The sequence below is a fragment of the Bubalus kerabau genome, chromosome 22, assembly GCF_029407905.1.
Source record: "Bubalus kerabau isolate K-KA32 ecotype Philippines breed swamp buffalo chromosome 22, PCC_UOA_SB_1v2, whole genome shotgun sequence".
Classification (NCBI taxonomy): domain Eukaryota; kingdom Metazoa; phylum Chordata; class Mammalia; order Artiodactyla; family Bovidae; genus Bubalus; species Bubalus kerabau.
The window spans coordinates 801,828-1,365,240 of record NC_073645.1 but is presented as its reverse complement, the minus strand read 5'-3'; the positions used below and the strand labels follow the sequence as shown (position 1 = coordinate 1,365,240).

The window sequence follows — 563,413 nt, the reverse complement described above, 5'->3', positions numbered from 1 at the left end:
CTTCAGTTTGGAGAGAGGACTCTTGATTGGTCTCCAGGTCATGAAGGATAATAAGGCCCTCATCTGGCGATGACCGGGGTGTCTCATGTGTTTCCTCGAGCTGCCGCGCCAGTGTGGGTTTCCTCACGAGGTACGATGAGGATCTCAGGGAGCCTCTTGTGCATTGCCAGGTTAATCAGGTCTCCATGCGCGTGAAGAGGGGGCGCGTGTCATGGCTCTCGAGTCATGGTAGGGGAATCGCGACTCAACACATTTTGAAGCACTCTCGAGGTCTTTCTCGAGTCATGGCAGAAAACCCAGTGTTCCCTCGACTTGTGCCTGTGACCTCAGGGAGCTTCTCATTGTGCCTCTGAGAACTCAGGGATACTGTGGAGTTGGTAGGGGCCTCTCGGGACTCCACTGGGTGTGGTGCAATGGAAGAGGGCCTCATCTCGAGTGGATGCAGGAACCTCAGGCTTCCTCTCCATTTCTGACTCGGATCCCATGGTCCCTGCAGCGTAGGGACAAGAGAGTCACACCTAGTCTTCTGTAGAGGAATGGACCTTCGTTTGCCTTTCGAGTTGTTTACAGGGTGACAGGCCACTTGTCGAAATGTCTGTGGGACCTGCGGGTTTTTCTGGACGATGCACGCGGGTGTCAGTGTCCCTTCGTGTTGTGCCTTCATCCACAGGTTTTCCTTCAAAGAGGTGTGCTGGCATCGGGTTCTTTTCAAGAGTGGACCGTGAAATTGGGTTCTTTCGGCATGTGGCACCACCCACGAGGCTATGTCTCGAACTTCCTCATGTGACCGGCCTCATCCTGAGGTGTGCCCGGAAGTCGGGAACCCCTTGCAGACAGAGAAGGGGAGTCGACCCTCCTGTCGCAATCTGGAGAGGAGAAGGGGTCAGATGAAGTGGTGCCGGGAACCTCGGTGTTCCCCTTGAGTGAGTCTGGTATGTCGCGGAACTTTTGGGGTCGCATCAAGGGTGCCAAATACCGTTTCGCACTTCAGGATGGAACGTGGGACTTCTCTTGAGATGCTGTAGCGCACAAAGGGCCTCATCTTGCGATGACGAGGGAAGCACGTGGTTTTTCTCGAGTTACGGTGGGATTCTCGAGTTACGACGGGGAATTCAGGCTTCCTCTTGTGTTGGCCCAGGAAGTCTAATCTTCCATTCGAGTTGCCAGGGAGAGCTGTGGATTGGGCTCCATTCACTGAAGGGCAAACTAGACCTCATCTAGGCTTGTATCCAGGACTTAATGTTCCTCTCCATAGGCGACAGGGATTTGGGGTTGCATTCCATACTCACCCGGGGAGTCAGGCCTCATCTCGAGGGGAAGCAAAGGACTCCACTCTCTTCTCGAGCCGCGACAGGTATCTCTTGGAGCCCACTGAGTGGTCTTTGCTCTGTAGGAGAGCTCTAGTGTACATAAGCCTGTACATAAGTGAACACAGACATTCTGTGTGCATGTTGCTGCGTACCCAAAATAGGGCCACAAGGAGCCTCATGCTCTCCATGCGGCGCGGAAGCTGTGCAGCCACGCAGCAGCTGAAGAATCCAACCAATTGCTCTTTTCTTACCTCTGACAGAGCTCGCATTGCCGTAGCCTTGGCAGTTTGGAAACACTGGACCCTAACCCCTCTCAAAGTAGGCCTGGGTTCTAGTTCGAATAGAAAGTCAATAGCGGAGCTGAGGACAGGAACGCGGCCGTCATTTATCACACGCTCCTGCAGCCTGCTACTACAGGGACACTAACGCTAGAAGCTAGGAATGTCTTTGCAAGGTGCGCAAAGGACAAGGGAGAACCTCGACCCTGACTCTAGTATTTCAGTCCTCTGAGCAGATCTGAGGTTCTCCCGCTGTAGAAGCTAACCCATTCCTTTCAAATACAGGCTTCCTAACACAGGGCCAGTTGGCTGCTTGCTCTTCCACGAAGCAGGCTTCCTTAACTTGCAAACTGCGAATTCCGCTTAACAGCCTGGAGGAAAAATCGCTTCTTGGAAGATTTTTTTCAGAGGCTGTATCCCCGGAGCTGGGGCCAAGCTAGGGGACCCATACTGACAAGGGAAGGCAAAACCACATCCAATGTCTTTGCTCTGGAGGACAGCTTTGGTGAGCCTAAGTCTTTCAGGAATATTTCTGGCTCCAACAGAGTCAAATTCTGTGTGTGAAGCTGCACAGCCAAAATAGGGGAACAGAGAGCCTGATTCTCTCTGTGTAGCTTTGAAGCTGTCATTCAAACAACAGCTTGAGAATCCATACAATGCTCTCCCTTACTGCTAAGAGAATTCTCATTGCTGTTGTCCTTGACAGTTTGTAGAAATCCGCACCCTAACCCTTCTCCAAGTAGGCCTGGTCCTAGCTCGGAACAACAGGCAATGGCGGAGCTGAGGCCAGTAAGGCACAAGTGAGGTCTCACACACTCTTGCAGCCTGATCGTCCAGGAGCAGTAAGGCCTCTTTTTCCCTGCAGGAGGCTCGCTTGCCTTGCCTCCTGTGAACTGCATTTCCCAGCCTGGGCGCAAAGCTGTTCCTGGAGATTTTTTCTCGGGGGCTGTTTCCCTGGAGCTGGGTCTGACCTCGGGGGCCCAACTCACAGGGGAAGACAAAACCACATGGACAGGTCTATGCTCTGTAGGAGAGCTCTAGTGAACCTCATCTCTCAGGAACATTCTTGGCTTCTACAGAGACACCTCTGTGCATGAAGCTACACACCCAACATAGTGGCAAAGGGAGTCTGATTCTCTCCGTGGGTGCTGATGCTTTGTGGCAAAGCACCTGCTAAGAATCCATCCGCATAGGCTTCCCTCACCTTGACAGAGGTCTCATTGCTGTAGTCCTTGGCAGTTTGGAAAGAAGCAGACCCTTACCCTTCACCAAGTAGGCCCTTGTCCTTGTTTGAATGGAAAGGCAGTAGCTGAGCTGAGGCCAGTAAGGCGCCAGTCAAGTCTGACATATTCCCGATGCCTGCTCCTTCATGGAAAATAACGTTAGAATCTGGGAATGTCTTTGCAAGGCTGGCAAAGGGCAGTCAGGAACCTCGACCCTGCCTCTGGAATTTCTATCTTCTCAGCACATCTGGCGGTCTCGGTCAGGAGAAACTAACCCATTCCTTGCAAATATAGGCTTCCAAACACAGGCCGGTTGGCTGTCTCTTCTTGCCGAAGGAAGCTTGCTTATCCCACCTCCTGCAAACTCCGCTTCCCAGCCTGGGGGATAAGAGGTTCTTGGAGATCTTTTCTCAGGGGTTGTTTCCATGGAGCAGGGGCCGATCCCGGAGACCCACACGCACAGGGGAAGGGAAAACCGCATGGATAAGTCTTTGCTCTCTAGGAGTGCTCTAGTGAACCTCAGTCTATGCGGAATGTTCTTGGCTCCAACGGGGACATCTCTGTGTGGGAAGCTGCATAGCCAACATAGAGACACAGAGACCTGATTCTCTCTGTGCAGCTTTGACGCTGTCATTCAAACAACAAATTGAGAATCCACACAATGCTCTCCCTTACCACTGAGAGAGTTATCATTGCTGTAGCCCTTCGCAGTTTCTGGAAATCGGCACACAAACACTTCTCCAAGTAGGCCTGGGTTCAAGTTCAGATGAACATGCAATAGCGGAGCTGAGGCCAGTAAGGCACCAGTCAGGTGTCACACACTCTGGCAGCCTGCTCCTCCAGGGACAGTAAGGCCTCTATTTCCCTTCAGGAGGCTCGCTTGCCTTACTTCCTGTGAACAGCGTTTCCCAGCCTGGGCGGAAAGCAGTTCCTGGAGATCTTTTCTCAGGGGCTGTTTCCCCGGAGTTGGGGCGGACCTCGGGGACCCAACTCACAGGGGAAGGCAAAACCAAATGGACAGGTCTATGCTCTGTAGGAGATCTCTAGTGAACTGCCGGGGTCCAGCCCCAGCTGATCCAGGGTATTCGAAGCAGAGACGGCGTAGGCGAGGGTCAGGGAACAACTGCTTAATTAAACGTTAATTAAGGATATAAAGAGTAATAAAATGAGGATAGCTCAGTAGGAAAATTCAGTGGAGAAAAGAGGCTGAGTAGCTTGGTTTACGCGGGGGACCAATAAAACTTCAAGACAAGAAGCTTGCACCACTTACGTAGGCCGCAGGCGTCCTTCCGTTCTCCCGAAGGAGAGGAGACACTGAGGCCTCCCCGGTCGGATCTTAGAAGCCCAGGCAAAATTAGTAAGCTTGGTGGGTTCCGCGCTCCAGATGGAGACTCAACCAGAGTGAGAGAGAGAGAGAGAGACATGGGGAGACCAGTATTTCGAGAAACTGATCCCAATTCTTTATTTTCCATGGTCTACTTTTATACACTGAGATGTTATGCAAAACTCACGTGGGGTCAGCAGTCCTGACTTTTATCAGTCAGGTGCTTCATACAAAAGTATACAGAGGTCTTAGGGGTGTTACATCATCTTCTGGCCGGGGGGCCTGCTGACAATTTACGACCCTCTCCTTGTGACAGCGGTCAGTCAACCAGGACACTTATTTCTCCAGGGGTGATTATTCTTAAAACAGACGCCACCCAAATAAAGTTACATTCCTATAGGGTGAGGGTGTAGTGGGTTTTAGTTAAGGAAAGAATTTACTTAGCCTAAGGTCTAACGTGATTTATATCAAAGGTTAATACTTATTTCTTCTATATATTCATTAATGTGTATAAGGGCAGGGGATGTGGAGACTTAGCAGTAAACATCAGCTCAACAAATGAAAAACCCTTCACCAATATGATTTCTAATCAGCCCATTATACTTATACTAATACTTTTCTAACTTTTCTAAGGAACCTGTTTTTAGAAGGTTTAAAGCATCTCGTGCCTCTCATGGTTGGGAGGCTGTGAGCAATCACATGTGGCCGGACAAGCCTGTCAGGCAGGCTAGAGAACCTTCAGAGGAGTTTGTAGGTTAAAACACTCTTGTCACACCCAGGGGTTTTTATCAACTGGAGCTCTAGGTTAACTCCTTCTCCGAAAGAGGTGGTGGGGGACAGCCCCCCGTAAAGTCAGAGGTGTAGGTGAGAGCACAAAGTAGTAAGGTAGGCAGGCTCTGGTGATGGGGGTAGATGCTCGAGGATTTCCAGGGGGACTCCTGAGGCTCGATCCCACCTTTGCGTATGTCGAGCCTCCTTCCTCATGACCTTTGCCATGGGCGGAGTGCCTCACTCTGGCCCCCAACAGTGAACCTCCTCTCTCAGGAACATTCTTGGCTCCTATCGAGACACCTCTGTGCGTGTAGCTACACACGCAACGTAGGGGCAAAGGGAGCCAGATTCTTTCCGTGGGGTGCTGATGCTTTGTGGCAAAGCACCTGCTTGAGAATCCATCAGCTTACGCTTCCCTCGCCTTGACAGAGGTCTCATTGCTGTAGCCCTTGGCAGTTTGGAAAGAAGAGGACCCTTACCTTTCATAAAGTGGGCCCTTGTCCTAGTTTGAAAGGAAAGGCAAGAGCTGAGCTGAGGCCAATAAGGCGCCAGTCAAGTCTGACATATTCCCGAAGCCTGCTCCTTCATGGAAAATAACGCTGTAATCTAGGAATGTCTCTGCAAGGCTGGCAAAGGGCAGTCAGGAGCCTGCACCCTGCCTCTGGAATTACCGATTTCTGAGCAGATCTGGAGGTCTCCTTTAGGAGAATCTAACTCATTCCTTCCATATTGAGACTTCCAAAAACAGGCCGGTCGGCTGCCTCTTCGTGCCCGAAGGAGGCTTGCTTTTCCTGCCTCCTATGAACCCAGCTTCCCAGGCTCTGGGAAAAGCGGATCTTGAAGATATTTTGTCAGGGGTTGTTTCCACGGAGCTGGGGCTAAGCCTGGAGACCCAAACTCACAGGGGAAGAAAAACCACATGGACAAGTCTTTGCTCTCTAGGAGAGCTCTAGTGAACTTCACTCTGTCACGAACATTCTTGATTCATATGGAGACACCCCTGTGTGTGAAGCTGCGTACCCAACATGGGGGCACAGAGAGCCTGATTCTCTCTGTGTAGCTTTAAAGGTGTCGTTCAAAAAACACCTTGAAAATCCATACAATGCTCTTCCTTACCCGTGACAGAGTTCTCATTGCTGTAGCCCTTGGCAGTTTTTAGAAATCCGCACCCAAACCCTTCTCCAAGTAGTCCTGGGTCCTAGTTCGGAGGAACATGCAATGGCGGAGCTGAGGCCAGTAAGGCACCAGTCAGGTCTCACACACTCTGGCAGCCTGATCGTCCAGGGACAGTAAGCCCTCTTTTTCCCTGCAGGAGGCTCACTTGACTTCCCTCCTGTGAGCTGCATTTTCCAGCCTGGGGGAAAAGAGGTCCCTGGAGATCTTTTCTCAGGGGCTCCTTCCCTGGAGCTGGGGAGGACCACGAGGACCCAACTCACATGGGAAGGCAAAAGCACATGGACAGGTCTATGCTCTGTAGGAGAGCTCTAGTGAACCTCATCTCTCAGGAACATTCTGGCCTCCTATAGAGACACCTCTGTATGTGAATCTACACACCCAACATAGGGGCAAATGGAGCCTGATTCTCCCCGTGGGGTGCTGATGCTTTGTGGCAAAGTACCTGCTTGATAATCCATCCACTTAGGCTTCCCTCGCCTTGACAGAGGTCCCATTGCTGTAGCCCTTGGCAGTTTGGAAAGAAGAAGACCCTTACCCTTCATAAAGTAGGCCTTTGTCCTAGTTTGAATGGAAAGGTAATAGCTGAGCTGAGGCCAATAAGGTGCCTGCCAAGTCTGACATACTCCCGTAGCCTTCACCTTCATGGAAAATAACTCTAGAATCTGGGAATGTCTTTGCAAGGCTGGCAAAGGGCAGTCAGGAACCAGCACCCTGCCTCTGGAATTACTGACTTCTGAGCAGATCTGGAGGTCTCCTTTAGGAGAAGCTAACCCATTCTTTCCAAATAGAGGATTCCAAACAGGCCGGTTGGCTGCCTCTTCGCGCCCGAAGGAGGCCTGCTTTTCTCGCATCCTATGAAGCCCTGTTCCCAGCCTCTGGGAAAAGCGGATCTTGAAGATATTTTCTCAGGGGTTGTTTCCATGGAGCTGGGGCCGAGACCAGAGACCCAATCGCACAGGGGAAGGAAAACCACATGGACAAGTCTTTGCTCTCCAGGAGACCTCTAAGTGAAACTTACTGTGTCAGGAACGTTCTTGACTCCTATGGAGACACCCCTGTGTGTGAAGCTGCGTACCCAACAAGGGGGCACACAGGGCCTGATTCTCTCTTTGCAGCTTTGAAGCTGTCGTTCAAACAACAGCTTGAGAATCCATAGAATGCTCTCCCTTAACTCTGAGAGACTTCTCATTGCTGTAGCCTTTGGCAGTTTTTACAAATCCGCACCCAAACCCTTCTCCAAGTAGGCCTGGGTCCTGGTTTGGATGGCCATGCAATGGCGGAGCTGAGGTCAGTAAGGCACCAGTCAGGTGTCACACACTCTGGCAGCCTGCTCCTCCAGGGACAGTAAGGCCTATTTTTCCCTGCAGGAGGCTCGCTTGCCTTGCCTCCTGTGAACTGCGTTTCCCAGCCTGGGCAAACAGCGGTTCCTGGAGATCTTTTCTCAGGGGCTCTATCCCCAGAGCTGGGGTGGACCTCGGGGACCCATCTCACAGGGGAAGGAAAAACCACATGGACAGGTCTATGCTCTGTAGGAGACGTTAGTGTGTCTCATCTCTTAGGAACATTCTTGGCTCGTACAGAGACACCTCTGTGTGTAAAGCTACACACTGAACATAGGGGCACAGGGAGCCTGATTCTCTCCGTAGGGTGCTGATGCTTTGTGGCAAAGCACCTGTTTGAGAATCCATCCGCTTACGCTTCCCTCGCCTTGACAGAGGTCTCATTGCTGTGTCTCTTGGCAGTTTGGAAAGAAGTAGACCCTTACCCTTCACCAAGTAGGCCCTGATCCTAGTTTGAAAGGAAAGGCAATAGCTGAGCTGAGGCCAGTAAGGCACCCGTCAACTCTGACATATTCCCGATGCCTGCTCCTTCATGGAAAATATTGCTAGAATCTAGGAATGTCTTTGCAAGGCTTGCAAAGGGCAGTCAGGAACCTCGACCCTGCCTCTGGAATATCTATCTTCTGAGCAGATCTGGAGGTCTCCTTCTGGAGAAGCTAACCCATTCCTTGCAAATATAGGCTTCCAAACACAGGCCGTTTGGCTGCCTCTTCTTGCCTGAAGGAGGCTTGCTTTTCCTGCCTCCTATGATCCCTGGTTCCCAGCATGGGGGAAAAGCAGATCTTGGAGATCTTTGCTCAGGGGTTGTTTCCACGGAGCTGGGGTTGTGCCCAGAGACCCACACATACAGGGGAAGGCAAAACCACATGAACAAGTCTTTGCTCTCTAAGAGAGCTCTAGTGAACCTCAGTCTTTGACGAACGTTCTTGGCTCCTATGCGGACACCTCTGTGTGTGAAACTGCGTACCCAACATGGCGGCAGAGAGCCTGATTCTCTCTGTGCAGGTTTAATGCTGTCGTTCAGAAAACAGCTTGAGAATCCATACAATTCTCGCCCTTACCTCTGAGAGAGTTCTCATTGCAGTAGCCCTTGGCAGTTTGTAGAAATCTGCACCTAAACCCTTCTCCAAGTAGGCCTGAGTCCCAGTTCAGAGGAACAAGCAATGGCGGAGCTAAGACCAGTATGGCACCAGTCAGTTTTCACACACTCTGGCAGCCTGCTCCTCCAGGGACAGTAAGGCTTCTTTTTCTCTGCAGGAGGCTCACTTGCCTTACTTCCTGTGAACAGCTTTTCCCAGCCTGGGCGAAAAGCGGTTCCTGGAGATCTTTTCTCAGAGGCTGTTTTCTCGGAGCTGGGGTGGACCTCGGGGACCCAACTCACAGGGGAAGGTGAAACCACATGTACAGGTGAGCACTCTGTAGGAGAGCTCTTGTGAGCCTCATCTCTCAGGAACATTCTTGGCTCCTGTAGAGACACCACTGTTTGTGAATCTACACACCCCACATAGGGGCAAAGGGAGCCTGATTCTCTCCGTGGGGTGCTGATGCTTGGTGGCAAAGAACCTTCCTGATAATCCATCCGCTTATGCTTCCCTCGCATTTAAGGAGGTCTCATTGCTGTAGCCCTCGGCAGTTTGGAAAGAAGAAGACCCTTACCCTTCATAAAGTAGGGCTTTGTCCTACTTTGAATGGAAAGGCAATAGCTGAGCTGAGGCCAATAAGGCGCCAGTCAAGTCTGACATATTCCCAAAGCCTGCTTCTTCAGGAAGATAACTATAGAATCTAGGAATGTCTTTGCAAGGCTGGCAAAGGGCAGTCAGGACCCTGCACACTGCCTCTGGAATTACCGACTTCTGAACAGATCTGGAGGTCTCCCTTAGGGGAAGCTAACCCATTCTTCCAAATAGAGGCTTCCAAACACAGGCCGCTTGGCTGCCTCTTGCTCTCTGAAGGAGGCCTGCTTTTCCTGCCTCCTATGAACCCCACATCCCAGCCTCTGGGAAAAGCGGATCTTGAAGATCTTTTCTCAGGGGTTGTTTCCACGGAGCTGGGGCCGAGCCTGGAGCCCCAAACGCACAGGGGAAGAAAAACCACATGGACAAGTCTTTGCTCTCTAGGAGAGCTCTAGTGAACCTCACTCTGTCAGGAACGTTCTTGTTTCCTATGGAGACACCCCTGTCTGTGAAGCTGTGTACCGAACATGGAGACACAGAGTCTGATTCTCTCTGTGCAGCTTTGAAGCTGTCGTTCAAACAACAGCTTGAAAATCCATACAATGCTCTTCCTTACCCGTGACACAGTTCTCATTGCTATACCCCTTGGCAGTATTTAGAAATCCATACCCAAACCCTTCTCCTAGTAGGCCTGGGTCCTAGTTCGGAGGAACATGCAATGGCGGAGCTGAGGCCAGTAAGGCACCAGTCAGGTCTCACACAGTCTTGCAGCCTGATCGTCCAGGGACACTAAGGCCTGTTGTGCCTTGCAGGAGGCTCGCTTGTGTTACCTCCTGTGAACTGCGTTTGCCAGCCTGGGGGAATAGCGGTCCCTGGAGATCTTTTCTCAGGGGCTCCTTCCCCTGAGCTGGGGCGGACCTCAGGGACCCAACTCACAGGGCAAGGCAAAACCATATGGACAGGTCTATGCTCTGTAGCAGACTTCTAGTGAACCTCATCTCTCAGGAACATTCTTGGCTCCTATAGAGACACTTCTGTGTGTGAAGCTGCGTACCTAACATAGGGGCACAGAGAGCCTGATTCTCTCAGTTCATTTTGACGCTGTCGTTCAGAAAACAGCTTGAGAATCCATAAAATGCTCTCCCTTACCGCTGAGAGAATTCTCACTGCTGTAGCCCTTGGCACTTTGTAGAAATCCGCACCCAAACGCTTCTCCAAATAGGCCTGGGTCCTAGTTCGGAGGAACAGGCAATGGTGGAACTGAGGCCAGCAAGGCAACAGTCAGGTTTCACACACTCTGGCAGCCTGCTCCTCCAGGGACTGTAAGGCCTCTTTTACTCTGCAGGAGATTCGCTTGCCTTACTTCCTGTGAACAGCATTTCCCAGCCTCGGCGAAGCGGTTCCTGGAGATCTTTTCTCAGGGACAGTTTCCCCGGAGGTGTGGCGGACCTTGAGGACCCAACTCACAGGGGAAGGCAAAACCACATGGACAGGTCTATGCTCTGTAGGAGAGGTTTAGTGAACCTAATCTCTCAGGAACATTCTTGGCTCCTATAGAGACAACTCTGTGTGTGAAGCTACACTCCCAACATTGGTGCACAGGGAGCTTGATTCTCTCCGTGGGGTGCTGATGCTTTGTGGCAAAGCACCTGCTTGAGAATCCATCCTCTTAGGCTTCCCTCACCTTGACAGAGGTCTCATTGCTGTAGCCCTTGGCAGTTTCAAAGAAGAAGACCCTTACCCTTCATAAAGTAGGGCCTTGTCCTAGTTTGAATGGAAAGGCAATAGCTGAGCTGAGGTCAATAAGGAGCCAGTCCCGTCTGACACATTCCCGAAGCCTGCTCCTTCATGGAAAATAACTCTAGAATCTAGGAATATCTTTGGAAGGCTAGCAAACGGCAGTCAGGAACCAGTACCCTGCCTCTGGAATTACCGACTTCTGAGCAGATCTGAAGGTCTCCTTTAGGAGAAGCTAACCCATTCCTTCCAAATAGAGGCTTCAAAACACAGGCAGGTGGGCTGCCTTTTCGTTCCCGATGGAGGCGTGCTTTTCTCTCCTCCTACGAACCCCGGTTCCCAGACACTGAGAAAAGTGGATCTTGAAGATATTTTCTCAGGGGTTGTTTCCACGGAGCTGGGGCCGAGCCTGGAGACCCAAAGGCACAGGGGAAGGCAAGACCACATGGACAAGCCTTTGCTCTTTAGTATAGCTCTAATGAACCTCACTCTGTCAGGATCTTTCTTGATTCCTACGGAGACACACCTGTGTGTGAAGCTGCGGGCACAGAGAGCCTGATTACCCCTGTGCAGCGCTGAGTCTGGGCGGCTAAACAACAGCTTGGGAATGCAGCCTGGGGCGCTTCCCTTCCCTCTGACAGAGCTCTCCTTCGGTCCCTAAGCCCTCTGCAAGGAGGCATGGATCATAGGTGCAAAGGGAAGGGAAGAGCGGAGCTGAGGCCAGTAAGGCGCCCGCCAGTCACGTCTCCCTCACTTCCGCAGTCTGTTCCTTCCCCTGCGCGAAAGCTAGAAGCTGGGAAGGGCTTGGCGAGGCTCGCCCAGGCAGAGCAGCCTCTAGGCCGGGGCTCTGCGATATCGCGCCTGGGCGCAGATCTGGAGCTCCGCCGGAGTGGAAGCTCATTCGGTCCTTCCCAATACAGGCTTGCAAGCACCCGACGGCGGCCTGACACTATTCTTCCGCGTGCTGGGAGTGGGCTTCCAATCCAGAGCACAGAGCACTGCCTGGAGCTCTCTGCTCACAGGCTGGTTCCCCTGCGCTGGGACTGTGCTAGGGAGCCCAAAGGCACAGGGGAAGGCCCCAAACCACATGCACACGACTCTGCTCTGGAGCTGAGCTCCGGGGAAGCCCAGTCTGTAAGGCGGTTTCTGAACACAAACGGAGGAACACTCTGGCTGTGGAGCTCCCTCCCCATGACAGGGGCACTGGGACCCTGATTCCCTCCGTTCAGCGCTGAGTCTGGGCTACCAAGCAACAGCTTGGGAATGCAACCTGGGGCATTTCCCTTCCCTCAGACAGAGATCTCCTTGTGGGAGGCTTTCACAGTTTGCACACCCCTGTGCCCTAAGCCGTCTGCAAGGAAGCCTGGCTCCTAGGTCCAAAGGGAAGGCAAGAGCGGAGCTGAGGCCAGTCAGGAGCCAGTCATGTCGCCCACACTCCCGCAGCCTGCTCCTTCGCAGGCGCAAACGCTAGAAGCTGGGAAGGGCTTGGCGAGGCTCGCCCAGGCAGAGCAGCCTCTCGACAGGGGCTCTGTCCTATCGCGCCTGGGCGCAGGTCTGCAGCTCCGCCGGTGTGGAAGCTCACTCGGTCCTTTCCAATACAGGCTTGCAAGGACCCGCCGGCAGCCTAACTCATCTCTCCCGCGTGCTGGGACTGGGCATCCAGGCCTGGGCACAAAGCACTGCCTGGAGCTCTTTGCTCAGGGGCTGGTTCCCCTATGCTGGGGCTATGCTAGGGAGCCCAAATGCACATGTCAAGGCCCCAAAACGCATCCACACGTCTCTGCTCTGCAACAGAGCTCCAGAGAAGCCCAGTCTGGCAGGCGCTTTCTGGGCACAAACGGAGGAACACTCTGGCTGTGGAGCTTCCTCCCCAAGACAGGGGCACTAGGACCCTGATTCCCTCCGTTTACCGCTGAGTCTGCATTGCCAAGCAACAGCTTGGGAACGCAGCCTGGGGCGCTTCCCTTCCCTCGGACAGAGCTCTCCTTGCGGTAGGCCTTGGTAGTTTGCATACAATGGGGCCCTAAGCCCTCTGCAAGTTGGCCTGGCTCCTAGGCCCAAAGGGCAGGCCAGAGCGGAGCTGAGGCTGTCAGGCTCCAGACATATCTCCCATACTCCTACATCCTGCTCCTACCCGGGCGTGAACGCTAGAAGCTGGGAAGGTACCTGGACCGTGCAGGGGCGGGGCGAACGCGGGCGGCATGGGGCGGGGGTCGGCTTCTGGCGGGGTTGGGGGCGGGCTTCCCAGTTGTGCTCTCGGAGGTGGACACTGAGGCTGAAAACGCGCCGGGAGCGCACCCGGGACTGGGTAAACCCGGGCGGCGGGGGTCGAGATTCAGATGGCTTTGGGTGGGGGTCGGTCCCAGTTGTGCTCCCGGGGGTCGCCACTGCGGCTGGGAACGCGCCGGGAGCGCGGCAGGGGCGGGGCTAACCCTGGCGGCGCGGGGCGGGGGTCGGCTCACGGGGGGGATGGGGAGGGTTTCCCAGTTGCGCTCTCGGGGGTTGCAACTGCGGCTGGGAACGCCCATTTCGTCCGCTCCTGGGTCCCCAAGGATCGCCATCCCGTGGGTGCAGCGGAGGGCTGCGGACCACAGGTAAGGGAACTGGGACTGCGTGGAGCAGGGAACCAAGTATTCCACCGTCTGTTGGCACATTCTCGGAGCTCCCCAACCTGGCGGTCGCAGAAAGGCCTTGCCTTTGGGGTCAAGGCCTTTACCGCTCCACCCCTCTGCTGAAAAATCTGAGTCTGCGTGGTTTTTCCAAGCAGCCTAGTGTCCGCTGGAAGTCCAGGGGACAGAACACTGAACTCTGGCCGGCTGGCCCAGCCCTGCTTCTGGCACTTTGTAAGCCAGCGGGCCCTTGAGCACCTGCTGGGATGGGAAAGGGAAGGGTTCATGGATTGCACCCTAGAAACTTAGTAGGGTGCATGGATTTCAAACCCTGGTGGCCACCCAGGCAGCAAAGAAGTGGGGAGGGCACCTTGCTGCCCTTTCATTGCAGAATCTGTGGTTGTCCAGCTGCGTGGGCCTTTTCATGAGGACCCTGTGCAATAAAAGTTTGGTGTTTTGGAACTGAATAATTAGAACGTGTAAAAGCTTTAAATTATGTGGTGGTGCAATTAAAAAACAAAACAAAACAAAACCAAGCTCCAAGTGTTTTGCAAATGGAGGTTTAAATATTGAAGGACTGTATTCCTTGCACTGTGGCATTCTATCAAGAAGTGTGCAGGGTTTTTGTTTTTTTTTTAAGAAAAGTGTTCGAAGTGAGGGAAACAGGAAACCCAGAGGTGCCCCTGTATTTTGGGGAAGGCCTTAGGAGGTCACTTGGAAATGCTGCTGGCTGTGCGGGAGGGCGGCAGATGGGCTGTGCAGGCTTGTCCTTTGCATGGATGTTCTTGTGTGTGGAAACCCAGCTCGGAGCCATCTCCTGATGTGTAAGAATTTCGCAAACCTTGAGCTAAGCAATGCATTTTTTCCTAAGAAAATGTTTGTCTTAAGCGATGTAAATATCCTATGTATTTCCGCTAGACTCTGGCTTCAGGTCGGTTCCCCCAAAAGGCTCAGAAGCGATTTGAACAAAACAGCATGTTTTCCTCCTAGCTTGTTCTCCTTATCTATGTTAAGGAAATGATATATTTGCCTGCAATACTGCCTTTCTTCAAGATTCATGTCAATCAAGTTTTGGCCCTGGATGACTCACCTGCTGCCAATGTGACCTCAAGGCATGTCGTGGGGGAGGGGCCTGGTGCCATTCCCTGAAACAGTTCCTTTCTTTCCTTAGCTGACTGCTAGTGCCTGTAGAATATCTGGCTAAAGACCAGCAGGGGGTACTCTTACTACCCCCCCCACCCCGCCTCGGGTCTAAGTCAGCAGCTTTCTCTATCTCTTTAATACTTTAATAACACTTGATGACACAAAAGCTCTGAGCGATCAAATCATATCAAATCTTCATTTCAGATTGAAGATGCATTCCATGGTATTGCCATCTTAAGTCTTTCCATCGTTATGGAATATCTGTCCATGTATTCAGGATAGTTTTCAGCCAGGGTGTATAATTTCCAGTGTGCCAGTCTTGTCATCCTCGTTACATCCATGGCAAAGTGTTTTATTCATGTTGATATTATTGAAAGGGAATTTTTAAAAATTCCTTTTCAGATTATTATCTGCTAATGTATACAGATAAAACTGTGTAATCATTCATTTTGATCAGTTTGGACAGCTTGATAGTTGTCTTTAATTTCTTTACTTTCTGACACTTTAAGATTATCCTGGGACACATATGTAATGCCTCACCCCTAAATTCAGACATGTGTTCAAAGAACGTCTGTCCTTTTATTTATTTATTTATTTATTCTTTAACATTGAAATCGTTTTGACTATGCTGGGTGTTTGTTGCTAGATGGAAGTAGCTAGGACCTCTGGACTGCAGTCTCTCATCTCTTGCTGACCTCTTGTTGACCTCTGCAGATTCCTGGTAGGTGGGAGCTTGTTAGTTCCTTGTTCCTTATCAGAACCTCCTGTGGTAAGTGTTTTTCTCTTCTCTGTTGCCTGGTAAGGGTGGGTGGTCATGGGCATCCCAAAATTGGCTAGAAGTCAATTATTTAGGCAGGCTTGTGCATAGATATGGGAGAAGGCAATGGCACCCCACTCCTGGAAAATCCCAAGGACGGAGGAGCCTGGTAGGCTGCAGTCCATGGGGTGGCTAAGAGTCGGACACCACTGAGCGACTTCATTTTCACTTTTCACTTTCATGCATAGGAGGAGGAAATGGCAACCCACTCCAGTGTTCTTGCCTAGAGAACCCCAGGGACTGCAGGGCCTGGTGGGCTGCCATCTATGGCGTGGCACAGGGTCGGCCTCAACTGAACCACTTAGCAGCTGCAGCAGCAGCAGCAGCAGTGCATAGATATCAAAGGGGATGAGAACAGTCAGGTAGGATCACATATGTCATCGTGAAACAATACTTCTCCTCTTAGCCAAAGCTAACGAAAGATTTCTGTTCTAGGTCAACCTAGAAGAGATCACTTAAGAGATAAAGAAACTTAAACTCCATTAGCAAAGGCAGTTCAACATCTCAAGAAAACTTGTGCTAGGCACAAAACTCTTTTCTGGGGGCCTACTTTCCCTACAACCTCCTTATCCCATTCTGTACCCATTCCTTTGCTTCTCCCGTCCTGAAACGGCCACCTGTAAGACAGAACTACTTCGTTTTCCTTCTTAAAGTGTGATTGCATTCCATACATTCTTGTAATAACAAGTCATACATTTCCCTTCAGCAACCAAGAACTGACTTTTATATTGGCATTGGCTATAGCCCGCCCCCCTCCCCCCACCCCCAAGAACAGAACAAAACAAAACAAAACAATTGCTTTCTTACATTTAACATGTCAGGATGGTGCCACACACTATTCATAGAGAGTCAAAAATCTCTTTTGTTTCTGTGTAAAAGGGAGGTCCTTTCAAGTCGTGAATGTTTCAGAACTTTCATTTATTTGGAAATGACCTAGCTATTCAATACAGTGTCGTCACAAGGATAGAAACTCGGGTAACCAAAACACCTGGAGAAACGTTTGTTAGTTCAGTTCAGTTCAGTTGCTCAGTCGTGTCTGACTCTTTGGGACCCCGTGGCCTGAAGGACGCCAGGCTTCCGTGTCCGTCACCAGCTCCAGGGGCTTGCTGAAACTCATGTCCATCGAGTCAGTGATGCCATCCAACCATCTTATCCTCTGTCATCCCCTTCTCCTCTGCCTTCAATCAAGACTATGAGAGGCAGATATTTTAGAGTATAATTATTGTAAAGAGTTTGTCTAAAAGCTCATATCACATTTACATTTTTTACTTTTGTTGTTGTCGTTTCCAGGTAGTTTCTTGCTGACAAGCTTGTGACAGATATAACAATAGAGCAATTTTTACCTCAAAAGAAACCTAGGCACTATGAACATGTTGTGCTTAATGTTGTTGACTCTTAGACATGTCTATAATGGAGGAGCAAAACCAAAAATACTAGATATTTAATATTGATTAGTTCCCAGTTCACGGGACTCTGACATTCATTTAGGTCAATGTTTTCTTGTATTTCCAGCAGTTTGATTTGGAAGGGCTGCCTTGTCTTGAGACCATTGAAATCAGAACACAGAACTTGAGCAATATTATCAAAAAACACAAGGCTCACACTGACACATACCTTAATCCAAACAGACAGACAAGACATCTTCCAGGTTTCCGCCTGAGATTTAAAATATTTCTTTGAGCCAGTCTTCTGGGGAGTGGGGGGATGGGGGTGGCAGTGAGGCAGGCTTGGGTAACAAGCTAATTGTTGGTCATTGCATATGCAAAGAACCAGCTTTCCGGGTTCCAAGGAAAAAAGTTTCCTTGGTAACCAACTTTGTCTGGTTCTATAGAATATCATGACCCTCCTAGGTCAGGTCATCTTGCCTTTCTGTAGTCCTCGTTTTATCCCTAAATCATAGACAGCTTGGATTGTCTCTGTGGGGTGTATGTATTGTCCTCATGTTTGACCTGGCGGCAGCAGCGAGGTCCGAGAGCCTCTCCTGGAACCGGGCGTGGGGACGGGGCTCACCGGGAGCCACTGGTGAAGGTGGGCAGTGCCCCTGGAGCGCGGCAGGGGCGGGGCGAACCCGGGCGGCACAGGGCGGGTGTCGGTTCCTGGCGGGGGTAGGGGAGGGCTTCCCAGTTGTGCTCTCGGAGATGGCCACTGCGGCTGGAAACGCGCCGGGAACGCAGCCAGGGTGGGGTAAACCTGGGCTGCACAGGTCGAGATTCCGCTCGCTGTGGGTGGGGGGTCGGTCCCTGTTGTGCTCCCGGGGGTCGCCAATACGGCTGGGAACCCGCCGGGAGCCCGGCAGGGCCGGGGCGAAACCTGGCGGCGCGGGGCGGGGTGGGGTTCCGTTCGCAGTGGAGGTCGGCTCCTGGCGGGGGTGTGGGAGGGCTTTCCAGATGTGCTGTTGGGGGTCGCCATTGCGGCTGGGAATGCCCATTTCGTGAACTCCTGGATCCCCAAGGATCGGCATCCATTGGCCACAGCGGAGGGGTGCGGAACACAGGTAAGGGAACGGGGACTGCGTGGAGCAGGGAACCATGTATTCCGCCCTGTGTTGGCACAGTCTCAGAGCTCCCCAACCTGGCGGTCGCAGGAAGGCCTCGTCTTTGGGGTCAAGGCGTTTACCACTCCACCCCTCTGCTGAAAAACCTCAGAGTCTGCGCGGTTTTCCCAAGCAGCCTAGTGTCTGCTGGAAGTCCAAGGGACAGAACCCTGAATTCTGGCCGGCTGGCCCAGCCCTGTTTCTGGCACTTTGTAGGCCAGCGGGCCCTGGAGCACCTGCTAGGATGGGAAAGGGAAGAGTACGCGAATTGCACCCTGGTGGCCGCCGAGGCAGCAAAGAAGGGGGGAAGGCACCTTACTGCCCTTTAATGGCAGACAGAATCTGTGACTGTCCTGCTGCATGGGCCTTTTCATGGGGACCTTGTGCAATAAAAGTTTACCGGTAAACTTAGGGAACTTCCAAGTGTGCTTCTGACAGATGAGGGATGCTGTGGAGTTGGCGGGGCCTCTCAGGACTCTGCTGGGTTTGGCGCAATGGAAGAGGGCCTCATCTCCAGGCAAGGCAGGAACCTCAGGCTTCCTCTCCATTTCGGACTCCGACCGCAGGTTCCCTGCAGAGTTGGGATAAGAGAGTCAGGAATCGTCTTGTCTGAGGAAGGGAACTCCGCTTGCCTCTCGAGGTGCTCATGGGGTCTCAGGCCCCTTGTTGAGCTGTGTGTGGAACCTGCGGGTATTTCCGGAAATGCACGACGGTGACAGTGCCCCTTCGTGTTGTGCCTTCACCCACTGGGTTGCCTTCGAAGAGGTGTCCTGGCCTCGGGTTCTTTTCAAGAGCGGACAGGGAAATCAGGGTCTTTCGGCATGTGGGACCACCCACAGGGCTAGTCTCAAATTTACTAGTGAGGCCGGCTTCATCCTGACGTGTGCCAGGAAGGCCGGGGACCCTTCCAGAAAACGCAGGGGGATCGACTCTCCTGTCGCCATCAGGAGGGGAGAAGGGGCTCAGATGAAGTGGGGCCGGAACCCTCGGTGTTACCCTCGAGGGAAACCGGCGTGTGGGGGACTTTTGGGGGTTGCATGAAAGGAGTCAGGTACCGTTTCGCACTTCAGGACAGAACCTGGGACTTTCCTTGAGACGCCGTAGCGGGCAAGGGCCTCATCTTGCGAAGACATTGGAACCATGTGGATTTTCTCGAGTTGCGGCGGGATTCTAGAGTTACCATGGGGATTTCAGTCTTCCTCTTGTGTTGGCCCCGGGAAGCCTAATCTTCCATTCGAGTTGCGAGGGAAAGCTTGGGGTTCCACTCGAGTCACTGCAGGGCCAAAGAGACCTCATCTAGGCCTGTGTCCGGGACTTAACGTTCCTCTCAAGGGAAGACAGGGATCTCAGGGTGGTGTTCCAGACTCCCCCGGGGAGTCAGGCCTCGCCTCGAGGGCAAGCAAAGGATGCTGCTCTCCTCTCAAGTCGTGACGCAGATCTCTTGGAGCCCACTGAGTGGCCTCAAGGGAGTCAGGCCTTGTCTTCAGTTTGGAGAGAGGACTCGGGATTGCGCTCTGGGTCAGGCAGGAAAAGAAGGCCCTCACCTCGCGAGGATGGGGGCTTCTCAGGGCTTTCCTCGAGCTGCGGCGCCCGTGGGGGTTTTATCACGAGGCAAGACGAGGATCTCAGGGAGCCTCTCGTGCGGTGCCAGGGAAGTCAGGTCTCTGTGCACGTGGCGAGGGGGAGCGCGTCATGGCTCTCGAGTCATGGGAGAGGACTAGGGCCTCCAGACGCGTTGAAGAAGGACACTCGAGGTCTTTCTGGGGTTTCGGCGGGAAAGCCTCGTTTCCCTCGACTTCTGCCGGTGACCTGAGGGAACTTCCCATGGTGCCTCTGATAGGTGAGGGATGCTGTGGAGTTGGCGGGGCCTCTCGGAACTCCGCTGGGCTTGGTGCAATGGAAGAGGGCCTCATCTCGAGGGGAGACAGTAAACTTAGGCTTCCTCTCCTTTTCGGACTCCAACAACAGGGTCCCTGCAGAGTTGGGACAGGAGAGTCAGGCCTCGTCTTGTCTGAGGAAGGGAACTCCGCTTGCCTCTCGACTTGCTCAGGGTGTCTCACGCACCTCTTCGAGCTGTGTGGAAACCGCGGTTTTTCCGGACGCACGGGGGTGTCAGTGCCCCTTCGAGTGGTACCTTCACCCACAGGGTTGCCTTCGAAGAGGGGTCCGGGCCTCGGGTCCTTCTCAAGAGCGGACCGGGGAATCGGGGGCGTTCGGCATGTGGCCCCACCCACGTGGCTCGTCTAGAATTTCCCTGTGAGACCGACCTCATCCTGAGGTGCGCCGGGAAGGCCGGGAACCCCTTCCAGACCACACAGGGGAATCGCCTCTCCTGTCGCGATCAGGAGGGGAGAAGGGGCTCAGATGAAGCTGTGCCGGGACTCTCGGTGTTCCCCTCGAGGGAACCCGGCATGTCGGGGAACTTTTGGGTGTCGCACAAAGGGTGTCAGGTACCGTTTCGCACTTCAGGGCGGAACATGGGACTTCCCTTGAGACGCCGTAGTGGGCAAGGGCCTCATCTTGCGAAGACGTTGGAACCACGTGTTTTTTCTCGATTTGCGGCGGGATTCTCGAGTGATGACGGGGATTACAGGCTTCCTCCTCTGTTGGCCCTGGGAAGCCCAGTATTCCATTCGAGTGGCGAGGGAAAGCTGGGGGTTGCTCTCGAGTCACTGCAGTGCCAAAGAGACCTCATCTAGACGTGTGTCTAGGACCTAATGTTCCTCTCCAGGGAAGGCAGGGATCTCGGGGTTGCATTCCAGGATCCCCCGGGGTGTCAGGCCTCGTCTCGAGGGGAAGCAAAGGACTCCGCTGTCCTCCCGAGTCGCGACGCGGATCCCTTGGTGCCCCCTAGTGGCCTCAGTGGAGTCAAGCCTCCTCTTCATTTTGGAGAGAGGGCTCGGGATTGTTCTCCAGGCCATGCAGGAAAAGAAGGCCCTTCACCTCGTGAGGACGGGGGCGTCTCAGGGGTTTCCTCGAGCTGCGGCGCCCTTGGGGGTTTTCTCCCGAGGCACGACGAGGATCTCAGGGAGCCTCTCGTGCGGCGCCAGGGAAGTCAGGTCTCCCTGCGCGTGGCGAGGGGGAGCGCGTCATGGCTCTCGAGTCACGGGAGGGGACTAGGGCCTCGAGACACGTTGAAGAGGGACTCTCGAGGTCCCTCTCGGGTTGTGGCGGGAAAAGTCGTTTCCCTCGACTTCTGCCGGGGACATTAGGGAACTTCCCAGGGTGTCTCTGAGAGTTGATGGATACTGTGGAGTTGGCGGGGCCTCTCGGGACTCCGCTGGGTTTGTCGCAATGGAAGAGGGCCTCATCTCCAGGGGAGGCAGGAACCTCAGACTTCCTCTCTGTTTCGGACTCCGACATCAGGGTCCCTGCAGAGTTGGGACAGGAGAGTCAGGCTACGTCTTTTCTGAGGAATGGAACTCCGCTTGCCTCTCGAGTTGTTCATGGGATTTCAGGACCCTTGTCAAACTGTGTGTGGAATCTGCAGGTTTTTCCAGACGATGCACAGGGGTGTCAGTGACCCTTCGTTTTGTGCCTTCATCCACAGGGTTGCCTTCGAAGAGGTGTCCGGGCATCGGGTTCTTATGAAGAGCGGACCGGGATATCGGGGTCGTTCAGCATTTGGCAGCACCCACGTGGGTTGTCTCGAATTTCCTCATGAAACCGGCCTCATCCTGAAGTGTGCCACGAAGGTCATGAAACTCTTCCAGACAAAGCAGAGGAATCGACCCTCCTGTGGCGATCATTAGGGGAGAAGTGGCTCAGATGAAGTGCTGCTGGGAACCTCGGTGTTTCCCTCAAGTGAGACAGGTATGTCGGGTAACTTTTGGGGTCGCATAAAGCGTTCCAAGTACCGTTTCGCTCTTCAAAATGGAACGTTGGACTTCTCTTGGGGTGCTCCAGCGGGCATGGGCCTCATCTTGGAATGACTGTGGAACCACTTGGTTTTTCTCGGGTTGCGGTGGGATATTTGAGTTACCACAGGGAATTCATGCTTCCTCTTGTGTTGGCCCACAAAAGTCTTATCTTCCATTCGAGATTCGAGGAAGAGCTGGAGGTGCGCTCTAGTCACTGAAGGCAAAAGAGACCCCACCAAGGCTTGTGTGCAGGACCTAATGTTCATGTCAAGACTCGACAGAAATCTCGGGGTTGCATTCCAGACTCACCTTGGAGTCAGGCCTCGTCTCGAGGGGAAGCAAAGGACTCTGCTCTCCTCTCGAGTCGGACGGGTATGTCTTGGAGCCCACTGAGTGGCTTAAAGGGAGTCAAACCTCCTCTGGTGTTTGGAGGGAGGACACGGGATTGCTCTCCAGGCAATGCATGAAATGAAGGCCCTCATCTCCCAATGACTGGGGCGTCTCGTAGGTTTTCTCGAGCTGTGGCGCTAGTGTGGGATTTCTCACGAAGTAAGACTGGGAGCTCAGTGAGCCTCTCACGTGGTGCCAGGGCAGTCAGGTCTCTATGCACGTGGTGAGAGGGAGCCCGTCATTGTTCTCGAGTCATGGTAGGGGAATTGGGCCTGAAAACGTGTTAAAGAAGGACTCTCAAGGTCTTACTTGGGTTGCAGCAGGAAACCCTGGGTTCCATCGACTTGTGCCAGTGACCTCAGGAAGCTTCTCAGCGTGCCTCTGAGAAGTCAGGGTCACTGTGGAGTTGGGAGGGGCCTCTCGGAACTCCACTGGGTTTGGTGCAATGGAAGAGGGCCTCATGACAAGTTGAGGCAGGAACCTCAGGGTTCCTCTCCTGGCTTCGAATGCGCCGGATCTGACTCGGATCGCAGAGTCCCTGCAGAGTTGGGACAGGAGAGTCAGGCCTCGTCTTGTGTGGAGGAATGGAACTCTGCTTGACTCTCGCATTGTTCATGGGGTGACAGGCCACTTGTCGATTTGTATGTGGAACTTGCGGGTTTTTCTGGACGATGCACCGGGGTGTCACTGCCCCTTCGTGTTGTGCCTTGATCCACAGGATTGCCTTCGAGTTGGGTTCTGCCATCGGGTTCTTATCAAGAGCGGACCAGGGAATCGGGGTCTTTTGGCATGCCGCACCACCCACGAGGCTATGTCTCGAATTTCCTCGTGAGACTGGCCTCATCTTGATGTGCACCAGAAAGGTCGGGAACGCCTTCCAGACAAAGCAGGGGAATCGAACCTCCTGTCGCGATCAAGAGGGGAGAAGAGTCTCAGATGAAGTGGTGCCGGGAACCTCGGTGTTCTCCTCAAGTGAGACTGGTATGTCGGGGAACTTTTGGGGTCGCATCAAGGGTTCCAAGTAACTTTTCGCTCTTCAATAAGGAACGTGGGACTTCTCTTGAGACGCTGTAGCGGGCAAGGGCTTCATCTTTCGATGACGGGGGAACCACGTGGTTTTTCTTGAGTTGCGGCGGGATTCTCGAGTTACGACGGGGAATTCAGGCTTCCTCTTCAACTGGCCCAGGGAAGTCCAGTTTTCATTCGAATTGCGAGTTAGAACTGGGGATTGCTCTCGAGACACTGCAGGGCCAAATAGACCTCATCTAGGCTTGTGTCCAGGACCTAATGTTCCTCTGCTGGGGCGACAGCGATCTCGGCATTGCATTCTCGACTCACCCGGGGAATCAGGCCTCGTCTCGAGGGGAAGCCAAGGACACCGCTCTCCTGTCGAGTTGCGATGGGTATATCTTGGAGCTCACTGTGTGGCCTAAAATGAGTCAAGCCTCCTGTGGAGTTTGGAGAGAGGACTCAGGATTGCTCTCCAGGCCATACAGCAAAAGAAGGCCCTCATCTCGTGAGGACTGGGGCGTCTCGTGGGTATTCTCGAGCTGCGGCTCCAGTGTGGTGTTGCTCACGAGGTATAATGGGGAGCTCAGGGAGCCTCTCCTGTGGCGCTAGGGAAGTCAGGTTTCTATGCGCGTGGCTAGGGGGAGCGCGTCATTGCTCTCGATTCATGGTAGGGGAATCGCACCTCAAGACGCGTTGAAGAAGGACTCTCGAGGTCTTTTACGGGTTGGGGCAGGAAACCCTTGGTTCCCTCGACTTGTGCCGGTGATCTCAGGAAGGTCTAAGGGTGCCTCTGAGAAGTCAGGGATACTGTGCAGTTGGGAGGGGTCTCTCGGGACTCCACTGGGTTCGGTGCAATGGAAGAGGGCCTCATCTCGAGTGGAGGCAGGAAACTCATGTTTCCTCTCCTGACTTCCCCTGGGCCAGATCTGACTCGGATCGCAGTTTCGCTGCAGAGTTCGAACAGGAGAGTCAGGCCTCGTCTTGTGTGGAGGAATGGAACTCTGCTTGCCTCTCCAGTTGTTCACGGGGTGACAGGTCACTTCTCGAGCTGTGTGTGGTACCTGCGGGTTTCTCCGGACGATACCCAGGGGTGTCAGTGCCCCTAAGTGTTGTGCCTTCATCAAAAGGGTTATCTTCAAAGAGGTGTCCGGGCATCAGGATCTTATCAAGAGCGGACCGGGAAATCGGGGTCTTTCGGCATGTGTCACCATCCACGTGGCTATGTCTCGAATATCCTCGTGAGACCGGCCTCATCCTGAGATGCACCGGGAAAGGCGGGAACCCCTTCAAGACAAAACAGGGGAATCAACCCTCCTGTCACGATCAGGAGGGGAGAAGGGGCCCAGATGTAGTGGTGCTGGGAGCCTCGGTGTTCTCCTCGAGTCAGACCGGTGTGTCGAGGAACTTTTGAGGGCGCATCAAGGGTGCCAATACCATTTCGCACTTCAAGACGGAACATGGGACTTCTCTTGAGACGCTGTAGGGGGCAAGGGCCTCATCTTGCGATGACGGGGGAACCACGTGGCGTTTCTCGAGTTGTGGCGGGATTCTCGAGTTTCGACGGGGAATACAGTCTTCTTCATGTGTTGGGCCAGGGAAGTCCTATCTTCCATTCGAGTTTAAAGGGAGAGCTGGGGATTGCCCTCGAGTCACTGCAGGGCAAAATAGACCTCATCTAGGCTTGTGTCCAGGACTTAATGTTCATCCCTAGGGGCGACAGGGATCTCGGGCTTGCATACCAGACTCACCCGGGGAATCAGGCCTCGTCTCGAGGGGAAGCAAAGAACTCCGCTGTCCTTTTGAGTCGCGATGGGTATCTCTTGGAGCCCACTGTGTGCCCTAAAGGGAGTCAAGCCTCCTGTGGTGTTAGGATAGAGGACTCGGGATTCCTCTCCAGGCCATGCAGGAAAAGAAGGCCCTCATCTCGCGATGACGGCGGCGTCTCGTGGGTTTTCTAGACTGCTGCGCTAGTGCCGGGTTTCTGACGAGGTACGAGAGGGAGCTCAGGGAGCCTCTCGTGTGGCGCCAGGGAAGTCAGGTCCCCATGAGATGGCTAGGGGGAGCTCGTCATTGCTCTCGAGTCATGGTAGGGTAATCGGGCCTCAAGACGGGTTGAAGAAGGACTCTCGAGGTCTTTCTCGGGTCACTGCATAAAACCCAGGGTTCCCTTGACTTGTGCCTGCGACCTCAGGGAGCTTTTCAGAGTGCCTCTGAGAAGTCAGGTATACTGTGCAGTTTGGAGGGGCCTCTCGAGACTCCTCTGCATTTGGTGGAATGTAAGAGGGACTCATCTCGAGTTGAAGCAGGAACCTCAGTGTTCCTCTCCATTTCTGACTCAGATCGCAAGGTCCCTGCATGTTGGTACAGGAGAGTCAGGCCTCGTCTTTTCTGGAGGATGGGACTCCTCTTGCCTCTCGAGTTGTTCTCGAGGTGACAGGCCACTTGTCGAGCTGTGTGTGTAACCTGCCCGTTTTTCCGGATGATGCACAGGTGTGTTAGTGCCCCTTCGTGTTGTACCTTCATACTCAAGGCTGCCTTCCAAGAGGTGTCTGAGCATCGGATTCTTATCAAGAGCGGACCGGGAAATTGGAGTCTTTCAGCAAGTGGCACCACCCACAAAGCTACGTATCGAATTTCCCCATGAGACCGGCCTCATCCTGAGTTGTGCAGGGAAGGTCGGGCCCCCTTGCAGACAAAGCAGGGGAATCGACCCACCGGTCATGATCAGGAGGGGAGAAGGGGCTTAAATGAAGTGGTGCCGGGAACCTCGGTGTTCCCCTTGAGTGAGACCGGCGTGTTGGGGGACTTTTGGGGTCGCATCAAGGGTGCCAAGTACCGTTTCGCATTTCAAGACGGAACCTGGGACATCTTTTGAAACGCTGTAGCGGGCAAGGGCCTCATCTTGCGATGACGGGAGAACCACGTGGTTTTGCTCGAGTTGCGGCGGGATTCTCGAGTTATGACCGGGAATTTAGGCTTCCTCTTCTTGGCCTTGAAATCCAATCTTCCATTCGGGTTGCGAGGGGGAGCTGGGGATTGCGCTAGAGTCACTGCAGGGCAAAAGAGACCTAATCTAGGCTTGTGTCCAGGATCTAATGTTGCTCTCCAGGGGCGACAGGGATCTCGGGTTTGCATTCCAGACTCATCCGGGGAGTCAGTTCTCACCTCGAGGGTAAGCAAAGAATTCCGCTCTCGTCTCGAGTCGTGATGGGTATCTCTTGGAGCCCAATGTGTGTACTAAAGGGAGTCAAGCCTCCTGTGGAGTTTGGAGAGAGGACTCGGGATTGGACTCCAGGCCATGCAGGAAAAGAAGGCCCTCATCTCGAGATGACGGTGGCATCTCGTGGGTTTTCTCGAGCTTCGCCGCCAGTGTGGGGTGTCTCATGAAGTACCACGGAGATCTCAGGGAGCCTCTTGTTGTGTGGCGCCAGGAAAATCCAGTATTCCATTCGAGTTGCGAGTTAGAACTGGGGATTGCTCTCCAGTCACTGCAGGGCAAAATAGACATCATCTATGCTTGTGTCCAGGACCTAGTGTTCCACTACTGGGCCGACATGGACCTCAGGGTTGCATTCTCGACTCACCCGGAGAGTCAGGCCTCGTCTTGAGGGGAAAAAAAGGACTCCACTCTCCTGTCGAGTCGCGACGGGTATCTCTTGGAGCCCACTGCGTGGCATAAAGGGAGTGAAGCCTCCTATGGAGTTTGGAGAGATGACTCGGGATTGTTTTCCTGGCCATGCAGGAAAAAAGGCCCTCATCTCGCGATGACGGGGGCGTCTCGTGGGTTTTCTCCAGCTGCGGCGCCAGTATCAGATTTCTCACGAGGTACGACGGGGAGCTCAGAGAGCCTCTCGTGTGGTGCTAGGGACGTCAGGTCTCCGTGCATGTGGTGAAGGGGAGTGTGTGATTGCTCTCTAGTCATAGTAGGCGAATTGGGCCTCAAGACGCATTGAAGAAGGACTCTCGAGGTCTTTCTCGGGTTGCGGCAGGGAACCCTGGGTTCCCTCGACTTGTGTCGGTGACCTCAGGCAACTTCTCAGGGTGCCTCTGAGAAGTCAGGGACACTGTGGATTTGGGAGGGGCCTTTCGTTACTCAACTGGGTTTGGTGCAATTGAAGAGGGCCTCATCTCGAATGGAGGCAAGAACCTCAGGGGTCCTCTCCATTTCTGACTCGGGTCGCAGAGTACCTGCCGAGTATGGACAAGAGAGTCACGCCTCGTCTTCCATGGAGGAATGGATCTCCGCTTGCCTTTCAAGTTGTTCACGGAGTGACAGGCCACTTGTTGAGCTGTGTGTGGAACCTGTGGGTTTTTCCAGACGATGCACAGGGGTGTCAGTGCCCCTTCGTGTTGTGCCTTCATCCACAGGGTTGCCTTCAAAGAGGTGTCCGGGCATCGGGTTCTTTTCAAGAGCGTACCAGAAAATTGGGGTCTTTCAGCATGTGGTACCACCCACGAGGCTACGTCTCGAATTTCCTCGGGAGACCGGCCTCATCCTGAGGTTCGCCGGGAAGGTAGGGAACCCCTTGCAGACAAAGCAGGGGAATCGACCCACCGGTCACGATCAGAAGGGGAGAAGGGGCTCAGATGAAGTGGTGCCGGGAACTTCGGTGGTCCCCTCGAGTGAGACCGGTATTTCACGGCACTTTTGAGGTCGCATCAAGGGTGCCAAGTACAGTTTTGCACTTCAAGACGGAACGTGGGAATTCTCTGGAGATGCTCTAGCGGGCAAGGGCCTCATATTGCGATGACGAGGGAAACACGTGGTTTTTCTCGAGTTGCGGCGGGATTCTCGAGTTACGACGGGGAATTCAGGCTTCCTGTTGTGTTGGCCCAGGAAGTCCAATCTTCCATTCAACTTGTCAGAGAGAGCTGTGGGTTGCTCTCGAGTCACTTCAGGGCAAAGAGTCCTCATCTAGGCTTGGGTCCAGGATGTAGTGTTCCTCTCCAGGGGCAACAGGGATATCGGGGTCGCATTCCAGTCTCACCTGGTGGGTCACGCCTCGTCTCGAGTGGAAGCAAAGGACTCCACTATCCTCTCGAGTCGCGACGTGTAACTCTCGGAGCCCAATGAGTGGCCTAAAGGGAGTCAAGCGTCCTGTGTAGCTTGGACAGAAGGTTCACGCTTGATCTGCATACCATTCAGTTAAAGATGGCCCTCCTCTCGTGATGACGGGAGCGTCTCAAGGGTTTTCTCGAGCTGCGGCGCCAGTGTGGGGTTTCTCACGAGATATGATGGGGAGCTCAGGGAGCCTCTCGTGTGGCGCCAGAGAAGTCAGGCCTCCATGCGTGTGGCCAGGCAGATCGCGTCATTGCTCTGGAGTCATGGGAGGGACTAGGGCCTCAAGACGCATTTAAGAAGGACTCTCGAGGTCTTTCTTGGGTAGGGGCGGGAAACACTTATTTCCCTCGACCACTAACGGGGACCTTAGGGAACTTCCCAGGTGCCTCTGACAGGTGAGGGGTACTGAGGAGTTAGAGGGGCCTCTCGGGACTCCACTAGGTTTGACGAAATGAAAGAGGGCCTCATCTCGATTGGAGGCAGGAACCTCAGGCTTCCTCTCCATTTCTGACTCCGACCGCAGGGTCCCTGCAGGGTTGGGACAGGAGAGTCAGGCCTCGTCTTGTCTGAGTAATGGAAATCTGCTTGCCTCTCGAGTCGTTCAGTGGGTCTCAGGCCCCTTGTCGAGCTGTGTGTGGAACCTGCGGGTGTTTCCAGAAGATGCACAGGGGTGTCATTGCCCCTTCATTTTGTGCCTTCCCCCACAGGGTTGCCTTCAAAGAGGTGTCCGGGCATCGGGTTCATTTCAAGAGCGGACCGGGAAATCGGGGTCATTCGGCATGTGGCACCACCCACGTGGCTCATCTCGAATTTCCTCGTGAGACCAGCATCATTCTGAGGTGCGCCGGAAGGCGGGGAACACCTTCCACACAAAGAAGGGGAATTGACTCTCCTGTCGTGATCAGGTGGGGAGATGAGGCTCAGATGAAGTGGGGCCTGGACTCTAGGTGCTCCACTCGAGGGAACCCGGCATTTCAGGGAACTTTAGGGGTCGCATCAAGGGAGCCAAGTACCGTTTCCCACTTCAGGACGGAACATGTGACTTCCCTGGAGACGCTGTAGCGGGCAAGGGCCTCATCCTGTGAAGACGTTGGAACCACGTCGTTTTTCTCGAGTTGAGTCTGGATTCTCGAAAATGACGGGGATTTCAGTCTTCCTCTTGGGTTGGCCCTGGGAAGCTCAAACTTCCCCTGGAGTTGCGAGGGAAAGCTGGGGGTTCTGCTCGAGTCACTACAGGGCCAAAGAGACCTCATCGAGGCGTGTGTCCAGGACCTAATATTCCTCTCAAGGGAAGACAGGGATCTCGGGTTTCCATTCCAGACTACCCTGGGGAGTCAGGCCTCGCCTCGAGGGGAAGCAGAGGACTCCACTTTCCTCTCAAGTCGCGACACGGATCTCTTGGAGCCCAATGAGTGGACTCAAGGGTGTCGAGCCTCCTCTTCAGTTTGGAGAGAGGACTCGGGATTGCTCTCCAGGCCAGGCAGGAAAAGAAGGCCCTCATCTAGCGATGACGGGGGCGTCTCATGGGATTCCTCAGGCTGCGGCGCCCATGGGGGTTTTCTCACGAGGCACGACGAGGACCTCAGGGAGCCTCTCGTGCGGTGCCAGGGAACTCATGTCTCAATGCGCATGGCGAGGGGGAGCTGGTCATCACTCTCGAGTCATGGGAAGTGACTAGGGCCTCAAGACGCGTTGAAGAAGCACTCTCGAGGTCTTTGTCGGGTGGCGGCGGGAAACCCTCGTTTCCCTCGACTTCTGCAGGGGACTATAGGGAATTTCCCAGGGTGACTCTGAGAGGTGAGGGATGCTGTTGAGTTGGCAGGGCCTCTCGGGACTCTGCTGGGTTCGGCGCAATGGAAGAGGGCCTCATCTCGAGGGGAGGCAGGAACCTCAGGCTTCCTCTCCGATTCTGACTCCGACTGCACGGTCCCTGCAGTGTTGGGACAGGAGAGTCATGCCTCGTCTTGTCTGAGGAATGGAATTCTGGTTGCCTCTCGAGTTGTTCCGGGAGTCTCAGGCCCCTTGTCGAGCTGTGTGTAGACCCTGCGGGTTTTTCCGGATGATGCACGGGGGTGTCAGTGCCCCTTCGTGTTGTGCCTTCACTCACAGGATTGCCTTCGAAGAGGTGTCCGGGCATCGGGTTCTTACCAAGAGCCGACCGGAAAATCAGGGTCATTCAGCACGTGGCACCTCACACATGGCTAGTCTCGAATTTCCTCCTGAGACCGGCCTCATCCTGAGGTGCACCAGGAAGGCCGGGAACCCCTTCCAGAGAAAGCAGGGGAATCGACTCTCCTGTCGCGATCAGGAGAGGAGAAGGGGCTCAGATGAAGTGGTGCCGGGACCCTCGGTGTTCCCCTCGAGGGAACCCAGCGTGTCGGGGAAATTTTGCGGTCTCATCAAGGGTGTCAAGTACCGTTTCACACTTAAGGACGGAACATGGGACTTTCCTTGAGACGCCGAGAATTTCGGTGTTCCCCTGGAGTGAGACCGGTATGTTGGGGAAAATTGGGGTCGCATCAAAGGTGCCAAGTAGCATTTCGAACTTTAAGATGGAACGTGGGACTTCTCTTGAGACTCTAGCTGTCAAGGGCCTCATATTCCAATGAAGGGGGAACCACATGGTTTTTAAGACTTGAGGCTGAATTCTCGAATTACGATGGGAAATTCAGACTTCCTCTTGTGTTGACCGTGGGAAGACCAATCTTCCATTCAAATTGTGAGGGAGAGATGGAGGTTGCTCTCGATCACTGTAGGGCAAAATAGACCTCATCTAGGCTTGTGTCTAGGACATAATGTTCCACTCCAGGGGCGACAGGGATCTCGGGGTTGCATTCCAAACTCACCCGGGGAGTCAGGCCTCGTCTCGAGGGAAGCAAAGGACTCCGCTCTCCTCTCGAGTCGCACCGGGTATTTATTGGACCCAACTGAGTGGCCTAAAGGGAGTCAATCCTCCTGTGAAGTTTGGAGAGAGGACCAGGAATTGCTCTCCAGGTCAGGCAGGAAAAGAAGGCCCCCATCTCTCCTTGACGGGGGCATCTTGTGGTTTTTCTCGAACTGCGGCGCCACTGTGGGTTTTTTCACGAGGTACGACGGGGTACTCAGGGAGCCTCTTGTGTGGTACTAGGGAAGTCAGTTTTCCTGCTTGTGGCGAGGGGAGCGCGTCCTTGCTCTGGAGTCATGGTAGGGGAATCGGGCATCAAGAGACGTTGAAAAAGGACTCTCCAAGTCTTTCTCGGGTTACTTCAGGAAACTCTGGGTTCCCTCGACTTGTGCCAGTGACCTCAGGTAGCTTCTCAGGGAGCCTCTGAGAATTCAGGGATACTGTGGTGTTGGGAGGGGCCTCTCGGGACACCACTGAGTTTGGTTCAATGGAAGAGGGCCTCTTCTCTAGTTGAGGCAGGAACCTCAGGGTTCCTCTCCATTTCTGACTCCGATCGCAGGGTCCCTGAAGAGTTGGGCCAGGAGAGTAAGGCCTCGTCTTGTGTGAAGGAATGCAACTTCACTTGCCTCTCGAGTTGTTCACGGGGTGACAGTCCACATTTGGAGCTGTGAGTGGAATCGGCGGGTTTTTCCAGACGATGCATGGGGATGTCAGTGTCCCTTCGTGTTGTGCCTTCATCCACAGGGTTGCCTTCTAAGAGATGTCTGGGTGACAGGTTCTTATCTAGAGTGGACCGGGAATTCGGGATCTTTCAGCATGTGGCACCAACCATGAGGCTACTTTTCGAATTTCCTCATGAGACCGGCCTCATCCAGAGGTTCGCGGGGAACGTCGGGAACCCCTTGCAGACAAAGCATGGGAGTCGACCCTCCTGTCGCGATCAGGAGGGGAGAAGGGGCTCACAGGAAGTGGTGCCGTGAACTTTGGTGTTTCCCTCGAGTGAGACCGGTATGTCAGGGAACTTTGGGGGTCGCATCAAGGGTGCCAAGTACCGTTTTGTACTTCAGGATGGAACGTGGGACTTCTCTTGATATGCTGTAGTGGCCAAGGGCCTCATCTTGCGATGACGGGGGAGCCACGTGGTTTTTCTCGAGTTGCGGCAGGATTCTCGAGTTACGATGGGGATTTCAGGCTTCCTCTTGTGTTGGGCCAGGGAAGTCCAATCATCCATTCGAGTTGCGAGGGAGAGCTGGGGGTTGCGCTCGAGTCACTGCAGGGCAAAGGAGACCTCATCTAGGCTTGTGTCCAGGACCTAATGTTCCTCTCCAAGGGCCACAGGGATCTCAGGTTTGCATTCCAGACTCACCCAGGGAGTCAGGCCTCATGTCGAAGGGAAGCAAAGGACTCCGCTCTCCTTTCGAGTTGCGACGTGCACCTCTTGGAGCCCACTTTGTGGCCTAAAGGGAGTCAAGCCTCCTGTGAAGTTTGGAGAGAGGACTTGGGACTGCTCTCCAGGCCATGCAGGAAAAGATGGCCCTCATCTCGCGATGACGGAGGGGTCTTGTGTGTTTTCTCGAGCTGCGGCGCCAGTGTGGGGTTTCACACGAGGTACGAGAGGGAGCTCAGGGAGCCTCTCATGTGGCGCCAGGGAAGTCAGGTCTCCATGTGCGTGGCGAGGGGGAGCGCATTATTTCTCTCGAGCCATGGTAGGGGAATCTGACCTCAAGACGCATTGAAGAAGGACTCTCGAGGTCTTTCTTCGGTTGTGGCAGGAAACCCTTATTTCCCTCGACGTTTGCCGGTGGCCTCAAGGAGCTTCTCAGAATGCCTATGAGAAGTCAGGGATACTGTGGAGATGGGAGTGGCCTCTCGGGACTCCACTGGGTTTGTTTTAATGGAAGAGGGCCTCATCTCGGGTTGAGGCAGGAACCTCAGGTTTCCTCTCCATTTCTGACTCAGATCGAAGCGTGCCTGCAGAGTTGGGATTGGATACTCAGGCCTCGTCTTGTCTGAGGAAGGGAACTCCGCTTGCCTCTCTCGTTGTTTAAGGGGTGACAGGCCAGTTGTGGAGCTGTATGTGGATCCTGTGGGATTTTCCGGACGATGAACAGGGTTGCCAGTGCCCCCTCGTGTAGTGCCTTCATCCACAGGGTTGCCTTAGAAGAGGTGTCCGGGCTTCGGGTTCTTATCAAGAGCAAGACCGAGAAATCGGGGTTTTTCGGCACATGGCACCAACAAGAGGCTACGTCTCGAATTTCTTCGTGAGACTGGCCTCATCCTGAGGTGCGCCATGAAGGTCGGGAACCCCTTCTAGACAAAGCAGGGGGATCGACCTTCCTGCCGTGATCAGGAGGGGAGAAGGGGCTCAAATGAAGTGGTGCCAGGAACTTCGGTGTTCCCTTGGAGTGAGACCGGTATATTGGGGAACTTTTGGGGTCGCATCAAGGGTGCCAAGTAGCATTTCGAACTTTATGACGAAACATGGGACTTCTCTTGAGACTCTGTAGCGGGCAAAGGCCTCATATTGCGATGGATGGGGAGCCACGTGGTTTTTAAGAGTTGCGGCGGGATTCTCGAGTTACAACGGGAAATTCAGACTTCCTCTTGTGTTGGCCCAGTGAAGACCAATCTTCCATTCGAATTGCGAGGGAGAGATGGGTGTTGCTCTCGAGTCACTGTAGGGCAAAATAGACCTCATCTAGGCTTTTGTCCAGGACATAATGTTCCTCTCCAGGGGCAAGAGGGATCTCGGGGTTGCATTCCAGACTCACCCGAGGTAAGGCCTCATCTCGAGGGGAAACAAAGTACTCTGCTCTCCTCTCAAGTCGCGACAGGTATCTCTTGGAGCCCATTGAGTGGCCTAAAGGGAGTAAAGCCTCCTGTGAAGTTTGGAGAAAGGACCAGGGATTGCTCTCCAGGTCAGGCAGGAAAAGAAGTCCCCAATCTCGCGATGACGGTGGCGTCTCGTGGGTTTTCCCGAGCTGTGGCGCCAGTGTGGGGTTTCTCACGAGGTATGACGGGGAGCTCAGGGAGCCTCTCATGTGGCGCCAGGGAAGTCAGGTGTCCATGCGCATGGCGAGGGGGAGCGTGTCATTGCTCTCGAGTCATGGTAGGGGAATCCGGCCTCAAGACGCGTTGAAGATGGACTCTTGAGGTCTTTCTCGGGTTGCGGCAGGAGACCCTGTGTTCCCTCGACTTGTGCCGGTGACCTCAGGGAGTTGCTCAGGGTGCCTCTGAGAAGACACTGATACTGTGGTGTTGGGAGGGGCCTCTCGGGACTCCACTGCGTTTGGTGCAATGGAAGATTGCCAGGAGCCAGCGAGAGACATTCCACTCGTGACAAATGTCATGAGGAAAGAGTCTCGGCATACGCAAAGGCGGGATCGAGCCTCCGGGAGTTCCCCCGTATATTCTTCAGCATCTACCCCCAAAAACCAAAGTCTGCCTTCTTTATTGCTTTGTTCTCTCACCTCTGACATTACTGGGGATGTCCCCCACCACCATCTCACTCTCTCTGTCAAAGAGCTAACTTACAGCTCCAACTAATAATGTTCCTGGGCAATTAGTAGTGTTTAAATCCAAACCCCTCAGATGGTTTTCTAACTAGCCTGACAAGTTTACCCGGTCTCCTACAGCTATGCATACGATTGTGTACAGTCTCCCAGCCTCGAGACGCACGGGAAGTTTAAGATATTCAAATAGCTTAGAGCCTCTCAGAGAGTTAGAAACTGTCAGAATAAAACTAGTAAAAGATTTCATTGATGAACCAATGCTTTTTGCCAAGTTTCCACATCCCCTGAATTGTATCCTTGAATGTGTGCTAATTAATATAGTTGGTATGTAGAAAAAATAAGTAGTGGCCTTGATGTTAGTAACTTTAGACCCTTAAGGTAATAAATTCTTTTCTTTGTTGTAAACCCATTACACATCCTCCCTATAGGAATGCAATTTTATCTTCGAAAGATGGCGCCAAACCTTAAACAATTACTCTTAGAGAAAATAACTCTTATGGTTGATAAGTCTTTGTCAAGAGTCATAAAATGTTAATAGGTCTTCTGGCCAGAAGATGATGTAAATCATCTAAACCATTTTTATACGATAAATCTGCAGAAAAGAAACCCTGGTTTTTGATAAGGATTAAAGACTGCTGACTTTGCATCCCCTATTATCCTCTATGTGTAACTTAGGGTATTAAAACCTGTGTTGAAAATAAAGCTACGGGCCTTGCTCGCCAACGCTTGGTCTCCCCATGTCATTCTTCCCCTCAATTTTCAGATGAGTGTCCATCTGGAGCGCGGATATCCTCTGCGACCATTTATTTGCCTGGGCTTCGAAGACCACTTGAGAAGGTCCCTAAGGTGGGGCACTTTTCGCTATTCGAGAGGGAGCCTGCGGCCTCCGTGGTCAGAGCTAACCTGGTGTCACGGGTTATACTGATTTTCCGCATAAACCAAGCTACTCAGCTTCTTTTCTCCACTAAATTTTCCTACTGAGCTATCCTCATTCTATTACTCTTTATTTCTTTGATAAATAAATCAATAGGTCGCCTACTCTGTCTCCCCTTCGAAAACCCTGGACCAGCCGAGGCTGGACCTTGTCAGAAGAGGGCCTCATCTCGATTTGAAGCAGGAACCTCAGGGTTGCTCTCCATTTCTGACTCTGAACACAGAGTCCCTACAGAGTTAGGACAGGAGAGTCAGGCCTCGTCTTGTGTGGAGGAATGGAACTCCACTGGACTCTCGAGTTGTTCACCAGATAACAGGCCACTTGTCGAGCTGTGTGTGGAACCTGCGGTTTTATCCGGACGATGCATGGGGGTGTCAGTTCCCCTTCGTTTTTTGCCTTCATACACAGGGTTGCCTTCGAAGAGGTATCCAGCCTTCAGGTTCTTATCAAGAGCAGACCAGGAAATCAGGGTCTTTCGGCATGTGGCACCACCCACAAGCCTACGTCTCGAATTTCTTCTTGAGACGGACCTCAACCTGAGGTGGACCAGGAAGGTCGGTAACCCTTTCAGACAAAGCAAGTGAATCGACCCTCTTGTCCCGATCAGGAGGGGAGAAGGGGCTCAGATGAAGTGGTGCCGGGAACCTCGATGTTCCCCTCGAGTAAAACTGGGATGTCGGGGAACTTTTGGAGTCACATCAAAGGTGCTAAGTACCGTTTCAAACTTCAAGATGGAACGTGAGACTTCTCTTGAGACGCTGTAGCTGGCAAGGGCCTCATCTTGTGGTGACGGGTTAACCACGTCGATTTTCTCGAGTTGTGGCGGGATTCTCGAGTTAGGTCAGGAAATTCAGGCTTCCTCTTGTGTTGGCCCAGGGAAGTCCAGTCTTCCATTCGAGTTGCGAGGGAGAGCTAGGGATTGCGCTTGAGTTACTGCAGGGCAAAAGAGACCTTATCTAGGCTTGTGTCCAGGACATAATGTTTGTCTACAGGGGGGACAGGGATCTCGGGGTTGCTTTTCTGATGCACCCGGGGAGTCAGTCCTTGTCTCGAGGGGAAGCGAAGGACTCCGCTCTCCTCTCGAGTTGCGACGGGTATCTCTTGGAGCCCACTGAGTGGCCTAAAGGGAGTCAAGCCTCCTGTGGAGTTTGGAGAGAGGACTCGGGATTGCTCTCCAGGCCATGCAGGAAAAGAAGGCCATCATCTCGCGATGAAGGGGGCGTCTCATGGGTTTTCTCGAGCTGCAGCGCCAGTGTGGGGTTTCTCATGAGGTACTACGGGGAGCTCAGGGAGCCTCTCATGTGGCGCTTGGGAAGTCAGGTCTCCATGCGCATTGCGAGGGGGAGTGCGTCATTGCTCTAGAGTCATGGAAGGTGTATTGGGCCTCAAGAACCGTTAAAGAAGGACTTTCAAGGTATTTCTTGGGTCACGGCAGTAAACCCTGGGTTTCCTCGACTAGTGCCGGTGGCCTCAGGGAGCTTCTCAGTGTGCCTCTGAGAAGTCAGGGATACCCTGGAGTTGGGAGGGCCCTCTCGGGACTCCACTGGGTTTGGTGCAATAGAAAAGGGCCTCATCTCGAGTGGAGGCAGGAACCTCAGGGTTCGTCTCCATTTCTGACTCTGATCGCAGGGTCCCTGCAGAGTTGGGACAGGAGAGTCAGGCCTCGTCTTGTAAGGAGGAATGGAACTCCGCTTGCCTCTCGAGTTATTCACGGGGTGACAGGCAACTTGTCGAACTGTGTTTGGAATCTGCGGGTTTTTCCGGACGATGCACGAGGGTGTCAGTGCCCCTTCGTGTTGTGCCTTCTTCCACAGGGTTGCCTTTCAAGAGGTGTCTGGGCATCGGGTTCTTATCAAGAGCGGACCGGGGAATCGGGGTCTTTCAGCATGTGTTACCACCCATGAAGCTACGTCTCAAATATTCTCGTTAGACCGGCCTCATCCTGAGGTGCGCCGGGAAGGTTGGGAACCCCTTCCAGACAAAGCACGGGAGTCGACCCTCCAGTCGCAATCAGGAGGGGAGAAGTGGCTCAGATGAAGTCGTACCGGGAACCTCGGTGTTCCCCTCGAGAGAGACCAGGGTGTCGGGGAACTTTTGGAATCGCATCAAGGGTGCCAAGTTTTCACACTTGAAGTGTGAAAACACTTCAAGAAGAAACCTGGGACTTCTCTTTAGACGCTGTAGCGGGCAAGGGCCTCATCTTGCGATGACGGGGTAACCATGTGGTTTTTCTCGAGTTTCGGCGGGATTCTCGAGTTACGATGGGGAATTCAGGCTTCCTCTTGTGTTGGCCCAGGGAAGTCCAATCTTCCATTCGAGTTGCGAGAGAGAGCTAGGGATTGCTCTCGAGTCACTTCAGGGCAAAAGAGACCTCATCTAAGCTTGTGTCCAGGACCTAATGTTCCTCTCCAGGGGCGACAGAGATCTCGGGGTTGCATTTTAGATGCACCCGAGGAGTCAGGCCTCATCTCGAGAGGAAGGAAAGGACTCTGCTCTGCTCTCGAGTCCCGACGGGTATTTCTTGGAGACCACTGAGTGGCCTAAAGGGAGTCAAGCCCCCTGTGGATTTTTTTTTAAATTTTATTTTATTTTTAAACTTTACATAATTGTATTAGTTTTTCCAAATATCAAAATGAATCCGCCTCAGGTATACATGTGCTCCCCATCCTGAACCCTCCTCCCTCCTCCCCCCCCATAGCATCCCTCTGGGTCGTCCCAGTGCACTAGCCCCAAGCATCCAGTGTCATGCATCAAACCTGGACTGGCAACTCTTTTCATACATGATATTTGACATGTTTCAATGCCATTCTCCCAAATCTTCCCACCTTCTCCCTCTCCCACAGAGTCCATAAGACTCTTCTATACATCAGTGTCTCTTTTGCTGTCTCGTACTCAGGGTTATTGTTACCGTCTTTCAAAGTTCCATATATATGCGTTAGTATACTGTATTGGTGTTTTTCTTTCTGGCTTACTTCACTCTGTATAATAGGCTCCAGTTTCATCCACCTCATTAGAACTGATTCATTCTATTCTTTTTAATGGTGGAGTAATACTCCATTGTGTATATGTACCACAGCTTTCTTATCCATTCATCTGCTGATGGACATCTAGGTTGCTTCCATGTCCTGGCTATTAGAAACAGTGCTGCGATGAACATTGGGGTACACGTGTCTCTTTCCCTTCTGGTTTCCTCAGTGTGTATGCCCAGCAGTGGGATTGCTGGATCATAAGGCAGTTCTATTTCCAGTTTTTTAAGGAATCTCCACACTGTTCTCTATAGTGGCTGTACTAGTTTGCATTCCCACCAACAGTGTAAGAGGGTTCCCTTTTCTCCACACCCTCTCCAGCATTTATTATTTGTAGACTTTTGGATTGCAGCCATTCTGACTGGCGTGAAATGGTACCTCATAGTGGTTTTGATTTGCATTTCTATGATAATGAGTGATTTTGAGCATCTTTTCATGTGTTTGTTAGCCATCTGTATGTCTTCTTTGGAGAAATGTCTATTTAGTTCTTTGGCCCATTTTTTGATTGGGTCATTTATTTTTCTGGAGTTGAGCTGTAGGTGTTGCTTGTATATTTTTGAGATTAGTTGTTTGTCAGTTGCTTCATTTCCTATTATTTTCTCCCATTCCGAAGGCTGTCTTTTCACCTTGCTAATAGTTTGCTTTGATGTGCAGAAGCTTTTAAGGTTAATTTGGTCCCATTTGTTTATTTTTGTTTTTATTTCCAATATTCTGGGAGGTGGGTCATAGAGGATCCTGCTGTGATGTATTTCAGAGAGTGTTTTGCCTATGTTCTCCTCTAGGAGTTTTATAGTTTCTGGTCTTACGTTTAGATCTTTAATCCATTTTGAGTTTATTTTTGTGTATTGTGTTAGAAAGTGTTCTAGTTTCATTCTTTTACAAGTGGTTGACCAGATTTCCCAGCACCACTTGTTAAAGAGATTGTCTTTAATCCATTGTATATTTTTGCCTCCTTTGTCAAAGACAAGGTGTCCATATGTGTGTGGATTTATCTCTGGGCTTTCTATTTTGTTCCACTAATCTATATTTCTGTCTTTGTGCCAGTACCATACTGTCTTGTTAACTGTGGCTTTGTAGCGGAGCCTGAAATCAGGTAGGTTGATTCCTCCAGTTCTATTCTTCTTTCTCAAGATCGCTTTGGCTATTCGAGGTTTTTTGTATTTCCATACAAATTGTGAAATTATTTGTTCTAGCTCTGTGAAGAATACTGTTGGTAGCTTGATAGGGATTGCATTGAATCTATAAATTGCCTTGGGTAGTATACTCATTTTCACTATATTGATTCTTCCAATCCATGAACATGGTATATTTCTCCATCTATTAGTGTCCTCTTTGATTTCTTTCACCAATGTTTTATAGTTTTCTATATATAGGTCTTTAGTTTCTTTAGGTAGGTATATTCCTAAGTATTTTATTCTTTCTGTTGCAATGGTGAATGAAATTGTTTCCTTAATTTCTCTTTCTGTTTTCTCATTATTAGTGTATAGGAATTCAAGGGATTTCTGTGTGTTGATTTTATATCCTGCAACTTTACTATAGTCATTGACTAGTTCTAGTAATTTTCTGCTGGAGTCTTTAGGGTTTTCTATGTAGAGGATCATGTCATCTGCAAACAGTGAGAGTTTTACTTCTTTTTTTCCAATTTGGATTCCTTTTGTTTCTTTTTCTGCTCTGATTGCTGTGGCCAAAACTTCCAAAACTATGTTGAATAGTAATGGTGAAAGTGGGCACCCTTGTCTTGTTCCTGACTTTAGAGGAAATGCTTTCAATTTTTCACCATTGAGGATAAGGTTTGCTGTGGGTTTGTCATATATAGCTTTGATTATGTTGAGGTATGTTCCTTCTATTCCTGCGTTCTGGAGAGTTTTTATCATAAATGGATGTTGAATTTTGTCAAAGGCTTTCTCTGCATCTATTGAGAAAATCATATGGTTTTTATTTTTCAATTTGTTAAGGTGGTGTATTACATTGATTGATTTGCGGATATTGAAGAATCCTTGCATCCCTGGGATAAAGCCCCCTTGGTCATGGTGTATGATCTTTTTAATGTGTTGTTGGATTCTGATTGCTAGAATTTTGTTAAGGATTTTTGCATCTATGTCATCAGTGATATTGGCCTGTAGTTTTCTTTTTTTTGTGGGATCTTTGTCAGGTTTTGGTATTAGGCTGATGGTGGCCTCATAGAATGAGTTTGGAAGTTTACCTTCCTCTGCAATTTTCTGGAAGAGTTTGAGCAGGATAGGTGTTAGCTCTTCTCTAAATTTTTCGTAGAATTCAGCTGTGAAGCCGTCTGGACCTGGGCTTTTGTTGGCTGGAAGATTTTTGGTTACAGTTTCCATTTCCGTGCTTGTGATGGGTCTGTTAAGATTTTCTATTTCTTCCCTGGTCCAGTTTTGGAAAGTTGTACTTTTCTAAGAATTTGTCCATTTCTTCCACGTTGTCCATTTTATTGGCATATAATTGTTGATAGTAGTCTCTTATGATCCTTTGTATTTCTGTGTTTTCTGTTGTGATCTCTCCATTTTCATTTCTAATTTTATTGATTTGATTTTTCTCCCTTTGTTTCTTGATGAGTCTGGCTAATGGTTTGTCAATTTTATTTATCGTTTCAAAGAACCAGCTTTTGGTTTTGTTGATTTTTGCTATGGTCTCTTTTGTTTCTTTTGCATTTATTTCTGCTCTAATTTTAAAGATTTCTTTCCTTCTACTAACCCTGGGGTTCTTCATTTCTTCCTTTTCTAGTTGCTTTAGGTGTAGAGTTAGTTTATTTATTTGACTTTTTTCTTGTTTCTTGAGGTGTGCCTGTATTGCTATGAACTTTCCCCTTAGGACTGCTTTTACCGTGTCCCACAAGTTTTGGGTTGTTGTGTTTTCATTTTCATCCGTTTCTATGCAAATTTTGATTTCTTTTTTGATTTCTTCTGTGATTTTTTGGTTATTCAGCAGCGTGTTGTTCAGCCTCCATATGTTGGAATTTTTAATAGTTTTTCTCCTGTAATTGAGATCTAATCTTACTGCATTGTGGTCAGAAAAGATGCTTGGAATGATTTCTATTTTTTTGAATTTACCAAAGCTAGCTTTATGGCCCAGGATGTGATCTATCCTGGAGAAGGTTCCATGTGCACTTTAGAAAAAGTTGAAATTCATTGTTTTGGGATGAAATGTCCTATAGATATCAATTAGGTCTAACTGGTCTATTGTATCATTTAAAGTTTGTGTTTCCTTGTTAAATTTCTGTTTAGTTGATCTATCCATAGGTGTGAGTGGGGTATTAAAATCTCCAACTATTATTGTGTTAGTGTTAATTTATCCTTTCATACTTGTTAGCATTTGTCTTACATACTGTGGTGCTCCCGCGTTGTGTGCATATATATTTATAATTGTTATATCTTCTTCTTGGATTGATCCTTTGATCATTATGTAGTGACCTTCTTTGTCTCTTTTCACAGCCTTTGTTTTAAAGTCTATTTTATCTGATATGAGTATCGCTACTCCTGCTTTCTTTTGGTCCCTATTTGCATGGAAAATCTTTTTCCAGCCCTTCACTTTCAGTCTGTATGTATCCCCTGTTTTGAGGTGGGTCTCTTGTAGACAACATATGTAGGGGTCTTGTTTTTGTATCCATTCAGCCAGTCTTTGTCTTTTGGTTGGAGCATTCAACCCATTTACGTTTAAGGTAATTACTGATAAGTATGATCCCATTGCCATTTACTTTATTGTTTGGGGTTCGAATTTATACACCGTTTTTGTGTTTCCTGTTTAGTATTTGTTGGAGAGCTGGTTTGGTGGTGCAGAATTCTCTCAGCTTTTGCTTGTCTGAAAAGCTTTTGATTTCTCATTCATACTTGAATGAGATCCTTGCTGGGTACAATAATCTGGGCTGTAGGTTATTTTCTTTCATCATTTTAAGTATGTCTTGCCATTCCCTCCTTGCTTGAAGAGTTTCTATTGAAAGATCAGCTGTTATCCTTATGGCAATTCCCTTGTGTGTTATTTGTTGTTTTTCCCTTGCTGCTTTTCATATTTGTTCTTTGTGTTTGATTTTTGTTAATGTGATTAATATGTGTCTTGGGGGGTTTCGCCTTGGCTTTATCCTGTTTGGGACTCTCTGGGTTTCTTGGACTTGAGTGGGTATTTCCTTCCCCATTTTAGGGAAGTTTTCAACTATTATCTCCTCAAGTATTTTCTCACAGTCTTTCTTTTTGTCTTCTTCTTCTGGGACCCCTATGATTCGAATGTTGTAGCGTTTAATATTGTCCTGGAGGTCTCTGAGATTGTGCTCATTTCTTTTAATTCGTTTTTCATTTATCCTCTCTGATTCATTTATTTCTACCATTCTATCTTCGAATTCACTAATCCTATCTTCTGCCTCTGTTATTCTACTATTTGTTGCCTCCAGAGTGTTTTTAATTTCATTTATTGCATTATTCATTATATATTGACTCTTTTTTTATTTCTTCTAGGTCCTTGTTAAACCTTTCTTGCATCTTCTCAATCCTTGTCTCCAGGCTATTTATCTGTGATTCCATTTTAATTTCAAGATTTTAGATCCATTTCACTATCCTTACTCGGAATTCTTTATCAGGTAGATTCCCTATCTCTTCCTCTTTTGTTTGGTTTGGTGGGCATTTATCCTGTTCCTTTATCTGCTGGGTATTCCTCTGTCTCATCTTGTTTAAATTGCTGAGTTTGGGGTGTCCTTTCTGTATTCTGGCAGTTTGTGGAGTTCTTTACTGTGGCATTTCCTCGCTGTGTGTGGGTTTGTACAGGTGTCTTGTCAAGGTTTCCTGGTTAGGGAAGCTTGTGTCCGTGTTCTGGTGGGTGGAGCTGTATTTCTTCTCTCTGGAGTGCAATGAAGTGTCCAGTAATGAGTTATGAGATGTTTGTGGTTTTGGGGTGACTTTGGGCAGCCTGTATCTTGAAGCTCAGGGCTGCGTTCCTTTGTTGCTGGAGAATTGGCTTGGTATGTCTTGCCCTGGAACTTGTTGGCCCTTGTGTGGTGCTTGATTTCAGTGTCGGTATGGAGGCATTTGATGAGCTCCTGTCAATTAATGTTCCTTGGAGTCAGGAGTTCCCTGGAGTCAGGGTTTGGACTTAAGCCTCCTGCTTCCAGTTATCTGTCTTACTTTTACAGTAGTTTCAAAACTTCTCCTTCTATACAGCACCATTGATAAAACATCTACATTAAAGAAGAAAAGTTTCTCTACTGTGAGGGCCACTCAGAAAGGTTCACAGCGTTACATGGAGAAGAGAAGAGGGAGGAGGGAGTTAGAGGTGACCCAAATGAGATCAGGTGGAATCAATAGTGGAGAGAGTGGGCTGGCCAGTAGTCACTTCCTTATGTGCACTCCACAACTGGACCACTCAGAGATGTTCACAGAGTTATACAGAGATGAGAAGAAGGAGGAAGGAGACAGAGGTGGCCAGAAGGATAAAAGGGGAGAATGAAAAGGAGGGAGACAGAACCAGCCAGTAATCAGTTCCCTAAGTGTTCTCCACCGTCTGGAATACACAGAAATTCACAGAGTTGGGTAGAGTAGAGAGGGGTTAGGGAGGAGACACAGGCGACCTGGTGGAGAAAAAGGAGAGTCCAAAGGGAGAGAGAGCAGTCAAGCCAGTAATCTCGCTCCCTAGTGAAAAATGGGTACTGAAGATTGGGTTCTTAAAGGTACAAAATTGGTAACAAATACATAAAAGCAAAAATTAAAAATCTAGAGTAGAGTTTGGAATTTCAAAAATACGATGTTAAAGAAAAGAAGAAGGAAAAGAAAGAGAGAAAAAACGAACAAAGAAAAACAAACAAGGTCGCAAAAATTTTCAAGAAAATACAGGTACAAAATTGATATCTAATACCAAAAAGCAAAAATTAAAAATCTAGAGTAGAGTTTTGAATTTCAAAAATACAATGTTAAAAAAAGGAAGAAGAAAACTAAAGAGAAAACAAACAAACAAAAACAAGCAATGTCGCAAAAATTATAAAGAAACTACAGGTACAAAATTGATATCAAATATCAAAAAGCATAAATTAAAAATCTAGAGTACAGTTTGGAATTTCAAAAATACAATGTTAAAGAAAAGAAGAAAAAAAAACAAAACAAAAAAACAAGGTCAAAAAATTATTTTATATATATATATATATATATATATATATATATATATGAAGTTTGCTGAAGAAGAAAAAAATAGGGTCTTTTTTTTTTGCAAAGTAATAGGTTATAAAAGTGAAAATTAAATGAACAATAGAGAACTTAAAATTAAAAAAATTAAAAAAAAGTAAGAATGATCATAAAAATATATCTAGGACTTTCTCTGGTTTTGTTGTGAGTATCGTGGGTTCGGTTCATTTTTATCTAGTTCCTTGGTCCAACTTATATTTCTCAAGATCTATAGGCGCCTTCCTATGTAGTCCTAGTATCCACAGGGTTTTAATCTATTGCCTGTAGCTTCCAAGGCGTTTCCCTCTGTTATAGCTTCTTTTGTTTGCTGGTCTCTTCAGTGTCTGGTTTACGCCCTGACACAAAGGGGACGGTGGAGGACACTTTTTTTTTTAGGCTCACTTGTTCAGTTGCGCTGTGGGGAGGGAGGGAGGGAGTGATGCTGCAAACAAATAACACTGGCGTGCGCTCGCAGTGCCTCAGCCTCACTGGGTCTGCCCCCGCTCACGGCACGTGTAGCCTCCCTGCCCACACTGCTCGGGCTCTAGGTTGTTCCACCGGGAACAATCCGAGGCTGGCCCTGGGCTGCATGCACCTCCCAGGTCCAAGCTGCTCAGGTTCAGGCACTCGGGTAGTCCTCAGAGGCACAGACTCGGTTGGGCCTGCGTTTTGTGCTCTTCCCAGGTCCGAGCAGCTCAGGTGATGAGGTGTTTGGCGAGCGCCAATGTTGTGACTTATCGCCTCCCCGCCACTCGGTTATCTGGGTGTAAAACAGGCGCACCTTCTCAGGAAGATGTTGACCGTCCAGATCCCCAAGAAGTTTTAGTTAGCAAAGAAGGCTGCTTACAGTTTTATAGATAATGTCTCTCTGGGGCTGCGATTGCCCCCTTCCGGCTCTGGCTGCCTGTCACCGGAGGGGAAAGGTCTGCAGCCAGCTATCTCTGTTCAGTCCTTTGTTCTGTGCGCGGGCCTGGCGGTGTCTTAGGTTAGGGCTGGCTTTTTGCGTGGTAGATATCCCAGAGTCTGGTTTGCTAGCCCAAGTTATTTCGTTCAGATAGCACTCAGGGTATTCAGGCCAGATTTTTACTCTAAGCGATGCAGCCCGCGCTGCACCTCCCTGCCCAGCCCCTGCTTGCAAATGGTGTGAGCAGGCGTCTGCACTGCTTTGCGGCTGGGGGAGTTACCGTAGGGCTTGCAATCTGCGAGTTTTAATTGTTTATTTATTTTTATCCCCCTTATGTTGCCCTTTGTGCTTCCAAAGCTTGGCAAAGATTTGGCAGTGAAAAGCTTTCCTGGTGTTTGGAAACTTTTCTCTTTTTAAGACTATCTTCCCGGGACAGAAATCCCTTCCTCCCTCTTTTGTCTCTTTTTTTGTCTTTTATACTTTTTCCTACCTACTTTCCAAGAGTTGGGTTCTTTTCTGGGTGCCTGATGTCCTCTGGCAGCATTCATAAGTTGAATTGTGGAATTTACTCGACGTTTAAATGCTCTTTTGATGAAAATGTTTGGGGGGGAAAGAGTTCTCCCCGTCCTACTCCTCAGCAATCTTGGCTCCTCTCTTGTGGAGTTTGGAGAGAGCACGCAGGATTGCTCTCCAGGCCATGCAGGAAAAGAAGGCCCTCATCTCGCGATGTCGGGGGAGTCTCGTGGTTTTTCTGGAGCTGCGGTGCCAGTGTGGGGTTTCTCACAAGGTACGACCGGGAGCTCAGGGAGCCTCTCGTGTGGTGTCAGGGAAGTCAAGTCTCCATACGAGTGGCGAGGGGGCGCACGTCATTGCTCTCGAGTCATGGTAGTGGAATCAGGGCTCAACGCAATGAAAAAGGATGCTCGAGGTCTTTCTCGGGTTGCGGCAGGAAACCCTGGGTTCCCTCGACTTGTGCCTGTGACCTCAGGTAGCTTCTCAGGGTGCCTCTGAGAAGTCAGGGATACTATGGAGCTGGGAGAGGCCTCTCGGAACTCCACTGGGTTTGCTGCAATGGAAGAGGGCCTAATCTCGAGATCAGGAAGGAACCTCAGGGTTCCTCTCCATTTCTGACTCAGATTGCAGGGTCCCTGCAGAGTTGGGACAGGAGAGTCAGGCCTCGTCTTGTGTGGAGGAATGGAACTCCGCTTGCCTCTCGAGTTGTTCAAGGAGTGACAGGCCACTTGTCGAGCTGTGTGTGGAACCTGCGGTTTTTTCCAGACAATGCACGGGGGTGTCAGTGCCCCTTCATGATGTGCTTTCATCCACAGGGTTGCCTTCGAAGTGGTGTGCGGGCATCGGGTTCTTATCAAGAGCGGACCAGGAAATCGGGGTCTTTTGGAATGCAGCACCACACACGAGGCTACGTCTCGAATTTCCTCGTGAGACGGGCCTCATGCTGAGGTGCCCCTGGAAGGTCGGGAAAGCCTTCCAGACAAAGCAGGTTAATCGACCCTACTGTCGCGATCAGGAGGGGAGAAGGGGCTCAGATGAAGTGGTGCCGGGAACCTCGGTGTTCCCCTTGAGTGAGACCGGTATGTCAGGGAAATTTTGGGGTCTCACGAAGCTTGCCAAATACTGTTTCAAACTTCAAGATGAAACGTGGGACTTCTCTTGAGACGCTGTGGCGGGCAAGGGCCTCATCTTGTGATGAAGGGGAAACCACGTGGTTTTTTTCGAGTTGCGATGGGATTGTTGACTTACGACGGGGAATTCAGGCTTCCTCTTCTGTTGGCCCAGGGAAGTCCATTCTTCCATTCGAGTTGCCAGGGAGAGCTGGGTGGGAATTGCTCTCGAGTCACGGCAGGTCAAAATAGACCTCATCTAGGCTTGTGTCCAGGACCTAATGTTCCTCTCCAGGGGCGATAGGGATCACGGGGACGCATTCCAGACTCACCCAGTGAGTCAGGCCTCGGCTCGAGGGGAAGCAAAGGATTCTGATATCCTCCTGGGTCGCGATAGGTATCTCTTGGAGCCCACTGAGTGGCCTCTAGGGAGTCAAGCCTCCTGTGGAGTTGGAGAGAGGACTCGGGATTGCTCTCCAGGCCATACAGGAAAGAAGGCCCTCAGCTCGCAATGACGGGGGCGTCTTGTGGGTTTTCTCGAGTTGGAGCGCAAGTATGAGTTTTCTCACGATGTACGACGGGGAGCTCAGGGAGCCTCTCGTGTGGCGCCAGGAAAGTCAGGTGTCTATGCGTGTGATGAGGAGGAGCCCATAAATGCTCTCGAGTCATGGTAGGGAAATCGGGACTCAAGACGCGTTGAAGAAGGAGTCTCGAGGTCTTTCTCAGGTTGCGGCAGGAAACCCTGGGTTCCCTCGACTTGTACCGGTGACCTCAGGGAGCTTCTCAGGGTGCCTCTGAGAAGTCAGGCATACTGTGGACTTGGGAGGCGCTCTCGGAACTCCACTGGGTTTGGTGCAATGGCAAAGGTTCTCATCTCGAGTTGAGGCAGGAACCTAAGAGTTCCTCTCCATTTAAAACTCCGACCACAGGGTCCCTGAAGAGTTGGGACAGGAGAGTCAGGCCTCGTCTTGTGTGGAGGAACGGAACTCCACTTGCCTCTCGAGTTGTTCACAGGATAACAGACCATTTGTCGAGCTGTGAGTGGAACCTTCGGTTTTTTCCGTAAGATGCATGAGGGGGTCAGTGCCCCTTCGTGTTATGCCTTCATCCACAGGGTTGCCTTCAAAGAGGTGTCCGGACATTGGGTTCTTATCAATAGCAGAGCAGGAAATCGGGGTCTTTCAGAACGTGGCACCATCCATGAGGCTACGTCTCGAATTTCTTCTTTAGACTGGTGTCATCCTGAGGTGCGCCATGAAGATCGGGAACCCCTTCCAGACAAAGCAGGGGAATCGACCATCTTGTCGCGATCAGGAGGAGTGAAAGGGCTCAGTTGAAGTCGTGCCGGGAACCTCGGTGTTCCCCTCGAGTGGGACCGGTGTGTCGGGAAACTTTTGGGGTCACTTCAATGGTGCCAAGTACCGTTTTGCACTTCAATACGGACTTGGGGCTTCTCTTGACACGCTGTAGAGGGCAAGGGCCTCATCTTGGGATGACGGGGGAATCACGTGGTTTTTCTCAAGGTGCGGCGGGATTCTCGAGTTACGACGGGGAATTCAGGCTTCCTCCTGTGTTGGCCCAGGGAAGTCCAATCTTCCATTCAAGTTTCGAGGGAGAGCTGGGGTTTGCTCTTGAGTCACTGCAGGGCAAAAGAGACCTCATCTAGGCTTGTGTCCAGGACCTAATATTCCTCTCCAGGGCTGACAGCGATCTCGGGGTTGCATTCCAGACGCATCCTGGGAGTCAGAGCTCGACTCGAGGGGAAGCAAAGGACCCCGCTCTCCTCTTGAGTCACCACAGGTGTCTCTTGGAGCCCACTGAGTGGCCTAAAGGGAGTCAAGCCCCCTGTGGAGTTTGGAGAGAGGACTCAGGATTGCTCTCCAGGCCATGCAGGAAAAGAAGACCCTCATCTCGCGATGACAGGGGCGTCTTGTTGGTTTTCTCGAGCTGCGGTGCCAGGGTGCGGTTTCTGACGAGGTGAGACGGGAAGCTCAGGGAGCCTTTCGTGTGGCACCAGGGAATTCAGGTCTCCATGCGCATGGCAAGGGGGAGCGCATCATTGCTCTCGAGATATGGTACGGGAATCGGGCCTCAAGACACGTTAAAGCAGGACTCTCAAGGTCTTTCTCGGGTTGCGGCAGGAAACCCTGGGTTCCGTCGACTTCTGCCGGTGACCTTAGGGAGCTTCTCAGGGTGCCTCTGAGAAGTCAGGCATACTGTGGACTTGGGACGGGCCTCTTGGGACTCCACTGGTTTTGTGGCAATGGAAAAGGGCCTCATCTCGAGTGGAGGCAGGAACCTCAGGCTTCCTCTCCATTTCTGACTCAGTGCGCAAGGTCCCTAGAGTTGTGACAGGAGAGTCAGGCATCGTCTTGTGTGGAGGAATGGAACTCCGCTTGCTTCTCGAGTTGTTCACGAGGTGACAGACCACTTGTGGAGCTGTGTGAGGAACCTGCGGGTTTTTCCGGAAGATGCACGGGGTGTCAGTGCCCCTACATGTTGTGCCTTCATCCACAGGCTTGCCTTCAAAGAGGTGTCCAGGAGTCTGGTTTTGATCAAAAGTGGACCATGGAATCGGGGTCTTTCGGCATGTAGTATGGCCCTCGAGGCTACCTCTCGAATTTCCTCGTGAGACCGGCCTCATCCTGAGGTGTGCCGGGAAGGTCGGGAATCCCTTCGAGACAAAGCAGTGGAATCGACCCTCCTATCGCAATCAGGAGAGGAGAAAGGCCTCAGATGAATTGGTGCCGGAAACTTCAGTGTCCCCTCTAGTGAGATCAGTATATAGGGGAACTTTTGGGGTTGCTTCAAGGGTGCCAAGTACTGTTTTGCACTTTAAGACGGAATGTGAGACTTCTCTTGAGACGCTGTAGGGGGCAAGGGCCTCATCTTGCAATAGGGGGAACCACGTGATTTTTCTCGAGTTGCGGCGGGTTTCTCAAATTACAACTGGAAATTCAGGCTTCCTCTTGTGTTGTCCCAGGGAAGTCCATTCTTCCATTCGAGGTGCGAGGGAGAGCAGGGGATTGCTCTCGAGTCAGTTCAGGGCAAATGAGACCTCATCTATGCTTGTGTCTAGGACCTAATGTTCCTCTCCAGGGGCGACAGGGATCTCGGGGTTGCATTCCAGACTCACCTGAGGAGTCAGGCCTGGTATATAGGGGAAGCAAAGAATTCCGCTCCCCTCTCGAGTCCCAACGGGTATCTCTTGGAGCCCACAGAGTGGCCTAAAGGGAGTCAGGCCTCCTGTGGAGTTTGAAGAGAGGCCTCGAGATTGCTCTCCAGGCCATGCAGGAAAAGAAGGCCTTCATCTCGCGATGACAGAGGCGTCTCGTGGGTTTTCTGGAGCTGGGGAGCCAGTGTGGGATTTCTCACGAGGTATGATGGGGAGCTCAGGGAGCCTCTCGTGTGGCGCCAGGGAAGTCAAGTCTCCATGCGAGTGGCGAGGGGGAACGCGTCATTGCTCTCGAGTCATGGTAGGGGAATCGGGATTCAAGATGCGTTGAAGGAGGATTTTCGAGGTCTTTCTCGGGTTGCGTCAGGAAACCCTGTGTTCCCTCAACTTGTGCCAGTGACCTCAGGGAGCTTCTAAGGGTGCCTCTGAGAAGTCGGGATACTGTGGATTTGGGAGGGGCCTCTCGGGCCTCCACTGTTTTTGGTGTAATGGAAGAGGGCCTCATCTCGAGTGGAGTCAGGAACCTCAGGGTTCCTCTCCATTTCGGACTCCGATCGCAGGGTCCCTTCAGAGTTGGGACCGGAGAGTCAGGCCTCGTCTTGAGTGGAGGAATGGAACTCTGCTTGCCTCTCGAGTTGTTCATGGGATGACAGGCCTCTTGTCGAGCTGTGTGTGGAACCTGCGGCTTTTACCGAATGATGCACGGGAGTGTCAGTGACCCTTCGTTTTGTGCCTTCGTCCACAGGGTTGCCTTCGAAGAGGTGTCCGGGCATCGGGTTCTTCTCAAGAGTGGGCCGGGAAATCGGGGTATTTCGGCATGTGACACCACCCACGACGCTACGTCTCGAATTTCCTCGTGAGACCAGCCTCATCCTGAGGTGCGCCGGGAATGTGGGGAACCCCTTCCAAACAAAGCAGGGGAATAGACCCTCCTGTCTCGAACAGGAGGGGAGAAGGTGCTCAGATGAAGTGGTGCGGGAACCTCGGTGTTCCTGTCGAGTGAGACCGGCGTGTCCGGGAACATTTGGTGTCGCATCAAGGGTGCAAAGTACCGTTTCGCACTTCAAGACGGAACGTAGTTCTTTTCTTGAGACGCCATAGCAGCAAGGGCCTCATCTTGGGATGACGTTGGAAACACGTGGTTTTTCTCGAGTTGCGGCGGGATTCTCGAGTTACGAAGGGGATTTCTGGCTTCCTCTTGTGTTGGCCCAGGGAAGCCCAATCTTCCATTCGAGTTGCGAGGGAGAGCTGGGGATTGCGCTCGAGTCACTGCAGGGCAAAAGAAACCTCATCCAGGCTTGTGTCGAGGACCTAATGTTCCTCTCAAGGGATGACTGGGATCTTGGGGTTGCATTCTAGACTCACCCAGGATTCAGGCGTCCTCTCGAGGGGAAACAAAGGACTTCTCTCTCTTCTCGAGTCGCAACGGGTATTTCTTGGAGCCCAATGAGTGGACTAAAGGGAGTCAAGCCTCCTCTGGAGTTTGGAGAGAGGACTCGGGATTGCTCTCCAGGCCATGCAGGAAAAGAAGGCCCACATCTCGAGATGACGGGGGCGTCTCGTGGGGTTTCTCGAGCTGCGGCGCCAGTGTGGGGTTTCTCACGAGGTACGACGGGGAGTTCAGGTAGCCTCTCGTGTGGCAACAGGGAAGTCAGGTCTCCATGGGCGGGGCAAGGGGGAGCGCGTCATTGCTCTCAAGTCAGGGTAGGGGAATCGGGCCTCATGACGGGTTGAAAAAGAACTCTCGATGTCTTTCTAGGGTTGCGGCAGGAAACCCTGGGTTCCCTTGACTTGTGCCGGTGACCTCAGGGAGCGTCTCAGGGTGCCTCTGAGAAGTCAGGGATACTGTGGATTTGGGAGAGGCCTCTCGGGACTCCTCTGGGTTTGGAGCAATGGAAGTGGGCCTCATCTCGAGTTGAGGCAGGAACCTCAGAGTTCTGCTCCTGACTTCCTGGAGGCCGGATCTGACTCAGATCGCAGGGTCCCTGTTGAGTTTGCTCAGGAGTGTCAGGTCTCGTGTTCTGCGGAGGAATGGAACTCCGCTTACATCTCAAGTTGTTCAAGGATAACACCACTTTTCGTGATGTGTGTGGAACCTGCGGGTTTTTCGGAGATGCACGGGGGCGTCAGTGCTCCTTCCTGTTGTGCCTTCATCCACAGGGTTGCCTTCGAAGAGGTGTCCGGGCATCGTGTTCTCCTCAAGTGCGGACCGGGAAATTGGGGTCTTTCAGCATGTTGCACCACCCACTAGGCTACGTCTCGAATTTTCTCGTGAGACCGGCCTCATCCTGAGGCGCGCAGGAAAGTCCGGGAACCCTTTCCAAACAAAGCAGGGGAATCGACCCTACTTTCGGGATCAGGAGGAGAGAAAGGGCTCAGATGAAGTAGTGCCGGGAACCTCGGTGCTCTCCTTGAGTGAAAGTCGGGTAACTTTTCTGGTTGCATCAAGGGTGCCAAGTACCATTTCGCACTTCAAGACGGAACCTGGGACTTCTCTTGAGATGCTGTAGTGGGCAAGGGCCTCATCTAGCGCTGACGGGGGACCCACGTGTTTTTTCTCGAGTTGTGGCAGGATTCTTGAGTTACGATGGGGAATACAGGTTTCCTCTTGTGTTGGCCCAGGGAAGTCCAATCTTCCATTTGAGTTGCAAGTGAGAGCTGGAGATTGCTCTCGAGTCACTGCAGGGCAAAATAGAGCTCATCTAGGTTTGTGTCCAGGACCGAGTTTTTCTCTCCAGGGGCGACAGGGATCTCGGGGTTGCATTCCAGACTCACCCGGGGAGTCAGGCCTCGTCTCGAAGGGAATGAATGGACTCCGCTCTCCTCTCGAGTCGCGACGGGTATCCCTTGGAGCCCAAGAGTGGCCTAAATGGAGTTAAGCCTCCTGTGGAGTTTGGAGAGAGGACTCAGGATTGCTCTCTAGGCCATGCAGGAAAAGAAGGCCCTCATCTCGCGATGACGGGGGCGTCTCGTGGGTTTTCTCAAGGTGCAGTGCCTGGTTGGGGTTTCTCACGAGATAGGACGGGGAGCTCAGGGAGACTCCTGTGGTGCCACGGAAGTCAGGTCTCCATGGACGTGGCGTGGGGGAGCGCCTCATTGCTCTCGAGTCATGGTAGGGGAATCAAGCCTCAAGACGCTTCGAAGAAGAACTCTCGAGGTCTTTCTCGGGGTGTGGCAGGAAACCCTGGGTTCCCTCGACTTGTGCCCATGACCTCAGGGAGCTTAGCGGGGTTCTTCTGAGAAGTCAGGGATACTGTGGAGTTGAGAGGGGCTTCTCGGGACATCACAGGGACTGGTGCAATTGAAGAGGAACTAATCTCGGATTGAGGCAGTAACGTCAGGGTTCCTCTCCATTTCTGACTCGGATAGCAGGGTCCCTGCAGAGTTGGGACAGGAGAGTCAGACCTCGTCTTGTGTGGAGTAATGGAACTCCGCTTGCCTCTCGAGTTGTTCACGGGATGACAGGCCACCTGTCGAGTTGTATGTGGAACCTGCGGTTTTGGGGGACGATGCACAGGGGTGTCAGTGCCCCTTCGTGTTGTGCCTTCATCCACAGGGTTACCTTCGAAGAGGTGACTGGGCATCGGGATCTTATCAATAGCGGACCAGGAAATTGGGGTCTTTCGGCATGTGGCACAACACATGAGACTACGTCTCGACTTCCCTCGTGAGACTGGTCTCATCCTGAGGTTCGCCGGGAAGTCTGGGAACCCCTTCCAGACAAAGCAGGGGAATCGACCCTCCTGTCGCCATCAGGAGGGGAGAAGAGGCTCAGCTGAAGCGGTGCTGGGAACCTCCATGTTCTCCTCGAGTGAGACCGGGGTGTCAGGGAAATTTGGGGGTCGCATCAAGGGTGCCAAGTACCGTTTCACACTTCAAGACGGAACATGGGACTTCCCTGGAGACGCTATAGCTGACAGGGGCCTCATATTTCGATGACGGAGGAGCCACGTTGTTTTTCTCCAGTTGCCGCGGGATTCTCGAATTACAATGGGGAATACAGGCTTCCTCTTGTGTTGGCCCAGGGAAGTCCAATCATCCATTCAAGTTGCGAGGGAGAGCTGGGGATTGCACTTGAGTCAATGCAAGACAAAAAAGACCTCATTTAGGCTTGTGTCCAGGACCGAGTTTTCCTCTACAGGGGCAACACGGATCTCGGGATCCCATTCCAGACTCACCCAAGTAGTCAGGCCTCGGCTCGAGGGGAAGCAACGGACTCTGCTCTCCTCTAGAGTAGCGACGTGTATCTCTTGGAGGCTACTGAGTGGCCTAAAGGGAGTCAGGCCTCCAGTGGAGTTTGGAGAGTGGACTCGGGATTGCTCTCTAGGTCATGTAGGAAAAGAAGGCCCTCATCTTACGATGATGGGGGCGTCTCGTGAGTTTTCTCGAGCGGCGGTGCCAGTGTGGGGTTTTCATGAGGTAGGACGGGGAGCGCAGGGAGCCTCTCGTGTGGCGCCAGGGAAGTTAGGTTTCAATGGGCGTGGCGAGGGGAGTGCGTCATTGCTCTCCAGTCATGGTAGGGTATCGGGCCTCAAGACGCGGTAAAGAAGGACTCTCAAGGTCTTTCTCAGAATGCAGCAGGAAACCCTGGGTTCACTCGACTTGTGCCAGTGACCGCAGAGAGCTTCTGAGGGTGCCTCTGAGAAGTCAGGGATACTGTGGAGTTTTAGGGGCCTCTCGGGACTCCACTGGGTATGGCGCAATGGAAGAGGGCCTCATTTCGAGTTGATGCAGGAACGTCAGGTTTCATCTACATTTCTGACTCCGATCGCACGGTCCCTGCAGAGTTGGGAAAGGAGAGTCAGGCCTTCTCTTGTGTGGAGGAACGGAACTCCGCATGCCTCTCTAGTTCTTCAAGGGATGACAGGACACTTGTCGATCTGTGTTTGGAATCTGCGTGTTTTTCCGTACTATGCATGGGGATGTCAGTACCCCTTCGTGTTGTGCATTCATCCACAGGTTTGCTTTCGAAGAGGTATCCTGGCATCGGGTTCTTATTAAGAGCGGACCGGGAAATCGGGGTCTTTCCGCATGTGGCACCACCCACCAGGCTACGTCTCGAATTTCCTAGTGAGACCGGCCTCATCCTGAGGTGCGCCGGGAAGGTCGGAAGCCCTTGCAGACAAAGCAGGGGAATCGACCCTCCTGTCTCGATCAGGAGGGGAGAAGGGGCACAGATGAGGTGATGCCGGGAACCTCGGTGTTCCCCTCCAGTGAGACCAGTGTGTTGGGGAACTTTTGGGGTCGCATCAAAGGTGCCAAGTACCGTATCGCACTTCAAGATGGAAAGTAAGACTTCTTTTGAGACGCTGTAGCGGCAATGGCCGCATCTTGCGATGAAGAGGGAACGACGTGGTTTTTCTCGAGTTGTGGCGGGATTCTTGAGTTACAACGGGAAATTCAGGCTTCCTCTTCTGTTGGCCCAGGGAAGTCCAGTCTTCCATTCGAGTTGCGAGGGAGAGTTGGGGATTGCTCTCGAGTCACTGCAGGAAAAAAGAGACCTCATCTAGGCTTGTGTCCAGGACCTAATGTTTCTCTCCAGGGGCGACAGGGATCTCCGGTTCACATATCAGACACACCCGAGGAGTCAGGCCTCGCCTCGAGGGGAAGGAAAAGACTCCGCTCTCCTCTCGAGTCGCGACGGGTATGTCTTGGAGTCCACTGAGTGACCAAAAGGGAGTCAAGCCTACTGTGGAGTTTGGAGAGAGGACTCGGGATTGCTCTCCAGGCCATGCTAGAAAAGAAGGCCATCATGTCGCGAAAATGGGGGCGTCTCGTGGGTTTTCTCAATCTGCGGCGCCAGTGTTTGGTTTCTCACGAGGTATGACGGGGAGCTCAGGGAGCCTCTCGTGTGGCGCCAGGGAAGTCAGGGCTTCATGAGTGTAGCAGAGGGAGCGCGTCATTGCCCTCGAGTCATGGTAGGGGAATCAGGCCTCAAAATGCGTTGAAGAAGGACTCTTGAGTTCTTTCTATGGTGGCGGCAGTAAACCCTGGGTTCACTCGAATTGTGCTGGTGACCTCAGGGAGCTTCTCAGGGTGCCTCTGAGAAGTCAGGGATACTGTGGAGCTGGGACGCGTCTCTCGGGACTCCACTGGGTTTCGTGCAATGGAAGAGGTCCTAATCTCGAGTGGAGGCAGGAACCTCAGCGTTCCTCTCGTGACTTCACTGGCGCTGGTCTGATTCGAATCGCAAAGTCCCTGCAGAGTTGGGACAGGAGGGTCAGGCCTCGTCTTGTGTAGAGGAATGAAACCCCACTTGCCTCTCGAGTTCTTCAGGGGTGACAAGCCACTTGTTGAGCTGTATGTGGAACCTGCGGGTTTTTCCGGACGATGCACGAGGGTGTCAGTGCCCCTTTGTGTTGTGCCTTCATCCACAGGGTTGCCTTCGAAGAGGTGTCCAGGCATCGGGTTCTTATCAAGAGCGTACCGGGAAATCATAGTCTTTTGGCATGTGGTACCACCCGCGAGCTACGTCTCGAATTTCCTCGTGAGACTGGCCTCATCCTGAAGTGCCCCGTGAAGGTCGGGAACCCCTTACAAACAAAGCAGGGGAAGTGACCCTCCTATCACGAACAGGAGGGGAGAAGGGGCTCAGATAAACTGGTGCCGGGAACCTCGGTGTTCACCTCGAGTGAGACCGATATTTCGGGGAACTTTTGGGGTCACATCAAGGGTGTCAAGTATCGTTTTGCACTTCAAGACGGAACGTGGGACTTTTCTTGAGAAGCTGTAGCGGGCAAGGGCCTCATCTTGTGATGACGAGGGAACCAAGTGCTTTTTCTCGAGTTGCGGCGGGATTCTCGAGTTACGAAGGGGAATTCAGGCTTCCTCTTGTGTTGGCCCAGGGAAGTCCAATCTTCCATTCGAGTTGTCAGGGAGAGCGGGGGATTGCTCTCGAGTTACAGAAGGGCAAAAGAGACCTCATCTAGGCTTGTTTCCAGGACCTAATGTTCCTCTCCAGGGGAGACAAGGATCTCGGTGTTGCATTCCAGACCCACCTGGTGAGTCAGGCCTTGTCTCGAGGGGAAGCAAAGGACTCAATTCTCCTCTCGAGTCGTGACGGGTATCTCTTGAAGCCCACTAATTGGCCTAAAGGGAGTCAAGCCTCCTGTGGAGTTTGGAAAGAGGATTCGGGATTCCTCTCCAGGCCATGCAGGAAAAGAAGGCCCTCATCTCGCGATGACAGGGGCGTATGGTGAGTTTTCTCAAGCTGCGGCGTCAGTGTGGGGTTTCTCACGAGGTACGACAGGAAGCTCAGGGAGCCTCTCTTATGGCGCCAGGGAAGTCAGGTCTCCATGTGCGTGGCGAGGGGGTGCGTGTCATTTCTATAGAGCCATGGAAGCAGATTCGGGCTTCAAGACACGTTGAAGTAGGACTCTCGAGGTCTTTTTCCCATTGTGGCAGGAAACCCTGGGTTCCCTCGACATGTGCCGGTGACCTCATGGAGCTTCTCCGGGTGCCTCTGAGAAGTCAGGGGTACTGTGGAGTTGGGAGGGGCCTCTCTGGACTCCACTGGGTTTGGTGCAATGGATGAGAGCCTCATCTCGAGTGGAGGCAGGAACCTCATGTTTCCTCTCCTGGGTTTCCTTGCGCCGGTACTGACTCGGATCGCAGTTTCCCTGCAGAGTTCGTACAGAAAATCAGGTCTCGTCTTGTGTGGAGGAATGGAACTCCACTTGCCTCTCGAGTTGTTCATGGGCTGACAGACCACTTGTCGAACTGTGTTTGTAACCTGCGGGTTTTTCTGGACGATGCATGGGGGTGTCAGTGCCCCTTCGTGTTGTGCTTTCATCCACAGGTTTTCCTTCGTAAAGGTGTCAGGGCATCACGTTCTTATCAAGAGCAGACCGGGAAATCGGGGTCTTTCAGCTTGTGGCACCACCCACGAGGCTATGTCTCGAATTTCCTCGTGAGACCTGCCTCATCCTTAGGCGCGCTGGAAAGGTCGGGAACCCCTTCCAGACATAGCAGGGGAATCGACACTCCTGTCGCGATCACGAGGGGAGAAGGAGCTCAAATGAAGTGGTTCCGGGAACCTCGGTGTTCCTTTCGAGTGAGACCGGTATGTCGGGGAATTTTGAGATTGCATCAAGGGTGCCAAGTACCGTTTCGCACTTCAAGACAGAAAGTGGGACTTCTCTTGAGTCGCTGTAGCGGGCAAGGGCCTCATCTAGCGCTGATGGGGGAACCACGTGGATTTTCTCGAGTTTCGGCGGGATTCTCGAGTTACGATGTCGAATTCAGGCTTCCAATTGTATTGGCCCAGGGAAGTCCAATCTTCAATTCGATTTGCGAGGGAGAGCTGGCGATTGCTCTCTAGTAACTGCAGTGCAAAATAGACCTCACCTAGGCTTGTGTCCAGGACCGAGTTTTCCTCTCCAGGTGTGACAGGAACTCGGGGTTGCATTCCAGACTCACACGGGGAGTCAGGCCTCGTCTCGAGGGGAAGCAAAGGACTCTGCTCTCCCTTCAGGTCCTGACAGGTATCTCTTGGAGCCAACTGAGAGGCCTAAAGAGAGTCAAGCCTCCTGTGGAGTCTGGAGAGAGGACTCGGTTTTGCTCTCCATGCCGGGCAGGAAAGAAGTCCCTCATCTCGTGATGACGGGGGCGTATCGTGGGTTTTCTCGAGCTGCGGTGCCTGAATGGGGTTTCCGAAGAGGTACGACGGGGAGCTCAGGGAGACTCTCTTCAGGAGTCAGGGAAGTCAGGTCTCCATGCGCATGGCAATGGGGAGCGGGTTTTTGCTCTCGAGTCATGGTAGGGGAATCAGGACTCAAGACGCGCCGAAGGACTCTCAAGGTCTTTCTCGGGTCGCAGCAGGAAACCCTGGGTTCCCTGGACTTGAGCCGGTGACCTCAGGTAGATTCTCAAGGTGCCTCTGAGAATTCAGGGATACTGTGGAGTTGGGAGGGGCCTCTCGCGACTCATCTGGGTTTGGTGCAATGGAAGAGGGCCACACCACGAAGGGAGACAGGAACCTCAGGATTCCTCTCCGTTTCGGACTCCGACCGCAGGGGCCCTGCAGAGTTGGGACAGGAGAGTCAGGCCTCCTCTTGTCTGAGGAAGGGAACCCCGCTGGCCTCTCGAGTTGCTCAGGGCGTCTCAGGCCCCTCGTCGAGCTGTGTGTGGAACCCGCGGGTCTTTGCGGACGATGCACGGGGGTGGCAGTGCCCCTTGGTGTTGTGCCTTCACCCACAGGGTTGCCTTCGAAGAGGGGTCCGGGCCTCGGGTCCTTCTCAAGAGCGGACCGGGGAATCGGGGGCGTTCAGCATGTGGCCTCACCCACGTGGCTCGTCTCGAATTTCCTCGTGAGACCGGCCTCATCCTGAGGTGCGCCGGGAAGGCCGGGAACCCCTTCCAGACCACGCAGGGGAATCGCCTCTCCTGTCGCGATCAGGAGGGGAGAAGGGGCTCAGAGGAAGCGGTGCCGGGACCCTCGGTGTTCCCCTCGGGGGACCCCGGCGTGTCGAGGGACATTTGGGGGTCGCAGAAAGGCTGTCAAGGACCGTTTCGCCCTTCAGGGCGGAACAGGGGACTTCCCTTGAGACGCCGTCGCGAGCAAGGGCCTCATCTTGCCAAGAAGTGGGAACCACGTGGTTTTTCTCGAGTTGAGGCGGCATTCTCGAGTTACGACGGGGATCTCAGCCTTCCCCTTGGGTTGGCCCTGGGAAGCCCAATCTTCCCCTCGGGTTGCGAGGGAAAGCTGGGGGTTGCGCTCGAGTCACTGCAGGGCCGAAGAGACCTCACCTAGGCGTGTGTCCGGGACCTAATATTCCTCTCCAGGGAAGGCAGGGATCTCGGGGTTGCATTCCAGGCTCCCCCGGGGAGTCAGGCCTCGTCTCGAGGGGAAGCCAAGGACTCCGCTCTCCTCTCGAGTCGCGACGCGAGTCTCTTGGAGCCCCCTGAGCGGCCTCAAGGGAGTCCAGCCTCCTCTTCCGTTTGGAGAGAGGACCCGGGATTGCTCTCCAGGCCATGCAGCAAAAGAAGGCCCTCAGCTCGCGAGGACGGGGGCGTCTCAGGGGTTTCCTCGAGCTGCGGCTCCCGTGGGGGTTTTCTCCCGAGGCACGACGAGGACCTCAGGGAGCCTCTCGTGCGGCACCAGGGAAGTCAGGTCTCCATGCGCGTGGCGAGGGGGAGCGCGTCCTGGCTCTCGAGTCACGGGAGGGTACTAGGGCCTCGAGACGCATTGAAGAAGGACTCTCAAGGTCTTTGTCGGGGGGCGGCGGGAAACCCTCGTTTCCCTCGCCTTCTGCCGGGGACCTTAGGGAACTTCCCAGGGTGCCTCTGAGAGGCGAGGGATCCTGTGGAGGTGGCGGGGCCCCTCGGGACTCCGCAGGGTCTGGCGCAACGGAAGAGGGCCTCACCTCGAGGGGAGGCAGGAACCTCAGGCTTCCTCTCCGTTTCGGACTCCGACCGCAGGGTCCCTGCAGAGTTGGGACAGGAGATTCAGGCCTCGTCTTGTCTGAGGAAGGGAACCCCGCTGGCCTCTCGAGGTGCTCAGGGGGTCTCAGGCCCCTCGTCGAGCTGTGTGTGGAACCCGTGGGTCTTTGGGGACGATGCACGGGGGTGGCAGTGCCCCTTCGTGTTGTGCCTTCACCCACAGGGTTGCCTTCGAAGAGGGGTCCAGTCCTCGGGTCCTTCTCAAGAGCGGACCGGGGAATCGGGGGCGTTCAGCATGTGGCCTCACCCACGTGGCTCGTCTCGAATTTCCTCGTGAGACCGGCCTCATCCTGAGGTGCGCCGGGAAGGCCGGGAACCCCTTCCAGACCACGCAGGGGAATCGACTCTCCTGTCGCGATCAGGAGGGGAGAAGGGGCTCAGATGATGCGGTGCCGGGTCCCTCGGTGTTCCCCTCGGGGGAACACTCTTGGGGGTCGCAGGAAGGCTGTCAGGGACCGTCTCGCCCTTCAGGGCGGAACAGGGGACTTCCCTTGAGACGCAGTCGCGTGCAAGGGCCTCATCTTTCCAAGAGGCGGGAACCACGTGGTTTTTCTCTAGTTGTGGCGGCATTCTCGAGTTACGACGGGGATCTCAGCCTTCCCCTTGTGTTGGCCCTGGAAGCCCAATCTTCCCCTCGAGTTGCGACGGAAAGCTGGGGGTTGCGCTCGGGTCACTGCAGGGCCGAAGAGACCTCACCTAGGCGTGTGTCCGGGACCTAATATTCCTCTCCAGGGAAGGCAGGGATCTCGGGGTTGCATTCCAGGGTCCCCCGGGGAGTCAGGCCTCGTCTGGAGGGGAAGCCAAGGACTCCGCTCTCCTCTCGAGTCGCGACGCGGGTCTCTTGGAGCCCCCTGAGCGGCCTCAAGGGAGTCCAGCCTCCTCTTCCGTTTGCAGAGAGGACCCGGGATTTCTCTCCAGGCCATGCAGGAAAAGAAGGCCCTCAGCTCGCGAGGACGGGGGCTTCTCAGGTGTTTCCTGGAGCTGCCGCGCCAGTGTGGGTTTCCTCACGAGGTATGATGAGGAACTCATGGAGCCTCTCGTGCAGTGCCAGGTTAGTCAGGTCTCCATGCGCGTGGCGAGGGGGAGCGTGTCATGGCTCTCGAGTCATGGTAGGGGAATCGCGACTCAACACATTTTGAAGCACTCTCGAGGTCTTTCTCGAGTCACGGCAGAAAACCCAGGGTTCCCTCGACTTGTGCCTGTGACCTCAGGGAGCTTCTCATTGTGCCTCTGAGAACTCAGGGATACTGTGGAGTTGTTAGGGGCCTCTCGGGACTCCACTGGTTGTGGTGCAATGGAAGAGGGCTTCATCTCGAGTGGACGCAGGAACCTCAGGCTTCCTCTCCGTTTCTGACTCGGATCCCATGGTCCCTGCAGAGTAGGGACAGGAGAGTCACACCTAGTCTTCTGTTGAGGAATGGACCTTCGTTTGCCTTTCGAGTTGTTTACAGGGTGACAGGCCACTTGTCGAAATGTCTGTGGGACCTGCGGGTTTTTCTGGACGATGCACGCGGGTGTCAGTGTCCCTTCGTGTTGTGCATTCATCCACAGGTTTTCCTTCAAAGAGGTGTGCTGGCATCGGGTTCTTTTCAAGAGTGGACCGTGAAATTGGGGTCTTTCGACATGTGGCACCACCCACGAGGCTACGTCTCGAACTTCCTCATGAGACCGGCCTCATCCTGAGGTGCGCCCGGAAGGTCGGGAACCCCTTGCAGACAGAGAAGGGGAGTCGACCCTCCTGTCGCAATCAGGAGAGGAGAAGGGGCTCAGATGAAGTGGTGCCGGGAACCTCGGTGTTCCCCTTGAGTGAGTCTGGTATGTCGCGGAACTTTTGGGGTCGCATCAAGGGTGCCAAGTACCGTTTCGCACTTCAGGATGGAACGTGGGTCTTCTCTTGAGATGCTGTAGCAGACAAAGGGCCTCATCTTGCGATGACGAGGGAAGCACGTGGTTTTTCTCGAGTTGCGGTGGGATTCTCGAGTTACGACGGGGAATTCAGGCTTCCTCTTGTGTTGGCCCAGGAAGACTAATCTTCCATTCGAGTTGCCAGGGAGAGCTGGGGATTGGGCTCCATTCACTGAAGGGCAAACTAGACCTCATCTAGGCTTGTATCCAGGACTTAATGTTCCTCTCCATAGGCGACAGGGATTTGGGGTTGCATTCCATACTCACCAGGGGAGTCAGGCCTCATCTCGAGGGGAAGCAAAGGACTCCACTCTCTTCTCGAGTCGCGACAGGTATCTCTTGGAGCCCACTGAGTGGTCTTTGCTCTGTAGGAGAGCTCTAGTGTTCATAAGCCTGTACATAAGTGAACACAGACATTCTGTGTGCATGTTGCTGCGTACCCAAAATAGGGCCACAAGGAGCCTCATGCTCTCCATGCGGCGCGGAAGCTGTGCAGCCACGCAGCAGCTGAAGAATCCAACCAATTGCTCTTTTCTTACCTCTGACAGAGCTCGCATTGCCGTAGCCCTTGGCAGTTTGAAAACACTGGACCCTAACCCCTCTCAAAGTAGGCCTGGGTTCTAGTTCGAATAGAAAGTCAATAGCGGAGCTGAGGACAGGAACGCGGCCGTCATTTATCACACGCTCCTGCAGCCTGCTACTACAGGGACACTAACGCTAGAAGCTAGGAATGTCTTTGCAAGGTGCGCAAAGGACAAGGGAGAACCTCGACCCTGACTCTAGTATTTCAGTCCCCTGAGCAGATCTGAGGTTCTCCTGCTGTAGAAGCTAACCCATTCCTTTCAAATACAGGCTTCCTAACACAGGGCCAGTTGGCTGCTTGCTCTTCCACGAAGCAGGCTTCCTTAACTTGCAAACTGCGAATTCCGCTTAACAACCTGGAGGAAAATCGCTTCTTGGAAGATTTTTTTCAGAGGCTGTATCCCCAGAGCTAGGGCCAAGCTAGGGGACCCATACTGACAAGGGAAGGCAAAACCACATCCAATGTCTTTGCTCTGGAGGACAGCTTTGGTGAGCCTAAGTCTTTCAGGAATATTTCTGGCTCCAACAGAGTCAAATTCTGTGTGTGAAGCTGCACAGCCAAAATAGGGGAACAGAGAGCCTGATTCTCTCTGTGTAGCTTTGAAGCTGTCATTCAAACAACAGCTTGAGAATCCATACAATGCTCTTCCTTACTGCTAAGAGAATTCTCATTGCTGTCGTCCTTGACAGTTTGTAGAAATCCACACCCTAACCCTTCTCCAAGTAGGCCTGGTCCTAGCTCGGAACAACAGGCAACGGCGGAGGTGAGGCCAGTAAGGCACAAGTGAGGTCTCACACACTCTTGCAGCCTGATCGTCCAGGAGCAGTAAGGCCTCTTTTTCTCTGCAGGAGATTCGCTTGCCTTACTTCCTGTGAACAGCGTTTCCCAGCCTCAGCGAAGCGGTTCCTGGAGATCTTTTCTCAGGGACAGTTTCCCCGGAGTTGTGGCGGACCTCGAGGACCCAACTCACAGAGGAAGGCAAAACCACATGGACAGGTCTATGCTCTGTAGGAGAGGTTTAGTGAACCTAATCTCTCAGGAACATTCTTGGCTCCTATAGAGACAACTCTGTGTGTGAAGCTACACTCCCAACATTGGTGCACAGGGAGCTTGATTCTCTCCGTGGGGTGCTGATGCTTTGTGGCAAAGCACCTGCTTGAGAATCCATCCTCTTAGGCTTCCCTCGCCTTGACAGAGGTCTCATTGCTGTAGCCCTTGGCAGTTTGCAAAGAAGAAGACCCTTACCCTTCATAAAGTAGGGCCTTGTCCTAGTTTGAATGGAAAGGCAATAGCTGAGCTGAGGTCAATAAGGAGCCAGTCCCGTCTGACACATTCCCGAAGCCTGCTCCTTCATGGAAAATAACTCTAGAATCTAGGAATATCTTTGCAAGGCTAGCAAAGGGCAGTCAGGAACCAGTACCCTGCCTCTGGAATTACCGACTTCTGAGCAGATCTGGAGGTCTCCTTTAGGAGAAGCTAACCCATTCCTTCCAAATAGAGGCTTCAAAACACAGGCAGGTGGGCTGCCTTTTCGTTCCCTATGGAGGCGTGCTTTTCTCTCCTCCTACGAACCCCGGTTCCCAGACACTGGGAAAAGTGGATCTTGAAGATATTTTCTCAGGGGTTGTTTCCACAGAGCTGGGGCCGAGCCTGGAGACCCAAAGGCACAGGGGAAGGCAAGACCACATGGACAAGCCTTTGCTCTTTAGTATAGCTCTAATGAACCTCACTCTGTCAGGATCTTTCTTGATTCCTACCGAGACACACCTGTGTGTGAAGCTGCGGGCACAGAGAGCCTGATTACCCCTGTGCAGCGCTGAGTCTGGGCGGCTAAACAACAGCTTGGGAATGCAGCCTGGGGCGCTTCCCTTCCCTCGGACAGAGCTCTCCTTGCGGTAGGCCTTGGTAGTTTGCATACAATGGGGCCCTAAGCCCTCTGCAAGTTGGCCTGGCTCTTAGGTCCAAAGGGCAGGCCAGAGCGGAGCTGAGGCTGTCAGGCTCCAGACACATCTCCCATACTCCTACATCCTGCTCCTACCCGGGCGTGAACGCTAGAAGCTGGGAAGGTACCTGGACCGTGCAGGGGCGGGGCGAACGCGGGCGGCGTGGGGCGGGGGTCGGCTTCTGGCGGGGGTGGGGGCGGGCTTCCCAGTTGTGCTCTCGGAGGTGGACACTGAGGTTGAAAACGCGCCGGGAGCGCACCCGGGACTGGGTAAACCCGGGCTGCGGGGGTCGAGATTCCGATGGCTTTGGGTGGGGGTTGGTCCCAGTTGTGCTCCCGGGGGTCGCCACTGCGGCTGGGAACTCGCCGGGAGCGCGGCAGGGGCGGGGCTAACCCTGGGGGCGTGGGGCGGGGGTCGGCTCATGGGGGGGATGGGGAGGGGTTCCCAGTTGCGCTCTAGGGGGTTGCAACTGCGGCTGGGAACGCCCATTTCGTCCGCTCCTGGGTCCCCAAGGATCGCCATCCCATGGGTGCAGTGGAGGGCTGCGGACCACAGGTAAGGGAACTGGGACTGCGTGGAGCAGGGAACCAAGTATTCCGCCGTCTGTTGGCACATTCTCGGAGCTCCCCAACCTGGCGGTCGCAGAAAGGCCTTGCCTTTGGGGTCAAAGCCTTTACCGCTCCACCCTTCTGCTGAAAATTCTGAGTCTGCACGGTTCTTCCAAGCAGCCTAGTGTCCGCTGGAAGTCCAAGGGACAGAACACTGAACTCTGGCCGGCTGGCCCAGCCCTGCTTCTGGCACTTTGTAAGCCAGCGGGCCCTTGAGTACCTGCTGGGATGGGAAAGGGAAGGGTCCACGGATTGCACCCTAGAAACTTAGTAGGGTGCATGGATTTCAAACCCTGGTGGCCGCCCAGGCAGCAAAGAAGGGGGGAGGGCACCTTGCTGCCCTTTCATGGCAGAATCTGTGGTTGTCCAGCTGCGTGGGCCTTTTCATGAGGACCCTGTGCAATAAAAGTTTGGTGTTTTGGAACTGAATAATTAGAACGTGTAAAAGCTTTAAATTATGTGGTGGTGTAATTAAAAAACAAAACAAAACAAAACCAAGCTCCAAGTGTTTTGCAAATGGAGGTTTAAATATTGAAGGACTGTATTCCTTGCACTGTGGCATTCTATCAAGAAGTGTGCAGGGTTTTTTTTTTTTTTTTTTAAGAAAAGTGTTCGAAGTGAGGGAAACAGGAAACCCAGAGGTGCCCCTGTATTTTGGGGAAGGCCTTAGGAGGTCACTTGGAAATGCTGCTGGCTGTGCGGGAGGGCGTCAGATGGGCTGTGCAGGCTTGTCCTTTGCATGGATGTTCTTGTGTGTGGAAACCCAGCTCGGAGCCATCTCCTGATGTGTAAGAATTTCTCAGACAAACCTTGAGCTAAGCAATGCATTTTTTCCTAAGAAAATGTTTGTCTTAAGCGATGTAAATATCCTATGTATTTCCGCTAGACTCTGGCTTCAGGTCGGTTCCCCCAAAAGGCTCAGAAGCGATTTGAACAAAACAGCATGTTTTCCTCCTAGCTTGTTCTCCTTATCTATGTTAAGGAAATGATATATTTGCCTGCAATACTGCCTTTCTTCAAGATTCATGTCAATCAAGTTTTGGCCCGGGATGACTCACCTGCTGCCAATATTATCTCAATGCATGTCGTGGGGGAAGGGCCTGGTGCCATTCCCTGAAACAGTTCCTTTCTTTCCTTAGCTGACTGCTAGTGCCTGTAGAATATCTGGCTAAAGACCAGCAGGGGGTACTCTTACTACCCCCCCCACCCCGCCTCGAGTCTAAGTCAGCAGCTTTCTCTATGTCTTTAATACTTTAATAACACTTGATGACACAAAAGCTCTGAGCGATCAAATCATATCAAATCTTCATTTCAGATTGAAGATGCATTCCATGGTATTGCCATCTTAAGTCTTTCCATCGTTATGGAATATCTGTCCATGTATTCAGGATAGTTTTCAGCCAGGGTGTATAATTTCCAGTGTGCCAGTCTTGTCATCCTCGTTACATCCATGGCAAAGTGTTTTATTCATGTTGATATTATTGAAAGGGAATTTTTTAAAATTCCTTTTCAGATTATTATCTGCTAATGTATACAGATAAAACTGTGTAATCATTCATGTTTATCAGTTTGGACAGCTTGATAGTTGTCTTTAATTTCTTTACTTTCTGACACTTTAAGATTATCCTGGGACACATATGTAATGCCTCACCCCTAAATTCAGACATGTGTTCAAAGAACTTCTGTCCTTTTATTTATTTATTTATTTATTCTTTAACATTGAAATTGTTTTGACTATGCTGGGTGTTTGTTGCTAGATGGAAGTAGCTAGGACCTCTGGACTGCAGTCTCTCATCTCTTGCTGACCTCTTGTTGACCTCTGCAGATTCCTGGTAGGTGGGAGCTTGTTAGTTCCTTGTTCCTTATCAGAACCTCCTGTGGTAAGTGTTTTTCTCTTCTCTGTTGCCTGGTAAGGGTGGGTGGTCATGGGCATCCCAAAGTTGGCTAGAAGTCAATTATTTAGGCAGGCTTGTGCATAGATATGGGAGAAGGCAATGGCACCCCACTCCTGGAAAATCCCAAGGACGGAGGAGCCTGGTAGGCTGCAGTCCATGGGGTGGCTAAGAGTCGGACACCACTGAGCGACTTCATTTTCACTTTTCACTTTCATGCATAGGAGGAGGAAATGGCAACCCACTCCAGTGTTCTTGCCTAGAGAACCCCAGGGACTGCGGGGCCTGGTGGGCTGCCATCTATGGCGTGGCACAGGGTCGGCCTCAACTGAACCATTTAGCAGCTGCAGCAGCAGCAGTGCATAGATATCAAAGGGGATGAGAACAGTCAGGTAGGATCACATATGTCACCGTGAAACAATACTTCTCCTCTTAGCCAAAGCTAACAAAAGATTTCTGTTCTAGGTCAACCTAGAAGAGATCACTTAAGAGGTAAAGAAACTTAAACTCCATTAGCAAAGGCAGTTCAACATCTCAAGAAAACTTGTGCTAGGCACAAAACTCTTTTCTGGGGGCCTACTTTCCCTACAACCTCCTTATCCCATTCTGTACCCATTCCTTTGCTTCTCCCATCCTGAAAATGCCACCTGTAAGACAGAACTACTTCGTTTTCCTTCTTAAAGTGTGATTGCATTCCATACATTCTTGTAATAACAAGTCATACATTTCCCTTCAGCAACCAAGAACTGACTCTTATATTGGCATTTGATAGATTGGTGAGCATACCTATCAGTGATAATAGCGCCCACCCCGCTTCCTGCAAGAACAGAACAAAACAAAACAAAAAAATTGCTTTCTTACATTTAATATGTTCGGATGGTGCCAGTCACTATTCATGCAGAGTCAAAAATCTCTTTTGTTTCTGTGTAAAAGGGAGGTCCTTTCAAGTCGTGAATGTTTAAGAAGTTTCATTTATTTGGAAGTGACCTAGCTATTCAATACACTGTCGTCACTTAGTTTAGCACCAGGAGAGAAACTCAGGTAACCAAAACACCTGGAGGAACGATTGTAAGTTCAGTTCAGTTCAGTTGCTCAGTCGAGTCTGACTCTTTGGGACCCCGTGGCCTGAAGGACGCCAGGCTTCCGTGTCCATCCCCAACTCCAGGGGCTTGCACAAACTCATGTCCATCGAGTCAGTGATGCCATCCAACCATCTTATCCTCTGTCATCCCCTTCTCCTCTGCCTTCAATCAAGACTATGAGAGGCAGATATTTTAAAGTATAATTATTGTTAAGAGTTTATCTAAAAGCTCATATCACATTTACATTTTTTACATTGGTTGTTGCTGTTTCCAGGTACTTTCTTGCTGACAAGCTTGTGACACATATAACAATAGAGCAATTTTTACCTCAAAAGAAACCTAGGCACTATGAACATGTTGTGCTTAATGTTGTTGACTCTTAGACATGTCTATAGTGGAGGAGCAAAACCAAAAATACTAGATATTTAATATTGACTAGTTCCCAGTTCACGGGACTCTGACATTCATTTAGGTCAATGTTTTCTTGTATTTCCAGCAGTTTGATTTGGAAGGGCTGCCTTGTCTTGAGACCACTGAAATCAGAACTCAGAACTTGAGCAATATTATCAAAAAACACAAGGCTCACACTGACACATACCTTAATCCAGACAGACAGACAAGACATCTTCCAGTTTTCCGCCTGAGATTTAAAATATTTCTTTGAGCCGTTTTCCTGGGGAGTGGGGGGGGGGAGTGGGGGTGGCAGCGAGGCAGGCTTGGGTAACAAGCTAATTGTTGGTCATTGCATATGCAAAGAACCAGCTTTCCGGGTTCCAAGGAAAAAAGTTTCCTTGGTACCCAATTTTGTTTGGATCTATAGACTCTCATGGTCCTCCTAGGTCAGGACATCTTTCCTTTCTGTAGTCCTCGTTTTATCCCTAAATCATAGACAGCTTGGATTGTCTCTGTGGGGTGGATGTATTGTCCTCGTGTTTGACTTGGCGGCAGTAGCGAGGTCCGAGAGCCTCTCCTGGAACCGGGCGTGGGGACGGGGCTCACCAGGAGCCCCTGGTGGAAGTGGGCAATGCGCCGGGAGCGCGCCAGGGGCGGGGCGATCCCGGGCGGTGCGGGTCGGGGTTCTGGTCGGGAGGGGGTGGGGGCGGTAACAGTTGTGCTCTCGGGGGTCCCCACTGCAGCTGGAAACGCACTGGGAGTGCGGCAGGGGCGGGGTGAACCCGGGTGGCGCGGGGCGGGGTTCGGCTCCTGGAGGGTGTGGGGGAGGGCTTCCCAGTTGTGCTCTCGGTGGTGGCCACTGCGGCTGGAAACGCGCCGGGAGCGCACCCGGGGCGGGGTAAACCTGGGCTGCCTGGGTCGAGATTTAGATGGCTGTGGGTGGGGGTTCAGTCCCAGTTGTGCTCTCGGGGGTCGCCACTGCGGCTAGGAACGCCCATTTCCTACGCTCCTGTGTCCCCAAGGATCCACATCTAGTGGGTGCAGCGGAGGGCTGCGGGCCACAGGTCAGGGAACTGGGACTGCTTGGAGCAGGGAACCAAGTATTCCGCCCTCTGTTGGCACATTCTCGGAGCTCCCCAACCTGGAGGTTGCAGAAAGGCCTCACCCTTGGTGTCAAGGCCTTTACCGCTCCACCCCTCTGCTGAAAAATCTCAGTCTGCACGGTTATCCCAAGCAGCCTAGTGTCCCCTGGAAGTCCAAGGGACAGAACACTGAACTCTGGCCGGCTGGCCCAGCCCTGCTTCTGGCACTTTGTAAGCCAGCGGGCCCTTGAGCACCTGCTGGGATGGGAAAGGGAAGGGTCCACGGATTGCACCCTAGAAACTTAGTAGGGTGCATGGATTTCAAACCCTGGTGGCCGCCCAGGCAGCAAAGAAGGGGGGAGGGCACCTTGCTGCCCTTTCATGGCAGAATCTGTGGCTGTCCTGATGCGTGGGCCTTTTCATGGGGACCTTGTGCAATAAAAGTTTGGTGTTTTGGTACTGAATAATTAGAAATTGTAAAAAGTTTAAATTATGTGGTGGTGTAATTAAAAAACAAAACAAAACCAAGCCCCAAGTGTTTGGCACAGGGAGGTTTAAGTATTGAAGGCCTGTTTTCCTTGCACTGTGGCATTCTATCAAGAAGTGTGCAGGATTTTTTTTTTTTTTAAGAAAAGTGTTCGAAGTGAGGGAAACAGGAAACCCAGAGGTGCCCCTGTATTTTGGGGAAGGCCTTAGGAGGTCACTTGGAAATGCTGCTGGCTGTGGGGGAGGGGGGCAGATGGGCTGTGCAGGCTTGTCCTTTGCATTCATGTTCTTGTGTGTAGAAACCCAGCTCGGAGCCATCTCCTGATGTGTAAGAATTTCGCAGACAAACCTTGAGCTAAGCAATGCATTTGTTCCTGAGGAAATGTTTGTCTTAAGCGATGTAAATATCCTATGTATATCTGCTGGACTCTGGCTTCAGGTCGGTTCCCCCAATAGGCTCAGAAGCGACTTGAACAAAACAGTATGTTTTCCTCGTACCTTGTTCTCCTCATCTATGTTAAGGAAATGATATATTTGCCTGGAATACTGCCTTTCTTCAAGATTCATGTCAATCAGTTTTTGGCTCAGGATGACTCACCTGCTGCCAATGTGACCTCAAGGCATGTCGTGGGGGAGGGGCCTGGTGCCATTCCCTGAGACAGTTCCTTTCTTTCCTTAGCTGACTGCTAGTGCCTGTAGAATATCTGGCTAGAGACCAGCAGGGCGTACACCCCGCCTCAAGTCTAAGTCAGCAGCTTTCTCTATCTCATTTATACTTTAATAACAATTGATGACACAAAAGCTCTGAGCGATCAAATCATATCAAATCTTCATTTCAGATTGAAGATGCATTCCAGGGTATTGCCATCTTAAGTCTTTCCATTGTTATGGAATACCTGTCCATGTATTCAGGATAGTTTTCAGCCAGGGTGTATAAGTTCCAGTGTGCCAGTCTTGTCATCCTCGTTACATCCATGGCAAAGTGTTGTATTCATGTTGACATTATTGAAAGGGAATTTTTTTTAATTCCTTTTCAGATTATTATCTGGTAATATATACAGAAAAAACTGTGTAATCTTTCGTTTTTATCAGTTTGGACAGCTTGATAGTTGTCTTTAATTTCTTTCCTTTCTCATACTTTAAGATTTTCCGGGCACCGTACATGTACTGCCTCACCCCTAATCTCAGTCATGTGTTCAAAGAACTTCTGTCCTTTATTTGTTTACTTATTTTTTGCAACATTGAATTCGTTTTGACTATGCTGGGTCTCTGCTGCAAGATGGAAGTTGCTAGGACCTCTGGACTGCAGTCTTCCATCTCTTACTGACCTCTTGTTGACCTCTGCAGAATCCTGGTTGGCGGGAGCTTGTTAGTTCCTCGTTCCTTACCAGGACCTCCTGTGGTAAGTGTTTTTCTCTTCTCTGTTGCCTTGTAAGGGTGGATGGTCATTGGCATCCCAAAGCTAGCTAGAAGTCAATTATTTAGGCCGGCTTGTGCATAGATATGGGAGAAGGCAATGGCACCCCACTCCAGTACTCTTGCGTGGAAAATCCCATGGATGGAGGAGCCTGGTAAGCTGCAGTCCATGGGGTCGCTAAGAGTCGGACACCACTGAGCGACTTCACGTTCACTTTTCACTTTCATGCATGGGAGGAGGAAATGGCAACCCACTCCAGTGTTCTTGCCTAGAGAACCCCAGGGACTGCGGGGCCTCGTGGGCTGCCGTCTATGGGGTCGCACAGAGTCGGACACGACTGAAACGACTTAGCAGCAGCAGCGGCGGCAGCAGCAGCAGAAGCAGTGCATCGATATCAAAAGGGCTGCAAACAGTCAGGAAGGATCACATATGTCACCGTGAAACACTACTTCTCCACTTAGCCAAAGCTAACAAAAGATTTCTGTTCTAGGTCAACCTAGAAGAGATCACTTAAGAGGTAAAGAAACTTAAACTCCATTAGCAAAGGCAGTTCGACATCTCAAGAAAACTTGTGCTAGGCACAGAACTCTTTTCTGGGGGTCCACTTTCCCTACAACCTCCTTATCCCATTCTGTACCCATTCCTTTGCTTCTCCCATCCTGAAACGGCCACCTGTAAGACAGAACTACTTTGTTTTCCTTCCTCAAGTGCCATTGCATTCCACATACTTTCTTGTAATAACAAGTCATACATTTCCCTTCAGCAACCAAGAACTGACTTTTATATTGGCATTCGCTATAGCCCACCCCCCTCCTCCCACCCCCAAGAACAGAACAAAACAAAACAATTGCTTTCTTACATTTAACATGTCAGGATGGTGCCAGACACTATTCATGGAGAGTCAAAAATCTCTTTTGTTTCTGTGTAAAAGGGAGGTCCTTTCAAGTCGTGAATGTTTCAGAACTTTCATTTATTTGGAAATGACCTAGCTATTCAATACACTGTCGTCACAAGGATAGAAACTCGGGTAACCAAAACACCTGGAGAAACGTTTGTTAGTTCAGTTCAGTTCAGTTGCTCAGTCGTGTCTGACTCTTTGGGACCCCGTGGCCTGAAGGACGCCAGGCTTCCGTGTCCGTCACCAGCTCCAGGGGCTTGCTCAAACTCATGTCCATCGAGTCAGTGATGCCATCCAACCATCTTATCCTCTGTCATCCCCTTCTCCTCTGCCTTCAATCAAGACTATGAGAGGCAGATATTTTAGAGTATAATTATTGTAAAGAGTTTGTCTAAAAGCTCATATCACATTTACATTTTTTACTTTTGTTGTTGTCGTTTCCAGGTACTTTCTTGCTGACAAGCTTGTGACAGATATAACAATAGAGCAATTTTTACCTCAAAAGAAACCTAGGCACTATGAACATGTTGTGCTTAATGTTGTTGACTCTTAGACATGTCTATAATGGAGGAGCAAAACCAAAAATACTAGATATTTAATATTGACTAGTTCCCAGTTCACGGGACTCTGACATTCATTTAGGTCAATGTTTTCTTGTATTTCCAGCAGTTTGATTTGGAAGGGCTGCCTTGTCTTGAGACCATTGAAATCAGAACACAGAACTTGAGCAATATTATCAAAAAACACAGGGCTCACACTGACACATACCTTAATCCAAACAGACAGACAAGACATCTTCCAGGTTTCCGCCTGAGATTTAAAATATTTCTTTGAGCCAGTCTTCTGGGGAGTGGGGGGATGGGGGTGGCAGTAAGGCAGGCTTGGGTAACAAGCTAATTGTTGGTCATTGCATATGCAAAGAACCAGCTTTCCGGGTTCCAAGGAAAAAAGTTTCCTTGGTAACCAACTTTGTCTGGTTCTATAGAATATCATGGCCCTCCTAGGTCAGGTCATCTTGCCTTTCTGTAGTCCTCGTTTTATCCCTAAATCATAGACAGCTTGGATTGTCTCTGTGGGGTGTATGTATTGTCCTCATGTTTGACCTGGCGGCAGCAGCGAGGTCCGAGAGCCTCTCCTGGAACCGGGCGTGGGGACGGGGCTCACCGAGAGCCACTGGTGAAGGTGGGCAGCGCCCCTGGAGCGCGGCAGGGGCGGGGCGAACCCGGGCGGCGCAGGGCGGGTGTCGGAGCCTGGCGGGGGTAGGGGAGGGCTTCCCAGTTGTGCTCTCGGAGATGGCCACTGCAGCTGGAAACGCGCCGGGAGCGCAGCCAGGGTGGGGTAAACCTGGGCTGCACAGGTCGAGATTCCGCTCGCTGTGGGTGGGGGGTCGGTCCCTGTTGTGCTCCCGGGGGTCGCCAATATGGCTGGGAACCCGCCGGGAGCCCGGCAGGGCCGGGGCGAAACCTGGCGGCGCGGGGCGGGGTGGGGTTCCGTTCGCAGTGGGGGTCGGCTCCTGGCGGGGGTGGGGGAGGGCTTTCCAGATGTGCTGTTGGGGGTCGCCATTGCGGCTGGGAATGCCCATTTCGTGAACTCCTGGATCCCCAAGGATCGGCATCCATTGGCCACAGCGGAGGGGTGCGGAACACAGGTAAGGGAACGGGGACTGCCTGGAGCAGGGAACCATGTATTCCGCCCTGTGTTGGCACAGTCTCAGAGCTCCCCAACCTGGCAGTCGCAGAAAGGCCTCGTCTTTGGGGTCAAGGCCTTTACCACTCCACCCCTCTGCTGAAAAACCTCAGAGTCTGCGCGGTTTTCCCAAGCAGCCTAGTGTCCGCTGGAAGTGCAAGGGACAAAACCCTGAATTCTGGCCGGCTGGCCCAGCCCTGCTTCTGGCACTTTGTAGGCCAGCGGGCCCTGGAGCACCTGCTAGGATGGGAAAGGGAAGGGTACGCGAATTGCACCCTGGTGGCCGCCGAGGCAGCAAAGAAGGGGGGAGGGCACCTTACTGCCCTTTAATGGCAGACAGAATCTGTGGCTGTCCTGCTGCGTGGGCCTTTTCATGGGGACCTTGTGCAATAAAAGTTTACCGGTGACCTTAGGGAACTTCCCAGTGTGCTTCTGACAGATGAGGGATGCTGTGGAGTTGGCGGGGCCTCTCAGGACTCCGCTGGGTTTGGCGCAATGGAAGAGGGCCTCATCTCCAGGGAAGGCAGGAACCTCAGGCTTCCTCTCCGTTTCGGACTCCGACCGCAGGGTCCCTGCAGAGTTGGGACAGGAGAGTCAGGAATCGTCTTGTCTGAGGAAGGGAACTCCGCTTGCCTCTCGAGGTGCTCAGGGGGTCTCAGGCCCCTTGTTGAGCTGTGTGTGGAACCTGCGGGTGTTTCCGGAAATGCACGACGGTGACAGTGCCCCTTCGTGTTGTGCCTTCACCCACTGGGTTGCCTTCGAAGAGGTGTCCGGGCCTTGGGTTCTTTCAAGAGCGGACAGGGAAATCGGGGTCTTTCGGCATGTGGGACCACCCACGGGGCTAGTCTCAAATTTCCTAGTGAGGCCGGCTTCATCCTGAGGTGTGCTGGGAAGGCCGGGGACCCTTCCAGACAACGCAGGGGGATCGACTCTCCTGTCGCCATCAGGAGGGGAGAAGGGGCTCAGATGAAGTGGGGACGGAACCCTCGGTGTTACCCTCGAGGGAAACCGGCGTGTGGGGGACTTTTGGGGGTTGCATGAAAGGAGTCAGGTACCGTTTTGCACTTCAGGACAGAACCTGGGACTTCCCTTGAGACGCCGTAGCGGGCAAGGGCCTCATCTTGCGAAGACGTTGGGACCATGTGGATTTTCTCGAGTTGTGGCAGGATTCTCGAGTTACGACGGGGATTTCAGTCTTCCTCTTGTGTTGGCCCCGGGAAGCCTAATCTTCCATTCGAGTTGCGAGGGAAAGCTGAGGGTTGCACTCGAGTCACTGCAGGGCCAAAGAGACCTCATCTAGGCCTGTGTCCGGGACTTAACGTTCCTCTCAAGGGAAGACAGGGATCTCAGGGTGGCGTTCCAGACTCCCCCGGGGAGTCAGGCCTCGTCTCGAGGGCAAGCCAAGGATGCCGCTCTCCTCCAAGTCGCGACGCAGATCTCTTGGAGCCCACTGAGTGGCCTCAAGGGAGTCAGGCCTTCTCTACAGTTTGGAGAGAGGACTGGGGATTGTGCTCTGGGTCAGGCAGGAAAAGAAGGCCCTCACCTCGCGAGGATGGGGGCTTTTCAGGGGTTTCCTCGAGCTGCAGCGCCCGTGGGGGTTTTCTCACGAGGCAAGACGAGGATCTCAGGGAGCCTCTCGTGCGGTGCCAGGGAAGTCAGGTCTCTGTGCACGTGGCGAGGGGGAGCGCGTCATGGCTCTTGAGTCATGGGAGAGGACTAGGGCCTCCAGACGCGTTAAAGAAGGACACTCGAGGTCTTTCTGGGGTTGCGGCGGGAAAGCCTCGTTTCCCTCGACTTCTGCCGGGGACCTGAGGGAACTTCCCATGGTGCCTCTGATAGGTGAGGGATGCTGTGGAGTTGGCGGGGCCTCTCGGGACTCCGCTGGGCTTGGCGCAATGGAAGAGGGCCTCATCTCGAGGGGAGACAGGAAACTTAGGCTTCCTCTCCTTTTCGGACTCCAACCACAGGGTCCCTGCAGAGTTGGGACAGGAGAGTCAGGCCTCGTCTTGTCTGAGGATGGGAACTCCGCTTGCCTCTCGAATTGCTCAGGGTGTCTCACGCACCTCGTCGAGCTGTGTGTGGAAACCGCGGGTTTTTCCGGACGATGTACGGGGGTGTCAGTGCCCCTTCGAATGGTAACTTCACCCACAGGGTTGCCTTCGAAGAGGTGTCCGGGCATCGGGTTCTTATCCAGAGCGGACTGGGAAATCAGGGTCGTTCGGCATGTGGCACAACCCACGGGGCTCGTCTCGAATGTCCTCGGGAGGCCGGCCTCATCCTGAGGTGTGCCGGGAAAGCCGGGAACCCCTTCCAGAATACGCAGGGGAATCGACTCTCCTGTCGTGATGAGGAGGGGAGAAGGGGCTCAGATGAAAGGGTGCCAGGACCCTCGGTGTTCCCCTCGAGGGAACCCGCGTGTCTGGGAAATTTTGGAAGTCGCATGAAGGGTGTCAGGTACCGTTTCGCAACTCAGGACGGAACGTGAGACTTCCTTTGAGACGCCGTAGCGGGCAAGGGCCCCATCTTGTGAAGACGTTGGGACCACGTGGTTTTTCTCGAGTTGCGGCGGGATTCTCGAGTTACGACGGGGATTTCAGGCTTCCTCTTGGGTTGGCCCTGGGAAGCCCCATCTTCCATTGGAGTTGCGAGGGAAAGCTGGGGGTTGCGCTCGAGTCACTGCAGGGCCCAAGAGACCTCATCTAGGCGTGTGTCCAGGACCTAGTAGTACTCTCAAGGGAAGACAGGGATCCCGGGGTTGCACTCCAGAGTCCCCCGAGGAGTCAGGCCTTGCCTCGAGGGGAAGCAAAGGACTCCGCTCTTCTCTTGAGCCATGACGCGGATCTCTTGGAGCCCTCTGAGTGGCCTCAAGGGAGTCAAGCCTAATCTTCAGTTTGGAGAGAGGACTCGGGTTGCTCTCCAGGAAAGGCAGGAAAAGAAGGCCCTCACCTCGCGAGGACGGGGGCTTCTCAGGGGTTTCCTCGAGCTGCGGCGTCCGTGGGGCTTTTCTCACGAGGCACGACGAGGTTCTCAGGGAGCCTCTCGTGCGGCGCCAGGGAAGTCAGGTCTCCATGAGCGTGGCGAGGGGGAGCGCGTCATTGTTCTCGAGTCCTGGGAGGGGACTAGGGCATCAAGGCGTGTAGAAGAAGGACTCTCGAGGTCTTTCACGGCTTGCGGCGGGAAACCCTCGTTTCCCTCGACTTCTCCCGGTGACCTGAGGGAACTTTCCAGGGTTCCTCTTAGAGGTGAGGGATGCTGTGGAGTTGGTGGGCCATCTCGGGACTCCTCTGGGTTTGGCGCAATCGAAGAGGGCCTCATCTCGAGGGGAGACAGGACCTCATGCTTCCTCTCCGTTTCGTACTCCGACAGCAGTGTCCCTGCAGCGTTGGGGCAGGAGAGTCAGGCCTCGTCTTGTCTGAGGAAGGGAACTCCGCTTGCCTCTCGAGTTGCTTAGGGAGTCTCAGTCCCCTCGTGGAGCTGTGTGTGGAAACCGCGGGTGTTTCCGGACGATGCACGGGAGTGTCAGTGCCCCTTCGTGTTGTTCCTTCACTCACAGGGTGGACTTCGAAGAGGTGTCCGGGCATCGGGTTCTCCTCAACTGTGGACCGGGAAATCAGGGTCGTTCAACATGGTGCACCAGCCACGGGGCTTGTCTCGAATTTCCTCGCGAGGCCGGCCTCATCCTGAGGGGCGCCGTGCAGGCCGGGAACCCCTTCCAGACCACGCAGGGGAATCAACTCTCCTGTCGCGAACAGGAGAGGAGTAGGAGCTGAGAGGAAGTGGTGCCGGGACTCCGGAACATGGGACTTCCCTTGAGTCGCCGTACCGGGCAAGGGCCTCATCTTGCGAAGACGTTGAAACCACGTGGTTTTTCTCGAGTTGCAGCAGGATTCTCGAGTTTCGACGAGGATTTCAGGCTTCCTCTTGGGTTGGCCTTGGGAAGCCCCATCTCCCATTCAAGTAGCGAGGGAAATCTGGGGGTAGCGCTCGAGTCACTGCAGGGCCAAAGAGACCTCATCAAGGCGTGTGTCCGGGAACTAATATTCCTCTCCAGGGAAGGCAGGGATCTCGGGGTTGCATTTCAGGCTCCCTCGGGGAGTCAGGCCTCGTCTCGAGGGAAAGCCAAGGACTCCGCTCTCCTCTCGAGTGGCGACGCAGATCTCTTGGAGCCCACTGAGTGGCCTCAAGGGAGTCCAGCCTACTCTTCAGTTTGGAGAGAGGACCCGGGATTGCTCTCCAGGCCATGCAGGAATAGAAGGCCCTCAGCTCGCGAGGACGGGGGCGTCTCAGGGGTTTCCTCGAGCTGCGGCGCCCGTGGGGGTTTTCTCCCGAGGCACGACGAGGATCTCAGGGAGCCTCTCGTGGGGTGCCAGGGAAGTCTGGTCTCCATGTGCGTGGCGAGGGGGAGCACGTCATGGCTCTCGAGTCACGGAAGGGGACTAGGGCCTCGAGACGCATTGAAGAAGGACTCTCAAGGTCTTTCTCGGGTGGCGGCGGGAAACCCTCGTTTCCCTCGCCTTCTGCCGGGGATCTTAGGGAACTTCCCAGGGTGCCTCTGAGAGGCGAGGGATCCTGTGGAGTTGGCGGGGCCTCTCGGGACTCCTCTGGGTCTGGCGCAACGGAAGAGGGCCTCACCTCGAGGGGAGGCAGGAACCTCAGGCTTCCTCTCCATTTCCGCTCCGACCACAGGGTCCCTGCAGAGTTGGAACAGGAGAGTCATGCCTCGTCTTGTCTGAGGAAGGGAACCCTGCTTGCCTCTCGAGTTGTCAGGGGTTTTCAGGCCCCTGGTCGAGCTGTGTGTGGAACCCGCGGGTCTTTCCGGATGATGCACGGGGGTGTCAGTGCCCCTTCGTGTTTTGCCTTCACCCACAGGGTTGCCTTCGAAGAGGGGTCCGGGCCTCGGGTCCTTCTCAAAAGCGGACCGGGGAATCGGGGGCATTTGGCATATGCCACGACCCACGTGGCTCGTCTCGAATTTCCCTGTGAGACCGGCCTAATCCTGAGGTGCACCAGGAAGGCCGGGAACCCCTTCTGAACCACGCAGGGCAATCGACTCTCCTGTCGTGATCAGGAGGGGAGAACGGGCTCAGATGAAGCTGTGCCGGGACTCTCGGTGTTCCCTCGAGGGTACCCGGCGTGTCGGGGAGCTTTTGGGGGTCGCACGAAGGGTGTCAGGTACTGTTTCGCACTTCAGGGCGGAACATGGGACTTCCCCTGAGACGCTGTAGTGGGCAAGGGCCTCATCTTGCGAAGACGTTGGAACCACGTGTTTTTTTCTCTAGTTGCGGCGGGATTCTCGAGTGACGATGGGGATTACAGGCTTCATCCTCTGTTGGCCCTGCGAAGCCCAGTCTTCCATTCGATTGGCGAGGGAAAGCTGGGGGTTGCGCTCGAGTCACTGCAGGGCCAAAGAGACCTCATCTAGGCGTGTGTCCGGGACCTAATATTCCTCTCCAGGGAAGGCAGGGATCTCGGAGTTGCATTCCAGGATCCCCCTGGGTGTCAGGCCTCGTCTCGAGGGGAAGCAAAGGACTCCGCTGTCCTCCCGAGTCGCGACGCGGATCTCTTGGAGCCCCCTAGTGGCGTCAATGGAGTCAAGCCTCCTCTTCATTTTGGAGAGAGGGCTCGGGATTGTTCTCCAGGCCATGCAGGAAAAGAAGGCCCTTCACCTCGCGAGGACGGGGGCGTCTCAGGGGTTTCCTCAAGCTGCGGCGCCCGTGGGGGTTTTCTAGCGAGACACGGCGAGGATCTCAGGGAGCCTCTCGTGCGGCGCCAGGGAAGTCAGGTCTCCCTGCGCGTAGTGAGGAGGAGCGCGTTGTGGCTCTCGAGTAATGGGAGGGGACTAGGGCCTCAAGACGCGTTGAAGAGGGACTCTCGAGGTCTTTCTCGGGTTGTGGCGGGAAAAAGTCGTTTCCCTTGACTTCTGCCGGGGACCTTAGGGAACTTCCCAAGGTGTCTCTGAGAGTTGAGGGATACTGTGGAGTTGGCAGTGCCTCTCGGGACTCCGCTGGGTTTGTCGCAATGGAAGAGGGGCTCATCTCGAGGGGAGGCAGGAACCTCAGACTTCCTCTCTGTTTCGGACTCCGACATCAGGGTCCCTGCAGAGTTGGGACAGGAGAGTCAGGCTACGTCTTTTCTGAGGAATGAAACTCCGCTTGCCTCTCTAGTTGTTCATGGGGTTTCAGGCCCCTTGTCAAACTGTGTGTGGAATCTGCAGGTTTTTCCAGACGATGCACGGGGGTGTCAGTGACCCTTCGTTTTTTGTCTTCATCCACAGGGTTGCCTTCGAAGAGGTGTCCGGGCATCGGGTTCTTATGAAGAGCAGACTGGGATATCGGGGTCGTTCAGCATTTGGCACCACCCACGTGGGTTGTCTCGAATTACCTCATGAAACCGGCCTCATCCTGAAGTGTGCCGCGAAGGTCATGAAACTCTTCCAGACAAAGCAGAGGAATTGACCCTCCTGTGGCGATCAGGAGGGGAGAAGTGGCTCAGATGAAGTGCTGCTGGGAACCTCGGTGTTTCCCTCAAGTGAGACAGGTATGTCGGGTAACTTTTGGGGTCGCATAAAGCGTTCCAAGTACCGTTTCGCTCTTCAAAATGGAACGTTGGACTTCTCTTGGGGTGCTCCAGCGGGCATGAGCCTCATCTTCGAATGACTGCGGAACCACTTGGTTTTTCTCTAGTTGCAGTGGGATATTTGAGTTACCACAGGGAATTCATGCTTCCTCTTGTGTTGGCCCACAAAAGTCTTATCTTCCATTCGAGATTCGAGGAAGAGCTGGAGGTGCGCTCTAGTCACTGAAGGCAAAAGAGACCCCACCAAGGCTTGTGTGCAGGACCTAATGTTCATGTCAAGGCTCGACAGAAATCTCGGGGTTGCATTCCAGACTCACCTTGGAGTCAGGTCTCGTCTCGAGGGGAAGCAAAGGACTCTGCTCTCCTCTCGAATCGGACGGGTATGTCTTGGAGCCCACTGAGTGGCTTAAAGGGAGTCAAACCTCCTCTGGTGTTTGGAGGAAGGACACGGGATTGCTCTCCAGGCAATGCATGAAATGAAGGCCCTCATCTCCCAATGACTGGGGCGTCTCGTAGGTTTTCTCGAGCTGTGGCACTAGTGTGGGGTTTCTCACGAAGTAAGACTGGGAGCTCAGTGAGCCTCTCACGTGGTGCCAGGGCAGTCAGGTCTCTATGCACGTGGTGAGAGGGAGCCCGTCATTGTTCTCGAGTCATGGTAGGGGAATTGGGCCTGAAGAAGTGTTAAAGAAGGACTCTCGAGGTCTTTCCTGGGTTGCAGCAGGAAACCCTGGGTTCCATCGACTTGTGCCAGTGACCTCAGGAAGCTTCTCAGCGTGCCTCTGAGAAGTCAGGGTCACTGTGGAGTTGGGAGGGGCCTCTCGGAACTCCACTGGGTTTGGTGCAATGCAAGAGGGCCTCATGACAAGTTGAGGCAGGAACCTCAGGGTTCCTCTCCTGGCTTCGAATGCGCCGGATCTGACTCGGATCGCAGAGTCCCTGCAGAGTTGGGACAGGAGAGTCAGGCCTCGTCTTGTGTGGAGGAATGGAACTCCGCTTGACTCTCGCGTTGTTCATGGGGTGACAGGCCACTTGTCAATTTGTATGTGGAACTTGCGGGTTTTTCTGGACGATGCACTGGGGTGTCACTGCCCCTTCGTGTTGTGCCTTGATCCACAGGATTGCCTTCGAGTTGGGTTCTGCCATCGGGTTCTTATCAAGAGCGGACCAGGGAATTGGGGTCTTTTGGCATGTCGCACCACCCACGAGGCTATGTCTCAAATTTCCTCGTGAGACTGGCCTCATCTTGATGTGCGCCAGGAAGGTCGGGAATGCCTTCCAGACAAAGCAGGGGAATCGAACCTCCTGTCGCGATCAAGAGGGGAGAAGAGTCTCAGATGAAGTGGTGCCGGGAACCTCGGTGTTCTCCTCAAGTGAGACTGGTATGTTGGGGAACTTTTGGGGTCGCATCAAGGGTTCCAAGTAACTTTTCGCTCTTCAATACGGAACGTGGGACTTCTCTTGAGACGCTATAGCGGTCAAGGGCCTCATCTTTCGATGACGGGGGAAGCACGTGGTTTTTCTTGAGTTGCGGCGGGATTCTCGAGTTACGACGGGGAATTCAGGCTTCCTGTTCAACTGGCCCAGGGAAGTCCAGTTTTCATTCAAATCGCGAGTTAGAACTGGGGATTGCTCTCGAGACACTGCAGGGCCAAATAGACCTCATCTAGGCTTGTGTCCAGGACCTAATGTTCCTCTGCTGGGGCGACAGCGATCTCGGCATTGCATTCTCGACTCACCCGGGGAATCAGGCCTCGTCTCGAGGGGAAGCCAAGGACACCGCTCTCCTGTCAAGTCGCGACGGGTATATCTTGGAGCTCACTGTGTGGCCTAAAATGAGTCAAGCCTCCTGTGGAGTTTGGAGAGAGGATTCAGGATTGCTCTCCAGGCCATACAGCAAAAGAAGGCCCTCATCTCGTGAGGACTGGGGCGTCTCGTGGGTATTCTCGAGCTGCGGCTCCAGTGTGGTGTTGCTCACGAGGTATAATGGGGAGCTCAGGGAGCCTCTCCTGTGGCGCCAGGGAAGTCAGGTTTCTATGCGCGTGGCTAGGGGGAGCGCGTCATTGCTCTCGAGTCATGGTAGGGGAATCGCACCTCAAGACGCGTTGAAGAAGGACTCTCGAGGTCTTTTACCGGTTGGGGCAGGAAACCCTTGGTTCCCTCGACTTGTGCCGGTGATCTCAGGAAGGTCTAAGGGTGCCTCTGAGAAGTCAGGGATACTGTGCAGTTGGGAGGGGCCTCTCGGGACTCCACTGGGTTCGGTGCAATGGAAGAGGGCCTCATCTCGAGTGGAGGCAGGAAACTCATGTTTCCTCTCCTGACTTCCCCTGGGCCAGATCTGACTCGGATCGCAGTTTCGCTGCAGAGTTCGAACAGGAGAGTCAGGCCTCGTCTTGTGTGGAGGAATGGAACTCTGCTTGCCTCTCCAGTTGTTCACGGGGTGACAGGTCACTTCTCGAGCTGTGTGTGGTACCTGCGGGTTTTTCTGGACGATACCCGGGGGTGTCAGTGCCCCTTCGTGTTGTGCCTTCATCAAAAGGGTTATCTTCAAAGAGTTGTCCGGGCATTGGGATCTTATCAAGAGCGAACCGGGAAATCGGGGTCTTTCGGCATGTGTCACCATCCATGAGGCTATGTCTCGAATATCCTCGTGAGACCATCCTCATCCTGAGATGCACCGGGAAAGGCGGGAACCCCTTCAAGACAAAACAGGGGAATCGACCCTCCTGTCGCGATCAGGAGGGGAGAAGGGGCCCAGATGTAGTGGTGCCGGGAACCTCGGTGTTCTCCTCGAGTCAGACCAGTGTGTCGAGGAACTTTTGAGGTCGCATCAAGGGTGCCAATACCGTTTCGCACTTCAAGACGGAACGTGGGACTTCTCTTGAGACGCTGTAGGGGGCAAGGGCCTCATCTTGCGATGACGCGGGAACCACGTAGCGTTTCTCGAGTTGTGGCGGGATTCTCGAGTTTCGACGGGGAATACAGTCTTCCTCATGTGTTGGCCCAGGGAAGTCCTATCTTCCATTCGAGTTTCAAGGGAGAGCTGGGGATTGCCCTCGAGTCACTGCAGGGCAAAATAGACCTCATCTAGGCTTGTGTCCAGAACTTAATGTTCATCCCTAGGGGCGACAGGGATCTCGGGCTTGCATACCAGACTCACCCGGGGAATCAGGCCTCGTCTCGAGGGGAAGCAAAGAACTCCGCTGTCCTTTTGAGTCGCGATGGGTATCTCTTGGAGCCCACTGTGTGCCCTAAAGGGAGTCAAGCCTCCTGTGCTGTTTGGATAGAGGACTCGGGATTCCTCTCCAGGCCATGCAGGAAAAGAAGGCCCTCATCTCGTGATGATGGCGGCGTCTTGTGGGTTTTCTAGACTGCCGCGCTAGTGCCGGGTTTCTGACGAGGTACGAGAGGGAGCTCAGGGAGCCTCTCGTGTGGCGCCAGGGAAGTCAGGTCCCTATGAGATGGCTAGGGGGAGCTCGTCATTGCTCTCGAGTCATGGTAGGGTAATCGGGCCTCAAGACGGGTTGAAGAAGGACTCTCGAGGTCTTTCTCGGGTCACTGCATAAAACCCAGGGTTCCCTTGACTTGTGCCTGCGACCTCAGGGAGCTTCTCAGAGTGCCTCTGAGAAGTCAGGGATACTGTGCAGTTTGGAGGGGCCTCTCGAGACTCCTCTGCATTTGGTGGAATGTAAGAGGGACTCATCTCGAGTTGAAGCAGGAACCTCAGTGTTCCTCTCCATTTCTGACTCAGATCGCAAGGTCCCTGCATGTTGGTACAGGAGAGTCAGGCCTCGTCTTTTCTGGAGGATGGGACTCCTCTTGCCTCTCGAGTTGTTCTCGAGGTGACAGGCCACTTGTCGAGCTGTGTATGTAACCTGCCCGTTTTTCCGGATGATGCACAGGTGTGTTAGTGCCCCTTCGTGTTGTACCTTCATACTCAAGCCTGCCTTCCAAGAGGTGTCCGAGCATCGGATTCTTATCAAGAGCGGACCGGGAAATTGGAGTCTTTCAGCAAGTGGCACCACCCACAAAGCTACGTATCGAATTTCCCCATGAGACCGGCCTCATCCTGAGTTGTGCAGGGAAGGTCGGGCCCCCTTGCAGACAAAGCAGGGGAATCGACCCACCGGTCACGATCAGGAGGGGAGAAGGGGCTTAAATGAAGTGGTGCCGGGAACCTCGGTGTTCCCCTTGAGTGAGACCGGCGTGTTGGGGGACTTTTGGGGTCGCATCAAGGGTGCCAAGTACCATTTCGCATTTCAAGACAGAACCTGGGACATCTTTTGAAACGCTGTAGTGGGCAAGGGCCTATTCTTGCGATGACGGGAGAACCACGTGGTTTTGCTCGAGTTGCGGCGGGATTCTCGAGTTATGACCGGGAATTTAGGCTTCCTCTTGTTGGCCTTGAAATCCAATCTTCCATTCGGGTTGCGAGGGGGAGCTGGGGATTGCGCTAGAGTCACTGCAGGGCAAAAGAGACCTAATCTAGGCTTGTGTCCAGGATCTAATATTGCTCTCCAGGGGCGACAGGGATCTCGGGTTTGCATTCCAGACTCATCCGGGGAGTCAGTTCTCACCTCGAGGGTAAGCAAAGAATTCCGCTCTCGTCTCGAGTCGCGATGGGTATCTCTTGGAGCCCACTGTGTGTACTAAAGGGAGTCAAGCCTCGTGTGGAGTTTGGAGAGAGGACTCGGGATTGGACTCCAGGCCATGCAGGAAAAGAAGGCCCTCATCTCGAGATGACGGTGGCGTCTCGTGGGTTTTCTCGAGCTGCGGCGCCAGTGTGGGGTGTCTCATGAAGTACCACAGGGATTTCAGGGAGCCTCTTGTGTGGCGTCAGGAAAATCCAGTATTCCATTCGAGTTGCAAGTTAGAACTGGGGATTGCTCTCCAGTCACTGCAGGGCAAAATAGACCTCATCTACGCTTGTGTCCAGGACCTAGTGTTCCACTACTGGGCCGACAGGGATCTCAGGGTTGCATTCTCGACTCACCCGGAGAGTCAGGCATCATCTTGAGGGGAAAAAAAGGACTCCGCTCTCCTGTCGAGTCGCGACGGGTATCTCTTGGAGCCCACTGAGTGGTGTAAAGGGAGTGAAGCCTCCTATGGAGTTTGGAGAGATGACTCGGGATTGTTTTCCTGGCCATGCAGGAAAAAAGGCCCTCATCTCGCGATGACGGGGGCGTCTCGTGGGTTTTCTCCAGCTGCGGCGCCAGTATCAGATTTCTCATGAGGTATGACGGGGAGCTCAGAGAGCCTCTCGTGTGGTGGTACGGACGTCAGGTCTCCGTGCGTGTGGTGAAGGGGAGTGCGTGATTGCTCTAGAGTCATAGTAGGCGAATCGGGCCTCAAGACGCATTGAAGAAGGGCTCTCGAGGTCTTTCTCAGGTTGCGGCAGGGAACCCTGGGTTCCCTCGACTTGTGTCGGTGACCTCAGGCAACTTCTCAGGGTGCCTCTGAGAAGTCAGGGACACTGTGGATTTGGGAGGGGCCTTTCGTTACTCAACTGGGTTTGGTGCAATCGAAGAGGGCCTCATCTCGAAAGGAGGCAGGAACCTCAGGGGTCCTCTCCATTTCTGACTCGGTTCGCAGAGTACCTGCCGAGTACGGACAAGAGAGTCACGCCTCGTCTTCCGTGGAGGAATGGATCTCCGCTTGCCTTTCGAGTTGTTCACGGAGTGACAGGCCACTTGTTGAGCTGTGTGTGGAACCTGCAGGTTTTTCCGGACGATGCACAGGGGTGTCAGTGTCCCTTCGTGTTGTGCCTTCATCCACAGGGTTGCCTTCGAAGAGATGTCCGGGCGTCAGGTTCTTATCTAGAGTGGACCGGGAATTCGGGATCTTTCAACACGTGGCACCAACCATGAGGCTACTTTTTGAATTTCCTCATGAGACCGGCCTCATCCGGAGGTTCGCGGGGAACGTCGGGAACCCCTTGCAGACAAAGCATGGGAGTCGACCCTCCTGTCGCGATCAGGAGGGGTGAAGGGGCTCACAGGAAGTGGTGCCATGAACTTTGGTGTTTCCCTCGAGTGAGACCGGTATGTCAGGGAACTTTGGGGGTCGCATCAAGGGTGCCAAGTACCGTTTTGTACTTCAGGATGGAACGTGGGACTTCTCTTGATATGCTGTAGTGGCCAAGGGCCTCATCTTGCGATGACGGGGGAGCCACGTGGTTTTTCTCGAGTTGCGGCGGGATTCTCGAGTTACGATGGGGATTTCAGGCTTCCTCTTGTGTTGGGCCAGGGAAGTCCAATCATCCATTCGAGTTGCGAGGGAGAGCTGGGGGTTGCGCTCGAGTCACTGCAGGGCAAAGGAGACCTCATCTAGGCTTGTGTCCAGGACCTAATGTTCCTCTCCAAGGGCCACAGGGATCTCAGGTTTGCATTCCAGACTCACCCAGGGAGTCAGGCCTCGTGTCGAAGGGAAGCAAAGGACTCCGCTCTCCTTTCGAGTTGCGACGGGCACCTCTTGGAGCCCACTTTGTGGCCTAAAGGGAGTCAAGCCTCCTGTGAAGTTTGGAGAGAGGACTTGGGACTGCTCTCCAGGCCATGCAGGAAAAGATGGCCCTCATCTCGCGATGACGGAGGGGTCTTGTGTGTTTTCTCGAGCTGCGGCGCCAGTGTGGGGTTTCACACGAGGTACGACAGGGAGCTCAGGGAGCCTCTCATGTGGCGCCAGGGAAGTCAGGTCTCCATGTGCGTGGCGAGGGGGAGCGCATTATTTCTCTCGATCCATGGTAGGGGAATCTGACCTCAAGACGCGTTGAAGAAGGACTCTCGAGGTCTTTCTTCGGTTGTGGCAGGAAACCCTTATTTCCCTCGACGTTTGCCGGTGGCCTCAAGGAGCTTCTCAGAATGCCTATGAGAAGTCAGGGATACTGTGGAGATGGGAGTGGCCTCTCGGGACTCCACTGGGTTTGTTTTAATGGAAGAGGGCCTCATCTCGGGTTGAGGCAGGAACCTCAGGTTTCCTCTCCATTTCTGACTCAGATCGAAGCGTGCCTGCGGAGTTGGGATTGGATACTCAGGCCTCGTCTTGTCTGAGGAAGGGAACTCCGCTTGCCTCTCTCGTTGTTTAAGGGGTGACAGGCCAGTTGTGGAGCTGTATGTGGATCCTGTGGGATTTTCCGGACGATGAACAGGGTTGCCAGTGCCCCCTCGTGTAGTGCCTTCATCCACAGGGTTGCCTTAGAAGAGGTGTCCGGGCATCGGGTTCTTATCAAGAGCAAGACCGAGAAATCGGGGTCTTTCGGCACGTGGCACCAACACGAGGCTACGTCTCGAATTTCTTCGTGAGACTGGCCTCATCCTGAGGTGCGCCATGAAGGTCGGGAACCCCTTCTAGACAAAGCAGGGGAATCGACCTTCCTGCCATGATCAGGAGGGGAGAAGGGGCTCAAATGAAGTGGTGCCAGGAACTTCGGTGTTCCCTTGGAGTGAGACCGGTATATTGGGGAACTTTTGGGGTCGCATCAAGGGTGCCAAGTAGCATTTCGAACTTTATGACGAAACATGGGACTTCTCTTGAGACTCTGTAGCGGGCAAAGGCCTCATATTGTGATGAATGGGGAACCACGTGGTTTTTAAGAGTTGCGGCGGGATTCTCGAGTTACAACGGGAAATTCAGACTTCCTCTTGTGTTGGCCCAGTGAAGACCAATCTTCCATTCGAATTGCGAGGGAGAGATGGGTGTTGCTCTCGAGTCACTGTAGGGCAAAATAGACCTCATCTAGGCTTTTGTCCAGGACATAATGTTCCTCTCCAGGGGCAACAGGGATCTCGGGGTTGCATTCCAGACTCACCCGAGGTAAGGCCTCATCTCGAGGGGAAACAAAGTACTCTGCTCTCCTCTCAAGTCGCGACAGGTATCTCTTGGAGCCCATTGAGTGGCCTAAAGGGAGTAAAGCCTCCTGTGAAGTTTGGAGAAAGAACCAGGGATTGCTCTCCAGGTCAGGCAGGAAAAGAAGTCCCCAATCTCGCGATGACGGTGGCGTCTCGTGGGTTTTCCCGAGCTGTGGCGCCAGTGTGGGGTTTCTCACGAGGTATGACGGGGAGCTCAGGGAGCCTCTCATGTGGCGCCAGGGAAGTCAGGTGTCCATGAGCATGGCGAGGGGGAGCGTGTCATTGCTCTCGAGTCATGGTAGGGGAATCCGGCCTCAAGACGCGTTGAAGACGGACTCTTGAGGTCTTTCTCGGGTTGCGGCAGGATACCCTGTGTTCCCTCGTCTTGTGCCGGTGACCTCAGGGAGTTGCTCAGGGTGCCTCTGAGAAGACACTGATACTGTGGTGTTGGGAGGGGCCTCTCGGGACTCCACTGCGTTTGGTGCAATGGAAGATTGCCGGGAGCCAGCGAGAGACATTCCACTCGTGACAAATGTCATGAGGAAAGAGTCTCGGCATACGCAAAGGCGGGATCGAGCCTCCGGGAGTTCCCCCGTATATTCTTCAGCATCTACCCCCAAAAACCAAAGTCTGCCTTCTTTATTGCTTTGTTCTCTCACCTCTGACATTACTGGGGATGTCCCCCACCACCATCTCACTCTCTCTGTCAAAGAGCTAACTTACAGCTCCAACTAATAATGTTCCTGGGCAATTAGTAGTGTTTAAATCCAAACCCCTCAGATGGTTTTCTAACTAGCCTGACAAGTTTACCCGGTCTCCTACAGCTATGCATACGATTGTGTACAGTCTCCCAGCCTCGAGACGCACGGGAAGTTTAAGATATTCAAATAGCTTAGAGCCTCTCAGAGAGTTAGAAACTGTCAGAATAAAACTAGTAAAAGATTTCATTGATGAACCAATGCTTTTTGCCAAGTTTCCACATCCCCTGAATTGTATCCTTGAATGTGTGCTAATTAATATAGTTCGTATGTAGAAAAAATAAGTAGTGGCCTTGATGTTGGTAACTTTAGACCCTTAAGGTAATAAATTCTTTTCTTTGTTGTAAACCCATTACACATCCTCCCTATAGGAATGCAATTTTATCTTCGAAAGATGGCACCAAACCTTAAACAATTACTCTTAGAGAAAATAACTCTTATGGTTGATAAGTCTTTGTCAAGAGTCATAAAATGTTAATAGGTCTTCTGGCCAGAAGATGATGTAAATCATCTAAACCATTTTTATACGATAAATCTGCAGAAAAGAAACCCTGGTTTTTGATAAGGATTAAAGACTGCTGACTTTGCATCCCCTATTATCCTCTATGTGTAACTTAGGGTATTAAAACCTGTGTTGAAAATAAAGCTACGGGCCTTGCTCGCCAACGCTTGGTCTCCCCATGTCATTATTCCCCTCAATTTTCAGATGAGTGTCCATCTGGAGCGCGGATATCCTCTGCGACCATTTATTTGCCTGGGCTTCGAAGACCCACTCGATAAGGTGTCTAAGGTGGGGCACCTTCCTCTATTCTAGAGGGCACTTGCAGCCTCCGTGGTCAGAGCTAACCTGATGTCACGGGTTATATTGATTTTCCGCGTAAACCAAGCTACTCAGCTGCTTTTCTCCACTGAATTTTCCTACTGAGCTATCCTCATTCTATTACTCTTTATATCTTTGATGAATAAATAAATATATAAATAGGTCGCCTACTCCATCTTCCCTTCGAATACCCTGGATCAGCTGGGGCTGGACCTCTGCAGGTGGCGCCCAAGACAGGCATTTCGAAGGTAAATCCCCAACCCCATTCCCCCAGTGTTCAGTTTTGGGGACAGATAGGATCCCACTTAGGGGGCTGCAGATCCCCCTGTAGAATAGACAGGGCGAGAGGAGTGGGAAGTGTTGAAGAGTTAGAGAGAAAAAACGGTTTCTAAAAAGGCTGACAAAAAAGGCCTAATCTTTAGATAGCTAAAAGCAAAATCTTTTACTATCCTTAAGTTTCTGACATGGGCAACACTGAATCAAATGAAAGACAGCTCTTTATAGGAGTAATTTTACAGTTATTAAGTAAAAGAAGAATCAAGGTTAAAAAATCTTCCATTCAATCATTTTTTACATTTGTACAAGACCACTGCCCTTGGTTTCTACAACAAGGCACTGTTAACCTAGATATCTTGAAAAAACTAGGAAAACAGCTAAGAGCTTATTGTGCTCAGCAAGGTTTGGAAAAAATCCCTACTTACACCTTTCCTCTGTGGAATATGACTAGAGATGTTTTAGATCCAGCTCATGAATTTGAAAAGGTACCTGTTAAAGAGGAAAGTAAAGTTGGAAAAGTACCTGTTAAACAAAAAAGCAAATCTGAAAAGGTACCTGTTATAAAGAAAAGTGAAAATGAAGAGGCTATACCTAGCTATCGACAGCTAAATGAATGGCTAGCCGCTATGACTGCCAATGAGCATGTAAAAGATAGGGATGAAAAGAAAGATCAGCTCTCCCCTCAATTTGAAAAAGGTTTAGAGGAAACAGCAGCTCGATGCCATTCTGATGAGGATTTTTTTTTTTAAGCTAAAGATGCTCCTAAAAGTTTAAGAAAACATCCCTAATCAGACCATCCGCTCCTAGGAGGTTGAGGGAAACATCCCCGATCAGACAGTTCGTAAGATTTAGTTACCAAACAGTTAAAGGATCTCCGGAACAGAAGAGGAAAACTTCGGGACGCTCCCATCCCCCTATGCCTCCTCCTCCATGTCGGGGTAAAGGGCCACCGCTAGGAGTTTCCCGGAGAAGGATTTTCTCTAGTCCCAAGGATGAACTTGATCCTCACCTTGAGGCTTCTTTTCTAGTCCCCTCTGCAGTTTAGCCAGGGTAAAGAGGTTACAAAATAAATAAAAATATTCTCTAAAATTAAAAAAAAAATTAAAAATGGATTTCTCTGCATCTAAGAATAGACAAATATTTATTGACTGTGGAATATGATTAGAAATGTCCTGGACCTCCGTCACGAGGCTGTTAAATAGACTATGGGGGAGGCTATAGAGGTGGATGGTGGTGAGTCTCCATTTACTGCACAGATCATATTTTCTGCCATTGAAAAAAAAAAAAAGGAGGGAGAAAGTGGTCTACCTCCCGAGGAAGGAGAGGGCTTACAGGACGCTGCGGCCGAGAGCCCTGGCGAGCTCCCTTCCCCTCTGCGCAAACATTTAAAAAACTTATCCACCACTTTCTGATTTAAGGCGACTGCCACCGCCTTCGATTGTGCCTCCCAGGACCCAGGAGTTCCCCACTTTGCCCCCAAAGCATCCCAAAGTGTTGCCTAAGACTGAGGAAGATAAAAAGTTTTTTAAACAAAGTAGCTTTTAGTACACAATATGCAGAGCGTGCTCCTTGGAGAAAACTCCCTCAGGGGGGTCTCACCCAGGCTAGGAGAAAAGCGAAAAGGCAAGGAGATTTAATAACAATATTAACCCCTGATGTGCCGCTTACTCCAATTCCAACCGGAGTGGCTGGCCCCCTATCTGAGGACATTGTAAGATTTGTCCTGGGGCGTAGCTTGCTTTCTTTAAAAAAAAAAATTAAATAAAAAAAAAAGAAAGAAAAGAAATTTCGCTGGTGCATGGTGTAGTAGATTCTGATGATATTGAGAAATTAAAGTCTTGATCTCACTGCCTATCAAAACTGTACAAATTAATAAAGGTCAAAGAGTAACACAGCTTTTACTTTTACCTTACTATCAGACAAGGAAAAACTTGACTTCTCAATCTAAGAGCCACAAAACATTTGGATCTAGTGATCTAGCCTTTTGGGTGCAGGAAATTACAGTTCCAAGGCCTTTAAAAGATCTTTTAATTCAAGAGAATAAAACGCCAGGGCTATTAGACACAGGAACAGACGTCTCTTAACATTGCTGGGAAAGACTGGCCCAGCTCCTGGCCAACACATAATACTGAAAATGAGTTGGTGGGATTAGCGAAAGTGGTATGTGGGGTGGAGATGCTGTACAGGTGGTACATTTAACAATACTTTATATATTGTTATAAATACATAATATAAATGTATTTGCCTAATTACAGTTTGCCTAATTAGGTATGGGTATAAATAAAATATAATAAAGGTATACCTAATTCTATTTATAGATCTATACTTAATTAATTTGTATATAAATTAATATGTATACTATACACACACATATATATATACTGTATAATTAAATATATAAGGCAGTAATATAATGTGTGTGTGGCTGATATTAATTGGTATGGATTGATGTGCTGTGATGATATATGTTGTATATACTGTATAATTATAAATGTGTGACATGTATTATTACAGTATATTGGTTTGTGTTGGTTGGTATTAGCTGTGTATGTGTTGTATTGTTGTAATATATATTAATTAATATATTAATTATAAAGATTAATTCAAGTATATTGATTTATATATATTATATGTCAATAACTTTATACTTGTTGCCATATATAAATACATATATAAATGCATTTTGCATTTAGGTATATCTGTATACCTGTATACCAAAATGAGATAAGGAGGTTATACATTTATTACTTAAATTTATACAGAGACCTAAACTAAACATTAGACCTAAATTAACATATCCATAGGGAAACAGCTAGACAAATAGTGAAGTTATGTTCCAATTGTAATTAATCACTTAAACGTAAGCACACAGGGGCAGACTACAATGATGAGACACTAGATGCCTGAATTACAGGCTACGACTCGGCCCCTGGTCAAGTAAAAAGGCCTCCTTACGGGAGACTGAAAAAGGCCAGATGTGTTGCTAACTTGTGGGAGAGGGTATGCTTGTATATTTCTACAGAATGCAGATTCTCCGGTTTGGATCTCAGACAAATTCGTCATGTCACATTCCCCAAAGACCAGGTTCGCGGCGCGCGCACTCGCTCGCTCCCCCTCCCCCAGCCAGCTCTCGCCTCCGTGCCACCAGCAGCGCCTCGCACCCACCTCTCTGCACCCCGTGACCTAGAGCAAAGAAGTCTGTGCAGCGAGTGAGGGCCAGAGAGGAAAGCGCGCCCACGGAGTGCCGTCCAGACCAGCGTGGCCCCACCGGCGACAGGGGACCGCCCTGAGCCCAAGCGGTGGCGGCTAGCCCTAAACCATGAACCCTGCCCCTCCGCCCACCATAGGCGCCTTGGCCCACAGCCTGCCGCTCACGTTCTGCCTCCTGATGCTGGGGACACTGCTCCCCCGGGCTGACGCCTACAGCTGCTCCCTGGTTCATCTTGTTTAAACCCTCAATATAATGTTTGCTCCTTTGTAATGCTACAACATCCACCTTATCTTATGATGTAACCACTTATTGAATTATGGTCTTGCTGTATTACAACAACTACAGGATTTAATGCAAACACGACGGTTTGTGGGCTTAATTATCTTGGGAACAGCAGCTTTGATAAGTGCAATCACTTCTGTTACTGTGGCAGCAATATCATTGACTCAACAAGTACATACTGCTCAATATGTTGATTCTATGTCCAAAAATGTTTCTTTAACATTGGCAACACAGGAAGCTATAGAGAGAAAATTAGAAATGAGGGTAGACGCCCTAGAGGAAGCAGTAATACATATTGGGACTGAATTGCAGGCTTTAAAGGTGAAAATGGCATTGTCTTGTCATGCTGACTAGCGGTGGATATGTGTAACACCCCTGAAAGTAAATGAGACAGATTTTGAATGGGAAAAGATTAAAAACCATATTTCAGGTATCTGGAACAGCTCTGACATTGGTTGAGACGTAGGGAAACTTCACTATCAAATAGCAACCATGGAGCACTCCCGATTAGATTTTACTGCTGCTGGAACAGCAAATGATTTCTTCCATACTTTCCCTAACTACATCTCAGGAAAGAATATTCTGTCTAATGTCTTTAGCTATGCTGCGGTGGCTGCTTTAATTCTGCTTCTCATAATCATTCTTCCTTGTATTGTCAGGATTCTTCGGCAGAGTATTCAGAGGCTCGCGACTGAGCTACATCTGGCTGTTTTAAGAAATAAAAAACGGGGAGATGCCAGGAGCCGGCGAGAGACATTCCACTCGTGACAAAGGTCATGAGGAAGGAGGCTGGGCATACACAAAGGCGGGATCGAGCCTCGGGAGTCCTCCCGGATATTCTTGAGCATCTACCCCCCAAAACCAGAGTCTGCCTACTTTATTGCTTTGTGCTCTCACCTCTGACTTTACTGGGGGCTGTCCCCCACCACCATCTCACTCTCTCTGTCAAAGAGCTAACTTACAGCTCCAATTAATAAAGTTCCTGGGCAATTAGGAGTGTTTAAATCCAAACACGTCAGATGGCTCTCTAACTCGCCTGACAAGTTTACCCGGTCTCCTACAGCAATGCATGCAATTGTTTACAGTCTCCGAGCCTCGAGAGGCACGGGAAGCTTAAGATATTCAAATAGCTTAGAGCCTCTCAGAGAGTTAGAAACTGTCAGAATAAAACTAGTAAAAGATTTCATTGATGAACCAATGCTTGTTGCCAAGTTTCCACATCCCCTGAATTGTATCCTTGAATGTGTATTAATTAATATAGTTGGTATGTAGAAGAAATAAGTAGTGGCCTTGCTGTTACTAACTTTAGACCCTTAAGGTAATAAATTATTTCCTTTGTTGTAAGCCCATTACACATCTGCCCTATAGGAATGCAATTTTATCTTCGAAAGATGGGGCCAAACCTTAAAATAATTACTCTTAGAGAAAATAAGTCTTACGGTTGATAAGTCTTTGTCAAGAGTCATAAAATGTTAATAGGTCTTCTGGCTAGAAGATGATGTAAATCACCTAAACCATTTGTATACGATACATTTGCAGGACAGAAACTCTGGTTTTTGATAAGGATCAAAGGCTGCTGTCTTTGCATCCCCATTATCCTCTATGTGTAACTTAGGGTATAAAAACCCCTGTTGAAAATAAAGCTACGGGCCTTGATTGCCAACGCTTAGTCTCATAATGTCATTCTTCCCCTCAATTTTCAGATGAGTGTCCATCTGGAGCGCGGATATCCTCTGCGACCATTTATTTGCCTGGGCTTCGAAGACCACTTGAGAAGGTGTCTAAGGTGGGGCACTTTTCGCTATTCGAGAGGGAGACTGCGGCCTCCGTGGTCAGAGCTAACCTGGTGTCACGGGTTATACTGATTTTCCGCATAAACCAAGCTACTCAGCTTCTTTTCTCCACTAAATTTTCCTACTGAGCTATCCTCATTCTATTACTCTTTATATCTTCGATAAATAAATCAATAGGTCGCCTACTCTGTCTCCCCTTCGAAAACCCTGGACCAGCCGAGGCTGGACCTTGTCAGAAGAGGGCCTCATCTCGATTTGAAGCAGGAACCTCAGGGTTGCTCTCCATTTCTGACTCTGAACACAGAGTCCCTACAGAGTTAGGACAGGAGAGTCAGGCCTCGTCTTGTGTGGAGGAATGGAACTCCACTGGACTCTCGAGTTGTTCACCGGATAACAGGCCACTTGTCGAGCTGTGTGTGGAACCTGCGGTTTTATCCGGACGATGCATGGGGGTGTCAGTTCCCCTTCGTTTTTTGCCTTCATACACAGGGTTGCCTTCGAAGAGGTATCCAGCCTTCAGATTCTTATCAAGAGCAGACCAGGAAATCAGTGTCTTTCGGCATGTGGCACCACCCACAAGCCTACGTCTCGAATTTCTTCTTGAGATGGACCTCAACCTGAGGTGCACCAGGAAGGTCGGTAACCCTTTCAGACAAAGCAAGTGAATCGACCCTCTTGTCCCGATCAGGAGGGGAGAAGGGGCTCAGATGAAGTGGTGCCGGGAACCTCGATGTTCCCCTCGAGTAAAACTGGGATGTCGGGGAACTTTTGGAGTCACATCAAAGGTGCTAAGTACCATTTCAAACTTCAAGACGGAACGTGAGACTTCTCTTGAGACGCTGTAGCTGGCAAGGGCCTCATCTTGTGGTGACGGGTTAACCACGTCGTTTTTCTCGAGTTGTGGCGGGATACTCGAGTTAGGTCAGGAAATTCAGGCTTCCTCTTGTGTTGGCCCAGGGAAGTCCAGTCTTCCATTCGAGTTGCGAGGGAGAGCTAGGGATTGCGCTTGAGTTACTGCAGGGCAAAAGAGACCTTATCTAGGCTTGTGTCCAGGACATAATGTTCGTCTCCAGGGGGGACAGGGATCTCGGGGTTGCTTTTCTGATGCACCCGGGGAGTCAGTCCTTGTCTCGAGGGGAAGCGAAGGACTCCGCTCTCCTCTCGAGTTGCGACGGGTATCTCTTGGAGCCCACTGAGTGGCCTAAAGGGAGTCAAGCCTCCTGTGGAGTTTGGAGAGAGGACTCGTGATTGCTCTCCAGGCCATGCAGGAAAAGAAGGCCATCATCTCGCGATGAAGGGGGCGTCTCGTGGGTTTTCTCGAGCTGCAGCGCCAGTGTGGGGTTTCTCATGAGGTACTACGGGGAGCTCAGGGAGCCTCTCATGTGGCGCTTGGGAAGTCAGGTCTCCATGCGCATTGCGAGGGGGAGCGCGTCATTGCTCTAGAGTCATGGAAGGTGTATCGGGCCTCAAGAACCGTTAAAGAAGGGCTTTCAAGGTGTTTCTTGGGTCACGGCAGTAAACCCTGGGTTCCCTCGACTAGTGCCAGTGGCCTCAGGGAGCTTCTCAGTGTGCCTCTGAGAAGTCAAGGATACCCTGGAGTTGGGAGGGCCCTCTCGGGACTCCACTGGGTTTGGTGCAATAGAAGAGGGCCTCATCTTGAGTGGAGGCAGGAACCTCAGGGTTCGTCTCCATTTCTGACTCTGATCGCAGGGTCCCTGCAGAGTTGGGACAGGAGAGTCAGGCCTCGTCTTGTAAGGCGGAATGGAACTCCGCTTGCCTCTCGAGTTATTCACGGGGTGACAGGCAACTTGTCGAACTGTGTTTGGAATCTGCGGGTTTTTCCGGACGATGCACGAGGGTGTCAGTGCCCCTTCGTGTTGTGCCTTCTTCCACAGGGTTGCCTTTCAAGAGGTGTCCGGGCATCGGGTTCTTATCAAGAGTGGACCGGGGAATCGGGGTCTTTCAGCATGTGTTACCACCCATGAAGCTACGTCTCAAATATTCTCGTTAGACCGGCCTCATCCTGAGGTGCGCCGGGAAGGTTGGGAACCCCTTCCAGACAAAGCACGGGAGTCGACCCTCCAGTCGCAATCAGGAGGGGAGAAGTGGCTCAGATGAAGTCGTACCGGGAACCTCGGTGTTCCCCTCGAGAGAGACCAGGGTGTCGGGGAACTTTTGGAATCGCATCAAGGGTGCCAAGTTTTCACACTTGAAGTGTGAAAACACTTCAAGAAGAAACCTGGGACTTCTCTTTAGACGCTGTAGCGGGCAAGGGCCTCATCTTGCGATGACGGGGTAACCATGTGGTTTTTCTCGAGTTTCGGCGGGATTCTCGAGTTACGATGGGGAATTCAGGCTTCCTCTTGTGTTGGCCCAGGGAAGTCCAATCTTCCATTGGAGTTGCGAGAGAGAGCTAGGGATTGCTCTCGAGTCACTTCAGGGCAAAAGAGACCTCATCTAAGCTTGTGTCCAGGACCTAATGTTCCTCTCCAGGGGCGACAGAGATGTCGGGGTTGCATTTTAGACGCACCCGAGGAGTCAGACCTCATCTCGAGAGGAAGGAAAGGACTCTGCTCTGCTCTCGAGTCCCGATGGGTATTTCTTGGAGACCACTGAGTGGCCTAAAGGGAGTCAAGCCTCCTGTGGATTTTTTTTTTAATTTTATTTTATTTTTAAACTTTACATAATTGTATTAGTTTTTCCAAATATCAAAATGAATCCGCCTCAGGTATACATGTGCTCCCCATCCTGAACCCTCCTCCCTCCTCCCCCCCATAGCATCCCTCTGGGTCGTCCCAGTGCACTAGCCCCAAGCATCCAGTGTCATGCATCAAACCTGGACTGGCAACTCTTTTCATACATGATATTTTACATGTTTCAATGCCATTCTCCCGAATCTTCCCACCTTCTCCCTCTCCCACAGAGTCCATAAGACTCTTCTATACATCAGTGTCTCTTTTGCTGTCTCGTACTCAGGGTTATTGTTACCGTCTTTCAAAGTTCCATATATATGCGTTAGTATACTGTATTGGTGTTTTTCTTTCTGGCTTACTTCACTCTGTATAATAGGCTCCAGTTTCATCCACCTCATTAGAACTGATTCATTCTATTCTTTTTAATGGCGGAGTAATACTCCATTGTGTATATGTACCACAGCTTTCTTATCCATTCATCTGCTGATGGACATCTAGATTGCTTCCATGTCCTGGCTATTAGAAACAGTGCTGCGATGAACATTGGGGTACACGTGTCTCTTTCCCTTCTGGTTTCCTCAGTGTGTATGCCCAGCAGTGGGATTGCTGGATCATAAGGCAGTTCTATTTCCAGTTTTTTAAGGAATCTCCACACTGTTCTCTATAGTGGCTGTACTAGTTTGCATTCCCACCAACAGTGTAAGAGGGTTCCCTTTTCTCCACACCCTCTCCAGCATTTATTATTTGTAGACTTTTGGATTGCAGCCATTCTGACTGGCGTGAAATGGTACCTCATAGTGGTTTTGATTTGCATTTCTATGATAATGAGTGATTTTGAGCATCTTTTCATGTGTTTGTTAGCCATCTGTATGTCTTCTTTGGAGAAATGTCTATTTAGTTCTTTGGCCCATTTTTTGATTGGGTCATCTATTTTTCTGGAGTTGAGCTGTAGGTGTTGCTTGTATATTTTTGAGATTAGTTGTTTGTCAGTTGCTTCATTTCCTATTATTTTCTCCCATTCCGAAGGCTGTCTTTTCACCTTGCTAATAGTTTCCTTTGATGTGCAGAAGCTTTTAAGGTTAATTAGGTCCCATTTGTTTATTTTTGTTTTTTTTTCCAATATTCTGGGAGGTGGGTCATAGAGGATCCTGCTGTGATGTATTTCAGAGAGTGTTTTGCCTATGTTCTCCTCTAGGAGTTTTATAGTTTCTGGTCTTACGTTTAGATCTTTAATCCATTTTGAGTTTATTTTTGTGTATTGTGTTAGAAAGTGTTCTAGTTTCATTCTTTTACAAGTGGTTGACCAGATTTCCCAGCACCACTTGTTAAAGAGATTGTCTTTAATCCATTGTATATTTTTGCCTCCTTTGTCAAAGATAAGGTGTCCATATGTGTGTGGATTTATCTCTGGGCTTTCTATTTTGTTCCACTAATCTATATTTCTGTCTTTGTGCCAGTACCATACTGTCTTGATAACTGTGGCTTTGTAGCGGAGCCTGAAATCGGGTAGGTTGATTCCTCCAGTTCCATTCTTCTTTCTCAAGATCGCTTTGGCTATTCGAGGTTTTTTGTATTTCCATACAAATTGTGAAATTATTTGTTCTAGCTCTGTGAAGAATACTGTTGGTAGCTTGATAGGGATTGCATTGAATCTATAAATTGCCTTGGGTAGTATACTCATTTTCACTATATTGATTCTTCCAATCCATGAACATGGTATATTTCTCCACCTATTAGTGTCCTCTTTGATTTTTTCACCAGTGTTTTATAGTTTTCTATATATAGGTCTTTAGTTTCTTTAGGTAGGTATATTCCTAAGTATTTTATTCTTTCCGTTGCAATGGTGAATGAAATTGTTTCCTTAATTTCTCTTTCTGTTTTCTCATTATTAGTGTATAGGAATTCAAGGGATTTCTGTGTGTTGATTTTATATCCTGCAACTTTACTATAGTCATTGACTAGTTCTAGTAATTTTCTGGTGGAGTCTTTAGGGTTTTCTATGTAGAGGATCATGTCATCTGCAAACAGTGAGAGTTTTACTTCTTCTTTTCCAATTTGGATTCCTTTTGTTTCTTTTTCTGCTCTGATTGCTGTGGCCAAAACTTCCAAAGCTATGTTGAATAGTAATGGTGAAAGTGGGCACCCTTGTCTAGTTCCTGACTTTAGAGGAAATGCTTTCAATTTTTCACCATTGAGGATAATGTTTGCTGTGGGTTTGTCATATATAGCTTTGATTATGTTGAGGTATGTTCCTTCTATTCCTGCTTTCTGGAGAGTTTTTATCATAAATGGATGTTGAATTTTGTCAAAGGCTTTCTCTGCATCTATTGAGAAAATCATATGGTTTTTATTTTTCAATTTGTTAAGGTGGTGTATTACATTGATTGATTTGCGGATATTGAAGAATCCTTGCATCCCTGGGATAAAGCCCCCTTGGTCATGGTGTATGATCTTTTTAATGTGTTGTTGGATTCTGATTGCTAGAATTTTGTTAAGGATTTTTGCATCTATGTCATCAGTGATATTGGCCTGTAGTTTTCTTTTTTTGTGGGATCTTTGTCAGGTTTTGGTATTAGGCTGATGGTGGCCTCATAGAATGAGTTTGGAAGTTTACCTTCCTCTGCAATTTTCTGGAAGAGTTTGAGCAGGATAGGTGTTAGCTCTTCTCTAAATTTTTCATAGAATTCAGCTGTGAAGCCGTCTGGACCTGGGCTTTTGTTGGCTGGAAGATTTTTGGTTACAGTTTCCATTTCCGTGCTTGTGATGGGTCTGTTAAGATTTTCTATTTCTTCCCTGGTCCAGTTTTGGAAAGTTGTACTTTTCTAAGAATTTGTCCATTTCTTCCACGTTGTCCATTTTATTGGCATATAATTGTTGATAGTAGTCTCTTATGATCCTTTGTATTTCTGTGTTTTCTGTTGTGATCTCTCCATTTTCATTTCTAATTTTATTGATTTGATTTTTCTCCCTTTGTTTCTTGATGAGTCTGGCTAATGGTTTGTCAATTTTATTTATCGTTTCAAAGAACCAGCTTTTGGTTTTGTTGATTTTTGCTATGGTCTCTTTTGTTTCTTTTGCATTTATTTCTGCTCTAATTTTTAAGATTTCTTTCCTTCTACTAACCCTGGGGTTCTTCATTTCTTCCTTTTCTAGTTGCTTTAGGTGTAGAGTTAGTTTATTTATTTGACTTTTTTCTTGTTTCTTGAGGTGTGCCTGTATTGCTATGAACTTTCCCCTTAGGACTGCTTTTACCGTGTCCCACAAGTTTTGGGTTGTTGTGTTTTCATTTTCATCCGTTTCTATGCAAATTTTGATTTCTTTTTTGATTTCTTCTGTGATTTGTTGGTTATTCAGCAGCGTGTTGTTCAGCCTCCATATGTTGGAATTTTTAATAGTTTTTCTCCTGTAATTGAAATCTAATCTTACTCCATTGTGGTCAGAAAAGATGCTTGGAATGATTTCTATTTTTTTGAATTTACCAAAGCTAGCTTTATGGCCCAGGATGTGATCTATCCTGGAGAAGGTTCCATGTGCACTTTAGAAAAAGTTGAAATTCATTGTTTTGGGATGAAATGTCCTATAGATATCAATTAGGTCTAACTGGTCTATTGTATCATTTAAAGTTTGTGTTTCCTTATTAAATTTCTGTTTAGTTGATCTATCCATAGGTGTGAGTGGGGTATTAAAATCTCCAACTATTATTGTGTTAGTGTTAATTTCTCCTTTCATACTTGTTAGCATTTGTCTTACATACTGTGGTGCTCCCACGTTGGGTGCATATATATTTATAATTGTTATATCTTCTTCTTGGATTGATCCTTTGATCATTATGTAGTGACCTTCTTTGTCTCTTTTCACAGCCTTTGTTTTAAAGTCTATTTTATCTGATATGAGTATCACTACTCCTGCTTTCTTTTGGTCCCTATTTGCATGGAAAATCTTTTTCCAGCCCTTCACTTTCAGTCTGTATGTATCCCCTGTTTTGAGGTGGGTCTCTTGTAGACAACATATGTAGGGGTCTTGTTTTTGTATCCATTCAGCCAGTCTTTGTCTTTTGGTTGGAGCATTCAACCCATTTACGTTTAAGGTAATTACTGATAAGTATGATCCCATTGCCATTTACTTTATTGTTTGGGGTTCGAATTTATACACCGTTTTTGTGTTTCCTGTTTAGTATTTGTTGGAGAGCTGGTTTGGTGGTGCAGAATTCTCTCAGCTTTTGCTTGTTTGAAAAGCTTTTGATTTCTCATTCATACTTGAATGAGATCCTTGCTGGGTACAATAATCTGGGCTGTAGGTTATTTTCTTTCATCATTTTAAGTATGTCTTGCCATTCCCTCCTTGCTTGAAGAGTTTCTATTGAAAGATCAGCTGTTATCCTTATGGCAATTCCCTTGTGTGTTATTTGTTGTTTTTCCCTTGCTGCTTTTCATATTTGTTCTTTGTGTTTGATTTTTGTTAATGTGATTAATATGTGTCTTGGGGGGTTTCGCCTTGGCTTTATCCTGTTTGGGACTCTCTGGGTTTCTTGGACTTGAGTGAGTATTTCCTTCCCCATTTTAGGGAAGTTTTCAACTATTATCTCCTCAAATATTTTCTCACGGTCTTTCTTTTTGTCTTCTTCTTCTGGGACCCCTATGATTTGAATGTTGTAGCGTTTAATATTGTCCTGGAGGTCTCTGAGATTGTGCTCATTTCTTTTAATTCGTTTTTCATTTATCCTCTCTGATTCATTTATTTCTACCATTCTATCTTCGAATTCACTAATCCTATCTTCTGCCTCTGTTATTCTACTATTTGTTGCCTCCAGAGTGTTTTTAATTTCATTTATTGCATTATTCATTATATATTGACTCTTTTTTTATTTCTTCTAGGTCCTTGTTAAACCTTTCTTGCATCTTCTCAATCCTTGTCTCCAGGCTATTTATCTGTGATTCCATTTTAATTTCAAGATTTTAGATCCATTTCACTATCCTTACTCGGAATTCTTTATCAGGTAGATTCCCTATCTCTTCCTCTTTTGTTTGGTTTGGTGGGCATTTATCCTGTTCCTTTATCTGCTGTGTATTCCTCTGTCTCATCTTGTTTAAATTGCTGAGTTTGGGGTGTCCTTTCTGTATTCTGGCAGTTTGTGGAGTTCTTTACTGTGGCATTTCCTCGCTGTGTGTGGGTTTGTACAGGTGTCTTGTCAAGGTTTCCTGGTTAGGGAAGCTTGTGTCCGTGTTCTGGTGGGTGGAGCTGTATTTCTTCTCTCTGGAGTGCAATGAAGTGTCCAGTAATGAGTTATGAGATGTCTGTGGTTTTGGGGTGACTTTGGGCAGCCTGTATCTTGAAGCTCAGGGCTGCGTTCCTTTGTTGCTGGAGAATTGGCTTGGTATGTCTTGCCCTGGAACTTGTTGGCCCTTGTGTGGTGCTTGATTTCAGTGTCGGTATGGAGGCATTTGATGAGCTCCTGTCAATTAATGTTCCTTGGAGTCAGGAGTTCCCTGGAGTCAGGGTTTGGACTTAAGCCTCCTGCTTCCAGTTATCTGTCTTACTTTTACAGTAGTTTCAAAACTTCTCCTTCTATACAGCACCATTGATAAAACATCTACATTAAAGAAGAAAAGTTTCTCTACTGTGAGGGCCACTCAGAAAGGTTCACAGCGTTACATGGAGAAGAGAAGAGGGAGGAGGGAGTTAGAGGTGACCCAAATGAGATCAGGTGGAATCAATAGTGGAGAGAGTGGGCTGGCCAGTAGTCACTTCCTTATGTGCACTCCACAACTGGACCGCTCAGAGATGTTCACAGAGTTATACAGAGATGAGAAGAAGGAGGAAGGAGACAGAGGTGGCCAGAAGGATAAAAGGGGGGAATGAAAAGGAGGGAGACAGATCCAGCCAGTAATCAGTTCCCTAAGTGTTCTCCACCGTCTGGAATACACAGAAATTCACAGAGTTGGGTAGAGTAGAGAGGGGTTAGGGAGGAGACACAGGCGACCTGGTGGAGAAAAAGGAGAGTCCAAAGGGAGAGAGAGCAGTCAAGCCAGTAATCTCGCTCCCTAGTGAAAAATGGGTACTGAAGATTGGGTTCTTAAAGGTACAAAATTGGTAACAAATACATAAAAGCAAAAATTAAAAATCTAGAGTAGAGTTTGGAATTTCAAAAATACGATGTTAAAGAAAAGAAGAAGGAAAAGAAAGAGAGAAAAAACGAACAGAGAAAAACAAACAAGGTCGCAAAAATTATCAAGAAAATACAGGTACAAAATTGATAACTAATACCAAAAAGCAAAAATTAAAAATCTAGAGTAGAGTTTGGAATTTCAAAAATACAATGTTAAAAAAAAGGAAGAAGAAAACTAAAGAGAAAACAAACAGACAAAAACAAGCAATGTCGCAAAAATTATAAAGAAACTACAGGTACAAAATTGATATCAAATATCAAAAAGCATAAATTAAAAATCTAGAGTACAGTTTGGAATTTCAAAAATACAATGTTAAAGAAAAGAAGAAAAAAAAAAACAAAACAAAAAAACAAGGTAAAAAAATTATTTTATATATATATATATATATATATATATATATGAAGTTTGCTGAAGAAGAAAAAAATAGGGTCTTTTTTTGCAAAGTAATAGGTTATAAAAGTGAAAATTAAATGAACAATAGAGAACTTAAAATTAAAAAAATTAAAAAAAAGTAAGAATGATCATAAAAATATATCTAGGACTTTCTGTGGTTTTGTTGTGAGTATCGTGGGTTCGGTTCATTTTTGGCTAGTTCCTTGGTCCGACTTATATTTCTCAAGATCTATAGGCGCCTTCCTATGTAGTCCTAGTAACCACAGGGTTTTAATCTATTGCCTGTAGCTTCCAAGGCGTTTCCCTTTGTTATAGCTTCTTTTGTTTGCTGGTCTCTTCAGTGTCTGGTTTATGCCCTGACACAAAGGGGACGGTGGAGGACACTTTTTTTTTTTAGGCTCACTTCTTCAGTTGCGCTGTGGGGAGGGAGGGAGGGAGTGATGCTGCAAACAAATAACACTGGCGTGCGCTCGCAGTGCCTCAGCCTCACTGGGTCTGCCCCCGCTCACAGCGCGTGTAGCCTCCCTGCCCACACTGCTCGGGCTCTAGGTTGTTCCACCGGGAACAATCCGAGGCTGGCCCTGGGCTGCATGCACCTCCCAGGTCCAAGCCGCTCAGGTTCAGGCACTCGGGTAGTCCTCAGAGGCACAGACTCAGTTGGGCCTGCGTTTTGTGCTCTTCCCAGGTCCGAGCAGCTCAGGTGATGAGGTGTTTGGCGAGCGCCAATGTTGTGACTTATCGCCTCCCCGCCACTCGGTTATCTGGGTGTAAAACAGGCGCACCTTCTCAGACAGATGTTGACCGTCCAGATCCCCAAGAAGTTTAAGTTAGCAAAGAAGCCTGCTTACAGTTTTATAGATAATGTCTCTCTGGGGCTGCGATTGCCCCCTTCTGGCTCTGGCTGCCTGTCACCGGAGGGGGAAGGTCTGCAGCCGGCTATCTCTGTTCAGTCCTTTGTTCCGTGCGCGGGCCTGGCGGTGTCTTAGGTTAGGGCTGGCTTTTTGCGTGGTAGATATCCCAGAGTCTGGTTTGCTAGCCCAAGTTATTTCGTTCAGATAGCGCTCAGGGTATTCAGGCCAGATTTTTACTCTAAGTGATGCAGCCCGCGCTGCGCCTCCCTGCCCAGCCCCTGCTTGCTAATGGTGTGAGCAGGCATCTGCACTGCTTCGCGGCTGGGGGAGTTACTGTAGGGCTTGCAATCTGCGAGTTTTAATTGTTTATTTATTTTTATCCCCCTTATGTTGCCCTTTGTGCTTCCAAAGCTTGGCAAAGATTTGGCAGTGAAAAGCTTTCCTGGTGTTTGGAAACTTTTCTTTTTTTAAGACTATCTTCCCGGGACGGAAATCCCTCCCTCCCTCTTTTGTCTCTTTTTTTGTCTTTTATACTTTTTCCTACCTACTTTCCAAGAGTTGGGTTCTTTTCTGGGTGCCTGATGTCCTCTGGCAGCATTCATAAGTTGTATTGTGGAATTTACTCGACGTTTAAATGCTCTTTTGATGAAATTGTTTGGGGGGGAAAGAGTTCTCCCCGTCCTACTCCTCAGCAATCTTGGCTCCTCTCTTGTGGAGTTTGGAGAGAGCACGCGGGATTGCTCTCCAGGCCATGCAGGAAAAGAAGGCCCTCATCTCGCGATGTCGGGGGAGTCTCGTGGTTTTTCTGGAGCTGCGGTGCCAGTGTGGGGTTTCTCACAAGGTACGACCGGGAGCTCAGGGAGCCTCTCGTGTGGTGTCAGGGAAGTCAAGTCTCCATACGAGTGGCGAGGGGGCGCACGTCATTGCTCTCGAGTCATGGTAGTGGAATCAGGGCTCAACGCAATGAAAAAGGACGCTTGAGGTCTTTCTCGGGTTGCGGCAGGAAACCCTGGGTTCCCTCGCCTTGTGCCTGTGACCTCAGGTAGCTTCTCAGGGTGCCTCTGAGAAGTCAGGGATACTATGGAGCTGGGAGAGGCCTCTCGGGATTCCACTGGGTTTGCTGCAATGGAAGAGGGCCTAATCTCGAGATCAGGAAGGAACCTCAGGGTTCCTCTCCATTTCTGACTAAGATTGCAGGGTCCCTGCAGAGTTGGGACAGGAGAGTCAGGCCTCGTCTTCTGTGGAGGAATGGAACTCCGCTTGCCTCTCGAGTTGTTCAAGGAGTGACAGGCCACTTGTCGAGCTGTGTGTGGAACCTGCGGTTTTTTCCAGACAATGCACGGGGGTGTCAGTGCCCCTTCGTGATGTGCTTTCATCCACAGGGTTGCCTTCGAAGTGGTGTGCGGGCATCGGGTTCTTATCAAGAGCGGACCAGGAAATCGGGGTCTTTTGGAATGCAGCACCACACACGAGGCTACGTCTCGAATTTCCTCGTGAGACGGGCCTCATGCTGAGGTGCCCCTGGAAGGTCGGGAAAGCCTTCCAGACAAAGCAGGTTAATCGACCCTACTGTCGCGATCAGGAGGGGAGAAGGGGCTCAGATGAAGTGGTGCCGGGAACCTCGGTGTTCCCCTTGAGTGAGACCGGTATGTCAGGGAAATTTTGGGGTCTCACGAAGCTTGCCAAATACTGTTTCAAACTTCAAGATGAAACGTGGGACTTCTCTTGAGACGCTGTGGCGGGCAAGGGCCTCATCTTGTGATGAAGGGGAAACCACGTGGTTTTTTTCGAGTTGCGATGGGATTGTTGACTTACGACGGGGAATTCAGGCTTCCTCTTCTGTTGGCCCAGGGAAGTCCATTCTTCCATTCGAGTTGCCAGGGAGAGCTGGGTGGGAATTGCTCTCGAGTCACGGCAGGTCAAAATAGACCTCATCTAGGCTTGTGTCCAGGACCTAATGTTCCTCTCCAGGGGCGATAGGGATCACGGGGACGCATTCCAGACTCACCCAGTGAGTCAGGCCTCGGCTCGAGGGGAAGCAAAGGATTCTGATATCCTCCTGGGTCGCGATAGGTATCTCTTGGAGCCCACTGAGTGGCCTCCAGGGAGTCAAGCCTCCTGTGGAGTTGGAGAGAGGACTCGGGATTGCTCTCCAGGCCATACAGGAAAGAAGGCCCTCAGCTCGCAATGACGGGGGCGTCTTGTGGGTTTTCTCGAGTTGGAGCGCAAGTATGAGTTTTCTCACGAGGTACGACGGGGAGCTCAGGGAGCCTCTCGTGTGGGGCCAGGAAAGTCAGGTGCCTATGCGTGTGATGAGGAGGAGCCCATAAATGCTCTCGAGTCATGGTAGGGAAATCGGGACTCAAGACGCGTTGAAGAAGGAGTCTTGAGGTCTTTCTCAGGTTGCGGCAGGAAACCCTGGGTTCCCTCGACTTGTACCGGTGACCTCAGGGAGCTTCTCAGGGTGCCTCTGAGAAGTCAGGCATACTGTGGACTTGGGAGGCGCTCTCGGAACTCCACTGGGTTTGGTGCAATGGCAAAGGTTCTCATCTCGAGTTGAGGCAGGAACCTAAGGGTTCCTCTCCATTTAAAACTCCGACCACAGGGTCCCTGAAGAGTTGGGACAGGAGAGTCAGGCCTCGTCTTGTGTGGAGGAATGGAACTCCACTTGCCTCTCGAGTTGTTCACAGGATAACAGACCATTTGTCGAGCTGTGAGTGGAACCTTCGGTTTTTTCCGTAAGATGCATGAGGGGGTCAGTGCCCCTTCGTGTTGTGCCTTCATCCACAGGGTTGCCTTCAAAGAGGTGTCCGGACATCGGGTTCTTATCAATAGCAGAGCAGGAAATCGGGGTCTTTCAGAACGTGGCACCATCCATGAGGCTACGTCTCGAATTTCTTCTTTAGACTGGTGTCATCCTGAGGTGCGCCATGAAGATCGGGAACCCCTTCCAGACAAAGCAGGGGAATCGACCATCTTGTCGCGATCAGGAGGAGTGAAAGGGCTCAGTTGAAGTCGTGCCGGGAACCTCGGTGTTCCCCTCGAGTGGGACTGGTGTGTCGGGAAACTTTTGGGGTCACTTCAAGGGTGCCAAGTACCGTTTTGCACTTCAATACGGACTTGGGGCTTCTCTTGACACGCTGTAGAGGGCAAGGGCCTCATCTTGGGATGACGGGGGAATCACGTGGTTTTTCTCAAGGTGCGGCGGGATTCTCGAGTTACGACGGGGAATTCAGGCTTCCTCTTGTGTTGGCCCAGGGAAGTCCAATCTTCCATTCGAGTTTCGAGGGAGAGCTGGGGTTTGCTCTTGAGTCACTGCAGGGCAAAAGAGACCTCATCTAGGCTTGTGTCCAGGACCTAATATTCCACTCCATGGCCGACAGCGATCTCGGGGTTGCATTCCAGACGCATCCTGGGAGTCAGAGCTTGACTCGAGGGGAAGCAAAGGACCCCGCTCTCCTCTTGAGTCACCACAGGTGTCTCTTGGAGCCCACTGAGTGGCCTAAAGGGAGTCAAGCCCCCTGTGGAGTTTGGAGAGAGGACTCAGGATTGCTCTCCAGGCCATGCAGGAAAAGAAGACCCTCATCTCGCGATGACAGGGGCGTCTTGTTGGTTTTCTCGAGCTGCGGTGCCAGGGTGCGGTTTCTGACGAGGTGCGACGGGAAGCTCAGGGAGCCTTTCGTGTGGCACCAGGGAATTCAGGTCTCCATGCGCATGGCAAGGGGGAGCGCGTCATTGCTCTCGAGATATGGTACGGGAATCGGGCCTCAAGACATGTTAAAGCAGGACTCTCGAGGTCTTTCTCGGGTTGCAGAAGGAAACCCTGGGTTCCGTCGACTTCTGCCGGTGACCTTAGGGAGCTTCTCAGGGTGCCTCTGATAAGTCAGGCATACTGTGGATTTGGGACGGGCCTCTCGGGACTCCACTGGTTTTGTGGCAATGGAAAAGGGCCTCATCTTGAGTGGAGGCAGGAACCTCAGGCTTCCTCTCCATTTCTGACTCGGTGGGCAAGGTCCCTAGAGTTGTGACAGGAGAGTCAGGAATCGTCTTGTGTGGAGGAATGGAACTCCGCTTGCTTCTCGAGTTGTTCACGAGGTGACAGACCACTTGTGGAGCTGTGTGAGGAACCTGTGGGTTTTTCCGGAAGATGCACGGGGTGTCAGTGCCCCTACGTGTTGTGCCTTCATCCACGGGCTTGCCTTCGAAGAGGTGTCCAGGAGTCTGGTTTTGATCAAAAGTGGACCATGGAATCGGGGTCTTTCGGCATGTGGTATGGCCCTCGAGGCTACCTCTCGAATTTCCTCGTGAGACCGGCCTCATCCTGAGGTGTGCCGTGAAGGTCGGGAATCCCTTCGAGACAAAGCAGTGGAATCGACCCTCCTATCGCGATCAGGAGAGGAGAAAGGCCTCAGATGAAGTGGTGCCGGAAACTTCAGTGTCCCCTCTAGTGAGATCGGTATATAGGGGAACTTTTGGGGTCGCATCAAGGGTGCCAAGTACTGTTTTGCACTTCAAGACGGAATGTGAGACTTCTCTTGAGACGCTGTAGGGGGCAAGGCCCTCATCTTGCAATACGGGGAACCACGTGATTTTTCTCGAGTTGTGGCGGGTTTCTCAAATTACAACCGGAAATTCAGGCTTCCTCTTGTGTTGGCTCAGAAAGGCCAATCTTCCATTCGAGTTGCAAGGGAAAGCTAGGGGTTGCGCTTGAGTCACTGCAGGGCCAAAGAGACCTCATCTAGGCTTTTGTCCAGGACCTAAGGTTCCTCTCCAGGGGCGACAGGGATCCAGGGTTGCATTCCAGACTCACCCTCGTAGTCAGGCCTCATCTCGAGGGGAAGCAAAGGACACCGCTCTCCTCCTGAGTATCGACGGGTATCTCTTGGAGCCCACTGAGTGACCTAAAGGGAGTCAAGCCTCCTTTGGAGTTTGGAGAGAGGATTCGGGATTGCTCTTCAGGTCATGCAGGAAAGAAGGCCCTCATTTCACCATGACAGGGGCGTCTCGTGGGTTTTCTCGAGCTGCGGCGCCAGTGTGGGGTTTCTCACGAGGTACGATGGGGAGCTCAGGGAGCCTCTCATGTGGTGCCGGGGAAGTCAGATCTTCATGCACGTGGCGAGGGGGAGCGCGTCATTTTTCTCCAGTCATGGTAGGGGAATCGGGCCTCAAGACGCGTGAAGAAGGACTCTCGAGGTTTTTCTCAGGTTACGGCAGGAAACCCTGGGTTCCGTCGACTTATGCCCGTGACCTCAGGGAGCTTTTCAGGGTGCCTCTGAGAAGTCAGGGATACTGTGCAGTTGGGAGGGGCCGCTCCGAACTCCACTGGGTTTGGTGCAGTAGAAGAGGGCCTTATCTCGAGTTGAGGCAGGAACCTCATGGTTCCTCTCCATTTCTGAATCGGATCTCAGTGTCCATGCAGAGTTGGGACAGGAGAGTCAGGCCTCGTCTTGTGTGGAGGAATTTAACTCCTCTTGCCTCTCGAGTTGTTCACGGGGTGACAGGCCACTTGTCGATCTGTATGTGGAACTTGCGGGCTTTTCCAACGATGCAGGAGGGTGTCAGACCCCTTCGTTTTGTGCCTTCGTCCACAGGATTGCCTTCGAAGAGGTGTCCTAGCATTGGGTTCTTATCAAGAGCAGACAGGGAAATCGGGGTCTTTCGGCGTGTGGCACCAACCACAAGGCTACGTCTCGAATTTCCTCGTGAGACCGGCCTCATCCTGAGGTGCGCCGGGAAGGTCCGGAACCCCTTCCAGACAAAGCAGGGTAATCGACCCTCCCGTCGCGATCAGGAGGGGATAAGGGGCTCAGAACAAGCGGTGCACCGAACCTTGGTGTTCCCCTCGAGTGAGACCAGGGTGTCGGGGAACTTTTGTGCTAACATCAAGGTTGCCAATTATCATTTTAAACTTCAAGATGGAACGTAGGGCTTCTACTGAGACGCTGTAGCTGGCAAGGGCCTCATCTTGCGATGACGGGGGAACCACGTGGTTTTCCTCGAGTTGCAGCGGGATTTTCGAATTACGATGGGGAATTCAGGTTTCCTCTTGTGTTGTCCCAGGGAAGTCCATTCTTCCATTCGAGGTGCGAGGGAGAGCAGGGGATTGCTCTCGAGTCACTTCAGGGCAGATGAGACCTCATCTATGCTTGTGTCTAGGACCTAATGTTCCTCTCCAGGGGCGACAGGGATCTCGGGGTTGCATTCCAGACTCACCTGAGGAGTCAGGCCTGGTATATAGGGGAAGCAAAAATTCCGCTCTCCTCTCGAGTCCCAACGGGTATCTCTTGGAGCCCACAGAGTGGCCTAAAGGGAGTCAGGCCTCCTGTGGAGTTTGAAGAGAGGCCTCGAGATTGCTCTCCAGGCCATGCAGGAAAAGAAGGCCTTCATCTCGCGATGACGGAGGCGTCTCGTGGGTTTTCTGGAGCTGGGGAGCCAGTGTGGGATTTCTCACGAGGTATGACGGGGAGCTCAGGGAGCCTCTCGTGTGGTGCCAGGGAAGTCAAGTCTCCATGCGAGTGGCGAGGGGGAACGCGTCATTGCTCTCGAGTCATGGCAGGGGAATCGGGATTCAAGATGCGTTGAAGGAGGATTTTCGAGGTCTTTCTCGGGTTGCGTCAGGAAACCCTGTGTTCCCTCGACTTGTGCCAGTGACCTCAGGGAGCTTCTAAGGGTGCCTCTGAGAAGTCGCGATACTGTGGATTTGGGAGGGGCCTCTCGGGCCTCCACTGTTTTTGGTGTAATGGAAGAGGGCCTCATCTCGAGTGGAGTCAGGAACCTCAGGGTTCCTCTCCATTTCGGACTCCGATCGCAGGGTCCCTTCAGAGTTGGGACCGGAGAGTCAGGCCTCGTCTTGAGTGGAGGAATGGAACTCTGCTTGCCTCTCGAGTTGTTCATGGGATGACAGGCCTCTTGTCGAGCTGTGTGTGGAACCTGCGGCTTTTACCGAATGATGCACGGGAGTGTCAGTGACCCTTCGTTTTGTGCCTTCGTCCACAGGGTTGCCTTCGAAGGTGTCCGGGCATCGGGTTCTTCTCAAGAGTGGGCCGGGAAATCGGGGTATTTCGGCATGTGACACCACCCACGACGCTACGTCTCGAATTTCCTCGTGAGACCGGCCTCATCCTGAGGTGCGCCGGGAATGTGGGGAACCCCTTCCAAACAAAGCAGGGGAATAGACCCTCCTGTCTCGAACAGGAGGGGAGAAGGTGCTCAGATGAAGTGGTGCGGGAACCTCGGTGTTCCTGTCGAGTGAGACCGGCGTGTCCGGGAACATTTGGTGTCGCATCAAGGGTGCAAAGTACCGTTTCGCACTTCAAGACGGAACGTGGTTCTTTTCTTGAGACGCCATAGCAGCAAGGGCCTCATCTTGGGATGACGTTGGAAACACGTGGTTTTTCTCGAGTTGCGGCGGGATTCTCGAGTTACGAAGGGGATTTCTGGCTTCCTCTTGTGTTGGCCCAGGGAAGCCCAATCTTCCATTCGAGTTGCGAGGGAGAGCTGGGGGTTGCGCTCGAGTCACTGCAGGGCAAAAGAAACCTCATCCAGGCTTGTGTCTAGGACCTAATGTTCCTCTCAAGGGATGACTGGGATCTTGGGGTTGCATTCTAGACTCACCCAGGATTCAGGCGTCCTCTCGAGGGGAAGCAAAGGACTTCCTCTCTCTTCTCGAGTCGCGACGGGTATTTCTTGGAGCCCACTGAGTGGACTAAAGGGAGTCAAGCCTCCTCTGGAGTTTGGAGAGAGGACTAGGGATTGCACTCCAGGACATGCAGGAAAAGAAGGCCCTCGTCTCACGATGACGGGGGGGGGGGGGTCTCGGTGGTTTTACCGAGCTGCAGCGCCTGTGTTGGTTTCTCAGGAGGTACGACGGGGAGCTCAGGGAGCCTCTTGTGTGGCGCCAGGGAAGTTAGGTCTCGATGCGTGTGGCGAGGGGGAGCGCGTCATTGCTCTCGAGTCATGGTAGGGGAATCAGGCCTCTAGACGCTTTGAAGGACTCTCAAGATCTCTCTCGGGTCTTGGCAAGAATACCTGGGTTCCCTCGACTTGTGCCGGTGACCTCAGGGAGATTCTCCGGGTGCCTCTGAGAAGTCAGGGATACTGTGGAGTTGGGAAAGACCTCTCGGGACTCCACTGGGTTTGGTGAAATGGAAGGGGGCCTCATCTCGAGGGGAGGCAGGAACCTCAGGGTTCCTCTCCATTTCTGATTCCGATTGCAGCCCCCTGCATAGTTGGGAGAGGTGAGTCAGGCCTTGTCTTGTGTGCAGGAATGGACCTCCGCTTGCCTCTCGAGTTGTTCACTGGGTGACAGGCACTTGTTGAGCTGTATGAGTAACCTGCGGTCTTTTCCGGATGATGCACGGGGGTGTCAGTGCCCCTTCGTGTTGTGCCTTCATCCACACTATCTTCGAATAGGTGTCTGGGCATCGCGTTCTTATCAAGAGCGGATCGGGAAATTGCGGTCTTTCGGCATGTGGCACCACCATCGAGGCTACGTCTCGAATTTCCTCGTGAGACAGCCTCATCTGAGGTGCGTGGAGAAGGTCGGGAACCCCTTGCAGACAAAGCAGGGGAATTGACCCTCCTTCCGCGATCAGGAGGGGAGAAGGGGCTCAGATGAAGTGGTGCCAGGAACCTCGGTGTTCCCCTCTAGTGCGACCCGTATGTCGGGGAACTTTTGGGGTAGCATTAAGGGTGCCAAATATCATTTCGCACTTGAAGACAGAACGTGGGACTACTCTTGAGACGCTGGAGCGGGCAAGGGCCTCATCTTGCAATGACGGGGGAACCACGTGGTTTTTCTCAAGTTGAGGCGGAATTCTCGAATTACTACTGGGAATTCAGGCTTCCTCTTGTGTTGGCCCAGGGAGGTCCAATCTTCCATTCGGGTTGCGAGGGAAAGCTGGGGAGTGCTCTCGAGTTACTGCAGGGCAAAAGCGACCTCATCTAGCCTTGTGTTCAGGACCCAATGATCCTCTCCAAGGGCGACAGGGATCTCGGGTTTGCATTACAGACTCACCCGGGGAGTTAGGCCTCGTCTCGAGGGGAAGCAAAGGACTCGGCTCTCCTCTCGAGTTGCGACGCGTATCTCTTGGAGCCCACTGAGTGGTCTAAAGGGAGTCAACCCTCCTCTTCAGTTTGGAGAGAGGACTCGGGATTGCTCTCCAGGCCATGCAGGAAAAGAAGGCCCACGTCTCGAGATGACGGGGGCGTCTCGTGGGGTTTCTCGAGCTGCGGCGCCAGTGTGGGGTTTCTCACGAGGTACGACGGGGAGTTCAGGTAGCCTCTCGTGTGGCAACAGGGAAGTCAGGTCTCCATGGGCGGGGCAAGGGGGAGCGCGTCATTGCTCTCAAGTCAGGGTAGGGGAATCGGGCCTCATGACGGGTTGAAAAAGAACTCTCGATGTCTTTCTAGGGTTGCGGCAGGAAACCCTGGGTTCCCTTGACTTGTGCCGGTGACCTCAGGGAGCGTCTCAGGGTGCCTCTGAGAAGTCAGGGATACTGTGGATTTGGGAGAGGCCTCTCGGGACTCCTCTGGGTTTGGAGCAATGGAAGTGGGCCTCATCTCGAGTTGAGGCAGGAACCTCAGAGTTCTGCTCCTGACTTCCTGGAGGCCGGATCTGACTCAGATCGCAGGGTCCCTGTTGAGTTTGCTCAGGAGTGTCAGGTCTCGTGTTCTGCGGAGGAATGGAACTCCGCTTACATCTCAAGTTGTTCAAGGATAACACCACTTTTCGTGATGTGTGTGGAACCTGCGGGTTTTTCGGAGATGCACGGGGGCGTCAGTGCTCCTTCCTGTTGTGCCTTCATCCACAGGGTTGCCTTCGAAGAGGTGTCCGGGCATCGTGTTCTCCTCAAGTGCGGACCGGGAAATTGGGGTCTTTCAGCATGTTGCACCATCCACTAGGCTACGTCTCAAATTTTCTCGTGAGACCGGCCTCATCCTGAGGTGCGCAGGAAAGTCCGGGAACCCTTTCCAAACAAAGCAGGGGAATCGACCCTCCTTTCGGGATCAGGAGGAGAGAAAGGGCTCAGATGAAGTAGTGCCGGGAACCTCGGTGCTCTCCTTGAGTGAAAGTCGGGTAACTTTTCTGGTTGCATCAAGGGTGCCAAGTACCGTTTCGCACTTCAAGACGGAACCTGGGACTTCTCTTGAGATGCTGTAGTGGGCAAGGGCCTCATCTAGCGCTGACAGGGGACCCACGTGTTTTTTCTCGAGTTGCGGCAGGATTCTTGAGTTACGATGGGGAATACAGGTTTCCTCTTGTGTTGGCCCAGGGAAGTCCAATCTTCCATTCGAGTTGCAAGTGAGAGCTGGAGATTGCTCTCGAGTCACTGCAGGGCAAAATAGAGCTCATCTAGGTTTGTGTCCAGGACCGAGTTTTTCTCTCCAGGGGCGACAGGGATCTCGGGGTTGCATTCCAGACTCACCCGGGGAGTCAGGCCTTGTCTCGAAGGGAATGAATGGACTCCGCTCTCCTCTCGAGTCGCGACGGGTATCCCTTGGAGCCCAAGCGTGGCCTAAATGGAGTTAAGCCTCCTGTGGAGTTTGGAGAGAGGACTCGGGATTGCTCTCTAGGCCATGCAGGAAAAGAAGGCCCTCATCTCGCGATGACGGGGGCGTCTCGTGGGTTTTCTCAAGGTGCAGTGCCTGGTTGGGGTTTCTCACGAGATAGGACGGGGAGCTCAGGGAGACTCCTGTGGTGCCACGGAAGTCAGGTCTCCATGGACGTGGCGTGGGGGAGCGCCTCATTGCTCTCGAGTCATGGTAGGGGAATCAAGCCTCAAGACGCTTCGAAGAAGAACTCTCGACGTCTTTCTCGGGGTGTGGCAGGAAACCCTGGGTTCCCTCGACTTGTGCCCATGACCTCAGGGAGCTTAGCGGGGTTCCTCTGAGAAGTCAGGGATACTGTGGAGTTGAGAGGGGCTTCTCGGGACATCACAGGGACTGGTGCAATTGAAGAGGACCTAATCTCGGATTGAGGCAGTAACGTCAGGGTTCCTCTCCATTTCTGACTCGGATAGCAGGGTCCCTGCAGAGTTGGGACAGGAGAGTCAGACCTCGTCTTGTGTGGAGTAATGGAACTCCGCTTGCCTCTCGAGTTGTTCACGGGATGACAGGCCACCTGTCGAGTTGTATGTGGAACCTGCGGTTTTGGGGGATGATGCACAGGGGTGTCAGTGCCCCTTCGTGTTGTGCCTTCATCCACAGGGTTACCTTCGAAGAGGTGACTGGGCATCGGGATCTTATCAATAGCGGACCAGGAAATTGGGGTCTTTCGGCATGTGGCACAACCCACGAGGCTACGTCTCGACTTCCCTCGTGAGACTGGCCTCATCCTGAGGTTCGCCGGGAAGTCTGGGAACCCCTTCCAGACAAAGCAGGGGAATCGACCCTCCTGTCGCCATCAGGAGGGGAGAAGAGGCTCAGCTGAAGCGGTGCTGGGAACCTCCATGTTATCCTCGAGTGAGACCAGGGTGTCAGTGAAATTTGGGGGTCGCATCAAGGGTGCCAAGTACCGTTTCACACTTCAAGACGGAACATGGGACTTCCCTGGAGACGCTATAGCTGACAGGGGCCTCATATTTCGATGACGGAGGAGCCACGTTGTTTTTCTCCAGTTGCCGCGGGATTCTCGAATTACAATGGGGAATACAGGCTTCCTCTTGTGTTGGCCCAGGGAAGTCCAATCATCCATTCGAGTTGCGAGGGAGAGCTGGGGATTGCACTTGAGTCAATGCAGGACAAAAAAGACCTCATTTAGGCTTGTGTCCAGGACCGAGTTTTCCTCTACAGGGGCAACACGGATCTCGGGATCCCATTCCAGACTCACCCAAGTAGTCAGGCCTCGGCTCGAGGGGAAGCAACGGACTCTGCTCTCCTCTAGAGTAGCGACGTGTATCTCTTGGAGGCTACTGAGTGGCCTAAAGGGAATCAGGCCTCCAGTGGAGTTTGGAGAGTGGACTCGGGATTGCTCTCTAGGTCATGTAGGAAAAGAAGGCCCTCATCTTACGATGATGGGGGCGTCTCGTGAGTTTTCTCGAGCGGCGGTGCCAGTGTGGGGTTTTCATGAGGTAGGACGGGGAGCGCAGGGAGCCTCTCGTGTGGCGCCAGGGAAGTTAGGTTTCAATGGGCGTGGCGAGGGGAGTGCGTCATTGCTCTCCAGTCATGGTAGGGTATCGGGCCTCAAGACGCGGTAAAGAAGGACTCTCAAGGTCTTTCTCAGAATGCAGCAGGAAACCCTGGGTTCACTCGACTTGTGCCAGTGACCGCAGAGAGCTTCTGAGGGTGCCTCTGAGAATCAGGGATACTGTGGAGTTTTAGGGGCCTCTCGGGACTCCACTGGGTATGGCGCAATGGAAGAGGGCCTCATTTCGAGTTGATGCAGGAACGTCAGGTTTCATCTACATTTCTGACTCCGATCGCACGGTCCCTGCAGAGTTGGGAAAGGAGAGTCAGGCCTTCTCTTGTGTGGAGGAACGGAACTCCGCATGCCTCTCTAGTTCTTCAAGGGATGACAGGACACTTGTCGATCTGTGTTTGGAATCTGCGTGTTTTTCCGTACTATGCATGGGGATGTCAGTACCCCTTCGTGTTGTGCATTCATCCACAGGTTTGCTTTCGAAGAGGTGTCCTGGCATCGGGTTCTTATTAAGAGCGGACCGGGAAATCGGGGTCTTTCCGCATGTGGCACCACCCACCAGGCTATGTCTCGAATTTCCTAGTGAGACCGGCCTCATCCTGAGGTGCACCGGGAAGGTCGGAACCCCTTGCAGACAAAGCAGGGGAATCGACCCTCCTGTCTCGATCAGGAGGGGAGAAGGGGCACAGATGAGGTGATGCCGGGAACCTCGGTATTCCCCTCCAGTGAGACCAGTGTGTTGGGGAACTTTTGGGGTCGCATCAAAGGTGCCAAGTACCGTATCGCACTTCAAGATGGAACGTAAGACTTCTTTTGAGACGCTGTAGCGGCAATGGCCGCATCTTGCGATGAAGAGGAAATAACGTGGTTTTTCTCGAGTTGTGGCGGGATTCTTGAGTTACAACGGGAAATTCAGGCTTCCTCTTCTGTTGGCCCAGGGAAGTCCAGTCTTCCATTCGAGTTGCGAGGGAGAGTTGGGGATTGCTCTCGAGTCACTGCAGGAAAACAGAGACCTCATCTAGGCTTGTGTCCAGGACCTAATGTTTCTCTCCAGGGGCGACAGGGATCTCCGGTTCACATATCAGACACACCCGAGGAGTCAGGCCTCGCCTCAAGGGGAAGGAAAAGACTCCGCTCTCCTCTCGAGTCGCGACGGGTATGTCTTGGAGTCCACTGAGTGACCAAAAGGGAGTCAAGCCTACTGTGGAGTTTGGAGAGAGGACTCGGGATTGCTCTCCAGGCCATGCTAGAAAAGAAGGCCGTCATGTCGCAAAAATGGGGGCGTCTCGTGGGTTTTCTCTATCTGTGGCGCCAGTGTTTGGTTTCTCATGAGGTATGACGGGGAGCTCAGGGAGCCTCTCGTGTGGCGCCAGGGAAGTCAGGGCTTCATGAGTGTAGCAGAGGGAGCGCGTCATTGCCCTCGAGTCATGGTAGGGGAATCAGGCCTCAAAATGCGTTGAAGAAGGACTCTTGAGTTCTTTCTATGGTGGCGGCAGTAAACCCTGGGCTCACTCGAATTGTGCTGGTTACCTCAGGGAGCTTCTCAGGGTGCCTCTGAGAAGTCAGGGATACTGTGGAGCTGGGACGGGTCTCTTGGGACTCCACTGGGTTTCGTGCAATGGAAGAGGTCCTAATCTCGAGTGGAGGCAGGAACCTCAGCGTTCCTCTCGTGACTTCACTGGCGCTGGTCTGATTTGGATCACAAAGTCCCTGCATAGTTGGGACAGGAGAGTCAGGCATCGTCTTGTGTAGAGGAATGAAACCCCACTTGCCTCTCGAGTTCTTCAGGGATGACAAGCCACTTGTTGAGCTGTATGTGGAACCTGCAGGTTTTTCCGGACGATGCACGAGGGTGTCAGTGCCCCTTTGTGTTGTGCCTTCATCCACAGGGTTGCCTTCGAAGAGGTGTCCAGGCATCGGGTTCTTATCAAGAGCGTACCGGGAAATCATAGTCTTTTGGCATGTGGTACCACCCGCGAGCTACGTCTCGAATTTCCTCGTGAGACTGGCCTCATCCTGAAGTGCCCCGTGAAGGTCGGGAACCCCTTACAAACAAAGCAGGGGAAGTGACCCTCCTATCACAAACAGGAGGGGAGAAGGGGCTCAGATAAACTGGTGCTGGGAAACTCGGTGTTCACCTCGAGTGAGACCGATATTTCGGGGAACTTTTGGGGTCACATCAAGGGTGTCAAGTATCGTTTTGCACTTCAAGACGGAACGTGGGACTTTTCTTGAGAAGCTGTAGCGGGCAAGGGCCTCATCTTGTGATGACGAGGGAACCAGTGCTTTTTCTCGAGTTGTGGCGGGATTCTCAAGTTACGAAGGGGAATTCAGGCTTCCTCTTGTGTTGGCCCAGGGAAGTCCAATCTTCCATTCGAGTTGTCAGGGAGAGCGGGGGATTGCTCTCGAGTTACAGAAGGGCAAAAGAGACCTCATCTAGGCTTGTTTCCAGGACCTAATGTTCCTCTCCAGGGGAGACAGGGATCTCGGGGTTGCATTCCAGACCCACCTGGTGAGTCAGGCCTTGTCTCGAGGGGAAGCAAAGGACTCAATTCTCCTCTCGAGTCGCGACGGGTATCTCTTGGAGCCCACTAAGTGGCCTAAAGGGAGTCAAGCCTCCTGTGGAGTTTGGAAAGAGGATTCGGGATTCCTCTCCAGGCCATGCAGGAAAAGAAGGCCCTCATCTCGCGATGACAGGGGCGTATGGTGAGTTTTCTCAAGCTGCGGCGTCAGTGTGGGGTTTCTCACGAGGTACGACAGGGAGCTCAGGGAGCCTCTCTTATGGCGCCAGGGAAGTCAGGTCTCCATGTGCGTGGCGAGGGGGTGCGTGTCATTTCTATAGAGCCATGGAAGCAGATTCGGGCTTCAAGACACGTTGAAGTAGGACTCTCGAGGTCTTTTTCCCATTGTGGCAGGAAACCCTGGGTTCCCTCGACATGTGCCGGTGACCTCATTGAGCTTCTCCGGGTGCCTCTGAGAAGTCAGGGGTACTGTGGAGTTGGGAGGGGCCTCTCTGGACTCCACTGGGTTTGGTGCAATGGATGAGAGCCTCATCTCGAGTGGAGGCAGGAACCTCATGTTTCCTCTCCTGGGTTTCCTGTCGCTGGTACTGACTCGGATCGCAGTTTCCCTGCAGAGTTGGTACAGAAAATCAGGTCTCGTCTTGTGTGGAGTTATGGAACTCCACTTGCCTGTCGAGTTGTTCACGGGGTGACAGACCACTTGTTGAACTGTGTTTGTAACCTGCGGGTTTTTCTGGACGATGCACGGGGGTGTCAGTGCCCCTTCGTGTTGTGCTTTCATCCACAGGTTTTCCTTCGTAAAGGTGTCAGGGCATCACGTTCTTATCAAGAGCAGACCGGGAAATCGGGGTCTTTCGGCTTGTGGCACCACCCACGAGGCTATGTCTCGAATTTCCTCGTGAGACCTGCCTCATCCTTAGGCGCGCTGGAAAGGTCGGGAACCCCTTCCAGACATAGCAGGGGAATCGACACTCCTGTCGCGATCACGAGGGGAGAAGGAGCTCAAATGAAGTGGTTCCGGGAACCTCGGTGTTCCTTTCGAGTGAGACCGGTATATCAGGGAATTTTGAGATTGCATCAAGGGTGCCAAGTACCGTTTCGCACTTCAAGACAGAAAGTGGGACTTCTCTTGAGTCGCTGTAGCGGGCAAGGGCCTCATCTAGCGCTGATGGGGGAACCACGTGGATTTTCTCGAGTTTCGGCGGGATTCTCGAGTTACGATGTCGAATTCAGGCTTCCAATTGTATTGGCCCAGGGAAGTCCAATCTTCAATTCGATTTGCGAGGGAGAGCTGGCGATTGCTCTCTAGTAACTGCAGTGCAAAATAGACCTCATCTAGGCTTGTGTCCAGGACCGAGTTTTCCTCTCCAGGTGTGACAGGAACTCGGGGTTGCATTCCAGACTCACACGGGGAGTCAGGCCTCGTCTCGAGGGGAAGCAAAGGACTCTGCTCTCCCTTCAGGTCCTGACAGGTATCTCTTGGAGCCAACTGAGAGGCCTAAAGAGAGTCAAGCCTCCTGTGGAGTCTGGAGAGAGGACTCGGTTTTGCTCTCCATGCCAGGCAGGAAACAAGTCCCTCATCTTGTGATGACGGGGGCGTATCGTGGGTTTTCTCGAGCTGCGGTGCCTGAATGGGGTTTCCGAAGAGGTACGACGGGGAGCTCAGGTAGACTCTCTTCAGGAGTCAGGGAAGTCAGGTCTCCATGCGCATGGCGATGGGGAGCGGGTCTTTGCTCTCGAGTCATGGTAGGGGAATCGGGACTCAAGATGCGCCGAAGGACTCTCAAGGTCTTTCTCGGGTCGCAGCAGGAAACCCTGGGTTCCCTGGACTTGAGCCGGTGACCTCAGGTAGATTCTCAAGGTGCCTCTGAGAATTCAGGGATACTGTGAGGTTGGGAGGGGCCTCTCGCGACTCATCTGGGTTTGGTGCAGTGGAAGAGGGCCTCACCTCGAGGGGAGGCAGGAACCTCAGGCTTCCTCTCCGTTTCGGACTCCGACCGCAGGGTCCCTGCAGAGTTGGGACAGGAGAGTAAGGCCTCGCCTTGTCTGAGGAAGGGAACCCCGCTGGCCTCTCGAGTTGCTCAGGGGGTCTCAGGCCCCTCGTCGAGCTGTGTGTGGAACCCGCGGGTCTTTGCGGGCGATGCACGGGGGTGGCAGTGCCCCTTCGTGTTGTGCCTTCACCCACAGGGTTGCCTTCGAAGAGGGGTCCGGGCCTCGGGTCCTTCTCAAGAGCGGACCAGGGAATCGGGGGCGTTCGGCATGTGGCCCCACCCAAGTGGCTCGTCTCGAATTTCCTCGTGAGACCGGCCTCATCCTGAGGTGCGCCGGGAAGGCTGGGAACCCCTTCCATACCACGCAGGGGAATCGCCTCTCCTGTCGCGATCAGGAGGGGAGAAGGGGCTCAGAGGAAGCGGTGCCGGGACCCTCGGTGTTCCCCTCAAGGGACCCCGGCGTGTCGGGGGACTTTTGGGGGTCGCAGGAAGGCTGTCAGGGACCGTTTCGCCCTTCAGGGCGGAACAGGGGACTTCCCTTGAGACGCCGTCGCGGGCAAGGGCCTCATCTTGTCAAGAGGTGGGAACCACGTGGTTTTTCTCGAGTTGCGGCGGGATTCTCGAGTTACGACGGGGATCTCAGCCTTCCCCTTGGGTTGGCCCTGGGAAGCCCAATCTTCCCCTCGGGTTGCGAGGGAAAGCTGGGGGTTGCGCTCGAGTCACTGCTGGGGCCAAGAGACCTCACCTATTCGTGTGTCCGGGTCCTAATATTCCTCTCCAGGGAAGGCGGGGATCTCGGGGTTCCATTCCAGGCTTCCCCGGGGAGTCAGGCCTCGTCTCGAGGGGAAGCCAAGGATTCCGCTCTCCTCTCGAGTCGCGACGCGGGCCTCTTGGAGCCCCCTGAGCGGCCTCAAGGGAGTCCAGCCCCCTCTTCCGTTTGGAGAGAGGACACGGGATTGCTCTCCAGGCCTTGCAGGAAAAGAAGGCCCTCAGCGCGCGAGGACGGGGGCGTCTGAGGGGTTTCCTCGAGCTGCGGCGCCCGTGGGGGTTTTCTCCCGAGGCACGACGAGGATCTCAGGGAGCCTCTCATGCGGCGCCAGGGAAGTCAGGTCTCCATGCGCGTGGCGAGGGGGAGCGCATCCTGGCTCTCGAGTCACGGGAGGGGACTAGGCCCTCTAGACGCATTGAAGAAGGACTCTCGAGGTCTTTCTCGGGGGTCGGCGGGAAACCCTCGTTTCCCTCGCCTTCTGCCGGGGACCTTAGGGAACTTCCCAGGGTGCCTCTGAGAGGCGAGGGATCCTGTGGAGGTGGTGGGGCCCCTCGGGACTCCGCTGGGTCTGGCACAACGGAAGAGGGCCTCACCTCGATGGGAGGCAGGAACCTCAGGCTTCCTCTCCGTTTCGGACTCCGACCGCAGGGTCCCTGCAGAGTTGGGACAGGAGAGTCAGGCCTCGTCTTGTCTGAGGAAGGGAACCCCGCTGGCCTCTCGAGTTGCTCAGGGGGTTTCAGGCCCCTCGTCGAGCTGTGTGTGGAACCCGCGGGTCTTTGCGGACGATGCACGGGGGTGGCAGTGCCCCTTCGTGTTGTGCCTTCACCCACAGGGTTGCCTTCGAAGAGGGGTCCGGGCCTCGGGTCCTTCTCAAGAGCGGACCGGGGAATCGGGGGCGTTCGGCATGTGGCCCCACCCACGTGGCTCGTCTCGAATTTCCTCGTGAGACCGGCCTCATCCTGAGGTGCGCCGGGAAGGCTGGGAACCCCTTCCATACCACGCAGGGGAATCGCCTCTCCTGTCGCGATCAGGAGGGGAGAAGGGGCTCAGAGGAAGCGGTGCCGGGACCCTCGGTGTTCCCCTCGAGGGACCCCGGCGTGTCGGGGGACTTTTGGGGGTCGCAGGAAGGCTGTCAGGGACCGTTTCGCCCTTCAGGGCGGAACAGGGGACTTCCCTTGAGACGCCGTCGCGGGCAAGGGCCTCATCTTGCCAAGAGGTGGGAACCACGTGGTTTTTCTCGAGTTGCGGCGGGATTCTCGAGTTACGACGGGGATCTCAGCCTTCCCCTTGGGTTGGCCCTGGGAAGCCCAATCTTCCCCTCGGGTTGCGAGGGAAAGCTGGGGGTTGCGCTCGAGTCACTGCTGGGGCCAAGAGACCTCACCTATTCGTATGTCCGGGTCCTAATATTCCTCTCCAGGGAAGGCAGGGATCTCGGGGTTCCATTCCAGGCTTCCCCGGGGAGTCAGGCCTCGTCTCGAGGGGAAGCCAAGGACTCCGGTCTCCTCTCGAGTCGCGAAGCGGATCTCTTGGAGCCCCCTGAGTGGCTTCAAGGGAGTCCAGCCTCCTCTTCAGTTTGGAGAGAGGACTCGTGATTGGTCTCCAGGCCATGCAGGAAAATAAAGCCCTCATCTCGCGATGATCGGGGTGTCTCATGTGTTTCCTTGAGCTGCCGCGCCAGTGTGGGTTTCCTCACGAGGTTCGATGAAGAACTCATGGAGCCTCTCGTGCAGTGCCAGGTTAGTCAGGTCTCCATGCGCGTGGCGAGGGGGAGCGTGTCATGGCTCTCGAGTCATGGTAGGGGAATCGCGACTCAACACATTTATAAGCACTCTCGAGGTCTTTCTCGAGTCACGGCAGAAAACCCAAGGTTCCCTCGACTTGTGCCTGTGACCTCAGGGAGCTTCTCATTGTGCCTCTTAGAACTCAGGGATACTGTGGAGTTGGTAGGGGCCTCTCGGGACTCCACTGGTTGTGGTGCAATGGAAGAGGGCTTCATCTCGAGTGGACGCAGGAACCTCAGGCTTCCTCTCCGTTTCTAACTCGGATCCCATGGTCCCTGCAGAGTAGGGACAAGAGAGTCACACCTAGTCTTCTGTTGAGGAATGGACCTTCGTTTGCCTTTCGAGTTGTTTACAGGGTGACAGGCCACTTGTCGAAATGTCTGTGGGACCTGCGGGTTTTTCTGGACGATGCACGCGGGTGTCAGTGCCCCTTCGTGTTGTGCCTTCATCCACAGGTTTTCCTTCAAAGAGGTGTGCTGGCATCGGGTTCTTTTCAAGAGTGGACCGTGAAATTGGGGTCTTTCGACATGTGGCACCACCCACGAGGCTACGTCTCGAACTTCCTCATGAGACCGGCCTCATCCTGAGGTGCGCCCGGAAGGTCGGGAACCCCTTTCAGACAGAGAAGGGGAGTCGACCCTCCTGTCGCAATCAGGAGAGGAGAAGGGGCTCAGATGAAGTGGTGCCGGGAACCTCGGTGTTCCCCTTGAGTGAGTTTGGTATGTCGCGGAACTTTTGGGGTCGCATCAAGGGTGCCAAGTACCATTTCGCACTTCAGGATGGACCGTGGGACTTCTCTTGAGATGCTGTAGCGGACAAAGGGCCTCATCTTGCGATGATGAGGGAAGCACGTGGTTTTTCTCGAGTTGCGGTGGGATTCTCGAGTTACGACGGGGAATTCAGGCTTCCTCTTGTGTTGGCCCAGGAAGTCTAATCTTCCATTCGAGTTGCCAGGGAGAGCTGTGGATTGGGCTCCATTCACTGAAGGGCAAACTAGACCTCATCTAGGCTTGTATCCAGGACTTAATGTTCCTCTCCATAGGCGACAGGGATTTGGGGTTGCATTCCATACTCACCCGGGGAGTCAGGCCTCATCTCGAGGGGAAGCAAAGGACTCCACTCTCTTCTCGAGTCGCGACAGGTATCTCTTGGAGCCCACTGAGTGGTCTTTGCTCTGTAGGAGAGCTCTAGTGTTCATAAGCCTGTACATAAGTGAACACAGACATTCTGTGTGCATGTTGCTGCGTACCCAAAATAGGGCCACAAGGAGCCTCATGCTCTCCATGCGGCGCGGAAGCTGTGCAGCCACGCAGCAGCTGAAGAATCCAACCAATTGCTCTTTTCTTACCTCTGACAGAGCTCGCATTGCCGTAGCCCTTGGCAGTTTGAAAACACTGGACCCTAACCCCTCTCAAAGTAGGCCTGGGTTCTAGTTCGAATAGAAAGTCAATAGCAGAGCTGAGGACAGGAACGCGGCAGTCATTTATCACACGCTCCTGCAGCCTGCTACTACAGGGACACTAACGCTAGAAGCTAGGAATGTCTTTGCAAGGTGTGCAAAGGACAAGGGAGAACCTCGACCCTGACTCTAGTATTTCAGTCCCCTGAGCAGATCTGAGGTTCTCCCGCTGTAGAAGCTAACCCATTCCTTTCAAATACAGGCTTCCTAACACAGGGCCAGTTGGCTGCTTGCTCTTCCACGAAGCAGGCTTCCTTAACTTGCAAACTGCGAATTCCGCTTAACAGCCTGGAGGAAAATCGCTTCTTGGAAGATTTTTTTCAGAGGCTGTATCCCCGGAGCTGGGGCCAAGCTAGGGGACCCATACTGACAAGGGAAGGCAAAACCACATCCAATGTCTTTGCTCTGGAGGACAGCTTTGGTGAGCCTAAGTCTTTCAGGAATATTTCTGGCTCCAACAGAGTCAAATTCTGTGTGTGAAGCTGCACAGCCAAAATAGGGGAACAGAGAGCCTGATTCTCTCTGTGTAGCTTTGAAGCTGTCATTCAAACAACAGCTTGAGAATCCATACAATGCTCTCCCTTACTGCTAAGAGAATTCTCATTGCTGTCGTCCTTGACAGTTTGTAGAAATCCGCACCCTAACCCTTCTCCAAGTAGGCCTGGGTCCTAGCTCGGAATAACAGGCAACGGCGGAGCTGAGGCCAGTAAGGCACAAGTGAGGTCTCACACACTCTTGCAGCCTGATCGTCCAGGAGCAGTAAGGCCTCTTTTTCCCTGTAGGAGGCTCGCTTGCCTTGCCTCCTGTGAACTGCATTTCCCAGCCTGGGCGCAAAGCTGTTCCTGGAGATTTTTTCTCAGGGGCTGTTTCCCTGGAGCTGGGTCGGACCTCGGGGGCCCAACTCACAGGGGAAGACAAAACCACATGGACAGGTCTATGCTCTGTAGGAGAGCTCTAGTGAACCTCATCTCTCAGGAACATTCTTGGCTTCTACAGAGACACCTCTGTGCATGAAGCTACACACCCAACATAGTGGCAAAGGGAGTCTGATTCTCTCCGTGGGTGTTGATGCTTTGTGGCAAAGCACCTGCTAAGAATCCATCCGCATAGGCTTCCCTCACCTTGACAGAGGTCTCATTGCTGTAGTCCTTGGCAGTTTGGAAAGAAGCAGACCCTTACCCTTCACCAAGTAGGCCCTTGTCCTTGTTTGAATGGAAAGGCAGTAGCTGAGCTGAGGCCAGTAAGGCGCCAGTCAAGTCTGACATATTCCCGATGCCTGCTCCTTCATGGAAAATAACGTTAGAATCTGGGAATGTCTTTGCAAGGCTGGCAAAGGGCAGTCAGGAACCTCGACCCTGCCTCTGGAATTTCTATCTTCTCAGTACATCTGGCGGTCTCGGTCAGGAGAAACTAACCCATTCCTTGCAAATATAGGCTTCCAAACACAGGCCGGTTGGCTGTCTCTTCTTGCTGAAGGAAGCTTGCTTATCCCACCTCCTGTGAACTCCACTTCCCAGCCTGGGTGATAAGAGGTTCTTGGAGATCTTTTCTCAGAGGCTGTTTCCAAGGAGCAGGGGCTGATCCCAGAGACCCACACGCACAGGGGAAGGGAAAACCGCATGGATAAGTCTTTGCTCTCTAGGAGTGCTCTAGTGAACCTCACTCTATGGGGAATGTTCTTGGCTCCAACGGGGACATCTCTGTGTGGGAAGCTGCATAGCCAACATAGAGACACAGAGACCTGATTCTCTCTGTGCAGCTTTGACGCTGTCGTTCAAACAACAAATTGAGAATCCACACAATGCTCTCCCTTACCACTGAGAGAGTTATCATTGCTGTAGCCCTTCGCAGTTTCTGGAAATCGGCACACAAACACTTCTCCAAGTAGGCCTGGGTTCAAGTTCAGATGAACATGCAATAGCGGAGCTGAGGCCAGTAAGGCACCAGTCAGGTGTCACACACTCTGGCAGCCTGCTCCTCCAGGGACAGTAAGGCCTCTATTTCCCTTCAGGAGGCTCGCTTGCCTTACTTCCTGTGAACAGCGTTTCCCAGCCTGGGCGGAAAGCAGTTCCTGGAGATCTTTTCTCAGGGGCTGTTTCCCCGGAGTTGGGGCGGACCTCGGGGACCCAACTCACAGGGGAAGGCAAAACCAAATGGACAGGTCTATGCTCTGTAGGAGATCTCTAGTGAACTGCCGGGGTCCAGCCCCAGCTGATCCAGGGTATTCGAAGCAGAGACGGCGTAGGCGAGGTTCAGGGAACAACTGCTTAATTAAACGTTAATTAAGGATATAAAGAGTAATAAAATGAGGATAGCTCAGTAGGAAAATTCAGTGGAGAAAAGAGGCTGAGTAGCTTGGTTTACGCGGGGGACCAATAAAACTTCAAGACAAGAAGCTTGCACCACTTACGTAGGCCGCAGGCGTCCTTCCGTTCTCCCGAAGGAGAGGAGACACTGAGGCCTCCCCGGTCGGATCTTAGAAGCCCAGGCAAAATTAGTAAGCTTGGTGGGTTCCGCGCTCCAGATGGAGACTCAACCAGAGTGAGAGAGAGAGAGAGACATGGGGAGACCAGTATTTCGAGAAACTGATCCCAATTCTTTATTTTTCATGGTCTACTTTTATACACTGAGATGTTATGCAAAAGTCACGTGGGGTCAGCAGTCCTGACTTTTATCAAAGTCAGGGGCTTCATACAAAAGTATACAGAGGTCTTAGGGGTGTTACATCATCTTCTGGCCGGGGGGCCTGCTGACAATTTACGACCCTCTCCTTGTGACAGCGGTCAGTCAACCAGGACACTTATTTCTCCAGGGGTGATTATTCTTAAAACAGACGCCACCCAAATAAAGTTACATTCCTATAGGGTGAGGGTGTAGTGGGTTTTAGTTAAGGAAAGAATTTACTTAGCCTAAGGTCTAACGTGATTTATATCAAAGGTTGATACTTATTTCTTCTATATATTCATTAATGTGTATAAGGGCAGGGGATGTGGAGACTTAGCAGTAAACATCAGCTCAACAAATGAAAAACCCTTCACCAATATGATTTCTAATCAGCCCATTATACTTATACTAATACTTTTCTAACTTTTCTAAGGAACCTGTTTTTAGAAGGTTTAAAGCATCTCGTGCCTCTCATGGTTGGGAGGCTGTGAGCAATCACATGTGGCCGGACAAGCCTGTCAGGTAGGCTAGAGAACCTTCAGAGGAGTTTGTAGGTTAAAACACTCTTGTCACACCCAGGGGTTTTTATCAACTGGAGCTCTAGGTTAACTCCTTCTCCGAAAGAGGTGGTGGGGGACAGCCCCCCGTAAAGTCAGAGGTGTAGGTGAGAGCACAAAGTAGTAAGGTAGGCAGGCTCTGGTGATGGGGGTAGATGCTCGAGGATTTCCAGGGGGACTCCTGAGGCTCGATCCCACCTTTGCGTATGTCGAGCCTCCTTCCTCATGACCTTTGCCATGGGCGGAGTGCCTCACTCTGGCCCCCAACAGTGAACCTCCTCTCTCAGGAACATTCTTGGCTCCTATCGAGACACCTCTGTGCGTGTAGCTACACACGCAACGTAGGGGCAAAGGGAGCCAGATTCTTTCCGTGGGGTGCTGATGCTTTGTGGCAAAGCACCTGCTTGAGAATCCATCAGCTTACGCTTCCCTCGCCTTGACAGAGGTCTCATTGCTGTAGCCCTTGGCAGTTTGGAAAGAAGAGGACCCTTACCTTTCATAAAGTGGGCCCTTGTCCTAGTTTGAAAGGAAAGGCAAGAGCTGAGCTGAGGCCAATAAGGCGCCAGTCAAGTCTGACATATTCCCGAAGCCTGCTCCTTCATGGAAAATAACGCTGTAATCTAGGAATGTCTCTGCAAGGCTGGCAAAGGGCAGTCAGGAGCCTGCACCCTGCCTCTGGAATTACCGACTTCTGAACAGATCTGGAGGTCTCCCTTAGGGGAAGCTAAGCCATTCTTCCAAATTGAGGCTTCCAAACGCAGGCCGCTTGGCTGCCTCTTGCTCTCTGAAGGAGGCCTGCTTTTCCCGCCTCCTATGAACCCCACATCCCAGCCTCTGGGAAAAGCGGATCTTGAAGATCTTTTCTCAGGGGTTGTTTGCACGGAGCTGGGGCCGAGCCTGGAGCCCCAAACGCACAGGGGAAGAAAAACCACATGGACAAGTCTTTGCTCTCTAGGAGAGCTCTAGTGAACCTCACTCTGTCAGGAACGTTCTTGTTTCCTATGGAGACACCCCTGTCTGTGAAGCTGTGTACCGAACATGGAGACACAGAGTCTGATTCTCTCTGTGCAGCTTTGAAGCTGTCGTTCAAACAACAGCTTGAAAATCCATACAATGCTCTTCCTTACCCGTGACACAGTTCTCATTGCTATACCCCTTGGCAGTATTTAGAAATCCATACCCAAACCCTTCTCCTAGTAGGCCTGGGTCCTAGTTCGGAGAAACACGCAATGGCGGAGCTGAGGCCAGTAAGGCACCAGTCAGGTCTCACACACTCTGCCAGCCTGATCGTCCAGGGAGACTAAGGCCTGTTGTGCCTTGCAGGAGGCTCGCTTGTGTTAACTCCTGTGAACTGCGTTTGCCAGCCTGGGGGAATAGCGGTCCCTGGAGATCTTTTCTCAGGGGCTCCTTCCCCTGAGCTGGGGCGGACCTCAGGGACCCAACTCACAGGGCAAGGCAAAACCATATGGACAGGTCTATGCTCTGTAGCAGACTTCTAGTGAACCTCATCTCTCAGGAACATTCTTGGCTCCTATAGAGACACTTCTGTGTGTGAAGCTGCGTACCTAACATAGGGGCACAGAGAGCCTGATTCTCTCAGTTCATTTTGACCCTGTCGTTCAGAAAACAGCTTGAGAATCCATAAAATGCTCTCCCTTACCGCTGAGAGAATTCTCACTGCTGTAGCCCTTGGCACTTTGTAGAAATCCGCACCCAAACGCTTCTCCAAATAGGCCTGGGTCCTAGTTTGGAGGAACAGGCAATGGTGGAACTGAGGCCAGTAAGGCAACAGTCAGGATTCACACACTCTGGCAGCCTGCTCCTCCAGGGACAGTAAGGCCTCTTTTTCTCTGCAGGAGATTCGCTTGCCTTACTTCCTGTGAACAGCGTTTCCCAGCCTCAGCGAAGCGGTTCCTGGAGATCTTTTCTCAGGGACAGTTTCCCCGGAGGTGTGGCGGACCTCGGGGACCCAACTCACAGGGGAAGGAAAAACCACATGGACAGGTCTATGCTCTGTAGGAGAGGTTTAGTGAACCTAATCTCTCAGGAACATTCTTGGCTCCTATAGAGACAACTCTGTGTGTGAAGCTACACTCCCAACATTGGGGAACAGGGATCTTGGTTCTCTCCGTGGGGTGCTGATGCTTTGTAGTAAAGCACCTGCTTGAGAATCCATCCTCTTAGGCTTCCCTCGCCTTGACAGAGGTCTCATTGCTGTAGCCCTTGGCAGTTTCAAAGAAGAAGACCCTTACCCTTCATAAAGTAGGGCCTTGTCCTAGTTTGAATGGAAAGGCAATAGCTGAGCTGAGGCCAATAAGGAGCCAGTCCCCTCTGACACATTCCCGAAGCCTGCTCCTTCATGGAATATAACTCTAGAATGTTGGAATGTCTTTGCAAGGCTGGCAAAGGGCAGTCAGGAACCAGCACCCTGCCTCTGGAATTACCGACTTCTGAGCAGATCTGGAGGTCTCCTTTAGGAGAAGCTAACCCATTCCTTCCAAATAGAGGCTTCAAAACACAGGCAGGTTGGCTGCCTTTCGTGCCCGAAGGAGGCTTGCTTTTCTCTCCTCCTATGAACCCCAGTTCCCAGCCTCTGGGAAAAGCGTATCTTGAAGATATTTTCTCAGGGGTTGTTTCCACGGAGCTGGGGCCGAGCCCGGGGCCCAAAGGCACAGGGGAAGGCAAGACCACATGGACAGGTCTATGCTCTGTAGCAGACCTCTAGTGAACCTCATCTCTCAGGAGCATTCTTGGCTCCTACAGAGACACCTCTGTGTGTGAAGCTGCGTACCTAACATAGGGGCAGAGAGAGCCTGATTCTCTCTGTTCATTTTGACGCTGTCATTCAGAAAACAGCTTGAGAATCCATAAAATGCTCTCCCTTACCACCGAGAGAATTCTCACTGCTGTAGCCCTTGGCACTTTGTAGAAATCTGCACCCAAACGCTTTTCCAAGTAGGCCTGGGTGCTAGCTCGGATGAACAGGCAATGGTGGAGCTGAGGCCAGTAAGGCAACAGTCAGGTTTCACACATTCTGGCAGCCTACTCCTCCAGGGACTGTAAGGCCTCTTTTACTCTGCAGGAGATTCGCTTGCCTTACTTCCTGTGAACAGCATTTCCCAGCCTCGGCGAAGCGGTTCCTGGAGATCTTTTCTCAGGGACAGTTTCCCCGGAGGTGTGGCGGACCTCAAGGACCCAACTCACGGGGGAAGGCAAAACCACATGGACAGGTCTATGCTCTGTAGGAGAGGTTTAGTGAACCTAATCTCTCAGGAACATTCTTGGCTCCTATAGAGACAACTCTGTGTGTGAAGCTACACTCCCAACATTGGTGCACAGGGAGCTTGATTCTCTCCGTGGGGTGCTGATGCTTTGTGGCAAAGCACCTGCTTGAGAATCCATCCTCTTAGGCTTCCCTCACCTTGACAGAGGTCTCATTGCTGTAGCCCTTGGCAGTTTGCAAAGAAGAAGACCCCTACCCTTCATAAAGTAGGGCCTTGTCCTAGTTTGAATGGAAAGGCAATAGCTGAGCTGAGGTCAATAAGGAGCCAGTCCCGTCTGACACATTCCCGAAGCCTGCTCCTTCATGGAAAATAACTCTAGAATCTAGGAATATCTTTGCAAGGCTAGCAAAGGGCAGTCAGGAACCAGTACCCTGCCTCTGGAATTACCGACTTCTGAGCAGATCTGGAGGTCTCCTTTAGGAGAAGCTAACCCATTCCTTCCAAATAGAGGCTTCAAAACACAGGCAGGTGGGCTGCCTTTTCGTTCCCTATGGAGGCGTGCTTTTCCCTCCTCCTACGAACCCCGGTTCCCAGACACTGGGAAAAGTGGATCTTGAAGATATTTTCTCAGGGGTTGTTTCCACAGAGCTGGGGCCGAGCCTGGAGACCCAAAGGCACAGGGGAAGGCAAGACCACATGGACAAGCCTTTGCTCTTTAGTATAGCTCTAATGAACCTCACTCTGTCAGGATCTTTCTTGATTCCTATGGAGACACACCTGTGTGTGAAGCTGCGGGCACAGAGAGCCTGATTACCCCTGTGCAGCGCTGAGTCTGGGCGGCTAAACAACAGCTTGGGAATGCAGCCTGGGGCGCTTCCCTTCCCTCGGACAGATCTCTCCTTTCGGTAGGCCTTGGTAGTTTGCATACAATGGGGCCCTAAGCCCTCTGCAAGTTGGCCTGGCTCCTAGGTCCAAAGGGCAGGCCAGAGCGGAGCTGAGGCTGTCAGGCTCCAGACACATCTCCCATACTCCTACATCCTGCTCCTACCCGGGCGTGAACGCTAGAAGCTGGGAAGTTACCTAGACCGTGCAGGGGCGGGGCGAACGCGGGCGGCGTGGGGCGGGGGTCGGCTTCTGGCGGGGGTGGGGGCGGGTTTCCCAGTTGTGCTCTCGGAGGTGGACACTGAGGCTGAAAACGCGCCGGGAGCGCACCCGGGACTGGGTAAACCCGGGCTGCGCGGGTCGAGATTCCGATGGCTTTGGGTGGGGGTCGGTCCCAGTTGTGCTCCCGGGGGTCGCCACTGCGGCTGGGAACGCGCCGGGAGCGGGGCAGGGGCGGGGCTAACCCTGGGGGCGCGGGGCGGGGGTCGGCTCATGTGGGGGATGGGGAGGGTTTCTCAGTTGCCCTCTCGGGGGTTGCAACTGTGGCTGGGAACGCCCATTTCGTCCGCTCCTGGGTCCCCAAGGATCGCCATCCCGTGGGTGCTTGTGACACATATAACAATAGAGCAATTTTTACCTCAAAAGAAACCTAGTCACTATGAACATGTTGTGCTTAATGTTGTTGACTCTTAGACATGTCTATAGTGGAGGAGCAAAACCAAAAATACTAGATATTTAATATTGACTAGTTCCCAGTTCACGGGACTCTGACATTCATTTAGGTCAATGTTTTCTTGTATTTCCAGCAGTTTGATTTGGAAGGGCTGCCTTGTCTTGAGACCATTGAAATCAGAACTCAGAACTTGAGCAATATTATCAAAAAACACAAGGCTCACACTGACACATACCTTAATCCAGACAGACAGACAAGACATCTTCCAGTTTTCCGCCTGAGATTTAAAATATTTCTTTGAGCCGTTTTCCTGGGGAGTGGGGGGGGAGTGGGGGTGGCAGGGAGGCAGGCTTGGGTAACAAGCTAATTGTTGGTCATTGCATATGCAAAGAACCAGCTTTCCGGGTTCCAAGGAAAAAAGTTTCCTTGGTACCCAATTTTGTTTGGATCTATAGACTCTCATGGCCCTCCTAGGTCAGGACATCTTTCCTTTCTGTAGTCCTCGTTTTATCCCTAAATCATAGACAGCTTGGATTGTCTCTGTGGGGTGGATGTATTGTCCTCGTGTTTGACCTGGCGGCAGCAGCGAGGTCCGAGAGCCTCTCCTGGAACCGGGCGTGGGGACGGGGCTCACCAGGAGCCCCTGGTGGAAGTGGGCAACGCGCTGGGAGCGCGCCAGGGGCGGGGCGATCCCGGGGGGCGGGGGTCGGGGTTCTGGTTGGGAGGGGGTGGGGGGCGGTAACAGTTGTGCTCTCGGGGGTCCCCACTGCAGCTGGAAACGCGCTGGGAGTGCGGCAAGGGCGGGGTGAACCCGGGTGGCGCGGGGCGGGGTTCGGCTCCTGGCGGGGGTGGGGGAGGGCTTCCCAGTTGTGCTCTCGGTGGTGGCCACTGCGGCTGGAAACGCGCCGGGAGCGCACCCGGGGCGGGGTAAACCTGGGCTGCACAGGTCGAGATTCCGCTCGCTGTGGGTGGGGGGTAGGTCCCTGTTGTGCTCTCGGGGGTCGCCACTGCGGCTAGGAACGCCCATTTCCTACGCTCCTGTGTCCCCAAGGATCCACATCTAGTGGGTGCAGCGGAGGGCTGCGGGCCACAGGTCAGGGAACTGGGACTGCTTGGAGCAGGGAACCACGTATTCCGCCCTCTGTTGGCACATTCTTGGAGCTCCCCAACCTGGCGGTTGCAGAAAGGCCTCGCCCTTGGTGTCAAGGCCTTTACCGCTCCACCCCTCTGCTGAAAAATCTCAGAGTCTGCGCGGTTCTTCCAAGCAGCCTAGTGTCCGCTGGAAGTCCAAGGGACAGAACACTGAACTCTGGCCGGCTGGCCCAGCCCTGCTTCTGGCACTTTGTAAGCCAGCAGGCCCTTGAGCACCTGCTGGGATGGGAAAGGTAAGGGTCCACGGGTTGCACCCTTGAAACTTAGTAGGGTGCATGGATTTCAAACCCTGGTGGCCGCCCAGGCAGCAAAGAAGGGGGGAGGGCACCTTGCTGCCCTTTCATGGCAGAATCTGTGGCTGTCCTGATGCGTGGGCCTTTTCATGGGGACCTTGTGCAATAAAAGTTTGGTGTTTTGGTACTGAATAATTAGAAATTGTAAAAAGTTTAAATTATGTGGTGGTGTAATTAAAAAACAAAACAAAACCAAGCCCCAAGTGTTTGGCACAGGGAGGTTTAAGTATTGAAGGCCTGTTTTCCTTGCACTGTGGCATTCTATCAAGAAGTGTGCAGGATTTTTTTTTTTTTTAAGAAAAGTGTTCGAAGTGAGGGAAACAGGAAACCCAGAGTTGCCCCTGTATTTTGGGGAAGGCCTTAGGAGGTCACTTGGAAATGCTGCTGGCTGTGGGGGAGGGGGGCAGATGGGCTGTGCAGGCTTGTCCTTTGCATTCATGTTCTTGTGTGTAGAAACCCAGCTCGGAGCCATCTCCTGATGTGTAAGAATTTCGCAGACAAACCTTGAGCTAAGCAATGCATTTGTTCCTGAGGAAATGTTTGTCTTAAGCGATGTAAATATCCTATGTATATCTGCTGGACTCTGGCTTCAGGTCGGTTCCCCCAATAGGCTCAGAAGCGACTTGAACAAAACAGTATGTTTTCCTCGTACCTTGTTCTCCTAATCTATGTTAAGGAAATGATATATTTGCCTGGAATACTGCCTTTCTTCAAGATTCATGTCAATCAGTTTTTGGCCCAGGATGACTCACCTGCTGCCAATGTGACCTCAAGGCATGTCGTGGGGGAGGGGCCTGGTGCCATTCCCTGAGACAGTTCCTTTCTTTCCTTAGCTGACTGCTAGTGCCTGTAGAATATCTGGCTAGAGACCAGCAGGGCGTACACCCCGCCTCAAGTCTAAGTCAGCAGCTTTCTCTATCTCATTTATACTTTAATAACAATTGATGACACAAAAGCTCTGAGCGATCAAATCATATCAAATCTTCATTTCAGATTGAAGATGCATTCCAGGGTATTGCCATCTTAAGTCTTTCCATTGTTATGGAATACCTGTCCATGTATTCAGGATAGTTTTCAGCCAGGATGTATAAGTTCCAGTGTGCCAGTCTTGTCATTCTCGTTACATCCATGGCAAAGTGTTGTATTCATGTTGACATTATTGAAAGGGAATTTTTTTTAATTCCTTTTCAGATTATTATCTGGTAATATATACAGAAAAAACTGTGTAATCTTTCGTTTTTATCAGTTTGGACAGCTTGATAGTTGTCTTTAATTTCTTTCCTTTCTCATACTTTAAGATTTTCCGGGCACCGTACATGTACTGCCTCACCCCTAATCTCAGTCATGTGTTCAAAGAACTTCTGTCCTTTATTTGTTTACTTATTTTTTGCAACATTGAATTCGTTTTGACTATGCTGGGTCTCTGCTGCAAGATGGAAGTTGCTAGGACCTCTGGACTGCAGTCTTCCATCTCTTACTGACCTCTTGTTGACCTCTGCAGAATCCTGGTTGGCGGGAGCTTGTTAGTTCCTCGTTCCTTACCAGGACCTCCTGTGGTAAGTGTTTTTCTCTTCTCTGTTGCCTTGTAAGGGAGGATGGTCATTGGCATCCCAAAGCTAGCTAGAAGTCAATTATTTAGGCCGGCTTGTGCATAGATATGGGAGAAGGCAATGGCACCCCACTCCAGTACTCTTGCGTGGAAAATCCCATGTATGGAGGAGCCTGGTAAGCTGCAGTCCATGGGGTCGCTAAGAGTCGGACACCACTGAGCGACTTCACGTTCACTTTTCACTTTCATGCATGGGAGGAGGAAATGGCAACCCACTCCAGTGTTCTTGCCTAGAGAACCCCAGGGACTGCGGGGCCTCGTGGGCTGCCGTCTATGGGGTCGCACAGAGTCGGACACGACTGAAACGACTTAGCAGCAGCAGCGGCGGCAGCAGCAGCAGAAGCAGTGCATCGATATCAAAAGGGCTGCAAACAGTCAGGAAGGATCACATATGTCACCGTGAAACACTACTTCTCCACTTAGCCAAAGCTAACAAAAGATTTCTGTTCTAGGTCAACCTAGAAGAGATCACTTAAGAGGTAAAGAAACTTAAACTCCATTAGCAAAGGCAGTTCGACATCTCAAGAAAACTTGTGCTAGGCACAGAACTCTTTTCTGGGGGTCCACTTTCCCTACAACCTCCTTATCCCATTCTGTACCCATTCCTTTGCTTCTCCCATCCTGAAACGGCCACCTGTAAGACAGAACTACTTTGTTTTCCTTCCTCAAGTGCCATTGCATTCCACATACTTTCTTGTAATAACAAGTCATATATTTCCCTTCAGCAACCAAGAACTGACTTTTATATTGGCATTCGCTATAGCCCGCCCCCCTCCCCCCACCCCCAAGGACAGAACAAAACAAAACAATTGCTTTCTTACATTTAACATGTCAGGATGGTGCCAGACACTATTCATAGAGAGTCAAAAATCTCTTTTGTTTCTGTGTAAAAGGGAGGTCCTTTCAAGTCGTGAATGTTTCAGAACTTTCATTTATTTGGAAATGACCTAGCTATTCAATACAGTGTCGTCACAAGGATAGAAACTCGGGTAACCAAAACACCTGGAGAAACGTTTGTTAGTTCAGTTCAGTTCAGTTGCTCAGTCGTGTCTGACTCTTTGGGACCCCGTGGCCTGAAGGACGCCAGGCTTCCGTGTCCGTCACCAGCTCCAGGGGCTTGCTCAAACTCATGTCCATCGAGTCAGTGATGCCATCCAACCATCTTATCCTCTGTCATCCCCTTCTCCTCTGCCTTCAATCAAGACTATGAGAGGCAGATATTTTAGAGTATAATTATTGTAAAGAGTTTGTCTAAAAGCTCATATCACATTTACATTTTTTACTTTTGTTGTTGTCGTTTCCAGGTACTTTCTTGCTGACAAGCTTGTGACAGATATAACAATAGAGCAATTTTTACCTCAAAAGAAACCTAGGCACTATGAACATGTTGTGCTTAATGTTGTTGACTCTTAGACATGTCTATAATGGAGGAGCAAAACCAAAAATACTAGATATTTAATATTGACTAGTTCCCAGTTCACGGGACTCTGACATTCATTTAGGTCAATGTTTTCTTGTATTTCCAGCAGTTTGATTTGGAAGGGCTGCCTTGTCTTGAGACCATTGAAATCAGAACACAGAACTTGAGCAATATTATCAAAAAACACAGGGCTCACACTGACACATACCTTAATCCAAACAGACAGACAAGACATCTTCCAGGTTTCCGCCTGAGATTTAAAATATTTCTTTGAGCCAGTCTTCTGGGGAGTGGGGGGATGGGGGTGGCAGTAAGGCAGGCTTGGGTAACAAGCTAATTGTTGGTCATTGCATATGCAAAGAACCAGCTTTCCGGGTTCCAAGGAAAAAAGTTTCCTTGGTAACCAACTTTGGTTCCTTAGAATATCATGGCCCTCCTAGATCATGTCATCTTGCCTTTCTGTAGTCCTCGTTTTATCCCTAAATCATAGACAGCTTGGATTGTCTCTGTGGGGTGTATGTATTGTCCTCATGTTTGACCTGGCGGCAGCAGCGAGGTCCAAGAGCCTCTCCTGGAACCGGGCGTGGGGACGTGGCTCACCAAGAGCCACTGGTGAAGGTGGGCACCGCCCCTGGAGCGCGGCAGGGGCGGGGCGAACCCGGGCGGCGCAGGGCGGGTGTCGGCTCCTGGCGGGGGTAGGGGAGGGCTTCCCAGTTGTGCTCTCGGAGATGGCCACTGCAGCTGGAAACGCGCCGGGAGCACAGCCAGGGTGGGGTAAACCTGGGCTGCACAGGTCGAGATTCCGCTCGCTGTGGGTGGGGGGTCGGTCCCTGTTGTGCTCCCAGGGGTCGCCTATATGGCTGGGAAACCGCCGGGAGCCCGGCAGGGCCGGGGCGAAACCTGGCGGCGCGGGGCGGGGTGGGGTTCCGTTCGCAGTGGGGGTCGGCTCCTGGCGGGGGTGGGGGAGGGCTTTCCAGATGTGCTTTTGGGGGTCGCCATTGCGGCTGGGAATGCCCATTTCGTGAACTCCTGGATCCCCAAGGATCGGCATCCATTGGCCACAGCGGAGGGGTGCGGAACACAGGTAAGGGAATGGGGACTGCCTGGAGCAGGGAACCATGTATTCCGCCCTGTGTTGGCACAGTCTCAGAGCTCCCCAACCTGACGGTCGCAGAAAGGCCTCGTCTTTGGGGTCAAGGCCTTTACCGCTCCACCCCTCTGCTGAAAATCCTCAGAGTCTGCGCGGTTTTCCCAAGCAGCCTAGTGTCCGCTGGAAGTCCAAGGGACAGAACCCTGAATTCTGGCCGGCTGGCCCAGCCCTGTTTCTGGCACTTTGTAGGCCAGCGGGCCCTGGAGCACCTGCTAGGATGGGAAAGGGAAGGGTACGCGAATTGCACCCTGGTGGCCGCCGAGGCAGCAAAGAAGGGGGGAGGGCACCTTACTGCCCTTTAATGGCAGACAGAATCTGTGGCTGTCCTGCTGCGTGGACCTTTTCATGGGGACCTTGTGCAATAAAAGTTTACCGGTGACCTTAGGGAACTTCCCAGTGTGCTTCTGACAGATGAGGGATGCTGTGGAGTTGGCAGGGCCTCTCAGGACTCCGCTGGGTTTGGCGCAATGGAAGAGGGCCTCATCTCCAGGGAAGGCAGGAACCTCAGGCTTCCTCTCCGTTTCGGACTCCGACCGCAGGGTCCCTGCAGAGTTGGGACAGGAGAGTCAGGAATCGTCTTGTCTGAGGAAGGGAACTCCGCTTGCCTCTCGAGGTGCTCAGGGGGTCTCAGGCCCCTTGTTGAGCTGTGTGTGGAACCTGCGGGTGTTTCCGGAAATGCACGACGGTGACAGTGCCCCTTCGTGTTGTGCCTTCACCCACTGGGTTGCCTTCGAAGAGGTGTCCGGGCCTCGGGTTCTTTTCAAGAGCAGACAGGGAAATAGGGGTCTTTCGGCATGAGGGACCACCCACGGGGCTAGTCTCAAATTTCCTAGTGAGGCCGGCTTCATCCTGAGGTGTGCTGGGAAGGCCGGGGATGCTTCCAGACAACGCAGGAGGATCGACTCTCCTGTCGCCATCAGGAGGGGAGAAGGGGCTCAGATGATGTGGGGATGGAACCCTCAGTGTTACCCTCGAGGGAAACCGGCGTGTGGGGGACTTTTGGGGGTTGCATGAAAGGAGTCAGGTACCGTTTCGCACTTCAGGACAGAACCTGGGACTTCCCTTGAGACGCCGTAGCGGGCAAGGGTCTCATCTTGCGAAGACGTTGGGACCATGTGGATTTTCTCGAGTTGCGGTGGGATTCTAGAGTTACGACGGGGATTTCAGGCTTCCTCTTGTGTTGGCCCCGGGAAGCCTAATCTTCCATTCGAGTTGCGAGGAAAGCTGAGGGTTGCACTCGAGTCACTGCAGGGCCAAAGAGACCTCATCTAGGCCTGTGTCCCGGACTTAACGTTCCTCTCAAGGGAAGACAGGGATATCAGGGTGGCGTTCCAGACTCCCCCGGGGAGTCAGGCCTCGCCTCGAGGGCAAGCCAAGGATGCCTCTCTCCTCTCAAGTCGCGACGCAGATCTCTTGGAGCCCCCTGAGTGGCCTCAAGGGAGTCAGGCCTTCTCTTCAGTTTGGAGAGAGGACTCGGGATTGTGCTCTGGGTCAGACAGGAAAAGAAGGCCCTCACCTCGCGAGGATGGGGGCTTCTCAGGGGTTTCCTCGAGCTGCAGCGCCCGTGGGGGTTTTCTCACGAGGCAAGACGAGGATCTCAGGGAGCCTCTCGTGCGGTGCCAGGGAAGTCAGGTCTCTGTGCGCGTGGCGAGGGGGAGCGCGTCATGGCTCTCCAGTCATGGGAGAGGACTAGGGCCTCCAGACGCGTTGAAGAAGGACACTCGAGGTCTTTCTGGGGTTGGGGCAGGAAAGCGTCGTTTCTCTCGACTTCTGCCGGGGACCTGAGGGAACTTCCCATGGTGCCTCTGATAGGTGAGGGATGCTGTGGAGTTGGCGGGGCCTCTCGGGACTCCGCTGGGGTGGCGCAATGGAAGAGGGCCTCATCTCGACGGGAGACAGGAAACTTAGGCTTCCTCTCCTTTTCGGACTCCAACCACAGGGTCCCTGCAGAGTTGGGACAGGAGAGTCAGGCCTCGTCTTGTCTGAGGAAGGGAACTCCGCTTGCCTCTCGAATTGCTCAGGGTGTCTCACGCACCTCGTCGAGCTGTGTGTGGAAACCGCGGGTTTTTCCGGACGATGTACGGGGGTGTCAGTGCCCCTTCGAATGGTAACTTCACCCACAGGGTTGCCTTCGAAGAGGTGTCCGGGCATCGGGTTCTTATCCAGAGCGGACTGGGAAATCGGGGTCGTTCGGCATGTGGCACAACCCACGGGGCTCGTCTCGAATTTCCTCGGGAGGCCGGCCTCATCCTGAGGTGTGCCGGGAAAGCCAGGAACCCCTTCCAGAATACGCAGGGAAATCAACTCTCCTGTCGTGATGAGGAGGGGAGAAGGGGCTCAGATGAAAGGGTGCCAGGACCCTCGGTGTTCCCCTCGAGGGAACCCGGCGTGTCTGGGAAATTTTGGAGGTCGCATGAAGGGTGTCAGGTACCGTTTCGCAACTCAGGATGGAACGTGAGACTTCCCTTGAGACGCCATAGCGGGCAAGGGCCCCATCTTGCGAAGACGTTGGGACCACGTGGTTTTTCTCAAGTTGCGGCGGGATTCTCGAGTTACGACGGGGATCTCAGGCTTCCTCTTGGGTTGGCCCTGGGAAGCCCCATCTTCCATTCGAGTTGCGAGGGAAAGCTGGGGGTTGCGCTCGAGTCACTGCAGGGCCGAAGAGACCTCACCTAGGCGTGTGTCCGGGACCTAATATTCCTCTCCAGGGAAGGCAGGGATCTCGGGGTTGCATTCCAGGATCCCCTGGGTGTCAGGCCTCGTCTCGAGGGGAAGCAAAGGACTCCGCTGTCCTCCCGAGTCGCGACGCAGATCTCTTGCAGCCCCCTAGTGGCGTCAATGGAGTCAAGCCTCCTCTTCATTTTGGAGAGAGGGCTCGGGATTGTTCTCCAGGCCATGCTGGAAAAGAAGGCCCTTCACCTCGCGAGGACGGGGGCGTCTCAGGGGTTTCCTCGAGCTGCGGCGCCCGTGGAGGTTTTCTCGCGAGACACGGTGAGGATCTCAGGGAGCCTCTCGTGCGGCGCCAGGGAAGTCAGGTCTCCCTGCGCGTAGTGAGGAGGAGCGCGTTGTGGCTCTCGAGTAATGGGAGGGGACTAGGGCCTCAAGACGCGTTGAAGAGGGACTCTCGAGGTCTTTCTCGGGTTGTGGCGGGAAAAAGTCGTTTCCCTCGACTTCTGCTGGGGACCTTAGGGAACTTCCCAGGGTGTCTCTGAGAGTTGAGGGATACTGTGGAGTTGGCGGTGCCTCTCGGGACTCCGCTGGGTTTGTCGCAATGGAAGAGGGGCTCATCTCGAGGGGAGGCAGGAACCTCAGACTTCCTCTCTGTTTCGGACTCCGACATCAGGGTCCCTGCAGAGTTGGGACAGGAGAGTCAGGCTACGTCTTTTCTGAGGAATGGAACTCCGCTTGCCTCTCGAGTTGTTCATGGGGTTTCAGGCCCCTTGTCAAACTGTGTGTGGAATCTGCAGGTTTTTCCAGACGATGTACGGGGGTGTCAGTGACCCTTCGTTTTGTGTCTTCATCCACAGGGTTGCCTTCGAAGAGGTGTCCGGGCATCGGGTTCTTATGAAGAGCAGACCGGGATATCGGGGTCGTTCAGCATTTGGCACCACCCACGTGAGTTGTCTCGAATTTCCTCATGAAACCGGCCTCATCCTGAAGTGTGCCGCGAAGGTCATGAAACTCTTCCAGACAAAGCAGAGGAATCGACCCTCCTGTGGCGATCAGGAGGGGAGAAGTGGCTCAGATGAAGTGCTGCTGGGAACCTCGGGGTTTCCCTCAAGTGAGACAGGTATGTCGGGTAACTTTTGGGGTCGCATAAAGCGTTCCAAGTACCGTTTCGCTCTTCAAAATGGAACGTTGGACTTCTCTTGGGGTGCTCCAGCGGGCATGGGCCTCATCTTGGAATGACTGTGGAACCACTTGGTTTTTCTCGAGTTGCGGTGGGATATTTGAGTTACCACAGGGAATTCATGCTTCCTCTTGTGTTGGCCCACAAAAGTCTTATCTTCCATTCGAGATTCGAGGAAGAGCTGGAGGTGCGCTCTAGTCACTGAAGGCAAAAGAGACCCCACCAAGGCTTGTGTGCAGGACCTAATGTTCATGTCAAGGCTCGACAGAAATCTCGGGGTTGCATTCCAGACTCACCTTGGAGTCAGGCCTCGTCTCGAGGGGAAGCAAAGGACTCTGCTCTCGTCTCGAGTCGGACGGGTATGTCTTGGAGCCCCCTGAGTGGCTTAAAGGGAGTCAAACCTCCTCTGGTGTTTGGAGGGAGGACACGGGATTGCTCTCCAGGGAATGCATGAAATGAAGGCCCTCATCTCCCAATGACTGGGGCGTCTCATAGGTTTTCTCGAGCTGTGGCGCTAGTGTGGGGTTTCTCACGAAGTAAGACTGGGAGCTCAGTGAGCCTCTCACGTGGTGCCAGGGCAGTCAGGTCTCTATGCACGTGGTGAGAGGGAGCCCGTCATTGTTCTCGAGTCATGGTAGGGGGATTGGGCCTGAAAACGTGTTAAAGAAGGACTCTCGAGGTCTTTCTTGGGTTGCAGCAGGAAACCCTGGGTTCCATCGACTTGAGCCAGTGACCTCAGGAAGCTTCTCAGCGTGCCTCTGAGAAGTCATGGTCAATGTGGAGTTGGGAGGGGCCTCTCGGAACTCCACTGGGTTTGGTGCAATGGAAGAGGGCCTCATGACAAGTTGAGGCAGGAACCTCAGGGTTCCTCTCCTGGCTTCGAATGCGCCGGATCTGACTCGGATCGCAGAGTCCCTGCAGAGTTGGGACAGGAGAGTCAGGCCTCGTCTTGTGTGGAGGAATGGAACTCCGCTTGACTCTCGCGTTGTTCATGGGGTGACAGGCCACTTGTCGATTTGTATGTGGAACTTGCGGGTTTTTCTGGACGATGCACCGGGGTGTCACTGCCCCTTCGTGTTGTGCCTTGATCCACAGGATTGCCTTCGAGTTGGGTTCTGCCATCGGGTTCTTATCAAGAGTGGACCAGGGAATTGGGGTCTTTTGGCATGCCGCACCACCCACGAGGCTATGTCTCAAATTTCCTCGTGAGACTGGCCTCATCTTGATGTGCGCCAGGAAGGTCGGGAATGCCTTCCAGACAAAGCAGGGGAATCGAACCTCCTGTCGCGATCAAGAGGGGAGAAGAGTCTCAGATGAAGTGGTGCTGGGAACCTCGGTGTTCTCCTCAAGTGAGAATGGTATGTCGGGGAACTTTTGGGGTCGCATCAAGGGTTCCAAGTAACTTTTCGCTCTTCAATAAGGAACGTGGGACTTCTCTTGAGACGCTGTAGTGGGCAAGGGCCTCATCTTTCGATGACGGGGGAACCACGTGGTTTTTCTTGAGTTGCGGCGGGATTCTCGAGTTACGACGGGGAATTCAGGCTTCCTGTTCAACTGGCCCAGGGAAGTCCAGTTTTCATTCGAATTGCGAGTTAGAACTGGGGATTGCTCTCGAGACACTGCAGGGCCAAATAGACCTCATCTAGGCTTGTGTCCAGGACCTAATGTTCCTCTGCTGGGGCGACAGCGATCTCGGCATTGCATTCTCGACTGACCCGGGGAATCAGGCCTCGTCTCGAGGGGAAGCCAAGGACACCGCTCTCCTGTCAAGTCGCGACGGGTATATCTTAGAGCTCACTGTGTGGCCTAAAATGAGTCAAGCCTCCTGTGGAGTTTGGAGAGAGGACTCAGGATTGCTCTCCAGGCCATACAGCAAAAGAAGGCCCTCATCTCGTGAGGACTGGGGCGTCTCGTGGGTATTCTCGAGCTGCGGCTCCAGTGTGGTGTTGCTCACGAGGTATAATGGGGAGCTCAGGGAGCCTCTCCTGTGGCGCCAGGGAAGTCAGGTTTCTATGCGCGTGGCTAGGGGGAGCGCATCATTGCTCTCGAGTCATGGTAGGGGAATCGCACCTCAAGACGCGTTGAAGAAGGACTCTCGAGGTCTTTTACGGGTTGGGGCAGGAAACCCTTGGTTCCCTCGACTTGTGCCGGTGATCTCAGGAAGGTCTAAGGGTGCCTCTGAGAAGTCAGGGATACTGTGCAGTTGGGAGGGGTCTCTCGGGACTCCACTGGGTTCGGTGCAATGGAAGAGGGCCTCATCTCGAGTGGAGGCAGGAAACTCATGTTTCCTCTCCTGACTTCCCCTGGGCCAGATCTGACTCGGATCGCAGTTTCGCTGTAGAGTTCGAACAGGAGAGTCAGGCCTCGTCTTGTGTGGAGGAATGGAACTCTGCTTGCCTCTCCAGTTGTTCACGGGGTGACAGGTCACTTCTCGAGCTGTGTGTGGTACCTGCAGGTTTCTCCGGACGATACCCGGGGGTGTCAGTGCCCCTTCGTGTTGTGCCTTCATCAAAAGGGTTATCTTCAAAGAGGTGTCCGGGCATTGGGATCTTATCAAGAGCGAACCGGGAAATCGGGGTCTTTCGGCATGTGTCACCATCCACGAGGCTATGTCTCGAATATCCTCGTGAGACCGGCCTCATCCTGAGATGCACCGGGAAAGGCGGGAACCCCTTCAAGACAAAACAGGGGAATTGACCCTCCTGTCGCGATCAGGAGGGGAGAAGGGGCCCAGATGTAGTGGTGCCGGGAACCTCGGTGTTCTCCTCGAGTCAGACCAGTGTGTCGAGGAACTTTTGAGGTCGCATCAAGGGTGCCAATACCGTTTCACACTTCAAGACGGAACGTGGGACTTCTCTTGAGACGCTGTAGGGGGCAAGGGCCTCATCTTGCGATGACGGGGGAACCACGTAGTGTTTCTCGAGTTGTGGCGGGATTCTCGAGTTTCGACGGGGAATACAGTCTTCCTCATGTGTTGGCCCAGGGAAGTCCTAACTTCCATTCGAGTTTCAAGGGAGAGCTGGGGATAGCCCTCGAGTCACTGCAGGGCAAAATAGACCTCATCTAGGCTTGTGTCCAGGACTTAATGTTCATCCCTAGGGGCGACAGGGATCTCGGGCTTGCATACCAGACTCACCCGGGGAATCAGGCCTCGTCTCGAGGGGAAGCAAAGAACTCCGCTGTCCTTTTGAGTCGCGATGGGTATCTCTTGGAGCCCACTGTGTGCCCTAAAGGGAGTCAAGCCTCCTGTGCTGTTTGGATAGAGGACTCGGGATTCCTCTCCAGGCCATTCAGGAAAAGAAGGCCCTCATCTCGCGATGATGGTGGCGTCTTGTGGGTTTTCTAGACTGCCGCGCTAGTGCCGGGTTTCTGACGAGGTACTAGAGGGTGCTCAGGGAGCCACTCGTGAGGCACCAGGGAAGTCAGGTCCCCATGAGATGGCTAGGGGGAGCTCGTCATTGCTCTCGAGTCATGGTAGGGTAATCGGGCCTCAAGACGGGTTGAAGAAGGACTCTCGAGGTCTTTCTCGGGTCACTGCATAAAACCCAGGGTTCCCTTGACTTGTGCCTGCGACCTCAGGGAGCTTTTCAGAGTGCCTCTGAGAAGTCAGGGATACTGTGCAGTTTGGAGGGGCCTCTCGAGACTCCTCTGCATTTGGTGGAATGTAAGAGGGACTCATCTCGAGTTGAAGCAGGAACCTCAGTGTTCCTCTCCATTTCTGACTCAGATCTCAAGGTCCCTGCATGTTGGTACAGGAGAGTCAGGCCTCGTCTTTTCTGGAGGATGGGACTCCTCTTGCCTCTCGAGTTGTTCTCGAGGTGACAGGCCACTTGTCGAGCTGTGTATGTAACCTGCCCGTTTTTCCGGATGATGCACAGGTGTGTTAGTGCCCCTTCGTGTTGTACCTTCATACTCAAGGCTGCCTTCCAAGAGGTGTCCGAGCATCGGATTCTTATCAAGAGCGGACCGGGAAACTGGAGTCTTTCAGCAAGTGGCACCACCCACAAAGCTACGTATCGAATTTCCCCATGAGACCGGCCTCATCCTGAGTTGTGCAGGGAAGGTCGGGCCCCCTTGCAGACAAAGCAGGGGAATCGACCCACCGGTCACGACCAGGAGGGGAGAAGGGGCTTAAATGAAGTGGTGCCAGGAACCTCGGTGTTCCCCTTGAGTGAGACCGGCGTGTTGGGGGACTTTTGGGGTCGCATCAAGGGTGCCAAGTACCGTTTCGCATTTCAAGACGGAACCTGGGACATCTTTTGAAACGCTGTAGCGGGCAAGGGCCTCATCTTGCGATGACGGGAGAACCACGTGGTTTTGCTCGAGTTGCGGCGGGATTCTCGAGTTATGACCGGGAATTTAGGCTTCCTCTTGTTGGCCTTGAAATCCAATCTTCCATTCAGCTTGTGAGGGGGAGCTGGGGATTGCGCTAGAGTCACTGCAGGGCAAAAGAGACCTAATCTAGGCTTGTGTCCAGGATCTAACGTTGCTCTCCAGGGGCGACAGGGATCTCGGGTTTGCATTCCAGACTCATCCGGGGAGTCAGTTCTCACCTCGAGGGTAAGCAAAGAATTCCGCTCTCGTCTCGAGTCGCGATGGGTATCTCTTGGAGCCCACTGTGTGTACTAAAGGGAGTCAAGCCTCCTGTGGAGTTTGGAGAGAGGGCTCGGGATTGGACTCCAGGCCATGCAGGAAAAGAAGGCCCTCATCTCGAGATGACGGTGGCGTCTCGTGGGTTTTCTCGAGCTGCGGCGCCAGTGTGGGGTGTCTCATGAAGTACCACAGGGATTTCAGGGAGCCTCTTGTGTGGCGTCAGGAAAATCCAGTATTCCATTCGGGTTGCAAGTTAGAACTGGGGATTGCTCTCCAATCACTGCAGGGCAAAATAGACCTCATCTACGCTTGTGTCCAGGACCTAGTGTTCCACTACTGGGCCGACAGGGATCTCAGGGTTGCATTCTCGACTCACCCGGAGAGTCAGGCCTCGTCTTGAGGGGAAAAAAGGACTCCACTCTCCTGTCGAGTCGCGACGGGTATCTCTTGGAGCCCACTGCGTGGCGTAAAGGGAGTGAAGCCTCCTATGGAGTTTGGAGAGATGACTCGGGATTGTTTTCCTGGCCATGCAGGAAAAAAGGCCCTCATCTCGCGATGACGGGGGCATCTCGTGGGTTTTCTCCAGCTGCGGCGCCAGTATCAGATTTCTCACGAGGTATGACGGGGAGCTCAGAGAGCCTCTCGTGTGGTGCTAGGGACGTCAGGTCTCTGTGCGTGTGGTGAAGGGGAGTGCGTGATTGCTCTCGAGTCATAGTAGGCGAATCGGGCCTCAAGACGCATTGAAGAAGGACTCTCGAGGTCTTTCTCGGGTTGCGGCAGGGAACCCTGGGTTCCCTCGACTTGTGTCGGTGACCTCAGGCAACTTCTCAGGGTGCCTCTGAGAAGTCAGGGACACTGTGGATTTGGGAGGGGCCTTTCGTTACTCAACTGGGTTTAGTGCAATCGAAGAGGGCCTCATCTCGAATGGAGGCACGAACCTCAGGGGTCCTCTCCATTTCTGACTCGGGTCGCAGAGTACCTGCCGAGTACGGACAAGAGAGTCACGCCTCGTCTTCCGTGGAGGAATGGATCTCCGCTTGCCTTTCGAGTTGTTCACGGAGTGACAGGCCACTTGTTGAGCTGTGTGTGGAACCTGTGGGTTTTTCCGGACGATGCACAGGGGTGTCAGTGCCCCTTCGTGTTGTGCCTTCATCCACAGGGTTGCCTTCAAAGAGGTGTCCGGGCATCGGGTTCTTTTCAAGAGCGTACCAGAAAATTGGGGTCTTTCAGCATGTGGTACCACCCACGAGGCTACGTCTCGAATTTCCTCGGGAGACCGGCCTCATCCTGAGGTTCGCCGGGAAGGTAGGGAACCCTTGCAGACAAAGCAGGGGAATCGACACACCGGTCGCGATCAGAAGGGGAGAAGGGGCTCAGATGAAGTGGTGCCGGGAACCTCGGTGGTCCCCTCGAGTGAGACCGGTATGTCACGGCACTTTTGAGGTTGCATCAAGGGTGCCAAGTACAGTTTCGCACTTCAAGACGGAACGTGGGAATTCTATGGAGATGCTCTAGCGGCCAAGGGCCTCATATTGCGATGACGAGGGAAACACGTGGTTTTTCTCGAGTTGAGGCGGGATTCTTGAGTTACAACGGGGAATTCAGGCTTCCTCTTGTGTTGGCCCAGGAAGTCCAATCTTCCATTCAACTTGTCAGAGAGAGCTGTGGGTTGCTCTCGAGTCACTTCAGGGCAAAGAGTCCTCATCTAGGCTTGGGTCCAGGACGTAGTGTTCCTCTCCAGGGGCAACAGGGATATCGGGGTCGCATTCCAGTCTCACCCGGTGGGTCACGCCTCGTCTCGAATGGAAGTAAAGGACTCCACTATCCTCTCGAGTCGCGACACGTAACTCTTGGAGCCCAATGAGTGGCGTAAAGAGAGTCAAGCGTCCTGTGTAGCTTGGACAGAAGGTTCACGCTTGATCTGCATACCATTCAGTTAAAGATGGCCCTCCTCTCGTGATGACGGGAGCGTCTCATGGGTTTTCTCGAGCTGCGGCGCCAGTGTGGGGTTTCTCACGAGATATGATGGGGAGCTCGGGGAGCCTCTCGTGCGGCGCCAGAGAAGTCAGGCCTCCATGCGTGTGGCCAGGCAGATCGCGTCATTGCTCTGGAGTCATTGGAGGGACTAGGGCCTCAAGACGCATTTAAGAAGGACTCTCGAGTTCTTTCTTGGGTTGGGGCGGGAAACACTCGTTTCCCTCGACCTCTACCGGGGACCTTAGGGAACTTCCCAGGTGCCTCTGAGAGGTGAGGGATACTGAGGAGTTAGAGGGGCCTCTCGGGACTCCACTAGGTTTGACGAAATGAAAGAGGGCCTCATCTCGATTGGAGGCAGGAACCTCAGGCTTCCTCTCCATTTCTGACTCCGACCGCAGGGTCCCTGCAGGGTTGGGACAGGAGAGTCAGGCCTCGTCTTGTCTGAGTAATGGAACTCTGCTTGCCTCTCGAGTCGTTCAGTGGGTCTCAGGCCCCTTGTCGAGCTGTGTGTGGAACCTGCGGGTGTTTCCAGAAGATGCACGGGGGTGTCATTGCCCCTTCATTTGGTGCCTTCCCCCACAGGGTTGCCTTCAAAGAGGTGTCCGGGCATCAGGTTCATTTCAAGAGCGGACCGTGAAATCGGGGTCGTTCGACATGTGGCACCACCCACGTGGCTCATCTCGAATTTCCTCGTGAGACCAGCATCATCCTGAGGTGCGCCGGGAAGGCCGGGAACACCTTCCACACAAAGAAGGGGAATCGACTCTCCTGTCGCGATCAGGAGGGGAGATGGGGCTCAGATGAAGTGGGGCCGGGACTCTAGGTGTTCCACTCGAGGGAACCCGGCGTTTCAGGGAACTTTAGGGGTCGCATCAAGGGAGCCAAGTACCGTTTCCCACTTCAGGACGGAACATGGGACTTCCCTGAGATGCTGTAGCGGGCAAGGGCCTCATCCTGTGAAGACGTTGGAACCACGTCGTTTTTCTCGAGTTGCGTCTGGATTCTCGAAAACGACGGGGATTTCAGGCTTCCTCTTGGGTTGGCCCTGGGAAGCCCAATCTTCCCCTGGAGTTGTGAGGGAAAGCTGGGGGTTCTGCTCGAGTCACTACAGGACCAAAGAGACCTCATCGAGGCGTGTGTCCAGGACCTAATATTCCTCTCAAGGGAAGACAGAGATCTCGGGTTTCCATTCCAGACTCCCCCGGGGAGTCAGGCCTCGCCTCGAGGGGAAGCAGAGGACTCCACTTTCCTCTCAAGTCGCGACACGTATCTCTTGGAGCACACTGAGTGGACTCAAGGGTGTCGAGCCTCCTCTTCAGTTTGGAGAGAGGACTCGGGATTGCTCTCCAGGTCAGGCAGGAAAAGAAGGCCCTCATCTCGCGATGACGGGGGCATCTCATGGGTTTCCTCAGGCTGCGGCACCCGTGGGGGTTTTCTCACGAGGCATGACGAGGACCTCAGGGAGCCTCTCGTGCGGCGCCAGGGAACTCATGTCTCCATGCGCATGGCGAGGAGGAGCTGGTCATCACTCTCGAGTCATGGGAAGTGACTAGGGCCTCAAGACGCGTTGAAGAAGGACTCTCGAGGTCTTTCTCGGGTGGCGGCGGGAAACCCTCGTTTCCCTCGACTTCTGCAGGGGACTATAGGGAACTTACCAGGGTGCCTCTGAGAGGTGAGGAATGCTGTGGAGTTGGCAGGGCCTCTCGGGACTCTGCTGGGTTCGGCGCAATGGCAGAGGGCCTCATCTCGAGGGGAGACAGGAACCTCAGGCTTCCTCTCCGATTCTGACTCCGACTGCACGGTCCCTGCAGTGTTGGGACAGGAGAGTCATGCCTCGTCTTGTCTGAGGAATGGAATTCTGGTTGCCTCTCGAGTTGTTCCGGGAGTCTCAGGCCCCTTGTCGAGCTGTGTGTAGACCCTGCGGGTTTTTCCGGATGATGCATGGGGGTGTCAGTTCCCCTTCGTGTTGTGCCTTCACTCACAGGGTTGCCTTCGAAGAGGTGTCCAGGCATCGGGTTCTTATCAAGAGCGGACCGGAAAATCGGTGTCGTTCGGCACGTGGCACCTCACACATGGCTAGTCTCGAATTTCCTCCTGAGACCGGCCTCATCCTGAGGTGCACCAGGAAGGCCGGGAACCCCTTCCAGAGAAAGCAGGGGAATCGACTCTCCTGTCGCGAACAGGAGGGGAGAAGGGGCTCAGATGAAGTGGTGCCGGGACCCTTGGTGTTCCCCTTGAGGGAACCCAGCGTGTCGGGGAACTTTTGCGGTCGCATCAAGCGTGTCAAGTACCGTTTCGCACTTAAGGACAGAACATGGGACTTCCCTGGAGACGCCGGGAATTTCGGTGTTCCCCTGGAGTGAGACAGGTATGTTGGGGAACTTTGGGGTCGCATCAAGGATGCCAAGTAGCAATTCGAACTTTAAGATGGAACGTGGGACTTCTCTTGAGACTCTAGCTGGCAAGGGCCTCATATTGCGATGAAGGGGGAACCACATGGTTTTTAAGACTTGAGGCTGAATTCTCGAATTACGATGGGAAATTCAGACTTCCTCATGTGTTGACCGTGGGAAGCCCAATCTTCCATTCAAATTGTGAGGGAGAGATGGAGGTTGCTCTCGATCACTGTAGGGCAAAATAGACCTCATCTAGGCTTGTGTCTAGGACATAATGTTCCACTCCAGGGGCGACAGGGATCTCGGGGTTGCATTCCAAACTCACCCGGGGAGTCAGGCCTCGTCTCCAGGGAAGCAAAGGACTCCGCTCTCCTGTCGAGTCGCACCGGGTATTTCTTGGACCCAACTGAGTGGCCTAAAGGGAGTCAATCCTCCTGTGAAGTTTGGAGAGAGGACCAGGGATTGCTCTCCAGGTCAGGCAGGAAAAGAAGGCCCCCATCTCTCCTTGACGGGGGCATCTTGTGGTTTTTCTCGAACTGTGGCGCCACTGTGGGTTTTCTCACGAGGTACGATGGGGTACTCAGGGAGCCTCTTGTGTGGTACTAGGGAAGTCAGTTTTCCTGCTTGTGGCGAGGGGAGCGCGTCCTTGCTCTGGAGTCATGGTAGGGGAATCGGGCATCAAGAGACGTTGAAAAAGGACTCTCCAAGTCTTTCTCGGGTTACTTCAGGAAACTCTGGGTTCCCTCGACTTGTGCCAGTGACCTCAGGTACCTTCTCAGGGAGCCTCTGAGAATTCAGGGATACTGTGGTGTTGGGAGGGGCCTCTCGGGACACCACTGAGTTTGGTTCAATGGAAGAGGGCCTCTTCTCTAGTTGAGGCAGGAACCTCAGGGTTCCTCTCCATTTCTGACTCCGATCGCAGGGTCCCTGAAGAGTTGGGCCAGGAGGGTAAGGCCTCGTCTTGTGTGAAGGAATGCAACTTCACTTGCCTCTCGAGTTGTTCACGGGGTGACAGTCCACATTTGGAGCTGTGAGTGGAATCGGCAGGTTTTTCCAGACGATGCATGGGCATGTCAGTGTCCCTTCGTGTTGTGCCTTCATCCACAGGGTTGCCTTCGAAGAGATGTCCGGGCGTCAGGTTCTTATCTAGAGTGGACCGGGAATTCGGGATCTTTCAACACGTGGCACCAACCATGAGGCTACTTTTTGAATTTCCTCATGAGACCGGCCTCATCCGGAGGTTCGCGGGGAACGTCGGGAACCCCTTGCAGACAAAGCATGGGAGTCGACCCTCCTGTCGCGATCAGGAGGGGTGAAGGGGCTCACAGGAAGTGGTGCCGTGAACTTTGGTGTTGCCCTCGAGTGAGACCGGTATGTCAGGGAACTTTGGGGGTCGCATCAAGGGTGCCAAGTACCGTTTTGTACTTCAGGATGGAACGTGGGACTTCTCTTGATACGCTGTAGCGGCCAAGGGCCTCATCTTGCGATGACGGGGGAGCCACGTGGTTTTTCTCGAGTTGCGGCGGGATTCTCGAGTTACGATGGGGATTTCAGGCTTCCTATTGTGTTGGGCCAGGGAAGTCCAATCATCCATTCGAGTTGCGAGGGAGAGCTGGGGGTTGCGCTCGAGTCACTGCAGGGCAAAGGAGACCTCATCTAGGCTTGTGTCCAGGACCTAATGTTCCTCTCCAAGGGCCACAGGGATCTCAGGTTTGCATTCCAGACTCACCCAGGGAGTCAGGCCTCGTGTCGAAGGGAAGCAAAGGACTCCGCTCTCCTTTCGAGTTGTGACGGGCACCTCTTGGAGCCCACTTTGTGGCCTAAAGGGAGTCAAGCCTCCTGTGAAGTTTGGAGAGAGGACTTGGGACTGCTCTCCAGGCCATGCAGGAAAAGATGGCCCTCATCTCGCGATGATGGAGGGGTCTTGTGGGTTTTCTCGAGCTGCGGCGCCCGTGTGGGGTTTCACACGAGGTATGACAGGGAGCTCAGGGAGCCTCTCATGTGGCGCCAGGGAAGTCAGGTCTCCATGTGCGTGGCCGGGGGAGCGCGTTATTGCTCTCGAGCCATGGTAGGGGAATCTGACCTCAAGACGCGTTGAAGAAGGACTCTCGAGGTCTTTCTTCGGTTGTGGCAGGAAACCCTTATTTCCCTCGACGTTTGCCGGTGGCCTCAAGGAGCTTCTCAGAATGCCTATGAGAAGTCAGGGATACTGTGGAGATGGGAGGGGCCTCTCGGGACTCCACTGGGTTTGTTTTAATGGAAGAGGGCCTCATCTCGGGTTGAGGCAGGAACCTCAGGTTTCCTCTCCATTTCTGACTCAGATCGAAGCGTGCCTGCAGAGTTGGGATTGGATACTCAGGCCTCGTCTTGTCTGAGGAAGGGAACTCCGCTTGCCTCTCTCGTTGTTTAAGGGGTGACAGGCCAGTTGTGGAGCTGTATGTGGATCCTGTGGGATTTTCCGGACGATGAACAGGGTTGCCAGTGCCCCCTCATGTAGTGCCTTCATCCACAGGGTTGCCTTAGAAGAGGTGTCCGGGCATCGGGTTCTTATCAAGAGCAAGACCGAGAAATCGGGGTCTTTTGGCACGTGGCACCAACACGAGGCTACGTCTCGAATTTCTTTGTGAGACTGGCCTCATCCTGAGGTGCGCCATGAAGGTCGGGAACCCCTTCTAGACAAAGCAGGGGGATCGACCTTCCTGCCGTGATCAGGAGGGGAGAAGTGGCTCAAATGAAGTGGTGCCAGGAACTTCGGTGTTCCCTTGGAGTGAGACCGGTATATTGGGGAACTTTTGGGGTCGCATCAAGGGTGCCAAGTAGCATTTCGAACTTTATGACGAAACGTGGGACTTCTCTTGAGACCCTGTGGCGGGGAAGGGCCTCATCTTGTGATGAAGGGGAAACCACGTGGTTTTTTTCGAGTTGCGATGGGATTGTTGACTTACGACGGGGAATTCAGGCTTCCTCTTCTGTTGGCCCAGGGAAGTCCATTCTTCCATTCGAGTTGCCAGGGAGAGCTGGGTGGGAATTGCTCTCGAGTCACGGCAGGTCAAAATAGACCTCATCTAGGCTGTGTCCAGGACCTAATGTTCCTCTCCAGGGGCGATAGGGATCACGGGGACGCATTTCAGACTCACCCAGTGAGTCAGGCCTCGGCTCGAGGGGAAGCAAAGGATTCTGATATCCTCCTGGGTCGCGATAGTTATCTCTTGGAACCCACTGAGTGGCCACCAGGGAGTCAAGCCTCCTGTGGAGTTGGAGAGAGGACTCGGGATTGCTCTCCAGGCCATACAGGAAAGAAGGCCCTCAGCTCGCAATGATGGGGGCGTCTTGTGGGTTTTCTCGAGTTGGAGCGCAAGTATGAGTTTTCTCACGAGGTACGACGGGGAGCTCAGGGAGCCTCTCGTGTGGCGCCAGGAAAGTCAGGTGTCTATGCATGTGATGAGGAGGAGCCCATAAATGCTCTCGCGTCATGGTAGGGAAATTGGGACTCAAGACGCATTGAAGAAGGAGTCTCGAGGTCTTTCTCAGGTTGCGGCAGGAAACCTTGGGTTCCCTCGACTTGTACCGGTGACCTCAGGTAGATTCTCTAGGTGCCTCTGAGAATTCAGGGATACTGTGGAGTTGGGAGGGGCCTCTCGCGACTCATCTGGGTTTGGTGCAATGGAAGAGGGCCTCACCTCGAGGGGAGACAGGAACCTCAGGATTCCTCACCGTTTCGGACTCCGACCGCAGGGTCCCTGCAGAGTTGGGACAGGAGAGTCAGGCCTCGTCTTGTCTGAGGAAGGGAACCCCGCTGGCCTCTCGAGGTGCTCAGGGGGTCTCAGGCCCCTCGTCGAGCTGTGTGTGGAACCCGCGGGTCTTTGCGGACGATGCACGGGGGTGGCAGTGCCCCTTCGTGTTGTGCCTTCACCCACAGGGTTGCCTTCGAAGAGGGGTCCGGGCCTCGGGTCCTTCTCAAGGGCGGACAGGGGACTCGGGGGCGTTCGGCATGTGGCCCCACCCACGTGGCTCGTCTCAAATTTCTTTGTGAGACCGGCCTCATGCTGAGGTGCGCCGGGAAGGCCGGGAACCCCTTCCAGACCACGCAGGGGGATCGCCTCTCCTGTCGCGATCAGGAGGGGAGAAGGGGCTCAGAGGAAGCGGTGCCGGGACCCTCGGTGTTCCCCTCGGGGGAACCCGGCGTGTCGGGGGACTTTTGGGGGTCGCAGGAAGGCTGTCAGGGACCGTTTCGCCCTTCAGGGCGGAACAGGGGACTTCCCTTGAGACGCCGTGGCGGGCAAGGGCCTCATCTTGCCAAGAAGTGGGAACCACGTGGTTTTTCTCGAGTTGCGGCGGGATTCTCGAGTTACGACGGGGATCTCAGCCTTCCCCTTGGGTTGGCCCTGGGAAGCCCAATCTTCCCCTCGGGTTGCGAGGGAAAGCTGGGGGTTGCGCTCGAGTCACTGCAGGGCCGAAGAGACCACACCTAGGCGTGTGTCCGGGACCTAATATTCCTCTCCAGGGAAGGCAGGGATCTCGGGGTTGCATTCCAGGCTCCCCCGGGGAGTCAGGCCTCATCTCGAGGGGAAGCCAAGGACTCCGCTCTCCTCTCGAGTCGTGACGCGGGTCTCTTGGAGCCCCCTGAGCAGCCTCAAGGGAGTCCAGCCTCCTCTTCCGTTTGGGGAGAGGACCCGGGATTGCTCTCCAGGCCATGCAGGAAAAGAAGGGCCTCAGCTCGCGAGGACGGGGGCGTCTCCGGGGTTTCCTTGAGCTGCGGCGCCCGTGGGGGTTTTCTCCCGAGGCACGACGAGGATCTCAGGGAGCCTCTCGTGCGGCGCCAGGGAAGTCAGGTCTCCATGCGCGTGGCGAGGGGGAGCGCGTCCTGGCTCTCGAGTCACGGGAGGGGACTAGGGCCTCGAGACGCGTTGAAGAAGGACTCTCGAGGTCTTTCTCGGGGGGCGGCGGGAAACCCTCGTTTCCCTCGCCTTCTGCCGGGGACCTTAGGGAACTTCCCAGGGTGCCTCTTAGAGGCGAGGGATCCTGTGGAGGTGGCGGGGCCACTTAGGGACTCCGCTGGGTCTGGCGCAACGGAAGAGGGCCTCACCTCGAGGGGAGGCAGGAACCTCAGGCTTCTTCTCCGTTTCGGACTCCGACCGCAGGGTCCCTGCAGAGTTGGGACAGGAGAGTCAGGCCTCGTCTTGTCTGAGGAAGGGAACCCCGCTGGCCTCTCGAGTTGCTCAGGGGGTCTCAGGCCCCTCGTCGAGCCGTGTGTTGAACCCGCGTGTCTTTGCGGACGATGCACGGGGGTGGCAGTGCCCCATCGTGTTGTGCCTTCACCCACAGGGTTGCCTTCGAAGAGGGGTCCGGGCCTCGGGTCCTTCTCAAGGGCGGACCGGGGACTCGGGGGCGTTCGGCATGTGGCCCCACCCACGTGGTTCGTCTCGAATTTCCTCGTGAGACCGGCCTCATCCTGAGGTGCGCCGGGAAGGCCGGGAACCCCTTCCAGACCACGCAGGGGAATCGCCTCTCCTGTCGCGATCAGGAGGGGAGAAGGGGCTCAGAGGAAGCGGTGCCGGGACCCTCGGTGTTCCCCTCGGGGGACCCCGGCGTGTCGGGGGACTTTTGGGGGTCGCAGGAAGGCTGTCAAGGACTGTTTCGCCCTTCAGGGCGGAAGAGGGTACTTCCCTTGAGACGCCGTGGCGGGCAAGGGCCTCATCTTGCCAAGAGGTGGGAACCACGTGGTTTTTCTCGAGTTGCGGCGGCATTCTCGAGTTACGACGGGGATCTCAGGCTTCCCCTTGGGTTGGCTCTGGGAAGGCCAAACTTCCCCTCGGGTTGCCAGGGAAAGCTGGGGGTTGCACTCGAGTCACTGCAGGGCCGAAGAGACTTCACCTAGGCGTGTGTCCGGGACCTAATATTCCTCTCCAGGGAAGGCAGGGATCTCGGGGTTGCATTCCAGGCTCCCCCGGGGAGTCAGGCCTCGTCTCGAGGGGAAGCCAAGGACTCCGCTCTCCTCTCGAGTCGCGACGCGGGTCTCTTGGAGCCCCCTGAGGGGCCTCAAGGGAGTCCAGCCTCCTCTTCCGTTTGGAGAGAGGACCCGGGATTGCTCTCCAGGCCATGCAGGAAAAGAAGGCCCTCGGCTCGGGAGGACGGGGGCGTCTCAGGGGTTTCCTCGAGCTGCGGCGCCCGTGGGGGTCTTCTCCCGAGGCACGACGAGGATCTCAGGGAGCCTCTCGTGCGGCGCCAGGGAAGTCAGGTCTCCATGCGCGTGGCGAGGGGGAGCGCGTCCTGGCTCTCGAGTCACGGGAGGGGACTAGGGCCTCGAGACGCGTTGAAGAAGGACTCTCGAGGTCTTTCTCGGGGGGCGGCGGGAAACCCTCGTGTCCCTCGCCTTCTTCCGGGGACCTTAGGGAACTTCCCAGGGTGCCTCTGAGAGGCGAGGGATCCTGTGGAGGTGGCGGGGCCCCTCGGGACTCCGCTGGGTCTGGCGCAACGGAAGAGGGCCTCACCTCGAGGGGAGGCAGGAACCTCAGGCTTCCTCTCCGTTTCGGACTCCGACCGCAGGGTCCCTGCAGAGTTGGGACAGGAGAGTCAGGCCTCGTCTTGTCTGAGGAAGGGAACCCCGCTGGCCTCTCGAGGTGCTCAGGGGGTCTCAGGCCCCTCGTCGAGCTGTGTGTGGAACCCGCAGGTCCTTGCGGACGAGGCACGGGGTGGCAGTGCCCCTTCGTGTTGTGCCTTCACCCACAGGGTTGACTTCGAAGAGGGGTCCGGGCCTCGGGTCCTTCTCAAGGGCGGACCGGGGAATCGGGGGCGTTCGGCATGTGGCCCCACCCACGTGGCTCGTCTCGAATTTCCTCGTGAGACTGGCCTCATCCTGAGGTGCGCCGGGAAGGCCGGGAACCCCTTCCAGACCACGCAGGGGAATCGCCTCTCCTGTCGCGATCAGGAGGGGAGAAGGGGCTCAGAGGAAGCGGTGCCGGGACACTCGGTGTTCCCCTCGAGGGAACCCGGCGTGTCAGGGGACTTTTGGGGGTCGCAGGAAGGGTGTCAGGGACCGTTTCGCCCTTCAGGGCGGAACAGGGGACTTCCCTTGAGACGCCGTGGCGGGCAAGGGCCTCATCTTGCCAAGAGGTGGGAACCACGTGGTTTTTCTCGAGTCGCGGCGGGATTCTCGAGTTACGACGGGGATCTCAGCCTTCCCCTTGGGTTGGCCCTGGGAAGCCCAATCTTCCCCTCGGGTTGCGAGGGAAAGCTGGGGGTTGCGCTCGAGTCACTGCAGGGCCGAAGAGACCTCACTTAGGCGTGTGTCCGGGACCTAATATTCCTCTCCAGGGAAGGCAGGGATCTCGGGGTTGCATTCCAGGCTCCCCCGGGGAGTCAGGCCTCGTCTCGAGGGGAAGCCAAGGACTCCGCTCTCCTCTGGAGTCGCGACGCGGGTCTCTTGGAGCCCCCTGAGCGGCCTCAAGGAGTCCAGCCTCCTCTTCCGTTTGGAGAGAGGACCCGGGATTGCTCTCCAGGCCATGGAGGAAAAGAAGGCCCTCAGCTCGCGAGGACGGGGGCGTCTCAGGGGTTTCCTCGAGCTGCGGCGCCCGTGGGGGTTTTCCCCCGAGGCACGACGAGGATCTCAGGGAGCCTCTCGTGCGGCGCCAGGGAAGTCAGGTCTCCATGTGCGTGGCGAGGGGGAGCGCGTCCTGGCTCTCGAGTCACGGGAGGGGACTAGGGCCTCGAGACGCGTTGAAGAAGGACTCTCGAGGTCTTTCTCGGGGGGCGGCAGGATACCCTCGTGTCCCTCGCCTTCTGCCGGGGACCTTAGGGAACTTCCCAGGGTGCCTCTGAGAGGCGAGGGATCCTGTGGAGGTGGCGGGGCCCCTCGGGACTCCGCTGGGTCTGGAGCAACGGAAGAGGGCCTCACCTCGAGGGGAGGCAGGAACCTCAGGCTTCCTCTCCGTTTCGGACTCCGACCGCAGGGTCCCTGCAGAGTTGGGACGGGAGAGTCAGGCCTCGTCTTGTCTGAGGAAGGGAACCCCGCTGGCCTCTCCAGTTGCTCAGGGGGTCTCAGGCCCCTCGTCGAGCTGTGTGTGGAACCCGCGGGTCCTTGAGGACGATGCACGGGGGTGGCAGTGCCCCTTCGTGTTGTGCCTTCCCCCACAGGGTTGCCTTCGAAGAGGGGTCCGGGCCTCGGGTCCTTCTCAAGGGCGGACCGGGGAATCGGGGGCATTCGGCATGTGGCCCCACCCACGTGGCTCGTCTCGAATTTCCTCGTGAGACCGGCCTCATCCTGAGGTGCGCCGGGAAGGCTGGGAACCCCTTCCAGACCACGCAGGGGAATCGCCTCTCCTGTCGCGATCAGGAGGGGAGAAGGGGCTCAGAGGAAGCGGTGCCGGGACCCTCGGTGTTCCCCTCGAGGGAACCCGGCGTGCCGGGGGACTTTTGGGGGTCGCAGGAAGGCTGTCAGGGACCGTTTCGCCCTTCAGGGCGGAACAGGGGACTTCCCTTGAGACGCCGTGGCGGGCAAGGGCCTCATCTTGTCAAGAGGTGGGAACCACGTGGTTTTTCTCGAGTTGCGGCGGGATTCTCGAGTTACGACGGGGATCTCAGCCTTCCCCTTGGGTTGGCCCTGGGAAGCCCAAACTTCCCCTCGGGTTGCGAGGGAAAGCTGGGGGTTGCGCTCGAGTCACTGCAGGGCCGAAGAGACCTCATCTAGGCGTGTGTCCGGGACCTAATATTCCTCTCCAGGGAAGGCAGGGATCTCGGGGTTGCATTCCAGGCTCCCCCGGGGAGTCAGGCCTCGTCACGAGGGGAAGCAAAGGACTCCGCTCTCCTCTCGAGTCGCGACGCGGGGCTCTTGGAGCCCCCTGAGCGGCCTCAAGGGAGTCCAGCCTCCTCTTCCGTTTGGAGAGAGGACCCGGGATTGCTCTCCAGGCCATGCAGGAAAAGAAGGCCCTCAGCTCGCGAGGACGGGGGCGTCCCAGGGGTTTCCTCGAGCTGCGGCGCCCGTGGGGGTTTTCTCCCGAGGCACGACGAGGATCTCAGGGAGCCTCTCGTGCGGCGCCAGGGAAGTCAGGTCTCCATGCGCGTGGCGAGGGGGAGCGCATCCTGGCTCTCGAGTCACGGGAGGGGACTAGGGCCTCGAGACGCGTTGGAGAAGGACTCTCGAGGTCTTTCTAGGAGGGCGGCGGGAAACCCTCGTGTCCCTCGCCTTCTGCCGGGGACCTTAGGGAACTTCCCAGGGTGCCTCTGAGAGGCGAGGGATCCTGTGGAGGTGGCGGGGCCCCTCGGGACTCCGCTGGGTCTGGCGCAATGGAAGAGGGCCTCACCTCGAGGGGAGGCAGGAACCTCAGGCTTCCTCTCCGTTTCGGACTCCGACCGCAGGGTCCCTGCAGAGTTGGGACGGGAGAGTCAGGCCTCGTCTTGTCTGAGGAAGGGAACCCCGCTGGCCTCTCGAGGTGCTCAGGGGGTCTCAGGCCCCTCGTCGAGCTGTGTGTGGAACCCGCGGGTCTTTGCGGACGATGCACGGGGGTGGCAGTGCCCCTTCGTGTTGTGCCTTCACGCACAGGGTTGCCTTCGAAGAGGGGTCCGGGCCTCGGGTCCTTCTCAAGGGCGGACCGGGGAATCGGGGGCGTTCAGCATGTGGCCCCACCCACGTAGCTCGTCTCGAATTTCCTCGTGAGACCGGCCTCCTCCTGAGGTGCGCCGGGAAGGCCGGGAACCCCTTCCAGACCACGCAGGGGAATAGCCTCTACTTTCGCGATCAGCAGGGGAGAAGGGGCTCAGAGGAAGCGGTGCCGTGACCCTCGGTGTTCCCCTCGAGGGAACCCGGCATGTCGGGGGACTTTTGGGGGTCTCAGGAAGGCTGTCAGGGACCGTTTCGCCCTTCAGGGCGGAACAGGGGACTTCCCTTGAGACGCCGTGGCGGGCAAGGGCCTCATCTTGCCAAGAGGTGTGAACCACGTGGTTTTTCTCGAGTTGCGGCGGGATTCTCGAGTTACGACGGGGATCTCAGCCTTCCCCTTGGGTTGGCCCTGGGAAGCCCAATCTTCCCCTCGGGTTGCGAGGGAAAGCTGGGGGTTGCGCTCGAGTCACTGCAGGGCCGAAGAGACCTCACCTAGGCGTGTGTCCGGGACCTACTATTCCTCTCCAGGGAAGGCAGGGATCTCGGGGTTGCATTCCAGGCTCCCCCGGGGAGTCGGGCCTCGTCTCGAGGGGAAGCCAAGGACTCCGCTCTCCTCTCGAGTCGCGACGCGGGTCTCTTGGAGCCCCCTGAGTGGCCTCAAGGGAGTCCAGCCTCCTCTTCCGTTTGGAGAGAGGACCCGGGATTGCTCTCCAGGCCATGCAGGAAAAGAAGGCCCTCAGCTCGCGAGGACGGGGGCGTCTCAGGGGTTTCCTCGAGCTGCGGCTCCCGTGGGGGTTTTCTCCCGAGGCACGACGAGGATCTCAGGGAGCCTCTCTTGCGGCGCCAGGGAAGTCAGGTCTCCATGCGCGTGGCGAGGGGGAGCGCGTCCTGGCTCTCGAGTCACGGGAGGGGACTAGGGCCTCGAGACGCGTTGAAGAAGGACTCTCGAGGTCTTTGTCGGGGGGCGGCGGGAAACCCTCGTGTCCCTCGCCTTCTGCCGGGGACCTTAGGGAACTTCCCAGGGTGCCTCTGAGAGGCGAGGGATCCTGTGGAGGTGGCGGGGCCCCTCGGGACTCCGCTGGGTCTGGAGCAACGGAAGAGGGCCTCACCTCGAGGGGAGGCAGGAACCTCAGGCTTCCTCTCCGTTTCGGACTCCGACCGCAGGGTCCCTGCAGAGTTGGGACGGGAGAGTCAGGCCTCGTCTTGTCTGAGGAAGGGAACCCCGCTGGCCTCTCCAGTTGCTCAGGGGGTCTCAGGCCCCTCGTCGAGCTGTGTGTGGAACCCGCGGGTCCTTGAGGACGATGCACGGGGGTGGCAGTGCCCCTTCGTGTTGTGCCTTCCCCCACAGGGTTGCCTTCGAAGAGGGGTCCGGGCCTCGGGTCCTTCTCAAGGGCGGACCGGGGAATCGGGGGCATTCGGCATGTGGCCCCACCCACGTGGCTCGTCTCGAATTTCCTCGTGAGACCGGCCTCATCCTGAGGTGCGCCGGGAAGGCTGGGAACCCCTTCCAGACCACGCAGGGGAATCGCCTCTCCTGTCGCGATCAGGAGGGGAGAAGGGGCTCAGAGGAAGCGGTGCCGGGACCCTCGGTGTTCCCCTCGAGGGAACCCGGCGTGCCGGGGGACTTTTGGGGGTCGCAGGAAGGCTGTCAGGGACCGTTTCGCCCTTCAGGGCGGAACAGGGGACTTCCCTTGAGACGCCGTGGCGGGCAAGGGCCTCATCTTGCCAAGAGGTGGGAACCACGTGGTTTTTCTCGAGTTGCGGCGGGATTCTCGAGTTACGACGGGGATCTCAGCCTTCCCCTTGGGTTGGCCCTGGGAAGCCCAAAATTCCCCTCGGGTTGCGAGGGAAAGCTGGGGGTTGCGCTCGCGTCACTGCAGGGCCGAAGAGACCTCACCTAGGCGTGTGTCCGGGACCTAATATTCCTCTCCAGGGAAGGCAGGGATCTCGGGGTTGCATTCCAGGCTCCCCCGGGGAGTCAGGCCTCGTCTCGAGGGGAAGCCAAGGACTCCGCTCTCCTCTCGAGTCGCGACGCGGGTCTCTTGGAGCCCCCTGAGCGGCCTCAAGGGAGTCCAGCCTCCTCTTCCGTTTGGAGAGAGGACCCGGGATTGCCCTCCAGGCCATGCAGGAAAAGAAGGCCCTCAGCTCGCGAGGACGGGGGCGTCTCAGGGGCTTCCTCGAGCTGCGGCGCCCGTGGGGGTTTTCTCCCGAGGCACGACGAGGATCTCAGGGAGCCTCTCGTGCGGCGCCAGGGAAGTCAGGTCTCCATGCGCGTGGCGAGGGGGAGCGCGTCCTGGCTCTCGAGTCACGGGAGGGGACTAGGGCCTCGAGACGCGTTGAAGAAGGACTCTCGAGGTCTTTCTCGGGGGGGCGGCGGGAAACCCTCGTGTCCCTCGCCTTCTGCCGGGGACCTTAGGGAACTTCCCAGGGTGCCTCTGAGAGGCGAGGGATCCTGTGGAGGGGGCGGGGCCCCTCGGGACTCCGCTGGGTCTGGCGCAACGGAAGAGGGCCTCACCTCGAGGGGAGGCAGGAACCTCAGGCTTCCTCTCCGTTTCGGACTCCGACCGCAGGGTCCCTGCAGAGTTGGGACAGGAGAGTCAGGCCTCGTCTTGTCTGAGGAAGGGAACCCCGCTGGCTTCTCGAGTTGCTCAGGGGGTCTCAGGCCCCTCGTCGAGCTGTGTGTGGAACCCGCGGGTCTTTGCGGACGATGCACGGGGGTGGCAGTGCCCCTTCGTGTTGCGCCTTCACCCACAGGGTTGCCTTCGAAGAGGGGTCCGGGCCTCGGGTCCTTCTCAAGGGCCGACGGGGAATCGGGGGCGCTCGGCATGTGGCCCCACCCACGTGGCTCGTCTCGAATTTCCTCGTGAGACCGGCCTCATCCTGAGGTGCGCCGGGAAGGCCGGGAACCCCTTCCAGACCACGCAGGGGAATCGCCTCTCCTGTCGCGATCAGGAGGGGAGAAGGGGCTCAGAGGAAGCGGTGCCGGGACCCTCGGTGTTCCCCTCGAGGGAACCCGGCGTGCCGGGGGACTTTTGGGGGTCGCAGGAAGGCTGTCAGGGACCGTTTCGCCCTTCAGGGCGGAACAGGGGACTTCCCTTGAGACGCCGTGGCGGGCAAGGGCCTCATCTTGCCAAGAGGTGGGAACCACGTGGTTTTTCTCGAGTTGCGGCGGGATTCTCGAGTTACGACGGGGATCTCAGCCTTCCCCTTGGGTTGGCCCTGGGAAGCCCAATCTTCCCCTCGGGTTGCGAGGGAAAGCTGGGGGTTGCGCTCGAGTCACTGCAGGGCCGAAGAGACCTCACCTAGGCGTGTGTCCGGGACCTACTATTCCTCTCCAGGGAAGGCAGGGATCTCGGGGTTGCATTCCAGGCTCCCCCGGGGAGTCAGGCCTCGTCTCGAGGGGAAGCCAAGGACTCCGCTCTCCTCTCGAGTCGCGACGCGGGTCTCTTGGAGCCCCCTGAGCGGCCTCAAGGGAGTCCAGCCTCCTCTTCCGTTTGGAGAGAGGACCCGGGATTGCCCTCCAGGCCATGCAGGAAAAGAAGGCCCTCAGCTCGCGAGGACGGGGGCGTCTCAGGGGCTTCCTCGAGCTGCGGCGCCCGTGGGGGTTTTCTCCCGAGGCACGACGAGGATCTCAGGGAGCCTCTCGTGCGGCGCCAGGGAAGTCAGGTCTCCATGCGCGTGGCGAGGGGGAGCGCGTCCTGGCTCTCGAGTCACGGGAGGGGACTAGGGCCTCGAGACGCGTTGAAGAAGGACTCTCGAGGTCTTTCTCGGGGGGGCGGCGGGAAACCCTCGTGTCCCTCGCCTTCTGCCGGGGACCTTAGGGAACTTCCCAGGGTGCCTCTGAGAGGCGAGGGATCCTGTGGAGGTGGCGGGGCCCCTCGGGACTCCGCTGGGTCTGGCGCAACGGAAGAGGGCCTCACCTCGAGGGGAGGCAGGAACCTCAGGCTTCCTCTCCGTTTCGGACTCTGACCGCAGGGTCCCTGCAGAGTTGGGACAGGAGAGTCAGGCCTCTTCTTGTCTGAGGAAGGGAACCCCGCTGGCCTCTCGAGGTGCTCAGGGGGTCTCAGGCCCCTCGTCGAGCTGTGTGTGGAACCCGCGGGTCTTTGCGGACGATGCACGGGGGTGGCAGTGCCCCATCGTGTTGTGCCTTCACCCACAGGGTTGCCTTCGAAGAGGGGTCCGGGCCTCGGGTCCTTCTCAAGGGCGGACCGGGGAATCGGGGGCGTTCGGCATGTGGCCCCACCCACGTGGCTCGTCTCGAATTTCCTCGTGAGACCGGCCTCATCCTGAGGTGCGCCGGGAAGGCCGGGAACCCCTTCCAGACCACGCAGGGGAATCGCCTCTCCTGTCGCGATCAGGAGGGGAGAAGGGGCTCAGAGGAAGCGGTGCCGGGACCCTCGGTGTTCCCCTCGAGGGAACCCGGCGTGCCGGGGGACTTTTGGGGGTCGCAGGAAGGCTGTCAGGGACCGTTTCGCCCTTCAGGGCGGAACAGGGGACTTCCCTTGAGACGCCGTGGCGGGCAAGGGCCTCATCTTGCCAAGAGGTGGGAACCACGTGGTTTTTCTCGAGTTGCGGCGGGATTCTCGAGTTACGACGGGGATCTCAGCCTTCCCCTTGGGTTGGCCCTGGGAAGCCCAATCTTCCCCTCGGGTTGCGAGGGAAAGCTGGGGGTTGCGCTCGAGTCACTGCAGGGCCGAAGAGACCTCACCTAGGCGTGTGTCCGGGACCTACTATTCCTCTCCAGGGAAGGCAGGGATCTCGGGGTTGCATTCCAGGCTCCCCCGGGGAGTCAGGCCTCGTCTCGAGGGGAAGCCAAGGACTCCGCTCTCCTCTCGAGTCGCGACGCGGGTCTCTTGGAGCCCCCTGAGCGGCCTCAAGGGAGTCCAGCCTCCTCTTCCGTTTGGAGAGAGGACCCGGGATTGCCCTCCAGGCCATGCAGGAAAAGAAGGCCCTCAGCTCGCGAGGACGGGGGCGTCTCAGGGGCTTCCTCGAGCTGCGGCGCCCGTGGGGGTTTTCTCCCGAGGCACGACGAGGATCTCAGGGAGCCTCTCGTGCGGCGCCAGGGAAGTCAGGTCTCCATGCGCGTGGCGAGGGGGAGCGCGTCCTGGCTCTCGAGTCACGGGAGGGGACTAGGGCCTCGAGACGCGTTGAAGAAGGACTCTCGAGGTCTTTCTCGGGGGGGCGGCGGGAAACCCTCGTGTCCCTCGCCTTCTGCCGGGGACCTTAGGGAACTTCCCAGGGTGCCTCTGAGAGGCGAGGGATCCTGTGGAGGTGGCGGGGCCCCTCGGGACTCCGCTGGGTCTGGCGCAACGGAAGAGGGCCTCACCTCGAGGGGAGGCAGGAACCTCAGGCTTCCTCTCCGTTTCGGACTCCGCCCGCAGGGTCCCTGCAGAGTTGGGACAGGAGAGTCAGGCCTCGTCTTGTCTGAGGAAGGGAACCCCGCTGGCCTCTCGAGGTGCTCAGGGGGGCTCAGGCCCCTCGTCGAGCTGTGTGTGGAACCCGCGGGTCTTTGCGGACGATGCACGGGGGTGGCAGTGCCCCTTCGTGTTGTGCCTTCACGCACAGGGTTGCCTTCGAAGAGGGGTCCGGGCCTCGGGTCCTTCTCAAGGGCGGACCGGGGAATCGGGGGCGTTCGGCATGTGGCCCCACCCACGTGGCTCGTCTCGAATTTCCTCGTGAGACCGGCCTCATCCTGAGGTGCGCCGGGAAGGCCGGGAACCCCTTCCAGACCACGCAGGGGAATCGCCTCTCCTGTCGCGATCAGGAGGGGAGAAGGGGCTCAGAGGAAGCGGTGCCGGGACCCTCGGTGTTCCCCTCGAGGGAACCCGGCGTGCCGGGGGACTTTTGGGGGTCGCAGGAAGGCTGTCAGGGACCGTTTCGCCCTTCAGGGCGGAACAGGGGACTTCCCTTGAGACGCCGTGGCGGGCAAGGGCCTCATCTTGCCAAGAGGTGGGAACCACGTGGTTTTTCTCGAGTTGCGGCGGGATTCTCGAGTTACGACGGGGATCTCAGCCTTCCCCTTGGGTTGGCCCTGGGAAGCCCAATCTTCCCCTCGGGTTGCGAGGGAAAGCTGGGGGTTGCGCTCGAGTCACTGCAGGGCCGAAGAGACCTCACCTAGGCGTGTGTCCGGGACCTACTATTCCTCTCCAGGGAAGGCAGGGATCTCGGGGTTGCATTCCAGGCTCCCCCGGGGAGTCAGGCCTCGTCTCGAGGGGAAGCCAAGGACTCCGCTCTCCTCTCGAGTCGCGACGCGGGTCTCTTGGAGCCCCCTGAGCGGCCTCAAGGGAGTCCAGCCTCCTCTTCCGTTTGGAGAGAGGACCCGGGATTGCCCTCCAGGCCATGCAGGAAAAGAAGGCCCTCAGCTCGCGAGGACGGGGGCGTCTCAGGGGCTTCCTCGAGCTGCGGCGCCCGTGGGGGTTTTCTCCCGAGGCACGACGAGGATCTCAGGGAGCCTCTCGTGCGGCGCCAGGGAAGTCAGGTCTCCATGCGCGTGGCGAGGGGGAGCGCGTCCTGGCTCTCGAGTCACGGGAGGGGACTAGGGCCTCGAGACGCGTTGAAGAAGGACTCTCGAGGTCTTTCTCGGGGGGGCGGCGGGAAACCCTCGTGTCCCTCGCCTTCTGCCGGGGACCTTAGGGAACTTCCCAGGGTGCCTCTGAGAGGCGAGGGATCCTGTGGAGGTGGCGGGGCCCCTCGGGACTCCGCTGGGTCTGGCGCAACGGAAGAGGGCCTCACCTCGAGGGGAGGCAGGAACCTCAGGCTTCCTCTCCGTTTCGGACTCCGCCCGCAGGGTCCCTGCAGAGTTGGGACAGGAGAGTCAGGCCTCGTCTTGTCTGAGGAAGGGAACCCCGCTGGCCTCTCGAGGTGCTCAGGGGGGCTCAGGCCCCTCGTCGAGCTGTGTGTGGAACCCGCGGGTCTTTGCGGACGATGCACGGGGGTGGCAGTGCCCCTTCGTGTTGTGCCTTCACCCACAGGGTTGCCTTCGAAGAGGGGTCCGGGCCTCGGGTCCTTCTCAAGGGCGGACCGGGGAATCGGGGGCGTTTGGCATGTGGCCCCACCCACGTGGCTCGTCTCGAATTTCCTCGTGAGACCGGCCTCATCCTGAGGTGCGCCGGGAAGGCCGGGAACCCCTTCCAGACCACGCAGGGGAATCGCCTCTCCTGTCGCGATCAGGAGGGGAGAAGGGGCTCAGAGGAAGCGGTGCCGGGACGCTCGGTGTTCCCCTCGAGGGAACCCGGCGTGCCGGGGGACTTTTGGGGGTCGCAGGAAGGCTGTCAGGGACCGTTTCGCCCTTCAGGGCGGAACAGGGGACTTCCCTTGAGACGCCGTGGCGGGCAAGGGCCTCATCTTGCCAAGAGGTGGGAACCACGTGGTTTTTCTCGAGTTGCGGCGGGATTCTCGAGTTACGACGGGGATCTCAGCCTTCCCCTTGGGTTGGCCCTGGGAAGCCCAATCTTCCCCTCGGGTTGCGAGGGAAAGCTGGGGGTTGCGCTCGAGTCACTGCAGGGCCGAAGAGACCTCACCTAGGCGTGTGTCCGGGACCTACTATTCCTCTGCAGGGAAGGCAGGGATCTCGGGGTTGCATTCCAGGCTCCCCCGGGGAGTCAGGCCTCGTCTCGAGGGGAAGCCAAGGACTCCGCTCTCCTCTCGAGTCGCGACGCGGGTCTCTTGGAGCCCCCTGAGCGGCCTCAAGGGAGTCCAGCCTCCTCTTCCGTTTGGAGAGAGGACCCGGGATTGCCCTCCAGGCCATGCAGGAAAAGAAGGCCCTCAGCTCGCGAGGACGGGGGCGTCTCAGGGGCTTCCTCGAGCTGCGGCGCCCGTGGGGGTTTTCTCCCGAGGCACGACGAGGATCTCAGGGAGCCTCTCGTGCGGCGCCAGGGAAGTCAGGTCTCCATGCGCGTGGCGAGGGGGAGCGCGTCCTGGCTCTCGAGTCACGGGAGGGGACTAGGGCCTCGAGACGCGTTGAAGAAGGACTCTCGAGGTCTTTCTCGGGGGGGCGGCGGGAAACCCTCGTGTCCCTCGCCTTCTGCCGGGGACCTTAGGGAACTTCCCAGGGTGCCTCTGAGAGGCGAGGGATCCTGTGGAGGTGGCGGGGCCCCTCGGGACTCCGCTGGGTCTGGCGCAACGGAAGAGGGCCTCACCTCGAGGGGAGGCAGGAACCTCAGGCTTCCTCTCCGTTTCGGACTCCGCCCGCAGGGTCCCTGCAGAGTTGGGACAGGAGAGTCAGGCCTCGTCTTGTCTGAGGAAGGGAACCCCGCTGGCCTCTCGAGGTGCTCAGGGGGGCTCAGGCCCCTCGTCGAGCTGTGTGTGGAACCCGCGGGTCTTTGCGGACGATGCACGGGGGTGGCAGTGCCCCTTCGTGTTGTGCCTTCACGCACAGGGTTGCCTTCGAAGAGGGGTCCGGGCCTCGGGTCCTTCTCAAGGGCGGACCGGGGAATCGGGGGCGTTCGGCATGTGGCCCCACCCACGTGGCTCGTCTCGAATTTCCTCGTGAGACCGGCCTCATCCTGAGGTGCGCCGGGAAGGCCGGGAACCCCTTCCAGACCACGCAGGGGAATCGCCTCTCCTGTCGCGATCAGGAGGGGAGAAGGGGCTCAGAGGAAGCGGTGCCGGGACCCTCGGTGTTCCCCTCGAGGGAACCCGGCGTGCCGGGGGACTTTTGGGGGTCGCAGGAAGGCTGTCAGGGACCGTTTCGCCCTTCAGGGCGGAACAGGGGACTTCCCTTGAGACGCCGTGGCGGGCAAGGGCCTCATCTTGCCAAGAGGTGGGAACCACGTGGTTTTTCTCGAGTTGCGGCGGGATTCTCGAGTTACGACGGGGATCTCAGCCTTCCCCTTGGGTTGGCCCTGGGAAGCCCAATCTTCCCCTCGGGTTGCGAGGGAAAGCTGGGGGTTGCGCTCGAGTCACTGCAGGGCCGAAGAGACCTCACCTAGGCGTGTGTCCGGGACCTACTATTCCTCTCCAGGGAAGGCAGGGATCTCGGGGTTGCATTCCAGGCTCCCCCGGGGAGTCAGGCCTCGTCTCGAGGGGAAGCCAAGGACTCCGCTCTCCTCTCGAGTCGCGACGCGGGTCTCTTGGAGCCCCCTGAGCGGCCTCAAGGGAGTCCAGCCTCCTCTTCCGTTTGGAGAGAGGACCCGGGATTGCCCTCCAGGCCATGCAGGAAAAGAAGGCCCTCAGCTCGCGAGGACGGGGGCGTCTCAGGGGCTTCCTTGAGCTGCGGCGCCCGTGGGGGTTTTCTCCCGAGGCACGACGAGGATCTCAGGGAGCCTCTCGTGCGGCGCCAGGGAAGTCAGGTCTCCATGCGCGTGGCGAGGGGGAGCGCGTCCTGGCTCTCGAGTCACGGGAGGGGACTAGGGCCTCGAGACGCGTTGAAGAAGGACTCTCGAGGTCTTTCTCGGGGGGGCGGCGGGAAACCCTCGTGTCCCTCGCCTTCTGCCGGGGACCTTAGGGAACTTCCCAGGGTGCCTCTGAGAGGCGAGGGATCCTGTGGAGGTGGCGGGGCCCCTCGGGACTCCGCTGGGTCTGGCGCAACGGAAGAGGGCCTCACCTCGAGGGGAGGCAGGAACCTCAGGCTTCCTCTCCGTTTCGGACTCCGCCCGCAGGGTCCCTGCAGAGTTGGGACAGGAGAGTCAGGTCTCGTCTTGTCTGAGGAAGGGAACCCCGCTGGCCTCTCGAGGTGCTCAGGGGGTCTCAGGCCCCTCGTCGAGCTGTGTGTGGAACCCGCGGGTCTTTGCGGACGATGCACGGGGGTGGCAGTGCCCCATCGTGTTGTGCCTTCACCCACAGGGTTGCCTTCGAAGAGGGGTCCGGGCCTCGGGTCTTTCTCAAGGGCGGACCGGGGAATCGGGGGCGTTCGGCATGTGGCCCCACCCACGTGGCTCGTCTCGAATTTCCTCGTGAGACCGGCCTCATCCTGAGGTGCGCCGGGAAGGCCGGGAACCCCTTCCAGACCACGCAGGGGAATCGCCTCTCCTGTCGCGATCAGGAGGGGAGAAGGGGCTCAGAGGAAGCAGTGCCGGGACCCTCGGTGTTCCCCTCGAGGGAACCCGGCGTGCCGGGGGACTTTTGGGGGTCGTAGGAAGGCTGTCAGGGACCGTTTCGCCCTTCAGGGCGGAACAGGGGACTTCCCTTGAGACGCCGTGGCGGGCAAGGGCCTCATCTTGCCAAGAGGTGGGAACCACGTGGTTTTTCTCGAGTTGCGGTGGGATTCTCGAGTTACGACGGGGATCTCAGCCTTCCCCTTGGGTTGGCCTTGGGAAGCCCAATCTTCCCCTCGGGTTGCGAGGGAAAGCTGGGGGTTGCGCTCGAGTCACTGCAGGGCCGAAGAGACCTCACCTAGGCGTGTGTCCGGGACCTACTATTCCTCTCCAGGGAAGGCAGGGATCTCGGGGTTGCATTCCAGGCTCCCCCGGGGAGTCAGGCCTCGTCTCGAGGGGAAGCCAAGGACTCCGCTCTCCTCTCGAGTCGCGACGCGGGTCTCTTGGAGCCCCCTGAGCGGCCTCAAGGGAGTCCAGCCTCCTCTTCCGTTTGGAGAGAGGACCCGGGATTGCCCTCCAGGCCATGCAGGAAAAGAAGGCCCTCAGCTCGCGAGGACGGGGGCGTCTCAGGGGCTTCCTCGAGCTGCGGCGCCCGTGGGGGTTTTCTCCCGAGGCACGACGAGGATCTCAGGGAGCCTCTCGTGCGGCGCCAGGGAAGTCAGGTCTCCATGCGCGTGGCGAGGGGGAGCGCGTCCTGGCTCTCGAGTCACGGGAGGGGACTAGGGCCTCGAGACGCGTTGAAGAAGGACTCTCGAGGTCTTTCTCGGGGGGGGGGCGGGAAACCCTCGTGTCCCTCGCCTTCTGCCGGGGACCTTAGGGAACTTCCCAGGGTGCCTCTGAGAGGCGAGGGATCCTGTGGAGGTGGCGGGGCCCCTCGGGACTCCGCTGGGTCTGGCGCAACGGAAGAGGGCCTCACCTCGAGGGGAGGCAGGAACCTCAGGCTTCCTCTCCGTTTCGGACTCCGACCGCAGGGTCCCTGCAGAGTTGGGACAGGAGAGTCAGGCCTCGTCTTGTCTGAGGAAGGGAACCCCGCTGGCCTCTCGAGGTGCTCAGGGGGGCTCAGGCCCCTCGTCGAGCTGTGTGTGGAACCCGCGGGTCTTTGCGGACGATGCACGGGGGTGGCAGTGCCCCTTCGTGTTGTGCCTTCACGCACAGGGTTGCCTTCGAAGAGGGGTCCGGGCCTCGGGTCCTTCTCAAGGGCGGACCGGGGAATCGGGGGCGTTCGGCATGTGGCCCCACCCACGTGGCTCGTCTCGAATTTCCTCGTGAGACCGGCCTCATCCTGAGGTGCGCCGGGAAGGCCGGGAACCCCTTCCAGACCACGCAGGGGAATCGCCTCTCCTGTCGCGATCAGGAGGGGAGAAGGGGCTCAGAGGAAGCGGTGCCGGGACCCTCGGTGTTCCCCTCGAGGGAACCCGGCGTGTCGGGGGACTTTTGGGGGTCGTAGGAAGGCTGTCAGGGACCGTTTCGCCCTTCAGGGCGGAACAGGGGACTTCCCTTGAGACGCCGTGGCGGGCAAGGGCCTCATCTTGCCAAGAGGTGGGAACCACGTGGTTTTTCTCGAGTTGCGGCGGGATTCTCGAGTTACGACGGGGATCTCAGCCTTCCCCTTGGGTTGGCCCTGGGAAGCCCAATCTTCCCCTCGGGTTGCGAGGGAAAGCTGGGGGTTGCGCTCGAGTCACTGCAGGGCCGAAGAGACCTCACCTAGGCGTGTGTCCGGGACCTACTATTCCTCTCCAGGGAAGGCAGGGATCTCGGGGTTGCATTCCAGGCTCCCCCGGGGAGTCAGGCCTCGTCTCGAGGGGAAGCCAAGGACTCCGCTCTCCTCTCGAGTCGCGACGCGGGTCTCTTGGAGCCCCCTGAGCGGCCTCAAGGGAGTCCAGCCTCCTCTTCCGTTTGGAGAGAGGACCCGGGATTGCCCTCCAGGCCATGCAGGAAAAGAAGGCCCTCAGCTCGCGAGGACGGGGGCGTCTCAGGGGCTTCCTCGAGCTGCGGCGCCCGTGGGGGTTTTCTCCCGAGGCACGACGAGGATCTCAGGGAGCCTCTCGTGCGGCGCCAGGGAAGTCAGGTCTCCATGCGCGTGGCGAGGGGGAGCGCGTCCTGGCTCTCGAGTCACGGGAGGGGACTAGGGCCTCGAGACGCGTTGAAGAAGGACTCTCGAGGTCTTTCTCGGGGGGGCGGCGGGAAACCCTCGTGTCCCTCGCCTTCTGCCGGGGACCTTAGGGAACTTCCCAGGGTGCCTCTGAGAGGCGAGGGATCCTGTGGAGGTGGCGGGGCCCCTCGGGACTCCGCTGGGTCTGGCGCAACGGAAGAGGGCCTCACCTCGAGGGGAGGCAGGAACCTCAGGCTTCCTCTCCGTTTCGGACTCCGACCGCAGGGTCCCTGCAGAGTTGGGACAGGAGAGTCAGGCCTCGTCTTGTCTGAGGAAGGGAACCCCGCTGGCCTCTCGAGGTGCTCAGGGGGTCTCAGGCCCCTCGTCGAGCTGTGTGTGGAACCCGCGGGTCTTTGCGGACGATGCACGGGGATGGCAGTGCCCCTTCGTGTTGTGCCTTCACGCACAGGGTTGCCTTCGAAGAGGGGTCCGGGCCTTGGGTCCTTCTCAAGGGCGGACCGGGGAATTGGGGGCGTTCGGCATGTGGCCCCACCCACGTGGCTCGTCTCGAATTTCCTCGTGAGACCGGCCTCATCCTGAGGTGCGCCGGGAAGGCCGGGAACCCCTTCCAGACCACGCAGGGGAATCGCCTCTCCTGTCGCGATCAGGAGGGTAGAAGGGGCTCAGAGGAAGCGGTGCCGGGACCCTCGGTGTTCCCCTCGAGGGAACCCGGCGTGCCGGGGGACTTTTGGGGGTCGCAGGAAGGCTGTCAGGGACCGTTTCGCCCTTCAGGGCGGAACAGGGGACTTCCCTTGAGACGCCGTGGCGGGCAAGGGCCTCATCTTGCCCATAGGTGGGAACCACGTGGTTTTTCTCGAGTTGCGGCGGGATTCTCGAATTACGACGGGGATCTCAGCCTTCCCCTTGGGTTGGCCCTGGGAAGCCCAATCTTCCCCTCGGGTTGCGAGGGAAAGCTGGGGGTTGCGCTCGAGTCACTGCAGGGCCGAAGACACCTCACCTAGGCGTGTGTCCGGGACCTACTATTCCTCTCCAGGGAAGGCAGGGATCTCGGGGTTGCATTCCAGGCTCCCCCGGGGAGTCAGGCCTCGTCTCGAGGGGAAGCCAAGGACTCCGCTCTCCTCTCGAGTCGCGACGCGGGTCTCTTGGAGCCCCCTGAGCGGCCTCAAGGGAGTCCAGCCTCCTCTTCCGTTTGGAGAGTGGTCCCGGATTGCTCTCCAGGCCATGCAGGAAAAGAAGGCCCTTCACCTCGCGAGGACGGGGCCTCTCAGGGGTTTCCTCGAGCTGCGGCGCCCGTGGGGGTTTTCTCCCGAGGCACGACGAGGATCTCAGGGAGCCTCTCGTGCGGCGCCAGGGAAGTCAGGTCTCCATGCGCGTGGCGAGGGGGAGCGCGTCCTGGCTCTCGAGTCACGGGAGGGGACTAGGGCCTCGAGACGCGTTGAAGAAGGACTCTCGAGGTCTTTCTCGGGGGGCGGCGGGAAACCCTCGTGTCCCTCGCCTTCTGCCTGGGACCTTAGGGAACTTCCCAGGGTGCCTCTGAGAGGCGAGGTATCCTGTGGAGGTGGCGGGGCCCCTCGGGACTCCGCTGGGTCTGGCGCAACGGAAGAGGGCCTCACCTCGAGGGGAGGCAGGAACCTCAGGCTTCCTCTCCGTTTCGGACTCCGACCACAGGGTCCCTGCAGAGTTGGGACAGGAGAGTCAGGCCTCGTCTTGTCTGAGGAAGGGAACCCCGCTGGCCTCTCGAGGTGCTCAGGGGGTCTCAGGCCCCTCGTCGAGCTGTGTGTGGAACCCACGGGTCTTTGAAGACGATGCACGGGGACGGCAGTGCCTCTTCGTGTTGTGCCTTCACGCACAGGGTTGCCTTCGAAGAGGGGTCCGGGCCTTGGGTCCTTCTCAAGGGCGGACCGGGGAATCGGGGGCGTTCGGCATGTGGCCCCACCCACGTGGCTCGTCTCGAATTTTCTCGTGAGACCGGCCTCATCCTGAGGTGCGCCGGGAAGGCAGGGAACCCCTTCCAGACCACGCAGGGGAATCGCCTCTCCTGTCGCGATCAGGAGGGGAGAAGGGCCTCAGAGGAAGCGGTGCCGGGACCTCGGTGTTCCCCTCGGGGGACCCCGGCGTGTCGGGGGACTTTTGGGGGTCGCAGGAAGGCTGTCAGGGACCGTTTCGCCCTTCAGGGCGGAACAGGGGTCTTGCCTTGAGACGCCGTGGCGGGCAAGGGCCTCATCTTGCCAAGAGGTGGGAACCACGTGGTTTTTCTCGAGTTGCGGCGGCATTCTCGAGTTACGACGGGGATCTCAGCCTTCCCCTTGGGTTGGCCCTGGGAAGCCCAATCTTCCCCTCGGGTTGCGAGGGAAAGCTGGGGGTTGCGCTCGAGTCACTGCAGGGCCGAAGAGACCTCACCTAGGCGTGTGTCCGGGACCTAATATTCCTCTCCAGGGAAGGCAGGGATCTCGGGGTTGCATTCCAGGCTCCCCCGGGGAGTCAGGCCTCGTCTCGAGGGGAAGCCAAGGACTCCGCTCTCCTCTCTAGTCGCGACGCGGGTCTCTTGGAGCCCCCTGAGCGGCCTCAAGGGAGTCCAGCCTCCTCTTCCGTTTGGAGAGAGGACCCGGGATTGCTCTCCAGGCCATGCAGGAAAAGAAGGCCCTCAGCTCGCGAGGACGGGGGCGTCTCAGGGGTTTCCTCGAGCTGCGGCGCCCGTGGGGGTTTTCTCCCGAGGCACGACGAGGATCTCAGGGAGCCTCTCGTGCGGCGCCAGGGAAGTCAGGTCTCCATGCGTGTGGCGAGGGGGAGCGCGTCATGGCTCTCGAGTTATGGTAGGGGAATCGCGACTCAAGACATTTTGAATCTCTCTCGCGGTCTTTCTCGAATCGCGGCTGAAAACCCAGGGTTCCCTCAACTTGTGCCTGTGACCTCAGGGAGCTTCTCATTGTGCCTGTGAGAACTCAGGGATACTGTGGAGTTGGTAGGGGCCTCTCGGGACTCCAGTGGTTGTGGTGCAATGGAAGAGGGCCTCATCTCAAGTGGAAGCAGGAACATCAGGCTTCCTCTCCGTTTCTGACTCAGATCCCATGGTCCCTGCAGAGTAGGCACAAGAGAGTCACACCTAGTCTTCTGTTGAGGAAGTGGACCTTCGTTTGCCTTTCGAGTTGTTTACAGGGTGACAGTCCACTTGTCGAAATGTCTGTGGGACCTGCAGGTTTTTCTGGACGATGCACGCGGGTGTCAGTGCCCCTTCGTCTTGTGCCTTCATCCACACGTTTTCCTTCAAAGAGGTGTGCTGGCATCGGGTTCTTTTCAAGAGTGGACCGTGAAATTGGGGTCTTTCGGCATGTGGCACCACCCACGAGGCTACGTCTCGAACTTCCTCATGAGACCGGCCTCATCCTGAGGTGCGCCCGGAAGGTCGGGAACCCCTTGCAGACAGAGAAGGGGAGTCGACCCTCCTGTCGCAATCAGGAGAGGAGAAGGGGCTCAGATGAAGTGGTGACGGGAACCTCGGTGTTCCCCTTGAGTGAGTCTGGTATGTCGCGGAACTTTTGGGGTCGCATCAAGGGTGCCAAGTACCATTTCGCATTTCAGGATGGAACGTGGGACTTCTCTTGAGATGCTGTAGCGGACAAAGGGCCTCATCTTGCGATGACGAGGGAACACGTGGTTTTTCTCGAGTTGCGGTGGGAATCTCGAGTTACGACGGGGAATTCAGGCTTCCTCTTGTGTTGGCCCAGGAAGTCTAATCTTCCATTTGAGTTGCCAGGGAGAGCTGGGGATTGGGCTCCATTCACTGAAGTGCAAACTAGACCTCATCTAGGCTTGTATCCAGGACTTAATGTTCCTCTCCATAGGCGACAGGGATTTGGGGTTGCATTCCATACTCACCCGGGGAGTCAGGCCTCATCTCTAGGGGAAGCAAAGGACTCCACTCTCTTCTCGAGTCGCGACAGGTATCTCTTGGAGCCCACTGAGTGGTCTTCGCTCTGTAGGAGAGCTCTAGTGTACATAAGCCTGTACATAAGTGAACACAGACATTCTGTGTGCATGTTGCTGCGTACCCAAAATAGGGCCACAAGGAGCCTCATGCTCTCCATGCGGCGCGGAAGCTGTGCAGCCACGCAGAAGCTGAAGAATCCAACCAATTGCTCTTTTCTTACCTCTGACAGAGCTCGCATTGCCATAGCCCTTGGCAGTTTGGAAACACTGGACCCTAACCCCTCTCAAAGTAGGCCTGGGTTCTAGTTCGAATAGAAAGTCAATAGCGGAGCTGAGGACAGGAACGCAGCAGTCATTTATCACACGCTCCTACAGCCTGCTACTACAGGGACACTAACGCTAGAAGCTAGGAATGTCTTTGCAAGGTGCGCAAAGGACAAGGGAGAACCTCGACCCTGACTCTAGTATTTCAGTCCCCTGAGCAGATCTTAGGTTCTCCCGCTGTAGAAGCTAACCCATTCCTTTCAAATACAGGCTTCCTAACACAGGGCCAGTTGGCTGCTTGCTCTTCCACGAAGCAGGCTTCCTTAACTTGCAAACTGCGAATTCCGCTTAACAGCCTGGGGGAAAATCGCTTCATGGAAGATTTTTTTCAGAGGCTGTATCCCCGGAGCTGGGGCCAAGCTAGGGGACCCATACTGACAAGGGAAGGCAAAACCACATCCAATGTCTTTGCTCTGGAGGACAGCTTTGGTGAGCCTAAGTCTTTCAGGAATATTTCTGGCTCCAACAGAGTCAAATTCTGTGTGTGAAGCTGCACAGCCAAAATAGGGGAACAGAGAGCTTGATTCTCTCTGTGTAGCTTTGAAGCTGTCATTCAAACAACAGCTTGAGAATCCATACAATGCTCTCCCTTACTTCTAAGAGAATTCTCTTTGCTGTCGTCCTTGACAGTTTGTAGAAATCCGCACCCTAACCCTTCTCCAAGTAGGCCTGGGTCCTAGCTCGGAACAACAGGCAACGGCGGAGCTGAGGCCAGTAAGGCACAAGTGAGGTCTCACACACTCTTGCAGCCTGATCGTCCAGGAGCAGTAAGGCCTCTTTTTCCCTGCAGGAGGCTCGCTTGCCTTGCCTCCTGTGAACTGCATTTCCCAGCCTGGGCGCAAAGCTGTTCCTGGAGATTTTTTCTCAGGGGCTGTTTCCCTGGAGCTGGGTCGGACCTCGGGGGCCCAACTCACAGGGGAAGACAAAACCACACGGACAGGTCTATGCTCTGTAGGAGAGCTCTAGTGAACCTCATCTCTCAGGAACATTCTTGGCTTCTACAGAGACACCTCTGTGCATGAAGCTACACACCCAACATAGTGGCAAAGGGAGTCTGATTCTCTCCGTGGGGGCTGATGCTTTGTGGCAAAGCACCTGCTAAGAATCCATCCGCATAGGCTTCCCTCACCTTGACAGAGGTCTCATTGCTGTAGTCCTTGGCAGTTTGGAAAGAAGCAGACCCTTACCCTTCACCAAGTAGGCCCTTGGCCTTGTTTGAATGGAAAGGCAGTAGCTGAGCTGAGGCCAGTAAGGCGCCAGTCAAGTCTGACATATTCCCGATGCCTGCTCCTTCATGGAAAATAACGTTAGAATCTGGGAATGTCTTTGCAAGGCTGGCAAAGGGCAGTCAGGAACCTCGACCCTGCCTCTGGAATTTCTATCTTCTCAGCACATCTGGCGGTCTCGGTCAGGAGAAACTAACCCATTCCTTGCAAATATAGGCTTCCAAACACAGGCCGGTTGGCTGTCTCTTCTTGCCGAAGGAAGCTTGCTTATCCCACCTCCTGCGAACTCCACTTCCCAGCCTGGGGGATAAGAGGTTCTTGGAGATCTTTTCTCAGAGGCTGTTTCCACGGAGCAGGGGCCGATCCCGGATACCCACATGCACAGGGGAAGGGAAAACCGCATGGATAAGTCTTTGCTCTCTAGGAGTGCTCTAGTGAACCTCACTCTATGGGGAATGTTCTTGGCTCCAATGGGGACATCTCTGTGTGGGAAGCTGCATAGCCAACATAGAGACACAGAGGCCTGATTCTCTCTGTGCAGCTTTGACGCTGTCGTTCAAACAACAAATTGAGAATCCACACAATGCTCTCCCTTACCACTGAGAGAGTTATCATTGCTGTAGCCCTTTGCAGTTTCTGGAAATCGGCACACAAACACTTCTCCAAGTAGGCCTGGGTTCAAGTTCAGATGAACATGCAATAGCGGGGCTGAGGCCAGTAAGGCACCAGTCAGGTGTCACACACTCTGGCAGCCTGCTCCTCCAGGGACAGTAAGGCCTCTATTTCCCTTCAGGAGGCTCGCTTGCCTTACTTCCTGTGAACAGCGTTTCCCAGCCTGGGCGGAAAGCAGTTCCTGGAGATCTTTTCTCAGGGGCTGTTTCCCCGGAGTTGGGGCGGACCTCGGGGACCCAACTCACAGGGGAAGGCAAAACCAAATGGACAGGTCTATGCTCTGTAGGAGATCTCTAGTGAACTGCCGGGGTCCAGCCCCAGCTGATCCAGGGTATTCGAAGCAGAGACGGCGTAGGCGAGGGCCAGGGAACAACTGCTTAATTAAACGTTAATTAAGGATATAAAGAGTAATAAAATGAGGATAGCTCAGTAGGAAAATTCAGTGGAGAAAAGAGGCTGAGTAGCTTGGTTTACGCGGGGGACCAATAAAACTTCAAGACAAGAAGCTTGCACCACTTACGTAGGCCGCAGGCGTCCTTCCGTTCTCCCGAAGGAGAGGAGACACTGAGGCCTCCCCGGTCGGATCTTAGAAGCCCAGGCAAAATTAGTAAGCTTGGTGGGTTCCACGCTCCAGATGGAGACTCAACCAGAGTGAGAGAGAGAGAGAGACATGGGGAGACCAGTATTTCGAGAAACTGATCCCAATTCTTTATTTTCCATGGTCTACTTTTATACACTGAGATGTTATGCAAAAGTCACGTGGGGTCAGCAGTCCTGACTTTTATCAAAGTCAGGTGCTTCATACAAAAGTATACAGAGGTCTTAGGGGTGTTACATCATCTTCTGGCCGGGGGGCCTGCTGACAATTTACGACCCTCTCCTTGTGACAGCGGTCAGTCAACCAGGACACTTATTTCTCCAGGGGTGATTATTCTTAAAACAGACGCCACCCAAATAAAGTTACATTCCTATAGGGTGAGGGTGTAGTGGGTTTTAGTTAAGGAAAGAATTTACTTAGCCTAAGGTCTAACGTGATTTATATCAAAGGTTAATACTTATCTCTTCTATATATTCATTAATGTGTATAAGGGCAGGGGATGTGGAGACTTAGCAGTAAACATCAGCTCAACAAATGAAAAACCCTTCACCAATATGATTTCTAATCAGCCCATTATACTTATACTAATACTTTTCTAACTTTTCTAAGGAACCTGTTTTTAGAAGGTTTAAAGCATCTCGTGCCTCTCATGGTTGGGAGGCTGTGAGCAATCACATGTGGCCGGACAAGCCTGTCAGGCAGGCTAGAGAACCTTCAGAGGAGTTTGTAGCTTAAAACACTCTTGTCACACCCAGGGGTTTTTATCAACTGGAGCTCTAGGTTAACTCCTTCTCCGAAAGAGGTGGTGGGGGACAGCCCCCCGTAAAGTCAGAGGTGTAGGTGAGAGCACAAAGTAGTAAGGTAGGCAGGCTCTGGTTATGGGGGTAGATGCTCGAGGATTTCCAGGGTGACTCCTGAGGCTCGATCCCGCCTTTGCGTATGTCGAGCCTCCTTCCTCATGACCTTTGCCATGGGCGGAGTGCCTCACTCTGGCCCCCAACAGTGAACCTCCTCTCTCAGGAACATTCTTGGCTCCTATCGAGACACCTCTGTGTGTGTAGCTACACACGCAACGTAGGGGCAAAGGGAGCCAGATTCTTTCCGTGGGGTGCTGATGCTTTGTGGCAAAGCACCTGCTTGAGAATCCATCAGCTTACGCTTCCCTCGCCTTGACAGAGGTCTCATTGCAGTAGCCCTTGGCAGTTTGGAAAGAAGAGGACCCTTACCTTTCATAAAGTGGGCCCTTGTCCTAGTTTGAAAGGAAAGGCAAGAGCTGAGCTGAGGCCAATAAGGCGCCAGTCAAGTCTGACATATTCCCGAAGCCTGCTCCTTCATGGAAAATAACGCTGGAATCTAGGAATGTCTCTGCAAGGCTGGCAAAGGGCAGTCAGGAGCCTGCACCCTGCCTCTGGAATTACCGATTTCTGAGCAGATCTGGAGGTCTCCTTTAGGAGAATCTAACTCATTCCTTCCATATTGAGACTTCCAAAAACAGGCCGGTCGGCTGCCTCTTCGTGCCCGAAGGAGGCTTGCTTTTCCTCCTCCTATGAACCCAGCTTCCCAGGCTCTGGGAAAAGCGGATCTTGAAGATCTTTTGTCAGGGGTTGTTTCCACGGAGCTGGGGCTAAGCCTGGAGACCCAAACTCACAGGGGAAGAAAAACCACATGGACAAGTCTTTGCTCTCTAGGAGAGCTCTAGTGAACTTCACTCTGTCACGAACATTCTTGATTCATATGGAGACACCCCTGTGTGTGAAGCTGCGTACCCAACATGGGGGCACAGAGAGCCTGATTCTCTCTGTGTAGCTTTAAAGATGTCGTTCAAAAAACACCTTGAAAATCCATACAATGCTCTTCCTTACCCGTGACAGAGTTCTCATTGCTGTAGCCCTTGGCAGTTTTTAGAAATCCGCACCCAAACCCTTCTCCAAGTAGTCCTGGGTCCTAGTTCGGAGGAACATGCAATGGCGGAGCTGAGGCCAGTAAGGCACCAGTCAGGTCTCACACATTCTGGCAGCCTGCTCCTCCAGGGGCAGTAAGGCCTCTTTTTCTCTGCAGGAGGCTCGCTTGCCTTGCCTTCTGTGAACTGCGTTTCCCAGTCTGGACGAAAAGCAGTTCCTGGAGGTGTTTTCTCAGGGGTTTCTTCCTCGGAGCTGGGGCGAACATCGGGAACCCAACTCACAGGGGAAGGCAAAACCATATGGACAGGTCTATGCTCTGTAGCAGAGCTCTAGTGAACCTCATCTCCCAGGAACATTCTTGGCTCCTATAGAGACACCTCTGTGTTTGAAGCTACACACCCAACATAGGGGCAAATGCAGCCTGATTCTCTCCGTGGGGTGCAGATGCTTTGTGGCAAAGCACCTGTTTGAGAATCCATCCGCTTCCACTTCGCTCTCTTTGACAGAGGTGTCTTTGCTGTAGCCTTTGGCAGTTTGGAAAGAAGCAGACCCTTACCCTTCACCAAGTAGGCCCTTGTCCTAGTTTGAACGGAAAGGCGATAGCTGAGCTGAGGCCAGTAAGGCGCCAGTCAAGTCTGACATATTCCTGAAGCCTGCTCCTTCATGGAAAATAACGCTAGAATCTAGAAATGTCTTTGCAAGGCTGGCAAAGGACAGTCAGGAACCTCGACCCTGCCTCTGGAATTTCCGTCTTCTGAGCAGATCTGGAGGTCTTCTTTTGGAGAAGCTAACCATTCCTTCCAAAGAGAGGCTTCCAAACACAGGCTAGTTGGCTGCCTCTACTTGCCCGAAGGAGGCTTGCTTGTTCCGCTTCCTGTGAACTCCGCTTCCCGCCTGGGGGAAAAGTGGTTCTTGGAGATCTTTTTTCAGGGGCTATTTCAACGGAGTTGGAGCTGAGCCCAGAGACCCACACGCACAGAGGAAGGCAAAACCACATGGACAAGTCTTTGCTCTGTAGGAGAACTCTAGTTAACCTCAGTATGTGAGGAAAGTCTTGGATTCTACGGGGATACCTCTGTGTGTGGAGCTGCATAGCCAACAAGGGGGCACACAGGGCCTGATTCTCTCTTTGCAGCTTTGAAGCTGTCGTTCAAACAACAGCTTGAGAATCCATACAATGCTCTCCCTTACCTCTGAGAGACTTCTCATTGCAGTAGCCCTTGGCAGTTTTTACAAATCCGCACCCAAACCCTTCTCCAAGTAGGCCTGGGTCCTGGTTTGGATGGCCATGCAATGGCGGAGCTGAGGTCAGTAAGGCACCAGTCAGGTGTCACACACTCTGGCAGCCTGCTCCTCCAGGGACAGTAAGGCCTATTTTTCCCTGCGGGAGGCTCGCTTGCCTGGCCTCCTGTGAACTGCGTTTCCCAGCCTGGGAAAACAGCGGTTCCTGGAGATCTTTTCTCAGGGGCTCTATCCCCAGAGCTGGGGTGGACCTCGGGGACCCATCTCACAGGGGAAGGAAAAACCACATGGACAGGTCTATGCTCTGTAGGAGACGTTAGTGTGTCTCATCTCTTAGGAACATTCTTGGCTCGTACAGAGACACCTCTGTGTGTAAAGCTACACACCGAACATAGGGGCACAGGGAGCCTGATTCTCTCTGTGGGGTGCTGATGCTTTGTGGCAAAGCACCTGTTTGAGAATCCATCCGCTTACGCTTCCCTCGCCTTGACAGAGGTCTCATTGCTGTGTCTCTTGGCACTTTGGAAAGAAGCAGACCCTTACCCTTCACCAAGTAGGCCCTGATCCTAGTTTGAAAGGAAAGGCAATAGCTGAGCTGAGGCCAGTAAGGCACCTGTCAACTCTGACATATTCCCGATGCCTGCTCCTTCATGGAAAATATTGCTAGAATCTAGGAATGTCTTTGCAAGGCTGGCAAAGGGCAGTCAGGAACCTCGACCCTGCCTCTGGAATATCTATCTTCTGAGCAGATCTGGAGGTCTCCTTCTGGAGAAGCTAACCCATTCCTTGCAAATAGAGGCTTCCAAACACAGGCCGGTTGGATGCCTCTTCTTGCCTGAAGGAGGCTTGCTTTTCCTGCCTCCTATGATCCCTGGTTCCCAGCATGGGGGAAAAGCAGATTCTTGGAGATCTTTGCTCAGGGGTTGTTTCCACGGAGCTGGGGTTGTGCCCAGAGACCCACACATACAGGGGAAGGCAAAACCACATGAACAAGTCTTTGCTTTCTAAGAGAGCTCTAGTGAACCTCAGTCTTTGACGAACGTTCTTGGCTCCTATGCGGACACCTCTGTGTGTGAAACTGCGTACCCAACATGGCGGCAGAGAGCCTGATTCTCTCTGTGCAGGTTTAATGCTGTCGTTCAGAAAACAGCTTGAGAATCCATACAATTCTCGCCCTTACCTCTGAGAGAGTTCTCATTGCAGTAGCCCTTGGCAGTTTGTAGAAATCTGCACCTAAACCCTTCTCCAAGTAGGCCTGAGTCCCAGTTCGGAGGAACAAGCAATGGCGGAGCTAAGACCAGTATGGCACCAGTCAGTTTTCACACACTCTGGCAGCCTGCTCCTCCAGGGACAGTAAGGCTTCTTTTTCTCTGCAGGAGGCTCACTTGCCTTACTTCCTGTGAACAGCTTTTCCCAGCCTGGGTGAAAAGCGGTTCCTGGAGATCTTTTCTCAGAGGCTGTTTTCTCGGAGCTGGGGTGGACCTCGGGGACCCAACTCACAGGGGAAGGCGAAACCACATGTACAGGTGAGCACTCTGTAGGAGAGCTCTTGTGAGCCTCATCTCTCAGGAACATTCTTGGCTCCTGTAGAGACACCACTGTGTGTGAATCTACACACCCCACATAGGGGCAAAGGGAGCCTGATTCCCTCCTTGGGGTGCTGATGCTTGGTGGCAAAGAACCTTCCTGATAATCCATCCGCTTATGCTTCCCTCGCATTTACGGAGGTCTCATTGCTGTAGCCCTCGGCAGTTTGGAAAGAAGAAGACCCTTACCCTTCATAAAGTAGGGCCTTGTCCTACTTTGAATGGAAAGGCAATAGCTGAGCTGAGGCCAATAAGGCGCCAGTCAAGTCTAACATATTCCCAAAGCCTGCTTCTTCAGGAAGATAACTGTAGAATCTAGGAATGTCTTTGCAAGGCTGGCAAAGGGCAGTCAGGACCCTGCACACTGCCTCTGGAATTACCGACTTCTGAACAGATCTGGAGGTCTCCCTTAGGGGAAGCTAACCCATTCTTCCAAATTGAGGCTTCCAAACGCAGGCCGCTTGGCTGCCTCTTGCTCTCTGAAGGAGGCCTGCTTTTCCCGCCTCCTATGAACCCCACATCCCAGCCTCTGGGAAAAGCGGATCTTGAAGATCTTTTCTCAGGGGTTGTTTCAACGGAGCTGGGGCCGAGCCTGGAGCCCCAAACGCACAGGGGAAGAAAAACCACATGGACAAGTCTTTGCTCTCTAGGAGAGCTCTAGTGAACCTCACTCTGTCAGGAACGTTCTTGTTTCCTATGGAGACACCCCTGTCTGTGAAGCTGTGTACCGAACATGGAGACACAGAGTCTGATTCTCTCTGTGCAGCTTTGAAGCTGTCGTTCAAACAACAGCTTGAAAATCCATACAATGCTCTTCCTTACCCGTGACACAGTTCTCATTGCTATACCCCTTGGCAGTATTTAGAAATCCATACCCAAACCCTTCTCCTAGTAGGCCTGGGTCCTAGTTCGGAGGAACATGCAATGGCGGAGCTGAGGCCAGTAAGGCACCAGTCAGGTCTCACACACTCTGGCAGCCTGATCGTCCAGGGACACTAAGGCCTGTTGTGCCTTGCAGGAGGCTCGCTTGCGTTACCTCCTGTGAACTGCGTTTGCCAGCCTGGGGGAATAGCGGTCCCTGGAGATCTTTTCTCAGGGGCTCCTTCCCCTGAGCTGGGGCGGACCTCGGGGACCCAACTCACAGGGCAAGGCAAAACCATATGGACAGGTCTATGCTCTGTAGCAGACTTCTAGTGAACCTCATCTCTCAGGAACATTCTTGGCTCCTATAGAGACACTTCTGTGTGTGAAGCTGCGTACCTAACATAGGGGCACAGAGAGCCTGATTCTCTCAGTTCATTTTGACCCTGTCGTTCAGAAAACAGCTTGAGAATCCATAAAATGCTCTCCCTTACCGCTGAGAGAATTCTCACTGCTGTAGCCCTTGGCACTTTGTAGAAATCCGCAGCCAAACGCTTCTCCAAATAGGCCTGGGTCCTAGTTCGGAGGAACAGGCAATGGTGGAACTGAGGCCAGCAAGGCAACAGTCAGGTTTCACACACTCTGGCAGCCTGCTCCTCCAGGGACAGTAAGGCCTCTTTTTCTCTGCAGGAGATTCGCTTGCCTTACTTCCTGTGAACAGCGTTTCCCAGCCTCAGCGAAGCGGTTCCTGGAGATCTTTTCTCAGGGACAGTTTCCCCGGAGGTGTGGCGGACCTCGGGGACCCAACTCACAGGGGAAGGAAAAACCACATGGACAGGTCTATGCTCTGTAGGAGAGGTTTAGTGAACCTAATCTCTCAGGAACATTCTTGGCTCCTATAGAGACAACTCTGTGTGTAAAGCTACACTCCAAACATTGGGGAACAGGGATCTTGGTTCTCTCCGTGGGGTGCTGATGCTTTGTAGTAAAGCACCTGCTTGAGAATCCGTCCTCTTAGGCTTCCCTCGCCTTGACAGAGGTCTCATTGCTGTAGCCATTGGCAGTTTCAAAGAAGAAGACCCTTACCCTTCATAAAGTAGGCCCTTGTCCTAGTTTGAATGGAAAGGCAATAGCTGAGCTGAGGCCAATAAGGAGCCAGTCCCCTCTGACACATTCCCGAAGCCTGCTCCTTCATGGAATATAACTCTAGAATCTTGGAATGTCTTTGCAAGGCTGGCAAAGGGCAGTCAGGAACCAGCACCCTGCCTCTGGAATTACCGACTTCTGAGCAGATCTGGAGGTCTCCTTTAGGAGAAGCTAACCCATTCCTTCCAAATAGAGGCTTCAAAACACAGGCAGGTTGGCTGCCTTTCGTGCCCGAAGGAGGCTTGCTTTTCTCTCCTCCTATGAACCCCAGTTCCCAGCCTCTGGGAAAAGCGTATCTTGAAGATATTTTCTCAGGGGTTGTTTCCACGGAGCTGGGGCCGAGACCGGGGCCCAAAGGCACAGGGGAAGGCAAGACCACATGGACAGGTCTATGCTCTGTAGCAGACCTCTAGTGAACCTCATCTCTCAGGAGCATTCTTGGCTCCTATAGAGACACCTCTGTGTGTGAAGCTGCGTACCTAACATAGGGGCACAGAGAGCCTGATTCTCTCTGTTCATTTTGACGCTGTCGTTCAGAAAACAGCTTGAGAATCCATAAAATGCTCTCCCTTACCGCTGAGAGAATTCTCACTGCTGTAGCCCTTGGCACTTTGTAGAAATCTGCACCCAAACGCTTTTCCAAGTAGGCCTGGGTGCTAGCTCGGATGAACAGGCAATGGCGGAGCTGAGGCCAGTAAGGCAACAGTCAGGTTTCACACACTCTGGCAGCCTGCTCCTCCAGGGACTGTAAGGCCTCTTTTACTCTGCAGGAGATTCGCTTGCCTTTCTTCATGTGAACAGCATTTCCCAGCCTCGGCGAAGCGGTTCCTGGAGATCTTTTCTCAGGGACAGTTTCCCCGGAGGTGTGGCGGACCTCGAGGACCCAACTCACAGGGGAAGGCAAAACCACATGGACAGGTCTATGCTCTGTAGGAGAGGTTTAGTGAACCTAATCTCTCAGGAACATTCTTGGCTCCTATAGAGACAACTCTATGTGTGAAGCTACACTCCCAACATTGGTGCACAGGGAGCTTGATTCTCTCCGTGGGGTGCTGATGCTTTGTGGCAAAGCACCTGCTTGAGAATCCATCCTCTTAGGCTTCCCTCACCTTGACAGAGGTCTCATTGCTGTAGCCATTGGCAGTTTCAAAGAAGAAGACCCTTACCCTTCATAAAGTAGGCCCTTGTCCTAGTTTGAATGGAAAGGCAATAGCTGAGCTGAGGTCAATAAGGAGCCAGTCCCATCTGACACATTCCCGAAGCCTGCTCCTTCATGGAAAATAACTCTAGAATCTAGGAATATCTTTCAAGGCTAGCAAAGGACAGTCAGGAACCAGTACCCTGCCTCTGGAATTACCGACTTCTGAGCAGATCTGGAGGTCTCCTTTAGGAGAAGCTAACCCATTCCTTCCAAATAGAGGCTTCAAAACACAGGCAGGTTGGCTGCCTTTCATGCCCGAAGGAGGCTTGCTTTTCTCTCCTCCTATGAACCCCAGTTCCCAGCCTCTGGGAAAAGCGTATCTTGAAGATATTTTCTCAGGGGTTGTTTCCACGGAGCTGGGGCCAAGCCTGGAGACCCAAAGGCACAGGGGAAGGCAAGACCACATGGACAAGCCTTTGCTCTTTAGTATAGCTCTAATGAACCTCACTCTGTCAGGATCTTTCTTGATTCCTACGGAGACACACCTGTGTGTGAAGCTGCGGCCACAGAGAGCCTGATTACCCCTGTGCAGCGCTGAGTCTGGGCGGCTAAACAACAGCTTGGGAATGCAGCCTGGGGTGCTTCCCTTCCCTCTGACAGAGCTCTCCTTCGGTCCCTAAGCCCTCTGCAAGGAGGCATGGATCATAGGTGCAAAGGGAAGGGAAGAGCGGAGCTGAGGCCAGTAAGGCGCCCGCCAGTCACGTCTCCCCCACTTCCGCAGTCTGTTCCTTCCCCTGCGCGAAAGCTAGAAGCTGGGAAGGGCTTGGCGAGGCTCGCCCAGGCAGAGCAGCCTCTAGGCCGGGGCTCTGCGATATCGCGCCTGGGCGCAGATCTGGAGCTCCGCCGGAGTGGAAGCTCATTCGGTCCTTCCCAATACAGGCTTGCAAGCACCCGATGGCGGCCTGACTCTATTCTCCCGCGTGCTGGGAGTGGGCTTCCAATCCAGGGCACAGAGCACTGCCTGGAGCTCTCTGCTCAGGGGCTGGTTCCCCTGCACTGGGACTGTGCCAGGGAGCCCAAAGGCACAGGGGAAGGCCCCAAACCACATGCACACGACTCTGCTCTGGAGCTGAGCTCCGGGGAAGCCCAGTCTGTAAGGCGGTTTCTGAACACAAACGGAGGAACACTCTGGCTGTGGAGCTCCCTCCCCATGACAGGGGCACTGGGACCCTGATTCCCTCCGTTCAGCGCTGAGTCTGGGCTACCAAGCAACAGCTTGGGAATGCAACCTGGGGCATTTCCCTTCCCTCAGACAGAGGTCTCCTTGTGGGAGGCTTTCGCAGTTTGCACACCCCCGTGCCCTAAGCCGTCTGCAAGGAGGCCTGGCTCCTAGGTCCAAAGGGAAGGCAAGAGCGGAGCTGAGGCCAGTCAGGAGCCAGTCATGTCACCCACACTCCCGCAGCCTGCTCCTTTGCAGGTGCAAACGCTAGAAGCTGGGAAGGGCTTGGCGAGGCTCGCCCAGGCAGAGCAGCCTCTCGACAGGGGCTCTGTCCTATCGCGCCTGGGCGCAGGTCTGCAGCTCCGCCGGTGTGGAAGCTCACTCGGTCCTTTCCAATACAGGCTTGCAAGGACCCGCCGGCAGCCTAACTCATCTCTCCCGCGTGCTGGGACTGGGCATCCAGGCCTGGGCACAAAGCACTGCCTGGAGCTCTTTGCTCAGGGGCTGGTTCCCCTACGCTGGGGCTGTGCTAGGGAGCCCAAACGCACATGTCAAGGCCCCAAAACACATCCACACGTCTCTGCTCTGCAACAGAGCTCCGGGGAAGCCCAGTCTGGCAGGCGCTTTCTGGGCACAAAGGGAGGAACACTCTGGCTGTGGAGCTTCCTCCCCAAGACAGGGGCACTAGGACCCTGATTCCCTCCGTTTACCGCTGAGTCTGCATTGCCAAGCAACAGCTTGGGAACGCAGCCTGGGGCGCTTCCCTTCCCTCGGACAGAGCTCTCCTTGCGGTAGGCCTTGGTAGTTTGCATACAATGGGGCCCTAAGCCCTCTGCAAGTTGGCCTGGCTCCTAGGTCCAAAGGGCAGGCCAGAGCGGAGCTGAGGCTGTCAGGCTCCAGACACATCTCCCATACTCCTACATCCTGCTCCTACCCGGGCGTGAACGCTAGAAGCTGGGAAGGTACCTGGACCGTGCAGGGGCGGGGCGAACGCGGGCGGCATGGGGCGGGGGTCGGCTTCTGGCGGGGGTGGGGGCGGGCTTCCCAGTTGTGCTCTCGGAGGTGGACACTGAGGCTGAAAACGCCCCGGGAGCACACCTGGGACTGGGTAAACCAGGGCTGCGCGGGTCGAGATTCCGATGGCTTTAGGTGGGGGTCGGTCCCAGTTGTGCTCCCGGGGGTCACCACTGTGGCTGGGAACGCGCAGGGAGCGCGGCAGGGGCGGGGCTAACCCTGGCGGCGCGGGGCGGGGGTCGGCTCATGGGGGGGATGGGGAGGGGTTCCCAGTTGTGCTCTCGGGGGTTGCAACTGCGGCTTGGAACGCCCATTTCGTCCGCTCCTGGGTCCCCAAGGATCGCCATCCCGTGGGTGCAGCGGAGGGCTGCGGACCACAGGTAAGGGAACTGGGACTGCGTGGAGCAGGGAACCAAGTATTCCGCCGTCTGTTGGCACAGTCTCGGAGCTCCCCAACCTGGCGGTCGCAGAAAAGCCTTGCCTTTGGGGTCAAGGCCTTTACCGCTCCACCCCTCTGCTGAAAAATCTCCGAGTCTGCGCGCTTCTTCCAAGCAGCCTAGTGTCCGCTGGAAGTCCAAGGGACAGAACACTGAACTCTGGCCGGCTGGCCCAGCCCTGCTTCTGGCACTTTGTAAGCCAGCGGGCCCTTGAGCACCTGCTGGGATGGGAAAGGGAAGGGTCCACGGATTGCACCCTAGAAACTTAGTAGGGTGCATGGATTTCAAATCCTGGTGGCCGCCCAGGCAGCAAAGAAGGGGGGAGGGCACCTTGCTGCCCTTTCATGGCAGAATCTGTGGTTGTCCAGCTGCGTGGGCCTTTTCATGAGGACCCTGTGCAATAAAAGTTTGGTGTTTTGGAACTGAATAATTAGAACGTGTAAAAGCTTTAAATTATGTGGTGGTGTAATTAAAAACAAAACAAAACAAAACCAAGCTCCAAGTGTTTTGCAAATGGAGGTTTAAATATTGAAGGACTGTATTCCTTGCACTGTGGCATTCTATCAAGAAGTGTGCAGGATTTTTTTTTTTTTAAGAAAAGTGTTCGAAGTGAGGGAAACAGGAAACCCAGAGGTGCCCCTGTATTTTGGGGAAGGCCTTAGGAGGTCACTTGGAAATGCTGCTGGCTGTGCGGGAGCAGGGCAGATGGGCTGTGCAGGCTTGTCCTTTGCATGGATGTTCTTGTGTGTGGAAACCCAGCTCGGAGCCATCTCCTGATGTGTAAGAATTTCGCAGACAAACCTTGAGCTAAGCAATGCATTTTTTCCTAAGAAAATGTTTATCTTAAGCGATGTAAATATCCTATGTATTTCCACTAGACTCTGGCTTCAGGTCGGTTCCCCCAAAAGGCTCAGAAGCGATTTGAACAAAACAGCATGTTTTCCTCCTAGCTTGTTCTCCTTATCTATGTTAAGGAAATGATATATTTGCCTGCAATACTGCCTTTCTTCAAGATTCATGTCAATCAAGTTTTGGCCCGGGATGACTCACCTGCTGCCAATATTATCTCAATGCATGTCGTGGGGGAGGGGCCTGGTGCCATTCCCTGAAACAGTTCCTTTCTTTCCTTAGCTGACTGCTAGTGCCTGTAGAATATCTGGCTAAAGACCAGCAGGGGGTACTCTTACTACCCCCCCCCACCCCGCCTCGAGTCTAAGTCAGCAGCTTTCTCTATCTCTTTAATACTTTAATAACACTTGATGACACAAAAGCTCTGAGCGATCAAATCATATCAAATCTTCATTTCAGATTGAAGATGCATTCCATGGTATTGCCATCTTAAGTCTTTCCATCGTTATGGAATATCTGTCCATGTATTCAGGACAGTTTTCAGCCAGGGTGTATAATTTCCAGCGTGCCAGTCTTGTCATCCTCGTTACATCCATGGCAAAGTGTTTTATTCATGTTGATATTATTGAAAGGGAATTTTTTAAAATTCCTTTTCAGATTATTATCTGCTAATGTATACAGATAAAACTGTGTAATCATTCATTTTGATCAGTTTGGACAGCTTGATAGTTGTCTTTAATTTCTTTACTTTCTGACACTTTAAGATTATCCTGGGACACATATGTAATGCCTCACCCCTAAATTCAGACATGTGTTCAAAGAACTTCTGTCCTTTTATTTATTTATTTATTCTTTAACATTGAAATCGTTTTGACTATGCTGGGTGTTTGTTGCTAGATGGAAGTAGCTAGGACCTCTGGACTGCAGTCTCTCATCTCTTGCTGACCTCTTGTTGACCTCTGCAGAATCCTGGTAGGTGGGAGCTTGTTAGTTCCTTGTTCCTTATCAGAACCTCCTGTGGTAAGTGTTTTTCTCTTCTCTGTTGCCTGGTAAGGGTGGGTGGTCATGGGCATCCCAAAGTTGGCTAGAAGTCAATTATTTAGGCAGGCTTGTGCATAGATATGGGAGAAGGCAATGGCACCCCACTCCTGGAAAATCCCAAGGATGGAGGAGCCTGGTAGGCTGCAGTCCATGGGGTGGCTAAGAGTCGGACACCACTGAGCGACTTCATTTTCACTTTTCACTTTCATGCATAGGAGGAGCAAATGGCAACCCACCCCAGTGTTCTTGCCTAGAGAACCCCAGGGACTGCGGGGCCTGGTGGGCTGCCATCTATGGCGTGGCACAGGGTCGGCCTCAACTGAACCACTTAGCAGCTGCAGCAGCAGCAGCAGCAGCAGTGCATAGATATCAAAGGGGATGAGAACAGTCAGGTAGGATCACATATGTCACCGTGAAACAATACTTCTCCTCTTAGCCAAAGTTAACAAAAGATTTCTGTTCTAGGTCAACCTAGAAGAGATCACTTAAGAGGTAAAGAAACTTAAACTCCATTAGCAAAGGCAGTTCAACATCTCAAGAAAACTTGTGCTAGGCACAAAACTCTTTTCTGGGGGCCTACTTTCCCTACAACCTCCTTATCCCATTCTGTACCCATTCCTTTGCTTCTCCCATCCTGAAAATGCCACCTCTAAGACAGAACTACTTCGTTTTCCTTCTTAAAGTGTGATTGCATTCCATACATTCTTGTAATAACAAGTCATACATTTCCCTTCAGCAACCAAGAACTGACTCTTATATTGGCATTTGATAGATTGGTGAGCATACCTATCAGTGATAATAGCGCCCACCCCGCTTCCTGCAAGAACAGAACAAAACAAAACAAAACAAAAAAAATTGCTTTCCTACATTTAATATGTTCGGATGGTGCCAGTCACTATTCATGCAGAGTCAAAAATCTCTTTTGTTTCTGTGTAAAAGGGAGGTCCTTTCAAGTCGTGAATGTTTAAGAAGTTTCATTTATTTGGAAGTGACCTAGCTATTCAATACACTGTCGTCACTTAGTTTAGCACCAGGATAGAAACTCAGGTAACCAAAACACCTGGAGGAACGATTGTAAGTTCAGTTCAGTTCAGTTGCTCAGTCGAGTCTGACTCTTTGTGACCCCGTGGCCTGCAGGATGCCAGGCTTCCGTGTCCATCACCAACTCCAGGGGCTTGCTCAAACTCATGTCCATCGAGTCAGTGATGCCATCCAACCATCTTATCCTCTGTCATCCCCTTCTCCTCTGCCTTCAATCAAGACTATGAGAGGCGGATATTTTAGAGTATAATTATTGTTAAGAGTTTATCTAAAAGCTCATATCACATTTACATTTTTTACATTGGTTGTTGCTGTTTCCAGGTACTTTCTTGCTGACAAGCTTGTGAAACATATAACAATAGAGCAATTTTTACCTTAGAATAAACCTAGGCACTATGAACATGTTGTGCTTAATGTTGTTGACTCTTAGACATGTCTATAATGGAGGAGCAAAACCAAAAATACTAGATATTTAATATTGACTAGTTCCCAGTTCACGGGACTCTGACATTCATTTAGGTCAATGTTTTCTTGTATTTCCAGCAGTTTGATTTGGAAGGGCTGCCTTGTCTTGAGACCATTGATATCAGAACACAGAACTTGAGCAATATTATCAAAAAACACAAGGCTCACACTGACACATACCTTAATCCAAACAGACAGACAAGACATCTTCCAGGTTTCCGCCTGAGATTTAAAGTATTTCTTTGAGCCAGTCTTCTGGGGAGTGGGGGGATGGGGGTGGCAGTGAGGCAGGCTTGGGTAACAAGCTAATTGTTGGTCATTGCATATGCAAAGAACCAGCTTTCCGGGTTCCAAGGAAAAAAGTTTCCTTGGTAACCAACTTTGTCTGGTTCTATAGAATATCATGGCCCTCCTAGGTCAGGTCATCTTGCCTTTCTGTAGTCCTCGTTTTATCCCTAAATCATAGACAGCTTGGATTGTCTCTGTGGGGTGTATGTATTGTCCTCATGTTTGACCTGGCGGCAGCAGCGAGGTCCGAGAGCCTCTCCTGGAACCGGGCGTGGGGACGGGGCTCACCAGGAGCCACTGGTGAAGGTGGGCAGCGCCCCTGGAGCGAGGCAGGGGCGGGGCGAACCCGGGCGGCGCAGGGCGGGTGTCGGCTCCTGGCGGGGGTGGGGGAGGGCTTCCCAGTTGTGCTCTCGGAGATGGCCACTGCGGCTGGAAACGCTCCGGGAGCGCACCCAGGGCGGGGTAAACCTGGGCTGCACAGGTCGAGATTCCGCTCGCTGTGGGTGGGTGGTCGGTCCCTGTCGTGCTCCCGGGGGTCGCCAATGTGGCTGGGAACCCGCCGGGAGCCCGGCAGGGCCGGGGCGAAACCTGGCGGCGCGGGGCATGGTGGGGGTCCGTTCGCAGCGGGGGTCGGCTCCTGGCGGGGGTGGGGGAGGGCTTTCCAGATGTGCTGTTGGGGGTCGCCATTGCGGCTGGGAATGCCCATTTCGTGAACTCCTGGATCCCCAAGGATCGGCATCCATTGGCCACAGCGGAGGGGTGCGGAACACAGGTAAGGGAACGGGGACTGCGTGGAGCAGGGAACCATGTATTCCGCCCTGTGTTGGCACAGTCTCAGAGCTCCCCAACCTGACGGTCGCAGAAAGGCCTCGTCTTTGGGGTCAAGGCCTTTACCGCTCCACCCCTCTGCTGAAAAACCTCAGAGTCTGCGCGGTTTTCCCAAGCAGCCTAGTGTCCGCTGGAAGTCCAAGGGACAGAACCCTGAAATCTGGCCGGCTGGCCCAGCCCTGCTTCTGGCACTTTGTAGGCCAGCGGGCCCTGCAGCACCTGCTAGCATGGGAAAGGGAAGGGTACGCGAATTGCACCCTGGTGGCCGCCGAGGCAGCAAAGAAGTGGGGAGCGCACCTTACTGCCCTTTAATGGCAGACAGAATCTGTGGATGTCCTGCTGCGTGGGCCTTTTCATGGGGACCTTGTGCAATAACAGTTTACCGGTGACCTTAGGGAACTTCCCAGTGTGCTTCTGACAGATGAGGGATGCTGTGGAGTTGGCGGGGCCTCTCAGGACTCCGCTGGGTTTGGCGCAATGGAAGAGGGCCTCATCTCCAGGGAAGGCAGGAACCTCAGGCTTCCTCTCCGTTTCAGACTCCGACCACAGGGTCCCTGCAGAGTTGGGACAAGAGAGTCAGGAATCGTCTTGTCTGAGGAAGGGAACTCCGCTTGCCTCTCGAGGTGCTCAGGGGGTCTCAGGCCCCTTGTTGAGCTGTGTGTGGAACCTGCGGGTGTTTCCGGATGATGCACGACAGTGACAGTGCCCCTTCGTGTTGTGCCTTCACCCACTGGCTTGCCTTCGAAGAGGTGTCCGGGCCTCGGGTTCTTTTCAAGAGCGGACAGGGAAATTGGGGTCTTTCGGCATGTGGAACCAGCCACGGGGCTAGTCTCAAATTTCCTAGTGAGGCCGGCTTCATCCTGAGGTGTACCGGGAAGGCCGGGGACCCTTCAAGACAACGCAGGGGGATCGACTCTCCTGTCGCGGTCAGGAGGGGAGAAGGGGCTCGGATTAAGTGGGGCCAGAACCCTCGGTGTTACCCTCGAGGGAAACCGGCGTGTGAGGGACTTTTGGGGGATGCATGAAAGGAGTCAGGTACCGTTTCGCACTTCAGGACAGAACCTAGGACTTCCCTTGAGACGCCGTAGCGGGCAAGGGCCTCATCTTGCGAAGACGTTGGAACCATGTGGATTTTCTCGAGTTGTGGCGGGATTTTAGAGTTACGACGGGGATTTCAGGCTTCCTCTTGTATTGGCCCCGAGAAGCCTAATCTTCCATTCGAGTTGTGAGGGAAAGCAGGGGGTGGCACTCGAGTCACTGCAGGGGCAAAGAGACCTCATCTAGGTCTGTGTCCGGGACATAACGTTCCTCTCAAGGGAAGACAGGGATCTCGGGGTGGCGTTCCAGACTCACCCTGGAGTCAGGCCTCGTCTCGAGGGGAAGCAAAGGACTCTGCTCTCCTCTCGAGTCGGACGGGTATGTCTTGGAGCCCACTGAGTGGCTTAAAGGGAGTCAAACCTCCTCTGGTGTTTGGAGGGAGGACACGGGATTGCTCTCCAGGCCATACAGCAAAAGAAGGCCCTCATCTCGTGAGGACTGGGGCGTCTCGTGGGTATTCTCGAGCTGTGGCTCCAGTGTGGTGTTGCTCACGAGGTATAATGGGGAGCTCAGGGAGCCTCTCCTGTGGCGCCAGGTAAGTCAGGTTTCTATGCGCGTGGCTAGGGGGAGCTCGTCATTGCTCTCGAGTCATGGTAGGGGAATCGCACCTCAAGACGCGTTGAAGAAGGACTCTCGAGGTCTTTTACGGGTTGGGGCAGGAAACCCTTGGTTCCCTCGACTTGTGCCGGTGATCTCAGGAAGGTCTAAGGGTGCCTCTGAGAAGTCAGGGATACTGTGCAGTTGGGAGGGGTCTCTCGGGACTCCACTGGGTTCGGTGCAATGGAAGAGGGCCTCATCTCGAGTGGAGGCAGGAAACTCATGTTTCCTCTCCTGACTTCCCCTGGGCCAGATCTGACTCGGATCGCAGTTTCGCTGCAGAGTTCGAACAGGAGAGTCAGGCCTCGTCTTGTGTGGAGGAATGGAACTCTGCTTGCCTCTCCAGTTGTTCACGGGGTGACAGGTCACTTCTCGAGCTGTGTGTGGTACCTGCGGGTTTCTCCGGACGATACCCGGGGGTGTCAGTGCCCCTTCGTGTTGTGCCTTCATACTCAAGGCTGCCTTCCAAGAGGTGTCCGAGCATCGGATTCTTATCAAGAGCGGACCGGGAAATTGGAGTCTTTCAGCAAGTGGCACCACCCACAAAGCTACGTATCGAATTTCCCCATGAGACCAGCCTCATCCTGAGTTGTGCAGGGAAGGTCGGGCCCCCTTGCAGACAAAGCAGGGGAATCGACACACCGGTCACGATCAGGAGGGGAGAAGGGGCTTAAATGAAGTGGTGCCGGGAACCTCGGTGTTCCCCTTGAGTGAGACCGGCGTGTTGGGGGACTTTTGGGGTCGCATCAAGGGTGCCAAGTACCGTTTCGCATTTCAAGACGGAACCTGGGACATCTTTTGAAACGCTGTAGCGGGCAAGGGCCTCATCTTGCGATGACGGGAGAACCACGTGGTTTTGCTCGAGTTACGGCGGGATTCTCGAGTTATGACCGGGAATTTAGGCTTCCTCTTGTTGGCCTTGAAATCCAATCTTCCATTCGGGTTGCGAGGGGGAGCTGGGGATTGCGCTAGAGTCACTGCAGGGCAAAAGAGACCTAATCTAGGCTTGTGTCCAGGATCTAACGTTGCTCTCCAGGGGCGACAGGGATCTCGGGTTTGCATTCCAGACTCATCCGGGGAGTCAGTTCTCACCTCGAGGGTAAGCAAAGAATTCCGCTCTCGTCTCGAGTCGCGATGGGTATCTCTTGGAGCCCAATGTGTGTACTAAAGGGAGTCAAGCCTCCTGTGGAGTTTGGAGAGAGGACTCGGGATTGGACTCCAGGCCATGCAGGAAAAGAAGGCCCTCATCTCGAGATGACGGTGGTGTCTCGTTTGTTTTCTCGAGATGCGACGCCAGTGTGGGGTGTCTCATGAAGTACCACGGGGATTTCAGGGAGCCTCTTGTGTGGCGTCAGGAAAATCCAGTATTCCATTCGAGTTGCAAGTTAGAACTGGGGATTGCTCTCCAGTCACTGCAGGGCAAAATAGACCTCATCTACGCTTGTGTCCAGGACCTAGTGTTCCACTACTGGGCCGACAGGGATCTCAGGGTTGCATTCTCGACTCACCCGGAGAGTTAGGCCTCGTCTTGAGGGGAAAAAAAGGACTCCGCTCTCCTGTCGAGTCGCGACGGGTATCTCTTGGAGCCCACTGCGTGGCGTAAAGGGAGTGAAGCCTACTATGGAGTTTGGAGAGATGACTCGGGATTGTTTTCCTGGCCATGCAGGAAAAAAGGCCCTCATCTCGCGATGACGGGGGCGTCTCGTGGGTTTTCTCCAGCTGCGGCGCCAGTATCAGATTTCTCACGAGGTATGACGGGGAGCTCAGAGAGCCTCTCGTGTGGTGCTAGGGACGTCAGGTCTCCGTGCGTGTGGTGAAGGGGAGTGTGTGATTGCTCTCGAGTCATAGTAGGCGAATCGGGCCTCAAGACGCATTGAAGAAGGACTCTCGAGGTCTTTCTCGCGTTGCGGCAGGGAACCCTGGGTTCCCTCGACTTGTGTCGGTGACCTCAGGCAACTTCTCAGGGTGCCTCTCAGAAGTCAGGGACACTGTGGATTTGGGAGGGGCCTTTCGTTACTCAACTGGGTTTGGTGCAATCGAAGAGGGCCTCATCTCGAATGGAGGCAGGAACCTCAGGGGTCCTCTCCATTTCTGACTCGGGTCGCAGAGTACCTGCCGAGTACGGACAAGAGAGTCACGCCTCGTCTTCCGTGGAGGAATGGATCTCCGCTTGCCTTTCGAGTTGTTCACGGAGTGACAGGCCACTTGTTGAGCTGTGTGTGGAACCTGCGGGTTTTTCCGGACGATGCACAGGGGTGTCAGTGCCCCTTCGTGTTGTGCCTTCATCCACAGGGTTGCCTTCAAAGAGGTGTCCGGGCATCGGGTTCTTTTCAAGAGCGTACCAGAAAATTGGGGTCTTTCAGCATGTGGTACCACCCACGAGGCTACGTCTCGAATTTCCTCGGGAGACCGACCTCATCCTGAGGTTCGCCGGGAAGGTAGGGAACCCTTGCAGACAAAGCAGGGGAATCGACACACCGGTCGCGATCAGAAGGGGAGAAGGGGCTCAGATGAAGTGGTGCTGGGAACCTCGGTGGTCCCCTCGAGTGAGACCGGTATTTCACGGCACCTTGAGGTCGCATCAAGGGTGCCAAGTACAGTTTTGCACTTCAAGACGGAACGTGGGAATTCTCTGGAGATCCTCTAGCGGGCAAGGGCCTCATATTGCGATGACGAGGGAAACACGTGGTTTTTCTCGAGTTGCGGCGGGATTCTCGAGTTACGACGGGGAATTCAGGCTTCCTCTTGTGTTGGCCCAGGAAGTCCAATCTTCCATTCAACTTGTCAGAGAGAGCTGTGGGTTGCTCTCGAGTCACTTCAGGGCAAAGAGTCCTCATCTAGGCTTGGGTCCAGGACGTAGTGTTCCTCTCCAGGGGCAACAGGGATATCGGGGTCGCATTCCAGTCTCACACGGTGGGTCACGCCTCGTCTCGAGTGGAAGCAAAGGACTCCACTATCCTTTCGAGTCGCGACGTGTAACTCTTGGAGCCCAATGAGTGGCCTAAAGGGAGTCAAGCGTCCTGTGTAGCTTGGACAGAAGGTTCACGCTTGATCTGAATACCATTCAGTTAAAGATGGCCCTCCTCTCGTGATGATGGGAGCGTCTCATGGGTTTTCTCGAGCTGTGGCGCCAGTGTGGGGTTTCTCACGAGATATGATGGGGAGCTCAGGGAGCCTCTCGTGCGGCGCCAGAGAAGTCAGGCCTCCATGCGTGTGGCCAGGCAGATCGCGTCATTGCTCTGGAGTCATGGGAGGGGCTAGTGCATCAAGACGCATTTAAGAAGGACTCTCGAGGTCTTTCTTGGGTTGGGGCGGGAAACACTCGTTTCCCTCGACCTCTACCGGGGACCTTAGGGAACTTCCCAGGTGCCTCTGAGAGGTGAGGGATACTGAGGAGTTAGAGGGGCCTCTCGGGACTCCACTAGGTTTGACGCAATGAAAGAGGGCCTCATCTCGATTGGAGGCAGGAACCTCAGGCTTCCTCTCCATTTCTGACTCCGACCGCAGGGTCCCTGCAGGGTTGGGACAGGAGAGTCAGGCCTCGTCTTGTCTGAGTAATGGAACTCTGCTTGCCTCTCGAGTCGTTCAGTGGGTCTCAGGCCCCTTGTCGAGCTGTGTGTGGAACCTGCGGGTGTTTCCAGAAGATGCACGGGGGTGTCATTGCCCCTTCATTTGGTGCCTTCCCCCACAGGGTTGCCTTCAAAGAGGTATCAGGGCATCAGGTTCATTTCAAGAGCGGACCGGGAAATCGGGGTCGTTCGACATGTGGCACCACCCACGTGGCTCATCTCGAATTTCCTCGTGAGACCAGCATCATCCTAAGGTGCGCCGGGAAGGCCGGGAACACCTTCCACACAAAGAAGGGGAATCGACTCTCCTGTCGCGATCAGGAGGGGAGATGGGGCTCAGATGAAGTGGGGCCGGGACTCTAGGTGTTCCACTCGAGGGAACCCGGCGTTTCAGGGAACTTTAGGGGTCGCATCAAGGGAGCCAAGTACCGTTTCCCACTTCAGGACGGAACATGGGACTTCCCTGGAGACGCTGTAGCGGGCAAGGGCCTCATCCTGTGAAGACGTTGGAACCACGTCGTTTTTCTCGAGTTGCGTCTGGATTCTCGAAAACGACGGGGATTTCAGGCTTCCTCTTGGGGTAGCCCTCGGAAGCCCAATCTTCCCCTGGAGTTGCGAGGGAAAGCTGGGGGTTCTGCTCGAGTCACTACAGGGCCAAAGAGACCTCATCGAGGCGTGTGTCCAGGACCTAATATTCCTCTCAAGGGAAGACAGAGATCTCGGGTTTCCATTACAGACTCCCCCGGGGAGTCAGGCCTCGCCTCGAGGGGAAGCAGAGGACTCCACTTTCCTCTCAAGTCGCGACACGGATGTCTTGGAGCCCAATGAGTGGACTCAAGGGTGTCGAGCCTCCTCTTCACTTTGGAGAGAGGACTCGGGATTGCTCTCCAGGTCAGGCAGGAAAAGAAGGCCCTCATCTCGCGATGACGGGGGCATCTCATGGGTTTCCTCAGGCTGCGGCGCCCGTGGAGGTTTTCTCACGAGGCACGACGAGGACCTCAGGGAGCCTCTCGTGCGACGCCAGGGAACTCATGTCTCCATGCGCATGGCGAGGAGGAGCTGCTCATCACTCTCGAGTCATGGGAAGTGACTAGGGCCTCAAGACGTGTTGAAGAAGGACTCTCGAGGTCTTTCTCGGGTGGCGGCGGGAAATCCTCGTTTCCCTCGACTTCTTCAGGGGACTATAGGGAACTTACCAGGGTGCCTCTGAGAGGTGAGGAATGCTGTGGAGTTGGCAGGGCCTCTCGGGACTCTGCTGGGTTCGGCGCAATGGAAGAGGGCCTCATCTCCAGGGGAGGCAGGAACCTCAGGCTTCCTCTCCGATTCTGACTCCGACTGCACGGTCCCTGCAGTGTTGGGACAGGAGAGTCATGCCTCGTCTTGTTAGGAATGGAATTCTGGTTGCCTCTCGAGTTGTTCCGGGAGTCTCAGGCCCCTTGTCGAGCTGTGTGTAGACCCTGCGGGTTTTTCCGGATAATGCATGGGGGTGTCAGTGCCCCTTCGTGTTGAGCCTTCACTCACAGGGTTGCCTTCGAAGAGGTGTCTGGGCATCGGGTTCTTATCAAGAGCGGACCGGAAAATCGGTGTCGTTCGGCACGTGGCACCTCACACATGGCTAGTCTCGAATTTCCTCCTGAGACCGGCCTCATCCTGAGGTGCACCAGGAAGGCCGGGAACCCCTTCCAGAGAAAGCAGGGGAATCGACTCTCCTGTCGCAATCAGGAGGGGAGAAGGGGCTCAGATGAAGTGGTGCCAGGACCCTTGGTGTTCCCCTCGAGGGAACCCAGCGTGTCGGGGAACTTTTGCGGTCGCATCAAGGGTGTCAAGTACCGTTTCGCCCTTCAGGGCGGAACATGGGACTTCCCTGGAGACGCCGGGAATTTCGGTGTTCCCCTGGAGTGAGACCGGTATGTTGGGGAACTTTGGGGTCGCAACAAGGGTGCCAAGTAGCATTTCGAACTTTAAGATGGAACGTGGGACTTCTCTTGAGACTCTAGCTGGCAAGGGCCTCATATTGCGATGAAGGGGGAACCACATGGTTTTTAAGACTTGAGGCTGAATTCTCGAATTACGATGGGAAATTCAGACTTCCTCATGTGTTGACCGTGGGAAGCCCAATCTTCCATTCAAATTGTGAGGGAGAGATGGAGGTTGCTCTCGATCACTGTAGGGCAAAATAGACCTCATCTAGGCTTGTGTCTAGGACATAATGTTCCACTCCAGGGGCGACAGGGATCTCGGGGTTGCATTCCAAACTCACCCGGGGAGTCAGGCCTCGTCTCCAGGGAAGCAAAGGACTCCGCTCTCCTCTCGAGTCGCACCAGGTATTTCTTGGACCCAACTGAGTGGCCTAAAGGGAGTCAATCCTCCTGTGAAGTTTGGAGAGAGGACCAGGGATTGCTCTCCAGGTCAGGCAGGAAAAGAAGGCCCCCATCTCTCCTTGACGGGGGCATCTTGTGGTTTTTCTCGAACTGCGGCGCCACTGTGGGTTTTCTCACGAGGTACGATGGGGTACTCAGGGAGCCTCTTGTGTGGTACTAGGGAAGTCAGTTTTCCTGCTTGTGGCGAGGGGAGCGCGTCCTTGCTCTGGAGTCATGGTGGGGAATCGGGCATCAAGAGACGTTGAAAAAGGACTCTCCAAGTCTTTCTCGGGTTACTTCAGGAAACTCTGGGTTCCCTCGACTTGTGCCAGTGACCTCAGGTACCTTCTCAGGGAGCCTCTGAGAATTCAGGGATACTGTGGTGTTGGGAGGGGCCTCTCGGGACACCACTGAGTTTGGTTCAATGGAAGAGGGCCTCTTCTCTAGTTGAGGCAGGAACTTCAGGGTTCCTCTCCATTTCTGACTCCGATCGCAGGGTCCCTGAAGAGTTGGGCCAGGAGGGTAAGGCCTCGTCTTGTGTGAAGGAATGCAACTTCACTTGCCTCTCGAGTTGTTCACGGGGTGACAGTCCACATTTGGAGCTGTGAGTGGAATCGGCGGGTTTTTCCAGATGATGCATGGGGATGTCAGTGTCCCTTCGTGTTGTGCCTTCATCCACAGGGTTGCCTTCGAAGAGATGTCCGGGCGTCAGGTTCTTATCTAGAGTGGACCGGGAATTCGGGATCTTTCAACATGTGGCACCAACCATGAGGCTACTTTTTGAATTTCCTCATGAGACCGGCCTCATCCGGAGGTTCGCGGGGAACGTCGGGAACCCCTTGCAGACAAAGCATGGGAGTCGACCCTCCTGTCGCGATCAGGAGGGGTGAAGGGGCTCACAGGAAGTGGTGCCATGAACTTTGGTGTTTCCCTCGAGTGAGACCGGTATGTCAGGGAACTTTGGGGGTCGAATCAAGGGTGCCAAGTACCGTTTTGTACTTCAGGATGGAACGTGGGACTTCTCTTGATAGGCTGTAGCGGCCAAGGGCCTCATCTTGCGATGACGGGGGAGCCACGTGGTTTTTCTCGAGTTTCGGCGGGATTCTCGAGTTACGACGGGGATTTCAGGCTTCCTCTTGTGTTGGGCCAGGGAAGTCCAATCATCCATTCGAGTTGCGATGGAGAGCTGGGGGTTGCGCTCGAGTCACTGCAGGGCAAAGGAGACCTCATTTAGGCTTGTATCCAGGACCTAATGTTCCTCTCCAAGGGCCACAGGGATCTCAGGTTTGCATTCCAGACTCACCCAGGGAGTCAGGCCTCGTGTCGAAGGGAAGCAAAGGACTCCGCTCTCCTTTCGAGTCACGACGGGCACCTCTTGGAGCCCACTTTGTGGCCTAAAGGGAGTCAAGCCTCCTGTGAAGTTTGGAGAGAGGACTTGGGACTGCTCTCCAGGCCATGCAGGAAAAGATGGCCCTCATCTCGCGATGACGGAGGGGTCTTGTGTGTTTTCTCGAGCTGCAGCGCCAGTGTGGGGTTTCACACGAGGTACGACAGGGAGCTCAGGGAGCCTCTCATGTGGCGCCAGGGAAGTCAGGTCTCCATGTGCGTGGCGAGGGGGAGCGCGTTATTGCTCTCGAGCCATGGTAGGGGAATCTGACCTCAAGATGCGTTGAAGAAGGACTCTCGAGTTCTTTCTTCGGTTGTGGCAGGAAACCCTTATTTCCCTCGACGTTTGCCGGTGGCCTCAAGGAGCTTCTCAGAATGCCTATGAGAAGTCAGGGATACTGTGGAGATGGGAGTGGCCTCTCGGGACTCCACTGGGTTTGTTTTAATGGAAGAGGGCCTCATCTCGGGTTGAGGCAGGAACCTCAGGTTTCCTCTCCATTTCTGACTCAGATCGAAGCGTGCCTGCAGAGTTGGGATTGGATACTCAGGCCTCGCCTTGTCTGAGGAAGGGAACTCCGCTTGCCTCTCTCGTTGTTTAAGGGGTGACAGGCCAGTTGTGGAGCTGTATGTGGATCCTGTGGGATTTTCCGGACGATGAACAGGGTTGCCAGTGCCCCCTCGTGTAGTGCCTTCATCCACAGGGTTGCCTTAGAAGAGGTGTCCGGGCATCGGGTTCTTATCAAGAGCAAGACCGAGAAATCGTGGTCTTTCGGCATGTGGCACCAACACGAGGCTACGTCTCGAATTTCTTCGTGAGACTGGCCTCATCCTGAGGTGGGCCATGAAGTTCGGGAACCCCTTCTAGACAAAGCAGGGGAATCGACCTTCCTGCAGTGATCAGGAGGGGAGAAGGGGCTCAAATGAAGTGGTGCCAGGAACTTCGGTGTTCCCTTGGAGTGAGACCGGTATATTGGGGAACTTTTGGGGTCGCATCAAGGGTGCCAAGTAGCATTTCGAACTTTATGACGAAACATGGGACTTCTCTTGAGACTCTGTAGCGGGCAAAGGCCTCATATTGTGATGAATGGGGAACCACGTGGTTTTTAAGAGTTGCGGCGGGATTCTCGAGTTACAACGGGAAATTCAGACTTCCTCTTGTGTTGGCCCAGTGAAGACCAATCTTCCATTCGAATTGCGAGGGAGAGATGGGTGTTGCTCTCGAGTCACTGTAGGGCAAAATAGACCTCATCTAGGCTTTTGTCCAGGACATAATGTTCCTCTCCAGGGGCAACAGGGATCTCGGGGTTGCATTCCAGACTCACCCGAGGTAAGGCCTCCTCTCGAGGGGAAACAAAGTACTCTGCTCTCCTCTCAAGTCACGACAGGTATCTCTTGGAGCCCATTGAGTGGCCTAAAGGGAGTAAAGCCTCCTGTGAAGTTTGGAGAAAGGACCAGGGATTGCTCTCCAGGTCAGGCAGGAAAAGAAGTCCCCAATCTCGCGATGATGGTGGCGTCTCGTGGGTTTTCCCGAGCTGTGGCGCCAGTGTGGGGTTTCTCACGAGGTATGAAGGGGAGCTCAGGGAGCCTCTCATGTGGCGCCAGTGAAGTCAGGTGTCCATGCGCATGGCGAGGGGGAGCGTGTCATTGCTCTCGAGTCATGGTAGGGGAATCCGTCGTCAAGACGCGTTGAAGACGGACTCTTGAGGTCTTTCTCGGGTTGCGGCAGGATACCCTGTGTTCCCTCGACTTGTGCCGGTGACCTCAGGGAGTTGCTCAGGGTGCCTCTGAGAAGACACTTATACTGTGGTGTTGGGAGGGGCCTCTCGGGACTCCACTGCGTTTGGTGCAATGGAAGATTGCCGGGAGCCAGCGAGAGACATTCCACTCGTGACAAATGTCATGAGGAAAGAGTCTCGGCATATGCAAAGGCGGGATCGAGCCTCCGGGAGTTCCCCCATATATTCTTCAGCATCTACCCCCAAAAACCAAAGTCTGCCTTCTTTATTGCTTTGTTCTCTCACCTCTGACATTACTGGGGATGTCCCCCACCACCATCTCACTCTCTCTGTCAAAGAGCTAACTTACAGCTCCAACTAATAATGTTCCTGGGCAATTAGTAGTGTTTAAATCCAAACCCCTCAGATGGTTTTCTAACTCGCCTGACAAGTTTACCCGGTCTCCTACAGCTATGCATACGATTGTGTACAGTCTCCCAGCCTCGAGATACACGGGAAGTTTAAGATATTCAAATAGCTTAGAGCCTCTCAGAGAGTTAGAAACTGTCAGAATAAAACTAGTAAAAGATTTCATTGATGAACCAATGCTTTTTGCCAAGTTTCCACATCCCCTGAATTGTATCCTTGAATGTGTGCTAATTAATATAGTTGGTATGTAGAAAAAATAAGTAGTGGCCTTGATGTTGGTAACTTTAGACCCTTAAGGTAATAAATTCTTTTCTTTGTTGTAAACCCATTACACATCCTCCCTATAGGAATGCAATTTTATCTTCGAAAGATGGCGCCAAACCTTAAACAATTACTCTTAGAGAAAATAACTCTTATGGTTGATAAGTCTTTGTCAAGAGTCATAAAATGTTAATAGGTCTTCTGGCCAGAAGATGATGTAAATCATCTAAACCATTTTTATACGATAAATCTGCAGAAAAGAAACCCTGGTTTTTGATAAGGATTAAAGACTGCTGACTTTGCATCCCCTATTATCCTCTATGTGTAACTTAGGGTATTAAAACCTGTGTTGAAAATAAAGCTACGGGCCTTGCTCACCAACCCTTGGTCTCCCCATGTCATTATTCCCCTCAATTTTCAGATGAGTGTCCATCTGGAGCGCGGATATCCTCTGCGACCATTTATTTGCCTGGGCTTTGAAGACCCACTCGATAAGGTGTCTAAGGTGGGGCACCTTCCTCTATTCTAGAGGGCACTTGCAGCCTCCGTGGTCAGAGCTAACCTGGTGTCACGGGTTATATTGATTTTCCGCGTAAACCAAGCTACTCAGCTGCTTTTCTCCACTGAATTTTCCTACTGAGCTATCCTCATTCTATTACTCTTTATATCTTTGATGAATAAATAAATATATAAATAGGTCGCCTACTCCATCTTCCCTTCGAATACCCTGGATCAGCTGGGGCTGGACCTCTGCAGGTGGCGCCCAAGACAGGCATTTCGAAGGTAAATCCCCAACCCCATTCCCCCAGTGTTCAGTTTTGGGGACAGATAGGATCCCACTTAGGGGGCTGCAGATCCCCCTGTAGAATAGACAGGGCGAGAGGAGTGGGAAGTGTTGAAGAGTTAGAGAGAAAAAACGGTTTCTAAAAAGGCTGACAAAAAAGGCCTAATCTTTAGATAGCTAAAAGCAAAATCTTTTACTATCCTTAAGTTTCTGACATGGGCAACACTGAATCAAATGAAAGACAGCTCTTTATAGGAGTAATTTTACAGTTATTAAGTAAAAGAAGAATCAAGGTTAAAAAATCTTCCATTCAATCATTTTTTACATTTGTACAAGACCACTGCCCTTGGTTTCTACAACAAGGCACTGTTAACCTCGATATCTTGAAAAAACTAGGAAAACAGCTAAGAGCTTATTGTGCTCAGCAAGGTTTGGAAAAAATCCCTACTTACACCTTTCCTCTGTGGAATATGACTAGAGATGTTTTAGATCCAGCTCATGAATTTGAAAAGGTACCTGTTAAAGAGGAAAGTAAAGTTGGAAAAGTACCTGTTAAACAAAAAAGCAAATCTGAAAAGGTACCTGTTATAAAGAAAAGTGAAAATGAAGAGGCTATACCTAGCTATCGACAGCTAAATGAATGGCTAGCCGCTATGACTGCCAATGAGCATGTAAAAGATAGGGATGAAAAGAAAGATCAGCTCTCCCCTCAATTTGAAAAAGGTTTAGAGGAAACAGCAGCTCGATGCCATTCTGATGAGGATTTTTTTTTTAAGCTAAAGATGCTCCTAAAAGTTTAAGAAAACATCCCTAATCAGACCATCCGCTCCTAGGAGGTTGAGGGAAACATCCCCGATCAGACAGTTCGTAAGATTTAGTTACCAAACAGTTAAAGGATCTCCGGAACAGAAGAGGAAAACTTCGGGACGCTCCCATCCCCCTATGCCTCCTCCTCCATGTCGGGGTAAAGGGCCACCGCTAGGAGTTTCCCGGAGAAGGATTTTCTCTAGTCCCAAGGATGAACTTGATCCTCACCTTGAGGCTTCTTTTCTAGTCCCCTCTGCAGTTTAGCCAGGGTAAAGAGGTTACAAAATAAATAAAAATATTCTCTAAAATTAAAAAAAAATTAAAAATGGATTTCTCTGCATCTAAGAATAGACAAATATTTATTGACTGTGGAATATGATTAGAAATGTCCTGGACCTCCGTCACGAGGCTGTTAAATAGACTATGGGGGAGGCTATAGAGGTGGATGGTGGTGAGTCTCCATTTACTGCACAGATCATATTTTCTGCCATTGAAGAAAAAAAAAAGGAGGGAGAAAGTGGTCTACCTCTCGAGGAAGGAGAGGGCTTACAGGACGCTGCGGCCGAGAGCCCTGGCGAGCTCCCTCCCCCTCTGCGCAAACCTTTAAAAAACTTATCCACCACTTTCTGATTTAAGGCGACTGCCACCGCCTTCGATTGTGCCTCCCAGGACCCAGGAGTTCCCCACTTTGCCCCCAAAGCCTCCCAAAGTGTTGCCTAAGACTGAGGAAGATAAAAAGTTTTTTAAACAAAGGAGCTTTTAGTACACAATATGCAGAGTGTGCTCCTTGGAGAAAACTCCCTCAGGGGGGTCTCACCCAGGCTAGGAGAAAAGCGAAAAGGCAAGGAGATTTAATAACAATATTAACCCCTGATGTGCCGCTTACTCCAATTCCAACCGGAGTGGCTGGCCCCCTATCTGAGGACATTGTAAGATTTGTCCTGGGGCGTAGCTCGCTTTCTTTTAAAAAAAAATTAAATAAAAAAAAAAGAAAGAAAAGAAATTTCGCTGGTGCATGGTGTAGTAGATTCTGATGATATTGAGAAATTAAAGTCTTGATCTCACTGCCTATCAAAACTGTACAAATTAATAAAGGTCAAAGAGTAACACAGCTTTTACTTTTACCTTACTATCAGACAAGGAAAAACTTGACTTCTCAATCTAAGAGCCACAAAACATTTGGATCTAGTGATCTAGCCTTTTGGGTGCAGGAAATTACAGTTCCAAGGCCTTTAAAAGATCTTTTAATTCAAGAGAATAAAACGCCAGGGCTATTAGACACAGGAACAGACGTCTCTTAACATTGCTGGGAAAGACTGGCCCAGCTCCTGGCCAACACATAATACTGAAAATGAGTTCGTGGGATTAGAGAAAGTGGTATGTGGGGTGGAGATGCTGTACAGGTGGTACATTTAACAATACTTTATATATTGTTATAAATACATAATATAAATGTATTTGCCTAATTACAGTTTGCCTAATTAGGTATGGGTATAAATAAAATATAATAAAGGTATACCTAATTCTATTTATAGATCTATACTTAATTAATTTGTATATAAATTAATATGTATACTATATACACACACACATATATATACTGTATAATTAAATATATATGGCAGTAATATAATGTGTGTGTGGCTGATATTAATTGGTATGGATTGATGTGCTGTGATGATATATGTTCTATATACTGTATAATTATAAATGTGTGACATGTATTATTACAGTATATTGGTTTGTGTTGGTTGGTATTAGCTGTGTATGTGTTGTATTGTTGTAATATATATTAATGAATATATTAATTATAAAGATTAATTCAAGTATATTGATTTATATATATTATATGTCAATAACTTTATACTTGTTGCCATATATAAATACATATATAAATGCATTTTGCATTTAGGTATATCTGTATACCTGTATACCAAAATGAGATAAGGAGGTTATACATTTATTACTTAAATTTATACAGAGACCTAAACTAAACATTAGACCTAAATTAACATATCCATAGGGAAACAGCTAGACAAATAGTGAAGTTATGTTCCAATTGTAATTAATCACTTAAACGTAAACACACAGGGGCAGACTACAATGATGAGACACTAGATGCCTGAATTACAGGCTACGACTCGGCCCCTGGTCAAGTAAAAAGGCCTCCTTACGGGAGAGTGAAAAAGGCCAGATGTGTTGCTAACTTGTGGGAGAGGGTATGCTTGTATATTTCTACAGAATGCAGATTCTCCGGTTTGGATCTCAGACAAATTCGTCATGTCACATTCCCCAAAGACCAGGTTCGCGGCGTGCGCACTCGCTCGCTCCCCCTCCCCCAGCCAGCTCTCGCCTCCGTGCCACCAGCAGCGCCTCGCACCCACCTCTCTGCACCCCGTGACCTAGAGCAAAGAAGTCTGTGCAGCGAGTGAGGGCCAGAGAGGAAAGCGCGCCCGCGGAGTGCCGTCCAGACCAGCGTGGCCCCACCGGCGAGAGGGGACCGCCCTGAGCCCAAGCGGTGGTGTCTAGCCCTAAACCACGAACCCTGCCCCTCCGCCCACCATAGGCGCCTTGGCCTACAGCCTGCCGCTCGCGTTCTGCCTCCTGATGCTGGGGACACTGCTCCCCCGGGCTGACGCCTACAGCTGCTCCCTGGTTCATCTTGTTTAAACCCTCAATATAATGTTTGCTCCTTTGTAATGCTACAACATCCACCTTATCTTATGATGTAACCACTTATTGAATTATGGTCTTGCTGTATTACAACAACTACAGGATTTAATGCAAACACGACGGTTTGTGGGCTTACTTATCTTGGGAACAGCAGCTTTGATAAGTGCAATCACTTCTGTTACTGTGGCAGCAATATCATTGACTCAACAAGTACATACTGCTCAATATGTTGATTCTATGTCCAAAAATGTTTCTTTAACATTGGCAACACAGGAAGCTATAGAGAGAAAATTAGAAATGAGGGTAGACGCCCTAGAGGAAGCAGTAATACATATTGGGACTGAATTGCAGGCTTTAAAGGTGAAAATGGCATTGTCTTGTCATGCTGACTATCGGTGGATATGTGTAACACCCCTGAAAGTAAATGAGACAGATTTTGAATGGGAAAAGATTAAAAACCATATTTCAGGTATCTGGAACAGCTCTGACATTGGTTGAGACGTAGGGAAACTTCACTATCAAATAGCAACCATGGAGCACTCCCAATTAGATTTTACTGCTGCTGGAACAGCAAATGATTTCTTCCATACTTTCCCTAACTACATCTCAGGAAAGAATATTCTGTCTAATGTCTTTAGCTATGCTGCGGTGGCTGCTTTAACTCTGCTGCTCATAATCATTCTTCCTTGTATTGTCAGGATTCTTCGGCAGAGTATTCAGAGGCTCGCGACTGAGCTACATCTGGCTGTTTTAAGAAATAAAAAACGGGGAGATGCCGGGAGCCGGCGAGAGACATTCCACTCGTGACAAAGGTCATGAGGAAGGAGGCTGGGCATACACAAAGGCGGGATCGAGCCTCGGGAGTCCTCCCGGATATTCTTGAGCATCTACCCCCCAAAACCAGAGTCTGCCTACTTTATTGCTTTGTGCTCTCCCCTCTGACTTTACTGGGGGCTGTCCCCCACCACCATCTCACTCTCTCTGTCAAAGAGCTAACCTACAGCTCCAATTAATAAAGTTCCTGGGCAATTAGGAGTGTTTAAATCCAAACACGTCAGATGGCTCTCTAACTCGCCTGACAAGTTTACCCGGTCTCCTACAGCAATGCATACAATTGTGTACAGTCTCCGAGCCTCGAGAGGCACGGGAAGCTTAAGATATTCAAATAGCTTAGAGCCTCTCAGAGAGTTAGAAACTGTCAGAATAAAACTAGTAAAAGATTTCATTGATGAACCAATGCTTGTTGCCAAGTTTCCACATCCCCTGAATTGTATCCTTGAATGTGTATTAATTAATATAGTTGGTATGTAGAAGAAATAAGTAGTGGCCTTGGTGTTACTAACTTTAGACCCTTAAGGTAATAAATTATTTCCTTTGTTGTAAGCCCATTACACATCTGCCCTATAGGAATGCAATTTTATCTTCGAAAGATGGAGCCAAACCTTAAAATAATTACTCTTAGAGAAAATAAGTCTTACGGTTGATAAGTCTTTGTCAAGAGTCATAAAATGTTAATAGGTCTTCTGGCTAGAAGATGATGTAAATCACCTAAACCATTTGTATACGATACATTTGCAGGAGAGAAACTCTGGTTTTTGATAAGGATCAAAGGCTGCTGTCTTTGCATCCCCGTTATCCTCCATGTGTAACTTAGGGTATAAAAACCCCTGTTGAAAATAAAGCTACGGGCCTTGATTGCCAACGCTTAGTCTCCTAATGTCATTCTTCCCCTCAATTTTCAGATGAGTGTCCATCTGGAGCGCGGATATCCTCTGCGACCATTTATTTGCCTGGGCTTCGAAGACCACTTGAGAAGGTGTCTAAGGTGGGGCACTTTTCGCTATTCGAGAGGGAGCCTGCGGCCTCCGTGGTCAGAGCTAACCTGGTGTCACGGGTTATACTGATTTTCCGCATAAACCAAGCTACTCAGCTTCTTTTCTCCACTAAATTTTCCTACTGAGCTATCCTCATTCTATTACTCTTTATATCTTCGATAAATAAATCAATAGGTCGCCTACTCTGTCTCCCCTTCGAAAACCCTGGACCAGCCGAGGCTGGACCTTGTCAGAAGAGGGCCTCATCTCGATTTGAAGCAGGAACCTCAGGGTTGCTCTCCATTTCTGACTCTGAACACAGAGTCCCTACAGAGTTAGGACAGGAGAGTCAGGCCTCGTCTTGTGTGGAGGAATGGAACTCCACTGGACTCTCGAGTTGTTCACCGGATAACAGGCCACTTGTCGAGCTGTGTGTGGAACCTGCGGTTTTATCCGGACGATGCATGGGGGTGTCAGTTCCCCTTCGTTTTTTGCCTTCATACACAGGGTTGCCTTCGAAGAGGTATCCAGCCTTCAGATTCTTATCAAGAGCAGACCAGGAAATCAGTGTCTTTCGGCATGTGGCACCACCCACAAGCCTACGTCTCGAATTTCTTCTTGAGACGGACCTCAACCTGAGGTGCACCAGGAAGGTCGGTAACCCTTTCAGACAAAGCAAGTGAATCGACCCTCTTGTCCCGATCAGGAGGGGAGAAGGGGCTCAGATGAAGTGGTGCCGGGAACCTCGATGTTCCCCTCGAGTAAAACTGGGATGTCGGGGAACTTTTGGAGTCACATCAAAGGTGCTAAGTACCGTTTCAAACTTCAAGACGGAACGTGAGACTTCTCTTGAGACGCTGTAGCTGGCAAGGGCCTCATCTTGTGGTGACGGGTTAACCACGTCGTTTTTCTCGAGTTGTGGCGGGATTCTCGAGTTAGGTCAGGAAATTCAGGCTTCCTCTTGTGTTGGCCCAGGGAAGTCCAGTCTTCCATTCGAGTTGCGAGGGAGAGCTAGGGATTGCGCTTGAGTTACTGCAGGGCAAAAGAGACCTTATCTAGGCTTGTGTCCAGGACATAATGTTCGTCTCCAGGGGGGACAGGGATCTCGGGGTTGCTTTCCTGATGCACCCGGGGAGTCAGTCCTTGTCTCGAGGGGAAGCGAAGGACTCCACTCTCCTCTCGAGTTGCGACGGGTATCTCTTGGAGCCCACTGAGTGGCCTAAAGGGAGTCAAGCCTCCTGTGGAGTTTGGAGAGAGGACTCGTGATTGCTCTCCAGGCCATGCAGGAAAAGAAGGCCATCATCTCGCGATGAAGGGGGCGTCTCGTGGGTTTTCTCGAGCTGCAGCGCCAGTGTGGGGTTTCTCATGAGGTACTACGGGGAGCTCAGGGAGCCTCTCATGTGGCGCTTGGGAAGTCAGGTCTCCATGCGCATTGCGAGGGGGAGCGCGTCATTGCTCTAGAGTCATGGAAGGTGTATCAGGCCTCAAGAACCGTTAAAGAAGGACTTTCAAGGGGTTTCTTGGGTCACGGCAGTAAACCCTGGGTTCCCTCGACTAGTGCCGGTGGCCTCAGGGAGCTTCTCAGTGTGCCTCTGAGAAGTCAAGGATACCCTGGAGTTGGGAGGGCCCTCTCGGGACTCCACTGGGTTTGGTGCAATAGAAGAGGGCCTCATCTCGAGTGGAGGCAGGAACCTCAGGGTTCGTCTCCATTTCTGACTCTGATCGCAGGGTCCCTGCAGAGTTGGGACAGGAGAGTCAGGCCTCGTCTTGTAAGGAGGAATGGAACTCCGCTTGCCTCTCGAGTTATTCACGGGGTGACAGGCAACTTGTCGAACTGTGTTTGGAATCTGCGGGTTTTTCCGGACGATGCACGAGGGTGTCAGTGCCCCTTCGTGTTGTGGCTTCTTCCACAGGGTTGCCTTTCAAGAGGTGTCCGGGCATCGGGTTCTTATCAAGAGTGGACCGGGGAATCGGGGTCTTTCAGCATGTGTTACCACCCATGAAGCTACGTCTCAAATTTTCTCGTTAGACCGGCCTCATCCTGAGGTGCGCCGGGAAGGTTGGGAACCCCTTCCAGACAAAGCACGGGAGTCGACCCTCCAGTCGCAATCAGGAGGGGAGAAGTGGCTCAGATGAAGTCGTACCGGGAACCTCGGTGTTCCCCTCGAGAGAGACCAGGGTGTCGGGGAACTTTTGGAATCGCATCAAGGGTGCCAAGTTTTCACACTTGAAGTGTGAAAACACTTCAAGAAGAAACCTGGGACTTCTCTTTAGACGCTGTAGCGGGCAAGGGCCTCATCTTGCGATGACAGGGTAACCATGTGGTTTTTCTCGAGTTTCGGTGGGATTCTCGAGTTACGATGGGGAATTCAGGCTTCCTCTTGTGTTGGCCCAGGGAAGTCCAATCTTCCATTGGAGTTGCGAGAGAGAGCTAGGGATTGCTCTCGAGTCACTTCAGGGCAAAAGAGACCTCATCTAAGCTTGTGTCCAGGACCTAATGTTCCTCTCCAGGGGCGACAGAGATCTCGGGGTTGCATTTTAGACGCACCCGAGGAGTCAGACCTCATCTCGAGAGGAAGGAAAGGACTCTGCTCTGCTCTCGAGTCCTGACGGGTATTTCTTGGAGACCACTGAGTGGCCTAAAGGGAGTCAAGCCTCCTGTGGATTTTTTTTTTAATTTTATTTTATTTTTAAACTTTACATAATTGTATTAGTTTTTCCAAATATCAAAATGAATCCGCCTCAGGTATACATGTGCTCCCCATCCTGAACCCTCCTCCCTCCTCCCCCCCATAGCATCCCTCTGGGTCGTCCCAGTGCACTAGCCCCAAGCATCCAGTGTCATGCATCAAACCTGGACTCGCAACTCTTTTCATACATGATATTTTACATGTTTCAATGCCATTCTCCCAAATCTTCCCACCTTCTCCCTCTCCCACAGAGTCCATAAGACTCTTCTATACATCAGTGTCTCTTTTGCTGTCTCGTACTCAGGGTTATTGTTACCGTCTTTCAAAGTTCCATATATATGCGTTAGTATACTGTATTGGTGTTTTTCTTTCTGGCTTACTTCACTCTGTATAATAGGCTCCAGTTTCATCCACCTCATTAGAACTGATTCATTCTATTCTTTTTAATGGCTGAGTAATACTCCATTGTGTATATGTACCACAGCTTTCTTATCCATTCATCTGCTGATGGACATCTAGGTTGCTTCCATGTCCTGGCTATTAGAAACAGTGCTGCGATGAACATTGGGGTACACGTGTCTCTTTCCCTTCTGGTTTCCTCAGTGTGTATGCCCAGCAGTGGGATTGCTGGATCATAAGGCAGTTCTATTACCAGTTTTTTAAGGAATCTCCACACTGTTCTCTATAGTGGCTGTACTAGTTTGCATTCCCACCAACAGTGTAAGAGGGTTCCCTTTTCTCCACACCCTCTCCAGCATTTATTATTTGTAGACTTTTGGATTGCAGCCATTCTGACTGGCGTGAAATGGTACCTCATAGTGGTTTTGATTTGCATTTCTATGATAATGAGTGATTTTGAGCATCTTTTCATGTGTTTGTTAGCCATCTGTATGTCTTCTTTGGAGAAATGTCTATTTAGTTATTTGGCCCATTTTTTGATTGGGTCATCTATTTTTCTGGAGTTGAGCTGTAGGTGTTGCTTGTATATTTTTGAGATTAGTTGTTTGTCAGTTGCTTCATTTCCTATTATTTTCTCCCATTCCGAAGGCTGTCTTTTCACCTTGCTAATAGTTTGCTTTGATGTGCAGAAGCTTTTAAGGTTAATTAGGTCCCATTTGTTTATTTTTGTTTTTATTTCCAATATTCTGGGAGGTGGGTCATAGAGGATCCTGCTGTGATGTATTTCAGAGAGTGTTTTGCCTATGTTCTCCTCTAGGAGTTTTATAGTTTCTGGTCTTACGTTTAGATCTTTAATCCATTTTGAGTTTATTTTTGTGTATTGTGTTAGAAAGTGTTCTAGTTTCATTCTTTTACAAGTGGTTGACCAGATTTCCCATCACCACTTGTTAAAGTGATCGTCTTTAATCCATTGTATATTTTTGCCTCCTTTGTCAAAGATAAGGTGTCCATATGTGTGTGGATTTATCTCTGGGCTTTCTATTTCGTTCCACTAATCTATATTTCTGTCTTTGTGCCCGTACCATACTGTGTTGATAACTGTGGCTTTGTAGTGGAGCCTGAAATCAGGTAGGTTGATTCCTCCAGTTCCATTCTTCTTTCTCAAGATCGCTTTGGCTATTCGAGGTTTTTTGTATTTCCATACAAATTGTGAAATTATTTGTTCTAGCTCTGTGAAGAATACTGTTGGTAGCTTGATAGGGATTGCATTGAATCTATAAATTGCCTTGGGTAGTATACTCATTTTCACTATATTGATTCTTCCAATCCATGAACATGGTATATTTCTCCACCTATTAGTGTCCTCTTTGATTTCTTTCACCAGTGTTTTATAGTTTTCTATATATAGGTCTTTAGTTTCTTTAGGTAGGTATATTCCTAAGTATTTTATTCTTTCCGTTGCAATGGTGACTGGAATTGTTTCCTTAATTTCTCGTTCTGTTTTCTCATTATTAGTGTATAGGAATTCAAGGGATTTCTGTGTGTTGATTTTATATCCTGCAACTTTACTATAGTCATTGACTAGTTCTAGTGATTTTCTGGTGGAGTCTTTAGGGTTTTCTATGTAGAGGATCATGTCATCTGCAAACAGTGAGAGTTTTACTTCTTCTTTTCCAATTTGGATTCCTTTTGTTTCTTTTTCTGCTCTGATTGCTGTGGCCAAAACTTCCAAAGCTATGTTGAATAGTAATGGTGAAAGTGGGCACCCTTGTCTAGTTCCTGACTTTAGAGGAAATGCTTTCAATTTTTCACCATTGAGGATAATGTTTGCTGTGGGTTTGTCATATATAGCTTTTATTATGTTGAGGTATGTTCCTTCTATTCCTGCTTTCTGGAGAGTTTTTATCATAAATGGATGTTGAATTTTGTCAAAGGCTTTCTCTGCATCTATTGAGAAAATCATATGGTTTTTATTTTTCAATTTGTTAAGGTGGTGTATTACATTGATTGATTTGCGGATATTGAAGAATCCTTGCATCCCTGGGATAAAGCCCACTTGGTCATGGTGTATGATCTTTTTAATGTGTTGTTGGATTCTGATTGCTAGAATTTTGTTAAGGATTTTTGCATCTATGTCATCAGTGATATTGGCCTGTAGTTTTCTTTTTTTGTGGGATCTTTGTCAGGTTTTGGTATTAGGCTGATGGTGGCCTCATAGAATGAGTTTGGAAGTTTACCTTCCTCTGCAATTTTCTGGAAGAGTTTGAGCAGGATAGGTGTTAGCTCTTCTCTAAATTTTTGGTAGAATTCAGCTGTGAAGCCGTCTGGACCTGGGCTTTTGTTGGCTGGAAGATTTTTGGTTACAGTTTCCATTTCCGTGCTTGTGATGGGTCTGTTAAGATTTTCTATTTCTTCCCTGGTCCAGTTTTGGAAAGTTGTACTTTTCTAAGAATTTGTCCATTTCTTCCACGTTGTCCATTTTATTGGCATATAATTGTTGATAGTAGTCTCTTATGATCCTTTGTATTTCTGTGTTTTCTGTTGTGATCTCTCCATTTTCATTTCTAATTTTATTGATTTGATTTTTCTCCCTTTGTTTCTTGATGAGTCTGGCTAATGGTTTGTCAATTTTATTTATCGTTTCAAAGAACCAGCTTTTGGTTTTGTTGATTTTTGCTATGGTCTCTTTTGTTTCTTTTGCATTTATTTCTGCTCTAATTTTTAAGATTTCTTTCCTTCTACTAACCCTGGGGTTCTTCATTTCTTCCTTTTCTAGTTGCTTTAGGTGTAGAGTTAGTTTATTTATTTGACTTTTTTCTTGTTTCTTGAGGTGTGCCTGTATTGCTATGAACTTTCCCCTTAGGACTGCTTTTACCGTGTCCCACAAGTTTTGGGTTGTTGTGTTTTCATTTTCATCCGTTTCTATGCAAATTTTGATTTCTTTTTTGATTTCTTCTGTGATTTGTTGGTTATTCAGCAGCGTGTTGTTCAGCCTCCATATGTTGGAATTTTTAATAGTTTTTCTCCTGTAATTGAGATCTAATCTTACTGCATTGTGGTCAGAAAAGATGCTTGGAATGATTTCTATTTTTTTGAATTTACCAATGCTAGCTTTATGGCCCAGGATGTGATCTATCCTGGAGAAGGTTCCATGTGCACTTTAGAAAAAGTTGAAATTCATTGTTTTGGGATGAAATGTCCTATAGATATCAATTAGGTCTAACTGGTCTATTGTATCATTTAAAGTTTGTGTTTCCTTGTTAAATTTCTGTTTAGTTGATCTATCCATAGGTGTGAGTGGGGTATTAAAATCTCCAACTATTATTGTGTTAGTGTTAATTTCTCCTTTCATACTTGTTAGCATTTGTCTTACATACTGTGGTGCTCCCACGTTGGGTGCATATATATTTATAATTGTTATATCTTCTTCTTGGATTGATCCTTTGATCATTATGTAGTGACCTTCTTTGTCTCTTTTCACAGCCTTTGTTTTAAAGTCTATTTTATCTGATATGAGTATCGCTACTCCTGCTTTCTTTTGGTCCCTATTTGCATGGAAAATCTTTTTCCAGCCCTTCACTTTCAGTCTGTATGTATCCCCTGTTTTGAGGTGGGTCTCTTGTAGACAACATATGTAGGGGTCTTTTTTTTTGTATCCATTCAGCCAGTCTTTGTCTTTTGGTTGGAGCATTCAACCCATTTACGTTTAAGGTAATTACTGATAAGTATGATCCCATTGCCATTTACTTTATTGTTTGGGGTTTGAATTTATACACCGTTTTTGTGTTTCCTGTTTAGTATTTGTTGGAGAGCTGGTTTGGTGGTGCAGAATTCTCTCAGCTTTTGCTTGTCTGAAAAGCTTTTGATTTCTCATTCATACTTGAATGAGATCCTTGCTGGGTACAATAATCTGGGCTGTAGGTTATTTTCTTTCATCATTTTAAGTATGTCTTGCCATTCCCTCATTGCTTGAAGAGTTTCTATGGAAAGATCAGCTGTTATCCTTATGGCAATTCCCTTGTGTGTTATTTGTTGTTTTTCCCTTGCTGCTTTTCATATTTGTTCTTTGTGTTTGATTTTTGTTAATGTGATTAATATGTGTCTTGGGGGGTTTCGCCTTGGCTTTATCCTGTTTGGGACTCTCTGGGTTTCTTGGACTTGAGTGAGTATTTCCTTCCCCATTTTAGGGAAGTTTTCAACTATTATCTCCTCAAGTATTTTCTCACGGTCTTTCTTTTTGTCTTCTTCTTCTGGGACCCCTATGATTCGAATGTTGTAGCGTTTAATATTGTCCTGGAGGTCTCTGAGATTGTGCTCATTTCTTTTAATTCGTTTTTCATTTATCCTCTCTGATTCATTTATTTCTACCATTCTATCTTCGAATTCACTAATCCTATCTTCTGCCTCTGTTATTCTACTATTTGTTGCCTCCAGAGTGTTTTTAATTTCATTTATTGCATTATTCATTATATATTGACTCTTTTTTTTATTTCTTCTAGGTCCTTGTTAAACCTTTCTTGCATCTTCTCAATCCTTGTCTCCAGGCTATTTATCTGTGATTCCATTTTAATTTCAAGATTTTAGATCCATTTCACTATCCTTACTCGGAATTCTTTATCAGGTAGATTCCCTATCTCTTCCTCTTTTGTTTGGTTTGGTGGGCATTTATCCTGTTCCTTTATCTGCTGGGTATTCCTCTGTCTCATCTTGTTTAAATTGCTGAGTTTGGGGTGTCCTTTCTGTATTCTGGCAGTTTGTGGAGTTCTTTACTGTGGCATTTCCTCGCTGTGTGTGGGTTTGTACAGGTGTCTTGTCAAGGTTTCCTGGTTAGGGAAGCTTGTGTCCGTGTTCTGGTGGGTGGAGCTGTATTTCTTCTCTCTGGAGTGCAATGAAGTGTCCAGTAATGAGTTATGAGATGTCTGTGGTTTTGGGGTGACTTTGGGCAGCCTGTATCTTGAAGCTCAGGGCTGTGTTCCTTTGTTGCTGGAGAATTTGCTTGGTATGTCTTTCCCTGGAACTTGTTGGCCCTTGTGTGGTGCTTGATTTCAGTGTCGGTATGGAGGCATTTGATGAGCTCCTGTCAATTAATGTTCCTTGGAGTCAGGAGTTCCCTGGAGTCAGGGTTTGGACTTAAGCCTCCTGCTTCCAGTTATCTGTCTTACTTTTACAGTAGTTTCAAAACTTCTCCTTCTATACAGCACCATTGATAAAACATCTACGTTAAAGAAGAAAAGTTTCTCTACTGTGAGGGCCACTCAGAAAGGTTCACAGCATTACATGGAGAAGAGAAGAGGGAGGAGGGAGTTAGAGGTGACCCAAATGAGATCAGGTGGAATCAATAGTGGAGAGAGTGGGCTGGCCAGTAGTCACTTCCTTATGTGCACTCCACAACTGGACCACTCAGAGATGTTCACAGAGTTATACAGAGATGAGAAGAAGGAGGAAGGAGACAGAGGTGGCCAGAAGGATAAAAGGGGGGAATGAAAAGGAGGGAGACAGATCCAGCCAGTAATCAGTTCCCTAAGTGTTCTCCACCGTCTGGAATACACAGAAATTCACAGAGTTGGGTAGAGTAGAGAGGGGTTAGGGAGGAGACACAGGCGACCTGGTGGAGAAAAAGGAGAGTCCAAAGGGAGAGAGAGCAGTCAAGCCAGTAATCTCGCTCCCTAGTGAAAAATGGGTACTGAAGATTGGGTTCTTAAAGGTACAAAATTGGTAACAAATACATAAAAGCAAAAATTAAAAATCTAGAGTAGAGTTTGGAATTTCAAAAATACGATGTTAAAGAAAAGAAGAAGGAAAAGAAAGAGAGAAAAAACGAACAAAGAAAAACAAACAAGGTCGCAAAAATTATCAAGAAAATACAGGTACAAAATTGATAACTAATACCAAAAAGCAAAAATTAAAAATCTAGAGTAGAGTTTGGAATTTCAAAAATACAATGTTAAAAAAAAGGAAGAAGAAAACTAAAGAGAAAACAAACAAACAAAAACAAGCAATGTCGCAAAAATTATAAAGAAACTACAGGTACAAAATTGATATCAAATATCAAAAAGCATAAATTAAAAATCTAGAGTACAGTTTGGAATTTCAAAAATACAATGTTAAAGAAAAGAAGAAAAAAAAAACAAAACAAAAAAACAAGGTCAAAAAATTATTATATATATATATATATATGAAGTTTGCTGAAGAAGAAAAAAATAGGGTCTTTTTTGCAAAGTAATAGGTTATAAAAGTGAAAATTAAATGAACAATAGAGAACTTAAAATTAAAAAAATTAAAAAAAAGTAAGAATGATCATAAAAATATATCTAGGACTTTCTCTGGTTTTGTTGTGAGTATCGTGGGTTCGGTTCATTTTTGGCTAGTTCCTTGGTCCGACTTATATTTCTCAAGATCTATAGGCGCCTTCCTATGTAGTCCTAGTAACCACAGGGTTTTAATCTATTGCCTGTAGCTTCCAAGGCGATTCCCTCTGTTATAGCTTCTTTTGTTTGCTGGTCTCTTCAGTGTCTGGTTTACGCCCTGACACAAAGGGGACGGTGGAGGACACTTTTTTTTTTTAGGCTCACTTGTTCAGTTGCGCTGTGGGGAGGGAGGGAGGGAGTGATGCTGCAAACATATAACACTGGCGTGCGCTCGCAGTGCCTCAGCCACACTGGGTCTGCCCCCGCTCACGGCACGTGTAGCCTCCCTGCCCACACTGCTCGGGCTCTAGGTTGTTCCACCGGGAACAATCCGAGGCTGGCCCTGGGCTGCATGCACCTCCCAGGTCCAAGCCGCTCAGGTTCAGGCACTCGGGTAGTCCTCAGAGGCACAGACTCGGTTGGGCCTGCGTTTTGTGCTCTTCCCAGGTCCGAGCAGCTCAGGTGATGAGGTGTTTGGCGAGCGCCAATGTTGTGACTTATCGCCTCCCCGCCACTCGGTTATCTGGGTGTAAAACAGGCGCACCTTCTCAGGCAGATGTTGACCGTCCAGATCCCCAAGAAGTTTTAGTTAGCAAAGAAGGCTGCTTACAGTTTTATAGATAATGTCTCTCTGGGGCTGCGATTGCCCCCTTCTGGCTCTGGCTGCCTGTCACCGGAGGGGGAAGGTCTGCAGCCGGCTATCTCTGTTCAGTCCTTTGTTCCGTGCGCGGGCCTGGCGGTGTCTTAGGTTAGGGCTGGCTTTTTGCGTGGTAGATATCCCAGAGTCTGGTTTGCTAGCCCAAGTTATTTCGTTCAGATAGTGCTCAGGGTATTCAGGCCAGATTCTTACTCTAAGCGATGCAGCCCGCGCCGCGCCTCCCTGCCCAGCCCCTGCTTTCTAATGGTGTGAGCAGGCGTCTGCACTGCTTTGCGGCTGGGAGTTACCGTAGGGCTTGCAATCTGCGAGTTTTAATTGTTTATTTATTTTTATCCCCCTTATGTTGCCCTTTGTGCTTCCAAAGCTTGGCAAAGATTTGGCAGTGAAAAGCTTTCCTGGTGTTTGGAAACTTTTCTCTTTTTAAGACTATCTTCCCGGGACGGAAATCCCTCCCTCCCTCTTTTGTCTCTTTTTTTGTCTTTTATACTTTTTCCTACCTACTTTCCAAGAGTTGGGTTCTTTTCTGGGTGCCTGATGTCCTCTGGCAGCATTCATAAGTTGTATTGTGGAATTTACTCGACGTTTAAATGCTCTTTTGATGAAATTGTTTGGGGGGGAAAGAGTTCTCCCCGTCCTACTCCTCAGCAATCTTGGCTCCTCTCTTGTGGAGTTTGGAGAGAGCACGCGGGATTGCTCTCCAGGCGATGCAGGAAAAGAAGGCCCTCATCTCGCGATGTCGGGGGAGTCTCGTGGTTTTTCTGGAGCTGCGGTGCCAGTGTGGGGTTTCTCACAAGGTACGACCGGGAGCTCAGGGAGCCTCTCGTGTGGTGTCAGGGAAGTCAAGTCTCCATACGAGTGGCGAGGGGGCGCACGTCATTGCTCTCGAGTCATGGTAGTGGAATCAGGGCTCAACGCAATGAAAAAGGACGCTCGAGGTCTTTCTCGGGTTGCGGCAGGAAACCCTGGGTTCCCTCGCCTTGTGCCTGTGACCTCAGGTAGCTTCTCAGGGTGCCTCTGAGAAGTCAGGGATACTATGGAGCTGGGAGAGGCCTCTCAGGACTCCACTGGGTTTGCTGCAATGGAAGAGGGCCTAATCTCGAGATCAGGAAGGAACCTCAGGGTTCCTCTCCATTTCTGACTCAGATTGCAGGGTCCCTGCAGAGTTGGGACAGGAGAATCAGGCCTCGTCTTGTGTGGAGGAATGGAACTCTGCTTGCCTCATGAGTTGTTCAAGGAGTGACAGGCCACTTGTCGACCTGTGTGTGGAACCTGCAGTTTTTTCCAGACAATGCACGGGGGTGTCAGTGCCCCTTCGTGATGTGCTTTCATCCACAGGGTTGCCTTCGAAGTGGTGTGCGGGCATCGGGTTCTTATTAAGAGCGGACCAGGAAATCGGGGTCTTTTGGAATGCGGCACCACACACGAGGCTACGTCTCGAATTTCCTCGTGAGACGGGCCTCATGCTGAGGTGCCCCTGGAAGGTCGGGAAAGCCTTCCAGACAAAGCAGGTTAATCGACCCTACTGTTGCGATCAGGAGGGGAGAAGGGGCTCAGATGAAGTGGTGCCGGGAACCTCAGTGTTCCCCTTGAGTGAGACCGGTATGTCAGGGAACTTTTGGGGTCTCATGAAGCTTGCCAAATACTGTTTCAAACTTCAAGATGAAACGTGGGACTTCTCTTGAGACGCTGTGGCGGGCAAGGGCCTCATCTTGTGATGAAGGGGAAACCACGTGGTTTTTTTCGAGTTGCGATGGGATTGTTGACTTACGACGGGGAATTCAGGTTTCCTCTTCTGTTGGCCCAGGGAAGTCCATTCTTCCATTCGAGTTGCCAGGGAGAGCTGGGTGGGAATTGCTCTCAAGTCACGGCAGGTCAAAATAGACCTCATCTATGCTTGTGTCCAGGACCTAATGTTCCTCTCCAGGGGCGATAGGGATCACGGGGACGCATTCCAGACTCACCCAGTGAGTCAGGCCTCGGCTCGAGGGGAAGCAAAGGATTCTGATATCCTCCTGGGTCGCGATAGGTATCTCTTGGAGCCCACTGAGTGGCCTCCAGGGAGTCAAGCCTCCTGTGGAGTTGGAGAGAGGACTCGGGATTGCTCTCCAGGCCATACAGGAAAGAAGGCCCTCAGCTCGTAATGACGGGGGCGTCTTGTGGGTTTTCTCGAGTTGGAGCGCAAGTATGAGTTTTCTCACGAGGTATGACGGGGAGCTCAGGGAGCCTCTCATGTGGTGCCAGGAAAGTCAGGTGTCTATGCGTGTGATGAGGAGGAGCCCATAAATGCTCTCGAGTCATGGTAGGGAAATCGGGACTCAAGATGCGTTGAAGAAGGAGTCTCGAGGTCTTTCTCAGGTTGCGGCAGGAAACCCTGGGTTCCCTCGACTTGTACCGGTGACCTCAGGGAGCTTCTCAGGGTGCCTCTGAGAAGTCAGGCATACTGTGGACTTGGGAGGCGCTCTCGGAACTCCACTGGGTTTGGTGCAATGGCAAAGGTTCTCATCTCGAGTTGAGGCAGGAACCTAAGGGTTCCTCTCCATTTAAAACTCCGACCACAGGGTCCCTGAAGAGTTGGGACAGGAGAGTCAGGCCTCGTCTTGTGTGGAGGAATGGAACTCCACTTGCCTCTCGAGTTGTTCACAGGATAACAGACCATTTGTCGAGCTGTGAGTGGAACCTTCGGTTTTTTCCGTAAGATGCATGAGGGGGTCAGTGCCCCTTCGTGTTGTGCCTTCATCCACAGGGTTGCCTTCAAAGAGGTGTCCGGACATCGGGTTCTTATCAATAGCAGAGCAGGAAATCGGGGTCTTTCAGAACGTGGCACCATCCATGAGGCTACGTCTCGAATTTCTTCATTAGACTGGTGTCATCCTGAGGTGCGCCATGAAGATCGGGAACCCCTTCCAGACAAAGCAGGGGAATCGACCATCTTGTCACGATCAGGAGGAGTGAAAGGGCTCAGTTGAAGTCGTGCCGGGAACCTCGGTGTTCCCCTCCAGTGGGACCGGTGTGTCGGGAAACTTTTGGGGTCACTTCAAGGGTGCCAAGTACCGTTTTGCACGTCAATACAGACTTGGGGCTTCTCTTGACACGCTGTAGAGGGCAAGGGCCTCATCTTGGGATGACGGGGGAATCACGTGGTTTTTCTCAAGGTGCGGCGGGATTCTCGAGTTACGACGGGGAATTCAGGCTTCCTCTTGTGTTGGCCCAGGGAAGTCCAATCTTCCATTCGAGTTTCGAGGGAGAGCTGGGGTTTGCTCTTGAGTCACTGCAGGGCAAAAGAGACCTCATCTAGGCTTGTGTCCAGGACCTAATATTCCTCTCCAGGGCCGACAGCGATCTCGGGGTTGCATTCCAGACGCATCCTGGGAGTCAGAGCTCGACTCGAGGGGAAGCAAAGGACCCCGCTCTCCTCTTGAGTCACCACAGGTGTCTCTTGGAGCCCACTGAGTGGCCTAAAGGGAGTCAAGCCCCCTGTGGAGTTTGGAGAGAGGACTCAGGATTGCTCTCCAGGCCATGCAGGAAAAGAAGACCCTCATCTCGCGATGACAGGGGCGTCTTGTTGGTTTTCTCGAGCTGCGGTGCCAGTGTGCGGTTTCTGACGAGGTGCGACGGGAAGCTCAGGGAGCCTTTCGTGTGGCACCAGGGAATTCAGGTCTCCATGCGCATGGCAAGGGGGAGCGCGTCATTGCTCTCGAGATATGATACGGGAATCGGGCCTCAAGACACGTTAAAGCAGGACTCTCAAGGTCTTTCTCGGGTTGCGGCAGGAAACCCTGGGTTCCGTCGACTTCTGCCGGTGACCTTAGGGAGCTTCTCAGGGTGCCTCTGAGAAGTCAGGCATACTGTGGATTTGGGACGGGCCTCTCGGGACTCCACTGGTTTTGTGGCAATGGAAAAGGGCCTCATCTTGAGTGGAGGCAGGAACCTCAGGCTTCCTCTCCATTTCTGACTCGGTGCGCAAGGTCCCTAGAGTTGTGACAGGAGAGTCAGGCATCGTCTTGTGTGGAGGAATGGAACTCCGCTTGCTTCTCGAGTTGTTCACGAGGTGACAGACCACTTGTGGAGCTGTGTGAGGAACCTGCGGGTTTTTCCGGAAGATGCACGGGGTGTCAGTGCCCCTACGTGTTGTGCCTTCATCCACAGGCTTGCCTTCGAAGAGGTGTCCAGGAGTCTGGTTTTGATCAAAAGTGGACCATGGAATCGGGGTCTTTCGGCATGTCGTATGGCCCTCGAGGCTACCTCTCGAATTTCCTCGTGAGACCGGCCTCATCCTGAGGTGTGCCGGGAAGGTTGGGAATCCCTTCGAGACAAAGCAGTGGAATCGACCCTCCTATCACGATCAGGAGAGGAGAAAGGCCTCAGATGAAGTGGTGCCGGAAACTTCAGTGTCCCCTCTAGTGAGATCGGTATATAGGGGAACTTTTGGGGTCGCATCAAGGGTGCCAAGTACTGTTTTGCACTTCAAGACGGAATGTGAGACTTCTCTTGAGACGCTGTAGGGGGCAAGGGCCTCATCTTGCAATATGGGGAACCACGTGATTTTTCTCGAGTTGCGGCGGGTTTCTCAAATTACAACTGGAAATTCAGGCTTCCTCTTGTGTTGGCTCAGAAAGGCCAATCTTCCATTCGAGTTGCAAGGGAAAGCTAGGGGTTGCGCTTGAGTCACTGCAGGGCCAAAGAGACCTCATCTAGGCTTTTGTCCAGGACCTAAGGTTCCTCTCCAGGGGCGACAGGGATCCAGGGTTGCATTCCAGACTCACCCTCGTAGTCAGGCCTCATCTCGAGGGGAAGCAAAGGACACCGCTCTCCTCCTGAGTATCGACGGGTATCTCTTGGAGCCCACTGAGTGACCTAAAGGGAGTCAAGCCTCCTTTGGAGTTTGGAGGGAGGATTCGGGATTGCTCTTCAGGTCATGCAGGAAAGGCCCTCATTTCACCATGACAGGGGCGTCTCGTGGGTTTTCTAGAGCTGCGGCGCCAGTGTGGGGTTTCTCACGAGGTACGATGGGGAGCTCAGGGAGCCTCTCATGTGGTGCCGGGGAAGTCAGATCTTCATGCGCGTGGCGAGGGGGAGCGCGTCATCTTTCTCCAGTCATGGTAGGGGAATCGGGCCTCAAGACGCGTGAAGAAGGACTCGCGAGGTTTTTCTCAGGTTACGGCAGGAAACCCTGGGTTCCGTCGACTTATGCCCGTGACCTCAGGGAGCTTTTCAGGGTGCCTCTGAGAAGTCAGGGATACTGTGCAGTTGGGAGGGGCCGCTCCGAACTCCACTGGGTTTGGTGCAGTAGAAGAGGGCCTTATCTCGAGTTGAGGCAGGAACCTCATGGTTCCTCTCCATTTCTGAATCGGATCTCAGTGTCCATGCAGAGTTGGGACAGGAGAGTCAGGCCTTGTCTTGTGTGGAGGAATTTAACTCCTCTTGCCTCTCGAGTTGTTCACGGGGTGACAGGCCACTTGTCGATCTGTATGTGGAACTTGCGGGCTTTTCCAACGATGCAGGAGGGTGTCAGACCCCTTCGTTTTGTGCCTTCGTCCACAGGATTGCCTTCGAAGAGGTGTCCTAACATTGGGTTCTTATCAAGAGCAGACAGGGAAATCGGGGTCTTTCGGCGTGTGGCACCAACCACAAGGCTACGTCTCGAATTTCCTCGTGAGACCGGCCTCATCCTGAGGTGCGCCGGGAAGGTCCGGAACCCCTTCCAGACAAAGCAGGGTAATCGACCCTCCCGTCGCGATCAGGAGGGGATAAGGGGCTCAGAACAAGCGGTGCACCGAACCTTGGTGTTCCCCTCGAGTGAGACCAGGGTGTTGGGGAACTTTTGTGCTAACATCAAGGTTGCCAATTATCGTTTTAAACTTCAAGATGGAACGTAGGGCTTCTACTGAGACGCTGTAGCTGGCAAGGGCCTCATCTTGCGATGACGGGGGAACCACGTGGTTTTCCTCGAGTTGCAGCGGGATTTTCGAATTACGACGGGGAATTCAGGTTTCCTCTTGTGTTGTCCCAGGGAAGTCCATTCTTCCATTCGAGGTGCGAGGGAGAGCAGGGGATTGCTCTCGAGTCACTTCAGGGCAAATGAGACCTCATCTATGCTTGTGTCTAGGACCTAATGTTCCTCTCCAGGGGCGACAGGGATCTCGGGGTTGCATTCCAGACTCACCTGAGGAGTCAGGCCTGGTATATATGGGAAGCAAAGAATTCCGCTCTCCTCTCGAGTCCCAACGGGTATCTCTTGGAGCCCACAGAGTGGCCTAAAGGGAGTCAGGCCTCCTGTGGAGTTTGAAGAGAGGCCTCGAGATTGCTCTCCAGGCCATGCAGGAAAAGAAGGTCTTCATCTCGCGATGACGGAGGCGTCTCGTGGGTTTTCTCGAGCTGGGGAGCCAGTGTGGGATTTCTCACGAGGTATGACGGGGAGCTCAGGGAGCCTCTCGTGTGGCGCCAGGGAAGTCAAGTCTCCATGCGAGTGGCGAGGGGGAACGCGTCATTGCTCTCGAGTCATGGTAGGGGAATCGGGATTCAAGATGCATTGAAGGAGGATTTTCGAGGTCTTTCTCGGGTTGCGTCAGGAAACCCTGTGTTCCCTCGACTTGTGCCGGTGACCTCAGGGAGCTTCTAAGGGTGCCTCTGAGAAGGCGCGATACTGTGGATTTGGGAGGGGCCTCTCGGGCCTCCACTGTTTTTGTTGTAATGGAAGAGGGCCTCATCTCGAGTGGAGTCAGGAACCTCAGGGTTCCTCTCCATTTCGGACTCCGATCGCAGGGTCCCTTCAGAGTTGGGACCGGAGAGTCAGGCCTCGTCTTGAGTGGAGGAATGGAACTCTGCTTGCCTCTCGAGTTGTTCATGGGATGACAGGCCTCTTGTCGAGCTGTGTGTGGAACCTGCGGCTTTTACCGAATGATGCACGGGAGTGTCAGTGACCCTTCGTTTTGTGCCTTCGTCCACAGGGTTGCCTTCGAAGAGGTGTCCGGGCATCGGGTTCTTCTCAAGAGTGGGCCGGGAAATCGGGGTATTTCGGCATGTGACACCACCCACGACGCTATGTCTCGAATTTAATCGTGAGACCGGCCTCATCCTGAGGTGCGCCGGGAATGTGGGGAACCCCTTCCAAACAAAGCAGGGGAATAGACCCTCCTGTCTCGAACAGGAGGGGAGAAGGTGCTCAGATGAAGTGGTGCGGGAACCTCGGTGTTCCTGTCGAGTGAGACCGGCGTGTCCGGGAACATTTGGTGTCGCATCAAGGGTGCAAAGTACCGTTTCGCACTTCAAGACGGAACGTGGTTCTTTTCTTGAGACGCCATAGCAGCAAGGGCCTCATCTTGGGATGACGTTGGAAACACGTGGTTTTTCTCGAGTTGCGGCGGGATTCTCGAGTTATGAAGGGGATTTCTGGCTTCCTCTTGTGTTGGCCCAGGGAAGCCCAATCTTCCATTCGAGTTGCGAGGGAGAGCTGGGGGTTGCGCTCGAGTCACTGCAGGGCAAAAGAAACCTCATCCAGGCTTGTGTCTAGGACCTAATGTTCCTCTCAAGGGATGACTGGGATCTTGGGGTTGCATTCTAGACTCACCCAGGAGTCAGGCGTCCTCTCGAGGGGAAACAAAGGACTTCTCTCTCTTCTCGAGTCGAGACGGGTATTTCTTGGAGCCCACTGAGTGGACTAAAGGGAGTCAAGCCTCCTCTGGAGTTTGGAGAGAGGACTCGGGATTGCACTCCAGGACATGCAGGAAAAGAAGGCCCTCATCTCACGATGACGGGGGGGGGCGGGTCTCGGTGGTTTTACCGAGCTGCAGCGCCTGTGTTGGTTTCTCAGGAGGTACGACGGGGAGCTCAGGGAGCCTCTTGTGTGGCGCCAGGGAAGTTAGGTCTCGATGCGTGTGGCGAGGGGGAGTGCGTCATTGCTCTCGAGTCATGGTAGGGTAATCAGGCCTCTAGACGCGTCGAAGGACTCTCAAGATCTCTCTCGGGTCTTGGCAAGAATACCTGGGTTCCCTCGACTTGTGCCGGTGACCTCAGGGAGATTCTCCGGGTGCCTCTGAGAAGTCAGGGATACTGTGGAGTTGGGAAACACCTCTCGGGACTCCACTGGGTTTGGTGAAATGGAAGGGGGCCTCATCTCGAGGGGAGGCAGGAACCTCAGGGTTCCTCTCCATTTCTGATTCCGATCGCAGCCCCCTGCATAGTTGGGAGAGGTGAGTCAGGCCTTGTCTTGTGTGCAGGAATGGACCTCCGCTTGCCTCTCGAGTTGTTCACTGGGTGACAGGCACTTGTTGAGCTGTATGAGTAACCTGCGGTCTTTTCCGGACGATGCACGGGGGTGTCAGTGCCCCTTCGTGTTGTGCCTTCATCCACACTATCTTCGAATAGGTGTCTGGGCATCGCGTTCTTATCAAGAGCGGATCGGGAAATCGCGGTCTTTCGGCATGTGGCACCACCATCGAGGCTACGTCTCGAATTTCCTCGTGAGACAGCCTCATCTGAGGTGCGTGGAGAAGGTCGGGAACCCCTTGCAGACAAAGCAGGGGAATTGACCCTCCTTTCGCGATCAGGAGGGGAGAAGGGGCTCAGATGAAGTGGTGCCAGGAACCTCGGTGTTCCCCTCTAGTGCGACCCGTATGTCGGGGAACTTTTGGGGTAGCATTAAGGGTGCCAAATATCATTTCGCACTTGAAGACAGAACGTGGGACTACTCTTGAGACGCTGGAGCGGGCAAGGGCCTCATCTTGCAATGACGGGGGAACCACGTGGTTTTTCTCAAGTTGAGGCGGAATTCTCGAATTACTCCTGGGAATTCAGGCTTCCTCTTGTGTTGGCCCAGGGAGGTCCAATCTTCCATTCGGGTTGCGAGGGAAAGCTGGGGAGTGCTCTCGAGTTACTGCAGGGCAAAAGCGACCTCATCTAGCCTTGTGTTCAGGACCCAGTGATCCTCTCCAAGGGCGACAGGGATCTCGGGTTTGCATTACAGACTCACCCGGGGAGTTAGGCCTCGTCTCGAGGGGAAGCAAAGGACTTGGCTATCTTCTCGAGTTGCGACACGTATCTCTTGGAGCCCACTGAGTGGTCTAAAGGGAGTCAACCCTCCTCTTCAGTTCGGAGAGAGGACTCGGGATTGCTCTCCAGGCCATGCAGGAAAAGAAGGCCCACATCTCGAGATGACGGGGGCGTCTCGTGGGTTTTCTCGAGCTGCGGCGCCAGTGTGGGGTTTCTCACGAGGTACGACGGGGAGTTCAGGTAGCCTCTCGTGTGGCAACAGGGAAGTCAGGTATCCATGGGCGGGGCAAGGGGGAGCGCGTCATTGCTCTCAAGTCAGGGTAGGGGAATCGGGCCTCATGACGGGTTGAAAAAGAACTCTCGATGTCTTTCTAGGGTTGCGGCAGGAAACCTTGGGTTCCCTTGACTTGTGCCGGTGACCTCAGGGAGCGTCTCAGGGTGCCTCTGAGAAGTCAGGGATACTGTGGATTTGGGAGAGGCCTCTCGGGACTCCTTTGGGTTTGGTGCAATGGAAATGGGCCTCATCTCGAGTTGAGGCAGGAACCTCAGGGTTCTGCTCCTGACTTCCTGGAGGCCGGATCTGACTCAGATCGCAGGGTCCCTGTTGAGTTTGCTCAGGAGTGTCAGGTCTCGTGTTCTGCGGAGGAATGGAACTCCGCTTACATCTCAAGTTGTTCAAGGATAACACCACTTTTCGTGATGTGTGTGGAACCTGCGGGTTTTTCGGAGATGCACGGGGGCGTCAGTGCTCCTTCCTGTTGTGCCTTCATCCACAAGGTTGCCTTCGAAGAGGTGTCCGGGTATCGTGTTCTCCTCAAGTGCGGACCGGGAAATTGGGGTCTTTCAGCATGTTGCACCACCCACTAGGCTACGTCTCGAATTTTCTCGTGAGACCGGCCTCATCCTGAGGCGCGCAGGAAAGTCCGGGAACCCTTTCCAAACAAAGCAGGGGAATCGACCCTACTTTCGGGATCAGGAGGAGAGAAAGCGCTCAGATGAAGTAGTGCCGGGAACCTCGGTGCTCTCCTTGAGTGAAAGTCGGGTAACTTTTCTGGTTGCATCAAGGGTGCCAAGTACCCTTTCGCACTTCAAGACGGAACCTGGGACTTCTCTTGAGATGCTGTAGTGGGCAAGGGCCTCATCTAGCACTGACGGGGGACCCACGTGTTTTTTCTCGAGTTGCGGCAGGATTCTTGAGTTACGATGGGGAATACAGGTTTCCTCTTGTGTTGGCCCAGGGAAGTCCAATCTTCCATTCGAGTTGCAAGTGAGAGCTGGAGATTGCTCTCGAGTCACTGCAGGGCAAAATAGAGCTCATCTAGGTTTGTGTCCAGGACCGAGTTTTTCTCTCCAGGGGCGACAGGAATCTCGGGGTTGCATTCCAGACTCACCCGGGGAGTCAGGCCTCGTCTCGAAGGGAATGAATGGACTCCGCTCTCCTCTCGAGTCGCGACGGGTATCCCTTGGAGCCCAAGAGTGGCCTAAATGGAGTTAAGCCTCCTGTGGAGTTTGGAGAGAGGACTCGGGATTGCTCTCTAGGCCATGCAGGAAAAGAAGGCCCTCATCTCGCGATGACGGGGGCGTCTCCTGGGTTTTCTCAAGGTGCAGTGCCTGGTTGGGGTTTCTCACGAGATAGGACGGGGAGCTCAGGGAGACTCCTGTGGTGCCACGGAAGTCAGGTCTCCATGGACGTGGCGTGGGGGAGCGCCTCATTGCTCTCGAGTCATGGTAGGGGAATCAAGCCTCAAGACGCTTCGAAGAAGAACTCTCGAGGTCTTTCTCGGGGTGTGGCAGGAAACCCTGGGTTCCCTCGACTTGTGCCCATGACCTCAGGGAGCTTAGCGGGGTTCCTCTGAGAAGTCAGGGATACTGTGGAGTTGAGAGGGGCTTCTCGGGACATCACAGGGACTGGTGCAATTGAAGAGGACCTAATCTCGGATTGAGGCAGTAACGTCAGGGTTCCTCTCCATTTCTGACTCGGATAGCAGGGTCCCTGCAGAGTTGGGACAGGAGAGTCAGACCTCGTCTTGTGTGGAGTAATGGAACTCCGCTTGCCTCTCGAGTTGTTCACGGGATGACAGGCCACCTGCCGAGTTGTATGTGGAACCTGCGGTTTTGGGGGACGATGCACAGGGGTGTCAGTGCCCCTTCGTGTTGTGCCTTCATCCACAGGGTTACCTTCGAAGAGGTGACCGGGCATCGGGATCTTATCAATAGCGGACCAGGAAATCGGGGTCTTTCGGCATGTGGCACAACCCACGAGGCTACGTCTCGACTTCCCTCGTGAGACTGGCCTCATCCTGAGGTTCGCCGGGAAGTCTGGGAACCCCTTCCAGACAAAGCAGGGGAATCGACCCTCCTGTCGCCATCAGGAGGGGAGAAGAGGCTCAGCTGAAGCGGTGCTGGGAACCTCCATGTTCTCCTCGAGTGAGACCGGGGTGTCAGGGAAATTTGGGGGTCGCATCAAGGGTGCCAAGTACCGTTTCACACTTCAAGACGGAACATGGGACTTCCCTGGAGACGCTATAGCTGACAGGGGCCTCATATTTCGATGACGGAGGAGCCACGTTGTTTTTCTCCAGTTGCCGCGGGATTCTCGAATTACAATGGGGAATACAGGCTTCCTCTTGTGTTGGCCCAGGGAAGTCCAATCATCCATTCGAGTTGCGAGGGAGAGCTGGGGATTGCACTTGAGTCAATGCAGGACAAAAAAGACCTCATTTAGGCTTGTGTCCAGGACCGAGTTTTCCTCTACAGGGGCAACACGGATCTCGGGATCCCATTCCAGACTCACCCAAGTAGTCAGGCCTCGGCTCGAGGGGAAGCAACGGACTCTGCTCTCCTCTAGAGTAGCGACGTGTATCTCTTGGAGGTTACTGAGTGGCCTGAAGGGACTCAGGCCTCCAGTGGAGTTTGGAGAGTGGACTCGGGATTGCTCTCTGGGTCATGTAGGAAAAGAAGGCCCTCATCTTACGATGATGGGGGCGTCTCGTGAGTTTTCTCGAGCGGCGGTGCCAGTGTGGGGTTTTCATGAGGTAGGACGGGGAGCGCAGGGAGCCTCTCGTGTGGCGCCAGGGAAGTTAGGTTTCAATGGGCGTGGCGAGGGGAATGCGTCATTGCTCTCCAGTCATGGTAGGGTATCGGGCCTCAAGACGCGGTAAAGAAGGACTCTCAAGGTCTTTCTCAGAATGCAGCAGGAAACCCTGGGTTCACTCGACTTGTGCCAGTGACCGCAGAGAGCTTCTGAGGGTGCCTCTGAGAATCAGGGATACTGTGGAGTTTTAGGGGCCTCTCGGGACTCCACTGGGTATGGCGCAATGGAAGAGGGCCTCATTTCGAGTTGATGCAGGAACGTCAGGTTTCATCTACATTTCTGACTCCGATCGCACGGTCCCTGCAGAGTTGGGAAAGGAGAGTCAGGCCTTCTCTTGTGTGGAGGAACGGAACTCCGCATGCCTCTCTAGTTCTTCAAGGGATGACAGGACACTTGTCGATCTGTGTTTGGAATCTGCGTGTTTTTCCGTACTATGCATGGGGATGTCAGTACCCCTTCGTGTTGTGCATTCATCCACAGGTTTGCTTTCGAAGAGGTGCCCGGGCATCGGGTTCTTATTAAGAGCGGACCGGGAAATCGGGGTCTTTCCGCATGTGGCACCACCCACCAGGCTACGTCTCGAATTTCCTAGTGAGACCGGCCTCATCCTGAGGTGCGCCAGGAAGGTCGGAACCCCTTGCAGACAAAGCAGGGGAATCGACCCTCCTGTCTCGATCAGGAGGGGAGAAGGGGCACAGATGAGGTGATGCTGGGAACCTCGGTGTTCCCCTCCAGTGAGACCAGTGTGTTGGGGAACTTTTGGGGTCGCATCAAAGGTGCCAAGTACCGTATCGCACTTCAAGATGGAACGTAAGACTTCTTTTGAGACGCTGTAGCGGCAATGGCCGCATCTTGCGATGAAGAGGGAACGACGTGGTTTTTCTCGAGTTGTGGTGGGATTCTTGAGTTACAACGGGAAATTCAGGCTTCCTCTTCTGTTGGCCCAGGGAAGTCCAGTCTTCCATTCGAGTTGCGAGGGAGAGTTGGGGATTGCTCTCGAGTCACTGCAGGAAAAAAGAGACCTCATCTAGGCTTGTGTCCAGGACCTAATGTTTCTCTCCAGGGGCGACAGGGATCTCCGGTTCACATATCAGACACACCCGAGGAGTCAGGCCTCGCCTCGAGGGGAAGGAAAAGACTCCGCTCTCCTCTCAAGTCGCGACGGGTATGTCTTGGAGTCCACTGAGTGACCAAAAGGGAGTCAAGCCTACTGTGGAGTTTGAAGAGAGGACTCGGGATTGCTCTCCAGGCCATGCTAGAAAAGAAGGCCGTCATGTCGCGAAAATGGGGGCGTCTCGTGGGTTTTCTCTATCTGTGGCGCCAGTGTTTGGTTTCTCACGAGGTATGACGGGGAGCTCAGGGAGCCTCTCGTGTGGCGCCAGGGAAGTCAGGGCTTCATGAGTGTAGCAGAGGGAGCGTGTCATTGCCCTCGAGTCATGGTAGGGGAATCAGGCCTCAAAATGCGTTGAAGAAGGACTCTTGAGTTCTTTCTATGGTGGCGGCAGTAAACCCTGGGTTCACTCGAATTGTGCTGGTGACCTCAGGGAGCTTCTCAGGGTGCCTCTGAGAAGTCAGGGATACTGTGGAGCTGGGACGCCTCTCTCGGGACTCCACTGGGTTTCGTGCAATGGAAGAGGTCCTAATCTCGAGTGGAGGCAGGAACCTCAGCGTTCCTCTCGTGACTTCACTGGCGCTGGTCTGATTCGGATCGCAAAGTCCCTGCAGAGTTGGGACAGGAGAGTCAGGCATCGTCTTGTGTAGAGGAATGAAACCCCACTTGCCTCTCGAGTTCTTCAGGGGTGACAAGCCACTTGTTGAGCTGTATGTGGAACCTGCGGGTTTTTCCGGACGATGCACGAGGGTGTCAGTGCCCCTTTGTGTTGTGCCTTCATCCACAGGGTTGCCTTCGAAGAGGTGTCCAGGCATCGGGTTCTTATCAAGAGCGTACCGGGAAATCATAGTCTTTTGGCATGTGGTACCACCCGCGAGCTACGTCTCGAATTTCCTCGTGAGACTGGCCTCATCCTGAAGTGCCCCGTGAAGGTCGGGAACCCCTTACAAACAAAGCAGGGGAAGTGACCCTCCTATCACGAACAGGAGGGGAGAAGGGGCTCAGATAAACTGGTGCCGGGAACCTCGGTGTTCACCTCGAGTGAGACCGATATTTCGGGGAACTTTTGGGGTCACATCAAGGGTGTCAAGTATCGTTTTGCACTTCAAGACGGAACGTGGGACTTTTCTTGAGAAGCTGTAGCGGGCAAGGGCCTCATCTTGCGATGACGAGGGAACCAAGTGCTTTTTCTCGAGTTGCGGCGGGATTCTCGAGTTACGAAGGGGAATTCAGGCTTCCTCTTGTGTTGGCCCAGGGAAGTCCAATCTTCCATTCGAGTTGTCAGGGAGAGCGGGGGATTGCTCTCGAGTTACAGAAGGGCAAAAGAGACCTCATCTAGGCTTGTTTCCAGGACCTAATGTTCCTCTCCAGGGGAGACAGGGATCTCGGGGTTGCATTCCAGACCCACCTGGTGAGTCAGGCCTTGTCTCGAGGGGAAGCAAAGGACTCCATTCTCCTCTCGAGTCGCGACGGGTATCTCTTGGAGCCCACTAAGTGGCCTAAAGGGAGTCAAGCCTCCTGTGGAGTTTGGAAAGAGGATTCGGGATTCCTCTCCAGGCCATGCAGGAAAAGAAGGCCCTCATCTCGCGATGACAGGGGCGTATGGTGAGTTTTCTCAAGCTGCGGCGTCAGTGTGGGGTTTCTCACGAGGTACGACAGGGAGCTCAGGGAGCCTCTCTTATGGCGCCAGGGAAGTCAGGTCTCCATGTGCGTGGCGAGGGGGTGCGTGTCATTTCTATAGAGCCATGGAAGCAGATTCGGGCTTCAAGACACGTTGAAGTAGGACTCTTGAGGTCTTTTTCCCATTGTGGCAGGAAACCCTGGGTTCCCTCGACATGTGCCGGTGACCTCATGGAGCTTCTCCGGGTGCCTCTGAGAAGTCAGGGGTACTGTGGAGTTGGGAGGGGCCTCTCTGGACTCCACTGGGTTTGGTGCAATGGATGAGAGCCTCATCTCGAGTGGAGGCAGGAACCTCATGTTTCCTCTCCTGGGTTTCCTGTCGCTGGTACTGACTCGGATTGCAGTTTCCCTGCAGAGTTGGTACAGAAAATCAGGTCTCGTCTTGTGTGGAGGAATGGAACTCCACTTGCCTGTCGAGTTGTTCACGGGGTGACAGACCACTTGTTGAACTGTGTTTGTAACCTGCGGGTTTTTCTGGACGATGCACGGTGTCAGTGCCCCTTCGTGTTGTGCTTTCATCCACAGGTTTTCCTTCGTAAAGGTGTCAGGGCATCACGTTCTTATCAAGAGCAGACCGGGAAATCGGGGTCTTTCGGCTTGTGGCACCACCCACGAGGCTATGTCTCGAATTTCCTCGTGAGACCTGCCTCATCCTTAGGCGCACTGGAAAGGTCGGGAACCCCTTCCAGACATAGCAGGGGAATCGACACTCCTGTCGCGATCACGAGGGGAGAAGGAGCTCAAATGAAGTGGTTCCGGGAACCTCGGTGTTCCTTTCGAGTGAGACCGGTATGTCGGGGAATTTTGAGATTGCATCAAGGGTGCCAAGTACCGTTTCGCACTTCAAGACAGAAAGTGGGACTTCTCTTGAGTCGCTGTAGCGGGCAAGGGCCTCATCTAGCGCTGATGGGGGAACCACGTAGATTTTCTCGAGTTTCGGCGGGATTCTCGAGTTACGATGTCGAATTCAGGCTTCCAATTGTATTGGCCCAGGGAAGTCCAATCTTCAATTCGATCTGCGAGGGAGAGCTGGCGATTGCTCTCTAGTAACTGCAGTGCAAAATAGACTTCATCTAGGCTTGTGTCCAGGACAGAGTTTTCCTCTCAAGGTGTGACAGGAACTCGGGGTTGCATTCCAGACTCACACGGGGAGTCAGGCCTCGTCTCTTGGGGAAGCAAAGGACTCTGCTCTCCGTTCAGGTCCTGACAGGTATCTCTTGGAGCCAACTGAGAGGCCTAAAGAGAGTCAAGCCTCCTGTGGAGTCTGGAGAGAGGACTCGGTTTTGCTCTCCATGCCAGGCAGGAAACAAGTCCCTCATCTCGTGATGACGGGGGCGTATCGTGGGTTTTCTCGAGCTGCGGTGCCTGAATGGGGTTTCCGAAGAGGTACGACGGGGAGCTCAGGGAGACTCTCTTCAGGAGTCAGGGAAGTCAGGTCTCCATGCGCATGGCGATGGGGAGCGGGTCTTTGCTCTCGAGTCATGGTAGGGGAATCGGGCCTCAAGACGCGCCGAAGGACTCTCAAGGTCTTTCTCGGGTCGCAGCAGGAAACCCTGGGTTCCCTGGACTTGAGCCGGTGACCTCAGGTAGATTCTCAAGGTGCCTCTGAGAATTCAGGGATACTGTGGAGTTGGGAAGGGCCTCTCGCGACTCATCTGGGTTTGGTGCAATGGAAGAGGGCCTCACCTCGAGGGAAGACAGGAACCTCAGGATTCCTCTCCGTTTCGGACTCCGACCGCAGGGTCCCTGCAGATTTGGGACAGGAGAGTCAGGCCTCGTCTTGTCTGAGGAAGGGAAGCCCGCTGGCCTCTCGAGTTGCTCAGGGGGTCTCAGGCCCCTCGTCGAGCTGTGTGTGGAACCCGCGGGTCTTTGCGGACGATGCCCGGGGGTGGCAGTGCCCCTTCGTGTTGTGCCTTCACCCACAGGGTTGCCTTCGAAGAGGGGTCCAGGCCTCGGGTCCTTCTCAAGGGCGGACCGAGGAATCGGGGGCGTTCGGCATGTGGCCCCACCCACGTGGCTCGTCTCGAATTTCCTCGTGAGACCGGCCTCATCCTGAGGTGCGCCGGGAAGGCCGGGAACCCCTTCCAGACCACGCGGGGGAATCGACTCTCCTGTCGCGATCAGGAGGGGAGAAGGAGCACAGAGGAAGCGGTGCCGGGACCCTCGGTGTTGCCCTCGAGGGAACCCGGGTTGTGGGGGAACTTTTGGGGGTCGCAGGAAGGCTGTCAGGGACCGTTTCGCCCTTCAGGGTGGAACAGGGGACTTCCCTTGAGACGCCGACGCCGGCAAGGGCCTCATCTTGCCAAGAGGTGGGAACCACGTGGTTTTTCTCGAGTTGCGGCGGCATTCTCGAGTTACGACTGGGATCTCAGCCTTCCCCTTGGGTTGGCCCTGGGAAGCCAAATCTTCCCCTCGGGTTGCGAGGGAAAGCTGGGGGTTGCGCTCGAGTCACTGCAGGGCTGAAGAGACCTCACTTAGGCGTGTGTCCAGGACCTAATATTCCTCTCCAGGGAAGGCAGGGATCTCGGGGTTGCATTCCAGGCTCCCCCGGGGAGTCAGGCCTCGTCTCGAGGGGAAGCCAAGGACTCCGCTCTCCTCTCGAGTCGCGACGCGGGTCTCTTGGAGCCCCCTGAGCGGCCTCAAGCGAGTCCAGCCTCCTCTTCCGTTTGGAGAGAGGACCCGGGATTGCTCTCCAGGCCATGCAGGAAAAGAAGGCCCTCAGCTCGCGAGGACGGGGGCGTCTCCGGGGTTTCCTCGAGCTGCGGCGCCCGTGGGGGTTTTCTCCCGAGGCACGACGAGGACCTCAGGGAGCCTCTCGTGCGGCGCAAGGGAAGTCAGGTCTCCATGAGCGTGGCGAGGGGGAGCGCGTCCTGGATCTCGAGTCACGGGAGGGGACTAGGGCCTCGAGACGCGTTGAAGAAGGACTCTCGAGGTCTTTCTCGGGGGGCGGCGGGAATCCCTCGTTTCCCTCGCCTTCTTCCGGGGACCTTAAGGAACTTCCCAGGGTGCCTGTGAGAGGCGAGGGATCCTGTGGAGGTGGCGGGGCCCCTCGGGACTCCGCTGGGTCTGGGGCAACGGAAGAGGGCCTCACCTCGAGGGGAGGCAGGAACCTCAGGCTTCCTCTCCGTTTCGGACTCCCACCGCAGGGTCCCTGCAGAGTTGGGACAGGAGAGTCAGGCCTCGTCTTGTCTGAGGAAGGGAAACCCGCTGGCCTCTCGAGTTGCTCGGGGGGTCTCAGGCCCCTCGTCGAGCTGTGTGTGGAACCCGCGGGTCTTTGCGGACGATGCCCGGGGGTGGCAGTGCCCCTTCGTGTTGTGCCTTCACCCACAGGGTTGCCTTCGAAGAGGGGTCCGGGCCTCGGGTCCTTCTCAAGGGCGGACCGGGGAATCGGGGGCGTTCGGCATGTGGCCCCACCCACGTGGCTCATCTCGAATTTCCTCGTGAGACCGGCCTCATCCTGAGGTGCACCTGGAAGGCCGGGAACCCCTTCCAGACCACGCAGGGGAATCGCCTCTCCTGTCGCGATCAGGAGGGGAGAAGGGGCTCAGAGGAAGCGGTGCCGGGACCCTCGGTGTTCCCCTCGGGGGACCCAGGCGTGTCGGGGGACTTTTGGGGGTCGCAGGAAGGCTGTCAGGGACCGTTTCGCCCTTCAGGGCGGAACAGGGGACTTCCCTTGAGACGCCGTCGCGGGCAAGGGCCTCATCTTGCCAAGAGGTGGGAACCACGTGGTTTTTCTCGAGTTGCGGCGGCATTCTCGTGTTACGACGGGGATCTCAGCCTTCCCCTTGGGTTGGCCCTGGGAAGCCCAAACTTCCCCTCGGGTTGCGAGGGAAAGCTGGGGGTTGCGCTCGAGTCACTGCAGGGCCGAAGAGACCTCACCTAGGCGTGTGTCCGGGACCTAATATTCCTCTCCAGGGAAGGCAGGGATCTCGGGGTTGCATTCCAGGCTCCCCCGGGGAGTCAGGCCTCGTCTCGAAGGGAAGCCAAGGACTCCGCTCTCCTCTCGAGTCGCGACGCGGGTCTCTTGGAGCCCCCTGAGCGGCCTCAAGGGAGTCCAGCCTCCTCTTCCGTTTGGAGAGAGGACCCGGGATTGCTCTCCAGGCCATGCAGGAAAAGAAGGCCCTCAGCTGGCGAGGACGAGGGCGTCTCAGGGGTTTCCTCGAGCTGCGGCGCCCGTGGGGGTTTTCTCCCGAGGCACGACGAGGATCTCAGGGAGCCTCTCGTGCGGCGCCAGAGAAGTCAGGTCTCCATGCTCGTGGCGAGGGGGAGCGCGTCCTGGCTCTGGAGTCATGGGAGGGGACTAGGGCCTCGAGACGCGTTGAAGAAGGACTCTCAAGGTCTTTCTCGGGGGGCGGCGGGAAACCCTCGTTTCCCTGGCCTTCTGCCTGGGACCTTAGGGAACTTCCCAGGGTGCCTGTGAGAGGCGAGGGATCCTGTGGAGGTGGCGGGGCCCCTCGGGACTCCGCTGGGTCTGGCGCAACGGAAAAGGGCCTCACCTCGAGGGGAGGCAGGAACCTCAGGCTTCCTCTCCGTTTCGGACTCCGACCGCAGGGTCCCTGCAGAGTTGGGAGAGGAGAGTCAGGCCTCGTCTTGTCTGAGGAAGGGAACCCCGCTGGCCTCTCGAGTTGCTCAGGGGGTCTCAGGCCCCTCGTCGAGCTGTGTGTGGAACCCGCGGGTCTTTGCGCACGATGCCCGGGGGTGGCAGTGCCCCTTCGTGTTGTGCCTTCACCCACAGGGTTGCCTTCGAAGAGGGGTCCGGGCCTCAGGTCCTTCTCAAGAGCGGACGGGGGAATCGGGGGCGTTCGGCATGTGGCCCCACCCACGTGGCTCGTCTCGAATTTCCTCGTGAGACCGGCCTCATCCTGAGGTGCGCCTGGAAGGCCGGGAACCCCTTCCAGACCACGCAGGTGAATCGCCTCTCCTGTCGCGATCAGGAGGGGAGAAGGGGCTCAGAGGAAACGGTGCCGGGACCCTCGGTGTTCCCCTCGGGGGACCCCGGCGTGTCGGGGGACTTTTGGGGGTCGCAGGAAGGCTGTCAGGGACGGTTTCGCCCTTCAGTGCGGAACAGGGGACTTCCCTTGAGACGCCGTCGCGGGCAAGGGACTCATCTTGCCAAGAGGTGGGAACCACGTGGTTTTTCTCGAGTTGCGGCGGGATTCTCGAGTTACGACGGGGATCTCAGCCTTCCCCTTGGGTTGGCCCTGGGAAGCCCAATCTTCCCCTCGGGTTGCGAGGGAAAGCTTGGGGTTGCGCTCGAGTCACTGCAGGGCCGAAGAGACCTCACCTAGGCGTGTGTCCAGGACCTAATATTCCTCTCCAGGGAAGGCAGGGATCTCGGGGTTGCATTCCAGGCTCCCCCGGGGAGTCAGGCCTCGTCCGAGGGGAAGCCAAGGACTCCGATCTCCTCTCGAGTCACAACGCGGGTCTCTTGGAGCCCCCTGAGCGGCCTCAAGGGAGTCCAGCCTCCTCTTCCGTTTGGAGAGAGGACTTCGGATTGCTCTCCAGGCCATGCAGGAAAAGAAGGCCCTCAGCTCGCGAGGACGTGGGCGTCTCAGGGGTTTCCTCGAGCTGCGGCGCCCGTGGGGGTTTTCTCCCGTGGCACGACGAGGATCTCAGGGAGCCTCTCGTGCGGCGCCAGGGAAGTCAGGTCTCCATGCGCGTGGCGAGGGCGAGCGCCTCCTGGCTCTCGAGTCACGCGAGGGGACTAGGGCCTCGAGACGCGTTGAAGAAGGACTCTCGAGGTCTTTCTCGGGGGGCGGCGGGAAACCCTCGTTTCCCTCGCCTTCTGCCGGGGACCTTAGGGAACTTGCCCGAGTGCCTCTGAGAGGCGAGGGATCCTGTGGAGGTGGCGGGGCCCCTCGGGACTCCGCTGGGTCTGGCGCAACGGAAGAGGGCCTCACCTCGAGGGGAGGCAGGAACCTCAGGCTTCCTCTCCGTTTCGGACTCCGACCGCAGGGTCCCTGCAGAGTTGGGACAGGAGAGTCAGGCCTCGTCTTGTCTGAGGAAGGGAACCCCGCTGGCCTCTCGAGTTGCTCAGGGGGTCTCAGGCCCCTCGTCGAGCTGTGTGTGGAACCCGCGGGTCTTTGCGGACGATGCACAGGGGTGGCAGTGCCCCTTCGTGTTATGCCTTCCCCCACAGGGTTGCCTTCGAAGAGGGGTCCGGGCCTCGGGTCCTTCTCAAGGGCGGACCGGGGAATCGGGGGCGTTCGGCATGTGCCCCCACCCACGTGGCTCGTCTCGAATTTCCTCGTGAGACCGGCCTCATCCTGAGGTGCGCCTGGAAGGCCGGGAACCCCTTCCAGACCACGCGGGGGAATCGACTCTCCTGTCGCGATCAGGAGGGGAGAAGGAGCTCAGAGGAAGCGGTGCTGGGACCCTCGGTGTTGCCCTTGAGTGATCCCGGGGTGTGGGGGAACTTTTGGGGGTCGCAGGAAGGCTGTCAGGGACCGTTTCGCCCTTCAGGGCGGAACAGGGGACTTCCCTTGAGACGCCGTCGCGGGCAAGGGCCTCATCTTGCCAAGAGGTGGGAACCACGTGGTTTGTCTCGAGTTGCGGCGGCATTCTCGAGTTACGACGGGGATCTCAGCCTTCCCCTTGGGTTGGCCCTGGGAAGCCCAATCTTCCCCTCTGGTTGCGAGGGAAAGCTGGGGGTTGCGCTCGACTCATGCAGGGCCGAAAAGACCTCACCTAGGCGTGTGTCCGGGACCTAATATTCCTCTCCAGGGAAGGCAGGGATCTCGGGGTTGCATTCCAGGCTCCCCCGGGGAGTCAGGCCTCTTCTCGAGTGGAAGCCAAGGACTCCGCTCTCCTCTCGAGTCGCGACGCGGGTCTCTCGGAGCCCCCTGATTGGCCTCAAGGGAGTCCAGCCTCCTCTTCCGTTTGGAGAGAGGACCCGGGATTGCTCTCCAGGCCATGCAGGAAAAGAAGGCCCTCAGCTCGCGAGGACGGGGGCGTCTCAGGGTTTTCTTCGAGCTGCGGCGCCCGTGGGGTTTTCTCCCGACTCACGACGAGGATCTCAGGGAGCCTCTCGTGCGGCGCCAGGGAAGTCAGGTCTCCATGCGCGTGGCGAGGGGGAGCGCGTCCTGGCTCTCGAGTCACGGGAGGGGACTAGGGCCTCGAGACGCGTTGAAGAAGGACTCTCGAGGTCTTTGTCGGGGGGCGGCGGGAAACCCTCGTTTCCCTCGCCTTCTGCCGGGGACCTTAGGGAACTTCCCAGGGTGCCTCTGAAAGGCGAGGGATCCTGTTGAGGTGGCGGGGCCCCTTGGGACTCCGCTGGGTCTGGCGCAACAGAAGAGGGCCTCACCTCGAGGGGAGGCAGGAACATCAGGCTTCCTCTCCGTTTCGGACTCCGACCGCAGGGTCCCTGCAGAGTTGGGAGAGGAGAGTCAGGCCTCGTCTTGTCTGAGGAAGGGAACCCCGCTGGCCTCTCGAGTTGCTCAGGGGGTCTCAGGCCCCTCGTCGAGCTGTGTGTGGAACCCGCGGGTCTTTGCGGACGATGCACGGGGGTGGCAGTGCCCCTTCGTGTTGTGCCTTCACCCACAGGGTTGCCTTCGAAGAGGGGTCCGGGCCTCGGGTCCTTCTCAAGGGCGGACCGGGGAATCGAGGGCGTTCGGCATGTGTCACCACCCACGTGGCTGGTCTCGAATTTCCTCGTGAGACCGGCCTCATCCTGAGGTGTGCCGGGAAGACCGGGAACCCCTTCCAGACCACGCAGGGGAATCGACTCTCCTGTCGCGTTCCGGAGGGGAGAAGGGTCTCAGATGAAGCAGTGCCGGGACACTCGGTGTTCCCCTCGAGGGAACACGGCGTGTCGAGGAACTTTTGGGTGTCGCAGGTAGGCTGTCAAGGACCGTTTCACCCTTCAGGGCGGAACAGGGGACTTCCCTTGAGACGCCGTCCCGGGCAAGGGCCTCATCTTGCCAAGAGGTGGGAACCACGTGGTTTTTCACGAGTTGCGGCGGGATTCTCGAGTTACGATGGGGATCTCAGCCTTCCTCTTGGGTTGGCCCTGGGAAGCCCAATCTTCCCCTCGAGTTGCGAGGGAAAGCTGGGGGTTGCGCTCGAGTCATTGCAGGGGCCAAGAGACCTCACCTAGGCGTGTGTCCGGGACCTAATATTCCTCTCCAGGGAAGGCGGGGATCTCGGGGTTGCATTCCAGGCTCCCCCGGGGAGTCAGGCCTCGTCTCGAGGGGAAGCCAAGGACTCCGCTCTCCTCTCGAGTCGCGACGCGGATCTCTTGGAGCCCCCTGAGCGGCTTCAAGGGAGTCCAGCCTCCTCTTCAGTTTGGAGAGAGGACTCGTGATTGGTCTCCAGGCCATGCAGGAAAATAAGGCCCTCATCTCGCGATGACCGGTGTGTCTCATGTGTTTCCTCGAGCTGCCGCGCCAGTGTGGGTTTCCTCACGAGGTACGATGAGGAACTCATGGAGCCTCTCGTGCAGTGCCAGGTTAGTCAGGTCTCCATGCGCTTCGCGAGGGGGAGCGTGTCATGGCTCTCGAGTCATGGTAGGGGAATCGCGACTCAACACATTTTGAAGCACTCTCGAGGTCTTTCTCGAGTCACGGCAGAAAACCCAGGGGTCCCTCGACTTGTGCCTGTGACCTCAGGGATCTTCTTTTTGTGCCTCTGAGAACTCAGGGATACTGTGGAGTTGGTAGGGGCCTCTCGGGACTCCACTGGGTGTGGTGCAATGGAAGAGTGCTTCGTCTCGAGTGGACGCAGGAACCTCAGGCTTCCTCTCCGTTTCTGACTCGGATCCCATGGTCCCTGCAGAATAGGGACAAGAGAGTCACACCTAGTCTTCTGTTGAGGAATGGACCTTCGTTTGCCTTTCGAGTTGTTTACAGGGTGACAGGCCACTTGTCGAAATGTCTGTGGGACCTGCGGGTTTTTCTGGACGATGCACGCGGGTGTCAGTGCCCCTTCGTGTTGTGCCTTCATCCACAGGTTTTCCTTCAAAGAGGTGTGCTGGCATCGGGTTCTTTTCAAGAGTGGACCATGAAATTGGGGTCTTTCGACATGTGGCACCACCCACGAGGCTATGTCTCGAACTTCCTCATGAGACCCGCCTCATCCTGAGGTGCGCCCGGAAGGTCGGGAACCCCTTGCAGACAGAGAAGGGGAGTCGACCCTCCTGTCGCAATCAGGAGAGGAGAAGGGGCTCAGATGAAGTGGTGCCGGGAACCTCGGTGTTCCCCTTGAGTGAGTCTGGTATGTCGCGGAACTTTTGGGGTCGCATCAAGGGTGCCAAGTACCGTTTCGCACTTCAGGATGGAACGTGGGACTTCTCTTGAGATGCTGTAGCGGACAAAGGGCCTCATCTTGCGATGACGAGGGAACCACGTGGTTTTTCTCGAGTTGCGGTGGGATTCTCGAGTTACGACGGGGAATTCAGGCTTCCTCTTGTGTTGGCCCAGGAAGTCTAATCTTCCATTCGAGTTGCCAGGGAGAGCTGGGGATTGGGCTCCATTCACTGAAGGGCAAACTAGACCTCATCTAGGCTTGTATCCAGGACTTAATGTTCCTCTCCATAGGCGACAGGGATTTGGGGTTGCATTCCATACTCACCCGGGGAGTCAGGCCTCATCTCGAGGGGAAGCAAAGGACTCCACTCTCTTCTCGAGTCGCGACAGGTATCTCTTGGAGCCCACTGAGTGGTCTTTGCTCTGTAGGAGAGCTCTAGTGTTCATAAGCCTGTACATAAGTGAACACAGACATTCTGTGTGCATGTTGCTGCATACCCAAAATAGGGCCACAAGGAGCCTCATGCTCTCCATGCGGCGCGGAAGCTGTGCAGCCATGCAGCAGCTGAAGAATCCAACCAATTGCTCTTTTCTTACCTCTGACAGAGCTCGCATTGCCGTAGCCCTTGGCAGTTTGAAAACACTGGACCCTAACCCCTCTCAAAGTAGGCCTGGGTTCTAGTTCGAATAGAAAGTCAATAGCGGAGCTGAGGACAGGAACGCGGCAGTCATTTATCACACGCTCCTGCAGCCTGCTACTACAGGGACACTAACGCTAGAAGCTAGGAATGTCTTTGCAAGGTGCGCAAAGGACAAGGGAGAACCTCGACCCTGACTCTAGTATTTCAGTCCCCTGAGCAGATCTGAGGTTCTCCCGCTGTAGAAGCTAACCCATTCCTTTCAAATACAGGCTTCCTAACACAAGGCCAGTTGGCTGCTTGCTCTTCCACGAAGCAGGCTTCCTTAACTTGCAAACTGCGAATTCCGCTTAACAGCCTGGAGGAAAATCGCTTCTTGGAAGATTTTTTTCAGAGGCTGCATCCCCGGAGCTGGGGCCAAGCTAGGGGACCCATACTGACAAGGGAAGGCAAAACCACATCCAATGTCTTTGCTCTGGAGGACAGCTTTGGTGAGCCTAAGTCTTTCAGGAATATTTCTGGCTCCAACAGAGTCAAATTCTGTGTGTGAAGCTGCACAGCCAAAATAGGGGAACAGAGACCCTGATTCTCTCTGTGTAGCTTTGAATCTGTCATTCAAACAACAGCTTGAGAATCCATACAATGCTCTCCCTTACTGCTAAGAGAATTCTCATTGCTGTCGTCCTTGACAGTTTGTAGAAATCCGCACCCTAACCCTTCTCCAAGTAGGCCTGGGTCCTAGCTCGGAATAACAGGCAACAGCGGAGCTGAGGCCAGTAAGGCACAAGTGAGGTCTCACACACTCTTGCAGCCTGATCGTCCAGGAGCAGTAAGGCCTCTTTTTCCTGTAGGAGGCTCGCTTGCCTTGCCTCCTGTGAACTGCATTTCCCAGCCTGGGCGCAAAGCTGTTCCTGGAGATTTTTTCTCAGGGGCTGTTTCCCTGGAGCTGGGTCGGACCTCGGGGGCCCAACTCACAGGGGAAGACAAAACCACACGGACAGGTCTATGCTCTGTAGGAGAGCTCTAGTGAACCTCATCTCTCAGGAACGTTCTTGGCTTCTACAGAGACACCTCTGTGCATGAAGCTACACACCCAACATAGTGGCAAAGGGAGTCTGATTCTCTCCGTGGGTGCTGATGCTTTGTGGCAAAGCACCTGCTAAGAATCCATCCGCATAGGCTTCCCTCACCTTGACAGAGGTCTCATTGCTGTAGTCCTTGGCAGTTTGGAAAGAAGCAGACCCTTACCCTTCACCAAGTAGGCCCTTGTCCTTGTTTGAATGGAAAGGCAGTAGCTGAGCTGAGGCCAGTAAGGCGCCAGTCAAGTCTGACATATTCCCGATGCCTGCTCCTTCATGGAAAATAACGTTAGAATCTGGGAATGTCTTTGCAAGGCTGGCAAAGGGCAGTCAGGAACCTCGACCCTGCCTCTGGAATTTCTATCTTCTCAGCACATCTGGCGGTCTCGGTCAGGAGAAACTAACCCATTCCTTGCAAATATAGGCTTCCAAACACAGGCCGGTTGGCTGTCTCTTCTTGCCGAAGGAAGCTTGCTTATCCCACCTCCTGTGAACTCCACTTCCCAGCCTGGGTGATAAGAGGTTCTTGGAGATCTTTTCTCAGAGGCTGTTTCCAAGGAGCAGGGGCTGATCCCAGAGACCCACACGCACAGGGGAAGGGAAAACCGCATGGATAAGTCTTTGCTCTCTAGGAGTGCTCTAGTGAACCTCAGTCTATGGGGAATGTTCTTGGCTCCAACGGGGACATCTCTGTGTGGGAAGCTGCATTGCCAACATAGAGACACAGAGACCTGATTCTCTCTGTGCAGCTTTGACGCTGTCGTTCAAACAACGAATTGAGAATCCACACAATGCTCTCCCTTACCACTGAGAGAGTTATCATTGCTGTAGCCCTTCGCAGTTTCTGGAAATCGGCACACAAACACTTCTCCAAGTAGGCCTGGGTTCAAGTTCAGATGAACATGCAATAGCGGAGCTGAGGCCAGTAAGGCACCAGTCAGGTGTCACACACTCTGGCAGCCTGCTCCTCCAGGGACAGTAAGGCCTCTATTTCCCTTCAGGAGGCTCGCTTGCCTTACTTCCTGTGAACAGCGTTTCCCAGCCTGGGCGGAAAGCAGTTCCTGGAGATCTTTTCTCAGGGGCTGTTTCCCCGGAGTTGGGGCGGACCTTGGGGACCCAACTCACAGGGGAAGGCAAAACCAAATGGACAGGTCTATGCTCTGTAGGAGATCTCTAGTGAACTGCCGGGGTCCAGCCCCAGCTGATCCAGGGTATTCGAAGCAGAGACGGCGTAGGCGAGGGCCAGGGAACAACTGCTTAATTCAACGTTAATTAAGGATATAAAGAGTAATAAAATGAGGATAGCTCAGTAGGAAAATTCAGTGGAGAAAAGAGGCTGAGTAGCTTGGTTTACGCGGGGGACAAATAAAACTTCAAGACAAGAAGCTTGCACCACTTACGTAGGCCGCAGGCGTCCTTCCGTTCTCCCGAAGGAGAGGAGACACTGAGGCCTCCCCGGTCGGATCTTAGAAGCCCAGGCAAAATTAGTAAGCTTGGTGGGTTCCGCGCTCCAGATGGAGACTCAACCAGAGTGAGAGAGAGAGAGAGACATGGGGAGACCAGTATTTCGAGAAACTGATCCCAATTCTTTATTTTCCATGGTCTACTTTTATACACTGAGATGTTATGCAAAAGTCACGTGGGGTCAGCAGTCCTGACTTTTATCAAAGTCAGGTGCTTCATACAAAAGTATACAGAGGTCTTAGGGGTGTTACATCATCTTCTGGCCGGGGGGCCTGCTGACAATTTACGACCCTCTCCTTGTGACAGCGGTCAGTCAACCAGGACACTTATTTCTCCAGGGGTGATTATTCTTAAAACAGACGCCACCCAAATAAAGTTACATTCCTATAGGGTGAGGGTGTAGTGGGTTTTAGTTAAGGCAAGAATTTACTTAGCCTAAGGTCTAACGTGATTTATATCAAAGGTTAATACTTATTTTTTCTATATATTCATTAATGTGTATAAGGGCAGGGGATGTGGAGACTTAGCAGTAAACATCAGCTCAACAAATGAAAAACCCTTCACCAATATGATTTCTAATCAGCCCATTATACTTATACTAATACTTTTCTAACTTTTCTAAGGAACCTGTTTTTAGAAGGTTTAAAGCATCTCGTGCCTCTCATGGTTGGGAGGCTGTGAGCAATCACATGTGGCCGGACAAGCCTGTCAGGCAGGCTAGAGAACCTTCAGAGGAGTTTGTAGCTTAAAACACTCTTGTCACACCCAGGGGTTTTTATCAACTGGAGCTCTAGGTTAACTCCTTCTCCGAAAGAGGTGGTGGGGGACAGCCCCCCGTAAAGTCAGAGGTGTAGGAGAGAGCACAAAGTAGTAAGGTAGGCAGGCTCTGGTTATGGGGGTAGATGCTCGAGGATTTCCAGGGGGACTCCTGAGGCTCGATCCCGCCTTTGCGTATGTCGAGCCTCCTTCCTCATGACCTTTGCCATGGGCGGAGTGCCTCACTCTGGCCCCAAACAGTGAACCTCCTCTCTCAGGAACATTCTTGGCTCCTATCGAGACACCTCTGTGCGTGTAGCTACACACGCAACGTAGGGGCAAAGGGAGCCAGATTCTTTCCGTGGGGTGCTGATGCTTTGTGGCAAAGCACCTGCTTGAGAATCCATCAGCTTACGCTTCCCTCGCCTTGACAGAGGTCTCATTGCTGTAGCCCTTGGCAGTTTGGAAAGAAGAGGACCCTTACCTTTCATAAAGTGGGCCCTTGTCCTAGTTTGAAAGGAAAGGCAAGAGCTGAGCTGAGGCCAATAAGGCGCCAGTCAAGTCTGACATATTCCCGAAGCCTGCTCCTTCATGGAAAATAACGCTGGAATCTAGGAATGTCTCTGCAAGGCTGGCAAAGGGCAGTCAGGAGCCTGCACCCTGCCTCTGGAATTACCGACTTCTGAACAGATCTGGAGGTCTCCCTTAGGGGAAGCTAACCCATTCTTCCAAATAGAGGCTTCCAAACGCAGGCCGCTTGGCTGCCTCTTGCTCTCTGAAGGAGGCCTGCTTTTCCCGCCTCCTATGAACCCCACATCCCAGCCTCTGGGAAAAGCGGATCTTGAAGATCTTTTCTCAGGGGTTGTTTCCACGGAGCTGGGGCCGAGCCTGGAGCCCCAAACCCACAGGGGAAGAAAAACCACATGGACAAGTCTTTGCTCTCTAGGAGAGCTCTAGTGAACCTCACTCTGTCAGGAACGTTCTTGTTTCCTATGGAGACACCCCTGTCTGTGAAGCTGTGTACCGAACATGGAGACACAGAGTCTGATTCTCTCTGTGCAGCTTTGAAGCTGTCGTTCAAACAACAGCTTGAAAATCCATACAATGCTCTTCCTTACCCGTGACACAGTTCTCATTGCTATACCCCTTGGCAGTATTTAGAAATCCATACCCAAACCCTTCTCCTAGTAGGCCTGGGTCCTAGTTCGGAGAAACACGCAATGGCGGAGCTGAGGCCAGTAAGGCACCAGTCAGGTCTCACACACTCTGGCAGCCTGATCGTCCAGGGAGACTAAGGCCTGTTGTGCCTTGCAGAAGGCTCGCTTGTGTTACCTCCTGTGAACTGCGTTTGCCAGCCTGGGGGAATAGCGGTCCCTGGAGATCTTTTCTCAGGGGCTCCTTCCCCTGAGCTGGGGCGGACCTCGGGGACCCAACTCACAGGGCAAGGCAAAACCACATGGACAGGTCTATGCTCTGTAGCAGACTTCTAGTGAACCTCATCTCTCAGGAACATTCTTGGCTCCTATAGAGACACTTCTGTGTGTGAAGCTGCGTACCTAACATAGGGGCACAGAGAGCCTGATTCTCTCAGTTCATTTTGACCCTGTCGTTCAGAAAACAGCTTGAGAATCCATAAAATGCTCTCCCTTACCGCTGAGAGAATTCTCACTGCTGTAGCCCTTGGCACTTTGTAGAAATCCGCACCCAAACGCTTCTCCAAATAGGCCTGGGTCCTAGTTCGGAGGAACAGGCAATGGTGGAACTGAGGCCAGTAAGGCAACAGTCAGGTTTCACACACTCTGGCAGCCTGCTCCTCCAGGGACAGTAAGGCCTCTTTTTCTCTGCAGGAGATTCGCTTGCCTTACTTCCTGTGAACAGCGTTTCCCAGCCTCAGCGAAGCGGTTCCTGGAGATCTTTTCTCAGGGACAGTTTCCCCGGAGGTGTGGCGGACCTCGGGGACCCAACTCACAGGGGAAGGAAAAACCACATGGACAGGTCTATGCTCTGTAGGAGAGGTTTAGTGAACCTAATCTCTCAGGAACATTCTTGGCTCCTATAGAGACAACTCTGTGTGTGAAGCTACACTCCCAACATTGGGGAACAGGGATCTTGGTTCTCTCCGTGGGGTGCTGATGCTTTGTAGTAAAGCACCTGCTTGAGAATCCATCCTCTTAGGCTTCCCTCGCCTTGACAGAGGTCTCATTGCTGTAGCCCTTGGCAGTTTCAAAGAAGAAGACCCTTACCCTTCATAAAGTAGGCCCTTGTCCTAGTTTGAATGGAAAGGCAATAGCTGAGCTGAGGTCAATAAGGAGCCAGTCCCCTCTGACACATTCCCGAAGCCTGCTCCTTCATGGAATATAACTCTAGAATGTTGGAATGTCTTTGCAAGGCTGGCAAAGGGCAGTCAGGAACCAGCACCCTGCCTCTGGAATTACCGACTTCTGAGCAGATCTGGAGGTCTCCTTTAGGAGAAGCTAACCCATTCCTTCCAAATAGAGGCTTCAAAACACAGGCAGGTTGGCTGCCTTTCGTGCCCGAAGGAGGCTTGCTTTTCTCTCCTCCTATGGAGGAGAGAACTGGAACCCCAGTTCCCAGCCTCTGGGAAAAGCGTATCTTGAAGATATTTTCTCAGGGGTTGTTTCCACGGAGCTGGGGCCGAGCCCGGGGCCCAAAGGCACAGGGGAAGGCAAGACCACATGGACAGGTCTATGCTCTGTAGCAGACCTCTTGTGAACCTCATCTCTCAGGAGCATTCTTGGCTCCTACAGAGACACCTCTGTGTGTGAAGCTGCATACCTAACATAGGGGCAGAGAGAGCCTGATTCTCTCTGTTCATTTTGACGCTGTCATTCAGAAAACAGCTTGAGAATCCATAAAATGCTCTCCCTTACCACCGAGAGAATTCTCACTGCTGTAGCCCTTGGCACTTTGTAGAAATCTGCACCCAAACGCTTTTCCAAGTAGGCCTGGGTGCTAGCTCGGATGAACAGGCAATGGTGGAACTGAGGCCAGTAAGGCAACAGTCAGGTTTCACACATTCTGGCAGCCTGCTCCTCCAGGGACTGTAAGGCCTCTTTTACTTTGCAGGAGATTCGCTTGCTTTACTTCATGTGAAAAGCATTTCCCAGCCTCGGCGAAGCGGTTCCTGGAGATCTTTTCTCAGGGACAGTTTCCCCGGAGGTGTGGCGGACCTCGGGGACCCAACTCACAGGGGAAGGCAAAACCACATGGACAGGTCTATGCTCTGTAGGAGAGGTTTAGTGAACCTAATCTCTCAGGAACATTCTTGGCTCCTATAGAGACAACTCTGTGTGTGAAGCCACACTCCCAACATTGGTGCACAGGGAGCTTGATTCTCTCCGTGGGGTGCTGATGCTTTGTGGCAAAGCACCTGCTTGAGAAACCATCCTCTTAGGCTTCCCTCGCCTTGACAGAGGTCTCATTGCTGTAGCCCTTGGCAGTTTGCAAAGAAGAAGACCCTTACCCTTCATAAAGTAGGGCCTTGTCCTAGATTGAATGGAAAGGCAATAGCTGAGCTGAGGTCAATAAGGAGCCAGTCCTGTCTGACACATTCCCGAAGCCTGCTCCTTCATGGAAAATAACTCTAGAATCTAGGAATATCTTTGCAAGGCTGCAAAGGGCAGTCAGGAACCAGTACCCTGCCTCTGGAATTACCGACTTCTGAGCAGATCTGGAGGTCTCCTTTAGGAGAAGCTAACCCATTCCTTCCAAATAGAGGCTTCAAAACACAGGCAGGTGGGCTGCCTTTTCGTTCCCTATGGAGGCGTGTTTTTCTCTCCTCCTACGAACCCCGGTTCCCAGACACTGGGAAAAGTGGATCTTGAAGATATTTTCTCAGGGGTTGTTTCCACGGAGCTGGGGCCGAGCCTGGAGACCCAAAGGCACAGGGGAAGGCAAGACCACATGGACAAGCCTTTGCTCTTTAGTATAGCTCTAATGAACCTCACTCTGTCAGGATCTTTCTTGATTCCTACGGAGACACACCTGTGTGTGAAGCTGCGGGCACAGAGAGCCTGATTACCCCTGTGCAGCGCTGAGTCTGGGCGGCTAAACAACAGCTTGGGAATGCAGCCTGGGGCGCTTCCCTTCCCTCGGACAGAGCTCTCCTTGCGGTAGGCCTTGGTAGTTTGCATACAATGGGGCCCTAAGCCCTCTGCAAGTTGGCCTGGCTCCTAGGTCCAAAGGGCAGGCCAGAGCGGAGCTGAGGCTGTCAGGCTCCAGACACATCTCCCATACTCCTACATCCTGCTCCTACCCGGGCGTGAACGCTAGAAGCTGGGAAGGTACCTGGACCGTGCAGGGGCGGGGCGAACGCGGGCGGCGTGGGGCGGGGGTCGGCTTCTGGCGGGGGTGGGGGCGGGCTTCCCAGTTGTGCTCTGGGAGGTGGACACTGAGGCTGAAAACGCGCCGGGAGCGCACCCGGGATTGGGTAAACCCGGGCTGCGCGGGTCGAGATTCCGATGGCTTTGGGTGGGGGTTGGTCCCAGTTGTGCTCCCGGGGGTCGCCACTGCGGCTGGGAACGCGCCGGGAGCGCGGCAGGGGCGGGGCTAACCCTTGGGGGCGCGGGGCGGGGGTCGGCTCATGGGGGGGATGGGGAGGGGTTCCCAGTTGCGCTCTCGGGGGTTGCAACTGCGGCTGGGAACGCCCATTTCGTCCGCTCCTGGGTCCCCAAGGATCGCCATCCTGTGGGTGCAGTGGAGGGCTGCGGACCACAGGTAAGGGAACTGGGACTGCGTGGAGCAGGGAACCAAGTATTCCGCCGTCTGTTGGCACATTCTCGGAGCTCCCCAACCTGGCGGTCGCAGAAAGGCCTTGCCTTTGGGGTCAAGGCCTTTACCGCTCCACCCCTCTGCTGAAAAATCTCCGAGTCTGCGCGGTTCTTCCAAGCAGCCTAGTGTCCGCTGGAAGTCCAAGGGACAGAACACTGAACTCTGGCCGGCTGGCCCAGCCCTGCTTCTGGCACTTTGTAAGCCAGCGGGCCCTTGAGCACCTGCTGGGATGGGAAAGGGAAGGGTCCACGGATTGCACCCTAGAAACTTAGTAGGGTGCATGGATTTCAAACCCTGGTGGCCGCCCAGGCAGCAAAGAAGGGGGGAGGGCACCTTGCTGCCCTTTCATGGCAGAATCTGTGGTTGTCCAGCTGTGTGGGCCTTTTCATGAGGACCCTGTGCAATAAAAGTTTGGTGTTTTGGAACTGAATAATTAGAACGTGTAAAAGCTTTAAATTATGTGGTGGTGTAATTAAAAAACAAAACAAAACAAAACCAAGCTCCAAGTGTTTTGCAAATGGAGGTTTAAATATTGAAGGACTGTATTCCTTGCACTGTGGCATTCTATCAAGAAGTGTGCAGGATTTTTTTTTTTTTAAGAAAAGTGTTCGAAGTGAGGGAAACAGGAAACCCAGAGGTGCCCCTGTATTTTGGGGAAGGCCTTAGGAGGTCACTGGGAAATGCTGCTGGCTGTGCGGGAGGGCGGCAGATGGGCTGTGCAGGCTTGTCCTTTGCATGGATGTTCTTGTGTGTGGAAACCCAGCTCGGAGCCATCTCCTGATGTGTAAGAATTTCGCAGACAAACCTTGAGCTAAGCAATGCATTTTTTCCTAAGAAAATGTTTGTCTTAAGCGATGTAAATATCCTATGTATTTCCGCTAGACTCTGGCTTCAGGTCGGTTCCCCCAAAAGGCTCCGAAGCGATTTGAACAAAACAGCATATTTTCCTCCTAGCTTGTTCTCCTTATCTATGTTAAGGAAATGATATATTTGCCTGCAATACTGCCTTTCTTCAAGATTCATGTCAATCAAGTTTTGGCCCGGGATGACTCACCTGCTGCCAGTATTATCTCAATGCATGTCGTGGGGGAAGGGCCTGGTGCCATTCCCTGAAACAGTTCCTTTCTTTCCTTAGCTGACTGCTAGTGCCTGTAGAATATCTGGCTAAAGACCAGCAGGGGGTACTCTTACTATCCCCCCACCCCGCCTCAAGTCTAAGTCAGCAGCTTTCTCTATCTCTTTAATACTTTAATAACACTTGATGACACAAAAGCTCTGAGCGATCAAATCATATCAAATCTTCATTTCAGATTGAAGATCCATTCCATGGTATTGCCATCTTAAGTCTTTCCATCGTTATGGAATATCTGTCCATGTATTCAGGATAGTTTTCAGCCAGGGTGTATAATTTCCAGTGTGCCAGTCTTGTCATCCTCGTTACATTCATGGCAAAGTGTTTTATTCATGTTGATATTATTGAAAGGGAATTTTTTAAAATTCCTTTTCAGATTATTATCTGCTAATGTATACAGATAAAACTGTGTAATCATTCATTTTTATCAGTTTGGACAGCTTGATAGTTGTCTTTAATTTCTTTACTTTCTGACACTTTAAGATTATCCTGGGACACATATGTAATGCCTCACCCCTAAATTCAGACATGTGTTCAAAGAACTTCTGTCCTTTTATTTATTTATTTATTTATTCTTTAACATTGAAATCGTTTTGACTATGCTGGGTGTTTGTTGCTAGATGGAAGTAGCTAGGACCTCTGGACTGCAGTCTCTCATCTCTTGCTGACCTCTTGTTGACCTCTGCAGAATCCTGGTAGGTGGGAGCTTGTTAGTTCCTTGTTCCTTATCAGAACCTCCTGTGGTAAGTGTTTTTCTCTTCTCTGTTGCCTGGTAAGGGTGGGTGGTCATGGGCATCCCAAAGTTGGCTAGAAGTCAATTATTTAGGCAGGCTTGTGCATAGATATGGGAGAAGGCAATGGCACCCCACTCCTGGAAAATCCCAAGGACGGAGGAGCCTGGTAGGCTGCAGTCCATGGGGTGGCTAAGAGTCGGACACCACTGAGCGACTTCATTTTCACTTTTCACTTTCATGCATAGGAGGAGGAAATGGCAACCCACTCCAGTGTTCTTGCCTAGAGAACCCCAGGGACTGCGGGGCCTGGTGGGCTGCCATCTATGGCGTGGCACAGGGTCGGCCTCAACTGAACCACTTAGCAGCTGCAGCAGCAGCAGCAGCAGTGCATAGATATCAAAGGGGATGAGAACAGTCAGGTAGGATCACATATGTCACCGTGAAACAATACTTCTCCTCTTAGCCAAAGCTAACAAAAGATTTCTGTTCTAGGTCAACCTAGAAGAGATCACTTAAGAGGTAAAGAAACTTAAACTCCATTAGCAAAGGCAGTTCAACATCTCAAGAAAACTTGTGCTAGGCACAAAACTCTTTTCTGGGGGCCTACTTTCCCTACAACCTCCTTATCCCATTCTGTACCCATTCCTTTGCTTCTCCCGTCCTGAAAATGCCACCTGTAAGACAGAACTACTTCGTTTTCCGTCTTAAAGTGTGATTGCATTCCATACATTCTTGTAATAACAAGTCATACATTTCCCTTCAGCAACCAAGAACTCACTCTTATATTGGCATTTGATAGATTGGTGAGCATACCTATCAGTGATAATAGCGCCCACCCCGCTTCCTGCAAGAACAGAACAAAACAAAACAAAACAAAAAAATTGCTTTCTTACATTTAATATGTTCGGATGGTGCCAGTCACTGTTCATGCAGAGTCAAAAATCTCTTTTGTTTCTGTGTAAAAGGGAGGTCCTTTCAAATCGTGAATGTTTAAGAAGTTTCATTTATTTGGAAGTGACCTAGCTATTCAATACACTGTCGTCACTTAGTTTAGCACCAGGATAGAAACTCAGGTAACCAAAACACCTGGAGGAATGATTGTAAGTTCAGTTCAGTTCAGTTGCTCAGTCGAGTCTGACTCTTTGGGACCCCGTGTCCTGAAGGACGCCAGGCTTCCGTGTCCATCACCAACTCCAGGGGCTTGCTCAAACTCATGTCCATCGAGTCAGTGATGCCATCCAACCATCTTATCCTCTGTCATCCCCTTCTCCTCTGCCTTCAATCAAGACTATGAGAGGCAGATATTTTAGAGTATAATTATTGTTAAGAGTTTATCTAAAAGCTCATATCACATTTACATTTTTTACATTGGTTGTTGCTGTTTCCAGGTACTTTCTTGCTGACAAGCTTGTGACACATATAACAATAGAGCAATTTTTACCTCAAAAGAAACCTAGGCACTATGAACATGTTGTGCTTAATGTTGTTGACTCTTAGACATGTCTATAGTGGAGGAGCAAAACCAAAAATACTAGATATTTAATATTGACTAGTTCCCAGTTCACGGGACTCTGACATTCATTTAGGTCAATGTTTTCTTGTATTTCCAGCAGTTTGATTTGGAAGGGCTGCCTTGTCTTGAGACCATTGAAATCAGAACTCAGAACTTGAGCAATATTATCAAAAACCACAAGGCTCACACTGACACATACCTTAATCCAGACAGACAGACAAGACATCTTCCAGTTTTCCGCCTGAGATTTAAAATATTTCTTTGAGCCGTTTTCCTGGGAAGTGGGGGGGGGGGGAGTGGGGGTGGCAGCGAGGCAGGCTTGGGTAACAAGCTAATTGTTGGTCATTGCATATGCAAAGAACCAGCTTTCCGGGTTCCAAGGAAAAAAGTTTCCTTGGTACCCAATTTTGTTTGGATCTATAGACTCTCATGGCCCTCCTAGGTCAGGACATCTTTCCTTTCTGTAGTCCTCGTTTTATCCCTAAATCATAGACAGCTTGGATTGTCTCTGTGGGGTGGATGTATTGTCCTCGTGTTTGACCTGGCGGCAGTAGCGAGGTCCGAGAGCCTCTCCTGGAACCGGGCGCGGGGACGGGGCTCACCAGGAGCCCCTGGTGGAAGTGCGCAACGCGCCGGGAGCGTGCCAGGGGCGGGGCGATCCCGGGCGGCGTGGGTCGGGGTTCTGTTCGGGAGGGGGTGGGGGGCGGTAACAGTTGTGCTCTCGGGGGTCCCCACTGCAGCTGGAAACCCGCTGGGAGTGCGGCAGGGGCGGGGTGAACCCGGGTGGCGCGGGGCGGGGTTCGGCTCCTGGCGGGGCTGGGGGAGGGCTTCCCAGTTGTGCTCTCGGTGGTGGCGACTGCGGCTGGAAACGCGCCGGGAGCGCACCTGGGGCGGGGTAAACCTGGGCTGGGCGTTTCGAGATTTAGATGGCTGTGTGTGGGGGTTCGGTCCCAGTTGTGCTCTCGGGGGTCGCCACTGCGGCTAGGAACGCCCATTTCCTACGCTCCTGTGTCCCCAAGGATCCACATCTAGTGGGTGCAGCGGAGGGCTGCGGGCCACAGGTCAGGGAACTGGGACTGCTTGGAGCAGGGAACCAAGTATTCCGCCCTCTGTTGGCACATTCTCGGAGCTCCCCAACCTGGCGGTTGCAGAAAGGCCTCGCCCTTGGTGTCAAGGCCTTTACCGCTCCACCCCTTTGCTGAAAAATCTCAGTCTGCACGGTTTTCCCAAGCAGCCTAGTGTCCCCTGGAAGTCCAAGGGACAGAACACTGAACTCTGGCCGGCTGGCCCAGCCCTGCTTCTGGCACTTTGTAAGCCAGCTGGCCCTTGAGCACCTGCTGGGATGGGAAAGGGAAGGGTCCACGGATTGCACCCTAGAAACTTAGTAGGGTGCATGGATTTCAAACCCTGGTGGCCGCCCAGGCAGCAAAGAAGGGGGGAGGGCACCTTGCTGCCCTTTCATGGCAGAATCTGTGGCTGTCCTGATGCGTGGGCCTTTTCATGGGGACCTTGTGCAATAAAAGTTTGGTGTTTTGGTACAGAATAATTAGAAATTGTAAAAAGTTTAAATTATGCGGTGGTGTAATTAAAAAACAAAACAAAACAAAACGAAGCCCCAAGTGTTTGGCACAGGGAGGTTTAAGTATTGATGGCCTGTTTTCCTTGCACTGTGGCATTCTATCAAGAAGTGTGCAGGATTTTTTTTTTTTTTAAGAAAAGTGTTCGAAGTGAGGGAAACAGGAAACCCAGAGGTGCCCCTGTATTTTGGGGAAGGCCTTAGGAGGTCACTTGGAAATGCTGCTGGCTGTGGGGGAGGGGGGCAGATGGGCTGTGCAGGCTTGTCCTTTGCATTCATGTTCTTGTGTGTAGAAACCCAGCTCGGAGCCATCTCCTGATGTGTAAGAATTTCGCAGACAAACCTTGAGCTAAGCAATGCATTTGTTCCTGAGGAAATGTTTGTCTTAAGCGATGTAAATATCCTATGTATATCTGCTGGACTCTGGCTTCAGGTCGGTTCCCCCAATAGGCTCAGAAGCGACTTGAACAAAACAGTATGTTTTCCTCGTACCTTGTTCTCATAATCTATGTTAAGGAAATGATATATTTGCCTGCAATACTGCCTTTCTTCAAGATTCATGTCAATCAGTTTTTGGCCCAGGATGACTCACCTGCTGCCAATGTGACCTCAAGGTATGTCGTGGGGGAGGGGCCTGGGGCCATTCCCTGAGACAGTGCCTTTCTTTCCTTAGCTGACTGCTAGTGCCTGTAGAATATCTGGCTAGAGACCAGCAGGGCGTACACCCCGCCTCAAGTCTAAGTCAGCAGTTTTCTCTATCTCATTTATACTTTAATAACAATTGATGACACAAAAGCTCTGAGTGATCAAATCATATCAAATCTTCATTTCAGATTGAAGATGCATTCCATGGTATTGCCATCTTAAGTCTTTCCATTGTTATGGAATACCTGTCCATGTATTCAGGATAGTTTTCAGCCAGGGTGTATAAGTTCCAGTGTGCCAGTCTTGTCATCCTCGTTACATCCATGGCAAAGTGTTGTATTCATGTTGACATTATTGAAAGGGAATTTTTTTTAATTCCTTTTCAGATTATTATCTGGTAATATATACAGAAAAAACTGTGTAATCTTTCGTTTTTATCAGTTTGGACAGCTTGATAGTTGTCTTTAATTTCTTTCCTTTCTCATACTTTAAGATTTTCCGGGCACATACATGTACTGCCTCACCCCTAATCTCAGTCATGTGTTCAAAGAACTTCTGTCCTTTATTTGTTTACTTATTTTTTTGCAACATTGAATTCGTTTTGACTATGCTGGGTCTCTGCTGCAAGATGGAAGTTGCTAGGACCTCTGGACTGCAGTCTTCCATCTCTTACTGACCTCATGTTGACCTCTGCAGAATCCTGGTTGGCGGGAGCTTGTTAGTTCCTCGTTCCTTACCAGGACCTCCTGTGGTAAGTGTTTTTCTCTTCTCTGTTGCCTTGTAAGGGTGGATGGTCATTGGCATCCCAAAGCTAGCTAGAAGTCAATGATTTAGGCAGGCTTGTGCATAGATATGGGAGAAGGCAATGGCACCCCACTCCAGTACTCTTGCGTGGAAAATCCCATGGATGGAGGAGCCTGGTAGGCTGCAGCCCATGGGGTCGCTAAGAGTCGGACACCACTGAGCGACTTCACGTTCACTTTTCACTTTCATGCATGGGAGGAGGAAATGGCAACCCACTCCAGTGTTCTTGCCTAGAGAACCCCAGGGACTGCGGGGCCTCGTGGGCTGCCGTCTATGGGGTCGCACAGAGTCGGACACGACTGAAACGACTTAGCAGCAGCAGCGGCGGCAGCAGCAGCAGAAGCAGTGCATCGATATCAAAAGGGCTGCAAACAGTCAGGAAGGATCACATATGTCACCGTGAAACACTACTTCTCCACGTAGCCAAAGCTAACCAAAGATTTCTGTCCTAGGTCAACCTAGAAGAGATCACTTAAGAGGTAAAGAAACTTAAACTCCATTAGCAAAGGCAGTTCGACATCTCAAGAAAACTTGTGCTGGGCACAGAACTCTTTTCTGGGGGTCCACTTTCCCTACAACCTCCTTATCCCATTCTGTACCCATTCCTTTGCTTCTCCCATCCTGAAACGGCCACCTGTAAGACAGAACTACTTTGTTTTCCTTCCTCAAGTGCCATTGCATTCCACATACTTTCTTGTAATAACAAGTCATACATTTCCCTTCAGCAACCAAGAACTGACTTTTATATTGGCATTCGCTATAGCCCGCCCCCCTCCCCCCACCCCCAAGAACAGAACAAAACAAAACAAAACAATTGCTTTCTTACATTTAACATGTCAGGATGGTGCCAGACACTATTCATGGAGAGTCAAAAATCTCTTTTGTTTCTGTGTAAAAGGGAGGTCCTTTCAAGTCGTGAATGTTTCAGAACTTTCATTTATTTGGAAATGACCTAGCTATTCAATACACTGTCGTCACAAGGATAGAAACTCGGGTAACCAAAACACCTGGAGAAACGTTTGTTAGTTCAGTTCAGTTCAGTTGCTCAGTCGTGTCTGACTCTTTGGGACCCCGTGGCCTGAAGGACGCCAGGCTTCCGTGTCCGTCACCAGCTCCAGGGGCTTGCTCAAACTCATGTCCATCGAGTCAGTGATGCCATCCAACCATCTTATCCTCTGTCATCCCCTTCTCCTCTGCCTTCAATCAAGACTATGAGAGGCAGATATTTTAGAGTATAATTATTGTAAAGAGTTTGTCTAAAAGCTCATATCACATTTACATTTTTTACTTTTGTTGTTGTCGTTTCCAGGTAGTTTCTTGCTGACAAGCTTGTGACAGATATAACAATAGAGCAATTTTTACCTCAAAAGAAACCTAGGCACTATGAACATGTTGTGCTTAATGTTGTTGACTCTTAGACATGTCTATAATGGAGGAGCAAAACCAAAAATACTAGATATTTAATATTGACCAGTTCCCAGTTCACGGGACTCTGACATTCATTTAGGTCAATGTTTTCTTGTATTTCCAGCAGTTTGATTTGGAAGGGCTGCCTTGTCTTGAGACCATTGAAATCAGAACTCAGAACTTGAGCAATATTATCAAAAAACACAGGGCTCACACTGACACATACCTTAATCCAAACAGACAGACAAGACATCTTCCAGGTTTCCGCCTGAGATTTAAAATATTTCTTTGAGCCAGTCTTCTGGGGAGTGGGGGGATGGGGGTGGCAGTAAGGCAGGCTTGGGTAACAAGCTAATTGTTGGTCATTGCATATGCAAAGAACCAGCTTTCCGGGTTCCAAGGAAAAAAGTTTCCTTGGTAACCAACTTTGTCTGGTTCTATAGAATATCATGGCCCTCCTAGGTCAGGTCATCTTGCCTTTCTGTAGTCCTCGTTTTATCCCTAAATCATAGACAGCTTGGATTGTCTCTGTGGGGTGTATGTATTGTCCTCATGTTTGACCTGGCGGCAGCAGCGAGGTCTGAGAGCCTCTCCTGGAACCCGGCGTGGGGACGGGGCTCACCGAGAGCCACTGGTGAAGGTGGGCAGCGCCCCTGGAGCGCGGCAGGGGCGGGGCGAACCCGAGCGGCGCAGGGCGGGTGTCAGCTCCTGGCGGGGGTAGGGGAGGGCTTCCCAGTTGTGCTCTCGGAGATGGCCACTGCAGCTGGAAACGCGCCGGGAGCGCAGCCAGGGTGGGGTAAACCTGGGCTGCACAGGTCGAGATTCCGCTCGCTGTGGGTGGGGGGTCGGTCCCTGTTGTGCTCCCGGGGGTCGCCAATATGGCTGGGAACCCGCCGGGAGCCCGGCAGGGCCGGGGCGAAACCTGGAGGCGCGGGTCGGGGTGGGGTTCCGTTCGCAGTGGGGGTCGGCTCCTGGCGGGGGTGGGGGAGGGCTTTCAAGATGTGCTGTTGGGGGTCGCCATTGCGGCTGGGAATGCCCATTTCGTGAACTCCTGGATCCCCAAGGATCGGCATCCATTGGCCACAGCGGAGGGGTGCGGAACACAGGTAAGGGAACGGGGACTGCCTGGAGCAGGGAACCATGTATTCCGCCCTGTGTTGGCACAGTCTCAGAGCTCCCCAACCTGGCGGTCGCAGAAAGGCCTCATCTTTGGGGTCAAGGCCTTTACCGCTCCACCCCTCTGCTGAAAATCCTCAGAGTCTGCGCGGTTTTCCCAAGCAGCCTAGTGTCCGCTGGAAGTCCAAGGGACAGAACCCTGAATTCTGGCCGGCTGGCCCAGCCCTGCTTCTGGCACTTTGTAGGCCAGCGGGCCCTGGAGCACCTGCTAGGATGGGAAAGGGAAGGGTACGCGAATTGCACCCTGGTGGCCACCGAGGCAGCAAAGAAGGGGGGAGGGCACCTTACTGCCCTTTAATGGCAGACAGAATCTGTGGCTGTCCTGCTGCGTGGGCCTTTTCATGGGGACCTTGTGCAATAAAAGTTTACCGGTGACCTTAGGGAACTTCCCAGTGTGCTTCTGACAGATGAGGGATGCTGTGGAGTTGGCGGGGCCTCTCAGGACTCCGCTGGGTTTGGCGCAATGGAAGAGGGCCTCATCTCCAGGGAAGGCAGGAACCTCAGGCTTCCTCTCCGTTTCGGACTCCGACCACAGGGTCCCTGCAGAGTTGGGACAGGAGAGTCAGGAATCGTCTTGTCTGAGGAAGGGAACTCCGCTTGCCTCTCAAGGTGCTCAGGGGAGCTCAGGCCCCTTGTTGAGCTGTGTGTGGAACCTGCGGGTGTTTCCGGAAATGCACGAAGGTGACAGTGCCCATTCGTGTTGTGCCTTCACCCACTGGGTTGCCTTCGAAGAGGTGTCCGGGCCTCGGGTTCTTTTCAAGAGCAGACAGGGAAATCGGGGTCTTTCAGCATGTGGGACCACCCAGGGGGCTAGTCTCAAATTTCCTAGTGAGGCCGGCTTCATCCTGAGGTCTGCTGGGAAGGCCGGGGACCCTTCCAGACAACGCAGGGGGATCGACTCTCCTGTCGCCATCAGGAGGGGAGAAGGGGCTCAGATGAAGTGGGGACAGAACCCTCGGTGTTACCCTCGAGGGAAACCGGCGTGTGGGGGACTTTTGGGGGTTGCATGAAAGGAGTCAAGTACCGTTTCGCACTTCAGGACAGAACCTGGGACTTCCCTTGAGACGCCGTAGCGGGCAAGGGCCTCATCTTGCGAAGACGTTGGGACCATGTGGATTTTCTCGAGTTGCGGCGGGATTCTAGAGTTACGACGGGGATTTCAGGCTTCCTCTTGTGTTGGCCCCGGGAAGCCTAATCTTCCATTCGAGTTGCGAGGGAAAGCTGAGGGTTGCACTCGAGTCACTGCAGGGCCAAAGAGACCTCATCTAGGCCTGTGTCCGGGACTTAACGTTCCTCTCAAGGGAAGACAGGGATCTCAGGGTGGCGTTCCAGACTCCCCCCGGGAGTCAGGCCTCGCCTCGAGGGCAAGCCAAGGATGCCGCTCTCCTCTCAAGTGGCGACGCAGATCTCTTGGAACCCACTGAGTGGCCTCAAGGGAGTCAGGCCTTCTCTTCAGTTTGGAGAGAGGATTCGGGGTTGTGCTCTGGGTCAGGTAGGAAAAGAAGGCCCTCACCTCGCGAGGATGGGGGCTTCTCAGGGGTCTCCTCGAGCTGCGGCGCCCGTGGGGGTTTTCTCACGCGGCAAGACGAGGATCTCAGGGAGCCTCTCGTGCGGTGCCAGGGAAGTCAGGTTTCTGTGCGCGTGGCGAGGGGGAGCGCGTCATGGCTCTCCAGTCATGGGAGAGGACTAGGGCCTCCAGACGCGTTGAAGAAGGACACTTGAGGTCTTTCTGTGGTTGCGGCGGGAAAGCCTCATTTCCCTCGACTTCTGCCGGGGACCTGAGGGAACTTCCCGTGGTGCCTCTGATAGGTGAGGGATGCTGTGGAGTTGGCGGGGCCTCTCGGGACTCCGCTGGGCTTGGCGCAATGGAAGAGGGCCTCATCTCGAGGGGAGACAGGAAATTTAGGCTTCCTCTCCTTCTCGGACTCCAACCACAGGGTCCCTGCAGAGTTGGGACAGGAGAGTCAGGCCTCGTCTTGTCTGAGGAAGGGAACTCCGCTTGCCTCTCGAATTGCTCAGGGTGTCTCACGCACCTCGTCGAGCTGTGTGTGGAAACCGCGGGTTTTTCCGGACGACGCACGGGGGTGTCAGTGCCCCTTCGAATGGTAACTTCACCCACAGGGTTGCCTTCGAAGAGGTGTCCGGGCATCGGGTTCTTATCGAGAGCGGACTGGGAAATCGGGGTCGTTTGGCATGTGGCACAACCCACGGGGCTCGTCTCGAATTTCCTCGGGAGGCCGGCCTCATCCTGAGGTGTGCCGGGAAAGCCGGGAACCCCTTCCAGAATACGCAGGGGAATCGACTCTCCTGTCGTGATGAGGAGGGGAGAAGGGGCTCAGATGAAGTGGTGCCAGGACCCTCGGTGTTCCCCTCGAGGGAACCCGGCGTGTCTGGGAAATTTTGGAGGTCGCATGAAGGGTGTCAGGTACCGTTTCGCAACTCAGGACGGAACGTGAGACTTCCCTTGAGACGCCGTAGCGGGCAAGGGCCCCATCTTGCGAAGACGTTGGGACCACGTGGTTTTTCTCGAGTTGCGGCGGGATTCTCGAGTTACGACGGGGATTTCAGGCTTCCTCTTGGGTTGGCCCTGGGAAGCCCCATCTTCCATTCTAGTTGCGAGGGAAAGCTGGGGGTTGCGCTCGAGTCACTGCAGGGCCCAAGAGACCTCATCTAGGCGTGTGTCCAGGACCTAGTAGTACTCTCAAGGGAAGACAGGGATCCCGGGGTTGCACTCCAGAGTCCCCCGTGGAGTCAGGCCTCGCCTCGAGGGGAAGCAAAGGACTCCGCTCTTCTCTTGAGCCACGACGCGGATCTCTTAGAGCCCTCTGAGTGGCCTCAAGGGAGTCAAGCCTAATCTTCAGTTTGGAGAGAGGACTCGGGATTGCTCTCCAGGAAAGGCAGGAAAAGAAGGCCCTCACCTCGCGAGGACGGGGGCTTCTCAGGTGTTTCCTCGAGCTGAGGCGTCCGTGGGGCTTTTCTCACGAGGCACGACGAGGTTCTCAGGGAGCCACTCGTGCGGCGCCAGGGAAGTCAGGTCTCCATGAGCGTGGCGAGGGGGAGCGCGTCATTGTTCTCGAGTCCTGGGAGGGGACTAGGGCATCAAGGCGTGTAGAAGAAGGACTCTTGAGGTCTTTCTCGGCTTGCGGCGGGAAACCCTCGTTTCCCTCGACTTCTCCCGGTGACCTGAGGGAACTTCCCAGGGTTCCTCTTAGAGGTGAGGGATGCTGTGGTGTTGGTGGGCCATCTCAGGACTCCTCTGGGTTTGGCGCAATCGAAGAGGGCCTCATCTCGAGGGGAGACAGGACCTCAGGCTTCCTCTGCGTTTCGTACTCCGACAGCAGTGTCCCTGCAGCATTGGGGCAGGAGAGTCAGGCCTCGTCTTGTCTGAGGAAGGGAACTCCGCTTGCCTCTCGAGTTGCTCAGGGAGTCTCAGTCCCCTCGTGGAGCTGTGTGCGAAACCGCGGGTGTTTCCGGACGATGCACGGGAGTGTCAGTGCCCCTTCGTGTTGTTCCTTCACTCACAGGGTGGTCTTCGAAGAGGTGTCCGGGCATCGGGTTCTCCTCAACTGTGGACCGGGAAATCAAGGTCGTTCAACATGGGGCACAAGCCACAGGGCTTGTCTCGAATTTCCTCGCGAGGCCGGCCTCATCCTGAGGGGCGCCGTGCAGGCCGGGAACCCCTTCCAGACCTCGCAGGGGAATCAACTCTCCTGTCGCGAACAGGAGAGGAGTAGGAGCTCAGAGGAAGTGATGCCGGGACTCTCGGTGTTCCCCTCAAGGGAACCCGGCATGTCGGGGAACTTTTGGATGTCGCATGAAGGGTGTCAGGTACCGTGTCTCACTTCACGACGGAACATGGGACTTCCCTTGAGACGCCGTACCGGGCAAGGGCCTCATCTTGCGAAGACGTGAAACCACGTGGTTTTTCTCGAGTTGCGGCAGGATTCTCGAGTTTCGACGAGGATTTCAGGCTTCCTCTTGGGTTGGCCTTGGGAAGCCCCATCTCCCATTCAAGTAGCGAGGGAAATCTGGGGGTAGCGCTCGAGTCACTGCAGGGCCAAAGAGACCTCATCAAGGCGTGTGTCCGGGAACTAATATTCCTCTCCAGGGAAGGCAGGGATCTCGGGGTTGCATTTCAGGCTCCCTTGGGGAGTCAGGCCTCGTCTCGAGGGGAAGCCAAGGACTCCGCTCTCCTCTTGAGTGGCGACGCGGATCTCTTGGAGCCCACTGAGTGGCCTCAAGGGAGTCCAGCCTCCTCTTCAGTTTGGACAGAGGACCCGGGATTGCTCTCCAGGCCAAGCAGGAATAGAAGGCCCTCAGCTCGCCAGGACGGGGGCGTCTCTGGGGTTTCCTCGAGCTGCGGCGCCCGTGGGGGTTTTCTCCCGAGGCACGACGAGGATCTCAGGGAGCCTCTCGTGCGGCGCCAGGGAAGTCAGGTCTCCATGCGCGTGGCGAGGGGGAGCGCGTCATGGCTCTCGAGTCACGGGAGGGGACTAGGGCCTCGAGACGCATTGAAGAAGGACTCTCGAGGTCTTTCTCGGGGGGCGGCGGGAAACCCTCGTTTCCCTTGCCTTCTGCCGGGGACCTTAGGGAACTTCCCAGGGTGCCTCTGACAGGCGAGGGATCCTGTGGAGTTGGCGGGGCCTCTGGGGACTCCGCTGGGTCTGGCGCAACGGAAGAGGGCCTCACCTCGAGGGGAGGCAGGAACCTCAGGCTTCCTCTCCGTTTCGGCTCCGACCACAGGGTCCCTGCAGAGTTGGGACAGGAGAGTCTTGCCTCGTCTTGTCTGAGGAAGGGAACCCAGCTTGCCTCTCGAGTTGTCAGGGGTTTTCAGGCCCCTGGTCGAACTGTGTGTGGAACCCGCGGGTCTTTCTGGATGATGCACAGGGGTGGCAGTGCCCCTTCGTGTTGTGCCTTCACCCACAGGGTTGCCTTCGAAGAGGGGTCCGGGCCTCGGGTCCTTCTCAAAAGCGGACCGGGGAATCGGGGGCATTTGGCATGTGGCACCACCCACGTGGCTCGTCTCAAATTTCCATGTGAGACCGGCCTCATCCTGAGGTGCACCGGGAAGGCCGGGAACCCCTTCTGAACCACGCAGGGGAATCGACTCTCCTGTCGTGATCAGGAGGGGAGAACGGGCTCAGATGAAGCTGTGCCGGGACTCTCGGTGTTCCCTCCAGGTTACCAGGCGTGTCGGGGAGCTTTTGGGGGTCGCACGAAGGGTTTCAGGTACTGTTTCGCACTTCAGGGCGGAACATGGGACTTCCCTTGAGACGCTGTAGTGGGCAAGGGCCTCATCTTGCGAAGACGTTGGAACCACGTGTTTTTTCTTGAGTTGCGGCGGGATTCTCGAGTGACGATGGGGATTACAGGCTTCCTCCTCTGTTGGCCCTGGGAAGCCCAGTCTTCCATTCGATTGGCGAGGGAAAGCTGGGGGTTGCGCTCGAATCACTGCAGGGCCAAAGAGACCTCATCTAGGCCTGTGTCCAGGACCTAATGTTACTCTCCAGGGAAGGCAGGGATCTCGGGGTTGCATTCCAGGATCCCCCTGGGTGTCAGGCCTCGTCTCGAGGGGAAGCAAAGGACTCCGCTGTCCTCCCGAGTCGCGACGCGGATCTCTTGGAGCCCCCTAGTGGCGTCAATGGAGTCAAGCCTCCTCTTCATTTTGGAGAGAGGGCTCGGGATTTTTCTCCAGGCCATGCAGGAAAAGAAGGCCCTTCACCTCGCGAGGACGGGGGCGTCTCAGGGGTTTCCTCGAGCTGCGACGCCCGTGGGGGTTTTCTCGTGAGGCTCGGCGAGGATCATGGAGCCTCTCGTGCGGCGCCAGGGAAGTCAGGTCTCCCTGCGCGTAGCGAGGAGGAGCGCGTTGTGGCTCTCGAGTAATGGGAGGGGACTAGGGCCTCAAGACGCGTTGAAGAGGGACTCTCGAGGTCTTTCTCGGGTTGTGGCGGGAAAAAGTCGTTTCCCTCGACTTCTGCCGGGGACCTTAGGGAACTTCCCAGGGTGTCTCTGAGAGTTGAGGGATACTGTGGAGTTGGCGGTGCCTCTCGGGACTCCGCTGGGTTTGTCGCAATGGAAGAGGGGCTCATCTCGAGGGGAGGCAGGAACCTCAGACTTCCTCTCTGTTTCGGACTCCGACATCAGGGTCCCTGCAGAGTTGGGACAGGAGAGTCAGGCTACGTCTTTTCTGAGGAATGGAACTCCGCTTGCCTCTCGAGTTGTTCATGGGGTTTCAGGCCCCTTGTCAAACTGTGTGTGGAATCTGCAGGTTTTTCCAGACGATGCACGGGGGTGTCAGTGACCCTTCGTTTTTTGTCTTCATCCACAGGGTTGCCTTCGAAGAGGTGTCCGGGCATCGGGTTCTTATGAAGAGCGGACCGGGATATCGGGGTCGTTCAGCATTTGGCACCACCCACGTGGGTTGTCTCGAATTTCCTCATGAAACCGGCCTCATCCTGAAGTGTGCCGCGAAGGTCATGAAACTCTTCCAGACAAAGCAGAGGAATCGACCCTCCTGTGGCGATCAGGAGGGGAGAAGTGGCTCAGATGAAGTGCTGCTGGGAACCTCGGTGTTTCCCTCAAGTGAGACAGGTATGTCGGGTAACTTTTGGGGTCGCATAAAGCGTTCCAAGTACCGTTTCGCTCTTCAAAATGGAACGTGGGACTTCTCTTGGGGTGCTCCAGCGGGCAAGGGCCTCATCTTGGAATGACTGGGGAACCACTTGGTTTTTCTCGAGTTGCGGTGGGATATTTGAGTTACCACAGGGAATTCATGCTTCCTCTTGTGTTGGCCCACAAAAGTCTTATCTTCCATTCGAGATTCGAGGAAGAGCTGGAGGTGCGCTCTAGTCACTGAAGGCAAAAGAGACCCCACCAAGGCTTGTGTGCAGGACCTAATGTTCATGTCAAGGCTCGACAGAAATCTCGGGGTTGCATTCCAGACTCACCTTGGAGGCAGGCCTCGTCTCGAGGGGAAGCAAAGGACTCTGCTCTCCTCTCGAGTCGGACGGGTATGTCTTGGAGCCCACTGAGTGGCTTAAAGGGAGTCAAACCTCCTCTGGTGTTTGGAGGGAGGACACGGGATTGCTCTCCAGGCAATGCAGGAAATGAAGGCCCTCATCTCCCAATGACTGGGGCGTCTCGTAGGTTTTCTCGAGCTGTGGTGCTAGTGTGGGGTTTCTCACGAAGTAAGACTGGGAGCTCAGTGAGCCTCTCACGTGGTGCCAGGGCAGTCAGGTATCTATGCACGTGGTGAGAGGGAGCCTGTCATTGTTCTCGAGTCATGGTAGGGGAATTGGGCCTGAAGACGTGTTAAAGAAGGACTCTCGAGGTCTTTCCTGGGTTGCAGCAGGAAACCCTGGGTTCCATCGACTTGTGCCAGTGACCTCAGGAAGCTTCTCAGCGTGCCTCTGAGAAGTCAGGGTCACTGTGGAGTTGGGAGGGGCCTCTCGGAACTCCACTGGGTTTGGTGCAATGGAAGAGGGCCTCATGACAAGTTGAGGCAGGAACCACAGGGTTCCTCTCCTGGCTTCGAATGCGCCGGATCTGACTCGGATCGCAGAGTCCCTGCAGAGTTGGGACAGGAGAGTCAGGCCTCGTCTTGTGTGGAGGAATGGAACTCCGCTTGACTCTCGCGTTGTTCATGGGGTGACAGGCCACTTGTCGATTTGTATGTGGAACTTGCGGGTTTTTCTGGACGATGCACCGGGGTTTCACTGCCCCTTCGTGTTGTGCCTTGATCCACAGGATTGCCTTCGAGTTGGGTTCTGCCATCGGGTTCTTATCAAGAGCGGACCAGGGAATTGGGGTCTTTTGGCATGCCGCACGACCCACGAGGCTATGTCTCAAATTTCCTCGTGAGACTGGCCTCATCTTGATGTGCGCCAGGAAGGTCGGGAATGCCTTCCAGACAAAGCAGGGGAATCGAACCTCCTGTCGCGATCAAGAGGGGAGAAGAGTCTCAGATGAAGTGGTGCCGGGAACCTCGGTGTTCTCCTCAAGTGAGAATGGTATGTCGGGGAACTTTTGGGGTCGCATCAAGGGTTCCAAGTAACTTTTCGCTCTTCAATACGGAACGTGGGACTTCTCTTGAGACGCTGTAGCGGGCAAGGGCCTCATCTTTCGATGACGGGGGAACCACGTGGTTTTTCTTGAGTTGCAGCGGGATTCTCGAGTTACGACGGGGAATTCAGGCTTCCTCTTCAGCTGGCCCAGGGAAGTCCAGTTTTCATTCGAATTGCGAGTTAGAACTGGGGATTGCTCTCGAGACACTGCAGGGCCAAATAGACCTCATCTAGGCTTGTGTCCAGGACCTAATGTTCCTCTGCTGGGGCGACAGCGATCTCGGCATTGCATTCTCGACTCACCCGGGGAATCAGGCCTCGTCTCGAGGGGAAGCCAAGGACACCGCTCTCCTGTCAAGTCGCGACGGGTATATCTTGGAGCTCACTGTGTGGCCTAAAATGAGTCAAGCCTCCTGTGGAGTTTGGAGAGAGGACTCAGGATTGCTCTCCAGGCCATACAGCAAAAGAAGGCCCTCATCTCGTGAGGACTGGGGCGTCTCATGGGTATTCTCGAGCTGCGGCTCCAGTGTGGTGTTGCTCACGAGGTATAATGGGGAGCTCAGGGAGCCTCTCCTGTGGCGCCAGGGAAGTCAGGTTTCTATGCGCGTGGCTAGGGGGAGCGCGTCATTGCTCTCGAGTCATGGTAGGGGAATCGCACCTCAAGACGCGTTGAAGAAGGACTCTCGAGGTCTTTTACGGGTTGGGGCAGGAAACCCTTGGTTCCCTCGACTTGTGCCGGTGATCTCAGGAAGGTCTAAGGGTGCCTCTGAGAAGTCAGGGATACTGTGCAGTTGGGAGGGGCCTCTCGGGACTCCACTGGGTTCGGTGCAATGGAAGAGGGCCTCATCTCGAGTGGAGGCAGGAAACTCATGTTTCCTCTCCTGACTTCCCCTGGGCCAGATCTGACTCGGATCGCAGTTTCGCTGCAGAGTTCGAACAGGAGAGTCAGGCCTCGTCTTGTGTGGAGGAATGGAACTCTGCTTGCCTCTCCAGTTGTTCACGGGGTGACAGGTCACTTCTCGAGCTGTGTGTGGTACCTGCAGGTTTCTCCGGACGATACCCGGGGGTGTCAGTGCCCCTTCGTGTTGTGCCTTCATCAAAAGGGTTATCTTCAAAGAGGTGTCCGGGCATTGGGATCTTATCAAGAGCGGACCGGGAAATCGGGGTCTTTCGGCATGTGTCACCATCCACGAGGCTATGTCTCAAATATCCTCGTGAGACCGGCCTCATCCTGAGATGCACCGGGAAAGGTGCGAACCCCTTCAAGACAAAACAGGGGAATCGACCCTCCTGTCGCAATCAGGAGGGGAGAAGGGGCCCAGATGTAGTGGTGCCGGTAACCTCGGTGTTCTCCTCGAGTCAGACCTGTGTGTCGAGGAACTTTTGAGGTCGCATCAAGGGTGCAAATACCGTTTCGCACTTCAAGACGGAACGTGGGACTTCTCTTGAGACGCTGTAGGGGGCAAGGGCCTCATCTTGCGATGACGGGGGAACCACGTAGCGTTTCTCGAGTTGTGGCGGGATTCTCGAGTTTCGACGGGGAATACAGTCTTCCTCATGTGTTGGCCCAGGGAAGTCCTATCTTCCATTCGAGTTTCAAGGGAGAGCTGGGGATTGCGCTCGAGTCACTGCAGGGCAAAATAGACCTCATCTAGGCTTGTGTCCAGGACTTAATGTTCATCCCTAGGGGCGACAGGGATCTCGGGCTTGCATACCAGACTCACCCGGGGAATCAGGCCTCGTCTCGAGGGGAAGCAAAGAACTCCGCTGTCCTTTTGAGTCGCGATGGGTATCTCTTGGAGCCCACTGTGTGCCCTAAAGGGAGTCAAGCCTCCTGTGCTGTTTGGATAGAGGACTCGGGATTCCTCTCCAGGCCATGCAGGAAAAGAAGGCCCTCATCTCGCGATGACGGCGGCCTCTTGTGGGTTTTCTAGACTGCCGCGCTAGTGCCGGGTTTCTGACGAGGTACGAGAGGGAGCTCAGGGAGCCTCTCGTGTGGCGCCAGGGAAGTCAGGTCCCCATGAGATGGCTAGGGGGAGTTCGTCATTGCTCTCGAGTCATGGTAGGGTAATCGGGCCTCAAGACGGGTTGAAGAAGGACTCTCGAGGTCTTTCTCGGGTCACTGCATAAAACCCAGGGTTCCCTTGACTTGTGCCTGCGACCTCAGGGAGCTTCTCAGAGTGCCTCTGAGAAGTCAGGGATACTGTGCAGTTTGGAGGGGCCTCTCGAGACTCCTCTGCATTTGGTGGAATGTAAGAGGGACTCATCTCGAGTTGAAGCAGGAACCTCAGTGTTCCTCTCCATTTCTGACTCAGATCGCAAGGTCCCTGCATGTTGGTACAGGAGAGTCAGGCCTCGTCTTTTCTGGAGGATGGGACTCCTCTTGCCTCTCGAGTTGTTCTCGAGGTGACAGGCCACTTGTCGAGCTGTGTATGTAACCTGCCCGTTTTCCCGGATGATGCACAGGTGTGTTAGTGCCCCTTCGTGTTGTACCTTCATACTCAAGGCTGCCTTCCAAGAGGTGTCCGAGCATCGGATTCTTATCAAGAGCGGACCGGGAAATTGGAGTCTTTCAGCAAGTGGCACCACCCACAAAGCTACGTATCGAATTTCCCCATGAGACCGGCCTCATCCTGAGTTGTGCAGGGAAGGTCGGGCCCCCTTGCAGACAAAGCAGGGGAATCGACCCACTGGTCACGATCAGGAGGGGAGAAGGGGCTTAAATGAAGTGGTGCTGGGAACCTCGGTGTTCCCCTTGAGTGAGACCGGCGTGTTGGGGGACTTTTGGGGTCGCATCAAGGGTGCCAAGTACCGTTTCGCATTTCAAGACGGAACCTGGGACATCTTTTGAAACGCTGTAGCGGGCAAGGGCCTCATCTTGCGATGACGGGAGAACCACGTGGTTTTGCTCGAGTTGCGGCGGGATTCTCGAGTTATGACCGGGAATTTAGGCTTCCTCTTGTTGGCCTTGAAATCCAATCTTCCATTCGGGTTGCGAGGGGGAGCTGGGGATTGCGCTAGAGTCACTGCAGGGCAAAAGAGACCTAATCTAGGCTTCTGTCCAGGATCTAATGTTGCTCTCCAGGGGCGACAGGGATCTCGGGTTTACATTCCAGACTCATCCGGGGAGTCAGTTCTCACCCCGAGGGTAAGCAAAGAATTCCGCTCTCGTCTCGAGTCGCGATGGGTATCTCTTGGAGCCCACTGTGTGTACTAAAGGGAGTCAAGCCTCCTGTGGAGTTTGGAGAGAGGACTCGGGATTGGACTCCAGGCCATGCAGGAAAAGAAGGCCCTCATCTCGAGATGACGGTGGCGTCTCGTGGGTTTTCTCGAGCTGCGGCGCCAGTGTGGGGTGTCTCATGAATTACCACAGGGATTTCAGGGAGCCTCTTGTGTGGCGTCAGGAAAATCCAGTATTCCATTCGAGTTGCAAGTTAGAACTGGGGATTGCTCTCCAGTCACTGCAGGGCAAAATAGACCTCATCTACGCTTGTGTCCAGGACCTAGTGTTCCACTACTGGGCCGACAGGGATCTCAGGGTTGCATTCTCGACTCACCCGGAGAGTCAGGCCTCGTCTTGAGGGGAAAAAAAGGACTCCGCTCTCCTGTGGAGTCACGACGGGTATCTCTTGGAGCCCACTGCGTGGCGTAAAGGGAGTGAAGCCTCCTATGGAGTTTGGAGAGATGACTCGGGATTGTTTTCCTGGCCATGCAGGAAAAAAGGCCCTCATCTCGCGATGACGGGGGCGTCTCGTGGGTTTTCTCCAGCTGCAGCGCCAGTATCAGATTTCTCACGAGGTACGACGGGGCGCTCAGAGAGCCTCTCGTGTGGTGCTAGGGACGTCAGGTCTCCATGCGTGTGGTGAAGGGGAGTGCGTGATTGCTCTCGAGTCATAGTAGGCGAATCGGGCCTCAAGACGCATTGAAGAAGGACTCTCGAGGTCTTTCTCGCGTTGCGGCAGGGAACCCTGGGTTCCCTCGACTTGTGTCGGTGACCTCAGGCAACTTCTCAGGGTGCCTCTGAGAAGTCAGGGACACTGTGGATTTGGGAGGGGCCCTTCGTTACTCAACTGGGTTTGGTGCAATTGAAGAGGGCCTCATCTCGAATGGAGGCAGGAACCTCAGGGGTCCTCTCCATTTCTGACTCAGGTCGCAGAGTACCTGCCGAGTACGGACAAGAGAGTCACGCCTCGTCTTCCGTGGAGGAATGGATCTCCGCTTGCCTTTCGAGTTGTTCACGGAGTGACAGGCCACTTGTTGAGCTGTGTGTGGAACCTGTGGGTTTTTCCGGACGATGCACAGGGGTGTCAGTGCCCCTTCGTGTTGTTCCTTCACTCACAGGGTGGTCTTCGAAGAGGTGTCCGGGCATCGGGTTCTCCTCAACTGTGGACCGGGAAATCAAGGTCGTTCAACATGGGGCACAAGCCACAGGGCTTGTCTCGAATTTCCTCGCGAGGCCGGCCTCATCCTGAGGGGCGCCGTGCAGGCCGGGAACCCCTTCCAGACCTCGCAGGGGAATCAACTCTCCTGTCGCGAACAGGAGAGGAGTAGGAGCTCAGAGGAAGTGATGCCGGGACTCTCGGTGTTCCCCTCAAGGGAACCCGGCATGTCGGGGAACTTTTGGATGTCGCATGAAGGGTGTCAGGTACCGTGTCTCACTTCACGACGGAACATGGGACTTCCCTTGAGACGCCGTACCGGGCAAGGGCCTCATCTTGCGAAGACGTGAAACCACGTGGTTTTTCTCGAGTTGCGGCAGGATTCTCGAGTTTCGACGAGGATTTCAGGCTTCCTCTTGGGTTGGCCTTGGGAAGCCCCATCTCCCATTCAAGTAGCGAGGGAAATCTGGGGGTAGCGCTCGAGTCACTGCAGGGCCAAAGAGACCTCATCAAGGCGTGTGTCCGGGAACTAATATTCCTCTCCAGGGAAGGCAGGGATCTCGGGGTTGCATTTCAGGCTCCCTTGGGGAGTCAGGCCTCGTCTCGAGGGGAAGCCAAGGACTCCGCTCTCCTCTTGAGTGGCGACGCGGATCTCTTGGAGCCCACTGAGTGGCCTCAAGGGAGTCCAGCCTCCTCTTCAGTTTGGACAGAGGACCCGGGATTGCTCTCCAGGCCAAGCAGGAATAGAAGGCCCTCAGCTCGCCAGGACGGGGGCGTCTCTGGGGTTTCCTCGAGCTGCGGCGCCCGTGGGGGTTTTCTCCCGAGGCACGACGAGGATCTCAGGGAGCCTCTCGTGCGGCGCCAGGGAAGTCAGGTCTCCATGCGCGTGGCGAGGGGGAGCGCGTCATGGCTCTCGAGTCACGGGAGGGGACTAGGGCCTCGAGACGCATTGAAGAAGGACTCTCGAGGTCTTTCTCGGGGGGCGGCGGGAAACCCTCGTTTCCCTTGCCTTCTGCCGGGGACCTTAGGGAACTTCCCAGGGTGCCTCTGACAGGCGAGGGATCCTGTGGAGTTGGCGGGGCCTCTGGGGACTCCGCTGGGTCTGGCGCAACGGAAGAGGGCCTCACCTCGAGGGGAGGCAGGAACCTCAGGCTTCCTCTCCGTTTCGGCTCCGACCACAGGGTCCCTGCAGAGTTGGGACAGGAGAGTCTTGCCTCGTCTTGTCTGAGGAAGGGAACCCAGCTTGCCTCTCGAGTTGTCAGGGGTTTTCAGGCCCCTGGTCGAACTGTGTGTGGAACCCGCGGGTCTTTCTGGATGATGCACAGGGGTGGCAGTGCCCCTTCGTGTTGTGCCTTCACCCACAGGGTTGCCTTCGAAGAGGGGTCCGGGCCTCGGGTCCTTCTCAAAAGCGGACCGGGGAATCGGGGGCATTTGGCATGTGGCACCACCCACGTGGCTCGTCTCAAATTTCCATGTGAGACCGGCCTCATCCTGAGGTGCACCGGGAAGGCCGGGAACCCCTTCTGAACCACGCAGGGGAATCGACTCTCCTGTCGTGATCAGGAGGGGAGAACGGGCTCAGATGAAGCTGTGCCGGGACTCTCGGTGTTCCCTCCAGGTTACCAGGCGTGTCGGGGAGCTTTTGGGGGTCGCACGAAGGGTTTCAGGTACTGTTTCGCACTTCAGGGCGGAACATGGGACTTCCCTTGAGACGCTGTAGTGGGCAAGGGCCTCATCTTGCGAAGACGTTGGAACCACGTGTTTTTTCTTGAGTTGCGGCGGGATTCTCGAGTGACGATGGGGATTACAGGCTTCCTCCTCTGTTGGCCCTGGGAAGCCCAGTCTTCCATTCGATTGGCGAGGGAAAGCTGGGGGTTGCGCTCGAATCACTGCAGGGCCAAAGAGACCTCATCTAGGCCTGTGTCCAGGACCTAATGTTACTCTCCAGGGAAGGCAGGGATCTCGGGGTTGCATTCCAGGATCCCCCTGGGTGTCAGGCCTCGTCTCGAGGGGAAGCAAAGGACTCCGCTGTCCTCCCGAGTCGCGACGCGGATCTCTTGGAGCCCCCTAGTGGCGTCAATGGAGTCAAGCCTCCTCTTCATTTTGGAGAGAGGGCTCGGGATTTTTCTCCAGGCCATGCAGGAAAAGAAGGCCCTTCACCTCGCGAGGACGGGGGCGTCTCAGGGGTTTCCTCGAGCTGCGACGCCCGTGGGGGTTTTCTCGTGAGGCTCGGCGAGGATCATGGAGCCTCTCGTGCGGCGCCAGGGAAGTCAGGTCTCCCTGCGCGTAGCGAGGAGGAGCGCGTTGTGGCTCTCGAGTAATGGGAGGGGACTAGGGCCTCAAGACGCGTTGAAGAGGGACTCTCGAGGTCTTTCTCGGGTTGTGGCGGGAAAAAGTCGTTTCCCTCGACTTCTGCCGGGGACCTTAGGGAACTTCCCAGGGTGTCTCTGAGAGTTGAGGGATACTGTGGAGTTGGCGGTGCCTCTCGGGACTCCGCTGGGTTTGTCGCAATGGAAGAGGGGCTCATCTCGAGGGGAGGCAGGAACCTCAGACTTCCTCTCTGTTTCGGACTCCGACATCAGGGTCCCTGCAGAGTTGGGACAGGAGAGTCAGGCTACGTCTTTTCTGAGGAATGGAACTCCGCTTGCCTCTCGAGTTGTTCATGGGGTTTCAGGCCCCTTGTCAAACTGTGTGTGGAATCTGCAGGTTTTTCCAGACGATGCACGGGGGTGTCAGTGACCCTTCGTTTTTTGTCTTCATCCACAGGGTTGCCTTCGAAGAGGTGTCCGGGCATCGGGTTCTTATGAAGAGCGGACCGGGATATCGGGGTCGTTCAGCATTTGGCACCACCCACGTGGGTTGTCTCGAATTTCCTCATGAAACCGGCCTCATCCTGAAGTGTGCCGCGAAGGTCATGAAACTCTTCCAGACAAAGCAGAGGAATCGACCCTCCTGTGGCGATCAGGAGGGGAGAAGTGGCTCAGATGAAGTGCTGCTGGGAACCTCGGTGTTTCCCTCAAGTGAGACAGGTATGTCGGGTAACTTTTGGGGTCGCATAAAGCGTTCCAAGTACCGTTTCGCTCTTCAAAATGGAACGTGGGACTTCTCTTGGGGTGCTCCAGCGGGCAAGGGCCTCATCTTGGAATGACTGGGGAACCACTTGGTTTTTCTCGAGTTGCGGTGGGATATTTGAGTTACCACAGGGAATTCATGCTTCCTCTTGTGTTGGCCCACAAAAGTCTTATCTTCCATTCGAGATTCGAGGAAGAGCTGGAGGTGCGCTCTAGTCACTGAAGGCAAAAGAGACCCCACCAAGGCTTGTGTGCAGGACCTAATGTTCATGTCAAGGCTCGACAGAAATCTCGGGGTTGCATTCCAGACTCACCTTGGAGGCAGGCCTCGTCTCGAGGGGAAGCAAAGGACTCTGCTCTCCTCTCGAGTCGGACGGGTATGTCTTGGAGCCCACTGAGTGGCTTAAAGGGAGTCAAACCTCCTCTGGTGTTTGGAGGGAGGACACGGGATTGCTCTCCAGGCAATGCAGGAAATGAAGGCCCTCATCTCCCAATGACTGGGGCGTCTCGTAGGTTTTCTCGAGCTGTGGTGCTAGTGTGGGGTTTCTCACGAAGTAAGACTGGGAGCTCAGTGAGCCTCTCACGTGGTGCCAGGGCAGTCAGGTATCTATGCACGTGGTGAGAGGGAGCCTGTCATTGTTCTCGAGTCATGGTAGGGGAATTGGGCCTGAAGACGTGTTAAAGAAGGACTCTCGAGGTCTTTCCTGGGTTGCAGCAGGAAACCCTGGGTTCCATCGACTTGTGCCAGTGACCTCAGGAAGCTTCTCAGCGTGCCTCTGAGAAGTCAGGGTCACTGTGGAGTTGGGAGGGGCCTCTCGGAACTCCACTGGGTTTGGTGCAATGGAAGAGGGCCTCATGACAAGTTGAGGCAGGAACCACAGGGTTCCTCTCCTGGCTTCGAATGCGCCGGATCTGACTCGGATCGCAGAGTCCCTGCAGAGTTGGGACAGGAGAGTCAGGCCTCGTCTTGTGTGGAGGAATGGAACTCCGCTTGACTCTCGCGTTGTTCATGGGGTGACAGGCCACTTGTCGATTTGTATGTGGAACTTGCGGGTTTTTCTGGACGATGCACCGGGGTTTCACTGCCCCTTCGTGTTGTGCCTTGATCCACAGGATTGCCTTCGAGTTGGGTTCTGCCATCGGGTTCTTATCAAGAGCGGACCAGGGAATTGGGGTCTTTTGGCATGCCGCACGACCCACGAGGCTATGTCTCAAATTTCCTCGTGAGACTGGCCTCATCTTGATGTGCGCCAGGAAGGTCGGGAATGCCTTCCAGACAAAGCAGGGGAATCGAACCTCCTGTCGCGATCAAGAGGGGAGAAGAGTCTCAGATGAAGTGGTGCCGGGAACCTCGGTGTTCTCCTCAAGTGAGAATGGTATGTCGGGGAACTTTTGGGGTCGCATCAAGGGTTCCAAGTAACTTTTCGCTCTTCAATACGGAACGTGGGACTTCTCTTGAGACGCTGTAGCGGGCAAGGGCCTCATCTTTCGATGACGGGGGAACCACGTGGTTTTTCTTGAGTTGCAGCGGGATTCTCGAGTTACGACGGGGAATTCAGGCTTCCTCTTCAGCTGGCCCAGGGAAGTCCAGTTTTCATTCGAATTGCGAGTTAGAACTGGGGATTGCTCTCGAGACACTGCAGGGCCAAATAGACCTCATCTAGGCTTGTGTCCAGGACCTAATGTTCCTCTGCTGGGGCGACAGCGATCTCGGCATTGCATTCTCGACTCACCCGGGGAATCAGGCCTCGTCTCGAGGGGAAGCCAAGGACACCGCTCTCCTGTCAAGTCGCGACGGGTATATCTTGGAGCTCACTGTGTGGCCTAAAATGAGTCAAGCCTCCTGTGGAGTTTGGAGAGAGGACTCAGGATTGCTCTCCAGGCCATACAGCAAAAGAAGGCCCTCATCTCGTGAGGACTGGGGCGTCTCATGGGTATTCTCGAGCTGCGGCTCCAGTGTGGTGTTGCTCACGAGGTATAATGGGGAGCTCAGGGAGCCTCTCCTGTGGCGCCAGGGAAGTCAGGTTTCTATGCGCGTGGCTAGGGGGAGCGCGTCATTGCTCTCGAGTCATGGTAGGGGAATCGCACCTCAAGACGCGTTGAAGAAGGACTCTCGAGGTCTTTTACGGGTTGGGGCAGGAAACCCTTGGTTCCCTCGACTTGTGCCGGTGATCTCAGGAAGGTCTAAGGGTGCCTCTGAGAAGTCAGGGATACTGTGCAGTTGGGAGGGGCCTCTCGGGACTCCACTGGGTTCGGTGCAATGGAAGAGGGCCTCATCTCGAGTGGAGGCAGGAAACTCATGTTTCCTCTCCTGACTTCCCCTGGGCCAGATCTGACTCGGATCGCAGTTTCGCTGCAGAGTTCGAACAGGAGAGTCAGGCCTCGTCTTGTGTGGAGGAATGGAACTCTGCTTGCCTCTCCAGTTGTTCACGGGGTGACAGGTCACTTCTCGAGCTGTGTGTGGTACCTGCAGGTTTCTCCGGACGATACCCGGGGGTGTCAGTGCCCCTTCGTGTTGTGCCTTCATCAAAAGGGTTATCTTCAAAGAGGTGTCCGGGCATTGGGATCTTATCAAGAGCGGACCGGGAAATCGGGGTCTTTCGGCATGTGTCACCATCCACGAGGCTATGTCTCAAATATCCTCGTGAGACCAGCCTCATCCTGAGATGCACCGGGAAAGGTGCGAACCCCTTCAAGACAAAACAGGGGAATCGACCCTCCTGTCGCAATCAGGAGGGGAGAAGGGGCCCAGATGTAGTGGTGCCGGTAACCTCGGTGTTCTCCTCGAGTCAGACCTGTGTGTCGAGGAACTTTTGAGGTCGCATCAAGGGTGCAAATACCGTTTCGCACTTCAAGACGGAACGTGGGACTTCTCTTGAGACGCTGTAGGGGGCAAGGGCCTCATCTTGCGATGACGGGGGAACCACGTAGCGTTTCTCGAGTTGTGGCGGGATTCTCGAGTTTCGACGGGGAATACAGTCTTCCTCATGTGTTGGCCCAGGGAAGTCCTATCTTCCATTCGAGTTTCAAGGGAGAGCTGGGGATTGCGCTCGAGTCACTGCAGGGCAAAATAGACCTCATCTAGGCTTGTGTCCAGGACTTAATGTTCATCCCTAGGGGCGACAGGGATCTCGGGCTTGCATACCAGACTCACCCGGGGAATCAGGCCTCGTCTCGAGGGGAAGCAAAGAACTCCGCTGTCCTTTTGAGTCGCGATGGGTATCTCTTGGAGCCCACTGTGTGCCCTAAAGGGAGTCAAGCCTCCTGTGCTGTTTGGATAGAGGACTCGGGATTCCTCTCCAGGCCATGCAGGAAAAGAAGGCCCTCATCTCGCGATGACGGCGGCCTCTTGTGGGTTTTCTAGACTGCCGCGCTAGTGCCGGGTTTCTGACGAGGTACGAGAGGGAGCTCAGGGAGCCTCTCGTGTGGCGCCAGGGAAGTCAGGTCCCCATGAGATGGCTAGGGGGAGTTCGTCATTGCTCTCGAGTCATGGTAGGGTAATCGGGCCTCAAGACGGGTTGAAGAAGGACTCTCGAGGTCTTTCTCGGGTCACTGCATAAAACCCAGGGTTCCCTTGACTTGTGCCTGCGACCTCAGGGAGCTTCTCAGAGTGCCTCTGAGAAGTCAGGGATACTGTGCAGTTTGGAGGGGCCTCTCGAGACTCCTCTGCATTTGGTGGAATGTAAGAGGGACTCATCTCGAGTTGAAGCAGGAACCTCAGTGTTCCTCTCCATTTCTGACTCAGATCGCAAGGTCCCTGCATGTTGGTACAGGAGAGTCAGGCCTCGTCTTTTCTGGAGGATGGGACTCCTCTTGCCTCTCGAGTTGTTCTCGAGGTGACAGGCCACTTGTCGAGCTGTGTATGTAACCTGCCCGTTTTCCCGGATGATGCACAGGTGTGTTAGTGCCCCTTCGTGTTGTACCTTCATACTCAAGGCTGCCTTCCAAGAGGTGTCCGAGCATCGGATTCTTATCAAGAGCGGACCGGGAAATTGGAGTCTTTCAGCAAGTGGCACCACCCACAAAGCTACGTATCGAATTTCCCCATGAGACCGGCCTCATCCTGAGTTGTGCAGGGAAGGTCGGGCCCCCTTGCAGACAAAGCAGGGGAATCGACCCACTGGTCACGATCAGGAGGGGAGAAGGGGCTTAAATGAAGTGGTGCTGGGAACCTCGGTGTTCCCCTTGAGTGAGACCGGCGTGTTGGGGGACTTTTGGGGTCGCATCAAGGGTGCCAAGTACCGTTTCGCATTTCAAGACGGAACCTGGGACATCTTTTGAAACGCTGTAGCGGGCAAGGGCCTCATCTTGCGATGACGGGAGAACCACGTGGTTTTGCTCGAGTTGCGGCGGGATTCTCGAGTTATGACCGGGAATTTAGGCTTCCTCTTGTTGGCCTTGAAATCCAATCTTCCATTCGGGTTGCGAGGGGGAGCTGGGGATTGCGCTAGAGTCACTGCAGGGCAAAAGAGACCTAATCTAGGCTTCTGTCCAGGATCTAATGTTGCTCTCCAGGGGCGACAGGGATCTCGGGTTTACATTCCAGACTCATCCGGGGAGTCAGTTCTCACCCCGAGGGTAAGCAAAGAATTCCGCTCTCGTCTCGAGTCGCGATGGGTATCTCTTGGAGCCCACTGTGTGTACTAAAGGGAGTCAAGCCTCCTGTGGAGTTTGGAGAGAGGACTCGGGATTGGACTCCAGGCCATGCAGGAAAAGAAGGCCCTCATCTCGAGATGACGGTGGCGTCTCGTGGGTTTTCTCGAGCTGCGGCGCCAGTGTGGGGTGTCTCATGAATTACCACAGGGATTTCAGGGAGCCTCTTGTGTGGCGTCAGGAAAATCCAGTGTTCCATTCGAGTTGCAAGTTAGAACTGGGGATTGCTCTCCAGTCACTGCAGGGCAAAATAGACCTCATCTACGCTTGTGTCCAGGACCTAGTGTTCCACTACTGGGCCGACAGGGATCTCAGGGTTGCATTCTCGACTCACCCGGAGAGTCAGGCCTCGTCTTGAGGGGAAAAAAAGGACTCCGCTCTCCTGTGGAGTCACGACGGGTATCTCTTGGAGCCCACTGCGTGGCGTAAAGGGAGTGAAGCCTCCTATGGAGTTTGGAGAGATGACTCGGGATTGTTTTCCTGGCCATGCAGGAAAAAAGGCCCTCATCTCGCGATGACGGGGGCGTCTCGTGGGTTTTCTCCAGCTGCAGCGCCAGTATCAGATTTCTCACGAGGTACGACGGGGCGCTCAGAGAGCCTCTCGTGTGGTGCTAGGGACGTCAGGTCTCCATGCGTGTGGTGAAGGGGAGTGCGTGATTGCTCTCGAGTCATAGTAGGCGAATCGGGCCTCAAGACGCATTGAAGAAGGACTCTCGAGGTCTTTCTCGCGTTGCGGCAGGGAACCCTGGGTTCCCTCGACTTGTGTCGGTGACCTCAGGCAACTTCTCAGGGTGCCTCTGAGAAGTCAGGGACACTGTGGATTTGGGAGGGGCCCTTCGTTACTCAACTGGGTTTGGTGCAATTGAAGAGGGCCTCATCTCGAATGGAGGCAGGAACCTCAGGGGTCCTCTCCATTTCTGACTCAGGTCGCAGAGTACCTGCCGAGTACGGACAAGAGAGTCACGCCTCGTCTTCCGTGGAGGAATGGATCTCCGCTTGCCTTTCGAGTTGTTCACGGAGTGACAGGCCACTTGTTGAGCTGTGTGTGGAACCTGTGGGTTTTTCCGGACGATGCACAGGGGTGTCAGTGCCCCTTCGTGTTGTGCCTTCATCCACAGGGTTGCCTTCAAAGAGGTTTCCGGGCATCGGGATCTTTTCAAGAGCGTACCAGAAAATTGGGGTCTTTCAGCATGTGGTACCACCCACGAGGCTACGTCTCGAATTTCCTCGGGAGACCGGCCTCATCCTGAGGTTCGCCGGGAAGGTAGGGAACCCTTGCAGACAAAGCAGGGGAATCGACACACCCGTCGCGATCAGAAGGGGAGAAGGGGCTCAGATGAAGTGGTGCCGGGAACTTCGGTGGTCCCCTCGAGTGAGACCGGTATGTCACGGCACTTTTGAGGTCGCATCAAGGGTGCCAAGTACAGTTTCACACTTCAAGACGGAACGTGGGAATTCTCTGGAGATGCTGTAGCGGGCAAGAGCCTCATATTGCGATGACGAGGGAAACACGTGGTTTTTCTTGAGTTAAGGCGGGATTCTCGAGTTACGACGGGGAATTCAGGCTTCCTCTTGTGTTGGCCCAGGAAGTCCAATCTTCCATTCAACTTGTCAGAGAGAGCTGTGGGTTGCTCTCGAGTCACTTCAGGGCAAAGAGTCCTCATCTAGGCTTGGGTCCAGGACGTAGTGTTCCTCTCCAGGGGTGACAGGATATCGGGGTCGCATTCCAGTCTCACCCGGTGGGTCACGCCTCGTCTCGAGTGGAAGCAAAGGACTCCACTATCCTCTCGAGTCGCGACGTGTAACTCTTGGAGCCCAATGAGTGGCCTAAAGGGAGTCAAGCGTCCTGTGTAGCTTGGACAGAAGGTTCACGCTTGATCTGCATACCATTCAGTTAAAGATGGCCCTCCTCTCGTGATGACGGGAGCGTCTCATGGGTTTTCTCGAGCTGCGGCGCCAGTGTGGGGTTTCTCACGAGATATGATGGGGAGCTCAGGGAGCCTCTCGTGCGGCGCCAGAGAAGTCAGGCCTCCATGCGTGTGGCCAGGCAGATCGCGTCATTGCTCTGGAGTCATGGGAGGGACTAGGGCCTCAAGACGCATTTAAGAAGGACTCTCGAGGTCTTTCTTGGGTTGGGGCGGGAAACACTCGTTTCCCTCGACCTCTACTGGGGACCTTAGGGAACTCCCCAGGTGCCTCTGAGAGGTGAGGGATACTGAGGAGTTAGAGGGGCCTCTCGGGACTCCACTAGGTTTGACGAAATGAAAGAGGGCCTCATCTCGATTGGAGGCAGGAACCTCAGGCTTCCTCTCCATTTCTGACTCCGACCGCAGGGTCCCTGCAGGGTTGGGACAGGAGAGTCAGGCCTCGTCTTGTCTGAGTAATGGAACTCTGCTTGCCTCTCGAGTCGTTCAGTGGGTCTCAGGCCCCTTGTTGAGCTGTGTGTGGAACCTGCAGGTGTTTCCAGAAGATGCACGGGGGTGTCATTTCCCCTTCATTTGGTGCCTTCCCCCACAGGGTTGCCTTCAAAGAGGTGTCCGGGCATCAGGTTCATTTCAAGAGCGGACTGGGAAATCGGGGTCGTTCGACATGTGGCACCACCCACGTGGCTCATCTCGAATTTCCTCGTGAGACCAGCATCATCCTGAGGTGCGGCGGGAAGGCCGGGAACACCTTCCACACAAAGAAGGGGAATCGACTTTCCTGTCGCGATCAGGAGGGGAGATGGGGCTCAGATGAAGTGGGGCCGGGACTCTAGCTGTTCCACTCGAGGGAACCCGGCGTTTCAGGGAACTTAAGGGGTCGCATCAAGGGAGCCAAGTACCGTTTCCCACTTCAGGACTGAACATGGGACTTCCCTGGAGACGCTGTAGCGGGCAAGGGCCTCATCCTGTGAAGACGTTGGAACCACGTCGTTTTTCTCGAGTTGCGTCTGGATTCTCGAAAACGACGGGGATTTCAGGCTTCCTCTTGGGTTGGCCCTGGGAAGACCAATCTTCCCCTGGAGTTGCGAGGGAAAGCTGGGGGTTCTGCTCGAGTCACTACAGGGCCAAAGAGACCTCATCGAGGCGTGTGTCCAGGACCTAATATTCCTCTCAAGGGAAGACAGAGATCTCGGGTTTCCATTCCAGACTCCCCCGGGGAGTCAGGCCTCGCCTCGAGGGGAAGCAGAGGACTCCACTTTCCTCTCAAGTCGCGACACGGATCTCTTGGAGCCCACTGAGTGGACTCAAGGGTGTCGAGCCTCCTCTTCAGTTTGGAGAGAGGACTCGGGATTGCTCTCCAGGTCAGACAGGAAAAGAAGGCCCTCATCTCGCGATGACAGGGTCCTCTCATGGGTTTCCTCAGGCTGCGACGCCCGTGGGGGTTTTCTCACGAGGCACGACGAGGACCTCAGGGAGCCTCTCGTGCGGCGCCAGGGAACTCATGTCTCCATGCGCATGGCGAGGGGGAGCTGGTCATCACTCTCGAGTCATGGGAAGTGACTAGGGCCTCAAGACGCGTTGAAGAAGGACTCTCGAGGTCTTTCTCGGGTGGCGGCGGGAAACCCTCGTTTCCCTCGACTTCTGCAGGGGACTATAGGGAACTTGCCAGGGTGCCTCTGAGAGGTGAGGAATGCTGTGGAGTTGGCAGGGCCTCTCGGGACTCTGCTGGGTTCGGCGCAATGGAAGAGGGCCTCATCTCGAGGGGAGGCAGGAATCTCAGGCTTCCTCTCCGATTCTGACTCCGACTGCACGGTCCCTGCAGTGTTGGCACAGGAGAGTCATGCCTCGTCTTGTCTGAGGAATGGAATTCTGGTTGCCTCTCGAGTTGTTCCGGGAGTCTCAGGCCCCTTGTCGAGCTGTGTGTAGACCCTGCGGGTTTTTCCGGATGATGCACGGGGGTGTCAGTGCCCCTTCGTGTTGTGCCTTCACTCACAGGGTTGCCTTCGAAGAGGTGTCCGGGCATAGGGTTCTTATCAAGAGCGGACCGGAAAATCGGTGTCGTTCGGTACATGGCACCTCACACATGGCTAGTCTCGAATTTCCTCCTGAGACCGGCCTCATCCTGAGGTGCACCAAGAAGGCCGGGAACCCCTTCCAGAGAAAGCAGGGGAATCGACTCTCCTGTCGCGATCAGGAGGGGAGAAGGGGCTCAGATGAAGTGGTGCCGGGACCCTTGGTGTTCCCCTCGAGGGAACCCAGCGTGTCGGGGAACTTTTGCGGTCGCATCAAGGGTGTCAAGTACCGTTTCGCACTTAAGGACAGAACATGGGACTTCCCTGGAGACGCCGGGAATTTCGGTGTTCCTCTGGAGTGAGACCGGTTTGTTGGGGAACTTTGGGGTCGCATCAAGGGCGCCAAGTAGCATTTCCAACTTTAAGATGGAACGTGGGACTTCTCTTGAGACTCTAGCTGGCAAGGGCCTCATATTGCGATGAAGGGGGAACCACATGGTTTTTAAGACTTGAGGCTGAATTCTCGAATTACGATGGGAAATTCAGACTTCCTCATGTGTTGACCGTGGGAAGCCCAATCTTCCATTCAAATTGTGAGGGAGAGATGGAGGTTGCTCTCGATCACTCTAGGGCAAAATAGACCTCATCTAGGCTTGTGTCTAGGACATAATGTTCCACTCCAGGGGCGACAGGGATCTCGGGGTTGCATTCCAAACTCACCCGGGGAGTCAGGCCTCGTCTCGAGGGAAGCAAAGGACTCCGCTCTCCTCTCGAGTCGCACCGGGTATTTCTTGGACCCAACTGAGTGGCCTAAATGGAGTCAATCCTCCTGTGAAGTTTGGAGAGAGGACCAGGGATTGCTCTCCAGGTCAGGCAGGAAAAGAAGGCCCCCATCTCTCCGTGACGGGGGCATCTTGTGGTTTTTCTCGAACTGCAGCGCCACTGTGGGTTTTTTCACGAGGTACGATGGGGTACTCAGGGAGCCTCTTGTGTGGTACTAGGGAAGTCAGTTTTCCTGCTTGTGGCGAGGGGAGCGCGTCCTTGCTCTGGAGTCATGGTAGGGGAATCGGGCATCAAGAGACGTTGAAAAAGGACTCTCCAAGTCTTTCTCGGGTTACTTCAGGAAACTCTGGGTTCCCTCGACTTGTGCCAGTGACCTCAGGTAGCTTCTCAGGGAGCCTCTGAGAATTCAGGGATACTGTGGTGTTGGGAGGGCCCTCTCGGGACACCACTGAGTTTGGTTCAATGGAAGAGGGCCTCTTCTCTAGTTGAGGCAGGAACCTCGGGGTTCCTCTCCATTTCTGACTCCGATCGCAGGGTCCCTGAAGAGTTGGGCCAGGAGGGTAAGGCCTCGTATTGTGTGAAGGAATGCAACTTCACTTGCCTCTCGAGTTGTTCACGGGGTGACAGTCCACATTTGGAGCTGTGAGTGGAATCGGCGGGTTTTTCCAGACGATGCATGGGGATGTCAGTGTTCCTTCGTGTTGTGCCTTCATCCACAGGGTTGCCTTCGAAGAGATGTCCGGGCGTCAGGTTCTTATCTAGAGTGGACCGGGAATTCGGGATCTTTCAACATGTGGCACCAACCATGAGGCTACTTTTTGAATTTCCTCATGAGACCGGCCTCATCCGGAGGTTCGCGGGGAACGTCGGGAACCCCTTGCAGACAAAACATGGGAATCGACCCTTCTGTCGTGATCAGGAGGGGTGAAGGGGCTCACAGGAAGTGGTGCCATGAACTTTGGTGTTTCCCTCGAGTGAGACCGGTATGTCAGGGAACTTTGGGGGTCGCATCAAGGGTGCCAAGTACCGTTTTGTACTTCAGGATGGAACGTGGGACTTCTCTTGATACGCTGTAGCAGCCAAGGGCCTCATCTTGCGATGACGGGGGAGCCACGTGGTTTTTCTCGAGTTGCGGCGGGATTCTCGAGTTACGACGGGGATTTCAGGCTTCCTCTTGTGTTGGGCCGGGGAAGTCCAATCATCCATTCGAGTTGCGAGGGAGAGCTGGGGGTTGCGCTCGAGTCACTGCAGGGCAAAGGAGACCTCATCTAGGCTTGTTTCCAGGACCTAATGTTCCTCTCCAAGGGCCACAGGGATCTCAGGTTTGCATTCCAGACTCACCCAGGGAGTCAGGCCTCGTGTCGAAGGGAAGCAAAGGACTCCGCTCTCCTTTCGAGTTGCGACGGGCACCTCTTGGAGCCCACTTTGTGGCCTAAAGGGAGTCAAGCCTCCTGTGAAGTTTGGAGAGAGGACTTGGGACTGCTCTCCAGGCCATGCAGGAAAAGATGGCCCTCATCTCGCGATGACGGAGGGGTCTTGTGTGTTTTCTCGAGCTGCGGCGCCAGTGTGGGGTTTCACACGAGGTACGACAGGGAGCTCAGGGAGCCTCTCCTTTGGTGCCAGGGAAGTCAGGTCTCCATGTGCGTGGCGAGGGGGAGCGCGTTATTGCTCTCGAGCCATGGTAGGGGAATCTGACCTCAAGACGCGTTGAAGAAGGACTCTCGAGGTCTTTCTTCGGTTGTGGCAGGAAACCCTTATTTCCCTCGACGTTTGCCGGTGGCCTCAAGGAGCTTCTCAGAATGCCTATGAGAAGTCAGGGATACTGTGGAGATGGGAGTGGCCTCTCGGGACTCCACTGGGTTTGTTTTAATGGAAGAGGGCCTCATCTCGGGTTGAGGCAGGAACCTCAGGTTTCCTCTCCATTTCTGACTCAGATCGAAGCGTGCCTGCAGAGTTGGGATTGTATACTCAGGCCTCGTCTTGTCTGAGGAAGGGAACTCCGCTTGCCTCTCTCGTTGTTTAAGGGGTGACAGGCCAGTTGTGGAGCTGTATGTGGATCCTGTGGGATTTTCCGGACGATGAACAGGGTTGCCAGTGCCCCCTCGTGTAGTGCCTTCATCCACAGGGTTGCCTTAGAAGAGGTGTCCGGGCATCGGGTTCTTATCAAGAGCAAGACCGAGAAATCGGGGTCTTTCGGCACGTGGCACCAACACGAGGCTACGTCTCGAATTTCTTCGTGAGACTGGCCTCATCCTGAGGTGCGCCATGAAGGTCGGGAACCCCTTCTAGGCAAAGCAGGGGAATCGACCTTCCTGCCGTGATCAGGAGGGGAGAAGGGGCTCAAATGAAGTGGTGCCATGAATTTCGGTGTTCCCTTGGAGTGAGACCGGTATATTGGGGAACTTTTGGGGTCGCATCAAGGGTGCCACGTAGCATTTCGAACTTTATGACGAAACATGGGACTTCTCTTGAGACTCTGTAGCGGGCAAAGGCCTCATATTGCGATGAATGGGGAACCACGTGGTTTTTAAGAGTTGCGGCGGGATTCTCGAGTTACAACGGGAAATTCAGACTTCCTCTTGTGTTGGCCCAGTGAAGACCAATCTTCCATTCGAATTGCGAGGGAGAGATGGGTGTTGCTCTCGAGTCACTGTAGGGCAAAATAGACCTCATCTAGGCTTTTGTCCAGGACATAATGTTCCTCTCCAGGGGCAACAGGGATCTCCGGGTTGCATTCCAGATTCACCCGAGGTAAGGCCTCATCTCGAGGGGAAACAAAGTACTCTGCTCTCCTCTCAAGTCGCGACAGGTATCTCTTGGAGCCCATTGAGTGGCCTAAAGGGAGTAAAGCCTCCTGTGAAGTTTGGAGAAAGGACCAGGGATTGCTCTCCAGGTCAGGCAGGAAAAGAAGTCCCCAATCTCGCGATGACGGTGGCGTCTCGTGGGTTTTCCCGAGCTGTGGCGCCAGTGTGGGGTTTCTCACGAGGTATGACGGGGAGCTCAGGGAGCCTCTCATGTGGCGCCAGGGAAGTCAGGTGTCCATGCGCATGGCGAGGGGGAGCGTGTCATTGCTCTCGAGTCATGGTAGGGGAATCCGGCCTCAAGACGTGTTGAAGACGGACTCTTGAGGTCTTTCTCGGGTTGCGGCAGGATACCCTGTGTTCCCTCGACTTGTGCCGGTGAACTCAGGGAGTTGCTCAGGGTGCCTCTGAGAAGACACTGATACTGTGGTGTTGGGAGGGGCCTCTCGGGACTTCACTGCGTTTGGTGCAATGGAAGATTGCCGGGAGCCAGCGAGAGATATTCCACTCGTGACAAATGTCATAAGGAAAGAGTCTCAGCATACGCAAAGGCGGGATCGAGCCTCCGGGAGTTCCCCCGTATATTCTTCAGCATCTACCCCCAAAAACCAAAGTCTGCCTTCTTTATTGCTTTGTTCTCTCACCTCTGACATTACTGGGGATGTCCCCCACCACCATCTCACTCTCTCTGTCAAAGAGCTAACTTACAGCTCCAACTAATAATGTTCCTGGGCAATTAGTAGTGTTTAAATCCAAACCCCTCAGATGGTTTTCTAACTCGCCTTACAAGTTTACCCGGTCTCCTACAGCTATGCATACGATTGTGTACAGTCTCCCAGCCTCGAGACGCACGGGAAGTTTAAGATATTCAAATAGCTTAGAGCCTCTCAGAGAGTTAGAAACTGTCAGAATAAAACTAGTAAAAGATTTCATTGATGAACCAATGCTTTTTGCCAAGTTTCCACATCCCCTGAATTGTATCCTTGAATGTGTGCTAATTAATATAGTTGGTATGTAGAAAAAATAAGTAGTGGCCTTGATGTTGGTAACTTTAGACCCTTAAGGTAATAAATTCTTTTCTTTGTTGTAAACCCATTACACATCCTCCCTATAGGAATGCAATTTTATCTTCGAAAGATGGCGCCAAACCTTAAACAATTACTCTTAGAGAAAATAACTCTTATGGTTGATAAGTCTTTGTCAAGAGTCATAAAATGTTAATAGGTCTTCTGGCCAGAAGATGATGTAAATCATCTAAACCATTTTTATACGATAAATCTGCAGAAAAGAAACCCTGGTTTTTGATAAGGATTAAAGACTGCTGACTTTGCATCCCCTATTATCCTCTATGTGTAACTTAGGGTATTAAAACCTGTGTTGAAAATAAAGCTACGGGCCTTGCTCGCCAACGCTTGGTCTCCCCATGTCATTATTCCCCTCAATTTTCATATGAGTGTCCATCTGGAGCGCGGATATCCTCTGCGACCATTTATTTGCCTGGGCTTCGAAGACCCACTCGATAAGGTGTCTAAGGTGGGGCACCTTCCTCTATTCTAGAGGGCACTTGCAGCCTCCGTGGTCAGAGCTAACCTGGTGTCACGGGTTATATTGATTTTCCGCGTAAACCAAGCTACTCAGCTGCTTTTCTCCACTGAATTTTCCTACTGAGCTATCCTCATTCTATTACTCTTTATATCTTTTATGAATAAATAAATATATAAATAGGTCGCCTACTCCATCTTCCCTTCGAATACCCTGGATCAGCTGGGGCTGGACCTCTGCAGGTGGCGCCCGAGACAGGCATTTCGAAGGTAAATCCCCAACCCCATTCCCCCAGTGTTCAGTTTTGGGGACAGATAGGATCCCACTTAGGGGGCTGCAGATCCCCCTGTAGAATAGACAGGGCGAGAGGAGTGGGAAGTGTTGAAGAGTTAGAGAGAAAAAACGGTTTCTAAAAAGGCTGACAAAAAAGGCCTAATCTTTAGATAGCTAAAAGCAAAATCTTTTACTATCCTTAAGTTTCTGACATGGGCAACACTGAATCAAATGAAAGACAGCTCTTTATAGGAGTAATTTTACAGTTATTAAGTAAAAGAAGAATCAAGGTTAAAAAATCTTCCATTCAATCATTTTTTACATTTGTACAAGACCACTGCCCTTGGTTTCTACAACAAGGCACTGTTAACCTAGATATCTTGAAAAAACTAGGAAAACAGCTAAGAGCTTATTGTGCTCAGCAACGTTTGGAAAAAATCCCTACTTACACCTTTCCTCTGTGGAATATGACTAGAGATGTTTTAGATCCAGCTCATGAATTTGAAAAGGTACCTGTTAAAGAGGAAAGTAAAGTTGGAAAAGTACCTGTTAAACAAAAAAGCAAATCTGAAAAGGTACCTGTTATAAAGAAAAGTGAAAATGAAGAGGCTATACCTAGCTATCGACAGCTAAATGAATGGCTAGCCGCTATGACTGCCAATGAGCATGTAAAAGATAGGGATGAAAAGAAAGATCAGCTCTCCCCTCAATTTGAAAAAGGTTTAGAGGAAACAGCAGCTCGATGCCATTCTGATGAGGATTTTTTTTTTTAAGCTAAAGATGCTCCTAAAAGTTTAAGAAAACATCCCTAATCAGACCATCCGCTCCTAGGAGGTTGAGGGAAACATCCCCGATCAGACAGTTCATAAGATTTAGTTACCAAACAGTTAAAGGATCTCCGGAACAGAAGAGGAAAACTTCGGGACGCTCCCATCCCCCTATGCCTCCTCCTCCATGTCGGGGTAAAGGGCCACCGCTAGGAGTTTCCCGGAGAAGGATTTTCTCTAGTCCCAAGGATGAACTTGATCCTCACCTTGAGGCTTCTTTTCTAGTCCCCTCTGCAGTTTAGCCAGGGTAAAGAGGTTACAAAATAAATAAAAATATTCTCTAAAATTAAAAAAAAAAAATTAAAAATGGATTTCTCTGCATCTAAGAATAGACAAATATTTATTGACTGTGGAATATGATTAGAAATGTCCTGGACCTCCGTCACGAGGCTGTTAAATAGACTATGGGGGAGGCTATAGAAGTGGATGGTGGTGAGTCTCCATTTACTGCACAGATCATATTTTCTGCTATTGAAAAAAAAAAAAAAGGAGGGAGAAAGTGGTCTACCTCCCGAGGAAGGAGAGGGCTTACAGGACGCTGCGGCCGAGAGCCCTGGCGAGCTCCCTCCCCCTCTGCGCAAACCTTTAAAAAACTTATCCACCACTTTCTGATTTAAGGCGACTGCCACCGCCTTCGATTGTGCCTCCCAGGACCCAGGAGTTCCCCACTTTGCCCCCAAAGCCTCCCAAAGTGTTGCCTAAGACTGAGGAAGATAAAAAGTTTTTTAAACAAAGGAGCTTTTAGTACACAATATGCAGAGCGTGCTCCTTGGAGAAAACTCCCTCAGGGGGGTCTCACCCAGGCTAGGAGAAAAGCGAAAAGGCAAGGAGATTTAATAACAATATTAACCCCTGATGTGCCGCTTACTCCAATTCCAACCGGAGTGGCTGGCCCCCTATCTGAGGACATTGTAAGATTTGTCCTGGGGCGCAGCTTGCTTTCTTTTTAAAAAAAAATTAAATAAAAAAGAAAGAAAGAAAAGAAATTTCGCTGGTGCATGGTGTAGTAGATTCTGATGATATTGAGAAATTAAAGTCTTGATCTCACTGCCTATCAAAACTGTACAAATTAATAAAGGTCAAAGAGTAACACAGCTTTTACTTTTACCTTACTATCAGACAAGGAAAAACTTGACTTCTCAATCTAAGAGCCACAAAACATTTGGATCTAGTGATCTAGCCTTTTGGGTGCAGGAAATTACAGTTCCAAGGCCTTTAAAAGATCTTTTAATTCAAGAGAATAAAACGCCAGGGCTATTAGACACAGGAACAGACGTCTCTTAACATTGCTGGGAAAGACTGGCCCAGCTCCTGGCCAACACATAATACTGAAAATGAGTTGGTGGGATTAGAGAAAGTGGTATGTGGGGTGGAGATGCTGTACAGGTGGTACATTTAACAATACTTTATATATTGTTATAAATACATAATATAAATGTATTTGCCTAATTACAGTTTGCCTAATTAGGTATGGGTATAAATAAAATATAATAAAGGTATACCTAATTCTATTTATAGATCTATACTTAATTAATTTGTATATAAATTAATATGTATACTATATACACACACACATATATATACTGTATAATTAAATATATATGGCAGTAATATAATGTGTGTGTGGCTGATATTAATTGGTATGGATTGATGTGCTGTGATGATATATGTTCTATATACTGTATAATTATAAATGTGTGACATGTATTATTACAGTATATTGGTTTGTGTTGGTTGGTATTAGCTGTGTATGTGTTGTATTGTTGTAATATATATTAATTAATATATTAATTATAAAGATTAATTCAAGTATATTGATTTATATATATTATATGTCAATAACTTTATACTTGCTGCCATATATAAATACATATATAAATGCATTTTGCATTTAGGTATATCTGTATACCTGTATACCAAAATGAGATAAGGAGGTTATACATTTATTACTTAAATTTATACAGAGACCTAAACTAAACATTAGACCTAAATTAACATATCCATAGGGAAACAGCTAGACAAATAGTGAAGTTATGTTCCAATTGTAATTAATCACTTAAACGTAAACACACAGGGGCAGACTACAATGATGAGACACTAGATGCCTGAATTACAGGCTACGACTCGGCCCCTGGTCAAGTAAAAAGGCCTCCTTACGGGAGAGTGAAAAAGGCCAGATGTGTTGCTAACTTGTGGGAGAGGGTATGCTTGTATATTTCTACAGAATGCAGATTCTCCGGTTTGGATCTCAGACAAATTCGTCATGTCACATTCCCCAAAGACCAGGTTCGCGGCGCGCGCACTCGCTCGCTCCCCCTCCCCCAGCCAGCTCTCGCCTCCGCGCCACCAGCAGCGCCTCGCACCCACCTCTCTGCACCCCGTGACCTAGAGCAAAGAAGTCTGTGCAGCGAGTGAGGGCCAGAGAGGAAAGCGCGCCCGCGGAGTGCCGTCCAGACCAGCGTGGCCCCACCGGCGAGAGGGGACCGCCCTGAGCCCAAGCGGTGGCGGCTAGCCCTAAACCACGAACCCTGCCCATCCGCCCGCCATAGGCGCCTTGGCCCACAGCCTGCCGCTTGTGTTCTGCCTCCTGATGCTGGGGACACTGCTCCCCCGGGCTGACGCCTACAGCTGCTCCCTGGTTCATCTTGTTTAAACCCTCAATATAATGTTTGCTCCTTTGTAATGCTACAACATCCACCTTATCTTATGATGTAACCACTTATTGAATTATGGTCTTGCTGTATTACAACAACTACAGGATTTAATGCAAACACGACGGTTTGTGGGCTTACTTATCTTGGGAACAGCAGCTTTGATAAGTGCAATCACTTCTGTTACTGTGGCAGCAATATCATTGACTCAACAAGTACATACTGCTCAATATGTTGATTCTATGTCCAAAAATGTTTCTTTAACATTGGCAACACAGGAAGCTATAGAGAGAAAATTAGAAATGAGGGTAGACGCCCTAGAGGAAGCAGTAATACATATTGGGACTGAATTGCAGGCTTTAAAGGTGAAAATGGCATTGTCTTGTCATGCTGACTATCGGTGGATATGTGGAACACCCCTGAAAGTAAATGAGACAGATTTTGAATGGGAAAAGATTAAAAACCATATTTCAGGTATCTGGAACAGCTCTGACATTGGTTGAGACGTAGGGAAACTTCACTATCAAATAGCAACCATGGAGCACTCCCGATTAGATTTTACTGCTGCTGGAACAGCAAATGATTTCTTCCATACTTTCCCTAACTACATCTCAGGAAAGAATATTCTGTCTAATGTCTTTAGCTATGCTGCGGTGGCTGCTTTAATTCTGCTTCTCATAATCATTCTTCCTTGTATTGTCAGGATTCTTCGGCAGAGTATTCAGAGGCTCGCGAGTGAGCTACATCTGGCTGTTTTAAGAAATAAAAAACGGGGAGATGCCGGGAGCCGGCGAGAGACATTCCACTCGTGACAAAGGTCATGAGGAAGGAGGCTGGGCATACACAAAGGCGGGATCGAGCCTCGGGAGTCCTCCCGGATATTCTTGAGCATCTACCCCCCAAAACCAGAGTCTGCCTACTTTATTGCTTTGTGCTCTCCCCTCTGACTTTACTGGGGGCTGTCCCCCACCACCATCTCACTCTCTCTGTCAAAGAGCTAACTTACAGCTCCAATTAATAAAGTTCCTGGGCAATTAGGAGTGTTTAAATCCAAACACGTCAGATGGCTCTCTAACTCGCCTGACAAGTTTACCCGGTCTCCTACAGCAATGCATACAATTGTTTACAGTCTCCGAGCCTCGAGAGGCACGGGAAGCTTAAGATATTCAAATAGCTTAGAGCCTCTCAGAGAGTTAGAAACTGTCAGAATAAAACTAGTAAAAGATTTCATTGATGAACCAATGCTTGTTGCCAAGTTTCCACATCCCCTGAATTGTATCCTTGAATGTGTATTAATTAATATAGTTGGTATGTAGAAGAAATAAGTAGTGGCCTTGGTGTTACTAACTTTAGACCCTTAAGGTAATAAATTATTTCCTTTGTTGTAAGCCCATTACACATCTGCCCTATAGGAATGCAATTTTATCTTCGAAAGATGGGGCCAAACCTTAAAATAATTACTCTTAGAGAAAATAAGTCTTACGGTTGATAAGTCTTTGTCAAGAGTCATAAAATGTTAATAGGTCTTCTGGCTAGAAGATGAGGTAAATCACCTAAACCATTTGTATACGATACATTTGCAGGAGAGAAACTCTGGTTTTTGATAAGGATCAAAGGCTGCTGTCTTTGCATCCCCATTATCCTCTATGTGTAACTTAGGGTATAAAAACCCCTGTTGAAAATAAAGCTACGGGCCTTGATTGCCAACGCTTAGTCTCCTAATGTCATTCTTCCCCTCAATTTTCAGATGAGTGTCCATCTGGAGCGCGGATATCCTCTGCGACCATTTATTTGCCTGGGCTTCGAAGACCACTTGAGAAGGTGTCTAAGGTGGGGCACTTTTCGCTATTCGAGAGGGAGCCTGCGGCCTCCGTGGTCAGAGCTAACCTGGTGTCACGGGTTATACTGATTTTCCGCATAAACCAAGCTACTCAGCTTCTTTTCTCCACTAAATTTTCCTACTGAGCTATCCTCATTCTATTACTCTTTATATCTTCGATAAATAAATCAATAGGTCGCCTACTCTGTCTCCCCTTCGAAAACCCTGCACCAGCCTAGGCTGGACCTTGTCAGAGGAGGGCCTCATCTCGATTTGAAGCAGGAACCTCAGGGTTGCTCTCCATTTCTGACTCTGAACACAGAGTCCCTACAGAGTTAGGACAGGAGAGTCAGGCCTCGTCTTGTGTGGAGGAATGGAACTCCACTGGACTCTCGAGTTGTTCACCGGATAACAGGCCACTTGTCGAGCTGTGTGTGGAACCTGCGGTTTTATCCGGACGATGCATGGGGGTGTCAGTTCCCCTTCGTTTTTTGCCTTCATACACAGGTTTGCCTTAGAAGAGGTATCCAGCCTTCAGATTCTTATCAAGAGCAGACCAGGAAATCAGTGTCTTTCGGCATGTGGCACCACCCACAAGCCTACGTCTCGAATTTCTTCTTGAGACGGACCTCAACCTGAGGTGCACCAGGAAGGTCGGTAACCCTTTCAGACAAAGCAAGTGAATCGACCCTCTTGTCCCGATCAGGAGGGGAGAAGGGGCTCAGATGAAGTGGTGCCGGGAACCTCGATGTTCCCCTCGAGTAAAACTGGGATGTCGGGGAACTTTTGGAGTCACATCAAAGGTGCTAAGTACCGTTTCAAACTTCAAGACGGAACGTGAGACTTCTCTTGAGACGCTGTAGCTGGCAAGGGCCTCATCTTGTGGTGACGGGTTAACCACGTCGTTTTTCTCGAGTTGTGGCGGGATTCTCGAGTTAGGTCAGGAAATTCAGGCTTCCTCTTGTGTTGGCCCAGGGAAGTCCAGTCTTCCATTCGAGTTGCGAGGGAGAGCTAGGGATTGCGCTTGAGTTACTGCAGGGCAAAAGAGACCTTATCTAGGCTTGTGTCCAGGACATAATGTTCGTCTCCAGGGGGGACAGGGATCTCAGGGTTGCTTTCCTGATGCACCCGGGGAGTCAGTCCTTGTCTCGAGGGGAAGCGAAGGACTCCACTCTCCTCTCGAGTTGCGACGGGTATCTCTTGGAGCCCACTGAGTGGCCTAAAGGGAGTCAAGCCTCCTGTGGAGTTTGGAGAGAGGACTCGTGATTGCTCTCCAGGCCATGCAGGAAAAGAAGGCCATCATCTCGCGATGAAGGGGGGGTCTCGTGGGTTTTCTCGAGCTGCAGCGCCAGTGTGGGGTTTCTCATGAGGTACTACGGGGAGCTCAGGGAGCCTCTCATGTGGCGCTTGGGAAGTCAGGTCTCCATGCGCATTGCGAGGGGGAGCGCGTCATTGCTCTAGAGTCGTGGAAGGTGTATCGGGCCTCAAGAACCGTTAAAGAAGGCCTTTCAAGGTGTTTCTTGGGTCACGGCAGTAAACCCTGGGTTCCCTCGACTAGTGCCGGTGGCCTCAGGGAGCTTCTCAGTGTGCCTCTGAGAAGTCAAGGATACCCTGGAGTTGGGAGGGCCCTCTCGGGACTCCACTGGGTTTGGTGCAATAGAAGAGGGCCTCATCTCGAGTGGAGGCAGGAACCTCAGGCTTCGTCTCCATTTCTGACTCTGATCGCAGGGTCCCTGCAGAGTTGGGACAGGAGAGTCAGGCCTCGTCTTGTAAGGAGGAATGGAACTCCGCTTGCCTCTCGAGTTATTCACAGGGTGACAGGCAACTTGTCGAACTGTGTTTGGAATCTGCGGGTTTTTCCGGACGATGCACGAGGGTGTCAGTGCCCCTTCATGTTGTGCCTTCTTCCACAGGGTTGCCTTTCAAGAGGTGTCCGGGCATCGGGTTCTTATCAAGAGTGGACCGGGGAATCGGGGTCTTTCAGCATGTGTTACCACCCATGAAGCTACGTCTCAAATATTCTCGTTAGACCGGCCTCATCCTGAGGTGCGCCGGGAAGGTTGGGAACCCCTTCCAGACAAAGCACGGGAGTCGACCCTCCAGTCGCAATCAGGAGGGGAGAAGTGGCTCAGATGAAGTCGTACCGGGAACCTCGGTGTTCCCCTCGAGAGAGACCAGGGTGTCGGGGAACTTTTGGAAACGCATCAAGGGTGCCAAGTTTTCACACTTGAAGTGTGAAAACACTTCAAGAAGAAACCTGGGACTTCTCTTTAGACGCTGTAGCGGGCAAGGGCCTCATCTTGCGATGACAGGGTAACCATGTGGTTTTTCTCGAGTTTCGGCGGGATTCTCGAGTTACGATGGGGAATTCAGGCTTCCTCTTGTGTTGGCCCAGGGAAGTCCAATCTTCCATTGGAGTTGCGAGAGAGAGCTAGGGATTGCTCTCGAGTCACTTCAGGGCAAAAGAGACCTCATCTAAGCTTGTGTCCAGGACCTAATGTTCCTCTCCAGGGGCGACAGAGATCTCGGGGTTGCATTTTAGACGCACCCGAGGAGTCAGACCTCATCTCGAGAGGAAGGAAAGGACTCTGCTCTGCTCTCGAGTCCCGACGGGTATTTCTTGGAGACCACTGAGTGGCCTAAAGGGAGTCAAGCCTCCTGTGGATTTTTTTTTTAATTTTATTTTATTTTTAAACTTTACATAATTGTATTAGTTTTTCCATATCAAAATGAATCTGCCTCAGGTATACATGTGCTCCCCATCCTGAACCCTCCTCCCTCCTCCCCCCCATAGCATCCCTCTGGGTCGTCCCAGTGCACTAGCCCCAAGCATCCAGTGTCATGCATCAAACCTGGACTGGCAACTCTTTTCATACATGATATTTTACATGTTTCAATGCCATTCTCCCAAATCTTCCCACCTTCTCCCTCTCCCACAGAGTCCATAAGACTCTTCTATACATCAGTGTCTCTTTTGCTGTCTCGTACTCAGGGTTATTGTTACTGTCTTTCAAAGTTCCATATATATGCGTTAGTATACTGTATTGGTGTTTTTCTTTCTGGCTTACTTCACTCTGTATAATAGGCTCCAGTTTCATCTACCTCATTAGAACTGATTCATTCTATTCTTTTTAATGGCGGAGTAATACTCCATTGTGTATATGTACCACAGCTTTCTTATCCATTCATCTGCTGATGGACATCTAGGTTGCTTCCATGTCCTGGCTATTAGAAACAGTGCTGCGATGAACATTGGGGTACACGTGTCTCTTTCCCTTCTGGTTTCCTCAGTGTGTATGCCCAGCAGTGGGATTGCTGGATCATAAGGCAGTTCTATTTCCAGTTTTTTAAGGAATCTCCACACTGTTCTCCATAGTGGCTATACTAGTTTGCATTCCCACCAACAGTGTAAGAGGGTTCCCTTTTCTCCACACCCTCTCCAGCATTTATTATTTGTAGACTTTTGGATTGCAGCCATTCTGACTGGCGTGAAATGGTACCTCATAGTGGTTTTGATTTGCATTTCTATGATAATGAGTGATTTTGAGCATCTTTTCATGTGTTTGTTAGCCATCTGTATGTCTTCTTTGGAGAAATGTCTATTTAGTTCTTTGGCCCATTTTTTGATTGGGTCATCTATTTTTCTGGAGTTGAGCTGTAGGAGTTGCTTGTATATTTTTGAGATTAGTTGTTTGTCAGTTGCTTCATTTCCTATTATTTTCTCCCATTCCGAAGGCTGTCTTTTCACCTTGCTAATAGTTTGCTTTGATGTGCAGAAGCTTTTAAGGTTAATTAGGTCCCATTTGTTTATTTTTGTTTTTATTTCCAATATTCTGGGAGGTGGGTCATAGAGGATCCTGCTGTGATGTATTTCAGAGAGTGTTTTGCCTATGTTCTCCTCTAGGAGTTTTATAGTTTCTGGTCTTACGTTTAGATCTTTAATCCATTTTGAGTTTATTTTTGTGTATTGTGTTAGAAAGTGTTCTAGTTTCATTCTTTTACAAGTGGTTGACCAGATTTCCCAGCACCACTTGTTAAAGAGATTGTCTTTAATCCATTGTATATTTTTGCCTCCTTTGTCAAAGATAAGGTGTCCATATGTGTGTGGATTTATCTCTGGGCTTTCTATTTCGTTCCACTAATCTATATTTCTGTCTTTGTGCCAGTACCATACTGTCTTGATAACTGTGGCTTTGTAGCGGAGCCTGAAATCAGGTAGGTTGATTCCTCCAGTTCCATTCTTCTTTCTCAAGATCGCTTTGGCTATTCGAGGTTTTTTTGTATTTCCATACAAATTGTGAAATTATTTGTTCTAGCTCTGTGAAGAATACTGTTGGTAGCTTGATAGGGATTGCATTGAATCTATAAATTGCCTTGGGTAGTATACTCATTTTCACTATATTGATTCTTCCAATCCATGAACATGGTATATTTCTCCACCTATTAGTGTCCTCTTTGATTTCTTTCACCAGTGTTTTATAGTTTTCTATATATAGGTCTTTAGTTTCTTTAGGTAGGTATATTCCTAAGTATTTTATTCTTTCCGTTGCAATGGTGAATGAAATTGTTTCCTTAATTTCTCTTTCTGTTTTCTCATTATTAGTGTATAGGAATTCAAGGGATTTCTGTGTGTTGATTTTATATCCTGCAACTTTACTATAGTCATTGACTAGTTCTAGTAATTTTCTGCTGGAGTCTTTAGGGTTTTCTATGTAGAGGATCATGTCATCTGCAAACAGTGAGAGTTTTACTTCTTCTTTTCCAATTTGGATTCCTTTTGTTTCTTTTTCTGCTCTGATTGCTGTGGCCAAAACTTCCAAAGCTATGTTGAATAGTAATGGTGAAAGTGGGCACCCTTGTCTAGTTCCTGACTTTAGAGGAAATGCTTTCAATTTTTCACCATTGAGGATAATGTTTGCTGTGGGTTTGTCATATATAGCTTTTATTATGTTGAGGTATGTTCCTTCTATTCCTGCTTTCTGGAGAGTTTTTATCATAAATGGATGTTGAATTTTGTCAAAGGCTTTCTCTGCATCTATTGAGAAAATCATATGGTTTTTATTTTTCAATTTGTTAAGGTGGTGTATTACATTGATTGATTTGCGGATATTGAAGAATCCTTGCATCCCTGGGATAAAGCCCACTTGGTCATGGTGTATGATCTTTTTAATGTGTTGTTGGATTCTGATTGCTAGAATTTTGTTAAGGATTTTTGCATCTATGTCATCAGTGATATTGGCCTGTAGTTTTCTTTTTTTGTGGGATCTTTGTCAGGTTTTGGTATTAGGCTGATGGTGGCCTCATAGAATGAGTTTGGAAGTTTACCTTCCTCTGCAATTTTCTGGAAGAGTTTGAGCAGGATAGGTGTTAGCTCTTCTCTAAATTTTTCGTAGAATTCAGCTGTGAAGCCGTCTGGACCTGGGCTTTTGTTGGCTGGAAGATTTTTGGTTACAGTTTCCATTTCCGTGCTTGTGATGGGTCTGTTAAGATTTTCTATTTCTTCCCTGGTCCAGTTTTGGAAAGTTGTACTTTTCTAAGAATTTGTCCATTTCTTCCACGTTGTCCATTTTATTGGCATATAATTGTTGATAGTAGTCTCTTATGATCCTTTGTATTTCTGTGTTTTCTGTTGTGATCTCTCCATTTTCATTTCTAATTTTATTGATTTGATTTTTCTCCCTTTGTTTCTTGATGAGTCTGGCTAATGGTTTGTCAATTTTATTTATCGTTTCAAAGAACCAGCTTTTGGTTTTGTTGATTTTTGCTATGGTCTCTTTTGTTTCTTTTGCATTTATTTCTGCTCTAATTTTTAAGATTTCTTTCCTTCTACTAACCCTGGGGTTCTTCATTTCTTCCTTTTCTAGTTGCTTTAGGTGTAGAGTTAGTTTATTTATTTGACTTTTTTCTTGTTTCTTGAGGTGTGCCTGTATTGCTATGAACTTTCCCCTTAGGACTGCTTTTACCGTGTCCCACAAGTTTTGGGTTGTTGTGTTTTCATTTTCATCCGTTTCTATGCAAATTTTGATTTCTTTTTTGATTTCTTCTGTGATTTGTTGGTTATTCAGCAGCGTGTTGTTCAGCCTCCATATGTTGGAATTTTTAATAGTTTTTCTCCTGTAATTGAGATCTAATCTTACTGCATTGTGGTCAGAAAAGATGCTTGGAATGATTTCTATTTTTTTGAATTTACCAATGTTAGCTTTATGGCCCAGGATGTGATCTATCCTGGAGAAGGTTCCATGTGCACTTTAGAAAAAGTTGAAATTCATTGTTTTGGGATGAAATGTCCTATAGATATCAATTAGGTCTAACTGGTCTATTGTATCATTTAAAGTTTGTGTTTCCTTGTTAAATTTCTGTTTAGTTGATCTATCCATAGGTGTGAGTGGGGTATTAAAATCTCCAACTATTATTGTGTTAGTGTTAATTTCTCCTTTCATACTTGTTAGCATTTGTCTTACATACTGTGGTGCTCCCACGTTGGGTGCATATATATTTATAATTGTTATATCTTCTTCTTGGATTGATCCTTTGATCATTATGTAGTGACCTTCTTTGTCTCTTTTCACAGCCTTTGTTTTAAAGTCTATTTTATCTGATATGAGTATCGCTACTCCTGCTTTCTTTTGGTCCCTATTTGCATGGAAAATCTTTTTCCAGCCCTTCACTTTCAGTCTGTATGTATCCCCTGTTTTGAGGTGGGTCTCTTGTAGACAACATATGTAGGGGTCTTGTTTTTGTATCCATTCAGCCAGTCTTTGTCTTTTGGTTGGAGCATTCAACCCATTTACGTTTAAGGTAATTACTGATAAGTATGATCCCATTGCCGTTTACTTTATTGTTTGGGGTTTGAATTTATACACCGTTTATGTGTTTCCTGTTTAGTATTTGTTGGAGAGCTGGTTTGGTGGTGCAGAATTCTCTCAGTTTTTGCTTGTCTGAAAAGCTTTTGATTTCTCCTTCATACTTGAATGAGATCCTTGCTGGGTACAATAATCTGGGCTGTAGGTTATTTTCTTTCATCATTTTAAGTATGTCTTGCCATTCCCTCCTTGCTTGAAGAGTTTCTATTGAAAGATCAGCTGTTATCCTTATGGCAATTCCCTTGTGTGTTATTTGTTGTTTTTCCCTTGCTGCTTTTCATATTTGTTCTTTGTGTTTGATTTTTGTTAATGTGATTAATATGTGTCTTGGGGGGTTTCGCCTTGGCTTTATCCTGTTTGGGACTCTCTGGGTTTCTTGGACTTGAGTGAGTATTTCCTTCCCCATTTTAGGGAAGTTTTCAACTATTATCTCCTCAAGTATTTTCTCACGGTCTTTCTTTTTGTCTTCTTCTTCTGGGACCCCTATGATTCGAATGTTGTAGCGTTTAATATTGTCCTGGAGGTCTCTGAGATTGTGCTCATTTCTTTTAATTCGTTTTTCATGTATCCTCTCTGATTCATTTATTTCTACCATTCTATCTTCGAATTCACTAATCCTATCTTCTGCCTCTGTTATTCTACTATTTGTTGCCTCCAGAGTGTTTTTAATTTCATTTATTGCATTATTCATTATATATTGACTCTTTTTTTATTTCTTCTAGGTCCTTGTTAAACCTTTCTTGCATCTTCTCAATCCTTGTCTCCAGGCTATTTATCTGTGATTCCATTTTAATTTCAAGATTTTAGATCCATTTCACTATCCTTACTCGGAATTCTTTATCAGGTAGATTCCCTATCTCTTCCTCTTTTGTTTGGTTTGGTGGGCATTTATCCTGTTCCTTTATCTGCTGGGTATTCCTCTGTCTCATCTTGTTTAAATTGCTGAGTTTGGGGTGTCCTTTCTGTATTCTGGCAGTTTGTGGAGTTCTTTACTGTGGCATTTCCTCGCTGTGTGTGGGTTTGTACAGGTGTCTTGTCAAGGTTTCCTGGTTAGGGAAGCTTGTGTCCGTGTTCTGGTGGGTGGAGCTGTATTTCTTCTCTCTGGAGTGCAATGAAGTGTCCAGTAATGAGTTATGAGATGTCTGTGGTTTTGGGGTGACTTTGGGCAGCCTGTATCTTGAAGCTCAGGGCTGCGTTCCTTTGTTGCTGGAGAATTGGCTTGGTATGTCTTGCCCTGGAACTTGTTGGCCCTTGTGTGGTGCTTGATTTCAGTGTCGGTATGGAGGCATTTGATGAGCTCCTGTCAATTAATGTTCCTTGGAGTCAGGAGTTCCCTGGAGTCAGGGTTTGGACTTAAGCCTCCTGCTTCCAGTTATCTGTCTTACTTTTACAGTAGTTTCAAAACTTCTCCTTCTATACAGCACCATTGATAAAACATCTACGTTAAAGAAGAAAAGTTTCTCTACTGTGAGGGCCACTCAGAAAGGTTCACAGCGTTACATGGAGAAGAGAAGTGGGAGGAGGGAGTTAGAGGTGACCCAAATGAGATCAGGTGGAATCAATAGTGGAGAGAGTGGGCTGGCCAGTAGTCACTTCCTTATGTGCACTCCACAACTGGACCGCTCAGAGATGTTCACAGAGTTATACAGAAATGAGAAGGAGGAGGAAGGAGACAGAAGTGGCCAGAGGGATAAAAGGGGGGAATGAAAAGGAGGGAGACAGATCCAGCCAGTAATCAGTTCCCTAAGTGTTCTCCACCGTCTGGAATACACAGAAATTCACAGAGTTGGGTAGAGTAGAGAGGGGTTAGGGAGGAGACACAGGCGACCTGGTGGAGAAAAAGGAGAGTCCAAAGGGAGAGAGAGCAGTCAAGCCAGTAATCTCGCTCCCTAGTGAAAAATGGGTACTGAAGATTGGGTTCTTAAAGGTACAAAATTGGTAACAAATACATAAAAGCAAAAATTAAAAATCTAGAGTAGAGTTTGGAATTTCAAAAATACGATGTTAAAGAAAAGAAGAAGGAAAAGAAAGAGAGAAAAAACGAACAAAGAAAAACAAACAAGGTCGCAAAAATTATCAAGAAAATACAGGTACAAAATTGATAACTAATACCAAAAAGCAAAAATTAAAAATCTAGAGTAGAGTTTGGAATTTCAAAAATACAATGTTAAAAAAAAGGAAGAAGAAAACTAAAGAGAAAACAAACAAACAAAAACAAGCAATGTCGCAAAAATTATAAAGAAACTACAGGTACAAAATTGATATCAAATATCAAAAAGCATAAATTAAAAATCTAGAGTATAGTTTGGAATTTCAAAAATACAATGTTAAAGAAAAGAAGAAAAAAAAAAACAAAACAAAAAAACAAGGTCAAAAAATTATTATATATATATATATATATATATATATATATATGAAGTTTGCTGAAGAAGAAAAAAATAGGGTCTTTTTTTTTGCAAAGTAATAGGTTATAAAAGTGAAAATTAAATGAACAATAGAGAACTTAAAATTAAAAAAATTAAAAAAAAAGTAAGAATGATCATAAAAATATATCTAGGACTTTCTCTGGTTTTGTTGTGAGTATCGTGGGTTCGGTTCATTTTTGGCTAGTTCCTTGGTCCGACTTATATTTCTCAAGATCTATAGGCGCCTTCCTATGTAGTCCTAGTAACCACAGGGTTTTAATCTATTGCCTGTAGCTTCCAAGGCGTTTCCCTCTGTTATAGCTTCTTTTGTTTGCTGGTCTCTTCAGTGTCTGGTTTACGCCCTGACACAAAGGGGACGGTGCAGGACACTTTTTTTTTTTAGGCTCACTTGTTCAGTTGCGCTGTGGGGAGGGAGGGAGGGAGTGATGCTGCAAACAAACAACACTGGCGTGTGCTCGCAGTGCCTCAGCCACACTGGGTCTGCCCCCGCTCACGGCGCGTGTAGCCTCCCTGCCCACACTGCTCGGGCTCTAGGTTGTTCCACCGGGAACAATCCGAGGCTGGCCCTGGGCTGCATGCACCTCCCAGGTCCAAGCCGCTCAGGTTCAGGCACTCGGGTAGTCCTCAGAGGCACAGACTCGGTTGGGCCTGCGTTTTGTGCTCTTCCCAGGTCCGAGCAGCTCAGGTGATGAGGTGTTTGGCGAGTGCCAATGTTGTGACTTATCGCCTCCCCGCCACTCGGTTATCTGGGTGTAAAACAGGCGCACCTTCTCAGGCAGATGTTGACCGTCCAGATCCCCAAGAAGTTTTAGTTAGCAAAGAAGCCTGCTTACAGTTTTATAGATAATGTCTCTCTGGGGCTGCGATTGCCCCCTTCCGGCTCTGGCTGCCTGTCACCGGAGGGGGAAGGTCTGCAGCCGGCTATCTCTGTTCAGTCCTTTGTTCCGTGCGCGGGCCTGGCGGTGTCTTAGGTTAGGGCTGGCTTTTTGCGTGGTAGATATCCCAGAGTCTGGTTTGCTAGCCCAAGTTATTTCGTTCAGATAGCGCTCAGGGTATTCAGGCCAGATTTTTACTCTAAGCGATGCAGCCCACGCTGCGCCTCCCTGCCCAGCCCCTGCTTGCTAATGGTGTGAGCAGGCGTCTGCACTGCTTCGCGGCTGGGGGAGTTACCGTAGGGCTTGCAATCTGCGAGTTTTAACTGTTTATTTATTTTTATCCCCCTTATGTTGCCCTTTGTGCTTCCAAAGCTTGGCAAAGCTTTGGCAGTGAAAAGCTTTCCTGGTGTTTGGAAACTTTTCTCTTTTTAAGACTATCTTCCTGGGACGGAAATCCCTCCCTCCCTCTTTTGTCTCTTTTTTTGTCTTTTATACTTTTTCCTACCTACTTTCCAAGAGTTGGGTTCTTTTCTGGGTGCCTGATGTCCTCTGGCAGCATTCATAAGTTGTATTGTGGAATTTACTCGACGTTTAAATGCTCTTTTGATGAAATTGTTTGGGGGGGAAAGAGTTCTCCCCGTCCTACTCCTCAGCAATCTTGGCTCCTCTCTTGTGGAGTTTGGAGAGAGCACGCGGGATTGCTCTCCAGGCCATGCAGGAAAAGAAGGCCCTCATCTCGCGATGTCGGGGGAGTCTCGTGGTTTTTCTGGAGCTGCGGTGCCAGTGTGGGGTTTCTCACAAGGTACGACCGGGAGCTCAGGGAGCCTCTCGTGTGGTGTCAGGGAAGTCAAGTCTCCATACGAGTGGCGAGGGGGCGCACGTCATTGCTCTCGAGTCATGGTAGTGGAATCAGGGCTCAACGCAATGAAAAAGGACGCTCGAGGTCTTTCTCGGGTTGCGGCAGGAAACCCTGGGTTCCCTCGACTTGTGCCTGTGACCTCAAGTAGCTTCTCAGGGTGCCTCTGAGAAGTCAGGGATACTATGGAGCTGGGAGAGGCCTCTCGGGACTCCACTGGGTTTGCTGCAATGGAAGAGGGCCTAATCTCGAGATCAGGAAGGAACCTCAGGGTTCCTCTCCATTTCTGACTCAGATTGCAGGGTCCCTGCAGAGTTGGGACAGGAGAGTCAGGCCTCGTCTTGTGTGGAGGAATGGAACTCCGCTTGCCTCTCGAGTTGTTCAAGGAGTGACAGGCCACTTGTCGAGCTGTGTGTGGAACCTGCGGTTTTTTCCAGACAATGCACGGGGGTGTCAGTGCCCCTTCGTGATGTGCTTTCATCCACAGGGTTGCCTTCGAAGTGGTGTGCGGGCATCGGGTTCTTTTCAAGAGCGGACCAGGAAATCGGGGTCTTTTGGAAGGCGGCACCACACACGAGGCTACGTCTCGAATTTCCTCGTGAGACGGGCCTCATGCTGAGGTGCCCCTGGAAGGTCGGGAAAGCCTTCCAGACAAAGCAGGTTAATCGACCCTACTGTCGCGATCAGGAGGGGAGAAGGGGCTCAGATGAAGTGGTGCCGGGAACCTCGGTGTTCCCCTTGAGTGAGACCGGTATGTCAGGGAACTTTTGGGGTCTCATGAAGCTTGCCAAATACTGCTTCAAACTTCAAGATGAAACGTGGGACTTCTCTTGAGACGCTGTGGCGGGCAAGGGCCTCATCTTGTGATGAAGGGGAAACCACGTGGTTTTTTTCGAGTTGCGATAGGATTGTTGACTTACGACGGGGAATTCAGGCTTCCTCTTGTGTTGGCCCAGGGAAGTCCATTCTTCCATTCGAGTTGCCAGGGAGAGCTGGGTGGGAATTGCCCTCGAGTCACGGCAGTTCAAAATAGACCTCATCTAGGCTTGTGTCCAGGACCTAATGGTCCTCTCCAGGGGCGATAGGGATCATGGGGACGCATTCCAGACTCACCCAGTGAGTCAGGCCTCGGCTCGAGGGGAAGCAAAGGATTCTGATATCCTCCTGGGTCGCAATAGGTATCTCTTGGATCCCACTGAGTGGCCTCCAGGGAGTCAAGCCTCCTGTGGAGTTGGAGAGAGGACTCGGGATTGCTCTCCAGGCCATACAGGAAAGAAGGCCCTCAGCTCGCAATGACGGGGGCGTCTTGTGGGTTTTCTCGAATTGGAGCGCAAGTATGAGTTTTCTCACGAGGTACGACGGGGAGCTCAGGGAGCCTCTTGTGTGGCGCCAGGAAAGTCAGGTGTCTATGCGTGTGATGAGGAGGACCCCATAAATGCTCTCGAGTCATGGTAGGGAAATCGGGACTCAAGACGCGTTGAAGAAGGAGTCTCGAGGTCTTTCTCAGGTTGCGGCAGGAAACCCTGGGTTCCCTCGACTTGTACCGGTGACCTCAGGGAGCTTCTCAGGGTGCCTCTGAGAAGTCAGGCATACTGTGGACTTGGGAGGTGCTCTCGGAACTCCACTGGGTTTGGTGCAATGACAAAGTTTCTCATCTCGAGTTGAGGCAGGAACCTAAGGGTTCCTCTCCATTTAAAACTCCGACCACAGGGTCCCTGAAGAGTTGGGACAGGAGAGTCAGGCCTCGTCTTGTGTGGAGGAATGGAACTCCACTTGCCTCTCGAGTTGTTCACAGGATAACAGACCATTTGTCGAGCTGTGAGTGGAACCTTCAGTTTTTTCCGTAAGATGCATGAGGGGGTCAGTGCCCCTTCGTGTTGTGCCTTCATCCACAGGGTTGCCTTCAAAGAGGTGTCCGGACATCGGGTTCTTATCAACAGCAGAGCATGAAATCGGGGTCTTTCAGAACGTGGCACCATATATGAGGCTACGTCTCGAATTTCTTCGTTAGACTGGTGTCATCCTGAGGTGCGCCATGAAGATCGGGAACCCCTTCCAGACAAAGCAGGGGAAGCGACCATCTTGTCGCGATCAGGAGGAGTGAAAGGGCTCAGTTGAAGTCGTGCCGGGAACCTCGGTGTTCCCCTCGAGTGGGACTGGTGTGTCGGGAAACTTTTGGGGTCGCTTCAAGGGTGCCAAGTACCGTTTTGCACTTCAATACGGACTTGGGGCTTCTCTTGACACGCTGTAGAGGGCAAGGGCCTCATCTTGGGATGACGGGGGAATCACGTGGTTTTTCTCAAGGTGCGGCGGGATTCTCGAGTTACGACGGGGAATTCAGGCTTCCTCTTGTGTTGGCCCAGGGAAGTCCAATCTTCCATTCGAGTTTCGAGGGAGAGCTGGGGTTTGCTCTTGAGTCACTGCAGGGCAAAAGAGACCTCATCTAGGCTTGTGTCCAGGACCTAATATTCCTCTCCAGGGCCGACAGCGATCTCGGGGTTGCATTCCAGATGCATCCTGGGAGTCAGAGCTCGACTCGAGGGGAAGCAAAGGACCCCGCTCTCCTCTTGAGTCACCACAGGTGTCTCTTGGAGCCCACTGAGTGGCCTAAAGGGAGTCAAGCCCCCTGTGGAGTTTGGAGAGAGGACTCAGGATTGCTCTCCAGGCCATGCAGGAAAAGAAGACCCTCATCTCGCGATGACAGGGGCGTCTTGTTGGTTTTCTCGAGCTGCGGTGCCAGTGTGCGGTTTCTGACGAGGTGCGACGGGAAGCTCAGGGAGCCTTTCGTGTGGCACCAGGGAATTCAGGTCTCCATGCGCATGGCAAGGGGGAGCGCGTCATTGCTCTCGAGATATGATATGGGAATCGGGCCTCAAGACACGTTAAAGCAGGACTCTCAAGGTCTTTCTCGGGTTGCGGCAGGAAACCCTGGGTTCCGTCGACTTCTGCCGGTGACCTTAGGGAGCTTCTCAGGGTGCCTCTGAGAAGTCAGGCATACTGTGGATTTGGGACGGGCCTCTCGGGACTCCACTGGTTTTGTGGCAATGGAAAAGGGCCTCATCTTGAGTGGAGGCAGGAACCTCAGGCTTCCTCTCCATTTCTGACTCGGTGCGCTAGGTCCCTAGAGTTGTGACAGGAGAGTCAGGCATCGTCTTGTGTGGAGGAATGGAACTCCGCTTGCTTCTCGAGTTGTTCACGAGGTGACAGACCACTTGTGGAGCTGTGTGAGGAACCTGCGGGTTTTTCCGGAAGATGCACGGGGTGTCAGTGCCCCTACGTGTTGTGCCTTCATCCACAGGCTTGCATTCGAAGAGGTGTCCAGGAGTCTGGTTTTGATCAAAAGTGGACCATGGAATCGGGGTCTTTCGGCATGTAGTATGGCCCTCGAGGCTACCTCTTGAATTTCCTCGTGAGACCGGCCTCATCCTGAGGTGTGCCGGGAAGGTCGGGAATCCCTTCGAGACAAAGCAGTGGAATCGACCCTCCTATCGCGATCAGGAGAGGAGAAAGGCCTCAGATGAAGTGGTGCCGGAAACTTCAGCGTCCCCTCTAGTGAGATCGGTATATAGGGGAACTTTTGGGGTCGCATCAAGGGTGCCAAGTACTGTTTTGCACTTCAAGACGGAATGTGAGACTTCTCTTGAGACGCTGTAGGGGGCAAGGGCCTCATCTTGCAATATGGGGAACCACGTGATTTTTCTCGAGTTGCGGCGGGTTTCTCAAATTACAACTGGAAATTCAGGCTTCCTCTTGTGTTGGCTCAGAAAGGCCAATCTTCCATTCGAGTTGCAAGGGAAAGCTAGGGGTTGCGCTTGAGTCACTGCAGGGCCAAAGAGACCTCATCTAGGCTTTTGTCCAGGACCTAAGGTTCCTCTCCAGGGGCGACAGGGATCCAGGGTTGCATTCCAGACTCACCCTCGTAGTCAGGCCTCATCTCGAGGGGAAGCAAAGGACACCGCTCTCCTCCTGAGTATCGACGGGTATCTCTTGGAGCCCACTGAGTGACCTAAAGGGAGTCAAGCCTCCTTTGGAGTTTGGAGAGAGGATTCGGGATTGCTCTTCAGGTCATGCAGGAAGGAAGGCCCTCATTTCACCATGACAGGGGCGTCTCGTGGGTTTTCTCGAGCTGCGGCGCCAGTGTGGGGTTTCTCACGAGGTACGATGGGGAGCTCAGGGAGCCTCTCATGTGGTGCCGGGGAAGTCAGATCTTCATGCACGTGGCGAGGGGGAGCGCGTCATTTTTCTCCAGTCATGGTAGGGGAATCGGGCCTCAAGACGCGTGAAGAAGGACTCTCGAGGTTTTTCTCAGGTTACGGCAGGAAACCCTGGGTTCCGTCGACTTATGCCCGTGACCTCAGGGAGCTTTTCAGGGTGCCTCTGAGAAGTCAGGGATACTGTGCAGTTGGGAGGGGCCGCTCCGAACTCCACTGGGTTTGGTGCAGTAGAAGAGGGCCTTATCTCGAGTTGAGGCAGGAACCTCATGGTTCCTCTCCATTTCTGAATCGGATCTCAGTGTCCATGCAGAGTTGGGACAGGAGAGTCAGGCCTCGTCTTGTGTGGAGGAATTTAACTCCTCTTGCCTCTCGAGTTGTTCACGGGGTGACAGGCCACTTGTCGATCTGTATGTGGAACTTGCGGGCTTTTCCAACGATGCAGGAGGGTGTCAGACCCCTTCGTTTTGTGCCTTCGTCCACAGGATTGCCTTCGAAGAGGTGTCCTAGCATTGGGTTCTTATCAAGAGCAGACAGGGAAATCGGGGTCTTTCGGCGTGTGGCACCAACCACAAGGCTACGTCTCGAATTTCCTCGTGAGACCGGCCTCATCCTGAGGTGCGCCGGGAAGGTCCGGAACCCCTTCCAGACAAAGCAGGGTAATCGACCCTCCCGTCGCGATCAGGAGGGGATAAGGGGCTCAGAACAAGCGGTGCGCCGAACCTTGGTGTTCCCCTCGAGTGAGACCAGGGTGTCGGGGAACTTTTGTGCTAACATCAAGGTTGCCAATTATCGTTTTAAACTTCAAGATGGAACGTAGGGCTTCTACTGAGACGCTGTAGCTGGCAAGGGCCTCATCTTGCGATGACGGGGGAACCACGTGGTTTTCCTCGAGTTGCAGCGGGATTTTCGAATTACGACGGGGAATTCAGGTTTCCTCTTGTGTTGTCCCAGGGAAGTCCATTCTTCCATTCGAGGTGCGAGGGAGAGCAGGGGATTGCTCTCGAGTCACTTCAGGGCAAATGAGACCTCATCTATGCTTGTGTCTAGGACCTAATGTTCCTCTCCAGGGGCGACAGGGATCTCGGGGTTGCATTCCAGACTCACCTGAGGAGTCAGGCCTGGTATATAGGGGAAGCAAAGAATTCCGCTCTCCTCTCGAGTCCCAACGGGTATCTCTTGGAGCCCACAGAGTGGCCTAAAGGGAGTCAGGCCTCCTGTGGAGTTTGAAGAGAGGCCTCGAGATTGCTCTCCAGGCCATGCAGGAAAAGAAGGCCTTCATCTCGCGATGACGGAGGCGTCTCGTGGGTTTTCTCGAGCTGGGGAGCCAGTGTGGGATTTCTCACGAGGTATGACGGGGAGCTCAGGGAGCCTCTCGTGTGGCGCCAGGGAAGTCAAGTCTCCATGCGAGTGGCGAGGGGGAACGCGTCATTGCTCTCGAGTCATGGTAGGGGAATCGGGATTCAAGATGCGTTGAAGGAGGATTTTCGAGGTCTTTCTCGGGTTGCGTCAGGAAACCCTGTGTTCCCTCGACTTGTGCCAGTGACCTCAGGGAGCTTCTAAGGGTGCCTCTGAGAAGTCGCGATACTGTGGATTTGGGAGGGGCCTCTCGGGCCTCCACTGTTTTTGGTGTAATGGAAGAGGGCCTCATCTCGAGTGGAATCAGGAACCTCAGGGTTCCTCTCCATTTCGGACTCCGATCGCAGGGTCCCTTCAGAGTTGGGACCGGAGAGTCAGGCCTCGTCTTGAGTGGAGGAATGGAACTCTGCTTGCCTCTCGAGTTGTTCATGGGATGACAGGCCTCTTGTCGAGCTGTGTGTGGAACCTGCGGCTTTTACCGAATGATGCACGGGAGTGTCAGTGACCCTTCGTTTTGTGCCTTCGTCCACAGGGTTGCCTTCGAAGAGGTGTCTGGGCATCGGGTTCTTCTCAAGAGTGGGCCGGGAAATCGGGGTATTTCGGCATGTGACACCACCCACGACGCTACGTCTCGAATTTCCTCGTGAGACTGGCCTCATCCTGAGGTGCGCTGGGAATGTGGGGAACCCCTTCCAAACAAAGCAGGGGAATAGACCCTCCTGTCTCGAACAGGAGGGGAGAAGGTGCTCAGATGAAGTGGTGCGGGAACCTCGGTGTTCCTGTCGAGTGAGACCGGCGTGTCCGGGAACATTTGGTGTCGCATCAAGGGTGCAAAGTACCGTTTCGCACTTCAAGACGGAACGTGGTTCTTTTCTTGAGACTCCATAGCAGCAAGGGCCTCATCTTGGGATGACGTTGGAAACACGTGGTTTTTCTCGAGTTGTGGCAGGATTCTCGAGTTACGAAGGGGATTTCTGGCTTCCTCTTGTGTTGTCCCAGGGAAGCCCAATCTTCCATTCGAGTTGCGAGGGAGAGCTGGGGGTTGCGCTCGAGTCACTGCAGGGCAAAAGAAACCTCATCCAGGCTTGTGTCTAGGACCTAATGTTCCTCTCAAGGGATGACTGGGATCTTGGGGTTGCATTCTAGACTCACCCAGGAGTCAGGCGTCCTCTCGAGGGGAAACAAAGGACTTCTCTCTCTTCTCGAGTCGCGACGGGTATTTCTTGGAGCCCACTGAGTGGACTAAAGGGAGTCAAGCCTCCTCTGGAGTTTGGAGAGAGGACTCGGGATTGCACTCCAGGACATGCAGGAAAAGAAGGCCCTCATCTCACGATGACGGGGGGGGGGCGGGTCTCGGTGGTTTTACCGAGCTGCAGCGCCTGTGTTGGTTTCTCAGGAGGTACGACGGGGAGCTCAGGGAGCCTCTTGTGTGGCGCCAGGGAAGTTAGGTCTCGATGCGTGTGGTGAGGGGGAGCGCGTCATTGCTCTCGAGTCATGGTAGGGGAATCAGGCCTCTAGACGCGTTGAAGGACTCTCAAGATCTCTCTCGAGTCTTGGCAAGAATACCTGGGTTCCCTCGACTTGTGCCGGTGACCTCAGGGAGATTCTCCGGGTGCCTCTGAGAAGTCAGGGATACTGTGGAGTTGGGAAAGAACTCTCGGGACTCCACTGGGTTTGGTGAAATGGAAGGGGGCCTCATCTCGAGGGGAGGCAGGAACCTCAGGGTTCCTCTCCATTTCTGATTCCGATCGCAGCCCCCTGCATAGTTGGGAGAGGTGAGTCAGGCCTTGTCTTGTGTGCAGGAATGGACCTCCGCTTGCCTCTCGAGTTGTTCACTGGGTGACAGGCACTTGTTGAGCTGTATGAGTAACCTGCGGTCTTTTCCGGACGATGCACGGGGGTGTCAGTGCCCCTTCGTGTTGTGCCTTCATCCACACTATCTTCGAATAGGTGTCTGGGCATCGCGTTCTTATCAAGAGCGGATCGGGAAATCGCGGTCTTTCGGCATGTGGCACCACCATCGAGGCTACGTCTCGAATTTCCTCGTGAGACAGCCTCATCTGAGGTGCGTGGAGAAGGTCGGGAACCCCTTGCAGACAAAGCAGGGGAATTGACCCTCCTTTCGCGATCAGGAGGGGAGAAGGGGCTCAGATGAAGTGGTGCCAGGAACCTCGGTGTTCCCCTCTAGTGCGACCCGTATGTCGGGGAACTTTTGGGGTAGCATTAAGGGTGCCAAATATCATTTCGCACTTGAAGACAGAACGTGGGACTACTCTTGAGACGCTGGAGCGGGCAAGGGCCTCATCTTGCAATGACGGGGGAACCACGTGGTTTTTCTCAAGTTGAGGCGGAATTCTCGAATTACTACTGGGAATTCAGGCTTCCTCTTGTGTTGGCCCAGGGAGGTCCAATCTTCCATTCGGGTTGCGAGGGAAAGCTGGGGAGTGCTCTCGAGTTACTGCAGGGCAAAAGCGACCTCATCTAGCCTTGTGTTCAGGACCCAATGATCCTCTCCAAGGGCGACAGGGATCTCGGGTTTGCATTACAGACTCACCCGGGGAGTTAGGCCTCGTCTCGAGGGGAAGCAAAGGACTCGGCTATCCTCTCGAGTTGCGACGCGTATCTCTTGGAGCCCGCTGAGTGGTCTAAAGGGAGTCAACCCTCCTCTTCAGTTTGGAGAGACGACTCGGGATTGCTCTCCAGGCCATGCAGGAAGAGAAGGCCCACATCTCGAGATGACGGGGGCGTCTCGTGGGTTTTCTTGAGCTGCGGCGCCAGTGTGGGGTTTCTCACGAGGTACAACGGGGAGTTCAGGTAGCCTCTCGTGTGGCAACAGGGAAGTCAGGTCTCCATGGGCGGGGCAAGGGGGAGTGCGTCATTGCTCTCAAGTCAGGGTAGGGGAATCAGGCCTCATGACGGGTTGAAAAAGAACTCTCGATGTCTTTCTAGGGTTGCGGCAGGAAACCCTGGGTTCCCTTGACTTGTGCCGGTGACCTCAGGGAGTGTCTCAGGGTGCCTCTGAGAAGTCAGGGATACTGTGGATTTGGGAGAGGCCTCTCGGGACTCCTCTGGGTTTGGTGCAATGGAAGTGGGCCTCATCTCGAGTTGAGGCAGGAACCTCAGGGTTCTGCTCCTGACTTCCTGGAGGCCGGATCTGACTCAGATCGCAGGGTCCCTGTTGAGTTTGCTCAGGAGTGTCAGGTCTCGTGTTCTGCGGAGGAATGGAACTCCGCTTACATCTCAAATTGTTCAAGGATAACACCACTTTTCGTGATGTGTGTGGAACCTGCGGGTTTTTCGGAGATGCACGGGGGCGTCAGTGCTCCTTCCTGTTGTGCCTTCATCCACAGGGTTGCCTTCGAAGAGGTGTCCGGGCATCGTGTTCTCCTCAAGTGCGGACCGGGAAATTGGGGTCTTTCAGCATGTTGCACCACCCACTAGGCTACGTCTCGAATTTTCTCGTGAGACCGGCCTCATCCTGAGGCACGCAGGAAAGTCCGGGAACCCTTTCCAAACAAAGCAGGGGAATCGACCCTACTTTCTGGATCAGGAGGAGAGAAAGGGCTCAGATGAAGTAGTGCCGGGAACCTCGGTGCTCTCCTTGAGTGAAAGTCAGGTAACTTTTCTGGTTGCATCAAGGGTGCCAAGTACCGTTTCGCACTTCAAGACGGAACCTGGGACTTCTCTTGAGATGCTGTAGTGGGCAAGGGCCTCATCTAGCACTGACGGGGGACCCACGTGTTTTTTCTCGAGTTGCGGCAGGATTCTTGAGTTACGATGGGGAATACAGGTTTCCTCTTGTGTTGGCCCAGGGAAGTCCAATCTTCCATTCGAGTTGCAAGTGAGAGCTGGAGATTGCTCTCGAGTCACTGCAGGGCAAAATAGAGCTCATCTAGGTTTGTGTCCAGGACCGAGTTTTTCTCTCCAGGGGCGACAGGGATCTCGGGGTTGCATTCCAGACTCACCCGGGGAGTCAGGCCTCATCTCGAAGGGAATGAATGGACTCCGCTCTCCTCTCGAGTCGCGACGGGTATCCCTTGGAGCCCAAGAGTGGCCTAAATGGAGTTAAGCCTCCTGTAGAGTTTGGAGAGAGGACTCGGGATTGCTCTCTAGGCCATGCAGGAAAAGAAGGCCCTCATCTCGCGATGACGGGGGCGTCTCGTGGGTTTTCTCAAGGTGCAGTGCCTGGTTGGGGTTTCTCACGAGATAGGACGGGGAGCTCAGGGAGACTCCTGTGGTGCCACGGAAGTCAGGTCTCCATGGACGTGGCGTGGGGGAGCGCCTCATTGCTCTCGAGTCATGGTAGGGGAATCAAGCCTCAAGACGCTTTGAAGAAGAACTCTCGAGGTCTTTCTCGGGGTGTGGCAGGAAACCCTGGGTTCCCTCGACTTGTGCCCATGACCTCAGGGAGCTTAGCGGGGTTCCTCTGAGAAGTCAGGGATACTGTGGAGTTGAGAGGGGCTTCTCGGGACATCACAGGGACTGGTGCAATTGAAGAGGACCTAATCTCGGATTGAGGCAGTAACGTCAGGGTTCCTCTCCATTTCTGACTCGGATAGCAGGGTCCCTGCAGAGTTGGGACAGGAGAGTCAGACCTCGTCTTGTGTGGAGTAATGGAACTCCGCTTGCCTCTCGAGTTGTTCACGGGATGACAGGCCACCTGTCGAGTTGTATGTGGAACCTGCGGTTTTGGGGGATGATGCACAGGGGTGTCAGTGCCCCTTCGTGTTGTGCCTTCATCCACAGGGTTACCTTCGAAGAGGTGACCGGGCATCGGGATCTTATCAATAGCGGACCAGGAAATCGGGGTCTTTCGGCATGTGGCACAACCCACGAGGCTACGTCTCGACTTCCCTCGTGAGACTGGCCTCATCCTGAGGTTCGCCGGGAAGTCTGGGAACCCCTTCCAGACAAAGCAGGGGAATCGACCCTCCTGTCGCCATCAGGAGGGGAGAAGAGGCTCAGCTGAAGCGGTGCTGGGAACCTCCATGTTCTCCTCGAGTGAGACCGGGGTGTCAGGGAAATTTGGGGGTCGCATCAAGGGTGCCAAGTACCGTTTCACACTTCAAGACGGAACATGGGACTTCCCTGGAGACGCTATAGCTGACAGGGGCCTCATATTTCGATGACGGAGGAGCCACGTTGTTTTTCTCCAGTTGCCGCGGGATTCTCGAATTACATAGGGAATACAGGCTTCCTCTTGTGTTGGCCCAGGGAAGTCCAATCATCCATTCGAGTTGCGAGGGAGAGCTGGGGATTGCACTTGAGTCAATGCAGGACAAAAAAGACCTCATTTAGGCTTGTGTCCAGGACCGAGTTTTCCTCTACAGGGGCAACACGGATCTCGGGATCCCATTCCAGACTCACCCAAGTAGTCAGGCCTCGGCTCGAGGGGAAGCAACGGACTCTGCTCTCCTCTAGAGTAGCGACGTGTATCTCTTGGAGGCTACTGAGTGGCCTAAAGGGAGTCAGGCCTCCAGTGGAGTTTGGAGAGTGGACTCGGGATTGCTCTCTAGGTCATGTAGGAAAAGAAGGCCCTCATCTTACGATGATGGGGGCGTCTCGTGAGTTTTCTTGAGCGGCGGTGCCAGTGTGGGGTTTTCATGAGGTAGTACGGGGAGCGCAGGGAGCCTCTCGTGTGGCGCCAGGGAAGTTAGGTTTCAATGGGCGTGGCGAGGGGAATGCGTCATTGCTCTCCAGTCATGGTAGGGTATCGGGCCTCAAGACGCGGTAAAGAAGGACTCTCAAGGTCTTTCTCAGAATGCAGCAGGAAACCCTGGGTTCACTCGACTTGTGCCAGTGACCGCAGAGAGCTTCTGAGGGTGCCTCTGAGAATCAGGGATACTGTGGACTTTTAGGGGCCTCTCGGGACTCCACTGGGTATGACGCAATGGAAGAGGGCCTCATTTCGAGTTGATGCAGGAACGTCAGGTTTCATCTACATTTCTGACTCCGATCGCACGGTCCCTGCAGAGTTGGGAAAGGAGAGTCAGGCCTTCTCTTGTGTGGAGGAACGGAACTCCGCATGCCTCTCTAGTTCTTCAAGGGATGACAGGACACTTGTCGATCTGTGTTTGGAATCTGCGTGTTTTTCCGTACTATGCATGGGGATGTCAGTACCCCTTCGTGTTGTGCATTCATCCACAGGTTTGCTTTCGAAGAGGTGTCCTGGCATCGGGTTCTTATTAAGAGCGGACCGGGAAATCGGGGTCTTTCCGCATGTGGCACCACCCACCAGGCTACGTCTCGAATTTCCTAGTGAGACCGGCCTCATCCTGAGGTGCGCCGGGAAGGTCGGAACCCCTTGCAGACAAAGCAGGGGAATCGACCCTCCTGTCTCGATCAGGAGGGGAGAAGGGGCACAGATGAAGTGATGCCGGGAACCTCGGTGTTCCCCTCCAGTGAGACCAGTGTGTTGGGGAACTTTTGGGGTCGCATCAAAGGTGCCAAGTACCGTATCGCACTTCAAGATGGAACGTAAGGCTTCTTTTGAGACGCTGTAGCGGCAATGGCCGCATCTTGCGATGAAGAGGGAACGACGTGGTTTTTCTCGAGTTGTGGCGGGATTCTTGAGTTACAACGGGAAATTCAGGCTTCCTCTTCTGTTGGCCCAGGGAAGTCCAGTCTTCCATTCGAGTTTCGAGGGAGAGTTGGGGATTGCTCTCGAGTCACTGCAGGAAAAAAGAGACCTCATCTAGGCTTGTGTCCAGGACCTAATGTTTCTCTCCAGGGGCGACAGGGATCTCCGGTTCACATATCAGACACACCCGAGGAGTCAGGCCTCGCCTCGAGGGGAAGGAAAAGACTCCGCTCTCCTCTCGAGTCGCGACGGGTATGTCTTGGAGTCCACTGAGTGACCAAAAGGGAGTCAAGCCTACTGTGGAGTTTGGAGAGAGGACTCGGGATTGCTCTCCAGGCCATGCTAGAAAAGAAGGCCGTCATGTCGCGAAAATGGGGGCATCTCGTGGGTTTTCTCTATCTGTGGCGCCAGTGTTTGGTTTCTCACGAGGTATGACGGGGAGCTCAGGGAGCCTCTCGTGTGGCGCCAGGGAAGTCAGGGCTTCATGAGTGTAGCAGAGTGAGCGCGTCATTGCCCTCGAGTCATGGTAGGGGAATCAGGCCTCAAAATGCGTTGAAGAAGGACTCTTGAGTTCTTTCTATGGTGGCGGCAGTAAACCCTGGGCTCACTCGAATTGTGCTGGTGACCTCAGGGAGCTTCTCAGGGTGCCTCTGAGAAGTCAGGGATACTGTGGAGCTGGGACGCTTCTCTCAGAAGTCCACTGGGTTTCGTGCAATGGAAGAGGTCCTAATCTCGAGTGGAGGCAGGAACCTCAGCGTTCCTCTCGTGACTTCACTGGCGCTGGTCTGATTCGGATCGCAAAGTCCCTGCAGAGTTGGGACAGGAGAGTCAGGCATCGTCTTGTGTAGAGGAATGAAACCCCACTTGCCTCTCGAGTTCTTCAGGGGTGACAAGCCACTTGTTGAGCTGTATGTGGAACCTGCGGGTTTTTCCGGACGATGCACGAGGGTGTCAGTGCCCCTTTGTGTTGTGCCTTCATCCACAGGGTTGCCTTCGAAGAGGTGTCCAGGCATCGGGTTCTTATCAAGAGCGTACCGGGAAATCATAGTCTTTTGGCATGTGGTACCACCCGCGAGCTACGTCTCGAATTTCCTCGTGAGACTGGCCTCATCCTGAAGTGCCCCGTGAAGGTCGGGAACCCCTTACAAACAAAGCAGGGGAAGTGACCCTCCTATCACGAACAGGAGGGGAGAAGGGGCTCGGATAAACTGGTGCCGGGAACCTCAGTGTTCACCTCGAGTGAGACCGATATTTCGGGGAACTTTTGGGGTCACATCAAGGGTGTCAAGTATCGTTTTGCACTTCAAGACGGAACGTGGGACTTTTCTTGAGAAGCTGTAGCGGGCAAGGGCCTCATCTTGTGATGACGAGGGAACCAAGTGCTTTTTCTCGAGTTGCGGCGGGATTCTCGAGTTACGAAGGGGAATTCAGGCTTCCTCTTGTGTTGGCCCAGGGAAGTCCAATCTTCCATTCGAGTTGTCAGGGAGAGCGGGGGATTGCTCTCGAGTTACAGAAGGGCAAAAGAGACCTCATCTAGGCTTGTTTCCAGGACCTAATGTTCCTCTCCAGGGGAGACAGGGATCTCGGGGTTGCATTCCAGACCCACCTGGTGAGTCAGGCCTTGTCTCGAGGGGAAGCAAAGGACTCCATTCTCCTCTCGAGTCGCGACGGGTATCTCTTGGAGCCCACTAAGTGGCCTAAAGGGAGTCAAGCCTCCTGTGGAGTTTGGAAAGAGGATTCGGGATTCCTCTCCAGGCCATGCAGGAAAGAAGGCCCTCATCTCGCGATGACAGGGGCGTATGGTGAGTTTTCTCAAGCTGCGGCGTCAGTGTGGGGTTTCTCACGAGGTACGACAGGGAGCTCAGGGAGCCTCTCTTATGGCGCCAGGGAAGTCAGGTCTCCATGTGCGTGGCGAGGGGGTGCGTGTCATTTCTATAGAGCCATGGAAGCAGAGTCGGGCTTCAAGACACGTTGAAGTAGGACTCTCGAGGTCTTTTTCCCATTGTGGCAGGAAACCCTGGGTTCCCTCGACATGTGCCGGTGACCTCATGGAGCTTCTCCGGGTGCCTCTGAGAAGTCAGGGGTACTGTGGAGTTGGGAGGGGCCTCTCGGGACTCCACTGGGTTTGGTGCAATGGATGAGAGCCTCATCTCGAGTGGAGGCAGGAACCTCATGTTTCCTCTCCTGGGTTTCCTGTCGCTGGTACTGACTCGGATCGCAGTTTCCCTGCAGAGTTGGTACAGAAAATCAGGTCTCGTCTTGTGTGGAGGAATGGAACTCCACTTGCCTCTCGAGTTGTTCACGGGGTGACAGACCACTTGTTGAACTGTATTTGTAACCTGCGGGTTTTTCTGGACGATGCACGGGGGTGTCAGTGCCCCTTCGTGTTGTGCTTTCATCCACAGGTTTTCCTTCGTAAAGGTGTCAGGGCATCACGTTCTTATCAAGAGCAGACCGGGAAATCGGGGTCTTTCGGCTTGTGGCACCACCCACGAGGCTATGTCTCGAATTTCCTCGTGAGACCTGCCTCATCCTTTAGCGCGCTGGAAAGGTCGGGAACCCCTTCCAGACATAGCAGGGGAATCGACACTCCTGTCGCGATCACGAGGGGAGAAGGAGCTCAAATGAAGTGGTTCCGGGAACCTCGGTGTTCCTTTCGAGTGAGACCGGTATGTCGGGGAATTTTGAGATTGCATCAAGGGTGCCAAGTACCGTTTCGCACTTCAAGACAGAAAGTGGGACTTCTCTTGAGTCACTGTAGCGGGCAAGGGCCTCATCTAGCGCTGATGGGGGAACCACGTGGATTTTCTCGAGTTTCGGCGGGATTCTCGAGTTACGATGTCGAATTCAGGCTTCCAATTGTATTGGCCCAGGGAAGTCCAATCTTCAATTCGATTTGCGAGGGAGAGCTGGCGATTGCTCTCTAGTAACTGCAGTGCAAAATAGACCTCATCTAGGCTTGTGTCCAAGACCAAGTTTTCCTCTCCAGGTGTGACAGGAACTCGGGGTTGCATTCCAGACTCACACGGGGAGTCAGGCCTCGTCTCGAGGGGAAGAAAAGGACTCTGCTCTCCCTTCAGGTCCTTACAGGTATCTCTTGGAGCCAACTGAGAGGCCTAAAGAGAGTCAAGCCTCCTGTGGAGTCTGGAGAGAGGACTCGGTTTTGCTCTCCATGCCAGGCAGGAAACAAGTCCCTCATCTCGTGATGACGGGGGCGTATCGTGGGTTTTCTCGAGCTGCGGTGCCTGAATGGGGTTTCCGAAGAGGTACGACGGGGAGCTCAGGGAGACTCTCTTCAGGAGTCAGGGAAGTCAGGTCTCCATGCGCATGGCGATGGGGAGCGGGTCTTTGCTCTCGAGTCATGGTAGGGGAATCGGGCCTCAAGACGCGCCGAAGGACTCTCAAGGTCTTTCTCGGGTCGCAGCAGGAAACACTGGGTTCCCTGGACTTGAGCCGGTGACCTCAGGTAGATTCTCAAGGTGCCTCTGAGAATTCAGGGATACTGTGGAGTTGGGAAGGGCCTCTCGCGACTCATCTGGGTTTGGTGCAATGAGAGAGGGCCTCACCTCGAGGGGAGACAGGAAGCTCAGGATTCCTCTCCGTTTCCGACTCCGACCGCAGGGTCCCTGCAGAGTTGGGACAGGAGAGTGACGCCTCGTCTTGTCTGAGGAAGGGCACCCCGCTGGCCTCTCGAGTTGCTCAGGGGGTCTCAGGCCCCTCGTCGAGCTGTGTGTGGAACCCGCGGGTCTTTGCGGACGATGCACGGGGGTGGCAGTGCCCCTTCGTGTTGTGCCTTCACCCGCAGGGTTGCCTTCGAAGAGGGGTCCGGGCCTCGGGTCCTTCTCAAGAGTGGACCGGGGAATCGGGGGCGTTCGGCATGTGGCACCACCCACGTGGCTCGTCTCGAATTTCCTCGTGAGACCGGCCTCATTCTGAGGTGCGCCGGGAAGGCCGGGAACCCCTTACAGACCACGCAGGGGAATCGCCTCTCCTGTCGCGATCAGGAGGGGAGAAGGGGCTCAGAGGAAGCGGTGCCGGGGCCCTCGGTGTTCCCCTCGGGGGAACCCGGCGTGTCGGGGGACTCTTGGGGGTCGCAGGAAGGCTGTCAGGGACCGTTTCGCCCTTCAGGGCAGAACAGGGGACTTCCCTTGAGACGCCGTCGCGGGCAAGGGCCTCATCTTGCCAAGAGGTCGGAACCACGTGGTTTTTCTCGAGTTGCGGCGGGATTCTCGTGTTACGACGGGGATCTCAGCCTTCCCCTTGGGTTGGCCCTGGGAAGCCCAATCTTCCCCTCGGGTTGCGAGGGAAAGCTGGGGGTTGCGCTCGAGTCACTGCAGGGCCGAAGAGACCTCACCTAGGCGTGTGTCCGGGACCTAATATTCCTCTCCAGGGAAGGCAGGGATCTCGGGGTTGCATTTCAGGCTCCCGCGGGGAGTCAGGCCTCGTCTCGAGGGGAAGCCAAGGACTCCGCTCTCCTCTCGAGTCGCGACGCGGGTCTCTTGGAGCCCCCTGAGCGGCCTCAAGGGAGTCCAGCCTCCTCTTCCGTTTGGAGAGAGGACCCGGGATTGCTCTCCAGGCCATGCAGGAAAAGAAGGCCCTCAGCTCGCGAGGACGGGGGCGTCTCAGGGGTTTCCTCGAGCTGCGGCGCCCGTGGGGGTTTTCTCCCGAGGCACGACGAGGATCTCAGGGAGCCTCTCGTGCGGCGCCAGGGAAGTCAGGTCTCCATGCGCGTGGCGAGGGGGAGCGCGTCCTGGCTCTCGAGTCACGGGAGGGGACTAGAGCCTCGAGACGCGTTGAAGAAGGACTCTCGAGGTCTTTCTCGGGGGGCGGCGGGAAACCCTCGTGTCCCTCGCCTTCTGGCGGGGACCTTAGGGAACTTCCCAGGGTGCCTCTGAGAGGCGAGGGATCCTGTGGAGGTGGCGGGGCCCCTCGGGACTCCGCTGGGTCTGGCGCAACGGAAGAGGGCCTCACCTCGAGGGGAGGCAGGAACCTCAGGCTTCCTCTCCGTTTCGGACTCCGACCGCAGGGTCCCTGCAGAGTTGGGACAGGAGAGTCAGGCCTCGTCTTGTCTGAGGAAGGGAACCCCGCTGGCCTCTCGAGTTGCTCAGGGGGTCTCAGGCCCCTCGTCGAGCTGTGTGTGGAACCCGCGGGTCTTTGCGGACGATGCACAGGGGTGGCAGTGCCCCTTCGTGTTGTGCCTTCCCCCCCAGGGTTGCCTTCGAAGAGGGGTCCGGGCCTCGGGTCCTTCTCAAGGGCGGACCGGGGAATCGGGGGCGTTCGGCATGTGGCCCCACCCACGTGGCTCGTCTCGAATTTCCTCGTGAGACCGGCCTCATCCTGAGGTGCGCCGGGAAGGCCGGGAACCCCTTCCAGACCACGCAGGGGAATCGCCTCTCCTGTCGTGATCAGGAGGGGAGAAGGGGCTCAGAGGAAGCGGTGCCGGGACCCTCGGTGTTCCCCTCGAGGGAACCCGGCGTGTCGGGGGACTTTTGGGGGTCGCAGGAAGGCTGTCAGGGACCGTTTCGCCCTTCAGGGCGGAACAGGGGACTTCCCTTGAGACGCCGTGGCGGGCAAGGGCCTAGTCTTGCCAAGAGGTGGGAACCACGTGGTTTTTCTCGAGTTCCGGCGGGATTCTCGAGTTACGACGGGGATCTCAGCCTTCCCCTTGGGTTGGCCCTGGGAAGCCCAATCTTCCCCTCGGGTTGCGAGGGAAAGCTGGGGGTTGCGCTCGAGTCACTGCAGGGCCGAAGAGACCTCACCTAGGCGTGTGTCCGGGACCTAATATTCCTATCCAGGGAAGGCAGGGATCTCGGGGTTGCATTCCAGGCTCCCCGGGGAATCAGGCCTCGTCTCGAGGGGAAGCCAAGGACTCCGCTCTCCTCTCGAGTCGCGACGCGGGTCTCTTGGAGCCCCCTGAGCGGCCTCAAGGGAGTCCAGCCTCCTCTTCCGTTTGGAGAGAGGACCCGGGATTGCTCTCCAGGCCATGCAGGAAAAGAAGGCCCTCAGCTCGCGAGGACGGGGGCGTCTCAGGGGTTTCCTCGAGCTGCGGCGCCCGTGGGGGTTTTCTCCCGAGGCACGACGAGGATCTCAGGGAGCCTCTCGTGCGGCGCCAGGGAAGTCAGGTCTCCATGCGCGTGGCGAGGGGGAGCGCGTCCTGGCTCTCGAGTCACGGGAGGGGACTAGGGCCTCGAGACGCGTTGAAGAAGGACTCTCGAGGTCTTTCTCGGGGGGCGGCGGGAAACCCTCGTGTCCCTCGCCTTCTGCCGGGGACCTTAGGGAACTTGCCAGGGTGCCTCTGAGAGGCGAGGGATCCTGTGGAGGTGGCGGGGCCCCTCGGGACTCTGCTGGGTCTGGCGCAACGGAAGAGGGCCTCACCTCGAGGGGAGGCAGGAACCTCAGGCTTCCTCTCCTTTTCGGACTCCGACCGCAGGGTCCCTGCAGAGTTGGGACAGGAGAGTCAGGCCTCGTCTTGTCTGAGGAAGGGAACCCCGCTGGCCTCTCGAGCAGCTCAGGGGGTCTCAGGCCCCTCGTCGAGCTGTGTGTGGAACCCGCGGGTCTTTGCGGACGATGCACGGGGGTGGCAGTGCCCCTTCGTGTTGTGCCTTCCCCCCCAGGGTTGCCTTCAAAGAGGGGTCCGGGCCTCGGGTCCTTCTCAAGGGCGGACCGGGGAATCGGGGGCGTTCGGCATGTGGCCCCACCCACGTGGCTCGTCTCGAATTTCCTCGTGAGACCGGCCTCATCCTGAGGTGCGCCGGGAAGGCCGGGAACCCCTTCCAGACCTCGCAGGGAAATCGCCTCTCCTGTCGCGATCAGGAGGGGAGAAGGGGCTCAGAGGAAGCGGTGCCGGGACCCTCGGTGTTCCCCTCGAGGGAACGCGGCGTGTCGGGGGACTTTTGGGGGTCGCAGGAAGGCTGTCAGGGACCGTTTCGCCCTTCAGGGCGGAACAGGGGACTTCCCTTGAGACGCCATGGCGGGCAAGGGCCTCATCTTGCCAAGAGGTGGGAACCACGTGGTTTTTCTCGAGTTCCGGCGGGATTCTCGAGTTACGACGGGGATCTCAGCCTTCCCCTTGGGTTGGCCCTGGGAAGCCCAATCTTCCCCTCGGGTTGCGAGGGAAAGCTGGGGGTTGCGCTCGAGTCACTGCAGGGCCGAAGAGACCTCACCTAGGCGTGTGTCCGGGACCTAATATTCCTCTCCAGGGAAGGCAGGGATCTCGGGGTTGCATTCCAGGCTCCCCCGGGGAATCAGGCCTCGTCTGGAGGGGAAGCCAAGGACTCCGCTCTCCTCTCGAGTCGCGACGCGGGTCTCTTGGAGCCCCCTGAGCGGCCTCAAGGGTGTCCAGCCTCCTCTTCCGTTTGGAGAGAGGACCCGGGATTGCTCTCCAGGCCATGCAGGAAAAGAAGGCCCTCAGCTCGCGAGGACGGGGGCGTCTCAGGGGTTTCCTCGAGCTGCGGCGCCCGTGGGGGTTTTCTCCCGAGGCACGACGAGGATCTCAGGGAGCCTCTCGTGCGGCGCCAGGGAAGTCAGGTCTCCATGCGCGTGGCGAGGGGGAGCGCATCCTGGCTCTCGAGTCACGGGAGGGGACTAGGGCCTCGAGACGCGTTGAAGAAGGACTCTCGAGGTCTTTCTCGGGGGGCGGCGGGAAACCCTCGTGTCCCTCGCCTTCTGCCGGGGACCTTAGGGAACTTGCCAGGGTGCCTCTGAGAGGCGAGGGATCCTGTGGAGGTGGCGGGGCCCCTCTGGACTCCGCTGGGTCTGGCGCAACGGAAGACGGCCTCACCTCGAGGGGAGGCAGGAACCTCAGGCTTCCTCTCCGTTTCGGACTCCGACCGCAGGGTCCCTGCAGAGTTGGGACAGGAGAGTCAGGCCTCGTCTTGTCTGAGGAAGGGAACCCCGCTGGCCTCTCGAGCAGCTCAGGGGGTCTCAGGCCCCTCGTCGAGCTGTGTGTGGAACCCGCGGGTCTTTGCGGACGATGCACGGGGGTGGCAGTGCCCCTTCGTGTTGTGCCTTCCCCCCCAGGGTTGCCTTCGAAGAGGGGTCCGGGCCTCGGGTCCTTCTCAAGGGCGGACCGGGGAATCGGGGGCGTTCGGCATGTGGCCCAACCAACGTGGCTCGTCTCGAATTTCCTCGTGAGACCGGCCTCATCCTGAGGTGCGCCGGGAAGGCCGGGAACCCCTTCCAGACCACGCAGGGAAATCGCCTCTCCTGTCGCGATCAGGAGGGGAGAAGGGGCTCAGAGGAAGCGGTGCGGGGACCCTCGGTGTTCCCCTCGAGGGAACCCGGCGTGTCGGGGGACTTTTGGGGGTCGCAGGAAGGCTGTCAGGGACCGTTTCGCCCTTCAGGGCGGAACAGGGGACTTCCCTTGAGACGCCATGGCGGGCAAGGGCCTCATCTTGCCAAGAGGTGGGAACCACGTGGTTTTTCTCGAGTTGCGGAGGGATTCTCGAGTTACGACGGGGATCTCAGCCTTCCCCTTGGGTTGGCCCTGGGAAGCCCAATCTTCCCCTCGGGTTGCGAGGGAAAGCTGGGGGTTGCGCTCGAGTCACTGCAGGGCCGAAGAGACCTCACCTAGGCGTGTGTCCGGGACCTAATATTCCTCTCCAGGGAAGGCAGGGATCTCGGGGTTGCATTCCAGGCTCCCCCGGGGAGTCAGGCCTCGTCTCGAGGGGAAGCCAAGGACTCCGCTCTCCTCTCGAGTCGCGACGCGGGTCTCTTGGAGCCCCCTGAGCGGCCTCAAGGGAGTCCAGCCTCCTCTTCCGTTTGGAGAGAGGACCCGGGATTGCTCTCCAGGCCATGCAGGAAAAGAAGGCCCTCAGCTCGCGAGGACGGGGGCGTCTCAGGGGTTTCCTCGAGCTGCGGCGCCCGTGGGGGTTTTCTCCCGAGGCACGACGAGGATCTCAGGGAGCCTCTCGTGCGGCGCCAGGCAAGTCAGGTCTCCATGCGCGTGGCGAGGGGGAGCGCGTCCGGGCTCTCGAGTCACGGGAGGGGACTAGGGCCTCGAGACGCATTGAAGAAGGACTCTCGAGGTCTTTCTCGGGGGGCGGCGGGAAACCCTCGTGTCCCTCGCCTTCTGCCGGGGACCTTAGGGAACTTGCCAGGGTGCCTCTGAGAGGCGAGGGATCCTGTGGAGGTGGCGGGGCCCCTCGGGACTCCGCTGGGTCTGGCGCAACGGAAGAGGGCCTCACCTCGAGGGGAGGCAGGAAACTCAGGCTTCCTCTCCGTTTCGGACTCCGACCGCAGGGTCCCTGCAGAGTTGGGACAGGAGAGTCAGGCCTCGTCTTGTCTGAGGAAGGGAACCCCGCTGGCCTCTCGAGTTGCTCAGGGGGTCTCAGGCCCCTCGTCGAGCTGTGTGTGGAACCCGCGGGTCTTTGCGGACGATGCACGGGGGTGGCAGTGCCCCTTCGTGTTGTGCCTTCCCCCCCAGGGTTGCCTTCGAAGAGGGGTCCGGGCCTCGGGTCCTTCTCAAGGGCGGACCGGGGAATCGGGGGCGTTCGGCATGTGGCCCCACCCACGTGGCTCGTCTCGAATTTCCTCGTGAGACCGGCCTCATCCTGAGGTGCGCCGGGAAGGCCGGGAACCCCTTCCAGACCACGCAGGGAAATCGCCTCTCCTGTCGCGATCAGGAGGGGAGAAGGGGCTCAGAGGAAGCGGTGCGGGGACCCTCGGTGTTCCCCTCGAGGGAACGCGGCGTGTCGGGGGACTTTTGGGGGTCGCAGGAAGGCTGTCAGGGACCGTTTCGCCCTTCAGGGCGGAACAGGGGACTTCCCTTGAGACGCCATGGCGGGCAAGGGCCTCATCTTGCCAAGAGGTGGGAACCACGTGGTTTTTCTCGAGTTGCGGTGGGATTCTCGAGTTACGACGGGGATCTCAGCCTTCCCCTTGGGTTGGCCCTGGGAAGCCCAATCTTCCCCTCGGGTTGCGAGGGAAAGCTGGGGGTTGCGCTCGAGTCACTGCAGGGCCGAAGAGACCTCACCTAGGCGTGTGTCCGGGACCTAATATTCCACTCCAGGGAAGGCAGGGATCTCGGGGTTGCATTCCAGGCTCCCCCGGGGAGTCAGGCCTCGTCTCGAGGGGAAGCCAAGGACTCCGCTCTCCTCTCGAGTCGCGACGCGGGTCTCTTGGAGCCCCCTGAGCGGCCTCAAGGGGGTCCAGCCTCCTCTTCCGTTTGGAGAGAGGACCCGGGATTGCTCTCCAGGCCATGCAGGAAAAGAAGGCCCTCAGCTCGCGAGGACGGGGGCGTCTCAGGGGTTTCCTCGAGCTGCGGCGCCCGTGGGGGTTTTCTCCCGAGGCACGACGAGGATCTCAGGGAGCCTCTCGTGCGGCGCCAGGCAAGTCAGGTCTCCATGCGCGTGGCGAGGGGGAGCGCGTCCGGGCTCTCGAGTCACGGGAGGGGACTAGGGCCTCGAGACGCGTTGAAGAAGGACTCTCGAGGTCTTTCTCGGGGGGCGGCGGGAAACCCTCGTGTCCCTCGCCTTCTGCCGGGGACCTTAGGGAACTTCCCAGGGTGCCTCTGAGAGGCGAGGGATCCTGTGGAGGTGGCGGGGCCCCTCGGGACTCCGCTGGGTCTGGCGCAACGGAAGAGGGCCTCACCTCGAGGGGAGGCAGGAACCTCAGGCTTCCTCTCCGTTTCGGACTCCGACCGCAGGGTCCCTGCAGAGTTGGGACAGGAGAGTCAGGCCTCGTCTTGTCTGAGGAAGGGAACCCCGCTGGCCTCTCGAGTTGCTCAGGGGGTCTCAGGCCCCTCGTCGAGCTGTGTGTGGAACCCGCGGGTCTTTGCGGACGATGCACGGGGGTGGCAGTGCCCCTTCGTGTTGTGCCTTCACCCACAGGGTTGTCTTCGAAGAGGGGTCCAGGCCTCGGGTCCTTCTCAAGAGCGGACCGGGGAATCGGGGGCGTTCGGCATGTGGCCCCACCCACGTGGCTCATCTCGAATTTCCTCGTGAGACTGGCCTCATCCTGAGGTGCGCCGGGAAGGCCGGGAACCCCTTCCAGACCACGCAGGGGAATCGCCTCTCCTGTCTCGATCAGGAGGGGAGAAGGGGCTCAGAGGAAGCGGTGCCGGTACCCTCGGTGTTCACCTCGGGGGACCCCGGCGTGTCGGGGGAGTTTTTGGGGTCGCATGAAGGCTGTCAGGGACCGTTTCGCCCTTCAGGGCGGAACAGGGGACTTTCCTTGAGACGCCATCGCGGTCAAGGGCCTCATCTTGCCAAGAGGTGGGAACCACGTGGTTTTTCTCGAGTTGCGGCGGGATTCTCGAGTTACGACGGGGATCTCAGCCTTCCCCTTGGGTTGGCCCTGGGAAGCCCAATCTTCCCCTCGGGTTGCGAGGGATAGCTGGGGGTTGCGCTCGAGTCACTGCAGGGCCGAAGAGACCTCCCCTAGGCGTGTGTCCGGGACCTAATATTCCTCTCCAGGGAAGGCAGGGATCTCGGGGTTGCATTCCAGGCTCCCGCGGGGAGTCAGGCCTCGTCTCGAGGGGAAGCCAAAGACTCTGCTCTCCTCCCGAGTCGCGACGTGGATATCTTGGTGCCCCCTGAGTGGCCTCAAGGGAGTCCATCCTCCTCTTCACTTTTGAGAGAGGACTCGTGATTACTCTCCAGGCCAGGCAGGAAAAGAAGGCCCTCACCTCGCGTGGACGGGGGCATCTCAGGGGTTTCCTCGAGCTGCGGCACCCGTGGGGGTTTTCTCCCGAGGCACGACGAGGATCTCAGGGAGCCTCTCGTGCGGTTCCAGGGAAGTCATGTCTCCATGCACGTGGCGAGAAGGAGCGCGTCATTGTTTTCGAGTCATGGGAGGGGACTAGGGCCTCAAGACGCGTTGAAGAAGGACTCTCGATATCTTTCTCGGGTTGCAGCGGGAAACCCTCGTTTCCCCCGACTTCTGCCAGGGACCTGAGGAAACTTCCCAGGGTGCCTCTGAGAGGTGAGGGTCACTGTGGATTTGGTGGGGCCTCTCGGGACTCCACTGGGTTTGTCGCAATGGAAGAGGGCCTCATCTCGAGTGGAGGCAGGAACCTCAGGCTTCCTCTCCAATTCTGACTCTGATCATAGTGTCCCTGCAGAGTTGGGACAGGAGAGTCAGGCTATGTCTTTTCTGAGGAATGGAACTCCGCTTGCCTCTCGAGTTGTTCATGGGGTTTCAGGCCCCTTGTCAAACTGTGTGTGGAATCTGCAGGTTTTTCCAGACGATGCATGGGGGTGTCAGTGACCCTTCGTTTTGTGTCTTCATCCACAGGGTTGCCTTCGAAGAGGTGTCCGGGCATCATGTTCTTATGAAGAGCGGACTGGGAAATCGGGGTCGTTCAGCATTTGGCACCACCCACGTGGCTAGTCTCGAATTTCCTCATGAAACCGGCCTCATCCTGAGGTGTGCCGCGAAGGTCATGAAACCCTTCCAGACAAAGCAGAGGAATCGACCCTCCTGTGGCGATCAGGAGGGGAGAAGTGGCTCAGATGAAGTGCTGCTGGGAACCTCGGTGTTTCCCTCAAGTGAGACAGGTATGTCGGGTAACTTTTGGGGTCGCATAACGCGTTCCAAGTACCGTTTCGCTCTTCCAATTGGAACGTGGGACTTCTCTTGGGGTGCTCCAGCGGGCAAGGGCCTCATCTTGGAATGACTGGGGAACCACTTGGTTTTTCTCTAGTTGCGGTGGGATATTTGAGTTACCACAGGGAATTCATGCTTCCTCTTGTGTTGGCCCACAAAAGTCTTATCTTCCATTCGAGATTCGAGGAAGAGCTGGAGGTGCGCTCTAGTCACTGAAGGCAAAAGAGACCCCACCAAGGCTTGTGTGCAGGACCTAATGTTCATGTCAAGGGGCGACAGGAATCTCGGGGTTGCATTCCAGACTCACCCTGGAGTCAGGCCTCATCTCGAGGGAAAGCAAAGGACTCTGCTCTCCTCTCGAGTCGGACGGGTATGTCTTGGAGCCCACTGAGTGGCTTAAAGGGAGTCAAACCTCCTCTGGTGTTTGGAGGGAGGACACGGGATTGCTCTCCAGGCAATGCAGGAAATGAAGGCCCTCATCTCCCGATGACTGGGGCGTCTCGTAGGTTTTCTCGAGCTGTGGCGCTAGTGTGGGGTTTCTCACGAAGTAAGACTGGGAGCTCAGTGAGCCTCTCATGTGGTGCCAGGGCAGTCAGGTCTCTATGCACGTGGTGAGAGGGAGCCCGTCATTGTTCTCGAGTCATGGTAGGGGAATTGGGCCTGAAAACGTGTTAAAGAAGGACTCTCGAGGTCTTTCTTGGGTTGCAGCAGGAAACCCTGGGTTCCATCGACTTGTGCCAGTGACCTCAGGAAGCTTCTCAGCGTGCCTCTGAGAAGTCAGGGTCACTGTGGAGTTGGGAGGGGCCTCTCGGAACTCCACTGGGTTTGGTGCAATGGAAGAGGGCCTCATGAGAAGTTGAGGCAGGAACCACAGGGTTCCTCTCCTGGCTTCGAATGCGCCGGATCTGACTCGGATCGCAGAGTCCCTGCAGAGTTGGGACAGGAGAGTCAGGCCTCGTCTTGTGTGGAGGAATGGAACTCCGCTTGACTCTCGCGTTGTTCATGGGGTGACAGGCCACTTGTCGATTTGTATGTGGAACTTGCGGGTTTTTCTGGACGATGCACTGGGGTGTCACTGCCCCTTCGTGTTGTGCCTTGTTCCACAGGATTGCCTTCGAGTTGGGTTCTGCCATCGGGTTCTTATCAAGAGCGGACCAGGGAATCGGGGTCTTTTGGCATGCCGCACCAGCCACGAGGCTATGTCTCGAATTTCCTCGTGAGACTGGCCTCATCTTGATGTGCGCCAGGAAGGTCGGGAATGCCTTCCAGACAAAGCAGGGGAATCGAACCTCCTGTCGCGATCAAGAGGGGAGAAGAGTCTCAGATGAAGTGGTGCCGGGAACCTCGGTGTTCTCCTCAAGTGAGACTGGTATGTCGGGAAACTTTTGGGGTCGCATCAAGGGTTCCAAGTAACTTTTCGCTCTTCAATACGGAACATGGGACTTCTCTTGAGACGCTGTAGCGGGCAAGGGCCTCATGTTTCGATGACGGGGGAACCACGTGTTTTTTCTTGAGTTGGGGCGGGATTCTCGAGTTACAACCGGGAATTCAGGCTTCCTCTTCAACTGGCCCAGGGAAGTCCAGTTTTCATTCGAATTGTGAGTTAGAACTGGGGATTGCTCTCGAGACACTGGAGGGCCAAATAGACCTCATCTAGGCTTGTGTCCAGGACCTAATGTTCCTCTGCTGGGGCGAAAGCGATCTCAGCATTGCATTCTCGACTCACCCGGGGAGTCAGGCCTTGTCTCGAGGGGAAGCCAAGGACACTGCTCTCCTGTCAAGTCGCGACGGGTATATCTTGGAGCTCACTGTGTGGCCTAAAATGAGTCAAGCCTCCTGTGGAGTTTGGAGAGAGGACTCAGGATTGCTCTCCAGGCCATACAGCAAAAGAAGGCCCTCATCTCGTGAGGACTGGGGCGTCTCGTGGGTATTCTCGAGCTGCGGCTCCAGTGTGGTGTTGCTCACGAGGTATAATGGGGAGCTCAGGGAGCCTCTCCTGTGGCGCCAGGGAAGTCAGGTTTCTATGCGTGTGGCTAGGGGGAGCGCGTCATTGCTCTCGAGTCATGGTAGGGGAATCGCACCTCAAGACGCGTTGAAGAAGGACTCTCGAGGTCTTTTACGGTTGGGGCAGGAAACCTTTGGTTCCCTCGACTTGTGCCGGTGATCTCAGGAAGGTCTAAGGGTGCCTCTGAGAAGTCAGGGATACTGTGCAGTTGGGAGGGGTCTATCGGGACTCCACTGGGTTCGGTGCAATGGAAGAGGGCCTCATCTCGAGTGGAGGCAGGAAACTCATGGTTCCTCTCCTGACTTCCCCTGGGCCAGATCTGACTCGGATCGCAGTTTCGCTGCAGAGTTCGAACAGGAGAGTCAGGCCTCGTCTTGTGTGGAGGAATGGAACTCTGCTTGCCTCTCCAGTTGTTCACGGGGTGACAGGTCACTTCTCGAGCTGTGTGTGGTACCTGCGGTTTTCTCCGGACGATACCCAGGGGTGTCAGTGCCCCTAAGTGTTGTGCCTTCATCAAAAGGGTTATCTTCAAAGAGGTGTCCGGGCATCAGGATCTTATCAAGAGCGGGCCGGGAAATCGGGGTCTTTCGGCATGTGTCACCATCCACGTGGCTATGTCTCGAATATCCTCGTGAGACCGGCCTCATCCTGAGATGCACCGGGAAAGGTGGGAACCCCTTCAAGACAAAACAGGGGAATCGACCCTCCTGTCGCGATCAGGAGGGGAGAAGGGGCCCAGATGTAGTGGTGCCGGGAACCTCGGTGTTCTCCTCGAGTCAGACTGGTGTGTCGAGGAACTTTTGAGGGCGCATCAAGGGTGCCAATACCGTTTCTCACTTCAAGACGGAACGTGGGACTTCTCTTGAGACGCTGTAGGGGGCAAGGGCCTCATCTTGGGATGACGGGGGAACCACGTGGCGTTTCTCGAGTTGTGGCGGGATTCTCGAGTTTCGACGGGGAATACAGTCTTCCTCATGTGTTGGGCCAGGGGAGTCCTATCTTCCTTTCGAGTTTAAAGGGAGAGCTGGGGATTGCTCTCGAGTCACTGCAGGGCAAAATAGACCTCATCTAGGCTTGTGTCCAGGACTTAATGCTCGTCCCTAGGGGCGACAGGGATCTCGGGGTTGCATACCAGACTCACCCGGGGAATCAGGCCTCGTCTCGAGGGGAAGCAAAGAACTCCGCTGTCCTTTTGAGTCGCGATGGGTATCTCTTGGAGCCCACTGTGTGCCCTAAAGGGAGTCAAGCCTCCTGTGGTGTTTGGATAGAGGACTCGGGATTCCTCTCCAGGCCATGCAGGAAAAGAAGGCCCTCATCTCGCGATGATGGCGGCGTCTCGTGGGTTTTCTAGACTGCTGCGCTAGTGCCGGGTTTCTGACGAGGTACGAGAGGGAGCTCAGGGAGCCTCTCGTGTGGCGCCAGGGAAGTGAGGTCCCCATGAGATGGCTAGGGGGAGCTCGTCATTGCTCTCGAGTCATGGTAGGGTAATCGGGCCTCAAGACGGGTTGAAGAAGGACTCTCGAGGTCTTTCTCGGGTCACTGCATAAAACCCAGGGTTCCCTTGACTTGTGCCTGCGACCTCAGGGAGCTTCTCAGAGTGCCTCTGAGAAGTCAGGGATACTGTGCAGTTTGGAGGGGCCTCTCGAGACTCCTCTGCATTTGGTGGAATGTAAGAGGGACTCATCTCGAGTTGAAGCAGGAACCTCAGTGTTCCTCTCCATTTCTGACTCAGATCGCAAGGTCCCTGCATGTTGGTACAGGAGAGTCAGGCCTCGTCTTTTCTGGAGGATGGGACTCCTCTTGCCTCTCGAGTTGTTCTCGAGGTGACAGGCCACTTGTCGAGCTGTGTGTGTAACCTGCCCGTTTTTCCGGATGATGCACAGGTGTGTTAGTGCCCATTCGTGTTGTACCTTCATACTCAAGGCTGCCTTCCAAGTGGTGTCCGAGCATCGGATTCTTATCAAGAGCGGACCGGGAAATTGGAGTCTTTCAGCAAGTGGCACCACCCACAAAGCTACGTATCGAATTTCCCCATGAGACCGGCCTCATCCTGAGTTGTGCAGGGAAGGTCGGGCCCCCTTGCAGACAAAGCAGGGGAATCGACCCACCGGTCACGATCAGGAGGGGAGAAGGGGCTTAAATGAAGTGGTGCCGGGAACCTCGGTGTTCCCCTTGAGTGAGACCGGCGTGTTGGGGGACTTTTGGGGTCGCATCAAGGGTGCCAAGTACCGTTTCGCATTTCAAGACGGAACCTGGGACATCTTTTGAAACGCTGTAGCGGGCAAGGGCCTCATCTTGCGATGACGGGAGAACCACGTGGTTTTGCTCGAGTTGCGGCGGGATTCTCGAGTTATGACCGGGAATTTAAGCTTCCTCTTGTTGGCCTTGAAATCCAATCTTCCATTCGGGTTGCGAGGGGGAGCTGGGGATTGCGCTAGAGTCACTGCAGGGCAAAAGAGACCTAATCTAGGCTTGTGTCCAGGATCTAACGTTGCTCTCCAGGGGCGACAGGGATCTCGGGTTTGCATTCCAGACTCATCCGGGGAGTCAGTTCTCACCTCGAGGGTAAGCAAAGAATTCCGCTCTCGTCTCGAGTCGCGATGGGTATCTCTTGTAGCCCACTGTGTGTACTAAAGGGAGTCAAGCCTCCTGTGGAGTTTGGAGAGAGGACTCGGGATTGGACTCCAGGCCATGCAGGAAAAGAAGGCCCTCATCTCGAGATGACGGTGGCGTCTCGTGGGTGTTCTCGAGCTGCGGCGCCAGTGTGGGGTGTCTCATGAAGTACCACGGGGATCTCAGGGAGCCTCTTGTATGGCGCCAGGAAAATCCAGTATTCCATTCGAGTTGCAAGTTAGAACTGGGGATTGCTCTCCAGTCACTGCAGGGCAAAATAGACTTCATCTACGCTTGTGTCCAGGACCTAGTGTTCCACTACTGGGCCAACAGGGATCTCAGGGTTGCATTCTCGACTCACCCGGAGAGTCAGGCCTCGTCTTGAGGGGAAAAAAAGGACTCCGCTCTCCTGTCGAGTCGCGACGGGTATCTCTTGGAGCCCACTGCGTGGCGTAAAGGGAGTGAAGCCTCCTATGGAGTTTGGAGATGACTCGGGATTGTTTTCCTGGCCAAGCAGGAAAAAAGGCCCTCATCTCGCGATGACGGGGGCATCTCGTGGGTTTTCTCCAGCTGCGGCGCCAGTATCAGATTTCTCACGAGGTACAACGGGGAGCTCAGAGAGCCTCTCGTGTGGTGCTAGGGACGTCAGGTCTCCGTGTGTGTGGTGAAGGGGAGTGCGTGATTGCTCTCGAGTCATAGTAGGCGAATCGGGCCTCAAGACGCATTGAAGAAGGACTCTTGAGGTCTTTCTTGGGTTGCGGCAGGGAACCCTGGGTTCTCTCGACTTCTGCAGGGGACCTTAGGGAACTTCCCACGGTGCCTCTGAGAGGTGAGGGATGCTGTGTAGTTGGCAGGGCCTCTCGGGACTCTGCTGGGTTCGGCGCAATGGAAGAGGGCCTCATCTCGAGGGGAGGCAGGAACGTCAGGCTTCCTCTCGGTTTCGGACTCCGACTGCACGGTCCCTGCAGTGTTGGGACAGGAGAGTCATGCCTCGTCTTGTCTGAGGAATGGAATTCTGGTTGCCTCTCGAGTTGTTCCGGGAGTCTCAGGCCCCTTGTCGAGCTGTGTGTAGACCCTGCGGGTTTTTCCGGATGATGCACGGGGGTGTCAGTGTCCCTTCGTGTTGTGCCCTCACCCACAGGGTTGCCTTCGAAGAGGTGTCAGGGCATCGGGTTCTTATCAAGAGCGGACCGGAAAATCGGAGTCGTTCGGCACGTGGCACCTCACACACGGCTAGTCTCGAATTTCCTCCTGAGACCGGCCTCATCCTGAGGTGCACCAGGAAGGCCGGGAACCCCTTCCAGACAAAGCAGGGGAATCGACTCTCCTGTCGCGATCAGGAGGGGAGAAGGGGCTCAGATGAAGTGGTGCCGGGACCCTCTGTGTTCCCCTCGAGGGAACGCAGCGTGTCGGGGAAGTTTTGCGGTCGCATCAAGGGTGTCAAGTACCGTTTCGCCCTTCAGGGCGGAACATGGGACTTCCCTGGAGACACCGGGAACTTCGGTGTTCCCCTGGAGTGAGATCGGTATGTTGGGGAACTTTGGGGTCGCATCAAGGGTGCCAAGTAGCATTTCGAACTTTAAGATGGAACGTGGGACTTCTCTTGAGACTCTAGCTGGCAAGGGCCTCATATTGCGATGAAGGGGGAACCACATGGTTTTTAAGACTTGAGGCTGAATTCTCGAATTACGATGGGAAATTCAGACTTCCTCTTGTGTTGACCATGGGAAGACCAATCTTCCATTCAAATTGTGAGGGAGAGATGGAGGTTGCTCGAGTCACTGTAGGGCAAAATAGACCTCATCTAGGCTTGTGTCTAGGACATAATGTTCCACTCCAGGGGTGACATGGATCTCGGGGTTGCATTCCAAACTCACCCGGGGAGTCAGGCCTCGTCTCCAGGGAAGCAAAGGACTCCGCTCTCCTCTCGAGTCGCACCGGGTATTTCTTGGACCCAACTGAGTGGCCTAAAGGGAGTCAATACTCCTGTGTAGTTTGGAGAGAGGACCAGGAATTGCTCTCCAGGTCAGGCAGGAAAAGAAGGCCCCCATCTCTCCTTGACGGGGGCATCTTGTGGTTTTTCTCGAACTGTGGCGCCACTGTGGGTTTTCTCACGAGGTACGATGGGGTACTCAGGGAGCCTCTTGTGTGGTACTAGGGAAGTTAGTTTTCCTGCTTGTGGCGAGGGGAGCGCGTCCTTGCTCTGGAGTCATGGTAGGGGAATCGGGCATCAAGAGACGTTGAAAAAGGACTCTCCAAGTCTTTCTCGGGTTACTTCAGGAAACTCTGGGTTCCCCCGACTTGTGCCAGTGACCTCAGGTAGCTTCTCAGGGAGCCTCTGAGAATTCAGGGATACTGTGGTGTTGGGAGGGGCCTCTCGGGACACCACTGAGTTTGGTTCAATGGAAGAGGGCCTCTTCTCTAGTTGAGGCAGGAACCTCAGGGTTCCTCTCCATTTCTGACTCCAATTGCAGGGTCCCTGAAGAGTTGGGACAGGAGAGTAAGGCCTCGTATTGTGTGAAGGAATGCAACTTCACTTGCCTCTCGAGTTGTTCACGAGGTGACAGTCCACATTTGGAGCTGTGAGTGGAATCTGCGGGTTTTTCCAGACGATGCATGGGGATGTCAGTGTCCCTTCGTGTTGTGCCTTCATCCACATGGTTGCCTTCGAAGATATGTCCGGGCGTCAGGTTCTTATCTAGAGTGGACCAGGAATTCGGGATCTTTCAGCATATGGCACCAACCATGAGGCTACTTTTCGAATTTCCTCATGAGACCGGCCTCATTCGGAGGTTCGCGGGTAACGTCGGGAACCCCTTGCAGACAAAACATGGGAATCGACCCTTCTGTCGCGATCAGGAGGGGTGAAGGGGCTCACAGGAAGTGGTGCCTTGAACTTTGGTGTTTCCCTCGAGTGAGACCGTATGTCAGGGAACTTTGGGGGTCGCATCAAGGGTGCCAAGTACCGTTTTGTACTTCAGGATGGAACGTGGGACTTCTCTTGATACGCTGTAGCGGCCAAGGGCCTCATCTTGCGATGACGGGGGAGCCACGTGGTTTTTCTCGAGTTGCGGCGGGATTCTCGAGTTACGACGGGGATTTCAGGCTTCCTCTGGTGTTGGGCCAGGGAAGTCCAATCATCCATTCGAGTTGCGAGGGAGAGCTGGGGGTTGCGCTCGAGTCACTGCAGGGCAAAGGAGACCTCATCTAGGCTTGTGTCCAGGACCTAAGGTTCCTCTCTAAGGGCCACAGGGATCTCAGGTTTGCATTCCAGACTCACCCAGGGAGTCAGGCCTCATGTCGAAGGGAAGCAAAGGACTCCGCTCTCCTTTCGAGTCGCGACGGGCACCTCTTGGAGCCCACTTTGTGGCCTAAAGGGAGTCAAGCCTCCTGTGAAGTTTGGAGAAAAGACCAGGGATTGCTCTCCAGGTCAGGCAGGAAAAGAAGTCCCCAATCTCGCGATGACGGTGGGATTTCTCGAGCTGCGGCGCCAGTGTGGGGTTTCTCACGAGGTATGACGGGGAGCTCAGGGAGCCTCTCATGTGGCGCCAGGGAAGTCAGGTGTCCATGCGCATGGCGAGGGGGAGCGTGTCATTGCTCTCGAGTCATGGTAGGGGAATCCGTCCTCAAGACGGGTTGAAGACGGACTCTTGAGGTCTTTCTCGGGTTGCGGCAGGATACCCTGTGTTCCCTCGACTTGTGCCGGTGACCTCAGGGAGTTGCTCAGGGTGCCTCTGAGAAGACACTGATACTGTGGAGTTGGGAGGGGCCTCTCGGGACTCCACTGCGTGTGGTATAATACAAGAGGGCCTCATCTCGTGTTGAGGAAGGAACCTCAGGGTTCCTCTCCATTTCAGACTCCGATCTCAGGATTCCTGCAGAGTTGGGACAGGAGAGTCAGGCCTCGTATTCTGTGGAGAAATGAAACTTAGCTTGCCTCTCGAGTTGTTCACGAGGTAACAGGTCACTTGTCGAGCTGTATGTGGAACCTGCAGAATTTTCCAAAAGATGCACGGGTGTTCAGGGTCCCTCCTTCTTGTGCCTTCATCCTACGGGATGCATTCCAAGAAGTGTATGGGCATCGGGTTCTTATTAATAGCTGACCGGGAAATGGGGTCTTTCCGCATGTGGCACCACCCACGAGGCTACATCTCCAATTTCCTCATGAGACCGGCCTCATCCTGATGTGCGCTGGGAAGATCGGTAACCCCTTCCACACAAAGCAGGAGAATCGACACTCCTGTTGCAATCAGGAGGGGAGAAGGGGCTCAAATGATGTGGTGCAGGGAACATGTGTGTTACCCTCGAGTGAGGCCTGTATGTTGGGGAACTTTGGGGGTGCCATCATGGGTGCCAAGTACCGTTTTGCACTTCAGTAGGAACGTGGGACTTCTTCTGAGACGCTGTGGCGGGCAAGGGCCTCATGCTGCGAAGACGATGGAACCACGTGGTTTTTCTCGAGTTGCGGCGGGATTCTCGAGTTACGACGTGGATTTCAGGCTTCCTCTTGTGTTGGCCCTGGGAAGCCCAAACTTCCCTTCGAGTTGCGAGGGAAAGCTGGATGTTGTGCTCGAATCACTGCAAGGCCAAAGAGACCTCATCTAGGCGTGGGTCCAGGACCTAATCGTCCTCTCAAGGGAAGACAAGGATCTCGGGATTGCACTCCAGACTCCCCCGGGGAGTCAGGCCTCGCCTCGAGGGGAAGCAAAGGACTGCGCTCTCCTCTCGAGCCGCGACGCGGATCTCTTGGAGCCCAATGAGTCGCCTCAAGGGAGTCCATCCTACTCTTCAGTTTGGAGAGAGGACTCGGGATTGCTCTCCAGGCCAGGCAGGAAAAGAAGGCCCTCAGCTCGCGAGGACGGGGGCGTCTCAGGGGTTTCCTCGAGCTGCGGCGCCCGTGGGGGTTTTCTCCCGAGGCACGACGAGGATCTCAGGGAGCCTCTCGTGCGGCACCAGGGAAGCCAGGTCTGCATGCGCGAGGCGAGGGGGAGCGCATCATTGCTCTCTAGTCCAGAGAGGGGACAAGGGCCTCAAGACACTTTGAAGAAGGACTATCGAGGTCTTTTTCGAGTGGCGGCGGGAAACCCTCATTTCCCTCGACTTCTGCCGAGGACCTGAGGGAACTTCCCAGGGTGCCTCTGAAAGGTGAGCGATGCTGTGGAGTTAGCGGGGCCTCTCGGGACTCCGCTGGGGTTGGCGCAATGGAAGAGGGCCTCATCTCGAGGGGAGGCAGGAACCTCAGGCTTCCTCTCTGTTTCTGACTCCGACCCTCCGACCTCAGGGTCCCTGCAGAGTTGGGAGCGGAGAGTTAGGCCTCGTCTTGTCTTAGGAAGGGATCTCCGCTTGCCTCTCGAGTTGCTCAGGGGGTCTCAGGCCCCTCTTCGAGCTGTGTGTGGAACCCACGGGTCTTTGCGGACGATGCACGGGAGTGTCCTTGCCCCTTCGTGTTGTGCATTCAGCCACAGGGTTGCCTTCGAAGAGGGGTCCGGGCCTCGGGTCCTTCTCAAGAGCGGACCGGGGAATCGGGGGCGTTCGGCATGTGGCACCACCCACGTGGCTCGTCTCGAATTTCCTCGTGAGACCGGCCTCACCCTGAGGGGCGCCGGGAAGGCCGGGAACCCCTTCCAGACCACGCAGGGGAATCGCCTCTCCTGTCGCGATCAGGAGGGGAGAAGGGGCTCAGAGGAAGCGGTGCCGGAACACTCGGTGTTCCCCTCGGGGGACCCCGGCGTGTCGGGGGCCTTTTGGGGGTCGCAGGAAGGCTGTCAGGGACCGTTTCGCCCTTCAGGGAGGAACAGGGGACTTCCCTTGAGACGCAGTCGCGGGCAAGGGCCTCATCTTGCCAAGAGGTGGGAACCACGTGGTTTTTCTCGAGTTGCGGCGGCATTCTCGAGTTACGACGGGGATCTCAGCCTTCCCCTGGGGTTGGCCCTGGGAAGCCCAATCTTCCCCTCGGGTTGCGAGGGAAAGCTGGGGGTTGCGCTCGAGTCACTGCAGGGCCGAAGAGACCTCACCTAGGCGTGTGTCCGGGACCTAATATTCCTCTCCAGGGAAGGCAGGGATCTCGGGGTTGCATTCCAGGCTCCCCCGGGGAGTCAGGCCTCGTCTCGAGGGGAAGACAAGGACTGCGCTCTCCTCTCGAGTCGCGACGCGGGTCTCTTGGAGCCCCCTGAGCGGCCTCAAGGGAGTCCAGCCTCCTCTTCCGTTTGGATAGAGGACCCGGGATTGCTCTCCAGGCCATGCAGGAAAAGAAGGCCCTCAGCTGGCGAGGACGGGGGCGTCTCAGGGGTTTCCTCGAGCTGCGGCGCCCGTGGGGGTTTTCTCCCGAGGCACGACGAGGATCTCAGGGAGCCTCTCGTGCGGCGCCAGGGAAGTCAGGTCTCCATGCGCGTGGCGAGGGGGAGCGCGTCCTGGCTCTCGAGTCACGGGAGGGGACTAGGGCCTCGAGACGCGTTGAAGAAGGACTCTCGAGATCTTTCTCGGGGGGCGGCGGGAAACCCTCGTTTCCCTCGCCTTCTGCCGGGGACCTTAGGGAACTTCCCAGGGTGCCTCTGAGAGGCGAGGGATCCTGTGGAGGTGGCGGGGCCCCTCGGGACTCCGCTGGGTCTGGCGCAACGGAAGAGGGCCTCACCTCGAGGGGAGGCAGGAACCTCAGGCTTCCTCTCCGTTTCGGACTGCGACCGCAGGGTCCCTGCAGAGTTGGGACAGGAGAGTCAGGCCTCGTCTTGTCTGAGGAAGGGAACCCCGCTGGACTCTCGAGTTGCTCAGGGGGTCTCAGGCCCCCCGTCGAGCTGTGTGTGGGACCCGCGGGTCTTTGCGGACGATGCACGGGGGTGGCAGTGCCCCTTCGTGTTGTGCCTTCAGCCACAGGGTTGCCTTCGAAGAGGGGTCCGGGCCTCGGGTCCTTCTCAAGAGCGGACCGGGGAATCGGGGGCGTTCGGCATGTGGCGCCACCCACGTGGCTCGTCTCGAATTTCCTCGTGAGACCGGCCTCACCCTGAGGGGCGCCGGGAAGGCCGGGAACCCCTTCCAGACCATGCAGGGGAATCGCCTCTCCTGTCGCGATCAGGAGGGGAGAAGGGGCTCAGAGGAAGCGGTGCCGGGACACTCGGTGTTCCCCTCGGAGGACCCCGGCGTGTCGGGGGACTTTTGGGGGTCGCAGGAAGGCTGTCAGGGACCGTTTCGCCCTTCAGGGCGGAACAAGGGACTTCCCTTGAGACGCCGTCACGGGCAAGGGCCTCATCTTGCCATGAGGTGGGAACCACGTGGTTTTCCTCGAGTTGCGGCGGCATTCTCGGGTTACGACGGGGATCTCAGCCTTCCCCTGGGGTTGGCCCTGGGAAGCCCAATCTTCCCCTCGGGTTGCGAGGGAAAGCTGGGGGTTGCGCTCGAGTCACTGCAGGGCGGAGGAGACCTCACCTAGGCGTGTGTCCAGGACTTAATATTCCTCCCCAGGGAAGGCAGGGATCTCGGGGTTGCATTCCAGGCTCCCCCGGGGAGTCAGGCCTCGTCTCGAGGGGAAGACAAGGACTCCGCTCTCCTCTCGAGTCGCGACGCGGGTCTCTTGGAGCCCCCTGAGCGGCCTCAAGGGAGTCCAGCCTCCTCTTCCGTTTGGAGAGAGGACCCGGGATTGCTCTCCAGGCCATGCAGGAAAAGAAGGCCCTCAGCTGGCGAGGACGGGGGCGTCTCAGGGGTTTCCTCGAGCTGCGGCGCCCGTGGGGGTTTTCTCCCGAGGCACGACGAGGATCTCAGGGAGCCTCTCGTGCGGCGCCAGGGAAGTCAGGTCTCCATGCGCGTGGCGAGGGGGAGCGCGTCCTGGCTCTCGAGTCACGGGAGGGGACTAGGGCCTCGAGACGCGTTGAAGAAGGACTCTCGAGTTCTTTGTCGGGGGGCGGCGGGAAACCCTCGTGTCCCTCGCCTTCTGCCGGGGACCTTAGGGAACTTCCCAGGGTGCCTCTGAGAGGCGAGGGATCCTGTGGAGGTGGCGGGGCCCCTCGGGACTCCGCTGGGTCTGGCGCAACGGAAGAGGGCCTCACCTCGAGGGGAGGCAGGAACCTCAGGCTTCCTCTCCGTTTCGGACTGCGACCGCAGGGTCCCTGCAGAGTTGGGACAGGAGAGTCAGGCCTCGTCTTGTCTGAGGAAGGGAACCCTGCTGGCCTCTCGAATTGCTCAGGGGGTCTGAGGCCCCCCGTCGAGCTGTGTGTGGAACCCGCGGGTCTTTGCGGACGATGCACGGGGGTGGCAGAGCCCCTTCGTGTTTTGCCTTCACCCACAGGGTTGCCTTCGAAGAGGGGTCCGGGCCTCGGGTCCTTCTCAAGAGCGGACCGGGGAATCGGGGGCGTTCGGCATGTGGCCCCACCCACGTGGCTCGTCTCGAATTTCCTCGTGAGACCGGCCTCACCCTGAGGGGCGCCGGGAAGGCCGGGAACCCCTCCCAGACCACGCAGGGGAATCGCCTCTCCTGTCGCGATCAGGAGGGGAGAAGGGGCTCAGAGGAAGCGGTGCCGGGACCCTCGGTGTTCCCCTCGGGGGACCCTGGCGTGTCGGGGGACTTTTGGGGGTCGCAGGAAGGCTGTCAGGGACCGTTTCGCCCTTCAGGGCGGAACAGGGGACTTCCCTTGAGACGCCGTCGCGGGCAAGGGCCTCATCCTGCCAAGAGGTGGAAACCACGTGGTTTTTCTCGAGTTGCAGCGGCATTCTCGAGTTACGACGGGGATCTCAGCCTTCCCCTGGGGTTGGCCCTGGGAAGCCCAATCTTCCCCTCGGGTTGCGAGGGAGAGCTGGGGGTTTCGCTCGAGTCACTGCAGGGCCGAAGAGACCTCACCTAGGCGTGTGTCCGGGACCTAATATTCCTCTCCAGGGAAGGCAGGGACCTCGGGGTTGCATTCCAGGCTCCCCCGGGGAGTCAGGCCTCGTCTCGAGGGGAAGCCAAGGACTCCGCTCTCCTCTCGAGTCGCGACGCGGGTCTCTTGGAGCCCCCTGAGCGGCCTCAAGGGAGTCCAGCTTCCTCTTCCGTTTGGAGAGAGGACCCGGGATTGCTCTCCAGGCCATGCAGGAAAAGAAGGCCCTCAGCTGGCGAGGACGGGGGCGTCTCACGGATTTCCTGGAACTGCGGTGCCCGTGGGGGTTTTCTCCCGAGGCACGACGAGGATCTCAGGGAGCCTCTCGTGCAGCGCCAGGGAAGTCAGGTCTCCATGCTCGTGGCGAGGGGGAGCGCGTCATGGCTCTCGAGTCACGGGAGGGGACTAGGGCCTCGAGACGCTTTGATGAAGGACTCTCGAGGTCTTTCTTGGGGGGCGGCGGGAAAACCTCTTTTCCCTCGCCTTCTGTCGGGGACCTTAGGGAACTTCCCAGGCTGCCTCTGAGAGGCGAGGGATCCTGTGGAGTTGGCGGGGCCTCTCGGGACTCCGCAGGGTTTGGCGCAATGGAAGAGGGCCTAGTCTCGGGGGGAGGCAGAAACCCCAGACTTCCTCTCTGTTCGGACTCCGCCCGCAGGGTCCCTGCAGAGTTGGGACAGGAGAGTCAGGCTACGTCTTTTCTGAGGAATGGAACTCCGCTTGCCTCTCGAGTTGTTCATGGGGTTTCAGGCCCCTTGTCAAACTGTGTGTGGAATCTGCAGGTTTTTCCAGACGATGCACGGGGGTGTCAGTGACCCTTCGTTTTTTGTCTTCATCCACAGGGTTGCCTTCGAAGAGGTGTCCGGGCATCGGGTTCTTATGAAGAGCGGACCTGGAAATCAGGGTCGTTCAGCATTTGGCACCACCCACGTGGGTAGTCTCGAATTTCCTCATGAAACCGGCCTCATCCTGAGGTGTGCCGCGAAGGTCATGAAACTCTTCCAGACAAAGCAGAGGAATCGACCCTCCTGTGGCGATCAGGAGGGGAGAAGTGGCTCAGATGAAGTGCTGCTGGGAACCTCGGTGTTTCCCTCAAGTGAGACAGGTATGTCGGGTAGCTTTTGGGATCGCATAAAGCGTTCCAAGTACCGTTTCGCTCTTGAAAATGGAAAGTTGGACTTCTCTTGGGGTGCTCCAGCGGGCAAGGGCCTCATTTTGGAATGACTGCGGAACCACTTGGTTTTTCTCGAGTTGCGGTGGGATATTTGAGTCACCCCAGGGAATTCATGCTTCCTCTTGTGTTGGCCCACAAAAGTCTTATCTTCCATTCGAGATTCGAGGGATAGCTGGATGTGCGCTCTAGTCACTGAAGGCAAAAGAGACCCCTCCAAGGCTTGTGTGCAGGACCTAATGTTCATGTCAAGGCTCGACAGAAATCTCGGGGTTGCATTCCAGACTCACCTTGGAGTCAGGCCTCGTCTCGAGGGGAAGCAAAGGACTCCGCTCTCCTCTCGAGTCGCGACACGGGTCTCTTGGAGCCCACTGAGTGGCTTAAAGGGAGTCAAACCTCCTCTGGTGTTTGGAAGGAGGACACGGGATTGCTCTCCAGGCAATGCATGAAATGAAGGCCCTCATCTCCCAATGACTGGGGCATCTCGTAGGTTTTCTCGAGCTGTGGTGCTAGTGTGGGGTTTCTCACGAAGTAAGACTGGGAGCTCAGTGAGCCTCTCACGTGGTGCCAGGGCAGTCAGGTCTCTATGCACGTGGTGAGAGGGAGCCCGTCATTGTTCGCGAGTCATGGTAGGGGATTGGGCCTGAAGACGTGTTAAAGAAGGACTCTCGAGGTCTTTCTTGGGTTGCAGCAGGAAACCCTGGGTTCCATCGACTTGTGCCAGTGACCTCAGGAAGCTTCTCAGCGTGCCTCTGAGAAGTCAGGGTCACTGTGGAGTTGGGAGGGGCCTCTCGGAACTCCACTGGGTTTGGTGCAATGGAAGAGGGCCTCATGACAAGTTGAGGCAGGAACCTCAGGGTTCCTCTCCTGGCTTCGAATGCGCCAGATCTGACTTGGATCGCAGAGTCCCTGCAGAGTTGGGACAGGAGAGTCAGGCCTCGTCTTGTGTGGAGGAATGGAACTCCGCTTGACTCTCGCGTTGTTCATGGGGTGACAGGCCACTTGTCGATTTGTATGTGGAAATTGCGGGTTTTTCTGGACGATGCACCGGGGTGTCACTGCCCCTTCGTGTTGTGCCTTGATCCACAGGATTGCCTTCGAGTTGGGTTCTGCCATCGGGTTCTTATCAAGAGCGGACCAGGGAATCGGGGTTTTTGGCATGCCGCACCAGCCACGAGGCTATGTCTCGAATTTCCTCGTGAGACTGGCCTCATCTTGAGGTGCGCCAGGAAGGTCGGGAACGCCTTCCAGACAAATCAGGGGAATCGAACCTCCTGTCGCGATCAAGAGGGGAGAAGAGTCTCAGATGAAGTGGTGCCGGGAACCTCGGTGTTCTCCTCAAGTGAGAATGGTATGTCGGGAAACTTTTGGGGTCGCATCAAGGGTTCCAAGTAACTTTTCGCTCTTCAATAAGGAACGTGGGACTTCTCTTGAGACGCTGTAGCGGGCAAGGGCCTCATCTTTCGATGACGGGGGAACCACGTGGTTTTTCTTGAGTTGTGGCGGGATTCTCGAGCTACGACGGGGAATTCAGGCTTCCTCTTCAACTGGCCCAGGGAAGTCCAGTTTTCATTCGAATTGCGAGTTAGAACTGGGGATTGCTCTCGAGACACTGCAGGGCCAAATAGACCTCATCTAGGCTTGTGTCCAGGACCTAATGTTCCTCTGCTGGGGCGACAGCGATCTCGGCATTGCATTCTCGACTCACCCGGGGAATCAGGCCTCGTCTCGAGGGGAAGCCAAGGACACCGCTCTCCTGTCAAGTCGCGACGGGTATACCTTGGAGCTCACTGTGTGGCCTAAAATGAGTCAAGCCTCCTGTGGAGTTTGGAGAGAGGACTCAGGATTGCTCTCCAGGCCATACAGCAAAAGAAGGCCCTCATCTCGTGAGGACTGGGGCGTCTCGTGGGTATTCTCGAGCTGCGGCTCCAGTGTGGTGTTGCTCACGAGGTATAATGGGGAGCTCAGGGAGCCTCTCCTGTGGCGCCAGGGAAGTCAGGTTTCTATGCGCGTGGCTAGGGGGAGCGCGTCATTGCTCTCGAGTCATGGTAGGGGAATCGCACCTCAAGACACGTTGAAGAAGGACTCTCGAGGTCTTTTACGGGTTGGGGCAGGAAACCCTTGGTTCCCTCGACTTGTGCCGGTGATCTCAGGAAGGTCTAAGGGTGCCTCTGAGAAGTCAGGGATACTGTGCAGTTGGGACTGGTCTCTCGGGACTCCACTGGGTTCGGTGCAATGGAAGAGGGCCTCATCTCGAGTGGAGGCAGGAAACTCATGTTTCCTCTCCTGACTTCCCCTGGGCCAGATCTGACTCAGATCGCAGTTTCGCTGCAGAGTTCGAACAGGAGAGTCAGGCCTCGTCTTGTGTGGAGGAATGGAACTCTGCTTGCCTCTCCAGTTGTTCATGGGGTGACAGGTCACTTCTCTAGCTGTGTGTGGTACCTGCGGGTTTCTCCGGACGATACCCGGGGGTGTCAGTGCCCCTTCGTGTTGTGCCTTCATCAAAAGGGTTATCTTCAAAGAGGTGTCCGGGCATTGGGATCTTATCAAGAGCGAACCGGGAAATTGGGGTCTTTCGGCATGTGTCACCATCCACGAGGCTATGTCTCGAATATCCTCGTGAGACCGGCCTCATCCTGAGATGCACCGGGAAAGGCGGGAACCCCTTCAAGACAAAACAGGGGAATCGACTCTCCTGTCGCGATCAGGAGGGGAGAAGGGGCCCAGATGTAGAGGTGCTGGGAACCTCGGTGTTCTCCTCGAGTCAGACCGGTGTGTCGAGGAACTTTTGTGGTCGCATCAAGGGTGCCAATACCATTTCGCACTTCAAGACGGAACGTGGGACTTCTCTTGAGACGCTGTAGGGGGCAAGGGCCTCATCTTGCGATGACGGGGTAACCACGTGGCGTTTCTCGAGTTGTGGCGGGATTCTCGAGTTTCGAAGGGGAATACAGTCTTCCTCATGTGTTGGCCCAGGGAAGTCCTATCTTCCATTCGAGTTTCAAGGGAGAGCTGGGGATTGCCCTCGAGTCACTGCAGGGCAAAATAGACCTCATCTAGGCTTGTGTCCAGGACTTAATGTTCATCCCTAGGGGCGACAGGGATCTCGGGCTTGCATACCAGACTCACCCGGGGAATCAGGCCTCGTCTCGAGGGGAAGCAAAGAACTCCGCTGTCCTTTTGAGTCGCGATGGGTATCTCTTGGAGCCCACTGTGTGCCCTAAAGGGAGTCAAGCCTCCTGTGGTGTTTGGATAGAGGACTCGGGATTCCTCTCCACGCCATGCAGGAAAAGAAGGCCCTCATCTCGCGATGACGGCGGCGTCTCGTGGGTTTTCTAGACTGCCGCGCTAGTGCCAGGTTTCTGACGAGGTACGAGAGGGAGCTCAGGGAGCCTCTCGTGTGGCGCCAGGGAAGTGAGGTCCCCATGAGATGGCTAGGGGGAGCTCGTCATTGCTCTCGAGTCATGGTAGGGTAATCGGGCCTCAAGACGGGTTGAAGAAGGACTCTCGAGGTCTTTCTCGGGTCACTGCATAAAACCCAGGGTTCCCTTGACTTGTGCCTGCGACCTCAGGGAGCTTCTCAGAGTGCCTCTGAGAAGTCAGGGATACTGTGAAGTTTGGAGGGGCCTCTCGAGACTCCTCCGCATTTGGTGGAATGTAAGAGGGACTCATCTCGAGTTGAAGCAGGAACCTCAGTGTTCCTCTCCATTTCTGACTCAGATCGCAAGGTCCCTGCATGTTAGTACAGGAGAGTCAGGCCTCGTCTTTTCTGGAGGATGGGACTCCTCTTGCTTCTCGAGTTGTTCTCGAGGTGACAGGCCACCTGTCGAGCTGTGTATGTAACCTGCCCGTTTTTCCGGATGATGCACAGGTGTGTTAGTGCCCCTTCGTGTTGTACCTTCATACTCAAGCCTGCCTTCCAAGAGGTGTCCGAGCATCGGATTCTTATCAAGAGCGGACCGGGAAATTGGAGTCTTTCGGCAAGTGGCACCACCCACAAAGCTACGTATCAAATTTCCCCATGAGACTGGCCTCATCCTGAGTTGTGCAGGGAAGGTCGGGCCCCCTTGCAGACAAAGCAGGGGAATCGACCCACCGGTCACGATCCGGAGGGGAGAAGGGGCTTAAATGAAAGTGGTGCCGGGAACCTCGGTGTTCCCCTTGAGTGAGACCGACGTGTTGGGGGACTTTTGGGGTCGCATCAAGGGTGCCAAGTACCGTTTCGCATTTCAAGACGGAACCTGGGACATCTTTTGAAACGCTGTAGCGGGCAAGGGACTCATCTTGCGATGACGGGACAACCACGTGGTTTTGCTCAAGATGCGGCGGGATTCTCGAGTCATGACCGGGAATTTAGGCTTCCTCTTGTTGGCCTTGAAATCCAATCTTCCATTCGGGTTGCGAGGGGGAGCTGGGGATTGCGCTAGAGTCACTGCAGGGCAAAAGAGACCTAATCTACGCTTGTGTCCAGGATCTAATGTTGCTCTCCAGGGGCGACAGGGATCTCGGGTTTGCATTCCAGACTCATCCGGGGAGTCAGTTCTCACCTCGAGGGTAAGCAAAGAATTCCGCTCTCGTCTCGAGTCGCGATGGGTATCTCTTGGAGCCCACTGTGTGTACTAAAGGGAGTCAAGCCTCCTGTGGAGTTTGGAGAGAGGACTCGGGATTGGATTCCAGGCCATGCAGGAAAAGAAGGCCCTCATCTCGAGATGACGGTGGCGTCTCGTGGGTTTTCTCGAGCTGCGGCGCCAGTGTGGGGTGTCTCATGTAGTACCACGGGGATCTCAGGGAGCCTCTTGTGTGGCGCCAGGAAAATCCAGTATTCCATTCGAGTTGCAAGTTAGAACTGGGGATTGCTCTCCAGTCACTGCAGGGCAAAATAGACATCATCTACGCTTGTGTCCAGGATCTAGTGTTCCACTACTGGGCCAACAGGGATCTCAGGGTTGCATTCTCGACTCACCCGGAGAGTCAGGCCTCGTCTTGAGGGGAAGAAAAGGACTCCGCTCTCCTGTCGAGTCACGACGGGTATCTCTTGGAGCCCACTGCGTGGTGTAAAGGGAGTGAAGCCTCCTATGGAGTTTTGAGAGATGACTCGGGATTGTTTTCCTGGCCATGCAGGAAAAAAGGCCCTCATCTCGCGATGACGGGGGCGTCTCGTGGGTTTTCTCCAGCTGCGGCGCCAGTATCAGATTTCTCACGAGGTATGACGGGGAGCTCAGAGAGCATCTCGTGTGGTGCTACGGACGTCAGGTCTCCGTGCGTGTGGTGAAGGGGAGTGCGTGATTGCTCTCGAGTCATAGTAGGCGAATCTGGCCTCAAGACGCATTGAAGAAGGACTCTCGAGGTCTTTCTCGGGTTGCGGCAGGGAACCCTGGGTTCCCTCGACTTGTGTCGGTGACCTCAGGCAACTTCTCAGGGTGCCTCTGAGAATTCAGGGACACTGTGGATTTGGAAGGGGCCTTTCGTTACTCAACTGGGTTTGGTGCAATCGAAGAGGGCCTCATCTCGAATAGAGGCAGGAACCTCAGGGGTCCTCTCCATTTCTGACTCGGGTCGCAGGCTACCTGCCGAGTATGGACAAGAGAGTCACGCCTGGTCTTCTGTGGAGGAATGGATCTCCACTTGCCTTTCGAGTTGTTCACAGAGTGACAGGCCACTTGTTGAGCTGTGCGTGGAACCTGCGGGTTTTTCCGGACGATGCACAGGGGTGTCACTGCCCCTTCGTGTTGTGCCTTCATCCACAGGTTGCCTTCAAAGAGGTGTCCGGGCATCGGGTTCTTTTCAAGAGCGTACCAGAAAATTGGGGTCTTTCAGCATGTGGTACCACCCACGAGGCTATGTCTAGAATTTCCTCGGGAGACCGGCCTCATCCTGAGGTGCGCCGGGAAGGTAGGGAACCCCTTGCAGACAAAGCAGGGGAATCGACCCACCGGTCGCGATCAGAAGGGGAGAAGGGGCTCAGATGAAGTGGTGCCGGGAACCTCGGTGGTCCCCTCGTGTGAGACCGGTATGTCACGGCACTTTTGAGGTAGCATCAAGGGTGCCAAGTATAGTTTCGCACTTCAAGACGGAACGTGGGAATTCTCTGGAGATGCTCTAGCGGGCAAGGGCCTCATATTGCGATGACGAGGGAAACACGTGGTTTTTCTCGAGTTGCGGCGGGATTCTCGAGTTACGACGGGGAATTCAGGCTTCCTCTTGTGTTGGCCCAGGAAGTCCAATCTTCCATTCAACTTGTCAGAGAGAGCTGTGGGTTGCTCTCGAGTCACTTCAGGGCAAAGAGTCCTCATCTAGGCTTGGGTCCAGGACGTAGTGTTCCTCTCCAGGGGCAACAGGGATATCGGGGTCGCATTCCAGTCTCACCCGGTGGGTCACGCCTCGTCTCGAGTGGAAGCAAAGGACTCCACTATCCTCTCGAGTCGCGACGTGTAACTCTTTGAGCCCAATGAGTGGCCTAAAGGGAGTCAAGCGTCCTGTGTAGCTTGGACAGAAGGTTCACGCTTGATCTGCATACCATGCAGTTAAAGATGGCCCTCCTCTCGTGATGACGGGAGCGTCTCATGGGTTTTTCTTGAGCTGCGGCGCCAGTGTGGGGTTTCTCACGAGATATGATGGGGAGATCAGGGAGCCTCTCGTGCAGCGCCAGAGAAGTCAGGCCTCCATGCGTGTGGCCAGGCAGATCGCGTCATTGCTCTGGAGTCATGGGAGGGACTAGGGCCTCAAGACGCATTTACGAAGGACTCTCGAGGTCTTTCTTGGGTTGGGGTGGGAAACACTCGTTTCCCTCGACCTCTACCGGGGACCTTAGGGAACTTCCCAGGTGCCTCTGAGAGGTGAGGGATACTGAGGAGTTAGAGGGGCCTCTCGGGACTCCACTAGGTTTGACGAAATGAAAGAGGGCCTCATCTCGATTGGAGGCAGGAACCTCAGGCTTCCTCTCCATTTCTGACTCCGACCGCAGGGTCCCTGCAGGGTTGGGACAGGAGAGTCAGGCCTCGTCTTGTCTGAGTAATGGAACTCTGCTTGCCTCTCGAGGTGTTCAGTGGGTCTCAGGCCCCTTGTCGAGCTGTGTGTGGAACCTGCGGGTGTTTCCAGAAGATGCACGGGGGTGTCATTGCCCCTTCATTTTGTGCCTTCCCCCACAGTGTTGCCTTCAAAGAGGTGTCCGAGCATCGGGTTCATTTCAAGAGCGGACGGGGAAATCGGGGTCGTTCGGCATGTGGCACCACCCACGTGGCTCATCTCGAATTTCCTCGTGAGACCAGCATCATCCTGAGGTGCGCCGGGAAGGCCGGGAACACCTTCCACACAAAGCAGGGGAATCGACTCTCCTGTCGCGATCAGGAGGGGAGATGGGGCTCAGATGAAGTGGGGCCGGGACTCTAGGTGTTCCACTCGAGGGAACCCGGCGTTTCAGGGAACTTTAGGGGTCGCATCAAGGGAGCCAAGTACCGTTTCCCACTTCAGGACGGAACATGGGACTTCCCTGGAGACGCTGTAGCGGGCAAGGGCCTCATCCTGTGAAGACGTTGGAACCACGTCGTTTTTCTCGAGTTGCATCTGGATTCTCGAAAACGACGGGGATTTCAGGCTTCCTCTTGGGTTGGCCCTGGGAAGCCCAATCTTCCCCTGGAGTTGCGAGGGAAAGCTGGGGGTTCTGCTCGAGTCACTACAGGGCCAAAGAGACCTCATCGAGGCGTGTGTCCAGGACCTAACATTCCTCTCCCGGGAAGGCAGGGATCTCGGGGTTGCATTCCAGGCTCCCCCGGGGAGTCAGGCCTCGTCTCGAGGGGAAGCCAAGGACTCCGCTCTCCTCTCGAGTCGCACCGGGTATTTCTTGGACCCAACTGAGTGGCCTAAAGGGAGTCAATCCTCCTGTAAAGTTTGGAGAGAGGACCAGGGATTGCTCTCCAGGTCAGGCCGGAAAAGAAGGCCCCCATCTCTCCTTGACGGGGGCATCTTGTGGTTTTTCTCGAACTGCTGCGCCAGTGTGGGTTTTCTCACGAGGTGTGATGGGGTACTCAGGGAGTCTCTTGTGTGTTACTAGGGAAGTCAGTTTTCCTGCTTGTGGCGAGGGGAGCGCGTCCTTGCTCTGGAGTCATGGTAGGGGAATCGGGCATCAAGAGACGTTGAAAAAGGACTCTCCAAGTCTTTCTTGGGTTACTTCAGGAAACTCTGGGTTCCCTCGACTTGTGCCTGTGACCTCAGGTAGCTTCTCAGGGACCTCTGAGAATTCAGGGATACTGTGGTGTTGGGAGGGGCCTCTCGGGACACCACTGAATTTGGTTCAATGGAAGAGGGCCTCTTCTCTAGTTGAGGCAGGAACCTCAGGGTTCCTCTCCATTTCTGACTCCGATCGCAGGGTCCCTGAAGAGTTGGGCCAGGAGAGTAAGGCCTCGTCTTGTGTGAAGGAATGCAACTTCACTTGCCTCTCGAGTTGTTCACGGGGTGACAGTCCACATTTGGAGCTGTGAGTGGAATCTGCGGGTTTTTCCAGACGATGCATGGGGATGTCAGTGTCCCTTTGTGTTGTGCCTTCATCCACAGGGTTGCCTTCGAAGAGATGTCCGGGCGTCAGGTTCTTATCTAGAGTGGACCGGGAATTCGGGATCTTTCAGCATGTGGCACCAACCATGAGGCTACTTTTCAAATTTCCTCATGAGACCGGCCTCATCCGGAGGTTCATGGGGAACGTCGGGAACCCTTGCAGAAAAAGCATGGGAATCGACCCTCCTGTCGCGATCAGGAGGGGTGAAGGGGCTCACAGGAAGTGGTGCCGTGAACTTTGGTGTTTCCCTCGAGTGAGACCGGTATGTCAGGGAACTTTGGGGGTCGCATCAAGGGTGCCAAGTACCGTTTTGTACTTCAGGATGGAACGTGGGACTTCTCTTGATACGCTGTAGCGGCCAAGGGCCTCATCTTGCGATGAAGGGGGAGCCATGTGGTTTTTCTCGAGCTGCGGCGGGATTCTCGAGTTACGACGGGGATTTCAGGCTTCCTCTTGTGTTGGGCCAGGGAAGTCCAATCATCCATTCGAGTTGCGAGGGAGAGCTGGGGGTTGCACTCGAGTCACTGCAGGACAAAGGAGACCTCATCTAGGCTTGTGTCCAGGACCTAATGTTCCTCTCCAAGGGCCACAGGGATCTCAGGTTTGCATTCCAGACTCACCCAGGGAGTCAGGCCTCGTGTCGAAGGGAAGCAAAGGACTCCGCTCTCCTTTCGAGTCGCGACGGGCACCTCTTGGAGCCCACTTTGTGGCCTAAAGGGAGTCAAGCCTCCTGTGAAGTTTGGAGAGAGGACTTGGGACTGCTCTCCAGGCCATGCAGGAAAAGATGGCCCTCATCTCGCGATGACGAAGGGGTCTTGTGGGTTTTCTCGAGCTGCGGCGCCAGTGTGGGGTTTCACACGAGGCACGACAGGGAGCTCAGGGAGCCTCTCATGTGGCGCCAGGGAAGTCAGGTCTCCATGTGCGTGGCGAGGGGGAGCGCGTTATTGCTCTCGAGCCATGGTAGGGGAATCTGACCTCAAGACGCGTTGAAGAAGGACTCTCGAGGTCTTTCTTCGGTTGTGGCAGGAAACCCTTATTTCCCTCGAGGTTTGCCGGTGGCCTCAAGGAGCTTCTCAGAATGCCTATGAGAAGTCAGGGATACTGTGGAGATGGGAGTGGCCTCTCGGGACTCCACTGGGTTTGTTTTAATGGAAGAGGGCCTCATCTCGGGTTGAGGCAGGAACCTCAGGTTTCCTCTCCATTTCTGACTCAGATCGAAGCGTGCCTGCAGAGTTGGGATTGGATACTCAGGCCTCGTCTTGTCTGAGGAAGGGAACTCCGCTTGCCTCTCTCGTTGTTTAAGGGGTGACAGGCCAGTTGTGGAGCTGTATGTGGATCCTGTGGGATTTTCCGGACGATGAACAGGGTTGCCAGTGCCCCCTCGTGTAGTGCCTTCATCCACAGGGTTGCCTTAGAAGAGGTGTCCGGGCATCGGGTTCTTATCAAGAGCAAGACCGAGAAATCGTGGTCTTTCGGCATGTGGCACCAACACGAGGCTACGTCTCGAATTTCTTCGTGAGACTGGCCTCATCCTGAGGTGCACCATGAAGGTCGGGAACCCCTTCTAGACAAAGCAGGGGAATAGACCTTCCTGCCGTGATCAGGAGGGGAGAAGGCGCTCAAATGAAGTGGTGCCAGGACCTTCGGTGAGACCGGTATATTGGGGAACTTTTGGGGTCGCATCAAGGGTGCCAAGTAGCATTTCGAACTTTATGACGAAACATGGGACTTCTCTTGAGACTCTGTAGCGGGCAAAGGCCTCATATTGCGATTAATGGGGAACCACGTGGTTTTTAAGAGTTGCGGCGGGATTCTCGAGTTACGACGGGAAATTCAGGCTTCCTCTTGTGTTGGCCCAGGGAAGTCCAGTCTTCCATTCGAGTTGCGAGGGAGAGCTAGGGATTGCGCTTGAGTTACTGCAGGGCAAAAGAGACCTTATCTAGGCTTGTGTCCAGGACATCATGTTCGTCTCCAGGGGGGACAGGGATCTCGGGGTTGATTTCCTGATGCACGCGGGGAGTCAGTCCTTGTCTCGAGGGGAAGCGAAGGACTCCGCTCTCCTCTCGAGTTGCGACGGGTATCTCTTGGAGCCCACTGAGTGGCCTAAAGGGAGTCAAGCCTCCTGTGGAGTTTGGAGAGAGGACTCGGGATTGCTCTCCAGGCCATGCAGGAAAAGAAGGCCATCATCTCGCGATGAAGGGGGCGTCTCGTGGGTTTTCTCGAGTTGCAGCGCCAGTGTGGGGTTTCTCATGAGGTAGTACGGGGAGCTCAGGGAGCCTCTCATGTGGCGCTTGGGAAGTCAGGTCTCCATGCGCATTGCGAGGGGGAGCGCGTCATTGCTCTAGAGTCATGGTAGGTGTATCCGGCCTCAAGAACCGTTAAAGAAGGACTTTCAAGGTGTTTCTTGGGTCATGGCAGTAAACCCTGGGTTCCCTCAACTAGTGCCGGTGGCCTCAGGGAGCTTCTCAGTGTGCCTCTGAGAAGTTAAGGATACCCTGGAGTTGGGAGGGCCCTCTCGGGACTCCACTGGGTTTGGTGCAATAGAAGAGGGCCTCATCTCGAGTGGAGGCAGGAAACTCAGGGTTCATCTCCATTTCTGACTCTGATCGCAGGGTCCCTGCAGAGTTGGGACAGGAGAGTCAGGCCTCGTCTTGTAAGGAAGAATGGACCTCCGCTTGCCTCTCGAGTTATTCACGGGGTGACAGGCAACTTGTCGAACTGTGTTTGGAATCTGCGGGTTTTTCCGGACGATGCACGAGGGTGTCAGTGCCCATTCGTGTTGTGCCTTCTTCCTCAGGATTGTCTTTGAAGAGGTGTCCGGGCATCGGGTTCTTATCAAGAGCGGACCGGGGAATCGGGGTCTTTCGGCATGTGTTACCACCCATGAAGCTACGTCTCAAATATTCTCGTTAGACCGGCCTCATCCTGAGGTGCGCCGGGAAGGTTGGGAACCCCTTCCAGACAAAGCACGGGAGTCGACCCTCCAGTCGCAATCAGGAGGGGAGAAGTGGCTCAGATGAAGTCGTACCGGGAACCTCGGTGTTCCCCTCGAGAGAGACCAGGGTGTCGGGGAACTTTTGGAATCGCATCAAGGGTGCCAAGTTTTCACACTTGAAGTTTGAAAACACTTCAAGAAGAAACCTGGGACTTCTCTTTAGACGCTGTAGCGGGCAAGGGCCTCATCTTGCGATGACGGGGTAACCATGTGGTTTTTCTCGAGTTTCGGCGGGATTCTCGAGTTATGATGGGGAATTCAGGCTTCCTCTTGTGTTGGCCCAGGGAAGTCCAATCTTCCATTGGAGTTGTGAGAGAGAGCTAGGGATTGCTCTCGAGTCACTTCAGGGCAAAAGAGACCTCATCTAAGCTTGTGTCCAGGACCTAATGTTCCTCTCCAGGGGCGACAGAGATCTCGGGGTTGCATTTTAGACGCACCCGAGGAGTCAGGCCTCATCTCGAGAGGAAGGAAAGGACTCTGCTCTGCTCTCGAGTCCCGACGGGTATTTCTTGGAGACCACTGAGTGGCCTTAAGGGAGTCAAGCCTCCTGTGGATTTTTTTTTAAATTTTATTTTATTTTTAAACTTTACATAATTGTATTAGTTTTTCCAAATATCAAAATGAATCCGCCTCAGGTATACATGTGCTCCCCATCCTGAACCCTCCTCCCTCCTCCCCCCCATAGCATCCCTCTGGGTTGTCCCAGTGCACTAGCCCCAAGCATCCAGTGTCATGCATCAAACCTGGACTGGCAACTCTTTTCATACATGATATTTTACATGTTTCAATGCCATTCTCCCACATCTTCCCACCTTCTCCCTCTCCCACAGAGTCCATAAGACTCTTCTATACATCAGTGTCTCTTTTGCTGTCTCGTACTCAGGGTTATTGTTACCGTCTTTCAAAGTTCCATATATATATGTGTTAGTATACTGTATTGGTGTTTTTCTTTCTGGCTTACTTCACTCTGTATAATAGGCTCCAGTTTCATCCACCTCATTAGAACTGATTCATTCTATTCTTTTTAATGGCGGAGTAATACTCCATTGTGTATATGTACCACAGCTTTCTTATCCATTCATCTGCTGATGGACATCTAGGTTGTTTCCATGTCCTGGCTATTAGAAACAGTGCTGCGATGAACATTGGGGTACACGTGTCTCTTTCCCTTCTGGTTTCCTCAGTGTGTATGCCCAGCAGTGGGATTGCTGGATCATAAGGCAGTTCTATTTCCAGTTGTTTAAGGAATCTCCACACTGTTCTCCATAGTGGCTGTACTAGTTTGCATTCCCACCAACAGTGTAAGAGGGTTCCCTTTTCTCCACACCCTCTCCAGCATTTATTATTTGTAGACTTTTGGATTGCAGCCATTCTGACTGGCGTGAAATGGTACCTCATAGTGGTTTTGATTTGCATTTCTATGATAATGAGTGATTTTGAGCATCTTTTCATGTGTTTGTTAGCCATCTGTATGTCTTCTTTGGAGAAACGTCTATTTAGTTCTTTGGCCCATTTTTTGATTGGGTCATTTATTTTTCTGGAGTTGAGCTGTAGGTGTTGCTTGTATATTTTTGAGATTAGTTGTTTGTCAGTTGCTTCATTTCCTATTATTTTCTCCCATTCTGAAGGCTGTCTTTTCACCTTGCTAATAGTTTGCTTTGATGTGCAGAAGCTTTTAAGGTTAATTAGGTCCCATTTGTTTATTTTTGTTTTTATTTCCAATATTCTGGGAGATGGGTCATAGAGGATCCTGCTGTGATGTATTTCAGAGAGTGTTTTGCCTATGTTCTCCTCTAGGAGTTTTATAGTTTCTGGTCTTACGTTTAGATCTTTAATCCATTTTGAGTTTATTTTTGTGTATTGTGTTAGAAAGTGTTCTAGTTTCATTCTTTTACAAGTGGTTGACCAGATTTCCCAGCACCGCTTGTTAAAGAGATTGTCTTTAATCCATTGTATATTTTTGCCTCCTTTGTCAAAGATAAGGTGTCCATATGTGTGTGGATTTATCTCTGGGCTTTCTATTTTGTTCCACTAATCTATATTTCTGTCTTTGTGCCAGTACCATACTGTCTTGATAACTGTGGCTTTGTAGCGGAGCCTGAAATCAGGTAGGTTGATTCCTCCAGTTCCATTCTTCTTTCTCAAGATTGCTTTGGCTATTCGAGGTTTTTTGTATTTCCATACAAATTGTGAAATTATTTGTTCTAGCTCTGTGAAGAATACTGTTGGTAGCTTGATAGGGATTGCATTGAATCTATAAATTGCCTTGAGTCGTATACTCATTTTCACTATATTGATTCTTCCAATCCATGAACATGGTATATTTCTCCACCTATTAGTGTCCTCTTTGATTTCTTTCACCAGTGTTTTATAGTTTTCTATATATAGGTCTTCAGTTTCTTTAGGTAGGTATATTCCTAAGTATTTTATTCTTTCCGTTGCAATGGTGAATGAAATTGTTTCCTTAATTTCTCTTTCTGTTTTCTCATTATTAGTGTATAGGAATTCAAGGGATTTCTGTGTGTTGATTTTATATCCTGCAACTTTACTATAGTCATTGACTAGTTCTAGTAATTTTCTGGTGGAGTCTTTAGGGTTTTCTATGTAGAGGATCATGTCATCTGCAAACAGTGAGAGTTTTACTTCTTTTTTTCCAATTTGGATTCCTTTTGTTTATTTTTCTGCTCTGATTGCTGTGGCCAAAACTTCCAAAGCTATGTTGAATAGTAATGGTGAAAGTGGGCACCCTTGTCTAGTTCCTGACTTTAGAGGAAATGCTTCCAATTTTTCACCATTGAGGATAATGTTTGCTGTGTGTTTGTCATATATAGCTTTTATTATGTTGAGGTATGTTCCTTCTATTCCTGCTTTCTGGAGAGTTTTTATCATAAATGGATGTTGAATTTTGTCAAAGGCTTTCTCTGCATCTATTGAGAAAATCATATGGTTTTTATTTTTCAATTTGTTAAGGTGGTGTATTACATTGATTGATTTGTGGATATTGAAGAATCCTTGCATCCCTGGGATAAAGCCCACTTGGTCATGGTGTATGATCTTTTTAATGTGTTGTTGGATTCTGATTGCTAGAATTTTGTTAAGGATTTTTGCATCTATGTCATCAGTGATATTGGCCTGTAGTTTTCTTTTTTTGTGGGATCTTTGTCAGGTTTTGGTATTAGGCTGATGGTGGCCTCATAGAATGAGTTTGGAAGTTTACCTTCCTCTGCAATTTTCTGGAAGAGTTTGAGCAGGATAGGTGTTAGCTCTTCTCTAAATTTTTGGTAGAATTCAGCTGTGAAGCCGTCTGGACCTGGGCTTTTGTTGGCTGGAAGATTTTTGGTTACAGTTTCCATTTCCGTGCTTGTGATGGGTCTGTTAAGATTTTCTATTTCTTCCCTGGTCCAGTTTTGGAAAGTTGTACTTTTCTAAGAATTTGTCCATTTCTTCCACGTTGTCCATTTTATTGGCATATAATTGTTGATAGTAGTCTCTTATGATCCTTTGTATTTCTGTGTTTTCTGTTGTGATCTCTCCATTTTCATTTCTAATTTTATTGATTTGATTTTTCTCCCTTTGTTTCTTGATGAGTCTGGCTAATGGTTTGTCAATTTTATTTATCGTTTCAAAGAACCAGCTTTTGGTTTTGTTGATTTTTGCTATGGTCTCTTTTGTTTCTTTTGCATTTATTTCTGCTCTAATTTTTAAGATTTCTTTCCTTCTACTAACCCTGGGGTTCTTCATTTCTTCCTTTTCTAGTTGCTTTAGGTGTAGAGTTAGTTTATTTATTTGACTTTTTTCTTGTTTCTTGAGGTGTGCCTGTATTGCTATGAACTTTCCCCTTAGGACTGCTTTTACCGTGTCCCACAAGTTTTGGGTTGTTGTGTTTTCATTTTCATCCGTTTCTATGCAAATTTTGATTTCTTTTTTGATTTCTTCTGTGATTTGTTGGTTATTCAGCAGCGTGTTGTTCAGCCTCCATATGTTGGAATTTTTAATAGTTTTTCTCCTGTAATTGAGATCTAATCTTACTGCATTGTGGTCAGAAAAGATGCTTGGAATGATTTCTATTTTTTTGAATTTACCAAGGCTAGCTTTATGGCCCAGGATGTGATCTATCCTGGAGAAGGTTCCATGTGCACTTGAGAAGAAGGTGAAATTCATTGTTTTGGGATGAAATGTCCTATAGATATCAATTAGGTCTAACTGGTCTATTGTATCATTTAAAGTTTGTGTTTCCTTGTTAAATTTCTGTTTAGTTGATCTATCCATAGGTGTGAGTGGGGTATTAAAATCTCCAACTATTATTGTGTTAGTGTTAATTTCTGCTTTCATACTTGTTAGCATTTGTCTTACATACTGCGGTGCTCCCGTGTTGGGTGCATATATATTTATAATTGTTATATCTTCTTCTTGGATTGATCCTTTGATCATTATGTAGTGACCTTCTTTGTCTCTTTTCACAGCCTTTGTTTTAAAGTCTATTTTATCTGATATGAGTATCGCTACTCCTGCTTTCTTTTGCTCCCTATTTGCATGGAAAATCTTTTTCCAGCCCTTCACTTTCAGTCTGTATGTATCCCCTGTTTTGAGGTGGGTCTCTTGTAGACAACATATGTAGGGGTCTTGTTTTTGTATCCATTCAGCCAGTCTTTGTCTTTTGGTTGGAGCATTCAACCCATTTACGTTTAAGGTAATTACTGATAAGTATGATCCCATTGCCATTTACTTTATTGTTTGGGGTTCGAATTTATACACCGTTTTTGTGTTTCCTGTTTAGTATTTGTTGGAGAGCTGGTTTGGTGGTGAAGAATTCTCTCAGCTTTTGCTTGTCTGAAAAGCTTTTGATTTCTCATTCATACTTGAATGAGATCCTTGCTGGGTACAATAATCTGGGCTGTAGGTTATTTTCTTTCATCATTTTAAGTATGTCTTGCCATTCCCTCCTTGCTTGAAGAGTTTCTATTGAAAGATCAGCTGTTATCCTTATGGCAATTCCCTTGTGTGTTATTTGTTGTTTTTCCCTTGCTGCTTTTCATATTTGTTCTTTGTGTTTGATTTTTGTTAATGTGATTAATATGTGTCTTGGGGGGTTTCGCCTTGGCTTTATCCTGTTTGGGACTCTCTGGGTTTCTTGGACTTGAGTGGGTATTTCCTTCCCCATTTTAGGGAAGTTTTCAACTATTATCTCCTCAAGTATTTTCTCACGGTCTTTTTTTTGTCTTCTTCTTCTGGGACCCCTATGATTCGAATGTTGTAGCGTTTAATATTGTCCTGGAGGTCTCTGAGATTGTGCTCATTTCTTTTAATTCGTTTTTCATTTATCCTCTCTGATTCATTTATTTCTACCATTCTATCTTCGAATTCACTAATCCTATCTTCTGCCTCTGTTATTCTACTATTTGTTGCCTCCAGAGTGTTTTTAATTTCATTTATTGCATTATTCATTATATATTGACTCTTTTTTTATTTCTTCTAGGTCCTTGTTAAACCTTTCTTGCATCTTCTCAATCCTTGTCTCCAGGCTATTTATCTGTGATTCCATTTTAATTTCAAGATTTTAGATCCATTTCACTCTCCTTATTCGGAATTCTTTATCAGGTAGATTCCCTATCTCTTCCTCTTTTGTTTGGTTTGGTGGGCATTTATCCTGTTCCTTTATCTGCTGGGTATTCCTCTGTCTCATCTTGTTTAAATTGCTGAGTTTGGGGTGTCCTTTCTGTAGTCTGGCAGTTTGTGGAGTTCTTTAATGTGGCATTTCCTCGCTGTGTGTGGGTTTGTACAGGTGTCTTGTCAAGGTTTCCTGGTTAGGGAAGCTTGTGTCCGTGTTCTGGTGGGTGGAGCTGTATTTCTTCTCTCTGGAGTGCAATGAAGTGTCCAGTAATGAGTTATGAGATGTCTGTGGTTTTGGGATGACTTTGGGCAGCCTGTATCTTGAAGCTCAGGGCTGCGTTCCTTTGTTGCTGGAGAATTTGCTTGGTATGTCTTGCCCTGGAACTTGTTGGCCCTTGTGTGGTGCTTGATTTCAGTGTCGGTATGGAGGCATTTTATGAGCTCCTGTCAATTAATGTTCCTTGGAGTCAGGAGTTCCCTGGAGGCAGGGTTTGGACTTAAGCCTCCTGCTTCCAGTTATCTGTCTTACTTTTACAGTAGTTTCAACACTTCTCCTTCTATACAGCACCATTGATAAAACATCTACGTTAAAGAAGAAAAGTTTCTCTACTGTGAGGGTCACTCAGAAAGGTTCACAGCGTTACATGGAGAAGAGAAGAGGGAGGAGGGAGTTAGAGGTGACCCAAATGAGATCAGGTGGAATCAATAGTGGAGAGAGTGGGCTGGCCAGTAGTCACTTCCTTATGTGCACTCCACAACTGGACCGCTCAGAGATGTTCACAGAGTTATACAGAGACGAGAAGAAGGAGGAAGGAGACAGAAGTGGCCAGAAGGATAAAAGGGGGGAATGAAAAGGAGGGAGACAGATCCAGCCAGTAATCAGTTCCCTAAGTGTTCTCCACCGTCTGGAATACACAGAAATTCACAGAGTTGGGTAGAATAGAGAGGAGTTAGGGAGGAGACACAGGCGACCTGGTGGAGAAAAAGGAGCGTCCAAAGGGAGAGAGAGCAGTCAAGCCAGTAATCTCGCTCCCTAGTGAAAAATGGGTACTGAAGATTGGGTTCTTAAAGGTACAAAATTGGTAACAAATACATAAAAGCAAAAATTAAAAATCTGGAGTAGAGTTTGTACTTTAAAAAATACGATGTTAAAGAAAAGAAGAAGGAAAAGAAAGAGAGAAAAAACGAACAAAGAAAAACAAACAAGGTCGCAAAAATTATCAAGAAAATACAGGTACAAAATTGATAACTAATACCAAAAAGCAAAAATTAAAAATCTAGAGTAGAGTTTGGAATTTCAAAAATACAATGTTAAAAAAACGGAAGAAGAAAACTAAAGAGAAAACAAACAAACAAAAACAAGCAGTGTCGCAAAAATTATAAAGAAACTACAGGTACAAAATTGATATCAAATACCAAAAAGCATAAATTAAAAATCTAGAGTAGGTTTTGGAATTTCAAAAATACAATGATAAAGAAAAGAAGAAAACAAAACAAAACAAAAAAACACGGTCAAAAAATTATTTTATATATATATATATATATATATATATATATATATATATATATATATATGAAGTTTGCTGAAGAAGAAAAAAATAGGGTCTTTTTTTTGCAAAGTAATAGGTTATAAAAGTGAAAATTAAAGGAACAATAGAGGACTTAAAATTAAAAAAAATTAAAAAAAAGAATGAATGATCATAAAAATATATCTAGGACTTTCTCTGGTTTTTTTGTGAGTATCGTGGGTTCAGTTCATTTTTGGCTAGTTCCTTGGTCCGACTTATATTTCTCAAGATCTATAGGCGCTTTCCTATGTAGTCCTAGTAACCACAGGGTTTTAATCTATTGCCTGTAGCTTCCAAGGCGATTCCCTCTGTTATAGCTTCTTTTGTTTGCTGGTCTCTTCAGTGTCTGGTTTACGCCCTGACACAAAGGGGACGGTGGAGGACACTTTTTTTTTTTAGGCTCACTTGTTCAATTGCGCTGTGGGGAGGGAGGGAGGGATGCTGCAAACAAATAACACTGGCGTGCGCTCGCAGTGCCTCAGCCACACTGGGTCTGCCCCCGCTCACGGCGCGTGTAGCCTCCCTGCCCACACTGCTCGGGCTCTAGGTTGTTCCACCAGGAACAATCCGAGGCTGGCCCTGGGCTGCATGCACCTCCCAGGTCCAAGCCGCTCAGGTTCAGGCACTCGGGTAGTCCTCAGAGGCACAGACTCGGTTGGGCCTGCGTTTTGTGCTCTTCCCAGGTCCGAGCAGCTCAGGTGATGAGGTGTTTGGCGAGCGCCAATGTTGTGACTAATCGCCTCCCCGCCACTCGGTTATCTGGGTGTAAAACAGGCGCACCTTCTCAGGCAGATGTTGACCGTCCAGATCCCCAAGAAGTTTTAGTTAGCAAAGAAGCCTGCTTACAGTTTTATAGATAATGTCTCTCTGGGGCTGCGATTGCCCCCTTCCGGCTCTGGCTGCCTGTCACCGGAGGGGGAAGGTCTGCAGCCGGCTATCTCTGTTCAGTCCTTTGTTCCGTGCGCGGGCCTGGCGGTGTCTTAGGTTAGGGCTGGCTTTTTGCGTGGTAGATATCCCAGAGTCTGGTTTGCTAGCCCAAGTTATTTCATTCAGATAGCGCTCAGGGTATTCAGGCCAGATTCTTACTCTAAGCGATGCAGCCCGCGCCGCGCCTCCCTGCCCAGCCCCTGCTTGCTAATGGTGTGAGCAGGCGTCTGCACTGCTTCGCAGCTGGGGGAGTTACCGTAGGGCTTGCAATCTGCGCGTTTTAATTGTTTATTTATTTTTATCCCCCTTATGTTGCCCTTTGTGCTTCCAAAGCTTGGCAAAGATTTGGCAGTGAAAAGCTTTCCTGGTGTTTGGAAACTTTTCTCTTTTTAAGACTATCTTCCCGGGACGGAAATCCCTCCCTCCCTCTTTTGTCTCTTTTTTTGTCTTTTATACTTTTTCCTACCTACTTTCCAAGAGTTGGGTTGCTTTTCTGGGTGCCTGATGTCCTCTGGCAGCATTCGTAAGTTGTATTGTGGAATTTACTCGACGTTTAAATGCTCTTTTGATGAAATTGTTTGGGGGGGAAAGAGTTCTCCCCGTCCTACTCCTCAGCAATCTTGGCTCCTCTCTTGTGGAGTTTGGAGAGAGCACGCGGGATTGCTCTCCAGGCCATGCAGGAAAAGAAGGCCCTCATCTCGCGATGTCGGGGGAGTCTCGTGGTTTTTCTGGAGCTGCGGTGCCAGTGTGGGGTTTCTCACAAGGTACGACCGGAAGCTCAGGGAACCTCTCCTGTGGTGTCAGGGAAGTCAAGTCTCCATACGAGTGGCGAGGGGGCGCACGTCATTGCTCTCGAGTCACGGTAGTGGAATCAGGGCTCAACGCAATGAAAAAGGACGCTCGAGGTCTTTCTCGGGTTGCAGCAGGAAACCCTGGGTTCCCTCGACTTGTGCCTGTGACCTCAGGTAGCTTCTCAGGGTGCCTCTGAGAAGTCAGGGATACTATGGAGCTGGGAGAGGCCTCTCGGGACTCCACTGGGTTTGCTGCAATGGAAGAGGGCCTAATCTCGAGATCAGGAAGGAACCTCAGGGTTCCTCTCCATTTCTGACTCAGATCGCAGGGTCCCTGCAGAGTTGGGACAGGAGAGTCAGGCCTCGTCTTGTGTGGAGGAATGGAACTCCGCTTGCCTCTCGAGTTGTTCAAGGAGTGACAGGCCACTTGGCGAGCTGTGTGTGGAACCTGCGGTTTTTTCCAGACAATGCATGGGGGTGTCAGTGCCCCTACGTGATGTGCTTTCATCCACAGGGTTGCCTTCGAAGTGGTGTGCGGGCATCGGGTTCTTATCAAGAGCGGACCGGGAAATCGGGGTCTTTTGGAATGCGGCACCACACACGAGGCTACGTCTCGAATTTCCTCGTGAGACGGGCCTCATGCTGAGGTGCCCCTGGAAGGTGGTGAAAGCCTTCCAGACAAAGCAGGTTAATCGACCCTCCTGTCGCGATCAGGAGGGGAGAAGGGGCTCAGATGAAGTGGTGCTGGGAACCTCGGTGTTCCCCTCGAGTGAGACCAGTATGTCAGGGAACTTTTGGGGTCACATGAAGCTTGCCAAATACTGTTTCAAACTTCAAGACGAAACGTGGGACTTCTCTTGAGACGCTGTGGCGGGCAAGGGCCTCATCTTGTGATGAAGGGGAAACCACGTGGTTTTTTTCGAGTTGCGATGGGATTGTTGACTTACGACGGGGAATTCAGGCTTCCTCTTGTGTTGGCCCAGGGAAGTCCATTCTTCCATTCGAGTTGCCAGGGAGAGCTGGGTGGGAATTGCTCTCGAGTCACGGCAGGTCAAAATAGACCTCATCTAGGCTTGTGTCCAGGACCTAATGTTCCTCTCCAGGGGCGATAGGGATGACGGGGACGCATTCCAGACTCACCCAGTGAGTCAGGCCTCGGCTTGAGGGGAAGCAAAGGATTCTGATATCCTCCTGGGTCGCGATAGGTATCTCTTGGAGCCCACTGAGTGGCCTCCAGGGAGTCAAGCCTCCTGTGGAGTTGGAGAGAGGACTCGGGATTGCTCTCCAGGCCATACAGGAAGAGAAGGCCCTCAGCTCGCAATGACGGGGGCGTCTTGTGGGTTTTCTCGAGTTGGGGCACAATTATGAGTTTTCTCACGAGGTACGACGGGGAGCTCAGGGAGCCTCTCGTGTGGCGCCAGGAAAGTCAGGTCTCTATGCGTGTGATGAGGGGGAGCCCATAAATGCTCTCGAGTCATGGTAGGGAAATCGGGACTCAAGACGCGTTGAAGAAGGAGTCTCGAGGTCTTTCTCAGGTTGCGGCAGGAAACCCTGGGTTCCCTCGACTTGAACCGGTGACCTCAGGGAGCTTCTCAGGGTGCCTCTGAGAAGTCAGGCATACTGTGGACTTGGGAGGGGCTCTCGGAACTCCACTGGATTTGGTGCAATGGCAAAGGTTCTCATCTCGAGTTGAGGCAGGAACCTAAGGGTTCCTCTCCATTTCAAACTCCGACCACAGGGTCCCTGAAGAGTTGGGACAGGAGAGTCAGGCCTCGTCTTGTGTGGAGGAATTGAACTCTGCTTGCCTCTCGAGTTGTTCACAGGATAACAGACCATTTGTCGAGCTGTGAGTGGAACCTTCGGTTTTTTCCGTAAGATGCATGAGGGGGTCAGTGCCCCTTCGTGTTGTGCCTTCATCCACAGGGTTGCCTTCAAAGAGGTGTCCGGATATCGGGTTCTTATCAAAAGCGGAGCAGGAAATCGGGGTCTTTCAGAACGTGGCACCATCCATGAGGCTACGTCTCGAATTTCTTCGTTAGACTGGTGTCATCCTGAGGTGCGCCATGAAGATCGGGAACCCCTTCCAGACAAAGCAGGGGAATCGACCATCTTGTCGCGACCAGGAGGAGTGAAAGGGCTCAGTTGAAGTCGTGCCGGGAACCTCGGTGTTCCCCTCGAGTGGGACCGGTGTGTCGGGAAACTTTTGGGGTCGCTTCAAGGGTGCCAAGTACCGTTTTGCACTTCAAGACGGACTTGGGGCTTCACTTGACATGCTGTAGAGGGCAAGGGCCTCATCTTGGGATGACGGGGGAATCACGTGGTTTTTCTCAAGGTGCGGAGGGATTCTCGAGTTACGATGGGGAATTCAGGCTTCCTCTTGTGTTGGCCCAGGGAAGTCCAATCTTCCATTCGAGTTTCGAGGGAGAGCTGGGGTTTGCTCTTGAGTCACTGCAGGGCAAAAGAGACCTCATCTAGGCTTGTGTCCAGGACCTAATATTCCTCTCCAGGTCCGACAGCGATCTCGGGGTTGCATTCCAGACGCATCCTGGGAGTCAGAGCTCGACTCGAGGGGAAGCAAAGGACCCCGCTCTCCTCTTGAGTCGCCACAGGTGTCTCTTGGAGCCCACTGAGTGGCCTAAAGGGAGTCAAGCCCCCTGTGGAGTTTGGAGAGAGGACTCAGGATTGCTCTCCAGGCCATGCAGGAAAAGAAGGCCTTCATCTCGCGATGACGGAGGCGTATCGTGGGTTTTCTCGAGCTGGGGAGCCAGTGTGGGATTTCTCACGAGGTATGACGGGGAGTTCAGGTAGCCTCTCGCGTGGCGCCAGGGAAGTCAGGTCTCCATGGGCGGGGCAAGGGGGAGCGCGTCATTGCTCTCCAGTCAGGGTAGGGGAATCGGGCCTCATGACGGGTTGAAAAAGGACTCTCGATGTCTTTCTAGGGTTGCGGCAGGAAACCCTGGGTTCCCTTGACTTGTGCCGGTGACCTCAGGGAGCTTCTCAGGTGCCTCTGAGAAGTCAGGGACACTGTGGATTTGGGAGAGGCCTCTCGGGACTCCTCTGGGTTTGGTGCAATGGAAGAGGGCCTCATCTCGAGTTGAGGCAGGAACCTCAGGGTTCTGCTCCTGACTTCCTGGAGCCGGATCTGACTCAGATAGCAGGGTCCCTGCTGAGTTTGCTCAGGAGTCAGGTCTCGTGTTCTGCGGAGGAATGGAACTCCGCTTACATCTCAAGTTGTTCAAGGATGACACCACTTTTCGTGATGTGTGTGGAACCTGCGGGTTTTTCGGAGATGCACGGGGGCGTCAGTGCTCCTTCCTGTTGTGCCTTCATCCACAGGGTTGCCTTCGAAGAGGTGTCCGGGCATCGGGTTCTACTCAAGTGCGGACCGGGAAATCGGGGTCTTTCAGCATGTTGCACCACCCACTAGGCTACGTCTCGAATTTCCTCGTGAGATCGGCCTCATCCTGAGGTGCGCAGGAAAGTCTGGGAACCCTTTCCAGACAAAGCAGGGGAATCGACCCTCCTTTCGGGATCAGGAGAAGAGAAAGGGCTCAGATTAAGTAGTGCCGGGAACCTCGGTGCTCCCCTTGAGTGAAACTGGTAAGTCGGGTAACTTTTCGGGTTGCATCAAGGGTGCCAAGTACCGTTTTGCACTTCAAGATGGAACCTGGGACTTCTCTTGAGACGCAGTAGTGGGCAAGGGCCTCATCTAGCGCTGACGGGGGACCCACGTGTTTTTTCTCGAGTTGCTGCCGGATTCTTGAGTTACGAGGGGGAATACAGGTTTCCTCTTGTGTTGGCCCAGGGAAGTCCAATCTTCCATTCGAGTTGCAAGTGAGAGCTGGAGATTTCTCTTGAGTCACTGCAGGGCAAAATAGAGCTCATCTAGGCTTGTGTCCAGGACCGAATTTTTCTCTCCAGGGGCGACAGGGATCTTGGGGTTGCATTCCAGACTCACCCGGGGAGTCAGGCCTCGTCTCGAAGGGAATGAATGGACTCCGCTCTCCTCTCGAGTCGCGACGGGTATCCCTTGGAGCCCAAGAGTGGCCTAAATGGAGTTAAGCCTCCTGTGGAGTTTGGAGAGAGGACTCGGGATTGCTCTCTAGGCCATGCAGGAAAAGAAGGCCCTCATCTCGCGATGACTAGGGCGTCTCGTGGGTTTTCTCAAGGTGCAGTGCCTGGTTGGGGTTTCTCATGAGATAGGACGGGGAGCTCAGGGAGACTCCTGTGGTGCCAGGGAAGTCAGGTCTCCATGGACGTGGCGAGGGGGAGCGCCTCATTGCTCTCAAGTCATGGTAGGGGAATCGAGCCTCAAGACGCTTCGAAGAAAAACTCTCGAGGTCTTTCTCGGGGTGTGGCAGGAAACCCTGGGTTCCCTCGACTTGTGCCCATAACCTCAGGGAGCTTAGCGGGGTTCCTCTGAGAAGTCAGGGATACTGTGGAATTGAGAGGGGCTTCTCGGGACTTCACAGGGACTGGTGCAATTGAAGAGGACCTAATCTCGGATTGAGGCAGTAACGTCAGGGTTCCTCTCCATTTCTGACTCGGATAGCAGGGTCCCTGCAGAGTTGGGACAGGAGAGTCAGACCTCGTCTTGTGTGGAGTAATGGAACTCCGCTTGCCTCTCGAGTTGTTCACGGGATGACAGGCCACCTATCGAGTTGTATGTGGAACCTGCGGTTTTGGGGGACGATGCACAGGGGTGTCAGTGCCCCTTCGTTTTGTGCCTTCATCCACAGGGTTACCTTCGAAGAGGTGACCGGGCATCGGGATCTTATCAATAGCGGACCAGGAAATCGGGGTCTTTCGGCATGTGGCACAACACACGAGGCTACGTCTCGAATTCCCTCGTGAGACTGGCCTCATCCTGAGGTTCGCCGGGAAGTCTGGGAACCCCTTCCAGACAAAGCAGGGGAATCGACCCTCCTGTCGCCATCAGGAGGGGAGAAGAGTCTCAGCTGAAGCGGTGCTGGGAACCTTCGTGTTCTCCTCGAGTGAGACCAGGGTGTCAGGGAAATTTGGGGGTCGCATCAAGGGTGCCAAGTACCGTTTCACACTTCAAGACGGAACATGGGACTTCCCTGGAGACGCTATAGCTGACAGGGGCCTCATATTTCGATGACGGAGGAACCACGTTGTTTTTCTCCAGTTGCCGCGGGATTCTCGAATTACAATGGGAATACAGGCTTCCTCTTGTGTTGGCCCAGGGAAGTCCAACCATCCATTCGAGTTACGAGGGAGAGCTGGGGATTGCACTTGAGTCAATGCAGGACAAAAAAGGCCTCATTTAGGCTTGTGTCCAGGACCGAGTTTTCCTCTACAGGGGCGACACGGATCTCGGGATCCCATTCCAGACTCACCCAAGTAGACAGGCCTCGGCTCGAGGGGAAGCAACGGACTCCGCTCTCCTCTAGAGTAGCGACGTGTATCTCTTGGAGGCTACTGAGTGGCCTAAAGGGAGACAGGCCTCCAGTGGAGTTTGGAGAGTGGACTCGGGATTGCTCTCTAGGTCATGTAGGAAAAGAAGGCCCTCATCTTATGATGACGGGGGCGTCTCGTGAGTTTTCTCGAGCGGCGGTGCCAGTGTGGGGTTTTCATGAGGTAGGACGGGGAGCGCAGGGAGCCTCTCGTGTGGCGCCAGGGAAGTTAGGTTTCAATGGGCGTGGCGAGGGAAATGCGTCATTGCTCTCCAGTCATGGTAGGGTATCGGGCCTCAAGACGCGGTAAAGAAGGACTCTCGAGGTCTTTCTCAGAATGCAGCAGGAAACCCTGGGTTCACTCGACTTGTGCCAGTGACCGCAGAGAGCTTCTGAGGGTGCCTCTGAGAAGTCAGGGATACTGTGGAGTTGGGAGGGGCCTCTCGGGACTCCACTGGGTATGGCGCAATGGAAGAGGGCCTCATTTCGAGTTGATGCAGGAACGTCAGGTTTCATCTACATTTCTGACTCCGATCGCACGGTCCCTGCAGAGTTGGGAAAGGAGAGTCAGGCCTTCTCTTGTGTGCAGGGACGGAACTCCGCATGCCTCTCTAGTTCTTCAAGGGATGACAGGACACTTGTCGATCTGTGTTTGGAATCTGCGTGTTTTTCCGTACTATGCATGGGGATGTCAGTACCCCTTCGTGTTGTGCATTCATCCACAGGTTTGCTTTCGAAGAGGTGCCCGGGCATCGGGTTCTTATTAAGAGCGCACCGGGAAATCGGGGTCTTTCCGCATGTGGCACCACCCACCAGGCTACGTCTCGAATTTCCTAGTGAGACCGGCCTCATCCTGAGGTGCGCCGGGAAGGTTGGAACCCCTTCCAGACAAAGCAGGTTAATCGACCCTCCTGTCGCGATCAGGAGGGGAGAAGGGGCTCAGATGAAGTGGTGCTGGGAACCTCGGTGTTCCCCTCGAGTGAGACCAGTATGTCAGGGAACTTTTGGGGTCACATGAAGCTTGCCAAATACTGTTTCAAACTTCAAGACGAAACGTGGGACTTCTCTTGAGACGCTGTGGCGGGCAAGGGCCTCATCTTGTGATGAAGGGGAAACCACGTGGTTTTTTTCGAGTTGCGATGGGATTGTTGACTTACGACGGGGAATTCAGGCTTCCTCTTGTGTTGGCCCAGGGAAGTCCATTCTTCCATTCGAGTTGCCAGGGAGAGCTGGGTGGGAATTGCTCTCGAGTCACGGCAGGTCAAAATAGACCTCATCTAGGCTTGTGTCCAGGACCTAATGTTCCTCTCCAGGGGCGATAGGGATGACGGGGACGCATTCCAGACTCACCCAGTGAGTCAGGCCTCGGCTTGAGGGGAAGCAAAGGATTCTGATATCCTCCTGGGTCGCGATAGGTATCTCTTGGAGCCCACTGAGTGGCCTCCAGGGAGTCAAGCCTCCTGTGGAGTTGGAGAGAGGACTCGGGATTGCTCTCCAGGCCATACAGGAAGAGAAGGCCCTCAGCTCGCAATGACGGGGGCGTCTTGTGGGTTTTCTCGAGTTGGGGCACAATTATGAGTTTTCTCACGAGGTACGACGGGGAGCTCAGGGAGCCTCTCGTGTGGCGCCAGGAAAGTCAGGTCTCTATGCGTGTGATGAGGGGGAGCCCATAAATGCTCTCGAGTCATGGTAGGGAAATCGGGACTCAAGACGCGTTGAAGAAGGAGTCTCGAGGTCTTTCTCAGGTTGCGGCAGGAAACCCTGGGTTCCCTCGACTTGAACCGGTGACCTCAGGGAGCTTCTCAGGGTGCCTCTGAGAAGTCAGGCATACTGTGGACTTGGGAGGGGCTCTCGGAACTCCACTGGATTTGGTGCAATGGCAAAGGTTCTCATCTCGAGTTGAGGCAGGAACCTAAGGGTTCCTCTCCATTTCAAACTCCGACCACAGGGTCCCTGAAGAGTTGGGACAGGAGAGTCAGGCCTCGTCTTGTGTGGAGGAATTGAACTCTGCTTGCCTCTCGAGTTGTTCACAGGATAACAGACCATTTGTCGAGCTGTGAGTGGAACCTTCGGTTTTTTCCGTAAGATGCATGAGGGGGTCAGTGCCCCTTCGTGTTGTGCCTTCATCCACAGGGTTGCCTTCAAAGAGGTGTCCGGATATCGGGTTCTTATCAAAAGCGGAGCAGGAAATCGGGGTCTTTCAGAACGTGGCACCATCCATGAGGCTACGTCTCGAATTTCTTCGTTAGACTGGTGTCATCCTGAGGTGCGCCATGAAGATCGGGAACCCCTTCCAGACAAAGCAGGGGAATCGACCATCTTGTCGCGACCAGGAGGAGTGAAAGGGCTCAGTTGAAGTCGTGCCGGGAACCTCGGTGTTCCCCTCGAGTGGGACCGGTGTGTCGGGAAACTTTTGGGGTCGCTTCAAGGGTGCCAAGTACCGTTTTGCACTTCAAGACGGACTTGGGGCTTCACTTGACATGCTGTAGAGGGCAAGGGCCTCATCTTGGGATGACGGGGGAATCACGTGGTTTTTCTCAAGGTGCGGAGGGATTCTCGAGTTACGATGGGGAATTCAGGCTTCCTCTTGTGTTGGCCCAGGGAAGTCCAATCTTCCATTCGAGTTTCGAGGGAGAGCTGGGGTTTGCTCTTGAGTCACTGCAGGGCAAAAGAGACCTCATCTAGGCTTGTGTCCAGGACCTAATATTCCTCTCCAGGTCCGACAGCGATCTCGGGGTTGCATTCCAGACGCATCCTGGGAGTCAGAGCTCGACTCGAGGGGAAGCAAAGGACCCCGCTCTCCTCTTGAGTCGCCACAGGTGTCTCTTGGAGCCCACTGAGTGGCCTAAAGGGAGTCAAGCCCCCTGTGGAGTTTGGAGAGAGGACTCAGGATTGCTCTCCAGGCCATGCAGGAAAAGAAGGCCTTCATCTCGCGATGACGGAGGCGTATCGTGGGTTTTCTCGAGCTGGGGAGCCAGTGTGGGATTTCTCACGAGGTATGACGGGGAGTTCAGGTAGCCTCTCGCGTGGCGCCAGGGAAGTCAGGTCTCCATGGGCGGGGCAAGGGGGAGCGCGTCATTGCTCTCCAGTCAGGGTAGGGGAATCGGGCCTCATGACGGGTTGAAAAAGGACTCTCGATGTCTTTCTAGGGTTGCGGCAGGAAACCCTGGGTTCCCTTGACTTGTGCCGGTGACCTCAGGGAGCTTCTCAGGTGCCTCTGAGAAGTCAGGGACACTGTGGATTTGGGAGAGGCCTCTCGGGACTCCTCTGGGTTTGGTGCAATGGAAGAGGGCCTCATCTCGAGTTGAGGCAGGAACCTCAGGGTTCTGCTCCTGACTTCCTGGAGCCGGATCTGACTCAGATAGCAGGGTCCCTGCTGAGTTTGCTCAGGAGTCAGGTCTCGTGTTCTGCGGAGGAATGGAACTCCGCTTACATCTCAAGTTGTTCAAGGATGACACCACTTTTCGTGATGTGTGTGGAACCTGCGGGTTTTTCGGAGATGCACGGGGGCGTCAGTGCTCCTTCCTGTTGTGCCTTCATCCACAGGGTTGCCTTCGAAGAGGTGTCCGGGCATCGGGTTCTACTCAAGTGCGGACCGGGAAATCGGGGTCTTTCAGCATGTTGCACCACCCACTAGGCTACGTCTCGAATTTCCTCGTGAGATCGGCCTCATCCTGAGGTGCGCAGGAAAGTCTGGGAACCCTTTCCAGACAAAGCAGGGGAATCGACCCTCCTTTCGGGATCAGGAGAAGAGAAAGGGCTCAGATTAAGTAGTGCCGGGAACCTCGGTGCTCCCCTTGAGTGAAACTGGTAAGTCGGGTAACTTTTCGGGTTGCATCAAGGGTGCCAAGTACCGTTTTGCACTTCAAGATGGAACCTGGGACTTCTCTTGAGACGCAGTAGTGGGCAAGGGCCTCATCTAGCGCTGACGGGGGACCCACGTGTTTTTTCTCGAGTTGCTGCCGGATTCTTGAGTTACGAGGGGGAATACAGGTTTCCTCTTGTGTTGGCCCAGGGAAGTCCAATCTTCCATTCGAGTTGCAAGTGAGAGCTGGAGATTTCTCTTGAGTCACTGCAGGGCAAAATAGAGCTCATCTAGGCTTGTGTCCAGGACCGAATTTTTCTCTCCAGGGGCGACAGGGATCTTGGGGTTGCATTCCAGACTCACCCGGGGAGTCAGGCCTCGTCTCGAAGGGAATGAATGGACTCCGCTCTCCTCTCGAGTCGCGACGGGTATCCCTTGGAGCCCAAGAGTGGCCTAAATGGAGTTAAGCCTCCTGTGGAGTTTGGAGAGAGGACTCGGGATTGCTCTCTAGGCCATGCAGGAAAAGAAGGCCCTCATCTCGCGATGACTAGGGCGTCTCGTGGGTTTTCTCAAGGTGCAGTGCCTGGTTGGGGTTTCTCATGAGATAGGACGGGGAGCTCAGGGAGACTCCTGTGGTGCCAGGGAAGTCAGGTCTCCATGGACGTGGCGAGGGGGAGCGCCTCATTGCTCTCAAGTCATGGTAGGGGAATCGAGCCTCAAGACGCTTCGAAGAAAAACTCTCGAGGTCTTTCTCGGGGTGTGGCAGGAAACCCTGGGTTCCCTCGACTTGTGCCCATAACCTCAGGGAGCTTAGCGGGGTTCCTCTGAGAAGTCAGGGATACTGTGGAATTGAGAGGGGCTTCTCGGGACTTCACAGGGACTGGTGCAATTGAAGAGGACCTAATCTCGGATTGAGGCAGTAACGTCAGGGTTCCTCTCCATTTCTGACTCGGATAGCAGGGTCCCTGCAGAGTTGGGACAGGAGAGTCAGACCTCGTCTTGTGTGGAGTAATGGAACTCCGCTTGCCTCTCGAGTTGTTCACGGGATGACAGGCCACCTATCGAGTTGTATGTGGAACCTGCGGTTTTGGGGGACGATGCACAGGGGTGTCAGTGCCCCTTCGTTTTGTGCCTTCATCCACAGGGTTACCTTCGAAGAGGTGACCGGGCATCGGGATCTTATCAATAGCGGACCAGGAAATCGGGGTCTTTCGGCATGTGGCACAACACACGAGGCTACGTCTCGAATTCCCTCGTGAGACTGGCCTCATCCTGAGGTTCGCCGGGAAGTCTGGGAACCCCTTCCAGACAAAGCAGGGGAATCGACCCTCCTGTCGCCATCAGGAGGGGAGAAGAGTCTCAGCTGAAGCGGTGCTGGGAACCTTCGTGTTCTCCTCGAGTGAGACCAGGGTGTCAGGGAAATTTGGGGGTCGCATCAAGGGTGCCAAGTACCGTTTCACACTTCAAGACGGAACATGGGACTTCCCTGGAGACGCTATAGCTGACAGGGGCCTCATATTTCGATGACGGAGGAACCACGTTGTTTTTCTCCAGTTGCCGCGGGATTCTCGAATTACAATGGGAATACAGGCTTCCTCTTGTGTTGGCCCAGGGAAGTCCAACCATCCATTCGAGTTACGAGGGAGAGCTGGGGATTGCACTTGAGTCAATGCAGGACAAAAAAGGCCTCATTTAGGCTTGTGTCCAGGACCGAGTTTTCCTCTACAGGGGCGACACGGATCTCGGGATCCCATTCCAGACTCACCCAAGTAGACAGGCCTCGGCTCGAGGGGAAGCAACGGACTCCGCTCTCCTCTAGAGTAGCGACGTGTATCTCTTGGAGGCTACTGAGTGGCCTAAAGGGAGACAGGCCTCCAGTGGAGTTTGGAGAGTGGACTCGGGATTGCTCTCTAGGTCATGTAGGAAAAGAAGGCCCTCATCTTATGATGACGGGGGCGTCTCGTGAGTTTTCTCGAGCGGCGGTGCCAGTGTGGGGTTTTCATGAGGTAGGACGGGGAGCGCAGGGAGCCTCTCGTGTGGCGCCAGGGAAGTTAGGTTTCAATGGGCGTGGCGAGGGAAATGCGTCATTGCTCTCCAGTCATGGTAGGGTATCGGGCCTCAAGACGCGGTAAAGAAGGACTCTCGAGGTCTTTCTCAGAATGCAGCAGGAAACCCTGGGTTCACTCGACTTGTGCCAGTGACCGCAGAGAGCTTCTGAGGGTGCCTCTGAGAAGTCAGGGATACTGTGGAGTTGGGAGGGGCCTCTCGGGACTCCACTGGGTATGGCGCAATGGAAGAGGGCCTCATTTCGAGTTGATGCAGGAACGTCAGGTTTCATCTACATTTCTGACTCCGATCGCACGGTCCCTGCAGAGTTGGGAAAGGAGAGTCAGGCCTTCTCTTGTGTGCAGGGACGGAACTCCGCATGCCTCTCTAGTTCTTCAAGGGATGACAGGACACTTGTCGATCTGTGTTTGGAATCTGCGTGTTTTTCCGTACTATGCATGGGGATGTCAGTACCCCTTCGTGTTGTGCATTCATCCACAGGTTTGCTTTCGAAGAGGTGCCCGGGCATCGGGTTCTTATTAAGAGCGCACCGGGAAATCGGGGTCTTTCCGCATGTGGCACCACCCACCAGGCTACGTCTCGAATTTCCTAGTGAGACCGGCCTCATCCTGAGGTGCGCCGGGAAGGTTGGAACCCCTTCCAGACAAAGCAGGTTAATCGACCCTCCTGTCGCGATCAGGAGGGGAGAAGGGGCTCAGATGAAGTGGTGCTGGGAACCTCGGTGTTCCCCTCGAGTGAGACCAGTATGTCAGGGAACTTTTGGGGTCACATGAAGCTTGCCAAATACTGTTTCAAACTTCAAGACGAAACGTGGGACTTCTCTTGAGACGCTGTGGCGGGCAAGGGCCTCATCTTGTGATGAAGGGGAAACCACGTGGTTTTTTTCGAGTTGCGATGGGATTGTTGACTTACGACGGGGAATTCAGGCTTCCTCTTGTGTTGGCCCAGGGAAGTCCATTCTTCCATTCGAGTTGCCAGGGAGAGCTGGGTGGGAATTGCTCTCGAGTCACGGCAGGTCAAAATAGACCTCATCTAGGCTTGTGTCCAGGACCTAATGTTCCTCTCCAGGGGCGATAGGGATGACGGGGACGCATTCCAGACTCACCCAGTGAGTCAGGCCTCGGCTTGAGGGGAAGCAAAGGATTCTGATATCCTCCTGGGTCGCGATAGGTATCTCTTGGAGCCCACTGAGTGGCCTCCAGGGAGTCAAGCCTCCTGTGGAGTTGGAGAGAGGACTCGGGATTGCTCTCCAGGCCATACAGGAAGAGAAGGCCCTCAGCTCGCAATGACGGGGGCGTCTTGTGGGTTTTCTCGAGTTGGGGCACAATTATGAGTTTTCTCACGAGGTACGACGGGGAGCTCAGGGAGCCTCTCGTGTGGCGCCAGGAAAGTCAGGTCTCTATGCGTGTGATGAGGGGGAGCCCATAAATGCTCTCGAGTCATGGTAGGGAAATCGGGACTCAAGACGCGTTGAAGAAGGAGTCTCGAGGTCTTTCTCAGGTTGCGGCAGGAAACCCTGGGTTCCCTCGACTTGAACCGGTGACCTCAGGGAGCTTCTCAGGGTGCCTCTGAGAAGTCAGGCATACTGTGGACTTGGGAGGGGCTCTCGGAACTCCACTGGATTTGGTGCAATGGCAAAGGTTCTCATCTCGAGTTGAGGCAGGAACCTAAGGGTTCCTCTCCATTTCAAACTCCGACCACAGGGTCCCTGAAGAGTTGGGACAGGAGAGTCAGGCCTCGTCTTGTGTGGAGGAATTGAACTCTGCTTGCCTCTCGAGTTGTTCACAGGATAACAGACCATTTGTCGAGCTGTGAGTGGAACCTTCGGTTTTTTCCGTAAGATGCATGAGGGGGTCAGTGCCCCTTCGTGTTGTGCCTTCATCCACAGGGTTGCCTTCAAAGAGGTGTCCGGATATCGGGTTCTTATCAAAAGCGGAGCAGGAAATCGGGGTCTTTCAGAACGTGGCACCATCCATGAGGCTACGTCTCGAATTTCTTCGTTAGACTGGTGTCATCCTGAGGTGCGCCATGAAGATCGGGAACCCCTTCCAGACAAAGCAGGGGAATCGACCATCTTGTCGCGACCAGGAGGAGTGAAAGGGCTCAGTTGAAGTCGTGCCGGGAACCTCGGTGTTCCCCTCGAGTGGGACCGGTGTGTCGGGAAACTTTTGGGGTCGCTTCAAGGGTGCCAAGTACCGTTTTGCACTTCAAGACGGACTTGGGGCTTCACTTGACATGCTGTAGAGGGCAAGGGCCTCATCTTGGGATGACGGGGGAATCACGTGGTTTTTCTCAAGGTGCGGAGGGATTCTCGAGTTACGATGGGGAATTCAGGCTTCCTCTTGTGTTGGCCCAGGGAAGTCCAATCTTCCATTCGAGTTTCGAGGGAGAGCTGGGGTTTGCTCTTGAGTCACTGCAGGGCAAAAGAGACCTCATCTAGGCTTGTGTCCAGGACCTAATATTCCTCTCCAGGTCCGACAGCGATCTCGGGGTTGCATTCCAGACGCATCCTGGGAGTCAGAGCTCGACTCGAGGGGAAGCAAAGGACCCCGCTCTCCTCTTGAGTCGCCACAGGTGTCTCTTGGAGCCCACTGAGTGGCCTAAAGGGAGTCAAGCCCCCTGTGGAGTTTGGAGAGAGGACTCAGGATTGCTCTCCAGGCCATGCAGGAAAAGAAGGCCTTCATCTCGCGATGACGGAGGCGTATCGTGGGTTTTCTCGAGCTGGGGAGCCAGTGTGGGATTTCTCACGAGGTATGACGGGGAGTTCAGGTAGCCTCTCGCGTGGCGCCAGGGAAGTCAGGTCTCCATGGGCGGGGCAAGGGGGAGCGCGTCATTGCTCTCCAGTCAGGGTAGGGGAATCGGGCCTCATGACGGGTTGAAAAAGGACTCTCGATGTCTTTCTAGGGTTGCGGCAGGAAACCCTGGGTTCCCTTGACTTGTGCCGGTGACCTCAGGGAGCTTCTCAGGTGCCTCTGAGAAGTCAGGGACACTGTGGATTTGGGAGAGGCCTCTCGGGACTCCTCTGGGTTTGGTGCAATGGAAGAGGGCCTCATCTCGAGTTGAGGCAGGAACCTCAGGGTTCTGCTCCTGACTTCCTGGAGCCGGATCTGACTCAGATAGCAGGGTCCCTGCTGAGTTTGCTCAGGAGTCAGGTCTCGTGTTCTGCGGAGGAATGGAACTCCGCTTACATCTCAAGTTGTTCAAGGATGACACCACTTTTCGTGATGTGTGTGGAACCTGCGGGTTTTTCGGAGATGCACGGGGGCGTCAGTGCTCCTTCCTGTTGTGCCTTCATCCACAGGGTTGCCTTCGAAGAGGTGTCCGGGCATCGGGTTCTACTCAAGTGCGGACCGGGAAATCGGGGTCTTTCAGCATGTTGCACCACCCACTAGGCTACGTCTCGAATTTCCTCGTGAGATCGGCCTCATCCTGAGGTGCGCAGGAAAGTCTGGGAACCCTTTCCAGACAAAGCAGGGGAATCGACCCTCCTTTCGGGATCAGGAGAAGAGAAAGGGCTCAGATTAAGTAGTGCCGGGAACCTCGGTGCTCCCCTTGAGTGAAACTGGTAAGTCGGGTAACTTTTCGGGTTGCATCAAGGGTGCCAAGTACCGTTTTGCACTTCAAGATGGAACCTGGGACTTCTCTTGAGACGCAGTAGTGGGCAAGGGCCTCATCTAGCGCTGACGGGGGACCCACGTGTTTTTTCTCGAGTTGCTGCCGGATTCTTGAGTTACGAGGGGGAATACAGGTTTCCTCTTGTGTTGGCCCAGGGAAGTCCAATCTTCCATTCGAGTTGCAAGTGAGAGCTGGAGATTTCTCTTGAGTCACTGCAGGGCAAAATAGAGCTCATCTAGGCTTGTGTCCAGGACCGAATTTTTCTCTCCAGGGGCGACAGGGATCTTGGGGTTGCATTCCAGACTCACCCGGGGAGTCAGGCCTCGTCTCGAAGGGAATGAATGGACTCCGCTCTCCTCTCGAGTCGCGACGGGTATCCCTTGGAGCCCAAGAGTGGCCTAAATGGAGTTAAGCCTCCTGTGGAGTTTGGAGAGAGGACTCGGGATTGCTCTCTAGGCCATGCAGGAAAAGAAGGCCCTCATCTCGCGATGACTAGGGCGTCTCGTGGGTTTTCTCAAGGTGCAGTGCCTGGTTGGGGTTTCTCATGAGATAGGACGGGGAGCTCAGGGAGACTCCTGTGGTGCCAGGGAAGTCAGGTCTCCATGGACGTGGCGAGGGGGAGCGCCTCATTGCTCTCAAGTCATGGTAGGGGAATCGAGCCTCAAGACGCTTCGAAGAAAAACTCTCGAGGTCTTTCTCGGGGTGTGGCAGGAAACCCTGGGTTCCCTCGACTTGTGCCCATAACCTCAGGGAGCTTAGCGGGGTTCCTCTGAGAAGTCAGGGATACTGTGGAATTGAGAGGGGCTTCTCGGGACTTCACAGGGACTGGTGCAATTGAAGAGGACCTAATCTCGGATTGAGGCAGTAACGTCAGGGTTCCTCTCCATTTCTGACTCGGATAGCAGGGTCCCTGCAGAGTTGGGACAGGAGAGTCAGACCTCGTCTTGTGTGGAGTAATGGAACTCCGCTTGCCTCTCGAGTTGTTCACGGGATGACAGGCCACCTATCGAGTTGTATGTGGAACCTGCGGTTTTGGGGGACGATGCACAGGGGTGTCAGTGCCCCTTCGTTTTGTGCCTTCATCCACAGGGTTACCTTCGAAGAGGTGACCGGGCATCGGGATCTTATCAATAGCGGACCAGGAAATCGGGGTCTTTCGGCATGTGGCACAACACACGAGGCTACGTCTCGAATTCCCTCGTGAGACTGGCCTCATCCTGAGGTTCGCCGGGAAGTCTGGGAACCCCTTCCAGACAAAGCAGGGGAATCGACCCTCCTGTCGCCATCAGGAGGGGAGAAGAGTCTCAGCTGAAGCGGTGCTGGGAACCTTCGTGTTCTCCTCGAGTGAGACCAGGGTGTCAGGGAAATTTGGGGGTCGCATCAAGGGTGCCAAGTACCGTTTCACACTTCAAGACGGAACATGGGACTTCCCTGGAGACGCTATAGCTGACAGGGGCCTCATATTTCGATGACGGAGGAACCACGTTGTTTTTCTCCAGTTGCCGCGGGATTCTCGAATTACAATGGGAATACAGGCTTCCTCTTGTGTTGGCCCAGGGAAGTCCAACCATCCATTCGAGTTACGAGGGAGAGCTGGGGATTGCACTTGAGTCAATGCAGGACAAAAAAGGCCTCATTTAGGCTTGTGTCCAGGACCGAGTTTTCCTCTACAGGGGCGACACGGATCTCGGGATCCCATTCCAGACTCACCCAAGTAGACAGGCCTCGGCTCGAGGGGAAGCAACGGACTCCGCTCTCCTCTAGAGTAGCGACGTGTATCTCTTGGAGGCTACTGAGTGGCCTAAAGGGAGACAGGCCTCCAGTGGAGTTTGGAGAGTGGACTCGGGATTGCTCTCTAGGTCATGTAGGAAAAGAAGGCCCTCATCTTATGATGACGGGGGCGTCTCGTGAGTTTTCTCGAGCGGCGGTGCCAGTGTGGGGTTTTCATGAGGTAGGACGGGGAGCGCAGGGAGCCTCTCGTGTGGCGCCAGGGAAGTTAGGTTTCAATGGGCGTGGCGAGGGAAATGCGTCATTGCTCTCCAGTCATGGTAGGGTATCGGGCCTCAAGACGCGGTAAAGAAGGACTCTCGAGGTCTTTCTCAGAATGCAGCAGGAAACCCTGGGTTCACTCGACTTGTGCCAGTGACCGCAGAGAGCTTCTGAGGGTGCCTCTGAGAAGTCAGGGATACTGTGGAGTTGGGAGGGGCCTCTCGGGACTCCACTGGGTATGGCGCAATGGAAGAGGGCCTCATTTCGAGTTGATGCAGGAACGTCAGGTTTCATCTACATTTCTGACTCCGATCGCACGGTCCCTGCAGAGTTGGGAAAGGAGAGTCAGGCCTTCTCTTGTGTGCAGGGACGGAACTCCGCATGCCTCTCTAGTTCTTCAAGGGATGACAGGACACTTGTCGATCTGTGTTTGGAATCTGCGTGTTTTTCCGTACTATGCATGGGGATGTCAGTACCCCTTCGTGTTGTGCATTCATCCACAGGTTTGCTTTCGAAGAGGTGCCCGGGCATCGGGTTCTTATTAAGAGCGCACCGGGAAATCGGGGTCTTTCCGCATGTGGCACCACCCACCAGGCTACGTCTCGAATTTCCTAGTGAGACCGGCCTCATCCTGAGGTGCGCCGGGAAGGTTGGAACCCCTTGCAGACAAAGCAGGGGAATCGACCCTCCTGTCTCGATCAGGAGGGGAGAAGGGGCACAGATGAGGTGATGCCGGGAACCTTGGTGTTCCCCTCCAGTGAGACCAGTGTGTTGGGGAACTTTTGGGGTCGCATCAAAGGTGCCAAGTACCGTATCGCACTTCAAGATGGAACGTAAGACTTCTCTTGAGACGCTGTAGCGGCAATGGCCGCATCTTGCGATGAAGAGGGAACGACGTGGTTTTTCTCGAGTTGTGGCGGGATTCTTGAGTTACAACGGGAAATTCAGGCTTCCTCTTCTGTTGGCCCAGGGAAGTCCAGTCTTCCATTCGAGTTTCGAGGGAGAGTTGGGGATTGCTCTCGAGTCACTGCAGGAAAAAAGAGACCTCATCTAGGCTTGTGTCCAGGACCTAATGTTTCTCTCCAGGGGCGACAGGGATCTCCGGTTCGTATATCAGACTCACCCGAGGAGTCAGGCCTCTCCTCGAGGGGAAGGAAAAGACTCCGCTCTCCTCTAGAGTTGCGACGGGTATGTTTTGGAGTCCACTGAGTGACCAAAATGGAGTCAAGCCTACTGTGGAGTTTGGAGAGACGACTCGGGATTGCTCTCCAGGCCGTGATAGAAAAGAAGGCCGTCATGTCGCGAAAACGGGGGCGTCTCGTGGGTTTTCTCTATCTGCGGCGCCAGTGTGGGGTTTCTCACGAGGTATGATGGGGAGCTCAGGGAGCCTCTCGTGTGGCGCCAGGGAAGTCAGGGCTTCATGAGTGTAGCAGAGGGAGTGCGTCATTGCCCTCGAGTCATGGTAGGGGAATCAGGCCTCAAAGCGTGTTGAAGAAGGACTCTTGAGTTCTTTCTATGGTGGCGGCAGTAAACCCTGGGTTCACTCGAATTGCGCTGGTGACCTCAGGGAGCTTCTCAGGGTGCCTCTGAGAAGTCAGGGATACTGTGGAGCTGGGACGCGTCTCTCGGGACTCCACTGGGTTTCGTGCAATGGAAGAGGTCCTAATCTCGAGTGGAGGCAGGAACCTCAGCGTTCCTCTCGTGACTTCACTGGCGCTGGTCTGATTCGGATGGCAAAGTCCCTGCAGAGTTGGGACAGGAGAGTCAGGCCTCGTCTTGTGTAGAGGAATGAAACCCCACTTGCCTCTCGAGTTCTTCAGGGGTGACAAGCCACTTGTTGAGCTGTATGTAGAACCTGCGGGATTTTCCAGACGATGCACGAGGGTGTCAGTGCCCCTTTGTGTTGTGCCTTCATCCACAGGGTTGCCTTCGAAGAGGTGTCCAGGCATCGGGTTCTTATCAAGAGCATACCGGGAAATCATAGTCTTTTGGCATGTGGCACCACCCGCGAGCTACGTCTCGAATTTCCTCGTGAGACTGGCCTCATCCTGAAGTGCCCCATGATGGTCGGGAACCCCTTACAAACAAAGCAGGGGAAGTGACCCTCCTATCTCGAACAGGAGGGGAGAAGGGGCTCAGATAAACTGGTGCCGGGAACCTCGGTGTTCACCTCGAGTGAGACTGATATTTCGGGGAACTTTTGGGGTCACATCAAGGGTGTCAAGTATCGTTTCGCACTTCAAGACGGAACGTGGGACTTTTCTTGAGAAGCTGTAGCGGGCAAGGGCCTCATCTTGCGATGACAAGGGAACCAAGTGCTTTTTCTCGAGTTGCGGCGGGATTCTCGAGTTACGAAGGGGAATTCAGGCTTCCTCTTGTGTTGGCCCAGGGAAGTCCAATCTTCCATTCGAGTTGTCAGGGAGAGCGGGGGATTGCTCTCGAGTTACAGAAGGGCAAAAGAGACCTCATCTAGGCTTGTTTCCAGGACCTAATGTTCCTCTCCAGGGGAGATAGGGATCTCGGGGTTGCATCCCAGACCCACCTGGTGAGTCAGGCCTTGTCTCGAGGGGAAGCAAAGGACTCCATTCTCCTCTCGAGTCTCGACGGGTATCTCTTGGAGCCCACTAAGTGGCCTAAAGGGAGTCAAGCCTCCTGTGGAGTTTGGAAAGAGGATTCGGGATTCCTCTCCAGGCCATGCAGGAAAAGAAGGCCCTCATCTCGCGATGACAGGGGCGTATGGTGGGTTTTCTCGAGCTGCGGCGTCAGTGTGGGGTTTCTCACGAGGTACGACAGGGAGCTCAGGGAGCCTCTCTTATGGCGCCAGGGAAGTCAGGTCTCCATGTGTGTGGCGAGAGGGTGCGTGTCATTTCTATAGAGCCATGGAAGCAGATTCGGGCTTCAAGACACCTTGAAGTAGGACTCTCGAGGTCTTTTTCGCATTGTGGCAGGAAACCCTGGGTTCCCTCGACATGTGCCGGTGACCTCATGGAGCTTCTCCGGGTGCCTCTGAGAAGTCAGGGGTACTGTGGAGTTGGGAGGGGCCTCTCTGGACTCCACTGGGTTTGGTGCAATGGATGAGAGCCTCATCTCGAGTGGAGGCAGGAACCTCATGTTTCCTCTCCTGGGTTTCCTGTCGCTGGTACTGACTCGGATCGCAGTTTCCCTGCAGAGTTGGTACAGAAAATCAGGTCTCGTCTTGTGTGGAGGAATGGAACTCCACTTGCCTCTCGAGTTGTTCACGGGCTGACAGACCACTTGTCGAACTGTGTTTGTAACCTGCGGGTTTTTCTGGACGATGCACGGGGGTGTCAGTGCCCCTTCGTGTTGTGCTTTCATCCACAGGTTTTCCTTCGTAAAGGTGTCAGGGCATCACGTTCTTATCAAGAGCAGACCGGGAAATCGGGGTCTTTCGGCTTGTGGCACCACCCACGAGGCTATGTCTCGAATTTCCTCGTGAGACCTGCCTCATCCTTAGGCGCGCCGGAAAGGTCGGGAACCCCTTCCAGACATAGCAGGGGAATCGACACTCCTGTCGCGATCACGAGGGGAGAAGGAGCTCAAATGAAGTGGTTCCGGGAACCTCGGTGTTCCTTTCGAGTGAGACCGGTATGTCGGGGAATTTTGAGATTGCATCAAGGGTGCCAAATACCGTTTCGCACTTCAAGACAGAACGTGGGACTTCTCTTGAGTCGCTGTAGCGGGCAAGGGCCTCATCTAGCGCTGATGGGGGAACCACGTGGATTTTCTCGAGTTTCAGTGGGATTCTCGAGTTACGGTGTCGAATTCAGGCTTCCAATTGTATTGGCCCAGGGAAGTCCAATCTTCCATTCGATTTGCGAGGGAGAGCTGGCGATTGCTCCCTAGTAACTGCAGTGCAAAATAGACCTCATCTAGGCTTGTGTCCAGGACCGAATTTTCCTCTCCAGGTGCGACAGGAACTCGGGGTTGCATTCCAGACTCACACGGGGAGTCAGGCCTCGTCTCAAGGGGAAGCAAAGGACTCCGCTCTCCCTTCAAGTCCTGACAGGTATCTCTTGGAGCCAACTGAGAGGCCTAAAGAGAGTCAAGCCTCCTGTGGAGTCTGGAGAGAGGACTCGGTTTTGCTCTCCATGCCAGGCAGGAAAGAAGTCTCTCATCTCGTGATGACGGGTGCGTATCGTGGGTTTTCTCGAGCTGCGGTGCCTGAATGGGGTTTCCGAAAAGGTACGACGGGGAGCTCAGGGAGACTCTCTTCAGGCGTCAGGGAAGTCAGGTCTCCATGCGCATGGCGATGGGGAGCGGGTCTTTGCTCTCGAGTCATGGTAGGGGAATCGGGCCTCAAGACGCGCCGAAGGACTCTCAAGGTCTTTCTCGGGTCACAGCAGGAAACCCTGTGTTCCCTCGACTTGTGCCGGTGACCTCAGGTAGATTCTCAAGGTCCCTCTGAGAATTCAGGGATACTGTGGAGTTGGGAGGGGCCTCTCGCGACTCATCTGGGTTTGGTGCAATGGAAGAGGGCCTCATCTCGAGTTGAGGCAGGAACCTCAGGTTTCCTCTCCATTTCTGACTCGGATGGCAGGGTCCCTGAAGAGTTGGGACAGGAGAGTCAGGCCTCGTCTTGTGTGGAGGAAACGAACTCTGCTTGCCTATCGAGTTGTTCATGGGGTGACATTCCACTTGTCGAGCTGTGTGTAGAACCTGCGTGTTTTTCTGTACGATGCACGGGAGTTTTAGTAACCCTTCTGTTGTGCCTTCATCCACAGGGTTGCCTTCGAAGTGGTGTCCGGGCATCGGGTTCTTATCCAGAGTGGACCGAACAATCGGGGTCTTTTGGCATGTGGCACCACCCACGAGGCTACGTCTCGAATTTCCTCCTGAGAAAGGCCTCATCCTTAGGTGCGCCAGGATGGGCGGGAACTCCTTCCAGGCAAAGCAGGGGAATTTACCCTCCTGTCGTGATCAGGAGGGGAGAAAGTGATCAGATGAAGTGGTGCCGGGAACTTCGGTGTTCCCCTCGGTTAGAACGGTGTGTCAGGGAACTTTTGGGGTTACATCAAGGGTGAAAAGTAGCATTTCGCACTTCAAGACGGAACGTGGGACTTCACTTGAGACGCTGTAGCGGGCCAGGGCCTCATTTTGGGATGACGAGTGAACCACGTGGTTTTTCTCGCATTGCAGCGGGAGTCTCGAGTTTCGACGGGGGATTCAGATTTCCTCCTGTGTTGGCCCATGGAAGTCCAATCTTTCATTCGAGTTTCGAGGGTGAGCTGGGATCCCACTCGAGTCACTGCGGGGCAAAATAGACCATATCTAGGCTTGTGTCCAGGACCGAATATTCCTCTCCAGGGGTGACAGGGATCTCGGGGTGGCATTCCAGACTCACCCGGGAAGTCCGGCCTTGTTTCTAGGGGAAGCAAAGTACTCCTGTTTCCTCTCGAGTCGCGACGGGTACCTATTGAGCGCACTGAGTAGCCTTAGTGAGTCAAGCCTCCCGTGGAGTTTGGAGAGACGACTCGGGATTGCCCTCCAGGCCATGCAGTTAATGATGGCCCTCATCTCACGATAACGGGGGCGTCTCGTGGGTTTTCTCGAGCTGCGGCGCCAGTGTGGGGTTTCTCACGAGGTACGACGGGGACCTCAGGGAGCCTCTCGTGAGGTGCCAGGGAAGTTAAGTCTCCATGCGCATGGGTACTGGGAGCGCTTCATTGCTCTTGAGACATGGTAGGGGAATCGGGCCTCAAGATGCATCAAAGAAGGACTATCCAATCTTTCTCGGGTTGCGGCAGGAAACCCTGGGTTCCATCAACTTGTGCTGGAGATCTCAGGGAGCTTGTCAGGGTGCCTCTGAGAAGTCAGGGACACTGTGGGTTGGAGGGACCTCTCGGGACTCCAGTGGTTTTGGTGCTATGGAAGAGGGCCTCATCTTGAGTTGAGGCAGGAACCTCAGGGTTCCTCTCCATTTCTGATTCGGATTGAAGGGTCCCAGCAGATTTGGGACAGGAGAGTCAGGCCTCGTCCTGTGTGGAGAATGGAACTCAGCTTGCCTCTCGAGTTGTGCACGGGGTGACAGACCACGTGTCGAGCTGTGTGTGGAACCTGTAGGTTTTTCCGGACGGTGCACGGGTGTGTCTGTGCCCCTTCGTGTTGTGCCTTCATCCACAGGGTTGCCTTCTAAGGGGTGTCCAGGCATCGGGTTCTTATCAACAGCGGGCCGGGCAATCGGAGTCTTTCGGCATGTGGCACCACCCACGAGGCTACGTCTCGAACTTCCTCATGAGACCGGCATCATCCTGAGGTGTGCCGTTAAGGTCGGGAAACCCTTGCAGACAAAGCAGGGGAATCGACCCTCCTGTCGTGATCAGGAGGGGAGAAGGCGTTCAAAAGAAATGGTGCCGGGAACTTCGGTGTTCCCCTCAAGTGAGACCGGTATGTTGGGGAACTTTTGGGGTCGCATCAAGGGTGCCAAGTACTGTTTCGCACTTCAAGATGGAACGTGGGACTACTCTTGAGACGCTGTAGCGGGAAAGTGACTCATATTGCGATGGTGGGGCAACCACTTGGTTTTTCTCGAGTTACGGCGGGATTCTCGAGTTACGACGGGGATTTCAGGCTTCCTCTTGTGTTGTCCCAGGGAAGTCCAATCTTCAATTCGAGTTGCGAGGGAGAGCTGGGGATTGCGCACGAGTCACTGTACGGAAAAAGAGACCTCATCTTGGCTTGTGTCCAGGATCTAATGTTCCTCTCCAGGGGCGACAGGGATCTCGGGGTTGCATTCCAGACTCACCCAGGGAGTCAGGCCTCATCTCGAGGGGAAGCAAATGACTCCACTCTCCTCTCGAGTCGCGACGGATATCTCTTGGAGACCACTGAGTGGCCTACAGGGAGCCAAGCTTCCTGTGGATTTTGGAGAGAGGACTCGGTATTGCTCTCCAGGCCATGCAGAAAAAGAAGGCCCTCATCTCGCGATGACAGGGGCATCTCGTGGGTTTTCTCGAGCTGAGGCACAAGTGTGGTGTTTCCCACGTGGTAAGGCTGGGAGCTCAGGGATCATCTTGTGCGGCGCCAGGGAAGTCAGGTCTCCATGCGCGTGGCGAGGGGGAGTGCGTCATTACTCTCTTGTCATGATAGGGGATTTGGACCTCAAGACGCATTGAAGAAGGACTCTCAAGGTCTTTCTCAGGTTGTGGCAGGAAACCATGGGTTCCCTCGACTCATGCATGTTACGTCAGGGAGCTTCTCAGGTGCCTCTGTGAAATCAGGGATACTGTGGAGTTGGGAGTGACCTCTCGGAACTCCACTGGGTTTGGTGAAATGGAAAAAGGCATCATCTTTAGATAAAGCAGGAACATCAGGTTTCCTCTTCATTTCTGCCTCGGATCGCATGTTCCTGCAGAGTTGGGAGAGGAGAGTCAGGACTCATCTTGTGTGGAGGAATGGAAATCCGCTTGCATCTCGAGTTGTTCACGGGGTGACAGGCCTCTTGTAGAGCTGTATGTGGAACCTGTGGGTTTTTCTGGACGATGCACAGGGGTGTCAGTGCCCCTTTTGTTGTACCTTCATCCACAGGGTTGTCTTCAAAGAGGTGTCTGGTCATCGGGTTCTTCTCAAGAGTGTACTGGGAAATCGGGGTCTTTCGGCATGTGGCACCCCCCACGAGGCCACGTCTCGAAATTTCCCATGAGTCCGGCTTCATCCTGAGGTGCGCCGTGAATGTCGGGAACCCCTTTAAGTCAAAGCAGGGGAATCGACCCTCTTGTCGCTATCAGGAGGGGAGAAGGGGCTCAAAAGAAGTGGTGCCGGGAACCTCGGTGTTCCCCTCAAATGAAACCGGTGTGTCGGGGAACATTTGGGGTCGCATTAAGGGTGCCAAGTAACGTTTCGCACTTCAACAGGGAACGTGGGACTTCTCTTGAGACGCTGTAGTGAGCACGGGCCCCATCTTGTGATGACGGGGTAACCACGTGGTTTTTCTCGAGTTGCGGCAGGGAATTCAGGCTTCCTCTTGTGTTGGCCCAGGGAAGTCCAAATTTCCATACGAGTTGAGAGCTAGAGCTGGGGGTTGGCTCGAGTTATTGCAGGGCAAAAGAGACCTCATCTAGGCTTGTGTCTAGGACCTAATGTTCCTTTCAAGGGGCAACAGGGATCTCGGAGTTGCATTCCAGATCCTCCCGAGGAGTCAGGCCTCTTCAAGAGGGTAATGAATGGACTCCCCTCTCCTCTTGAGTCGCGACGGGTATCTCTTAGAGCCCATTGTGTGGCCTAAAGGGAGTCAAGCCTCCTGTGGAGATTGGAGAGAGGACTCGGGATTGCTCTCCAGGCCATGCAGGAAAAGAAGGCCCTCATATCGTGATGACAGGGGCGTCTTGTGCATTTTCTCGAGGTGCGGTGCCAGGATGGGGTTTCTCACAAGATACGATGGGGAGCTCAGGGAGTCTCTTGTGTGGTGACAGGAAAGTCAGGTCTCCATGCACGGGTGGAGGGGGAGCGCGTCATTGCTCTCGAGTCATGGTAGGGGCATCGGGCCTCAAGAGGCGTTGAAGAACGACTCTCAAGGTCTTTCTCCGGTTGCGGCAGGAAACCCTGGTTTTTCTCGACTTGTGCCGGTGACCTCAGGGAGCTTAACATGGTGCCTCTGAGAAGTCAGGGATTCTGTGGAGTTGGGAGGGGCCACTCGGGACACCACTGGGTGTGGTATAATGCAAGAGGGCCTCATCTCGTGTTGAGGAAGGAACCTCAGGGTTCCTCTCCATTTCAGACTCCGATCTCAGGATTCCTGCAGAGTTGGGACAGGAGAGTCAGGCCTCGTATTCTGTGGAGAAATGAAACTTAGCTTGCCTCTCGAGTTGTTCACGAGGTAACAGATCACTTGTCGAGCTGTATGTGGAACCTGCAGAATTTTCCAAAAGATGCATGGGTGTGCAGGGCCCCTCCTTATTGTGCCTTCATCCAACGGGATGCATTCGAAGAAGTGTACGAGCATCGGGTTCTTATTAACAGCGGACCAGGAAATGGGGTCTTTCCGCATGTGGCACCACCCACGAGGATACATCTCCAATTTCCTCGTGAGACCGGCCTCATTCTGAGGTGCGCTGGGAAGATCGGTAACACCTTCCAGACAAAGCAGGAGAATCGACACTCCTGTTGCAATCAGGAGGGGAGAAGGGGCTCAAATGATGTGGTGTGGGGAACATGGGTGTTCCCCTCGAGTGAGGCATGTATGTTGGGGAACTTTGCGGGTGCCATCATGGGTGCAGAGTACCATTTTGCACTTCAGTAGGTACGTGGGACTTCTTTTGAGATGCTGTGGCGGGCAAGGGGCTCATGCTGCGAAGACGATGGAACCACGTGGTTTTTCTCGAGTTGCGGCGGGATTCTCGAATTACGACGGGGATTTCAGGCTTCCTCTTGTGTTGGCCCTGGGAAGCCAAAACTTCCCTTTGAGTTGCGCGCGAAAGCTGGGGGTTGTGCTCGAGTCACTGCAGGGCCAAAGAGACCTCATCTAGGCGTGTGTCCAGGACCTAATAGTCCTCTCATGGGAAGACAAGGATCTCGGGGTCGCACTCCAGACTCCACCGGGGAGTCAGGCTTCGCCTCGAGGGGAAGCAAAGGAGTGCGCTCTCCTCTCGAGCCACGACGCGGATCTCTTGGAGCCCACTGAGTGGCCTCAAGGGAGTCAAGCCTCCTCTTCAGTTTGGAGAGAGGACTCGGGATTGCTCTCCAGGCCATGCAGGAAAAGAAGGACCCCAGCTCGTGAGGAAGGGGGCGTCTCAGGTGTTCCTCGAGCTGCGGCGCCCATGGGGGTTTTCTCCGGAGGCAGGACGAGGATCTAAGGGAGCCTCTCGTTCGGCACCAGGGAAGTCAGGTCTCCATGCGCGTGGCGAGGGGGAGCGCGTCATGGCTCTCGAGTCACGGGAAGGCACTACGGCCTCGAGACGCGTTGAAGAAGGACTCTCGAGGTCTTTGTCGGGGGGCGGCGGGAAACCCTCATTTCCCTCGTGTTCTGCCGGGGACCTTAGGGAACTTCCCAGGGTGCCTCTGAGAGGCGAGGGATCCTGTGGAGGTGGCGGGGCCCCTCGGGACTCCGCTGGGTCTGGCGCAACGGAAGAGGGCCTCACCTCGAGGAGAGGCAGGAACCTCAGGCTTCCTCTCCGTTTCGGACTGCGACCGCAGGGTCCCTGCAGAGTTGGGACAGGAGAGTCAGGCATCGTCTTGTCTGAGGAAGGGAACCCCGCTGGCCTCTCGAGTTGCTCAGGGGGTCTCAGGCCCCTCGTCGAGCTGTGTGTGGAACCCGCGGGTCTTTGCGGACGATGCACGGGGGTGGCAGTGCCCCTTCGTGTTGTGCCTTCCCCCACAGGGTGGCCTTCGAAGAGGGGTCCGGGCCTCGGGTCCTTCTCAAGAGTGGACCGGGGAATCGGGGGCGTTCGGCATGTGGCCCCACCCAAGTGGCTTGTCTCGAATTTCCTCGTGAGACCGGCCTCATCCTGAGGTGCACCGGGAAGGCCGGGAACCCCTTCCAGACCACGCAGGGGAATCGCCTCTCCTGTCGTGATCAGGAGGGGAGAAGGGGCTCAGAGGAAGCGGTGCCGGGACCCTCGGTGTTCCCCTCGGGGGAACCGGCTTGTCGGGGGACTCTTGGGGGCCGCATGAAGGCTGTCAGGGACCGTTTCGCCCTTCAGGGCGGAACAGGGGACTTCCCTTGAGACGCCGTCGCGGGTAAGGGCCTCATCTTGCCAAGAGGTGGGAACCACGTGGTTTTTCTAGAGTTGCGGCGGCATTCTCGAGTTACGACGGGGATCTCAGCCTTCCCCTGGGGTTGGCCCTGGGAAGCCCAATCTTCCCCTCGGGTTGCGAGGGAAAGCTGGGGGTTGCGCTCGAGTCACTGCAGGGCCGAAGAGACCTCACCTAGGCGTGTGTCCGGGACCTAATATTCCTCTCCAGGGAAGGCAGGGATCTCGGGGTTGCATTCCAGGCTCCCCCGGGGAGTCAGGCCTCGTCTCGAGGGGAAGCCAAGGACTCCGCTCTCCTCTCGAGTCGCGACGCGGGTCTCTTGGAGCCCCCTGAGCGGCCTCAAGGGAGTCCAGCCTCCTCTTCCGTTTGGAGAGAGGACCCGGGATTGCTCTCCAGGCCATGCAGGTAAAGAAGGCCCTCAGCTGGCGAGGACGGGGGCGTCTCAGGGGTTTCCTCGAGCTGCGGCGCCCGTGGGGGTTTTCTCCCGAGGCACGACGAGGATCTCAGGGAGCCTCTCGTGCGGCGCCAGGGAAGTCAGGTCTCCATGCGCGTGGCGAGGGGGAGCGCGTCCTGGCTCTCGAGTCACGGGAGGGGACTAGCGCCTCGAGACGCGTTGAAGAAGGACTCTCGAGGTCTTAGTCGGGGGGCGGCGGGAAACCCTCGTTTCCCTCGCCTTCTGCCGGGGACCTTAGGGAACTTCCCAGGGTGCCTCTGAGAGGCGAGGGATCCTGTGGAGGTGGCGGGGCCCCTCGGGACTCCGCTGGGTCTGGCGCAACGGAAGAGGGCCTCACCTCGAGGGGAGGCAGGAACCTCAGGCTTCCTCTCCGTTTCGGACTGCGACCGCAGGGTCCCTGCAGAGTTGGGACAGGAGAGTCAGGCCTCGTCTTGTCTGAGGAAGGGAACCCCGCTGGCCTCTCGAGTTGCTCAGGGGGTCTCAGGCCCCTCGTCGAGCTGTGTGTGGAACCCGCGGGTCTTTGCGGATGATGCACGGGGGTGGCAGTGCCCCTTCGTTTTGTGCCTTCACCCACAGGGTTGCCTTTGAAGAGCGGTCCTGGCCTCGGGTCCTTCTCAAGAGCGGACCGGGGAATCGGGGGCGTTCGGCATGTGGCCCCACCAACGTGGCTCGTCTCGAATTTCCTGCTGAGACCGGCCTCATCCTTAGGTGTGCCGGGAAGGCCGGGAAGCCCTTCCAGACCATGCAGGGGAACCGCCTCTCCTGTCGCCATCAGGAGGGGAGAAGGGGCTCAGAGGAAGCGGTGCCGGGACCCTCGGTGTTCCCCTCGGGGGACCCCGGCGTGTCGGGGGACTCTTGGGGGCCGCATGAAGGCTGTCAGGGACCGTTTCGCCCTTCAGGGCGGAACAGGGGACTTCCCTTGAGACGCCGTGGCGGGCAAGGGCCTCATCTTGCCAAGAGGTGGGAACCACGTGGTTTTTCTCGAGTTGCGGCGGCATTCTCGAGTTACGACTGGGATCTCAGCCTTCCCCTTGGGTTGGCCCTGGGAAGCCCAATCTTCCCCTCGGGTTGCGAGGGAAAGCTGGGGGTTGCGCTCGAGTCACTGCAGGGCCGAAGAGACCTCACCTAGGCGTGTGTCCGGGACCTAATATTCCTCTGCAGGGAAGGCAGGGATCTCGGGGTTGCATTCCAGGCTCCCCCGGGGAGTCAAGCCTCGTCTCGAGGGGAAGCCAAGGACTCCGCTCTCCTCTCGAGTCGCGACGCGGGTCTCTTGGAGCCCCCTGAGCGGCCTCAAGGGAGTCCAGCCTCCTCTTCCGTTTGGAGAGAGGATCCGGGTTTGCTCTCCAGGCCAGGCAGGAAAAGAAGGCCCTCAGCTCGCGAGGACGGGGGCGTCTCAGGGGTTTCCACGAGCTGCGGCGCCCGTGGGGGTTTTCTCCCGAGGCACGACGAGGATCTCAGGGAGCCTCTCGTGCGGCGCCAGGGAAGTCAGGTCTCCATGCGCGTGGCGAGGGGGAGCGCGTTCTGGCTCTCGAGTCACGGGAGGGGACTAGGGCCTCGAGACGCGTTGAAGAAGGACTCTTGAGGTCTTTCTCGGGGGGCGGCGGGAAACCCTCGTGTCCCTCGCCTTCTGCCGGGGACCTTAGGGAACTTGCCAGGGTGCCTCTGGGAGGCGAGGGATCCTGTGGAGGTGGCGGGGCCCCTCGGGACTCCTCTGGGTCTGGCGCAACGGAAGAGGGCCTCACCTCGAGGGGAGGCAGGAACCTCAGGCTTCCTCTCTGTTTCGGACTCCGACCGCAGGGTGCCTGCAGAGTTGGGACAGGAGAGTCAGGCCTCGTCTTGTCTGCGGAAGGGAACCCCGCTGGCCTCTCGAGTTGCTCAGGGGGGTCTCAGGCCCCTCGGCGAGCTGTGTGTGGAACCCGCGGGTCTTTGCGGACGATGCACGGGGGTGGCAGTGCCCCTTCGTGTTGTGCCTTCACCCACAGGGTTGCCTTCGAAGAGGGGTCCGGGCCTCGGGTCCTTCTCAAGTGCGGACCGTGCAATCGGTGGCGTTCGGCATGTGGCACCACCCACGTGGCTCGTCTCGAATTTCCTCGTGAGACCGGCCTCATCTGAGGTGCGCCGGGAAGTCCGGGAACCCCTTCCAGACCACGCAGGGGAATCGCCTCTCCTGTCGCCATCAGGAGGGGAGAAGGGGCTCAGAGGAAGCGGTGCCGGGAACCTCGGTGTTCCCCTCGGGGGACCCCGGCTTGTCGGGGGACTTTTGGGGGTCGTAGGAAGGCTGTCAGGGACCGTTTCGCCCTTCAGGGCGGAACAGGGGACTTCCCTTGAGACGCCGTCGCGGGCAAGGGCCTCATCTTGCCAAGAGGTGGGAACCACGTGGTTTTTCTCGAGTTGCGGCGGCATTCTCGAGTTACGACGGGGATCTCAGCCTTCCCCTGGGGTTGGCCCTGGGAAGCCCAATCTTCCCCTCGGGTTGCGAGGGAAAGCTGGGGGTTGCGCTCGAGTCACTGCAGGGCCGAAGAGACCTCACCTAGGCGTGTGTCCGGGACCTAATATTCCTCTCCAGGGAAGGCAGGGATCTCGGGGTTGCATTCCAGGCTCCCCCGGGGAGTCAGACCTCGTCTCGAGGGGAAGCCAAGGACTCCGCTCTCCTCTCGAGTCGCGACGCGGGTCTGTTGTAGCCCCCTAAGCGGCCTCAACGGAGTCCAGCCTGCTCTTCAATTTGGAGAGAGGACTCGTGATTGGTCTCCAGGCCATGCAGGAAAATATGGCCCTCATCTCGTGATGACCGGGGTGTCTCATGTGTTTCCTCGAGCTGCCGCGGCAGTGTGGGTTTCCTCACGAGGTACGATGAGGATCTCAGGGAGCCTCTCGTGCAGTGCCAGGTTAGTCAGGTCTCCATGCGCGTGAAGAGGGGGCGCGTGTCATGGCTCTCGAGTCATGGTAGGGAAATCGCGACTCAACACATTTTGAAGCACTCTCGAGGTCTTTCTCGAGTCATGGCAGAAAACCCAGGGTTCCCTCGACTTGTGCCTGTGACCTCAGGGAGCTTCTCATTGTGCCTCTGAGAACTCAGGGATACTGTGGAATTGGTAGGGGCCTCTCGGGACTCCACTGGGTGTGGTGCAATGGAAGAGGGCCTCATCTCGAGTGGATGCAGGAACCTCAGGCTTCCTCTCCGTTTCTGACTCGGATCCCATGGTCCCTGCAGAGTAGGGACAAGAGAGTCACACCTAGTCTTCTGTTGAGGAATGAACCTTCGTTTGCCTTTCGAGTTGTTTACAGGGTGACAGGCCCCTTGTCGAAATGTCTGTGGGACCTGCGGGTTTTTCTGGACGATGCACGCGGGTGTCAGTGCCCCTTCGTGTTGTGCCTTCATCCACAGGTTTTCCTTCAAAGAGGTGTGCTGGCATCGGGTTCTTTTCAAGAGTGGACCGTGAAATTGGGGTCTTTCGACATGTGGCACCACCCACGAGGCTACGTCTCGAACTTCCTCATGAGACCGGCCTCATCCTGAGGTGCGCCCGGAAGGTCGGGAACCCCTTGCAGACAGAGAAGGGGAGTCGACCCTCCTGTCGCAATCAGGAGAGGAGAAGGGGTCAGATGAAGTGGTGCCGGGAACCTCGGTGTTCCCCTTGAGTGAGTCTGGTATGTCGCGGAACTTTTGGGGTCGCATCAAGGGTGCCAAGTACCGTTTCGCACTTCAGGATGGAACGTGGGACTTCTCTTGAGATGCTGTAGCGGACAAAGGGCCTCATCTTGCGATGACGAGGGAAGCACGTGGTTTTTCTCGAGTTTCAGTGGGATTCTCGAGTTACGATGGGGAATTCAGGCTTCCTCTTGTGTTGGCCCAGGAAGTCTAATCTTCCATTCGAGTTGCCAGGGAGAGCTATGGATTGGGCTCCATTCACTGAAGGGCAAACTAGACCTCATCTAGGCTTGTATCCAGGACTTAATGTTCCTCTCCATAGGCGACAGGGATTTGGGGTTGCATTCCATACTCACCCGGGGAGTCAGGCCTCATCTCGAGGGGAAGCAAAGGACTCCACTCTTTTCTCGAGCCGCGACAGGTATCTCTTGGAGCCCACTGAGTGGTCTTTGCTCTGTAGGAGAGCTCTAGTGTACATAAGCCTGTACATAAGTGAACACAGTCATTCTGTGTGCATGTTGCTGCATACCCAAAATAGGGCCACAAGGAGCCTCATGCTCTCCATGCGGCGCGGAAGCTGTGCAGCCACGCAGCAGCTGAAGAATCCAACCAATTGCTCTTTTCTTACCTCTGACAGAGCTCGCATTGCCGTAGCCCTTGGCAGTTTGGAAACACTGGACCCTAACCCCTCTCAAAGTAGGCCTGGGTTCTAGTTCGAATAGAAAGTCAATAGCGGAGCTGAGGACAGGAACGCGGCAGTCATTTATCACACGCTCCTGCAGCCTGCTACTACAGGGACACTAACGGTAGAAGCTAGGAATGTCTTTGCAAGGTGCGCAAAGGACAAGGGAGAACCTCGACCCTGACTCTAGTATTTCAGCCCCCTGAGCAGATCTGAGGTTCTCCCGCTGTAGAAGCTAAGCCATTCCTTTCAAATACAGGCTTCCTAACACAGGGCCAGTTGGCTGCTTGCTCTTCCACGAAGCAGGCTTCCTTAACTTGCAAACTGCGAATTCCGCTTAACAGCCTGGAGGAAAAATCGCTTCTTGGAAGATTTTTTTAAGAGGCTGTATCCCCGGAGCTGGGGCCAAGCTAGGGGACCCATACTGACAAGGGAAGGCAAAACCACATCCAATGTCTTTGCTCTGGAGGACAGCTTTGGTGAGCCTAAGTCTTTCAGGAATATTTCTGGCTCCAACAGAGTCAAATTCTGTGTGTGAAGCTGCACAGCCAAAATAGGGGAACAGAGAGCCTGATTCTCTCTGTGTAGCTTTGAAGCTGTCATTCAAACAACAGCTTGAGAATCCATACAATGCTCTCCCTTACTGCTAAGAGAATTCTCATTGCTGTCGTCCTTGACAGTTTGTAGAAATCCGCACCCTAACCCTTCTCCAAGTAGGCCTGGGTCCTAGCTCGGAACAACAGGCAACGGCGGAGCTGAGGCCAGTAAGGCACAAGTGAGGTCTCACACACTCTTGCAGCCTGATCGTCCAGGAGCAGTAAGGCCTCTTTTTCCCTGCAGGAGGCTCGCTTGCCTTGCCTCCTGTGAACTGCATTTCCCAGCCTGGGCGCAAAGCTGTTCCTGGAGATTTTTTCTCAGGGGCTGTTTCCCTGGAGCTGGGTCGGACCTCGGGGGCCCAACTCACAGGGGAAGACAAAACCACATGGACAGGTCTATGCTCTGTAGGAGAGCTCTAGTGAACCTCATCTCTCAGGAACATTCTTGGCTTCTACAGAGACACCTCTGTGCATGAAGCTACACACCCAACATAGTGGCAAAGGGAGTCTGATTCTCTCCGTGGGTGCTGATGCTTTGTGGCAAAGCACCTGCTAAGAATCCATCCGCATAGGCTTCCCTCACCTTGACAGAGGTCTCATTGCTGTAGTCCTTGGCAGTTTGGAAAGAAGCAGACCCTTACCCTTCACCAAGTAGGCCCTTGTCCTTGTTTGAATGGAAAGGCAGTAGCTGAGCTGAGGCCAGTAAGGCGCCAGTCAAGTCTGACATATTCCCGATGCCTGCACCTTCATGGAAAATAACGTTAGAATCTGGGAATGTCTATGCAAGGCTGGCAAAGGGCAGTCAGGAACCTCGACCCTGCCTCTGGAATTTCTATCTTCTCAGCACATCTGGCGGTCTCGGTCAGGAGAAACTAACCCATTCCTTGCAAATATAGGCTTCCAAACACAGGCCGGTTGGCTGTCTCTTCTTGCCGAAGGAAGCTTGCTTATCCCACCTCCTGCGAACTCCGCTTCCCAGCCTGGGGGATAAGAGGTTCTTGGAGATCTTTTCTCAGAGGCTGTTTCCACGGAGCAGGGGCCGATCCCGGAGACCCACACGCACAGGGGAAGGGAAAACCGCATGGATAAGTCTTTGCTCTCTAGGAGTGCTCTAGTGAACCTCAGTCTATGCGGAATGTTCTTGGCTCCAACGGGGACATCTCTGTGTGGGAAGCTGCTTACCCAACATAGAGACACAGAGACCTGATTCTCTCTGTGCAGCTTTGACGCTGTCGTTCAAACAACGAATTGAGAATCCACACAATGCTCTCCCTTACCACTGAGAGAGTTATCATTGCTGTAGCCCTTCGCAGTTTCTGGAAATCGGCACACAAACACTTCTCCAAGTAGGCCTGGGTTCAAGTTCAGATGAACATGCAATAGCGGAGCTGAGGCCAGTAAGGCACCAGTCAGGTGTCACACACTCTGGCAGCCTGCTCCTCCAGGGACAGTAAGGCCTCTATTTCCCTTCAGGAGGCTCGCTTGCCTTACTTCCTGTGAACAGCGTTTCCCAGCCTGGGCGGAAAGCAGTTCCTGGAGATCTTTTCTCAGGGGCTGCTTCCCCGGAGTTGGGGCAGACCTCGGGGACCCAACTCACAGGGGAAGGCAAAACCAAATGGACAGGTCTATGCTCTGTAGGAGATCTCTAGTGAACTGCCGGGGTCCAACCCCAGCTGATCCAGGGTATTCGAAGCAGAGACGGCGTAGGCGAGGGTCAGGGAACAACTGCTTAATTAAACGTTAATTAAGGATATAAAGAGTAATAAAATGAGGATAGCTCAGTAGGAAAATTCAGTGGAGAAAAGAGGCTGAGTAGCTTGGTTTACGCGGGGGACCAATACAACTTCAAGACAAGAAGCTTGCACCACTTACGTAGGCCGCAGGCGTCCTTCCGTTCTCCCGAAGGAGAGGAGACACTGAGGCCTCCCCGGTCGGATCTTAGAAGCCCAGGCAAAATTAGTAAGCTTGGTGGGTTCCGCGCTCCAGATGGAGACTCAACCAGAGTGAGAGAGAGAGAGAGACATGGGGAGACCAGTATTTCGAGAAACTGATCCCAATTCTTTATTTTCCATGGTCTACTTTTATACACTGAGATGTTATGCAAAAGTCACGTGGGGTCAGCAGTCCTGACTTTTATCAAAGTCAGGTGCTTCATACAAAAGTATACAGAGGTCTTAGGGGTGTTACATCATCTTCTGGCCGGGGGGCCTGCTGACAATTTACGACCCTCTCCTTGTGACAGCGGTCAGTCAACCAGGACACTTATTTCTCCAGGGGTGATTATTCTTAAAACAGACGCCACCCAAATAAAGTTACATTCCTATAGGGTGAGGGTGTAGTGGGTTTTAGTTAAGGAAAGAATTTACTTAGCCTAAGGTCTAACGTGATTTCTATCAAAGGTTAATACTTATTTCTTCTATATATTCATTAATGTGTATAAGGGCAGGGGATGTGGAGACTTAGCAGTAAACATCAGCTCAACAAATGAAAAACCCTTCACCAATATGATTTCTAATCAGCCCATTATACTTATACTAATAATTTTCTAACTTTTCTAAGGAACCTGTTTTTAGAAGGTTTAAAGCATCTCGTGCCTCTCATGGTTGAGAGGCTGTGAGCAATCACATGTGGCCGGACAAGCCTGTCAGGCAGGCTAGGGAACCTTCAGAGGAGTTTGTAGGTTAAAACACTCTTGTCACACCCAGGGGTTTTTATCAACTGGAGCTCTAGGTTAACTCCTTCTCCGAAAGAGGTGGTGGGGGACAGCCCCCCGTAAAGTCAGAGGTGTAGGTGAGAGCACAAAGTAGTAAGGTAGGCAGGCTCTGGTTATGGGGGTAGATGCTCGAGGATTTCCAGGGGGACTCCTGAGGCTCGATCCCACCTTTGCGTATGTCGAGCCTCCTTCCTCATGACCTTTGCCATGGGCGGAGTGCCTCACTCTGGCCCCCAACAGTGAACCTCCTCTCTCAGGAACATTCTTGGCTCCTATCGAGACACCTCTGTGTGTGTAGCTACACACGCAACGTAGGTGCAAAGGGAGCCAGATTCTTTCCGTGGGGTGCTGATGCTTTGTGGCAAAGCACCTGCTTGAGAATCCATCAGCTTACGCTTCCCTCGCCTTGACAGAGGTCTCATTGCTGTAGCCCTTGGCAGTTTGGAAAGAAGAGGACCCTTACCTTTCATAAAGTGGGCCCTTGTCCTAGTTTGAAAGGAAAGGCAAGAGCTGAGCTGAGGCCAATAAGGCGCCAGTCAAGTCTGACATATTCCCGAAGCCTGCTCCTTCATGGAAAATAACGCTGGAATCTAGGAATGTCTCTGCAAGGCTGGCAAAGGGCAGTCAGGAGCCTGCACCCTGCCTCTGGAATTACCGATTTCTGAGCAGATCTGGAGGTCTCCTTTAGGAGAATCGAACTCATTCCTTCCATATTGAGACTTCCAAAAACAGGCCGGTCGGCTGCCTCTTCGTGCCCGAAGGAGGCTTGCTTTTCCTGCCTCCTATGAACCCAGCTTCCCAGGCTCTGGGAAAAGAGGATCTTGAAGATCTTTTCTCGGGGGTTGTTTCCACGGAGCTGGGGCTAAGCCTGGAGACCCAAACTAACAGGGGAAGAAAAACCACATGGACAAGTCTTTGCTCTCTAGGAGAGCTCTAGTGAACTTCACTCTGTCACGAACATTCTTGATTCATATGGAGACACCCCTGTGTGCGAAGGTGCGTACCCAACATGGGGGCACAGAGAGCCTGATTCTCTCTGTGTAGCTTTAAAGATGTCGTTCAAAAAACACCTTGAAAATCCATACAATGCTCTTCCTTACCCGTGACAGAGTTCTCATTGCTGTAGCCCTTGGCAGTTTTTAGAAATCCGCACCCAAACCCTTCTCCAAGTAGTCCTGGGTCCTAGTTCGGAGGAACATGCAATGGCGGAGCTGAGGCCAGTAAGGCACCAGTCAGGTCTCACACACTCTGGCAGCCTGATCGTCCAGGGACAGTAAGTCCTCTTTTTCCCTGCAGGAGGCTCACTTGACTTCCCTCCTGTGAGCTGCATTTCCCAGCCTGGGGGAAAAGAGGTCCCTGGAGATCTTTTCTCAGGGGCTCCTTCCCCGGAGCTGGGGAGGACCTCGAGGACCCAACTCACAGGGGAAGGCAAAAGCACATGGACAGGTCTATGCTCTGTAGGAGAGCTCTAGTGAACCTCATCTCTCAGGAACATTCTGGCCTCCTATAGAGACACCTCTGTATGTGAAGCTACACACCCAACATAGGGACAAATGGAGCCTGATTCTCCCCGTGGGGTGCTGATGCTTTGTGGCAAAGCACCTGCTTGATAATCCATCCACTTAGGCTTCCCTCGCCTTGACAGAGGTCCCATTGCTGTAGCCCTTGGCAGTTTGGAAAGAAGAAGACCCTTACCCTTCATAAAGTAGGCCTTTGTCCTAGTTTGAATGGAAAGGTAATAGCTGAGCTGAGGCCAATAAGGTGCCTGACAAGTCTGACATACTCCCGTAGCCTTCACCTTCATGGAAAATAACTCTAGAATCTGGGAATGTCTTTGCAAGGCTGGCAAAGGACAGTCAGGAACCAGCACCCTGCCTCTGGAATTACCGACTTCTGAGCAGATCTGGAGGTCTCCTTTAGGAGAAGCTAACCCATTCTTTCCAAATAGAGGCTTCCAAACAGGCCGGTTGGCTGCCTCTTCGTGCCCGAAGGAGGCCTGTTTTTCTCGCATCCTATGAAGCCCTGTTCCCAGCCTCTGGGAAAAGCGGATCTTGAAGATATTTTCTCAGGGTTTGTTTCCATGGAGCTGGGGCCGAGACCAGAGACCCAATCGCACAGGGGAAGGAAAACCACATGGACAAGTCTTTGCTCTCCAGGAGACCTCTAAGTGAAACTTACTGTGTCAGGAACGTTCTTGACACCTATGGAGACACCCCTGTGTGTGAAGCTGCGTACCCAACAAGGGGGCACACAGGGCCTGATTCTCTCTTTGCAGCTTTGAAGCTGTCGTTCAAACAACAGCTTGAGAATCCATAGAATGCTCTCCCTTACCTCTGAGAGACTTCTCATTGCTGTAGCCTTTGGCAGTTTTTACAAATCCGCACCCAAACCCTTCTCCAAGTAGGCCTGGGTCCTGGTTTGGATGGCCATGCAATGGCGGAGCTGAGGTCAGTAAGGCACCAGTAAGGTGTCACACACTCTGGCAGCCTGCTCCTCCAGGGACAGTAAGGCCTATTTTTCCCTGCAGGAGGCTCGCTTGCCTTGCCTCCTGTGAACTGCGTTTCCCAGCCTGGGCAAAAAGCGGTTCCTGGAGATCTTTTCTCAGGGGCTCTATCCCCAGAGCTGGGGTGGACCTCGGGGACCCATCTCACAGGGGAAGGAAAAACCACATGGACAGGTCTATGCTCTGTAGGAGACCTTAGTGAATCTCAAGTCTTAGGAACATTCTTGGCTCGTACAGAGACACCTCTGTGTGTAAAGCTACACACCGAACATAGGGGCACAGGGAGCCTGATTCTCTCCGTGGGGTGCTGATGCTTTGTGGCAAAGCACCTGTTTGAGAATCCATCCGCTTACGCTTCCCTCGCCTTGACAGAGGTCTCATTGCTGTGTCTCTTGGCAGTTGGGAAAGAAGTAGACCCTTACCCTTCACCAAGTAGGCCCTGATCCTAGTTTGAAAGGAAAGGCAATAGCTGAGCTGAGGCCAGTAAGGCACCCGTCAACTCTGACATATTCCCGATGCCTGCTGCTTCATGGAAAATATTGCTAGAATCTAGGAATGTCTTTGCAAGGCTGGCAAAGGGCAGTCAGGAACCTCGACCCTGCCTCTGGAATTTCTATCTTCTGAGCAGATCTGGAGGTCTCCTTCTGGAGAAGCTAACCCATTCCTTGCAAATAGAGGCTTCCAAACACAGGCCGGTTGGCTGCCTCTTCTTGCCTGAAGGAGGCTTGCTTTTCCTGCCTCCTATGATCCCTGGTTCCCAGCATGGGGGAAAAACAGATCTTGGAGATCTTTGCTCAGGGGTTGTTTCCACGGAGCTGGGGTTGTGCCCAGAGACCCACACATACAGGGGAAGGCAAAACCACATGAACAAGTCTTTGCTCTCTAAGAGAGCTCTAGTGAACCTCAGTCTTTGACGAACGTCCTTGGCTCCTATGCGGACACCTCTGTGTGTGAAACTGCGTACCCAACATGGCGGCAGAGAGCCTGATTCTCTCTGTGCAGGTTTAATGCTGTCGTTCAGAAAACAGCTTGAGAATCCATACAATTCTCGCCCTTACCTCTGAGAGAGTTCTCATTGCAGTAGCCCTTGGCAGTTTGTAGAAATCTGCACCTAAACCCTTCTCCAAGTAGGCCTGAGTCCCAGTTCGGAGGAACAAGCAATGGCGGAGCTAAGACCAGTATGGCACCAGTCAGTTTTCACACACTCTGGCAGCCTGCTCCTCCAGGGACAGTAAGGCTTCTTTTTCTCTGCAGGAGGCTCACTTGCCTTACTTCCTGTGAACGGCTTTTCCCAGCCTGGGCGAAAAGCGGTTCCTGGAGATCTTTTCTCAGAGGCTGTTTTCTCGGAGCTGGGGCGGACCTCGGGGACCCAACTCACAGGGGAAGGCGAAACCACATGTACAGGTGAGCACTCTGTAGGAGAGCTCTTGTGAGCCTCATCTCTCAGGAACATTCTTGGCTCCTGTAGAGACACCACTGTTTGTGAATCTACACACCCCACATAGGGGCAAAGGGAGCCTGATTCTCTCCGTGGGGTGCTGATGCTTGGTGGCAAAGAACCTTCCTGATAATCCATCCACTTATGCTTCCCTCGCATTTACGGAGGTCTCATTGCTGTAGCCCTCGGCAGTTTGGAAAGAAGAAGACCCTTACCCTTCATAAAGTAGGGCCTTGTCCTACTTTGAATGGAAAGGCAATAGCTGAGCTGAGGCCAATAAGGCGCCAGTCAAGTCTGACATATTCCCAAAGCCTGCTTCTTCAGGAAGATAACTGTAGAATCTAGGAATGTCTTTGCAAGGCTGGCAAAGGGCAGTCAGGACCCTGCACACTGCCTCTGGAATTACCGACTTCTGAACAGATCTGGAGGTCTCCCTTAGGGGAAGCTAACCCATTCTTCCAAATAGAGGCTTCCAAACGCAGGCCGCTTGGCTGCCTCTTGCTCTCTGAAGGAGGCCTGCTTTTCCCGCCTCCTATGAACCCCACATCCCAGCCTCTGGGAAAAGCGGATCTTGAAGATCTTTTCTCAGGGGTTGTTTCCACGGAGCTGGGGCCGAGCCTGGAGCCCCAAACGCACAGGGGAAGAAAAACCACATGGACAAGTCTTTGCTCTCTAGGAGAGCTCTAGTGAACCTCACTCTGTCAGGAACGTTCTTGTTTCCTATGGAGACACCCCTGTCTGTGAAGCTGTGTACCGAACATGGAGACACAGAGGCTGATTCTCTCTGTGCAGCTTTGAAGCTGTCGTTCAAACAACAGCTTGAAAATCCATACAATGCTCTTCCTTACCCGTGACACAGTTCTCATTGCTATACCCCTTGGCAGTATTTAGAAATCCATACCCAAACCCTTCTCCTAGTAGGCCTGGGTCCTAGTTCGGAGGAACATGCAATGGCGGAGCTGAGGCCAGTAAGGCACCAGTCAGGTCTCACACACTCTTGCAGCCTGATCGTCCAGGGACACTAAGGCCTGTTGTGCCTTGCAGGAGGCTCGCTTGTGTTACCTCCTGTGAACTGCATTTGCCAGCCTGGGGGAATAGCGGTCCCTGGAGATCTTTTCTCAGGGGCTCCTTCCCCTGAGCTGGGGCGGACCTCAGGGACCCAACTCACAGGGCAAGGCAAAACCATATGGACAGGTCTATGCTCTGTAGCAGACTTCTAGTGAACCTCATCTCTCAGGGACATTCTTGGCTCCTATAGAGACACTTCTGTGTGTGAAGCTGCATACCTAACATAGGGGCACAGAGAGCCTGATTCTCTCAGTTCATTTTGACCCTGTCGTTCAGAAAACAGCTTGAGAATCCATAAAATGCTCTCCCTTACCGCTGAGAGAATTCTCACTGCTGTAGCCCTTGGCACTTTGTAGAAATCCGCACCCAAACGCTTCTCCAAATAGGCCTGGGTCCTAGTTCGGAGGAACAGGCAATGGTGGAACTGAGGCCAGCAAGGCAACAGTCAGGTTTCACACACTCTGGCAGCCTGCTCCTCCAGGGACAGTAAGGCCTCTTTTTCTCTGCAGGAGATTCGCTTGCCTTACTTCCTGTGAAGAGCGTTTCCCAGCCTCAGCGAAGCGGTTCCTGGAGATCTTTCTCAGGGACAGTTTCCCCGGAGGTGTGGCGGACCTCAGGGACCCAACTCACAGGGGAAGGAAAAACCACATGGACAGGTCTATGCTCTGTAGGAGAGGTTTAGTGAACCTAATCTCTCAGGAACATTCTTGGCTCCTATAGAGACAACTCTGTGTGTGAAGCTACACTCCCAACATTGGGGAACAGGGATCTTGGTTCTCTCCGTGGGGTGCTGATCCTTTGTAGTAAAGCACCTGCTTGAGAATCCGTCATCTTAGGCTTCCCTCGCCTTGACAGAGGTCTCATTGCTGTAGCCCTTGGCAGTTTCAAAGAAGAAGACCCTTACCCTTCATAAAGTAGGCCCTTGTCCTAGTTTGAATGGAAAGGCAATAGCTGAGCTGAGGCCAATAAGGAGCCAGTCCCCTCTGACACATTCCCGAAGCCTGCTCCTTCATGGAATATAACTCTAGAATCTTGGAATGTCTTTGCAAGGCTGGCAAAGGGCAGTCAGGAACCAGCACCCTGCCTCTGGAATTACCGACTTCTGAGCAGATCTGGAGGTCTCCTTTAGGAGAAGCTAACCCATTCCTTCCAAATAGAGGCTTCAAAACACAGGCAGGTTGGCGGCCTTTCGTACCCGAAGGAGGCTTGCTTTTCTCTCCTCCTATGAACTCCAGTTCCCAGCCTCTGGGAAAAGCGTATCTTGAAGATATTTTCTCAGGGGTTGTTTCCACGGACCTGGGGCCGAGCCCGGGGCCCAAAGGCACAGGGGAAGGCAAGACCACATGGACAGGTCTATGCTCTGTAGCAGACCTCTAGTGAACCTCATCTCTCAGGAGCATTCTTGGCTCCTATAGAGACACCTCTGTGTGTGAAGCTGCGTACCTAACATAGGGGCACAGAGAGCCTGATTCTCTCTGTTCATTTTGACGCTGTCGTTCAGAAAACAGCTTGAGAATCCATAAAATGCTCTCCCTTACCACCGAGAGAATTCTCACTGCTGTAGCCCTTGGCACTTTGTAGAAATCTGCACCCAAACGCTTTTCCAAGGAGGCCTGGGTGCTAGCTCGGATGAACAGGCAATGGCGGAGCTGAGGCCAGTAAGGCAACAGTCAGGTTTCACACACTCTGGCAGCCTGCTCCTCCAGGGACAGTAAGGCCTCTTTTTCTCTGCAGGAGATTCGCTTGCCTTACTTCCTGTGAACAGCGTTTCCCAGCCTCAGCGAAGCGGTTCCTGGAGATCTTTTCTCAGGGACAGTTTCCCCGGAGGTGTGGCGGACCTCGGGGACCCAACTCACAGGGGAAGGAAAAACCACATGGACAGGTCTATGCTCTGTAGGAGAGGTTTAGTGAACCTAATCTCTCAGGAACATTCTTGGCTCCTATAGAGACAACTCTGTGTGTGAAGCTACACTCCCAACATTGGTGCACAGGGAGCTTGATTCTCTCCGTGGGGTGCTGATGCTTTGTGGCAAAGCACCTGCTTGAGAATCCATCCTCTTACGCTTCCCTCACCTTGACAGAGGTCTCATTGCTGTAGCCCTTGGCAGTTTGCAAAGAAGAAGACCCTTACCCTTCATAAAGTAGGGCCTTGTCCTAGTTTGAATGGAAAGGCAATAGCTGAGCTGAGGTCAATAAGGAGCCAGTCCCGTCTGACACATTCCCGAAGCCTGCTCCTTCATGGAAAATAACTCTAGAATCTAGGAATATCTTTGCAAGGCTGGCAAAGGGCAGTCAGGAACCAGTACCCTGCCTCTGGAATTACCGACTTCTGAGCAGATCTGGAGGTCTCCTTTAGGAGAAGCTAACCCATTCCTTCCAAATAGAGGCTTCAAAACACAGGCAGGTGGGCTGCCTTTTCGTTCCCTATGGAGGCGTGCTTTTCTCTCCTCCTACGAACCCCGGTTCCCAGACACTGGGAAAAGTGGATCTTGAAGATATTTTCTCAGGGGTTGTTTCCACGGAGCTGGGGCCGAGCCTGGAGACCCAAAGGCACAGGGGAAGGCAAGACCACATGGACAAGCCTTTGCTCTTTAGTATAGCTCTAATGAACCTCACTCTGTCAGGATCTTTCTTGATTCCTACGGAGACACACCTGTGTGTGAAGCTGCGGCTACAGAGAGCCTGATTCCCTCCGTTTACCGCTGAGTCTGCATTGCCAAGCAACAGCTTGGGAACGCAGCCTGGGGCGCTTCCCTTCCCTCGGACAGAGCTCTCCTTGCGGTAGTCCTTGGTAGTTTGCATACAATGGGGCCCTAAGCCCTCTGCAAGTTTGCCTGGCTCCTAGGTCCAAAGGGCAGGCCAGAGCGGAGCTGAGGCTGTCAGGCTCCAGACACATCTCCCATACTCCTACATCCTGCTCCTACCCGGGCGTGAACGCTAGAAGCTGGGAAGGTACCTGGACCGTGCAGGGGCGGGGCGAACGCGGGCGGCGTGGGGCGGGAGTCGGCTTCTGGCGGGGTTGGGGGCGGGCTTCCCAGTTGTGCTCTCCGAGGTGGACACTGAGGCTGAAAACGCGCCGGGAGCGCACCAGGGACTGGGTAAACCCGGGCTGCGGGGGTCGAGATTCAGATGGTTTTGGGTGGGGGTCGGTCCCAGTTGTGTTCCCGGGGGTCGCCACTGCGGCTGGGAATGCACCGGGAGCGCGGCAGGGGCGGGGCTAACCCTGGCGGCGCGGGGCGGGGGTCGGCTAATGGGGGGGATGGGGAGGGGTTCCCAGTTGCGCTCTCGGGGGTTGCAACTGCGGCTGGGAACGCCCATTTCGTCCGCTCCTGGGTCCCCAAGGATCGCCATCCCGTGGGTGCAGTGGAGGGCTGCGGACCACAGGTAAGGGAACTGGGACTGCGTGGAGCAGGGAACCAAGTATTCCACCGTCTGTTGGCACATTCTCGGAGCTCCCCAACCTGGCGGTCGCAGAAAGGCTTTGCCTTTGGGGTCAAGGCCTTAACCGCTCCACCCCTCTGCTGAAAAATCTCAGAGTCTGCGCGGTTTTTCCAAGCAGCCTAGTGTCCTCTGGAAGTCCAAGGGACAGAACACTGAACTCTGGCCGGCTGGCCCAGCCCTGCTTCTGGCACTTTGTAAGCCAGCGGGCCCTTGAGCACCTGCTGGGATGGGAAAGGGAAGGGTCCATGGATTGCACCCTAGAAACTTAGTAGGGTGCATGGATTTCAAACCCTGATGGCCGCCCAGGCAGCAAAGAAGGGGGGAGGGCACCTTGCTGCCCTTTCATGGCAGAATCTGTGGTTGTCCAGCTGCGTGGGCCTTTTCATGAGGACCCTGTGCAATAAAAGTTTGGTGTTTTGGAACTGAATAATTAGAACGTGTAAAAGCTTTAAATTATGTGGTGGTGTAATTAAAAAACAAAACAAAACAAAACCAAGCTCCAAGTGTTTTGCAAATGGAGGTTTAAATATTGAAGGACTGTATTCCTTGCACTGTGGCATTCTATCAAGAAGTGTGCAGGATTTTTTTTTTTTTAAGAAAAGTGTTTGAAGTGAGGGAAACAGGAAACCCAGAGGTGCCCCTGTATTTTGGGGAAGGCCTTAGGAGGTCACTTGGAAATGCTGCTGGATGTGCGGGAGGGCGGCAGATGGGCTGTGCAGGCTTGTCCTTTGCATGGATGTTCTTGTGTGTGGAAACCCAGCTCGGAGCCATCTCCTGATGTGTAAGAATTTCGCAGACAAACCTTGAGCTAAGCAATGCATTTTTTCCTAAGAAAATGTTTGTCTTAAGCGATGTAAATATCCTATGTATTTCCGCTAGACTCTGGCTTCAGGTCGGTTCCCCCAAAAGGCTCAGAAGCGATTTGAACAAAACAGCATGTTTTCCTCCTAGCTTGTTCTCCTTATCTATGTTAAGGAAATGATATATTTGCCTGCAATACTGCCTTTCTTCAAGATTCATGTCAATCAAGTTTTGGCCCGGGATGACTCACCTGCTGCCAATATTATCTCAATGCATGTCGTGGGGGAGGGGCCTGGTGCCATTCCCTGAAACAGTTCCTTTCTTTCCTTAGCTGACTGCTAGTGCCTGTAGAATATCTGGCTAAAGACCAGCAGGGGGTACTCTTAATACCCACCCCCCACCCGCCTCGAGTCTAAGTCAGCAGCTTTCTCTATCTCTTTAATACTTTAATAACACTTGATTACACAAAAGCTCTGAGCGATCAAATCATATCAAATCTTCATTTCAGATTGAAGATGCATTCCATGGTATTGCCATCTTAAGTCTTTCCATCGTTATGGAATATCTGTCCATGTATTCAGGATAGTTTTCAGCCAGGGTGTATAATTTCCAGTGTGCCAGTCTTGTCATCCTCGTTACATCCATGGCAAAGTGTTTTATTCATGTTGATATTATTGAAAGGGAATTTTTTAAAATTCCTTTTCAGATTATTATCTGCTAATGTATACAGATAAAACTGTGTAATCATTCATTTTTATCAGTTTGGACAGCTTGATAGTTGTCTTTAATTTCTTTACTTTCTGACACTTTAAGATTATCCTGGGACACATATGTAATGCCTCACCCCTAAATTCAGACATGTGTTCAAAGAACTTCTGTCCTTTTATTTATTTATTTATTTATTCTTTAACATTGAAATCGTTTTGACTATGCTGGGTGTTTGTTGCTAGATGGAAGTAGCTAGGACCTCTGGACTGCAGTCTCTCATCTCTTGCTGACCTCTTGTTGACCTCTGCAGATTCCTGATAGGTGGGAGCTTGTTAGTTCCTTGTTCCTTATCAGAACCTCCTGTGGTAAGTGTTTTTCTCTTCTCTGTTGCCTGGTAAGGGTGGGTGGTCATGGGCATCCCAAAGTTGGCTAGAAGTCAATTATTTAGGCAGGCTTGTGCACAGATATGGGAGAAGGCAATGGCACCCCACTCCTGGAAAATCCCAAGGACGGAGGAGCCTGCTAGGCTGCAGTCCATGGGGTGGCTAAGAGTCGGACACCACTGAGCGACTTCATTTTCACTTTTCACTTTCATGCATAGGAGGAGGAAATGGCAACCCACTCCAGTGTTCTTGCCTAGAGAACCCCAGGGACTGCAGGGCCTGGTGGGCTGCCATCTATGGCGTGGCACAGGGTCGGCCTCAACTGAACCACTTAGCAGCTGCAGCAGCAGCAGCAGCAGTGCATAGATATCAAAGGGGATGAGAACAGTCAGGTAGGATCACATATGTCATCGTGAAACAATACTTCTCCCCTTAGCCAAAGCTAACGAAAGATTTCTGTTCTAGGTCAACCTAGAAGAGATCACTTAAGAGGTAAAGAAACTTAAACTCCATTAGCAAAGGCAGTTCAACATCTCAAGAAAACTTGTGCTAGGCACAAAACTCTTTTCTGGGGGCCTACTTTCCCTACAACCTCCTTATCCCATTCTGTACCCATTCCTTTGCTTCTCCTGTCCTGAAAATGCCACCTGTAAGACAGAACTACTTCGTTTTCCTTCTTAAAGTGTGATTGCATTCCATACATTCTTGTAATAACAAGTCATACATTTCCCTTCAGCAACCAAGAACTGACTCCTATATTGGCATTTGATAGATTGGTGAGCATACCTATCAGTGATAATAGCGCCCACCCCGCTTCCTGCAAGAACAGAACAAAACAAAACAAAACAAAAAAATTGCTTTCTTACATTTAATATGTTCGGATGGTGCCAGTCACTATTCATGCAGAGTCAAAAATCTCTTTTGTTTCTGTGTAAAAGGGAGGTCCTTTCAAGTCGTGAATGTTTAAGAAGTTTCATTTATTTGGAAGTGACCTAGCTTTTCAATACACTGTCGTCACTTAGTTTAGCACCAGGATAGAAACTCAGGTAACCAAAACACCTGGAGGAACGATTGTACGTTCAGTTCAGTTCAGTTGCTCAGTCGAGTCTGACTCTTTGGGACCCCGTGGCCTGCAGGACGCCAGGCTTCCGTGTCCATCACCAACTCCAGGGGCTTGCTCAAACTCATGTCCATCGAGTCAGTGATGCCATCCAACCATCTTATCCTCTGTCATCCCCTTCTCCTCTGCCTTCAATCAAGACTATGAGAGGCAGATATTTTAGAGTATAATTATTGTTAAGAGTTTATCTAAAAGCTCATATCACATTTACATTTTTTACATTGGTTGTTGCTGTTTCCAGGTACTTTCTTGCTGACAAGCTTGTGACACATATAACAATAGAGCAATTTTTACCTCAAAAGAAACCTAGGAACTATGAACATGTTGTGCTTAATGTTGTTGACTCTTAGACATGTCTATAGTGGAGGAACAAAACCAAAAATACTAGATATTTAATATTGACTAGTTCCCAGTTCACGGGACTCTGACATTCATTTAGGTCAATGTTTTCTTGTATTTCCAGCAGTTTGATTTGGAAGGGCTGCCTTGTCTTGAGACCATTGAAATCAGAACTCAGAACTTGAGCAATATTATCAAAAAACACAAGGCTCACACTGACATATACCTTAATCCAGACAGTCAGACAAGACATCTTCCAGTTTTCCGCCTGAGATTTAAAATATTTCTTTGAGCCGTTTTCCTGGGAAGTGGGGGGGGGGGAGTGGGGGTGGCAGCGAGGCAGGCTTGGGTAACAAGCTAATTGTTGGTCATTGCATATGCAAAGAACCAGCTTTCCGGGTTCCAAGGAAAAAAGTTTCCTTGGTACCCAATTTTGTTTGGATCTATAGACTCTCATGGCCCTCCTAGGTCAGGACATCTTTCCTTTCTGTAGTCCTCGTTTGAACCCTAAATCATACACAGCTTGGACTGTCTCTGTGGGGTGGATGTATTGTCCTCGTGTTTGACCTGGCGGCAGTAGCGAGGTCCGAGAGCCTCTCCTGTAACCGGGCGTGGGGACGGGGCTCACCGGGAGCCCCTGGTGGAAGTGGGCAACGCGCCGGGAGCGCGCCAGGGGCGGGGCGATCCCGGGCGGCGCGGGTCGGGGTTCTGGTCGGGAGGGGGTGGGGGGCGGTAACAGTTGTGCTCTCGGGGGTCCCCACTGCAGCTGGAAACGCGCTGGGAGTGCGGCAGGGGCGGGGTGAACCCGGGTGGCGCGGGGCGGGGATCGGCTCCTGGCGGGGGTGGGGGAGGGCTTCCCAGTTGTGCTCTCGGTGGTGGCCACTGAGGCTGGAAACGCGCCGGGAGCGCACCCGGGGCGGGGTAAACCTGGGCTGCGCGGGTCGAGATTTAGATGGCTGTGGGTGGGGGTTCGGTCCCAGTTGTGCTCTCGGGGGTCGCCACTGCGGCTAGGAACGCCCATTTCCTACGCTCCTGTGTCCCCAAGGATCCACATCTAGTGGGTGCAGCGGAGGGCTGCGGGCCACAGGTCAGGGAACTGGGACTGCTTGGAGCAGGGAACCACGTATTCCGCCCTCTGTTGGCACATTCTCGGAGCTCCCCAACCTGGCGGTTGCAGAAAGGCCTCGCCCTTGGTGTCAAGGCCTTTACTGCTCCACCCCTTTGCTGAAAAATCTCAGTCTGCACGGTTTTCCCAAGCAGCCTAGTGTCCCCTGGAAGTCCAAGGGACAGAAACCTGAACTCTGGCCGGCTGGCCCAGCCCTGCTTCTGGCACTTTGTAGGCCAGCGGGCCCTGGAGCACCTGCTAGGATGAGAAAGGGAAGGGTCCGCGAATTGCACCCTAGAAAGTTAGTAGGGTGCATGGATTTCAAACCCTGGTGGCCGCCCAGGCAGCAAAGAAGTGGGGAGGGCACCTTGCTGCCCTTCCATGGCAGAATCTGTGGCTGTCCTGATGCGTGGGCCTTTTCATGGGGACCTTGTGCAATAAAAGTTTGGTGTTTTGGTACTGAATAATTAGAAATTGTAAAAAGTTTAAATTATGTGGTGGTGTAATTAAAAAACAAAACAAAACAAAACCAAGCCCCAAGTGTTTGGCACAGGGAGGTTTAAGTATTGAAGGCCTGTTTTCCTTGCACTGTGGCATTCTATCAAGAAGTGTGCAGGATTTTTTTTTTTTTTTAAGAAAAGTGTTCGAAGTGAGGGAAACAGGAAACCCAGAGGTGCCCCTGTATTTTGGGGAAGGCCTTAGGAGGTCACTTGGAAATGCTGCTGGCTGTGGGGGAGGGGGGCAGATGGGCTGTGCAGGCTTGTCCTTTGCATTCATGTTCTTGTGTGTAGAAACCCAGCTCGGAGCCATCTCCTGATGTGTAAGAATTTCGCAGACAAACCTTGAGCTAAGCAATGCATTTGTTCCTGAGGAAATGTTTGTCTTAAGCGATGTAAATATCCTATGTATATCTGTTGGACTTTGGCTTCAGGTCGGTTCCCCCAATAGGCTCAGAAGCGACTTGAACAAAACAGTATGTTTTCCTCGTACCTTGTTCTCCTAATCTATGTTAAGGAAATGATATATTTGCCTGGAATACTGCCTTTCTTCAAGATTCATGTCAATCAGTTTTTGGCCCAGGATGACTCACCTGCTGCCAATGTGACCTCAAGGCATGTCGTGGGGGAGGGGCCTGGTGCCATTCCCTGAGACAGTGCCTTTCTTTCCTTAGCTGACTGCTAGTGCCTGTAGAATATCTGGCTAGAGACCAGCAGGGCGTACACCCCGCCTCAAGTCTAAGTCAGCAGCTTTCTCTATCTCATTTATACTTTAATAACAATTGATGACACAAAAGCTCTGAGCGATCAAATCATATCAAATCTTCATTTCAGATTGAAGATGCATTCCATGGTATTGCCATCTTAAGTCTTTCCATTGTTATGGAATATCTGTCCATGTATTCAGGATAGTTTTCAGCCAGGGTGTATAATTTCCAGTGTGCCAGTCTTGTCATCCTCGTTACATCCATGGCAAAGTGTTGTATTCATGTTGACATTATTGAAAGGGAATTTTTTTTAATTCCTTTTCAGATTATTATCTGCTAATATATACAGAAAAAACTGTGTAATCTTTCGTTTTTATCAGTTTGGACAGCTTGATAGTTGTCTTTAATTTCTTTCCTTTCTCATACTTTAAGATTTTCTGGGCACCGTACATGTACTGCCTCAGCCCTAATCTCAGTCATGTGTTCAAAGAACTTCTGTCCTTTATTTGTTTACTTATTTTTTGCAACATTGAATTCGTTTTGACTATGCTGGGTCTCTGCTGCAAGATGGAAGTTGCTAGGACCTCTGGACTGCAGTCTTCCATCTCTTATTGACCTCTTGTTGACCTCTGCAGAATCCTGGTTGGCGGGAGCCTGTTAGTTCCTTGTTCCTTACCAGGACCTCCTGTGGTAAGTGTTTTTCTCTTCTCTGTTGCCTGGTAAGGGTGGATGGTCATTGGCATCCCAAAGCTAGCTAGAAGTCAATTATTTAGGCAGGCTTGTGCATAGATATGGGAGAAGGCAATGGCACCCCACTCCAGTACTCTTGCGTGGAAAATCCCATGGATGGAGGAGCCTGGTAGGCTGCAGCCCATGGGGTCGCTAAGAGTCGGACACCACTGAGCGACTTCACGTTCACTTTTCACTTTCGTGCATGGGAGGAGGAAATGGCAACCCACTCCAGTGTTCTTGCCTAGAGAACCCCAGGGACTGCGGGGCCTCGTGGGCTGCCGTCTATGGGGTCGCACAGAGTCGGACACGACTGAAACGACTTAGCAGCAGCAGCGGCGGCAGCAGCAGCAGAAGCAGTGCATCGATATCAAAAGGGCTGCAAACAGTCAGGAAGGATCACATATGTCACCGTGAAACACTACTCCACGTAGCCAAAGCTAACCAAAGATTTCTGTCCTAGGTCAACCTAGAAGAGATCACTTAAGAGGTAAAGAAACTTAAACTCCATTAGCAAAGGCAGTTCGACATCTCAAGAAAACTTGTGCTGGGCACAGAACTCTTTTCTGGGGGTCCACTTTCCCTACAACCTCCTTATCCCATTCTGTACCCATTCCTTTGCTTCTCCCATCCTGAAACGGCCACCTGTAAGACAGAACTACTTCGTTTTCCTTCCTCAAGTGCCATTGCATTCCACATACTTTCTTGTAATAACAAGTCATACATTTCCCTTCAGCAACCAAGAACTGACTTTTATATTGGCATTGGCTATAGCCCGCCCCCCTCCCCCCACCCCCAAGAACAGAACAAAACAAAACAAAACAATTTCTTTCTTACATTTAACATGTCAGGATGGTGCCAGACACTATTCATGGAGAGTCAAAAATCTCTTTTGTTTCTGTGTAAAAGGGAGGTCCTTTCAAGTCGTGAATGTTTCAGAACTTTCATTTATTTGGAAATGACCTAGCTATTCAATACACTGTCCTCACAAGGATAGAAACGCGGGTAACCAAAACACCTGGAGAAACGTTTGTTAGTTCAGTTCAGTTCAGTTGCTCAGTCGTGTCTGAGTCTTTGGGACCCCGTGGCCTGAAGGACGCTAGGCTTCCGTGTCCGTCACCAGCTCCAGGGGCTTGCTCAAACTCATGTCCATCGAGTCAGTGATGCCATCCAACCATCTTATCCTCTGTCGTCCCCTTCTCCTCTGCCTTCAATCAAGACTATGAGAGGCAGATATTTTAGAGTATAATTCTTCTTAAGGGTTTGTCTAAAAGCTCATATCACATTTACATTTTTTACTTTTGTTGTTGTCGTTTCCAGGTAGTTTCTTGCTGACAAGCTTGTGACAGATATAACAATAGAGCAATTTTTACCTCAAAAGAAACCTAGGCACTATGAACATGTTGTGCTTAATGTTGTTGACTCTTAGACATGTCTATAATGGAGGAACAAAACCAAAAATACTAGATATTTAATATTGACTAGATCCCAGTTCACGGGACTCTGACATTCATTTAGGTCAATGTTTTCTTGTATTTCCAGCAGTTTGATTTGGAAGGGCTGCCTTGTCTTGAGACCATTGAAATCAGAACACAGAACTTGAGCAATATTATCAAAAAACACAAGGCTCACACTGACACATACCTTAATCCAAACAGACAAGACATCTTCCAGGTTTCCGCCTGAGATTTAAAATATTTCTTTGAGCCAGTCTTCTGGGGAGTGGGGGGATGGGGGTGGCAGTAAAGCAGGCTTGGGTAACAAGCTAATTCTTGGTCATTGCATATGCAAAGAACCAGCTTTCCGGGTTCCAAGGAAAAAAGTTTCCTTGGTAACCAACTTTGTCTGGTTCTATAGAATATCATGGCCCTCCTAGGTCAGGTCATCTTGCCTTTCTGTAGTCCTCGTTTTATCCCTAAATCATAGACAGCTTGGATTGTCTCTGTGGGGTGTATGTATTGTCCTCATGTTTGACCTGGCGGCAGCAGCGAGGTCCGAGAGCCTCTCCTGGAACCGGGCGTGGGGACGGGGCTCACCGGGAGCCACTGGTGAAGGTGGGCAGCGCCCCTGGAGCGCGGCAGGGGCGGGGCGAACCCGGGCGGCGCAGGGCGGGTGTCGGCTCCTGGCGGGGGTAGGGGAGGGCTTCCCAGTTGTGCTCTCGGAGATGGCCACTGCGGCTGGAAACGCGCCGGGAGCACACCCAGGGCGGGGTAAACCTGGGCTGCACAGGTCGAGATTCCGCTTGCTGTGGGTGGGGGGTCGGTCCCTGTTGTGCTCCCGGGGGTCGCCAATGTGGCTGGGAACCCGCCGGGAGCCCGGCAGGGCCGGGGCGAAACCTGGCGGCGCGGGGCGGGGCGGGGGTCCCTTCACAGCGGGGGTCGGCTCCTGGCGGGGGTGGGGGAGGGCTTTCCAGATGTGCTGTTGGGGGTCACCATTGCGGCTGGGAATGCCCATTTCGTGAACTCCTGGATCCCCAAGGATCGGCATCCATTGGCCACAGTGGAGGGGTGCGGAACACAGGTAAGGGAATGGGGACTGTGTGGAGCAGGGAACCATGTATTCCGCCCTGTGTTGGCACAGTCTCAGAGCTCCCCAACCTGGCGGTCGCAGAAAGGCCTCGTCTTTGGGGTCAAGGCCTTTACCGCTCCACCCCTCTGCTGAAAAACCTCAGAGTCTGGGCGGTTTCCCCAAGCAGCCTAGTGTCCGCTGGAAGTCCAAGGGACAGAACCCTGAATTCTGGCCGGCTGGCCCAGCCCTGCTTCTGGCACTTTGTAGGCCAGTGGGCCCTGGAGCACCTGCTAGGATGGGAAAGGGAAGGGTACGTGTATTGCACCCTGGTGGCCGCCGAGGCAACAAAGAAGTGGGGAGGGCACCTTACTGCCCTTTAATGGCAGACAGAATCTGTGGCTGTCCTGCTGCGTGGGCCTTTTCATGGGGACCTTGTGCAATAAAAGTTTACCGGTGACCTTAGGGAACTTCCCAGTGTGCTTCTGACAGATGAGGGATGCTGTGGAGTTGGCGGGGCCTCTCAGGACTACGCTGTGTTTGGCGCAATGGAAGAGGGCCTCATCTCCAGGGAAGGCAGGAACCTCAGGCTTCCTCTCCGTTTCGGACTCCGCCCGCAGGGTCCCTGCAGAGTTGGGACAGGAGAGTCAGGAATCATCTTGTCTGAGGAAGGGAACTCGTTGCCTCTCGAGGTGCTCAGGGGGTCTCAGGCCCCTTGTTCAGCTGTGTGTGGAACCTGCGGGTGTTTCCGGACGATGCACGACTGTGACAGTGCCCCTTAGTGTTGTGCCTTCACCCACTGGGTTGCCTTCGAAGAGGTGTACGGGCCTCGGGTTCTTTTCAAGAGCGGACAGGGAAATCGGGGTCTTTCGGCATGTGGGACCAACCACGGGGCTAGTCTCAAATTTCCTAGTGAGGCCGGCTACATCCTGAGGTATGCCGGGAAGGCCGGGGACCCTTCCAGACAACGCAGGGGGATCGACTCTCCTGTCGCCATCAGGAGGGGAGAAGGGGCTCAGATGAAGTGGGGCCGGAACCCTCGGTGTTACCCTCGAGGGAACCCGGCGTGTCGAGGAACTTTTGGGGGTCGCATGAAGGCTGTCAGGGACCGTTTCGTCCTTCAGGGCGGAACAGGGGACTTCCCTTGAGAGGCCGTCGCGGGCAAGGGCCTCATCTTGCGAAGACGTGGGAACCACGTGGTTTTTCTCGAGTTGCGGCGGATTCTCGAGTTACGACGGGGATCTCAGGCTTCCTCTTGGGTTGGCCCTGGGAAGCCTAATCTTCCCCTCGAGTTGCGAGGGAAAGCTGGGGGTTGTGCTCGAGTCACTGCAGGGCCCAAGACACCTCATCTAGGCGTGTGTCCGGGACCTAATATTCCTCTCCAGGGAAGGCAGGGATCTCGGGTTTGCATTCCAGGTTACCCCGGGGAGTCAGGGCTCGTCTCGAGGGGAAGCCAAGGACTCCGCTCTCCCCTTGAGTCGCGACCCGGATCTCTTGGAGCCCCCTGAGTGGCCTCAAGGGAGTCCAGCCTCCTCTTCAGTTTGGAGAGAGGACCCGGGATTGCTCTCCAGGCCATGCAGGAAAAGAAGGCCCTCAGTTCGCGAGGACGGGGGCGTCTCAGGGGTTTCCTCGAGCTGCGGCGCCCGTGGGGGTTTTCTCCCAAGGCACGACGAGGATCTCAGGGAGCCTCTCGTGTGGCGCCAGGGAAGTCAGGTCTCCATGCGCGTGGCGAGGGGGAGCGCGTCATGGCTCTCGAGTCACGGGAGGGGACTAGGGCCTCGAGACGCGTTGAAGAAGGACTCTCGAGGTCTTTCTCGGGTGGCAGCAGGAAACCCTCGTTTCCCTCGACTTCTGCCGGGGTCTTTAGGGAACTTCCCAGGGTGCCTCTGAGAGGTGAGGGATCCTGTGGAGTTGGCGGGGCCTCTCGGGACTCCGCTAGGTCTGGCGCAACGGAAGAAGGCCTCACCTCGAGGGGAGGCAGGCACCTCAGGCTTCCTCTCCGTTTTGGACTCCGACCGCAGGGTCCCTGCAGAGTTGGGACAGGAGAGTCAGGCCTCGTCTTGTCTGAGGAAGGAAACCCCGCTTGCCTCTCGAGTTGTTCAGGGGGACTCAGGCCCCTCGCCGAGCTGTGTGTGGAACACGCGGGTCTTTCCGGATGATGCACGGGGGTGTCAGTGCCCCTTCGTGTTGTGCCTTCACCCACAGGGTTGCCTTCGAAGAGGTGTCCGGGCCTCGGGTCCTTCTCAAAAGCGGACCGGGGAATCGGGGGCGTTCGGCATGTGGCACCACCCACGTGGCTCGTCTCGAATTTCCTCGTGAGACCGGCCTCATCCTGAGGTGCGCCGGGAGGGCCGGGAACCCCTTCCGGACCACGCAGGGGAATCGACTCTCCTGTCGCGATCAGGAGGGGAGAAGGGGCTCAGATGAAGCGGTGCTGGGACTCTCGGTGTTCCCATCGAGGGAACCCGGGGTGTCGGGGAAACTTTGGGGTTCTCACGAAGGGTGTCAGGTACCGTTTCTCACTTCAGGGCGGAACATGGAACTTCCCTTGAGACGCCGTAGTGGGCAAGGGCCTCATCTTGCGAAGACGTTGGAACCACGTGTTTTTTCTCGAGTTGCGGCGGGATTGTCAAGTGACGACGGGGAATTCAGGCTTCCTCTTCAACTGGCCCAGGGAAGTCCAGTTTTCTTTCGAATTGTGAGTTAGAACTGGGGATTGCTCTCGAGACACTGCAGGGCCAAATAGAGCTCATCTAGTCTTGTGTCCAGGACCTAATGTTCCTCTGCTGGGGCGACAGCTATCTCGGCATTGCATTCTCGACTCACCCGAGGAATCAGGCCTCGTCTCGAGGGGAAGCCAAGGACACCGCTCTCCTGTCAAGTTGCGACGGGTATATCTTGGAGCTCACTGTGTGGCCTAAAATGAGTCAAGCCTCCTGTGGAGTTTGGAGAGAGGACTCAGGATTGCTCTCCAGGCCATACAGCAAAAGAAGGCCCTCATCTCGTGAGGACTGGGGCGTCTCGTGGGTATTCTCGAGCTGCGGCTCCAGTGTGGTGTTGCTCACGAGGTATAATGGGGAGCTCAGGGAGCCTCTCCTGTGGCGCCAGGGAAGTCAGGTTTCTATGCGCGTGGCTAGGGGGAGCGCGTCATTGCTCTCGAGTCATGGTAGGGGAATCGCACCTCAAGACGCGTTGAAGAAGGACTCTCGAGGTCTTTTACGGGTTGGGGCAGGAAACCCTTGGTTCCCTCGACTTGTGCCGGTGATCTCAGGAAGGTCTAAGGGTGCCTCTGAGAAGTCAGGGATACTGTGCAGTTGGGAGGGGTCTCTCGGGACTCCACTGGTTTCGGTGCAATGGAAGAGGGCCTCATCTCGAGTGGAGGCAGGAAACTCATGTTTCCTCTCCTGACTTCCCCTGGGCCAGATCTGACTCGGATCGCAGTTTCGCTGCAGAGTTCGAACAGGAGAGTCAGGCCTCGTCTTGTGTGGAGGAATGGAGCTCTGCTTGCCTCTCCAGTTGTTCACGGGGTGACAGGTCACTTCTCGAGCTGTGTGTGGTACCTGCGGTTTTCTCCGGACGATACCCGGGGGTGTCAGTGCCCCTTCCTGTTGTGCCTTCATCAAAAGGGTTATCTTCAAAGAGGTGTCCGGGCATTGGGATCTTATCAAGAGCGGACCGGGAAATTGGGGTCTTTCGGCATGTGTCACCATCCACGAGGCTATGTCTCGAATATCATCGTGAGACCGGCCTCTTCCTGAGATGCACCGGGAAAGGCGGGAACCCCTTCAAGACAAAACAGGGGAATCGACCCTCCTGTCGCGATCAGGAGGGGAGAAGGGGCCCAGATGTAGTGGTGCCGGGAACATCGGTGTTCTCCTCGAGTCAGACTGGTGTGTCGAGGAACGTTTGAGGTTGCATCAAGGGTGCCAATACCGATTTGCACTTCAAGACGGAACGTGGGACTTCTCTTGAGATGCTGTAGGGGGCAAGGGCCTCATCTTGCGATGACCGGGGAGCCACGTGGCGTTTCTGGAGTTGTGGCGGGATTCTCGAGTTTCGACAGGGAATACAGTCTTCCTCATGTGTTGGCCCAGGGAAGTCCTATCTTCCATTCGAGTTTCAAGGGAGAGCTGGGGATTGCCCTCGAGTCACTGCAGGGCAAAATAGACCTCATCTAGGCTTGTGTCCAGGACTTAATGTTCGTCCCTAGGGGCGACAGGGATCTCGGGCTTGCATACCAGACTCACCCGGGGAATCAGGCCTGGTCTCCAGGGGAAGCAAAGAACTCTGCTGTCCTTTTGGGTCGCGATAGGTATCTCTTGGAGCCCACTGTGTGCCCTAAAGGGAGTCAAGCCTCCTGTGGTGTTTGGATAGAGGACTCGGGATTCCTCTCCACGCCATGCAGGAAAAGAAGGCCCTCATCTCGCGATGACGGCGGCGTCTCGTGGGTTTTCTAGACTGGCGCGCTAGTGCCAGGTTTCTGACGAGGTACGAGAGGGAGCTCAGGGAGCCTCTCGTGTGGCGCCAGGGAAGTCAGGTCCCCATGAGATGGCTAGGGGGAGTTCGTCATTGCTCTTGAGTCATGGTAGGGTAATCGGGCCTCAAGACGGGTTGAAGAAGGACTCTCGAGGTCTTTCTCGGGTCACTGCATAAAACCCAGGGTTCCCTTGACTTGTGCCTGCGACCTCAGGGAGCTTCTCAGAGTGCCTCTGAGAAGTCAGGGATACTGTGCAGTTTGGAGGGGCCTCTCGAGACTCCTCCGCATTTGGTGGAATGTAAGAGGGACTCATCTTGAGTTGAAGCAGGAACCTCAGTGTTCCTCTCCATTTCTGACTCAGATCGCAAGGTCCCTGCATGTTGGTACAGGAGAGTCAGGCCTCGTCTTTTCTGAAGGATGGGACTCCTCTTGCCTCTCGAGTTGTTCTCGAGGTGACAGGCCACTTGTCGAGCTGTGTGTGTAACCTGCCCGTTTTTCCGGATGATGCACAGGTGTGTTAGTGCCCCTTCGTGTTGTACCTTCATACTCAAGGCTGCCTTCCAAGAGGTGTCCGAGCATCGGATTCTTATCAAGAGCGGACCGGGAAATTGGAGTCTTTCGGCAAGTGGCACCACCCACAAAGCTACGTATCGAATTTCCCCATGAGACCGGCCTCATCCTGAGTTGTGCAGGGAAGGTCGGGCCCCCTTGCAGACAAAGCAGGGGAATCGACCCACCGGTCACGATCAGGAGGGGAGAAGGGGCTTAAATGAAGTGGTGCCGGGAACCTCGGTGTTCCCCTTGAGTGAGACCGGCGTGTTGGGGGACTTTTGGGGTCGCATCAAGGGTGCCAAGTACCGTTTCGCATTTCAAGACGGAACCTGGGACATCTTTTGAAACGCTGTAGCGGGCAAGGGACTCATCTTGCGATGACGGGAGAACCACGTGGTTTTGCTCAAGATGCGGCGGGATTCTCGAGTCATAACCGGGAATTTAGGCTTCCTCTTGTTGGCCTTGAAATCCAATCTTCCATTCGGGTTGCGAGGGGGAGCTGGGGATTGTGCTAGAGTCACTGCAGGGCAAAAGAGACCTAATCTAGGCTTGTGTCCAGGATCTAATGTTGCTCTCCAGGGGCGACAGGGATCTCGGGTTTGCATTCCAGACTCATCCGGGGAGTCAGTTCTCAGCTCGAGGGTAAGCAAAGAATTCCGCTCTCGTCTCGAGTCGCGATGGGTATCTCTTGGAGCCCAATGTGTGTAATAAAGGGAGTCAAGCCTCCTGTGGAGTTTGGAGAGAGGACTCGGGATTGGACTCCAGGCCATGCAGGAAAAGAAGGCCCTCATCTCGAGATGACGGTGGCATCTCGTGGGTTTTCTCGAGCTGCGGCGCCAGTGTGGGGTGTCTCATGAAGTACCACGGGGATCTCAGGGAGCCTCTTGTGTGGCGCCAGGAAAATCCAGTATTCCATTCGAGTTGCGAGTTAGAACTGGGGATTGCTCTCCAGTCACTGCAGGGCAAAATAGACATCATCTACGCTTGTGTCCAGGACCTAGTGTTCCACTACTGGGCCGACAGGGATCTCAGGGTTGCATTCTCGACTCACCTGGAGAGTCAGGCCTCGTCTTGAGGGGAAAAAAAGGACTCCGTTCTCCTGGCGAGTCGCGACGGGTATCTCTTGGAGCCCACTGTGTGGCGTAAAGGGAGTGAAGCCTCCTAGGGAGTTTGGAGAGATGACTCGGGATTGTTTTCCTGGCCATGCAGGAAAAACGCCCTCATCTCGCGATGACGGGGGCGTCTCGTGGGTTTTCTCCAGCTGTGGCGCCAGTATCAGATTTCTCACGAGGTACGACGGGGAGCTCAGAGAGCCTCTCGTGTGGTGCTAGGGACGTCAGGTCTCCGTGCGTGTGGTGAAGGGGAGTGCGTGATTGCTCTCGAGTCATAGTAGGCAAATCGGGCCTCAAGACGCATTGAAGAAGGACTCTCGAGGTCTTTCTCGCGTTGCGGCAGGGAACCCTGGGTTCCCTCGACTTGTGTCGGTGACCTCAGGCAACTTCTCAGGGTGCCTCTGAGAAGTCAGGGACACTGTGGATTTGGGAGGGGCCTTTCGTTACTCAACTGTGTTTGGTGCAATTGAAGAGGGCCTCATCTCGTATGGAGGCAGGAACCTCAGGTGTCCTCTCCATTTCTGACTCGGGTCACAGAGTACCTGCAGAGTATGGACAAGAGAGTCACGCCTCATCTTCTGTGGAGGCATGGATCTCCGCTTGCCTTGCGAGTTGTTCATGGAGTGACAGGCCACTTGTTGAGCTGTGTGTGGAACCTGTGGGTTTTTCCGGATGATGCACAGGGGTGTCAGTGCCCCTTCGTGTTGTGCCTTCATCCACAGGGTTGCCTTCAAAGAGGTGTCCGGGCATCGGGTTCTTTTCAAGAGCGTACCAGAAAATTGGGGTCTTTCAGCATGTGGTACCACCCACGAGGCTACGTCTCGAATTTCCTCGGGAGACCGGCCTCATCCTGAGGTTCGCCGTGAAGGTAGGGAACCCCTTGCAGACAAAGCAGGGGAATCGACCCACCGGTCGCGATCAGAAGGGGAGAAGGGGCTCAGATGAAGTGGTGCCGGGAACTTCGGTGGTCCCCTCGAGTGAGACCGGTATGTCACGGCACTTTTGAGGTCGCATCAAGGGTGCCAAGTACAGTTTCGCACTTCAAGACGGAACGTGGGAATTCTCTGGAGATGCTCTAGCGGGCAAGGGCCTCATATTGCGATGACGAGGGAAACACGTGGTTTTTCTCGAGTTGCGGCGGGATTCTCGAGTTACGACGGGGAATTCAGGCTTCCTGTTGTGTTGGCCCAGGAAGTCCAATCTTCCATTCAACTTGTCAGAGAGAGCTGTGGGTTGCTCTCGAGTCACTTCAGGGCAAAGAGTCCTCATCTAGGCTTGGGTCCAGGACGTAGTATTGCTCTCCAGGGGCAACAGGGATATCGGGGTCGCATTCCAGTCTCACCCGGTGGGTCACGCCTCATCGCGAGTGGAAGCAAAGGACTCCACTATCCTCTCGAGTCACGACATGTAACTCTTGGAGCCCAATGAGTGGCCTAAAGGGAGTCAAGCGTCGTGTGTAGCTTGGACAGAAGGTTCACGCTTGATCTGCATACCATGCAGTTAAAGATGGCCCTCCTCTCGTGATGACGGGAGCGTCTCATGGGTTTTCTCGAGCTGCGGCGCCAGTGTGGGGTTTCTCACGAGATATGATGGGGAGCTCAGGGAGCCTCTCGTGCGGCGCCAGAGAAGTCAGGCCTCCATGAGTGTGGCCAGGCAGATCGCGTCATTGCTCTGGAGTCATGGGAGGGACTAGGGCCTCAAGACGCATTTAAGAAGGACTCTCGAGGTCTTTCTTGGGTTGGGGTGGGAAACACTCGTTTCCCTCGACCTCTACCGGGGACCTTAGGGAACTTCCCAGGTGCCTCTGAGAGGTGAGGGATACTGAGGAATTAGAGGGGCCTCTCGGGACTCCACTAGGTTTGACGAAATGAAAGAGGGCCTCATCTCGATTGGAGGCAGGAACCTCAGCTTCCTCTCCATTTCTGACTCCGACCGCAGGGTCCCTGCAGGGTTGGGACAGGAGAGTCAGGCCTCATCTTGTCTGAGTAATGGAACTCTGCTTGCCTCTCGAGTCGTTCAGTGGGTCTCAGGCCCCTTGTCGAGCTGTGTGTGGAACCTGCGGGTGTTTCCAGAAGATGCACGGGGGTGTCATTGCCCCTTCATTTTGTGCCTTCCCCCACAGGGTTGCCTTCAAAGAGGTGTCCGGGTATCGGGTTCATTTCAAGAGCGGACGGGGAAATCGGGGTCGTTCGGCATGTGGCACAACACACGTGGCTCATCTCGAATTTCCTCGTGAGACCAGCATCATCCTGAGGTGCGCCGGGAAGGCCGGGAACACCTTCCACACAAAGCACGGGAATCGAATCTCCTGTCGCGATCAGGAGGGGAGATGGGGCTCAGATGAAGTGGGGCCGGGAATCTAAGTGTTCCACTCGAGGGAACCCGGCGTTTCAGGGAACTTTAGGGGTCGCATCAAGGGAGCCAAGTACCGTTTCCCACTTCAGGACGGAACATGGGACTTCCCTGGAGACGCTGTAGCGGGCAAGGGCCTCATCCTGTGAAGACGTTGGAACCACGTCATTTTTCTCGAGTTGCGTCTGGATTCTCGAAAACGACGGGGATTACAGGCTTCCTCTTGGGTTGGCCCTGGGAAGCCCAATCTTCCCCTGGAGTTGCGAGGGAAAGCTGGGGGTTCTGTTCGAGTCACTACAGGGCCAAAGAGACCTCATCGAGGCGTGTGTCCAGGACCTAATATTCCTCTCAAGGGAAGACAGGGATCTCGGGTTTGCATTCCAGACTCCCCCGGGGAGTCAGGCCTCGCCTCGAGGGGAAGCAGAGGACTCCGCTTTCCTCTCAATTCGCGACACCTATCTCTTGGAGCCCAATGAGTGGACTCAAGGGTGTCGAGCCTCCTCTTCAGTTTGGAGAGAGGACTCGGGATTGCTCTCCAGGCCAGGCAGGAAAAGAAGGCCCTCAGCTCGCGATGACGGGGGCGTCTCATGGGTTTCCTCAGGCTGCAGCGCCCGTGGGGGTTTTCTCACGAGGCATGACGAGGACCTCAGGGAGCCTCTCGTGCGGTGCCAGGGAATTAATGTCTCCATGCGCATGGTGAGGGGGAGCTGGTCATCACTCTCGAGTCATGGGAAGCGACTAGGGCCTCAAGACGCGTTGAAGAAGGACTCTCGAGGTCTTTCTCGGGTGGCGGCGTGAAACCCTCGTTTCCCTCGACTTCTGCAGGAGACTATAGGGAACTTCCCAGGGTGCCTCTGAGAGGTGAGGGATGCTGTGGAGTTGGCGGGGCCTCTCGGGACTCTGCTGGGTTCGGCGCAATGGAAGAGGGCCTCATCTCGAGGGGAGGCAGGAACCTCAGGCTTCCTCTCCGATTCTGACTCCGACTGCACGGTCCCTGCAGTGTTGGGACAGGAGAGTCATGCCTCGTCTTGTCTGAGGAATGGAATTCTGGTTGCCTCTCGAGTTGTTCCGGGAGTCTCAGGCCCCTTGTCGAGCTGTGTGTAGACCCTGCGGGGTTTTCCGGATGATGCACGGGGGTGTCAGTGCCCCTTCGTGTTGTGCCTTCACTCACAGGGTTGCCTTTGAAGAGGTGTCCGGGCATCAGGTTCTTATCAAGAGCGGACCGGAAAATCGGGGTTGTTCGGCACGTGGCACCTCACACATGGCTAGTCTCGAATTTCCTCCTGAAACCGGCCTCATCCTGAGGTGCACCAGGAAGGCCGGGAACCCCTTCCAGACCACGCAGGGGAATCGACTCTCCTGTCGCGATCAGGAGGGGAGAAGGGGCTCAGATGAAGTGGTGCTGGGACCCTCGGTGTTCCCCTCGAGGGAACCCAGCGTGTCGGCGAACTTTTGCGGTCGCATCAAGGGTGTCAATTACCATTTCGCACTTAAGGACGGAACATGGGACTTCCCTGGAGACGCCGGGAACTTCGGTGTTCCCCTGGAGTGAGACCGGTATGTTGGGGAACTTTGGGGTCGCATCAAGGGTGCATAGTAGCATTTCGAACTTTAAGATGGAACGTGGGACTTCTCTTGAGACTCTAGCTGGCAAGGGCCTCATATTGCGATGAAGGGGGAACCACATGGTTTTTAAGACTTGAGGCTGAATTCTCGAATTACGATGGGAAATTCAGACTTCCTCTTGTGTTGACCTTGGGAAGACCAATCTTCCATTCAAATTGTGAGGGAGAGATGGAGGTTGCTCTCGAGTCACTGTAGGGCAAAATAGACCTCATCTAGGCTTGTGTCTAGGACATAATGTTCCACTCCAGGGGCGACAGGGATCTCGGGGTTGCATTCCAAACTCACCCGGGGAGTCAGGCCTCGTCTCGAGGGAAGCAAAGGACTCCGCTCTCCTCTCGAGTCGCACCGGGTATTTCTTGGACCCAACTGAGTGGCCTAAAGGGAGTCAATCCTCCTGTGAAGTTTGGAGAGAGGACCAGGGATTGCTCTCCAGGTCAGGCAGGAAAAGAAGGCCCCCATCTCTCCTTGACGGGGGCATCTTGTGGTTTTTCTCGAACTGCGGCGCCACTGTGGGTTTTCTCACGAGGTACGATGGGGTACTCAGGGAGCCTCTTGTGTGGTACTAGGGAAGTCAGTTTTCCTGCTTGTGGCGAGGGGAGCGCGTCCTTGCTCTGGAGACATGGTAGGGGAATCGGGCATCAAGAGACGTTGAAAAAGGACTCTCCAAGTCTTTCTCGGGTTACTTCAGGAAACTCTGGGCTCCCTCGACTTGTGCCAGTGACCTCAGGTAGCTTCTCAGGGAGCCTCTGAGAATTCAGGGATACTGTGGTGTTGGAAGGGGCCTCTCGGGACACCACTGAGTTTGGTTCAATGGAAGAGGGCCTCTTCTCTAGTTGAGGCAGGAACCTCAGGGTTCCTCTCCATTTCTGACTCCGATCGCAGGGTCCCTGAAGAGTTGGGCCAGGAGAGTAGGGCCTCGTCTTGTGTGAAGGAATGCAACTTCACTTGCCTCTAGAGTTGTTCACGGGGTGACAGTCCACATTTGGAGCTGTGAGGGGAATCGGCGGGTTTTTCCAGACGATGCATGGGGATGTCAGTGTCCCTTCGTGTTGTGCCTTCATCCACAGGGTTGCCTTCGAAGAGATGTCCGGGCGTCAGGTTCTTATCTAGAGTGGACCGGGAATTCGGGATCTTTCAGCATGTGGCACCAACCATGAGGCTACTTTTCGAATTTCCTCATGAGACCGGCCTCATCCGGAGGTTCGCGGGGAACGTCGGGAACCCCTTGCAGACAAAGCATGGGAATCGACCCTCCTGTCGCGATCAGGAGAGGAGAAAGGCCTCAGTTGAAGTGGTGCCGGGAACTTCAGTGTCCCCTCTAGTGAGATCGGTATATAGGGGAACTTTTGGGGTCGCATCAAGGGTGCCAAGTACTGTTTTGCACTTCAAGACGGAATGTGAGACTTCTCTTGAGACGCTGTAGGGGGCAAGGGCCTCATCTTGCAATACAGGGAACCACGTGACTTTTCTCGAGTTGCGGCGGGTTTCTCAAATTACAACTGGAAATTCAGGCTTCCTCTTGTGTTGGCTCAGAAAGGCCAATCTTCCATTCGAGTTGCAAGGGAAAGCTAGGGGTTGCGCTTGAGTCACTGCAGGGCCAAAGAGACCTCATCTAGGCTTTTGTCCAGGACCTAAGGTTCCTCTCCAGGGGCGACAGGGATCCAGGGTTGCATTCCAGACTCACCCTCGTAGTCAGGCCTCATCTCGAGGGGAAGCAAAGGACACCGCTCTCCTCCTGAGTATCGACGGGTATCTCTTGGAGCCCACTGAGTGACCTAAAGGGAGTCAAGCCTCCTTTGGAGTTTGGAGAGAGGATTCGGGATTGCTCTTCAGGTCATGCAGGAAAGAAGGCCCTCATTTCACCATGACAGGGGCGTCTCGTGGGTTTTCTCGAGCTGCGGCGCCAGTGTGGGGTTTCTCACGAGGTACGATGGGGAGCTCAGGGAGCCTCTCATGTGGTGCCGGGGAAGTCAGATCTTCATGCGCGTGGTGAGGGGGAGCGCGTCATTTTTCTCCAGTCATGGTAGAGGAATCGGGCATCAAGACGCGTGAAGAAGGACTCTCAAGGTTTTTCTCAGGTTATGGCAGGAAACCCTGGGTTCCCTCGACTTATGCCCGTGACCTCAGGGAGCTTCTCAGGGTGCCTCTGAGAAGTCAGGGATACTGTGCAGTTGGGAGGGGCCGCTCCGAACTCCACTGGGTTTGGTGCAGTAGAAGAGGGCCTTATCTCGAGTTGAGGCAGGAACCTCAGGGTTCCTCTCCATTTCTGAATCGGATCTCAGTGTCCATGCAGAGTTGGGACAGGAGAGTCAGGCCTCGTCTTGTGTGGAGGAATTGAACTCCTCTTGCCTCTCGAGTTGTTCATGGGGTGACAAGCCACTTGTCGATCTGTATGTGGAACTTGCGGGCTTTTCCAACGATACACGAGGGTGTCAGACCCCTTCGTTTTGTGCCTTCATCCACAGGATTGCCTTCGAAGAGGTGTCCTAGCATTGGGTTCTTATCAAGAGCAGACACGGAAATCGGGGTCTTTCGGCGTGTGGCACCAACCACAAGGCTACGTCTCGAATTTCCTCGTGAGACCGGCCTCATCCTGAGGTGCGCCGGGAAGGTCCGGAACCCCTTCCAGACAAAGCAGGGTAATCGACCCTCCCGTCGCGATCAGGAGGGGATAAGGGGCTCAGAACAAGCGGTGCACCGAACCTTGGTGTTCCCCTCGAGTGAGACCAGGGTGTCGGGGAACTTTTGTGATAACATCAAGGTTGCCAATTATCATTTTAAACTTCAAGATGGAACGTGGGGCTTCTCCTGAGACGCTGTAGCTGGCAAGGGCCTCATCTAGCGATGACGGGGGAACCACGTGGTTTTTCTCGAGTTGCGGCGGGATTTTCGAATTACGACGGGGAATTCAGGCTTCCCCTTGTGTTGTCCCAGGGAAGTCCATTCTTCCATTCGAGGTGTGAGGGAGAGCAGGGGATTGCTCTCGAGTCACTTCAGGGCAAATGAGACCTCATCTATGCTTGTGTCTAGGACCTAATGTTCCTCTCCAGGGGCAGCAGGGATCTCGGGGTTGCATTCCAGACTCACCTGAGGAGTCAGGCCTGGTATATAGGGGAAGCAAAGAATTCCGCTCTCCTCTCGAGTCCCAACGGGTATCTCTTGAGCCCACAGAGTGGCCTAAAGGGAGTCAGGCCTCCTGTGGAGTTTGAAGAGAGGCCTCGAGATGCTCTCCAGGCCATGCAGGAAAAGAAGGCCTTCATCTCGCGACGACGGAGGCGTCTCGTGGGTTTTCTCGAGCTGGGGAGCCAGTGTGGGATTTCTCACGAGGTATGACGGGGAGCTCAGGGAGCCTCTCGTGTGGCGCCAGGGAAGTCAAGTCTCCATGCGAGTGGCGAGGGGGAACGCGTCATTGCTCTTGAGTCATGGTAGGGGAATCGGGATTCAAGACGCGTGAAGGAGGATTTTCGAGGTCTTTCTCGGGTTGCGTCAGGAAACCCTGTGTTCCCTCGACTTGTGCCGGTGACCTCAGGGAGCTTCTAAGGGTGCCTCTGAGAAGTCGGGATACTGTGGATTTGGGAGGGGCCTCTCAGGCCTCCACTGTTTTTGGTGTAATGGAAGAGGGCCTCATCTCGAGTGGAGTCAGGAACCTCAGGGTTCCTCTCCGTTTCGGACTCCGATCGCAGGGTCCCTTCAGAGTTGGGACCGGAGAGTCAGGCCTCGTCTTGAGTGGAGGAATGGAACTCTGCTTGCCTCTCGTGTTGTTCATGGGATGACAGGCCTCTTGTTGAGCTGTGTGTGGAACCTGCGGCTTTTACCGAATGATGCACGGGAGTGTCAGTGACCCTTCGTTTTGTGCCTTCGTCCACAGGGTTGCCTTCGAAGAGGTGTCCGGGCATCGGGTTCTTCTCAAGAGTGGGCCGGGAAATCGGGGTATTTCGGCATGTGACACCACCCACGACGCTATGTCTCGAATTTCCTCGTGAGACCGGCCTCATCCTGAGGTGCGCCGGGAATGTGGGGAACCCCTTCCAAACAAAGCAGGGGAATAGACCCTCCTGTCGCAAACAGGAGGGGAGAAGGTGCTCAGATGAAGTGGTGCGGGAACCTCGGTGTTCCTGTCGAGTGAGACCGGCGTGTCCGGGAACATTTGGTGTCGCATCAAGGGTGCAAAGTACCGTTTCACACTTCAAGACGGAACGTGGTTCTTTTCTTGAGACGCCATAGCAGGCAAGGGCCTCATCTTGGGATGACGTTGGAAACACGTGGTTTTTCTCGAGTTGCGGCGGGATTCTCGAGTTACGAAGGGGATTTCTGGCTTCCTCTTGTGTTGGCCCAGGGAAGCCCAATCTTCCATTCGAGTTGCGAGGGAGAGCTGGGGGTTGCGCTCGAGTCACTGCAGGGCAAAAGAGACCTCATCCAGGCTTGTGTCTAGGACCTAATGTTCCTCTCAAGGGATGACTGGGATCTTGGGGTTGCATTCCAGACTCACCCGGGAGTCAGGCGTCATCTCGAAGGGAAACAAAGGACTTCTCTCTCTTCTCAAGTCGCGACGGGTATTTCTTGGAGCCCACTGAGTGGACTAAAGGGAGTCAAGCCTCCTCTGGAGTTTGGAGAGAGGACTCGGGATTGCACTCCAGGACATGCAGGAAAAGAAGGCCCTCATCTCACGATGACGGGGGGTCTCGGTGGTTTTACCGAGCTGCAGCGCCTGTGTTTGTTTCTCAGGAGGTACGACGGGGAGCTCAGGGAGCCTCTTATGTGGCGCCAGGGAAGTTAGGTCTCGATGCGTGTGGCGAGGGGGAGTGCGTCATTGCTCTCGAGTCATGGTAGGGGAATCAGGCCTCTAGACGCGTTGAAGAAGGACTCTCAAGATCTCTCTCGGGTCTTGGCAAGAATACCTGGGTTCCCTTGACTTGTGCCGGTGACCTCAGGGAGATTCTCCGGGTGCCTCTGAGAAGTCAGGGATACTGTGGAGTTGGGAAAGACCTCTCGGGACTCCACTGGGTTTGGTGAAATGGAAGGGGGCCTCATCTCGAGGGGAGGCAGGAACCTCAGGGTTCCTCTCCATTTCTGATTCCGATCGCAGCCCCCTGCATAGTTGGGAGAGGTGAGTCAGGCCTCGTCTTGTGTGCAGGAATGGATCTCCGCTTGCCTCTCGAGTTTTTCACTGGGTGACAGGCACTTGTTGAGCTGTAAGAGTAACCTGTGGTCTTTTACGGATGATGCACGGGGTTGTCAGTGCCCCTTCGTGTTGTGCCTTCATCCACACTATCTTCGAATAGGTGTCTGGGCATCGCGTTCTTATCAAGAGCGGATCGGGAAATCGCGGTCTTTTGGCATGTGGCACCACCATCGAGGCTACGTCTCGAATTTCCTCGTGAGACAGCCTCATCTGAGGTGCGTGGAGAAGGTCGGGAACCCCTTGCAGACAAAGCAGGGGAATCGACCCTCCTTTCGCGATCAGGAGGGGAGAAGGGGCTCAGATGAAGTGGTGCCAGGAACCTTGGTGTTCCCCTCGAATGCGACCCTTATGTCGGGGTACTTTTGGGGTAGCATTAAGGGTGCCAAATATCATTTCGCACTTCAAGACAGAACGTGGGACTACTCTTGAGACGCTGGAGCAGGCAAGGGCCTCATCTTGCAATGACGGGGGAATCACGTGGTTTTTCTCGAGTTGAGGCGGAATTCTCGAATTACTACTGGGAATTCAGGCTTCCTCTTGTGTTGGCCCAGGGAGGTCCATCTTCCATTTGGGTTGCGAGGGAAAGCTGGGGAGTGCTCTCGAGTTACTGCAGGGCAAAAGCGACCTCATCTAGCCTTGTGTTCAGGACCCAATGATCCTCTCCAAGGGCGACAGGGATCTCGGGTTTGCATTACAGACTCACCCGGGGAGTTAGGCCTTGTCTCGAGGGGAAGCAAAGGACTCGGCTCTCCTCTCGAGTTGCGACGCATATCTCTTGGAGCCCACTGAGTGGTCTAAAGGGAGTCAACCCTCCTCTTCAGTTTGGAGAGAGGACTCGGGATTGCTCTCCAGGCCATGCAGGAAGAGAAGGCCCACATCTCGAGATGACGGGGGCGTCTCGTGGGTTTTCTCGAGCTGCGGCGCCAGTGTGGGGTTTCTCACGAGGTACGACGGGGAGTTCAGGTAGCCTCTCGTGTGGCAACAGGGAAGTCAGGTCTCCATGGGCGGGGCAAGGGGGAGCGCGTCATTGCTCTCCAGTCAGGGTAGGGGAATCTGGCCTCATGACGGGTTGAAAAAGGACTCTCGATGTCTTTCTAGGGTTGCAGCAGGAAACCCTGGGTTCCCTTGACTTGTGCCGGTGGCCTCAGGGAGCTTCTCAGGGTGCCTCTGAGAAATCAGGGATACTGTGGATTTGGGAGAGGCCTCTCGGGACTCCTCTGGGTTTGGTGCAATGGAAGAGGGCCTCATCTCGAGTTGAGGCAGGAACCTCAGGGTTCTGCTCCTGACTTCCTGGAGCCGGATCTGACTCAGATCGCAGGGTCCCTGCTGAGTTTGCTCAGGAGTGTCAGGTCTCGTGTTCTGCGGAGGAATGGAACTCCGCTTACATCTCAAGTTGTTCAATGATGACACCACTTTTCGTGATGTGTGTGGAACCTGCAGGTTTTTCGGAGATGCACGGGGGTGTCAGTGCTCCTTCCTGTTGTGCCTTCATCCACAGGGTTGCCTTCGAAGAGGTGTCCGGGCATCGGGTTCTCCTCAAGTGCGGACCGGAAAATCAGGGTCTTTCAGCATGTTGCACCACCCACGAGGCTACGTCTCGAATTTTCTCGTGAGACCGGCCTCATCCTGAGGCGCGCAGGAAAATCCGGGAACCCTTTCCAGACAAAGCAGGGGAATCGACCCTCCTTTCGGGATCAGGAGGAGAGAAAGGGCTGAGATGAAGTAGTGCCGGGAACCTCGGTGCTCCCCTTGAGTGAAACTGGTAAGTCGGGTAACTTTTCTGGTTGCATCAAGGGTGCCAAGTACCGTTTCGCACTTCAAGACGGAACCTGGGACTTCTCTTGAGACGCTGTAGTGGGCAATGGCCTCATCTAGCGCTGACGGGGGACCCACGTGTTTTTTCTCGAGTTGCGGCAGGATTCTTGAGTTACGACGGGGAATACAGGTTTCCTCTTGTGTTGGCCCAGGGAAGTCCAATCTTCCATTCGAGTTGCAAGTGAGAGCTGGAGATTGCTCTTGAGTCACTGCAGGGCAAAATAGAGCTCATCTAGGTTTGTGTCCAGGACCGAGTTTTTCTCTCCAGGGGCGACAGGGATCTCGGGGTTGCATTCCAGACTCACCCGGGGAGTCAGGCCTCGTCTCGAAGGGAATGAATAGACTCCGCTCTCCTCTCGAGTCACGACGGGTATCCCTTGGAGCCCAAGAATGGCCTAAATGGAGTTAAGCCTCCTGTGGAGTTTGGAGAGAGGACTCGGGATTGCTCTCTAGGCCATGCAGGAAAAGAAGGCCCTCATCTCGCGATGACGAGGGCGTCTCGTGGGTTTTCTCAAGGTGCAGTGCCTGGTTGGGGTTTCTCACAAGATAGGACGGGGAGCTCAGGGAGACTCCTGTGGTGCCACGGAAGTCAGGTCTCCATGGACGTGACGAGGGGGAGCGCCTCATTGCTCTCGAGTCATGGTAGGGGAATCGAGCCTCAAGACGCTTCGAAGAAGAACTCTCGAGGTCTTTCTCGGGGTGTGGCAGGAAACCCTGGGTTCCCTCGACTTGTGCCCATAACCTCAGGGAGCTTAGCGGGGTTCCTCTGAGAAGTCAGGGATACTGTGGAGTTGAGAGGGGCTTCTCGGAACTTCACAGGGACTGGTGCAATTGAAGAGGACCTAATCTCGGATTGAGGCAGTAACGTCAGGGTTCCTCTCCATTTCTGACTCGGATAGCAGGGTCCCTGCAGAGTTGGGACAGGAGAGTCAGACCTCGTCTTGTGTGGAGTAATGGAACTCCGCTTGCCTCTCGAGTTGTTCACGGGATGACAGGCCACCTGTCGAGTTGTATGTGGAACCTGCGGTTTTGGGGGACGATGCACAGGGGTGTCAGTGCCCATTCGTGTTGTGCCTTCATCCACAGGGTTACCTTCGAAGAGGTGACCGGGCATCAGGATCTTATCAATAGCGGGCCAGGAAATCGGGGTCTTTCGGCATGTGGCACAACACACGAGGCTACGTCTCGAATTCCCTCGTGAGACTGGCGTCATCCTGAGGTTCGCCAGGAAGTCTGGGAACCCCTTCCAGACAAAGCAGGGGAATCGACCCTCCTGTCGCCATCAGGAGGGGAGAAGAGGCTCAGCTGAAGCAGTGCTGGGAACCTCCATGTTCTCCTCGAGTGAGACCGGGGTGTCAGGGAAATTTGGGGGTCGCATCAAGGGTGTCAAGTACCGTTTCACACTTCAAGACGGAACATGGGACTTCGCTGGAGACGCTATAGCTGACAGGGGCCTCATATTTCGATGACGGAGGAGCCACGTTGTTTTTCTCCAGTTGCCGCGGGATTCTCGAATTACAACAGGAAATACAGTCTTCCTCTTGTGTTGGCCCAGGGAAGTCCAATCATCCATTCGAGTTGCGAGGGAGAGCGGGGGATTGCACTTGAGTCAATGCAGGACAAAAAAGACCTCATTTAGGCTTGTGTCCAGGACCGAGTTTTCCTCTACAGGGGCGACACGGATCTCGGGATCCCATTCCAGACTCACCCAAGTAGTCAGGCCTCGGCTCGAGGGGAAGCAACGGACTCCGCTCTCCTCTAGAGTAGCGACGTGTATCTCTTGGAGGCTACTGAGTGGCCTAAAGGGAGACAGGCCTCCAGTGGAGTTTGGAGAGTGGACTCGGGATTGCTCTCTAGGTCATGTAGGAAAAGAAGGCCCTCATCTTACGATGACGGGGGCGTCTCATGTGTTTTCTCGAGCGGAGGTGCCAGTGTGGGGTTTTCATGAGGTAGGACGGGGAGCGCAGGGAGCCTCTCGTGTGGCGCCAGGGAAGTTAGGTTTCAATGGGCGTGGCGAGGGAAATGCGTCATTGCTCTCCAGTCATGGTAGGGTATCGGGCCTCAAGACGCAGTAAAGAAGGACTCTCGAGGTCTTTCTCAGAATGCAGCAGGAAACCCTGGGTTCACTCGACTTGTGCCAGTGACCGCAGAGAGCTTCTGAGGGTGCCTCTGAGAAGTCAGGGATACTGTGGAGTTGGGAGGGGCCTCTCGGGACTCCACTGGGTATGGCGCAATGGAAGAGGGCCTCATTTCGAGTTGATGCAGGAACGTCAGGTTTCATCTACATTTCTGACTCCGATCGCACGGTCCCTGCAGAGTTGGGAAAGGAGAGTCAGGCCTTCTCTTGTGTGGAGGAACGGAACTCCGCATGCCTCTCTAGTTCTTCCAGGGATGACAGGACACTTGTCGATCTGTGTTTGGAATCTGCGTGTTTTTCCGTACTATGCATGGGGATGTCAGTACCCCTTCGTGTTGTGCATTCATCCACAGGTTTGCTTTCGAAGAGGTGCCCGGGCATTGGGTTCTTATTAAGAGCGGACCGGGAAATCGGGGTCTTTCCGCATGTGGCACCACTCACCAGGCTACATCTCGAATTTCCTAGTGAGACCGGCCTCATCCTTAGGTGCGCCGGGAAGGTCGGAAGCCCTTGCAGACAAAGCAGGGGAATCGACCCTCCTGTCTCGATCAGGAGGGGAGAAGGGGCACAGATGAGGTGATGCCGGGAACCTCGGTGTTCCCCTCCAGTGAGACCAGTGTGTTGGGGAACTTTTGGGGTCGCATCAAAGGTGCCAAGTACCGTATCGCACTTCAAGATGGAACGTAAGACTTCTTTTGAGACGCTATAGCGGCAATGGCCGCATCTTGCGATGAAGAGGGAACGACGTGGTTTTTCTCGAGTTGTGGCGGGATTCTTGAGTTACAACGGGAAATTCAGGCTTCCTCTTCTGTTGGCCCAGGGAAGTCCAGTCTTCCATTCGAGTTGCGAGGGAGAGTTGGGGATTGCTCTCGAGTCACTGCAGGAAAAAAGAGACCTCATCTAGGCTTGTGTCCAGGACCTAATGTTTCTCTCCAGGGGCGACAGGGATCTCCGGTTCGCATATCAGACTCACCCGAGGAGTCAGGCCTCTCCTCGAGGGGAAGGAAAAGACTCCGCTCTCCTCTCGAGTCGCGACGGGTATGTCTTGGAGTCCACTGAGTGACCAAAAGGGAGTCAAGCCTACTGTGGAGTTTGGAGAGAGGACTCGGGATTGCTCTCCAGGCCATGCTAGAAAAGAAGGCCGTCATGTCGCGAAAACGGGGGCGTCTCGTGGGTTTTCTCTATCTGCGGCGCCAGTGTGGGGTTTCTCACGAGGTATGACGGGGAGCTCAAGGAGCCTCTCGTGTGGCGCCAGGGAAGTCAGGGATTCATGAGTGTAGCAGAGGGAGTGCGTCATTGCCCTCGAGTCATGGTAGGGGAATCAGGCCTCAAAGCGCGTTGAAGAAGGACTCTTGAGTTCTTTCTATGGTGGCGGCAGTAAACCCTGGGTTCACTCGAATTGCGCTGGTGACCTCAGGGAGCTTCTCAGGGTGCCTCTGAGAAGTCAGGGATACTGTGGAGCTGGGACGCGTCTCTCGGGACTCCACTGGGTTTCGTGCAATGGAAGAGGTCCTAATCTCGAGTGGAGGCAGGAACCTCAGCGTTCCTCTCGTGACTTCACTGGCGCTGGTCTGATTCGGATGGCAAAGTCTCTGCAGAGTTGGGACAGGAGAGTCAGGCCTCGTCTTGTGTAGAGGAATGAAACCCCACTTGCCTCTCGAGTTCTTCAGGGGTGACAAGCCACTTGTTGAGCTGTATCTGGAACCTGCGGGTTTTTCCAGACGATGCACGAGGGTGTCAGTGCCCCTTTGTGTTGTGCCTTCATCCACAGGGTTGCCTTCGAAGAGGTGTCCAGGCATCGGGTTCTTATCAAGAGCGTACCGAGAAATCATAGTCTTTTGGCATGTGGCACCACCCGCGAGCTACGTCTCGAATTTCCTCGTGAGACCGGCCTCATCCTGAAGTGCCCCGTGAAGGTCGGGAACCCCTTACAAACAAAGCAGGGAAAGTGACCCTCCTATCACGAACAGGAAGGGAGAAGGGGCTCAGATAAACTGGTGCCGGGAACCTCGGTGTTCACCTCGAGTGAGACCGATATTTCGGGGAACTTTTGGGGTCACATCAAGGGTGTCAAGTATCGTTTCGCACTTCAAGACAGAACGTGGGACTTTTCTTGAGAAGCTGTAGCGGGCAAGGGCCTCATCTTGCGATGACGAGGGAACCAAGTGCTTTTTCTCGAGTTGTGGCGGGATTCTCGAGTTACGAAGGGGAATTCAGGCTTCCTCTTGTGTTGGCCCAGGGAAGGCCAATCTTCCATTCGAGTTGTTAGGGAGAGCGGGGGATTGCTCTCGAGTTACAGAAGGGCAAAAGAGACCTCATCTAGGCTTGTTTCCAGGACCTAATGTTCCTCTCCAGGGGAGACAGGGATCTCGGGGTTGCATTCCAGACCCACCTGGTGAGTCAGGCCTTGTCTCGAGGGGAAGCAAAGGACTCCATTCTCCTCTCGAGTCGCGACGGGTATCTCTTGGAGCCCACTAAGTGGCCTAAAGGGAGTCAAGCCTCCTGTGGAGTTTGGAAAGAGGATTCGGGATTCCTCTCCAGGCCATGCAGGAAAAGAAGGCCCTCATCTCGCGATGACAGGGGCATATGGTGGGTTTTCTCGAGCTGCGGCGTCATTGTGGGGTTTCTCACGAGGTACGACGGGGAGCTCAGGGAGCCTCTCTTATGGCGCCAGGGAAGTCAGGTCTCCATGTGCGTGGCGAGGGGGTGCGTGTCATTTCTATAGAGCCATGGAAGCAGATTCGGGCTTCAAGACACCTTGAAGTAGGACTCTCGAGGTCTTTTTCGCATTGTGGCAGGAAACCCTGGGTTCCCTCGACATGTGCCGGTGACCTCATGGAGCTTCTCCAGGTGCCTCTGAGAAGTCAGGAGTACTGTGGAGTTGGGAGGGGCCTCTCGGGACTCCACTGGGTTTGGTGCAATGGATGAGAGCCTCATCTCGAGTGGAGGCAGGAACCTCATGTTTCTTCTCCTGGGTTTCCTGGCGCCGGTACTGACTCGGATCGCAGTTTCCCTGCAGAGTTGGTACAGAAAATCAGGTCTCGTCTTGTGTGGAGGAATGGAACTCCACTTGCCTCTCGAGTTGTTCACGGGGTGACAGACCACTTGTTGAACTGTGTTTGTAACCTGCGGGTTTTTCTGGACGATAAACGGGGGTGTCAGTGCCCCTTCGTGTTGTGCTTTCATCCACAGGCTTTCCTTCGTAAAGGTGTCAGGGCATCGCGTTCTTATCAAGAGTAGACCGGGAAATCGGGGTCTTTCGGTTTGTGGCACCACCCACGAGGCTACGTCTCGAATTTCCTCGTGAGACCTGCCTCATCCTTAGGCGTGCTGGAAAGGTCGGGAACCCTTTCCAGACATAGCAGGGGAATCGACACTCCTGTCGCGATCATGAGGGGAGAAGGAGCTCAAATGAAGTGGTTCCGGGAACCTCGGTGTTCCTTTCGAGTGAGACCGGTATGTCGGGGAATTTTGAGATTGCATCAAGGGTGCCAAGTACTGTTTCGCACATCAAGACAGAACGTGGGACTTCTCTTGAGTCGCTGTAGAGGGCAAGGGCCTCATCTAGCGCTGATGAGGGAACCACGTGGATTTTCTCGAGTTTCGGTGGGATTCTCGAGTTACGATGTCGAATTCAGGCTTCCAATTGTATTGGCCCAGGGAAGTCCAATCTTCCATTCGATTTGCGAGGGAGAGCTGGCGATTGCTCTCTAGTAACTGCAGTGCAAAATAGACCTCATCTAGACTTGTGTCCAGGACCGAGTTTTCCTCTCCAGGTGCGACAGGAACTCGGGGTTGCATTCCAGACTCACACGGGGAGTCAGGCCTCGTCTCGAGGGGAAGCAAAGGACTCCGCTCTCCCTTCAAGTCCTGACAGGTATCTCTTGGAGCCAACTGAGAGGCCTAAAGAGAGTCAAGCCTCCTGTGGAGTCTGGAGAGAGGACTTGGTTTTGCTCTCCATGCCAGGCAGGAAAGAAGTCCCTCATCTCGTGATGACGGGGGCGTATCGTGGGTTTTCTCGAGCTGCGGTGCCTGAATGGGGTTTCCGAAGAGGTACGACGGGGAGCTCAGGGAGACTCTCTTCAGGCGTCAGGGAAGTCAGGTCTCCATGCGCATGGCGATGGGGAGCGGGTCTTTGCTCTTGAGTCATGGTAGGGGAATTGGGCCTCAAGACGCGCCGAAGGACTCTCAAGGTCTTTCTCGGGTCGCAGCAGGAAACCCTGGGTTCCCTTGACTTGTGCCGGTGACCTCAGGTAGATTCTCAAGGTGCCTCTGAGAATTCAAGGATACTGTGGAGTTGGGAAGGGCCTCTCGCGACTCATCTGGGTTTGGTGCAATGGAAGAGGGCCTCATCTCGAGTTGAGGCAGGAACCTCAGGTTTCCTCTCCATTTCTAACTCGGATGGCAGGGTCCCTGAAGAGTTGGGACAGGAGAGTCAGGCCTCATCTTGTGTGGAGGAATTGAACTCCGCTTGCCTATCGAGTTGTTCACGGGATGACATTCCACTTGTCGAGCTGTGTGTAGAACCTGTGGGTTTTTCTGGACGATGCACGGGAGTTTTAGTAACCCTTCTGTTGTGCCTTCATCCACAGGGTTGCCTTCGAAGTGGTGTCCAGGCATCGGGTTCTTATCCAGAGCGGACCGCACAATCGGGGTCTTTCGGCATGTGGCACCACCCACGAGGCTACGTCTCGAATTTCCTCCTGAGAAAGGCCTCATCCTTAGGTGCGCCGGGATGGGCGGGAACTCCTTCTAGACAAAGCAGGGGAATTTACCCTCCTGTCGTGATCAGGAGGGGAGAAAGTCATCAGATGAAGTGGTGCCGGGAACTTCGGTGTTCCCCTCGGTGAGAACGGTGTGTCGGGGAACTTTTGGGGTTACATCAAGGGTGAAAAGTAGCATTTCGCACTTCAAGACGGAACGTGGGACTTCACTTGAGACGCTGTAGCGGGCCAGGGCCTCATCTTGGGATGACGAGTGAACCACGTGCTTTTGCTCGCATTGCGGCGGGAGTCTCGAGTTTCGACGGGGAATTCAGATTTCCTCCTGTGTTGGCCCATGGAAGTCCAATCTTCCATTCGAGTTGCGAGGGTGAGCTGGGATCCCACTCGAGTCACTGCGGGGCAAAATAGACCATATCTAGGCTTGTGTCCAGGACCGAATATTCCTCTCCAGGGGTGACAGGGATCTCGGGGTGGCATTCCAGACTCACCCGGGAAGTCCGGCCTTGTTTCTAGAGGAAGCAAAGTACTCCGCTTTCCTCTCGAGTCGCGACGGGAACCTATTGAGCGCACTGAGTAGCCTTTGTGAGTCAAGCCTCCCGTGGAGTTTGGAGAGACGACTCGGGATTGCCCTCCAGGCCATGCAGTGAATGATGGCCCTCATCTCACGATAACGGGGGCGTCTCGTGGGTTTTCTCGAGCTGCGGCACCAGTGTGGGGTTTCTCACGAGGTACGACGGGGACCTCAGGGAGCCTCTCATGAGGTGCCAGGGAAGTTAAGTCTCCATGCGCGTGGGTACTGGGAGCGCTTCATTGCTCTTGAGACATGGTAGGGGAATCGGGCCTCAAGACGCATCAAAGAAGGACTATCCAGTCTTTCTCGGGTTGCGGCAGGAAACCCTGGGTTCCATCGACTTGTGCTGGAGATCTCAGGGAGCTTGTCAGGGTGCCTCTGAGAAGTCAGGGACACTGTGGGTTGGAGGGACCTCTCGGGACTCCAGTGGTTTTGGTGCTATGGAAGAGGGCCTCATCTCGAGTTGATGCAGGAACCTCAGGGTTCCTCTCCATTTCTGATTCGGATTGCAGGGTCCCAGCAGATTTGGGACAGGAGAGTCAGGCCTCGTCCTGTGTGGAGGATGGAACTCAGCTTGCCTCTCGAGTTGTGCATGGGGTGACAGGACACGTGTCGAGCTGTGTGTGGAACCTGTAGGTTTTTCCGGACGATGCATGGGTGTGTCTGTGCCCCTTCGTGTTGTGCCTTCATCCACAGGGTTGCCTTCTAAGGGGTGTCCAGGCATCAGGTTCTTATCAAGAGCGGACCGGGCAATCGGAGTCTTTCGGCATGTGGCACCACCCACGAGGCTACGTCTCGAACTTCCTCGTGAGACCGGCATCATCCTGAGGTGCGCCGTTAAGGTCGGGAAACCCTTGCAGACAAAGCAGGGGAATCGACCCTCCTGTCGTGATCAGGAGGGGAGAAGGCGCTCAAAAGAAATGGTGCCGGGAACTTCGGTGTTCCCCTCAAGTGAGACCGGTATGTTGGGGAACTTTTGGGGTCGCATCAAGGGTGCCAAGTACTGTTTCGCACTTCAAGATGGAACGTGGGACTACTCTTGAGACGCTGTAGTGGGAAAGTGCCTCATATTGCGATGATGGGGGAACCACTTGGTTTTTCTCGAGTTACGGCGGGATTCTAGAGTTACGACGGGGATTTCAGGCTTCCTCTTGTGTTGGCCCAGGGAAGTCCAATCTTCAATTCGAGCTGCGAGGGAGAGCTGGGGATTGCGCACGAGTCACTGTACGGAAAAAGAGACCTCATCTTGGCTTGTGTCCAGGATCTAATGTTCCTCTCCAGGGGCGACAGGGATCTCGGGGTTGCATTCCAGACTCACCCGGGGAGTCAGGCCTCATCTCGAGGGGAAGCAAATGACTCCACTCTCCTCTCAAGTCGAGACGGATATCTCTTGGAGCCCACTGAATGGCCTACAGGGAGCCAAGCTTCCTGTGGATTTTGGAGAGAGGACTCGGTATTGCTCTCCAGGCCATGCAGAAAAAGAAGGCCCTCATCTCGCGATGACAGGGGCATCTCGTGGGTTTTCTCGAGCTGAGGCACAAGTGTGGTGTTTCCCACGTGGTATGCTGGGAGCTCAGGGAGCATCTTGTGTGGCGCCAGGGAAGTCAGGTCTCCATGCGCATGGCGAGGGGGAGTGCATCATTGCTCTCTTGTCATGATAGGGGATTTGGACCTCAAGACGCATTGAAGAAGGACTCTCAAGGTCTTTCTCAGGTTGTGGCAGGAAACCATGGGTTCCCTCGACTCATGCATGTTACGTCAGGGAGCTTCTCAGGTGCCTCTGAGAAATCAGGGATACTGTGGAGTTGGGAGTGACCTCTCGGAACTCCACTGGGTTTGGTGAAATGGAAAAAGGCATCATCTTTAGATAAAGCAGGAACATCAGGTTTCCTCTTCATTTCTGACTCGGATCGCATGTTCCTGCAGAGATGGGAGAGGAGAGTCAGGACTCATCTTGTGTGGAGGAATGGAAATCCGCTTGCATCACGAGTTGTTCACGGGGTGACAGGCCTCTTGTAGAGCTGTATGTGGAACCTGCGGGTTTTTCCAGATGATGCACAGGGGTGTCAGTGCCCCTTTTGTTGTACCTTCATCCACAGGGTTGTCTTCAAAGAGGTGTCTGGTCATCGGGTTCTTCTCAAGAGTGTACTGGGAAATCGGGGTCTTTCGGCATGTGGCACCCCCCACGAGGCCACGTCTCGAAATTTCCCATGAGTCCGGCTTCATCCTGAGGTGCACCGTGAATGTCGGGAACCCCTTTAAGTCAAAGCATGGGAATCGACCCTCTTGTCGCTATCAGGAGGGGAGAAGGGGCTCAAAAGAAGTGGTGCCGGGAACCTCGGTGTTCCCCTCAAATGAAACCGGTGTGTCGGGGAACATTTGGGGTCGCATTAAGGGTGCCAAGTAACGTTTCGCACTTCAACATGGAACGTGGGACTTCTCTTGAGACGCTGTAGTGAGCACGGGCCCCATCTTGTGATGACGGGGGAACCACGTGGTTTTTCTCGAGTTGCGGCAGGGAATTCAGGCTTCCTCTTGTGTTGGCCCAGGGAAGTCCAAATTTCCATACGAGTTGAGAGCTAGAGCTGGGGGTTGGCTCGAGTTATTGCAGGGCAAAAGAGACCTCATCTAGGCTTGTGTCTAGGACCTAATGTTCCTTTCAAGGGGCAACAGGGATCTCGGAGTTGCATTCCAGATCCTCCCGAGGAGTCAGGCCTCTTAAAGAGGGTAATGAATGGACTCCCCTCTCCTCTTGAGTCGCGATGGGTATCTCTTAGAGCCCATTGTGTGGCCTAAAGGGAGTCAAGCCTCCTGTGGAGATTGGAGAGAGGACTCGGGATTGCTCTCCAGGCCATGCAGGAAAAGAAGGCCCTCATATCGTGATGACGGAGGCGTCTTGTGCATTTTCTTGAGGTGCGGTGCCAGGATGGGGTTTCTCACAAGATACGATGGGGAGCTCAGGGTGTCTCTCGTGTGGTGACAGGAAAGTCAGGTCTCCATGCACGTGTGGAGGGGGAGCGCGTCATTGCTCTCGAGTCATGGTAGGGGAATCGGGCCTCAAGAGGCGTTGAAGAACGACTCTCAAGGTCTTTCTCCGGTTGCGGCAGGAAACCCTGGTTTTTCTCGACTTGTGCTGGTGACCTCAGGGAGCTTAACATGGTGCCTCTGAGAAGTCATGGATTCTGTGGAGTTGGGAGGGGCCACTCGGGACACCACTGGGTGTGGTATAATGCAAGAGGGCCTCATCTCGTGTTGAGGAAGGAACCTCAGGGTTCCTCTCCATTTCAGACTCCGATCTCAGGATTCCTGCAGAGTTGGGACAGGAGAGTCAGGCCTCGTATTCTGTGGAGAAATGAAACTTAGCTTGCCTCTCGAGTTGTTCACGAGGTAACAGGTCACTTGTCGAGCTGTATGTGGAACCTGCAGAATTTTCCAAAAGATGCACGGGTGTACAGGGCCCCTCCTTGTTGTGCCTTCATCCAACGGGATGCATTCGAAGAAGTGTACGGGCATCGGGTTCTTATTAATAGTGGACCAGGAAATGGGGTCTTTCCGCATGTGGCACCACCACGAGGCTACATCTCCAATTTCCTCGTGAGACCGGCCTCATCCTGAGGTGCAATGGGAAGATCGGTAACCCCTTCCAGACAAAGCAGGAGAATCGACACTCCTGTTGCAATCAGGAGGGGAGAAGGGGCTCAAATGATGTGGTGTGGGGACATGGGTGTTCCCCTCGAGTGAGGCATGTATGTTGGGGAAATTTGGGAGTGCCATCATGGGTGCCAAGTACCGTTTTGCACTTCAGTGGGAACGTGGGACTTCTTTTGAGATGCTGTGGCGGGCAAGGGGCTCATGCTGCGAAGACGATGGAACCACGTGGTTTTTCTTGAGTTGCGGCGGGATTCTCGAGTTACGACGGGGATTTCAGGCTTCCTCTTGTGTTCGCCCTGGGAAGCCCAAACTTCCCTTCGAGTTGCGAGGGAAAGCTGGGGGTTGTGCTCAAGTCAATGCAGGGCCAAAGAGACCTCATCTAGGCGTGTGTCCAGGACCTAATAGACCTCTCATGGGAAGAAAAGGATCTCGGGGTCGCACTCCAGACTCCCCCGGGGAGTCAGGCCTCACCTCGAGGGGAAGCAAAGGACTGCGCTCTCCTCTCGAGCCGCGACGCGGATCTCTTGGAGCCCACTGATTGGCCTAAAGAGAGTCAAGCTTCCTCTTCAGTTTGGAGAGAGGACTCGGGATTGCTCTCCAGGCCAGGCAGGAAAAGAAGGCGCTCACCTCGAGAGGACGGGGGCATCTCAGGGGTTTCCTCGAGCTGCGGCGCCCGTGGGGGCTTTCTCACAAGGCACGACGAGGATCTCAGGAGCCTCTCGTGCGGCACCAGGGAAGCCAGGTCTCCATGGGCGAGGTGAGGGGGAGCGCGTCTTTGCTCTCTAGTCCAGGGAGGGGACAAGGGCCTCAAGACACTTTGAAGAAGGACTCTCGAGGTCTTTCTCGGATGGCGGCAGGAAACCCTCGTTTCTCTCGACTTCTGCCGGAGACCTGAGGGAACTTCCCAGGGTGACTCTGAGAGGTGAGGGATGCTGTGGAGGTGGCGGGGCCCCTCGGGACACCGCTGGGTCTGGAGCAACGGAAGAGGGCCTCACCTCGAGGGGAGGCAGGAACCTGAGGCTTCCTCTCCATTTCGGACTCCGACCGCAGGGTCCCTACAGAGTTGGGACAGGAGAGTCAGGCCTCGTCTTGTCTTAGGAAGGGAACCCGCTTGCATCTCGAGTAGCTCAGGGTGTCTCAGGCCCCTCGTCGAGCTGTGTGTGGAACCCGCGGGTCTTTGCGGACGATGCACGGGGGTGGCAGTTCCCCTTCGTGTTGTGCCTTCACCCACAGGGTTGACTTCGAAGAGGGGTCCGGGCCTCGGGTCCTTCTCAAGAGCGGACCAGGGAAACGGGGTCGTTCGGCATGTGGCACCACCCACGTGGCTCGTCTCGAATTTCCTCGTGATACCGGCCTCATCCTGACGTGTGCCGGGAAGGCCAGGAACCCTTTCCAGACCACGCAGGGGAATCGACTCTCCTGTCACGAGCAGGAGGGGAGAAGGGGCACAGAGGAAGCGGTGCCGGGACCCTCGGTGTTCCCCTTGAGGGAACCCGGCTTGTCGGGGAATTTTGGGGGTCGCAGGAAGGCTGTCAGGGACCGTTTCGCCTTTCAGGGCAGAACAGGGGACTTCCCTTGAGACGCCGTCGCGGGCAAGGGCCTCATCTTGCCAAGAGGTGCGAACCACGTGGTGTTTCTCGAGTTGCGGCGGGATTCTCGAGTTACGACGGGGATCTCAGGCTTCCTCTTGGGTTGGCCCTGGGAAGCCCAATCTTCCCCTCGAGTTGCGAGGGAAAGCTGGGGGTTGCACTCGGGTCAGTGCAGGGCCGAAGAGACCTGACCTAGGCGTGTGTCCGGGACCTAATATTCCTCTCCAGGGAAGGCAGGGATCTCGGGGTTGCATTCCAGGCTCCCCCAGGGAGTCAGGCCTCGTCTCGAGGGGAAGCCAAGGACTCCGCTCTCCTCTCGAGTCGCGACGCGGGTCTCTTGGAGCCCCCTGAGCGGCCTCAAGGGAGTCCAGCCTCCTCTTCCGTTTGGAGAGAGGACCCTGGATTGCTATGCAGGCCATGCAGGAAAAGAAGGCCCTCAGCTCGCGAGGACGGGGGCATCTCAGGGGTTTCCTCGAGCTGCGGCGCCCGTGGGGGTTTTCTCCCAAGGCACGACAAGGATCTCAGGGAGCCTCTCGTGCGGCGCCAGGGAAGTCAGGTCTCCATGCACGTGGCGAGGCGGAGCGCGTCATGGCTCTCGAGTCACGGGAGGGCACTAGGGCCTCGAGACGAGTTGAAGATGGACTCTCGAGGTCTTTGTCGGGGGGCGGCGGGAAACCCTCGTTTCCCTCGCCTTCTGCCGGGGACCTTAGGGAACTTCCCAGGGTGCCTCTGAGAGGCGAAGGATCCTGTGGAGGTGGCGGGGCCCCTCGGGACTCCTCTGGGTCTGGCGCAACGGAAGAGGGCCTCACCTCGAGGGGAGGCAGGAACCTCAGGCTTCCTCTCCGTTTCGGACTCCGTCCGCAGGGTCCCTGCAGAGTTGGGACAGGAGAGTCAGGCCTCGTCTTGTCTGAGGAAGGGAACCCCGCTGGCCTCTCGAGTTGCTCAGGGGGTCTCAGGCCCCTCGTCGAGCTGTGTGTGGAACCCGCGGGTCTTTGCGGACGATGCACGGGGGTGGCAGTGCACCTTCGTGTTCTGCCTTCACCCACAGGGTTGACTTCGAAGAGGGGTCCGGGCCTCGGGTCCTTCTCAAGGGCGGACCGGGGAATCGGGGGCATTCGGCATGTGGCACCACCCACGTGGCTCGTCTCGAATTTCCTCGTGAGAACGGCCTCATCCTGAGGTGCGCCGGGAAGGCCGGGAACCCCTTCCAGACCACGCAGGGGAATCGCCTCTCCTGTCGCGATCAGGAGGGGAAAAGGGGCTCAGTTGAAGCGGTGCCGGGACCCTCGGTGTTCCACTCGAGGGACCCCGGCGTATCGGGGAACTTTTGGGGGTCGCATGAAGGCTGTCAGGGACCGTTTCGCCCTTCAGGGCGGAACAGGGGACTTCCCTTGAGACGCCGTCACGGGCAAGGGCCTCATCTTGCAAAAAGGTGGGAACCAAGTGGTTTTTCTCGAGTTGCAGCGGGATTCTCGTCTTACGACAGAGGATTACAGGCTTCCTCTTTTGTCAGCCCTGGGTAGCCCAACCTTCTATTCTAGTGCGAGGGAAAGCTGGGGGTTGCGCTCGAGTCACTGCAGGGCCAAAGAGACCTCATCTAGGCGTGTGTCCAGGACCTAATGCTCCTCTCCAGGGAAGACAAGGATCTCGGGATTGCATCCCATGCTCCCCCGGGGAGTCAGGCCTCGCCTCGAGGGGAATCAATGGACTCCGCTCTCCTCCCAAGGCGCGACACTGATATCTTGGTGCCCCCTGAGTGGCCTCAATGGAGTCCAGCCTCCTCTTCACTTTTGAGAGAGGACTCGTGATTGCTCTCCAGGCCAGGCAGGAAAAGAAGGCCCTCACCTCGCGAGGACGGGGGCATCTCAGGGGTTTCCTCGAGCTGCGGCACCCGAGGGGGTTTTCTCCCAAGGCACGACGAGGATCTCAGGGAGCCACTCGTGCGGCGCCAGGGAAGTCATGTCTCCATGCACGTGTCGAGAAGGAGCGCGTCATTGTTCTCGAGTCATGGAAGGGGACTAGGGCCTCAAGACGCGTTGAAGAAGGACTCTCGATGTCTTTCTCGGGTTGCAGCGGGAAACCCTCGTTTCCCTCGCCTTCTGCCGGGGACCTTCGGGAACTTCCCAGGGTGCCTCTGAGAGGTGAGGGACGCTGTGGAGTTGGTGGGGCCTCTCGGGACTCCACTGGGATGGTCGCAATGGAAGAGGGCCTCATCTCGATTGGAGGCAGGAACCTCAGGCTTCCTCTCCAATTCTGAATCTGATCGTAGTGTCCCTGCAGAGTTGGGACAGGAGAGTCAGGCTATGTCTTTTCTGAGAAATGGAACTCCTCTTGCCTCTCGAGTTGTTCATGGGGTTTCAGGCCCCTTGTCAAACTGTGTGTGGAATCTGCAGGTTTTTACAGACGATGTCTTATCTTCCATTCGAGATTCGAGGAAGAGCTGGAGGTGCGCTCTAGTCACTGAAGGCAAAAGAGACCCCACCAATGCTTGTGTTCAGGACCTAATGTTCATGTCAAGGGGCGACAGGAATCTCGGGGTTGCATTCCAGACTCACCCTGGAGTCAGGCCTCGTCTCGAGGGGAAGCAAAGGACTCTGCTCTCCTCTCGAGTCGGACGGGTATGTCTTGCAGCCCACTGAGTGGCTTAAAGGGAGTCAAACCTCCTCTGGTGTTTGGAGGGAGGACACGGGATTGCTCTCCAGGCAATGCAGGAAATGAAGGCCCTCATCTCCCGATGACTGGGGCGTCACGTAGGTTTTCTCGAGCTGTGGCGCTAGTGTGAGGTTTCTCACGAAGTAAGACTGGGAACTCAGTGAGCCTCTCATGTGGTGCCAGGGCAGTCAGGTCTCTATGCACGTGGTGAGAGGGAGCCCGTCATTGTTCTCGAGTCATGGTAGGGGAATTGGGCCTGAAAACGTGTTAAAGAAGGACTCTCGAGGTCTTTCTTGGGTTGCAGCAGGAAACCCTGGGTTCCATCGACTTGTGCCAGTGACCTCAGGAAGCTTCTCAGCGTGCCTCTGAGAAGTCAGGGTCACTGTGGAGTTGGGAGGGGCCTCTCGGAACTCCACTGGGTTTGGTGCAATGGAAGAGGGCCTCATGACAAGTTGAGGCAGGAACCACAGGGTTCCTGTCCTGGCTTCGAATGCGCTGGATCTGACTCGGATCGCAGAGTCCCTGCAGAGTTGGGACAGGAGAGTCAGACCTCGTCTTGTGTGGAGGAATGGAACTCCGCTTGACTCTCGCGTTGCTCATGGGGTGACAGGCCACTTGTCGATTTGTATGTGGAACTTGCAGGTTTTTCTGGACGATGCACTGGGGTGTCACTGCCCCTTCGTGTTGTGCCTTGTTCCACAGGATTGCCTTCGAGTTGGGTTCTGCCATCGGGTTCTTATCAAGAGCGGACCAGGGAATCGGGGTCTTTTGGCATGTCGCACCACCCATGAGGCTATGTCTCGAATTTCCTCGTGAGACTGGCCTCATCTTGATGTGCGCCAGGAAGGTCGGGAACGCCTTCCAGACAAAGCAGGGGAATCGAACCTCCTGTCGCGATCAAGAGGGGAGAAGAGTCTCAGATGAAGTGGTGCCGGGAACCTCGGTGTTCTCCTCAAGTGAGACTGGTATGTCGGGGAACTTTTGGGGTCGCATCAAGGGTTCCAAGTAACTTTTCTCTCTTCAATACGGAACGTGGGACTTCTCTTGAGACGCTGTAGCGGGCAAGGGCCTCATCTTTCGATGACGGGGGAACCACGTGGTTTTTCTTGAGTTGTGGCGGGATTCTCGAGTTACGACGGGGAATTCAGGCTTCCTCTTCAACTGGCCCAGGGAAGTCCAGTTTTCATTCGAATTGCGAGTTAGAACTGGGGATTGCTCTCGAGACACTGCAGGGCCAAATAGACCTCATCTAGGCTTGTGTCCAGGACCTAATGTTCCTCTGCTGGGGCGACAGCGATCTCGGCATTGCATTCTCGACTCACCCTGGGAATCAGGCCTCGTCTCGAGGGGAAGCCAAGGACACCGCTCTCCTCTCGAGTCGCGACGGGTATATCTTGGAGCTCACTGTGTGGCCTAAAATGAGTCAAGCCTCCTGTGGAGTTTGGAGAGAGGACTCAGGATTGCTCTCCAGGCCATACAGCAAAAGAAGGCCCTCATCTCATGAGGACTGGGGCGTCTCGTGTGTATTCTCGAGCTGCGGCTCCAGTGTGGTGTTGCTCACGAGGTATAATGGGGAGCTCAGGGAGCCTCTCCTGTGGCGCCAGGGAAGTCAGGTTTCTATGCGTGTGGCTAGGGGGAGCGCGTCATTGCTCTCGAGTCATGGTAGGGGAATCGCACCTCAAGACGCGTTGAAGAAGGACTCTCGAGGTCTTTTACGGGTTGGGGCAGGAAACCCTTGGTTCCCTCGACTTGTGCCGGTGATCTCAGGAAGGTCTAAGGGTGCCTCTGAGAAGTCAGGGATACTGTGCAGGTGGGAGGGGCCTCTCAGGACTCCACTGGGTTCGGTGCAATGGAAGAGGGCCTCATCTCGAGTGGAGGCAGGAAACTCATGTTTCCTCTCCTGACTTCCCCTGGGCCAGATCTGACTCGGATCGCAGTTTCACTGCAGAGTTCGAACAGGAGAGTCAGGCCTCATCTTGTGTGGAGGAATGGAACTCTGCTTGCCTCTCCAGTTGTTCACGGGGTGACAGGTCACTTCTCGAGCTGTGTGTGGTACCTGCGGGTTTCTCCGGACGATACCTGGGGGTGTCAGTGCCCCTTCGTGTTGTGCCTTCATCAAAAGGGTTATCTTCAAAGAGGTGTCCGGGCATTGGGATCTTATCAAGAGTGAACCGGGAAATCGGGGTCTTTCGGCATGTGTCACCATCCACGAGGCTATGTCTCGAATATCCTCGTGAGACCGGCCTCATCCTGAGATGCACCGGGAAAGGTGGGAACCCCTTCAAGATAAAACAGGGGAATCAACCCTCCTGTCGCGATCAGGAGGGGAGAAGGGGCCCAGATGTAGTGGTGCCAGGAACCTCGGTGTTCTCCTCGAGTCAGACCGGTGTGTCGAGGAACTTTTGAGGTCGCATCAAGGGTGCCAATACCGTTTCGCACTTCAAGACGGAACGTGGGACTTCTCTTGAGACGCTGTAGGGGGCAAGGGCCTCATCTTGCGATGACGGGGGAACCACGTGGCGTTTCTCGAGTTGTGGCGGGATTCTCGAATTTCGACGGGGAATAGTCTTCCTCATGTGTTGGCCCAGGGAAGTCCTATCTTCCATTCGAGTTTCAAGGGAGAGCTGGGGATTGCCCTCGAGTCACTGCAGGGCAAAATAGACCTCATGTAGGCTTGTGTCCAGGACTTAATGTTCGTCCCTAGGGGCGACAGGGATCTCGGGCTTGCATACCAGACTCACCCGGGGAATCAGGCCTCGTCTCCAGGGGAAGCAAAGAACTCTTCTGTCCTTTTGGGTCGCGATGGGTATCTCTTGGAGCCCACTGTGTGCCCTAAAGGGAGTCAAGCCTCCTGTGCTGTTTGGATAGAGGACTCGGGATTCCTCTCCAGGCCATGCAGGAAAAGAAGGCCCTCATCTCGCGATGACGGCGGCATCTCGTGGGTTTTCTAGACTGCCGCGCTAGTGCCGGGTTTCTGACGAGGTACGAGAGGGAGCTCAGGGAGCCTCTCGTGTGGCTCCAGGGAAGTCAGGTCCCCATGAGATGGCTAGGGGGAGTTCGTCATTGCTCTCGAGTCATGGTAGGGTAATCGGGCCTCAAGACGGGTTGAAGAAGGACTCTCGAGGTCTTTCTCGGGTCACTGCATAAAACCCAGGGTTCCCTTGACTTGTGCCTGCGACCTCAGGGAGCTTCTCAGAGTGCCTCTGAGAAGTCAGGGATACTGTGCAGTTTGGAGGGTCCTCTCGAGACTCCTCTGCATTTGGTGGAATGTAAGAGGGACTCATCTCGAGTTGAAGCAGGAACCTCAGTGTTCCTCTCCATTTCTGACTCAGATCGCAAGGTCCCTGCATGTTGGTACAGGAGAGTCAGGCCTCGTCTTTTCTGGAGGATGGGACTCCTCTTGCCTCTCGAGTTGTTCTCGAGGTGACAGGCCACTTGTCGAGCTGTGTATGTAACCTGCCCGTTTTTCCGGATGATGCACAGGTGTGTTAGTGCCCCTTCGTGTTGTACCTTCATACTCAAGGCTGCCTTCCAAGAGGTGTCCGAGCATCGGATTCTTATCAAGAGCGGACCGGGAAATTGGAGTCTTTCGGCAAGTGGCACCACCCACAAAGCTACGTATCGAATTTCCCCATGAGACCGGCCTCATCCTGAGTTGTGCAGGGAAGGTCGGGCCCCCTTGCAGACAAAGCAGGGGAATCGACCCACCGGTCACGATCAGGAGGGGAGAAGGGGCTTAAATGAAGTGGTGCCGGGAACCTCGGTGTTCCCCTTGAGTGAGACCGGCGTGTTGGGGGACTTTTGGGGTCGCATCAAGGGTGCCAAGTACCGTTTCGCATTTCAAGACGGAACCTGGGACATCTTTTGAAACGCTGTAGTGGGCAAGGGCCTCATCTTGCGATGACGGGAGAACCACGTGGTTTTGCTCGAGTTGCGGCGGGATTCTCGAGTTATGACCGGGAATTTAGGCTTCCTCTTGTTGGCCTTGAAATCCAATCTTCCATTCGGGTTGCGAGGGGGAGCTGGGGATTGCACTAGAGTCACTGCAGGGCAAAAGAGACCTAATCTGGGCTTGTGTCCAGGATCTAATGTTGCTCTCCAGGGGCGACAGGGATCTCGGGTTTGCATTCCAGTCTCATCCGGGGAGTCAGTTCTCACCTCGAGGGTAAGCAAAGAATTCCGCTCTCATCTCAAGTCGCGATGGGTATCTCTTGGAGCCCAATGTGTGTACTAAAGGGAGTCAAGCCTCCTGTGGAGTTTGGAGAGAGGACTCGGGATTGGACTCCAGGCCATGCAGGAAAAGGAGGCCCTCATCTCGAGATGACGGTGGCGTCTCGTGGGTTTTCTCGAGCTGCGGCGCCAGTGTGGGGTGTCTCATGAAGTACCACGGGGACCTCAGGGAGCCTCTTGTGTGGAGCCAGGAAAATCCAGTATTCCTTTCGAGTTGCGAGTTAGAACTGGGGATTGCTCTCCAGTCACTGCAGGGCAAAATAGACCTCATCTACGCTTGTGTCCAGGACCTAGTGTTCCACTACTGGGCCGACAGGGATCTCAGGGTTGCATTCTCGACTCACCCGGAGAGTCAGTCCTCGTCTTGAGGGGAAAAAAAGGACTCCACTCTCCTGTCGATTCGCGACGGGTATCTCTTGGAGCCCACTGCGTGGCGTAAAGGGAGTGAAGCCTCCTATGGAGTTTGGAGAGATGACTCGGGATTGTTTTCCTGGCCATGCAGGAAAAAAGGCCCTCATCTCGCGATGACGGGGGCGTCTCGTGGGTTTTCTCCAGCTGCGGCGCCAGTATCAGATTTCTCACGAGGTACGACGGGGAACTCAGAGAGCCTCTCGTGTGGTGCTAGGGACGTCAGGTCTCCGTGCATGTGGTGAAGGGGAGTGCGTGATTGCTCTCGAGTCATAGTAGGCGAATTGGGCCTCAAGACGCATTGAAGAAGGACTCTCGAGGTCTTTCTCGGGTTGCGGCAGGGAACCCTGGGTTCCCTCGACTTGTGTTGGTGACCTCAGGCAACTTCTAAGGGTGCCTCTGAGAAGTCAGGGACACTGTGGATTTGGGAGGGGCCTTTCGTTACTCAACTGGGTTTGGTGCAATCGAAGAGGGCCTCATCTCGAATGGAGGCAAGAACCTCAGGGGTCCTCTCCATTTCTGACTCGGGTCGCAGAGTACCTGCCGAGTATGGACAAGAGAGTCACGCCTCGTCTTCTGTGGAGGAATGGATCTCCGCTTGCCTTTCGAGTTGTTCACGGAGTGACAGGCCACTTGTTGAGCTGTGTGTGGAACCTGCGGGTTTTTCCAGACGATGCACAGGGGTGTCAGTGCCCCTTCGTGTTGTGCCTTCATCCAAAGGGTTGCCTTCAAAGAGGTGTCCGGGCATCGGGTTCTTTTCAAGAGCGTACCAGAAAATTGGGGTCTTTCAGCATGTGGTACCACCCACGAGGCTATGTCTAGAATTTCCTCGGGAGACCGGCCTCATCCTGAGGTTCGCCGGGAAGGTAGGGAACCTCTTGCAGACAAAGCAGGGGAATCGATCCACCGGTCACGATCAGAAGGGGAGAAGGGGCTCAGATGAAGTGGTGCGGGGAACCTCGGTGCTCCCCTCGAGTGAGACCGGTATGTCACGGCACTTTTGAGGTCGCATCAAGGGTGCCAAGTACAGTTTCGCACTTCAAGACGGAACGTGGGAATTCTCTGGAGATGCTGTAGCGGGCAAGGGCCTCATATTGCGATGACGAGGGAAACACGTGGTTTTTCTCGAGATGCGGCTGGATTCTCGAGTTACGACGGGGAATTCAGGCTTCCTCTTGTGTTGGCCCAGGAAGTCCAATCTTCCATTCAACTTGTCAGAGAGAGCTGGGGGTTGCTCTCGAGTCACTTCAGGGCAAAGAGTCCTCATCTAGGCTTGGGTCCAGGACGTAGTGTTCCTCTCCAGGGGCAACAGGGATATCGGGGTCGCATTCCAGTCTCACCTGGTGGGTCACGCCTCGTCTCGAGTCGAAGCAAAGGACTCCACTATCCTCTCGAGTCACGACGTGTAACTCTTGGAGCCCAATGAGTGGCCTAAAGGGAGTCAAGCGTCCTGTGTAGCTTGGACAGAAGGTTCACGCTTGATCTGCATACCATTCAGTTAAAGATGGCCCTCCTCTCTTGATGACGGGAGCATCTCATGGGTTTTCTCGAGCTGCGGCGTCAGTGTGGGGTTTCTCACGAGATATGATGGGGAGCTCAGGGAGCCTCTCGTGTGGCGCCAGAGAAGTCAGGCCTCCATGCGTGTGGCCAGGCAGATCGCGTCATTGCTCTGGAGTCATGGGAGGGACTAGGGCCTCAAGACGCATTTAAGAAGGACTCTCGAGGTCTTTCTTGGGTAGGGGCGGGAAACACTTATTTCCCTCGACCTCTACCGGGGACCTTAGGGAACTTCCCAGGTGCCTCTGAGAGGTGAGGGATACTGAGGAGTTAGAGGGGCCTCTCGGGACTCCACTAGGTTTGACGAAATGAAAGAGGGCCTCATCTCGATTGGAGGCAGGAACCTCAGGCTTCCTCTCCATTTCTGACTCCGACCGCAGGGTCCCTGCAGGGTTGGGACAGGAGAGTCAGGCCTCGTCTTGTCTGAGTAATGGAACTCTGCTTGCCTCTTGAGTCGTTCAGTGGGTTTCAGGCCCCTTGTCAAGCTGTGTGTGGAACCTGCGGGTGTTTCCAGAAGATGCACAGGGGTGTCATTGCCCCTTCATTTTGTGCCTTCCCCCACAGGGTTGCCTTCAAAGAGGTGTCCGGGCATCGGGTTCATTTCAAGAGCGGACCAGGAAATCGGGGTCGTTCGGCATGTGGCAGCACCAACGTGGCTCATCTCGAATTTCCTCGTGAGACCAGCATCATCCTGAGGTGCGCCGGGAAGGCTGGGATCACCTTCCACACAAAGAAGGGGAATCGACTCTCCTGTCGTGATCAGGTGGGGAGATGGGGCTCAGATGAAGTGGGGCCGGGACTCTAGGTGTTCCACTCGAGGGAACCCGGCATTTCAGGGAACTTTAGGGGTCGCAACAAGGGAGCCAAGTACCGTTTCCCACTTCAGGACGGAACATGTGACTTCCCTGGGGACGCTGTAGCGGGCAAGGGCCTCATTCTGTGAAGACGTTGGAACCACGTCGTTTTTCTCGAGTTGAGTCTGGATTCTCGAAAACGACGGGGATTTCAGGCTTCCTCTTGGGTTGGCCCTGGGAAGCCCAATCTTCCCCTGGAGTTGCGAGGGAAAGCTGGGGGTTCTGCTCGAGTCACTACAGGGCCAAAGAGACCTCATCGAGGCGTGTGTCCAGGACCTAATATTCCTCTCAAGGGAAGACAGGGATCTCGGGTTTCCATTCCAGACTCCCCCAGGGAGTCAGGCCTCGCCTCGAGGGGAAGCAGAGGACTCCGCTTTCCTCTCAAGTCGCGACACGGATCTCTTGGAGCCCAATGAGTGGACTCAAGGGTGTCGAGCCTCCTCTTCAGTTTGGAGAGAGGACTCGGGATTGCTCTCCAGGCCAGGCAGGAAAAGAAGGCCCTCATCTAGCGATGACGGGGGCGTCTCATGGGTTTCCTCAGGCTGCGGCTCCCATGGGGGTTTTCTCACGAGGCACGACGAGGACCTCAGGGAGCCTCTCGTGCGGTGCCAGGGAACTCATGTCTCCATGCGCATGGCGAGGGGAAGCTGGTCATCACTCTCGAGTCATGGGAAGTGACTAGGGCCTCAAGACGCATTGAAGAAGGACTCTTGAGGTCTTTCTCGGGTGGCGGCGTGAAACCCTCGTTTCCCTCGACTTCTGCAGGGGACTATAAGGAACTTCCCAGGGTGCCTCTGAGAGGTGAGGGATGCTGTGGAGTTGGCAGGGCCTCTCGGGACTCTGCTGGGTTCGGCGCAATGGAAGAGGGCCTCATCTCGAGGGGAGGCAGGAACCTCAGGCTTCCTCTCTGATTCTGACTCCGACTGCACGGTCCCTACAGTGTTGGGACAGGAGAGTCATGCCTCGTCTTGTCTGAGGAATGGAATTCTGGTTGCCTCTCGAGTTGTTCCGGGAGTCTCAGGCCCCTTGTCGAGCTGTGTGTAGACCCTGCGGGTTTTTCCGGATGATGCACGGGGGTGTCAGTGCCCCTTCGTGTTGTGCCTTCACTCACAGGGTTGCCTTCGAAGAGGTGTCCGGGCATCGGGTTCTTATCAAGAGCGGACCGGATAATCGGGGTCGTTCGGCACGTGGCACCTCACACATGGCTAGTCTCGAATTTCCTCCTGAGACCGGCCTCATCCTGAGGTGCACCAGGAAGGCCGGGAACCCCTTCCAGAGAAAGCAGGGGAATCGACTCTCCTGTCACGATCAGGAGGGGAGAAGGGGCTCAGATGAAGTGGTGCCGGGACCCTCGGTGTTCCCCTCCAGGCACCCAGCGTGTCGGCGAACTTTTGCGGTCTCATCAAGGGTGTCAAGTACCGTTTCACACTTAAGGACGGAACATGGGACTTCCCTGGAGACGCCGGGAATTTCGGTCTTCCCCTGGAGTGAGACCGGTATGTTGGGGAACTTTGGGGTCGCATCAAGGGTGCCAAGTAGCATTTCGAACTTTAAGATGGAACGTGGGACTTCTCTTGAGACTCTAGCTGGCAAGGGCCTCATATTGCAATGAAGGGGGAACCACATGGTTTTTAAGACTTGAGGCTGAATTCTCGAATTACGATGGGAAATTCAGACTTCCTCTTGTGTTGACCGTGGGAAGACCAATCTTCCATTCAAATTGTGAGGGAGAGATGGAGGTTGCTCTCGAGTCACTGTAGGGCAAAATAGACCTCATCTAGGCTTGTGTCTAGGACATAATGTTCCACTCCAGGGGCGACAGGGATCTCGGGGTTGCATTCCAAACTCACCCGGGGAGTCAGGCCTCGTCTCCAGGGAAGCAAAGGACTCCGCTCTCCTCTCGAGTCGCACCGGGTATTTCTTGGACCCAACTGAGTGGCCTAAAGGGAGTCAATCCTCCTGTGAAGTTTGGAGAGAGGACCAGGGATTGCTCTCCAGGTGAGGCAGGAAAAGAAGGCCCCCATCTCTCCTTGACGGGGGCATCTTGTGGTTTTTCTTGAACTGCGGCGCCACTGTGTGTTTTCTCACGAGGTACGATGGGGTACTCAGGGAGCCTCTTGTGTGGTACTAGGGAAGTCAGTTTTCCTGCTTGTGGCAAGGAGAGCGCGTCCTTGCTCTTGAGTCATGGTAGGGGAATCGGGCATCAAGAGACGTTGAAAAAGGACTCTCCAAGTCTTTCTCGGGTTACTTCAGGAAACTCTGGGTTCCCTCGACTTGTGCCAGTGACCTCAGGTAGCTTCTCAGGGAGCCTCTGAGAATTCAGGGATACTGTGGTGTTGGGAGGGGCCTCTCGGGACACCACTGAGTTTGGTTCAGTGGAAGAGGGCCTCTTCTCTAGTTGAGGCAGGAACCTCAGGGTTCCTCTCCATTTCTGACTCCGATCGCAGGGTCCCTGAAGAGTTGGGCCAGGAGGGTAAGGCCTCGTCTTGTGTGAAGGAATGCAACTTCACTTGCCTCTCGAGTTGTTCACGGGGTGACAGTCCACATTTGGAGCTGTGAGGGGAATCGGCGGGTTTTTCCAGATGATGCATTGGGATGTCAGTGTCCCTTCGTGTTGTGCCTTCATCCACAGGGTTGCCTTCGAAGAGATGTCCGGGCGTCAGGTTCTTATCTAGAGTGGACCGGGAATTCGGGATCTTTCAGCATATGGCACCAACCATGAGGCTACTTTTCGAATTTCCCCATGAGACCGGCCTCATCCAGAGGTTCGCGGGGAACGTCGGGAACCCCTTGCAGACAAAGCATGGGAGTCAACCCTCCTGTCGCGATCAGGAGGGGTGAAGGGGCTCACAGGATGTGGTGCCGTGATCTTTGGTGTTTCCCTCGAGTGAGACCGGTATGTCAGGGAACTTTGGGGGTCGCATTAAGGGTGCCAAGTACCGTTTTGTACTTCAGGATGGAACGTGGGACTTCTCTTGATACGCTGTAGCGGCCAAGGGCCTCATCTTGCGATGACGGGGGAGCCACGTGGTTTTTCTCGAGTTGCGGCGGGATTCTCGAGTTACGACGGGGATTTCAGGCTTCCTCTTGTGTTGGGCCAGGGAAGTCCAATCATCCATTCGAGTTGCGAGGGAGAGCTGGGGGTTGCGCTCGAGTCACTGCAGGGCAAAGGAGACCTCATCTAGGCTTTTGTCCAGGACCTAATGTTCCTCTCCAAGGGCCACAGGGATCTCAGGTTTGCATTCCAGACTCACCCAGGGAGTCAGGCCTCGTGTCGAAGGGAAGCAAAGGACTCCGCTCTCCTTTCGAGTCGCGACGGGCACCTCTTGGAGCCCACTTTGTGGCCTAAAGGGAGTCAAGCCTCCTGTGAAGTTTGGAGAGAGGACTTGGGACTGCTCTCCAGGCCATGCAGGAAAAGATGGCCCTCATCTCGCGATGACGGAGGGGTCTTGTGGGTTTTCTCGAGCTGCGGAGCCAGTGTGGGGTTTCACACGAGGTACGTCAGGGAGCTCAGTGAGCCTCTCATGTGGCGCCAGGGAAGTCAGGTCTCCATGTGTGTGGCGAGGGGGAGCGGGTTATTGCTCTCGAGCCATGGTAGGGGAATCTGACCTCAAGACGCATTGAAGAAGGACTCTCGAGGTCTTTCTTCGATTGTGGCAGGAAACCCTTATTTCCCTCGACGTTTGCCGGTGGCCTCAAGGAGCTTCTCAGAATGCCTATGAGAAGTCAGGGATACTGTGGAGATGGGAGTGGCCTCTCGGGACTCCACTGGGTTTGTTTTAATGGAAGAGGGCCTCATCTCGGGTTGAGGCAGGAACCTCAGGTTTCCTCTCCATTTCTGACTCAGATCGAAGTGTGCCTGCAGAGTTGGGATTGGATACTCAGGCCTCATCTTGTCTGAGGAAGGGAACTCCGCTTGCCTCTCTCATTGTTTAAGGGGTGACAGGCCAGTTGTGGAGCTGTATGTGGATCCTGTGGGATTTTCCGGACGATGAACAGGGTTGCCAGTGCCCCCTCGTGTAGTGCCTTCATCCACAGGGTTGCCTTAGAAGAGGTGTCCGGGCATCGGGTTCTTATCAAGAGCAAGACCGAGAAATCGGGGTCTTTCGGCACGTGGCACCAACACGAGGCTACGTCTCGAATTTCTTCTTGAGACTGGCCTCATCCTGAAGTGCGCCATGAAGTTCGGGAACCCCTTCTAGACAAAGCAGGGGGATCGACCTTCCTGCCGTGATCAGGAGCGGAGAAGGGGCTCAAATGAAGTGGTGCCAGGAACTTCGGTGTTCCCTTGGAGTGAGACCGGTATATTGGGGAACTTTTGGGGTCGCATCAAGGGTGCCAAGTAGCATTTCGAACTTTATGACGAAACATGGGACTTCTCTTGAGACTCTGTAGCGGGCAAAGGCCTCATATTGCGATGAATGGGGAACCACGTGGTTTTTAAGAGTTGCGGCGGGATTCTCGAGTTACAACGGGAAATTCAGACTTCCTCTTGTGTTGGCCCAGTGAAGACCAATCTTCCATTTGAATTGCGAGGGAGAGATGGGTGTTGCTCTCGAGTCACTGTAGGGCAAAATAGACCTCATCTAGGCTTTTGTCCAGGACATAATGTTCCTCTCCAGGGGCAACAGGGATCTCAGGGTTGCATTCCAGACTCACCCGAGGTAAGGCCTCATCTCGAGGGGAAACAAAGTACTCTGCTCTCCTCTCAAGTCGCGACAGGTATCTCTTGAAGCCCATTGAGTGGCCTAAAGGGAGTAAAGCCTCCTGTGAAGTTTGGAGAAAGGACCAGGGATTGCTCTCCAGGTCAGGCAGGAAAAGAAGTCCCCAATCTCGCGATGACGGTGGCGTCTCGTGGGTTTTCCCGAGCTGCGGCGCCAGTGTGGGGTTTCTCACGAGGTATGACGGGGAGCTCAGGGAGCCTCTCATGTGGCGCCAGTGAAGTCAGGTGTCCATGCACATGGCGAGGGGGAGCGTGTCATTGCTCTCGAGTCATGGTAGGGGAATCCGGCCTCAAGACGCGTTGAAGACAGACTCTTGAGGTCTTTCTCGGGTTGCGGCAGGAGACCCTGTGTTCCCTCGACTTGTGCCGGTGACCTCAGGGAGTTGCTCAGGGTTCCTCTGAGAAGACATTGATACTGTGGTGTTGGGAGGGGCCTCTCGGGACTCCACTGCGTTTGGTGCAATGGAAGATTGCCGGGAGCCAGCGAGAGACATTCCACTCGTGACAAATGTCATGAGGAAAGAGTCTCGGCATACGCAAAGGCGGGATCGAGCCTCCGGGAGTTCCCCCGTATATTCTTGAGCATCTACCCACAAAAACCAAAGTCTGCCTTTTTTATGGCTTTGTTCTCTCACCTCTGACATTACTGGGGATGTCCCCTACCACCATCTCACTCTCTCTGTCAAAGAGCTAACTTACAGCTCCAACTAATAATGTTCCTGGGCAATTAGTAGTGTTTAAATCCAAACCCCTCAGATGGTTTTCTAACTCGCCTGACAAGTTTACCCGGTCTCCTACAGCTATGCATACGATTGTGTACCGTCTCCCAGCCTCGAGACGCACGGGAAGTTTAAGATATTCAAATAGCTTAGAGCCTCTCAGAGAGTTAGAAACTGTCAGAATAAAACTAGTAAAAGATTTCATTGATGAACCAATCCTTTTTGCCAAGTTTCCACATCCCCTGAATTGTATCCTTGAATGTGTGTTAATTAATATAGTTGGTATGTAGAAAAAATAAGTACTGGCCTTGATGTTAGTATCTTTAGACCCTTAAGGTAATAAATTCTTTTCTTTGTTGTAAACCCATTACACATCCTCCCTATAGGAATGCAATTTTATCTTTGAAAGATGGCGCCAAACCTTAAACAATTACTCTTAGAGAAAATAACTCTTATGGTTGATAAGTCTTTGTCAAGAGTCATAAAATGTTAATAGGTCTTCTGGCCAGAAGATGATGTAAATCATCTAAACCATTTTAATACGATAAATCTGCAGAAAAGAAACCCTGGTTTTTGATAAGGATTAAAGACTGCTGACTTTGCATCCCCTATTATCCTCTATGTGTAACTTAGGGTATTAAAACCTGTGTTGAAAATAAAGTTACGGGCCTTGCTCGCCAACGCTTGGTCTCCCCATGTCATTATTCCCCTCAATTTTCAGATGAGTGTCCATCTGGAGCGCGGATATCCTCTGCGGCCATTTATTTGCCTGGGCTTCGAAGACCTACTCGATAAGGTGTCTAAGGTGGGGCAACTTCCTCTATTCTAGAGGGCACTTGCAGCCTCCGTGGTCAGAGCTAACCTGGTGTCATGGGTTATATTGATTTTCCGCGTAAACCAAGCTACTCAGCTGCTTTTCTCCACTGAATTTTCCTACTGAGCTATCCTCATTCTATTACTCTTTATATCTTTGATGAATAAATAAATATATAAATAGGTCGCCTACTCCATCTTCCCTTCAAATACCCTGGATCAGCTGGGGCTGGACCTCTGCAGGTGGCGCCCGAGACAGGCATTTCGAAGGTAAATCCCCAACCCCATTCCCCCAGTGTTCAGTTTTCGGGACAGATAGGATCCCACTTAGGGGGCTGCAGATCCCCCTGTAGAATAGACAGGGCGAGAGGAGTGGGAAGTGTTGAAGAGTTAGAGAGAAAAAACGGTTTCTAAAAAGGCTGACAAAAAGGGCCTAATCTTTAGATAGCTAAAAGCAAAATCTTTTACTATCCTTAATTTTCTGACATGGGCAACACTGAATCAAATGAAAGACAGTTCTTTATAGGAGTAATTTTACAGTTATTAAGTAAAAGAAGAATCAAGGTTAAAACATCTTCCATTCAATCATTTTTTTACATTTGTACAAGACCACTGCCCTTGGTTTCTACAACAAGGCACTGTTAACCTAGATATCTTGAAAAAAACTAGGAAAACAGCTAAGAGCTTACTGTGCTCAGCAAGGTTTGGAAAAAATCCCTACTTACACCTTTCCTCTGTGGAATATGACTAGAGATGTTTTAGATCCAGCTCATGAATTTGAAAAGGTACCTGTTAAAGTGGAAAGTAAAGTTGGAAAAGTACCTGTTAAACAAAAAAGCAAATCTGAAAAGGTACCTGTTATAAAGAAAAGTGAAAATGAAGAGGCTATACCTAGCTATCGACAGCTAAATGAATGGCTAGCCGCTATGACTGCCAATGAGCATGTAAAAGATAGGGATGAAAAGAAAGATCAGCTCTCCCCTCAATTTGAAAAAGGTTTAGAGGAAACAGCAGCTCGATGCCATTCTGATGAGGATTGTTGTTTTTTTTTTTTTTTTAGCTAAAGATGCTCCTAAAAGTTTAAGAAAACATCCCTAATCAGACCATCCGCTCCTAGGAGGTTGAGGGAAACATCCCCGATCAGACAGTTCGTAAGATTTAGTTACCAAACAGTTAAAGGATCTCCGGAACAGAAGAGGAAAACTTCGGGACGCTCCCATCCCCCTATGCCTCCTCCTCCATGTCGGGGTAAAGGGCCACCGCTAGGAGTTTCCCGGAGAAGGATTTTCTCTAGTCCCAAGGATGAACTCGATCCTCACCTTGAGGCTTCTTTTCTAGTCCCCTCTGAAGTTTAGCCAGGGTAAAGAGGTTACAAAATAAATAAAAATATTCTCTAAAATTAAAAAAAAATTAAAAATGGATTTCTCTGCATCTAAGAATAGACAAATATTTATTGACTGTGGAATATGATTAGAAATGTCCTGGACCTCCGTCACGAGGCTGTTAAATAGCCTATGGGGGAGGCTATAGAGGTGGATGGTGGTGAGTCTCCATTTACTGCACAGATCATATTTTCTGCCATTGAAAAAAAAAAAGGAGGGAGAAAGTGGTCTACCTCCCGAGGAAGGAGAGGGCTTACAGGACGCTGCGGCCGAGAGCCCTGGCGAGCTCCCTCCCCCTCTGCACAAACCTTTAAAAAACTTATCCACCACTTTCTGATTTAAGGAGACCACCACCGCGTTCGATTGTGCCTCCCAGGACCCAGGAGTTCCCCACTTTGCCCCCAAAGCCTCCCAAAGTGTTGCCTAAGACTGAGGAAGATAAAAAGTTTTTTAAACAAAGGAGCTTTTAGTACACAATATTCAGAGCGTGCTCCTTGGAGAAAACTCCCTCAGGGGGGTCTCACCCAGGCTAGGAGAAAAGCGAAAAGGCAAGGAGATTTAATAACAATATTAACCCCTGATGTGCCACTTACTCCAATTCCAACCGGAGTGGCTGGCCCCCTATCTGAGGACATTGTAAGATTTGTCCTGGGGCGTAGCTCGCTTTCTTTTAAAAAAAAAATTAAATAAAAAAAAAAAGAAAGAAAAGAAATTTCGCTGGTGCATGGTGTAGTAGATTCTGATGATATTGAGAAATTAAAGTCTTGATCTCACTGCCTATCAAAACTGTACAAATTAATAAAGGTCAAAGAGTAACACAGCTTTTACTTTTACCTTACTATCAAACAAGGAAAAACTTGACTTCTCAAGCTAAGAGCCACAAAACATTTGGATCTAGTGATCTAGCCTTTTGGGTGCAGGAAATTACAGTTCCAAGGCCTTTAAAAGATCTTTTAATTCAAGAGAATAAAACGCCAGGGCTATTAGACACAGGAACAGACGTCTCTTAACATTGCTGGGAAAGACTGGCCCAGCTCCTGGCCAACACATAATACTGAAAATGAGTTGGTGGGATTAGAGAAAGTGGTATGTGGGGTGGAGATGCTGTACAGGTGGTACATTTAACAATACTTTATATATTGTTATAAATACATAATATAAATGTATTTGCCTAATTACAGTTTGCCTAATTAGGTATGGGTATAAATAAAATATAATAAAGGTATACCTAATTCTATTTATAGATCTATACTTAATTAATTTGTATATAAATTAATATGTATACTATATACACACACACATATATATACTGTATAATTAAATATATATGGCAGAATATAATGTGTGTGTGGCTGATATTAATTGGTATGGATTGATGTGCTGTGATGATATATGTTCTATATACTGTATAATTATAAATGTGTGACATGTATTATTACAGTATATTGGTTTGTGTTGGTTGGTATTAGCTGTGTATGTGTTGTATTGTTGTAATATATATTAATGAATATATTAATTATAAAGATTAATTCAAGTATATTGATTTATATATATTATATGTCAATAACTTTATACTTGTTGCCATATATAAATACATATATAAATGCATTTTGCATTTAGGTATATCTGTATACCTGTATACCAAAATGAGATAAGGAGGTTATACATTTATTACTTAAATTTATACAGAGACCTAAACTAAACATTAGACCTAAATTAACATATCCATAGGGAAACAGCTAGACAAATAGTGAAGTTATGTTCCAATTGTAATTAATCACTTAAACGTAAACACACAGGGGCAGACTACAATGATGAGACACTAGATGCCTGAATTACAGGCTACGACTCGGCCCCTGGTCAAGTAAAAAGGTCTCCTTACGGGAGAGTGAAAAAGGCCAGATGTGTTGCTAACTTGTGGGAGAGGGTATGCTTGTATATTTCTACAGAATGCAGATTCTCCGGTTTGGATCTCAGACAAATTCGTCATGTCACATTCCCCAAAGACCAGGTTCGCGGCGCGCGCACTCGCTCGCTCCCCCTCCCCCAGCCAGCTCTCGCCTCCGCGCCACCAGCAGCGCCTCGCACCCACCTCTCTGCACCCCGTGACCTAGAGCAAAGAAGTCTGTGCAGCGAGTGAGGGCCAGAGAGGAAAGCGCGCCCGCGGAGTGCCGTCCAGACCAGCGTGGCCCCACCGGCGAGAGGGGACCGCCCTGAGCCCAAGCGGTGGCGGCTAGCCCTAAACCACGAACCCTGCCCCTCCGGCCACCATATGCGCCTTGGCCCACAGCCTGCCGCTCGCGTTCTGCCTCCTGATGCTGGGGACACTGCTCCCCCGGGCTGACGCCTACAGCTGCTCCCTGGTTCATCTTGTTTAAACCCTCAATATAATGTTTGCTCCTTTGTAATGCTACAACATCCACCTTATCTTATGATGTAACCACTTATTGAATTATGGTCTTGCTGTATTACAACAACTACAGGATTTAATGCAAACACGACGGTTTGTGGGCTTAATTATCTTGGGAACAGCAGCTTTGATAAGTGCAATCACTTCTGTTACTGTGGTAGCAATATCATTGACTCAACAAGTACATACTGCTCAATATGTTGATTCTATGTCCAAAAATGTTTCTTTAACATTGGCAACACAGGAAGCTATAGAGAGAAAATTAGAAATGAGGGTAGACGCCCTAGAGGAAGCAGTAATACATATTGGGACTGAATTGCAGGCTTTAAAGGTGAAAATGGCATTGTCTTGTCATGCTGACTATCGGTGGATATGTGGAACACCCCTGAAAGTAAATGAGACAGATTTTGAATGGGAAAAGATTAAAAACCATATTTCAGGTATCTGGAACAGCTCTGACATTGGTTGAGACGTAGGGAAACTTCACTATCAAATAGCAACCATGGAGCACTCCCGATTAGATTTTACTGCTGCTGGAACAGCAAATGATTTCTTCCAAACTTTCCCTAACTACATCTCAGGAAAGAATATTCTGTCTAATGTCTTTAGCTATGCTGCGGTGGCTGCTTTAATTCTGCTTCTCATAATCATTCTTCCTTGTATTGTCAGGATTCTTCGGCAGAGTATTCAGAGGCTCGCGACTGAGCTACATCTGGCTGTTTTAAGAAATAAAAAACGGGGAGATGCCGGGAGCCGGCGAGAGACATTCCACTCGTGACAAAGGTCATGAGGAAGGAGGCTGGGCATACACAAAGGCGGGATCGAGCCTCGGGAGTCCTCCCGGATATTCTTGAGCATCTACCCCCCAAAACCAGAGTCTGCCTACTTTATTGCTTTGTGCTCTCCCCTCTGACTTTACTGGGGGCTGTCCCCCACCACCATCTCACTCTCTCTGTCAAAGAGCTAACTTACAGCTCCAATTAATAAAGTTCCTGGGCAATTAGGAGTGTTTAAATCCAAACACGTCAGATGGCTCTCTAACTCGCCTGACAAGTTTACCCGGTCTCCTACAGCAATGCATACAATTGTTTACAGTCTCCGAGCCTCGAGAGGCACGGGAAGCTTAAGATATTCAAATAGCTTAGAGCCTCTCAGAGAGTTAGAAACTGTCAGAATAAAACTAGTAAAAGATTTCATTGATGAACCAATGCTTGTTGCCAAGTTTCCACATCCCCTGAATTGTATCCTTGAATGTGTATTAATTAATATAGTTGGTATGTAGAAGAAATAAGTAGTGGCCTTGGTGTTACTAACTTTAGACCCTTAAGGTAATAAATTATTTCCTTTGTTGTAAGCCCATTACACATCTGCCCTATAGGAATGCAATTTTATCTTCGAAAGATGGGGCCAAACCTTAAAATAATTACTCTTAGAGAAAATAAGTCTTACGGTTGATAAGTCTTTGTCAAGAGTCATAAAATGTTAATAGGTCTTCTGGCTAGAAGATGATGTAAATCACCTAAACCATTTGTATACGATACATTTGCAGGACAGAAACTCTGGTTTTTGATAAGGATCAACGGCTGCTGTCTTTGCATCCCCATTATCCTCTATGTGTAACTTAGGGTATAAAAACCCCTGTTGAAAATAAAGCTACGGGCCTTGATTGCCAACGCTTAGTCTCCTAATGTCATTCTTCCCCTCAATTTTCATCTGAAAATTGAGTGTCCATCTGGAGCGCGGATATCCTCTGCGACCATTTATTTGCCTGGGCTTCGAAGACCACTTGAGAAGGTGTCTAAGGTGGGGCACTTTTCGCTATTCGAGAGGGAGCCTGCGGCCTCCGTGGTCAGAGCTAACCTGGTGTCACGGGTTATACTGATTTTCCACATAAACCAAGCTACTCAGCTTCTTTTCTCCACTAAATTTTCCTACTGAGCTATCCTCATTCTATTACTCTTTATATCTTCGATAAATAAATCAATAGGCCGCCTACTCTGTCTCCCCTTTGAAAACCCTGGACCAGCCGAGGCTGGACCTTGTCAGAAGAGGGCCTCATCTCGATTTGAAGCAGGAACCTCAGGGTTGCTCTCCATTTCTGACTCTGAACACAGAGTCCCTACAGAGTTAGGACAGGAGAGTCAGGCCTCGTCTTGTGTGGAGGAATGGAACTCCACTGGACTCTCGAGTTGTTCACCGGATAACAGGCCACTTGTCGAGCTGTGTGTGGAACCTGCGGTTTTATCCGGATGATGCATGGGGGTGTCAGTTCCCCTTCGTTTTTTGCCTTCATACACAGGGTTGCCTTCGAAGAGGTATCCAGCCTTCAGATTCTTATCAAGAGCAGACCAGGAAATCAGTGTCTTTCGGCATGTGGCACCACCCACAAGCCTACGTCTCGAAATTCTTCTTGAGACGGACCTCAACCTGAGGTGCACCAGGAAGGTCGGTAACCCTTTCAGAAAAAGCAAGTGAATCGACCTTCTTGTCCCGATCAGGAGGGGAGAAGGGGCTCAGATGAAGTGGTGCCGGGAACCTCGATGTTCCCCTCGAGTAAAACTGGGATGTCGGGGAACTTTTGGAGTCACATCAAAGGTGCTAAGTACCGTTTCAAATTTCAAGACGGAACGTGAGACTTCTCTTGAGACGCTGTAGCTGGCAAGGGCCTCATCTTGTGGTGACGGGTTAACCACGTTGTTTTTCTCGAGTTGTGGCGGGATTCTCGAGTTAGGTCAGGAAATTCAGGCTTCCTCTTGTGTTGGCCCAGGGAAGTCCAGTCTTCCATTCGAGTTGCGAGGGAGAGCTAGGGATTGCGCTTGAGTTACTGCAGGGCAAAAGAGACCTTATCTAGGCTTGTGTCCAGGACATCATGTTCGTCTCCAGGGGGGACAGGGATCTCGGGGTTGCTTTCCTGATGCACCCGGGGAGTCAGTCCTTGTCTCGAGGGGAAGCGAAGGACTCCGCTCTCCTCTCGAGTTGCGACGGGTATCTCTTGGAGCCCACTGAGTGGCCTAAAGGGAGTCAAGCCTCCTGTGGAGTTTGGAGAGAGGACTCGTGATTGCTCTCCAGGCCATGCAGGAAAAGAAGGCCATCATCTCGCGATGAAGGGGGCGTCTCGTGGGTTTTCTCGAGCTGCAGCGCCAGTGTGGGGTTTCTCATGAGGTACTACAGGGAGCTCAGGGAGCCTCTCATGTGGCACTTGGGAAGTCAGGTCTCCATGCGCATTGCGAGGGGGAGTGCGTCATTGCTCTAGAGTCATGGAAGGTGTATCGGGCCTCAAGAACCATTAAAGAAGGACTTTCAAGGTGTTTCTTGGGTCACGGCAGTAAACCCTGGGTTCCCTCAACTAGTGCCGGTGGCCTCAGGGAGCTTCTCAGTGTGCCTCTGAGAAGTCAAGGATACCCTGGAGTTGGGAGGGTCCTCTCGGGACTCCACTGGGTTTGGTGCAATAGAAGAGGGCCTCATCTCGAGTGGAGGCAGGAACCTCAGGGTTCGTCTCCATTTCTGACTCTGATCGCAGGGTCCCTGCAGAGTTGGGACAGGAGAGTCAGGCCTCGTCTTGTAAGGAGGAATGGAACTCCGCTTGCCTCTCGAGTTATTCACGGGGTGACAGGCAACTTGTCGAACTGTGTTTGGAATCTGCGGGTTTTTCCGGACGATGCACGAGGGTGTCAGTGCCCCTTCGTGTTGTGCCTTCTTCCACAGGGTTGCCTTTCAAGAGGTGTCCGGGCATCGGGTTCTTATCAAGAGTGGACCGGGGAATCGGGGTCTTTCAGCATGTGTTACCACCCATGAAGCTACGTCTCAAATATTCTCGTTAGACCGGCCTCATCCTGAGGTGCGCCGGGAAGGTTGGGAACCCCTTCCAGACAAAGCACGGGAGTCGACCCTCCAGTCGCAATCAGGAGGGGAGAAGTGGCTCAGATGAAGTCGTACCGGGAACCTCGGTGTTCCCCTCGAGAGAGACCAGGGTGTCGGGGAACTTTTGGAATCGCATCAAGGGTGCCAAGTTTTCACACTTGAAGTGTGAAAACACTTCAAGAAGAAACCTGGGACTTCTCTTTAGACGCTGTAGCGGGCAAGGGCCTCATCTTGCGATGACAGGGTAACCATGTGGTTTTTCTCGAGTTTCGGCGGGATTCTCGAGTTACGATGGGGAATTCAGGCTTCCTCTTGTGTTGGCCCAGGGAAGTCCAATCTTCCATTGGAGTTGCGAGAGAGAGCTAGGGATTGCTCTCGAGTCACTTCAGGGCAAAAGAGACCTCATCTAAGCTTGTGTCCAGGACCTAATGTTCCTCTCCAGGGGCGACAGAGATCTCGGGGTTGCATTTTAGATGCACCCGAGGAGTCAGACCTCATCTCGAGAGGAAGGAAAGGACTCTGCTCTGCTCTCGAGTCCCGACGGGTATTTCTTGGAGACCACTGAGTGGCCTAAAGGGAGTCAAGCCTCCTGTGGATTTTTTTTTTAATTTTATTTTATTTTTAAACTTTACATAATTGTATTAGTTTTTCCAAATATCAAAATGAATCCGCCTCAGGTATACATGTGCTCCCCATCCTGAACCCTCCTCCCTCCTCCCCCCCATAGCATCCCTCTGGGTCGTCCCAGTGCACTAGCCCCAAGCATCCAGTGTCATGCATCAAACCTGGACTGGCAACTCTTTTCATACATGATATTTTACATGTTTCAATGCCATTCTCCCAAATCTTCCCACCTTCTCCCTCTCCCACAGAGTCCATAAGACTCTTCTATACATCAGTGTCTCTTTTGCTGTCTCGTACTCAGGGTTATTGTTACCGTCTTTCAAAGTTCCATATATATGCGTTAGTATACTGTATTGGTGTTTTTCTTTCTGGCTTACTTCACTCTGTATAATAGGCTCCAGTTTCATCCACCTCATTAGAACTGATTCATTCTATTCTTTTTAATGGCGGAGTAATACTCCATTGTGTATATGTACCACAGCTTTCTTATCCATTCATCTGCTGATGGACATCTAGGTTGCTTCCATGTCCTGGCTATTAGAAACAGTGCTGCGATGAACATTGGGGTACACGTGTCTCTTTCCCTTCTGGTTTCCTCAGTGTGTATGCCCAGCAGTGGGATTGCTGGATCATAAGGCAGTTCTATTTCCAGTTTTTTAAGGAATCTCCACACTGTTCTCTATAGTGGCTGTACTAGTTTGCATTCCCACCAACAGTGTAAGAGGGTTCCCTTTTCTCCACACCCTCTCCAGCATTTATTATTTGTAGACTTTTGGATTGCAGCCATTCTGACTGGCGTGAAATGGTACCTCATAGTGGTTTTGATTTGCATTTCTATGATAATGAGTGATTTTGAGCATCTTTTCATGTGTTTGTTAGCCATCTGTATGTCTTCTTTGGAGAAATGTCTATTTAGTTCTTTGGCCCATTTTTTGATTGGGTCATCTATTTTTCTGGAGTTGAGCTGTAGGTGTTGCTTGTATATTTTTGAGATTAGTTGTTTGTCAGTTGCTTCATTTCCTATTATTTTCTCCCATTCCGAAGGCTGTCTTTTCACCTTGCTAATAGTTTGCTTTGATGTGCAGAAGCTTTTAAGGTTAATTAGGTCCCATTTGTTTATTTTTGTTTTTATTTCCAATATTCTGGGAGGTGGGTCATAGAGGATCCTGCTGTGATGTATTTCAGAGAGTGTTTTGCCTATGTTCTCCTCTAGGAGTTTTATAGTTTCTGGTCTTACGTTTAGATCTTTAATCCATTTTGAGTTTATTTTTGTGTATTGTGTTAGAAAGTGTTCTAGTTTCATTCTTTTACAAGTGGTTGACCAGATTTCCCAGCACCACTTGTTAAAGAGATTGTCTTTAATCCATTGTATATTTTTGCCTCCTTTGTCAAAGATAAGGTGTCCATATGTGTGTGGATTTATCGCTGGGCTTTCTATTTTGTTCCACTAATCTATATTTCTGTCTTTGTGCCAGTACCATACTGTCTTGATAACTGTGGCTTTGTAGCGGAGCCTGAAATCAGGTAGGTTGATTCCTCCAGTTCCATTCTTCTTTCTCAAGATCGCTTTGGCTATTCGAGGTTTTTTGTATTTCCATACAAATTGTGAAATTATTTGTTCTAGCTCTGTGAAGAATACTGTTGGTAGCTTGATAGGGATTGCATTGAATCTATAAATTGCCTTGGGTAGTATACTCATTTTCACTATATTGATTCTTCCAATCCATGAACATGGTATATTTCTCCACCTATTAGTGTCCTCTTTGATTTCTTTCACCAGTGTTTTATAGTTTTCTATATATAGGTCTTTAGTTTCTTTAGGTAGGTATATTCCTAAGTATTTTATTCTTTCCGTTGCAATGGTGAATGAAATTGTTTCCTTAATTTCTCTTTCTGTTTTCTCATTATTAGTGTATAGGAATGCAAGGAATTTCTGTGTGTTGATTTTATATCCTGCAACTTTACTATAGTCATTGACTAGTTCTAGTAATTTTCTGGTGGAGTCTTTAGGGTTTTCTATGTAGAGGATCATGTCATCTGCAAACAGTGAGAGTTTTACTTCTTCTTTTCCAATTTGGATTCCTTTTGTTTCTTTTTCTGCTCTGATTGCTGTGGCCAAAACTTCCAAAGCTATGTTGAATAGTAATGGTGAAAGTGGGCACCCTTGTCTAGTTCCTGACTTTAGAGGAAATGCTTTCAATTTTTCACCATTGAGGATAATGTTTGCTGTGGGTTTGTCATATATAGCTTTTATTATGTTGAGGTATGTTCCTTCTATTCCTGCTTTCTGGAGAGTTTTTAATCATAAATGGATGTTGAATTTTGTCAAAGGCTTTCTCTGCATCTATTGAGAAAATCATATGGTTTTTATTTTTCAATTTGTTAAGGTGGTGTATTACATTGATTGATTTGCGGATATTGAAGAATCCTTGCATCCCTGGGATAAAGCCCACTTGGTCATGGTGTATGATCTTTTAAATGTGTTGTTGGATTCTGATTGCTAGAATTTTGTTAAGGATTTTTGCATCTATGTCATCAGTGATATTGGCCTGTAGTTTTCTTTTTTTGTGGGATCTTTGTCAGGTTTTGGTATTAGGCTGATGGTGGCCTCATAGAATGAGTTTGGAAGTTTACCTTCCTCTGCAATTTTCTGGAAGAGTTTGAGCAGGATAGGTGTTAGCTCTTCTCTAAATTTTTCGTAGAATTCAGCTGTGAAGCCGTCTGGACCTGGGCTTTTGTTGGCTGGAAGATTTTTGGTTACAGTTTCCATTTCCGTGCTTGTGATGGGTCTGTTAAGATTTTCTAGTTCTTCCCTGGTCCAGTTTTGGAAAGTTGTACTTTTCTAAGAATTTGTCCATTTCTTCCACGTTGTCCATTTTATTGGCATATAATTGTTGATAGTAGTCTCTTATGATCCTTTGTATTTCTGTGTTTTCTGTTGTGATCTCTCCATTTTCATTTCTAATTTTATTGATTTGATTTTTCTCCCTTTGTTTCTTGATGAGTCTGGCTAATGGTTTGTCAATTTTATTTATCGTTTCAAAGAACCAGCTTTTGGTTTTGTTGATTTTTGCTATGGTCTCTTTTGTTTCTTTTGCATTTATTTCTGCTCTAATTTTTAAGATTTCTTTCCTTCTACTAACCCTGGGGTTCTTCATTTCTTCCTTTTCTAGTTGCTTTAGGTGTAGAGTTAGGTTACTTATTTGACTTTTTTCTTGTTTCTTGAGGTGTGCCTGTATTGCTATGAACTTTCCCCTTAGGACTGCTTTTACCGTGTCCCACAAGTTTTGGGTTGTTGTGTTTTCATTTTCATCCGTTTCTATGCAAATTTTGATTTCTTTTTTGATTTCTTCTGTGATTTGTTGGTTATTCAGCAGCGTGTTGTTCAGCCTCCATATGTTGGAATTTTTAATAGTTTTTCTCCTGTAATTGAGATCTAATCTTACTGCATTGTGGTCAGAAAAGATGCTTGGAATGATTTCTATTTTTTTGAATTTACCAAGGCTAGCTTTATGGCCCAGGATGTGATCTATCCTGGAGAAGGTTCCATGTGCACTTTAGAAAAAGTTGAAATTCATTGTTTTGGGATGAAATGTCCTATAGATATCAATTAGGTCTAACTGGTCTATTGTATCATTTAAAGTTTGTGTTTCCTTGTTAAATTTCTGTTTAGTTGATCTATCCATAGGTGTGAGTGGGGTATTAAAATCTCCAACTATTATTGTGTTAGTGTTAATTTCTCCTTTCATACTTGTTAGCATTTGTCTTACATACTGTGGTGCTCCCACGTTGGGTGCATATATATTTATAATTGTTATATCTTCTTCTTGGATTGATCCTTTGATCATTATGTAGTGACCTTCTTTGTCTCTTTTCACAGCCTTTGTTTTAAAGTCTATTTTATCTGATATGAGTATCGCTACTCCTGCTTTCTTTTGGTCCCTATTTGCATGGAAAATCTTTTTCCAGCCCTTCACTTTCAGTCTGTATGTATCCCCTGTTTTGAGGTGGGTCTCTTGTAGACAACATATGTAGGGGTCTTGTTTTTGTATCCATTCAGCCAGTCTTTGTCTTTTGGTTGGAGCATTCAACCCATTTACGTTTAAGGTAATTACTGATAAGTATGATCCCATTGCCATTTACTTTATTGTTTGGGGTTTGAATTTATACACCGTTTTTGTGTTTCCTGTTTAGTATTTGTTGGAGAGCTGGTTTGGTGGTGCAGAATTCTCTCAGCTTTTGCTTGTCTGAAAAGCTTTTGATTTCTCATTCATACTTGAATGAGATCCTTGCTGGGTACAATAATCTGGGCTGTAGGTTATTTTCTTTCATCATTTTAAGTATGTCTTGCCATTCCCTCCTTGCTTGAAGAGTTTCTATTGAAAGATCAGCTGTTATCCTTATGGCAATTCCCTTGTGTGTTATTTGTTGTTTTTCCCTTGCTGCTTTTCATATTTGTTCTTTGTGTTTGATTTTTGTTAATGTGATTAATATGTGTCTTGGGGGGTTTCGCCTTGGCTTTATCCTGTTTGGGACTCTCTGGGTTTCTTGGACTTGAGTGAGTATTTCCTTCCCCATTTTAGGGAAGTTTTCAACTATTATCTCCTCAAGTATTTTCTCACGGTCTTTCTTTTTGTCTTCTTCTTCTGGGACCCCTATGATTCGAATGTTGTAGCGTTTAATATTGTCCTGGAGGTCTCTGAGATTGTGCTCATTTCTTTTAATTCGTTTTTCATTTATCCTCTCTGATTCATTTATTTCTACCATTCTATCTTCGAATTCACTAATCCTATCTTCTGCCTCTGTTATTCTACTATTTGTTGCCTCCAGAGTGTTTTTAATTTCATTTATTGCATTATTCATTATATATTGACTCTTTTTTTATTTCTTCTAGGTCCTTGTTAAACCTTTCTTGCATCTTCTCAATCCTTGTCTCCAGGCTATTTATCTGTGATTCCATTTTAATTTCAAGATTTTAGATCCATTTCACTATCCTTACTCGGAATTCTTTATCAGGTAGATTCCCTATCTCTTCCTCTTTTGTTTGGTTTGGTGGGCATTTATCCTGTTCCTTTATCTGCTGGGTATTCCTCTGTCTCATCTTGTTTAAATTGCTGAGTTTGGGGTGTCCTTTCTGTATTCTGGCAGTTTGTGGAGTTCTTTACTGTGGCATTTCCTCGCTGTGTGTGGGTTTGTACAGGTGTCTTGTCAAGGTTTCCTGGTTAGGGAAGCTTGTGTCCGTGTTCTGGTGGGTGGAGCTGTATTTCTTCTCTCTGGAGTGCAATGAAGTGTCCAGTAATGAGTTATGAGATGTCTGTGGTTTTGGGGTGACTTTGGGCAGCCTGTATCTTGAAGCTCAGGGCTGCGTTCCTTTGTTGCTGGAGAATTTGCTTGGTATGTCTTGCCCTGGAACTTGTTGGCCCTTGTGTGGTGCTTGATTTCAGTGTCGGTATGGAGGCATTTGATGAGCTCCTGTCAATTAATGTTCCTCGGAGTCAGGAGTTCCCTGGAGTCAGGGTTTGGACTTAAGCCTCCTGCTTCCAGTTATCTGTCTTACTTTTACAGTAGTTTCAACACTTCTCCTTCTATACAGCACCATTGATAAAACATCTACGTTAAAGAAGAAAAGTTTCTCTACTGTGAGGGTCACTCAGAAAGGTTCACAGCGTTACATGGAGAAGAGAAGAGGGAGGAGGGAGTTAGAGGTGACCCAAATGAGATCAGGTGGAATCAATAGTGGAGAGAGTGGGCTGGCCAGTAGTCACTTCCTTATGTGCACTCCACAACTGGACCGCTCAGAGATGTTCACAGAGTTATACAGAGACGAGAAGAAGGAGGAAGGAGACAGAGGTGGCCAGAAGGATAAAAGGGGGGAATGAAAAGGAGGGAGACAGATCCAGCCAGTAATCAGTTCCCTAAGTGTTCTCCACCATCTGGAATACACAGAAATTCACAGAGTTGGGTAGAGTAGAGAGGGGTTAGGGAGGAGACACAGGCGACCTGGTGGAGAAAAAGGAGAGTCCAAAGGGAGAGAGAGCAGTCAAGCCAGTAATCTTGCTCCCTAGTGAAAAATGGGTACTGAAGATTGGGTTCTTAAAGGTACAAAATTGGTAACAAATACATAAAAGCAAAAATTAAAAATCTAGAGTAGAGTTTGGAATTTCAAAAATACGATGTTAAAGAAAAGAAGAAGGAAAAGAAAGAGAGAAAAAACGAACAAAGAAAAACAAACAAGCTCGCAAAAAATATTAAGAAAATACAGGTACAAAATTGATAACTAATACCAAAAAGCAAAAATTAAAAATCTAGAGTAGAGTTTGGAATTTCAAAAATACAATGTTAAAAAAAAGGAAGAAGAAAACTAGAGAGAAAACAAACAAACAAAAACAAGCAATGTCGCAAAAATTATAAAGAAACTACAGGTACAAAATTGATATCAAATACCAAAAAGCATAAATTAAAAATCTAGAGTACAGTTTGGAATTTCAAAAATACAATGTTAAAGAAAAGAAGAAAAAAAAACAAAACAAAAAAACAAGGTCAAAAAATTAATATATATATATATATATATATATATATATATATATGAAGTTTGCTGAAGAAGAAAAAAATAGGGTCTTTTTTTTTGCAAAGTAATAGGTTATAAAAGTGAAAATTAAAGGAACAATAGAGGACTTAAAATTAAAAAAATTAAAAAAAAGAAAGAATGATCATAAAAATATATCTAGGACTTTCTCTGGTTTTGTTGTGAGTATCGTGGGTTCAGTTCATTTTTGGCTAGTTCCTTGGTCCGACTTATATTTCCCAAGATCTATAGGCGCCTTCCTATGTAGTCCTAGTAACCACAGGGTTTTAATCTATTGCCTGTAGCTTCCAAGGCGTTTCCCTCTGTTATAGCTTCTTTTGTTTGCTGGTCTCTTCAGTGTCTGGTTTACGCCCTGACACAAAGGGGACGGTGGAGGACACTTTTTTTTTTTAGGCTCACTTGTTCAGTTGTGCTGTGGGGAGGGAGGGAGGGATGCTGCAAACAAATAACACTGGCGTGCGCTCGCAGTGCCTCAGCCACACTGGGTCTGCCCCCGCTCACGGCGCGTGTAGCCTCCCTGCCCACACTGCTCGGGCTCTAGGTTGTTCCACCGGGAACAATCCGAGGCTGGCCCTGGGCTGCATGCACCTCCCAGGTCCAAGCCGCTCAGGTTCAGGCACTCGGGTAGTCCTCAGAGGCACAGACTCGGTTGGGCCTGCGTTTTGTGCTCTTCCCAGGTCCGAGCAGCTCAGGTGATGAGGTGTTTGGCGAGCGCCAATGTTGTGACTTATCGCCTCCCCGCCACTCGGTTATCTGGGTGTAAAACAGGCGCACCTTCTCAGGCAGATGTTGACCGTCCAGATCCCCAAGAAGTTTCAGTTAGCAAAGAAGCCTGCTTACAGTTTTATAGATAATGTCTCTCTGGGGCTGCGATTGCCCCCTTCCGGCTCTGGCTGCCTGTCACCGTAGGGGGAAGGTCTGCAGCCGGCTATCTCTGTTCAGTCCTTTGTTCCGTGCGCGGGCCTGGCGGTGTCTTAGGTTAGGGCTGGCTTTTTGCGTGGTAGATATCCCAGAGTCTGGTTTGCTAGCCCAAGTTATTTCGTTCAGATAGCGCTCAGGGTATTCAGGCCAGATTCTTACTCTAAGCGATGCAGCCCGCGCCGCGCCTCCCTGCCCAGCCCCTGCTTGCTAATGGTGTGAGCAGGCGTCTGCACTGCTTCGCGGCTGGGGGAGTTACCGTAGGGCTTGCAATCTGCGAGTTTTAATAGTTTATTTATTTTTATCCCCCTTATGTTGCCCTTTGTGCTTCCAAAGCTTGGCAAAGATTTGGCAGTGAAAAGCTTTCCTGGTGTTTGGAAACTTTTCTCTTTTTAAGACTATCTTCCCGGGACGGAAATCCCTCCCTCCCTCTTTTGTCTCTTTTTTTTGTCTTTTATACTTTTTCCTACCTACTTTCCAAGAGTTGGGTTCTTTTCTGGGTGCCTGATGTCCTCTGGCAGCATTCATAAGTTGTATTGTGGAATTTACTCGACGTTTAAATGCTCTTTTGATGAAATTGTTTGGGGGGGAAAGAGTTCTCCCCGTCCTACTCCTCAGCAATCTTGGCTCCTCTCTTGTGGAGTTTGGAGAGAGCACGCGGGATTGCTCTCCAGGCCATGCAGGAAAAGAAGGCCCTCATCTCGCGATGTCGGGGGAGTCTCGTGGTTTTTCTGGAGCTGTGGTGCCAGTGTGGGGTTTCTCACAAGGTACGACCAGGAGCTCAGGGAGCCTCTCGTGTGGTGTCAGGGAAGTCAAGTCTCCATACGAGTGGCGAGGGGGCGCACGTCATTGCTCTCGAGTCATGGTAGTGGAATCAGGGCTCAACGCAATGAAAAAGGACGCTTGAGGTCTTTCTCGGGTTGCGGCAGGAGACCCTGGGTTCCCTCGACTTGTGCCTGTGACCTCAGGTAGCTTCTCAGGGTGCCTCTGAGAAGTCAGGGATACTATGGAGCTGGGAGAGGCCTCTCGGGACTCCACTGGGTTTGCTGCAATGGAAGAGGGCCTAATCTCGAGATCAGGAAGGAACCTCAGGGTTCCTCTCCATTTCTGACTCAGATTGCAGGGTCCCCGCAGAGTTGGGACAGGAGAGTCAGGCCTCGTCTTGTGTGGAGGAATGGAACTCCGCTTGCCTCTCGAGTTGTTCAAGGAGTGACAGGCCACTTGTCGAGCTGTGTGTGAAACCTGCGGTTTTTTCCAGACAATGCACGGGGGTGTCAGTGCCCCTTCGTGATGTGCTTTCATCCACAGGGTTGCCTTCGAAGTGGTGTGCGGGCATCGGGTTCTTTTCAAGAGCGGACCAGGAAATTGGGGTCTTTTGGAATGCGGCACCACACACGAGGCTACGTCTCGAATTTCCTCCTGAGACGGGCCTCATGCTGAGGTGCTCCTGGAAGGTCGGGAAAGCCTTCCAGACAAAGCAGGTTAATCGACCCTACTGTCGCGATCAGGAGGGGAGAAGGGGCTCAGATGAAGTGGTGCCGGGAACCTCGGTGTTCCCCTTGAGTGAGACCGGTATGTCAGGGAACTTTTGGGGTCTCACGAAGCTTGCCAAATACTGTTTCAAACTTCAAGATGAAACGTGGGACTTCTCTTGAGACGCTGTGGCGGGCAAGGGCCTCATCTTGTGATGAAGGGGAAACCACGTGGTTTTTTTCGAGTTGCGATGGGATTGTTGACTTACGACGGGGAATTCAGGCTTCCTCTTCTGTTGGCCCAGGGAAGTCCATACTTCCATTCGAGTTGCCAGGGAGAGCTGGGTGGGAATTGCTCTCGAGTCACGGCAGGTCAAAATAGACCTCATCTAGGCTTGTGTCCAGGACCTAATATTCCTCTCCAGGGGCGATAGGGATCACGGGGACGCATTCCAGACTCACCCAGTGAGTCAGGCCTCGGCTCGAGGGGAAGCAAAGGATTCTGATATCCTCCTGGGTCGCGATAGGTATCTCTTGGAGCCCACTGAGTGGCCTCCAGGGAGTCAAGCCTCCTGTGGAGTTGGAGAGAGGACTCGGGATTGCTCTCCAGGCCATACAGGAAAGAAGGCCCTCAGCTCGCAATGATGGGGGCGTCTTGTGGGTTTTCTCGAGTTGGAGCGCAAGTATGAGTTTTCTCACGAGGTACGACGGGGAGCTCAGGGAGCCTCTCGTGTGGCGCCAGGAAAGTCAGGTGTCTATGCGTGTGATGAGGAGGAGCCCATAAATGCTCTCGAGTCATGGTAGGGAAATCGGGACTCAAGACGCGTTGAAGAAGGAGTCTCGAGGTCTTTCTCAGGTTGCGGCAGGAAACCCTGGGTTCCCTCGACTTGTACCGGTGACCTCAGGGAGCTTCTCAGGGTGCCTCTGAGAAGTCAGGCATACTGTGGACTTGGGAGGCGCTCTCGGAACTCCACTGGGTTTGGTGCAATGGCAAAGGTTCTCATCTCGAGTTGAGGCAGGAACCTAAGGGTTCCTCTCCATTTAAAACTCCGACCACAGGGTCCCTGAAGAGCTGGGACAGGAGAGTCAGGCCTCGTCTTGTGTGGAGGAATGGAACTCCACTTGCCTCTCGAGTTGTTCACAGGATAACAGACCATTTGTCGAGCTGTGAGTGGAACCTTCGTTTTTTTCCATAAGATGCGTGAGGGGGTCAGTGCCCCTTCGTGTTGTGCCTTCATCCACAGGGTTGCCTTCAAAGAGGTGTCCGGACATCGGGTTCTTATCAATAGCAGAGCAGGAAATCAGGGTCTTTCAGAACGTGGCACCATCCATGAGGCTACGTCTCCAATTTCTTCGTTAGACTGGTGTCATCCTGAGGTGCGCCATGAAGATCGGGAACCCCTTCCAGACAAAGCAGGGGAATCGACCATCTTGTCGCGATCAGGAGGAGTGAAAGGGCTCAGATGAAGTCGTGCCGGGAACCTCGGTGTTCCCCTCGAGTGGGACTGGTGTGTCGCGAAACTTTTGGGGTCACTTCAAGGGTGCCAAGTACCGTTTTGCACTTCAATACGGACTTGGGGCTTCTCTTGACACGCTGTAGAGGGCAAGGGCCTCATCTTGGGATGACGGGGGAATCACGTGGTTTTTCTCAAGGTGCGGCGGGATTCTCGAGTTACGACGGGGAATTCAGGCTTCCTCTTGTGTTGGCCCAGGGAAGTCCAATCTTCCATTCGAGTTTCGAGGGAGAGCTGGGGTTTGCTCTTGAGTCACTGCAGGGCAAAAGAGACCTCATCTAGGCTTGTGTCCAGGACCTAATATTCCTCTCCAGGTCCGACAGCGATCTCGGGGTTGCATTCCAGACGCATCCTGGGAGTCAGAGCTCGACTCGAGGGGAAGCAAAGGACCCCGCTCTCCTCTTGAGTCACCACAGCTGTCTCTTGGAGCCCACTGAGTGGCCTAAAGGGAGTCAAGCCCCCTGTGGAGTTTGGAGAGAGACTCAGGATTGCTCTCCAGGCCATGCAGGAAAAGAAGACCCTCATCTCGCGATGACAGGGGCGTCTTGTTGGTTTTCTCGAGCTGCGGTGCCAGTGTGCGGTTTCTGACGAGGTGCGACGGGAAGCTCAGGGAGCCTTTCGTGTGGCACCAGGGAATTCAGGTCTCCATGCGCATGGCAAGGGGGAGCGCGTCATTGCTCTCGAGATATGATACGGGAATCGGGCCTCAAGACACGTTAAAGCAGGACTCTCAAGGTCTTTCTCGGGTTGCGGCAGGAAACCCTGGGTTCCGTCGACTTCTGCCGGTGACCTTAGGGAGCTTCTCAGGGTGCCTCTGAGAAGTCAGGCATACTGTGGATTTGGGACGGGCCTCTCGGGACTCCACTGGTTTTGTGGCAATGGAAAAGGGCCTCATCTTGAGTGGAGGCAGGAACCTCAGGCTTCCTCTCCATTTCTGACTCGGTGCGCAAGGTCCCTAGAGTTGTGACAGGAGAGTCAGGCATCGTCTTGTGTGGAGGAATGGAACTCCGCTTGCTTCTCGAGTTGTTCACGAGGTGACAGACCACTTGTGGAGCTGTGTGAGGAACCTGCGGGTTTTTCTGGAAGATTCACGGGGTGTCAGTGCCCCTACGTGTTGTGCCTTCATCCACAGGCTTGCCTTCGAAGAGGTGTCCAGGAGTCTGGTTTTGATCAAAAGTGGACCATGGAATCGGGGTCTTTCGGCATGTAGTATGGCCCTCGAGGCTACCTCTTGAATTTCCTCGTGAGACCGGCCTCATCCTGAGGTGTGCCGGGAAGGTCGGGAATCCCTTCGAGACAAAGCAGTGGAATCGACCCTCCTATCGCGATCAGGAGAGGAGAAAGGCCTCAGATGAAGTGGTGCCGGAAACTTCAGTGTCCCCTCTAGTGAGATCGGTATATAGGGGAACTTTTGGGGTCGCATCAAGGGTGCCAAGTACTGTTTTGCACTTCAAGACGGAATGTGAGACTTCTCTTGAGACGCTGTAGGGGGCAAGGGCCTCACCTTGCAATACGGGGAACCACGTGATTTTTCTCGAGTTGCGGCGGGTTTCTCAAATTACAACTGGAAATTCAGGCTTCCTCTTGTGTTGGCTCAGAAAGGCCAATCTTCCATTCGAGTTGCAAGGGAAAGCTAGGGGTTGCGCTTGAGTCACTGCAGGGCCAAAGAGACCTCATCTAGGCTTTTGTCCAGGACCTAAGGTTCCTCTCCAGGGGCGACAGGGATCCAGGGTTGCATTCCAGACTCACCCTCGTAGTCAGGCCTCATCTCGAGGGGAAGCAAAGGACACCGCTCTCCTCCTGAGTATCGACGGGTATCTCTTGGAGCCCACTGAGTGACCTAAAGGGAGTCAAGCCTCCTTTGGAGTTTGGAGAGAGGATTCGGGATTGCTCTTCAGGTCATGCAGGAAAGAAGGCCCTCATTTCACCATGACAGGGGCGTCTCGTGGGTTTTCTCGAGCTGCGGCGCCAGTGTGGGGTTTCTCACGAGGTACGATGGGGAGCTCAGGGAGCCTCTCATGTGGTGCCGGGGAAGTCAGATCTTCATGCGCGTGGCGAGGGGGAGCGCGTCATTTTTCTCCAGTCATGGTAGGGGAATCGGGCCTCAAGACGCGTGAAGAAGGACTCTCGAGGCTTTTCTCAGGTTACGGCAGGAAACCCTGGGTTCCGTCGACTTATGCCCGTGACCTCAGGGAGCTTTTCAGGGTGCCTCTGAGAAGTCAGGGATACTGTGCAGTTGGGAGGGGCCGCTCCGAACTCCACTGGGTTTGGTGCAGTAGAAGAGGGCCTTATCTCGAGTTGAGGCAGGAACCTCATGGTTCGTCTCCATTTCTGAATCGGATCTCAGTGTCCATGCAGAGTTGGGACAGGAGAGTCAGGCCTCGTCTTGTGTGGAGGAATTTAACTCCTCTTGCCTCTCGAGTTGTTCACGGGGTGACAGGCCACTTGTCGATCTGTATGTGGAACTTGCGGGCTTTTCCAACGATGCAGGAGGGTGTCAGACCCCTTCGTTTTGTGCCTTCGTCCACAGGATTGCCTTCGAAGAGGTGTCCTAGCATTGGGTTCTTATCAAGAACAGACAGGGAAATCGGGGTCTTTCGGCATGTGGCACCAACCACAAGGCTACGTCTCGAATTTCCTCGTGAGACTGGCCTCATCCTGAGGTGCGCCGGGAAGGTCCGGAACCCCTTCCAGACAAAGCAGGGTAATCGACCCTCCAGTCGCGATCAGGAGGGGATAAGGGGCTCAGAACAAGCGGTGCACCGAACCTTGGTGTTCCCCTCGAGTGAGACCAGGGTGTCGGGGAACTTTTGTGCTAACATCAAGGTTGCCAATTATCGTTTTAAACTTCAAGATGGAACGTAGGGCTTCTACTGAGAGGCTGTAGCTGGCAAGGGCCTCATCTTGCGATGACGGGGGAACCACGTGGTTTTCCTCGAGTTGCAGCGGGATTTTCGAATTACGATGGGGAATTCAGGTTTCCTCTTGTGTTGTCCCAGGGAAGTCCATTCTTCCATTCGAGGTGCGAGGGAGAGCAGGGAATTGCTCTCGAGTCACTTCAGGGCAAATGAGACCTCATCTATGCTTGTGTCTAGGACCTAATGTTCCTCTCCAGGGGCGACAGGGATCTCGGGGTTGCATTCCAGACTCACCTGAGGAGTCAGGCCTGGTATATAGGGGAAGCAAAGAATTCCGCTCTCCTCTCGAGTCTCAAGGGGTATGTCTTGGAGCCCACAGAGTGGCCTAAGGGAGTCAGGCCTCCTGTGGAGTTTGAAGAGAGGCCTCGAGATTGCTCTCCAGGCCATGCAGGAAAAGAAGGCCTTCATCTCGCGATGACGGAGGCGTCTCGTGGGTTTTCTGGAGCTGGGGAGCCAGTGTGGGATTTCTCACGAGGTATGACGGGGAGCTCAGGGAGCCTCTCGTGTGGCGCCAGGGAAGTCAAGTCTCCATGCGAGTGGCGAGGGGGAACGCGTCATTGCTCTCGAGTCATGGTAGGGGAATCGGGATTCAAGATGCGTTGAAGGAGGATTTTCGAGGTCTTTCTCGGGTTGCGTCAGGAAACCCTGTGTTCCCTCGACTTGTGCCAGTGACCTCAGGGAGCTTCTAAGGGTGCCTCTGAGAAGTCGCGATACTGTGGATTTGGGAGGGGCCTCTCGGGCCTCCACTGTTTTTGTTGTAATGGAAGAGGGCCTCATCTCGAGTGGAGTCAGGAACCTCAGGGTTCCTCTCCATTTCGGACTCCGATCGCAGGGTCCCTTCAGAGTTGGGACCGGAGAGTCAGGCCTCGTCTTGAGTGGAGGAATGGAACTCTGCTTGCCTCTCGAGTTGTTCATGGGATGACAGGCCTCTTGTCGAGCTGTGTGTGGAACCTGCGGCTTTTACCGAATGATGCACGGGAGTGTCAGTGACCCTTCGTTTTGTGCCTTCGTCCACAGGGTTGCCTTAGAAGAGGTGTCCGGGCATCGGGTTCTTCTCAAGAGTGGGCGGGGAAATCGGGGTATTTCGGCATGTGACACCACCCACGACGCTATGTCTTGAATTTCCTCGTGAGACCGGCCTCATCCTGAGGTGCGCCGGGAATGTGGGGAACCCCTTCCAAACAAAGCAGGGGTATAGACCCTCCTGTCTCGAACAGGAGGGGAGAAGGTGCTCAGATGAAGTGGTGCGGGAACCTCGGTGTTCCTGTCGAGTGAGACCGGCGTGTCCGGGAACATTTGGTGTCGCATCAAGGGTGCAAAGTACCGTTTCGCACTTCAAGACGGAACGTGGTTCTTTTCTTGAGACGCCATAGCAGCAAGGGCCTCATCTTGGGATGACATTGGAAACACGTGGTTTTTCTCGAGTTGCGGCGGGATTCTCGAGTTACGAAGGGGATTTCTGGCTTCCTCTTGTGTTGGCCCAAGGAAGCCCAATCTTCCATTCGAGTTGCGAGGGAGAGCTGGGGGTTGCGCTCGAGTCACTGCAGGGCAAAAGAAACCTCATCCAGGCTTGTGTCTAGGACCTAATGTTCCTCTCAAGGGATGACTGGGATCTTGGGGTTGCATTCTAGACTCACCCAGGAGTCAGGCGTCCTCTCGAGGGGAAACAAAGGACTTCTCTCTCTTCTCGAGTCGCGACGGGTATTTCTTGGAGCCCACTGAGTGGACTAAAGGGAGTCAAGCCTCCTCTGGAGTTTGGGGAGAGGACTCGGGATTGCACTCCAGGACATGCAGGAAAAGAAGGCCCTCATCTCACGATGACGGGGGGGGTCTCGGTGGTTTTACCGAGCTGCAGCGCCTGTGTTGGTTTCTCAGGAGGTACGACGGGGAGCTCAGGGAGCCTCTTGTGTGGCACCAGGGAAGTTAGGTCTCGATGCGTGTTGCAAGGGGGAGCGCGTCATTGCTCTCGAGTCATGGTAGGGGAATCAGGCCTCTAGACGCGTTGAAGGACTCTCAAGATCTCTCTCGGGTCTTGGCAAGAATACCTGGGTTCCCTCGACTTGTGCCAGTGACCTCAGGGAGATTCTCCGGGTGCCTCTGAGAAGTCAGGGATACTGTGGAGTTGGGAAAGACCTCTCGGGACTCCACTGGGTTTGGTGAAATGGAAGGGGGCCTCATCTCGAGGGGAGGCAGGAACCTCAGGGTTCCTCTCCATTTCTGATTCCGATCGCAGCCCCCTGCATAGTTGGGAGAGGTGAGTCAGGCCTTGTCTTGTGTGCAGGAATGGACCTCCGCTTGCCTCTCGAGTTGTTCACTGGGTGACAGGCACTTGTTGAGCTGTATGAGTAACCTGCGGTCTTTTCCAGACGATGCACGGGGGTGTCAGTGCCCCTTCGTGTTCTGCCTTCATCCACACTATCTTCGAATAGGTGTCTGGGCATCGCGTTCTTATCAAGAGCGGATCGGGAAATCGCGGTCTTTCGGCATGTGGCACCACCATCGAGGCTACGTCTCGAATTTCCTCGTGAGACAGCCTCATCTGAGGTGCGTGGAGAAGGTCGGGAACCCCTTGCAGACAAAGCAGGGGAATTGACCCTCCTTTCGCGATCAGGAGGGGAGAAGGGGCTCAGATGAAGTGGTGCCAGGAACCTCGGTGTTCCCCTCTAGTGCGACCCGTATGTCGGGGAACTTTTGGGGTAGCATTAAGGGTGCCAAATATCATTTCGCACTTGAAGACAGAACGTGGGACTACTCTTGAGACGCTGGAGCGGGCAAGGGCCTCATCTTGCAATGACGGGGGAACCACGTGGTTTTTCTCAAGTTGAGGCGGAATTCTCGAATTACTACTGGGAATTCAGGCTTCCTCTTGTGTTGGCCCAGGGAGGTCCAATCTTCCATTCGGGTTGCGAGGGAAAGCTGGGGAGTGCTCTCGAGTTACTGCAGGGCAAAAGCGACCTCATCTAGCCTTGTGTTCAGGACCCAATGATCCTCTCCAAGGGCGACAGGGATCTCGGGTTTGCATTACAGACTCACCCGGGGAGTTAGGCCTCGTCTCGAGGGAAAGCAAAGGACTCGGCTATCCTCTCGAGTTGCGACGCGTATCTCTTTGAGCCCACTGAGTGGTCTAAAGGGAGTCAACCCTCCTCTTCAGTTTGGAGAGAGGACTCGGGATTGCTCTCCAGGCCATGCAGGAAAAGAAGGCCTACATCTCGAGATGACGGGGGCGTCTCGTGGGTTTTCTCGAGCTGCGGCGCCAGTGTGGGGTTTCTCACGAGGTACGACGGGGAGTTCAGGTAGCCTCTCGTGTGGCAACAGGGAAGTCAGGTCTCCATGGGCGGGGCAAGGGGGAGCGCGTCATTGCTCTCAAGTCAGGGTAGGGGAATCGGGCCTCATGACGGGTTGAAAAAGAACTCTCGATGTCTTTCTAGGGTTGCGGCAGGAAACCCTGGGTTCCCTTGACTTGTGCCGGTGACCTCAGGGAGCGTCTCAGGGTGCCTCTGAGAAGTCAGGGATACTGTGGATTTGGGAGAGGCCTCTCGGGATTCCTCTGGGTTTGGTGCAATGGAAGTGGGCCTCATCTCGAGTTGAGGCAGGAACCTCAGGGTTCTGCTCCTGACTTCCTGGAGGCCGGATCTGACTCAGATCGCAGGGTCCCTGTTGAGTTTGCTCAGGAGTGTCAGGTCTCGTGTTCTGCGGAGGAATGGAACTCCGCTTACATCTCAAGTTGTTCAAGGATAACACCACTTTTCGTGATGTGTGTGGAACCTGCGGGTTTTTCGGAGATGCACGGGGGCGTCAGTGCTCCTTCCTGTTGTGCCTTCATCCACAGGGTTGCCTTCGAAGAGGTGTCCGGGCATCGTGTTCTCCTCAAGTGCGGACCGGGAAATTGGGGTCTTTCAGCATGTTGCACCACCCACTAGGCTACGTCTCGAATTTTCTCGTGAGACCGGCCTCATCCTGAGGCGCGCAGGAAAGTCCAGGAACCCTTTCCAAACAAAGCAGGGGAATCGACCCTACTTTCGGAATCAGGAGGAGAGAAAGGGCTCAGATGAAGTAGTGCCGGGAACCTCGGTGCTCTCCTTGAGTGAAAGTCGGGTAACTTTTCTGGTTGTATCAAGGGTGCCAAGTACCGTTTCGCACTTCAAGACGGAACCTGGGACTTCTCTTGAGATGCTGTAGTGGGCAAGGGCCTCATCTAGCGCTGACGGGGGACCCACGTGTTTTTTCTCGAGTTGCGGCAGGATTCTTGAGTTACGATGGGGAATACAGGTTTCCTCTTGTGTTGGCCCAGGGAAGTCCAATCTTCCATTCGAGTTGCAAGTGAGAGCTGGAGATTGCTCTCGAGTCACTGCAGGGCAAAATAGAGCTCATCTAGGTTTGTGTCCAGGACCGAGTTTTTCTCTCCAGGGGCGACAGGGATCTCGGGGTTGCATTCCAGACTCACCCAGGGAGTCAGGCCTCGTCTCGAAGGGAATGAATGGACTCCGCTCTCCTCTCGAGTCGCGACGGTTATCCCTTGGAGCCCAAGAGTGGCCTAAATGGAGTTAAGCCTCCTGTGGAGTTTGGAGAGAGGACTCGGGATTGCTCTCTAGGCCATGCAGGAAAAGAAGGCCCTCATCTCGCGATGACGGGGGCGTCTCCTGGGTTTTCTCAAGGTGCAGTGCCTGGTTGGGGTTTCTCACGAGATAGGACGGGGAGCTCAGGGAGACTCCTGTGGTGCCACGGAAGTCAGGTCTCCATGGACGTGGCGTGGGGGAGCGCCTCATTGCTCTCGAGTCATGGTAGGGGAATCAAGCCTCAAGACGCTTCGAAGAAGAACTCTCGAGGTCTTTCTCGGGGTGTGGCAGGAAACCCTGGGTTCCCTCGACTTGTGCCCATGACCTCAGGGAGCTTAGCGGGGTTCCTCTGAGAAGTCAGGGATACTGTGGAGTTGAGAGGGGCTTCTCGGGACATCACAGGGACTGGTGCAATTGAAGAGGACCTAATCTCGGATTGAGGCAGTAACGTCAGGGTTCCTCTCCATTTCTGACTCGGATAGCAGGGTCCCTGCAGAGTTGGGACAGGAGAGTCAGACCTCGTCTTGTGTGGAGTAATGGAACTCCGCTTGCCTCTCGAGTTGTTCACGGGATGACAGGCCACCTGTCGAGTTGTATGTGGAACCTGCGGTTTTGGGGGACGATGCACAGGGGTGTCAGTGCCCCTTCGTGTTGTGCCTTCATCCACAGGGTTACCTTCGAAGAGGTGACCGGGCATCGGGATCTTATCAATAGCGGACCAGGAAATCGGGGTCTTTCGGCATGTGGCACAACCCACGAGGCTACGTCTCGACTTCCCTCGTGAGACTGGCCTCATCCTGAGGTTCGCCGGGAAGTCTGGGAACCCCTTCCAGACAAAGCAGGGGAATCGACCCTCCTGTCGCCATCAGGAGGGGAGAAGAGGCTCAGCTGAAGCGGTGCTGGGAACCTCCATGTTCTCCTCGAGTGAGACCGGGGTGTCAGGGAAATTTGGGGGTCGCATCAAGGGTGCCAAGTACCGTTTCACACTTCAAGACGGAATATGGGACTTCCCTGGAGACGCTATAGCTGACAGGGGCCTCATATTTCGATGACGGAGGAGCCACGTTGTTTTTCTCCAGTTGCCGCGGGATTCTCGAATTACAATGGGGAATACAGGCTTCCTCTTGTGTTGGCCCAGGGAAGTCCAATCATCCATTCGAGTTGCGAGGGAGAGCTGGGGATTGCACTTGAGTCAATGCAGGACAAAAAAGACCTCATTTAGGCTTGTTTCCAGGACCGAGTTTTCCTCTACAGGGGCAACACGGATCTCGGGATCCCATTCCAGACTCACCCAAGTAGTCAGGCCTCGGCTCGAGGGGAAGCAACGGACTCTGCTCTCCTCTAGAGTAGCGACGTGTATCTCTTGGAGGCTACTGAGTGGCCTAAAGGTAGTCAGGCCTCCAGTGGAGTTTGGATAGTGGACTCGGGATTGCTCTCTAGGTCATGTAGGAAAAGAAGGCCCTCATCTTACGATGATGGGGCGTCTCGTGAGTTTTCTCAAGTGGCGGTTCCAGTGTGGGGTTTTCATGAGGTAGGATGGGGAGCGCAGGGAGCCTCTCGTGTGGCGCCAGGGAAGTTAGGTTTCAATGGGCGTGGCGAGGGGAATGCGTCATTGCTCTCCAGTCATGGTAGGGTATCGGGCCTCAAGACGCGGTAAAGAAGGACTCTCAAGGTCTTTCTCAGAATGCAGCAGGAAACCCTGGGTTCACTCGACTTGTGCCAGTGACCGCAGAGAGCTTCTGAGGGTGCCTCTGAGAATCAGGGATACTGTGGAGTTTTAGGGGCCTCTCGGGACTCCACTGGGTATGGCACAATGGAACAGGGCCTCATTTCGAGTTGATGCAGGAACGTCAGGTTTCATCTACATTTCTGACTCCGATCGCACGGTCCCTGCAGAGTTGGGAAAGGAGAGTCAGGCCTTCTCTTGTGTGGAGGAACGGATCTCCACATGCCTCTCTAGTTCTTCAAGGGATGACAGGACACTTGTCGATCTGTGTTTGGAATCTGCGTGTTTTTCCGTACTATGCATGGGGATGTCAGTACCCCTTCGTGTTGTGCATTCATCCACAGGTTTGCTTTCGAAGAGGTTTCCTGGCATCGGGTTCTTATTAAGAGCGGACCGGGAAATCGGGGTCTTTCCGCATGTGGCACCACCCACCAGGCTACATCTCGAATTTCCTAGTGAGACCGGCCTCATCCTGAGGTGCGCCGGGAAGGTCGGAACCCCTTGCAGACAAAGCAGGGGAATTGACCCTCCTGTCTCGATCAGGAGGGGAGAAGGGGCACAGATGAGGTGATGCCGGGAACCTCGGTGTTCCCTTCCAGTGAGACCAGTGTGTTGGGGAACTTTTGGGGTCACATCAAAGGTGCCAAGTACTGTATCGCACTTCAAGATGGAACGTAAGACTTCTTTTGAGACGCTGTAGCGGCAATGGCCGCATCTTGCGATGAAGAGGGAACGACGTGGTTTTTCTCGAGTTGTGGCGGGATTCTTGAGTTACAACGGGAAATTCAGGCTTCCTCTTCTGTTGGCCCAGGGAAGTCCAGTCTTCCATTCGAGTTGCGAGGGAGAGTTGGGGATTGCTCTCGAGTCACTGCAGGAAAACAGAGACCTCATCTAGGCTTGTGTCCAGGACCTAATGTTTCTCTCCAGGGGCGACAGGGATCTCCGGTTCACATATCAGACACACCCGAGGAGTCAGGCCTCGCCTCGAGGGGAAGGAAAAGACTCCGCTCTCCTCTCGAGTCGCGACGGGTATGTCTTGGAGTCCACTGAGTGACCAAAAGGGAGTCAAGCCTACTGTGGAGTTTGGAGAGAGGACTCGGGATTGATCTCCAGGCCATGCTAGAAAAGAAGGCCATCATGTCGCGAAAATGGGGGCGTCTCGTGGGTTTTCTCTATCTGTGGCGCCAGTGTTTGGTTTCTCACGAGGTATGACGGGGAGCTCAGGGAGCCTCTCGTGTGGCGCCAGGGAAGTCAGGGCTTCATGAGTGTAGCAGAGGGAGCGCGTCATTGCCCTCGAGTCATGGTAGGGGAATCAGGCCTCAAAATGCGTTGAAGAAGGACTCTTGAGTTCTTTCTATGGTGGCGGCAGTAAACCCTGGGCTCACTCGAATTGTGCTGGTGACCTCAGGGAGCTTCTCAGGGTGCCTCTGAGAAGTCAGGGATACTGTGGAGCTGGGACGCGTCTCTCGGGACTCCACTGGGTTTCGTGCAATGGAAGAGTTCCTAATCTCGAGTGGAGGCAGGAACCTCAGCGTTCCTCTCGTGACTTCACTGGCGCTGGTCTGATTCGGATCGCAAAGTCCCTGCAGAGTTGGGACAGGAGAGTCAGGCATCGTCTTGTGTAGAGGAATGAAACCCCACTTGCCTCTCGAGTTCTTCAGGGGTGACAAGCCACTTGTTGAGCTGTATGTGGAACCTGCGGGTTTTTCCGGACGATGCACGAGGGTGTCAGTGCCCCTTTGTGTTGTGCCTTCATCCACAGGGTTGCCTTCGAAGAGGTGTCCAGGCATCGGGTTCTTATCAAGAGCATACCGGGAAATCATAGTCTTTTGGCATGTGGTACCACCCGCGAGCTACGTCTCGAATTTCCTCGTGAGAATGGCCTCATCCTAAAGTGCCCCGTGAAGGTCGGGAACCCCTTACAAACAAAGCAGGGGAAGTGACCCTCCTATCACGAACAGGAGGGGAGAAGGGGCTCAGATAAACTGGTGCCGGGAACCTCGGTGTTCACCTCGAATGAGACCGATATTTCGGGGAACTTTTGGGGTCACATCAAGGGTGTCAAGTATCGTTTTGCACTTCAAGACGGAACGTGGGACTTTTCTTGAGAAGCTGTAGCGGGCAAGGGCCTCATCTTGTGATGACGAGGGAACCAAGTGCTTTTTCTCGAGTTGCGGCGGGATTCTCGAGTTACGAAGGGGAATTCAGGCTTCCTCTTGTGTTGGCCCAGGGAAGTCCAATCTTCCATTCGAGTTGTCAGGGAGAGCGGGGGATTGCTCTCGAGTTACAGAAGGGCAAAAGAGACCTCATTTAGGCTTGTTTCCAGGACCTAATGTTCCTCTCCAGGGGAGACAGGGATCTCGGGGTTGCATTCCAGACCCACCTGGTGAGTCAGGCCTTGTCTCGAGGGGAAGCAAAGGACTCAATTCTCCTCTCGAGTCGCGACGGGTATCTCTTGGAGCCCACTAAGTAGCCTAAAGGGAGTCAAGCCTCCTGTGGAGTTTGGAAAGAGGATTCGGGATTCCTCTCCAGGCCATGCAGGAAAAGAAGGCCCTCATCTCGCGATGACAGGGGCGTATGGTGAGTTTTCTCAAGCTGTGGCGTCAGTGTGGGGTTTCTCACGAGGTACGACAGGGAGCTCAGGGAGCCTCTCTTATGGCGCCAGGGAAGTCAGGTCTCCATGTGCATGGCGAGGGGGTGCGTGTCATTTCTATAGAGCCATGGAAGCAGATTCGGGCTTCAAGACACGTTGAAGTAGGACTCTCGAGGTCTTTTTCCCATTGTGGCAGGAAACCCTGGGTTCCCTCGACATGTGCCAGTGACCTCATGGAGCTTCTCCGGGTGCCTCTGAGAAGTCAGGGGTACTGTGGAGTTGGGAGGGGCCTCTCTGGACTCCACTGGGTTTGGTGCAATGGATGAGAGCCTCATCTCGAGTGGAGGCAGGAACCTCATGTTTCCTCTCCTGGGTTTCCTGTCGCTGGTACTGACTCGGATCGCAGTTTCCCTGCAGAGTTGGTACAGAAAATCAGGTCTCGTCTTGTGTGGAGGAATGGAACTCCACTTGCCTGCCGAGTTGTTCATGGGGTGACAGACCACTTGTTGAACTGTGTTTGTAACCTGCGGGTTTTTCTGGACGATGCACGGGGGTGTCAGTGCCCCTTCGTGTTGTGCTTTCATCCACAGGTTTTCCTTCGTAAAGGTGTCAGGGCATCACGTTCTTATCAAGAGCAGACCGGGAAATCGGGGTCTTTCGGCTTGTGGCACCACCCACGAGGCTATGTCTCGAATTTCCTCGTGAGACCTGCCTCATCCTTAGGCGCGCTGGAAAGGTCGGGAACCCCTTCCAGACATAGCAGGGGAATCGACACTCCTGTCGCGATCACGAGGGGAGAAGGAGCTCAAATGAAGTGGTTCCGGGAACCTCGGTGTTCCTTTCGAGTGAGACCGGTATGTCGGGGAATTTTGAGATTGCATCAAGGGTGCCAAGTACCGTTTCGCACTTCAAGACAGAAAGTGGGACTTCTCTTGAGTCACTGTAGCGGGCAAGGGCCTCATCTAGCGCTGATGGGGGAACCACGTGGATTTTCTCGAGTTTCGGCGGGATTCTCGAGTTACGATGTCGAATTCAGGCTTCCAATTGTATTGGCCCAGGGAAGTCCAATCTTCAATTCGATTTGCGAGGGAGAGCTGGCGATTGCTCTCTAGTAACTGCAGTGCAAAATAGACCTCATCTAGGCTTGTGTCCAGGACCGAGTTTTCCTCTCCAGGTGCGACAGGAACTCGGGGTTGCATTCCAGACTCACACGGGGAGTCAGGCCTCGTCTCGAGGGGAAGAAAAGGACTCTGCTCTCCCTTCAGGTCCTTACAGGTATCTCTTGGAGCCAACTGAGAGGCCTAAAGAGAGTCAAGCCTCCTGTGGAGTCTGGAGAGAGGACTCGGTTTTGCTCTCCATGCCAGGCAGGAAACAAGTCCCTCATCTCGTGATGACGGGGGCGTATCGTGGGTTTTCTCGAGCTGCGGTGCCTGAATGGGGTTTCCGAAGAGGTACGACGGGGAGCTCAGGGAGACTCTCTTCAGGAGTCAGGGAAGTCAGGTCTCCATGCGCATGGCGATGGGGAGCGGGTTTTGCTCTCGAGTCATGGTAGGGGAATCGGGCCTTAAGACGCGCCGAAGGACTCTCAAGGTCTTTCTCGGGTCGCAGCAGGAAACCCTGGGTTCCCTGGACTTGAGCCGGTGACCTCAGGTAGATTCTCAGGGTGGCTCTGAGAATTCAGGGATACTGTGGAGTTGGGAGGGGCCTCTCGCGACTCATCTGGGTTTGGTGCAATGGAAGAGGGCCTCACCTCGAGGGGAGACAGGAACCTCAGGCTTCCTCTGCGTTTCGGACTCCGACCGCAGGGTCCCTGCAGAGTTGGGACAGGAGAGTCAGGCCTCGTCTTGTCTGAGGAAGGGAAGCCCGCTGGCCTCTCGAGTTGCTCAGGGGGTCTCAGGCCCCTCGTCGAGCTGTGTGTGGAACCCGCGGGTCTTTGCAGACGATGCACGGGGGTGGCAGTGCCCCTTCGTGTTGTGCCTTCACCCACAGGGTTGTCTTCGAAGAGGGGTCCAGGCCTCGGGTCCTTCTCAAGAGCGGACCGGGGAATCGGGGGCGTTCGGCAAGTGGCCCCACCCACGTGGCTCGTCTCGAATTTCCTCGTGAGACCGGCCTCATCCTGAGGTGCGACGGGAAGGCCGGGAACACCTTCCAGACCACGCAGGGGAATCGCCTCTCCTGTCGCGATCAGGAGGGGAGAAGGGGCTCAGAGGAGGCGGTGCCGGGACCCTCGGTGTTCCCCTCGAGGGAACCCGGCGTGTCGGGGGACTCTTGGGGGTCGCAGGAAGGCTGTCAGGGACCGTTTCGCCCTTCAGGGCGGAACAGGGGACTTCCCTTGAGACGCCGTCGCGGGCAAGGGCCTCATCTTGCCAAGAGGTGGGAACCACGTGGTTTTTCTCAAGTTGCGGCGGCATTCTCGAGTTACGACGGGGATCTCAGCCTTCCCCTTGGGTTGGCCCTGGGAAGCCCAATCTTCCCCTCGGGTTGCGAGGGAAAGCTGGGGGTTGCGCTCGAGTCACTGCAGGGCCGAAGAGACCTCACCTAGGCGTGTGTCCGGGACCTAATATTCCTCTCCAGGGAAGGCAGGGATCTCGGGGTTGCATTCCAGGCTCACCTGAGGAGTCAGGCCTCGTCTCGAGGGGAAGCCAAGGACTCCGCTCTCCTCTCGAGTCGCGACGCGGGTCTCTTGGAGCCCCCTGAGCGGCCTCAAGGGAGTCCAGCCTCCTCTTCCGTTTGGAGAGAGGACCCGGGATTGCTCTCCAGGCCATGCAGGAAAAGAAGGCCCTCAGCTGGCGAGGACGGGGGAGTCTCAGGGGTTTCCTCGAGCTGCGGCGCCTGTGGGGGTTTTCTCCCGAGGCACGACGAGGATCTCAGGGAGCCTCTCGTGCGGCGCCAGGGAAGTCAGGTCTCCATGCGCGTGGCGAGGGGGAGCGCGTCCTGGCTCTCGAGTCACGGGAGGGGACTAGGGCCTCGAGACGCGTTGAAGAAGGACTCTCGAGGTCTTTCTCGGGGGGCGGCGGGAAACCCTCGTGTCCCTCGCCTTCTGCCGGGGACCTTAGGGAACTTCCCAGGGTGCCTCTGAGAGGCGAGGGATCCTGTGGAGGTGGCGGGGCCCCTCGGGACTCCGCTGGGTCTGGCGCAACGGAAGAGGGCCTCACCTCGAGGGGAGGCAGGAAACTCAGGCTTCCTCTCCGTTTCGGACTCCGACCGCAGGGTCCCTGCAGAGTTGGGACAGGAGAGTCAGGCCTCGTCTTGTCTGAGGAAGGGAACCCCGCTGGCCTCTCGAGTTGCTCAGGGGGTCTCAGGCCCCTCGTCGAGCTGTGTGTGGAACCCGCGGGTCTTTGCGGACGATGCACGGGGGTGGCAGTGCCCCTTTGTGTTGTGCCTTCCCCCCCAGGGTTGCCTTCGAAGAGGGGTCCGGGCCTCGGGTCCTTCTCAAGGGCGGACCGGGGAATCGGGGGCGTTCGGCATGTGGCCCCACCCACGTGGCTCGTCTCGAATTTCCTCGTGAGACCGGCCTCCTCCTGAGGTGCGCCGGGAAGGCCGGGAACCCCTTCCAGACCAGGCAGGGGAATCGCCTCTCCTGTCGCGATCAGGAGGGGAGAAGGGGCTCAGAGGAAGCGGTGCCGGGACCCTCGGTGTTCCCCTCGAGGGAACCCGGCGTGTCGGGGGACTTTTGAGGGTCGCAGGAAGGCTGTCAGGGACCGTTTCGCTCTTCAGGGCGTAACAGGGGACTTCCCTTGAGACGCCGTGGCGGGCAAGGTCCTCATCTTGCCAAGAGGAGGGAACCACGTGGTTTTTCTCGAGTTGCGGCGGGATTCTCGAGTTACGACGGGGATCTCAGCCTTCCCCTTGGGTTGGCCCTGGGAAGCCCAATCTTCCCCTCGGGTTGCGAGGGAAAGCTGGGGGTTGCGCTCGAGTCACCGCAGGGCCGAAGAGACCTCACCTAGGCGTGTGTCCGGGACCTAATATTCCTCTCCAGGGAAGGCAGGGATCTCGGGGTTGCATTCCAGGCTCCCCCGGGGAGTCAGGCCTCGTCTCGAGGGGAAGCCAAGGACTCCGCTCTCCTCTCGAGTCGCGTCGCGGGTCTCTTGGAGCCCCCTGAGCGGCCTCAAGGGAGTCCAGCCTCCTCTTCCGTTTGGAGAGAGGACCCGGGATTGCTCTCCAGGCCATGCAGGAAAAGAAGGCCCTCAGCTCGCGAGGACGGGGGCGTCTCAGGGGTTTCCTCGAGCTGCGGCGCCCGTGGGGGTTTTCTCCCGAGGCACGACGAGGATCTCAGGGAGCCTCTCGTGCGGCGCCAGGGAAGTCAGGTCTCCATGCGCGTGGCGAGGGGGAGCGCGTCCTGGCTCTCGAGTCACGGGAGGGGACTAGGGCCTCGAGACGCGTTGAAGAAGGACTCTCGAGGTCTTTGTCGGGGGGCGGCGGGAAACCCTCGTGTCCCTCGCCTTCTGCCGGGGACCTTAGGGAACTTCCCAGGGTGCCTCTGAGAGGCGAGGGATCCTGTGGAGGTGGCGGGGCCCCTCGGGACTCCGCTGGGTCTGGCGCAACGGAAGAGGGCCTCACCTCGAGGGGAGGCAGGAACCTCAGGCTTCCTCTCCGTTTCGGACTCCGACCGCAGGGTCCCTGCAGAGTTGGGACAGGAGAGTCAGGCCTCGTCTTGTCTGAGGAAGGGAACCCCGCTGGCCTCTCGAGTTGCTCAGGGGGTCTCAGGCCCCTCGTCGAGCTGTGTGTGGAACCCGCGGGTCTTTGCGGACGATGCACGGGGGTGGCAGTGCCCCTTCGTGTTGTGCCTTCCCCCACAGGGTTGCCTTCGAAGAGGGGTCCGGGCCTCGGGTCCTTCTCAAGGGCGGACCGGGGAATCGGGGGCGTTCGGCATGTGGCCCCACCCACGTGGCTCGTCTCGAATTTCCTCGTGAGACCTGCCTCCTCCTGAGGTGCGCCGGGAAGGCCGGGAACCCCTTCCAGACCACGCAGGGGAATCGCCTCTCCTGTCGCGATCAGGAGGGGAGAAGGGGCTCAGAGGAAGCGGTGCCGGGACCCTCGGTGTTCCCCTCGAGGGAACCCGGCGTGTCGGGGGACTTTTGGGGCTCGCAGGAAGGCTGTCAGGGACCGTTTCGCCCTTCAGGGCGGAACAGGGGACTTCCCTTGAGACGCCGTGGCGGGCAAGGGCCTCATCTTGCCAAGAGGTGGGAACCACGTGGTTTTTCTCGAGTTGCGGCGGGATTCTCGAGTTACGACGGGGATCTCAGCCTTCCCCTTGGGTTGGCCCTGGGAAGCCCAATCTTCCCCTTGGGTTGCGAGGGAAACCTGGGGGTTGCGCTCGAGTCACTGCAGGGCCGAAGAGGCCTCACCTAGGCGTGTGTCCGTGACCTAATATTCCTCTCCAGGGAAGGCAGGGATCTCGGGGTTGCATTCCAGGCTCCCCCGGGGAGTCAGGCCTCGTCTCGAGGGGAAGCCAAGGACTCCGCTCTCCTCTCGAGTCGCGACGCGGGTCTCTTGGAGCCCCCTGAGCGGCCTCAAGGGAGTCCAGCCTCCTCTTCCGTTTGGAGAGAGGACCCGGGATTGCTCTCCAGGCCATGCAGGAAAAGAAGGCCCTCAGCTCGCGAGGACGGGGGCGTCTCAGGGGTTTCCTCGAGCTGCGGCGCCCGTGGGGGTTTTCTCCCGAGGCACGACGAGGATCTCAGGGAGCCTCTCGTGCGGCGCCAGGGAAGTCAGGTCTCCATGCGCATGGCGAGGGGGAGCGCGTCCTGGCTCTCGAGTCACGGGAGGGGACTAGGGCCTCGAGACGCGTTGAAGAAGGACTCTCGAGGTCTTTGTCGGGGGGCGGCGGGAAACCCTCGTGTCCCTCGCCTTCTGCCGGGGACCTTAGGGAACTTCCCAGGGTGCCTCTGAGAGGCGAGGGATCCTGTGGAGGTGGCGGGGCCCCTCGGGACTCCGCTGGGTCTGGCGCAACGGAAGAGGGCCTCACCTCGAGGGGAGGCAGGAACCTCAGGCTTCCTCTCCGTTTCGGACTCCGACCGCAGGGTCCCTGCAGAGTTGGGACAGGAGAGTCAGGCCTCGTCTTGTCTGAGGAAGGGAACCCCGCTGGCCTCTCAAGTTGCTCAGGGGGTCTCAGGCCCCTCGTCGAGCTGTGTGTGGAACCCGCGGGTCTTTGCGGACGATGCACGGGGGTGGCAGTGCCCCTTCGTGTTGTGCCTTCCCCCCCAGGGTTGCCTTCGAAGAGGGGTCCGGGCCTCGGGTCCTTCTCAAGGGCGGACCGGGGAATCGGGGGCGTTCGGCATGTGGCCCCACCCACGTGGCTCGTCTCGAATTTCCTCGTGAGACCGGCCTCCTCCTGAGGTGCGCCGGGAAGGCCGGGAACCCCTTCCAGACCACGCGGGGGAATCGCCTCTCCTGTCGCGATCAGGAGGGGAGAAGGGGCTCAGAGGAAGCGGTGCCGGGACCCTCGGTGTTCCCCTCGAGGGAACCCGGCGTGTCGGGGGACTTTTGGGGCTCGCAGGAAGGCTGTCAGGGACCGTTTCGCCCTTCAGGGCGGAACAGGGGACTTCCCTTGAGACGCCGTGGCGGGCAAGGGCCTCATCTTGCCAAGAGGTGGGAACCACGTGGTTTTTCTCGAGTTGCGGCGGGATTCTCGAGTTACGACGGGGATCTCAGCCTTCCCCTTGGGTTGGCCCTGGGAAGCCCAATCTTCCCCTCGGGTTGCGAGGGAAAGCTGGGGGTTGCGCTCGTGTCACTGCAGGGCCGAAGAGGCCTCACCTAGGCGTGTGTCCGGGACCTAATATTCCTCTCCAGGGAAGGCAGGGATCTCGGGGTTGCATTCCAGGCTGCCCCGGGGAGTCAGGCCTCGTCTCGAGGGAAAGCCAAGGACTCCGCTCTCCTCTCGAGTCGCGACGCGGGTCTCTTGGAGCCCCCTGAGCGGCCTCAAGGGAGTCCAGCCTCCTCTTCCGTTTGGAGAGAGGACCCGGGATTGCTCTCCAGGCCATGCAGGAAAAGAAGGACCTCAGCTCGCGAGGACGGGGGCGTCTCAGGGGTTTCCTCGAGCTGCGGCGCCCGTGGGGGTTTTCTCCCGAGGCACGACGAGGATCTCAGGGAGCCTCTCGTGCGGCGCCAGGGAAGTCAGGTCTCCATGCGCGTGGCGAGGGGGAGCGCGTCCTGGCTCTCGAGTCAAGGGAGGGGACTAGGGCCTCGAGACGCGTTGAAGAAGGACTCTCGAGGTCTTTGTCGGGGGGCGGCGGGAAACCCTCGTGTCCCTCGCCTTCTGCCGGGGACCTTAGGGAACTTGCCAGGGTGCCTCTGAGAGGCGAGGGATCCTGTGGAGGTGGCGGGGCCCCTCGGGACTCCGCTGGGTCTGGCGCAACGGAAGAGGGCCTCACCTCGAGGGGAGGCAGGAACCTCAGGCTTCCTCTCCGTTTCGGACTCCGACCGCAGGGTACCTGCAGAGTTGGGACAGGAGAGTCAGGCCTCGTCTTGTCTGAGGAAGGGAACCCCGCTGGCCTCTCGAGTTGCTCAGGGGGTCTCAGGCCCCTCGTCGAGCTGTGTGTGGAACCCGCGGGTCTTTGCGGACGATGCACGGGGGTGGCAGTGCCCCTTCGTGTTGTGCCTTCCCCCCCAGGGTTGCCTTCGAAGAGGGGTCCGGGCCTCGGGTCCTTCTCAAGGGCGGACCGGGGAATCGGGGGCGTTCGGCATGTGGCCCCACCCACGTGGCTCGTCTCGAATTTCCTCGTGAGACCGGCCTCCTCCTGAGGTGCGCCGGGAAGGCCGGGAACCCCTTCCAGACCACGCAGGGGAATCGCCTCTCCTGTCGCGGTCAGGAGGGGAGAAGGGGCTTAGAGGAAGCGGTGCCGGGACCCTCGGTGTTCCCCTCGAGGGAACCCGGCGTGTCGGGGGACTTTTGGGGGTCGCAGGAAGGCTGTCAGGGACCGTTTCGCCCTTCAGGGCGGAACAGGGGACTTCCCTTGAGACGCCGTGGCGGGCAAGGGCCTCATCTTGCCAAGAGGTGGGAACCACGTGGTTTTTCTCGAGTTGCGGCGGGATTCTCGAGTACGACGGGGATCTCAGCCTTCCCCTTGGGTTGGCCCTGGGAAGCCCAATCTTCCCCTCGGGTTGCGAGGGAAAGCTGGGGGTTGCGCTCGAGTCACCGCAGGGCCGAAGAGACCTCACCTAGGCGTGTGTCCGGGACCTAATATTCCTCTCCAGGGAAGGCAGGGATATCGGGGTTGCATTCCAGGCTCCCCCGGGGAGTCAGGCCTCGTCTCGAGGGGAAGCCAAGGACTCCGCTCTCCTCTCGAGTCGCGACGCGGGTCTCTTGGAGCCCCCTGAGCGGCCTCAAGGGAGTCCAGCCTCCTCTTCCGTTTGGAGAGAGGACCCGGGATTGCTCTCCAGGCCATGCAGGAAAAGAAGGCCCTCAGCTCGCGAGGACGGGGGTGTCTCAGGGGTTTCCTCGAGCTGCGGCGCCCGTGGGGGTTTTCTCCCGAGGCACGACGAGGATCTCAGGGAGCCTCTCGTGCGGCGCCAGGGAAGTCAGGTCTCCATGCGCGTGGCGAGGGGGAGCGCGTCCTGGCTCTTGAGTCACGGGAGGGGACTAGGGCCTCGAGACGCGTTGAAGAAGGACTCTGGAGGTCTTTGTCGGGGGGCGGCGGGAAACCCTCGTGTCCCTCGCCTTCTGCCGGGGACCTTAGGGAACTTGCCAGGGTGCCTCTGAGAGGCGAGGGATCCTGTGGAGGTGGCGGGGCCCCTCGGGACTCCGCTGGGTCTGGCACAACGGAAGAGGGCCTCACCTCGAGGGGAGGCAGGCACCTCAGGCTTCCTCTGCGTTTCGGACTCCGACCGCAGGGTCCCTGCAGAGTTGGGACAGGAGAGTCAGGCCTCGTCTTGTCTGAGGAAGGGAACCCCGCTGGCCTCTCGAGTTGCTCAGGGGGTCTCAGGCCCCTCGTCGAGCTGTGTGTGGAACCCGCGGGTCTTTGCGGACGATGCACAGGGGTGGCAGTGCCCCTTCGTGTTGTGCCTTCCCCCACAGGGTTGCCTTCGAAGAGGGGTCCGGGCCTCGGGTCCTTCTCAAGGGCGGACCGGGGAATCGGGGGCGTTCGGCATGTGGCCCCACCCACGTGGCTCGTCTCGAATTTCCTCGTGAGACCGGCCTCCTCCTGAGGTGCGCCGGGAAGGCCGGGAACCCCTTCCAGACCACGCAGGGGAATCGCCTCTCCTGTCGCGATCAGGAGGGGAGAAGGGGCTCAGAGGAAGCGGTGCCGGGACCCTCGGTGTTGCCCTCGAGGGAACCCGGCGTGTCGGGGGACTTTTGGGGGCCGCAGGAAGGCTGTCAGGGACCGTTTCGCCCTTCAGGGCGGAACAGGGGACTGCCCTTGAGACGCCGTGGCGGGAAAAGGCCTCATCTTGCCAAGAGGTGGGAACCACGTGGTTTTTCTCGAGTTGCGGCGGGATTCTCGAGTTATGACGGTGATCTCAGCCTTCCCCTTGGGTTGGCCCTGGGAAGCCCAATCTTCCCCTCGGGTTGCAAGGGAAAGCTGGGGGTTGCGCTCGAGTCACCGCAGGGCCGAAGAGACCTCACCTAGGCGTGTGTCCGGGACCTAATATTCCTCTCCAGGGAAGGCAGGGATCTCGGGGTTGCATTCCAGGCTCCCCCTGGGAGTCAGGCCTCGTCTCGAGTGGAAGCCAAGGACTCCGCTGTCCTCTCGAGTCGCGACGCGGGTCTCTTGGAGCCCCCTGAGCGGCCTCAAGGGAGTCCAGCCTCCTCTTCCGTTTGGAGAGAGGACCCGGGATTGCTCTCCAGGCCATGCAGGAAAAGAAGGCCCTCAGCTGGCGAGGACGGGGGCGTCTCAGGGGTTTCCTCGAGCTGCGGCGCCCGTGGGGGTTTTCTCCCGAGGCACGACGAGGATCTCAGGGAGCCTCTCGTGCGGTGCCAGGGAAGTCAGGTCTCCATGCGCGTGGCGAGGGGGAGCGCGTCCTGGCTCTCGAGTCACGGGAGGGGACTAGGGCCTCGAGCCGCGTTGAAGAAGGACTCTCGAGGTCTTTCTCGGGGGGCGGCGGGAAACCCTCGTGTCCCTCGCCTTCTGCCGGGGACCTTAGGGAACTTGCCATGGTGCCTCTGAGTGGCGAGGGATCCTGTGGAGGTGGCGGGGCCCCTCGGGACTCCGCTGGGTCTGGCGCAACGGAAGAGGGCCTCACCTCGAGGGGAGGCAGGAACCTCAGGCTTCCTCTCCGTTTCGGACTCCGACCGCAGGGTCCCTGCAGAGTTGGGACAGGAGAGTCAGGCCTCGTCTTGTCTGAGGAAGGGAACCCCGCTGGCCTCTCGAGTTGCTCAGGGGGTCTCAGGCCCCTCGTCGAGCTGTGTGTGGAACCCGCGGGTCTTTGCGGACGATGCACGGGGGTGGCAGTGCCCCTTCGTGTTGTGCCTTCCCCCCCAGGATTGCCTTCGAAGAGGGGTCCGGGCCTCGGGTCCTTCTCAAGGGCGGACCGGGGAATCGGGGGCGTTCGGCATGTGGCCCCACCCACGTGGCTCGTCTCGAATTTCCTCGTGAGACCGGCCTCCTCCTGAGGTGCGCCGGGAAGGCCGGGAACCCCTTCCAGACCACGCAGGGGAATCGCCTCTCCTGTCGTGATCAGGAGGGGAGAAGGGGCTCAGAGGAAGCGGTGCCGGGACTCTCGGTGTTCCCCTCGAGGGAACCCGGCGTGTCGGGGGACTTTTGGGGGTCGCAGGAAGGCTGTCAGGGACCGTTTCGCCCTTCAGGGCGGAACAGGGGACTTCCCTTGAGACGCCGTGGCGGGCAAGGGCCTCCTCTTGCCAAGAGGTGGGAACCACGTGGTTTTTCTCGAGTTGCGGCGGGATTCTCGAGTTACGACGGGGATCTCAGCCTTCCCCTTGGGTTGGCCCTGGGAAGCCCAAACTTCCCCTCGGGTTGCGAGGGAAAGCTGGGGGTAGCGTTTGAGTCACCCCAGGGCCGAAGAGACCTCACCTAGGCGTGTGTCCGGGACCTAATATTCCTCTCTAGGGATGGCAGGGATCTCGGGGTTGCATTCCAGGCTCCCCCGGGGAGTCAGGCCTCGTCTCGAGGGGAAGCCAAGGACTCCGCTCTCCTCTCGAGTCGCGACGCGGGTCTCTTGGAGCCCCCTGAGCGGCCTCAAGGGAGTCCAGCCTCCTCTTCCGTTTGGAGAGAGGACCCGGGATTGCTCTCCAGGCCATGCAGGAAAAGAAGGCCCTCAGCTCGCGAGGACGGTGGCGTCTCAGGGGTTTCCTCGAGCTGCGGCGCCCGTGGGGGTTTTCTCCCGAGGCACGACGAGGATCTCAGGGAGCCTCTCGTGCGGCGCCAGGGAAGTCAGGTCTCCATGCGCGTGGCGAGGGGGAGCGCGTCCTGGCTCTCGAGTCACGGGAGGGGACTAGGGCCTCGAGACGCGTTGAAGAAGGACTCTCGATGTCTTTCTCGGGGGGCGGCGGGAAACCCTCGTGTCCCTCGCCTTCTGCCGGGGACCTTAGGGAACTTCCCAGGGTGCCTCTGAGAGGCGAGGGATCCTGCGGAGGTGGCGGGGCCCCTCGGGACTCCGCTGGGTCTGGCGCAACGGAAGAGGGCCTCACCTCGAGGGGAGGCAGGAACCTCAGGCTTCCTCTCCGTTTCGGACTCCGACCGCAGGGTCCCTGCAGAGTTGGGACAGGAGAGTCAGGCCTCGTCTTGTCTGAGGAAGGGAACCCCGCTGGCCTCTCGAGTTGCTCAGGGGGTCTCAGGCCCCTCGTCGAGCTGTGTGTGGAACCCGCGGGACTTAGCGGACGATGCACGGGGGTGGCAGTGCCCCTTCGTGTTGTGCCTTCCCCCACAGGGCTGCCTTCGAAGAGGTGTCCGGGCCTCGGGTCCTTCTCAAGGGCGGACCGGGGAATCGGGGGCGTTCGGCATGTGGCCCCACCCACGTGGCTCGTCTCGAATTTCCTCGTGAGACCGGCCTCCTCCTGAGGTGCGCCGGGAAGGCCGGGAACCCCTTCCAGACCACGCAGGGGAATCGCCTCTCCTGTCGTGATCAGGAGGGGAGAAGGGGCTCAGAGGAAGCGGTGCCGGGACTCTCGGTGTTCCCCTCGAGGGAACCCGGCGTGTCGGGGGACTTTTGGGGGTCGCAGGAAGGCTGTCAGGGACCGTTCCGCCCTTCAGGGCGGAACAGGGGACTTCCCTTGAGACGCCGTGGCGGGCAAGGGCCTCCTCTTGCCAAGAGGTGGGAACCACGTGGTTTTTCTCGAGTTGCGGCGGGATTCTCGAGTTACGACGGGGATCTCAGCCTTCCCCTGGGGTTGGCCCTGGGAAGCCCAATCTTCCCCTCGGGTTGCGAGGAAAAGCTGGGGGTCGCGCTCGAGTCACCGCAGGGCCGAAGAGACCTCACCTAGGCGTGTGTCCGGGACCTAATATTCCTCTCCAGGGAAGGCAGGGATCTCGGGGTTGCATTCCAGGCTCCCCCGGGGAGTCAGGCCTCGTCTCGAGGGGAAGCCAAGGACTCCGCTCTCCTCTCGAGTCGCGACGCGGGTCTTTGGAGCCCCCTGAGCGGCCTCAAGGGAGTCCAGCCTCCTCTTCCGTTTGGAGAGAGGACCCGGGATTGCTCTCCAGGCCATGCAGGAAAAGAAGGCCCACAGCTCGCGAGGACGGGGGCGTCTCAGGGGTTTCCTCGAGCTGCGGCGCCCGTGGGGGTTTTCTCCCGAGGCATGAGGATCTCAGGGAGCCTCTCGTGCGGCGCCAGGGAAGTCAGGTCTCCATGCGCGTGGCGAGGGGGAGCGCGTCCTGGCTCTCGAGTCACGGGAGGGGACTAGGGCCTCGAGACGCGTTGAAGAAGGACTCTCGAGGTCTTTCTCGGGGGGCGGCGGGAAACCCTCGTGTCCCTCGCCTTCTGCCGGGGACCTTAGGGAACTTGCCATGGTGCCTCTGAGAGGCGAGGGATCCTGTGGAGGTGGCGGGGCCCCTCGGGACTCCGCTGGGTCTGGCGCAACGGAAGAGGGCCTCACCTCGAGGGGAGGCAGGAACCTCAGGCTTCCTCTCCGTTTCGGACTCCGACCGCAGGGTCCCTGCAGAGTTGGGACAGGAGAGTCAGGCCTCGTCTTGTCTGAGGAAGGGAACCCCGCTGGCCTCTCGAGTTGCTCAGGGGGTCTCAGGCCCCTCGTCGAGCTGTGTGTGGAACCCGCGGGTCTTTGCGGACGATGCACGGGGGTGGCAGTGCCCCTTCGTGTTGTGCCTTCCCCCACAGGGTTGCCTTCGAAGAGGGGTCCGGGCCTCGGGTCCTTCTCAAGGGCGGACCGGGGAATCGGGGGCGTTCGGCATGTGGCCCCACCCACGTGGCTCGTCTCGAATTTCCTTGTGAGACCGGCCTCCTCCTGAGGTGCGCCGGGAAGGCCGGGAACCCCTTCCAGACCACGCAGGGGAATCGCCTCTCCTGTCGCGATCAGGAGGGGAGAAGGGGCTCAGAGGAAACGGTGCCGGGACCCTCGGTGTTCCCCTCGAGGGAACCCGGCGTGTCGAGGGAGTTTTGTGGTCGCGGGAAGGCTCTCAGGGACCGTTTCGCCCTTCAGGGCGGAACAGGGGACTGCCCTTGAGACGCCGTGGCGGGAAAAGGCCTCATCTTGCCAAGAGGTGGGAACCACGTGGTTTTTCTCGAGTTGCGGCGGGATTCTCGAGTTATGACGGGGATCTCAGCCTTCCCCTTGGGTTGGCCCTGGGAAGCCCAATCTTCCCCTCGGGTTGCAAGGGAAAGCTGGGGGTTGCGCTCGAGTCACCGCAGGGCCGAAGAGACCTCACCTAGGCGTGTGTCCGGGACCTAATATTCCTCTCCAGGGAAGGCAGGGATCTCGGGGTTGCATTCCAGGCTCCCCCTGGGAGTCAGGCCTCGTCTCGAGTGGAAGCCAAGGACTCCGCTGTCCTCTCGAGTCGCGACGCGGGTCTCTTGGAGCCCCCTGAGCGGCCTCAAGGGAGTCCAGCCTCCTCTTCCGTTTGGAGAGAGGACCCGGGATTGCTCTCCAGGCCATGCAGGAAAAGAAGGCCCTCAGCTGGCGAGGACGGGGGCGTCTCAGGGGTTTCCTCGAGCTGCGGCGCCCGTGGGGGTTTTCTCCCGAGGCACGACGAGGATCTCAGGGAGCCTCTCGTGCGGTGCCAGGGAAGTCAGGTCTCCATGCGCGTGGCGAGGGGGAGCGCGTCCTGGCTCTCGAGTCACGGGAGGGGACTAGGGCCTCGAGCCGCGTTGAAGAAGGACTCTCGAGGTCTTTCTCGGGGGGCGGCGGGAAACCCTCGTGTCCCTCGCCTTCTGCCGGGGACCTTAGGGAACTTGCCAGGGTGCCTCTGAGTGGCGAGGGATCCTGTGGAGGTGGCGGGGCCCCTCGGGACTCCGCTGGGTCTGGCGCAACGGAAGAGGGCCTCACCTCGAGGGGAGGCAGGAACCTCAGGCTTCCACTCCGTTTCGGACTCCGACCGCAGGGTCCCTGCAGAGTTGGGACAGGAGAGTCAGGCCTCGTCTTGTCTGAGGAAGGGAACCCCGCTGGCCTCTCGAGTTGCTCAGGGGGTCTCAGGCCCCTCGTCGAGCTGTGTGTGGAACCCGCGGGTCTTTGCGGACGATGCACGGGGGTGGCAGTGCCCCTTCGTGTTGTGCCTTCCCCCCCAGGATTGCCTTCGAAGAGGGGTCCGGGCCTCGGGTCCTTCTCAAGGGCGGACCGGGGAATCGGGGGCGTTCGGCATGTGGCCCCACCCACGTGGCTCGTCTCGAATTTCCTCGTGAGACCGGCCTCCTCCTGAGGTGCGCCGGGAAGGCCGGGAACCCCTTCCAGACCACGCAGGGGAATCGCCTCTCCTGTCGTGATCAGGAGGGGAGAAGGGGCTCAGAGGAAGCGGTGCCGGGACCCTCGGTGTTCCCCTCGAGGGAACCCGGCGTGTCGGGGGACTTTTGGGGGACGCAGGAAGGCTGTCAGGGACCGTTTCGCCCTTCAGGGCGGAACAGGGGACTTCCCTTGAGACGCCGTGGCGGGCAAGGGCCTCCTCTTGCCAAGAGGTGGGAACCACGTGGTTTTTCTCGAGTTGCGGCGGGATTCTCGAGTTACGACGGGGATCTCAGCCTTCCCCTTGGGTTGGCCCTGGGAAGCCCAAACTTCCCCTCGGGTTGCGAGGGAAAGCTGGGGGTAGCGTTTGAGTCACCCCAGGGCCGAAGAGACCTCACCTAGGCGTGTGTCCGGGACCTAATATTCCTCTCTAGCGATGGCAGGGATCTCGGGGTTGCATTCCAGGCTCCCCCGGGGAGTCAGGCCTCGTCTCGAGGGGAAGCCAAGGACTCCGCTCTCCTCTCGAGTCGCGACGCGGGTCTCTTGGAGCCCCCTGAGCGGCCTCAAGGGAGTCCAGCCTCCTCTTCCGTTTGGAGAGAGGACCCGGGATTGCTCTCCAGGCCATGCAGGAAAAGAAGGCCCTCAGCTCGCGAGGACGGTGGCGTCTCAGGGGTTTCCTCGAGCTGCGGCGCCCGTGGGGGTTTTCTCCCGAGGCACGACGAGGATCTCAGGGAGCCTCTCGTGCGGCGCCAGGGAAGTCAGGTCTCCATGCGCGTGGCGAGGGGGAGCGCGTCCTGGCTCTCGAGTCACGGGAGGGGACTAGGGCCTCGAGACGCGTTGAAGAAGGACTCTCGATGTCTTTCTCGGGGGGCGGCGGGAAACCCTCGTGTCCCTCGCCTTCTGCCGGGGACCTTAGGGAACTTCCCAGGGTGCCTCTGAGAGGCGAGGGATCCTGCGGAGGTGGCGGGGCCCCTCGGGACTCCGCTGGGTCTGGCGCAACGGAAGAGGGCCTCACCTCGAGGGGAGGCAGGAACCTCAGGCTTCCTCTCCGTTTCGGACTCCGACCGCAGGGTCCCTGCAGAGTTGGGACAGGAGAGTCAGGCCTCGTCTTGTCTGAGGAAGGGAACCCCGCTGGCCTCTCGAGTTGCTCAGGGGGTCTCAGGCCCCTCGTCGAGCTGTGTGTGGAACCCGCGGGACTTAGCGGACGATGCACGGGGGTGGCAGTGCCCCTTCGTGTTGTGCCTTCCCCCACAGGGCTGCCTTCGAAGAGGTGTCCGGGCCTCGGGTCCTTCTCAAGGGCGGACCGGGGAATCGGGGGCGTTCGGCATGTGGCCCCACCCACGTGGCTCGTCTCGAATTTCCTCGTGAGACCGGCCTCCTCCTGAGGTGCGCCGGGAAGGCCGGGAACCCCTTCCAGACCACGCAGGGGAATCGCCTCTCCTGTCGTGATCAGGAGGGGAGAAGGGGCTCAGAGGAAGCGGTGCCGGGACTCTCGGTGTTCCCCTCGAGGGAACCCGGCGTGTCGGGGGACTTTTGGGGGTCGCAGGAAGGCTGTCAGGGACCGTTCCGCCCTTCAGGGCGGAACAGGGGACTTCCCTTGAGACGCCGTGGCGGGCAAGGGCCTCCTCTTGCCAAGAGGTGGGAACCACGTGGTTTTTCTCGAGTTGCGGCGGGATTCTCGAGTTACGACGGGGATCTCAGCCTTCCCCTGGGGTTGGCCCTGGGAAGCCCAATCTTCCCCTCGGGTTGCGAGGAAAAGCTGGGGGTCGCGCTCGAGTCACCGCAGGGCCGAAGAGACCTCACCTAGGCGTGTGTCCGGGACCTAATATTCCTCTCCAGGGAAGGCAGGGATCTCGGGGTTGCATTCCAGGCTCCCCCGGGGAGTCAGGCCTCGTCTCGAGGGGAAGCCAAGGACTCCGCTCTCCTCTCGAGTCGCGACGCGGGTCTTTGGAGCCCCCTGTGCGGCCTCAAGGGAGTCCAGCCTCCTCTTCCGTTTGGAGAGAGGACCCGGGATTGCTCTCCAGGCCATGCAGGAAAAGAAGGCCCACAGCTCGCGAGGACGGGGGCGTCTCAGGGGTTTCCTCGAGCTGCGGCGCCCGTGGGGGTTTTCTCCCGAGGCATGAGGATCTCAGGGAGCCTCTCGTGCGGCGCCAGGGAAGTCAGGTCTCCATGCGCGTGGCGAGGGGGAGCGCGTCCTGGCTCTCGAGTCACGGGAGGGGACTAGGGCCTCGAGACGCGTTGAAGAAGGACTCTCGAGGTGTTTGTCGGGGGTCGGCGGGAAACCCTCGTGTCCCTCGCCTTCTGCCGGGGACCTTAGGGAACTTCCCAGGGTGCCTCTGAGAGGCGAGGGATCCTGTGGAGGTGGCGGGGCCCCTCGGGACTCCGCTGGGTCTGGCGCAACGGAAGAGGGCCTCACCTCGAGGGGAGGCAGGAACCTCAGGCTTCCTCTCCGTTTCGGACTCCGACCGCAGGGTCCCTGCAGAGTTGGGACAGGAGAGTCAGGCCTCGTCTTGTCTGAGGAAGGGAACCCCGCTGGCCTCTCGAGTTGCTCAGGGGGTCTCAGGCCCCTCGTCGAGCTGTGTGTGGAACCCGCGGGTCTTTGCGGACGATGCACGGGGGTGGCAGTGCCCCTTCGTGTTGTGCCTTCCCCCACAGGGTTGCCTTCGAAGAGGGGTCCGGGCCTCGGGTCCTTCTCAAGGGCGGACCGGGGAATCGGGGGCGTTCGGCATGTGGCCCCACCCACGTGGCTCGTCTCGAATTTCTTTGTGAGACCGGCCTCATCCTGAGGTGCGCCGGGAAGGCCGGGAACCCCTTCCAGACCACGCAGGGGAATCGCCTCTCCTGTCGCGATCAGGAGGGTAGAAGGGGCTCAGAGGAAACGGTGCCGGGACCCTCGGTGTTCCCCTCGAGGGAACCCGGCGTGTCGGGGGAGTTTTGGATTCGCGAGAAGGCTGTCAGGGACCGTTTCGCCCTTCAGGGCGGAACAGGGGACTGCCCTTGAGACGCCGTGCCGGGCAAAGACCTCATCTTGCCAAGAGGTGGGAACCACGTGGTTTTTCTCGAGTTGCGGCGGGATTCTCGAGTTACGACGGGGATCTCAGCCTTCCCCTTGGGTTGGCCCTGGGAAGCCCAATCTTCCCCTCGGGTTGCGAGGGAAAGCTGGGGGTTGCGCTCGAGTCACCGCAGGGCCGAAGAGACCTCACCTAGTCGTGTGTCCGGGACCTAATATTCCTCTCCAGGGAAGGCAGGGATCTCGGGGTTGCATTCCAGGCTCCCCCTGGGAGTCAGGCCTCGTCTCGAGGGGAAGCCAAGGACTCCGCTCTCCTCTCGAGTCGCGACGCGGTCTCTTGGAGCCCCCTGAGCGGCCTCAAGGGAGTCCAGCCTCCTCTTCCGTTTGGAGAGAGGACCCGGGATTGCTCTCCAGGCCATGCAGGAAAAGAAGGCCCTCAGCTCGCGAGGACGGGGGCGTCTCAGGGGTTTCCTCGAGCTGCGGCGCCCGTGGGGGTTTTCTCCCGAGGCACGACGAGGATCTCAGGGAGCCTCTCGTGCGGCGCCAGGGAAGTCAGGTCTCCATGCGCGTGGCGAGGGGGAGCGCGTCCTGGCTCTCGAGTCACGGGAGGGGACTAGGGCCTCGAGACGCGTTGAAGAAGGACTCTCGAGGTCTTTGTCGGGGGGCGGCGGGAAACCCTCGTGTCCCTCGCCTTCTGCCGGGGACCTTAGGGAACTTCCCAGGGTGCCTCTGAGAGGCGAGGGATCCTGTGGAGGTGGCGGGGCCCCTCGGGACTCCGCTGGGTCTGGCGCAACGGAAGAGGGCCTCACCTCGAGGGGAGGCAGGAACCTCAGGCTTCCTCTCCGTTTCGGACTCCGACCGCAGGGTCCCTGCAGAGTTGGGACAGGAGAGTCAGGCCTCGTCTTGTCTGAGGAAGGGAACCCCGCTGGCTTCTCGAGTTGTTCAGGGGGTCTCAGGCCCCTCGTCGAGCTGTGTGTGGAACCCGCGGGTCTTTGCGGACGATGCACGGGGGTGGCAGTGCCCCTTCGTGTTGTGCCTTCACCCCCAGGGCTGCCTTCGAAGAGGGGTCCGGGCCTCGGGTCCTTCTCAAGTGCGGACCGGGGAGGCGGGGGCGTTCGGCATGTGGCCCCACCCACGTGGCTCGTCTCGAATTTCCTCGTGAGACCGGCCTCCTCCTGAGGTGCGCCGGGAAGGCCGGGAACCCCTTCCAGACCACGCAGTGGAATCACCTCTCCTGTAGCGATCAGGAGGGGAGAAGGGGCTCAGAGGAAGCGGTGCCGAGACCCTCGGTGTTCCCCTCGAGGGAACCCGGCGTGTCGGGGGACTTTTGTGGGTGGCGGGAAGGCTGTCAGGGACCGTTTCGCCCTTCAGGGCGGAACAGGGGACTTCCCTTGAGACGCCGTGGCGGGCAAGGGCCTCCTCTTGCCAAGAGGTGGGAACCACGTGGTTTTTCTCGAGTTGCGGCGGGATTCTCGAGTTACGACGGGGATCTCAGCCTTCCCCTTCGGTTGGCCCTGGGAAGCCCAATCTTCCCCTCGGGTTGCGAGGGAAAGCTGGGGGTCGCGCTCGAGTCGCTGCAGGGCCGAAGAGACCTCACCTAGGCGTGTGTCCGGGACCTAATACTCCTCTCCAGGGAAGGCAGGGATCTCGGGGTTGCATTCCAGGCTCCCCCGGGGAGTCAGGCCTCGTCTCGAGGGGAAGCCAAGGACTCCGCTCTCCTCTCGAGTCGCGACGCGGGACTCTTGGAGCCCCCTGAGCGGCCTCAAGGGAGTCCAGCCTCCTCTTCCGTTTGGAGAGAGGACCCGGGATTGCTCTCCAGGCCATGCAGGAAAAGAAGGCCCTCAGCTCGCGAGGACCGGGGCGTCTCAGGGGTTTCCTCGAGCTGCGGCGCCCGTGGGGGTTTTCTCCCGAGGCACGACGAGGATCTCAGGGAGCCTCTCGTGCGGCGCCAGGGAAGTCAGGTCTCCATGCGCGTGGCGAGGGGGAGCGCGTCCTGGCTCTCGAGTCACGGGAGGGGACTAGGGCCTCGAGACGCGTTGAAGAAGGACTCTAGAGGTCTTTGTCGGGGGGCGGCGGGAAACCCTCGTGTCCCTCGCCTTCTGCCGGGGACCTTAGGGAACTTGCCAGGGTGCCTCTGAGAGGCGAGGGATCCTGTGGAGGTGGCGGGGCCCCTCGGGACTCCGCTGGGTCTGGCGCAACGGAAGAGGGCCTCACCTCGAGGGGAGGCAGGAACCTCAGGCTTCCTCTCCGTTTCGGACTGCGACCGCAGGGTCCCTGCAGAGTTGGGACAGGAGAGTCAGGCCTCGTCTTGTCTGAGGAAGGGAACCCCGCTGGCCTCTCGAGTTGCTCAGGGGGTCTCAGGCCCCTCTTCGAGCTGTGTGTGGAACCCGCGGGTCTTTGCAGACGATTCACGGGGGTGGCAGTGCCCCTTCGTGTTGTGCCTTCACCCCCAGGGCTGCCTTCGAAGAGGGGTCCGGGCCTCGGGTCCTTCTCAAGGGCGGACCGGGGAGGCGGGGGCGTTCGGCATGTGGCCCCACCCACGTGGCTCGTCTCGAATTTCCTAGTGAGACCGGCCTCATCCTGAGGTGCGCCGGGAAGGCTGGGAACCCCTTCCAGACCACGCAGGGCAATCGCCTCTCCTGTCGCGATCAGGAGGGGAGAAGGGGCTCAGAGGAAGCGGTGCCGGGACCCTCGGTGTTCCCCTCGAGGGAACCCGGCGTGTCGGGGGAATTTTGTGGGTGGCGGGAAGGCTGTCAGGGACCGTTTCGCCCTTCAGGGCGGAACAGGGGACTTCCCTTGAGACGCCGTGGCGGGCAAGGGCCTCCTCTTGCCAAGAGGTGGGAACCACGTGGTTTTTCTCGAGTTGCGGCGGGATTCTCGAGTTACGACGGGGATCTCAGCCTTCCCCTTGGGTTGGCCCTGGGAAGCCCAATCTTCCCCTCGGGTTGCGAGGGAAAGCGGGGGGTCGCGCTCGAGTCGCTGCAGGGCCGAAGAGACCTCACCTAGGCGTGTGTCCGGGACCTAATACTCCTCTCCAGGGAAGGCAGGGATCTCGGGGTTGCATTCCAGGCTCCCCCGGGGAGTCAGGCCTCGTCTCGAGGGGAAGCCAAGGACTCCGCTCTCCTCTCGAGTCGCGACGCGGGACTCTTGGAGCCCCCTGAGCGGCCTCAAGGGAGTCCAGCCTCCTCTTCCGTTTGGAGAGAGGACCCGGGATTGCTCTCCAGGCCATGCAGGAAAAGAAGGCCCTCAGCTGGCGAGGACGGGGGCGTCTCAGGGGTTTCCTCGAGCTGCGGCGCCCGTGGGGGTTTTCTCCCGAGGCACGACGAGGATCTCAGGGAGCCTCTCGTGCGGCGCCAGGGAAGTCAGGTCTCCATGCGCGTGGCGAGGGGGAGCGCGTCCTGGCTCTCGAGTCACGGGAGGGAACTAGGGCCTCGAGACGCGTTGAAGAAGGACTCTCGAGGTCTTTGTCGGGGGGCGGCGGGAAACCCTCGTGTCCCTCGCCTTCTGCCGGGGACCTTAGGGAACTTGCCAGGGTGCCTCTGAGAGGCGAGGGATCCTGTGGAGGTGGCGGGGCCCCTCGGGACTCCGCTGGGTCTGGCGCAACGGAAGAGGGCCTCACCTCGAGGGGAGGCAGGAACCTCAGGCTTCCTCTCCGTTTCGGACTCCGACCGCAGGGTCCCTGCAGAGTTTGGACAGGAGAGTCAGGCCTCGTCTTGTCTGAGGAAGGGAACCCCGCTGGCCTCTCGAGTTGCTCAGGGGGTCTCAGGCCCCTCTTCGAGCTGTGTGTGGAACCCGCGGGTCTTTGCAGACGATGCACGGGGGTGGCAGTGCCCCTTCGTGTTGTGCCTTCACCCACAGGGTTGCCTTCGAAGAGGGGTCCGGGCCTCGGGTCCTTCTCAAGGGCGGACCGGGGAGTCGGGGGCGTTCGGCATGTGGCCCCACCCACGTGGCTCGTCTCGAATTTCCTAGTGAGACCGGCCTCATCCTGAGGTGCGCCGGGAAGGCCGGGAACCCCTTCCAGACCACGCAGGGGAATCGCCTCTCCTGTCGCGATCAGGAGGGGAGAAGGGGCTCAGAGGAAGCGGTGCCGGGACCCTCGGTGTTCCCCTCGAGGGAACCCGGCGTGTCGGGGGACTTTTGGGGGTCGCGGGAAGGCTGTCAGGGACCGTTTCGCCCTTCAGGGCGGAACAGGGGACTTCCCTTGAGACGCCGTGGCGGGCAAGGGCCTCATCTTGCCAAGAGGTGGGAACCACGTGGTTTTTCTCGAGTTGCGGCGGGATTCTCGAGTTACGACGGGGATCTCAGCCTTCCCCTTGGGTTGGCCCTGGGAAGCCCAATCTTCCCCTCGGGTTGCGAGGGAAAGCTGGGGGTTGCTCTCGAGTCACCGCAGGGCCGAAGAGAACTCACCTAGGCGTGTGTCCGGGACCTAATACTCCTCTCCAGGGAAGGCAGGGATCTCGGGGTTGCATTCCAGGCTCCCCCGGGGAGTCAGGCCTCGTCTCGAGGGGAAGCCAAGGACTCCGCTCTCCTCTCGAGTCGCGACGCGGGTCTCTTGGAGCCCCCTGAGCGGCCTCAAGGGAGTCCAGCCTCCTCTTCCGTTTGGAGAGAGGACCCGGGATTGCTCTCCAGGCCATGCAGGAAAAGAAGGCCCGCAGCTCGAGAGGACGGGGGCGTCTCAGGGGTTTCCTCGAGCTGCGGCGCCCGTGGGGGTTTTCTCCCGAGGCACGACGAGGATCTCAGGGAGCCTCTCGTGCGGCGCCAGGTTAGTCAGGTCTCCATGCGCTTGGCGAGGGGGAGCGTGTCATGGCTCTCGAGTCATGGTAGGGGAATCGCGACTCAACACATTTTGAAGCACTCTCGAGGTCTTTCTCGAGTCACGGCAGAAAACCCAGGGGTCCCTCGACTTGTGCCTGTGACCTCAGGGATCTTCTTTTTGTGCCTCTGAGAACTCAGGGATACTGTTGGGTTGGTAGGGGCCTCTCGGGACTCCACTGGTTGTGGTGCAATGGAAGAGGGCTTCATCTCGAGTGGACGCAGGAACCTCAGGCTTCCTCTCCGTTTCTGACTCGGATCCCATGGTCCCTGCAGAATAGGGACAAGAGAGTCACACCTAGTCTTCTGTTGAGGAATGGACCTTCGTTTGCCTTTCGAGTTGTTTACAGGGTGACAGGCCACTTGTCGAAATGTCTGTGGGACCTGCGGGTTTTTCTGGACGATGCACGCGGGTGTCAGTGCCCCTTCGTGTTGTGCCTTCATCCACAGGTTTTCCTTCAAAGAGGTGTGCTGGCATCGGGTTCTTTTCAAGAGTGGACCGTGAAATTGGGGTCTTTCGACATGTGGCACCACCCACGAGGCTATGTCTCGAACTTCCTCATGAGACCGGCCTCATCCTGAGGTGCGCCCGGAAGGTCGGGAACCCCTTGCAGACAGAGAAGGGGAGTCGACCCTCCTGTCGCAATCAGGAGAGGAGAAGGGGCTCAGATGAAGTGGTGCCGGGAACCTCGGTGTTCCCCTTGAGCGAGTCTGGTATGTCGCGGAACTTTTGGGGTCGCATCAAGGGTGCCAAGTACCGTTTCGCACTTCAGGATGGAACGTGGGACTTCTCTTGAGATGCTGTAGCGGACAAAGGGCCTCATCTTGCGATGACGAGGGAAGCACGTGGTTTTTCTCGAGTTGCGGTGGGATTCTCGAGTTACGACGGGGAATTCAGGCTTCCTCTTGTGTTGGCCCAGGAAGTCTAATCTTCCATTCGAGTTGCCAGGGAGAGCTGGGGATTGGGCTCCATTCACTGAAGGGCAAACTAGACCTCATCTAGGCTTGTATCCAGGACTTAATGTTCCTCTCCATAGGCGACAGGGATTTGGGGTTGCATTCCATACTCACCCGGGGAGTCAGGCCTCATCTCGAGGGGAAGCAAAGGACTCCACTCTCTTCTCGAGTCGCGACAGGTATCTCTTGGAGCCCACTGAGTGGTCTTTGATCTGTAGGAGAGCTCTAGTGTTCATAAGCCTGTACATAAGTGAACACAGACATTCTGTGTGCATGTTGCTGCATACCCAAAATAGGGCCACAAGGAGCCTCATGCTCTCCATGCGGCGCGGAAACTGTGCAGCCACGCAGCAGCTGAAGAATCCTACCAATTGCTCTTTTCTTACCTCTGACAGAGCTCGCATTGCCGTAGCCCTTGGCAGTTTGAAAACACTGGACCCTAACCCCTCTCAAAGTAGGCCTGGGTTCTAGTTCGAATAGAAAGTCAATAGCGGAGCTGAGGACAGGAACGCGGCAGTCATTTATCACACGCTCCTGCAGCCTGCTACTACAGGGACACTAACGCTAGAAGCTAGGAATGTCTTTGCAAGGTGGGCAAAGGACAAGGGAGAACCTCGACCCTGACTCTAGTATTTCAGTCCCCTGAGCAGATCTGAGGTTCTCCCGCTGTAGAAGCTAACCCATTCCTTTCAAATACAGGCTTCCTAACACAGGGCCAGTTGGCTGCTTGCTCTTCCACGAAGCAGGCTTCCTTAACTTGCAAACTGCGAATTCCGCTTAACAGCCTGGAGGAAAATCGCTTCTTGGAAGATTTTTTTCAGAGGCTGTATCCCCGGAGCTGGGGCCAAGCTAGGGGACCCATACTGACAAGGGAAGGCAAAACCACATCCAATGTCTTTGCTCTGGAGGACAGCTTTGGTGAGCCTAAGTCTTTCAGGAATATTTCTGGCTCCAACAGAGTCAAATTCTGTGTGTGAAGCTGCACAGCCAAAATAGGGGAACAGAGAGCCTGATTCTCTCTGTGTAGCTTTGAAGCTGTCATTCAAACAACAGCTTGAGAATCCATACAATGCTCTCCCTTACTGCTAAGAGAATTCTCATTGCTGTCGTCCTTGACAGTTTGTAGAAATCCGCACCCTAACCCTTCTCCAAGTAGGCCTGGGTCCTAGCTCGGAACAACAGGCAACGGCGGAGCTGAGGCCAGTAAGGCACAAGTGAGGTCTCACACACTCTTGCAGCCTGATCGTCCAGGAGCAGTAAGGCCTCTTTTTCCCTGTAGGAGGCTTGCTTGCCTTGCCTCCTGTGAACTGCATTTCCCAGCCTGGGCGCAAAGCTGTTCCTGGAGATTTTTTCTCAGGGGCTGTTTCCCTGGAGCTGGGTCGGACCTCGGGGGCCCAACTCACAGGGGAAGACAAAACCACATGGACAGGTCTATGCTCTGTAGGAGAGCTCTAGTGAACCTCATCTCTCAGGAACATTCTTGGCTTCTACAGAGACACCTCTGTGCATGAAGCTACACACCCAACATAGTGGCAAAGGGAGTCTGATTCTCTCCGTGGGTGCTGATGCTTTGTGGCAAAGCACCTGCTAAGAATCCATCCGCATAGGCTTCCCTCACCTTGACAGAGGTATCATTGCTGTAGTCCTTGGCAGTTTGGAAAGAAGCTGACCCTTACCCTTCACCAAGTAGGCCCTTGTCCTTGTTTGAATGGAAAGGCAGTAGCTGAGCTGAGGCCAGTAAGGCGCCAGTCAAGTCTGACATATTCCCGATGCCTGCTCCTTCATGGAAAATAACGTTAGAATCTGGGAATGTCTTTGCAAGGCTGGCAAAGGGCAGTCAGGAACCTCGACCCTGCCTCTGGAATTTCTATCTTCTCAGCACATCTGGCGGTCTCGGTCAGGAGAAACTAACCCATTCCTTGCAAATATAGGCTTCCAAACACAGGCCGGTTGGCTGTCTCTTCTTGCCGAAGGAAGCTTGCTTATCCCACCTCCTGTGAACTCCACTTCCCAGCCTGGGTGATAAGAGGTTCTTGGAGATCTTTTCTCAGAGGCTGTTTCCAAGGAGCAGGGGCTGATCCCAGAGACCCACACGCACAGGGGAAGGGAAAACCGCATGGATAAGTCTTTGCTCTCTAGGTGTGCTCTAGTGAACCTCAGTCTGTGGGGAATGTTCTTGGCTCCAACGGGGACATCTCTGTGTGGGAAGCTGCATTGCCAACATAGAGACACAGAGACCTGATTCTCTCTGTGCAGCTTTGATGCTGTCGTTCAAACAACAAATTGAGAATCCACACAATGCTCTCCCTTACCACTGAGAGAGTTATCATTGCTGTAGCCCTTCGCAGTTTCTGGAAATCGGCACACAAACACTTCTCCAAGTAGGCCTGGGTTCAAGTTCAGATGAACATGCAATAGCGGAGCTGAGGCCAGTAAGGCACCAGTCAGGTATCACACACTCTGGCAGCCTGCTCCTCCAGGGACAGTAAGGCCTCTATTTCCCTTCAGGAGGCTCGCTTGCCTTACTTCCTGTGAACAGCGTTTCCCAGCCTGGGCGGAAAGCAGTTCCTGGAGATCTTTTCTCAGGGGCTGTTTCCCCGGAGTTGGGGCGGACCTCGGGGACCCAACTCACAGGGGAAGGCAAAACCAAATGGACAGGTCTATGCTCTGTAGGAGATCTCTAGTGAACTGCCGGGGTCCAGCCCCAGCTGATCCAGGGTATTCGAAGCAGAGACGGCGTAGGCGAGGGTCAGGGAACAACTGCTTAATTAAACGTTAATTAAGGATATAAAGAGTAATAAAATGAGGATAGCTCAGTAGGAAAATTCAGTGGAGAAAAGAGGCTGAGTAGCTTGGTTTACGCGGGGGACCAATAAAACTTCAAGACAAGAAGCTTGCACCACTTACGTAGGCCGCAGGCGTCCTTCCGTTCTCCCGAAGGAGAGGAGACACTGAGGCCTCCCCGGTCGGATCTTAGAAGCCCAGGCAAAATTAGTAAGCTTGGTGGGTTCCGCGCTCCAGATGGAGACTCAACCAGAGTGAGAGAGAGAGAGAGAGACATGGGGAGACCAGTATTTCGAGAAACTGATCCCAATTCTTTATTTTCCATGGTCTACTTTTATACACTGAGATGTTATGCAAAAGTCACGTGGGGTCAGCAGTCCTGACTTTTATCAAAGTCAGGTGCTTCATACAAAAGTATACAGAGGTCTTAGGGGTGTTACATCATCTTCTGGCCGGGGGGCCTGCTGACAATTTACGACCCTCTCCTTGTGACAGCGGTCAGTCAACCAGGACACTTATTTCTCCAGGGGTGATTATTCTTAAAACAGACGCCACCCAAATAAAGTTACATTCCTATAGGGTGAGGGTGTAGTAGGTTTTAGTTAAGGAAAGAATTTACTTAGCCTAAGGTCTAACGTGATTTATATCAAAGGTTAATACTTATTTCTTCTATATATTCATTAATGTGTATAAGGGCAGGGGATGTGGAGACTTAGCAGTAAACATCAGCTCAACAAATGAAAAACCCTTCACCAATATGATTTCTAATCAGCCCATTATACTTATACTAATAATTTTCTAACTTTTCTAAGGAACCTGTTTTTAGAAGGTTTAAAGCATCTCGTGCCTCTCATGGTTGGGAGGCTGTGAGCAATCACATGTGGCCGGACAAGCCTGTCAGGCAGGCTAGAGAACCTTCAGAGGAGTTTGTAGGTTAAAACACTCTTGTCACACCCAGGGGTTTTTATCAACTGGAGCTCTAGGTTAACTCCTTCTCCGAAAGAGGTGGTGGGGGACAGCCCCCCGTAAAGTCAGAGGTGTAGGTGAGAGCACAAAGTAGTAAGGTAGGCAGGCTCTGGTTATGGGGGTAGATGCTCGAGGATTTCCAGGGGGACTCCTGAGGCTCGATCCCGCCTTTGCGTATGTCGAGCCTCCTTCCTCATGACCTTTGCCATGGGCGGAGTGCCTCACTCTGGCCCCCAACAGTGAACCTCCTCTCTCAGGAACATTCTTGGCTCCTATCGAGACACCTCTGTGCGTGTAGCTACACACGCAACGTAGGGGCAAAGGGAGCCAGATTCTTTCCGTGGGGTGCTGATGCTTTGTGGCAAAGCACCTGCTTGAGAATCCATCAGCTTACGCTTCCCTCGCCTTGACAGAGGTCTCATTGCTGTAGCCCTTGGCAGTTTGGAAAGAAGAGGACCCTTACCTTTCATAAAGTGGGCCCTTGTCCTAGTTTGAAAGGAAAGGCAAGAGCTGAGCTGAGGCCAATAAGGCGCCAGTCAAGTCTGACATATTCCCGAAGCCTGCTCCTTCATGGAAAATAACGCTGTAATCTAGGAATGTCTCTGCAAGGCTGGCAAAGGGCAGTCAGGAGCCTGCACCCTGCCTCTGGAATTACCGACTTCTGAACAGATCTGGAGGTCTCCCTTAGGGGAAGCTAACCCATTCTTCCAAATAGAGGCTTCCAAACGCAGGCCGCTTGGCTGCCTCTTGCTCTCTGAAGGAGGCCTGCTTTTCCCGCCTCCTATGAACCCCACATCCCAGCCTCTGGGAAAAGCGGATCTTGAAGATCTTTTCTCAGGGGTTGTTTCCACGGAGCTGGGGCCGAGCCTGGAGCCCCAAACGCACAGGGGAAGAAAAACCACATGGACAAGTCTTTGCTCTCTAGGAGAGCTCTAGTGAACTTCACTCTGTCAGGAACGTTCTTGTTTCCTATGGAGACACCCCTGTCTGTGAAGCTGTGTACCGAACATGGAGACACAGAGTCTGATTCTCTCTGTGCAGCTTTGAAGCTGTCGTTCAAACAACAGCTTGAAAATCCATACAATGCTCTTCCTTACCCGTGACACAGTTCTCATTGCTATACCCCTTGGCAGTATTTAGAAATCCATACCCAAACCCTTCTCCTAGTAGGCCTGGGTCCTAGTTCGGAGAAACACGCAATGGCGGAGCTGAGGCCAGTAAGGCACCAGTCAGGTCTCACACACTCTGGCAGCCTGATCGTCCAGGGAGACTAAGGCCTGTTGTGCCTTGCAGGAGGCTCGCTTGTGTTACCTCCTGTGAACTGCGTTTGCCAGCCTGGGGGAATAGCGGTCCCTGGAGATCTTTTCTCAGGGGCTCCTTCCCCTGAGCTGGGGCGGACCTCGGGGACCCAACTCACAGGGCAAGGCAAAACCATATGGACAGGTCTATGCTCTGTAGCAGACTTCTAGTGAACCTCATCTCTCAGGAACATTCTTGGCTCCTATAGAGACACTTCTGTGTGTGAAGCTGCGTACCTAACATAGGGGCACAGAGAGCCTGATTCTCTCAGTTCATTTTGACCCTGTCGTTCAGAAAACAGCTTGAGAATCCATAAAATGTTCTCCCTTACCGCTGAGAGAATTCTCACTGCTGTAGCCCTTGGCACTTTGTAGAAATCCGCACCCAAACGCTTCTCCAAATAGGCCTGGGTCCTAGTTCGGAGGAACAGGCAATGGTGGAACTGAGGCCAGTAAGGCAACAGTCAGGTTTCACACACTCTGGCAGCCTGCTCCTCCAGGGACAGTAAGGCCTCTTTTTCTCTGCAGGAGATTCGCTTGCCTTACTTCCTGTGAACAGCGTTTCCCAGCCTCAGCGAAGCGGTTCCTGGAGATCTTTTCTCAGGGACAGTTTCCCTGGAGGTGTGGCGGACCTCGGGGACCCAACTCACAGGGGAAGGCAAAACCACATGGACAGGTCTATGCTCTGTAGGAGAGGTTTAGTGAACCTAATCTCTCAGGAACATTCTTGGCTCCTATAGAGACAACTCTGTGTGTGAAGCTACACTCCCAACATTGGGGAACAGGGATCTTGGTTCTCTCCGTGGGGTGCTGATGCTTTGTAGTAAAGCACCTGCTTGAGAATCCATCCTCTTAGGCTTCCCTCGCTTTGACAGAGGTCTCATTGCTGTAGCCCTTGGCAGTTTCAAAGAAGAAGACCCTTACCCTTCATAAAGTAGGCCCTTGTCCTAGTTTGAATGGAAAGGCAATAGCTGAGCTGAGGCCAATAAGGAGCCAGTCCCCTCTGACACATTCCCGAAGCCTGCTCCTTCATGGAATATAACTCTAGAATCTTGGAATGTCTTTGCAAGGCTGGCAAAGGGCAGTCAGGAACCAGCACCCTGCCTCTGGAATTACCGACTTCTGAGCAGATCTGGAGGTCTCCTTTAGGAGAAGCTAACCCATTCCTTCCAAATAGAGGCTTCAAAACACAGGCAGGTTGGCTGCCTTTCGTGCCCGAAGGAGGCTTGCTTTTCTCTCCTCCTATGAACCCCAGTTCCCAGCCTCTGGGAAAAGCGTATCTTGAAGATATTTTCTCAGGGGTTGTTTCCACGGAGCTGGGGCCGAGCCCGGGGCCCAAAGGCACAGGGGAAGGCAAGACCACATGGACAGGTCTATGCTCTGTAGCAGACCTCTAGTGAACGTCATCTCTCAGGAGCATTCTTGGCTCCTATAGAGACACCTCTGTGTGTGAAGCTGCGTACCTAACATAGGGGCAGAGAGAGCCTGATTCTCTCTGTTCATTTTGACGCTGTCATTCAGAAAACAGCTTGAGAATCCATAAAATGCTCTCCTTTACCACCGAGAGAATTCTCACTGCTGTAGCCCTTGGCACTTTGTAGAAATCTGCACCCAAACGCTTTTCCAAGTAGGCCTGGGTGCTAGCTCGGATGAACAGGCAATGGTGGAGCTGAGGCCAGTAAGGCAACAGTCAGGTTTCACACATTCTGGCAGCCTGCTCCTCCAGGGACTGTAAGGCCTCTTTTACTATGCAGGAGATTCGCTTGCCTTACTTCATGTGAACAGCATTTCCCAGCCTCGGCGAAGCAGTTCCTGGAGATCTTTTCTCAGGGACAGTTTCCCCGGAGGTGTGGCAGACCTCGAGGACCCAACTCACAGGGGAAGGCAAAACCACATGGACAGGTCTATGCTCTGTAGGAGAGGTTTAGTGAACCTAATCTCTCAGGAACATTCTTGGCTCCTATAGAGACAACTCTGTGTGTGAAGCTACACTCCCAACATTGGTGCACAGGGAGCTTGATTCTCTCCGTGGGGTGCTGATGCTTTGTGGCAAAGCACCTGCTTGAGAATCCATCCTCTTAGGCTTCCCTCACCTTGACAGAGGTCTCATTGCTGTAGCCCTTGGCAGTTTGCAAAGAAGAAGACCCTTACCCTTCATAAAGTAGGGCCTTGCCCTAGTTTGAATGGAAAGGCAATAGCTGAGCTGAGGTCAATAAGGAGCCAGTCCCGTCTGACACATTCCCGAAGCCTGCTCCTTCATGGAAAATAACTCTAGAATCTAGGAATATCTTTGCAAGGCTAGCAAAGGGCAGTCAGGAACCAGTACCCTGCCTCTGGAATTACCGACTTCTGAGCAGATCTGGAGGTCTCCTTTAGGAGAAGCTAACCCATTCCTTCCAAATAGAGGCTTCAAAACACAGGCAGGTGGGCTGCCTTTTCGTTCCCTATGGAGGCGTGCTTTTCTCTCCTCCTACGAACCCCGGTTCCCAGACACTGGGAAAAGTGGATCTTGAAGATATTTTCTCAGGGGTTGTTTCCACGGAGCTGGGGCCGAGCCTGGAGACCCAAAGGCACAGGGGAAGGCAAGACCACATGGACAAGCCTTTGCTCTTTAGTATAGCTCTAATGAACCTCACTCTGTCAGGATCTTTCTTGATTCCTACGGAGACACACCTGTGTGTGAAGCTGCGGGCACAGAGAGCCTGATTACCCCTGTGCAGCGCTGAGTCTGGGCGGCTAAACAACAGCTTGGGAATGCAGCCTGGGGCGCTTCCCTTCCCTCGGACAGAGCTCTCCTTGCGGTAGGCCTTGGTAGTTTGCATACAATGGGGCCCTAAGCCCTCTGCAAGTTGGCCTGCTCCTAGGTCCAAAGGGCAGGCCAGAGCGGAGCTGAGGCTGTCAGGCTCCAGACACATCTCCCATACTCCTACATCCTGCTCCTACCCGGGCGTGAACGCTAGAAGCTGGGAAGGTACCTGGACCATGCAGGGGCGGGGCGAACGCGGGCGGCGTGGGGCGGGGGTCGGCTTCTGGCGGGGGTGGGGGCGGGCTTCCCAGTTGTGCTCTCAGAGGTGGACACTGAGGCTGCAAACGCGCCGGGAGTGCACCCGGGACTGGGTAAACCCGGGCTGCGCGGGTCGAGATTCCGATGGCTTTGGGTGGGGGTCGGTCCCAGTTGTGCTCCTGGGGGTCGCCACTGCGGCTGGGAACGCGCCGGGAGCGCGGCAGGGGCGGGGCTAACCCTGAGGGCGCGGGGCGGGGGTCGGCTCATGGGGGGGATGGGGAGGGGTTCCCAGTTGCGCTCTCGGGGGTTGCAACTGCGGCTGGGAACGCCCATTTCGTCCGCTCCTGGGTCCCCAAGGATCGCCATCCCGTGGGTGCAGTGGAGGGCTGCGGACCACAGGTAAGGGAACTGGGACTGCGTGGAGCAGGGAACCAAGTATTCCGCCGTCTGTTGGCACATTCTCGGAGCTCCCCAACCTGGCGGTCGCAGAAAGGCCTTGCCTTTGGGGTCAAGGCCTTTACCGCTCCACCCCTCTGCTGAAAAATCTCCGAGTCTGCGCGGTTCTTCCAAGCAGCCTAGTGTCCGCTGGAAGTCCAAGGGACAGAACACTGAACTCTGGCCGGCTGGCCCAGCCCTGCTTCTGGCACTTTGTAAGCCAGCGGGCCCTTGAGCACCTGCTGGGATGGGAAAGGGAAGGGTCCACGGATTGCACCCTAGAAACTTAGTAGGGTGCATGGATTTCAAACCCTGGTGGCCGCCCAGGCAGCAAAGAAGGGGGGAGGGCACCTTGCTGCCCTTTCATGGCAGAATCTGTGGTTGTCCAGCTGCGTGGGCCTTTTCATGAGGACCCTGTGCAATAAAAGTTTGGTGTTTTGGAACTGAATAATTAGAACGTGTAAAAGCTTTAAATTATGTGGTGGTGTAATTAAAAAACAAAACAAAACAAAACCAAGCTCCAAGTGTTTTGCAAATGGAGGTTTAAATATTGAAGGACTGTATTCCTTGCACTGTGGCATTCTATCAAGAAGTGTGCAGGATTTTTTTTTTTTTTTTAAGAAAAGTGTTCGAAGTGAGGGAAACAGGAAACCCAGAGGTGCCCCTGTATTTTGGGGAAGGCCTTAGGAGGTCACTTGGAAATGCTGCTGGATGTGCGGGAGGGCGGCAGATGGGCTGTGCAGGCTTGTCCTTTGCATGGATGTTCCTGTGTGTGGAAACCCAGCTCGGAGCCATCTCCTGATGTGTAAGAATTTCGCAGACAAACCTTGAGCTAAGCAATGCATTTTTTCCTAAGAAAATGTTTGTCTTAAGCGATGTAAATATCCTATGTATTTCCGCTAGACTCTGGCTTCAGGTCGGTTCCCCCAAAAGGCTCAGAAGCGATTTGAACAAAACAGCATGTTTTCCTCCTAGCTTGTTCTCCTTATCTATGTTAAGGAAATGATATATTTGCCTGCAATACTGCCTTTCTTCAAGATTCATGTCAATCAAGTTTTGGCCCGGGATGACTCACCTGCTGCCAATATTATCTCAATGCATGTCGTGGGGGAAGGGCCTGGTGCCATTCCCTGAAACAGTTCCTTTCTTTCCTTAGCTGACTGCTAGTGCCTGTAGAATATCTGGCTAAAGACCAGCAGGGGGTACTCTTACTACCCCCCCCACCCCGCCTCAAGTCTAAGTCAGCAGCTTTCTCTATCTCTTTAATACTTTAATAACACTTGATGACACAAAAGCTCTGAGCGATCAAATCATATCAAATCTTCATTTCAGATTGAAGATGCATTCCATGGTATTGCCATCTTAAGTCTTTCCATCGTTATGGAATATCTGTCCATGTATTCAGGATAGTTTTCAGCCAGGGTGTATAATTTCCAGTGTGCCAGTCTTGTCATCCTCGTTACATCCATGGCAAAGTGTTTTATTCATGTTGATATTATTGAAAGGGAATTTTTTAAAATTCCTTTTCAGATTATTATCTGCTAATGTATACAGATAAAACTGTGTAATCATTCATTTTTATCAGTTTGGACAGCTTGATAGTTGTCTTTAATTTCTTTACTTTCTGACACTTTAAGATTATCCTGGGACACATATGTAATGCCTCACCCCTAAATTCAGACATGTGTTCAAAGAACTTCTGTCCTTTTATTTATTTATTTATTTATTCTTTAACATTGAAATCGTTTTGACTATGCTGGGTGTTTGTTGCTAGATGGAAGTAGCTAGGACCTCTGGACTGCAGTCTCTCATCTCTTGCTGACCTCTTGTTGACCTCTGCAGATTCCTGGTAGGTGGGAGCTTGTTAGTTCCTTGTTCCTTATCAGAACCTCCTGTGGTAAGTGTTTTTCTCTTCTCTGTTGCCTGGTAAGGGTGGGTGGTCATGGGCATCCCAAAGTTGGCTAGAAGTCAATTATTTAGGCAGGCTTGTGCATAGATATGGGAGAAGGCAATGGCACCCCACTCCTGGAAAATCCCAAGGACGGAGGAGCCTGGTAGGCTGCAGTCCATGGGGTGGCTAAGAGTCGGACACCACTGAGCGACTTCATTTTCACTTTTCACTTTCATGCATAGGAGGAGGAAATGGCAACCCACTCCAGTGTTCTTGCCTAGAGAACCCCAGGGACTGCGGGGCCTGGTGGGCTGCCATCTATGGCGTGGCACAGGGTCGGCCTCAACTGAACCACTTAGCAGCTGCAGCAGCAGCAGCAGCAGTGCATAGATATCAAAGGGGATGAGAACAGTCAGGTAGGATCACATATGTCACCGTGAAACAATACTTCTCCTCTTAGCCAAAGCTAACAAAAGATTTCTGTTCTAGGTCAACCTAGAAGAGATCACTTAAGAGGTAAAGAAACTTAAACTCCATTAGCAAAGGCAGTTCAACATCTCAAGAAAACTTGTGCTAGGCACAAAACTCTTTTCTGGGGGCCTACTTTCCCTACAACCTCCTTATCCCATTCTGTACCCATTCCTTTGCTTCTCCCGTCCTGAAAATGCCACCTGTAAGACAGAACTACTTCGTTTTCCTTCTTAAAGTGTGATTGCATTCCATACATTCTTGTAATAACAAGTCATACATTTCCCTTCAGCAACCAAGAACTCACTCTTATATTGGCATTTGATAGATTGGTGAGCATACCTATCAGTGATAATAGCGCCCACCCCGCTTCCTGCAAGAACAGAACAAAACAAAACAAAACAAAAAAATTGCTTTCTTACATTTAATATGTTCGGATGGTGCCAGTCACTATTCATGCAGAGTCAAAAATCTCTTTTGTTTCTGTGTAAAAGGGAGGTCCTTTCAAGTCGTGAATGTTTCAGAAGTTTCATTTATTTGGAAGTGACCTAGCTATTCAATACACTGTCGTCACTTAGTTTAGCACCAGGATAGAAACTCAGGTAACCAAAACACCTGGAGGAACGATTGTAAGTTCAGTTCAGTTCAGTTGCTCAGTCGAGTCTGACTCTTTGTGACCCCGTGGCCTGCAGGACGCCAGGCTTCCGTGTCCATCACCAACTCCAGGGGCTTGCTCAAACTCATGTCCATCGAGTCAGTGATGCCATCCAACCATCTTATCCTCTGTCATCCCCTTCTCCTCTGCCTTCAATCAAGACTATGAGAGGCAGATATTTTAGAGTATAATTATTGTTAAGAGTTTATCTAAAAGCTCATATCACATTTACATTTTTTACATTGGTTGTTGCTGTTTCCAGGTACTTTCTTGCTGACAAGCTTGTGACACATATAACAATAGAGCAATTTTTACCTCAGAAGAAACCTAGGCACTATGAACATGTTGTGCTTAATGTTGTTGACTCTTAGACATGTCTATAGTGGAGGAGCAAAACCAAAAATACTAGATATTTAATATTGACTAGTTCCCAGTTCACGGGACTCTGACATTCATTTAGGTCAATGTTTTCTTGTATTTCCAGCAGTTTGATTTGGAAGGGCTGCCTTGTCTTGAGACCATTGAAATCAGAACTCAGAACTTGAGCAATATTATCAAAAAACACAAGGCTCACACTGACACATACCTTAATCCAGACAGACAGACAAGACATCTTCCAGTTTTCCGCCTGAGGTTTAAAATATTTCTTTGAGCCGTTTTCCTGGGGAGGGGGGGGGGGAGTGGGGGTGGCAGCGAGGCAGGCTTGGGTAACAAGCTAATTGTTGGTCATTGCATATGCAAAGAACCAGCTTTCCGGGTTCCAAGGAAAAAAGTTTCCTTGGTACCCAATTTTGTTTGGATCTATAGACTCTCATGGCCCTCCTAGGTCAGGACATCTTTCCTTTCTGTAGTCCTCATTTTATCCCTAAATCATAGACAGCTTGGATTGTCTCTGTGGGGTGGATGTATTGTCCTCGTGTTTGACCTGGCGGCAGTAGCGAGGTCCGAGATCCTCTCCTGGAACCGGGCGTGGGGACGGGGCTCACCAGGAGCCCCTGGTGGAAGTGGGCAACGCCCCGGGAGCGCGCCAGGGGCGGGGCGATCCCGGGCGGCGCGGGTCGGGGTTCTGGTCGGGAGGGGGTGGGGGGCGGTAACAGTTGTGCTCTCGGGGGTCCCCACTGCAGCTGGAAACGCGCTGGGAGTGCGGCAGGGGCGGGGTGAACCCGGGTGGCGCGGGGCGGGGTTCGGCTCCTGGCGGGGGTGGGGGAGGGCTTCCCAGTTGTGCTCTCGGTGGTGGCCACTGCGGCTGGAAACGCGCCGGGAGCGCACCCGGGGCGGGGTAAACCTGGGCTGCGCGGGTCGAGATTTAGATGGCTGTGGGTGGGGGTTCGGTCCCAGTTGTGCTCTCGGGGGTCGCCACTGCGGCTAGGAACGCCCATTTCCTATGCTCCTGTGTCCCCAAGGATCCACATCTAGTGGGTGCAGCGGAGGGCTGTGGGCCACAGGTCAGGGAACTGGGACTGCTTGGAGCAGGGAACCAAGTATTCCGCCCTCTGTTGGCACATTCTCGGAGCTCCCCAACCTGGCGGTCGCAGAAAGGCCTCGCCCTTGGTGTCAAGGCCTTTACCGCTCCACCCCTTTGCTGAAAAATCTCAGTCTGCACGGTTTTCCCAAGCAGCCTAGTGTCCCCTGGAAGTCCAAGGGACAGAACACTGAACTCTGGCCGGCTGGCCCAGCCCTGCTTCTGGCACTTTGTAAGCCAGCGGGCCCTTGAGCACCTGCTGGGATGGGAAAGGGAAGGGTCCACGGATTGCACCCTAGAAAGTTAGTAGGGTGCATGGATTTCAAACCCTGGTGGCCGCCCAGGCAGCAAAGAAGGGGGGAGGGCACCTTGCTGCCCTTTCATGGCAGAATCTGTGGCTGTCCTGATGCGTGGGCCTTTTCATGGGGACCTTGTGCAATAAAAGTTTGGTGTTTTGGTACTGAATAATTAGAAATTGTAAAAAGTTTAAATTATGTGGTGGTGTAATTAAAAAACAAAACAAAACAAAACCAAGCCCCAAGTGTTTGGCACAGGGAGGTTTAAGTATTGAAGGCCTGTATTCCTTGCACTGTGGCATTCTATCAAGAAGTGTGCAGGATTTTTTTTTTTTTTTTTAAGAAAAGTGTTCGAAGTGAGGGAAACAGGAAACCCAGAGGTGCCCCTGTATTTTGGGGAAGGCCTTAGGAGGTCACTTGGAAATGCTGCTGGCTGTGGGGGAGGGGGGCAGATGGGCTGTGCAGGCTTGTCCTTTGCATTCATGTTCTTGTGTGTAGAAACCCAGCTCGGAGCCATCTCCTGATGTGTAAGAATTTCGCAGACAAACCTTGAGCTAAGCAATGCATTTGTTCCTGAGGAAATGTTTGTCTTAAGCGATGTAAATATCCTATGTATATCTGCTGGACTCTGGCTTCAGGTCAGTTCCCCCAATAGGCTCAGAAGCGACTTGAACAAAACAGTATGTTTTCCTCGTACCTTGTTCTCCTAATCTATGTTAAGGAAATGATATATTTGCCTGGAATACTGCCTTTCTTCAAGATTCATGTCAATCAGTTTTTGGCCCAGGATGACTTACCTGCTGCCAATGTGACCTCAAGGCATGTCGTGGGGGAGGGGCCTGGTGCCATTCCCTGAGACAGTGCCTTTCTTTCCTTAGCTGACTGCTAGTGCCTGTAGAATATCTGGCTAGAGACCAGCAGGGCGTACACCCCGCCTCAAATCTAAGTCAGCAGTTTTCTCTATCTCATTTATACTTTAATAACAATTGATGACACAAAAGCTCTGAGCGATCAAATCATATCAAATCTTCATTTCAGATTGAAGATGCATTCCATGGTATTGCCATCTTAAGTCTTTCCATTGTTATGGAATACCTGTCCATGTATTCAGGATAGTTTTCAGCCAGGGTGTATAAGTTCCAGTGTGCCAGTCTTGTCATCCTCGTTACATCCATGGCAAAGTGTTGTATTCATGTTGACATTATTGAAAGGGAATTTTTTTTAATTCCTTTTCAGATTATTATCTGGTAATATATACAGAAAAAACTGTGTAATCTTTCGTTTTTATCAGTTTGGACAGCTTGATAGTTGTCTTTAATTTCTTTCCTTTCTCATACTTTAAGATTTTCCGGGCACTGTACATGTACTGCCTCACCCCTAATCTCAGTCATGTGTTCAAAGAACTTCTGTCCTTTATTTGTTTACTTATTTTTTGCAACATTGAATTCGTTTTGACTATGCTGGGTGTCTGCTGCAAGATGGAAGTTGCTAGGACCTCTGGACTGCAGTCTTCCATCTCTTACTGACCTCTTGTTGACCTCTGCAGAATCCTGGTTGGCGGGAGCTTGTTAGTTCCTCGTTCCTTACCAGGACCTCCTGTGGTAAGTGTTTTTCTCTTCTCTGTTGCCTTGTAAGGGTGGATGGTCATTGGCATCCCAAAGCTAGCTAGAAGTCAATGATTTAGGCAGGCTTGTGCATAGATATGGGAGAAGGCAATGGCACCCCACTCCAGTACTCTTGCGTGGAAAATCCCATGGATGGAGGAGCCTGGTAGGCTGCAGTCCATGGGGTCGCTAAGAGTCGGACACCACTGAGCGACTTCACGTTCACTTTTCACTTTCATGCATGGGAGGAGGAAATGGCAACCCACTCCAGTGTTCTTGCCTAGAGAACCCCAGGGACTGCGGGGCCTCGTGGGCTGCCGTCTATGGGGTTGCACAGAGTCGGACACGACTGAAACGACTTAGCAGCAGCAGCAGCAGCGGCAGCAGCAGCAGAAGCAGTGCATCGATATCAAAAGGGCTGCAAACAGTCAGGAAGGATCACATATGTCACCGTGAAACACTACTTCTCCACTTAGCCAAAGCTAACAAAAGATTTCTGTTCTAGGTCAACCTAGAAGAGATCACTTAAGAGGTAAAGAAACTTAAACTCCATTAGCAAAGGCAGTTCGACATCTCAAGAAAACTTGTGCTAGGCACAGAACTCTTTTCTGGGGGTCCACTTTCCCTACAACCTCCTTATCCCATTCTGTACCCATTCCTTTCATTCTCCCATCCTGAAACGGCCACCTGTAAGACAGAACTACTTTGTTTTCCTTCCTCAAGTGCCATTGCATTCCACATACTTTCTTGTAATAACAAGTCATACATTTCCCTTCAGCAACCAAGAACTGACTTTTATATTGGCATTCGCTATAGCCCGCCCCCCTCCCCCCACCCCCAAGAACAGAACAAAACAAAACAAAACAATTGCTTTCTTACATTTAACATGTCAGGATGGTGCCAGACACTATTCATGGAGAGTCAAAAATCTCTTTTGTTTCTGTGTAAAAGGGAGGTCCTTTCAAGTCGTGAATGTTTCAGAACTTTCATTTATTTGGAAATGACCTAGCTATTCAATACACTGTCGTCACAAGGATAGAAACTCGGGTAACCAAAACACCTGGAGAAACGTTTGTTAGTTCAGTTCAGTTCAGTTGCTCAGTCGTGTCTGACTCTTTGGGACCCCGTGGCCTGAAGGACGCCAGGCTTCCGTGTCCGTCACCAGCTCCAGGGGCTTGCTCAAACTCATGTCCATCGAGTCAGTGATGCCATCCAACCATCTTATCCTCTGTCATCCCCTTCTCCTCTGCCTTCAATCAAGACTATGAGAGGCAGATATTATAGAGTATAATTATTGTAAAGAGTTTGTCTAAAAGCTCATATCACATTTACATTTTTTACTTTTGTTGTTGTCGTTTCCAGGTAGTTTCTTGCTGACAAGCTTGTGACAGATATAACAATAGAGCAATTTTTACCTCAAAAGAAACCTAGGCACTATGAACATGTTGTGCTTAATGTTGTTGACTCTTAGACATGTCTATAATGGAGGAGCAAAACCAAAAATACTAGATATTTAATATTGACTAGTTCCCAGTTCACGGGACTCTGACATTCATTTAGGTCAATGTTTTCTTGTATTTCCAGCAGTTTGATTTGGAAGGGCTGCCTTGTCTTGAGACCATTGAAATCAGAACTCAGAACTTGAACAATATTATCAAAAAACACAGGGCTCACACTGACACATACCTTAATCCAAACAGACAGACAAGACATCTTCCAGGTTTCCGCCTGAGATTTAAAATATTTCTTTGAGCCAGTCTTCTGGGGAGTGGGGGGATGGGGGTGGCAGTAAGGCAGGCTTGGGTAACAAGCTAATTGTTGGTCATTGCATATGCAAAGAACCAGCTTTCCGGGTTCCAAGGAAAAAAGTTTCCTTGGTAACCAACTTTGTCTGGTTCTATAGAATATGATGGCCCTCCTAGGTCAGGTCATCTTGCCTTTCTGTAGTCCTCGTTTTATCCCTAAATCATAGACAGCTTGGATTGTCTCTGTGGGGTGTATGTATTGTCCTCATGTTTGACCTGGCGGCAGCAGCGAGGTCCGAGAGCCTCTCCTGGAACCGGGCGTGGGGACGGGGCTCACCGAGAGCCACTGGTGAAGGTGGGCAGCGCCCCTGGAGCGCGGCAGGGGCGGGGCGAACCCGGGCGGCGCAGGGCGGGTGTCGGCTCCTGGCGGGGGTAGGGGAGGGCTTCCCAGTTGTGCTCTCGGAGATGGCCACTGCAGCTGGAAACGCGCCAGGAGCGCAGCCAGGGTGGGGTAAACCTGGGCTGCACAGGTCGAGATTCCGCTCACTGTGGGTGGGGGGTCGGTCCCTGTTGTGCTCCCGGGGGTCGCCAATATTGCTGGGAACCCACCGGGAGCCCGGCAGGGCCGGGGCGAAACCTGGCGGTGCGGGGCGGGGTGGGGTTCCGTTCGCAGTGGGGGTCGGCTCCTGGCGGGGGTGGGGGAGGGCTTTCCAGATGTGCTGTTGGGGGTCGCCATTGCGGCTGGGAATGCCCATTTCGTGAACTCCTGGATCCCCAAGGATCGGCATCCATTGGCCACAGCGGAGGGGTGCGGAACACAGGTAAGGGAACGGGGACTGCGTGGAGCAGGGAACCATGTATTCCGCCCTGTGTTGGCACAGTCTCAGAGCTCCCCAACCTGGCGGTCGCAGAAAGGCCTCGTCTTTGGGGTCAAGGCCTTTACCGCTCCACCCCTCTGCTGAAAAACCTCAGAGTCTGTGTGGATTTCCCAAGCAGCCTAGTGTCCTCTGGAAGTCCAAGGGACATAACCCTGAATTCTGGCCGGCTGGCCCAGCCCTGCTTCTGGCACTTTGTAGGCCAGCGGGCCCTGGAGCACCTGCTAGGATGGGAAAGGGAAGGGTATGCGAATTGCACCCTGGTGGCCGCCGAGGCAGCAAAGAAGGGGGGAGGGCACCTTACTGCCCTTTAATGGCAGACAGAATCTGTGGCTGTCCTGCTGCGTGGGCCTTTTCATGGGGACCTTGTGCAATAAAAGTTTACCGGTGACCTTAGGGAACTTCCCAGTGTGCTTCTGACAGATGAGGGATGCTGTGGAGTTGGCGGGGCCTCTCAGGACTCCGCTGGGTTTGGCGCAATGGAAGAGGGCCTCATCTCCAGGGAAGGCAGGAACCTCAGGCTTCTTCTCCGTTTCAGACTCCGACCGCAGGGTCCCTGCAGAGTTGGGACAGGAGAGTCAGGAATCGTCTTGTCTGAGGAAGGGAACTCAGCTTGCCTCTCGAAGTGCTCAGGGGGTCTCAGGCCCCTTGTTGAGCTGTGTGTGGAACCTGCGGGTGTTTCCGGAAATGCACGACGGTGACAGTGCCCCTTCGTGTTGTGCCTTCACCCACTGGGTTGCCTTCGAAGAGGTGTCCGGGCCTCGGGTTCTTTTCAAGAGCGGACAGGGAAATCGGGGTCTTTCGGCATGAGGGACCACCCACGGGTCTAGTCTCAAATTTCCTAGTGAGGCCGGCTTCATCCTGAGTTGTGCTGGGAAGGCCGGGGACACTTCCAGACAATGCAGGGGGATCGACTCTCCTGTCGCCATCAGGAGGGGAGAAGGGGCTCAGATGAAGTGGGGATGGAACCCTCGGTGTTACCCTCGAGGGAAACCGGCGTGTGGGGGACTTTTGGGGGTTGCATGAAAGGAGTCAGGTACCGTTTCGCACTTCAGGACAGAACCTGGGACTTCCCTTGAGACGCCGTAGCGGGCAAGGGCCTCATCTTGCGAAGACGTTGGGACCATGTGGATTTTCTCGAGTTGCGGCGGGATTCTAGAGTTACGAAGTGGATTTCAGGCTTCCTCTTGTGTTGGCCCCGGGAAGCCTAATCTTCCATTCGAGTTGCGAGGGAAAGCTGAGGGTTGCACTCGAGTCACTGCAGGGCCAAAGAGACCTCATCTAGGCCTGTGTCCGGGACTTAACGTTCCTCTCAAGGGAAGACAGGGATCTCAGGGTGGCGTTCCAGACTCCCCCGGGGAGTCAGGCCTCGCCTCGAGGGCAAGCCAAAGATGCCGCTCTCCTCTCAAGTCGCGACGCAGATCTCTTGGAGCCCACTGAGTGGCCTCAAGGGAGTCAGGCCTTCTCTTCAGTTTGGAGAGAGGACTCGGGATTGTGCTCTGGGTCAGGCAGGAAAAGAAGGCCCTCACCTCGCGAGGATGGGGGCTTCTCAGGGGTTTCCTCGAGCTGCGGCGCCCGTGGGGGTTTTCTCACGAGGCAAGACGAGGATCTCAGGGAGCCTCTCGTGCGGTGCCAGGGAAGTCAGGTCTCTGTGCACGTGGCGAGGGGGAGCGCGTCATGGCTCTCCAGTCATGGGAGAGGACTAGGGCCTCCAGAGGCGTTGAAGAAGGACACTCGAGGTCTTTCTGTGGTTGCGGCGGGAAAGCCTCGTTTCCCTCGCCTTCTGCCGGGGACCTGAGGGAACTTCCCATGGTGCCTCTGATAGGTGAGGGATGCTGTGGAGTTGGCGGGGCCTCTCGGGACTCCGCTGGGCTTGGCGCAATGGAAGAGGGCCTCATCTCGAGGGGAGACAGGAAACTTAGGCTTCCTCTCCTTTTCGGACTCCAACCACAGGGTCCCTGCAGAGTTGGGACAGGAGCGTCAGGCCTCGTCTTGTCTGAGGAAGGGAACTCCGCTTGCCTCTCGAATTGCTCAGGGTGTCTCACGCACCTCGTCAAGCTGTGTGTGGCAACCGCGGGTTTTTCCGGATGACGCACGGGGGTGTCAGTGCCCCTTCGAATGGTAACTTCACCCACAGGGTTGCCTTCGAAGAGGTGTCCGGGCATCGGGTTCTTATCCAGAGCGGACTGGGAAATTTGGGTCGTTCGGCATGTGGCACAACCCACGGGGCTCGTCTCGAATTTCCTCGGGAGGCTGGCCTCATCCTGAGGTGTGCCGGGAAAGCCGGGAACCCCTTCCAGAATACGCAGGGGAATCGACTCTCCTGTCGTGATGAGGAGGGGAGAAGGGGCTCAGATGAAGGGGTGCCAGGACCCTCGGTGTTCCCCTCGAGGGAACCCGGCGTGTCTGGGAAATTTTGGAGGTCGCATGAAGGGTGTCAGGTACCGTTTCGCAACTCAGGACGGAACGTGAGACTTCCCTTGAGACGCCGTAGCGGGCAAGGGCCCCATCTTGCGAAGACGTTGGGACCACGTGGTTTTTCTCGAGTTGCGGCGGGATTCTGGAGTTACGACGGGGATTTCAGGCTTCCTCTTGGGTTGGCCCTGGGAAGCCCCATCTTCCATTCGAGTTGCTAGGGAAAGCTGGGGGTTGCGCTTGAGTCACTGCAGGGCCCAAGAGACCTTATCTAGGCGTGTGTCCAGGACCTAGTAGTACTCTCAAGGGAAGACAGGGATCCCGGGGTTGCACTCCAGAGTCCCCCGTGGAGTCAGGCCTGGCCTCGAGGGGAAGCAAAGGACTCCGCTCTTCTCTTGAGCCACGACGCGGATCTCTTGGAGCCCTCTGAGTGGCCTCAAGGGAGTCAAGCCTAATCTTCAGTTTGGAGAGAGGACTCGGGATTGCTCTCCAGGAAAGGCAGGAAAAGAAGGCCCTCACCTCGCGAGGACGGGGGCTTCTCAGGGGTTTCCTCGAGCTGCGGCGTCCGTGGGGCTTTTCTCACGAGGCACGACGAGGTTCTCAGGGAGCCTCTCGTGCGGCGCCAGGGAAGTCAGGTCTCCATGAGCGTGGCGAGGGGGAGCGCGTCATTGTTCTTGAGTCCTGGGAGGGGACTAGGGCATCAAGGCGTGTAGAAGAAGGTCTCTCGAGGTCTTTCTCGGCTTGCAGCGGGAAACCATCGTTTCCCTCGACTTCTCCCGGTGACCTGAGGGAACTTCCCATGGTTCCTCTTAGAGGTGAGGGATGCTGTGGAGTTGGTGGGCCATCTCGGGACTCCTCTGGGTTTGGCGCAATCGAAGAGGGCCTCATCTCGAGGGGAGACAGGACCTCAGGCTTCCTCTCCGTTTCGTACTCCGACAGCAGTGTCCCTGCAGCTTTGGGGCAGGAGAGTCAGGCCTCGTCTTGTCTGAGGAAGGGAACTCCGCTTGCCTCTCGAGTTGCTCAGGGAGTCTCAGTCCCCTCGTGGAGCTCTGTGTGGAAACCGCGGGTGTTTCCGGACGATGCACGGGAGTGTCAGTGCCCCTTCGTGTTGTTCCTTCACTCACAGGGTGGCCTTCGAAGAGGTGTCCGGGCATCGGGTTCTCCTCAACTGTGGACCGGGAAATCAGGGTCGTTCAACATGGGGCACCAGCCACGGGGCTTGTCTCGAATTTCCTCGCGAGGCTGGCCTCATCCTGAGGGGCGCCGGGAACCCCTTCCAGACCACGCAGGGGAATCAACTCTCCTGTCGCGAACAGGAGAGGAGTAGGAGCTCAGAGGAAGTGGTGCCGAGAATCTCGGTGTTCCCCTCAAGGGAACCCGGCATGTCGGGGAACTTTTGGATGTCGCATGAAGGGTGTCAGGTACCGTGTCTCAATTCACGACGGAACATGGGACTTCCCTTGAGACGCCGTACCGGGCAAGGGCCTCATCTTGCGAAGACGTTGAAACCACGTGGTTTTTCTCGAGTAGCGGCAGGATTCTCGAGTTTCGACGAGGATTTCAGGCTTCCTCTTGGGTTGGCCTTGGGAAGCCCCATCTCCCATTCAAGTAGCGAGGGAAATCTGGGGGTAGCGCTCGAGTCACTGCAGGGCCAAAGAGACCTCATCAAGGCGTGTGTCCTGGAACTAATATTCCTCTCCAGGGAAGGCAGGAATCTCGGGGTTGCATTTCAGGCTCCCTCGGGGAGTCAGGCCTCGTCTCGAGGGGAAGCCAAGGACTCCGCTCTCCTCTCGAGTGGCGACGCGGATCTCTTGGAGCCCACTGAGTGGCCTCAAGGGAGTCCAGCCTCCTCTTCAGTTTGGAGAGAGGACCCGGGATTGATCTCCAGGCCACGCAGGAATAGAAGGCCCTCAGCTCGCGAGGACGGGGGCGTCTCAGGGGTTTCCTCGAGCTGCGGCGCCCGTGGGGGTTTTCTCCCGAGGCACGACGAGGATCTCAGGGAGCCTCTCGTGCGGCGCCAGGGAAGTCAGGTCTCCATGCGCGTGGCGAGGGGGAGCGCGTCATGGCTCTCGAGTCACGGGAGGGGACTAGGGCCTCGAGACACATTGAAGAAGGACTCTCGAGGTCTTTCTCGGGGGGCGGCGGGAAACCCTCGTGTCCCTCGCCTTCTGCCAGGGATCTTAGGGAACTTCCCAGGGTGCCTCTGAGAGGCGAGGGATCCTGTGGAGGTGGCGGGGCCCCTCGGGACTCCGCTGGGTCTGGCGCAACGGAAGAGGGCCTCACCTCGAGGGGAGGCAGGAACCTCAGGCTTCCTCTCCATTTCGGCTCCGACCACAGGGTCCCTGCAGAGTTGGGACAGGAGAGTCATGCCTCGTCTTGTCTGAGGAAGGGAACCCCGCTGGCCTCTCGAGTTGTCAGGGGTTTTCAGGCCCCTCGTCGAGCTGTGTGTGGAACCCGCGGGTCTTTGCGGACGATGCACGGGGGTGTCAGTGCCCCTTCGTGTTGTGCCTTCACCCACAGGGTTGCCTTCGAAGAGGGGTCCGGGCCTCGGGTCCTTCTCAAAAGCGGACCGGGGAATCGGGGGCATTTGGCATGTGGCACCACCCACGTGGCTCGTCTCGAATTTTCCTGTGAGACCGGCCTCATCCTGAGGTGCACCGGCAAGGCCGGGAACCCCTTCTGAACCACGCAGGGGAATCGACTCTCCTGTCGTGTTCAGGAGGGGAGAACGGGCTCAGATGAAGCTGTGCCGGGACCTCGGTGTTCCCTCGAGAGTACCCGGCGTGTCGGGGAGCTTTTGGTGGTCACACGAATGGTGTCAGGTACTGTTTCGCACTTCAGGGCGGAACATGGGACTTCCCCTGAGACGCTGTAGTGGGCAAGGGCCTCATCTTGCGAAGACGTTGGAACCACGTGTTTTTTCTCGAGTTGCGCCGGGATTCTAGAGTGACGATGGGGATTACAGGCTTCCTCCTCTGTTGGCCCTGGGAAGCCCAGTCTTCCATTCGATTGGCGAGGGAAAGCTGGGGGTTTCACTCGAGTCACTGCAGGGCCAAAGAAACCTCATCTAGGCTTGTGTCCAGCACCTAATGTTCTTCTCCAGGGAAGGCAGGGATCTCGGGGTTGCATTCCAGGATCCCCCTGGGTGTCAGGCCTCGTCTCGAGGGGAAGCAAAGGACTCTGCTGTCCTCCCGAGTCGCGACGCGGATATCTTGGAGCCCCCTAGTGGCGTCAGTGGAGTCAAGCCTCCTCTTCATTTTGGAGAAAGGGCTCGGGATTGTTCTCCAGGCCATGCAGGAAAAGAAGTCCCTTCACATCGCGAGGACGGGGGCGTCTCAGGGGTTTCCTCGAGCTGCGGCGCCCGTGGGGGTTTTCTCGCGAGGCACAGCGAGGATCTCAGGGAGCCTCTCGTGCGGCGCCAGGGAAGTCAGGTCTCCCTGCGCGTAGCGAGGAGGAGCGCGTTGTGGCTCTCGAGTAATGGGAGGGGACTAGGGCCTCAAGACGCGTTGAAGAGGGACTCTCGAGGTCTTTCTCGGGTTGTGGCGGGAAAAAGTCGTTTCCCTCGACTTCTGCCGGGGATCTTAGGGAACTTCCCAGGGTGTCTCTGAGAGTTGAGGGATACTGTGGAGTTGGCGGTGCCTCTCGGGACTCCGCTGGGTTTGTCGCATTGGAAGAGGGGCTCATCTCGAGGGGAGGCAGGAACCTCAGACTTCCTCTCTGTTTCGGACTCCGACATCAGGGTCCCTGCAGAGTTGGGACAGGAGAGACAGGCTACGTCTTTTCTGAGTAATGGAACTCCGCTTGCCTCTCGAGTTGTTCATGGGGTTTCAGGCCCCTTTTCAAACTGTGTGTGGAATCTGCAGGTTTTTCCAGACGATGCACGGGGGTGTCAGTGACCCTTCGTTTTGTGTCTTCATCCACAGGGTTGCCTTCGAAGAGGTATCCGGGCATCGGGTTCTTATGAAGAGCGGACCGGGATATCGGGGTCGTTCAGCATTTGGCACCACCCACGTGGGTTGTCTCGAATTTCCTCATGAAACCGGCCTCATCCTGAAATGTGCCGCGAAGTTCATGAAACTCTTCCAGACAAAGCAGAGGAATCGACCCTCCTGTGGCGATCAGGAGGGGAGAAGTGGCTCAGATGAAGTGCTGCTGGGAAACTCGGTGTTTCCCTCAAGTGAGACAGGTATGTCGGGTAACTTTTGGGGTCGCATAAAGCGTTCCAAGTACCGTTTCGCTCTTCAAAATGGAATGTTGGACTTCTCTTGGGGTGCTCCAGCGGGCATGGGCCTCATCTTGGAATGACTGAGGAAACACTTGGTTTTTCTCGAGTTGCGGTGGGATATTTGAGTTACCACAGGGAATTCATGCTTCCTCTTGTGTTGGCCCACAAAAGTCTTATCTTCCATTCGAGATTCGAGGAAGAGCTGGAGGTGCGCTCTAGTCACTGAAGGCAAAAGAGACCCCACCAAGGCTTGTGTGCAGGACCTAATGTTCATGTCAAGGCTCGACAGAAATCTCGGGGTTGCATTCCAGACTCACCTTGGAGTCAGCCCTCATCTCGAGGGGAAGCAAAGGACTCTGCTCTCCTCTCGAGTCGGACGGGTATGTCTTGGAGCCCACTGAGTGGCTTAAAGGGAGTCAAACCTCCTTTGGTGTTTGGAGGGAGGACACGGGATTGCTCTCCAGGGAATGCATGAAATGAAGGCCCTCATCTCCCAACGACTGGGGCGTCTCGTAGGTTTTCTCGAGCTGTGGCGCTAGTGTGGGGTTTCTCACGAAGTAAGACTGGGAGCTCAGTGAGCCTCTCACGTGGTGCCAGGGCAGTCAGGTCTCTATGCATGTGGTGAGAGGGAGCCTGTCATTGTTCTCGAGTCATGGTAGGGGAATTGGGCCTGAAAACGTGTTAAAGAAGGACTCTCGAGGTCTTTCCTGGGTTGCAGCAGGAAACCCTGGGTTCCATCGACTTGTGCCAGTGACTTCAGGAAGCTTCTCAGCGTGCCTCTGAGAAGTCAGGGTCACTGTGGAGTTGGGAGGGGCCTCTCGGAACTCCACTGGGTTTGGTGCAATGGAAGAGGGCCTCATGACAAGTTGAGGCAGGAACCTCAGGGTTCCTCTCCTGGCTTCGAATGCGCTGGATCTGACTCGGATCGCAGAGTCCCTGCAGAGTTGGGACAGGAGAGTCAGGCCTCATCTTGTGTGGAGGACTGGAACTCCGCTTGACTCTCGCGTTGTTCATGGGGTGACAGGCCACTTGTCGATTTGTATGTGGAACTTGTGGGTTTTTCTGGACGATGCACCGGGGTGTCACTGCCCCTTCGTGTTGTGCCTTGATCCACAGGATTGCCTTCGAGTTGGGTTCTGCCATCTGGTTCTTATCAAGAGCGGACCAGGGAATTGGGGTCTTTTGGCATGCCGCACCACCCACGAGGCTATGTCTCAAATTTCCTCGTGAGACTGGCCTCATCTTGAAGTGCGCCAGGAAGGTCGGGAATGCCTTCCAGACAAAGCAGGGGAATCAAACCTCCTGTCGCGATCAAGAGGGGAGAAGAGTCTCAGATGAAGTGGTGCCGGGAACCTCGGTGTTCTCCTCAAGTGAGACTGGTATGTCGGGGAACTTTTGGGGTCGCTTCAAGGGTTCCAAGTAACTTTTCGCTCTTCAATACGGAACGTGGGACTTCTCTTGAGACGCTGTAGCGGGCAAGGGCCTCATCTTTCGATGACGGGGGAACCACGTGGTTTTTCTTGAGTTGCGGCGGGATTCTCGAGTTACGACGGGGAATTCAGGCTTCCTGTTCAACTGGCCCAGGGAAGTCCAGTTTTCATTCGAATTGCGAGTTAGAACTGGGGATTGCTCTTGAGACACTGCAGGGCCAAATAGACCTCATCTAGGCTTGTGTCCAGGACTTAATGTTCCTCTGCTGGGGCGACAGCGATCTCGGCATTGCATTCTCGACTCACCCGGGGAATCAGGCCTCGTCTCAAGGGGAAGCCAAGGACACCGCTCTCCTGTCAAGTCGCGACGGGTATATCTTGGAGCTCACTGTGTGGCCTAAAATGAGGCAAGCCTCCTGTGGAGTTTGGAGAGAGGACTCAGGATTGCTCTCCAGGCCATACAGCAAAAGAAGGCCCTCATCTCGTGAGGACTGGGGCGTCTCGTGGGTATTCTCGAGCTGCGGCTCCAGTGTGGTGTTGCTCACAAGGTATAATGGGGAGCTCAGGGAGCCTCTCCTGTGGCGCCAGGGAAGTCAGGTTTCTATGCGCGTGGCTAGGCGGAGTGCGTCATTGCTCTCGAGTCATGGTAGGGGAATCGCACCTCAAGACGCGTTGAAGAAGGACTCTCGAGGTCTTTTACGGGTTGGGGCAGGAAACCCTTGGTTCCCTCGACTTGTGCCGGTGATCTCAGGAAGGTCTAAGGGTGCCTCTGAGAAGTCAGGGATACTGTGCATTTGGGAGGGGCCTCTCGGGACTCCACTGGGTTCGGTGCAATGGAAGAGGGCCTCATCTCGAGTGGAGGCAGGAAACTCATGTTTCCTCTCCTGACTTACCCTGGGCCAGATCTGATTAGATCGCAGTTTCGCTGCAGAGTTCGAACAGGAGAGTCAGGCCTCGTCTTGTGTGGAGGAATGGAACTCTGCTTGCCTCTCCAGTTGTTCACGGGGTGACAGGTCACTTCTCGAGCTGTGTGTGGTACCTGCGGGTTTCTCCGGACGATACCCGGGGGTGTCAGTGCCCCTTCGTGTTGTGCCTTCATCAAAAGGGTTATCTTCAAAGAGGTGTCTGGGCATTGGGATCTTATCAAGAGCGAACCGGGAAATCGGGGTCTTTCGGCATGTGTCACCATCCACGAGGCTATGTCTCAAATATCCTCGTGAGACCGGCCTCATCCTGAGATGCACCGGGAAAGGCGGGAACCCCTTCAAGACAAAACAGGGGAATCGACCCTCCTGTCGCGATCAGGAGGGGAGAAGGGGCCCAGATGTAGTGGTGCCGGGAACCTCGGTGTTCTCCTCGAGTCAGACCAGTGTGTCGACGAACTTTTGAGGTTGCATCAAGGGTGCCGATATAGTTTCGCACTTCAAGACGGAACGTGGGACTTCTCTTGAGACGCTGTAGGGGGCAAGGGACTCATCTTGCGATGACGGGGGAACCACGTAGCGTTTCTCGAGTTGTGGCGGGATTCTCGAGTTTCGACGGGGAATACAGTCTTCCTCATGTGTTGGCCTAGGGAAGTCCTATCTTCCATTCGAGTTTCAAGGGAGAGCTGGGGATTGCCCTCGAGTCACTGCAGGGCAAAATAGACCTCATCTAGGCTTGTGTCCAGGACTTAATGTTCATCCCTAGGGGCGACAGGGATCTCGGGCTTGCATACCAGGCTCACCCGGGGAATCAGGCCTCGTCTCGAGGGGAAGCAAAGAACTCCGCTGTCCTTTTGAGTCGCGATGGGTATCTCTTGGAGCCCACTGTGTGCCCTAAAGGGAGTCAAGCCTCCTGTGCTGTTTGGATAGAGGACTCGGGATTCCTCTCCAGGCCATTCAGGAAAAGAAGGCCCTCATCTCGCGATGACGGCGGCCTCTTGTGGGTTTTCTAGACTGCCGCGCTAGTGCCGGGTTTCTGACGAGGTACGAGAGGGAGCTCAGGGAGCCTCTCGTGTGGCGCCAGGGAAGTCAGGTCCCCATGAGATGGCTAGGGGGAGTTCGTCATTGCTCTCGAGTCATGGTAGGGTAATCGGGCCTCAAGACGGGTTGAAGAAGGACTCTCGAGGTCTTTCTCGGGTCACTGTATAAAACCCAGGGTTCCCTTGACTTGTGCCTGCGACCTCAGGGAGCTTCTCAGATTGCCTCTGAGAAGTCAGGGATACTGTGCAGTTTGGAGGGGCCTCTGGAGACTCCTCTGCATTTGGTGGAATGTAAGAGGGACTCATCTCGAGTTGAAGCAGGAACCTCAGTGTTCCTCTCCATTTCTGACTCAGATCGCAAGGTCCCTGCATGTTGGTACAGGAGAGTCAGGCCTCGTCTTTTCTGGAGGATGGGACTCCTCTTGCCTCTCGAGTTGTTCTCGAGGTGACAGGCCACTTGTCGAGCTGTGTATGTAACCTGCCCGTTTTTCCGGATGATGCACAGGTGTGTTAGTGCCCCTTCGTGTTGTACCTTCATACTCAAGGCTGCCTTCCAAGAGGTGTCCGAGCATCGGATTCTTATCAAGAGCGGACCGGGAAATTGGAGTCTTTCGGCAAGTGGCACCACCCACAAAGCTACGTATCGAATTTACCCATGAGACCGGCCTCATCCTGAGTTGTGCAGGGAAGGTCGGGCCCCCTTGCAGACAAAGCAGGGGAATCGACCCACCGGTCACGATCAGGAGGGGAGAAGGGGCTTAAATGAAGTGGTGCCGGGAACCTCGGTGTTCCCCTTGAGTGAGACCGGCGTGTTGGGGGACTTTTGGGGTCGCATCAAGGGTGCCAAGTACCGTTTCGCATTTCAAGACGGAACCTAGGACATCTTTTGAAACGCTGTAGCGGGCAAGGGCCTCATCTTGCGATGACGGGAGAACCACGTGGTTTTGCTCGAGTTGCGGCGGGATTCTCGAGTTATGACCGGGAATTTAGGCTTCCTTTCGTTGGCCTTGAAATCCAATCTTCCATTCGGGTTGCGAGGGGGAGCTGGGGATTGCGCTAGAGTCACTGCAGGGCAAAAGAGACCTAATCTAGGCTTGTGTCCAGGATCTAACGTTGCTCTCCAGGGGCGACAGGGATCTCGGGTTTGCATTCCAGACTCATCCGGGGAGTCAGTTCTCACCTCGAGGGTAAGCAAAGAATTCCGCTCTCGTCTCGAGTCGCGATGGGTATCTCTTGGAGCCCACTGTGTGTACTAAAGGGAGTCAAGCCTCCTGTGGAGTTTGGAGAGAGGACTCGGGATTGAACTCCAGGCCATGCAGGAAAAGAAGGCCCTCATCTCGAGATGACGGTGGCGTCTCGTGGGTTTTCTCGAGCTGCGGCGCCAGTGTGGGGTGTCTCATGAAGTACCACAGGGATTTCAGGGAGCCTCTTGTGTGGTGTCAGGAAAATCCAGTATTCCATTCGAGTTGCAAGTTAGAACTGGGGATTGCTCTCCAGTCACTGCAGGGCAAAATAGACCTCATCTACGCTTGTGTCCAGGACCTAGTGTTCCACTACTGGGCCGACAGGGATCTCAGGGTTGCATTCTCGACTTACCCGGAGAGTCAGGCCTCGTCTTGAGGGGAAAAAAAGGACTCCGCTCTCCTGTCGAGTCGCGACGGGTATCTCTTGGAGCCCACTGCGTGGCGTAAAGGGAGTGAAGCCTCCTATGGAGTTTGGAGAGATGACTCGGGATTGTTTTCCTGGCCATGCAGGAAAAAAGGCCCTCGTCTCGCGATGACGGGGGCGTCTCGTGGGTTTTAACCAGCTGCGGCGCCAGTATCAGATTTCTCACGAGGTACGACGGGGAGCTCAGAGAGCCTCTCGTGTGGTGCTAGGGACGTCAGGTCTCCGTGCGTGTGGTGAAGGGGAGTGCGTGATTGCTCTCGAGTCATAGTAGGCGAATCGGGCCTCAAGACGCATTGAAGAAGGACTCTCGAGGTCTTTCTTGGGTTGCGGCAGGGAACCCTGGGTTCCCTCGACTTGTGTCGGTGACCTCAGGCAACTTCTCAGGGTGCCTCTGAGAAGTCAGGGACACTGTGGATTTGGGAGGGGCCTTTCGTTACTCAACTGGGTTTGGTGCAATCGAACAGGGCCTCATCTCGAATGGAGGCAGGAACGTCAGGGGTCCTCTCCATTTCTGACTCGGGTCGCAGAGTACCTGCCGAGTACGGACAAGAGAGTCACGCCTCGTCTTCCGTGGAGGAATGGATCTCCGCTTGCCTTTCGAGTTGTTCACGGAGTGACAGGCCACTTGTTGAGCTGTGTGTGGAACCTGCGGGTTTTTCCGGACGATGCACAGGGGTGTCAGTGCCCCTTCGTGTTGTGCCTTCATCCACAGGGTTGCCTTCAAAGAGGTGTCCGGGTATCGGGTTCTTTTCAAGAGCGTACCAGAAAATTGGGGTCTTTCAGCATGTGGTACCACCCACGAGGCTACGTCTCGAATTTCCTTGGGAGACCGGCCTCATCCTGAGGTTCGCTGGGAAGGTAGGGAACCCTTGCAGACAAAGCAGGGGAATCGACACACCGGTCGCGATCAGAAGGGGAGAAGGGGCTCAGATGAAGTGGTGCCAGGAACCTCGGTGGTCCCCTCGAGTGAGACCGGTATGTCACGGCACTTTTGAGGTCGCATCAAGGGTGCCAAGTACAGTTTCGCACTTCAAGACGGAACGTGGGAATTCTCTGGAGATGCTCTAGCGGGCAAGGGCCTCATATTGCGATGACGAGGGAAACACGTGGTTTTTCTCGAGTTGCGGCGGGATTCTCGAGTTACGACGGGGAATTCAGGCTTCCTCTTGTGTTGGCCCAGGAAGTCCAATCTTCCATTCAACTTGTCAGAGAGAGCTGTGGGTTGCTCTCGAGTCACTTCAGGGCAAAGAGTCCTCATCTAGGCTTGGGTCCAGGACGTAGTGTTCCTCTCCAGGGGCAACAGGGATATCGGGGTCGCATTCCAGTCTCACCCTGTGGGTCACGCCTCATCTCGAGTGGAAGCAAAGGACTCCACTATCCTCTCGAGTCGCGACGTGTAACTCTTGGAGCCCAATGAGTGGCCTAAAGGGAGTCAAGCATCCTGTGTAGCTTGGACAGAAGGTTCACGCTTGATCTGCATACCATTCAGTTAAAGATGGCCCTCCTCTCGTGATGACGGGAGCCTCTCATGGGTTTTCTCGAGCTGCGGCGCCAGTGTGGGGTTTCTCACGAGATATGATGGGGAGCTCAGGGAGCCTCTCGTGGGGCGCCAGAGAAGTCAGGCCTCCATGCGTGTGGCCAGGCAGATCGCGTCATTGCTCTGGAGTCATGGGAGGGACTAGGGCCTCCAGACGCATTTAAGAAGGACTCTCGAGGTCTTTCTTGGGTTGGGGCGGGAAACACTCGTTTCCCTCGACCTCTACAGGGGACCTTAGGGAACTTCCCAGGTGCCTCTGAGAGGTGAGGGATACTGAGGAGTTAGAGGGGCCTCTCGGGACTCCACTAGGTTTGACGAAATGAAAGAGGGCCTCATCTCGATTGGAGGCAGGAACCTCAGGCTTCCTCTCCATTTCTGACTCCGACCGCAGGGTCCCTGCAGGGTTGGGACAGGAGAGTCAGGCCTCGTCTTGTCTGATTAATGGAACTCTGCTTGCCTCTCGAGTCGTTCAGTGGGTCTCAGGCCCCTTGTAGAGCTGTGTGTGGAACCTGCGGGTGTTTCCAGAAGATGCACGGGGGTGTCATTGCCCCTTCATTTGGTGCCTTCCCCCACAGGGTTGCCTTCAAAGAGGTGTCCAGCATCAGGTTCATTTCAAGAGCGGACCGGGAAATCGGGGTCATTCGGCATGTGGCACCACCCACGTGGCTCATCTCGAATTTCCTCGTGAGACCAGCATCATCCTGAGGTGTGCCGGGAAGGCCGGGAACCCCTTCCACACAAAGAAGGGGAATCGACTCTCCTGTCGCGATCAGGAGGGGAGATGGAGCTCAGATGAAGTGGGGCCGGGACTCTAGGTGTTCCACTCGAGGGAACCCAGCGTTTCAGGGAACTTTAGGGGTCGCATCAAGGGAGCCAAGTACCATTTCCCACTTCAGGACGGAACATGGGACTTCCCTGGAGACGCTGTAGCGGGCAAGGGCCTCATCCTGTGAAGACGTTGGAACCACGTCGTTTTTCTCGAGTTGCGTCTGGATTCTCGAAAACGACGGGGATTTCAGGCTTCCTCTTGGGTTGGCCCTGGGAAGCCCAGTCTTCCCCTGGAGTTGCGAGGGAAAGCTGGGGGTTCTGCTCGAGTCACTGCAGGGCCGAAGAGACCTCACCTAGGCGTGTGTCCGGGACCTAATATTCCTCTCCAGGGAAGGCAGGGATCTCGGGGTTGCATTCCAGGCTCCCCCGGGGAGTCAGGCCTCGTCTCGAGGGGAAGCCAAGGACTCCGCTCTCCTCTCGAGTAGCGACGCGGGGCTCTTGGAGCCCCCTGAGCGGCCTCAAGGGAGTTCAGGCTCCTATTCTGTTTGGAGAGAGGACCCGGGATTGCTCTCCAGGCCATGCAGGAAAAGAAGGCCCTCAGCTCGCGAGGACGGGGGCGTCTCAGGGGTTTCCTCGAGCTGCGGCGCCCGTGGGGGTTTTCTCCCGAGGCACGACGAGGATCTCAGGGAGCCTCTCGTGCGGCGCCAGGGAAGTCAGGTCTCCATGCGCGTGGCGAGGGGGAGCGCGTCCTGGCTCTCGAGTCACGGGAGGGGACTAGGGCCTCGAGACACGTTGAAGAAGGACTCTCGAGGTCTTTCTCGGGGGGCGGCGGGAAACCCTCGTTTCCCTCGCTTTCCGCCGGGGACCTTAGGGAACTTCCCAGGGTGCCTCTGAGAGGCGAGGGATCCTGTGGAGGTGGCGGGGCCCCTCGGGACTCCGCTGGGTCTGGCGCAACGGAAGAGGGCCTCACCTCGAGGGGAGGCAGGAACCTCAGGCTTCCTCTCCGTTTCGGACTCCGACCGCAGGGTCCCTGCAGAGTTGGGACAGGAGAGTCAGGCCTCGTCTTGTCTGAGGAAGGGAACCCCGCTGGCCTCTCGAGTTGCTCGGGGGGTCTCAGGCCCCTCGTCGAGCTGTGTGTGGAACCCGCGGGTCTTTGCGGACGATACACGGGGGTGGCAGTGCCCCTTCGTGTTGTGCATTCACCCACAGGGTTGCCTTCGAAGAGGGGTCCGGGCCTCGCGTCCTTCTCAACGGCGGACCGGGGAATCGGGGGCATTCGGCATGTGGCCCCACCCACGTGGCTCGTCTCGAATTTCCTCGTGAGACCGGCCTCATCCTGAGGTGCGCCGGGAAGGCCGGGAACCCCTTCCAGACCACGCAGGGGAATCGCCTCTCCTGTCGCGATCAGGAGGGGAGAAGGGGCTCAGAGGAAGCGGTGCCGGGACCCTCGGTGTTCCCCTCAGGGGAACCCGGCGTGTCGGGGGAATTTTCGGGGTCGCAGGAAGGCTGTCAGGGACCGTTTCGCCCTTCAGGGCGGAACAGGGGACTTCCCTTGAGACGCCGTGGCGGGCAAGGGCCTCATCTTGCCAAGAGGTGGGAACCACGTGGTTTTTCTCGAGTTGCGGCGGGATTCTCGAGCTACGACGGGGATCTCAGCCTTCCCCTTGGGTTGGCCCTGGGAAGCCCAATCTTCCCCTCGGGTTGCGAGGGAAAGCTGGGGGTTGCGCTCGAGTCACTGCAGGGCCGAAGAGACCTCACCTAGGCGTGTGTCCGGGACCTAATATTCCTCTCCAGGGAAGGCAGTGATCTCGGGGTTGCATTGCAGGCTCCCCCGGGGAGTCAGGCCTCGTCTCGAGGGGAAGCCAAGGACTCCGCTCTCCTCTCGAGTCATGACGCGGGTCTCTTGGAGCCCCCTGAGCGGCCTCAAGGGAGTCCAGCCTCCTCTTCCGTTTGGAGAGAGGACCCGGGATTGCTCTCCAGGCCATGCAGGAAAAGAAGGCCCTCAGCTCGCGATGATGGAGGCGTCTCAGGGGTTTCCTGGAGCTGCAGCACCCGTGGGGGTTTTCTCCCGAGGCACGACGTGGATCTCAGGGAGCCTCTCGCGCGGCGCCAGGGAAGTCAGGTCTCCATGCGCGTGGCGAGGGGGAGCGCGTCATGGCTCTCGAGTCACGGGAGGGGTCTAGGGCCTCGAGACGCGTTGAAGAAGGACTCTTGAGGTCTTTCTCGGGGGGCGGCGGGAAACCCTCGTGTCCCTCGCCTTCTGCCGGGGACCTTAGGGAACTTCCCAGGGTGCCTCTGAGAGGCGAGGGATCCTGTGGAGATGGGGGGACCCCTCGGGACTCCGCTGGGTCTGGCGCAACGGAAGAGGGCCTCACCTCGAGGGGAGGCAGGAACCTCAGGCTTCCTCTCCGTTTCGGACTCCGACCGCAGGGTCCCTGCAGAGTTGGGACAGGAGAGTCAGGCCTCGTCTTGTTTGAGGAAGGGAACCCCGCTTGCCTCTCTAGTTGCTCAGGGGGTTTCAGGCCCATCGTCGAGCTGTGTGTGGAACCCACGGGTCTTTGCGGATGATGCACGGGGGTGGCAGTGCCCCTTCGTGTTGTGCCTTCACCCACAGGGTTGCCTTCGAAGAGGGGTCCGGGCCGCGGGTCCTTCTCAAGAGCGGACCGGGGTATCGGGGTCGTTCGGCATGTGGCCCCACCCACGTGGCTCGTCTCGAATTTCCTCGTGAGACCGGCCTCATCCTTAGGTGCCCCGGGAAGGCCTGGAACCCCTTCCAGACCACGCAGGGGAATCGCCTCTCCTGTCGCGATCAGGAGGGGAGAAGGGGCTCAGAGGAAGCGGTTGCGGGACCCTCGGTGTTGCCCTCGAGGGAACCCGGCGTGTCGGGGAACTTTTGGGGGTCGCATGAAGGCTGGCAGGATCCTTTCCGCCCTTCAGGGCGGAAGAGGGGACTTCCCTTGAGACGCCGTCGCGGGCAAGGGTCTCATCTTGCCAAGAGTTGGGAACCACGTGGTTTTTCTCGAGTTGCGGCGGGATTCTCGAGTTACAATGGGGATCTCAGCCTTCCTCTTGGGTTGTCCCTGGGAAGCCCAATCTTCCCCTCGAGTTGCAAGGGAAATCTGGGGGTTGTGCTCGAGTCACTGCAGGGCCGAAGAGACCTCACCTAGGCGTGTGTCCCGGACCTACTATTCCTCTCCAGTGAAAGCAGGCATCTCGGGATTGCATTCCAGGCTCCCCCGTGGAGTCAGACCTCGTCTTGAGGGGAAGCCAAGGACTCCGCTCTCCTCTCGAGTCGAGACAAGGATCTGTTGGAGCCCCCTGAACGGCCTCAATGGATTCCAGCCTGCTCTTCAGTTTGGAGAGAGGACTCGTGATTGGTCTCCAGGCCATGCAGGAATATAAGGCCCTCATCTCGCGATGACTGGGGTGTCTCATGTGTTTCCTCGAGCTGCCGCGGCAGTGTGGGTTTCCTCATGAGGTACGATGAGGATCTCAGGGAGCCTCTCGTGCAGTGCCAGGTTAGTCAGGTCTCCATGCGCGTGAAGAGGGGGCGCGTGTCATGGCTCTCGAGTCATGGTAGGGGAATCGCGACTCAACACATTTTGAAGCACTCTCGAGGTCTTTCTCGAGTCATGGCAGAAAACCCAGGGTTCCCTCGACTTGTGCCTGTGACCTCAGGGAGCTTCTCATTGTGCCTCTGAGAACTCAGGGATACTGTGGAGTTGGTAGGGGCCTCTCGGGACTCCACTGGGTGTGGTGCAATGGAAGAGGGCCTCATCTCGAGTGGACGCAGGAACCTCAGGCTTCCTCTCCGTTTCTGACTCGGATCCCATGGTCCCTGCAGAGTAGGGACAAGAGAGTCACACCTAGTCTTCTGTTGAGGAATGGACCTTCGTTTGCCTTTCGAGTTGTTTACAGGGTGACAGGCCACTTGTCGAAATGTCTGTGGGACCTGCGGGTTTTTCTGGATGATGCACGCGGGTGTCAGTGCCCCTTCGTGTTGTGCCTTCATCGACAGGTTTTCCTTCAAAGAGGTGTGCTGGCATCGGGTTCTTTTCAAGAGTGGACCGTGAAATTGGGGTCTTTCAACATGTGGCACCACCCACGAGGCTACGTCTCGAACTTCCTCATGAGACCGGCCTCATCCTGAGGTGCGCCCGGAAGGTCGGGAACCCCTTGCAGACAGAGAAGGGGAGTCGACCCTCCTGTCGCAATCAGGAGAGGAGAAGGGGTCAGATGAAGTGGTGCCGGGAACCTCGGTGTTCCCCTTGAGTGAGTCTGGTATGTCGCGGAACTTTTGGGGTCGCATCAAGGGTGCCAAGTACCGTTTCGCACTTCAGGATGGAACGTGGGACTTCTCTTGAGATGCTGTAGCGGACAAAGGGCCTCATCTTGCAATGACGAGGGAAGCACGTGGATTTTCTCGAGTTTCGGTGGGATTCTCGAGTTACGACGGGGAATTCAGGCTTCCTCTTGTGTTGGCCCAGGAAGTCTAATCTTCCATTCGAGTTGCCAGGGAGAGCTGTGGATTGGGCTCCATTCACTGAAGGGCAAACTAGACCTCATCTAGGCTTGTATCCAGGACTTAATGTTCCTCTCCATAGGCGACAGGTATTTGGGGTTGCATTCCATACTCACCCGGGGAGTCAGGCCTCATCTCGAGGGGAAGCAAAGGACTCCACTCTCTTCTCGAGCCGCGACAGGTATCTCTTGGAGCCCACTGAGTGGTCTTTGCTCTGTAGGAGAGCTCTAGTGTACATAAGCCTGTACATAAGTGAACACAGACATTCTGTGTGCATGTTGCTGCATACCCAAAATAGGGCCACAAGGAGCCTCATGCTCTCCATGCAGCGCGGAAGCTGTGCAGCCACGCAGCAGCTGAAGAATCCAACCAATTGCTCTTTTCTTACCTCTGACAGAGCTCGCATCGCCGTAGCCCTTGGCAGTTTGGAAACACTGGACCCTAACCCCTCTCAAAGTAGGCCTGGGTTCTAGTTCGAATAGAAAGTTAATAGCGGAGCTGAGGACAGGAACGCAGCAGTCATTTATCACACGCTCCTGCAGCCTGCTACTACAGGGACACTAACGCTAGAAGCTAGGAATGTCTTTGCAAGGTGCGCAAAGGACAAGGGAGAACCTCGACCCTGACTCTAGTATTTCAGTCCCCTGAGCAGATCTGAGGTTCTCCCGCTGTAGAAGCTAACCCATTCCTTTCAAATACAGGCTTCGTAACACAGGGCCAGTTGGCTGCTTGCTCTTCCACGAAGCAGGCTTCCTTAACTTGCAAACTGCGAATTCCGCTTAACAGCCTGGAGGAAAAATCGCTTCTTGGAAGATTTTTTTCAGAGGCTGTATCCCCGGAGCTGGGGCCAAGCTAGGGGACCCATACTGGCAAGGGAAGGCAAAACCACATCCAATGTCTTTGCTCTGGAGGACAGCTTTGGTGAGCCTAAGTCTTTCAGGAATATTTCTGGCTCCAACAGAGTCAAATTCTGTGTGTGAAGCTGCACAGCCAAAATAGGGGAACAGAGAGCCTGATTCTCTCTGTGTAGCTTTGAAGCTGTCATTCAAACAACAGCTTGAGAATCCATACAATGCTCTCCCTTACTGCTAAGAGAATTCTCATTGCTGTAGTCCTTGACAGTTTGTAGAAATCCGCACCCTAACCCTTCTCCAAGTAGGCCTGGGTCCTAGCTCGGAACAACAGGCAACGGCGGAGCTGAGGCCAGTAAGGCACAAGTGAGGTCTCACACACTCTTGCAGCCTGATCGTCCAGGAGCAGTAAGGCCTCTTTTTCCCTGCAGGAGGCTCGCTTGCCTTGCCTCCTGTGAACTGCATTTCCCAGCCTGGGCGCAAAGCTGTTCCTGGAGATTTTTTCTCAGGGGCTGTTTCCCTGGAGCTGGGTCGGACCTCGGGGGCCCAACTCACAGGGGAAGACAAAACCACATGGACAGGTCTATGCTCTGTAGGAGAGCTCTAGTGAACCTCATCTCTCAGGAACATTCTTGGCTTCTACAGAGACACCTCTGTGCATGAAGCTACACACCCAACATAGTGGCAAAGGGAGTCTGATTCTCTCCGTGGGTGCTGATGCTTTGTGGCAAAGCACCTGCTAAGAATCCATCCGCATAGGATTCCCTCACCTTGACAGAGGTCTCATTGCTGTAGTCCTTGGCAGTTTGGAAAGAAGCTGACCCTTACCCTTCACCAAGTAGGCCCTTGTCCTTGATGAATGGAAAGGCAGTAGCTGAGCTGAGGCCAGTAAGGCGCCAGTCAAGTCTGACATATTCCCGATGCCTGCTCCTTCATGGAAAATAACGTTAGAATCTGGGAATGTCTTTGCAAGGCTGGCAAAGGGCAGTCAGGAACCTCGACCCTGCCTCTGGAATTTCTATCTTCTCAGCACATCTGGCGGTCTCGGTCAGGAGAAACTAACCCATTCCTTGCAAATATAGGCTTCCAAACACAGGCCGGTTGGCTGTCTCTTCTTGCCGAAGGAAGCTTGCTTATCCCACCTCCTGCAAACTCCGCTTCCCAGCCTGGGGGATAAGAGGTTCTTGGAGATCTTTTCTCAGAGGCTGTTTCCACGGAGCAGGGGCCGATCCCGGAGACCCACACGCAGAGGGGAAGGGAAAACCGCATGGATAAGTCTTTGCTCTCTAGGAGAGCTCTAGTGAACCTCAGTCTATGCGGAATGTTCTTGGCTCCAACGGGGACATCTCTGTGTGGGAAGCTGCATAGCCAACATAGAGACACAGAGACCTGATTCT

The 563,413-nt window shown here is 53.8% G+C and overlaps 1 long non-coding RNA gene across 1 annotated transcript; it reads left to right on the top strand.

Moving 5' to 3' along the window:
* Positions 1-464,605: 464,605 nt before the first annotated feature.
* Positions 464,606-471,282, top strand: LOC129636471 (uncharacterized). Its single transcript, XR_008706944.1, has 3 exons — positions 464,606-464,690; positions 470,945-471,028; positions 471,221-471,282. It is a non-coding gene; the product is annotated as an uncharacterized LOC129636471 (long non-coding RNA).
* Positions 471,283-563,413: the final 92,131 nt, after the last annotated feature.